This window comes from Schistocerca cancellata, chromosome 5 (assembly GCF_023864275.1).
Source record: "Schistocerca cancellata isolate TAMUIC-IGC-003103 chromosome 5, iqSchCanc2.1, whole genome shotgun sequence".
Lineage (NCBI taxonomy): Eukaryota > Metazoa > Arthropoda > Insecta > Orthoptera > Acrididae > Schistocerca > Schistocerca cancellata.
The window spans coordinates 65,057,501-65,473,307 of record NC_064630.1 but is presented as its reverse complement, the minus strand read 5'-3'; the positions used below and the strand labels follow the sequence as shown (position 1 = coordinate 65,473,307).

Below are 415,807 nucleotides of genomic sequence, written 5' to 3'. Positions count from 1 at the left end.
ATATAATGGTGTTTGCAATCACCCAATTTGTGGTTTCAGATAGCGTCATCCAATCAAATACTTGATATTTGTTAAATGAAATAATCCATTTCTCCAAGTAATCACTCGCTATGGTATAGAAAGCCATTGTCTCATATTTCAGTTCTCGAGATTTTATTTTCCTCCACGCTTTTTATATATTTTAATCAAACAGAGCCAAGGTTGACTACAGAAACACGAAGTAAATTTCATTGACCAGATTACTGAAAAAATCTGAAATTAATTTAGATGTCCTGTCTTCTTCTTAAAATAATTGTTTTAATCGAATCCAAAGCTTAAGAATCTCAACTGCGGGCACTAACGATAGCCATCTTGTTTTAGAGTGAGACAGAGTCTGATGATTGACATTAGCGAATAAACAGAACTCTTTGAGCTTCTCTATCCTTGCCGATTATATTGAAAAATAATTGAATATTTTCATGACTATTATTTCAATGTCGACAGTTAAGACTTTTGCAGCGATTGGTATAATGTTGTGGAGAATATGGGCAGGGCATCCAATTCCGTCTACAGTTTTTCCTAGTTCTTCCTTAATTTGGTGAAAAACATTCTGCTGGCCGCGTCTATGAAGCCCTCCGAAGTTGGTATTGTCTCCACAAAAGCGACTAATTTATCTAATTGAATTTGAAATTGCCTTAAAGTGCCGAGACAAAACTTTGCAATTTGTCTCCGATGTTACGTTATTCAGCGAGTCAAATTTCAGTTGCTTCCATATCCATTGGATTCCGTCAGTTTCAGTAAAGTACTGGTCACTGGAGAACTAAAGAAAATATCTTTTCAGCCTTGTGGCTCGATGCGATGGTACCTATGCCGTAAAATGAAACTTCTTGTAGTTGTTTTATGTATTCGGAAGCATAATGTGGTGCGAGAATATTTTTTTAACAATCGTTGTAGCTTTGGTCCTGGATGTTGACTGCTTTGCGGCAACTTTGGACTCAGAATACAGTGAGGCATGCAATTTCACGGTAAAGTCAAGAGAACTGCAGGATTAATGATGCTTGACGACTTTATTAACTGTTGTTAGTTCTGCAGCAGCAACGAGCAAATGTTCAAGGGAAATTCCATGAATCATTACTGTAGAAACAGCGTTTCAAGTCGATGCCCTAACGCGAATCTGTTTGTATGATTTTTCGTAGAAATGTGACGCCTCACATCTGCCATATCTACGTGAATTACTGAGATGGAAAAAGCTACAAATCTCTCACAACGCTTCCTGTTCCGCACGTCCTTCTTTGACTAAAGACCACTCTCTTGTGTAATCATCCTAAAAGTGGCGCTTTCTCTCTCCGTCCGTAGGCATTTTCGTAACCTATGATAAGTTTATTAGACGGTAAACGCAAGGACATAGGCAGGATTTTGTCAAAAAGGTTGAAAGATTTGTTAAAGAGGATCATACAAAGACTCCTGTTTTTCATTTATTCAGAAAATTTCCACAGAGATCAATAAATCATTTTATTCGAGATTGATCTTGGAGTTTTCACCAAGCGGAGACATAAACTCGGCAATTAGGAGTGCTGTATATTGGCAAACGACTAAGAAGCAGTCATACTCCAGTCTCCTTTCACCATCCAAGGTTATTTTACAAACTTTCCTTTCAGCCTGGAATTGAACAGAGGAAGTGATCAGGAACGCACACCATGATTATTACCGACAGGGCTTTTGGAATAAAGAGATCTCTGTTAGACAGAGAAGCGAGATTAATTTTTAGCGGCGAAAATGCAGAGGATCTGGAATTATTCAACCGTACATTTTCCCATATCTCCTCATTTAAATATGCATCTGTCACTTCTTGCAGTGTAAGAAAGGTAATTTTCTGCATTAAAGTATATCCCAGCAGACAAATGCAGGAGCCTAAATGAGGAGCATCTGGATTATTATTTAATTATCATACGGCTTTTAGTGCTAAGAGTCTCCAAAGAGATGCTCGGCTCACCTTCAATGCAGCTCTTTTCATTTAAGCAAAGGGGCTGTATCTTTAAGGGAACTGAAATCTGTTAGGAAATGGAGGTGCTCGGAACGAATTGGCTGTAGCCTATAGTAAGGGACCAACCTCAGCATTTTCCTGAACTGAAAATGGTAAACCACTGAAAATCATTTCCGTGGCTGCTGGCAGATGGATTCAAACCACCTCACCTCCTGAATTCAGGGATTGCTAGCTCAGCATGCAGAGTTACCAGAAGTCAGTGGAGACTTCCTGGCAGATTAAAACTGTGTGCCCGACCGAGACTCGAACTCGGGACCTTTGCCTTTCGCGGGCAAGTGCTCTACCATCTGAGCTACCGAAGCACGACTCACGCCCGGTCCTCACAGCTTCACTTCTGCCAGTATCTCGTCTCCTACCTTCCAAACTTTACAGAAGCTCTCCTGCGAACCTCCCGAGTTCGAGTCTCGGTCGGGCACACAGTTTTAATCTGCCAGGAAGTTTAATATCAGCGCACACTCCACTGCAGAGTGAAAATCTCATTCTGGAAACATCCCCCAGGCTGTGGCTAAGCCATGTCTCCGCAATATCCTTTCTTTCAGGAGTGCTAGTTCTGCAAGGTTCGCAGGAGAGCTTCTGTAAAGTTTGGAAGGTAGGAGACGAGATACTGGCAGAAGTGAAGCTGTGAGGACCGGGCATGAGTCGTGCTTCGGTAGCTCAGATGGTAGAGCACTTGCCCGCGAAAGGCAAAGGTCCCGAGTTCGAGTCTCGGTCGGGCACACAGTTTTAATCTGCCAGGAAGTTTCATATCAGCGCACACTCCACTGCAGAGTGAAAATCTCATTCTGGAGTCAGTGGAGAGTTTGGAAAAAAACTTATTGCCGTGTGTTGTTTTAAAATAAAATAAAATGCAACACAACAACAAAAGATTGAATTCTGACATTGCTTGTTTTTCCTTCAATTGTGCATGTTTAGACATTTGATAGTACGTGACTGCATGCATATTCTATGATTTAATTGTGCATGGAATTGTTGGCTTCATTTATTATAGCATTACAAGAGTGAAAACATATTTTGGATCGAAGGAGGTGGGAGGGATGAAGGGCCCTGCTGGCTCGGACGAATTCAAGCACCTCGCTGAAAAAAATCTCTTAGAAACAAATAAACTATAGAATAAGCTATCATTGCATACCTTGTCCACTCTCCACAAATCTCTCCCCATCATTCTGTTTCGGAACTGGTTTTTGTAACTGAGTACTGCCAGGTGACCAGATTTGGTGACGTTTTGCCATTTCGGCTACTAGTGATAGAATATTGAGAAAATTTTTAACGAAATGCAACCATTGCCATTTGGGTTATATTTTTGTTGATCAATGCAATTTTTGGATGACACAGCCAAATCCAAGTGTATTTTTATGGACTGAATTTAAGTTATTTGTTACGATATTTACTACTTTGCCGCCTTGTGAAATACTGAAGTATTGCAACCCCGAAGTTTTATCAGACTCCAGATAACGACTCCAGTGAGAACATTAAACTGATATGGATAGGTTATTAGACTATTATAGTAGTGTATACATATTACTTTTATCTTACCATAACGGACAAATAAAAATTGATTTTCTTCTTCTTTCTCATTACAAACTTATCCCTAGTTAGAAGCTATCATAACAGCACAAAAACAATAAACGGTAGCACTTAAATTAAAAAAAAAACAACAACTGAGCTCAAGCAAGGCCAGCAATTGGTCTTGGGTAAAATAGGGATGTGCAATAGCTGACAGTGCTCTGGATGTGTAGATAATTCAGATGTATCCTTGGCCTTGCTGGCTGTTGATAGTGCACATCCCTTTTTTGACGAATGATTGAAAATCAAAATATCTTTAAACTTCACTACTTGGCAACTATGTTGTGCGTAATTTCATTTAGGTATAGGGGGTCTGACCCCGTCTTGACACCCGCTTTATCTGTGTGTGTGTGAAATCTTATGGGACTTACCTACTAAGGTCATCAGTCCCTAAGCTTATACACTACTTTACCTAAATTATCCTAAGGACAAACACACACACACACACCCATGCCCGAGGTAGGACTCAAACCTCTGCCGGAACCAGCCTCACAGTCCTTGACTGCAGCGCCTTAGACCGCTTGGCTAATCCTGCGCTGCGCTTTAGCTATGTCTTTCATAAACAGTCGACACTAAGACTTTAGTCAAAGTTCACATCACTATACACTTCACACCCTACATACTGGCAGTAAACACTACAAATATTGCTAACTTGCACTCATTGTTCATATCACATTTAGAAAAAATTGTCTTATTGGATTACTGTTCAAGTGGAAACTGCCTGATTCTTCTGCAAGGCACTGCTGAAATAGTTCTAGCCTTGTACTACTGGAGAAGTCTGGTATTTTCTTGAATGATGGCTAGATCTGGAAGATGCTTGCATTGTCAAAATCTGTTGAAATAAATAAAACTAACAGAGGCTGCATTTACATGTTGTGCTAACAGATAGCGTTACTTCAGTACTTGCGCCAAGCTCTTAACAGTATTTTGCAAAATAGGGACAGAATTACGTCTTATCAGGATGTCGAGACAAGGAGGTCCATAATGGTGATGGTCCCAATATATTGTGATGGATGGCATACATACTTCACAGTGGTTTGCAGAGTACAGGTGGAGATGTAGGAGTTTGTGGCAGAGACTTCTTCCCATTCGATTTGTGTGAGGAGTAAGGGAAGAATGATTGCTTAAATGCCTCTTTGCATGCTGTAAATATTCTAACATTGTCACCACCAATCCTTTAGGGAGCAATATGTAAGGAGTTGTACAGTATTCCTAGATTCTTCACTTAGTAGTGGTTTTTTAAATTTTTAAGTAGCCATATGCAGGATAGTTTGCGTCTCTCTACAAACTCACAAACTGAACATCATTCAAGGCATTAATTTGTAATTGTACCAACATCACAGAAGCACACAAATACAAGTTATAAAGATCAAGTCATATCTTTGCTTACCACTGTCATCCAGGATGTAATGAGAGTCTCAGTTTGAGTAATAACACCACGTCCTTCAGCGCTCCTGGCGTAGGAGATCTGGACCTTATCATCTTGAGAAATCAATTCGGAAGGTATTTGAAATGCACCAGGTGCCCACTGTATTAACTGCAGTTTAAAAATGCATACAAATATCAAGCACATAGGTGCAGTCAATGAGGCCAGAAACACACCTCGAGGCAAGATGTGTGAAAACTGTCAAATCACTTCACCATGGAGGACCACTACAATCACGTGTCACAAGGACCCGATGGACCAGTCTGCTCCTCCTAAGAGAAGGTGGAACCGAGCCACACTAACAGAATATTATAGACCAAATGTGGACCCTTCATTTTACTGACATACACATTTGATAAAGACCAGATGGTAGTATGCCTCGTTGCCCAGTAAACCCATGAAAGCATTAGACATCAAAGCACTTTAAATCACATGAGAGATTAGAAACACTGCTCCTAGAAAAGCTCCTGCTCCAGATGGAATTCAAAGACAAGTGCTCAAGGAGGTCACAGATAGATCATTAGCATGTCAAGAATGCTATCCTCCAGCACCAACTGTTCCCAGCCTTTTGTGAGATGGCCGTGGTCTTAATGTTCAAGAAGCCTTGGGAAGAGAACTGCCTCTTTAGAGTTATAAAGACCAGCCAGCCTGAAATTTTCATTTCATGTGCCTCTGAAGCTCCCATTACATCATGCGAAGTTCCATTTGCAACCACAAATCATGCAGTCATAGCTGTGTGCTGTGTACGAGATAAATTACACGATATGCTGCTCTGTATTTTCGCTCAGAAACATTTATTGGAAAAACCCGATAAATTCTCTGAACTGCTACACTATGTAAATCGGTTTATATGTAGGTTTCCAGGCTTGCTTTGACCCACAATAAAGGGTAAACTTCTCAGTACTTTGAAGTCTATAATTGAAAGTCATGTAGTTATCTGATTAGTATCAATAAAATTTTGAGTTATGACCACTGGACTTGAATATGCACATTACTGACAGTTCATACACTACCTCCAACCAGCCATTAGCAACTTTGAAGATAATTTCTGCAACAGCAAAACAGCTTCAATGGTTGAATGCAGGCATTTCGATTGGCCATTTCCTACTCCGAATAACTGCTCCCTGTTAGGACTTTCAGAAGAAGAATTTATGATTAGTCCTGGCATCATGGAAAAATACAAACCTTTAAATTACAACCACAACCCATTTAGGAGGATTAAAGAAAAACCAACCCTTCGTCGTAAGGTTGGAAAAACTTCGTTCTCTGGACACTGAAAACTAGCTCGGGCATACACAATAGCCACATGGCAAGTATGAAATGTGGCTAGGGAACTATATGTTACAAGCCTGCTAGCAGAGTAGTGAAGAAAATAATCAGGAAACAGCTCGCTAGATACTGCAACAACAACACTCCCAGACCAGAGTAATTCAGATTCAGAAAACATAACACAATGATTCCACATAGCAGTACCCAAAGCACATACATACAACACCAACCAAGCCACAGAGGTTTTTTTCTGGATAGTGAGAAGGGCCTTGAACATTTTTAGTACAATGGTCTCATCTGCAAACTGAACAACACTGGGTTCCTTGATGTCTTATGCATCTCACACACTTGTACATCAGTGACAGTTATTTGAAGACTGACATACAGGACAAATAGTCCACTATAGGGTGTGTGGGCTGAAGTACATCAACAAACTACCCTAAATTAATGACTTCCAGCAACACATAACACAATTGTAGCCATCTGTGTGTATCACACAGCCATCATGGCAAAATACTGGCAACCATCAAAGAACAAATGACACCTACTGAAAACATTCAGAACTGTTGATACTTCACTGGAGAAAAGACAAGTTAAGGTAAATATCAACAAGGGCAACAAAGCTCTGTTCACACGGTGACTGCAACTACTGAACAAATGCTAACTCCGTGGCCAAAATACTCTTCACATGCAACCAATTTACTTTTCCCTCTGCCCTTATGCTTTTTGTCTTACTTAGTTCACTATGCATATAATAGAGGGAAACATTCCACGTGGGAAAAATATATCTAAAAACAAAGATTATGTGACCTACCAAACGAAAGCACTGGCAGGTCGATAGACACACAAACAAACACAAACATACACACAAAATTCAAGCTTTCGCAACCAACGGTTGCTTCATCAGGAAAGAGGGAAGGAGAGGGAAAGACAAAAGGATGTGGGTTTTAAGGGAGAGGGTAAGGAGTCATTCCAATCCCGGGAGTGGAAAGACTTACCTTAGGGGGAAAAAAGGACAGGTATACACTTGCACACACACCCATATCCAACCGCACATACACAGACACAAGCAGACATTTGTAAAGGCAAAGAGTTTCGGCAGAGATGTCAGTCGAGGCAGAAGTACAGAGGCAAAGATGTTGTTGAAAGACAGGTGAGGTATGAGCGGCGGCAACTTGAAATTAGCGGAGGTTGAGGCCTGGCGGATAACGAGAAGAGAGGATATACTGAAGGGCAAGTTCCCATCTCCGGAGTTCTGACAGGTTGGTGTTAGTGGGAAGTATCCAGATAACTTGGACAGTGTAACACTGTGCCAAGATGTGCTGGCCATGCACCAAGGCATGTTTAGCCACAGGGTGATCCTCATTACCAACAAACACTGTCATGCGAATGGACAGTTTGTTGCTGGTCATTCCCACATAGAAAGCTTCACCAGGTCAGTTGGTAAATCACGTGGGTGCTTTCACACGTGGCTCTGCCTTTGATCGTGTACACCTTCCGGGTTACAGGACTGGAGTAGGTGGTGGTGGGAGGGTGCATGGGACAGGTTTTACACCGGGGGTGGTTACAAGGGTAGGAGCCAGAGGGTAGGGAAGGTGGTTTGGGGATTTCATAGGGATGAACTAAGAGGTTACGAAGGTTAGGTGGATGGCGGAAAGACACTCTTGGTGGAGTGGGGAGGATTTCATGAAGGATGGATCTCATTTCAGAGCAGGATTTGAGGAAGTCGTATCCCTGCTGGAGAGCCACATTCAGAGTCTGATCCAGTCCCGGAAAGTATCCTGTCACTAGTGGGGCACTTTTGTGGTTCTTCTGTGGGAGGTTCTGGGCTTGAGGGGATGAGGAAGTGGCTCTGGTTATTTGCTTCTGTACCAGGTTGGGAGGGTAGTTGCGGGATGTGAAAGCTGATTTCAGATTGTTGGTGTAATGGTTCAGGGATTCTGGACTGGAGCAGGCTCGTTTGCCACGAAGACCTAGGCCGTAGGGAAGGGACCATTTGATGTGGAATGGGTAGCAGCTGTCATAATGGAGGTACTGTTGCTTGTTGGTGGATTTGATGTGGACGGACGTGTGAAGCTGGCCATTGGACAGATGGAGGTCAACGTCAAGGAAAGTGGCATGGGATTTGGAGTAGGACCAGGTGAATCTGATGGAACCAAAGGAGTTGAGGTTGGAGAGGAAATTCTGGAGTTCTTCTTCACTGTGAGTCCAGATCATGAAGATGTCATCAATAAATCTGTACCAAACTTTGGGTTGGCAGGCCTGGGTAACCAAGAAGGCTTCCTCTAAGCGACCCATGAATAGGTTGGGATACGAGGGGGCCATCCTGGTACCCATGGCTGTTCCCTTTAATTGTTGGTATGCCTGGCCTTCAAAAGTGAAGAAGTTGTGGGTCAGGATGAAGCTGGCTAAGGTAATGAGGAAAGAGGTTTTAGGTAGGGTGGCAGGTGATCGGCGTGAAATGAAGTGCTCCATCGCAGCAAGGCCCTGGATGTGCGGAATATTTGTGTATAAGGAAGTGACATCAATGGTTACAAGGATGGTTTCCGGGGGTAACAGATTGGGTAAGGATTTCAGGCATTCGAGAAAGTGGTTGGTGTCTTTGATGAAGGATGGGGGACTGCATGTAATGGGTTCAAGGTGTTGATCTACGTAGGCAGAGATACGTTCTGTGGGGGCTTGGTAACCAGCTACAATGGGGTGGCCGGGATGATTGGGTTTGTGAATTTTGGGAAGAAGGTAGAAGGTAGGGGTGCGGGGTGTCGGTGGGGTCAGGAGGTTGATGGAGTCAGGTGAAAGGTTTTGTAGGGGGCATAAAGTTCTGAGGATTCCTTGAAACTCGGCCTGGACATCAGGAATGGGATTACCTTGGCAAACTTTGTATGTGGTGTTGTCTGAAAGCTGACGCAGTCCCTCAGCCACATACTCCTGACGATCAAGTACCACGGTTGTGGAACAGTTCCGTCCTCCGTCACAGCGGGACCCACCTCCTCTTCCTCAAAATCACCCTCTCCAAACCTTCCAGGAACTTCTGACTTCCAGCCTCGCCTCTCAATCCTTCTTAAAAAACCTTAATCCTACTCCCAACATCACCACTGCTGAAGCCCAGGCTATCCGTGATCTGAAGGCTGACCGATCCATCGTCATTCTTCCGGCGGACAAGGGTTCCACAACCATGGTACTTGATCGTCGGGAGTATGTGGCTGAGGGACTGCATCAGCTTTCAGACAACACCACATACAAATTTTGCCAAGGTAATCCCATTCCTGATGTCCAGGCGGAGCTTCAAGGAATTGTCAAAACCTTAGGCCCCCTACAAAACCTTTCACTTGACTCCATCAACCTCCTGACCCCACCGACACCCTGCACCCCTACCTTCTACCTTCTTCCTAAAATTCACAAACCCAATCATCCTGGCCGCCCCATTGTAGCTGGTTACCAAGCCCCCACAGAACTTATCTCTGCCTACGTAGATCAACACCTTGAACCCATTACATGCAGTCTCTCATCCTTCATCAAAGACACCAACCACTTTCTCGAACGACTGGAATCCTTACCCAATCTGTTAGCCCCGGAAACCATCCTTGTAACCATTGATACCACTTCCTTACACACAAATAATCCGCACATCCAGGGCCTTGCTGCGATGGAGCACTTCCTTTCACGCCGATCACCTGCCACCCTACCTAAAACCTCTTTCCTCATTACCTTAGCCAGCTTCATCCTGACCCACAACTTTTCACTTTTGAAGGCCAGACATACCAACAATTAAAGGGAACAGCCATGGGTACCAGGATGGCCCCCTCGTATCCCAACCTATTCATGGGTCGCTTAGAGGAAGCCTTCTTGGTTACCCAGGCCTGCCAACCCAAAGTTTGGTACAGATTTGTTGATGACATCTTCATGATCTGGACTCACAGTGAAGAAGAACTCCAGAATTTCCTCTCCAACCTCAACTCCTTTGGTTCCATCAGATTCACCTGGTCCTACTCCAAATCCCATGCCACTTTCCTTGACGTTGACCTCCATCTGTCCAATGGCCAGCTTCACATGTCCGTCCACATCAAACCCACCAACAAGCAACAGTACCTCCATTATGACAGCTGCCACCCATTCCACATCAAACGGTCCCTTCCCTACAGCCTAGGTCTTTGTGGCAAACAAGTCTGCTCCAGTCCAGAATCCCTGAACCATTACACCAACAATCTGAAATCAGCTTTCACATCCCGCAACTATCCTCCCAACCTGGTACAGAAGCAAATATCCAGAGCCACTTCCTCATCCCCTCAAGCCCAGAACCTCCCACAGAAGAACCACAAAAGTGCCCCACTAGTGACAGGATACTTTCCGGGACTGGATCAGACTCTGAATGTGGCTCTCCAGCAGGGATACGACTTCCTCAAATCCTGCCCTGAAATGAGATCCATCCTTCATGAAATCCTCCCCACTCCACCAAGAGTGTCTTTCCGCCATCCACCTAAGCTTCGTAACCTCTTAGTTCATCCCTATGAAATCCCCAAACCACCTTCCCTACCCTCTGGCTCCTACCCTTGTAACCGCCCCCGGTGTAAAACCTGTCCCATGCACCCTCCCACCACCACCTGCTCCAGTCCTGTAACCCAGAAGGTGTACACGATCAAAGGCAGAGCCACGTGTGAAAGCACCCACGTGATTTACCAACTGACCTGCCTACACTGTGAAGCTTTCTATGTGGGAATGACCAGCAACAAACTGTCCATTCGCATGACAGTGTTTGTTGGTAATGAGGATCACCCTGTGGCTAAACATGCCTTGGTGCACGGCCAGCACATCTTGGCACAGTGTTACACCGTCCGAGTTATCTGGATACTTCCCACTAACACCAACCTGTCAGAACTCCGGAGATGGGAACTTGCCCTTCAGTATATCCTCTCTTCTCATTATCCGCCAGGCCTCAACCTCCGCTAATTTCAAGTTGCCGCCGCTCATACCTCACCTGTCTTTCAACAACATCTTTGCCTCTGTACTTCTACCTCGACTGACATCTCTGCCGAAACTCTTTGCCTTTACAAATGTCTGCTTGTGTCTGTGTATGTGTAGTTGGATATGGGTGTGTGTGCGAGTGTATACCTGTCCTTTTTTCCCCCTAAGGTAAGTCTTTCCACTCCCGGGATTGGAATGACTCCTTACCCTCTCCCTTAAAACCCACTTCCTTTCCTCTTTCCCTCTCCTTCCCTCTTTCCTGATGAAGCAACCGTTGGTTGCGAAAGCTTGAATTTTGTGTGTATGTTTGTGTTTGTTTGTGTGTCTATCGATCTGCCAGCGCTTTTGTTTGGTAAGTCACATCATCTCTGTTTTTATATATATTAGTTCACTATGCCATAGATAGGATTATTTTTATGGGAATATGGACCCAAATGTGTGGGTAACATCCCAGGCACACATCCGCTGAACCTTATAATTGGTTACTATCTCTGTACATGACAGGGATAACTGCAGCAAGCAACTGGTAGTGTGGAGGGGTTCAACTTATAATTTTTTTAAAATTATACATTTATTTTATATCCGTGGAACAAGTAATAGCTGCTAAGTTATCATTGGATGACTCGGATATTATTTGTTCAATCATGAAAGAATTATCCAAATAGGATGGAAATTGGTAGATGTGATGTACATATATAGACAAAAAAAGATGACAATTTCAGAAAAATTGGATGATTTATTCAAGAGAAAGAGCTTCACAAACTGAACAAGTCAATAATGAATAGGTCCACCTCTGGCCCTTATGCAAGCAGTTACTCAGCTTTGGATTGATTGGTTGAGTTATTGGATGTCCTCCTGAGGCACATTATGCCAAATTCTGTCCAATTGGCACCTTAGGTCATCAAGATCCTGAACTGATTGAAGGACCGTACCTTTAATGCTCCAAATGTTCACAGTTGGGGAGAGATCCAGTGACCTTGCTGGCCAAAGCAGGGTTTGACAAGCACGAAAACAAGAAGGAGAAACTCTCATATAGTGCGGGTGGACATTATCTTGCTGAAATGTAAGCACAGGATGAAATGCTACGAAGGGTAATAAAACAGGACACAGAATATCATTAACATATCACTGCTCTGTAAGAGTGCTTTGGATGACAACAAAAGGATCCTGCTATCAAAAGAAATGGCAGCCCAGACCATCACTCGGGGCTATCGGGCCATAAGGTGGGCAACAGTGAAGTTGGTGTCCTGCTGCTATCAGTGGCATCTCCAGACATGTCTTTGGTGTGGAATCTCATTGATTGGATTGTACTGAGAGACAAGTTTGACTTTGAACTGATCCCAGATGACCAGCGAAGATGTGCCTGGATGCCTCGGACAGTGGAGGGATACAAAGCTGATTGTTGCCTGCCATATGGCCTTACAACTAAAAGTTATGATCTGGGGTTCCACTTCTTTTCATAGCAGAACCACTTTGGTTTTCATCCAAGGGACCCTTACAGCACAGTAGTGCATTGACAATATTCTGAGCCACGCTTTGTTGCTCTTCATGACAAGCCATCCTGGGTTTACATTTCACTGAGATAACACTCGCTCGCACACATCGGAGATTTTTACTGCTTGTCTTTGTGACTGCCAAACCATAATTTGGCCAACAAGGTAGCTGGATCTCTCTCCAATTGTGAACATTTGATGCATTATGGGCAGGGCCCTCCAACCATCTTGAGATTTTGAAGATCTAAAGCACCCATAGGACACTTTGGCATGACATCCCTCATCAGGACATCCAACAACTCTGTCAGTCAGTGCCAAGGCGAATAACTGCTTGCTTAGTGGCCAGAGGTGGGCGAGTGCATCATTGACTAATTCAATATGTGAAGCTTTTTCTCTTGAATAAATCATCTAAATTTTCTGAACTGTAACATTTTGTTTGCCTATACATATACATCAAATTTACCGAATTCCATCCCATTCAGATAATTCCTTTGTGGTGTGTTATTTTTTGTCTTAGAATGTATATTCCAACATATAGGGAAAGGAAACAATACAGAAACTTTGCACACTTTACACATAAATATGATAATTTTGCAAAATTTGATTGCAAAAATTTGGCAGGGAATTGGTTGTCTATTAAGTAATGTAAATGTTATGAAACCCATTACAAACTGTCATGGTTCTTTGGTTGTAAATTGCTTTACTGCTCAGGGAAGTTATGATGCTTATGGTTCCTTGCCAAGATTTTGTAGTTTACCTTGGCAGATCTCAGTAGGCTAGTGTAGTCAGGAGTGTATGCATTTGAATTTGGGTGCAGGTACACTGACCCAACTAGTTTGGGAATGCAATGTTACAAAACATCACCTATGGTGGACAAACATCTTTGTGGACCACTTACAATTAGTAAAAATGTTAGATCCCTTGCTATGTATTTGTCAATTTTTGTCATACTCATTACAAATCAAATTTGTTATTGTATAAGTTTAAAATTATACTGAGCATGACAATAACAATTGCAATAAATAGCTAGTCAAGTACAGATTTAGAAATGGCTGTTAATCAAATTATCACTGACATAATGAATGGTTTAAAGCTAAATCACTATCATTAAACTGTGAACAGACGCTCTATATGCAGTTCAGAACCTGTAAGAGATTTCCCACCAGCATGTGTACAACATATGAAGACATGCAGATAGAAGAGGCTGACAGTGTTAAATTTATGAGATTATAACTTGATAATAAATTCAGTTGGGAAAGGCATGCCATAAAATTACTGAAGCACTTAAACAGATCTGTATTTGCAGTGCAAATGATGTCAGATGTAGGAGATATAAATATAAAAAACCTGCATACTTTCCTTACTTTCATTTTATTATGTCATATGGAATCATATTCTGGGGTAATTCATCAAACTGAGTAAAAGTTTTTAGACTGCAAAAGTACACAATAAGACTCATTTCTGATAAAAATTCAAGATCATCATGTAGAGAGGAAGTAGATACTCTAATCACTACTCCTCAGTATATCTATACCTTAATGAAATTTGTTGCAAACAATATGTCCTTATTTCCAATCAATAGCTCAATACATAGTATCAATACTAAGAATAAGAACAATCTATGTTAATACCTAAAATACCTTACCTTGGTCCGAAAAGAGGTCCAATATTCAGGAACACTTGCCACTGTCCAATAAAAACTTGGTTTCAGATAAAGCACAGTTTAAACACAATTTGAAAGACTTTTTGATAGGCAACTCCTTCTGCTCTATAGATGAATATCTTAACAGGGACTGTTAGACCAGCTTAAGTAAAAATGTCCAATTTCACTATTGACAGCACTTGGTCACAACAGTCAAGACTGGGTATCTTGTGTATGATAAATTTATTAAAAGTGCATAACTGTTTCATTCTGACTGCATTTTAATTCTGAAAATAGTAGCAGTTCCAGTTTACTGTAATGTCTTCACATATCGTGACACTCTCCTGACAAATTATCATTATGTTATACTTTCTGACATGTTCCACACCCACAAGAATCTTCTCATATTTGGGTCTATGGAATGAAAACTGAATCTTATCTAATTTAATCTCTGCACTAATTATATACACTAAAAAAAAAAAAAAAACGGGGGTGGGGGGGAGGGGGGGGGGGGTGAAGGAATGCACCAACTGAATGGGACAGAGATTGGTCAATGTGATGTACATGTACAGACAAACAGATTATTAAATTTTAGAAAAATTGGTTGATTTATTGAAGAGAAAGAGCTTCATAACCTGAAACATCAATAACGTGTTGGTTCACCAATGCCAGCTCAAACAAGCAGTTGTTTGATTTGGCATTGAGGGATAGATTTGTTGGATGTCCTCCTGAGGGATATTCTGTCCAACTGATGCATTAGATCATCAAAATCCAGAGATAGTTGGAGGGCCCTGCCCACAATGCTCCAAACAGTCTCAACTGGGGAGAGATCTTGTGACCTTACTGGCCAAGGTATTTGGGAAGTATGAAGACAAGCAGTACAAACTCTCGCCGTGTGTGGGTGGTCATTATCTTGCTGACTTGAATTCCAGGATGGCTTGCCACAAAAGGCAACAAAACGGAGCATAAAATGTCACTGATACACCGCTGTCTGTAAGAGTGCTGTGGATGACAATCAAGGGGGGGGGGGGGGGGGGGCTGCAATGAAATGAAATGACACCCCACTCCTGTCTGGGGCATTGCCAGACACATCTTCATTGCTCATGAGGGCTCATTTTGAAGCTAGACTCATCACTGAAGACAATTCCATTCCAGTCAATGAGATTCCAGGCTGAATACATGTCTGGAGACACCTCAAGACAGTGGTAGGATACCAACTTGACTGTTGCCTGCAATACAGTGCAACAACCAGGAGTAATTGTCAGAGGTATCTTCTCTTCTTATAGCAGGATCCCTTTGGTTGTCCTCCATGGCACTCTTACAGTGCAGTGGTATGTTGACTGGTATATTGACGATATTCTGTGCCCCCTTTTGTTGCCCTTTATGGCAAGTCATCCTGAGCTTACTTTTTTTCCCCTTAGAATGTATTATCAGTTCAATGGAGCCCATTATCACAGTGATTGCATGTGGATTTTTTTGGTATCTTGTATCGACTGTGCAATTTTCAGTTGTACTTAATACAAAAAAAGATAAATAAAAAGTCACAATGGCATTTTTTACAGATGTTTCTTTGTTTAATTTGTTAGTATATGGGACTACCATAACGATGCAATGTAATGATGAGACATGTCAGTACATTAAGTGAGTGAAAATTGAGAAAATGATAATAACAGTAATAATATTGTTATATTTAGAAGACTGTATAAGAAGCTATTTTCAAATTTTGTTATTCAGCTATCACTACAGCAAAGCTTTCACCATCAAAACACACACTTGTGCTAAATGATGACATTCATGTCAGATGTGCCAAATTTTACCTCACCTCAAATGGATGCTTGCCACAGATTTCTAAATTACAGTTAGCACAGACTCATATGTAATGAATTTATTAATAAAACAAAGAAACTATGGAGGAAGTTGGTGACAAGGTTAAAAATAAAAAGGACAGCAATCCGTAAGGCTCTTAATAGCAAAAAGAGAAGAAACAGAAAAATAATATGGCATATAAAAGTACTTTTGTTCTATATAAAACAACAATTTTAATAAGATGATTGTTTCTGCAATTTTAAGTCACATAAATAAAACTGCAGCCACATATAAAAGACATTAAGCTTGATTTAAAAAAAAAGGTACAGCATCATTAGACTATGAAATACTGTGATTTCACCATCAAAACATTATTAAAAAATTAAAGAAATTGGAGGGATATATGGGGTAAACCACATAAAAAATGAGAAATCAAATTGCAACAAACAATAAAAAGTCAGTGTCAAACACAAAACACATGAAGTACTTCAGTTTAAGGTTAAGATACTGAGCAGTAAGTAGGCAAAGGAGTTATCAATGATCCTCCTCAGATTGAGCATACTAATGGGAAAAAAACACTGCCCTCTCCCACAAAAACTGGCTGTGTTGTCTCAGAGGGTGAGATGTTGTGTTGAGTGGAGTCGGTGGGAGAAACAAGGAGAAAAAAGGGGGGAGGGAAAATGCTGGGAGAGAGACTAGCAATGGAAGACAAGAAGAACGTAGCATCAGTGCTAGAGACCTCTCCCTGGTGAGATTAGGAGAGGTTTCATTGAGTATACAATGGAACAGGTGGTGTGGGTTAATGAGAAGAGATGAGGGATGGGAGGAGGATATAACAGAGATTGTGGGATTCATGGACACAACAATGTGGGAGAAGATTAATATACAAATAGATTGTGCTATAGTGAAGTGTGGCTGGGTAGGTGGTTGGAAGGGAAGGCATGTTAGACAAGAGTGGAGGTGGGTCTGTGAAAGCAGCTAGAAGAGACTGAGGTCAGAGAGATTACAGGATCAAAGGATGTACATTGAGGACAATTCAGGGAAGCTACTATGTGAGGGGTTGTGTGGGTAAGGACCAGAAACTGGAGGAAATGATATATGAGGTCTCTGAACAGCTATCAGTTCGCAGCATCATTACAAGACCTAATCAGGGCTCTCTGGTCTGGAACTGAGCTGAGGGCCTAAACCATAGGCTTTGACAGGTCTGTCATGAGAATGACTGTAGATTCCTTGACCTACACCTGGAATAAACAGGGAGTTAACTGTACATCAGAAATGGACATACTGTTGAAAGAGTACATATGGAATGTGCAGGGTTTATTTTATTTATTTTAAGATTAGACAAAACTCCAGTATCCCCATCACATAAACCAGTTATTCCAACAGACTGGACAGCAAATGGGGACAATGAGAATCCAAAATATTTTTTGTTATGCCAAGATGGCATGAACTCCATGGCATGAAAATACCTGAACCAGATGGTAGTAGTAGTTGCTGTCTTTAACCAGCCTAATATTGACTGGGAAACTATACATATGTTATCAGTAGTAAGAAGAAACAGTCTTGTAAAGCTGTTTGATGACTGCTTCAAACAACTAGTCCAACAAGAACATGTGAAAGAAATATTTTAGACTCCCTACTTATAAACAGACCCAACTTTTTAGATAGTATTACCAATGAAAGAGGTATTAACATCCATAATGATATTACAAAACAATGGTCACTTTCATGGTGCCACCCATCACTATGGAAACTGAGTAAGTGGTGCGACATGGTGCAACATAACTGTCATCAAGTTGTGGCATAAGCAATTCAAGGAGGATAGATGTTGTTGACTGATGACATGATCTGTAAGGCCCCACCACATTACCAATGCCCTCATTATTAAAGACCAGCAAGTTACAGTGGCAGCCATTGCCCCAGGGGTCAAATTGAGTGTTGGAATGGCAACAGACATTCAAGGTTCTCTGTACACTTGTCTCATTCTTCAATGTATTTCCTTTCATGCACTCCTACTGTAAGAAATTCACTCTACCCCTTTGCTGTTCTTTTGAAGCCCCTGTTTCTCCATTTTTCAGTCCTACTGAGTGCAGTGACTGGCTTATGTGTGCACATACTCAGTCTGCTGCCTGTGTCCCTTAGTAGCAAGTTTGGGGTCTCAGTGCTCTCAGACCCTTCAGTGGTTTTCATTTTACAGCCTCCAGCTTGCTTCTTTCAAATAAACTAACAGTTTTTTTATCAGCGTGTTCTCTTCATTTTGACTTACAGCTGTGAGATTTGGATACTTCACTTCATGAACATGCACGTCAAAAACTCAGAAAAGCGTGAAAAGGCATGGGAAACTCTATGTTGCCATTTACAACGAAGAACAAAAAAAGAGCACAAGATTGGTCACTGATGTCAAGGATATCCTGAAGAGAACAGACACTATCAAACAGCAATAAACTAGCCATGTTGATGAAAGAAATGACAACCGATGGACAAAGACAGTGCTGGAATAGAATCCAAGAGACAGAGTCAGACAACAAGGGGCACTGCCAGACTGATGGAACAAAGGCCTGTGGAATATCCCTTATTATTAACTGGCTGGATGTTACAAAATATTGTTCTTGATGGAAGAAGAAGTTGCAGGCCTACTTGAGCTCAGTACTTAGAGAGACCACATCATTTAATGATAGAAGCGGCTGTTGCTACTGATGGTGATATTAGTACAAAAATTCCTTTCTTTTATTTGATGAGACAAGCTATTTATTTATAGGCACTGTCACGGGTAGTATTACATTAACTTTTCTCATATTTACTCGATTATTCTGGGGTGTGCACACTTAAAGGGCCAAAAATAAAAACTCTAAAATCTATGAAATTATTTGATCTGTCAGCTGGCAATAAGCTTGTGGTGTAAACAAGTACAAATGACAATCTCCACCATAGCAAGTTCTTTGACTCTGTAGCCTAACAGCCCATGCGATTTTGCTTCTTCAGTTTGCTGTATGATTTGTTGTAATGTGGACATCTGCATGAAATCAGTCTTACAGAAATGAGTGTGTTTTCTTGGGCTACAACCCAACTGAAATCCCACAGTGGTGACACCAGGTAAGAATTCACATGCTGTGACCCAGTCTTACGGAAATGAGTGTGTTTTCTTGGGCTACAACCCAACTGAAATCCCACAGTGGTGATCCCGGGTAAGAACTCATGTTGTTTCCTCATAGTGCAAGTATACTTCCACCGTGGTCAAACCGTGCTCCACACCATGGAGGGGGGAGGGGGGGAGGCTGTGGGGTGTCAACAAGTAGAAACAGTATCTCTGCCATTGCAAATTCTTTGACTCGGTAGCCTAATGGCCCATGTCATCTTGCTCTTCAGTTTGCTGTATGATTTGTTGTAATGTGGACATCTACATGAAATATACCAAGTCTTACAAAAATGAGTGTGTTTTCTTGGGCTACAACCAAACTGAAATCCCACAGTGGTGACCCTGGATAAGAATTCACATGCTGTTTCCTCATAGTGCAAGTATATTTGCGTCTACCATGCCGGCTTTTTTTATGCCTTCGTTCGTTCCACTTGGCCACGTATCCTGCCAGGCAGCACGTGGATATCAAAGCTCTTGCACTTACAATGGGACATTTTATTGCTTCACCACCACCTGGATTCTACAACATGTTTCCTGCAGTTCTGTCGCCTCAACACTTCTGCCACTTGACAGTGCAGCATGTGACTGCAGACTCAGGCTTTGCCTCTCCAACGAGCGTGCATAGACATGTGCATTTCAAAAATGGTAATGAGGAGAACAAAGTTCCTGCATTTCATTGTGCTGATGTGGATTCTGCATTTCGTGCACAAACTATGTATCAGATGCTGGCCACCTGGGTAAATGTTACAATGGTACTGTGTGCAAGCTCACCTTTGTTAGGACAGACCACATGCACTGACTGTGCTCCCACAACACCCGAGTGCTTTACCACTTCATTGGTTTACAAAGTGGACAAGCCCAGTTTATATCACGAACATTTCCAGGCCAGTTTTTGCCCCCAATGACTGTTCGGCCCCTCAGTGCACTTTACGGGGCCCTACTTGATGTGAACAATGTGCTGCATAGAGATACTAATTGTGGTTTCCAACCCTCCGAACATGCCCCGGCTTGTCATGTCGACAGCCTGGTGGGAACATTTTACTGTGCTGCTCTGCACACATCTGCTCTTCCACCCCACCCTCCGCCACTGCAAGTAAACATCCAGGGTTTTTTGGCTGCAGCTGTTCCATCACTTGTTTTTCACATGGCATGAGTCATGCCATCTGCATTGGACTTCTGCACCATGAACTTTGTATAGGACAGATCTACAGCATCATTTCCTAGTGCTTCAGTGCTGTTCTCATCTGCTCCAATAGACTGCTTGCTCCTACCCTACATAGTGCCGTCTGCATCAACCGCACCGGTCCAGCATCCACGTCATATAAGTGATATGAGGGACTCAGATACAGAACTAGCTGTGCCTTTGTTGCCACCAACAGGGTCCTTACCGTCCATGCCCCTGTTATCCAAGGACAATCCAGCAACGTGGTTTGTACTGGTGGAGAACATGTTCAAACTGTACCGCATCACTGATGACAATTCAGAATTCCTGTGACTCATGACTCAACTGCACGAGCACAGAGACCCAGATCTGCTACCTATTTCTGATCGTTGAGTGCCCCTCGCGTTCCCCACAAGAGGTTATTCTGCAAATACTGCACGAGGAATATCTCGACGACCGCACCCTGTCCCTTTGGCGCCAGCTACGCCTCCTGGTCAGCGAGTAGATGGTGCCAGACAAAGGCCTGTGGTCGGTGTGGTTAACCAAACTGCCTACAGATCTCCAGGTTCACTTCCTCCCTCACACCCTGGAATCCATCGGTTCATGTCTGCAGATGGCCGACCAGGTCTATTCGCTCACACACCATCACCACCAGCAGGAGAGCACTTAACAGGTCGTTACTCCTGCACCGGTAGTTCACCCAGCCGCAGGCGGGGGCAGGCTGTGTTCTCCCCCCAGAATGCTGTTTGACCTGGCACCCAGCACGTGCACTCTCTCCCCACCGAGCACTCTACATATTGCACCTGTGCTGACCACCTCGGTGTACAAACCCAAACACATAGAGGACAATCGGCTGCCTTCTCCTCCAATGTACCCTCACTGTTGGTACCACACCATATTAGGTGACGACGTAAAAAAGGTGCCAACCCCTCCCGTGCAAGCATATGAAAAGCCAATCATCCGATAAGTGCCAACCAACGCTGCATTCTGTCCACACCTCCATCCCATCGAACGGCCACCTTTACGTCAAAGACCATTCTTCGAGTTGTAACTTCCTCGTGGACACCAGTGCTGACGTCTCAATCATACCTACATTGATGGTCACATGGCCCCTAACGTGCACACACTCTCTCCTGTGAGCCATAAACTCATCTACACCAAAGACCTGCTGCTCCATTGAGCTTCAACTCTGCCTCTCTAACGGCCTCTCCTTCCCCTGGCTCTTCCATGTGGCAGACATTGCAGAAACGATCCTGGGAATCGACATTTTATCACACCACCATCTGTCTCCAAATGTCATTTGAGGTTCTCTGTTTCACCACACCTTTAACTCACATCCCATGTGGCCATGCTCTGCCACCTGCTCTGAGTGTAAACGCCATTAACTGTTTAGTGCATCAGTGTGCAGCTCTGGTGAGCAGGATTTGTGCAACCATGAATCGCGTTCTAGCAGAAAATTTCAAAACTTGCGCCCTTCACTGTGAGAATGCCATTTCGAAATATTGCATTGCACATGCTGAGGATGAACTTGTCACGATCACTGCCCACATTAATTCACACCACTCGGCGACACTGACACTCGAGCCTTCATCCACCACACCTGACAGCCCTGCCAATAACAGCACACAGGTTTGTAACACCACACCTATCTCGTGTGACTCCTGTCTCAACCACAAAGGATTACCCCCACCTCCCCCAACCCTGCCCCCATGAAGTCCCTCTACGTCTCTATCACCTGTTTCGCAAACTGACACTCGCGCACCTTATGACAATTCTCTCGTGCACTAAAGACAATAGACAGCCTCTATATGCACGCTCGCACCTGCCTCATGCTCGAGATTTTCAGACTGCCATTCGCGCTGTTGTAAACATAACAAAAATGTGACTTCTTTGCTGCCATTCCCCTATGCTGCTTCCAAGCCGTGCGCTCCTAACCAACACCATGCCCTGCCCGCACACAGTCGTCGGACATTCGGTTGCCATCATCACTAACGGAACTGTTCATCACGTCTGAGGGCCCACCTATTCGACACAAGGCTCGCTGCCTTAACCCACTCAAGTTACGCTTGGCTTGCCAGCAAATACAGGAACTTCTTGAGGCAGGAATTTTACAGCCCTCTGATAGTAACTGATTGTCACCCATACAGCTCACCCCTCCTTTTGTATGTGTGACAATTACAGGCGCTTGAACGCTAGAACTGTGATGGACAATTATTCTATGCCAAAAATTTCTGGCTTCACTCACCTTCTTGCAGGTGCCACAATTTTCAGCTTACTTGTTTGCAAATGCGCTTATCACCAAATCCCAGTCGTGCCCGAAGACATTCCAAAAACGGCGATTATCGCCCCCGTCAGGTTGTACAAGTACCATTTCATGCCATTCAGGTTAAAAAATGCCACTCAGACATGGCAACACTTCATTGACTCTCTCTTGCTCCAGTTCAGCTTCTGTTTCGTACATCTCGATGATATCCTGATCTTCAGCAAATCTGCACAAGATCATGAACACCACATCATGATAGAAAAGGACACTCTATCATTTAACAGAGTCGAGATCAACACTGACAAACTCCAATTTCGCCAACAATCTGCCCAATTCCTGGGGTACACAGTCTTGGCCACCGGTATACACTCCCCTAAATCGAAGGTGCAATCAGTCTTATCCATGCCACTCCCTACCACATACAAAGAGCTCTGTTAGTTCCTGGGAATGATAAACTACTACCGACGTAATTTGCCTGCAGCAGCCAATACCCAGGCCACTCTCACTAACACCCTCGCCGACAAGCAAACGTCAGGGTCGCGGCCCGTTCTGTGGATGGAACCAATGTGCGCAGCCTTCCAGGCCCTGAAAGACTCTCTCACATGAGCCATCACACTCGCTCATCCAATCTTGGATGCTGAACACTTTCATCACCACAGATGGCAGTGACTCTACGGTAGACATGGTCCTACAATAATGCCACAACAATGTGGTCATGCCACTTCAGTTCTTTTCAAAGCAACTTTCATGCATCCAACAAAAATACCCAGCCTTCGACCGCAAACTTTTAGCAGTTTATGAGGTGGTGAAACACTTCTGCCCTGATGTTGAGGGCTGACCTTTTCACATCCTAACCGACCAGTAGCAAATGCCATACACAACCCCTCTCTCAACCCTCCTCCACATCGCTTTTGGCATTTCAATTTCGTCTCTCAGTTCTCTAGTGACATCTGCCATATCAATGGCACTGACAACATGTTTGCAGATTTCCTTTTCCACACTAGCACCATGGCAATGGTCATCCACCTTTCTGACCTCACGTCGCTACAGAACCAGGACGAGGATACACAGCAACTTCTCAACAGCACTTCCACTTCACTGTCTTTCAACAATGCAAAATTCACCACCGTACAAGAGGAAGTCTGGTGTGACTCCTCCACCGGCACCCTCCGATCCCTCATCCCCACCCCCTCCGCCATTCACACTACATTCTCTAGCACACCCCAGAATTAAGTCATCAATGTGCCTCATGTCCGAACGATTTGTGTGGCAAGACATGAAGCGCGATTGTCAGACTTGGGCCTGGAACTGCATCACCTGCCAGTGCAACAAAGTCACCAGGCACTCTGTTCCACCTCTCCGCAAATTCGACATTCCATCTGGCCGCTCTCGCCACGTACAGCTTGACCTCATCAGCCCCCTTCCTGCTTCAGAGGGCTTCTACTATGTTCTTTCTTTCATTGATCATTTATCTCGGTGGGTAGAGGCTGTACCTCTCACCAACATAACTGCCAAAACTGGGACTAAGGCTCTTGTTTCTTTCTGGATTTCCTGCTTCGGCTGCCCTGTTATCACTACCACCGACCAGGGCCGGCAGTTTGCATCAGCACTCTTTGCCCAACTCTGCCAGCTGTGTGGTATCAACAAATGTCACACTACTTGTAACGCCAGAAATGCATATCCTCCTATTTCCATCTATTGCACGGCAAATTTTTTTCCTTATTTTGTCACCTGAGAATATGACATTTCTATCTCTTTATTGTAATTGTTTTACTATTTGTATATATATGCATTTATGTCGATTTATAATTGGTTTGTTTTGTGAATATTATTTGTATTTATACGCTGGGTCTGGCCTAGGGGAAAACTATGCTATCGAACGAATACATCGATAGGTTGTGTGGAGAACCAAAGTGTTTAGGATCTTTGGTAGTGTGAACTCTGCCGCGTGGAGCGCGGGGAGAGCAGTGAGAGTCTGGCTGGGGTGGTGCAGTGGAGCAGGTGTGTTGTGTGAAGCTCCTGCGAGTTGCCGCGCTTTCAGGGTTTGGCAGCATGTAATTGCGCTCGACTTGCGATGATAGTTTCTGACATGGTGTCGCGGACAGGAAGCATTAGCTGGCGCACATCAAGAGCCCATTTTGTCTGGTGACCGTGTCGAGAAGAAGGCGCACCAACATCCAGCTTCTGCAACAGCGATGGCCGACAATGAGTGACTGTCGCCACCTCCTCGATCGACGGCTTCAAACCTTCAATCAACCAACAAGGAAGACTGGAAGCACGTAAAGTTTTAGAACTGTATGGCAGACCTCAGCTTTTCAAACTTTTAAAATTGTTGCATCACAAAATTACAGCAACTTAGCATGAATGTTTGTTGCTCATTGTCCCAATTGCATTACCAAGCAAGGTCCCTTCCTTTTCCGGAATGAACCCGAGTGTCGTTGAAATTCAAACGCCAGCATCATTCGATTTCACTGCTTTAATTTCAAAGTTCAGTTAAGGTATTCATAGCTGGCTACAATATTTAGATTACACAAGCACAAATTAAGAGTGCGAGCTTTGTTACCGTATTTTAGCTTACCTGTGACTGCAGCTCAGCTTGGTACGTACTAAATTTTACTATTGTTAATTGTTCAGAATCATTAAATTCAAGTTCAAAGTTAAATCTCTTATTTCTAAATTGTGTAGATTCAAGTAGCTTTTGAAATGATTGTTGAGATAGTCCAAGACTAACCGTATTTTACTGAATTTCGATGTGCTTCAGAAAGAAAGCTCACTATTAACTTCAGTCACTAAATTAACTTTCGATTTTCCGGTTTTATTAATTCTTTTGCTAAATTAAGTCAGAGTGTAGCGAAATTTATTACTTCTGACAAACTTTCAGTTTTCACACTACACGTGTCAACCTTCAGTTGCCACGCTTCTAGTGCTAATTATATGTGTAATAACCTTTCTTTTTCAGTTACTATAGTAATTGTCCTTAGGACTGGCGACCGTGATTTCCCCCAAATCTCAAATATCTAATTACTGCTAGTTAATTGTTAACGTAACGGCCGCACATTACTTTCTTTATTAACTTTACCCCTTTTCAAAATTAATTTCCACCAGTTTCATTAACATTTTTCCTTTCATTTAGATGTAACCCTTTCCTCCCTCTTTACCGACAAATTAACTTCGGTGACGATTGCTTTTCCCAAATTTCCATTAGGTACACACAGTTTAATTTTTCACTGTCATTAAGGTCGATAAGTGAGGGGGTGATTATAGACTGCATGCAAATGGACTGGTAGAACGGTGGCATCATACTTTCAAGATAGCACTGTGGTGTCATGATAGTCTTTGGACTGATGTCCTCCCATGGGTACTTCTCGGGCTATGGTCATTGTACAAAGCTGATATTGAGGGTTGAGGGCACCATGAGTGTTCATCTATGATGAAAGTGCTGTCCTTCTCAGCAGGGAGCTGTTACAACCTCCCCCCCCCCTTCCCCCCCATCCGACAATCCCACTCCCTTTCCCGACTTTGTAAGCCAGATCCAAACGCATTTCGCAAAAATTTCCCTGGTCCCCCCCCCCCCCCCTCCCCCACCACCATCTAGCCATACTTTCCCCTGCTCCTATGTGCCCTCTGATCTCCTTTCATGCAAAAGTTCGTTTTTCTCCACAATGACACCATCTGGGCCCCACTTTCCCCACCATATTCAGGCCCATACGAGGTCATAAACTGCACCGCTAACACAGTGGACATCCAGGTTAAAGGTTCGTCTTTCACACCCGACGATGTTATGCAACTCCCAGCACTGAAGACTCGTGCTCAGGCTATGACCCCTCAGAGCTGCAGCCAGAGCCCTCACCCGAACATGCATCTGCGTCACCATCAACGCCGTTCCTCGGGTTCTCTCTCTCTCTCTCTCTCTCTCTCTCTCTCTACCTCCTTCACCCTACCCCCTCTAGTGGTTCTTTCTGCAAACTGGCATCCTGCCTGAACATGTGGAGGATGTCACCATCCTAATTGACTACAACCACTTTTTCATCCTGCTGCAAGACAACTCGCCCCACCTGACTGGGGACCCGGTTTGTCAGTCTATCGCCAGTTCCTGTCCACTCCCACATGGTGTTGACCACACGCTTCTCAGAGCTATGATAAATCCCCTAGGGAGGGTTACAGTTCAAATGCTGCCAGCTGATCATGCAGGGGTACAGTCCCTCCACACACTGCTCCATCCTCATGCGTGGGCCGATGCCTCGTCCGCCCACACCACCTACACGAGTTTCACATTAACCTTCCAGCATGGTCCCTGCCGCAACAACCGTCAGAGATGGACATCCCCATCACGTCACCGCCATTGCCCTCATCACCTTCACCGCCGGACGTGCACCCCTTCCACTGTGGTCAAACTGTGCTCCACACTATGGAGGGGTGAGGGGGGGAGGGGCTGTGTGGTGTCAACAAGTACAAACAGTATCTCTGCCATTGCAAGTTCTGTGACTCTGTAGCCTAACGGCCCATGTGATCTTGCTTGTTCAGTTCACTGTATGATTTGTTGTAATGTGGGCATCTGCATGAAATATACCGAGACTTACAGAAATGAGTGCGTTTTCTTGGGCTACAACTCAACTGAAATCCCTCAAGCTAACAATACATTTTCTGTAATTAACAATAAACTCCTTAATGGGAAGGCATGTATTCAATGACAAGCTACATTAATAACTTCATTAGCAGAGGATGTTCATGCACACTCACTTCATAAGCTTTATAATACTGTAATACAAGTAATTGGCCTGCTTTCAGTAGCTGTTATTTGTATTTCCATGTATTAAAATTATATGTTTAGGTGACTAACTGTGATTGTGCACTGAAATGTAGAACATATTTTTTTGAAAATCTTCCCATCTCTCAACAAAATGGTAATCCCCCACCCAAAAATATCCTAGTCCTTTCTTATGCCAGTCCTTTTTCCTAACCTCTTACCTCATGTATCATGTTCCCGTGAAAAACGTAGTTGTAAGAGCTGCTCCTTACAAGCACCTAGGACACCTTACTCCATTCCTGCTACCCAATCATAGGTAGTGTCATTGGCGAAAGCAGTCTCTCTCTCTCTCTCCTTTTTTTTTTTTTTTTTAATTATAGCCATAGCTCCATGACTCCTAGATAACAAAAATTCTGAATTCTGGGTCAGTTGGGGGCTTTTGTTTCAAAAGTTAAGCATGCTCCACTCAGTGCTGATTTTCCTAATCTGTCTCAATCTGAGACACAAAAGCTGGCAGCAGCCATACTCATTCCTAAATATCCTGTAGAAAATTCACTGAGCCAAGCTCCCAATACAATCAAGATGACTCTACCATGTGATTAATCCTTCACTATTGGTTTTCAAACTAAAGTTCATGAACTCTCTCAATATTTCTGTCTGTTTGGACAGTTGACAGACACCCAGAATGAGTCATAACCATGATGTTCACTTACAGCCACCTTCTTGAAAAAAGGTGGAGAGAGCAAAGATGCTGCAGCAAAAAGAGTCATTATTGGGAGGCAAAATCTTCCCAGGCAACACAGAACTTATAATGAGTTGGACACCACACCCCAGTGAGATCAATGTGTACTACACAAGCTCAGTGCTGGGCAGGTCAATCTGGGAATTCTGAGTGTTCCTTGTATGTGGACATGATCATCAGTAAGCTTTCCATCCAAACTAATGTCCACTGCTAAACTCTGGTTGTGAGAGAAATCCCAGTAGCAGCTTCTCTAAATTGTGTAGATTGGTCTTGTCCTCAAAACATATGCTCTGATACCCCAGCACCATGATGCTATATCCACAGTCACCACTATTCACATCCCTTCCCTTCCATTCCCCCTCCGCCACCTAACTTTCGTCCAACCCATTCAGCTGACTGTCAGCTGTTCCCATCACTCCTCACTTCCTCTCCCCTCCTTGTTCCTCTCATTCACTCCACCTGACACTACACCTTACCCACATTGGGCTGCAGTGCCATCACAATACAGCCATTGTAGTGTAACATGACATTTCAATAGGAAATGCCATGGTACACTTTTAGACTCTTCGAGAAATGGAAGATATTCATGTGAATATGGAGATAAAAACTATTATTTTAAGTTAATTGGGCTAGAGAGGAGCAAAACATTGTCGCTAGTCTTCTGCTTACACAGAGCCAAGAATATACACAAGGATTGCACCTCCTGTGGGTATGAGTGGTGAACGGGCTTCATCACTTGCTGTGGTGGATGTGTCTTCCTTGCAGCTGCTGATGGAAGGTGTTATGGTGCCTGTCAAGGAATAACTAAATAGTCTGTATTATCAATGAACACAGTGTAAAATATAATGTGTTTGAGTTACTCTATTGTGTATAAACTACAGAGGAGGAGGAGCCTGGTGCTCATGGTATTAATGGTTAATTTGACAATATATGAATGAAATGATGGAATTCTGGTTATAAATGCTTTATGTTGTTTGAGGGGAGAAATGAGCTCTTTTTCCAACTAATTCATGAAATCATCGGGGAAGAGGATCCGAGCGTTATGAAGAAGGTTATTAGCTGGGACTTAACAGCAAGATCAACTCTACACAATAAATTTGCAGGCTACCATAATATTCACAAGATATTAGCAAACAAACCAAATCTACAAAAGTTGTGTGCTATTCCAGGAGGTTGTATGTAACTGGTAGGTTTGATATCTTTCTGTGAGCTCTATGCACTCAGTATATATCTATTGTTGTGGACAGGACTGAGTGAAGGTAAGAAAAAAAAGACATAAACAAGTTAAAAATTTGCAATAAATAGCAAGAAATATTGAAGAAATACATGTTCCCAAAGGCAACAACATTAAATGGTTATAGAACAACAAGGCTTACAGCAGAGTACACATTGTTCAGTGTCATTGAAGAAGTTATTAGAATACAAAAGAAGAAAATATCTGCCAAGGTTTTTGTAAGAAAAGGATGAAACCTCATAAAAGCAAACAATACATAGTGTGGTTGACTACAATAACAGAGTCCACTGCTCTAATATTGTGTATGTGTGAGAAAATACGAATAGGAGGCACGCACATAAGTTTTGTGTTACGAAGTGAAAGTATTTTCAGTGAATTTAGAGAGGAGGACTGATGAGTTTGTAGCAGCTGACAGTCCACAAGAGACTCTGTTTAGAGCACTGCGCAGTCATGAGACACCAAGTATTCATCAGCACCCCAGCAGCAGCAAGGCGCATTTGCTCGACGCAATGTAGGTGCAAAGCAGTTGCAGTTTATCCCAAGCATGCTGTTGTTTTGTCATCAGGTGAGCTGTGATTATGGCAATATTTCTTTGTGTTGTGGTAAAGGGAGACTACAATAACTGGCTAGTAACATGGTGTGGGAAGCAATAAGACTGATTAGTAATAGCAGTATAATAATTGCAAATACCTATGTGGACCATGAAAATGGCCATGGAAGGACAAAGAATAGACATGACTTTATTTGCGAAATTGCTGGAGATGCTTAATACCCAAGAAGATAGTATCAATAAGAAAATAAAAGACAGTGTGGTGTCAATAGGTCACATCGACCACACAAACTACAATCTTTGGAGTATTAACTCCTCTCATGAGCCACCATGTTTAATCCAGTCTGCCTTTGTACTTCAAGTATTGTTCATGTGTCTTTATGATAAAATATATGGGTACATAGAAAACTTGGAAACTGTTCATTATGTATATTACGATCCATATCCAGAATTCGCATATTGGTGACCCCGGACAAAAAAGTTCTACGTCTTCTGCGACTTCCACGCTGGTCATATAGAATCAACAGGTTTCACGTCCAACGCCATGGCAACATCACCGAACACTCTTTACGAAGATTTGGAGGCCCAGTTCTTACGACCAGGCCAACACGACCTTCCGCTGTTGGTTATTTTGCATCTAACGGAAAATGATCTATGATCTTATGATCTTCGATGAGGATAACCTTTACTTTAGCAACTCCACAACGACCGAGTGTTACGCAGTTACCTCAAACAATGGACTCAGGCTTTGTTTCGCTGGATTACGCACAACAACAAGTGAAAAGTGAAGTGGATGATCTACTAAATAGTGTGATGATTGATCACTCATATGAAGTTCAAAGGGTCCAAAATTCACACACGTGTTTTGATCCTCTACGTGCCACGACATTGGTTACAGTAGTGCCGTGTGCAATGCCACCATATGTGCAAAAAACACACGCAGTCAACTATTACCTAGCTTCACAAGCCTCGCCTTCCTCACAAATCAGTAACAGACATTTTTACGTACCCAGTTTACCACAACAAACCACTGGATCTGCGGCCCAGTTTCGCGACCACGTGGGTATGAGTGCACCCAAAGGAGCCTCTTCACCCAGCAATGTTGTACTATGACACTGTGACTGCCAAGGGGTTTCACCAGTGTTTCATGGTCTTACCACAACGGGTGCATGGCCAGTGTGTGCGGAAAACTATCGTTGTTGCCACTTTAAGCTTCAGACCCACCCCTCGGGAGGGGGGGGGGGGGGGGGGGGGGTGGAGGGGGGCTCGATTCTGACCATACAACCACTCGCTCCTTCCTCAGTACCGCGTGCATCTGCCACGCTGGCCTTCCGCATCATTTCCGAGTTGGACAATGTCAGTGCTATTCCTGCAATTTCCGGTCCAGTTTATGGACCCTCATTACATGCCACTCGCCTGTTTGCTCCCACGGTACTGTCCGTGCCTGCCGCGTCATGTTTTTGGGGCATCTTCAGAGACATTACAACCAGCTGTTGTTTCGAACGTGTGTGCTAGCAACATTTCCGCTCCGCTGATTCCGGATCCCAGCATGAACTCTTGTGCAGCGGAACCGCAGGCCTTCCAAGACACGCCGAAGCAACTTTCATCTCCAACTCCGGGCCGTCTACCCAAGCTACCTCCCCTATATGAGGACAATCCAATTTCATGGTTCGCACTGGTGGAGCATCTCTTCGAGCTGCATCAAGTGACTGATGACAACACCAAATTCCTATGTTTGGTCACACACCTTCACGACCACTCGGATTTAATTTGTGATCTCCTACTTTCGCCTCCACTGAAGTACGAGTTCGCCAAGAAAACTATATTGGACTGACTTGCCTGCTCGCCACAGGAATTGATTATCAAGATTCTGTATGAGGAGCACCTGGGGGACCGCACTACGTCACAACTTTGGCGCCGCCTCAGGTTACTCACGAGTGAGCACACGATGCCAGACATCACTCTATGGGCAGTATGGTCTGCTAAGTTACCTACCGACCTACAGATACACCTACTGCTGCACTCTTTCGAGTCTATTGGTTCTCGCCTACGCATCGCAGATCAGCTGTATGTGCTCCTGAACCAGAAACACCCAGCTCACCCCCATCACTGTGTGACACTACACCTCCTGTTAACTGGCCGTCTGCAGGCAGGGGCAGGGCCCGTTCCGCTTCCACGCCTTCTACGCCGCCAGGCAGTACTCGTTCACTCTCTCCTCTTTTCGAGCACTCAGTACTCACCCATGCTCCATACGTCCCGGTTTGTGTCCCAGAACAGATCAATGAGGACAAGCCTACCCCGCTAACACAGTCACCGCCACCGCCACCGCCACATCCGGCTCATCCGTAGTATTGGTACCACAAGATTTTTGGGGCTGAGGCCAAGAAGTGCAGGTTACCTACTTTCAGAATACAACTCTGCAGTGCACCTCCACTGGGAGAACAACGAGCTGAAACAACGCATTTCTCACACTTGCAACGAGGTCGCTGCGGCCCGCACCTCACTGTTGAAACTGCAATCTGCAGTTGCTTCACTGGATCGAACTTCATCGCCAAGCTTCAGTTCGAAGACTCATCAGGTTAGCTCAAAAACATCATTGCATGTGACGGTTCGCGTTCAGTGACCTCCACACCGCCCAAGCGCCCACTACGCGCAGTGCCTCATGTTTCAAACATTGTCTCTAATAAGAGTCGCTCGCGCAGCATGACCGTGCCCACTATGCAAGCAGCCGTCCTCGCTTGTTGATGAACGTTTCCCCTCTCCCGCATGCCAGCCGAGCAACATGGTGGCCATCGCTGTCCCTCACGTGATGCCAGCACCTCTCTCGCCCACGCCGGTTACCCTAGGCAAAGTTAACAACAGACAGTGACTGCACGCCCCACTCCGCTCCGTGCTGCGCATGCATCTGACCTCTACAAACAAGCGCACGCCGCGCTCATGTAATAGGCATGTGACTTTTGTGCTGCCTTTTCCCATTCGCGCTAACGTTTACACCTCATCGCGCCCCACTCATTCCAAAACTCCACGTCAGAATGTTACTCAATCTCGTGCACAGTTCTCAGTCTCTCCCATCACTGACGGGGTGACACACAAGGTTAGACGCCTCTACCCCATTAAGTTGCACGCAGCCCAGCAGAAAATTAACGAACTTCTGGAGGCAGGCATTCTATAGCCATTGGACAGCAATTGGTCTTCACCAATTCACTTCATCACCAAACACGACAGTTCGTTTCGAATTTGTGGTGATTACAGACGTTTAAATGCTCACACTGTTACAGACAATTACCCAGTGCCTAACATAAACGATTTCACTCATATGTTACACAATCTTCAGTGTGATTGACTGTAAACAGGCTTATCACCAGATTCCCGTAGCGCCGGAAGACATTCCAAAGGCTGATCATCACGCCACTCGGTTTGTTCCAGTACAACTTCATGCCATTTGGTTTAAAGAATGTGGCAGAAACGTGGCAACGTTTCATTGACTCAATCTTACAACGATTCGAGTTCTGCTTCGCATACCTGGATGACATACTAATTTTCAGCAAATCGACTGAAGACCACGAAGATAATTTATCCCAAGTCCTCCAGACTTTGGCATCCAACGGTATTGAGGTCAACAAAGAAAAATTCCAATTGCGTCAGTCTTCTGTGACATTCCTGGGTTACACTGTCTCCGCAGATGGAATACAGCCTCCAAATCCCGCGTGCAGGCTATCACATCATTGCCACCCCCAGCTACATACAAAGAACTCAGACATTTCCTAGGTACTATAAATTACAACCGCCGACATCTACCTTCTGCCACCGCCGTGCGAGCCCCGCTGACAGGCTCACTCTCTGGCAAACAAACTTCGGGCGTTAAACCAGTCTGTTGGACTCAACCCATGCTAGAGGCCTTCAGGGCTCTTAAAACAGCTTTAGCTCATGCAGTCGTACTCGCCCACCCTGCTCCGTCTGCCAATTTGTTCATCACTACGGATGCCAGTGACATCGCGGTTGGGGCAGTATTACAACAGAGCAAATGTGGCACAGTTTCACCACTTCATTTCTTCTCCAAAACACTGTCTACAGCACAGAAGAAATATTCCGCTTTTGATCAAGAGTTTCTGACAGTGTATGAGGCCATCAAACATTTACGCACTGACATCGATGGCTGCCCTTTCTTCATTCTTATTGATCACAAACCGCTGGCGGATGCCTTCTGCAACCTGCCAGAGGATCCTCCCCCCTGACGTTTCCACCATTTCGACCTGGTCTCTCAATTTACTATGGATGTACGCTACATCAAAGGCAAGGAGAACATCCCCGACGATTTCCTCTCACGGATCAATGGCGTTTCAAGCACCGTTTATTTATCTGACCTCACCGCTCTACAGGCCTTGGACGAGGACACTCAGGTTCTGCTCACGGACCTGCAGTCTTCGCTCGTGTTTACCAAGGCTAAGTTCCCTGGCATTTCGGATGAAGTGTGGTGTGACTCTTCTACAGGCATTCTGTGGCCTTTGCTCCTGTCAACGCTGTGCTGACAGGTTTTCGACGCCTTGCATAATCTCACCCACCCCGGTGTCCGAGCCACCACTCACCTCATCATCGAGCATTTTGTGTGGAAAGATGTGAAACGGGACTGTCAAACATGGGCATGCAACTGCATTTCCTGTCAACGAAACAAAATAGGACGTCACACCTCTCCACCACTCCGCATGTTTGACATCCCTAAGGGAGGTTTCCATCATGTACATATCAACCTTATCGGTCCCCTGCCTCCGTCAGAGCCTGTTCACAATAGACCGAATGTCTCGTTAGGTGGAACCCATCCCCTTACCCAACATCACAGCAGAAACTATGGCTACAGGATTCATTTCTTCTTGGATCACTTGGTTCGGCTGTCCGTCCACCATCACAACCGACCACGGTCGACAGTTCAAATCTGCACTTTTTATGATTCTCTGTAATCTTTGCGGTATTAAAAAGATCCATTGGCACCCTACCACCTGCAAAGCAACGGGTTGGTGGAACGATGGCACCGCACCCTTAAAACTGCACTCGGGTGCCACGACTGTCTCTGGTTCGAGGCACTTCCTTGGGTGTTGCTGGGCCTACGTTCTACATTTAAACCATATTTGTATGGGACAATTTCCGAATTCATTTTCAGCGAAAACCCGGTTTTACCTGGGGAACTAATTCTCCCCTAAGATCCCGGGGATTTCCCCTCCTTCCCAGACTTTATCAGAAGGATGTGTGCACTCTTTAGAAACACCCAGCTGTCAGCCATTCCCCACCTGACACTTACGTGCTGACCGCACTCAGCTCTCGCTCACATGTCATGCTCAGGGATGACTCTGTCAGGCAACCCTTACAACCCCCTTACCTCGGCCCCTTCAAAGTACTCAGGAGGGGCGAGATGACATTTGACATAATGATAAAAGATCACCTGCAAACCATTTCTCTACACTGGCTCAAGCCTGTCTTCGTAGACTCTGACACCCCTCTGCCGTCCCAGTCAGACTGCCCGAGCACATTTTCTTTTGACTAACCCACTAATGAGTCCGTTCAACCTACAGTTGGGTTTTCTCCATCCAACGATTCACCATCATAGTTCACAGGTTTGTCAGGCATGTCATCATCATCCCCATTCACAGGTTTTGAAGACATTTCAGGTACCAGAGACGCGGACGTCCTGTCCGTTTTGCGCTACAATGTACCACCTGACTGTGTCGACGACGTGTCAATTATGGTGTTAGATAATCGTGTATTTGTACTGCTCACCGACAGCACGGACCCAACCCTCACCAAGGAATTCAACATCAAGATAGTCTACAGCTTGTCCCTCCCACAAAAGTGCGACCTGTCATGTGTTCGAGTTTTCATTTCTTTGGATGGCTCAGTCTGCATTTGGGGAAGGCACACTCACACACCGCCTCCTCTCTCATACTGCTACTCCTGAGTTGGCTGACACATCATTCCCCACCACTGGTTTTTGGATTACGAGTTGGACCGGCGGCCGCCCTCCGCACGCCAAGCCGATGCAGATGGAGCTTCCAGTCGTGCGCCTGCCGCCTCACACCACTCACACTGATGCTGACACCCACACGACCCCCCCTCAGGTCTCATAGGCCGTACTCCGTACTGGGGGGGGGGGGGGGTATATTAACTGCTCTGACGAGTCGCCATGTTTAATCCAGCCTGCCTTTGTACTTCATGCAGTGTTCATGTGTATCAGTCTTTATGGTAAAATATATATGTATATAGAAAACTTGGGAACTGTTTATCACATATATTATGATCCGTATCCAGAATTCCCGTAACAGTAATGATAAGATTAGTAATGAACTCTCACTAGCATGAGACAGTAATGGTTAAGGTTAATAATGAGCTATCACAAATGCAGGACAGTGTAACAAACTTACAAAGAAATGACAGTGAGTTAAGAGAGGAGTTTCAATTTAATATTCAGGAAGCTCATGAGCTTCTGCTGTCAGATCTTGAAAATATGGAAAATAGTAAACTCACTGTTTTGAAAGACGAGATACATGCAGAAATTGTACAGCAGTGTGACTTAGTATGTAAAGAGATACCTGAACATATTAAACAACTGCATACCAATATAGATACTGTCCATTAGTTTACAGAAACGGAATGTAAAATTGTGAATCATCAAATCACAGAAGCAATGGGAACAGAGAAATGACAATTGGGACACTGTTCACATGAGACGATTACTGGTTTGGAGGAAAGGGTATAGGTGTTGGTAGATCAAAAATTTCAAGAGAAGGCAGAAAATTTAAGTAGAGTCAAACTTTTTGGGGAAGAGGTTACTCAACAGAACAATGAGTTTAAACAGTGGTGGGAGGAGTTGGCTAAAACACAACAAGACCTTAAAGAAAGTCGGTGCACAGAACAATCTAGTGTCACCAGTACATTTTTGGAAGAACTGCAATTTGAAAATGGCAGCCTATAATATCATTTTCCAAAATTCACACTTGATGGTGATGTACACCCTACTTACTTCTTAAGGGTTTTATTGAGATCTTTACCACCTAAGTGGGAAGATTGAGAAGGGACAGATTTCACTTTAAGTTATTCAGTGGGTGAGGCTGTACAACAGCAAAATGCTCACTCAGAAGAGTTTGCATCTTGAACAACTTCCAAGAAAAGTTTAAACAGAAGTATTGGTCTCAAAGCACACAGAGGAACTAACATCGGAATTACTTGACCCTAAATATTTTAATAATTCGCGTGGTAGCTTCAAAAAGTACATAAAATGGCACTTTATTTGATTGAAATACTTAGACAATCTATTAGAAGAAGTGAATTTAGCAAAAATGTTAGAAGACTACACTATTATGTTTGTAAAGAGATTCTATAAAGAGGATGGGCAACAGCAAATGAGTTATTATCCTTTGTAGAAAGTTTACATATGGTGAAGCATGAAAATAGTCACAGTGATGTCCATAGTGATACTAACTGAATAAATAGTAAATTCCTGAAAAGGAAAAAAGCAAACTTTTGTCAAGTTACAAGGTCTGCCTATGGCAAGAATAAACAACATAACAGTAGGTCAAGAAATGACAACTCCCAGACATTTGTTAAGAGGGCAATGAATAATGATAATCCACAACTACAAGCATTTGTACCATTCCAAGTTATGGTGGTGGTGGGAAACGGGTAATGTCCTGGTGAGGGAGACGGAATTGAGGAATTGTCGATGTACGATATGGCCCATATGTTGACAGGCTCATAGCATTTACACAAACATTACCCATGAAGGAATGATAGGAGGAAGACCAGAATGAGACACAGAATAGTTAACCCACAGTTACATAAGTCATAAATAATCATAAAACTGATGTGTACATAGATTCAGGTTGTGAAATTTCACTTATGTCAGAATCTTTGCCAGAGATATTAAAACAAAGAGACTCCAGTGCCTGGAGTGTATGTTGTCGGCATTTCTGGGGCAAAAGCAAAGCAAATAAAACAAGAAGTGTGATTACCTTGAAGTATAAGCAATTTTACTTTTATGCAAATCATCTTATTCATATCAAGTGTGAACAAACAGTTATCTGATTGATTTTTTTGTTCCAGTTTTATCATACAGCACAAATTGTACAATTGATATTGGACAGGTCAAAGAAAAGTTCCAATAATACATAGTATTAGCAGGTAGCTGGCAAACTACATTAGGTACCTATTCTTACAACTTAATTTTAAAAAAATTTTGTTACATATTCAGAAATTATTTTACATAATAGAAACAGTGCTTTATTAGAAGTGTTGGATAAGAAGCAATTTTTATTTCCTCTGTTATCTTATTAAGTAGTATTACATCAATTTAATTGTGCTCCTCTGATAGGCTGTTATTCTGTGATGTTTTTGGTGCATATTTGAGTTCCCTCTGGTGCAACAGTTTTGAACATGTTTGATGTGTAGTAGTTAGCCTGTTTTCAAGAGGTAGTCTCTATTGAACAAGATAGTTCCATACAAGAATAAACTTGGAATATTCAGAAAACCAAGCTCAGTAAAATGATATTGACAGGACTCCATATTTTTAAGGCCACAAATTATTCTCAGAGTTCTTTTTTGCTGCGAGTTGAGTCTCTGTTGTTTTGCTTGTTGTTGACTTTAATATTCTTAGATCATAGCACACAGATGAGAGTTTCCTAAACAAGTTATTTACGTGTGTGTCCCTCTTTACAATTTACATTTTCTAGAGGATTATTTTTTAATCGTGTTTGAATATCCATTTGATTATGTGGAAGAAATAAATGAAAATTGACACACAAAGGGTTTTTCAATATTTCTAGTGAGTTCGTTTTTGGTGAACCACTCAGAAAGTCTTTTCATAGAACTTTGCACTATTGATTGCAAGGTTTCTGGGCTGGATCCAGTACGCAATATGCTAATGTCATTAGCAAAGTGGACAGTTTTTTGGGGACTTATATATCTAACAAAGCTATCCACATAAATCAAGAAGAGTAGTGGACCTAAGATTGAGCTCTGTTCCAACAAACATATTGTGTTACATCTTTTTTTCTCTTAAAAGTTTTAGGAAATTAGTAATTTTTACAACAGGTTTCCCTGTTGTCTTAATATAAATTTTGTTTTGTGTATTTGCTTCAATTCTTATAGGGTATTAGTAACTTTGTAGCTCAAGAAACTAAAAGGTAATCATTGCACTTGAATTAAAGTTATCTGTTCACGATCCTGTAATACGTCGCACCGACTAAAATGCAGTCCCACTGTGAATGCTGTTCTTGAACACGGAAGAGCTGGTTGACATACAAAAGTAGCTGGGAATCACCCTGACTGCTGTCAAACAATTGGCAGCTGCTGTGAGCTGACGTGTTGGAAGAGCTCCTGAGAATCGTGTACCTGTGTTGCCAGCATCAAAGGTACCTCAAGTACTGTTTGCTTCTGTAGATCCTGTCTGCTCTGCAAGAAGTATGGGATCTGTCATTACTCATCCACTTGGCTGCGAGTGATGTTTCAGTGCTAGAGCTAGGCCTCCTGTACAGGGTGGACAGGGACACAGAGGAATCAGAGTGTTGTACCAGTCCCCCTAACCAACAAGTCTGAGGTGCTATCTTTCATTGAAACTGAAATTGAGCCAGTGGGGTTCACTTCACCTATTTTGGGGAAATCTGTTTTGTCTGGAGTAAAGAGGAGGAAAATGCAAAAGTTTACGGATCTATTAAGTGTTTGCAGCACAAACATATGGCAAATGATGGTACCCCTTAGGGAAATGGCAGCAAGGGACAAGAAGGACACCAGATGCACTCAGTGTATATGCCCAGGAGCCTCATTCAGCGTATTGAAGAAGCTATTCTGGTAGCTACTGAAGGGACAGGGTGCAACCAGCTGCAGATTGTGGCACTCATTGGAACAAATGATGCGTATCAGCTGGGCTTCGAGGCCATTGTTGGGGCATTTCAGCAACTGGCAAAGAAGGTTGAGAAGACCAGCCTTGTGCACAGAGTTTCAATGAAGCTCACAATTTGCAACATTGTATCCACAACTGATTGTGTCCCTTTGGTTCTGAGTCGAATGGAAAGAATGAACCAGAGACTTTGAAGGTTCTGTGACAAGCTAGGCTGCAACTTCCTGGACTTGCTCCATAGGATTGAGAAGTGTAGGCTGCCCCTAAATGGGTCATGTGTGCATTACACATCAGAGGCTGCTACTCAGGTAGCTGACTGTATGTGGCATGCAAGGTAGCTCTCCATCCAATCCAGACAACAAAAGCTGAAGGAAACCCAGATATATCAGTGTAAGACCAAAAGAATTACCTTCCGCAGGAGAGAGTATTAAAATTTTAACGGTTTACTGCCGAAGCATTCACAACAGAGTCTCAGAGTTTGAAGTGCTCCTGAAAAGCAGTGAAGCTCAGATATTACTGGGTAGAGAAAGCTGGCTGAAATCTGAAATCAATAACAGTGAGTTTCTTGGGGAAAATTTAAGTGTATATCGAAAGGATAGGCAAAAGGGAAATGGAGGTGCTGCATTTGTTGCAGTAGACAAGAAACTCAAATCCACCAAGACAGAAATTGAAGCTGCATGTGAGATTGTTTTGGCAGGAGCCAGTATCATGGGTGGGCATAAAATGATAATTGGATCCTTCTGTCACCCACCAGACTCATCTGTTGTAATTGAAAACTTTAGAGAAAACCTCACTTCACTTGTATGTAAGTCCCTCAATCATACTGTAATAATCAGTGGAGACTTTAATCATCCAACAATCGACTGGAAAATTAGTTTCATCAGTGGTGGGTGAGATAAGGCAACCTGTGAAACATTACTAGTTTGGGACCCACTCATGATGGAAATATATTGGATCTAATGGCAACAAATAGCCCTGACCTCTTTGGGGATTTCCACAATGAAACTGGTATCAGTGACCATGTTGCAGTTGTGGCAGCAATGATTACCAAAGTACAAAGCACAGCTAAAACAAGCAGAAAGATTTACATGTCGAGTAACAATATCAACAGTGTAGGAAAAGGCAGATTGTTACTTGCTGTAAAGAAGACATGTTGAGTTGCAGATAGGCACAATTAAAATCACTTACATAAAGCCTTTGGCCACAGCCTTCATCAATAAAAGAGAGACACACACACACACCATTCATATACCATATACACAAGCAAGCACACCTCATGTACACGACTGCCAACTCCAGCATCTCGGGCCGCGATGCTGGAGTTGGCGATCATGTGTGCATGAGGTGTGCTTGCTTGTTTGTATGAATGGTCTGTGTCTCTGTTTTACTGATGAAGATTGTGTTCAAAAGCTTTAGGTAAGGGTCATTTAACTGTGCCTGTCTGCGACTTAATGTGTCTTCTTTATGGTAAGAAGCAATCTGTCTTTTCCCACATTGTTGACATTCCTACCCGGAGTTTCCACTATATGTCCAGAAAACTAGATTAAAAACACAGTAGTGTAGGAAATTGAAACTATCAGCACAGAGCAGGTGTATGTAGAGGAAGTCTGGCCAGCTCAAGTTTTGGCTGAGTTAGACTGTGCAAATGATACACTATCACAAGGGTCTATTATCATGATATTAGACCATCTAAACTATGTACGGCATCATTAAGATTCAATTCACATGATAAAGGGACATTGGTTTTGGCAAGTACCAGGTTTAGTTTTTTGTATGAGCAAAATTATAAGGATTTGTTTTCTCAGGAAGTGTAAGGAAAACTTTTGTTTTAAAGGTTGCTTGATAAACTATTTGCTGTTAAATGATTGCTGAGGAACTTGTCAGGAAGAGATAATTTGGTAATGTTGTTGTACTAGGTTGCAAGTGGTGAAAGGGCAAAGAAAGATCAGTACACTGTATACAGAAAGTTTAGATTAAGAAACAGCCAATGACCATTGTAGTTTAAGCTGAACTGCTGTAAAGGAGATACTGTATTTAACTGTCAAGTTTTAAGATACGTGTCAAGACTTTGCAGAACTGCCAGGAGCTGGATGCGGTGAGCTGCACCATCTAAAGACGGAAGACATGATATGCCACAACTAATTTACTTGGCGTAGCTTTATGAAATAAAGATGCCACCACAGGTCTTCCAAGAGCCTCGTGGAAGTGAGGGCTGGTCAGTTGCTTACATCAGGTGCAACTTGTTGACACAGAATGACTGACATCATGGCATTGGAAAGTTACCAGGCAACCTGGCCCAGCAAAGGGAGCAGAGTTGTAATATATTCGCCAGAACAGAGTTGTAATATATTCGCCAGAGCAGAGAGGCAGAGCCACTGTGGTAAGGGTGACCTGGTTGCTTCACATCCGAGCTGTGGCTCTGTTGTGGACTACATGATAGCAATTGATGCCTTCCCAAAATGAAGACTGGTCATGCCCCTAAAGATACTAGTAATTTCTAGACAGAAGTATGCAATCTGACAACCACCAGCTCCAAGGACAGGGGTGGAGGGGTGGAACTTATACTAATTTATGAGTTTGCACAAATCAATTAGCCACCACCCCTGGACTCTGCCAGAACTTTTGGCTGAGGCTCAAGAGAGATCTTGGGAGACAACTTATACTCCTTTCTTAGACATAAGCAACGAACTCCATAGATTAATTAACAGGTCCACACAACTATATGACAAATATGCTCCTTGTCACAATAGAAAAGTGACAAGAAAATCTGTATTTGGCTAATTGATGAGATGCAGCACCTCACAAATTCCACACATGCTGTACATCAAACACACAAATGACACACCACCTTAAAAAGCCGTAAAAGCAAATATATCATTCAAAGTCTGAGATTTAGAATGCATGTGAACTTGCATGACAAATATTTGCTAGGTAAGTAATTTGTTTTTTAACTAGAGAAGAGGATGTTTGTTAAAAATCGCAGGAAAAACAGCCTTCAGGTCCAGTATTTTAACTCCTATTTCAGAACGCGTTTCTTACATACAACAAGAATATTATATTATTTGCTTTCCTTAAATAAATAACTGAACTGTATACCCAATTCTTCTATTTTTTGCTGTTATAATTATTCTTGAGTTTTACAGGAGGAATTGTCAAAGTAACACATACAAGTCTGGACCATACATTTTTTTGTGCTATAGCACGAACGAATATGATTCATCGAACGTAGTTCTTTATAGAGAAACATGTAAGATACAATGAAGTACAGGTTTTGTGTAGCACTGAACACACTGACTGGACAACAGTAATACAGCTTGCAGAACAGGCAGAGTACTCGTTTGCGATCACTTAAATAATACTGTTTCTTTGGCGGCTCACCAGTGTGCCAGGGGGACAATCCAAGTGACGTCTATAAGAGGGCCAGTGAACTGTATGGACATGAGATCTCTGAAACCGTACACATCATGAGTGACGGTACATCATTCTGTGCACAAGAATACCATGTTACTCTTCAAATACATATTATACTGTCTTAAGAATACTACAGTGCCCTGGTTTTTAAAATCAGCTTCCATGCAAATGAGAAATGCAGAAACCAGTATCATACAACTGTTGAACACAACATATATAATCAATGTTTACTACTAGTATGTCACTTTTTCAAGCATTACTTTTTCACATTTTTATCAAATACTTGTCACAGTCTGCATAGCAGTTCACCTTGTAAGTATGTGAAGCATGTACTCTTACTGGGTACAAAAGACAAAAATTGTAGATGAGCAACTGCAACTCACAACCTGTAGTCTGTAAAAAGAAGTAAAGAAGTGGTTTCATTTTCATTTTTCATATATACAACATCTGCTGTTTCCAGAAACAAATTTCAATTAATTTATCTTACATAAAACTTTTTTGGGGAAATAATTCCCATCTTCAAGTATGTCAGTTATTTTCATGTTCCATGGTTCATTAGCACATTGTGATGTAAACCAAGTCATTTTACATACACATCACAATTCAATTTTTAAATATGGCTACATGCCGAATATTTATAAAGTAGTAGCAGTTATTCTTTTTAATATCTAAAGATGTGACTCAGTAATCCACCTCACTACAGTAATAGAAATTGTTGTGCAGGATAGAAGGAGTTTTCAATGAAAAACTTTTTTAGTTTGTTCTCAAATTTTACTTTGTTTTCTGTCACACATTTTACATCCCTGGGTAAGTTACCAAAAATTTTTGTTGCAACATTGGGTACCCCTTTTGTGCTAAAGACAACCTGCATGTGGAGCAATGAATGCCATGTTTCCTTCTGGTATTGTAATTGTGTGCCTCATCGTTCCTTTTGAACTGCACTGGATTATTTACACAAACTTCAAGAGGGATTAAATATACTGTGACGCAGTAGTCAAAATGTTGAACTTAAACAGATGTCTACAAGATGATCATGGGTGAACACCACGTATTATTCTTACAGCACTTCTTTGAGAAATGAAGACATTCTTTCTTAAAGATGAGTTAGACCAGAACATTATTCCATATGACATTATTGAAAGATAACATGCAAAATGTGTCAACTTGCTGATTTGTCTCTCCCCAAAACTTTCAATGACTATGTGCAAATGTGACCAAACTATGTTGTTTTAGGAATTCCAAAATGTGCTTTTTCCAGTTTAAATTCTCATCAATATGAACGCCTAACAATTTTGAAGTTTCTATTCTATTTATTATTTCCACCCCATGTGTTACACGTATCATTGGTGTAGTATCCACAGTGCAAGACAGAATATGTTGTGTCTTTTTAAAATTGTGGGCGACCATTTATAGAAAACCAGTCTATGATACTTCCAACACTGTTTACTATTTCTTCTGTTTCTGTAGGTATGGTTGGATTGTTTACAGTACTACAGCCATCTGCAAAAAGAACTAATTTTGCTTGTTGTATATTAGACAGAAGATTGTTTACATATGTGAGAAACGATAGTGGACCTTAGACAGAGCCTTGGGGAACGTCATGCATTATTTCTCCCCAGTCGGAATAATGTCTCTGAACTGCATTATTTTGACGAGATGTGACATTATCCACTGGTTACCTATACCATCAATCACATAAAACTTTAATTTAACTGCTATTTTATTATTTCATGTATGTAAATTTGGTGAGTGAACATGGAAGTAGCATTCTCAATAGTACAATTCTTCTGGAATCCAAACTGTGACTTGCTGAGGATATCATGTTTTCTGATGTATTATAGCACCTTACGTGTGACCCTTACTGTTTGTCAGGTAGTGCATGATTATGAAGTCAGCTTCATTGTAATGTATACAAAAACATTTAAAAAATTTATATTTACTTACGTATCTTGGTCTAATAGCTGGAAAATGTTAAAGTAACTGTACTTGCAGAGTTATGAATACCTTTTAATGTGATAAATTATGTTTCCCAAATAGCAACTAATGAAACAGTAACTGTTAATAAGGCAACAACCAACTTCAAGATGTAAAATACACTAGTAACATGGAGAACTCATATTGTTTTAATTTATGTGTCTACTGTTTTTTCTTTATTCCTTTTATTAGAAGGCAATTCTCACAAAGTACACTACTTATCAGATATCTGCTTCATTCACATTGTCACAGTTACACTCATTTTGTATCACACAACAATTCTTTTTACAGAAATTATAAACATGATTTACTCAATGGCTAGATAAGATGCCCATTGTCTTAAATATATACAGTAACATGTCTAGCCACAACAACAGCTCAATGTACAGTTTATACTCTCCAGTTTGCCTGGAGACATTAGTAATACGGCCAATGTACTGCTGTGAGACTACATTGTAAATAATGTGAATGAGTTTTATCTCCACAACACGACAATCATCTTACCGAAAATTAAGAATGACATGTCACAGAAGAAAGGTAATATCTTCCAATGTCTCGTATGGCAACAGAATATTCACACAGGAATGTAAAAGGTGTCACACACACACACACACACACACACACAATACAGTCACATGTAGCAATTTGCAGGACTAATTTAGAAATTTTGTGTTAACAACTAATACAAAGGCATAATACGATATGCGCGATACTATATCCTGGTAACAAAATAATTCCAGCAAAACATCAATGACAGTCTTTGTACAAAGACAGTTGTTATATACAGTGTGATGCTATCGCCTGTATCGATAGCGTTTGAAATGAAACCACAACTGAAAAATGTTGTTATGGAACTGACAACGGAATCCACGCTTGTAGGAATATTCCCATTCACGATTGACAATTTTAAATGCAATATCTTCATATGGTGGACCAGCATGAAAGCGTAAAATTGCAAAATCTCTGTTGTCACTGCAAGGTGTCTGAAACAAAAGAAAGTGTATCTGCTGACATGAAAAGAAGAATGTAAAGAACTATTCTATCATGGTAAACAAATAAACTGAGAGAAAAAGAGGGAAAAAGGTGTAAGGCTTCTATACAAGGAAACAAACATTGCTCAGTTCCTAGAGGAAGATAGACAGAGTGTAGAGAGAGAGTGAAAAAAGGGTAAGATAGGTGAAGGGGAGAAGCACAGTTGGAGAGAGATGGGAGGGAAGGAGGGAGAGGGAGAGTGGGAGAAGGAGGGCGAGGGGGGAGGGGCGGGAGGGGGAGAGAGAGAGAGAGAGAGAGAGAGAGAGAGAGAGAGAGAGAGAGAGAGAGAGAGATATTGGGGGGGACAGGGAGGGAAGGAAGGTTGAGGGGGGAAGGAGAGGTACCCACAGTACTAAAGCAGTCTCTGCTAAATCGGCGAGTATTTCAGTCTACAACTGATTTACTGAGCCAACTAGGGACTAAGCTTTCATAATTCTGATGCCTTTAGTTCTACAACAGTGTGTGTTCAATATGCTCAACTACCACTGAATGCACATACCAGCTAATTTTTTTAAATGAATTTCCAAACCAATGCAGTAATCTAACAATTCTGGCTACTAAAAGATTGACATTTAAAAACTACAGTCAAAGGTACACCATCTGTGTATGGATAAGAAATTGTTCTCTCTCATATCCTTTCCCCCAGTAATGCTATTCCCACATACTCTGCAGGAAAACTCTGGTTGTAACGTTCAGAAGTCAATAAGAGGAAACATCAGAGAAAATGAAAATTTGAGATGGCCCTAGAGGCTTGCTCGGATATTTTAGGACAAGTCTTGGTCTGAACCAAATTTTATTTTTTCATGGAATAATTGTCAATAAAAGGCAAGCAAAAACTGTACTATAATGCATAAACTGTGGAAATGCCATAAAGTAACAAATAGGCAGGATTTGAACTTTAGCAAAACAGGCGGCTTGGAACGGTAATGAACTGAATATTGGTATCTTCCATGTAATAGTATTGCTCTGCATACAAGATACACAAGCTTAGTGCCCTCATAGTTTAACAACCTCACCAATCAGTTTTGAGGGAACTATTCCAAAATACTTTTTTAAATGTTATATACTCACGCTATTATGTTGAAAAGTTTGGTTCATTTCTTTTAATTTTTTCAAAATATTTTACAAATATATACTGACACAATATTATGCTGAAATATGTAGTTTATGGGGAAATTTAGGATATTTACAAACCCTAATTATTTCCCCATTTTAACACTTGCAGTAACAGAGCTCTTAATGGGCAAACACCACGTCATTATCATAATACTTTTGTGGAAACACTACTTACTATGTTTTTACTGTATTGTTTCCCAAAACAATGTGATATTTTACAATAACACATTGTTCTTCACTGTCATATTTCCTAACAGTGCCTGTTGGATGGCAGTAGTTATGTTGTCTGGATTTTTTTTTTATTTTTTATTTATTTATTTTTTTTTTTTTTTTGGGTGGGGGGGGTTAGATTTTTTCCACTGAACAATCAATTCCAAGATATGCTGCACTGATAACTGAAGTATTTGTGACATGTGTGGGGTGATCTGATGTGTGGATTATTTCGTTCTCCACTCAGCTACAGGAGTCACTGACTTCATGCTCACTGTCCCAGTCAGAAATTCTCTAACAGTTACAAACGCACAGTCAGTTCAGAGTACTGATCCAATGGATGCACTTTTCAGTACTAACCATGTGTAACTGGCAAATAAAATTGCACTACCATCACAGGAAGAAAAGTCAACAAAGATGTCAGGGCCACTGTGAATCAGTGCCTACAGTTGCAGTTCTTGGCAACACAAATCCAGCACTGTAGACTAACTTGACAAACTGCACAAAAAATTCATCCAAAAACACCAGGAACGTGACCAGGCCCTATCAGAGAAAAGTACATTCATGTTTCCAGATGCAAAACATAAGTGGATAAGTTGCACTGTGAGGATGCATGACACTGGTCTTTCACATGGATATAGTCCACACGGAACACTGACTTAACGGAGTGCCAGGACAGCCCTTTTGTTGGTCAAGTTGTGAAATACCAGCTTGTGATTTTAAGAAGTAGGTCTCACATTTCAGGCCATAATAAATGCTCAAAAATCCGTGCGGGAGGATGTGGATCAGCTGTTGAATTTTGAGAGAATATTGTGTAATGAGAAGGGAAATCCTTTGTGGTTTGGTATTGGTATAGTTAGAGTATTAAAATATTAGAAGAAAGGGAGGATACTGAAGAGGCTCTCTCCTGGACCTGCAGAGTATGCAAGTGGTATTATATTGACAGAAGAGCAAAAAAGAGTAATCTATGCCCTTCGTGCACTACTGGTGAAAGTAAGGGAAGAACTGATCATGATTAAGGGAGGACAATAGTTGGGAAATGGCAGTTGGCATAAAGACTGAATGAAAGAGAATATGATTCGATAGTTTCACCATATCATCACAAAAAAAAGAAAAATGCAGGAATCAGGGAGCCTAGAAGTGTGCAAAATGTTTTACGGTACAGAAATTCAGTTATAGGAATGTTTAGAGCCTGTACCACAGCCAAATGCAGCACTAAGTCAACTGAGAGAGGATTAAGGATTTTATAAAAGAGGGCCACTGAGGGGGGATAGTTTGGACAGCTATGGGGCATAATATATACAAAGTGACCTCAACAATACAGTCTCCATGATTCACAGCAACAATATGCTTTTTGCTGAGTTCCCATCGCTGTGACTGGCCATGCCCCTGTGGAGCTACGAGGTGGGTTAATACAGAGTCTGAAATGGCACTGATGACAGCGGACTTCATGCATATTTCCCTGGTACCAGTCAGGAATACCAATAGATGGTGTTTCTCAAGGCATGGCCTGCACCTAAGCAGGACTGGTAAGGGAAGAGTGATATAGCCAATTTGTGGAAATATTGGGGCACGTCTCTGGCCACACATAGTAAAATATCTGCTGTCATGGGTAGGACAAGTAGTCTTTTCTTTAGGATAAATCTGATCAGATTCACCTGCATAAGAAATACCTCCATCATTTTAACTTCTACAGCAAGCAGTCACACCACACAGATTCTGATAAACAAAGGCACTCTTACTAGACATCATTAACAAAAACAAAAAAAATACAGGAGCAAGTAACATTGGCCATTTCACAGACTTAACAATTATCTTCAAAACATGTAACCAATAAAAATAATGTACAACAATTTAAAGCTGAGCTAAAATTTTTGAACTGCACAACAGAATGTCAGACAAAAGTAGTGTAGACACACAAAAATCCAGTATATAGTATTATAATGAAAATAATCGATTTTCGACAATATAATGTAACTAGATAGACAAAAAATCTACTATCCCAGTGCCGGCAGAAGAACATGTATAAAAAAGGTTTTACTTATGCAAGTTTTTGGAGCCAGTGGCTCCTCCTTTTGGCAGAAAGGTTGAAGGGGAAGCAAGAGGCGTAAAGGAAACGTAACTGGAGAGGTTTAAGAAAAGGGGTACAGTTCAGAAAAGTCACACAGAACCCTGGGTCAGGGGAGACTTAGCGAATAGAATGAGAAAGGAAGACTCATCTTCTCATCACGTCTGGTAAGTCTCCCCTGACTTGGGGTTTCTGGATGACTTTTCCAAACTCTGTCCTTTTTCTGAACCTCTCCAGTTCCCTTCCCTTCATCCCTCTTCCTTCCCCTTCAACCCTTCTGCTGGTAGGAGCAGCCACTGGTTATGAAAGCTTGCACAAGTAAAACCATTTTTATATATATGTTCTCCTGCCACCACTTGGTGAGAAGATCTTTTATCTATCCAATTACGGTATATTATTATTATACAAATTTGGCCGTTAAAGACCGTGAAAACAGTTATTTCTTGCGCTTCTGGGAAGTCTTCTTTCTCTCAGTCCACACTTCTTTCATTCTTGCGCTGAAGGCGGCTTTTCTCTCTTCAGACCATTTAGTTCCACAAGTCTTCTCAATTTTCACACCAAAACCCGTGAATGAATTCAGTTTTTTTCTAAAAAGGTTTCTGTTAAATATTGTTTCCTGATCTATGTCCATTTCTTTTAGATCTCTTTCTGTGTTGATAAACCATAAATTTTTATTTTTTAGATTTGCGATGTACAAAAATATTTGTTTTGTAAGCCTATTCGGGTTCATCCTCATGATGTGAGCATAAAAGGAGCATCTTCTTTTTCTAATTTTGTCTGTAATTTTGCTGCACTTCGTATACACTTCTTTGTTGCTTTTTAGTCTGTATACAGGCTTGCCTTGATCATCTGTTATTTTCCTGTGTCCAAGAATTGTCCTCACAATTCTTCTTTCACGATTTTCTATCTGTTCTGCGTATGTAAAATTTGCCAGTGTTTCAGATGCATATAGTATCTGCGGTCTAATGACAGTCTGGTAGTGTCTGAGTTTAATGTTTTTGGATATACATTTTTTTGAATACATTTGTCTGCAGTAGTGAGTTGCTGTCTCTAGTTTTTGTATTCTAGCCCTGCAGGCTGGATGACCTTTTGCCACAGGCTGAATTAGTTCACCAAGATATTTAAAATGTTTAGATACCTGTATTTTCCCGTATTTCGTAATTATTTTCTTTGGTGGATTTTTGATATTTGTAATGATTTCTGTCTTTTCAAAAGAAATTTGCAAGCCTGCTTTGCCAGCAGTTTCTTTAAGTAATTCTATTTGTTTTATTGTGTCTTTTTGTGTGTTAGCTAAACAGGCGAGATCGTCAGCGAAGGCAAAACAGTTGGTTTCAATGGCTTTGTAGCACTTCCCTCCAATTTGGACTTTCTCAACTCCATGTTTTTGCGTGAGTTTTCTCCATTCTGCTGTGACTTTATCCAGAACACAGTTGAAGAGTACCGGGGACAGCGCATCTCCTTGTCAGACGTCGGTTTTGACCTCGAAATGCCGTGAAATTTCACCTTGGAATTTTACTTTTGATGTTGTATTTGTTAATGTTTCTTTGATTATGGTGATTGTCGTTTCATCTATTTCATATTCTCGAAGTGTTTTGATGAGTGTGTCCCTATCGATTGAGTCATAAGCTGTTTTGAAATCAATGAATGTTATGAAATATTTCTTGCTCCTTGTAGATAAATAGTTCATTGTTGTTTTGAGGTTAAAAATTTGTTCGGCGCAGGATCTTCCTGGTCTGAAGCCAGCTGGATATTCTCCAAGTTTTCCCTCTATAATTGGTGATACACAATTGAGCAGGGCTTTTGATAGAATTTTGTATGGCACTGGGAAAAGCGATATTCCACGATAGTTGTTAACATCCCTTTTGTCACCTTTTTTAAACAAAGGGTGAATTAGGGCAGTTTTCCAGTGACTTGGGATTTTCTTGGTTTCCCATACTTGTTCAAGTTCTTTGTGTAGTGCTTCTACTGATGTTTCTCCCCCAAGCTTGAGCATTTCTGCTGTAATTGTGTCTTCTCCACATGCTTTCCTGTTTTTGAGATTTTTGATTATGTTCGTGATTTCCTCTCGTTTCGGAGGTGTTGAATGTGTTGGTAACGTTTCTGGTTGCGTAAAACTGAGAGTCTGGATGGGTGTTTGGCAGTTTAGGAGTGTCTCAAAATATTCAGCCAGGATTTCACAGTTTTCAGTATTGTTGGTGGCGAGAGTCTTATTATTTCTCATAAGGTTTAGGCAAGGGGACTGGTATCCTCGGAGTTTCTGGTTGAATGTTTTGTACCAAGCTGCCGTGTTGCATTTCTTGAAATTCTCTTCGATTGAGTCCAGTTGTTGTTTTTCATATTGTCTCTTGGTGTTGCGAATAGTTTTTGAGGCATTCTTTCTGGCTTGCTTAAATTCATCAAAGTTGTTTTCAGTTTTATGTGAGTTCCACTTTTTCCAGGCTTTAAGTCTTTCATGCAGAACTTCATTACAGTTGCTGTCCCACCACAGGTGTCTCGGTTTGCTCTTTTTTGGAAAGGTTGTTTCTGTTGCCTCAATCAAGTTGTTCTGAAATTCTTGGAGGTTTTGTGAAGGGGAGAATGTCTTTAGTTTTTTCTGAAAATCCTTGAGGTTAGAGTTGGACTTAAGGTTGTAATTTCTCAGGGTTGTAAGATCAAAATTTATATTATTTCTGTTTTTATATTCACTGTTTCTGCTTTTCTGTTTGTTTTGTGGGATCAGTTTAGTTTTTATTTTCGTGAGATAGTGATCGGAGTCGAGGTTTAGAGATTTTCGGACACGTGTGTTCAATATTTCTTTTTCACATTTGGAGGAGATGGCAACGTGATCTATTTGAAATTCTCCGATACTCTTTATCAGAGATACCCAGGTTTTTTGTTTTCTGGGAAGATGTTTAAAACGTGTTGACATTCACTTGAGTTTAAACTGCTTACAGAGCATAATTAACCTTTCTCCATTTTTGTAGGTTCGTTTGTGTGCGGGAAAGTTGCCGACAATATCGCGGAATTTCTTTTCTTTTCCAATCTGAGCGTTAAAATCTCCTAGAAGTATTTTTGCATTGTTTTCTGGGATTTCTGATATATGATCCTTAAGGTTTTCCCAGAATTCATCTGTTTCTTCCCTATTTTTAGCATTATTTTTGTCATTTGTGGGAGCGTGAACATTGATTAATGTGTATTTTTTATTTGCACATCGAAAAGTGAGGAAAGATGTTCTCGATGATGTTGACCAAAAATGTTCGACAGAGTTCAGAATTTTTGTGTTTACAGCAAAAGCTGTGCCAAGCTGAGGGCATTTCTTCATTACAATTTTTCCAGGTTTTCCTTTAAATATCCTGAATTTGTTTGATTCAAATGTGTTTTCATTTACGGTATATATTATTATTATTATTATTATTATTATTATTATTATTATTATTATATGAAAGGATTGACTCTTACTGTACACTTCTTTAAAAGTTGGAGGATCATGCACTTATGTCAGAAAAGGAACACAATTTAAATCAAGACATGATCTTAGTATAGTTAGTTTCAGCGGAAAATCAACTATGGAATTAACATTACTTGATATAAATAAAAAATTAATCATTTTGTCTGTGAATAATCACCTAGCAGTAGAGTGAATAATTTTGCTTGGAAACATAAACAAAAACATCACAGACAAAATAAGTTGCACCTTCATACAGATACTCCAGATTTTCAGCATGTCCCTGTTAGTCAACAGTACAACAAAAGTAAATACAATGACAACAAAGGTAACTGACCATGTGGTGACGAAAATAGACAGGGAAAAATGTGATGCAGATGTAAAACTAGTTGGACTGAGATTATTTCTGCCAAATAATAACAGTAAAATCGTGTATGGAAAGAAATAACTGAAATGCTGGCCTGCAAAGTTCTTTTACCAACTTCCAAAATGCAAAATTTTCCAACACAACTACAAAACCAAAGATGTAGTGAAATCTATAGAGAAGCCAATTTAAATGTGAAAGTCTGTTCTCTACATTATTAAAATTGAATATGAAAGACATTTCCACAAGTATCCACATCAGCAACAATGTTTCACAAAAGCAAGCAGATACCAGCAAGTATTAGAGTCCTTAAGTAGTAAAATTCCATGAAAAATAGTAAGACCGAGAAATAATTTTTAAATTTACAAAAGTGGTTGTGATGCTCTTGACCAGAATGAGAGTAAAACAGGCATTTTCCTATATCTTTTGATTCTGTAGGCTATAATAATCCACTAAATAACCTAGAATCATTTGGAATAAGATGTGTAGCAAACAACTAGTTCTGATCATACATTGCAGAAAGGGTAAAATAGTACAGATAACACAAAACTGAAAGAAAGCTAAATTTTAGTGAAACACATATCAGATACAAACTCGGTTAAATTATGACTTACTCAGGGTAGCATGCTAATAATGATACTGTTCTTGCAATACATACATGACTGTGAACAGAATTAGTCATGGGATAAACTTCTTTTTACTGATGACTGTGACATTATAGTGACTGAAAAAACAATAAAACTCCTTGTGGAGAAAGCAAATGAAACCCTCGAGAAAGTTCAAAAACAATGCTATGAAATTCAATTTTGAAAATGACAGTTACACTAAATGTAGATTGCACCTTTATAGATTGTACTACAAACACAAAATTTCTATGGGTCAATATTCATTGTTTCTTTAAGTGATGTGACTGCAAACAGAATGTACAAATTACAGAAGAGGGCTATAACAATCATAACCAAAAACAGTAACTTGGCTCCTTATAAAGGTCTGTTCAAAATATTGGAGATTTTAGCCCCTGTTCATCATATTGCCCGCACTAAGAATCTTGCATCAAATGGTTCAAATGGCTCTGAGCACTATGGGACTTAACATCTGAGATCATCAGACCCCTAGAACTTTGAACTACTTAAACGTAACTAACCTAAGGGCATCACACACATCCATGCCCGAGGCAGGATTCGGACCGAAGCAGTCGCGCGGTTCCGGACTGAAGTGCCTAGAACCACTCGGCCACCACGGCTGGCAAATCCTGCATCAAGAGGATTGAAACTGACAAGAGGAATTTGTGTGAGCAGCAGAGGGGTGATACTGTAACAGCACTGTCATAACCAGTTCTATGCATGATGGAGATAATGAGAAGAAGTATGTAGATTTAAATAATGAATGTTGATCTTAAATATATTGACACTGAAGGTCTGTTGATATTAGTGCCAATTAAAACTCAACCACGAGATGTGTACCTTCCAATTTCTTTCAATTATTCTTTCCAATTAATTTTTTTAATTATTCAATCAGCAATTATAGTTTCCATTATATTTACCAAGAAAGAATAAACATGCAATTCAAAGATGTATTTTCTACCAAAGTATAAAATTGTATGATAAACTACCCAAAGAGATGACTAGAACAAACTTATTTAAAAAGGTAGTTAATAAGTACCTGTCAGCAATTTGAGGTCTGTTCAAGAATGCCAGAACTTTGTCCACAAAACTTTTCTATGCTTACTTTTGCTTATTGTATTTATTCTTCTTCAAAATACCCTCTTCCATGAGTGATACATTGCCCCCAATGCTGTTTCCACTTTCAGAAGCACTCTTGGCAGGCCTCTTGCTGGAATGCACAGAGCACCGGCTGTGAATTTTCTCTTATCTTGTATATCGTTGCACATCTTCATCCCTTAAATGGGGTTTTCAACTTTGGAAATAAAAAAAAAAAAGTCCGCAGTGGCCAGGTCTGGAGAGTATGGAGGGTGAGGCAGTACAGTGCAATAGTCACACACCAACAGGAATGAATGTGCGGGTGTGTTATCAAGAGGCAAGAACCATGAATTGTCTCACCACATTTCAGGCAGTTTCCTTCTCACATTTTTTTGCATGCACCACTACACATCCCGATAGTACCACTGATTAACAGTTTGTGCCTGTCGATGAATTCATCATGGAATAATCCCTCAAAGTCAAATGAAACTATCAGCATGGGTTTGACAATTGATCAGACCTGACGAGCTCACCCCCCCCCCCCCCCACCCCCCGTTCTCCCCACCCCCTCGGAGAACCTTCCCGAACCATTATGAAGATTGGACCTTGGTCTCAAGATCTTAACCATAGACCCATGTCTCACGACCAGTTAGGATTCTCTTAAGGAACATCTCATTCTCATATGTGCGATCCAAACGGTCTTCAGAGATTGTGAGGCAAAGACCTTTCTGGTCTTGACTGATGAGCCGTGGGGTGAACTTGTTGGCAACAGATGCGGTGTTAGAATTTCCTGAAATGATGCAACTGAAAAGTTACATTCTTCCACAATCTCTCAATCAGTCAGTCAGTCTTCAATTGGCACGCACAATTTCACTGAAGCTCCTGATGTGAGCATCGCCGGTATATGTTGAAGGACATCTTGAATGAGGGTCTTCTTTAACTTCTGTCCAGCCTTTTTTAAAGTGTGTAAACCATCCATAACACTGATTATGGCTTAAGCACTCATCATCCCTTCCTGCATCATTTGGAGTGCCTCTGTAAAGGTTTTCTCAAGTTTAACACAAAATTCAATGCAGACTTGTTGCGCATCTAACTATGCCATCTCGAAATTTGCAAACTGTGGGACACAACGTTCTACTCAATGCTGCACTGAACAATAACTAAGACACATACAACAATGAAACTTCTGACAGTTATACATTAAACACAGGTGTGAACAGGGATGCAAAACGCATTTCTCTCCAACACACCATTGGCGTGAAATTACAAATATTCTGGAATTTTTTGAACAGTCCTCGTACATTTCATACAGTGAAGAATTATTCAGGTAACACAGGGTAGGGGTTTGGTAAAAAAAATTAAACAGAAGAAACTTTCGTGTTTCTTCATCTGAAAAATCTTACACAAAGCTCCACAGTGGATCAGACTAACATCTTATCTGATTTCCAAGCACAACATCTCACTCATTATGAAAAGTTACTGACTCCATTTTTCAGGTAAGAAAATGGAAGCTATGGTACACAAAATGAAAACCAAACACCATTGTGAGGTCCTGATGTCATCTGCTGATAGTGTGTGTATAAAATATCTAATGTGTGCAGTGACTGGTGGAAAAGAAACGAATGAATGGTGAAGCACACGATTTGAATATAGTGTGGTGTTGAACCAGCTGACAAACTGTCCACAGATTGTGAAAAGGAAATACGAAAGACAAAGTGAAATGGACTATATATACTGTGAAACATATTTATTATCCAAAGCTTACAAGCTCATTTTATGAAAGCTGTGTCAGAAAGACGGGCGGTCTCCATTTAAACCAAGTGACTGTTGTAGATGCTTCCAGAAGTTGTCATCCATGTTCTTTTGTAGGATGCCGTCAGTGTTTTTCAACATAGTCACACGACTTTCTGAATTAACTGTCAATGGCTTTCCACCTTCATTCTCAGAAAAATAAGGGCCCATAATCCCTAAAACACTGAATCCACACCAAACTGCCAGTTTGGGAGAGTGTAATGGCTTTTCATGCAGCTCTTCAGGATTCACTGGAGACCAATAGTATGTGTTACATGTGTTGAGGAAGCCCTGAAGATGGAAACAGGCTTTGATGAACAAATTATTCAAAAATATATCACGGTTTTCACTCCACAAATTGATCATGGCAGTGCAGAAAATAGCTGATGCTTCATTGGCTCTATGGTTAAATTTCTGAGTGATTTGCAATTTGTAAGAATGAAATTGATAATATCCTGCAGCATTCAGTATAAACTTCTTCAACTCACCTCTAATGTCAGACTGCTGGCACACTGAGCACTGTGGACTACATTCATAAGCCTCCCTTACTCTCCCCAATTTTTTGTGCACCACTCTTGGAGCTCTATGCTTCATTCTGAACACACTACCATTGTCTTCAAACTTCTTCACACAAGGCAATATCTTCCAAGATGTTACCAACCATATCAAACAACATGAAATTGATATATAAAATAAACTGCACTTCTGTCACAGACTTAATATCATAATAATGATGAACGAAAGCACCACATTGTACACCCCAACACCCCGTTGCTACAGGAATATGAAATGGCATTTTATCCTTTACTCTTTGCCCCTGTGCTGCATAACACACAGTACTGTACATGCGCAATATTCAAAGTCGAAATGTGTCAATCAACTATGTGGCAACCAGATTTTTATCTTATGAAATAACTTCTTTGCAAAAATGTATATATGAAACAGCTTTTTATTCTTTTGAAAAAGTGGTAGACAAACGAATATACTGGTTAAACTAATACAATGCTGAATATTTGAGAGCAAGGTCTGTAGGATAGCACGTTCTATGTAAATTTTTAGGTCAAAAGTGCATTGGGAGAAGAAATTTTATCACAGCAGATGCACCAACTGTGATTTGCTAGATTTTATTGGGGAAACTTACTAGTGTCTACTGAAATGACAGTCAGTTTCTTTACAGCTGTCCTTTTTTATTTTTATGTTTATCTCATGTATATACAATTGACTGCAAGACAACATTGTCTCACCTTTATGGAGCTGTTGGCATGCTCCACAAATCGAATGCTGTAAGTACTGTAACTGTTTTTCTTATTTCATGTATTTCCTATCATTTTCAGGTTAATATTGTCTTATTTTCATGAAGCACACCTAACAGGTACCTGAGGAAGAGACTATTTGAAAATGAATGTGCATATTTAGGATAAACATAAAAAATAAAATAAAATTTACAGCTATAAGGAAATTGCCTTGCATTGGAATAAATAAATAATAGCTGAAATTCCTATGGATATCAGGTATGTGGCCAACTCCATGAAAAGTTACTGATGTGGAAGTGATGGTAGCTACCAAAATAGTGGTGTCCATGGTGGTTGAGTGGCTTAATGTGAATAGTGTCTTTTCATGGTTAGTAAGGTGGAAAATATCATTTAGTATGGTGGGTCACTGAGCAGATAAGAACCAAGTGAAAAAAAGTAAATGTAAAAATTGTGAAGGAATGAGAAAGTGTCTTTCAGCTTCATGCCCTCATCATAATGATATCACTAACATGTCTGAGGCAAACATACGGGTTTTTGATGGTAATGAGTCATCTAGGTGGGCCACGAAAAGATTGGGCTTTGAAGATGCCATGCAAATGGCTATGGTTGTTTCATAGATTTGTTTGTGTCTCTATCCTTCAAAATCTGAAATTGCCTGAAGCTTCCATTTTTTTTGTCTGTCTGCTCTACTTCTACATGCCCAACAAAATGTGCCTGCCTTTCATAAACTGACTATTAATTTCTGTGATGACATCAACAGGATACACTCTTCTACACGGCATGTTGGCAATATCTTGTGCGCTATTATCCTTTATGCCAAGAACGTAGTAACACTGCGTTGAAATAAAATATAGTTTTTACATTTATCATTAGAGTTCCTAAAAAAATATGTTAAGCTCAGGATTTCAAAAACGTAGAATAGTGAGAAAGAAAGAGGCTACCATCAATGAGCCCTATTTACCAAATGTAATCCAAAATTGTGCAAAACATACATCTGTATACACCTAGGCTTATTTACCCTTATAAATACTGGATAAATACTCACCAAAAAATATTCAGGTGTTGTACTTTTGTCTATCAGATCTGGATAGAAAATGTTGAATTTGTATCCTTGAACTATCTTTGGAGGAGGATTATCCATATCATAATGTGTCTGATTGTATTTATTCCACTCAAATCCAGTGTGAACCCTGAAAATATAACAGTTTTGTCACATGTACTGTAACGTACCACTGTCGACATGACAAGGAGTGAAGTATTCACATTTACCTGTTGAAGTATCTGGGTTTTCTTGGTCGATACTTGTCAGACCATAAGTAGACCTGACTGTCCAATGCACTTTCCACAGAGAACTCGGCTTCATCTGCTGTCATTCCTTTCCTCGCTTCCCGCTGCAGTGCCTGCTCCTCTGCTGTTATAACATTCTAAGGGAAAAGAATCAAAAAAATGTTCAAATGTGTGTAAATCTTATGGGACTTAACTGCTAAGGTCATCAGTCCCTAAGCTTACACACTACTTAACCTAAATTATCCTAAGGACAAACACACACACCCATGCCCGAGGGAGGACTCGAACCTCCGCCGGGACCAGCCACACAGGGAAAAGAATCCACTCATGAAACTATGACTAAACTTCAACAGTATTCCACATGGATTTTACACGAAAGGGTAAAGGTTTTATACTGAACTAGCTTTTTACCCACAGCTTCGGCCCTGTACTTGTGTGTGTGCGCCGCACACATCCCCTGTTCCCATGTCTCTCTCTTGCTGTCTCCTCCTCCCCCCATCTTTGTCCGTCCCCTCCTCCCTCTCTCTGTCCATGTCTACCTCCCCCTCTCTTCCACTGCTACCCTCACCCTACTTAGAGGTGGTGCTTACCCCTATAGTACTTCTTTTCAGGCAATATGTGGTATGCATTCCAAGTTTGGTTGAAATTGATGTAGTGGTTTAGGAGGAGTTGCAGAACATACACACATACTTCCGTTTTTAAAACAAACACGTGCTTCCAATTTATATACAACTACACGTAGGCCCTTTATGTGCTTATATATGTCTGTAGTTACAAATGGGAAATTGTACAATATGTTAATTTCTTTATTCAGAACGTCTTTAACTGTAACTGAATTTGTTTGCATATTCATGACACAAGGAGTTACAGTGTGTGTAAGGTATAAATCCATTTTATCACAATTTTCCAAGTACTTTATACCAGAGATAACCAAACAGATAACACTCAACACTTTTGTTCATTAAAACTACATAAATGACCTAAAAACTGACTGTATTAATTAAATCAGGAAGCAATATTTATTACAGATAATTTAAGTAATTTCAGATAGAAAGCAACTAAAATTGACAATATTATGAAAATGATAGACTGCTACTCACCATATAATGGAGATACTGAGTCGCAGATAGATAAAACAAAAGACTGTCAAACAACTAAGCTTTCGGCTAAGAGGCCTTCTTCTGACACACACACACACACACACACACACACACACACACACTCTACACACACACACACACACACACAAATGCAACTCACACACATGACCACTGTCTCTGGCTGCTGAGACCAAACAGCGAGTAGCTACACGTGATAGTATAAGCTGTCTGGGTGGTTGTGTAAGAGGAGCCTGGGGCTTTGGGGGGGGGGGGGGGGGGGGATAGCATGGTAGGGATTGGCTGTGGTAAAGTGCTGTGTGTGGGAGCAGATGGGGATTAGTTGGAGTGAGAGTAGGGCAGCTAGATGCAGTTGGTAGGACAGATGGAAGGTGGGGGGGAGGAGGGGGGGGGGGTAAGGAAAGAGAAGTAAAAGGACAGCAAGTGCATTGCTCAAATAAAGGGCTATTTAGTGCTGCAATGGGAACAGGGAAGGAGATAGGTGGATGAAGGACAATTAATAATGAAGGTTGAGGCCATGAGGGTCACAGGAGCGTAGGATATATTGCAGCGAGAGTTCCCATCTATGCAAATCAGAAAAGCTGGTGTTGGTAGGAAGGATCCAGATCACATAGGCTGTGAAGCAGTCATTAAAATGAAGAACAATGCATCGATCAGTGTGCTCAGCAGCTGCGTGGTCCAGCTTTTCTTGGACACAGTTTTCTGGTGGCCATTCATGCACTGGCTGTCGTGCCCACATAGAATGTAGTACAGTGGTTGCAGCTTAGCTTGTAAGTCACATGACTGGTTTCACATATAGCCCTGCCTTTGATGGGATAGGTGATGGTGGGAAGATGTATGGGACAGGTCTTGCATCTACCGTATTTACTCGAATCTAAGCCGCACCTGAAAAATGAGACTCGAAATGAAGGAAAAAAAAAAAAAAAAAAAAAATTCGTGAATCTAAGCCACACCTGAAATTTGAGACTCAAAATTCAAGGGGAGAGAAAAGTTTTAGGCCGCACCTCCAAATCGAAACAAAGTTGATCCATTGTAATATGAGACACAATTTAGGTCGACTCAATGACGATACAGCTACAGTAGTTTGGTTCGAGTCGTAAGCTTAGCAGTTAAGCTTTACCAGGTAGCCATTGTTATGCGTCAGGTGCTCCATCCATATTTATATGGGTACTCTTCCTTTTTCGCGTACTTCATCTGGTTTGAATTGATTGTTTATTTTTCTTTGATCTGATAAGTGCCGTTCTCTTTGTTATAGGTGTTTACGTCACTCTAAGCTGAAAATGCATTACTATACTGTGTCATGCATTGTTTGTCACATTGAGGAATCGTCTCATTAGCGAAACAATGGCAAGAGACTGCTATTTGTTGTTACTTACACTGCTGCTTTCTTTGATAATGATCAACAAGAACCAAATAATAGACAGCGTATGATAGAAGACGTTCTGAATGAGAGTTTAGCGAAAATTTTTCTCCGTTTGAAAATCTTTGCAGACGCCTCTTTAGTACATTACATTCTGCACTGAAATTAGAGTCATCTTAGATTTAAAAATCTAGTCAATTGCTGTGATTCATTTCTGACTGTACCACTATTAGCCATAAGAATAATACAAATTTAAACATGACATGATACATATATTCTTCCACGTTTGCTGTTGTCTCACTCTAGTTTCGTACTTTATTAGGCGGACAGGATTTAAATGAGTTAGCAGCAAACACGAAAGAATACAAGGAAAAATGTTTATATTCGTATTATTCTTATGGTGAAGAGAATACTGCATGCGATTCACAATTCATAAAAGTTCCTATAAGGAACAATCTCTTCTCACAGGTGGTAAAAAAGTGCAGCTTAGATTCGAGTAAATACGGTAGGTCTATTACAGGGAAATGAGCCACAGGCAAGATGTTGGCAGCAGGAGTTGTGTAGGGCTGGACGAGGATATTGTGCAGGTACAGTGGGCTTCAGAATGCCACAGTGGGAGGGGTAGGAAGGAGAGTCAGTAATATCTTCCTCATTTGAGTGCACTATGAGAGATGAGAGGCTGTCGAAACTTTGGTGGAGAATGTGATTTAGTTGCTCCTGTCCTGGGTGGTACTGAGCCATGAGGGGAATGCTCCTCTGTGGCCAGAAGGTGGGACTTTGGGAGATGTGGACTGACTGGAGAGAGAAGGTGTGGGAGATCTATGTCTGCTGCTATGCTCAGTGTAAGTGTAAGGGTAAGGGTAAGGGTAAGGGTAAGGGTAAGGGTAAGGGTAAGGTAAAATTTCTCAACCAGCACAAGAGATGGCATTGATATTAAAGAATTTTTTTTATTTTTATTTTTTATTTTTTTTTTGGGGGGAGGGGGGGGGGGGTGACACATATTGAACAATAATGTGAATCAAGTTCCTCCAAGTTCCTCTATGGAGTAGAAGGAGTTGTCATTCAGAAATTCTTTTAATTTCTTCTTAAATACTTGTTGGTTATCTGTCAGACTTTTTATACTATTTGGTAAGTGACCAAAGACTTTAGTGGCAGTATAATTCACCCCTTTCTGTGCCAAAGTTAGATTTAATCTTGAATAGTGAAGATCATCCTTTCTCCTAGTATTGTAGTTATGCACACTGTTATTACTTTTGAATTGGGTTTGGTTGTTAATAACAAATTTCATAAGAGAGTATATATACTGAGAAGCTACTGTGAATATCCCTAGATCCTTAAATAAATGTCTGCAGGATGATCTTGGGTGGACTCCAGCTATTATTCTGATTACACACTTTTGAGAATAATAGCTGGAGTCCACCCAAGATCATCCTGCAGACATTTATTTAAGGATCTAGGGATATTCACAGTAGCTTCTCAGTATATATACTCTCTTATGAAATTTGTTACTAACACCCAAACCCAATTCAAAAGTCACATACATATATAAAAGTCAGTACATAAGAAGTCATATGCCAACCAAATGATTCATGATGCAATCATTCGGTTGGCCCCCAATCGTGAGTGGGCCCTTCAATGTGAAAACCCCTTCCTCTCTGACATTTTGACCACTGCACAATTGTTTGAGGTTTTGAGGGCTGCAGGTACTCAAATTGAATAGCGGTGTGAGGTTGCAGGAGTTCCACCCGCTTACCTCCCTCCTCCCCCCCCCCCCCCTTCCCGCCATTTGTCTGATAGTTCACAGAGGGATGATACGGTGGCAATGGTCTGCGCATGAGCAAAACATCATGATGGCCGGCCCAACTCACTGCAGCAGCCACAGCTGCAGCAGCACCAGCACAGGGAGCCCTGTGATGAACAACAATGCAAACACTTCACGCTTCCCTCTTGTCTGTTATGTCACTCATGATAGGCCAGTCTGTCCTAAGCAGTGGGCTGTTTGCCACCAGTGGAATAAAATGGGCCACATTGCTCCTGTTTGCAACGCAAAATTCCAAGAGCCTACTGCAGACACTGACTTGGATGTCAACTGTGTATTGGCAATCTTCGCTGCACCCAATAAGCTTTTTACTGATGTCAAGATTTATCAGAAGGTTTTACACATGCAAGTCGACACTGGTGCTGCTGTGTCATTACTCAGTTTGCAAACATACAAGGACTTGGGTTCTACCTCTTTACTGCCAGTGTCACATCAGTCACCTAGAATCAGCATAGCATTCCAATATTAATTTCTAGGTCCCAGTCGCATGTAAACCTGTGGTTCATCCACTCACATTTCTGGTAGTAAACAATGCACGAACTGAAAATTTGTTTGGTTTGGATGCCTTAAATCTTTTTGCGTTTACTATTTCCGATGAACTTACTCTCATCTCTGATCAAGTGCCTTATCCACAATTCAACTCTTTATGCTCTGAATTTTGCCCTGTTTTCTGCGAGCTTGGGTTGTACCAATAATTTCAAAGCCACATCACCGTGAAACTTTCACCTAGACCTAATTTCCTTCGGGCTCGCCCCGTGCCGATAGCACTCCGTGACCAAGTCAAGGCAGAGCTTGACCGCCTCACAGCCTCTGGGGTCATCCATCCAGCAAATGGGCTACCCCCTTAGTCATTGTCAAGAAGCCATCAGGATGGTTACACCTGTGCAGCGGTTTCAAAGTTTCTGTCAATGCTCAGTCTATCATTGACACATATCCCTTCCTGTACCCTGACAAACTTTTTGCTAAGCTCGCTGGTGGTCAGTATTTTTCCAAGATCAACCTCTCCAATGCCTATTTGCAGTTTCCCATTGATGCTGACTCTCCATAGCTCTTGGTTGTTAACACTCCTTTTGGTTTGTACCATTACTTGTGGTTACCATCTGGCATAGCCAGCACCCCAGCAATCTTTCAACGGTTCCTCGAACAACACATGAGGTCTTTGCCTGGCTGTGCCAACTATCTTGATGATGGTGTGGCCTCCAGCTCCTCCACTGCTGAGCACCTCAACAACTTATGTACACTCTTTTCAGTGTTACAGGCAGTCAAGTTGAAATGCAATTTGGAAAAGTGCCACATCTTTCAGCCTTCTATTGTTTGTCTTGGGTTCCAGGTCTCTAGTGCTGGTATCAAACACTTTTGTCAGAATGTCTCTGTCATTGTGGCTCTTCTGTGTCCTATGTCGATCAAAGAACTCCAGGATTTATCGGTAAGATTGTTTATTATCATCAGTTTTTGCCAGAGGCAGCATCAGTTGCACAACCGTTACGTGCCTTGCTGCATATGAGGACATATTTCCATTGGTTGCAGGTGTGTGAAACAGCGTTTTCCAAACTGAAAACTGTGTTCCAATCTGCACCTTGCCTCATAACCTACCAACCGGATGAACATTTAGTGTTAGCAACAATGCATCCCATGATGGGCTGGGGATGATGTTAACTCATAAATATTCTGACGACTCCGAGCGGCCTATTGCATACGCATCAAAGACGCTTCATTCAGTTCAGACTGGATATGCACAAATTGAGAAGCTCTCGCCATTGTTTAAGAAGTTTCATGTTTTCCTGTATGGTGTAAAATTCCATCTCATCATGGATCACAAGCTGTTAGTTTCGCTGTTTAACCTCTCAGTGTTGTTCCCAGACAAAGCAGCACATCGCCTTACACTTGGGCACTGTTCCTCTCTCAGTACAACAAAAAGATTCGCTTCCGCCCCAAGGCTGAATATGTGACTGCTGACATACTTTCCTGTATTCCAGCTGGTCTGGACCCAGTTTTTGATCGGAAGGAGTTACTCTGTTTCCACATTGATGAATGCGCTCAACAAACACTCGATGGTTTTCCAATCACTAGCACTCGGGCTACGTGGGCTAGTGCTACCGATCCATATTTAAGGAAAATGATACATTGCGTACAACACTGTTGGCCTCAGGTGCTTACATCACAGGCATCTGACCCCCTCCATAACTACTGTGTGTTTTGGCATGATTTCTCTGTCACTGATGGTGTTCTACTCCTCGATACAGACTATTCGGCTCCTCGCACAATGGCTCCCTTGGCTCTCTGTTTGGAGATCCTGCAACTGCTGCATGCTGGTCACTGCGGGGCGTCACACACCCAGATGTTGGCCCATCACCATGGTTTTTGGCTTGCTCTGAATGGCGACTTTACTCATTTGGTTACAGTATGTTCTCAATGGACATCACAGCAAGGTACCCCCCTGGGCAATGTTGTCTCGGTGGTTGCAACCTTCGCAAGCCTTGGACCATCTCCATATCGATTTTTCTGGCCCTTTCCTTACTGCATATTGCCTAATAATAACTGATGCATTCTCTCGGTTCCCATATGTTGTTCGTTGCCCATCACCTTCGCCCTCTGCCACCGTGTTAGCTCTGTCAAAAATTTTTCCCATCATAGGACTTCCGGCAACGTCTGTCTCCGATAACAGTCCTTGGTCTGTGTCACAGGAGTTTTCCTCCTCCTGCAATGCCCGCGGGATTCACCACATTTTCTCCCTGTCCTTCCACCCCCAGAGGGTGAAAGGGTGGTTAGAACATTCAAAATGCAAATGAAAAAGTATATGACTCGATCCCTGTCCAACACTGCCTTGGATCAATTTCTGCATTCCTATCGGTTCACACACTTCGGCGACAACAGCCCTGCTGAACTGCTCCACAGGCGTCAACTCTGGATGCTCCTGCAGCCCAGCCAGGGACACCAACCCTTGCAGCCATCAACCTGATTCCGATCCGGGGCAACTGCCTGGGCATGCAGGCTCGGTCACCGCCCAACACGGATTCCCGCTGTCATCTCCCAATGACGCGGCTACCGTTTGTGCGATGTTCATACGGAGGGGGGCCTCTGTGCACACCATTATGACCAGTTCTGCCTGTGGGTGGACAACCGGATAGCCCTGGTCGGGACGCCAACATTGCCACACCAGTCTGCGTCACTTGATGTGGCAGGATTCCTGCCATGACATATGAGGGGTCCCCTGTCACTGGTGGATGAACTTTGTACAGCTTCTCAAATATTGCTACCAGTTCCAACGCAGCCGCTATCCACACCGGAGCCATCTTCTCTGCCTCAGCAGCCAACTGTGAGGCACCAGCAGCACCAGGCCCTGGCCGGATTGGCCGGATGTGGACATGAATCTCATGCCAACATACACATCCTACTATATGAGTTGACACAAGAAGGCGGACTGCAATGTTGTCTGCACCCCAAGTACTTCCGACCATATGTGCCAGTATCCACACGTCATCTCAGTCTGAGCCTTGTGGAGGAAGACGCCATGGACATCTCGCGAACCCAAGCTATTCCTCAAGGAAATAGGAATGAAGTAATGCATGTACACTTGAAAGCCGCACACATTAACAGTGTGTCATCCACGAAAGCGCACTGCAAAAGAGCAGTACTGTGAACTTCCAACAGAGCCCACCACGAGCAAGTGCCTATTTAATCGCTGCCACACTATGCCCACACTCATTTATCATGTTACTACTGCTTACATACATTTGCCTTATCTCATTATGTTCAGCTGTATGTTATGGTGATTGGCATACATGCTACAGTCTAATAAAGTTGCACTAACATTCTTCGTTGTGGTGCGTGTCCAAGTTACAACAGCATTAAGTCAGACAGAAGTGATATCTGGTGTTCCCCAAGGAAGTGTTATAGACTCTGTGCTGTGTCTGATCTATGTAGATGATTTGGGAGATAATGTGACTGTTTGCAGATGATGCTGTCATATAATGCCTAGTAAATTTATCAGAAGACCAGTACGAATTACAAAATGATTTACGAACATACCTGTATGATGCAAAAAGTGGCAACTGACCCTGAACAATATATGTGTAAAGTAGTAAAATAATCCATTAAATTTTGGTTACACAATAGATAATACAAATTTAAAGGTAACAAATCAACTAAATATCTAGAGATTACAATTACAGACAACTTACACTGGAATCATCCCACAGAAAATGTTATGAAGAAGGCAAATCAAAGTCTGTTTTTTATTGACGGAACACTTAAGCCTGTCCAACAAATCTACTAAAGACATCACCTACACTATCCCTGTTCATTCTCTGCTACAGTACTGCCGCACAATATGAGATCTTTACCAGATAGGATCGATGGAGGACATTGAGAAAGTTCAAAGAAGGGCAGATTGTTTTTGTATTACCATGTAAAAAAAAAGGGAGAGAAAGCACGATATGTGAGTTGGGGTGACATTAATTAAAACAGGGCATTTTTGTTTGTGGCAAGATCTTTGTACAAAATTTAAATCATCATCTTTATCCTCTGAATACAAAAACCTACACAGTAGGAAATGACCATTGTCATAAAATAGGAGAAATCAGAGCTCAAACGGAAATATTTAGGTGCTCATTTTTCCTGTATGCTATTCATGAGAGGAACAGTTGAGAAATAGTCTGAAAGCACTTGGACGTGAATTGCAAAACAGTGACGTAGATGATGTAAATGTAGAGTGAGAGGAAGTCACTGAGCTGACATAAGGCACAATGAATTACATCTATTTGGAAATATTACAGACATTGTTTCCTGGGACACAAAAGTATTTTTAATATTGAATACACTGCAAAGGATGAAGCAACAATGGGTGAATTTATGTTAATGTTCCCGATCAATTACACAGAAAAATAAACCTTGAAGTATCATAAAAGAAGAAAATTTTCACACATCAATACACAGTAGAATGTCTGCAACAGCACCTAAGCTGAACATTCTGCAAGAAACAACATGTTTCAGAAATGAAATTTCACTGTCTCTGTGCACACCAGTTTCAAAAACATAAACAAAAGAATGGAAAAAGGTCATTTATATATATAAGGTATCTAGTAACGCAAATTATATGAGACAAATACAGGGCTATTACAAATGATTGAAGCGATTTCATAAATTCACTGTAGCTCCATTCATTGACATATGGTCACGACACACTACAGATTCGTAGAAAAACTCATAAAGTTTTGTTCGGCTGAAGCCGCACTTCAGGTTTCTGCCGCCAGAGCGCTTGAGAGCGCAGTGAGACAAAATGGCGACAGGAGCCGAGAAAGCGTGTGTCGTGCTTGAAATGCACTCACATCAGTCAGTCATAATAGTGCAATGACACTTCAGGACGAAGTTCAACAAAGATCCACCAACTGCTAACTCCATTCGGCGATGGTATGCACAGTTTAAAGCTTCTGGATGCCTCTGTAAGGGGAAATCAATGGGTCGGCCTGCAGTGAGCGAAGGAACGGTTGAACGCGTGTGGGCAAGTTTCACGCGTAGCCCGTGGAAGTCGACGAATAAAGCAAGCAGGGAGCTAAACGTACCACAGCCGACGGTTTGGAAAATCTTACGGAAAAGGCTAAAGCAAAAGCCTTACCGTTTACAATTGCTACAAGCCCTGACACCTGATGACAAAGTCAAACGCTTTGAATTTTCGGCGCGGTTGCAACAGCTCATGGAAGAGGATGCGTTCAGTGCGAAACTTGTTTTCAGTGATGAAGCAACATTTTTTCTTAATGGTGAAGTGAACAGACACAATGTGCGAATCTGGGCGGTAGAGAATCCTCACGCATTCGTGCAGCAAATTCGCAATTCACCAAAAGTTAACGTGTTCTGTGCAATCTCACGGTTTAAAGTTTACAGCCCCTTTTTCTTCTGCGAAAAAAACGTTACAGGACACGTGTATCTGGACATGCTGGAAAATTGGCTCATGCCACAACTGGAGACCGACAGCGCCGACTTCATCTTTCAACAGGATGGTGCTCCACCGCACTTCCATCATGATGTTCGGCATTTCTTAAACAGGAGATTGGAAAACTGATGGATCGGTTGTGGTGGAGATCATGATCAGCAATTCATGTCATGACCTCCACGCTCTCCCGACTTAACCCCATGCGATTTCTTTCTGTGGGGTTATGTGAAAGATTCAGTGTTTAAACCTCCTCTACCAAGAAACGTACCAGAACTGCGAGCTCGCATCAACTATGCTTTCGAACTCATTGATGGGGACATGCTGCGCCAAGTGTGGGAGGAACTTGATTATCGGCTTGATGTCTGCCGAATCACTGAAGGGGCACATATCGAACATTTGTGAACGCCTAAAAAAACTTTTTGAGGTTTTGTATATGTGTGCAAAGCATTGTGAAAATATCTCAAATAATAAAGTTATTGTAGAGCTGTGAAATCGCTTCACTCATTTGTAATAACCCTGTAGTTAAGTACAGATGAATAAAATTTGAAGGTTTGTCTGAATACTTCAGTGTTTTACTTGGCATGGCCCCACTGAGGGTAGTATATTCTTGCTTTTCTCTGACATGTGCTGGAACATGCAGCCAGTCATTAAGGAATTTGCAGTTCAACTTGGAATCTGAGCAATGGCACAACAACTTGGGAGTTGTAGTGATACTTACTCATCATTTTAAAAGATATAAATGCTACAGATGAATAATTAAATCTTCCCCACCCCCCTTTCTCTACAGCTCTCCACCTTCTCCACAGTCGTTTTTCTCTCTTTGTCTGCCACACTTCCATATCATAAAGTTAATTTCTCTCTGTCTTTCTCTCAGACTTTAGTTCTGGTTATGTTAGAAAGAAAAAAACTCATGGCAGACAGGTGTGTATACAGATTTATTTAACTTGTGTTTTAAGGTGCTATATCAGGGTTATCAGTCTTTCAGTATGAATGCCACAGAGATACCATGTACAATGGCAACAACCCACATTCAAACACTTATTATCCAGGTGATCTGAACTAATCACTCATACTTTTAATTCAGAATGGAGGAAGATAAGGGTTTAAAATCCTGATGACTACAGGGTCATTAAGAGACAGAGCACCAACTCAGATTGGAGAAGGGTAGCAAAAGAAATTGGTCAAGTCCTATTCAAAGGAATCAGTGGCATCTGCCTTAAGAAATTTAGGAAAATGATGGAAAATCCAAATTTGAATGGCCACAATGGAATTAGAACTATCATCATTAAGAATGTGAGTACAATGTCTTAAGTATTGCACTAATTCATGTGGACTTATTTCTGAATTCTAGAGAAGTGAACTATCCCTTCAACAGATACTCTACTCCTGCCATCTTCTTACATTACATTATTTTACTACTCCTTTTGTTGAGGTTTTTCCACAATTCTCGTTCTTCCCTTTTCTATTTGCTTTGTTCTTAAATTTTTCTTTCAGTTACAGTCTACAGTTTAGGTGAAACCTCCTCCATAAATTGAGTACACACACACACACACACACACACACACACACACACACACACACTTCCCCCTCTCCTTTAGATGTAGTCAGCCAGGACAAAGCTAGCCACAGAGTGTGTGTGTGTGTGTGTGTGTGTGTGTGTGTGTGTGTACACTCTTCACTTGAAGAAAGATTCACCTGAAAGCTAGCAACGTTCTCGGTGTTACATATGTGCCTACTGAAAATTCAGCATCTCAACTACTTAGTGAGTTGTTACCTTTACCACTTAAATAAACAAGATTTCAGTTGTGCAAACATCATCTCTATGCCAGGGTGAGAACAAGTCTCCTTTCTCTTTCTGTAAATTTACAGGTGCGATGACTTCAATGGTTCAGACATTCAGCTGACTATTACAAATTGATGATTAATAATGTGAGGGTCTGTAAAATGCTTTAGGCAACCTGCTCTTCTCGCAAAGAACTAAGAGATGTCCTTTCTATGTATTAATTGCAGAAGATTGCTGTAGTAAGGATTTGGTGACAGAAAACTACCAAGAATGAGATAAATGTAACAGAGCTGAAACTTGTGCTGCGCTTTGGAAAACACCCAATGCTGTATCAGCTGCTACCTGTTTAGAAATTACTGTCACTCAAGTGAAGTCCCTGTGCCAGAGATAGAAACTGTTCGTAGACATATGATAAAAAATAAATGAAAATGTACTGCATTGCTATTATGTTAACAAGTTCAGAGCTCTACAAGTAAATTGTGGTTTCTATTGTACCCCTGTGTTTGAGCAGTCTCTGTCCTGCATTAACTAATGATAATTTGAGAAATAAGGAAATAGGAATGGAAAGTTGGAGAATGATCAGCTGAAAGTAGTGAAGGTTGTATAGGAAAAGGAATTATGTTTTGTACAGCTATCGGCATGTGAACAACACGTAACCATACGTTATGTTCTTACTTTTATAACTCGGTAACATATTTTGATTCTCACCTCTATTCTACTTCCTGTGCCTTGTACTTGCATTCTTGCAAACATTAATCGTTGCAAGTCATCTTCCTCAGTTGTAACAAGTGTTCCAGGGTCGAGCTGGGACTGGTTCAGATACTGCGGACTGTACCCTCCCGATTCGTAATCAGCAAAACTCTCCGAAAGCATTGCACAAGCTGCTTGTTCTGAAGCTTCCTTTGCTCTAAAACACATAAGTAAAATAATGAATATAGCATAAGGTATTCATGTAACTGAACATATATTTTAATGTTATTAATGTTTACAATTATTTAATAAAAATACAAAAATATTTATACATTTATTTAATGGTCTGCATCTTGAACAGCAAATATATTCAAATTCCTATTATAAAATAGAATGTGACAATATTGCTGTAATTTTAATGCCATCCAGTGAGGTGTTGTGGTTACCATCACAGCCTGGTGTGCTACAGATCACCCTGTCAAACTGACCAATTATTTATACATAAAAACCAAGATGCTGTGACTTACCAAACGAGAAAGTGCTGCTAGATAGACACAATAAAAAGCACACAAATTTCAAGCTTTTGCAACCCGAGGTTGTTTCATCAGGAAAGAGGGAAGGAGAGGGAAAGACGAAAGGATGTGGGTTTTAAGGGAGAGGGTAAGGAGTCATTTCAATTCCGGGAGTGGAAAGACTTACCTTAGGGGGAAAAAAGGACAGGTATACACTTGGAGACACACACACACACACACACACACACACACACACACACACACACACACACACACACACACACATATCCATCCGCACATATACAGACACAGGCAGACATATGTAAATGTGATTATTTATTACTTTATGTCTACCACTTCTGGAAGATGATTGAAATAACTTTTCAAACATCCATCTGTGTTCTCCAGAGATGCTGGTCAAGACCAAACGAAATGGCTGAAAGGTTTCGTCTGAGTCCCACGTATAACAAGTGGGATGATATGATGCACTTTGCAAAAGTTTACTTTTACTTGGATGGCACAGCCCAGCAATGGTTCAAGATCAATGAATAGTGTGATAGCTGGGACAAATTCCAGGCCATCAACAAAACATTTGATGATGATCAGCAGCAAGTCTGTCTAGCGGAGGTACAACTGAAGAACAGAGCCAAACCTCATGGAGAAATAACACAGTCGTACATACAGAATATTTTGAACCTATACCACATCATGAATCTCAACATGACAGAAGTAGACGAAATCTCCACTTGAAAGAAGTCACAGAAGACATGTACCAAGCTTATCTGGTAAAGGATATCACAGCAGAGGAACTCATCAACTGGCACCAGAGGATTGAGGAAATAAAACAGAACAGAGTTGGACAAAGAGGTATAACTGACTTCTGAATGTGATCCCCAGGGCAGTTGTTGTCCTGAACACCATAACCTCGCTTCTCTTGTATTCCAGATGGTATGGGAAGAGATACAACAGTGTGCTGCACTCAGAAATGTTGGGCCAAGTACACAAGAAGTAGCAGCCTTGAATGTCAATCCAATATGTCAGTAAGTAGTACAGATTGTTGAGAAAGAGGTGTGTCAGTCTTTAGCATCAATCTCTATTATCAGTTGAATGCGCCATGAAGAATGGACTTGGGACACTTGGATTTCTGCTGCAACCATCAAACACAAGAACTACCATCTCCTTCACCAAGTAAGTCTCCCCACTAAAGAAAAGACATTTCAAAGACTGAGGACAACACACCATTCTGTTTTCACTGTGTGTGTCCTGGATATGTTGTGCACTACTGTGGAGCAAGAAGACGAGTGTGCAACAACTATTGTGCCACAACACATCTACCATAACAACAGTCATATTCGAGCCATTCATCTGCCACTGATTACAATCATTCCGTGAGCTGAAGTTCATGGCTATAACCTAGGTGAGGTAACTCCCCAACATGCTGTAACCATTCCCCATCCCTGCACAGAGGTGCCACCTGCTCGTCTAGCTGCCAAATTCTGTAAACCTAAACTAGGTGACCATCAGTGGAGATGAGGCTGCCAAAGATGAAAATCCTCCACAGACAACAGTTACCGAGGGGGCAGGTAATTTCATGAATGGCCACACAGTCTGAGAGCAAGACAAATCGGGAACTTATTTTTCTGCAATGTCGAATTCTTATCATTACCAGCTAAAGGAGACTATGTTACATGATACTAAAGCAGTGGTGCTGATGGTTGCAGATGGGAAATATGTCCAACCAACAATAACATGTATTGCAAGAATAAACATCAATGAAAGAACACAGCACTACAAATTTGTTGTTTTAACAGACTGTAGCCACATCATTATTCTCGGATGGGCCTGGTTGCAGGAATCACAAGTGATTGTAGATTGTAAAATATCAGGGTTCCAGATCGGCAAAGCCATTCCAACAAACACACATAACAAAAATTGCTGCGGGATGTTGTTTGCCTGTGAAGACATTGTTATCCTACCATGATCAACAAGAAGAATTCCAGCTGTCAACCAATATGCACAGTTAAACTGTCAATCTTTTGTTGACTGCAAATAGCTCCTCAGGCCCACAAAGACAATCTACATGTCAGAAATGATCGTAAGCATTGTGAGGAGTCAGAGTTGGATCATTAATGGCCATGGGCTGCCGCAACTCATCCCTAAAGGTATGTGTGTAGGGACAGACGAACCAGTATAGGGAGGCCAACTGATGAAGAATCGTTCTCAGCTACCACTACAGACAATGCTGGGGAGTAAGCTACTATCAAACTGCCAATAGGATCTGGCCTGACTGAGGAACAACATAGGTTAGTCATATGAACAATATTATGAAAAGGATAGCCTCAGCTGCACCTTATAGGAGGAGCAGTTTGCTATGTTGGAGTCTGGGATGGGAAGAAGGGTGAAGGATAGCAGGGTAGGGGTGGGGGAATGGGAGTACTGCTTATGGGAGCATGCAGGGATGTAATGGGGATGGGGTAGGGCTGCTAGGTGCAGCCAAGATGTTTGGAGGGAGTGGAGGGCAGATTGTGGCTACTTTGGGTCACACTGTTTATAGGAAGCTCACCCACACTGACTTGTATCTACAGACTGATACTTTTCGCCATCCACATCAGAGTTAAAGGGTACTTCATTTCTTGGTTCACAGGGCCCATGTAATCTCAGACCCTGATAGTCTATCAGCTGAATTAGAACATCTTGAGGTCACCTTTTGTCACAATGGTTATGGTTAATGACACACCAGATGTGCATTGCACTATTGATGAACCATGCGCCGGGTGAGTGATGATAATAACAATGAAGTGATACCAAAGTCTTTACCTTTCTGCCTTATGCAGGAAGTATTTCCAACAGAGTTGGTCATAGTGTGGGGAAATATGATGTGACGTGCTTTTCAACTATCATCTAAAGATTAGGGTCCTTTCACGATTACAAAGGATGATCTCGGTTTGCATAACATGGGTCTCTACCCTATTCCTTGTAGTTGTGACACATGGTATATTGGCCACACCATCTAGACAGTGGAGGACCAGTGTACCGAGCATTAGCATCACACACACTTAGAACAGCTAAGCAAAACTGTTAATGCAGACCCTTGCTTTGGCACCGGTCAACCTATGGAATATAACAACATGGAGGTTCTGCCATGCACCCCAAGCTATTGGGACAGTGTTATTAACAAAAAAGTAGAAATAAAATGTGAAAGTGACATTATAAATAGAGATGGAGGTTTTTGCTTAAATTCTGTGTGTAATCCAGCTCTCTCCTACAGCAAAAAAGCGGAGGGACATGGTTTATGCTACCTCACTTGTGGGTTATTAATTTGCACTATTAATAACTTCTAAAAAAAACTGAACTCCATCCAAACAGGATTCAGAAGATCCGAAGGTATCAACCATCCACCATGTTATCCTTAGCTGACAGGCATCACTGGTTGTGGATATGGAGGGGTATGTGGTCGGCACCTGCTCTCCCAGCTGTCAACAGCTTTTGTGACTGGAACCACTACTTCTCAATCGAGTAGCTCCTCAACTGGCCTCATGAGGGCTGAGTGCACCCCACTTGCTCACAGCACTTGGCAGACCTGGACAATTACCCATTCAAGTGCTAGCCAAGCCTGACAGCGCTTAACTTTGGTGACCTGATGGGAACTGATGGTGCCACTGCAGCACAGCCGTTGGCACTGATAACTTCTGAGATTGGTCATCTTTGGTTGTGTGGTGGTGCTAGTGTTTACACTGTGTGTGTGTGTGTGTGTGTGTGTGTGCGTGTGTGTGTGTGTGTGTGAGAGAGAGAGAGAGAGAGAGAGAGAGAGAGATAGAGATAGAGATAGAGATAGAGAGAGAGAGATTGAAAATTCCCTTCCACTTGGCAGGGTGTGCATCTGTCAAAATATCAGCTGTTGCTGAAGACGTCACCTAGCTGCATTACTGTAAGTTACATGAACATTGTATACGCTGGGAGAAACACAGTTCTCTTGATTGTTCTTGCTGTATGTCAGAGTTTTAAATGTGCTTTCAGTTCTATGTTTTCTATTGACGACCTAGCTTTTGGATATGGGCTCGAGTGTTGTTATGACATGGCAATATGATGGTGGTGACAAGTGCTTTGTGTACCACTTGAGTCGTATGGAAGCATGTTCATGATAACTATCCTTCACTATAAAGGCAAGAACTAGCTCTCCATAACAAACTACCTCCATTCACCCATATTTACTGTAAGATAATTTATAATACCTCTATTTCCTCTAGTTAGTTTTGTCTCTTATTTAGACATGTATTTTCATTTATGTTTTGGCTTACTTCTTTATATCTTTTTGCTCTATCAGCACTCACTGGAGAGTCAGTTGCTTTCACCTTATTACATATTTTGAAAGTGTAATAACTACTCTAACACAGTACACTGCCCTTTGCAATTCTGCATACTGTATGTGCTGTGCGTGTCTCTTCATCTAATGCAGCGTCCTGTTAGCAGGATTTGCAATCTTTTTGCTGATCTCAACAGAAGTCTGGTTCCAATAGTTTAAGGCTCATAGTCGCAATTTTTCATGTTGATATGAGCTCTACTACAGCTGCAACATTTCAGGTAGTTACTGTGCTATCAGTATTGATACAGTTATTGTCCATTTTTGTAACCTGGTATTATTACTATCCATAGAAACATTAAAAAGAGAGGTAAATAATTAAAACCTACAACACAACATTATGACAGCATACTTCAGAACGTAATCGAGTCAAAAGTTTGTGTCTTAATGCGGATTTACTGAAAATTATAAATTCCAGCACAGCACAAAATCACGTCTGTCCACAAAGATATTTCTAAATAGCCCAGGCAAATAGGATGTTCTTTTGATATAGTTATAAATGTAAAAACATGATGTTCTTTTCATAGAGTTATAAATGCATGAATTTATGTCCAGAGTTAATGTAGTTTATGGTACATGGTGGTGGAAGGGGAGGATGAGAGGAATAATTTAAGAATTGGGGAGGGAGAGGAGAAGGAGGAGGCGGAGGAGTGGGACAGGGAGGGAGGGAGGGAGGGAGGGAAGGAGGTAGAGAGAGGGGGAGGGAGGTTGAGAGAGGGGAAGGGAGGGAGAGAGGGGGGAGAGAGGGGGCAGGGGGTGTGGGGGGAGAGAGAGAGGGGGGGCAGGAGGTGTGGGGAGAGGGAGAGAGGGGAGAGTGAGAGGGGGTGAGAGGGGAGGGTGGAAGGGGGAGGGGTAAGGGGGAAGAGGGGGAGGGGGAGAGAAAGTGAGGGACAAGGAGGTGGAGGGAAGGAGGGAGAGAGACTAAAAACATGAGAGGAGTCAAAATCTAATTGAAGACATTTGAAGGTGTCCGCAAGAGATGATGTACAGTTTACTGGCATATAGCGAAGACTCTGAACAAGAGGCTAGCTGTAATTTTTTTTGTGTGAACATTTCTCGTGGAGAACAGCAATCTGGCAAAAGTATTTTAAAAATGAACACAGAGAGTCTCGACATAAAAATATTTAAAAATATTTATTTTGTGGTAACCACTTTCAGTTAGCTTTTGACCATACTAAGACCTCGTACTGAAATATGAACATAGGATGGATTTAGAGAGATGTCTGAAAATAGTAGTGACATATAAAATATTTCAATATAACAAATACAATACGAAAATATTATACCTTTGATGGTAGGTGGTGATAACACATGCTCTGTTCCCCTCCACTACCTACCACCATAGGTATAATTTCTTCTTTTATTATTTGTTATATATGATGTATTTCACATGTCACAACTATTTTCACACATCCGTCTAAATCCATTCTATGTTCATATTTCAGTATGAGGTCTGAAGATGGTCATAAACTGATCGAAACTGATTACTGCAAAATGAACATTTTTTTTGTTTTGTTTGTCAAAACTGTTTGTTTGTGTTCCTTTTTAAAAGAGGATATCTGCCGTATTTTACCATTGTCTATAAAGAGGATTTAGCGGGAAAGAAGAAATTAAATAGTTATGATGTTTCCGTTGATGATGATCATAGCACACACTGATAAAACGGAAAATTACACATCACATGAGTAGCTTGAAAGCTTTCTCTCTCAGCTCAATTCATACACACACAAGCCATAACTGTTCAACTAGTCTTTATATCAGATTCACAGACTGTATCTGATTCATTAGATCTAAAATGCCCTCATGAATGATGAACAAAAGGAATTCTAAATCGTCCTACTCTATCATGGAAAAAGTGGAGGCCAGCAGCCCCCACCCAGCAAATCCCATTCCCTGAAAAAAATAATCTTCAAAAACTGAATTCACATTATGTCCCATCATACAACAGTGATATCAGTTTAAATAATGATAGAAGTATACGAGATACTGACTAATAGTTAGTATATCCAGAACCATTTGTCATGGAATCTCAAACCTATCAAACCTATATCACCATAAATCACAAAATTAATTTGAGTCTCCTTCACTTCAGCTCAGATCCTATATGTGCTCTCGTGTAGTAAATATTATCATAAATATGGATGTCATTATTGCAGGCATTTGTAAATGCACATACCCATCATCTACTTCCTCATCACTGGCTTGAGAGTCTTGTGCACTGTTGACATCACTGTGGCTGTGGCCATCCGTCCCAAGTTCCTCCTTGATCGTCACTGATCCCTGTGTATCATCTTCTGTAGATGCACCTGCGGCAACGCCTTGTTCAGCTTTTAGTACTTCAAGTTTGCGTCGCAGATTTTCCTGATGTCTGTCACGTAACCTTGCTCTTGCCATATGTGCTGAAAGTACAGCATACTTTAATACCTCGATGAATGCAAATGAATTAATTAGAAACTTAGGTTTCTATTCCTTTTGACAGCAAAATTTTATGTTTAAGAAACGTGAAATATATCTGCAATAATAATCACTGTCAGGAAAAAGATTTTTTCTTTAACGTAATTTCTAGAACAGTCTGGACTTTAGTCACTCAATAAGAATATGATAAGAAGCCCAACACATGAACATTCTTTGAGTGCCAATTAATTTAACACCCATCAATGTGTATGCTGCACAAGCTTGTGGGGAAGTACTGCTAAAGAATACTTATGAAGATAACTCCTGTCAGCATATTATTCTGAAAGTAAGAAATAAAGTGCTCGTAACAGTTTCTTTCAAAAAACAAAGGACAGTATTAAATAATTTTTCTTTATATTTTCTGGTCATTATTTCATGCTATGTCATTACATTAGTTCCATAAAAAAATGCTGTCTTAAATCTAAACCAGCTGGTCATTTTATCATATGAAGCTAAAATCTGAGTTTCAAGTACATGATGAGCTTGTCACTACTAATGTTTATCTGTCCTACAGATTTTCCAATTCGGATTCTGGCCACCCATTCAGAGTAATTGAATGTAAAGAAAATACTAATTTACAGGAAAAGATTTGTTAGTAGCCATAGATTCATTAGAAAGGTATCTGATTTAACACAGGCATCTACAGAAATTTATCCAAGAGTGGGCAAGAATACATATTTGTAATGTTTATTTAACTGATTCATGTAGTTCAGAAGGTGCTGTGCACAATGAATTAAAGCTGACAGGGAATATACAAAACATAGGAGTGACAGTTATCTACTCAATGTTTTATTTTATTTTATTTTATTTTTTTAAATTTTTGTTTTGTTTAGGAAAGTACTTTGATACTTAGACGGTAAGTATATTTGATTATTGCCAATATGATTATTCCTGTCACATTTTTTAATTAATTATCTGAAATTACATCCTCATTTGTATAAGTGTAGTACGTAAAGCGAGTTTGAATATACGGCTAGAAAATATTCCACTCCACCTGACACAATCCCCCACACCACCATAATCCACCTGCTGAACTTGAATATCCCGGCATTGAGGGCTTAGCTGGCACAATGTGTGTGTGTGTGTGTGTGTGTGTGTGTACACTCAAATTCGTTACAAAATTTTTTCCAAAAGCCAGCAAGTTTTCATTCTCTTTTGTGTGTGCCTGTTGACAACTCAACACTTCAGCTACTCGGTGATTGGTCTATTCTACTCTTAAATTATTAACATTCTGCCAGAACTTTCCTTACTATAAATATTCAGGAAATATATTTTTATTCATATATCAATAATGTTTTGTAGTCATGGAATGCAAAAAATCTGAAATAGGAAAAGAAGAAAAAAATTCAGAATGACTGAGAAAATTGTCTTGGTTATCAACAAAAGCAATCAGCAAAAAATACCTTTGGTTAATACTCCTCAGAGTGGTGGAAGAGGACATAAAGTGCTAAACATTTATTCAACATTGTCCTCATTTGTAATGTTTCCCTTACTAACGAAGCTTCACAACTAATCATTTTAATCAATGTATTGTGTTATTTTCATCTCTCAATTTTGTTTAATGTTGCATATACGTATTTTGAAGCTATGTTTCTGGATTTTTTAGGTAAACCATAATCCAGGTACAGTACCTACCCAGATGATAGCGTGAAACCTCCCAAAACTAAACTCTGCAACTACATCTACAAAATTACTTCACAAGTCACTGTACGGTGCATGGTGGAAGGTATCCTATATTACTACTACTAATACTACTACTACTACTAGTAGTAGTAGTAGTAGTAGTAGTAGTAGTAGTAATTTCCTTTCCTGTTCCACTCACAAACAGAGTGTGAGAAAAAGACTGTCTACATCCCTCTGCAAGAGCCCTAATTTCTTGTACTTTATCTTCGTGATCTTAATGCTGTATCCAAATATTATTGGTTTCTTCTTTCTACTCATCCACATTAAATTACAATTTTATACATTTAGAGCAAGCTGTCACACATAACACCAACTAAAAATTTTGTCTTAGTCATCTTGTACCCTCCTTCAGTCACTCAACTTCAACTCCTTATCATACACTGCAGCATCTTCAGCAAACAAACACAGATTGGTCCTCACCCTGTCTGCCAGATCATTTGTGAATACAGAAAATAGTAAAAGTCCTATCACACTTCACTGGGGCGCTCCTGACAATACCCTTGCCTCTGACGAACACTCACCATCAAGGACAACATATTAGGTTCTATTATTTAAGTAGTCATCAAGCCATTCACATATTTGGGAACCTATATCATGTGCTCATACTTTACTCAACAGTCTGTAATGGGGCACCATGTCAAATGCTTTCCAGAAATCTAGAAATACAGAGTCTGGCTGCACTATATCATGTGAGAAAAGGACAAGCTGAGTTTCACATGAGCAAAGCTTTCTAAAACCATGATGATTCATGGACATAACCTTTTCAGTCACAAGTAAAATTTACTATATTCAAACTGGGAATACCATCAAGGATTCTGCAGCAAACCAATGTTAAAGAGACTGGTATGTAATTTTGTGGTTCATTCTTTTACCCTTCTTATATACAGGAGTCACCTGCTCTTTTTTTCCAGTCACTTGGGACTTTGCACTGGGCAAGAAATTCACAATAAATGCAAGCTCAGTAAGGGGCCAATACCGTAAAGAAGGTGTGGGGAACAAGCTTCCCTCAAAAGGCCAACTAATGGCTTTTGTCTGGTCTGCCAAGACAATAATAAAAAGCCGCCTTGAACTGAGATTTCCTTCTCGTGTGTGACCGAAGATATCCTCCAAGACTGCCATGTGACTATGCTTGCTCGACATAGATACTATTCATGCAAACCAAGTTAACACTCAGTGCTCATATCAGCCACCATACTAAGTATCAACATAGTTTGCTTGAATAGTACGACGTGCAGTGGTTTTTCAGTTGATCTGGTTATTTTCATTTTGTCTGTGAAACAGTAAATATATTAATTTCCAACTTTAGTGGAATTATGAACCCACCACAAAAACGTAAAATCAGTGATGAATGTCGTGTGTTTAATGAAGAATGGATACACACATATTTCTTTGTTGATACAGGGAATAAAACAGAGTGTTTATTGTGTCATGAAACAGCAACTGAATTCAAGGGGTGTAGTCTGCAACGATGTAAAGAAATGAAACTTAGCAACTCTAGCTCCAAACTTTCCAAGGAAGAACGCTAAATAAAAGCTGAGGAGTATGAGAAAAGACTGAAGAAGCAACCATTATTGACAAAGCAACCATTATTGACAAAGCAATCAACACTTCAAAATAACACTACAGGAGCAACTTTCAGGTTAACCTATAATCTTTCCAAACGCTACAAGCCTTTCCTGGATTGTGAATTTATTTGGCAGAGTATGTTAATGTATACAAGCATATTGTGTCCTGCTGTTAGAAGCAAATTTGAAAGCATTTCAATGAACTGTGGATGAAGCCCGACCAACAGGCATTACATGCATTGATCAAAAATGATAGTGCACTGAGAATGGCTAGTTTCTAGCTGAAATCTAGATCTGCCAATAAAATTTAAAAAGGACGACTGATAGCTGAAATCTATTATTTAAAAACCAAATATTTGTTTGGATAGTCTATTCCTTATTCTTGTCCATTCTATATAGAAGCCCAAGAAATATCAGCCTCCTTTTCCTCATTCTCTCCAAGGTCCTCTCCACATTTTGCAAGACTTCTTTCTTGCTCTGAAGTCTCCGATTTGCCTCGGTCTGAACTGCATGCATGATTTTTTGAACGACGTTTCTTCCCAGGACCTCCACTTCTCTAGCTTGCACTTCTTTGAGAGGCCTTCATTGCTGTACAGCTATTCTGTTTTGACTACATAATGCAGTGTCTTAGTCTGGTATTCCAGGGCATGCACATTTTGTTGCAAAAGTTTTTAGTCAGCCCATATTGACTCTCCAGTTCTAGGGCATTTTCTCGTATGATCTCATTGAAGTACTTGAATTTGTTTACATTTGTTATATGGCCTAGCTTTTTGCTAATGAATTTGGTATTTTCTATCAAGACTAATGGATTATTATTTAATACAGTCAATCTTTCTTTCATAAGGAGTTGGTCCTGGAACTTTTAAAAAAAAATCATGTTGCAGGAAAGTTCTGGTAGAACATAAATGCTTTTGGATTAAAGGAGACACACACCAAAAAGCAGAAGTGCTCATTTGTTGGGAGGCACACACAAAAAGAAAGAAAACTTCCTAGCTTTCTGAGTAAACCTTTTTACAGCTGCAGTAAAATACAAAATACACACAGAAAACATGTGTGTCTGGTGAGGTGGGTACAGGAAGAGAGAGGTGAGAAGCAGGGAGAAGGATTTACAGTTGGAGGCTAGTGGCTACGAGAGAGGCAGCAAGTTTGCCAGCTAGGAATGTAGGAGGAGGAGATTAGTGTTTAAAGTCTCGTTGACAATGAGGTCATTAGAAATGCAGCACATGCTCGAATTAGGGAAGGATGAGAAAGGAAATCGGCAGTGCCCTTTCAAAGGAACCATCCCGGCATTTGCCTGAAACGATTTAGGGAAAACCAAAATCAGGATGGCTGGAGATGGGTTTGAACCGTCATCCTTCCGAATGCGATTCCAGTGTGCTAACAACTGTGCCACCTCACTCAGTAGGAATGTAGGAGGGAGGGGCAGCATGTAAATGGGCTACACATTTGATGCACAGTTGTCACGGCCGTTGGGATGTAGTGCATGCTGATGCTGATGTGTGGAGAAAAGAATTGGGAGGGCATGATAAGAAAGAGGAAGGAGAAGCTGTTGAGTGGAGGGTGTAGGGACACTTCGTTAACAGAGATTGGGGCAGAATGGTTTCAGGAGGGAAGGATGTATTGCACAGATAACTCCCATGTGTGTAGTTCAGAAAAACTGATGGTAGAGAAAAGGATCAGGTGGCCTGCATCATGAAGTAGCCATTGAAATAGCGAATGTTGTGCTCACCCACATGTTGTGCCACCGGATGGTGTTACTCATTCTTGGCTACATTTTGGCAATGGCCATTCATTTTGATGCACAACTGGTTGGTTTCATACTGACATAAAAGCCGTGCAGTGACTGCAACAGAGCTGGTATATCACATGGCTGTCTTTGATGGGTAGGATAAGCCTGTGACAGGAATGGAATAGGAAGTGCTGGGTGGGTGGATTGGGAAGGTCTTGCACCTGGGTCTTCTACATGAATATGATCCCTGTGGCAAGGGGCTGGGTTTGGGAGTGGCATAGGGGTAAGCCACAATATTGTGTAGGTTTGGTGGACAACAGAATATCATTTTAGGAAGGGTGGGAAGAATCTTGGGTAGGATATTCCTCATTTCAGGGTACGATGACAGATAAAGCCCTGATGAAGGATATGGTTCTGTTGTTCCAGTCCAGGGTGAAATTGGGTGATGACGGAGGCACTCCTTTGTAGCTGATTCTTGGGGATGGTGAGAGGATTGGGCTGTGTGAGAGGATATGACATGGGAAATCTTTTTGTGGACTAGGAATAGGGGGTAATGTCTGCCTGTGAAGACCTTAAGCATATTGGGCAAGGGAGTTCTTGTCACTGCATATATGTTGCCCACAGGATGCCAGCCATGGGTGGGAGCAATGACATCTGTCACCTGATTGGATAACAGCTGTCAAAATGCATGTACTGCTGGTTGTTAGTGTATTTAATGTGGACAGATGTGTGTACGGAGCCCTCAGAGAGGTGAAGGTCGATGTTCAGGAAGTTGGCACATTGGGTTGAGGATGAGCAGGTGAAGTGGATGGGAGGAAAGATGTTGAGGTTGTGAAGGAATGAGGACAGGTAGGGTGTCTTGGACCTGAGTCCAGATCATGAAGATATCACCAATGAACCTGAACCAAGCTACAGGTTGGGAGTTTTGGGAGGCTAGGAAGGTTTCCTCCAGACAGCCCATAAAGAGGTTGGCATAGTATGGTGCCATGTGGGTGCACATGGCTGTGCTGCAGATTGTTGGTATCTTCCCTTCAAAGGAAAATTAATTGTGGATCAGGGTCCAGTTGGTAAGGTGTATAGTGAATGAGGTGGTGGGTTTGGAGTCTGAACAACACTGGGAGCGATAATGTTTGACAGCAGAAAGGCGACGGGCATGAGAGATGTGCATGTATAGGGGAGTGGTGTCAACAGTTGTGAGTAAGAATCCCGGAGATAAAGGGGTGGAGATAGTGGCCAGTCGTTGAAGGAAGTGATTACTTCGTCATTCAATAGTTGTGGTGCTGTTAGTTATGTAAATCCATTCATCATGGCATGGTTGTACCACATTGGATGGGAAAAAACAGTTTTTAACTGCACTTAGGACAAAAACCGGAAGAAAAGCAAAAATGAGATTGGTTTTTGATTGTCCTGAGGCTGAAAACCACATAAAAAGCAAAAATGCAAGTGGTTTTTAATTGTCCTGAGGCCAAGAAAACCACATAAAAGACAACAATGAAATCTGATTTTAATTTTCATGATAGAGGTGCAAGACATTTTTAATATGTTAACCACCATTTTCTGCCATGAGTTGAAATTGAGAAATGGCATGTTCCACAACAGATAAGAGGGTCTGGGGGGTCCCATTCAGAATGTGCTGCACAATGTATGCCTTCAATTCTGCTACATTCATAACTGGAGCACTGAACACAAAATCTTTCAGATAATCTCACAGCCAGAAGTCACACAGATTAAGGTCAAGTGATCTGGATGGCTAGGCTGTAGGGAAATGATAGCTGATAATTCTAGCATTTCTAAAATGCCTCTTCAACAGCCACTTCACTGGCTGTGTGATGTGTGGAGGAGTGCAACCTTGCATAAAAATGATCCTACCCACACATGAACACTGTTGAAGGGTTGGAATACTGTCGGTGTGCAAAAGACTCTCTTAGTGTTTACCATTGGTGGTACAGATAACAGGACTCACAGGGCCCTTCTCTTCAAAAAATGCATCTCCTATGATAAACAATTCAGTCAACCCGCACCACACAGTTACCTTCACAGAATGAAGTGGTATCAGTTGATATGCAGGTGGGTTTTCTGCTGACCATATGCTGCAGGTCCATGTATTGAAATTTCCTTGAGATGGAAATGGGCTTCATCTGTCCACAGAAAGTTCCACAGCCGTTCACAGTACACTTCCATGAGAACAAGAAATTCTAGAGCAAACGTTTGTTTGCTGGCAGGTCAGCACAAACCAACTACTCAACATGAGTAACTTTGTATATATAGCAATGCCAGATTTTTCATAAACTTTATGCACTGTGCTCTGAGCATGTTCAAATTTTGGGCAGTTCCCTGTGTGCTACGTGTTTGCATACCACTGCTCAAATCCTTCCTGCAATACTGTGGCCCTTCTACTAATATTGGATCAACTCTTTTCCTCCCTCCCACTCATTTCACTTCAAAAGAATCTGTCTTTTCAAATTTATAATCATTTCTCCAGACCACTGGTGGACATCAGTCCACTACCATATTCATATCCTTCAGAGCTACTGGCGCACAGTCACTGTTCTTGTGACTAGGTGACTTTACTAAACGCTACCTCTTTTCCTAAAGCTCTCCAGTTCATTTCTCTTCACCCCTCTTCCTTCCCCTTCAACCCTTCTGCCGGAAGGAGGAGCCACTGGCTCTGAAAGCTTGCATAAGTAAAACCTTTTTTTATATATGTATGCTCCTGCTGACACTTGGTGAGTACATTTTTTTACCATCCAGTTAATGCGTATCCAAAGACAGAAGAAACCATATTAGAGGAGGTACAGAAGGTAGTGCAGTGTCTAAAAGACTACACAGCACCATGAACTAATGGAATAACAGCAGAACTGTTGGAAGATGAGGAAACTGGTCTCCATAAGTGAATCATCAAAGTTGTCAAGTTGATGTGGAATCAGAAAAGAGTCCCAGAAGAGTGGACCTTGGTGGTAATCCTACCAATCCATACGAAAGGAGACATGATTTGTTGTTCCAATCACCAAGGAATTATCCTGCTGGGTGTAACCTACCAGATTCTCTTTAGTATTATTTACAACAGTATAGTTCCATATGCAGGAGATATTCTGGGAGAATATCAGTGTGGATTTCAGCCTAAAAGGTTAACAACAAATCAGATATTTGTGCTGAGGCAAATACATGATGTGACATGGAAGTATAATGCTGAACTTCATAACATCTATGTAGACTTCAAGCAGGCCTTTGATAGTTTTGATGGGACAGAAATCTTATATGATTTGCTAGTGCTTGGTATACCATCAAAATGTTTCACTTATCCAAGTACCATTGGCTGGTTCCAAGGCTGCAGTGTGAGTGGCTGGAGATCTTAGCAAATGGTTTAGCATTAGTAAAGGAGTAAGACAGGGGGATGCCATTTCTACAATGCTTTGTAATCTGATTCTTGAAGCAGGTATTCAGAAGCCTCAAACAACTGGTTACACAAGCATAATGTCGACCCAGATATGTGCATATGCTGATGATGTACGAGTGTTGCCCAGAAATTAATGCAAAACATTTTTTTTTTCCTCGTCTGAAAACAATGCTTCGAATGCAAAACGTTACTTATATATTATTTGAAGTCTCCTGAGTGAGTGCACTAAGTTTCAGTCACTTCCAACAGATAGTGTAGCTGCAGGCAGTTTCGAAATGGCATCTGTAGGGAGACCAAGAGATGAATACATTAAGCAGATTCAGAAGGATGTAGGTTGCAGTAAGTACTGGGAGATGAAGCTTGCACAGGATAGAGTAGCATGGAGAGCTGCATCAAACCAGTCTGAGGACTGAAGACCACAACAACAACAGCTGTAGGTGATGTATGTTACAAGTAAAGTGCCGTCATTGAATTTCTCATTGCAGAGAAAGAAACTGTGGGTAATATTCACAAACACTTGTGCAAAGTCTATGGAGCATCTGCTGTCGACAGAAGTACAGTTAGTCAATGGGCACAGAGGGTGAGACCATCAGAAGGTGGTTTGGTGGAGCTCCACGATTTTCAGCGGTCGTGGAGACCATCCACGGCTGTCACACCTGACATGTTGCAGTGAATTGATGTTGTCATTCATTGAAGGATGCCATTCACAGAAGACATTCTGAGAACAATAAGGAGGTGATTCACACAATGAAGAACTGGCTCCGCCATCAGGACAAGGATTGGTACCGACAGGGCATACAGGTCCTCGTTTTGCACTGGAGGAAGGCCGTACAACGGGATGGAGATTACGTGGAAAAATAGGGTGTGCAGATAAAACACCATTCTTTCTTGTATGTAATTCTCATTATGTTCAATAAAGAACTGTCGAAGAACAAAAATGCGGTGCATTACTTTCCGGGCAACCCTCATAGTAATTACTAATAGAAGAAGAGTGTCACTAGAGAGAACAATAGGTAAAGTGAAAGGAGTCACAGTACCTAGAAGCCTTGCTATTAATGAAAAGAAGACTAAATACATGAATTTCACCACCAAACGAAATAATAACTTCAATAAACTATCAGCAGCTGGTTTCAACTTTGAACACATGCAGAACTTTGATTATCTGGGATCTAATATTAATAGGACACATTCCATATCAACTGAAATAAAACAGCGCATTCTAAGTAATATCAGATGCTTTCACATATTTAAGAAATTGTTAGCCCATGATTATCAAACAGACAACTGAAACTTCAAATTAATGAGGTCATGACAAGACCAGCTGTAACCTATGGATGTGAAACATGGACACTGATGAGTGCTGATGAGCAGCAGTGCAGGATATTTGAATGCAGGGTTCTGTGCAAGACCTATCAGTCGATTCAGGATAACAGAGGTTTCTGGAGATCTAGAACGAACACTGAGCTGTATTGCCTCATACAAGGAGCTGATATTGTAAGAACAATGAAAAGTAGGAAAAGAGCCTGACTTGACCTTGGGATGGATACTGGATGAACAACTTAAGAGTTCTTTGAATGGAGGCCAACTGGAAGAAGACAAAGAGGAAGTCCATGAAAGCAGTGGACAGAGGACGTGGAAGAACATAGAAAATCTCTCTGAGTTAGAGGAGGGTGGAGATCTGCGCTGGAGAGGCCAGAATGGAGGAAACTTCTTGAAGAGGCTAAGACCCATGCAATGTTGTAACATTATGAGGAGAAGGAGGAGGGAGGAGGAGGAGGAGAAGAAGACTAATCCATCAGATCATACAGCATTGTCTGTTAGAGGTTTCTAATGAAATACAGCATACCACTGTTAGACCACCCATATTATTCACATGACCTAGTACCAAGAGACTTTCACCTGTTTCCCAAGGTCAAATCTGCAATAAAAGGAACAAGATCTGTTGAAGTAGTTAAAGAAAAAGTGGTACACAACATCAGCAAGCTCAGAGAGGAAGACTTCCCACACTGTTTTCATCACTGCAAAATTCAATTAAAGCATTGCAGGGACAGAGGAGGAGAGTTTACGAAGGGTGACAGTAACAAAAAGCGTATGTTTTTGCAATAAAATGTTTTAAAGCAGTAGTCTGACATTTTACAGCGTTGCCTCATATTAATGTAATGAATACTGATCAATCAAATACTGATCTTGTGATAATCGGTAGAATTTTAAATATAATATAAATTAGTGCTGATATTTCTGATGATACTACTAAGTGCTGTTCATTCGTGTGTCAAAAGCTATTGCCTATAAATATCTTGTTAGTCTAGGGTATTGCTGAACAGATTTTTTTTACCTATGATTGCATAGATGGTGAGGGGGAATGAAGTGCTACAAAATTATTGACCAGAATGCTGCTGGTGCAACACAGCTAATGTCAGATATAGCTATGTTTTGTATCTGTTTGGTAAATATGTTACATATTGGGTTTTAATGGACTATTATTTAATATGTTCCATTTCTCTTTCACAAGGATCTGGTTCTGGTTGCAATTCTTTTCTTTTCATGTGATTTGAAAGAGTGAGCGCTGAGTCGAACTAAGGTTTGTCCCCTATGTATCATAGTCTTGCCACTGTTGTGCCTAGGGATATGTGAATTAGTTCTGTTGTGAAGTTTTTAAAGGACTGAACTCCTACGTACAACACAGCTTCAAACATCTGTTTACAATTAATGAGTTGATGTGTTAAATTTTTGACATTAGGCAAGTGAGCACAAAAAAGTTTAGCAAAGTTTAGAAATTTTGTTTTAAAGTTTTTTGGAAGGTGTTAAGTGCTCTCATTAGAAAACACTAGATTAGAACAGTCCGGGTAAATTAAAGTCCATTTTAAGCAAAAGCTAGTTTTCGTGTATCTCAATGTTTATGACATATCTCCTGAACTGTGAGTCATACGACGACATAATTTTACAGGTACATTCAGTGGGTTATGTTGGTACTATATGCAAAGTGTGTTGTGAATAATTAGTAGTAAAGAAGTAATAAATTAAAACGTCATGCCTGATGCTGAAGTTTTAGTGCAAGAACAGCAAAAATGTAGTAATCGATCAACTTTTTTCCTTTCATCATTTTGTGGGAAGCATTAGCAAGAAAAAGTTTCATAAATGTTTGCAATTATGTTTAAAGTTTGTTGGAAGTAACTAAATGCTCTTAGTCTCAAATACTGGATAAATATAGTCGGGGTAATTTGCATGCAGTGAACTACACTGCCCCAAGACATATACACAGTTTCCAATCATAATAATTGTCTTACTGTGTTAAACCTTAATGAGTATATTATAACAGCATTTTAAATTTGGTCAGTAATTATGTAAGGTATCTAAAAACAAATATCTGTTGCCCCTGGAATCCATTAGACAGGCAACCTGCAAATGAAATGATGAACTGGGTTAAATGGTTAGTTTGAGTTAAAGGGGGAGGGAGGGAGAGGGGTGGGTGGGGTGGGAGAGGGGGCAAGGGAAGAGGGAGAGGAGGAGAAAGGGAGGAGGGAGGGATGGGGAGAGGGAGGGAGGGAGAGGGGGGACCATTATATGGAGCGCCACTTTGCGAGTGCACGTCAAGTCATTAAATCATACACTAATCTGTTGATTAACCTTATATCAAACACTTTGATGTAATGGTGGTGGTGGTGATGATGATGATGATGATGATGATGATGACGATGATGACAGATCTGCCTTCCAGTCTCAAGTTGATAACTTTATTGGTAGCAGTGATACATATGAGATCTATTCAAAAAATAAAGGACTACTCGTAATTTTGCACCCATGGCACCTCGGAGCAAAATGTGGTTGGCATCCCTGCACACACCTTTGTTTAATGTATAACAACTAGAAATTTCATTTTTGTATGTCTGTTAGTTCTTGTTCATTACTGTACTAAGTAGAATGTTGTATCACACAGTTTGATAATTTCGAGATGGTAGAGTTAGATGAGCAACGCGACTGCATTTAATTTTGCGTTAAACTCAAGAAAACCTTTACAGAGGTGCACCAAATGATGCAGAAAGCCTACAGTGATAAGTCTTAAGAGGCACTTTGTGTTACAAAAGGTTCTTATGGTTTAAAAAAGACTGGGCAGAAGTTAAAGATGATCCTCGTTCAGGATGCCCTTAGACTTCTACCAACAATGCTCATGCCCGGAATGTCAACAAAATTGTGCATGCCAATTGACAACTGTCAGAGAGATTGCAGAAGAATGTAACATTTCAGTTGGATCATGTCATGAAGTCCTGACACAGCATCTTGGAATACACAGTGTTGCCACCAAGTTCGTCCCCCATCTCATGCGTCAAGACCAGAAAGACCTTTGCTTATCAATCTGTGAAGAGCTTTTCGATCACACAAATAAGAATGAGATGTTCGTGGTCCCTGTCGACTTTTTTTATTTCCAAAGTTGAAAATGCCTTTGAAAGGATGAAGATTTGCAATGATAGATAAAATAAAATAAAATTTGCAGATGGCGCACTTCACCTCATCCTGCAGGAGGCATACTGAGGCTGCTTGCGGAAGTGGAAACGGCATTGGGAGTGGTGTCTCAATTGTGGAGGAGAGTATTTCGAAGGAGACAATGCACAATAAGTGAAAGTTAAGTGTAGAAAGATTTTGTGGACAAAGTTTCAGAATTTTTTGATCAGACCTCGTATATTTATTTAAAAACCTTAATTTTTCATATTGCATAAAAATAACATCCTGATACATTAATTGAGATTGTATACTTACCACAGAAGTGATCTATTTAAACACCTTAATGTCAAATAGTCATAAAACAATTTTTCACAACAGAAGTAAGATGTATGCTATGGCAAATATTTCTGAAAATTTGTTTTGTTTCAAATCATTTTTGGTTAATGATATAAAGTTGTTATACAATCAGACTGTGTGGTGAACTGAGTGAAGAATGAATCTTAAAACTGTAAGTAACTATGTATGAGCATCTATATAACATTGTGCAAGCAGGCAGTGGATCACATACACTTTCTTTCGCTTGTGCCTTTGTCCCGCAGGTACGCAGGGTCAGCATGGATAATCAGATTTGACAATGTTAGATTAAGGGGTGGCCGGATGCCCTTCCTGCTGCGACCCCGTACCTCCCAGGACGGAATTAGTGTACCCCAATTGTCTGCGACTAGTGTAATCCATGGAAGAATGTGAAAGTGTTCAGATATCTGCGAGCCACGTAACTAAGGCGGGACATGGGGACCAGCCCGGTATTCACCTAGGGGGATGTGGAAAACCACCTAAAAACCACATCCAGGCTGGCCGGCACACTGACCAGTGTCGTTAATCCGCCGGGCAGATTTGATCCGGGACCGGCGTGCCTATCAGAGTCCACGAAGCAGCGCATTAGCACTCAGCTAATGTGGATTGTAGTGGATCACATACACTGTGTGACAGGAATCTGTCAAAACAGCTGGCAATTACATCAAGGAAGTAATATCTTTATTTCAGTCCTTCATACATGGAAAGTACTTTTATTTAAAAATTGTCTGGCTTCTTGGAGGGCATAATTTGATACAACACTAAAATTAATTAAAGTTTTATGTTCAATCGAGCAGGGGAAGTACCTTATTGTACAAAGGTCATAACAATGCTTATTTGCTGTAGCCAGTGAGAAAGAGCGTGGTTTCGCATTCTGGAGGTGTCAGATTGCATCTGTGGACTGATTATTGAGGAGTCAGGATCTAGTTTTTTTAGAGGAAGGATTTGTCTGCCATTGCTCTGAAACTTACAATAAAGTATTCAATTGTGTGTCTAAGTGAGCAGCACTGTGTTAAAAGACAATAAAAGCACACATAACCATTAGCATTCAGTTGGATAATGTTAAGAAGGGTTTTGTTAGCTAAAGTGAAAGATGTCTTTCTATTCTAAAAGTTGTAATAGCACATGGCATGGTATACAACCTCCGCTTAATCACGGAGAATAACAGTCATGTAATATTTTGGTGAGTAAATACGAACACTGAACAACATGCAAACACTTTAACTGTACATATAACAATTCTAGTTATAGTTTCTAACTAGAAGGTCACTGGTTCTATATGGACTATGAGCTTTTAGTAAGAGTGTAGAGTTTGAGTCAAAGTGATCAGTGAACATTAACCTTCGTACCAAGAAGATGGCATTAGAAAAGTGAACTTATGGTCTTGTATGGATTAGGGGGCAGTATTTGTGACTTTTCGGTATGAAAATACAGCACAGTTATTTTTCACACAGCTTTCCTCACTTAGCTAATGAATCTAGGCCTTAAGTTACAAAAGACTTACAGCAAATTAACAGTCAGTTGGAAGCAGTTTAAGGACATGTCCATTGTATTGACTGAGCTACACTATTTGTCTCCCACTCTAGGCAGCAGATTTGTGGAGCTTAATGAGGTAAGTGAGCACATGTAGATACTATAGATATTGCAGATAAGCAAAACAAACTGCAACAAGGTCAGAGGATGTGTGTCAAATGTGAGCAGAGTGTCTAGAGACGCCAGGTTACGGGTAAACTACTGACCAAGCGGCAGCAGGAGAACACACACATAAAAGAAGGTTATACTTATGCAAGCTTTCGGAGCCAATGGTTCCTTCTTCTGGCAAAAGTGTTGAAGGGGAAAGAAGAAGTGTCAAGGAAAAGAACTGATGTGGTTTAGAAAAAGGATTACATTTTGAAAAAGTAACCCAGAACAGTGGGTCAGGAGAGACTTACTGGGTGGGATGAGAAAGACTGATTGTTTGGGACTGGACTGGATGAGATTTGAAAACCTGAGAGCTTAAAGGAGGAAGACAGAATAATATGCAAGACAGAGATTACCGCAAAAACATCATGCACAAGTTAATAAGAATGAAAAGCTAAGTACATTGTACACAACAGAAGTGGGAGAGTGAGGATAAAAAATAGACGTCAGAAAATGAAAGATGTATAAAACTACAACAGAGTGAAGGAAGTAGTGGTTACTGTGAAGAAATACTGATACAGAAGGAATTAATGTAAATTAAGGCCCTACAAACCTTCATTGGAAGAAGGAATCACTCCTTCCAAAAGCTTGCATAAGTATAACCTTCTTTTATGTGTGTGTGTGTGTGTGTGTGTGTTCTCCTGCCAATGCTTGGTCAGCAGATTTTTTTTTATCTTTCCAGTTACATTATATATTGTCAAAAATTGATTATTTTCGTTGTTATGTTAAGGGTAATGATAAATATGCACAGAATACATATAGGTTATGTGACAACAGGGAGTAGAAATTACATGAAGATGAAGGAAGGTAGTGAGATGCAGAACAGGGAAGAGAAATAATTTGAAGAACTTCCTAAATTATGGGAAGGTAGCAATGAAATAAAAATATGAGGCACTAAACAAGTATTGAAAAGTGTAAGAGCAGTACAAAAGGATATAGTAATATTAACAACAATAGTAGTAGTAACAGTAGTAGTAGTAGTAGTAGTAGTAGTAGTAGTAGTAGAAGAAGAAATAATAATAATCCTGAGTAATGATACACTTGGTACAAACACACACACCTTTCAGTTGTGATAATAGTGACTCCCAATAACCTATATCAACTCCTTCAGGCTTTCCACTTATTTTACTCTCAATCTGCTGCTGAAGTGCTTCCAGTTGTGCAGCTGTTTTGCCTTTGAAGACAGCAGCAACATCTTTAGCCACAGACTGGTGTATGCCTTCTCGTCTTCCAACAGCTGAAAACAATCATAATATAAATAAAAAGATCTTTTTTTTATATTACAAACATTAATTATGAGTAATGTAGTTGGTTGGTGTGTGACAAAATCATAAAGTGAAATGAAAACCAATCTTTTGCATTTTGTTGCAGGAACCTTAAGCAGAGTGACTTTTTGTGAACCAATGCAGCAGTGTGTGTATTACTCACCTTGAAATAAATAAGTCTATGTAACAGAAGGAGTAAAGATGACAACTCACTGCAGAGCTGAGGGATTGAGTGGTTGACATGCACATAAACAAGACCTGAAAACATTACTAAGGTTTCTGTTACCAGATCAGAGAACATATTATTAACTGTGACATTTTGCTGTTTGTGGAGGAAAGCAATCATCTTACAAGGAATCAGTACAGATTCAGGAAATTCCATTTGTGTGAAATGGAGCTTGCTTTATTCATTCACAAGATCTTGGAAACAATATATGAAGGTGAACATGTACCTCCCATCTTCCTAGATTTTCAATATGCATGTGACACTGTACTCCATCATCAACCAGTAACTGAGATATGATTGTATGGAGTATCTTTCCAGATATGTGTTTGGCTCTCTGAATATTTGCCTAACAGAACCAATTATCTTACATCACACATAAAATGTTCCAGACAGTAATTTTTCCCTGCTCAATAAGTGAGTGGAACAGGGCAGAAGATTGATAACATTGGTATGACGTCCTCTTCCCATGCACTGAACAGTGGCTTTCAGAGTATACATGTACATGTAGATGTGAATATAATAGAGGGAAACATTCCACGTGGGAAAAATATATTTAAAAATAAAGATGATGAGACTTACCAAACAAAAGCGCTGGCAGGTCGATAGACACACAAACAAACACAAACATACACACAAAATTCTAGCTTTCGCAACCAACGGTTGCCTCGTCAGGAAAGAGGGAAGGAGAGGGAAAGACAAAAGGATATGGGTTTTAAGGGAGAGGGTAAGGAGTCATTCCAATCCCGGGAGCGGAAAGACTTACCTTAGGGGGAAAAAAGGACAGGTATACACTCGCAAACACACACATATCCATCCGCATATACACAGACACAAGCAGAAAATGTCTGCTTGTGTCTGTGTATTTGCGGATGGATATGTGTGTGTGTGCGAGTGTATACCTGTCCTTTTTTCCCCCTAAGGTAAGTCTTTCCGCTCCCGGGATTGGAATGACTCCTTACCCTCTCCCTTAAAACCCATATCCTTTTGTCTTTCCCTCTCCTTCCCTCTTTCCTGACGAGGCAACCGTTGGTTGCGAAAGCTAGAATTTTGTGTGTATGTTTGTGTTTGTTTGTGTGTCTATCGATCTGCCAGCGCTTTTGTTTGGTAAGTCTCATCATCTTTCTTTTTAAATGTACATGTAGATGTATATACACCTACCCAAGTATACTGTCCCAGCTGACTTCATTGTAATGGTACTTTCCATTAGTGCACAAATGTATTCAAGATATTTGCCTTCAGCAAATCACAATTTATTATTGTTCAACATTTCTCGTATTATACTTTTCCATAATGCTGTACTGCACTTGGTTTCTCTTTATTTTACTGCAAAAGACATGTAACATTGGATGCAGTTGTCTCTGGCTAGCAATAACAATAGCAATAACTGAAAGAGCACACCAGAATGTTTTACATAAATGGTTCAAATGGCTCTGAGCACTATGGGACTTAACATCTGAGGTCATCAGTCCGTTTTACATAAATTCAACATATTTACCAGCATATCTACATGTGGCACACTTTCATGCTGCATGGAGTGTCCTCAGCAGTTCTCTGAGAGCGCAGACATGTGACTTGTAATTTTACAGAGTTGTACAACCTACATCTGTATGTCAGTACCTAAAGAACACAATCAATTAAATATAGTTTCAGTTAACATTCACCACCATGGATGGTGACTATTGTTTCAATGTAAATATTGATTTAACTTATAGTGACAATATGAATAAAAACAGTTTTTCAATACTCTATCATAGTATTGGTGAAGTAGTGGGAGAGTAGTAAATGATGAAAACCATATAAAATTTATGTCTACATAGAGGTAATGGTGAACAGGAAGCCATAAGTCAATCAACATAAGTAACTGGATCTTTGGCAGTACCAGTTGTAAATTTATACTTGCAGCAGGATGCTGGTCTGTTTATCATATTTGTTGACAGTAAAGAAAAGAAAGTTCGTCGGAAAATTACAGCACAGTGAAAGTAAAGTCTACTCCAAACAAATTGTCAATATCACATAATCTGGTCATAAATGAGTTAAAATCTAAACAGTGTTGTGATTAGCAGTTAATGTATTGGTGCAAGGTTTGAGGCATACATTCTGACATTTATGACAACAAGGCAAGGCATCATCCACAATGCTGAGAGTGTACCCTCCGAGGAAGAATTTTTCAAGTATTATTATTATTATTATTATTAATTTTGATGGCCTCATTGAACCACTTTAGTCAACCATTTCCTTGTCCTCTTCTTCAGAAAGCACATGTTTCATTCTTTCTTAACTGCCCAGTATCTTTTCATTTGTTCCGATCTTTCCTGTCTTTCCTCATCTGTAAATGCTCTTTTCATTGTGTGCCATTTGCCTAATTTTGGTTTAAATCTTATTTTCTTGTCTTCCAGTTTCTTGAGATTTTCTGTCTTGTTTTGTAGATCATCCAAGGTTATACCTAGTTCTCCCATATCCTATTTAATTTCCTAGATCCATCCTACTTGTTGTTCAGATTCCACAGTTTCTACATAATTTTTCTTGCTAATCTGGTTTCTGGTATCCTCATTATGTGGCCAAAGACAGAAATCCTCTTTTACGTATAATATCTGTGATGGGCTCTAGTTCCCTGTACACTACTTCATTGGCACTATCTGCCATTGTCCTTCCTTCTGGTATTTTTTATTTATGCATGTTCTAGCTATTCTTTTCTCTACTTTTAGTATTTTGTTGACTCTGTTTCTCTGAGTGACTTTAAAAAGAGTCTCACTTGCGTATGTTACTTCTGGCTGAACCACTGTCCTGTAGTGTTTTAATTTTGTTTGAATTGACAGACATTTCTTATTGTATGTACACCATGTTACTTTTTGAGCTTTTATCATTTTATTGATTCTTTCTTGCCAAGCAGGTTTTTCATCCAAGTTGTGTGTTATAATCTCTCCAAGATATTGAAATTGCTTGACTATTTTAATTTTTCTGTTGTCTAATGTTAGAAGGTCTATTACTAGCGGGTCTGTTACCATCATCTCAGTCTTTTCGAAAGACTCCAGATGGGGTTCTACTTTTTGCACTATATTTTGCAGGCTCATTATTTGATTTCCAGCTTCTTGTACATTATTAGCTGGTAACGCCAAGTCATCTGCGAATCCCAAACAGTTTAGGTTTATATCATCTTTCTTGGTTCCAATTGCTATGTTTTTAGGATTCTCTTTGTACCAGTCTCTCATCAAGTATTCAAGAGCACAGTTCAAGAGCAGTGGTGATAGACCATCTCCTTATCTTAACCCTGTTTTAATCATAAATGGCTCAGATAGTTCTCCTCTGAATTTTACTTTGGACTTGGTGTTTTCAAGGATTAATTTTATCATTTTTATTAATTTGGGATGAAGTTCACACAATTTTTTAATATGTCCAGCATGGAAGATCTGTGAATGCAATCTTAAGCTTTTTTGAAGTCTACAAAGGTTATGACTAGTTGCTTCTGTCTCCTTTTGTAGGTAGGCATCCTCCTAGTTCCTTTTCAAGTTGATCTTTACAGTGATTGTAGAGAATTCTTGACAATATTTTGTATGTGCAATCTAATAGGGAAATCCCTCTGTAGTTGTCCAGATTTGATTTTTCTCCTTTTTTGTGTAACGGGTGTATGACAACTGTAGTCCAATGTTCTGATAGCTCTTCTCTGATCCAATTTTAACTGTGCATTGATGTAATTATATCTTCACGGGTTTTGCTGTGTACTTCCAGAGTTCTGCAAATGTTTGATCTTCTCCAATTGCTTTGTAGTTCTTGAGCTCGCTCAAAGCTTTGTGAACTTCGTGAATTGTCGGAGGGTTTATATTTTCTGGTGGGTTTTTTATTGGAGTTTCTGTGTTTATTTCAAAAAGCTCAGGAGGATCCTCACAATTTGGTAGTTCATTAAAAGTTTATGCTAAAATTTCTGAATTTCTTTTATCACTATGGACCATCTTATTGTTTTTATCTTTTAGTATTAGTGTTGGGGGATCATATCTTTTGAGATGTCTGCTAAATGTTTTGTAGTAATCTTGTGAGTTTGTTTTCTTGTTATTTGTTTCTATCATAGAAAGTATATCTTTTTGATATTGACAATTAACCTTCCTTAATGTTTTTGAGTGATCTTTCTTTGTTTTGTGAGTTCCAAGTAAGATTCTTCTGTTTTTTGACTCTGATACCTTAATCACGTGTGGAGTCTATCTTCACTGTTTTATCACACTTGTCATTCCACCACTAGCGTTTTTTCCTAGGAATTATTGGTGTTTCTTCCCACGATTTATTGGTGCTACTTGTTCAGCTATCTGTTTCAATTGGGGAATTATTTCATCCCAGATCATCTGTTATTTTTATATTCCTAGTTTGTTCTTCATATTCCTTGCTATTTATCAATTTATGAGAGTCATAGGTTCCCTTCTTTTTTGGGTGGGATTTTTTCTTCCTCAATGGGGTGAATTGAATTTTTATTTTTATCATCTAAGTTATCTTTTAAGTGACTACACACTGTATCCGAATGCAGTCTGTTGCCAGGCAGTGGAATTTTCCTTAAAAGATTTCCTTCCATGGCTGACTGTCAAAGGTGCTCAGCCTTGTGTGGAGCAAGCTCCAGATTACAACTACAGTTGTGAATCGTAGAACGGATCAGTTGTTCGAGGTTGAAGGGAAGGTATTTCCTCCGTACCCTGTGGTCAAAAGCTTATGTGTGAGTGTCTTTTAATTGTGAAGAAATATCTCAAATACCAGTAATTTCACTTTTAGATCTAAATTTTTAATTTCATGGAAAGTGCACCTAAGTAAATAATTATAAATGCAGATGACAAACTATGTTAAAATTCTGGCTGAAATATAGAAAGTATAAACCAAAATACATTATCAAACGCACTGGTAAGATGTATGCTTTGTAGAAGATGAAAGTGAGACTGATGACCTTATTTCCATATGTATGAATTCCTTTGATCAATATTACTTACTATTTCAAGTAAAATATAGATACACCCACCGACTAAGGCGTGACAGCAGCAAAATAGGAAAAATCGTGAAACTTCCTGGCAGATTAAAACTGTGTGCCCGACCGAGACTCGAACTCGGGACCTTTGCCTTTCGCGGGCAAGTGCTCTACCATCTGAGCTACCGAAGCACGACTCACGTCCGGTACTCACAGCTTTACTTCTGCCAGTACCTCGTCTCCTACCTTCCAAACTTTACAGAAGCTCTCCTGCGAAACTTGCAGAACTAGCACTCCTGAAAGAAAGGATATTGCGGAGACATGGCTTAGCCACAGCCTGGGGGATGTTTCCAGAATGAGATTTCCACTCTGCAGCGGAGTGTGCGCTGATATGAAACTTCCTGGCAGATTAAAACTGTGTGCCCGACCGAGACTCGAACTCGGGACCTTTGCCTTTCGCGGGCAAGTGCTCTACCAACTGAGCTACCGAAGCACGACTCACGTCCGGTACTCACGGCCTTACTTCTGCCAGTACCTCGTCTCCTACCTTCCAAACTTTACAGAAGCTCTCCTGCGAAACTTGCAGAACTAGCACTCCTGAAAGAAAGGATATTGCGGAGAAATGGCTTAGCCACAGCCTGGGGGATGTTTCCAGAATGAGATTTCCACTCTGCAGCGGAGTGTGCGCTGATATGAAACTTCCTGGCAGATTAAAACTGTGTGCCTGACCGAGACTCGAACTCGGGACCTTTGCCTTTCGCGGGCAAGTGCTCTACCAACTGAGCTACCGAAGCACGACTCACGTCCGGTACTCACAGCCTTACTTCTGCCAGTACCTCGTCTCCTACCTTCCAAACTTTACAGAAGCTCTCCTGCGAAACTTGCAGAACTAGCACTCCTGAAAGAAAGGATATTGCGGAGACATGGCCTAGCCACAGCCTGGGGGATGTTTCCAGAATGAGATTTCCACTCTGCAGCGGAGTGTGCGCTGATATGAAACTTCCTGGCAGATTAAAACTGTGTGCCCGACCGAGACTCGAACTCGGGACCTTTGCCTTTCGCGGGCAAGTGCTCTACCAACTGAGCTACCGAAGCACGACTCACGTCCGGTACTCACAGCCTTACTTCTGCCAGTACCTCGTCTCCTACCTTCCAAACTTTACAGAAGCTCTCCTGCGAAACTTGCAGAACTAGCACTCCTGAAAGAAAGGATATTGCGGAGACATGGCTTAGCCACAGCCTGGGGGATGTTTCCAGAATGAGATTTCCACTCTGCAGTGGAGTGTGCGCTGATATGAAACTTCCTGGCAGATTAAAACTGTGTGCCCGACCGAGACTCGAACTCGGGACCTTTGCCTTTCGCGGGCAAGTGCTCTACCTGGAAACATCCCCCAGGCTGTGGCTAAGCCATGTCTCCGCAATATCCTTTCTTTCAGGAGTTCTAGTTCTGCAAGTTTCGCAGGAGAGCTTCTGTAAAGTTTGGAAGGTAGGAGACGAGGTACTGGCAGAAGTAAGGCTGTGAGTACCGGACGTGAGTCGTGCTTCGGTAGCTCAGTTGGTAGAGCACTTGCCCGCGAAAGGCAAAGGTCCCGAGTTCGAGTCTCGGTCGGGCACACAGTTTTAATCTGCCAGGAAGTTTCATATCAGCGCACACTCCGCTGCAGAGTGGAAATCTCATTCAGGAAAAATCGTGTTCACTCAAAGTGGAATCCAAAAGTAAAAATTTTATTAAGTATATACCATTGAGCCCTTTCCCTCCATTTACCTCATGATGAAGGGTGACACAAACAATGAACAACAGAATTTGGATGGAGGACCTGCAAGTACTTCAAAAACGGATGAACACCAAGACGTATGCAGAAGATCCATACTACACTCCTGGAAATGGAAAAAAGAACACATTGACACCGGTGTGTCAGACCCACCATACTTGCTCCGGACACTGCGAGAGGGCTGTACAAGCAATGATCACACGCACGGCACAGCGGACACACCAGGAACCGCGGTGTTGGCCGTCGAATGGCGCTAGCTGCGCAGCATTTGTGCACCGCCGCCGTCTGTGTCAGCCAGTTTGCCGTGGCATACGGAGCTCCATCGCAGTCTTTAACACTGGTAGCATGCCGCGACAGCGTGGACGTGAACCATATGTGCAGTTGACAGACTTTGAGCGAGGGCGTATAGTGGGCATGCGGGAGGCCGGGTGAACGTACCGCCGAATTGCTCAACACGTGGGGCGTGAGGTCTCCACAGTACATCGATGTTGTCGCCAGTGGTCGGCGGAAGGTGCACGTGCCCGTCGACCTGGGACCGGACCGCAGCGACGCACGGATGCACGCCAAGACCGTAGGATCCTACGCAGTGCCGTAGGGGACCGCACTGCCACTTCCCAGCAAATTAGGGACACTGTTGCTCCTGGGGTATCGGCGAGGACCATTCGCAACCGTCTCCATGAAGCTGGGCTACGGTCCCGCACACCGTTAGGCCGTCTTCCGCTCATGCCCCAACATCGTGCAGCCCGCCTCCAGTGGTGTCGCGACAGGTGTGAATGGAGGGACGAATGGAGACGTGTCGTCTTCAGCGATGAGAGTCGCTTCTGCCTTGGTGCCAATGATGGTCGTATGCGTGTTTGGTGCCGTGCAGGTGAGCGCCACAATCAGGACTGCATACGACCGAGGCACACAGGGCCAACACCCGGCATCACGGTGTGGGGAGCGATCTCCTACACTGGCTGTACACCACTGGTGATCGTCGAGGGGACACTGAATAGTGCACGGTACATCCAAACCGTCATCGAACCCATCGTTCTACCATTCCTAGACCGGCAAGGGAACTTGCTGTTCCAACAGGACAATGCACATCCGCATGTATCCCGTGCCACCCAACGTGCACTAGAAGGTGTAAGTCAACTACCCTGGCCAGCAAGATCTCCGGATCTGTCCCCCATTGAGCATGTTTGGGACTGGATGAAGCGTCGTCTCACGCGGTCTGCACGTCCAGCACGAACGCTGGTCCAACTGAGGCGCCAGGTGGAAATGGCATGGCAAGCCGTTCCACAGGACTACTACATCCAGCATCTCTACGATCGTCTCCATGGGAGAATAGCAGCCTGCATTGCTGCGAAAGGTGGATATACACTGTACTAGTGCCGACATTGTGCATGCTCTGTTGCCTGTGTCTATGTGCCTGTGGTTCTGTCAGTGTGATCATGTGATGTATCTGACCCCAGGAATGTGTCAATAAAGTTTCCCCTTCCTGGGACAATGAATTCACGGTGTTCTTATTTCAATTTCCAGGAGTGTATTAAGGAATGCTGCCAGTCTTACTTAGCCAGTTCCTTGAAAAATAGAAGTCTGTTAGTGAAGCAACTCTGTTGAACCATTTATAAACTTCCCACCATAAGGTATAGGATGGACTGACATGCCACAGGTGCCACTGGGAAACCTACAGGGGCTGGGCCAAAATATAAGAACAACAAGAGAAATGCATGCTTGAACATAAATGCAGATGGCAGCCAAGCCTGCAGGTTGTGCTGTTGTATCTGACTACAAATGGTAGCTATGCAATGCGCTCAATAGAGTGCAAGTGTTAGGAGTGGCCCATACAGTCTCCTGTGTAGTTGTGAGTGCATTATGTCAGAGCTAACTGAATTCAAAAATGGACAAATTCATATGGTGGTTGCTTCTATAGGCAAGGTAGCCGAAGTGTCTGGTGTTTCAAGAGTCACTGTATCGAAGAGTCACTGCTCTAGCTTGAAAAAGGAATGATTCCGAAAGGTAGTATGTTCTCTCTCTCTTTTGTATGTGTCTGTCAATGATTTGGCTTCTGCTACTTGGTAAATGGCCTCATCAAATCCTAAATTATTTTTCTATTTTGTATTATTTGCAATAAAACACTACTCATAAGAACGGCATTACAGTTTGTATCTACGTTTTCACTGTAATTTTTACAGCAGTGAAGTTTGTTTAGTGTATTTTTTCCATGAGGTTTGAAGGATGATGACTTTTCATTCAACTTCTATGGCCTAAGCAAACACAAGTTCAAGGTGGAAGGAAAGGACATTTTAGTTGAATATATATCTCATGAAACAGTGACAGTAAGTTACCTTCTAATCAAAGTGTTACCCAGTTTGTCTTACAGTATGCACCAGCTGAAACTGAACAACAGGGAAGCTGCAAGACTTACAATACAGGAAATTTCACTTTTGAGATAAAGGTACAATATCAACCAGAAACATGCATGATTTTCTAACAAAGTATACGAGTGGGAAAAAGACTGAAGAAAAAAAGGGAAAAAATATTGCCAGATCTGCAGCACTTAATAAAAAAGTATTACCTTTCAAATGTTCCCTGAAAGACCTATTTGGTCCTACTCATCTGAATGTGGTTATAATATGCATACATATTTAACAGACAAAATAACAGATATTATCATTGCCTGCCCTATCTAGTGGCACATCGTTAAAACAGGGAGAATAATTCTTTTGTAAATTCTTGATAAAAACACCCTCTCTCTGAACTGAATAATAAGGCTGCAGGTTTGTCTTCCTACCATGATTAATCTGAGCACGTACAAGGGTTAGAACTTTAACAGTGGCAACTATTTATTTACAGCTCTTACAAAACAGATGTGTGTTTCAAAGTTTTACTGACCTTCAAAGTAGTCACCAGCATTGTGTATAACCCATTGCCAGTGATGTGGAAGTCTTAGGATACTCTTAGCAGTGCGAGTTGTGTTGACAGTTCGAGCGGCATGAAGGCTTAAGCCAGGGGAGTGCAGTAGGTGGTACAACACTTAGCAGCCGCCTCAGCCAAACAAATCAGTAACAGCTTGCACAGTAAGTGCTTGAGTATTGTCCTGAAAAATGATGGTCAGGTCCTGCAGAAAGTGTCATCACTTCTGGCTCTAAGCTGGTCATAGTTTGTGTGCCAAAACTGAACAGCATAGAGACAGAAAAGATGACACTTTCTGCATGACCTGACCATCATTTTGCAGGACAATACTCAAGCATGTACAGTGCAAGCCATTACTGATTTGTTTGACTGATGGAGCTGCTACGTGCTATACCATATACTGCACTCCCCTGACTTAAGCCTTCGTGAGTTCAACTCAATTTCTCAACTGAAGGAAACACTTCACGGCATTTGCTTCAGAACTGCTACAGATTCGTCGGACAATTGACCGTGTCGTTTGAACTGTCAACACAACTGGCACTGCTAAGAGTATCCCACAAGTTCCACATAGCTGGCACCGGGTTATACACAAGGCTGGTGACTACTTTGAAGGTCAGTAAAACTTTGAAACACATATCTATTTCGTACAAGCTGTAAATAAATAGTTGCCACTATTAAAGATCCAACCCTCGTATCATCTCAAGCAACTACCATTCCACATAAGACAACACATAGCACACTATAAATTGTTTAAAAGTCTTTCCAGTTATTTAAGGCTCAAACTCTTTTATATTGTTTGATACTTACACAATGACAATTTATTACTTTAAATGTACATGCGGTTTTTTTCATCAATGAGAAAAATCAGCTACCACTGAATTGCCTGTAATTACTTTCACAATATTTTTCAGTGACCAGAGAGTCATGTCCGAACGTGACAGAGATTCATATTCCACGCCTCAAGCTCCTATGCGCAGTTGTGTTATTTTTGACCGAAACGAGAGGCAACCGAGAAGCAACTCAACCGTAGAGCGTAGATCGAGAGGGGGAGGGGGAGGCAAACCGGATATTTGTTCCAGACAGTAATTACAGTTGGGGGGGGGGGGGGGGGGGAGGGAAGTCGACAAATTCATATATTTGAAGAAAAAAACTTGTTTTGCAAAGTGCTTAGCATCCAGCACATGCTGTTCTATTGATTATACATTTAAAATTTGAAATGCGTCCCAGTTGGCTTTTGAACACATCCTAAGTTGATTTCTGAATGTATCTTAGGTTGGTTTTTGAAAGTATGGTTAGTGTATGTGATACCTTGCCAGGAGGATCGCTGTTGCATCTTGAAAAAGATCTTTCCTAAATGGCTACACGAGCTGAGCTGAATAAGCCCAAATGGTTGAATGTCAAGCGATGATCATTGTTTGTTTACGTGGCTGATTGGGTGTGCAAATAGTCAGCATTATTATAATTATTAGCTCCAAAATGATACGAAATGTATCCAAGAAAATGAAAATTTGGCAGAAAGTTTTTGCCAGAATGCTACACCACTAAATGGGCTAAAACAAAAAGTGAGTGTCTTATATTAATATAAAAGACATATATCAAATGGCTCTGAGCACTATGCGACTTAACTTCTGAGGTCATCAGTCGCCTAGAACTTAGAACTAATTAAACCTAACCAACCTAAGGACATCACACACATCCATGCCCGAGGCAGGGTTTGAACCTGCGACCGTAGCGGTTGATTGGTTCCAGCGCCTAGAACCGCACGGCCACTCCATCCGGCAGACATATATCACACATACACATACATGATCATAATTTTGAATGTAAAACCGATTTATCAGCACTAAAATAAATTTAATTATATTTTTAGGAAGCAAACAGCAAATGATGAGTGCATCAAGAAAAAAGCTTTGTGAGACTCACAACAGAAAAAAGAGCTAAAAATAAAATTGAAGAAATAAGTAAATCTGCTTCTATGGTGAGAAGATGGATTCATGGGCTTGTACAATTGTTTCTTAGCTGGATCCATCATGTGGAGAAAAATAATGTAAAAGTGTACAGTTGTTGTTGTTGTTGTTGTTGTGGTCTTCAGTCCTGAGACTGGTTTGATGCAGCTCTCCATGCTACTCTATCCTGTGCAAGCTTCTTCATCTCCCAGTATCTACTGCAACCTACATCCTTCTGAATCTGCTTAGTGTATTCATCTCTTGGTCTCCCTCTACGATTTTTACCCTCCACACTGCCCTCCAATGCTAAATTTGTGATCCCTTGATGCCTCAAAACATGTCCTACCAACCGATCCCTTCTTCTAGTCAAGTTGTGCCACAAACTTCTCTTCTCCCCAATCCTATTCAATACCTCCTCATTAGTTACGTGATCTACCCACCTTATCTTCAGCATTCTTCTGTAGCACCACATTTCGAAAGCTTCTATTCTCTTCTTGTCCAAACTAGTTATCGTCCATGTTTCACTTCCATACATGGCTACACTCCATACAAATACTTTCAGAAACGACTTCCTGACACTTAAATCTATACTCGATGTTAACAAATTCCTCTTCTTGAGAAACGCTTTCCTTTCCATTGCCAGTCTACATTTTATATCCTCTCTACTTCGACCATCATCGGTTATTTTACTCCCTAAATAGCAAAACTCCTTTACTACTTTAAGTGTCTCATTTCCTAATCTAATTCCCTCAGCATCACCCGACTTAATTTGACTACATTCCATTATCCTCGTTTTGCTTTTGTTGATGTTCATCTTATATCCTCCTTTCAAGACACTGTCCATTCCGTTCAACTGCTCTTCCAAGTCCTTTGCTGTCTCTGACAGAATTACAATGTCATCGGCGAACCTCAAAGTTTTTACTTCTTCTCCATGAATTTTAATACCTACTCCGAATTTTTCTTTTGTTTCCTTTACTGCTTGCTCAATATACAGATTGAATAACATCGGGGAGAGGCTACAACCCTGTCTTACTCCTTTCCCAACCACTGCTTCCCTTTCATGCCCCTCGACTCTTATAACTGCCATCTGGTTTCTGTACAAATTGTAAATAGCCTTTCGCTCCCTGTATTTTACCCCTGCCACCTTCAGAATTTGAAAGAGAGTATTCCAGTTAACATTGTCAAAAGCTTTCTCTAAGTCTACAAATGCTAGAAACGTAGGTTTGCCTTTTCTTAATCTTTCTTCTAAGATAAGTCGTAAGGTCAGTATTGCCTCACGTGTTCCAACATTTCTACGGAATCCAAACTGATCTTCCCCGAGGTCGGCTTCTACCAGTTTTTCCATTCGTCTATAAAGAATTCGCGTTAGTATTTTGCAGCTGTGACTTATTAAACTGATAGTTCGGTAATTTTCACATCTGTCAACACCTGCTTTCTTTGGGATTGGAATTATTATATTCTTCTTGAAGTCTGAGGGTATTTCGCCTGTCTCATACATCGTGCTCACCAGATGGTAGAGTTTTGTCATGACTGGCTCTCCCGAGGCCATCAGTAGTTCAAATGGAACGTTGTCTACTCCCGGGGCCTTGTTTCGACTCAGGTCTTTCAGTGCTCTGTCAAACTCTTCACGCAGTATCTTATCTCCCATTTCGTCTTCATCTACATCCTCTTCCATTTCTATAATATTGTCCTCAAGTACATCGCCCTTGTATAAACCCTCTATATACTCCTTCCACCTTTCTGCCTTCCCTTCTTTGCTTAGAACTGGGTTGCCATCTGAGCTCTTGATATTCATACAAGTGGTTCTCTTATCTCCAAAGGTCTCTTTAAGTGTACAGTAACCAACATAAAAGGGAGTAGTCAAAGAATAAGGTTGGCTAAACACCTAGCTCCTACAGCTCTATCAAATAATTTTCCGGAAGTTGTCAAAGCTCTGCAAAAAAGTGAAGAATCCTCTCTTGCTGCAGAATCTAAGTATGAAACTAGTCATATACTACAAGCAGTGATGGACTTTAAATTTATCTTCAACTTAACAGTTTGGGCTAGTGTTTTTGAGAGATTAGGAGACTGAACTTCAAAATACAGAAAGAGAACATTAGCACCTCGCATTCTGTTGCACTAACACAAGGTCTTGTTAAGATCTTGCAAGACATAAGAGAAACACTAATACAACATTGGATCAAAGAAGCAGCACCTGAATTGAAAAAGTTGGAAATTGAACTAGTCCTCAAAAACAAATGAACTTCCAGAAAGAAAAGACAACATGAGGAAATCTGCGAGGTCAAATCAAGAACACAAAGACCCAACTGAGCTATTGTCCAAAGATATAAAAGTAGTATCCAACATAATTTTAACACAAATTGAAACAATGGTAGAGAGCACACAGCATTTACACAAAAATTTCACCTTCTTTGCTGGTCACATATTTTTAAATATGTCAACTGAGGATATACAGAAAAATGGAGCCGATCTAGAATAAAAATACTCAAATGACTTGAATGCAGTAGATTTTTGCCAGGAACTCACTGTATTTAAAAAGCTAGAAATTGAAATTAATAAAAAATCAAGTGCAGTCGACCTGTTGCAATATCTGTGCAAGCACGACTTGTAAGAAGTCTTTCTTAATATTAGTATAGCTTTAAGGATATGCTGCACATTAACGACAATATCTGAAAGCTGTTAATGAAGCTTTTAACTGACAATATTTAAAAGCTATCTGCATTCAACGATGAGTTGGGATCACCTATCTGGCCTCACAATCATAGCTACTGAAAATAAATCTGCCTATGAGACAAACTGATGATCTAATATATCCTTTTGTAGAAACAAAAGCATGCTGTGTAGAGCTGTAGCAAGATTAGAGAGAAAAAAATGCTGGAACCTACAGCCTGAAGAAATGTGTACTGTCTTGTGTGGTTGTATGTTCTCTATATTTAATTTTGTGTCACACAAAAGAGGAAGTTATTAGCTAATAGGTAATAAAGAGTGCAAATTTATTGAAGGGTTCTTCTTCTGGTCACAAAAAGTCCAGTCCACTATATAATTCTGAGTTTTTATAAAATAATTTATCTGAGAAGCTCGAGGAGATGCAGTCTCACTAACAAATTCCTGCCTCGGTTCAGAAAAGTCATAGCTCCAGAGCTGGCAAATCTAATTACTATCATTTGGTAACATATATTACACTTTTATAAACATAACTGAATAATACAGGTAGTTTTTATAGCTGTTAGCTGTATGAAAGGTATTGATGTGAAATTTGTAAAATCATATCAACAAAGAGAAAACAGTTGAGCAGCTGAGATGGCAAAATTGGAAAAATCAGGAAAAAATGTTGGTTCATCTGAATTTTTCATTCTTTTTTGTGTTATTTAGCACTACTGAGGTAAATAACACAACATTAACTAAACTTATGTTAAATTTTTAGAAAGTGAAAAAGGAATCTGTGCAAACCACTGGCAACAAATCAGAGGAGGAGGCGATGCAAGAAGATACGGAGGATAAGTTTTGCAACACTCAGAGGAAGTGGGGCCAAAAATAAAGATGAGGAGTTCCATTGCGATACTGAAAAGATTATGGTAGATTATCGTCTGGAAGATGGCTAGTTTGGTCTTCAGATGCAAGCACTGAGGTGCTCATACTGTCTGGTTCAGTTTACTGAAGGCAGCAGCACCAGCCTTAGCAATAACGGCAGCAGTTGCAACTTCTAAATGGTTTATCACTCATAATCATGTTTCCTTGATTTGAAAAATACGACTCTTCTTCCATCTAATGTGCTACTAGTTCTTAAGTGATGCTGATCGCACGAATCCTCTGGCAGAGAGATAGACGACCTGAGTTTTTGATATACATGTGACTGAGCCAAATTTCCAACATCATGTCTAGTTGGTGGAGACACTAGTGGACGTTCTGCATTTTGTCAGCTATGAGGTAGATATGATCCACATATGGAATCTCCAGAACAGTAATATAGTGTGTTTTCCCCTTGGCTCTAAATTGATTAAGATACCTTTTTATAATATTGACAATAATTTCGTAATTGCAGTTCTTGAGGGCAGTTCTCCAGAATAATCCAAGCACACCCTTGACACTTATTTGAATGGTTTCTATGAATCAATGAAGCACAATGTAGAGATCATGCTGTTTATCAAGGCAAGAATTTGTTATGCCTCTTTTTGTTACAAAGCAGTAATAACTTTTTAGGTGAGTATTTGTGGAACCATGGACCTTGCCGTTGGTGGGGAGGCTTGCGTGCCTCAGCGATACAGATAGCCGTACCGTAGGTACAACCACAACGGAGGGATATCTGTTGAGAGGCCAGACAAACGTGTGGTTCCTGAAGAGGGGCAGCAGCCTTTTCAGTAGTCGCAAGGGCAACAATCTGGATGATTGACTGATCTGGCCTTGTAACAATAACCAAAATGGCCTTGCTGTGCTGGTACTGCGAACGGCTGAAAGCAAGGGGAAACTACGGCCGTAATTTTTCCCGAGGGCATGCAGCTTTACTGTATGATTAAATGATGATGGCGTCCTCTTGGATAAAATATTCCGGAGGTAAAATAGTCCCCCATTCGGATCTCCGGGCGGGGACTACTCAAGAGGATGTCGTTATCAGGAGAAAGAAAACTGGCGTTCTACGGATCGGAGCGTGGAATGTCAGATCCCTTAATCGGGCAGGTAGGTTAGAAAATTTAAAAAGGGAAATAGATAGGTTAAAGTTAGATATAGTGGGAATTAGTGAAGTTCGGTGGCAGGAGGAACAAGACTTCTGGTCGGGTGACTACAGGGTTATAAACACAAAGTCAAATAGGGGAAATGCAGGAGTAGGTTTAATAATGAATAGGAAAATAGGAGTGCGGGTAAGCTACTACAAACAGCATAGTGAACGCATTATTGTGACCAAGATAGATACGAAGCCCACACCTACTACAGTAGTACAAGTTTATATGCCAACTAGCTCTGCAGATGACGAAGAAATTGAAGAAATGTGTGATAAAATAAAAGAAATTATTCAGATAGTGAAGGGAGACGAAAATTTAATAGTCATGGGTGACTGGAATTCGAGTGTAGGAAAAGGGAGAGAAGGAAACGTAGTAGGTGAATATGGATTGGGGCTAAGAAATGAAAGAGGGAGCCGCCTGGTAGAATTTTGCACAGAGCACAACTTAATCATAGCTAACACTTGGTTTAAGAATCATGATAGAAGGTTGTATACATGGAGGAACCCTGGAGATACTAAAAGGTATCAGATAGATTATATAATGGTAAGACAGAGATTTAGGAACCAGGTTTTAAATTGTAAGACATTTCCAGGGGCAGATGTGGACTCTGACCACAATCTATTGGTTATGACCTGTAGATTAAAACTGAAGAAACTGCAAAAAAGTGGGAATTTAAGGAGATGGGACCTGGACAAACTGAAAGAACCAGAGGTTGTACAGAGTTTCAGGGAGAGCATAAGGGAACAATTAACAGGAATGGGGGAAAGAAATACAGTAGAAGAAGAATGGGTAGCTTTGAGGAATGAAGTAGTGAAGGCAGCAGAGGATCAAGTAGGTAAAAAGACGAGGGCTAGTAGAAATCCTTGGGTAACAGAAGAAATATTGAATTTAATTGATGAAAGGAGAAAATATAAAAATGCAGTAAGTGAAGCAGGCAAAAAGGAATACAAACGTCTCAAAAATGAGATCGACAGGAAGTGCAAAATGGCTAAGCAGGGATGGCTAGAGGACAAATGTAAGGATGTAGAGGCTTATCTCACTAGGGGTAAGATAGATACTGCCTACAGGAAAATTGAAGAGACCTTTGGAGATAAGAGAACCACTTGTATGAACATCAAGAGCTCAGATGGAAACCCAGTTCAAGGCAAAGAAGGGAAAGCAGAAAGGTGGAAGGAGTATATAGAGGGTCTATACAAGGGCGATGAACTTGAGGACAATATTATGGAAATGGAAGAGGATGTAGATGAAGATGAAATGGGAGATACGATACTGCGTGAAGAGTTTGACAGAGCACTGAAAGACCTGAGTCGAAACAAGGCCCCCAGAGTAGACAACATTCCATTGGAACTACTGACGGCCTTGGGAGAGCCAGTCCTGACAAAACTCTACCATCTGGTGAGCAAGATGTATGAAACAGGCGAAATACCCTCAGACTTCAAGAAGAATATAATAATTCCAATCCCAAAGAAAGCAGGTGTTGACAGATGTGAAAATTACCGAACAATCAGTTTAATAAGCCACAGCTGCAAAATACTAACACGAATTCTTTACAGACGAATGGAAAAACTGGTAGAAGCCGACCTCGGGGAAGATCAGTTTGGATTCCGTAGAAATATTGGAACACGTGAGGCAATACTGACCTTACGACTTATCTTAGAAGAAAGATTAAGGAAAGGCAAACCTATGTTTCTAGCATTTGTAGACTTAGAGAAAGCTTTTGACAATGTTGACTGGAATACTCTCTTTCAAATTCTAAAGGTGGCAGGGGTAAAATACAGGGAGCGAAAGGCTATTTACAATTTGTACAGAAACCAGATGGCAGTTATAAGAGTCGAGGGACATGAAAGGGAAGCAGTGGTTAAGAAGGGAGTAAGACAGGGTTGTAGCCTCTCCCCGAAGTTATTTAATCTGTATATTGAGCAAGCAGTAAAGGAAACAAAAGAAAAATTCAGATTAGGTATTAAAATCCATGGAGAAGAAATAAAAACTTTGAGGTTCGCCGATGACATTGTAATTCTGTCAGAGACAGCAAAGGACTTGGAAGAGCAGTTGAACGGAATGGATGGTGTCTGGAAGGGAGGATATAAGATGAACATCAACAAAAGCAAAACGAGGATAATGGAATGTAGTCGAATTAAGTCAGGTGATGTTGAGGGTATTAGATTAGGAAATGAGACACTTAAAGTAGTAAAGGAGTTTTGCTATTTGGGGAGTAAAATAACTGATGATGGTCGAAGTAGAGAGGATATAAAATGTAGACTGGCAATGGCAAGGAAAGCGTTTTTGAAGAAGAGAAATTTGTTAACATCGAGTATAGATTTAAGTCATTTCTGAAAGTATTTGTATGGAGTGTAGCCATGTATGGAAGTGAAACATGGACGGTAAATAGTTTGGACAAGAAGAGAATAGAAGCTTTCGAAATGTGGTGCTACAGAAGAATGCTGAAGATTAGATGGGTAGATCACATAACTAATGAGGAAGTATTGAATAGGATTGGGGAGAAGAGAAGTTTGTGGCACAACTTGACCAGAAGAAGGGATCGGTTGGTAGGACATGTTCTGAGGCATCAAGGGATCACCAATTTAGTATTGGAGGGCAGCGTGGAGGGTAAAAATCGTAGGGGGAGACCAAGAGATGAATACACTAAGCAGATTCAGAAGGATGTAGGTTGCAGTAGGTACTGGGAGATGAAGAAGCTTGCACAGGATAGAGTAGCATGGAAAGCTGCATCAAACCAGTCTCAGGACTGAAGACCATAACAACAACAACAACATTTGTTTAGCAGAGAATCCCCCCCCACCCCCCAACCAATTAAGGTAGTTTTAAAAGTTGTGAGTGGAAATGGATTTCTTGAGATGACACAGTTCCCTATGATGTGGGGTCAAGTTTGATGCAGTGAGTGCCAAGGAATTGGTACCTCATCCAACCACCATTCCGAGAAATTTAAAGAAAACTGCTGACTGTCTGCTTGAAGCTGTTTCTAGAGAGGTGAGGAATGTTTTCAGTGACGTAGGAGGGTCACTAACACTTGAACTATGATGTGATTCATACTGGAAAAGAACTGCATGGGAGTGACTGCATTGCATTAACAGTTAAGAAAGAAAACTAAAGGAACAAGTGTTGTGCACCAAAGAATTCGAGAGTGAGATTGAAAAAACTGGAGAAAATATTAAACATGAACTGATAAAGATATTAGGGTTGTTCAATTTACTCAGTACTGTGCTAAACCATGTTTTTTAGGGACAGGTGACCAAACATTATAGCGGCTCTTTGCCAATATAACAGGATGTTCAAGATGGCGCCTATAGGAAAGTGTAGTGACACTTCTCTCTCGCTAAAAAGGCAAAACATGAACAGTTCTTCGAGTACAGAATGTAAAAAGCGTGTGATGAAGGGTATTCTGTGTATCAAATGCAACTTCTGGTTACACGAAAAGTGCGCGAAAGTAAATCTAAAGTTCATAAGCGATGATTTTCCGTGGACATGTCACGGTTGTTTACGTGTTGAAACAGCCGATCTTGTAAGTGCAGTTGATACAAAAAACGAAATTATAAAGTTACTACGAAGTGACATTGAGGCATTAAAAACCGAACTTTCGACCATCAAGAAAGAAAACGATACATTAATACAAGAAAAGAAGTCCTATGTGTGTAAAAGCCATCAAACGGAAAAGCAAGAAGATCACGAAAATACGAGTGACTAATCGTACTTTAAAAACAACATTTCAAGTGTTCCTGTTGATGTCTCGGCAAACTCGGTAAGCCAAAAACCGGAAGATAAATATAAATGGAAGGTGGTGACATACAGCAAAAGGAAAAACAAGGTGACAGATACGTAACAAAAGGAAAATGACTTTTTAATAATTGGCGATTCGCTGCTGAAGAATATCGCTGTCCCCAATTGCAAGATCGACGTACGACCTGGAATTAGAACGCATCAACTCGGTAAACATTTCAAAAATATGGTAAATGCAAGACAAAATACTACAGAACCAGATTCTGAAACCAGACATAACTATAATGGGGTGTTTATACATGTTGGAACGAATTTGTTAAGGAGCAGCAGTGAGGAAGAAATGGCAAGCGAAACAAGAAACATGATTCGTTCTGCAAGAAATATGTATGCAGGATCTTATCTGATACTTAGCGAAATCATAAACAGAAGGTCGGTGAGTGAAAAATATATCGCCAAAATAAACTGTGCTCTTAAAGAACAATGTGATCATCTTGGGGCAATTTTTATAGACCCAAACAAATTCCAATTTGAAAACTCACTAGCGAAGGATGGCTTGCATTTAAATAGACTGGGGTCTGTAACGTTCAGCAGAATGTTTGCAGATGTCTGCAAAATCATTAGATGCAAGGGAAACTAATATGGCCTGAAGGGGGTGAAAAATCATACACTCCAGCTGGGAAAGAAAAATATAAGCACCATACAAAAAAAGACGATACTAAAGAATTTGCCCCAGAATACAACTCACAACATGTAAACCAACAAAAGAAAAATTACATAAAAGTACTTCGTCAAAATATTCAATACTTTGGTAACAAAAAATTACAAGCAGAAGTACTCCTGAGTGAAGTAAGACCAGACATATTATGCATAAGTGAACATCGACTAACTGAAAGTAAAATACATAATGTTGCAATAAAGGACTACAAACTAGCTAGTTACTTCTGCAAATTTAAGTATAAGGGTGGTGGCGTTTGTATATATATTAAAACAGGTACTCTATCAAAGAATGTAAACGTTGAAGCTGCTACATTACCCATAGCTAGAGAAAAAGACTTTGAAGTTACTGGTATAGTGGCAGAGGATTTTAGAGTGTTTTGTGTGTACAGGTCACCATGTGGCAATATTAGCATCTTTCTAAAAAAAAAATTGCTTGCTTCCTGAGAATGAATATGAAGAGAAATCTTATTATATGTGGAGACTTCAGCATTGACATGGGAAAAGCCACAAAAATAAGACAGGATTTTGAAGAATTGTTAATACAGCATAACATGAAAGTGACAATAACTGCACCAACAAGAGTGACTTCACAAAGTGAGACAGTTATTGACAACATAATTACTAATATGTGTAACTATGAGTCACATGTAGTTCAGACAGAAATATCTGATCATCATGGACAACTAATCAGCTTTTGCAGAAGTAATGACAGAGTATCAGAACCAAAACAAACAACCAAAGAAATTAGGATCATCAGTGAACAAAATATCAACATCTTTAGAACAATGTTAAGTAAGGAAACCTGGAATGAAACCATACAGGCCCAGAGTGTAAATGAAAAATATGATGCATTTATTTCAACAATTAAGTACCATTTTAATGTAGCATTTCCCAAAGTAAAGAGACAAGAAAGGCAGCAAGATCAAACACAGTGGATTACCAGTGAAATACTAGAACAGCGAAGGAAGCTTCAGGATGTGAGATGGATGGGCGAAGCTGAAAACTATAAAATGTTAAAAAAGAAGTATAGAAAAACAATAAGAGAAGCCAAAGCAAGAGCAATTGACACCACTATAGCGAACTCAAAAAACAAGGCAAAGGCAGCTTGGAATGCAATCAATGCTGAAAGAAAGGAAAAAGATGGGTCAAACAAAGAAGAAGGTATTAGGTCAATTAAAACAGACAACACAGTGGTCACAGATGGTATGGAAATAGCAAACATACTGAATAATAACTATATCAGAGTAGTACAAAACTTAAAATTGGAAAGAAATAGTCAAAAACAGAAGGGTATTAAGGTACCAAAAAGATCATGCAGTACTATGTTCTTAAGACCAATCACGGAAGATGAATTGCGGAAAACTATACAGAAACTGAAGTCCAAGAAATCAGCTGGTGATGATGAAATATCAAATCATGTAATAAAGCTGGTATGTGAGGAGATAATAACACCACTGCTGAACATAGCAAACTGTTCTTTCAGAGATGCAATTTTTCCAGAAAAACTGAAGACAACGTAGGTAGTGCCAGTGTACAAGAAAGGGTGTAAGGATGATCCCAACAACTACAGACCAGTTTCACTGATATCAGGTTTCTCAATAATCCTAGAAATGCTTATGTATACCAGATTAGTTAACTATTTGGACAAACATAACATTCTCATGCCCTCAAAACATGGTTTCAGAAAGGGATATCTACAGAATCAGCAATTGTCAGTCTAACAGAATACATTTTACAGTCCTTAGATGAGAAAAAGGTTGTCTCTGCAATGTTTCTGGATCTTTCAAAGGCATTTGACACCATTGAACATGAAATGCTGATGCAAAAATTAAGCAACTATGGCATTCGGGGGCAACCAGGTGAATGTATAAAATCATACTTGTGCAACCGCAAGCAGTATGTATCATTAGGAAACTCATACCAATCGGAAACCAAATTCATCAAATATGGAGTGCCGCAGGGTTTGGTAATGGGGCCATTGTTATTTAATGTATTTGTCAATGATTTAGGCGTTGAGGAGGAAGAAAAGAAAATATTGTATGCTGATGACATGACAATACTAAATAGTGACCAAAATATGGAACAGCTTGAGAGAAGAGCATACATACCTGCAAATGTCACAGCTCAATGGCTGTTGGAAAATGAACTGGTTATAAATCTAAAAAAGACTATGTATGCAGTGTTTAAGAACAAGGAAAAGGCTGTAGACATGGATTTAGAGGTTGATGGAACAATGCTGGAAGAAGTAGAATCTGCTAGATTCTTAGGTATTCTTGTGGATAATGAACTGAAATGGAAAAAAAACATATTAATAATGTCTAAGAAACTGAGCTCTGTCATATTCTTAATGATGCAGCTATCACAGTATTCAGACAAGAACCTTCTGTGTACAGTGTATCATGGACTTTTCGAACCATACTAACAGTATGGAGTGACTGTGTGGGGAAACTCAAACAAACAAGAGACAAAACGAGTGTTCACATTACAAAAAAAAAAAACAATTAGGACCATTTTAAGAAGAAAGACCTCTGAAACGTGCAGAAACTGTTTCAAGAATTTAGGTATCTTAACTTTTTCATCATTGTATATATACAAAACAATAATGTACATCACAAAAGGTAGTGAGGACTGGATTACAAATGCTAGTGTACACACCCACAATACAAGAAGGAAGAATGAAGTACAGAGCATACCCCACCGACTGGCAATACTAGAAAAAGGACCCCAGTACTCTGGTATCAGACTACTAAGAAGTCTGCCCAAAAACCTGCAAGATAGTGTACTTCACAATGACTTTCGAAAGAAACTTAAAGACTATCTCATTGAAAAAGAGTTTTACAGTGTTGCAGAATACTTATGCCATTAAATTTGTATATATTGTTACTCTTTATCAGTGATGTAAAAATGTAAGCTAAAGGTGTAGAAAAATAAGTGATAAAGAATATTAATACTTTGACATGTCCTATATTACACGTACATTTACTGTACACAATGTAATCTTACAGGATCAAATATATTCAATTCAATTCAATTCGACTCTTCAGCTCAGCACACAACCTCAATATTATGCTTGAGCACACGACTAGAGTGATATCAGTGATTACAAGAACTACGTACAGCAGCAATTAAACAATTCTTGTCAAGCTGTCACAACTTTCTTTTAGAAGAACTGACATTCTGAACTGCCTGCAGAAGTTGTTGAAAGGAGATATGGACACACACCAGAACAGCAAACTAGATAAGTTTGAGTCAATTAATTCACAATGGTTGGAAGTTCTAGCAATTTTGACTGAGAAAAATTGAGACAATTTAATTGACTATGTTGACAAAAAAAATGTTGGTAAATGTAATAAGCTTTCTAATTCCATTTAAAAATTCAGCCTGTGATCTCAGAGCCTCCATAATACCAACACAGTATTTATGTGTTTTGTGGAGGTTGAAATTGCTTCTATAAAAAATGAGGACAAAATCCCTTTTCTAATATATTTAAAGACTAAAGCAAGATCACTTTTAATCAATATCAATAAGTAGGATACAACAACAACACATAAGCTCACAACGTTTCTACACATTAAATACGAAAGTTTAAAACTCCTGGCACAGCTGAGAAACATGAAGTTATAAAGGAAGAGAGGAATCATGTTGCAACAAAATGTCCACAGTTCAAAAATAATGAGATCATGTCTGAGGTTCCTGCAAAGAAACAAAAACCCAATGGATATTTCAATGAATCTGAAGATTCATCGGAAGTTTAATCTGCAAGAGATGTTGGCATTGCTGCAGGTGAAATTTCAAAATACATCAATGGTAAACTCCAAGTTGCAAAAGGCAGCAACCTGATAGCCTGGTGACACAGACCTAATAGCATGCATTCACATCTTCCCAAACTGTATACTTCATGCACTGCATTCCAGCATGCAGTGTGGCATCTGAGAGATGGAGAATGCAGGACTGATGCACATCTTCAAAGCCAATGACGCTTGATGATATTATCTTCCTGAACAGTAATCTTCCAAACTAAATAGGTACCTGCAGAGCTTCTCTTATTCTATTGTCTTTCTCTGAGTTATCAGAATTATTTTTAATTTTTTTCATTTATCACCTTTTCTACAGAGTTCGACACAGCATTAGGCAGAAGAAGGAAATACTTAATCTAAGATTTAAGCGTTTTCTTTGTGATTTTTATATTAAAAAGACTGCCCTAAAGATATTTTTAGTGTTCGCAAAATTACTTAACTTCAAAATCTGACTTGTGAAATAATATGAAATTAAATAACCATTCTCAGTCAAGTGCCTACCTAAACTTTCAGCATGCATGATAGTATTAATGGGTGTTTACATCAAACTGCCTTAATTTCTGAGGTGGTTCAAAAACGGTATATCTTTCTCTGTTTCAGGTCTGACTTGTCTGTTTGGTGCAGAAAACCTAAAGCTGCTGCCTAATTTTTATCAATGTTCAGCGTGTTTTCATTGTTTTGACTACCTGTCCAAGAGAAAATGGTGTCAGTTCAGGAGAAGGCACAACCTGTTTTCTGGTACATAGGGTTTAAAACCATTGTTAGGGTGCAAAGGCAGTTTCATGCTGTTTCCAATACAGTAGCACCAGATGCCAAGAGAATAAAAGCATGGCACAGGTAGTTTCTGGACAATGACAGTATTCTGGAGCGGCGTGCAGGCGGTCAGCTTGTCTCTGTAGAATAAATTGAGAAACTCCACTAAGTGTTCTAGAGAAGTCTACACAAATCAATTCATCAGCTTTCAGCTTTGATGGGAAACTTCAGTTTTCACATTCAACAGTTCATAAGGTCCTCAGAAAGTGGTTGCATCTGTATTCATACAAGGTGAACATTCTGCACGTCATAAGGCCCAATCACAAGCAATGGCAATAGGGATTTGCACGTAAAATACTTAACCGAATAGAATAGAATAGAATCCTGCATACTAGTTAATTGTAATGTTTTCTGATGAGGTCACATTCCATGTCTCTGGGACTGTCAATACGAATAATGTTTGCATTTGAGAGTCACAGAACCCCAACAGTACCAGTGAAAAGGTGTGAGACAGCCTGAAAGTGAATTTTTGGTGTGGTCTAGGTGCAATAATATAACTGGACCTTTTTATTTTGCTGAGGAGCCTGTCACAGGATCGAGGCACCCAGACATGCTAGAGATGTTTGGTTTTCCACAGGTTGAAGACCTGCACCCAAAGCTCTGCTTTCAACAAAGTGGCACTCTATCTCACTGGTTGCTGGATGTTTGGACAAATCTGAATTGAAAATTTCCAGGATGATGGACTAGACAAGATGGACTGATGAACTTGTCTCCAATTCTCCTGACATCACAGTATTGGTTTTTTTCCCTCTGTGACTACATGAAGAACAGGGTGTTTGCAACTGCAGTGCAAGACCTTCAAGACCTTTATACTTGGAATGTAGAAGTCATTGCTACCATTCCTCGAGATATATTGCAGTGGACCTGGATGGAAACAGAATATAAAGTAGACAGTTATTCTTCACGTTACCGCAAGGGATCACATGCATGCCCCCCTCCCCTTTAACTTAACCTGACATACACCGTATCTTTGAGAAGGAAATAAATTTATTTCATTTACTATTGTGGTGTGAGCAAATTGAAAATAGAGAATTCCAGTGCAGACACCTTGTATTATTCTAGAACAGGCTGTTCCAGTTCGTGGAGCTCTTTTGCTCTCTGTGAAAATTCAGATGGAAAGGCACACCATAGAGCATTGTCACTTGCAGTTAACAATCAAATTAGTCTTTACAGCACAGACTTGTGATCTTTCGGCCATACCTTACATGATCGGCATCATGATCGTAGCATCCCCACCATACAGGCTCCTAGCTGCTGCAGTGAGTGCTGTGCTACTGCTCTGTGGACAGCATGTTCTAGACTATAGAAGAGTTTGCATAGTTTAGTAAGCCAAATACCATAGGCTGACATAGTACTGATGTTCTAATTATACTTATGATTTTAAGCTCTATTACAATTATCTGTCCAGAATGGGTACCTCTATATGAGTTCGACTGTGCAGTGCCCTGAAGAAAAATAGATGTGCTGTTAAAATCTGCAAGCGCTAAAAATGGTGACGTGTTCCTCTTGCTGGTTTTACACATTTCTAAATGTGCATTCTTTTTCCATCCTATCAGTGGCTGCTTACATCTGATTAACTCCTGCTTCTTTCGTAGAAAAAGAGCTCAATTACACAATTTCAAAAAGCTACCACAACAGAATAAGCAGGTCCTTCTAAGGCAAGAGATTCACACAAATTTTCATTTCACTCCTGTTTGTTAATCCCATAAGTCATAAATAATGTACAATACAAAAACAGTGATTCTATGAATGTCTGTGTGAAGTATATTTACAAGTATATGATGCAGTTCTTTTTACAGTGACAAGAGTCTCAAGTTGACATACTTTGGCATTGTGGTAACTTACGTACATATGGTAAACCAGCTGCGTCACTAACATTTAAAAACATGCAACTGACAACTTTTGTCAGAGCAATGCCGGATTAAATGGCTTTACAAGATTTAATATCTTTGGCTGCGTATGCATTTAAGGAACTTGCAGATGTTGTGGATAACAATCTTCATCTACATCTACGTGATAACTCTGCTATTCACAACAAAGTGCCTGGCAGAGGGTTCAGTGAACCACCTTCAAGCTGTCTCTCTACCATTCCATTCGCAAACAGCACGCGGGAAAAACAAGCACTTAAATTTTTCTGTGCGAGCCCTGATTTCTTGTGGATGCGGGTAGCATTTTTCTTATCCACGCAGATCTTTATCTATAGTCCACCATCTCTAACTATTTATGCTGAAATCTAAATATACATTTTACATTTGTAGCTTGCAAGGATAGCTTTTAATTTGTCATTAATATTCAATTCTTAGCCACGTAAAAGCAAAAACCTTTGTTTAACGCATTTACTCAACACAGACAGTAGTATTTCATGAACTTGGAAGTCTATTATATTCTGCTTCAGTTTTAATGCTGCGTTATTGTATATCTCATTTAGAAAATGTTTTTCATTACCTTGTTGGCTTTCAGCTAGTTCAGGACAATTAAATAAGAGTGCTGAGAAAGAAACACTCCTCAATGTCTAGCAGCTCAAGCCTTCTCTGGCACAATCATTTCTTAGACACAGAATAACTGTTTGCAGATCAAGTACACAAATACTGGAAACCATCTTAGAACTGCTAGACAAATGTTTAACAGAAATCAAACTGCAAGATCTTACATAAAATATTAGAGGTTTTGTAAACTAAGAAAATAAAAATATTTGCAATTAGTACAAAAACAGTTTGGCTTATAATAAAAGAAGCATGATTCAGGCAGAATTTACAGTCAGCAGAAAAAAAAATTAACAAGATATTCACAATAATTGATTCTTTTAGGCAGTGAAATTAAACAATAAACCATGAGAAAAGATTGAAATACTATCCAAAGAGAACTCCTCTAAAAAAATTAGTCACCTAAATATTTATGAACAATAATATCAATCTCTCTTCATTTTCTTAAAGTCTGTATTCCATTAATTTTAATGAGAGAATAACATTTTGTGAGAAGCAAGTGAAGTGAATATCATAACTGTAAATAACAGTACCTTGGAGCCACCAACACTTCCACTAGGGTGTTTCAAAAAGAATATATGTACCTGAAATGCACATATTTCTTAAACTTTAAGACATATTTAAAAACCTCTCAAGTTCAGATTAAAGATGCTCAATATGTCATCCATCAGCGACACGAACAATATCACATTGATACTCAAATTCCTCCCAAACTCGGGCAAGCATGTCCTTCGTCACTGATGTTATGGCAGTACGGATCTGGTTTTTCAACTCTTCCAAGTTCTGTGGGAGTAGTGGTACATAAATGTCTTTCACGAAATCCCACAGAAAGAAGTCAGAGGGTGTCAAATCCAGTGACTGTGGAGCCCAGCTGATACATGCTAAGTCGCCAGCTCCTTGACGACCAATCCAAGGGTTCGGTAAGGTTTCATTCAGATATTCACCCACTTGATGACTCCAGTGAGGGGGTGCCCCGTCTTGTTGAAAAATGAAGTTGTCTTTATGCAGCCTCGGAATCAACCAGTTTTGTAACATAGCAAGATACTGCTGACCGTTCAACCGTGTTTCCATCAAAGAAGAATGGGCCATAAACAGATGATCGGGACATCGCACAAAGCACATTGACTTTGGGCAATCGCACATGTTCGATAGCTGCATGTGGGTTCTGAAGGTCACAAATTCGAACATTGTGTTTGTTTAACTGACCACTTACATGGCAAGTCGCTTCATCACTGAACCTGATGCATTGTGCAAAAGTGTTATCATTGTCAATAGCATCAAGAATCTTGTTACAAAATACAACGTTCGCTTTTGTCATCAGGAGACAGAGCTTGTAACAGCTGTAACTTGTATGGCTTCATAACCAACAGATGTCTCAAAACATGTCAAATTGTTGTTGTATGCAGTTGTAACTCCCAACTGGCATGAGGAGTTGCTTTTGAAGGACTACATTGGAAAGCAGTTTGAATCTGTACAACATTTTCTTCAGGAACACAAGGATGGCCAGGACTCTTTCCTTTACATACACATCCTGTATCTAGAAACTGTTGATATCACCTGTGAATGTTCCACCCATTCGGAGGATCAATTTGATACCTCACCCTGAAACGTCTTTGCACTATAATCACGGAACTGAACTTCGCAAACTCGAGAACACAAAATGATTTCAGCTGTGGAGTAGCCATTTTAAACATATGATGGTAACCAAGCAAAACTGAAGACAACTGACATCTAGCAGCTATTAATATAAACTACACTATGTATTCGTTTCTCCAATAGCCAAGCTGAGGTGCAGCAATGAATAGTTTGGACGAAATAATACTCTGTAATACGGATATACTTTTTGAAACCCCCTGTATATTGGTGTATATGCAATGCTTTGTAATTGCATGCTGAGAAGGCCCACATCATATTTACATGTACAGAAACAATAACACACACACACACCGAGCTCAAACAGTTCTGAGTTCATATCAGTGTTAAGGAAATAGCATTACCTGCTTCATATGCACTTTGCTTTTCCAGTTTCCTCAGTTTGTGAAGCTCATCTTCTACAATCACAGTAATATCATTCCAATAATCTAGATTCTTTCCTCTTTCCAATTCTTTGTAGACCTGGAACATAAAAAGAGAGCAGGAGCTAGTGACACAAAGGCAAAAAGTAAGTCAATTAAGGCCTTGAAGCAGAAGAACCTCAATGAATGCTGCTACTAACTTTGTGTAAACTGGAAGCCATTATAACACGACAATTTATGTAGGTAATGAAATCTGAAAATATGGCATCAGAGAAATGCAACTGCAAGAATAATAATTTTCATCACTCTTTAACCACATTAAACTACACAAAATAAACAATACCCAATGAACACAGAAAACTTTTAAGCAAGCTCCTTTTAGTACGTAGTTCTCACTAGTCTTAAAAAATAAGGCAAGACTGATTACAAGGCATACAGCAAATACAAAAATACAAATACTATTTATATGCTTTTATAAACTAATGTGACCACTAAGGAAACATATAAACATGGAATAACCACTCCTGGCGGTTTCTGGTGATTAGGGGTGGCAGTGTGATTCTGGTGTGCAAGACTCACACTTCCCCTTGGCTATCGAACTTACTTGGAGTTGCTTTGCCGATCTTCTCTTCATGATAGCCGGCTGCGATGTCCTGCACAACTTGTTCTCCGAAGATAAGATGCTACTTTGGAGGAATTTTTTATACTTTTAAAATAACTCTGTATACTCGAGAATACTCTGAACTCAATCACACTGTATTTTCATCACACATAACATTTTTTATACAATTAAAACATTTTCCCTAAGCTCGACACCTTTCGGTCCGTCAGAAACTATCACATTCATTTTTCCATAAATACAGTCTACAAATCTCTCAAAGTTTAACAAGACAACTGTCTGGTCCTTACGAAAGTAAGAGAATGAATGAATAAGTAAATATCTCCTCTCTTCTTTCAACAACATTCAAATGTTCACCCAATAATGTTTGATGTCGCATGGAGTACAGCGAGTTTACTCCTTGAGCTGGACGTGTAACTTCTTAGGCGGGCTCGGCAATTACCTGCTTGCGCTGATCATCCATCCGATACACGTATGTCCTGCACACACATAATTGTGGTGCAGTAGACACAGTTCTACTTTACCACACTCATCTCTAAAGTAATGCATGTTCGAGACAGTGGGAATAAGAGTGTCTCTAGAATTTACCCCAAAATTTTCAAGGCACTACGCACTCGTAGACAATAAGGGGCATAACTAGCAGTGGAGGGTGTCAAGAGGATGTGGAAAACAGTGAAGTCATTGTTGTAATGTGGAAATGGAGCAATTTATCTGACGTCTAAAAAGGAATGATCGTTGGTTTTTGGGCCAAAGATGGAAGCATTTCTGAAAAGTTTGTAACCTGTTTGTGTGCTGCCGTGTTTAGAGTATACTGTCCATGGCAAAATGGCGCTATCTGAAACTGGCGCCGAGGCAACTGTGGTGCACCATGGGCTATAGATGATGGGGGCAAACGACGACTGTGGAGATGAGTGCAAACGAAGAGACATACAACAGGTAAGCAACTGACTGCCCAATGAACCGAGGAAACAGTGCACTAAATCCGGAGTTTACAAAATTACTCGTAACGACTGCCCAAACTATTACGTTGGACAGACAGGTAGACCTATTAAAGCAAGGTATAATGAACACATGCTAGGTAAAAATGGGGAAAATGTATATAATTCTGCATTTGCTGAACATCTATGGCTATTACAGCATACGCCACGTAAACTCGATGACGTAGAATTGCTTCACGAAGCGAGTAAGGATTACAAACTGGACCTACTCGAAGAATTAGAGATTTTCAAGCATCTGTCTCAAAAAGATGGTTATATTAACAGGTGCAGCTTAGAAACAAAATTTTTTTAGATAGTTTCAAACCCCTCCTTGCTCTAATGTAATATAGTCTGGCTGACTAGAAGTTAGTTTTCTTGCCTGTTGATGCTGGTGAGATGCGCTTTTCCTGTCTTATTGGGATTTTACGTATTTTGATGTTCGCTGTTAGTGGCTTTCGCTGTGTATGTGTGGTTAAATGACTTTGTTATGTTTTTATTCACAACGACAGATGGTTTTGGTTTACTTTAACAATTTGGTTGTTTTCGCCAATATGTATTTTACCTTTCAAGTTACGCAAGATTCTCACGCATAATACTAGTGCCCTCTCTCGTTAGATGTGTTCCGTAGTGCAAGCTTCATCTGCTTGACACTAGGATATAAGAAAAATTGGTTTCATATTTTCGATTTTACGTAGATGCTTCTTAAATGGTTCTGATATGTTTTATTTATTAAGACATAAGGCTTGAATTAGCACAACTTTTAATAATTTTGATGTGTATGTGTATGTATCCATGGGTTTTAATGTGCATGAGCATCTCGCGCATACCACAAGTGCCCTCTCTTGGTGAAACTGTCTGCCCTAGGGCTTTCACGTCCTCTTCACGCCAGATCACAGGCGAGATAATGATGCTATGCTGTGTTCGCATCAACCCTCTGTCCATAATTACGTTGTATAAATGGAGATGATGTTTTAACTACTGACGATGCCTTTGGCACAATTATTTTATGTATCTCCAGTACAGGATGTGATTTTAGTAAGTGACTTTTTGTGCTTATAATACTATGGTAATTTTACAGTTACTTAAGCTATAGTGTTTTTTCTTTCTCAGTTCCGATGCAAAGGTTTTGCTAATGAAGGTGTCTTCTTATTCAGGTGTATTTTACTTCTGATGAAGGCATATTTAGATATACCGAAACTGTGATCAATAAATAAAGCTTTATCCTGCAACTGTTTGGCTGCTATCATTTACCTTGAAGAATTTCAACAGTTGCTGTTTCAGCCATGTTTAAAATCTTGAGATTTTAATCTGTTATCAGATAAACCTGTGTGAAGGCAATAGCAAAGTAACAGACAAATAATAAATAAAAACTAATTCACTTATACAGAAAATAAAAAACAAATATTGGGAAAAAAATCAGTCGCATGCTTAGTGCAATGATTTGTGAAAAAGTAAGAAATAAAATAGATCACGAAAACATCTGACGTGCCTTTGAATGATGTTAGAAATCATATATAGCAATTGAACAATGAAGCAAAAATGAAGTTTGAAGGATTCTCTGTTGACAACTTTTTGAGACTGAAAAATTATTGGAACATTTTTACATCTTCGGGCACATATCAAGGCCACACATCAGACTGCACAGTCTGCATAATCCACCAGATGAATCTCCTCCAGAATTCTTTAAAATTCTTTGATTCTAAGTTAAAACACTGAACTTTAAATTCTCAATCAGCACCTCATTTTCTGAACATGATTTTGAGCATCATTGAAAGGCATATCAAAGGTTTCTCTTGTCTACAAGGTGTACAACTTTGCTTCCACCATTTTTTTCCCAACATTTGAGGCTTTAATGAACAAACTGGTTACACATATATCATTCAAAGTATTTTCCATTGCTGGCCACTACTTCCTCCCATCATTTGGGCAGTGTACGAGTCCTGAGTCGAAAAAATTGTTCATCTTTTGAAGCGGTCCACGAATCAATCCAATTTGTGACCTTCATGAGATCGGAAGTGTTGGTCAGCCAGGCCATGCGCCATTGATCTAAACAGGTGATAGTCAGAGGGAGCAAAGTCTGGAGAATACGGCTGGTGGGGCAGGACTTTCCATTTTAAAGTTTCCAAGTATGTTTTCACCTCTTTTTCAATGTGGGGTAGAGCATTTTCGTGCTACAAAATCGCTGTATCCTGCCTCTCGCTGTATTGTAGGTGTTTTATTTTTTAATGCTCTGCTCAAACGCATTAACTGCATTCGATAACAACCCCACAGTACATGACGCCAAGCTGGTCCCATCAAATGCAGAGCATGATCTTGGAGCCGGGAATATTCAGTTTGGCCGTCAACGTGGAAGCATGGCCAGGATATCCCAATGATTTTTTGCATTTAGGGTTATCGTAATGAACCCATTTTTCGTCCCTGGTCACATTGCAATGCAGAAATCCCTTCCGTTTTTGCCTCTGAAGCAACTCTTCACAAACATACAAATGCCGTTCAACATCTCTTGGTTTCAGCTCACACAAGACCCAAGTTTCTTCTTTCTGAATCATGCCCATAGCCTTGAGACATTTTGAAATGGCTTGCTGTGTCACTCCCACTAATTATGCAAATTCTTCTTGAGATTGACGCGAGTCTTCACTCAGCAATGTCTCCAATTCTGCATCTTGGAAAATATTCTCTCTTCCACCACTGTGCTGGTCTACAACATTAAAATCACCGTTCTCGAAGCGTTCAAACTACTCACAACATGTTCTTTCACTAATAGCGTCCTTACCATACGCACTTGAGAGCATTAGATGAGACTCAGCTGCTGTTTTCTTCATACTGAAACAAAACAGTAACACCTCCCGCAAATGACGAGAATTAGGCTCGTAAACTGACATTTTCAATGAAGAACAACTTTATGATGCAGACACAAATCGACTAATGTTTGAATGAGGTTATGTTGACTGAGGTCTGAGCTACCTGCCCGACGTCTGCAATCTGTTTCTCTAGACGGCTACTTACTGTTGTCGCCACCTATCGGCAAACGGTGGAAGCAAAGTTGTACAACTTTTATTTTATTTTTTACTTTTAGACAAATATTTACATAAGACATTTGACAATATTTTTTTATTTTCATGTTTGTTCAGAAAGAATGAAATGTAATATGTTTAAATACTGATCTATATTCTACGATTATTAAGAGTATGTAGATCAAGAGAAAGTAAACGAGGTGTCAATTGAGAATTTAAAGTTCCACATTCAACTTAGAATTTTAAAGGGTTCTTCAGGATACTTATCTGGTGGATTTTTCTTAACTATCCTGACTATTTTCAAGTAATTAAATCTTTTACAGAACAAATTTTCACTATGCAGCAGAGTGTGCACTGATTTGAAATTTCCTGGAAGATTAAAACTGTATGCCAGACTGGAACTCAAACGTGGGACCTTAGCCTTTCAAGGGCAATTTCTCAACTGAATTAGCTATCTGAGTGTGTGACTCACAACCCAGTCTCACAGGTTTACTTCTGCCAGTAAATCTTCAACCTTCCAAACTTACACCCTTTCTTCCAGGAGTGCCAGTCCTGCAATGTGTGCAGGATGAGTTCTGTGAAATTTGGAAGGCAGGAGATGAGGTACTGGTAGAAGTAAACCTGAAAGTGTGCACTGTGAGTTGTGCTTGTATATCTCAAGTCGGAAGAGCACTTTTCCATGAAAGGCAAAGGTCCCATGTTTGAGTTCAAGTCTAGCAAACAGTTCAAATCTGCGAGAAATTTCAGTTACATATTTTTTCCAAACAATGGAAAATCCAGGATGGAATGTAATAATATTATGAAAACACTCACCATATAGAGCAGAAACTGAGCCACAGATAGGCACAACAAAAAGACTGTCATAAATAAAGCTTTCAGCTCATAAAGCCTTCGTCAAAAAATAGATGACACACGCGTGCGCGCGCGCGCCCACACACACACACACACACACACACACACACTCTCTCTCTCTCTCTCTCTCTCTCTCTCTCTCTCTCTCTCTCTTTCTCTGTAGCCACACTGTGAGCAGCAGCACCAGTGTATGATGGGAGTGGCAACTGGACGGGGGTAATGAGGAGGTTGAGGCGGGGAGGGGGAGGGACATTAGGATGGGGTGCTGGACAGTGTAGTGCTGATGGAGAGCGCGCACAGATGAGGTGGAGAGAGGGGAGGGCAGCTAGGTGCAGTCGGGATGTTACACAGAGGGCAGTGGAGAGGTGGGGAGGGTGTGGGAGTGAGGGTAATGGGAAAGGAGAGGAGGAAAAAGACTGTGTGCAGTGGTGGAATGAGGGTTGTATAGTGCTGGTATGGGAACAGGGAGGCTGCATGATTGAGAACAATGACTAATGAAGGTTGAGGCCAGGAGGGTTAAGGAATGTAGGATATATTGCACGGAAAGTTCCCACCTCCGCAATTAGAAAAGCTGATGTTCGTGGGAAGGATCCATATGGCACAGGCTGTGAAGCAGTCACTGAAATGATCAGCATGAGCAGCAACAGGGTGGCCCAATTGTTTCTTGGCCAAAGTTTGTCGGTGGCCATTCATGTGGACAGACAGCTTGTTGGTTGTCATTTTCACAGATAGCCCTCTCTCTAAAGGGATAGGTTACGTTTGTGAGTGGACTGGAGTAGGTGGTGGTGGGAGGATGTATGGGGCAGGTCTCGCATCTAGGTCTATTACGGGGGCATGAGCCGTGAGGTTAGGTGTTGAGAGCAGGGGTTGTTTAGGAATGGACGAGTACATTGTGTAGGTTCAGTGGACAGTGGAATAGCACTGTGGATGGGGTGGGAAGGAGAGTGGGCAGGACATTTCTCATTTCAGGGCATGACGAGAGGTAGTCGAAACCCTGGTGGAGAATGTAATTCAGTTGCTCCAATTCTTTGCGGTACTGAGTTATGACAGGAATGCTCCTCTCTGGCCAGATGGTGGGACTGTGGGAGGTGGTGGGAGATTGGAAACGTTCACTGTGTAATTTATAAGGAGTATTTGCTTTCATTTCACTCAATGAGTTGACTACAAACAGACCACAAGCAATATTTAAAAATTTGCACACATACAGAATGCTGAAGCGTATATTGCAAAATCGATGTTAGATGATTTTAATGTTGTTTTTGTGGTCTTCAGTCCTGAGACTGGTTTGATGCAGCTCTCCAGGCTACTCTATACTGTGCAAGCTTCTTCATCTCCCAGTACCTACTGCAACCTACATCCTTCTGAATCTGCTTAGTGTATTCATCTCTTGGTCTCCCTCTATGATTTTTACCCTCCACGCTGCCCTCTAATTCTAAATTGGTGATCCCTCGATGTCTCAGAACATGTCCAACCAACCGATCCCTTCTTCTAGTCAAGTTGTGCCACAAACTTCTCTTCTTCCCAATCCTATTCAATACCTCCTCATTAGTTACGTGATCTACCCACCTAATCTTCAACATTCTTCTGTAACACCACATTTTGAAAGCTTCTATTCTCTTCTTGTCCAAACTATTTATTGTCCACGTTTCGCTTCCATACATGGCTACACTCCATACAAATACTTCCAGAAACGACTTCCTGACACTTAAATCTATGCTCGATGTTAACAAATTTCTCTTCTTCAGAAACGCTTTCCTTGCCATTGCCAGTCTACATTTTATATCCTCTCTACTTCGACCATTATCAGTTATTTTGCTCCCCAAATAGCAAAACTCCTTTACTACTTTAAGTGTCTCATTTCCTAATCTAATTCCCTCAGCATCACCCGACTTAATTCGACTACATTCCATTATCCTCATTTTGCTTTTGTTGATGTTCATCTTATATCCTCCCTTCAAGACACTATCCATTCCGTTCAACTGCTCTTCCAGGACAGAATTACAATGTCATCAGCGAACCTCAAAGTTTTTATTTCTTCTCCATGAATTTTAATTCCTACTCCGAATTTTTCTTTTGTTTCCTTCACTGCTTGCTCAATATACAGATTGAATAACATCGGGGAGAGGCTACAACCCTGTCTCACTCCCTTCCCAACCACTGCTTCCCTTTCATGTCCCTTGACTCTTATAACTGCCATCTGGTTTCTGTACAAATTGTAAATAGCCTTTTGCTCCCTGTATTTTACCCCTGCCACCTTTAGAATTTGAAAGAGAGTATTCCAGTCAACATTGTCAAAAGCTTTCTCTAAGTCTACAAATGCTAGAAACATAGGTTTTCCTTTCCTTAATCTTCCTTCTAAGATAAGTTGTAAGGTCAGTATTGCCTCACGTGTTCCAATATTTCTACGGAATCCAAACTGATCTTCCCCGAGGTCGGCTTCTACCAGTTTTCCCATTCGTCTGTAAATAATTCGCGTTAGTATTTTGCAGCTGTGACTTATTAAACTGATAGTTCGGTAATTTTCACATCTGTCAACACCTGCTTTCTTTGGGATTGGAATTATTATATTCTTCTTGAAGTCTGAGGGTATTTCGCCTGCCTCATACATCTTTCTCACCAGATGGTAGTGTTTTGTCAGGACTGGCTCTCCCAAGGCTGTCAGTAATTCTAATGGAATGTTGTCTACTCCCGGGGCCTTGTTTCGACTCAGGTCTTTCAGTGCTCTGTCAAACTCTTCACGCAGTAACTTATCTCCCATTTCATCTTCATCTACATCCTCTTCCATTTCCATAATATTGTCCTCAAGTACATCGCCCTTGTATAGACCCTCTATATACTCCTTCTACCTTTCTGCTTTCCCCTCTTTGCTTAGAACTGGGTTTCCATCTGAGCTCTCGATATTCATACAAGTGGCTCTCTTTTCTCCAAAGGTCTCTTTAATTTTCCTGTAGGCTGTATCTATCTTACCCCTAGTGAGATAAGCCTCTACATCCTTACATTTGTCCTCTAGCCATGCCTGCTTAGCCATTTTGCACTTCCTGTCGATCTCAGTTTTGAGACGTTTGTATTCCTTTTTGCCTGCTTCATTTACTGCATTTTTATATTTTCTCCTTTCATCAATTAAATTCAATATTTCTGCTGTTACCCAAGGATCTCTACTAGCCCTCGTCTTTTGCCTACTTCATCCTCTGCTGCCTTCACTACTTCATCCCTCAGAGCTACCCATTCGTCTTCTACTGTATTTCTTTCCCCCATTCCTGTCAATTGTTCCCTTATGCTGTCCCTGAAACTCTGTACAACCTCTGGTTTAGTCAATTTATCCAGGTCCCATCTCCTTAAATTCCCACCTTTTTGCAATTTCTTTAGTTTTAATCTACAGTTCAGTCCACATCTGCCCCTGGAAATGTCCTACAATTTAAAACCTGGTTCCTAAATTTTAATAGGTAAATCAAATGGTGCTGGGTAGCAGAAGAGCGAATAAATGGGACGAATATTTGGTATATTTTTAATGCTCAACCTATTTTAATTATCTTCAAAGACTACTTTTTGTTGTACAGTCTCTCCAATTTAGCAGTACATCACTCTACATGTTATATATTTGCTTAGTAGCTCACATCCTACTTGCCTTTATTTTCGTGTTCCCTCTAACTTTCCCCTTTCTGAATCACTTCTGTGATGTGACACTGCTATTCTAAATATACATTTTATTTGTAAATGTGTTTTAGTTTCTCCTGTTATGCAGTGTATTCTTTTGACTGGGTAAAGTCCATCTGACACAAAATACTAAACTGCAGGAAGAAGTCAACTCAATTAATTACATTAATAACCAAATGGACTGGGTCACACGCTTTCGAAACTTGACTGTCTGTTGAAAAGTGATTTACAGATTACAGTGATAAAGAAAAAGAGAAAGCAAGGCAGATATCCTAACTATGTAAGAGATAACAAATAAAAGACACTGCTTAAATGAGATGGTGGGAATATACATTATACAGAAAGAGAACTGCATGAAACATTGCAGCTGAATAGCAACCTCTAAAGTCAATAACTTACCACTCCTAGTGATTATCAGTTTTATTACATGATTTGGAACTTTAAATTTAATTTTTTGTACTCACCACAGTGTAAAGAGCGATTCTGAGTTACATAATGCATGGTTGTCTCTGGTGGCATGCACTATTCAGGTGTCACATATTTAGACATATTGTTTGTTTTAATTTCTGAAAAATGAGTTGAAGCTAATGCTTAGATGTGATCATATGTACTACTTAATTGCTCCTCAGCATCAAACTGAGTGTGACAAAAAACATACATCGAGTTCCTACATTATTATTACAATTTTCAAACCACCTTCCAAGTCAGATGCACTTCTGGCACTCAAGTCATCTCGAGTAGTTGGTATAACGGTAAAGTGTAATAATATTTGAATAAGTTGCCCAACTTTTTAAAGAAACAGTTAATCTTCAATGTGGATTGGGCAGAAATGTGGCAAGCCTTTCTTTTATTCTCCATATTGAGTTATTTAACATCTGTTAAAAAAATTCCACTGCCTATGAAGGCACATAATATGAAAAGCTTTAAGATAACATTTATAGCAATGTCATACGAGATTCACTGATATCATGGAAAATCAATGTGCAGGTCGAAGTCTCTCTAATTTTGATCCACTCTGTCATATGTAGGAAGGAAAATGGTCTGAACAAAGTTATGTGTAAGTATTCTGCTAAAACAAAAAAACTGAATGGTGTACAAACTGCTTAGCAGAAGCATCGACAAAGTGAACTGGAACTCTCCATCAACAAAATTTAGGAGCTTGTTCAGGGTATTTTCCATGTGTTACGGTATAGAGGTCACACGGTCTCCTATGGCTCATTAGATCTCTTACTCCTGTTTTTCTTTGCATGTGTACTGCACTGAAAATACCTGCACAACAGCATAAATGCTGACAAGCACTTACTGTGCGTCTTGTTGGGAAACAGTCTTGTTCCATTCAACAACAGTACTTGCTAGGCACAGCAATAACCAGTTTACTATTCACCCTAACATTCACATTCAGTAATGTTTGGTTCTATTGGGTTCGTTTTCTTGGCAGTGTTAGCTGTACTTTAAAAGTGATGAACAGCAGTATGAGTTTAATGACAAAGAGTAGGCTAATACGCACCCTGTGCATGGGTCACCACGGAAGAGAGGCACAATGCCGTAATGCTGAGCCATTCTCACTGTGGCGGCAACCATATCGCAGTACTTTTCCATCTGTACATTGCTGCCTATGCAAGCCATGTTACAACTCCACCAATATTCTGGAAGGGGACTGATACAGCTGCAGAGGTGTTCTAATCCGAGGCAGTATTATTCCAGATGTACGCTTATCACTGCATGTGCTTTCTAAGGGTACTGCCGTCTATTAGGGATGATATCCTACAACTGTACAATAACCTTTTCCGAGGTACATACTGTGTTTACCCGAGTATAGCACAAATCTGAATATAAGATGATCCCCTTTCTTTTAAGAGGCTCCTTGAAAAAAGTTTATTGTCTAATATTCTGACTAATCAATATTACAAACTTTTATTGACTAAGGTACCTGCCACCCATTCTAAACTTAAGCCATTTATTGGTTGTCTACATTTTGATAATACAAGGAGAAATAAAAGAAACAAAAGGAAATTGTTTAGATTAATTTTAGCCTGTTGTCAGTGGTACCACTATTTTTAATCATTATCATCATCATTCTAACAGGGCAGCTGTGAAACTTATATCTTTATTGTCACAAATATTTGGCTATAAAACACACAGCAGATTTCGCTTTTATACTGACATGAGAACATTACAATGTCTTTTACTACAAAATATATTGTTTGCCCACTGCTCTCTCATTGGCTGTGTAGAACCAGTAGCTGACACTCCCCCCCCCCCCCCCCCCTTTTTCAGCTAAGCTACTGTCACTGTTTCCCCTCCAAGGCTTCCGTAGCACTGCGCTTAAGTAACAGTGAAACTGGATGGCTGTATATTCTAAGATGAAAGTCATAGGTAACAATACCAACTAATGCATAAATAAAAAAGATCACCATCATGATTCAGTCTAATTCTCGAACTTTTGCATGTCCTGCAATGTAGTCCTGCCTGTTGGTACAATCTCTACAATGGTGTCTTTCCGCTATAATTTATTCTTGCAATAACAATTGCAGTCACTTTAGTGTGATTTATTTTGTTTGTTAGACATTTAATTCTGGATTAACTTTATTTCTCATTCCATCTGAATGTAACCACCTGCCTCTAAATCTGATTAAAAGCTGGTAATGTTTTCCCGTGGTATTCTAAAGGCCAATTCACACTGGCCATCATGTCATGTATTGACCCATCAAAACATTCTGCAATACATTTGAAATGGCAGCATCCACACTGACTGTTCCATCCAGTCATGTCACCTCACAGCACCATCAAAGTTTCTTGGGATGAAGTTTTGAATACTGACATCATCTGTCTGCTTTGATAATGTAACCCCCAAGCTCATTTCCTCCCAATACATGGCCATGCGCAGCTCTCCGTATTTCATTTCACTGTGTTTTTCGTGGTTAATATCAGTTTTTTTTGTTCATTATTTGTTATAAATTATTTCATTTTGTTATTTCTTTTATTGAAATTTATAATGGCAAAAGATTAATTGAAGCAGCGAGGCAGCAGTCTGAATTGTACAACATTGCTAAATTACTTGCCCCCCACTACATTTCTAAGGTGAATTTTTGTACATTCTGGTAAGGTATTTAATATTTTAGAAAGCCAATTTTTCACCAGATGTTATGGCAGCTCATAATACTGTGTTCCTTTTAGCGACTCTGGGTGCAATTTGACGTAACAAATGAAAATGTGGTGATTCAGCTTTCTACAATAACAAATGAAGATTTCTTTTCCTCGAGATCCTTGTGTAGTTGCGAAATTCCCTTTCTGTACAATGTAATAACATTTTTTGGACCCAGATTCTCTCTCTCTCTCTCTCTCTCTCTCTCTCTCTCTCTTTAGCTGTTTTGCACTTCTCTCTTCTTTCTCTAATACACACACCCACATTGTGTATGTGCACTTCACGCGTAAAAAGAGTTGAAAATCATCTTGCAAAGATCACAATTCCTGTGAGAAAAATAGTTGCGGACAGCCATGTGAGTTGAAATAACATCAATTGAATTGACTTGACATGTCAAGACATGACAAGACGGTGTGAATACACCTTGATGTGACAGAGTGAATTGACCTACATATGTGAACAGGTACCAAATTTTCATTTGCAAACCACTTCACAAATCATTAGTTTCTCATAAGCAAATAAAATATTGACTTGGGTTAACAATCATGTAATGGTTCTTGAAGGAGAAAATTTTTGCCTTTGAATGTTATCTTTATTTAAAAAGCAGGATAAATGTAGGTATACTGTATCCATAAATGTATGAGAACTTTCATTCAAGTACTACAAAAGTTTGTGAGTTGATAGAATTTAATGCTATTTCCTCCTAAGTTTTGCAAAATTGTCAATTTTTATAGCACATGAACATAGATCATGTCTAGTTCATAGAGTCTCATGTATCCATCCGTTGCACTAAGCCGGAAGTCAAATGTCACATGACTGATCAAATGTGATCAATACTGTATCAAGCGCTTCTGCATATAGGGAAACCTTGAGCCTATTCACACGAAAGTATTGTTTGTTAAGCTCTACCCTTCTGAACTCTTCAAAATAAATTTGTATGAAACCTCAATAGTCAGTGCTTCAGCTGTAAACATAAAACTACCCCTATATTGATCTATTAAACACTGTAAAAATGTTTACCTCAGCAGCAATAGTTTGATCTGCGAATATAAGGCAACCCTGCAATTTTCGAATGACAAACTTGGGAAAAAGCTTCATCTTATAATCGGACAAATACAGTATTGGTATGTACTCCATATGATGGATGATAGTGCACAACCACACATGGCTCATGCAAAATCTTTCAGAAAAAATGGGAACTGGAAGATTGATTATGAGAAGAATAAAGGAAATGTATCAATGAAGTGTGAGTGGTGTAAAAGCAGAAAGACACAAGATGGACTAGGTCGAACAGAAAATGGGCTGAAGCACTATCCCCCTCCTTTTCATAGAGTTATCGGTGAGATAACGCCAGGAGGGGCACAATGAATAGGAAAATGAAAATATGAAACCAACGTGTTTGCAGATAATTTACTGCTGCAGTGTGGTGGAGAAAGAGAGGTACAAGAAAGGCTAAATATTTGAAAGGAATTGGTGGGGCATTACAGATTGGAAATTAATGCAAGAAAGTGTGAAGTGATGCTGACAACAAGGAATATGGGAGCGGAGGGGATGACATTATAAATAATAGTAGGAGGAATGATAAGGAGATCGGTGAAAGGGAAAGGCAAACCCACAGTCTCCTGCAGAGTGTAAGAGGCTGGATATCAAGCAAGGTTGTACCTCCAAAAAGCAAGCAAATGATATACCGAGCATATTATGCCCCAATACTCACATACGCATCACAAGTGTGGGTAATGAAGAAAAGGCAGATGAGTAGGATACAGACTAGTGGTGTAAAACTTCAAGAAACAGAATAGGACTTAATAGTATCAATAGATTACAGAAAGAGACTTTGAGAGAAATAATGAGAGAGACCACAGAAGGACAAGATTAAGATAGTACTGAGCAATTTAAAAGCACGGAAGTTGGCAGGATACTAATAAAAGCCCATGACAACAGGAGCTAAGAGGCCAAGAAGAGACTAAGAGACAGATGGAACATTGGAATGAAGGACTGTATGGTCAGAGGAGGAAGAAAATACTGGGTCAGAGTGGAAAGAGAAATGTGGTGGGAACAGGAAAGGATGAAAAGGCTTATGCTCCAAATGGACCCAGCCAGGGGCTGCAAACTATAGAAGTAGGAAAAGGAGGAGGAGGAGGAGGAGGAGGAAATGATGATGATGATGATGATACTGGATGCCCTAACCACAAATATTGAGAGCTGCTGTGCATTCTGTATTACAATGCTAGGGAATGACACACTGTTCTGGTGTTCTGTATGACACCAGAGGGCAGACACCATACACTGTGTCACCCCAGACTGGTTTTGCAGTATGTCATTTATCTGTACCAATGACAATGAGAGGTCCCCAGAGGTGGGCTCAATTTTTTGAAACCATTTATACGATGATGTAGGTTAGCGTTTCGTGTACCACACGGTAGGATATATTTTGTAAAAAAAATAGATTAATTTGGCATAATAAAAGAATTGGTGCACATTTTTTATCGATTTGATGCATCTTTCTCAAATAATTCTAAATAAATCAGAGTTCTTCCCCAATTTTACTTTTTTCTCGATTTCAGTGCCACCTGTCAATGGTTTAAAAAAAATGTTTCAGACAAAACTTAATTACTTTTGCATGAAGAATCCTAATCTGCAATAAAAAATGGGTGTTTCCATTTAAGATTTAAAAGTTTATCCCCGCCCCACCCAAGGGGACGGGGGCCACGTGTAGTGTCATTTGATGTCCTCCTTTGAGCTTACGAACTTGTCTTACCCACTGTTTTTACCTGATGTAGAGTTTTCGAGATAATCTCATCCGAAACTTCAGATGGACGATGCTGCATATCCATCCGCACATATACAGACACAAGCAGACATATGTAAAGGTAAAGAGTTTGGGCAGAGATGTCAGTCAAGGCAGAAGTACAGAGGCAAAGATGTTATTGAATGACAGGTGAGGTATGAGCGGCAGCAACTTGAAATTAGCGAAGGTTGAGGCCTGGTGGGTTACGAGAAGAGAGGATATACTGAAGGGCAAATTCCCATCTGTGGAGTTCTGATAGGTTGGTGTCAGTGGGAAGTATTCAGATAACCCGGACAGTGTAACACTGCGCCAAGATGTGCTGGCCGTGCACCAAGGCATGTTTAGCCACAGGGTGATCCTCATTACCAACAAACAATGTCTGCCTGTGTCCATTCATGCGAATGGACAGTTTGTTGCTGGTCATTCCCACATAGAAAGTTTCACAGTGTAGGCAGGTCAGTTGGTAAATCAGGAATTTCTCACTTCTAGCCTTGCCTCTCGATCCTTCTTGAAAAACCTTAATCCTACTCCCAACATCACCACTGCTGAAGCCCAGGCTATCCGTGATCTGAAGGCTGACCGGTCCATCGTCATTCTTCCGGCAGACAAGGGTTCCACGACCGTGGTACTTGATCGTCGGGAGTATGTGGCTGAGGGACTGCATCAGCTTTCAGACAATACTAGATACAAAGTTTGCCAAGGTAATCCCATTCCTGATGTCCAGGCGGAGCTTCAACGAATTCTTAGAACCTTAGGCCCCCTACAAAACCATTCACCTGAGTCCATCAACCTCCTGACTCCACCGACACCCTGCACCCCTACCTTCTGCCTACTTCCTAAAATTCACAAACCCAATCATCCCGGCTGCCCCATTGTAGCTGGTTACCAAGCCCCCACAGAACGTATCTCTGCCTACGTATACCAACACCTTCAACCCATTACATGCAGTCTCCCATCCTTCGTCAAAGACACCAACTACTTTCTCGAACGCCTGGAATCCTTACCCAATCTGTTACCCCCGGAAACCATCCTTGTAACCATTGATGCCACTTCCTTATACACAAATATCCCGCATGTCCAGGGCCTCGCTGCGATGGAGCACTTCCTTTCACGCCGATCACCTGCCACCCTACCTAAAACCTCTTTCCTCATTACCTTAGCCAGCTTCATCCTGACCCACAACTTCTTCACTTTCGAAGGCCAGACATACCAACAATTAAAGGGAATAGCCATGGGTACCAGGATGGCCCCCTCGTACGCCAACCTATTTATGGGACGCTTACAGGAAGCCTTCTTGGTTAACCAGGCCTGCCAACCCAAAGTTTGGTGCAGATTTATTGATGACATCTTCATGATCTGGACCCACAGTGAAGAACAACTCCAGAATTTCCTCTCCAACCTCAACTCCTTTGATTCCATCAGATTCACCTGGTCCTACTCCAAATCCCATGCCACCCTCCTTGACGTTAACCTCCATCTGTCCAATGGCCAGCTTCACACATCCGTCCACATCAGACCCACCAACAAGCAACAGTACCTCCATTATGACAGCTGCCACCCGTTCCATATCAAATGGTCCCTTCCCTACAGCCTAGGTCTTCATGGCAAACGAATCTGCTCCAGTCCGGAATCCTTGAACCATCACACCAACAACCTGAAAACAGAAGAATCCCAAAAGTGCCCCACTTGTGACAGGATACTTTCTGGGACTGGGTCAGACTCTGAATGTGGCTCTCCAGCAGGGATACAACTTCCTCAAATCCTGCCCTGAAATGAGATCCATCCTTCATGAAATCCTCCCCACTCCACCAAGAGTGTCTTTCCGCCATCCACCTAACCTTCGTAACCTCTTGGTTCATCCCTATGAAATCCCCAAACCAGCTTCCCTACCCTCTGGCTCCTACCCTTGTAACTGCCCCCGGTGTAAAATCTGTCCCATGCACCCTCCCACCACCACCTACTCCAGTCCTGTAACCCGGAAGGTGTACACAATCAAAGGCAGAGCCACGTGTGAAAGCACCCACATGATTTACCAACTGACCTCCCTACACTGTGAAGCTTTCTATGTGGGAATGACCAGCAACAAACTGTCCATTCGCATGAACAGACACAGGCAGACAGTGTTTGTTGGTAATGAGGATCACCCTGTGGCTAAACATGCCTTGGTGCACGGCCAGCACATCTTGACACAGTGTTGCACCGTCCGGGTTATCTGGATACTTCCCACTGACACCAACCTATCAGAACTCTGGAGATGGGAACTTGCCCTTCAATATATCCTCTCTTCCCGTTACCCACCAGGCCTCAACCTCCGCTAATTTCAAGTTGCCGCCGCTCATACCTCACCTGTCATTCAATAACATTTTTGCCTCTGTCCTTCTGCCTCGACTGACATCTCTGCCCAAACTCTTTGCCTTTACACATGTCTGCTTGTGTCTGCATATGTGCGGATGGATATGTGTGTGTGTGTGTGTGTGTGTGTGTGTGTGCGCGAGTGTATACCTGTCCCTTTTTCCTCCTAGGTAAGTCTTTCCGCTCCCAGGATTGGAATGACTCCTTACCCTATCCCTTGAAACTCATCCTTTCGTCTTTCCCTCTCCTTTCCTCTTTCCTGAGGAAGCAACTGTTGGTTGCGAAAGCTAGAAATTTGTGTATGTGTGTGTGTGTGTGTGTGTGTGTGTGTGTGTGTGTGTGTGTGTTTGTTATTGTCTCTATCAACGTACCAACGCTTTCGTTTGGTAAGTTACAGAATCTTTGTATATAAAAGTCAAAATCAGCTACAACTACTGCAAACATCTTTCAGTGAGTGTTTGTGCATTGCTTGAAGTGTTGTGTGGCAAAGCAAAATATCAGTTAACAATGCAGGAAAAGACAAGATTGGTACTTACTGTAAAGAAGACACATCAACTGCACACAAGCATGATTTAGAAGACACTCACATATAGCTTTCCGTCACAGCCCTCGTCAGTGAAGCCACACACACACACACACACACACACACACACACACACACACACACACACACGTGCGCGTGCGGAATGCAATTCCGGCCCGAGATGCTGGAGTTGGCGGTTGAGAGTGAGAGAGAGAGAGTGTGTGTGTGTGTGTGTGCTCTCTCTCTCTCTCTCTCTCTCTCTCTCTCTCTCCTCTTTACTGAGGAAAGTACTTTTTACTTTCCTGACGAAGGCTGTGGCTGAAAGCTATATGTTAGTGTCTTTTAATCATGCCTGTCTGCAAGTTGACTTGTCTTCTTTATAGTAAGTAGCAACCTGTCGTTTCCTACCTGGAGTTTCCTTTGTCTGAAAAATACCTATTATGCTTGTTTTGCAAGTGTTCTGTTTCAGCTCAAATTGTATTTCTTTATGTTAAATATTTCTGAGACTACAAATACTACATTTTCTGGTTGTTGGAAAAAAAAAAAAAAAAAAAACTTATCTACGTCTCACTATATAATATTTTAACTTTTATTCACATTATATTTATTTACGTCATGTTGTTTACCCTTGAGATGTAAATATTTTCAATTTTGCTTCTGTACCTACAGATGTGGCAATATACAGTAAAACTTTCTTCTCTTTGATTTGATGTATTGGATATTGTTGTTGTTGTGGTCTTCAGTCCTGAGACTGGTTTGATGCAGCTCTCCATGATAATCTATCCTGTGCAAGCTCCTTCATCTCCCAGTACCTACTGCAACCTACATCCTTCTGAATCTGCTTAGTGTATTAACCTACCTGCCCGGTTAAGGGATCTGACATTCCACGCTCCGATCCGTAGAATGCCAGTTTTCTTTCTCCTGATAACGACGTCCTCTTGAGTAGTCCCCGCCCGGAGATCCGAATGGGGGACTATTTTACCTCCGGAATATTTTACCCAAGAGGACATCATCATCATCATTTAACCATACAGTAAAGCTGCATGCCCTCGAGAAAAATTACGGCTGTAGTTTCCCCTTGCTTTCAGCCGTTCGCAGTACCACAACAGCAAGGCCGTTTTGGTTAGTGTTACAAGGCCAGATCAGTCAATCATCCAGACTGTTGTCCCTGCAACTACGGAAAAGGCTGCTGCCCCTCTTCAGGAACCACACATTTGTCTGGCCTCTCAACAGATACCTCTCCGTTGTGGTTGCACCTATGGTACGGCTATCTGTATTGTTGAGGCATGCAAGCCTCCCCACCAACGGCAAGGTCCATGGTTCATGGGGGGAGGAGTATTGGATAAGGCAGTCAATAATCTTGTGCTTTGTTTTTCCAGTCTATGTTATGTGGCTAGTGGATAATAAAGTGAAATAATATTAATCTGTACTATTCTTATTTCAAAGACAAATTTTCCTTTTTTTTTTTTTTTTTTAAATTGAGAAACTTTAATATTTGAACAGTGTTCGTATTAGGCACAGGGTCAGATTTATTTAGTGAAAAAGCATGTTCTCTCTGTACAACTCCCATACTTGAGTTCCATGGCTGCAAATCTAATAAACTAAAATATGTATAAGGAGCTTTAGAAGTTGAACACTCTGTGGCAGAACACACTATTGAGTGCAACATGCTTGACTTCAATGGCAGCTTCACAACCTGTGCCATCTGGATCCTCCTCCCAGGTTTTCTGTACTACATAAATGGGACTTATCCTTGCAACACATCTTTTACTCCCTTAATCCTCCTGGCTTTAATCTTTGTTAAACCACTGTACTACAGTCTCTACCCAACACCCCCTACAAATTCACACCCCAATGTAATCTACATGGTCCAAACCTCACCAGCTCTGGAACCGTTGTGCCACATGCCTGGCCCATGCACCTAATACACCTCTCTCCTGCATTGCTAGCCTGTACACCTGCCCCACTCTGAGCCACTGGTTACCCGTCCCCAAACCCTTCTCCTGCCTGTTTCCAAACAGCATTCTTGCACTGTGCATCCAGCTGGAGCAGCTGTGTGTGTGTGTGTGTGTGTGTGTGTGTGTGTGTGTGTGTGTGTGTGTATGTGTGTGTGTGTGTGTGTGTGTAGAGAGAGAGAGAGAGGGAGAGAGAGAGAGTTTTATTCACGTGACACAATGGGTTCTAAAGAAAATCTCTCTGAGTGTTAGGCTGCAGTATGTCTGAAAACAATGGATCTGCTAACCAGGGCTTCCCATTCCTGTACAATCATATCTGCAATTTATAATACATGATATACAGCAGCATTATCATAATAACTTCAGTATACAGGGTGTTACAAAAAGGTAGAGTCAAACTTTCAGGAAACATTCCTCACACACAAAGAAACAAAATATGTTACGTGGACATGTGTCCGGAAACACTTACTTTCCATGTTAGACCTCATTTTATTACTTCTCTTCAAAACACATTAATCATGGAATGGAAACACACAGCAACAGAACGTACCAGTGTGACTTCAAACACTTTGTTACAGGAAATGTTCAAAATGTCCTCCGTTAGCGAGAATACATGCATCCACTCTCCGTCGCATGGAATCCCTGATGCGCTGATGCAGCCCTGGAGAATGGCGTATTGTATCACAGCCGTCCACAATACGAGCATGAAGAGTCTCAACATTTGGTACTGGGGTTGGGTAGACAAGAGCTTTCAAATGCCTCCATAAATGAAAGTCAAGAGGATTGAGGTCAGGAGAGCGTAAAGGCCATGGAATTAGTCCGTCTCTACCAATCCATCGGTCACCGAATCTGTTGTTGAGAAGTGTACGAACACTTCGACTGAAATGTGCAGGAGCTCCATCGTGCATGAACCACATGTTGTGTCGTACTTGTAAAGGCACATGTTCTAGCAGCACAGGTACAGTATCCCGTATGAAATCATGGCGGTGAATCGAGGAAGTACAGTACATTTTGACAAAACTAAAATGAGCTCTAACATGGAAATTAAGCGTTTCCGGACACATGTCCACATAACATCTTTTCTTTATTTGTGTGTGAGGAATGTTTCCTGAAAGTTTGGCCGTACCTTTTTGTAACACCCTGTATAACAAGAGGAGGAGACTGGTAGCTTTGCAGAGCATATAGGAGGGAATGTTTTTAATTAATATCAATCACTAAATCAATTTTTTCCCAAAACTTCATGAATGTATTATTATGTTACCAGATGAAGCTCACCATGTAATGTTAGCTACGTACAGTAAATAGTGGCACAAGACCAATGACAAATTAATCAACAAAGCTCCATAGCTGACTTCTCCTTCCTCTAACATTTAACAATGGTCCTTCTCTTTTTGATTTCTTATGTATCATTATGTGTCATTCTAAAAATATTATGAAAAGAACAGTTCCTATTCACCATATAGTGGAGATGCTGAATCACAGATAGGCACAACAAAAAGACTGTTACAAAATAAGCTTTCGGTCATCCAGGCCTTTGTCACACACACACACACACACACACACACACACACACGACAGCAGTCTACGGCAGCTGAAGCCTTTATTTTATGATAGTCTTTTTGTTGTGCCCATCTGCAACTCAGCATCTCTGGATTTTCCATTGTTTATATGTCATTCTGTCATATTCATTTCCAATGAGTGCTTTTTGTAGTTGGATATTTCTTTGTGTTTATGCCTTATAAAGCTATTATATATATATTTCTTAGCATAAAAACCTATGTGACTTAATCTCATCCTACATATATTCTCAACTGAACCTCTCCACTCTATTTCTTTCTGGTCAATGATTGTTATTGTTATCCTTTATGGTCCAATAATGATATCCACAAAACCATTCTTATTTTACGTGTTCATGACTTACAGGACATGAAATTATAAATCAAAAAGATGTACAACAGTTTACAATATTCTAAAATTTTACTTTGGAGATTATTTTCAGAATACTAAAAATACCTTGAAGAACACTGACCTTTATATCTTCAATGAGATCTTCAAGATCCTTTATGGTCAGGCCATTTAAATACGTGTATGGTTCATGCATTTCAACAGCATCCACTTCCTCTTCAGCACTGATATATTTTGCCAAAAGGTCAATAGGCTTTGCTACAAATAGAGAGAAATCATGTAACATTATTTCTACTTTCTGCATATTACAAAACAAACGTGTAAGGAAAACGTGTATACATAAAAATATTTTGCCAAAAGGTCAATAGGCTTTGCTACAAAGAGAGGGAAATAATGGAACATAATTTCTATTTTCTGCATATTACAACACAAACGAATGAGGAAAATGTATATACATAAAAATGTACTAATGTATAAGCAATGCCATTGTATGGACAGACAAACCCTAACCACATAAAAGTGCAGAGCAGCGGAAGCAGCATGTCACACGTTAATGTGATTTTTGAGTAGTTCACACCATGACCAGTAGAAGAAATAACCATTTAAGAATGAACAGAAACTAGCACTAACACAAATGCAGGTGTGAATACTGCTGATATCCATATACATAAAACAGTCTGTGGCAGAAACATAATAGACTATGAACAAAACAAGTCCAATTATCCATTTGTTCACTTTATTGTCCTACAAGAGGTGTGAAAGTGAAGAAAAGCTGGAGGGAAAATATGCAAAAATACAGACCAGGCAAGCAGTTGGCAAAGGCTGAGATGAACAAAAATCACTCTTACTGTTATTCATCAACTGAAAGCTACTGCAATGTATACATTGCGGGAAATTCTGCTTCACATACCAGATATATGAACAGTACCTCAAGTATACTGTCTTCTCTCCATGAAATACATGAGCTGTCACTACTTATCAACTTCAGTGTGAGTAAGAAGTCGATGGTAGGTCCAGCGGCCCTATACAGTCGAGGCAGGGACCAGGAAGAAATCAGGGTACTATATTCACCCCTTTATGAACTAGTTTGACGTGGTGTCTCCCACTGATTCTGAAACAGAACCAGTGCAAAATACGTCACCTGTTGTGAAGTCTGCCACGTCCCACGTCAAGGGAAAAAGTGTGAAAAAAGGTAGCGGTCCGTTACTTGTCATCAGCTTGGATGTACAGCAAATAATGGAAGCCCTAATACAATGGCAGCAAGGGATCAGAAGGATCACCTTGTGCACTCAGTATGTTTGCCTGGAGTCCTCTTTTAATATGTTGAAGAGGTATCCAACAAGAATATAAAGTATTGTTGGTCTCATGCAGCTATTTACTCTCAATGTCCACTATCTCTTTGATGCTCTTTTGTTTTTCAGAGCTCACACTGGTATTTTGTGAAATGTAAATTCTCCTAGTTTTTTCAGATTGATGTGGAGGCCGGCGAGATCTTAATAAACTGAGTGACGGAAGACTAATCCTCGTTTAAACTGAAATCTCTGGTCCTGTTTATTGGGTTTTCTATTATATTTATTTTAACAGACTTCTTAATTAAGCTGTCCCAGAAACTCGAAAGAACACCCAGAAGCACACTATGAATCAGACATGCTCAAAAATCTTGAGACATCACTATTTCAGCAGAGCTCACAATATGCAGCATTGTTCCCAGAACTAATTGTGGTCCCCTTGCTGTGAGTTGAGTAGAAGTCTTGATGCAGAATCTTTGAAGGTTCTGTGACAGGCTAGTCTACAACTTTCTAGACCTCTAGAGTGCTTCCAAAGCAGTCATGTCATTTTGTAGTGAGGTGATGTAGCTGTGAGCTCTCTTATAGCCCTCAACCCACTATAGACATGAAGAAGCCCACATGGTATAATTAGTGGAACTAAGTAGCGGATCCACAGCTTCAAGAAAATACAAGGTGACTGTCAAGATCGAATAATCACATCAGCTGTGGGAAAAATGTGTATGAAAGATTTAAGAAGACATAAGAAAAAGGTGATGATTAATAAATTCATACATATTTTTTGATATAGTACCAGATCTAAAGTGCATTTCAGTAAAGATTTTGTACCTGATGATTATTAAAAGGTATTAAACAAAGAAATTAATAGCGAACTAAGAAATGTTCTTATAGGGATTTAGAAAGCTGGTTTCACCACACGTATAGAAAGTAGACTTACTAAGAGCCATATCTGCAGGTAATCTAAATTTAAGCTTCTGAGGTAAATCTAAAATGAGGTATTCTATATTAGAAAGTTTGTCTACTTCTATAACTATTTTATCTAATTGTTTCATCTTCTCCCCTTTAGACTGAAGTGTAGTGATGCTATTGTACATCCCATGTAATTTATCTACTTTAGTTTTACGTGTTGTCATACTGTCAGACATGTCATATAATTTTTTACTATTTTGAGACAATTTATCTAATTTTTCTCATAGAGTTTTGCTATTAGTTTTAAGTATTGTCATATATTTTTATGGATTCTTCCATTACTGCTCAGTAAAACAGTTCCGTATTTGAGGTTGAGTAACAAGTACACTGTTTTTGTTCTAAAATCAGGAGGACAAAAACAGTGTACCTGTCGTTCAACCTTAAAATGTTGTCATATTGTTAGACAGTCTGTCTGAGTTGTGTAATTGTCTTAATTTCTCTAATACTTTTGCTAAAATACTAGTACTCATACTTTGAGCAGTATTTGACATACAGTATAATTAACAGTTACTTTGTTCAATAGTACTTCCCTACACAAATGAAGATATTTACACCATCACACAATTGTTCAATAGCACTTCCCTACACAAATGAAGATATTTACACCATCACACAATCTCAGTATAAAGCATTTTGATAAGCAGTTACAAGTCAGAAGCAGTAACTGCACTCCTAGGCTTCAAAACAGCACTCCAAAATCTTCTGTTTTGTCCCCTTTATATGCTGAGAAATTGCTGAAGTATGTAAATAATTCTGGTTGTTGATTGGGTTGCTATGGTCAGCTGATTTTCTTTGTTTTGAATGTTTTTATAATTCACACTTACACAGTTTTCATTAAGTCTATAAAGAACATTTTCTTGAATATGAGACTTATATTAGACAACACTACAGTGTGTGTTTGTCTGTAACTTCTTCATTGTTTATCTCAGTTGCTATAGGAAATGTCATATATTTTCCTGCTATTTCATTAAATCTCTTCTTATTTTCTGTGAACACACTTATATTTTAGTGACTTCCATCCGTGTCCTTCACTTAGGGCACCAGATGAAGTGATACAATGTGGGATTCCCTTGTTAAGGGGTGTAAATACGGAGTGACAATTATTGAACTATATGAAATAAAATCATCATAACTTCTGAAGGGTTTGTGTTAGGATGTTCAAACTGTACAGTTGACCATGGAGCAGGATGGGAATTAATATGCGCATGCATGGTTTGGTTTAGCTACAAAGCCCACTTTTATTTGGATGGGTTCGTCAATAAACAAAATTGGCATATTTGGGGGACTGAGAATCTGAATTTCAAGATTGAGAAGTGTCTTCACCCTGAATGAATGATTGAGTGGTGTGGTGTGGTGTGGTGTGGTGTGGTGTGGTGTGGTGTGGTGTGGTGTGGTGTGGTGTGTAGTGTCCAGTCACAGAATAATCGGTGCGATTTTCCTTGATGGCACGGTACATGGAGATCATGGAAGATGATTTCATCCCCATTATCCAAAGCGACCCTGATTTTGACAATATGTGATTCATGCAAGATGACAAGATGTGATTCATGCAAGATGAAGCTCGATTCCATCAGCAGGAGAGTATTTGATGTCCTAGAGGAGCACTTTGAGGACCACATTCTGGCACTGGGGTACCCAGAGGCCACTGGCATGGGCCTCAATTGGCTGCCATATTCCCCAGATCTGAACACACGTGACTCCTTTTTGTGGGGCTATATTAAAGACAAGGTGTACAATACAAGGTGTACTGTAATAACTCCAAAACCATTGCTAAGCTGAAGACAGCCGTTCAGGAGGTCATCAACAGTATCAATGTTCCGACACTTCAGCGTATCATGCAGAATTTTGCTCTTTGTGTGTGCCACATCATTGCCAATGATGGCAGGCATATCGAACATGTCATAACTTAAATCTGAATATCTGTAGTGATGTTTACATGTCGAATAAAGTGTGTACATGCTGTAGTTTGTAACTAATTTCCATTTCTTTTTTCATATAGTTCAGTAATTGTCACCCTGTAAGTTCTCACTTCTCAATTGGTCTGTTGCCCCGATGGTGTTCATAATAAAAGTTAACTTATTCGATCTTGACAGTCACCTTGTATTTTCTTGAAGCTGTGGATCCGCTACTGAGTTCCACTAATTATACCATGTGGGCTTCTTCATGTCTATAGTGGGTTGAGGGCTATAAGAGAGCTCACAGCTACATCACCTCACTACAAAATGACATGACTGCTTTGGAAGCACTCTAGAGGTCTAGAAAGTTGTAGACTAGCCTGTCACAGAACCTTCAAAGATTCTGCATCAAGACTTCTACTCAACTCACAGCAAGTGGAATTCGAAAATTTGATTATAATGACCACTTGCTTTTTTACCTGATTTTTAAAAGCAAGCAGTTTACAACCGTGTTAATAATCTTAAATGCAACAAAATGTCGAATTCAGAAACAACACATAGGTTCTGAATGAACAAATCCTCAATGATAAGCATATGAAAGCAAACAGCTAGGATAAAATATGTTAATAATGTAAGCCATATGGCATTACGAAGTGCATAAGGACAGTAGAACAAAGAAGGGCTAAAGAAACAAAGGTTTGTAATAGCTGGGTAAAGTCAGTATGGTATGGAGAAACGTGACCAGAAAAAGTTATAAGGATAAGGGGATTAGGGTGCGCAGAGAATTTCAAGGATTTGAGATTTATCTAGATGTGAGAGAGTAAAGAACAGCTGGACCTGTAGAAAGGGGATGTTGTAATCCATGATAGGGTGCATCTGTGGAAGGAATTGTGGGTGAGTGAAAGGGTACGTGAATCCAGAGGAAGGGATGCAACAGGACAAATAGATTCCATGGGTTGTCTTTCACATCAAACAAATTCTTTGTTAAACAAATAACTACTAGCAAGTTGAACCAAGTACGTTAAGAAGCAATGAGCTTAGAAACAAGACTCTTTATACTTAACAAGACTCTATACTTTAAACAAGTTAGTGTGAATACATGCAAAATACTTTTTAAAAAATGGAAAGACAATGTATAAGGCTTAACCCTGATGAACTGAACTGTCAGTGAGTAAAAATGACTGAGCTCAGAAACATGCACATGAAGTTTGTTCTTATGAGAGTTTAAGATGAAGAACAATAGTCTTTTGACGAAACACATTAATTATGTAAGGTGAGTTTCACATCATCTTATGTCTAAGTGAGGAAATCTGAAGTGTAACACGAGATTCTTCAGAATAACAAATTCCAGTTTTATCCTCCTAGGCTGATTAAACATGCGTGTAAAAAAAACTGTATTTTAGGTAGTTTGTAGGCAGCAAACATGCAATTGTGCACACTTTATGTTGAAATGTGCAGAAGCGATGAGAAAAGCATGGGCATATGACACTGGCAAAGAGCAATGATGAGCGAGCATCTCCGCCTGTTGTGAAGGGGTCACTTACGCTTTGGCATCACGATTTATCAGTGTTTTGGATGGCAAAGAGAAAGGAGCTCTGGCTACAATGTCAACAGCCATGAAAACAATTCAAATTTCACACCTGACATATAACTTGACCCAATGTAATCTCTGAGGGTGATAAAGATTCACTACATTCATGTTGCTTGAGGTAATGTGACGTCTGTTCACGCAATTGTGCAGTGATTTTACTTTAGCAACAAAATAGAGAAGAGTTCTTTCAAAGGCAGTTACATTGTTTCGTAGTGAGTTGACATAATTGTAAGCTCTCTTACAGCCCTTGACTCTCTGCAGACGGCAAAGAAGTCCACATGATATAGTTAGTGGAACTGAGTGGCAGGTCCACAGCTTCAAGAAAATACAAGATGATTCTCAGGACTGAATACAACAACTGTTATTATGAACAGCATGGCGGTGAGTGATTAACTGGGAAGTGGGAAACTAGCTACAGGCCATAACAAGGGAATCCCACATTGTACCACGTCAGTGCTACGCAGCCATGATGTTCTTGAAATGCCTTCGGAATAATATCTATGTCATCCACATAACAAAGTCATTTTGTCCATTTAAGGTGTCAAAGCAGGTTGTCCATCATACATTTGAAGATTGCTGGAGCATTACACAGTCTCAAAGGGATAACTAGCCCCTCTGTACATCCACAGTTTCAAAAAATTTTGTTCCTTTCAAGCAGTCTAGAGTGTATCAATGTGCGGCAATGGGTAGACATCTTTTTTTGTAAGTTCGTTCTCTCATTGGTAGTCGATACAGAAATGGCATGTGCTATCTTTCTGCTTCATAAGGGTTGTAGAAGATGACCAAGGATGCCCCAAAGATTGAATCTTGCCATCCTGTAGCATCTTCTCCACTTCCGCTACGTTATTTGTACCTCAGCTGGCAACACCCTATACGAGTGCTAGCTAACTGGTGGATGATACCCATTGTTGGTAACAGTGTTTTACCATGGGTTCCTTGGCTAGTCTTTTCTCCACTGCAGATTTGAAATCATCTGAAAGTCGGCACTGAATGGCTAACACTTGCTGACTTTGTTGCCTGGTCAGGTCAGATCCTATTTGACAGTTACATAGTAGCATCCTCTCCAGCATTGTCTAATTGGAACCATGGTGGTATGGAAGTTATGAAGCACCCGGGGTCTTTACCTAACAAAGTCATGTCATAACCACACCGAAATCCAAATCTGAAACCAAGGTGAAACTTCCTGACAGATTAAAACAGTATGCCGGACCGAGACTTGAACTCAGGCCTTACATAGGCGAGTGCTCTGCCAACTGAGTTACCCAAGCACCATTCATGACCCACCTTCATAGCTTCAATTCTGCCAGTACCTCGTCTCCTACCTTCCAAACTTCACAGACGCTCTTCAGTGAACCTAGCAGAACTAGCATTCCTGGAAGAAAGGATACTGCGGAGACATGGCTTAGCCACAGCTTGGGGGATGTTTCCAGAACGAGATTTTCACTCTGCAGTGGAGTGTGCACTGATATGAAACTTCCTGGCAGACTAAAACTGTGTGCCGGACCAAGACTTGAACTGGGGACCTTTGCCGTTCACGGGCAACTGCTCTACCAACTGAGCTACCCAAGCACGACTCACACCCTGTCCTCACAGTTTCAATTCTGTCAGTACCTCATCTCCTACCTCCCAAACTTCACAGAAGCTCTTCTGCAAAGAGCATTTTCTGATCATGTCTGTTAACCTGCTTGTGTATTCATATAATTCATTGGTTAGTCTCTTCATCCATACACCATCTGCTGTTTTTCTGTTCATTATATGTTGGATGTCTTCTTTGATCCTCCTATTCTGTATATTTTGTGTTCGCTGTTCTTTCTTTCCATGTATTGTGTTTTCTTATACAATATCCGTAGACCTGTTTTTGCAGGGACTTCATGTAACTATTCCAGTGCTTCTTGTAATTCTTTTCTACTGTTTCTGAGTATTGCCAGGTCACCTACAAATGTCAGGCATTTTATTATCATCTTGTCTGCATACATTCGTCCTAACTTAATTCCTTTTATGTTTTCTTTCCATTGTTTGATAATTTTGTCCTTGTCTAACCCCTGCATGTATCTCGAATGGATCTGAGATTTCCCCCTTAAATATTATTTTGCATGTGGTGACTGTAAGTGTCTGTTGTATAAGAATCCTAATATTTCTTTCTATTCCAAATAGTTCTAACGTGTCAAAGAGAATATGCCTGTTTCTGGAGTACTTCTTAAAGTACATGAATGTGACTATAATGTTGTTCATCTGTCTGACCTTCAGGAGCATTTGCAAGTTCCAAATCTGTTCAGTACAGGATCTTCCTTTTCTGAAGCCTGCTTCGTATTCACCTACATTTTTATGAGATTTTTTTTTTTTTTTTTTTTTTGGTTGGGTTTAAGGGCGCTCAACTGCTGAGGTCATTAGCGCCCAGTCACTGTTGTTAGAGCACATGGAATCTGGTAAAACTCAAGGGGATGGAGGGGACACCAGAAGGACCCAACAAAGATGCAGACAAAATAAGTAAAAAGATTAAATGTCTTTGGACAAGCCAGTTAAAGTTATAAAACGCAGAATACGAGCAGCTGCTCGAGCGTCATCAGCTAAAACATCCGGTAAAGTAGATGGCAGGGACAGGACAACACGAAATTGACTAAAACGGGGACACGACAATAAAACATGGCGCACTGTTAATGCCTGACCACAAGGGCACTGCGGGGCTGGGTCACCGGAGAGCAGGTAGCGGTGGCTAAACCGGCAATGCCCAATCCGCAACCTGGTCAGAAGGACCTCCTCGCGCCGAGATGGTCGGGAGGATGTTGTCCAAGCAGTTGGTAGCGGTTTTACTGCCCGGAGCTTGTTTCCTTGGAGGGATGACCAAGCATCCCACCACAACGACACAAGCCTCTTACAGACATCCCCACGAACGTCGGATGACGGGACACAATGGGAGGCTGGCCGAGGCAGGAGGACTGCAGCCTTGGCTGCAGCATCTGCAGCCTCATTCCCAGGCACTCCCACATGTCCGGGAACCCACAGAAAGCTGACAGAACCACCGTTATCAGCGAAAGAATGGAGGGACTGCTGTATCCGTTGAATCAAGGGATGGACCGGATAGGGAGCTCCAAGGCTCTGAAGAGCACTGAGTGAGTCAGAGCAGAGTACATATGATGAATGGTGGTGGCGGCGGGCATACTGAACGGCCTGATGGAGAGCAAAAAGCTCGGCCGTAAAGCTGGAACATTGGTCGAGGAGCCGGTATTTAAATGTGGCGGCCCCGACGACAAAGGCACAGCCGACACCATCGTCAGTTTTGGAGCCATCGGTGTAAATAAAGGTGTGACCGGCAAGTCGAGCACGAAGTTCGGCAAACCGTGAGCAATACATTGCAGCCGGAGTACCATCCTTCGGGAGTGAGCTGAGGTCGAGATAAATATGAACCGGAGCCTGGAGCCAAGGTGGTGTCGGGCTCTCACCCTCTCTGAAGGTGGTAGGGAGGGCAAAATCCAATTGTCGAAGCAGGCGACGGAAGCGGACTCCGGGGGGCAGCAGGGCAGACACATACAACCCGTACTGACGGTCGAGAGAATCGGTGAAGAAGGACTGGTAAGAGGGGTGGTCGGGCATAGACGACAGCCGGCAGGCATACCGACACAGCAGTACGTCACGCCGGTAGGTCAACGGTAACTCGGCAGCTTCAGCATAAAGACTCTCGACAGGACTAGTGTAGAAGGCTCCGGTCGCAAGACGTATCCCCCGATGGTGGATGGAGTTGAGCCGGCGTAAGAGGGACGGCCGAGCGGACGAGTAGACGAAGCTCCCATAATCCAGCTTCGATCGGACTATGGACTGATACAAGCGAAGCAGGACAGTGCGATCCGCTCCCCAAGATGAACCGCTAAGAACTCTGAGGACATTAAGGGAACGTGTACAACGGGCTGCCAAATAAGAGACATGTGGAGACCAACACAGTTTCCTGTCCAACGTGAGCCCTAGAAACTTAGTTGTGTCCACGAATGGGAGAACAACGGGACCGAGATGTAAGGATGGCGGAAGGAACGCTTTATATCGCCAAAAGTTGATACAAACCGTCTTTTCTTCAGAGAACCGGAAGCCATTTGCCACGCTCCATGAGTAGAGGCTGTCTAGACAACGCTGAAGGCAGCGCTCCAGGAGGCATGTTCTCTGGGCACTGCAGTAGATCGTGAAGTCATCGACAAAGAGAGAGCCTGAGACATTAGGTGGAATGCAATCCATAATTGGATTGATCGCGATGGCAAAAAGGGCTACGCTCAAGACGGAGCCCTGAGGCACTCCGTTCTCCTGGAGGAAGACGTCGGACAATACGGAGCCCACACGTACCCTAAACTTTCGATCCGTTAAAAAGGAATCAATAAAAAGGGGCAGGCGACCGCGTAGGCCCCACCTGTGCATAGTGCGGAGGATACCTCCTCTCCAACAGGTGTCATAAGCCTTCTCCAAGTCGAAGAACACGGCTACCGTTTGGCGCCTTCGCAAAAAGTTGTTCATGATGAATGTCGACAAGGTCACGAGGTGGTCAACAGCGGAGCGGCGGCGACGAAAGCCGCATTGGACATTAGTAAGTAGCCGTCGAGATTCAAGAATCCAGACTAACCGAGCATTAACCATGCGCTCCATCACCTTACAGACACAGCTTGTAAGAGAAATGGGGCGGTAACTAGAAGGAAGGTGTCTATCCTTCCCGGGTTTGGGTATAGGAACAACAACGGCGTCACACCAACGCATGGGGACTTGACCTTCGGTCCAGACGCGATTGTAGGTACGGAGAAGGAAGCCTCTGCCCGCCGGAGAAAGGTGTGCCAGCATCTGAACGTGAATGTCATCCGGCCCCGGAGCAGAGGACCGGGACAGTGCAAGCGCACGTTCGAGTTCCCGCATAGTAAAGGGGGCATTATAGGTTTCCAGATTCAGCGAGTGGAAGGAAGGTCGCCGAGCCTCTTCTGCCTCTTTCCTGGGAAGGAAGGCAGGATGGTAATGGGCGGAGCTTGAAACCTCCTCGAAAAAGCGGCCAAAGGCGTTGGAGACAGCCACCGGATCGACAAGGACCGCATTACCTGAGGTCAGGCCAGGTACCGAGGAGTGGGCCTTAATGCCCGACAGCCGGCGCAGGCTACCCCAGACGACAGAAGAGGGGGTAAAACTGTTAAAGGAGCTGGTGAAAGAGGCCCAACAAGCTTTTTTGCTGTCTTTGATGACTCTACGGCATTGCGCTCGGAGTCGTTTGTATTCAATACAATTCGCCAACGTAGGATGGCGGCGAAAGGTGCGTAAAGCACGTCGTCGAGCACGGATAGCGTCCCTACAAGCCTCGTTCCACCAGGGGACGGAAACGCGACGTGAAGAAGTAGTACGAGGAATGGAACGTTCGGCAGCATGGATGATAACAGCCGTGAGGTATTCGACCTGACTGTCACAACTGGGAAAATCGTGGTCCGGAAAGGTCGCCAGGGATGTGTAAAGTCCCCAGTCAGCTTTCAGTATGTTCCAGCTCAAAGGACGTGGGGATGGGGTGTGGTGCAGGAGACGAACGACACAGGGGAAGTGGTCGCTCGAATAGGTGTCAGAAAGGACATACCACTCGAACCGACGGGCAAGAGTGGTAGAACATATCGAGAGGTCCAAGTGGGAGTAGGTATGAGTGGAGTCCGAGAGGAAAGTCGGGGCGCCGGTATTGAGGCAGACAAGATTGAGATGGTTGAAGACATCTGCCAAGAGTGAGCCTCTTGGACAGGATGCAGGAGAGCCCCAAAGGGGATGATAGGCATTGAAGTCGCCAAACAATAAAAACGGCGGGGGAAGCTGAACGATCAGGTGCATCATGTCAGCCCGACTAACAGCAGACGACGGTGGAGTGTAGATGGTACAAACTGAAAAAGTAAAAGCAGAAAGAGTAATGCGGACAGCTATTGCTTGGAGTGGGGTGGTCAATGGGATGGGATGGTAATAGACGTCGTCCCGAATGAGCAACATGACCCCACCATGAGCTGGGACACCGTCCACAGGGGTGAGGTCATACCGCTCCGAGGTATAGTGGGTAAAGGCAATACGGTCAGTCGGGCGCAACTTGGTTTCCTGGAGTCCAAGGACGAGCGGACAGTGCAGGCGGAGGAGCAGTTGTAATTCCTCCCGATGAGATTGAATACCTCTTATGTTCCAATGAAACAACGCCATCGCTAGTCAAAAAGTTGGGGGAACGAGACGGGGGAAGAGCTGGTCACCTCGACGGCCGCGGAGGGCCAGGTTGCGAGGGAACAACGCTACAACTGACGGGAGGCGGATCCGGTTCCATCGACTGGTCGCCAGCTGCGGCCGCTGTCCCTGGTTGTGTAGGAAGGGCAGCATCATTTGCCGACGAAAGGCCAGCTGAGCGCCTGGCAGCAGAGCGTCCCGGCGAAACGGAGGACGGCCGGGAGCGGCGACTCATGGATGGAGCGTCAGTCGAAACGCGCCGGGGTGGAGAGGGGGATAGAGATTTCTTCTTGGAGGCCTTCTTGGAAGGCCGAGGAGGCACAGAGATGGTGGGCTGGACCCGAAGAAGGTCCTCACGCGCGGGGTCCGTTTTGGAACGCCGGACCTCGGAAGCCGGGGTCCGGAACGTTTCCCCGATGGACGCCTGAGAAGAGGATCGCTTCTCAGGTGGCGTGTGGGGAGGAGGAGGAGGAAGGGTGGCCCCTTGGGCAGAGGGGGTGGGGGCCACGGGGGAGGAGGATTTGGAAGGGAGGGATTTGGGAGGCGGAGGCAGAGCCCCCTGATGGGTGGAGGAGGCGGAGGGGGGACAGGAGAGGGGTGAGGATACCGCGGAAGGAGTGGACACAACTGAGGCAAATGAAGTGGTCAATGGCACGGGATGGAGGCGGTCGTACTTCTTCCTGGCCTCAGAATAAGACAGCCGATCCATAGTTTTGATTTCTTGTATCTTCTTCTCCTTCTGATATGCGGGGCAGTCTGAGGATCTAGGCGAGTGGACGCCAGGACAATTAACGCACCGAGGTGGTGGGGTGCATGTATGTTCCTCACGAAGAGGACGTCCACAATCGCCACAGAGGGGCTCAGCCTCACACCGTGACGACATGTGCCCAAAGCGCAAACACCTAAAACAGCGCATAGGAGGCGGAACGTAGGGTCGCACGTCACACCGGTAGCACATTACCTTTACCTTCTCCGGGAGAACGTCCCCCTCGAAGGCGAGGATAAAGGCCCCAGTGTCAATGCGACGGTCTTTGGGGCCGCGCTGGACTCGCCGGACGAAATGCACGCCTCGGCGCTCCAGGTTGGCCCTGAGCTCCTCATCAGATTGTAGCAGGAGGTCACGATGAAAAATAACCCCCTGCGTCCTATTGAGTGCCAGATGTGGGACAATGGAGACTGGGATGTCCCCTAGGCGGTTGCACGCCTGGAGTGCCGCCGACTGTGTGGCGGACGTGGTCTTGATAAGAACGGACCCTGAACGCATCTTGCTGAGAGCCTCGATTTCCCCGAAGATGTCCTCAATGTGCTGAACAAAGAACATGGGCTTGGAGGTGGCGAATGTCCCCCCATCGGTTCGAGAACAGACCAAATAGCGGGAGAAGTACTTCGCTCCAAGCCGGCGGGCCTGTCCCTCCTCCCATGGAGTGGCCAAGGGGGAAGGGGCAGGAGAACCAGAACTAGAAACGGTACCTTTTCTTTTGAAAGACTCGGCCGCAGAGCGACCCGATACGTGGTGACGTTTCATCTGCGAAACGTCCGCCCCGATACCACCCACTCCGACCAGGGGCTCTCCCCACGGGCGCCACCCAGCCGCAGCAAGGGCCACCTGGCAGGATGACCATTGCCGGGAGTCCTGATGCCCCAAGGAGACGGGCATCTACTCCTTGGCCGACGTGGGGAGGGTGCAGCTCAGGTATCGGCAGTACGATCCCTGTGTTGTCAGGGGGCTACAACCTAGAGGGTACATGACGACCCCACCACAACGGGCTGGCTACCGTGCTGGATTTCTGGTGCCATGGAAAGTCCATCATGATCGCTGGTGCAGATGGAGACGCACTATGGGCGTAACTGGGACAACCCAAAAGGCGTTTAGGCCCAATTTGAGTAATAGTGGGTATGGTTACAACGCCGGTGCAATGCTGAGTGCCAAGGTCTGAGTGCACTTAGGACCAGTGGTACACCACGTAAGGTGTCCTTCCCCAAAAGGCTCGTACTTCTGTAGAAATTTAGAAAAATGGAGGTCAAACCCCAAGGGGGACCAACACATGGAAGGCCGAAACGGTTGAAACTCCTTTTAGTCGCCTCGTACGACAGGCAGGAATACCTCGGGCCTATTCTTACCCCGGACCCGCAGGGGGGATTTATGAGATTGTGGTTCTAGTCTGTTAAGTAATGCCTTGGAGAGAATGTCGTAGATGACCAGTGATAATAAGATACCTCTGTAGTTACTAGGGTCTGTCTTGTCACCCTTTTTGTGAAGTGGGCGAATCAACGTACACTTCCATCCGTATGGAATTTTCTCTGTATTCCATATTTCTGTAAGAATTTCATGGATTTTTCTCTATGATGCTTTGGTCTTTTGAGTTTCCAGATCTCAGAGATAATACCGTCCTCCCCTGAGTCTCTGTTGTTCTTTAGTTGTTTTATAATCTCTTCTAATGCTGTGGCTTTGAATCTGGGTTTGGTATGTTTTCGTGAAGTGTAATTTTTCTTTGGGATTCTCGCAGTTGAGGAGTTTATCAAAATAAAATGGTTCAAATGGCTCTGAGCACTATGGGACTTAACATCTGAGGTCATCAGTCCCCTAGAACTTAGAACTACTTAAACCTAACTAACCTAAAGACATCACACACATCCATGCCCGAGGCAGGATTCGAACCTGCGACCGTAGCGGTCGCGCGGATCCAGACTGAAGCGCCTAGAACCGCTCGGCCACTTCGGCCAGCTATCAAAAGAATTTTTAAGAATTTTGCAGTTTTCTTATGTAACTGTTTCCAGAGATCCATCTGTTCTTTTCAAGCAAATATTTGAAGGCTGATAACCATTTATATTTTCCCCGAAAATTCTGTAGAATTTTCTTGTGTCATTTCTCTTGAAGTCTTCCTCAATTTAATTTAGTCTATTTCTGTCATATGTCCTTTCCACTCTTCTAATATCTTCTGAGGGTTGTTTCTGGACTTTGTGAAACTCTTGCCATATCTCTTTCATTCTGTTACTGCTGAACTTCTTCCAGACCTGCATTCTACGTTCAATGGCCTGATCACAAGTTGTGTTCCACAATCTATGTTTTTGTTTCCTAGGAAGATGAACCCAATGCACTACATTCTAAAATGTCTTCACAAGGGCTGTCCAATTTTCTGTTGAAATTCGACTAATTTCTTCAATAATTTTGTCTTTGTTTATCTTCAAGTGTTCTGGGTCTGGTCTTATAATTTTTTTCTGTTTCTTGGGACTGGCCTAATTTTTACTTTTAGGACATAATCCTTTGTATGTTTTCACATTCAGAATTTTGCTTGTATTTCTGCTTGTTATGGCTATATGATCTACATGAAATTCTTCCCATATGTTTTTGGGCATTTTCCATGTTGTGAGTTTTCATTTTGGCTTCTGAAATTGCATCGACATAATTTTTAAGTTAAAATTTTGACATTAAAGTATGAGTTGTTCCCCATTCTTGTTGGTACATTTGTGTGCTGTGTAAGGGCATGTGATTTGTTTGTTCTACTTCTCCTTGCCTAGTAGTGGACTGAAGACTCCTAATACGATTTGTACAGAATGTTTCTGATACTGCATTGAAATCTACGGTGTTGTATATGACTGATTTGTGAACCACAAATCCTGTACCAAAAATTGTCTTCTGACAGCAGGTTTTCCTTCGCATAACCTGTAGTTTTCTGTGTTGTGTTTTTTGTCTGTGAAATGTGTGTTTCTTGTATTGCATGGATTTTGATGTGAAATTTTTCCAGAACATCTGTAAGCTGTTTGAGTTTGCCTATCTTGACCAGCGCATTTGTGCTCAGCGTGCCAATATAGTGTTTGTGAAGATGTTTTGGGAAGCTCTGACTCTTCTCCTTCTCATGATGTTCCTGGTACCCGAGACTCCACTGACCAGGAAAGTCCAGTGTATTTACTGGGACCAGGGACAGTGGATATTTTTCTTGTTGTTCCACCATGACTTTTTTCAAGTTGAAAGTGGTTGTGGTGATCTCTGGTGGAGATTGCAAATTTTAAAGACTTGATTGTTGAGGTCAAGACATATTTGTAGCAGCCACCCCTACTTAGTGAACAGATGCTGACCACTAGCCACTGGATGCCAGAACAGACACAAATAGATTTAGGCCTAAATGAGTATTTGGGTACTTCGTTTCCCCAGTACCATCCACATCTGGGAGGCTCTCCCCTATCTGCCATCTGGGAAGGCACTTGATGGGGGATCTAACAACAAATCTTTTCTAATTTATTTATATAAAAATTTCTGCTATTAGGAGCTGATCATCAAAATAATCCAACTTCCAATTTTAACTCAGAGTTAGAAGCTAACACAGCCAAATAAATTAACATTAATAATTTACGTCAACTCTAATAGTAATGGAAAAGGAAAAAACTTGCCAACTTTCAGACAGAATTATCTACAGGCAGTGCTCAACAAAGACTGACACTGATCCTTTGCCCCCCATAGATGTCTGGTACTCCATTTAAATGCTTACATGATCTTTTTCAAAGTACTCCCCTCCTACTTGAAAGCACTTTTTATAGTGTCTCTGCCAGTCCTAAAACACATGATGCAGGTCATCTTCGTCAAGATTTTGAGAATTGCCTCACTTTTCTTGAGCACTCTTCAGAATTCTCAAATCGAATGTCCCAAAGCTTTGTCTTTAGTGATGGGAATAAAAAAATAATCATAAGGTGCAATATCAAGACCATAAGGTGGATGTGGTACACAAGTAACGTTGAATTGTGCCATAAAGTCCATGACTTGATTTGCACCGTCTTGTTGAAGTTGCCACCCAGCCCGAGAAAGTTTTAGTCGTTTCCTTGCAATGTGCTTCCACAGTTTAGCCAATACCAATGTGTAATATGCTGCTGTAACTTTAGTGTGAGGGGGAATGGCATTTTGGTAATTCGTTACATGACAGTCAAAAAACGTGATTGATCTCAATTCCGCTGCAGGTAGAACAGCTTTTGGAAAGTTTCAGTGGTTGTATGGTTTAAATGAACACAGAAGTTTATTGCACCATACCGCTCCTCTTGCGTGACCTCCATTGTTCGGTATGTGAAATGCAAAGACCTGAGGTGTGGTGCCTTATATCGCTCCTGTCTAGAGCCTGTGTATCGGGAGAATGACTCATGCGTGCACAGTGATAGACGGTCTGAAGGGGGTTCAGTCGAGTATGTAGTTCTAATTTTCATCTGCTAGAGGACAGAGACATTCAAGAAACAGGGGAAGAGAATGTTTTTATGAATTGTTATGTTTATTTCTTGAAGACTTTTTTGTTTATTTATGTTTGTATGGTTTTGTAAATGCTTTTAGTACCGTGAATGTGGTCTAAAGTAAATACCTAGATCAATGTTCTAATGATGAACGCTGTATGAACTAGTGTGAGAAAGATTTAAGACTGTGTGAATGCAGACAATGGGGAATTTTGTATCATATTTAAGTAAGCTTATAGTAAAAGGAAAGCTAATTCGAGTGCAAATGAAAATAGTTAATAATGTCAAGTATAAACAAAATATCAGAATGTTAAATATTTATTTTGGGAAAAAATACAGTTCGAAAGAGTATTATTTGCTGATTGGTTAGTCATGAAAATTGTGGACTAACATGGGAGAATAATGTTATCCTATTGGCCTTAAAGAAAAATGACAAATTGGAACACAGTATTCTTCGCACGCCTCTTCTCTTAGAGATACAGAATGCTTACAGTAGTCTAAAGGAGTCTGAGCCCAGCCTTTCTATGGTACGATCGTGTGTAGTCTGAACTCCGAAGAAAGCTATAATTTGCCAGTTTTATTTGGGCTACATGTTCCAAAAGTGTTTTAAAGTGAAGGCATATTTATTCCAATGGTTTTTTTGTTCTTTATAAAGTACGGATTTTTTTAGTAGTTTTGTGTATGAGAAAAGACAGTAATTCTACATGGCATATTGAGCACATCAATGACTAAAAACCTGAGTGCATTAGACACCGATACACTTAATAGTATGGCAAGCATTTTCAGTTAAGAACAATCTGTGCTTAGTAGCTGTTCAGATTTCGGGAAATACGTTACCATAAACTTGCTAACGTGAACAAAAGTTTGTGCATGACTGTGTCGAGATTAGCACGGGCTTGGCAGTGAACATGTACATTATCAAGGTTCAGAATGTACCGAAGTTTTTCCAGTATTTCCACCTTTCATTCAAAATTGAGACCTTTTCCCAATTCTTGGAATAGTTACACTGTATGCAGCCTGGTGTGAGTTGCAGTATGGTAGGTTTCTGCTCGGCTTTCCGACCAGTGATCTGCTGCAATGAGTTCACAGGTAGGTGCTAGTAATGGAAGAAAGTTACCGCACTACCGCAGAGCGTCCACAAAATACAGCATTACTACCAACCTACTGACACGGGCATGCTGCTGCCTATGGACATTATACATAAAAACTTCTCTTTTCAAATATTTATGGTACAGATGGGAAACTATCATGGAAGCTACAGGAAAAAAATCAGTCTTGGTATTTGTTAATCAGCCATTGTAAAGAGGCAACACAATGTTGTCTTCCACAATTAAAGCCTGACTCAGGGAAGTAGTGATATTAGTTGGGGAGGATGGCGGGAACATGGAAGATGTGTGGAGCAGAGTGGGGGAGGAACAGGAGGGAAAACTGTCAACATGACTGTTTGCAAAGGAAGTAGCTGGCATCTACACAAAGAGGTAGGGGCATGTCAGGGAGCCTCCAGCAGTGACACTGAGAAATAAATGGCTGACCAAGAATAAGAGGAAGAGTTAAGAAAGGAAAATATGAGTGAGCTAAGAAGAAGCAGACCAAAACAGTGGGAATGAGGCAAATGGGTTGAATGAAATGTTAATAACTGATGGGGTGGACACCAGTAGACAACAGTGATTAACAAGAAGTTGTGGACCAGATGTCTGAAGGAACTGAAGACTTATTGTAGGGAGAGTTTTACCTCAAGAAATCATAAAAGAAAATAACATTATGTTGAGTTGTAATCTGTAACTGACTATTGCACACAATGTTCAGCCACAGGTTGGTGGTAAATGGATAGACTATTCATGGCCATAACTACATAGTAACGACATGGCTGGAACAGAAGGTGCTATGTATCTGCATGGGGCACCTGGGTCTTTCAGTGGATTTGGGACAAAAAAGCACATTTGCAAGTCTTGATATTATATAGCTCAGCTGTGCAGTAGAAAATCACTTGGAGAGGAGGGGTGGATAAGTGGAGATGTCATACGTTGCTTGAGGGTATGACAAGAAGTATTCACTAACTCAGTGGAGAAATGGTTCAGTTGTTCCATTACTGGGTGGTAATGGCGACAATGGAGGGAGACACTTCAGCACAGACAGGAAAGTGTGTGAGAAGGTTTGGGTATACAAGGAGATGCAATTTGGGAGATCTGTTTCTGTACAAAGCTGTGAGCTAGGTTTTGTCTACTAAGGCCGTAGTAAGTACTTCACCATACTGAGAAAAGAACTTCTTCTTACTGCAGATACAGCAAGACACATATAAAAAGTGTTAAGGTTTGCAAGCTTTTGGAACCAATGGTTCCTTCTTCTGGCAGAAAGGTTGAAGGGGAAGAAAGGCGGATGACAGAAAAGGACTGGTGACATTTAGGAAAAGGGTTAGAGTTTGGAAAAGGTGCACTGAACCCCGGGTCAGGGGAGATATATCAGACAGGATGAAAAGGAATGACAATTATTCCTTCCTTCTCATCCTGTCTGGTAAGTCTCCCCTGACCTGGTGTTCAGGGTGACTTTTCTGAAATCCACCCCTTTTGCTTAACCACACCAGATCTTTTCTGTCACTCCTCTTCCTTCCCCTTCAACCATTCTGCCAGAAGAAGGAGCCACTGCCTCCAAATGCTTGCAAACTTAAACACTTTTTATATGTGTGTTCTCCTGCTGCCACTTGGTGACCAGGTTTTTTTTTATCCTTCCAATTACATTTTCAAAAATTGATTATTTTCATTAATTTAATTGAAACAAATGGCACAGAAGGTGTTCGAGGTTCTGGAGGAATGGCTATAGCGTTTCCTCCCTCTGAGTCCAGACAATAAAGATGTCATCCATGAATGAATACAAGGTGAAGTGTGCAGGATTCTGGCTGGCTAAAATGGATTCTTCAAAATGCCCTGTGCATAGGATAGTGCCAGTCAAATGCACAAGACCTGCCATAGATTTGTCTATTGGAGATATCTTCAAAAGGGGAATAGTTACGAGTTAAGATGTAAACAGCTCTGATCAAGCTCTGTGTTCTTTCAATACGCTATCAAAAGAACGATTTAGATTCTTTGGCTGTAGCTAAGCAACAGCCTGCTAAATGTCCCTCCATGGAGTAGGTGTGCACTCTGCCAACCCGACTTAATGCCAACCCAGATCAGTTCGCTCTCAATTGCTGCTCACCGATAACACGAGGGCGGCCACACTACAGCAGCTGCTAGCAATTACGTGGGACACGGATGCTATAAGCAATTGCTGGAACTGGCTAACACTTTGAGCGAGAGTATGCACTGGCAATCTGTCAGTTACACATCCGAGCAGTATGACGCAGAAGACAGCCTTAGTACTGTGTCTGCTGTGTCATATCTACAGAAGTTACAGGCACAGTGGAGTGGCTGAGCTATATGGACTTGCTTGGTGAGCAACTCAATGTGTAGACTGTACTTGAAGCTATTTGGAGTTATCGGCTGTGCTGTGGGGTTCTTCTATTGTGGGTTATAGGCTTCAGTTTAACACCAGAATTATTAAGAAGCATTTACCAGCACTTATATTAATAAACTTGCCTTTAGTTCACACTTATATCTTTCTGTTGCCTTTGTGCTCTCTTGATAATTTATAAATATTATGAGTGTCTCCTGTAATGTGCACTCAGCACGTCAAAATTCTGTCTTAGTTATACCTATGTGGGCTTTCTGGTTCAAATTTTATTTATAGATCTTGTTGGTGGAATTGAAATCAAGCCATATCCAATGCTGATGATCTCTGTATATTCATGTTACAAATATTCCTGTTTATTGGGTGCAAGCCCCGTTTGTAATTCAGGAGTCTTATTTATGCTGTCTTGGGTACACAGGGTTAAATATATTACTTCTGGTTGAAGCCAACTGTGTGTTTCCTTCTTGGAAAAAAATATTTTTTATCTTTGCCTATTTGTTTCATGGTGTTCTTTAATAGTGGCTCATTGTCTGTTCTGAGCTAATAACTATATGTACATTTATGTTAGTTTTATTTGTATGTAATATTTGTTAATGGAAAAGTTTTTCTCTCTGTTTTAGTTCATACGTGATCATTTAATCGATGTTGGAATGTAACTAATGAAGAGATTCTCTATAGCTGGCTACCTCAAATTTAAATTTCTAATCTAGGGTGTATACTTTCCCTCAGAACCGTGAAACTTATCAATCTTTTGAATGGTTAAGGTTTTATATGTTGGCATAGAACTTCTTCCTGGCACTTTAGAAAATGAACCCAGCACAAAAAAACACACATTTTGAAAAGACCTTTGATGTGCAGCAATAAGTACGCTGCATATTTCTGTATCACGAAAGTATAAATTCGAATTCCACCAAACACAGTAAATGTTAAGGTTTAAATTAATATACATACTGTAGCTACAAGAAGCGCTAAGCTTTCACATATAATCCTGATCTTGAAGATAAATAAGCTACATGAAATGCTTAGCTTTCACATATAATACTATCTTTTTTCCATGTGCGACACTTTAAAATACATCACATAAATGTGCTAGTAAAATTTTAAATAATGACATGAATGTCAGCTTCTGCGCACGAAATTTGGATAAATTCCAGTGTCCAACTCCCCTCATTGACTTTGAGCAGTGACGTCATACCTAAGATGATACATACAGGCAATCTATGAAAGCATTGGATCATACTCATAAACAAGTGAATGTAACCACATTTCACACAGTTATTTACATAGTCAGGAATTAAGTCGAAACAAACTGAAGATAAAGAAAATAAATAATAACAGGAATTAAAAACAAATTTTCATGTCAGATAAGAATTATTCTTGTAATTTATGTGATTAGAAAAGCACAGACAACCTTTAAATTGACTTACAATAAAGCGCATGGTGACGTCACACTATTACAAAATTGTGTTACTTTTACTCTTAATTATTGAATCTAACGGGACTAGCATAGGAAAGTTGGGGTTTTGGTTGGGGAGAAACCAAACTATAACTGAAAAATGGGAAAATGAAATGAATGACAACAAATAGAAAACAGTAGCCTGAAATGTGGAGAAATCAACACACTAAATTCTAAGAAAAAGCCAGATCACAATTAATGAAAATCCACCAAAAAATAACGAATATTGGAATCGATAACCAGAATTAACCCACACAGGTAAATTCCAGTTACTGATTCCAACCATTCCAAGATCCATATACAAATACTTTTTACAGGAGTTGTATGCACTTGTAATTGCTCTCTAAAACCACTGCTGTGAAATAAAAAAAAAAAATGGAATCGGTAACTACAATTGACCTTCTATGCAAGTCTATTCTAGTTACTGATTCCAATATTAGTAACTTTTATGCAGTAGTTCAGAGAGCAATTACAAGTGCAGAAAAACTAATAGCCTACATTTTTGTGCACACACTTGCTGGAAGAAAAAAAAAAAAATCTAATTAATGAACCATCGAATGGTTGGAATCGGTAACTAGAACTGACCTTAACAGGAATCCAAATGTGGAAATCTTATTACACTTCAGTGCACACACCTGTTGGAAAAACTAACTAGATGATGTACCATGGAATGGTTGGAGTTGGTAACGAGAATTTACCTATACAGCTCAATTCACACTACCGATTTCAGTATTTGTTAGATCCTACTTTTTGTGAATTTTCATTACTTGTGTACTAGTCCTGTTACATTCAACAATAACTACCAAAAACTAATCCTATTTCACAATATTATGACTTCATCTAGTGTTATAATGTAATGGATTTAAAGGTCCTCTGTGTTTTTCCTACATGCATAAATTACGATGATTTATTTCAGAAAGGTATACTTCTCTTTTTCTGTTCTTGTTTATTTTTGCTACCTTCAATTCTTTTTTATATAATCTGAGGCTAAGTAATTAATGATGTGACCTGTGAATGTAATTTTATCATATGCTGTATTTGTTTGTTTACAAACATGATCAGTTGCTTTCAAAATCTGCCTCTAAATAGCATCTCTGCCTTAGGTATGATGTCGTTGCTCAAAGTTGACGAATGGAGTAGACACTAGAACTGAACCTGAAATTCTTCTAGATAGCTGATCCTCAAAATTTTAAGCTTTAAATAGAAGTCAAACACTCTTTGATTTAAGAAATTCATTGCGCCTCTCGCACATAACACAATTCATATTGTGTAAAACAAAATTTACTTTGAAAATAACGCTTTTCAAACCACTATTCACAATATTTTCCTGCAACCTGTCAGAAATAGGTTCATTTCAGTCATTGCCAGGAAGCACCAGAAAACATGCATTATTGCGCATGTGCTGCTACAGTGACATAGGAAGCCCATATGTTCAAACGTATATTGAATTAAGAGATCTTACACTATGTCACAAAAGAAGCAGAACATCAGAGGATGCTGCAAGAGCACTGGAATTTCGTAAACCATACTAAGACAAATAATTTGGCTTCAAGTGCACATTTGTACAGCCAGATTCACAACAGAGTAGACCCCACCATGATATTAAGCTTCTCATTGTGGTATTCAGGATGCAAATTTTCTTGGTGTACCGGTATTGTATTATCTCGTATTTTATTCTTTATATAGTATAGTGCCATACATGCCAGAAGATGAAAACATGCATTTGAAATTCAGCACATAGTTGAAAGTAGCCAACAGTGTGGAACGAAAACTTTATTTCAAATAAATTGCTTCCCTCTTTGAAAAAGATTAATAAGAGCCAAATGTCTTTAGCAAACTGACAAAAATAACTTTATTGTTCTGCAAGGTGATTAACACTTTACTGCCAAAGACATGGAAATAAAATAAAATCAGAAAACAGAAACCCATAACATATTTTAGCATCCCGTAATATTCAATTCATATCTCCCGGTCACAGAAATTCGTTTTGTTTTCATTTCATGTGAGAGCTGTAAACAAAGATGAAACAGCAAAATCACCTCCTCCCCACTACAACTCAGATTGCTCAGCACATGCGCGAATGTAGCAGCTCCGGTGCACTAGAAACATTTTTTAACCAGCCAAAAGTGGGAAAAGGCACTTCTCATATGTTACTCAGCTGTGCATGCTGCGGGCTTTCAAATAACTATGCACCCTCCGTCTCAACGTTGCAATAGTAAAAGTTTTGGCTGGTTTTGTTGTCTAGGGGCTGCGATACGTAGTTGCTGCATTACAGGCCAATACTGCTGAGTCTACAGTATATGATAAGAATACACACATGAATCAAATGGTCGAAGGTTTATATCACTCAGCAATTGCGAATTATGAAAGTAACATATAAATGAAAGATAGCAATTATATAAAATCTGCAGGTACTATCTTAACGACTTTAAATGATGAGTACGATAGTAGAATTACTTTTGAGAATGCAGTATATTTCTGTAAATCACTTATTGGTGTCAATGATCCAGCAATTAAATAAAATATAAGTTGAATAACATGGAAACAATAGATCCCTACTGCACATAATTAGTTATGAACAACAACATAGCTCAGGAGATATTCACTTCTAAACGCTAACAACGTCTTCACTGCAGAGGACACGGAAATCACGCAAGAGCACAGGTCGCCACTCTGAAATATTTCTATCCTCCGCGACCACACGCAAACTGCTCCACTGTCCAAGTCTTTTCACTGACTGTGCGTCTGTCGCACTGTACTGTCCGCATCCAGCACTCACTCCCGTGTCCTGTGCGACTGTCCCTCGCGCCTCACTGCCCATAACTCCCTCGTGTCCTCTCCAGAAACAATGCTCCACCCCAACCTTGATACGTCTCTCTCAGTAACGAGCACTGTGATTGGCTAGTGCGCTCCCTCCATGTCTCAAAGCCAACGTGCACTCACAAACATATTGAAACACATACCAAATACTGGATTTACATTTAAATAACTTGAAATTAAATAAATATTCCTATGGCTGGACCATAAACACGCTCTAACATACATTATTAAATACATAAACAAATTAAATAAACATATATTAAAGGAATAGCAACAAAAAGTAGGCCAGTAGCCTAATGTTTCTGTGTTTTCTAAAACACAGTAAATATTTATCCAATTTCTTCACGAATAGTATATATCAGATATATACAAAGACATAGATGAATAAATATATTTATAAGCATGCTGCTACCGTTTTTTCGTGTAACTATGGAGTACTTATGGCCTGACGCGATCGATAGTAATCGGCCACTTTGACCTCAAACAACCATCTACTATTTAAGTTACATGCCTGTAATTCATACCAATTTAGGTTTACGCTAATAGCTTTCTAAAGACATGTGGATCGACGAAATCGGATGAACCGTTTAGATTTTGGAAATTCATTGCTGGGTGTTACTTGTATAATTTACCGTCAGATACTTAGCTTTAAACTAATAAAGATATTGAAAACCTGATTACACCATCAGAATTGTCGTGCAAATAATAGTAATGTACATGTTTCTTTTTGAGGTATCATGATTCATCTGGCTACTATTAATTTCTATACGAAATGTGAAATGTCTGCTATTAAGGTTTCACAAAGTCTGCTACCTTTGGCACTCCCGGCATGTCTCCTTCATCGACATAGCATCACCCTGGAATTCCCAGCCACGTGGCTGGACTGGCCATTGTGCGGCATCATGTGGTTGCTAAGCTAACATTTGGCACCACATGGTGGCTGCCGGGCAGCGACCTGCCGAGAGGCCCCAAGCTTGGCCACATCAACTCAGAACTTAGAATATTTTTCAGGGCGCCACAACTCGCTTGTTACCTCACAATGCACATGAGCCCACTGACAGTCACTCAAATGAACCTAGTGTGACCAGCTGTGACTTCACACTCAGCGGAAGCAGTTTGTTGTTATGAAGTATTGCACAGTCTTCATTCTAAAGCCTTCAACACATTTTGCTGTTGGCTGACGCTTTTATGTGCACTGTGTTTTGTTGTTGTAAGTGGCACGTTTCCCAAGCAACTTAGTTCCCCCCCCCCCCCCCCCCCCCTCGATTATGTTTTGTTACTGCAGTATTATATTGCAGTAGCGGGATACAGTAAATTTCTTTGCTAGAGTATCAGTTCTTATCAGCCAAAATTACAAAAATTTAACTGAAAACTAAAACAATGACAAATTTCTAGAATCCTAAAAAATTCCCAGGTTTTCTCCCACATGAAAAAGTTCCCAGGTTTTTTCCCAGATTTCCCGGTTGTCCTGAGGCGTATACAACTCGTAATTCTAAAATTGTATTATACTTTTACTTGTATTCCTTGATGTTCCTCAGAATTACTAAAAATGAGCTACAGAAATACATAAATATTTGCAGTACAATTTTTTATAAATAGATTGTATTCTCTGGCATTTTGCCACATGCAGCTCCTCGCTTAACTACAGAATGCCAGTGGTTGTCAGAACTGAGATCTGGAGGAGAGCCAGATGTTGAAAGAACCCAATGAAGAGAGACATCATCTTTCTGAATGTACAACCATGCAGATGCTTGAACTCAGAGTATGTTTATGTCTTTGCTCACAAGTTTTTTCATATTTTGTTTGGTAGGCATTTCTGATCAATAATGACCATCAAAAGATCAGTCTGTATTAATAGAATTGTATAAAAAACATCATAAAATTTCTATCATGATTCACAGTTGCAGAAAATTAATTATATGATAAAACTGAAGGACAAACATAGTGAGGGACTGGTACAATGTGGCCATTATTATATTTTTTTATGAAGGAATTGGTGATCTTGGGGTAGACCAACTGTAGCATGAGGTGGCATTGACAATGACAAGCAAAAAGCAAAGTGGTGCACAGAGAGAATCTGTGAAGAGTTAGTGGATAATAGAGTTCGTGTTTAGACAAAGCAGGGCAGGCTGGTGACAATATGTTGAATTTATTGCTTCACAGTTGTGTATGGAGGATTTCAATATCTATTACACGTTTAAAGTATTCACAATAAAATACTGTTCAAGCAATGAAAAAGAGAAAGCTCATCACAATTTACTCTGATGCTCAAAACTCAGATACACATGAATAACTAATTTTTGTGTTTGTTCACAATTACATGAGAAAACACTCAAAGTTGTCCAGCAAAGTTCATCAACATCATAGTGAATGTTTCCCAACTATACCCAAATATCAATGTTGCAAATTATTATCAGATAATAAAGGTCAATAATTAACTAAAAATACTGTTGGGTTATTGATTAGTTTGGATATTTGATTATTACATTATCCTAAATCAAATAAGATATTATAAGTGCAGGAAAGTAAAGTTAAATTGCTCATAATAACAAGTATGCCATCGCTAATATTCATATTAGAGATAAAAAGTCACAATGACTCATGGATCATACCCCGGCCATCTTGGATGCGAATACGTGAACGCAGACGTGCTTGTTCGAGGTGAAATTGGTCTTCTTGTCTTTCCCATTCCTGAAACTGGGCAGCTTCCTTTGACCGCTGCATCATTGACATTTCTTCCTCACGTTGTTGGCGTTCAAGTTCCCGTTCCAAACGGCGTTTTTTTACCTGAAGAAAAAAAAAAAAACACTTCAAAACAAATATAAACTAAATATTGATATGTTAGTTTATAATTCTGGATACATCAAAATAAACGAGGATAACTTATGATAAATTCATGATGAACATTTCACTGTACCATTAAAAAGTGAGTTCATAAATGTTCCATCAGAATTCCTATTAATAGTTGGACATTTGTAAGCTCATTCTATTGATGATAATATCTGATAAATGATGTCCTCAGATAAGTGTAGTAGACTGAAATCTTTATGTGCTGAACGTTTTTGGATTGTTAATGATAAGCTGTAATCCTGTTTATATAAATCAAGATCTTTTTATCAACCACAACAGATTTTAAAACACTGTACTTTCTGATAACAGTGCATGTTATTGTGTAAGTATTGTAGAAGTTATGCAGCTATATACACACATATTTGCCTAGGGTACTACCTGGCACAGAGAAAAATGACCCAGCCAGGTAAGCAGTAATATTATCTTTACACTCGAGAAACATGGAGGGGAGACAGCAATAGTATATACTCCAGCATACTGACAAGTGGAGCGCTGTCACGAATTACATGTCTATATGCCAATGCCCTATATAGTACAACTTAACACTGTCTGGTACCTTCATCTGAGAACACTCCTCAGGCAATTTAACTTTGCCAGCATTTATTCACTGATGAAAATGTTTGAATCGTCATAAAGTCTAAATAATCACTGGCTGCTTTATTTCAGACACAACATTCTTTCACTAAAAAAACCTTAAGTAATCTGCTGTTTTTGAAATTACGCCATCTCATTTGTACATGGCACTTATTCTTTCTGGTACATTTGAAAACTAAGTTCCACAGATAAAACAATTTTTCTAGTACACACATCAAAAAAAAGTTTTGCATCACCTCGGTTCCGCGAGTTCTGGAACCTGTACAGAAAACTGGAATAGCAATCAACATAAACATCATTCCTGCCCTTTTTATTGCTCATGAAAACCACACATTGCATGTTTTACCACCATACAGCGAGACCTTCAGAGGTGGTGGTCCAGACTGCTGTACACGCCAGTACCTCTAATACCCAGTGGCATTTCCTCTTGCATTGATGCATGTCTGTATTCGTCATGGCTTACTATCCACAAGTTCATCAAGGCACTGTTGGTCCAGATTGTTCCACTCCTCAATGGCAATTCGGCGTAGATCCCTCAGAGTGGTTGGTCGGTCACGTTTTCCTTATCAGCCATTTTCAATCTATCCCAGGCATGTTCGATAGAGTTCATGTCTGGAGAACATGCTGGCCACTCTGGTCGAGCAAAGTCGTTATCCTAAGGGAAGTCATTCACAAAATGTGCATGATGGGGGAGTGAATGCCTCACCAATATGCTGCCGATATGATTGCACTGTCTGTCGGAGGATGGTGTTCACGTGTCACACAGCCATTACGACGCCTTCCATGACCACCAGCGGTGTATGTCGGCCCCACATAATGCCACCCCAAAACAGGAGGGAACCTCCACCTTGCTGCACTCACTGAACAGTGTGTCTAAGGCATTCAGCCTGACCGGGTTGCCTCCAAACAGGTCTCTGATGATTGTCTGGCTGAAGGCATATGCGACACTCATCAATGAAGAGAACGTGATGCCAATTCTGAGCGGTCCATTCAGCACGTTGTTGGGCCCATCTCTACCGTGCTGCATGGTGTCGTGGTCGCAAAGAAGGACCTCGCCATGGACCTCAGGAGTAACGTTGCGCATCATTTAGCCTATTGCGCACAGTTTGAGTCCTCACACAACATCCTGTGGTTGCACGAAAAACATTATTCAACATGGTGGCATTGCTGTCACGGTTCCTCTGAGCCATAATCTGTAGGTAGCAGTCATCTACTGCAATAGTAGCCTTTGGGCGGCCTGAGCACGGCATGTCATCAACAGTTCCTGTCTCTCTGTATATTCTCATGTCCGAACAACATCGCTTTGGTTCATTCTGAGACACCTGGACACTTCCCTTGTTGAGAGGCCTTCCTGGCACAAAGTAACAATGCACATGCGATCGAACCACAGACTGACCGTCTAGGTGAGGTTGAATTACAGACAACACAAGCCGTGTACCTCCTTCCTGGTGGAATGACTGGAAATGATCAGGGGCTGTCAGACCCCCTCTGTCTGAAATGCGCTACTCATGTAAGGCTGTTTACATCTTTGGGTGGGTTTAGTGACAACTCTGAACAGTCAAAGGGACTGTATCTGTGACACAATATCCTCAGTCAACATCTATCCTCAGGGGTTCTGGGAACCAGTGTGATGCAAAACCTTTTTTGATGTGTGTAGTTTCTCTGCAATGTCTTAAGTCCAGTTCTGCATGACAAAATCTGTGAAGTTTCCTCAAGGTTAGAATTTCCTTGCATTTTTTATATCACAGAAACTGGCAAACTGAGTGTTGGTTTCTGTCACAGGTTCTTCAGATGACGTTTTCTTCAGGATTTTTCTGAGTTTTGCCAGCACGAGTGGCTGGCATTGTCAAAGCTCCAGCCTCCAATGCCGATGACACACTGGAGTCGAGCTCATGGCTGCAGATTATACAAACCTGGCATGCTAGTGTCCAACAACTTTTCCATGGTCATTACCACTGTGCTTCTCCTCTTGCTACCGGCAGTGGTTATTCATTGTGAATGGGAATCTAGGATATGTTCACCTTGAGGCTTCCCCTTTTCTTATTGAAGCTATTGTCAACGTGAATGGATCCTGGATTCCCATATTGCAGTGAACAACTGCTGAATGTAGCAAGGCAAGAATCACAGTGGTAATGACCATGGAAAAACCCTAGGATGTTGGCACGCCAGGTACATATAACCTGTGGCCACTAGCTTGACTCCAGTCTACCACCAGTACTGGAGGGTGAAGCTTTTATAGCGGCAGCCCCTCATGCTGGCAAAATTTCAGAAAAATGTTCAAACTAACTCTGGCCAAAGAATCCAAGACAGAAACTAAAGGGCAATTGTTAAAAAGTTGACAGGAAAGCTTTAACAATTTTCTATTACACCTCTATGGGGAGGAGATTTGTAGACTGTAACAACACCTTGGCCAACAGTGGAAGAAAAAAGTCCATTTGCTATCCCCTCTTACCTTTCTGTCGTGGTGCGGGAATGAAGGGACCACAGCAAAGTTCCTGAAAAGTAAATGCCTAATCACCACCACCCAAGCACATCATATCATTGACAGAATAGAACGATCTTCTCACGGTAAGTGAATTCATGCAAGAGACCTGGCAAGAACAGATGAGTAATTTTTGGACATTTTCTATCAGCTAAGTGGCAGCATGCTTGAAGAAAACTGGGATAAGATCAACAGCATCACTCACAGGAACAGGCAACTGCTGTACTGAGCAACAGAGAAGTAGTTTGCAAGATGCAGGAAGCACATCCAACAAGATGTTTCCCAAGAAGTCACACACAGTAATCAAAGCAGATATACAAGTTGGAGACAAAGAGGAACCTCAGTGAATGACAACTGGCTACAGAGGAACAGCCTTTCCTTCAAAAAAGGAGGGAACTTTGCTATAATCACCAAAACTATACCTAAGGAGGATATCATTTCTAACATCAAAATGGCCATTTGGACCCATCCTTGTGAAAAAGCTGAATAAATTCGCACTGAAACTACCAGAATACTGAGTAAAACCCCTGGTTGTAACCTGGGGAAAGAAGAGTTACAAGTTAGTAACAGCCTTAATGCTGACAGAGAACATACTGGTAATAGCTGCCAATAAGGGAAATGTGACCAATGTAATGAAGGGTGAAGATTATGAACAGAAAATTTGGGACCTATTAGATCAGATGACTATTGAAAACAAAGAGCAAATCTGACACAGAGGATCACAAAGAATATGAATCAGTCAATCAAGGTGTCTTCTCTCACGGTGGACGTACAGAGGAACCTGCCCAACACAGAAGTCCTACCACCTTGGCAGTATGGATTGCCAGAAATGCATAAGGATCCACTAAGAGCAATGTTATGCACTTCTGGCTCACCAACTTATAAACTGGTGAAACATGTTGTCTCTCTCCTTCAGCTACATGCGGGGAAAGACCAATGCATGCATAAGGGACTATGGAAATTTCATTGAAAAGCTGAAGAAATTAAAACTTGGACCAAAGAACATCTTGGTCATCTTTGATATTGTTTCTTAGTTTATCAAAGTGTTACTCAATGAGTCTCTGGACCATATCAGTACCATTTTCCCGCATGAAACCATCGAGCTCTTTCCTGCATGCCTCACCACAAGCTATTACACATGGAGTTACAACTTTTATGAACAGGTGAAAGGCATCATCACGGGTAGTCTACTTAATACAGTGATGGCCAACTTCTTCATGAAACATTTCAAAACACTGTAGCTGGACTAAGGTGTGTTACAGATACTTCAATGACATCTTTGTTTTATGAAGACATAATGAGTAATAGCTCAGTGACTTACTAAGACATGCTCCATGCCAACATAAAATTTGCTATGGTGGTAAAAAAAGACCGACACTATCCTTTCAAGACGTGCTGGTTACAAGGAATGGTGAGAATCTGGGACACGGTGTGAACTGAAAACTAACAAACAGACCAGTACCTGCATAAACTGTAAAATCAACACCCAAGCCAGAAGAGAGGGATGACTGAAACACTTGCAACATACACAAGATGAATATGTGAGCTGCAGCATCTCAAACATGACATGCAACACTTGGATAAGTGTTATGAGGAGCTACAGATACTCCACCCGTTACACAAGAAGTGTCATGAAATCTAACAATCGCAAAGTGACTCGTCAAAAGAAGAAATGCCGGATATAGCGTTTCTGCCATATATTCCCAGGATGATGGGCAGAAATGGCCATATATTACACAAACAGGTGTAAAGACTATTTATAAAGTGACAAAGAAGATCAAAGAGCACCTCAGATCAGCAAAGGACTAATGGGACCCACTTGCAATGCTGGGAATATATGGCATATCCTGCACATGTGAAACAGTTTCTGTCGGAATTACTAGAATATCGAACAACAATTGGATTACCGAATATAAGCAGCATTGCAGCTTGGGACAGGTGGAGAAATCGGCAGTTGTCGAAGCGAACAACCACTACAGGAAGCAAGGGGATAACCACAGCAGTAATGACTGCAGAGAAGTAAAACAAATAGAGCAAAATGAGAAACAGATATGATGATCACAACAACCTTGACGAAAAAACAATGACAAATTGAAGGAAATTAAATTGAAGTTAATACATAAAATTGATTGAAAACACATGAACAAAGATTTTAAGTGGGAAAAGAATGATAGGAAAGAAAATGAGAGCAAATGAAGAAATTGATATTATGATTAAAATGATGTGACAAAGGAACGAAAATAAAAAATATTTAAAAAATACTGCACCTGACGTGATTCAAACCCACAGCCTCTTGCATCTGAAGTTATTATCCTATCCATCATATCCCACCACCAGACTATGTAATATAGCTTTTGGTACGTTTCTGAGTGTCACACAAAATTCCGATCCCCCCCCCAATAACTCACAAATGAGGGCCCACCAGGCAGAATGGCTGCAGGGTGTGATATCTTGGATCTTAGGATCTTACCCACATCTCCGTACATTTAGTTTCATAAAGTCTACACCACCGCTGGGGACCTCTCCTCGAAAATGACCCCCCACCCCCACTGCACATACACAAAATGATGAAAGGAAAAAATGTTATCGCTTATTACATTTTCAATGTTCATGCAGTAAGACTTTAGCACTTGGCATGACACTTTAATTTAAGACTTCTTTAGTATCACCTCTATTTACAACACAGATTGCAGACAGCATCCACACATACACTGAATGCACTTGCAAAATTATATCAAACAGTGGGACGTCTAGGATACAATAACAACAATAAGGAAAGGATAGATTGTTAGTCATCACATAGAGGAGCTGCTGAGTCACAGACAGACAAAATGAAAAGGACTGCTAACATAATTAAGGTTTCAGACAAGGTCCTTCTTCCAAAGTAGAAAACACATGAATATTCACACTATCATTTTCATATTGTTGCAAAATTATATATCAATGTATGACACCTGGTTAAGGATATAACATCACAAAACATTGAGATGCATGAGAAACTACCTTTTCTAGTTCTCTTCTGTTTTCCTCTTGCTTCTGTCGATTACGAATTTCTAACTCTTCTCTGCTCAATCCCGTCAGTCCGTCCTTATCCAATTTTTTTGACCAAACAAATGTTGCTAACAAGTTCGCGTCACCAAAAGGATTGTCTGTGTTTGTATAATGAAGATAATCATTATCCCAACCCATTCTTTCCTTCCGTTTGCGCTCTTTCGCTTCCTTCTTCAACAGACGCCGCAAGCGCTTTTCCTCTGGAGTTTCAGTTGCTTTAATCAATTCTTTCTGTCTTCTCCTTTCCTCTGCTTGCCGTAATCTCTCCTCCTTCAGTTTCTGTAGGAGTTTAACAGAACGTGAGGAAGAATCAGAATCTGATGACTCAGTTGAGTTTTCCTCAGATGATGATTCTGTTGATGATGATGATGACGATGATGCCCTGGAAGATAATATAGGATGATCAATGATATGTAGTTAATAGGTGGACTGGCTATTATAGTTAATGTCCAAAATAAATCCTTTTTGCAACTTGCCACAATAACTTCAAAACCACAAAAACAGGTTAGTGGTGTGGTACTCAGGGCATGGAAACCAAGGGAGGTGCTATTGTGAAGAAGACAATGTGGTCTTTTCAATAAGTACTCTGATCACTGCTTGTATCTCCCAACACATTGCAGAGATTAGTGTATTTATCGGTATTGTGAACAGGGCATTTATTTTCTCTGGGGTAGGTTCTCCAGTTCCACTCTTTGTGATTTTGAGTTCTTCCACACCACCACCTTACTCAACTTTAATATTTTGCTTGGAAGTTCCGTCACCTTTTCCTTCAGCACTGTCATTCATTTCTCCTTTTCATTATCAATAAATTTAAAGAAGTTAGCAGCAAGCCACTGTCACTGGCATCTAAGGAGGTCTCTGCAACTGATTTTAGTGGTTGCACAATGAGGTAACAACACATACTACTTCCCATGAATACTCTATAACAGAGATTTTCATGTATTGTAAGTACACTTTACACCTGTCAACTACATTTCTTATCACTTGCTTTGGAGGAGCAGTTGCTTCCACACATCTGAAATAGTAGCATCATCAGGGACAAGTTGTAGCAGTCACGCTGTGAAATACATGTTGACACACTTTGCTGGTGCTATACGCTGTGTTGGTGCTCAAAAATCATAACAACTAGGGCACATGAAAAGAAACACGGACTGTGTGTGCAAAATGAGCAAAATCTCAAACAAATGTAACATCTGACTGGGTTATAGCACGGCGGTATACATGGGGTATGCAAAATTTCAGATCGCTGTATCTCCCTGCAGTGCAAATCCCAAGATGAGATGGATCTTGAATAGATCTGTTTGCTGGAAATTATCTTTCAACAATTTGGTTGAGTAAAGGTAATAAAAAACATATTGTTGGAATTAAAATGGTGGTAATTGCTGGACATGAATGCAGTGGTAAATCACACAGACAAAAAGGTTCACTCTCAAAACTGATCCACCTGATGGAGGCTGCTGTAATGTGATTCATCAAAGGAGGTAGGTTTTACTTTCGTATCAATTTATGGTGAGACATCTGAGTTGTATGGTGAGACATCTGAGCTGTAAATATGAATAACATTGGATGGCACTTTCTTACTTAAGATACTCCTAAAATAGACACTAATCAGTAAATGGTTAAAACAAACTACAGATAAAAGTGACACTTGTTATTTAAATAATCTTCCTGAAATATATGTTTACTTCTTAAAATAAAATAGAAGAAACAATACACCCACTGACAGAGCTTGTATTAAAAACTGATTTGGATAATGACCAGCATTAACTGAATCTGAATGTAATTTGAGCAGAACAGCGATTTTAAATACTTTTTAAAGTACTTATACAAGAAAAAGATATCAATGACATAGTAATTTTTATACATTACTTTTCTCACACACATCCAGAAGCTACGTGTGATAGTATGTCTAAATTCTGACCATGACTCTAAGCTGAACTGACTCACAAGTAGCTCAAGTAAGAAGAAAGAAATTCGATATGTCAATTATCTTCCAAGAAAACCATGCTGATATTACAGGCTGAACAGGTGAATGTTGAGAAAAGAGAAATTATTAAGACTAGTAGCTCTCTAAGGACAATAAATAATTAAGGCAATAAATTCTCGAAAGCACAACACAATCTGAGCAAATAATGTGACTGATGAATTCTTCACAGACATATCTCTTTATCTCAAGATCATCCACGAACATTAAATGTTGAGAGGTTCTTCCTTCATTTTACAATAAACAACAAAATAAAGTATTAAATTAGAGCTCTCACTTCCTCCTTTTATGTTTTGATTTCCTATGTTTATTTCGTGACTTTTCATCACTATGTTTTTTCTTTGACTTCTTCTGGTTCTTGCCGGGTGATGTACATTTTTTTTGTTTCTTTCTTCTCTGCTGTTCATCGTCAGTACTCCTAGGGGTGTCCACATACATTTTGCCATAGTCACTGTTCACCTTTTTTGTGCTGCTAGTTGATCTGCAGAAACAAAAATTTACATATAAATAGACAAACATTATCAAGATGTAAAAAATGACGACTACTGTCTCAATATGAAAATTAGTGGGACAAAAGGATTATAAAAATATCCAGAACTCAAAAAAACCTTTGGACTCAGTGCCAAAACACCCTATCCTCATTCCTTCACAACCTCAACTCCTCCTCTTCTGTATCCTTCACCTGACCCTCACCCCACCAAGCTACCATCCTCCAAGTTGACCTCCACCTCTCTGATGGCTCCATCAACAACTCTGTCCTTAATAAACCAACTAATCACCAACAGCTGTTGCCCTTTCTACCCCCCAAAAAATCCCTCTCATACAGCCTGGCCACCCATTAACAGTGACGAGAACCTCTTATCTAGTATAGTGAAGGTCTCACGTGGGCCTTCACAGACAGACTCCCAAACATAGTCTGCGAACAGATCTCTCATGCCATAAACTCACACACCATGCCTAAGCTTCAGCTACAAAGGAAAGCCTCCCTCATCACCAAGTATCACCTTGGACTGGAACAACAGAACCATATCCTTCATCAGGGATTCGATTATCTGAGAGCATGCCCTGAAATGAGGGCCATACTACCCAAGATCCTTCCCACCCCTCCTAAAGTAGTGTTCTGTCACCCACTCATTCTACACAACATGCTAATCCATTCTTAAGCCACTCCCCACTGCCAATCCCTTGGCAAAAATTGTCATATCCCCATAGAAGCCCCAGGTGCCAAGACCTGCCCAATCCACCACCCCACACTTCCTACTCCCATCCAGCCACAAGCTTATCCCAACTCATCAGAGGACAGGCCACCTGTGAAAGCAGCCATGTCGTGTACCAACATTGCTGCAATCATTGCACATGTTTTTATATGAATTTGACAACCAGTTTTCCACTAGAATCAACAGCCGGCACCAAACTGTGGCCAAGAACAAATAAGACTACTGGTGGCACAACATGCTAGAATTCAGTGGCTACTTCACAGTACAAACCATCTGGATCCTTCCATACTCCACCAGCTTTACTGAACTGTGCAAAGGCCGGTATTACACTATCAAATTTCTTTGTCAAATATCTTTGTCCAATATCTTTGTCAAAGAAATTTGATGGTGTAATAGGGAACTTTGTCAAATGTCGTCCAATATTTGATCAAATCTACGACCTCGCTGTATATTTGATCAAAGAAGTCACTTGCCTTCTGTTCACTGCAATGTGATATGTTACCACATGGAGGGCTAGAGCATTCTGTCGTCTGTAGTGTTTTTATGAACTTTGCCTGTAAATACATTTGGTGTGTGCCGACAACTACAAAATTAATAGAGATGTATGAAGCTGATGAGACACTTTACAGCGTGAGGCACACTGAATACAAAAATAGATTAAGATTGGAGACGAGACCTGACCTGACCTAACCTAATACTCTCCTGTAGTAAGGAATCTGAGTGTTACAGTGAGCCTGTCTTCTGCAGATGTAGCAGTTCTTAAGTGAATATTGTGTTTTGTGATATGAGGATACACTTCATTGAGCACATACAGAAATGTATGCTCATCCATTCTTAAGTAATTGTTGTACGACTTGACGTCCTCCACTATAAGCTCACGTAACGTTGAATGCTTTTATTGTGTCGTCGTAAAACCCACGGCTTCACCCAGGTATGTTTCCTTTCCCCCCCCCTCACTTCTCCTCCGCATGTGCACACAGTGCAATTGTGGTACATGCAACTGCTGTGATTAATAACAAGTTGTTGTTGTCAGCCATCTTGAACTTTGACGAAAAATAGATGACAGTGTAATACCCCTTCTAGCGCTACATCAAAGATCTTTGTCAAATGTATTTGACGGAATATTTGATCACATATTTGATCAAATCTTTGACAAAGAAATTTGGTAGTGTAATACCTCCAAAATGGAAGCCATCCTTGCCACATATCCTTCTCTCCCAGAACCATTCTAGCCGCAATCTCCGTTCACTGATTGCCCCCATACCCTCCACCCAACAGCTCCCCTTTCCTCTGTCCTATCATCCTCTTCCAATTCACCCCCCCCCCACATCACCTTCACCATTCACTGCTGCCCCCCCCCCCCTCCAACACTCATGCATCACATGGCTAGCCTGGGCACCACATACTTCTACCTCCCACATTCCTAGCCAGCAAACTCACTGCCCCCCCCCCCCTTCCAAGTCAGTAGCTACTTACCCCCAAACCCCTCTTCCTGCTTACCACCTCTTTCTCCCTCTCTACCCACCCCACCTGACACAACCCCCGGCCCACCAGTGAGTGGTCTCCTTTACACATAAAATATTTACATTTTTGTTGAAATAGAGACTCTTATGCAATTACCTATGGCACAGTCCAAGTTTTAACTGTATAAGTAAAGAAAAGCAGAATTGATGTGACTCAACTTCCACAACACTACAGAACATACAAAATTGGTATCATTTAGAAAAAAAACTATGAAAAATAGTTTTAGTTTAGTTTAGTGGTTTAGAGCACTAAACAGTGAGCTCATAAACACCCTCGCATGAATTAAAGGCAGATGATGATGGTGAAAACCTATGAAAAAAAAACAATTAATTTGAAAGCCAAGTTACATATACATACAAAAATTGAAAATACAACCCTGAGATTGTGAGACCCATAAAAGACCCGTCATAAAAATAAGGCAAACTACAATAACTTGATAACATCAAGGATAATTTATCAGTACCTGTACTGTTAAAAAGGGCCAGATTACTGTGACTGGGTGACTACTTAGAAATAACGACTCACCAAGCCACTTTACAACACATTAAAATATCGCACCCAAAATTTTGGAAGAAGTCTTGACTTCACACAAAACTGTAAGACATGAACCACACTGGCCTCATTATCATTTAAAATAGAGAGCAAGTCCTGTGGGAGGCCCGAGTCTGCCCTCAGGTCATCACATAAAACATTCAGTTAGCAAATGTCGTACTGCCAGCTGTGTTTCACATCTGTAATGCAAAGGCAGCTCCTAGCGGTATAAGATAAAGCCATATGTCACTGGACAGTGTCACATTCTTATGCCTTGTAAGGGCTACTTCTTCAGCTTATTGTGGTCAGAAGCCATGAACACAATGAATTTTCACCAACTGCACCTTATTGTTTCTTACTTCCAGCCACTGAGCCTCCCACTAATAAGTATGTGGTAACAGTCTGCAGGGGGATAGAACAACAAGGAAAAGATGGAAGGGGGCAAGCCTCCTTGCCAGATCCATTAGAGAGTTCATTTCTATGGATCCCTAGATGTGCCCTGGAAGCCAGCAGAAAATTTCTTTTCCTGTCTCTGCAAGAGAAGGAGAGCATCCTTCTTCCATCATCTGATCTGCTGGGTACGTCTGACTAACAGCAAGAACGGCATTTCCAGAATCTGAGCAGATGAGGAATTTCTTGCTACAATGCAGTCTCGTGTGCTCCATTACCCACAGGATAGCAAACAATTCTGAACAATAAACTGAGAACTGCTCTTGAAGTCCTATCCTAAGAACAATGTTGGGGAACATAATGGAGCAACCACTAAAATCCCTCTGCTTACACCCATTTGTGTAAACAGTTAACAAAAATTAGAAGATAATTTAAAATCTCATTAAATTTAATTGTGAAAATATGATATAGAGTACAATCCTTCCTGTATTCAGTCATTTCAAAAAGGAAGCTGGGACTCTTCAGTAGTCAGTGGGATACCGAGTGGCATAAACTTGTAACAACTCCAGGCTCTCCCTTGCATGGATACCAAATGCCCTCACTGCTCACAGATGGTTATGGAACAAACATTTCAGTGGCACGTGGGCAATGGAGATGGATGCTGGCAATTCTGCAAAAGACAGAGCCCTGCAAGCTCGGTGTACCACAAGGAGGAGACATCGAGCAGACAGTGGAGATTCACCAGCCTTGTCATAAGAGCTAGCAACTGACTCATACAATAAACCCCTGCTGACAGCCTAATACCCTACTGATGAACTGCATCCAAAATTTTGAGGTAAAAGGCCTTGTTGATCCATAAACCTGGCATCCATAGTCAAGCCGGGTTGGCACAAAGGCTTTATAAAGTTGGAGCAGAGATGCTCTGTAGGCTCCCCAAGACCTATGACTAGCAACAATGTTAGCAAAAGGATAGATCACTACTCACCGTAAATATCACCCTTTCGAGTTGTAGACAGGCATAACAATACGACTGTTACACATTAAAGCTTTCGGCCAAAGCCTACTTCAGCAAAGAAACACAGTCACATTCACATAAGCAAGCACACCTCACGCACACATGACTGCTACCACAGGCAGCTCTGACTGGAACGTGACTGTGAGTGAACAGCGATGGAGGGGTGGGGAGACGAGTGCTGTCTGGTGTGGTGTGCAGGATCTAGATGGTGGCCTGACATGACTGTCATGTGCAGCATCAGAGGGTGGGGGAAATTGGGAGTGATGGGAAAGGAGAGAAGCAAGAAAGGGGAAAGGACAGGTGAGTGCACTGGCAAAAGGCGGCACACAATGAGGGTGAGCAGACATGAAAAGGGACTGCGTCCAGCAGTCACATCACACTGCCATCTAGACCCTGCACGCCACTTTTTCATTATGCCTGTCTACGACTCACCAGCTCATCTATACAGTGAGGAACAATATGTTCTTTTCCTAGCACTGTTGATGCTGATATTCCAGCCTGGTGTTTGCATTGTTCAAGACCTATGACTGACACATTTAAGGATGTTTAAAGCTTTGAGGCATCTCAGTTTTAGTTCTTTAAGGTGTGGTAATCACGTTAGCCTCTCATCACAAGTCAAGCCCAGATATTTCATATTTTCCATAAAAGTAACAATAGTATCCCCCAGTTTTAATACAGCTAAATTAAAAAGAGAGTGGGAGCGACTAAAATCAACACATACAGTTTTCTCCAAACACAAGTAAAACCCTGTGGTGTGTCCAGTCCTCCAACTGGCTAAGCTTCAACTGTAACAGCTGAGAAGTCATTGCAAGGTTTGTGGAGGTGCAGAAAATGGAGAAGTCATACACAAACAAAGAATACTGTACAGGAATCCTTATGTGATTGCAATGGCAAATGCTGTTACACTTAAGACACTTCTTGCATAAAATGGTCAGGCAGGACATTCCTGAACCTTTACCTAAAAGAACTTAGTGATAGGAAGGACTTTAGGAATGTGGGAACATATGTAAGGAAACCCCACTCGTATAGCTGCAACAAAATATTATGCCTCCAGCTAGTATTGTAGGCCTTTTCAAAACCAGAGAATACACTTACAACATGTTGCTTACATGGGAAAGCTTGTTGAATCATTGCTTCGAACAGTGTCAGATTAATGAGTGTGGAGTCATACCTCCTGAAACCACAAAAGGAGTGAATGAGTAGTGACCTGGTTTTGAGGACCTGTACCAGGTGGCAATTGAATATATGCTCCAGTGTCTTTTCTATGCAACTTGTGAGACTGGCACTATTGGGGTGATTCCGATTCTTCCCTAGTTTTAAAAAAATAGATTCTTTCCACAAATTGGGAAAGTCTCCTGTCATACAAATTCATTGAAGAGCTGAAGGAGGACCTTCTCTGACTGTGGTTTCAACTGTTTCAACATGCTGCATGTTATCAGGTTGTAACCTGGTGAAATGCCATGAGCTACTGACAATGCAGAATCCAATGCCCAGAGAGAAAGGCTTGTAGTATTCCTCCATTTTGGTGGAAGGGATGTTAACACAACCCTCTTCTCCATCTCCCGACAACAACGGAAAACTGGATTCTGGCTAGAATTGGCCATAATGGTCTTAGATGATTCAGCCATTGTCTGAGAAATGTCTCTTGGCAATGTTATAAATAGATGCAGGGTCCATTTGGAGGAATAAAGACTTCTCATACAAGGCAGACCAAACTGCTTATGTCTCCAAGAGACTCATTTTATAACTACTGATGCCCATGTACTTGGAGGCTATCAACTCCGGAACATTGACAATCTTACTGACAACAGGACACATTCCACTCGTCACCTGTGCCCTTAATCACAAACCTAAAAGTAGTCACTGTTAGGATAATGGCCCATGTTAAATGTCATGGTGTGCTCTGTGCATCTCCCAGCCCATAAGCCTACGGAGGTCCTCACACAGTTTATTGCTTAACTACCCCTCCCCTCCCTGCTTTTAGTGGACTTAAATTTACAAAGTGAAGTACAGGGATCCAATACCCCTTGTCCCAGATGTCATATTGATGAATATATGTCAAGCTACTCATTTTGGCACCGCAACAGGGTTATCTACAGATAAAGACCTTCCTTCTGCTTAAGGGCCCTTGCAGACACTGCTGTGTAGGAAGTGTGTGGCAAACTTATGGTAGAAACCACTACCTTATCTAGATCCATCTGCACGGCTCAACAGATCACAAAAGGAAGCTGCCAAATTGCTGTTCAGAAAGGCTAGCTGGATTCTTTACAGGCAATTAACTGTTTTCAAGGAGTGTGAAGGTGTCCAGGACTGGGTGTATCACATTACAATCATAATTCGCCAAGCTGCTGATGCATCCACCCCAAATTCAAAGGAACACCTAAAAAGCAACCTTCCTTTGGTGGAATAACAAGTGCCATTCTGCAATCAGGGACAGGAGTGTCATTCCGCAATCAGGGACAGGAAGTGTCTGTGTGAAGATTTTATCGGTGCCCTACAGATGAGAATCTTGCAACTTTTCAAATAGTGGGGACAGGGGCAAGGGAATAACTCAAGAGAGTAGGTGAAAGTCTTGAAAAGAGCTTCTGAGTTCCATCAATAAATCCACATTCGCAACAAAAGCAGAGGAAGCAAACATGAGAATTTCCAGAAAAAGCTAACAGCCACCAGCTGTATGAGAACTGTGAAAAAATAAGTTATAAAAGTAGATTATGACTGAAATGAAACAGAGTTAGAATCAAAGATACTGATCACCTTATGATTGTAACCTCCATGTAGCCATTTATCTTATAAAAGGAAGAAAACTTAGACCTTCATATCTTGTTGACACTGATGTCATTAGAGAAAAATGGAACACAATTCAACAATACTGATGAAAAGTATGGTGGTATAATAATTTAAAGTGTCTTCACTATGATATTATCAGTTCCCTCATCTGCAACAAGAAATCAATGAGAGAGAAATGAGGAAATAAATAAGTGTTTTATGAACATCATATTTTTATTTAAATGTTATTACCAGTTTCAGTTGATTTAGGCTAAATTTGAACTACTGGAGGACTGTTGTTAGTATGAGCATCAGTGTCATTGATGCCAGGAGGTGCCGTATAAAACTCGGCAAGAACTTTCCAAGAGATTTAGTGTTTCGAACTACAGTGTCCTCGTTCACCTCGGTCATGGACACTGGGCCCCACAATGCTTAGGAAGCACCCAGCAGCCAGTGCAACACAATGCTGTGTTGTGCCGGCCTTGGCCAGCTGCAAAGTTCTGATTACATCACAATGGCTGCGCCAGCAGCTGACTCAGCAGCCAATGTCCTAGATGTCTCCGCGCTGCTATGCCGGGACTGGGACGCTGGCGTCCCATCTGTTGCTGCGTGTAGCCCGGTGGTGTGATACACCCCGTCATCCAGGAGAGCTGCCACTCTTGAATGAATCTTGTTAGAAAACAACACCTCTTTATACTCAGCTGTGCGCCTCTGTTTTGCCAAGTGCGCCGTTTCACATCACGTACTCGTAACACGCTAGGTTGGCCTGTGGCCCCCTTCTGCCTGTGATTTGTGCCATGCAAACTGCTGGGTGTGCCTTCTCTGGCAGTGCTATGCCCCTGTGGCCTCTATTTGCCTTCGCAACTGCTGGTATGCGTAACCCACTGCAACCCAGCCCGCACCTCGCTGTAACTTGTGCTCAGAATATCGCAAAAAACTAACTTTCCGTATCCTAAACGGTGGTGTCGCTACATTATTCCCCTGTTTGGAAACACCCGGTGCCCAGGTCTACCCTTACCTAGCTCTTAACTTGTTTAGGTCGGCACAGACTTACGACATATTTAATACTACTATTAGAAAACTTAGATGTGGTCTAGCGCCCCTTAAAACCATGACATGAAACAAAAAGTAAAAATTACTTCCTGGACAACCACTGCTCGATAAACCCCTTACCTACTCGTCTCACGCCCTCGGTTTCCAATCCACTGGGACTTAGACTACCCTTGGTTCCCTCTTGGAATTAGCTCTCCTCCTGATTGGAAAGAAAAAAACACACAAAAAAGTTGAGGCTGTGATGACACCTGGAACAGAGGTGCTCAAAATGATCGTTATTTGCCGTTGCCTTTCCCTATACTGAGCAACTTGTTGCACAAGCTGTTCAGCTGATATGTGCCCCTTTTGCTCTAAAATGAACTGGTTTACAGATCTCAACAGACCTGGCTCCAGAGTTTGATTTAACGAGGTCAGATTCTGCCTTGGCAAAAACTCTAAAGTGGCTTCTGACCAGTACAGCTGTGGCTGCATAGCATTCAATTACGTGACTCCTGAAACTGACGCTGGCAGATGGAAGGTTGGTCCTATTATGTTACACTTAGTTCCATTGATTAGAACTCCACTCCCCTCAAGCTCTATACATTTCGTTTCTGCAAATACTCCCTGCTCAAAACAACTTGCTACTACTACCAAATTCTCATAGTGAAAAGATCCAATGCATCCCGACCCGTTGCAAGCTCAATTTTGGCTCCACGATGTCCCTTGGACAGTCTATTCCTTTCCTCCTACGTAAAACTAACTGCACCGTGCACGTGTCCCATATTTATAGCTTCACAGATTTTCCTCCAAAATTCATTAATTCCAAACTCAACACTGATTGTGTGGCTACTTTCATCCTTAAATTTACATTATATGAACTGGTGCAATAAACACAACTTTCCTGACCCAGCACCGTCGATAACAAAAAATTTAAACAGGAAATCATATGACTCTGACATCTTTCAACACATATTTACTATGGCTTTGCCTCAAAATTTACTCCGACGCATTTGTTTCTCCAGAACTGTGTTTAATTTCTCCTCCAATAAAACTCCACATACGTCAGATGCTACACTTCCCTTTTCAGTGACCTGAGGACAAGGATCACTATCACCCTTCCTCCCTCTTCAAAAAAACTGCTGTCCCTAGCAGGCTCACAATACTCGAAAATACATATACGAAAATACAATGCCTACTTAATCTACGCAACCCAATGACACATGACACGAAAACAAAAGGAAACTACACACACTCTACTACTTTGTGGATCGCAAAGCATACGGTACTTCATGCTGTACTCTATCTTCGAAGTTTTCTCTGTGCTTAGCACCCCTCTTCACTCTCTCTTTCTTCCTCTTTCCATCCTGTGACATGCCTGGAATCACATCTGGGCAACCCTTAAATGGCCATAACCGCCCAATGTGTACTATCGTCGTTCTAGTTGGCAGCTGAAGCTTAACATTAACAGGGGATGTGGTTTCAACAACTTGGTATGGCCCTTGATACCTCATGAGGAACTTCTTTGTTTTCCCTTTTTGTGTGTAGGGGGTGGACAGCATTACCCATTGCCCCACTCTATATTGCATCTTCCTGCCTTTCCAAAGCCTTTGTATTCCCCTTTTGTACCTGCTTCCAAACATCCTGAATTGTCCTCATGAATTGACGTACAGATTCACCGGTCCTTCCTTTCTGTAGCTTCACTAAATCAAACGGTGACGGCATTTTTTGCCCGAACACTACCTCATATGCAGACAAACCGGTATTTGTATGGACTTCTGCATTGTATGCGCATACAATATGCTTCAAATACTCGCCCCACTGATGGTAATGAGAATCCACATAAAAACTCAGCATCTTCCCAATTGTTCTGTGTACCCATTCTGTCCTTCCGTTGGCCTGTGGATGCAACGCACTCATCCTCAACTTCTTTACGTTCAACAATTTATACAGTTCCTTCATTAAATCCAACATGAAGTTGGTCCCTTGGTCAGTAATTATTGTCTCCGGTACACCAAACTTCAAAATCCAGTTGTTTACTAACACTTGTGCGACCATTGCTGCCTGTTGATTTGACACAGCCACCATCTCCACATACCTCGAAAAATGGTCTATTATTGTCAGAACGAATCTGTTCCCCGATGGTGTTCGACTGAAAGATCCTAAGATATCAGTTCCCAACACAGAAAATGGACATGTCGCTTCCGGCAATTGTTGTAGCTGTATCTGCTTCCAACTCAAATCTGCTCTCTGCGCACATGGTATACAATTCTTGACATACTGACCCACATCTCCTTTCCTACCTCTCCACCAATCTCTCTCTGCCACTCTCCTATTCGTCGCTCTACACCCTCCATGACCAGATAACACGTGATCATGTGCTTCCTTTAAAACCTCGACCCTCAGTTTCGCTGGCACTACTACCCTTGGCCCTAACTTCGTTTCCCTGCATAGAAGACCGTCGTATATATTAAACTGTTGCTGTGTCCGATACAATTTACAATTGTTGTCAGCGTGCTGTAATTCTTGCCATACCACTAGATCATAACCTATGACTTCTACTTTTGCCACATTCTACTTACGCCATCCGCATTACTGTGCTTCTTCCCAGGCTTGTGCACCACCTCGTAGTCGAATTCACTAAGCCTCACAGCCCATCTAGTGAGTCTAGTGGACGGATCCTTCAACCCCAACAACCACTTCATTGCAGCATGATCTGTCACTACCCAAAATCTTCTCCCATATAAATAACATTTAAAATATGTGATTCCAAAGATTATGCTAAGCATCTCCCTCTCTGTTGTTCAGTGATTCCTCTCTGCTGCATTTAACTGCCTATATGCATAGGCTACAGGATGTTCTTTCCCATCAATTTCCTGACTACGAACACACCCTAATGTTTCATTCAATGCATCGCATCAAAATCTGGAAACACAGGAACTGACTTGGTGTCAACACTTCTTTCAGTTTGTCAAACGCTTTCTGACACTCTTCTGTCCACTCAAATTTCACACCCTTCCATAACAATCACATTAACGGCTGTGCTAAATCTGCAAAACCCTTGACGAACTTTCAATAGAAATTGCAAATTCCAAAGAATGATTGCAATTCCTTAACTGTTTTCAGTTCCCGAAAATCTCTTACTGCCTGTACCAAACTCGGATCTGTTCGCACTCAGTTCTTACTGATAATATGATCCAAATATTTTACTTCTTCTAATGCAAAATGACACTTCTCCAGGTTCAACGTCTAACGAGCTGCTCTTAACCTCATACAGACTTCCCTTAACCGCTGTCTCTGCTGCTCCATGCTATTTGAAAGCAGTATAATGTCATCCAAATAGACAAGACACTGCCCGTGGTTTCAAAACCCTCAAGACACTGTCTAGCAACTTCTGAAACGTTGCCAGAGCATTTTTCAAACCAAATGGCATTCTAATGTACTGGTAATGGCCTCCAGGTGTAGAGAAAGCAGTTTTCGGACGATCCTCTGGAGCTACCTCTAACTGATGATAACCACTTGTCAAATCCATCGTAGAAAAGTACTGGCACTGTCCTAGGTGATCCAAAGTCTCCGATACATTTGGAATGGGGTACGCGTCCGTTACTGTCTTATTATTGAGGTATCGGTAGTCACAACAGAACCTGTATTTCTTAGTGCCATCTGTAGATTTTTTTAGGCACAACAACAATGCCCGGTCCCCAGCAACTATTACTATGCTCTATAATACCATCCGCAAGCTGCTGATCAATGAAATCCTCCACAATCGGCTGCAAATACCTCGATATTCTGTATGGTTTACGGTAAACAGGTGCTTCATTGCCCATTGGTATCCTATGTTGAACTAATCGAGTTGCTGGTAATGGCCCTTAGGGAAAAAACAAATCCTTAAATTCCCACAATAATTCTTCCATGTGCTCTCTTTCTCCTCCTTTCAAATGATTAATTTTGGCAGTTAGTGGTTGATCACTTCGCCTACCTCTCAAACACCAGTCTTCGTCATCTGGCACATCCAAATTTGCTACTAAAACTCCTTTCCTCAAATTCGCGTCTACAGTGCTAAAATTATCCAAGTTCACAGGAACAATTCACCTGTTGTTTCCCTCCTGTACGTGTACAACACTATGTTTCACAAAACAACCCAGTGAACCCAAAACTTCATTGTCCTCCAATGGTTGAATAACACATACTGTACCCACAGGTAGATTCGACTCCACCCTTACACAAAGTGACTTCCCGGTGCCACTAGACACACACGTATGCGAATTAAGCCTTAAGGGTAATCTACACGGTTCAATTGGTTTGTTCATTACGATGAAAGCCCCTCGCGACAGCTCTCATTTGACAACAGTTTCCCCTAGTGGAAATAACATTCCACCAAGTTCCACAGTTCGTTGTCCAAGGTCAATTTTGGCATGATGTTGATGCAAGAAATCCACTCCTAGGATCATGTCATAGCCCTCACTTACCCATGGTACTACCTCCATGCGTGCATTAAATCTGACTTTCCCTAAGAGAAAGTCAACTGTCACTGACCCCAAAGGCGCGATCTCCTTATCCCCCACTCCATGCAGCCTATAGCGTGGTGGGTCTAGCTTCCTTCGTCCCATTGCATTCTTAGTAGCCACTGACACTTGCGCCCCTGTGTCCAACAAAATCTTAAACTTTTTAGGTCCTATGGATCCTACCACTGAACATTCCATCTTTGCATACATATTTGTATCATTGAAATTAAATGGGAGCTCCCTTAGGTGGGTCTTGGGCCCCCTCTGCCATTTAACGATTGTCCACCTCTCCTATCTCCACTTCTCCATCCTCCATGCTGCTGATGTCCACCCCTTCCTCTATTCCTTGGTGACTGGGTACATTGCCTCTGTACATGTCCCATATGACCACACTTAAAACATTTCACACCCACTGTAAACACTTTGCCTCTCGCATACCCCTGTTGCCACGTCTATTTCCTCACATTGAATTGCCTGCTGAATGGACGAATACAAATCTTTCGGAGTCCCTTCACGCACTTTCCAGTAATCCTCTCAAAAATACATCAAGTGCCCTTTGCTTGGCCTCCTGCAACAGAACACTATTCACTTCATCAGTCTGACCCAACTCATAAGTATACTCATTAATTTCCCTTATCCTGTTCGCAAATTTCTCTATCATCTCCCCCTGTCTCTTTGACATTGTACTTAACCTCTCTCTAAAGTACCAAGCGCTATTCTGTTTCTTGTACCTTTGTAAAAGCCCCTCCTTCAACTGCTTAAACTGTCCTGCCTGTCTTCAGGCCTCAGAACACCTTACATATGTTTTCACTTCACCCATTAATCTAATCTTGGCTATATGCAACAACTGCTCATCAGACCAACCATTCATCACTGCTGAAGTCTCCAAGTCCTCCACAAACGAACACACATCCTCAGATGCCTTGCCAGAAAACAGAATAATGAAACTCGCAGCAGCTAGATCATTCCCCTGCACCCTAGGCAACAACGACTGATCAGATGCGGTTTCGCACTCACTTCTAGATGTTAATTCATTTCTCAACTGCGTATTGTCTGCTGTCAATTGTGCTACTTTTTCTAATAAAATCCGTACCGCTTCTGGTTCTGACACACCTTGTGTCCCTGACTCTGCCATTGTGTTGCTTTCATTCCCAGTTACTCCCAAAACAAAACATTTAAGTACAAGAATAACCCGACTTCCTACAGCTCCGTATCATCAGACTCAGTATCATCATAAACTGATACAATAGTAATTAAATGCCACGATAAATAAATAAATAAATCTTACTGCCCCAAATACACTAACACTTAATCTGACAACAAAAAATGCTATGCGCATGCAAAACATCTAAAATGTGGCTTGCCAGGGGCCAGACTCGAAAAAACCAAAAAGGCAAGAAAACGTCCAATATTCAAAAGAAAACTGGTCAAAACTCACCACATCTTGCGACTGTAATGCAGGCGGTGGGCTCGAACGTCATACTGTACAGACAACGTCCACTATTCTGACACCAAATGTAGTGGCGACTTCTGCCACCGAATGTATCAGGATGACCAAATGTAGCGGGAAGACACGAAATGTAGTGGGTGATGCCAGGAGGTGCCGTATAAAACTCGGTGAGAACTTTCCAAATGATTTATTGTTTCGAACTACAGTGTCCTCGTTCACCTCGTTCTGCGGCACTAGGCCCCGCAATGCTGAGGAAGCACCCAGCGGCCTGTGCAATGTAATGCCGTGTTGTGCCGGCCTTGGCCAGCTGCAGAGATCTGATTACGTCAGGATGGCTGCACCGGCAGCCGACTCTGCGGCCACCGTCCTCGATGTCTCTGCGCTGCTCTGCTGGGAGCCGCCACACGGCCAGCTGACAACCGCACAATGCTCGTGTCATGTGTCATGGCCGGCGTGGCCCAAGTTGCAGTGCCAACAAGCGCCCGCGATCTGGCGTCCGAATCTGCGGCCCTTGCCTCAGAATGTCTCCAGCGTAAGTCGGGAGCCGAGACAACTGCCTGCGGTAGTGAGCTGAAGAGTGGCCTGCCACTGGCTGGCTGCGGACCCTGCGTCGGCCTCAGAGGGCCAAACCAATGACCCACTGTGGACTGGGACACTGACGCCCAATCTGTTGCTGCGTGTAGCCAAGTGGTGTGATACGCCCCATCGTCCAGGAGAGCTGCCACACTTGAATGAATCTCGTTAGAAAATGGCACCTATCTATACTCGGCTGTGTACCTCTGTTTTGCCAAGCGCGCCGCTTCGCGTCACGTACTCCTAACACATGAGGTTGGCCAGTGGCCCCCTTCTGCCTGTGACTTGCGCCATGCAAACTGCTGGGTGTGCCTTCTCCGGCAGTTCTACGCCCCTGTGGCCTCTATTTGCCTTCACAACTGCTGGTATGTGTAACCCACTGCAATCTGGCCAGCACCTGGCTGTCACTTGTGCTCAGAATATTGCACAAAACTACAGAATATTGCACAAAACTAACTTTCCCTATCCTAAACGGTGGTGCCATAGTTTCCAACTATGGTTAACACCTCCCACCTTTGGGTAAAGTAAGACTGATTACAAGAAAGATCTGAAATCTAGGAATAGTGCTGAGTTTGGTAGGGCTAAAATAGATGGAGGTAGCCACAGCTGGAGACCTGTTGTCACTATACAGTACTTAAGGTGCAAAAGTATGGAGCAGGAAACTGACCAAGTTCCTGTTGGAGGAACCATCCCAGAATAATTTGGCTATAGTGATTTAGGGAAACTATGAGGGGAAAAAATGGAATGTGCTTATGGTATTTTTGGTGAGGAATCCCCTTCTGGGGAGTTCAGTTGCCTGATGCAAGTCTTATTACATTACAACGAGAACAAAACACACACACACACACACACACACACACACACACACACACAGTCGCAAAGGACAAAATTTCCAACCTGGCCAGGGGTCAAACCCGGGGCCTGATCATGAATAAGCTATGCTAATCACAGGACCATGAACAATTGACAGGGAAACCACAAAAAGCCCAAACCATAAGGGTCGAACAGGGATTTCAACCAGACTCTTTCCAAATGCATATCAGGATGTTAACCACAGATTCATCTTATTTGGTCCACTTACATCACAAAGAGAGGGAGGATTTCACTGTACCAATACTTTATTAGACTTATAATCACCTAATATTCAGCACTCTCACATAAAAACACACACATTACTCATGGAATACAGGATTTCATGTATTATTGCTGATATCTGACTTATGGGCATAACACTGCAATTCAAGGCATAATTCTCTGCCTAATGTTTTGTCTAGCAATGCTGGAGATATCATCAAAGGCTCTGATGATTCAGAAAGCAGCTACAGACTCAAACAATCTTAGCAAGCCGAACTGTTTATGTGTGTCCACACAACAGTTGGTTTGTGACGCTGTCAGACCACTGCCTAAGATCACAGAGTTGTGCTGACATATGCTATGGAGCTCGGTGTGGGGGAAAGTTGGCACTGCTTGTTTTGTTTAGTATTAAGGACCACAACTTGTCTAGTTTCAATCCTCCTCCTTTATTGTTGAAAGCACAAACACAGTTTCAACAAAAAAGAAAAAGGTGGATTTAAATTAGACAAGTTATGGACTTTAGTGTTAAATAAAATAAACAGCACCAACTCTTCCCCACAACAAGCTCCATAGCAGATGTTGGCGCGGCCCCGTGATCTTAGGCAGTGGCCTGATGACAGCACAAACCAACTGTTGTGTGGACACATACCTGTATAAACACTACGGCTTGCTAAGATTGTTTAGAGTCTGTAACTGCTTTCTGAATCATTCAGGCCTTTGATGATGTCTCCAGTACTCAAAGACAAAACATTAGGCAGAGAATTATGCCTTGGACCAAGGCCTTACTTATGCTCATAAATCATCAGCAATAACATGAATATTACAATTTAATTCCAGTCACTGATGTTCAAAATCATTAGTTTTACCCATTTACAATTTTGCCCAAGAAGCTATCAGAACTAAATTGCCCTTTACATTATTGTTTGGTATTTCAAAACTCCTAAATCATGTGCTCTGTTGTAGTGGGCATAATTCTTCACTAACATATCCACAGCATTTAGTATTTAGACCTATAAGTTTAGCACAATCACTAAGATGCACATACAAATCAAACTGAGGCCTCTGGATTCCACAGGAGAAAACAAACTGAAACACACAAAAAATGAAATGTCGTTGATACCAGTTCTACCTTCCTGCTGTTGCTGTCATTATCATCATTGTTTATAGCAGGATATGACTATATGGCTATTAATATTACTGCATGAAAAATAAACAGCCAAAGCAACATGTCAATACCATTATTATCAGTTACAGGAATAGACTGGTATGAAATATACCTTGCACTTCTCACATTATCATAGACACAGGCGCATAAACAGACTAGAGGTACCTAGTGAAAGGTAAAAAAAAAAGAGAACTGTATTTTGAGCACTGAAGCCGACAGTATTTGGTATTTTTGTGGATTATTTATAATTACATAAAGGTTGTCTTAAAAGGCCACCATCATACCTTGGATTTTTTTTTCTTTGCTACACTTCAGAAATACAAGATGTGGTAACAGGAGTAAAGAAAAAGGACTGGTGAGATCTAGGAAAAGGTGTCAAGTTCAGAAAAGTTGCCCAGAGCTCTTGGTCAGGGGAGACTTACCGCACAGGATTAGAAGGAAAGGCTGATTGTCAGGGGCTGGGCTGAACAAGATTTGAAAACATGAGAGCTTAAAGGTGGAAGAGAGGGTAATATGCAAGACAGAGATTACTGCTAAAACATCGTGCAGAAGTTAGTAAAAGCAAAAAGCTAGGTGCATTGGATGTGATAGAGGTGGGAGGGAAACTCCTTTTTCACCCATAATTTGTTGTGTGAAATCAGAATGAGCCATTCTGCATTCTAGATCCCTAAATCTTGATGGCGTAATACTGATCAGAGGTCTGTTTCCAGAATACAAATCTCAAGAGTCCACTTGCTGGTAGCTAGTGTGGTCAGCCTATCACCAAGTTCATTCCCCAGGATCTCAATGTGGCCTGGGATCCAGACAAAGTCCACTGAGTATCCACAATGGTCAAGGGCATACAGGGAATCCTGTATAGCCATGACCAAGGGATGGTGAGGGCAACACTGGTCAAGAGCTTGCAAACTGCTCATTGAGTCACTGCAGATGAGAAAGGGCTCATAGGTGCAGGAATGGATATGCTCAAGAGCACACGAGACGGCTACCAACTTCGCAGTGAAAATACTACAGCCACCCAGCAAGACGCACAGGTCAGTATGCCCTGCATGAATATAAGCAAAGCCTACATGAGCAGCAACCATCAAGTCATTAATATAGACTACTTCTGAACCCCAGACTGTGCCAAGGTGGGAGCAAAATTGGTGGAGGAAGGCCTCAGGATGAACCCAGTCTTTCGGGCCTTGTGATAGGTCAAAACGAAGCAGTGGCCGAGGGATGCACCACTGAGGTGTACATGAGTGGGCCCCAAGGGGTGAGGCTGTAGCCAAAGGGGGGGAGGGGGGGAGGGGGGGAGGAGGGGGATCCATGGGGTCTGGACCCCCCACCCCCATCACCTAAATGAAATTACACATGACATAGTTGCCGCGTAGTGAAATTGACAGATATTTTGATCTTCAGTCATAAGATGAAAAATGGATGCACAGTTAGTTAGTTAGTTAGTTAGTTAGTTGTGTTCCACTGATCAATTTCACAGAAACCGTTATGATGTGGAACATGCCAAGTGCAAACAAAATGCACACATGAATCAAGGTTTTTTTTTTTTTTTTTTTTTTTTTTTAATGCTTAAAATATTTATTACTTACCCCATTCCCTTAAATGGCACAAAATGCATATATTATACCTATATATTTATTTATTCCTATTCAAGAATTCATCTATGGTACAGAAGGAGATGTCAAGAAGATGTGATTTCAATTTATTTTCAACACTATTACTGATGGCTGTCAGACATTTTTCTTCATCTGGCAATTTATCAAAAAGTTTTACAGAAGCATATTTTACCTCTTTCTGTGCCAAATACAGGTTAAGTAGAGGATAGTGCAAGCCTTTCTTTCTTCTGGTATTATAATCATGAATGTCAGTAAACTGGTCCATGTTGTTGAGAACAAATTTCATTACAGAGTAAATGTACTGTGAGGCTGTTGTAAGGATTCCTAACCTTTTAAACAGATGCCTACAAGATGAGCGACTATGAGCCTCATACATTTTTCTAACACTTTCTTTTGAGCAGTGAATACTTTTAGCCTAAGTGTTGAGTTATCCCAAAATATTATTTTGTATGGCAAAGTGGGTTAGCTTGCTAATTTCTGTATCCTCAAAATTAGCAATTATTCTGATTGCAAAAGTTGCTGGACCTAGTTGCTTTAGGAGATCCAAAACATGAATTTTCCAATTCAGATTCTCATCTATATGTACACCCAAAAACTTAGTATTCTCTATCCTGGCTACTGACTTCTGTTGATGTGTTATTTTTATTGAGGGAACTGTACACCTTGCAGTAGAAAATTGGATGTAAGAGGTGCATTCAAGTTCTAAGGCCTCCGATTTTTTTTCTAATTAACTACTCACCCGAAATCGATGAAACTGGCGTTACTTCTCGACGTAATCGCCCTGCAGACGTACACATTTTTCACAACGCTGACGCCATGATTCCATGGCAGCGGCGAAGGCTTCTTTAGGAGTCTGTTTTGACCACTGGAAAATCGCTGAGGCAATAGCAGCACGGCTGGTGAATGTGCGGCCACGGAGAGTGTCTTTCATTGTTGGAAAAAGCCAAAAGTCACTAGGAGCCAGGTCAGGTGAGTAGGGAGCATGAGGAATCACTTCAAAGTTGTTATCACGAAGAAACTGTTGCGTAACATTAGCTCGATGTGCGGGTGCGTTGTCTTGGTGAAACAGCAAACACGCAGCCCTTCCTGGACGCTTTTGTTGCAGTGCAGGAAGGAATTTGTTCTTCAAAACATTTTCGTAGTATGCACCTGTTACCGTAGTGCCCTTTGGAACGCAATGGGTAAGGATTATGCCCTCGCTGTCCCAGAACATGGACACCATAATTTTTTCAGCACTGGTGGTTACCCGAAATTTTTTTGGTGGCGGTGAATCTGTGTGCTTCCATTGAGCTGACTGGCGCTTTGTTTCTGGATTGAAAAATGGCATCCACGTCTCATCCATTGTCACAACCGATGAAAAGAAAGTCCCATTCATGCTGTCGTTGTGTGTCAACATTGCTTGGTAACATGCCACACAGGCAGCCATGTGGTCGTCCGTCAGCATTCGTGGCACCCACCTGGATGACACTTTTCGCATTTTCAGGTCGTCATGCAGGATTGTGTGCACAGAACCCACACAAATGCCAACTCTGGAGGCAATCTGTTCAACAGTCATTCGGTGATCCCCCAAAACAATTCTCTCCACTTTCTCGATCATGTCGTCAGAGCGGCTTGTGCGAGCCCGAGGTTGTTTTGGTTTGTTGTCACACGATGTTCTGCCTTCATTAAACTGTCGCACCCATGAACACACTTTCGACACATCCATAACTCCATCACCACATGTCTCCTTCAACTGTCGATGAATTTCAATTGGTTTCACACCACGCAAATTCAGAAAACGAATGATTGCATGCTGTTCAAGTAAGGAAAATGTCGCCATTTTAAGTATTTAAAACAGTTCTCTTTCTTGTCACTGGCGGTAAAATTCCATCTGCCGTACGGTGCTGCCATCTCTGGGACGTATTGACAATGAACGCAGCCTCATTTTAAAACAATGCGCATGTTTCTATCTCTTTCCAGTCCGGGGAAAAAAAAATCGGAGGCCTTAGAACTTGAATGCACGTCATACTGTGTTGTTTCAAAGTTCAGAGCAAGCCCATTTGCAGAAAACCAATCAATAGCTTTTCCAAAGACTTTATTCGGATAATTTTCTATTGGAGTTTCTTTTACAAGATTAATAATGATGCTTGTATCATCAACAAACAGTGTCAGTTTAGCTTCTTGTTTCAAACAAGAAGGGAGGTCATTCACATATATCAAGAACAGTAGGAGACCCATGATCAAACCCCGTCAAACACCTAATGTAATTTCACCCCAGTTAGACAAACTGGGAAACTTCCTTAACCCATTATGGACAACATTTGTAAAACTTTTTTAAAATCGTTGATTCCATGACATCAACGAAGCGAGAGTGTTGGCAGCACTGGATTCTGTTCCGCAAGACTGTAAAGATCACCACAATGCAACAGTTTTAACAATACATTTAAATTCTGCGGCGTAAGCAGTGTTGGAAGTCGTCGTTTGCTGAATGATGAAGAAAAATGGAGTATAAGTTCGAGTAAGTATGTTTTACACAGTAACTTATGATATATAATTTGGTTTTTTAGTGTGGTTGTGCTTTAAATACTCAAATATATATTCTTTGGAGGTTACTGCTTGCTGTGAAATAAATTACGTTCATTTAGGCCGTTCGAACATTGGTGTTGACATATGGCAACACTAGGTGCTTGTACTCAGTAAAAGGACGAATTTTCTCTTCTTCATTTTAGAAGAGGTTTCTCACTTGCTGAGGTGGTGGAGATTCTTTATAATGACGATATTGAAGGTGATGTGTTTGTTGAGCCCCAAAATTATTTTCCAAGGAAGATCGGGGATATTTTGAGACAGCAATAGAGAAGAATGATGGATTATTGTATGTGCAGCAACTGGACAACTCAGTTGTCACAATGATCTCTTCTTCATGTGGTGTACAAGAAGTTGGCCAAGTGAAGAGATTCTCGCAACTAAAAAAGCGAAATATGATGATTCCCAGACCAAACTGGTAGCCAAATATAATATATATATGGGAGGTACTGGTCAGATGGATCAGAATCTAGCATGCTATCGCACTGCAATAAGAAGCAAGAAATGGTACTGGTGTCTCTTTACATGGATGTTAGATGTCGCCATACAAAACAGTTGGATTTTGTATAATAAAGCAAGAAACCAAACTATTTCTCGGCTTGATTTCAAGAGAGAAGTAGCAACAGTGTACTTACAAAGACACCAAGCTTTACCAAAAGGAGCCGGGAGACCATCTGCATCAAGGGCATGTTCCGACAGCCGCACATCAGATTCAATTAGGTTTGATAAGACTGACCACCTCGTCCAGCACACAGAAGGAAAGAAGAAGAAAAGGTGTGCACACAAGGACTGTAAATCTATTGTGAGAACAATGTGTTCAGAGTGTAACGTGGGATTGTGTATTGACTGTTTTATTCCATTTCATGTAAAATAATGCTGAGTTCAAGGTTTGATTTTTAATTAGTAATGTACTGTGTTATAAAGTATCAATTGTATGATGAAGACTGAATAACAAATTTGCACAAAACTTGTATATGTAATAAGAAATTTCAATAACCTACTTATTTTAGTTGAAGTTGTAATCCATATAAATTTAGGTAGCGAAAACGCCTAGCGTTGCCATATGGCAACATCAAATATCTCGATAATGGCGGTAATGACTTTCATTGAAACAACTCTGTTGTGTAATTTATGCTTTTTACAGACATAATAATGCATTTTTTTTAAAAAAAATCATGAAAAAATTAGTTCCAGCACTAATGGGTTAAATCACTTAAACCATATAAAGAAATTTTTTTCTTCCTTTTCTGTAGATATGACTTAAACCACTCATATGCTGTTCCATTTATACAATAGAATTGTAATTTCTGTAACATAATGTCATTGTTCACACAATCAAATGCTTTGGATAAGTCACAGAAAATTCCTGTTAGTGACACTTTACTATTTATTTATGTTGGCAGTGAAATTGTATATTGCTGTCTCAGTGGAACAGCATTTTTGAAATCCTAACTGTGATTTACTTTCAGTCTGGGACCGCGTGACCGCTACGGTCGCAGGTTCGGATACTGCCTCGGGCATGGATGTGTGTGATGTCCTTAGGTTAGTTAGGTTTAAGTAGTTCTAAGTTCTAGGGGACTGATGACCTCAGAAGTCCCATGTGCTCAGAGCCATTTGAAACTATTTTTTTTTTAATTTACTAAGTATCCCATTATTGTTGAGATGGCTAACCACTCTTGAGTACATTACTTTCTCAGCGATTTTTGAAAATGCTGTAAGCAAGGATACTGGCCGGTAATTATTGACATCTGTTGTGTTCCATTTTTTGTAGAGAGGCTTGACAATGGCATATTTTAATCTATCTGGGAAAATACCTTGAATTAGTGATGCATTACAGATGTGACTCAACATCAGCTGCAGCTGCTCCACATTGTTTAATATCTTGTTGGAGATGTCATGCGCAGTGGTTGGCCAAGATGTGTCACTACTCCAGAAATCATTGCAAAAAGTGCACAAAATGGTTGTGGAGGATCACCGACTGAAAGTGCGTAAAACTGCTCAAGCTTTCCAGATGTCATATGAAAGGGTATATCACATTTTAACTGAACAATTAGAAATTAAAAAATTATCTGCAAGATGGGTGCCACGACTCTTGACGCTGGATCAAAAATGCACGAGACTGGACATATTGGAGCAACATTTGGCCCATTTTAGGAGAAATGAACAAAATTTTTTTGCACCAGTTTGTGACCACAGATGAAACTTGGGTGCACTACTGTACCTCAGAGACAAAACAACAGTCAAAGCAGTGGAAATGTGCTGATTATCTGCCACCAAAGAAAGCAAAGACAATTCCTTCAGCAGGAAATGTCATGATATCAGTGCTCTGGGATGCGAGGAGGATTCTGTTTGTAGATTATCTTCCCACTGGGGAAACAATTACTGGAGTATACTACGCTAACCTCCTGGATTAATCGCAACAAAAGATATGTGAAAAAAAGGCAGGTTTAGCAAGGAAGAAAGTCATCTTCCATCAAGGCAATGCGCGCCCGCACACGTGCCATCGCCATGGCAAAATTACATGAACTCAGGTATGAATTGTTGCCACACCCAGCTTATTCACCTGATATGGCTCTGTCAGACTTCCACCTCTTCACAAAACTGAAATTTTTTCTTGGTGGATGAAGATTCACTTCAAACGAAGAATTGATAGCCTGAGTTGACAATTATTTTGCAGGCCTTGAGGAAACTCATTTTCAAGATGGGATCAAGGCACTGGAACAACGTTGGACCAAGTGCATTAATCTACAAGGAGACTACATTGAAAAATAAAAAAAGTTTCAATGATGTAATTACTTTTTTTCTATTTCATTCTGAGAACTTTTCGAACCACCCTCGTGACTACTTCTTTTTGTCTGACAGACAACATAAATAGGGAGTCAAACTCTACATCTACATCTACATACATACTCTGCAATCCACCATACGGTGCATGGCGGAGGGTACCTCGTACCACAACTAGCATCTTCTCTCCCTGTTCCACTCCCAAACAGAACGAGGGAAAAACAACTGCCTATATGCCTCTGTACGAGCCCTAATCTCTCTTATCTTATCTTTGTGGTCTTTCCGCGAAATATAAGTTGGCTGCAGTAAAATTGTACTGTAGTCAGCCTCAAATGCTGGTTCTCTAAATTTCCTCAGTAGCGATTCACGAAAAGAACGCCTCCTTTCCTCAAGAGACTCCCACCTGAGTTCCTGAAGCATTTCCATAAGACTCACATGATGATCAAACCTACCAGTAACAAATCTAGCAGCCCGCCTCTGAACTGCTTCTATGTCCTCCCTCAGTCCAACCTCATAGGGATCCCAAACACTCAAGCAGTACTCAAGAATAGGTCGTATTAGTGTTTTATAAGCGGTCTCCTTTACAGATGAACCACACATTCCCAAAATTCTACCAATGAACCGAAGATGACTATCCGCCTTCCCCACAACTGCCATTACATGCTTGTCCCACTTCATATCGCTCTGCAATGTTACACCCAAATATTTAATCGATGTGACTGTGTCAAACGCTACACTACTAATGGAGTATTCAAACATTACAGGATTCTTTTTCCTATTCATCTGCATTCATTTACATTTATCTATATTTAGAGTTAGCTGCCATTCTTTACACCAATCACAAATCCTGTCCAAGTCATCTTGTATCCTCCTACAGTCACTCAACGACGACACCTTCCCGTACACCACAGCATCATCAGCAAACAGCCGCACGTTGCTATCCACCCTATCCAAAAGATCATTTATGTAGATAGAAAACAACAGCGGACCTACCACACTTCCCTGGCACACTCCAGATGATACCCTCACCTCCGATGAACACTCACCATTATGGACAATGTTCTATTACTTAAGAAGTCTGCAAGCCACTCACATATTTGAGAACCAATCCCATATGCTCGTACCTTAGTTAGGAGTCTGCAGTGGGGCACCGAGTCAAACGCTTTCCGGAAGTCAAGGAATATGGCATCCGTCTGATACCCTTCATCCATGGTTCGCAAACTCTTTAATGAATAGCTTCCAATCTCCTAATGGGGACCTGTTCACTGTTGCTAATATCAACACTATGTTATCTGGCTGTAGTTCACATGCTCAAGCTTCAAAGTGCTGATCGACACAAAAAAAAATTGTTTACTTCTACAATTTTGTACTTATATCCTTGTTTTGTGTAAATGGCAACTCCTCCTTTATCCATGGTAGATTCACAAGTGTAAGATGCTAAATTATACCCATTTATACTGACAATTTCCATCCCCACAGTTACATGGTGATCAAAGTATATCAGTCTCATTCTTATTTTTGAGATTATCTAAACACAGCTCATCTACTTTATTTTTTATTTCCCTGATATTTTGATGAAGTAAACTGATACTACCCTTTATCCCTATTTTCTGTAAGTGAAGCTTCTTTTTTTCTGTTTTCTTGATTGTTGTCTGACTTTGGCTTTAACCTAAAAAATGTATCTGCTCACTGATAGTTAGCACAGCCGACAATAGATTTAAACTATCTGTACATCCATAGTACTATCAGCTATAGTACATCCCTGTTCTACCCAAGACCAGTTGTTGGAATTGTTTGAGCTAAGTTGTTATTTTGTTAATGAGTCCATTTCTTACTTGTAGTTGAATTTAATGTAGGTGTTACTGTTTACTGTTTTTGTGTTGTGTGCTTTTGTGGTAATTTCTAAATATGGATAAGTTTGTATAAAGTAAGAAGAGGCAAACCAATTTTGACTAATCCACTAGCATTACGGTAAGTTAAAAATATGTACGCACTACTGTAATAACCTAATTACCTGTCTACAGCAGTTTAATGTTACCATTGCATGCATTATTTGGAAGCTGGTAGAACTCTGAGGCTGCAATATTTCAGTATTACACACGGCAGTGGAGTGGTAAATATAATTACAAATAACATTAAATTAAAATCAGTGCATAAAAACACACTTGGATTTGCCTGTGTCATCCGAAAATCGTGATGATCAACAGAAATATCGCCCAAAGGGCGATGGTTGCATTTCTTTAAAAAATCTGTTCAATATACTATTATTAGTACCCCAAATCACAAAATATTGCTCAATCTTGTCACCTGGGAAGTACTCACTCATGAAAAACAGTTCTGATATTGAATGACGGGGAGGTATTTGTGGAGAGCCGAAAGGGGTACGAAGTGACAGCGTTTATAAATGACTTTTTCAGTGGGCTGTTTGAATTTGTCCAAACCGACGGCACCCTGCATCCCTCCTCTTCCTTTTGTCCAAAATCTACACTCCTGGAAATGGAAAAAAGAACACATTGACACCGGTGTGTCAGACCCACCATACTTGCTCCGGACACTGCGAGAGGGCTGTACAAGCAATGATCACACGCACGGCACAGCGGACACACCAGGAACCGCGGTGTTGGCCGTCGAATGGCGCTAGCTGTGCAGCATTTGTGCACCGCCGCCGTCAGTGTCAGCCAGTTTGCCGTGGCATACGGAGCTCCATCGCAGTCTTTAACACTGGTAGCATGCCGCGACAGCGTGGACGTGAACCGTATGTGCAGTTGACGGACTTTGAGCGAGGGCGTATAGTGGGCATGCGGGAGGCCGGGTGGACGTACCGCCGAATTGCTCAACACGTGGGGCGTGAGGTCTCCACAGTACATCGATGTTGTCGCCAGTGGTCGGCGGAAAGTGCACGTGCCCGTTGACCTGGGACCGGACCGCAGCGACGCACGGATGCACGCCAAGACCGTAGGATCCTACGCAGTGCCGTAGGGGACCGCACCGCCACTTCCCAGCAAATTAGGGACACTGTTGCTCCTGGTGTATCGGCGAGGACCATTCGCAACCGTCTCCATGAAGCTGGGCTACGGTCCCACACACCGTTAGGCCGTCTTCCGCTCACACCCCAACATTGTGCAGCCCGCCTCCAGTGGTGTCGCAACAGGCGTGAATGGAGGGACAAATGGAGATGTGTCGTCTTCAGCGATGAGAGTCGCTTCTGCCTTGGTGCCAATGATGGTCGTATGCGTGTTTGGCGCCGTGCAGGTGAGCGCCACAATCAGGACTGCATACGACCGAGGCACACAGGGCCAACACCCGGCATCACGGTGTGGGGAGCGATCTCCTACACTGGCCGTACACCACTGGTGATCGTCGAGGGGACACTGAATAGTGCACGGTACATCCAAACCGTCATCGAACCCATCGTTCTACCATTCCTAGACCGGCAAGGGAACTTGCTGTTCCAACAGGACAATGCACGTCCGCATGTATCCCGTGCCACCCAATGTGCTCTAGAAGGTGTAAGTCAACTACCCTGCCCAGCAAGATCTCCGGATCTGTCCCCCATTGAGCATGTTTGGGACTGGATGAAGCGTCGTCTCACGCGGCCTGCACGTCCAGCACGAACGCTGGTACAACTGAGGCGCCAGTTGGAAATGGCATGGCAAGCCGTTCCACAGGACTACATCCAGCATCTCTACGATCGTCTCCATGGGAGAATAGCAGCCTGCATTGCTGCGAAAGGTGGATATACACTGTACTAGTGCCGACATTGTGCATGCTCTGTTGCCTGTGTCTATGTGCCTGTGGTTCTGTCAGTGTGATAATGTGATGTATCTGACCCCAGGAATGTGTCAATAAAGTTTCCCCTTCCTGGGACAATGAATTCACGGGGTTCTTATTTCAATTTCCAGGAGTGTATTTATGCTCTTGTAATATTAGAACACCTGAGGCCAGCAATTCCAAGCACAATTAAATCTTAAAATATGCATGCATTCATGCACTTCCAAATGACTAAACACGCACAATAAAATTAGCAATGTCAGAATTCAATCTTCTGTTGTGCACATTTTATTTTATTTTGAAACAATGTACAACAATAAGTGTTCTCCAAATTCTCCAACGACTTTGGATCGCTCTTTGTGTTGGGCTGCTGAGCTAGCAACCGCTGAATTCGGGACGTGAGGTTGTTTGAATCCATCCACTGGTAAACTTGAAAATGACTTTCTGTGCTTTCTCATTTTCAACATAGGCACATCCCGGGGCTGGTTCCTTGCTATAGGCCACAGCCAACTCCTTCCAACTACCTTTCTTTCCTGACAGATTCCAGTTCCCTTAAAGATGCAGCCCATCTGCTTAAATGAAAAGAGCTGCACCGAAGGTAAGCTGAGCATCTCTTCGGAGAATCCTGGCACTAAAATCCATATGACACATAAATAATAATCCTGATTCTCCTCATTTAGGATCAAGCATTTCTCTGTTGGGGCATTCTTTAATGCAGAAAATGATGTTTACTACATAGCAAGAAGTCGGAGATGCATACTTAAATGAATAAATATGGGAAAGTGTAAGGTTGAGAAATTCTGGATCCTTTGCATTTTCACCACCAAAAATTGTTTTAGCTTCTCTGTCAAACAGAGATCTCTTATTTAAAAAACTATGCCAGTAACAATCACAATGTTCCAAAAAATTAGTGCTTGTCCATTCCTGATCACTTCCTCAGCTCAAATGCAGACTGAAAGAAGAACAGTGTTCAAATGGCTCTGAGCACTATGGGACTCAACATCTTAGGTCATCAGTCCCATAGAACTTAGAACTACTTAAACCTAACTAACCTAAGGACATCACACACATCCATGCCCGAGGCAGGATTCGAACCTGCGACCGTAGCGGCCGCGAGGTTCCAGACTGTAGCGCCTAGAACCGCATGACAACACCAGCCAGCTAAGAACAGTGTAAAACAACCTTGGAGGGTGAAGGGAGTTTGGAGCATGTCTGCTTCTTAGTGGTTTGTCAAAATACAGCACTCCTAAGTAATGAGATTATATTTCCCCTTGGTGAAAAATCTTAAATCACTGTCGGATAAAGCTGTTTACAGCTATTTACCGAAATTTTAAGCATAAAAGAAAAACATAGGTTTTTTAAAAGTCCTCTTTAACAAATTGGACCCCATCCCCCCTTTAACAAAATCCTGGCTACATCCTTGGGAGGAGAGTGGTAGAAGAAACAACTGGAGTTCAGAGAGGAGGGACAGGACGCGGATTGTAATCGTAGTCCCTGATCTGCACCGCTGTTGCAGGTGATGGACTTCCATGTTTAGAAAGAGGAGATGGTAGGCAGTTTGGAACATGTCTAGCATAACTGACAATCTGTTGTTGGTGCCTGATCTGCAATGAAGGGACCCCAGCCTCCAAGAATTAGCTGTTCACAGGGTTATTTGGAAAGGCTCCTGTCGCAAGTCAAACCCTACACTGGTGTATCGGATATAGTGTCCACAATGCTGAGGATAATGACGAACTGCATAACAGACTCCCATAATCAAGATGGGTTAGTATCAGCGCTTTGTATAGCTGCAGAAGGGTAGTGCAATCTGCAACCGAGCTGGTGTTACCCAGGCAGCAAACTGTGTTAAGGTGCAGGGAGCACTCTCGTTTAAACTGGCAAAGATGGGGAAACCATGTCAACCGAGCACCAAAGACCACCACATTGAGTAGTTGGTTGTCGAGGTAAAGTTCTGGTTGAGGGTGAAAAGTAAGATATTGACAAAAGTGCATGACTTGAGTCTTGGTGGCTGAAAACCAAAAGCCACGTGTGAGGGACCATGCCTGCAACTTTCATATGCCACCTTGCAGTTGACAGTCAGTGATTCTCACACTAGAGGAGCGGTAGTACAGGCAAAAGTTGCCAGCATACAAGGAGAGTAATACTGAGGATCCCACAGCTGCTACCAGATGATTGATGGTTACTAGAAAGAGGACAATACTCAGTGCAGAGCCCTGTGGTGCCCCACTCTCTTAGATAAGGGGAGAACTGTGGGAGGCACCAACTGGAACTCAGAAAATACAATGAGAAGAAATTCTGGATAAAAATCAAGAGCAGACCATGGAGACTCCACTTGCTTAAGGTAGCGAGGATATGACGTCATAATGTGGTGTCATAAGCCTTTTGCATGTCCAAGAAGATGGTTATAAGGCACTGACATTGATCAAAAGCTGCTCAGATGGCAGAATCCAGATAAACCAAATTATCAGTAGTGGAATGTCCTTTGCAAAAACCACTGTGGGACAGAGTTAGAAGACCACGAGACTCAAGGAGCCAATACAATCAATGGCTTATCATGCGTTCAAGCAACTTAAAGATAACACTAGTGAGACTGGGCAATAACTCGAGAGGGTGCTTACCTGGTTTCCGTGCCGGGACAATGATGATTTCTCACCATTGCAGTAGGAACACACCTTCGCTCCAGAAACTGTTAAAAATAGATAGAATACAATGCTGACAATCCACCGACAGGTGCCTGAGCATTTGATTTGGATGCAGTCTGGCCCTGCACTATATCATTGCAGTGGAGTAGGACACCTGGCAAATCTGCACTCACTGGATGGAGCATTACATAGCTCCAGTGGTGTGAAGTGAAAAATAATTGCTTTCACTCCTCCCACTGTTTTAGGACATGGAAGGCAGGTTGATAATTCTCAGACACAGAGGCTCAAGCATAAAGCAGAACAAAATGATTAGCAGCAGTATCTGGGTCAGTGTACACAGCACCATTTAAGGTAATACCAGGCACACCTGGAGGTGTCTGGTATCTGCAGAGATGTCTGATCTTTTCCCAAACCTCCAAAGGAGAGGTATGTGGCCCAATGGTTGAAACAAACCATTCCCAGCATTCTCACATCCGTCGTTTTATAAGATGGCGGGCCTGGGCACATACACTTAAAGGCAATGGGTGTCGCTTATGGCATTGGGGAGCATGCCTACAATCTCAAATGGCCTCTGTCATTTCTGATGACCACCAAGGTCTGTCTTCTGTTGGGGCATTCAGAAGAACAGGAGTCCCAGGAATCTCAGTTTCAGCTACAGGACTGGAATAGACAGGATCTGGAGGCATGGGAGCTACAAGAATCTCCTTCTCGGAGGACTTTTTCTTAGCTTTCCTCTCCTTAGAGGACTTGGAAGATTGTGACAGCTTCTCTGAATCAGTTTCAGGTACTGATCACAAAGCCCTGCCACCAGCTGCCTGTGGCTCCTTCAGCCACTGCCTGGTGTCTGGTTGTAGACCAGCAGAAACCTTGAAAGGAAGTGTCCCAAGGGACCCCTTTCTGGAGAGAGAAACCACATGAAGATGATTTGCCTCTGGCTGGGAGGTGGCAACCAGTGTTCCCAGTGGGTGGGAAAACAATGATCCCAAAGACATGGAGGAACCAGCAAGAGGAGAGCCCCAACCATTCCGGGGGGGGGGGGGGGGGGGGGGCAGCAAGGAGGGGGAGAGGAAGGGGGCAGGCCAGCATGGTTGAGCAGCCCTGAGGGTCCCCTGTAAGAGGTGTGATGTGTGGGAGTACCTTTTCCAAAGGGGGCACATTATCATACTTGCATATGACACTGTTTACATGCTGGGCACATCTGCCAGTACTTCTTTTGGCCTCTGGATAAGTTAGTTTGTCCAGAGTCTTATATTCTTGTATTTTCTTCTCTCTCTCTCTCTCTCTTTCACTGGAAAACAGTGTAATCTGGCAAGCATGGAGAATGGTGATTTCCACTGTTGAGACAGATGGGGGGAGGGGCACAAGGAGAGTTCACATGCAACGATCGTCGACAATCTCTACAGATGGGGCTAGCGCTGCAACATTGTGTTTTCAGACAATGAATTGCCCTCAAAGGCCAAGATGAAGGCACCAGTAGCAACAATATTGTCCTCTGCCCCCTACAGCTATCACGGACAAAGTGTACACTCCCTTGCTCAAAGTTGGCACATAGCTCATCATCAGAATGCAAGAGCAGGTCTTGCTGGAATTTGATGCACTGAACCATATTTAGATTATTATGGGGAGTGACAGTAACCAGTATGTCGCCCAGCTTGTTGTGTGCAAGCAGTGCCCATGACTGGGCACAGGATGCTGTTTTGATCAAGACTGACCCACTTTTCATTTTAGATATGGCTGCCACTTTCCTAAACTTTTCTTCTATGTTCTCAATAAAGACTAAGGTCTTTACAGGCAAGCAGGAATCCCCACCAGTCCTTGTGCAAACCACATATCAGGGGGGAGTATTTTTCTGCCTGCCACTTAGCCCTATGTTCCTCCCATGGCGCAGTTAGGGAAGGGAACATTTTAGGGTCACATCTCTCTGCATTAAACGAGGTCTTTCTGCCAAACAGACTGCTCAGGTCGTATGGCCACCAGTGGGAGATAACTTCACCTGCTTCATTTGCGGCTCATCTGCCATGGTGCCACCCACTTCGAACGTGGGCTCTCCCCATGGGCACCAACCAGCCTCACCAACAGCTACGTAGCCAGTAGTCTATTGTCCACAGTCCCCACGCCCCATCCATGACAGGCATATATTGCTTGGCATACATGGGGAGTTTTCAGCTCAGGCACTGAGTAATCCCCACATGGTCAGGAGGAGGCTATCACCGTCCAGGTACTTCATGACAACCATCCCCCCTCCCCTCCTCCGTCCCCCAATAATGGAATGGCTAGCATGCTGGGTTTTGGGTGTACTACCTTACTACAGGGAAGGGTGTAAAGATGGAAAGACACAAAGGGGCAATATACATGTATTTGTCAAACTTTTCTGCACACTTCACACCTCTGGCGAATTTTCAAAATTGTTGGCAGGTCAAACTCAATAATGGAGACCAAGTATTTATTTAATGAAACGTTGTAGGAAATGCCACAGCGGAAACTCGAGTCCCAAATCAGAAACCAGGTCCAAGCAGGCTCTGCACCAAGAAAACCACCTGATGGATAGACAGAGGGAGAAAGGGATAGTGGGAATATAAGCTTGCAACACAGAAAGAAAGTAATGCTGCAAAGGCTGGGGCCCCACAGTAGCCAGGCATGTACTCGCAAAATAGTTGTAAGCCTCTTGGGAGCAAGGCTGTATGAGAAGGAACATTTGATATGCAAAGGATGGCAACTGTCAAAACTTAAAACTGTTGTTAGTAGGTTTAATGTGAACAGGACTGTGTAGCTGACCTTTGGTGAAGATGAGATCAACATCAAAGAAAGCGGCACAGGATACAGAATAGGACCAGATGAAATATAATTGGGAGCATGTATTTAGAGATTCCAGGAATTTTAACATATACTATCAAAGGGAGAGCGCCATGTGAAATGACACGTGTCATATACCAGCTGTTACATAAACACCGTTCAGCTTTTACATCTGCAAGACTATTACCAAGATATCAGTTAGGATGAATAGGCAAAGGGTGTATACTGCAACACACAATATCCTCTTGCAGAGCATGCTCTACAACATGACAGTCATGACCTCAGTGCCCATTTCACCACATGTCCCACCTGCATTCTACGCCCACACACAAGATTCTCAGAACTCCACAGGTGGAAACTTGACACTACATGTCCTTGATTCTCACCAGACACCTGGCCTTAATTTATGTAAATTTCTTTGGCCTCACCATTTCTTCACAGAAACATTCCTTTCTTCACTCCATTTTAGTTTTCTACTTCTTTCATTTTCTGACGTATCTATTTTTCGCCGTCTCCCTTCTACCTCTATCGCATAAAATGCACTAATCTTTTCGCTCTTATTAACTCATGTACGATGTTTTAGTAGTAATCTCTGCCTTGCATATTATCCTATCTTCCACCTTTAAGCTCTCAGGTTTTCAAATCTTGTTCAGTGCGGTTCCCAACAATCAGTCTTTCCTTCTCATCCTGTCTGGTAAACCACCACTGATCCCTGGGCGACTCATGCAAACTCTACCCCTTTTCCTAAACTTCACCAGTCCTTTTCTTTCACCCCTCTTCCTCCCTCTTCAAACTTTTTGACAGGAGGAAGAGCCATTGGCTCCGAAAGCTAGCAAACTGTAATATCTTTTATTTGTGTGCTCTCCTGTGAGTAGTTTTTTTATCTATCCAATTACTTATATTTTCAAAAAGGTATTATTTTTGTTGATATATAAGTTGTGGTAACAGAATTTTATCAGTTATAGTGAAAGGCTTCTCTGTAAGTGTAGCCCAAGTTCTAGGTTAGCTTGCTTGGTGGCAATTTGGTTGTGAGTTGATAAATCAAATACAGATGATTTCATGAGAAGCTCAGCTATGGTTACTGAAGAGTTCAAAAATGATCAGAAATTATGTATGTGATCAGAGATTACATATAGGTCTCTCCACTTTGCACTGTAATTTTGGCTGTGTACATTGTGCCCCAAAATGATTGGTGACAACCTTGTAAACTATTAGCATTATGACTGCTGGATTTTTAAATACATTGCTCATTACATGATTATATTCATGTCACGGTTTGACATCATTACTTCAACTAGTTGGTGCTCTGTCTGCTTATAACCAGCCACTGACATGCTCCCGTGAGTTTCCCCTGCATCTCAGGCCAATCAATGCTAACATTGTTCCACAAAACATGTAAGTAATGGCAATGACCCTATTCTAGATCCTTCATATTAATCTTAAATTTCAAAAAGATGTTCATGTTTTGTTGAATGATCTGAAAGGAATGATGATGTGTAAAGCTTTGCAAAACTGGAACTGGCTTGTAAATTTTTTTATCAATTGAACACAGAAAATTCTCATATGCAGGAAGCACTTCTCAGAAACAAAGGTAACTTTGGCCCAGTCCCAAGGAAACACAACAGAAAAATTCTCAGTAAATATAAGTTTAAAAGAATAGTTGACCATATGCTGGATAGGTATATACCCAGTAGAACAGTTCATAATAGGAGGGAACCTCCATGGTATAAGTAACTGTAAAGAAACTTCTAAAGAAACAAGAGATTACTGCATAATAAGTGTAAAACAAAACATAAGGCTATAGATAGAGAGATGGTGAATGAAACACGTTTGTCTGTCAAGAGAGCAATGTGTGATGCCTTCATTGACTGCTGAAGCAGAATATTGTCAAATGGTCTTTCACAGAAGCCCCCCAAAATAAGAATCTTAGTCATATGTAAAGGCTGTTAGTAGCACCAAAGTTGAGTGTCCTGCCTCTAGCGAATGACACAGGAACTGAAATTAAGCATAGCAATGCAAAAGCTGAAATGCTTAACTCCATTTTCAAATGGCACTTTACCACAGAAAACCCAGGAGAATAGCCACAATTTAATCCTTGTACCACTGAAAAGATGTATGAAATACGTAACAGTATCAATGGTGTTGAGACACAGCTGAAATCATTACAACTGAACAAAGCTCCAGGCCCCCAATGGAATCCTTGTCAGATTCTAATCTGAATTTACAACTGAGTTAGCCCCTCTTCTACCTATAATCTATTGTAGTTCCCTAAAACAAAACAAAAACTGTGCTAGAATTTGATGTTAGAAAAAGGAAGAGAAGGAAACATAGTAGGTGAATAAGGACTGGGAGAAAGGAATGAAAGAGGAAGCTGATGGTAGAATTTTGTGCGGAGCACAATTCAGACATCCCAAACTCTTGCTTTAAGAATCATGAAAGACGGTTGTGTACGTGTAAAAAACCTCCAGACATAGGAAGGTTTCACACTGATTATATAATGGTAAGACAGAGATATCGGAACCAGATTTTAAATTGTAAGACATTTCCAGGAGCAGATGTGGACTCTGATCACAATTTACTGGTTATGAACTGTAAATTAAAACTGAAGGAACTGCAAAACAACAGGAATTTAAGGAGATGGGACCAAGATAAACTGAAAGAACCAGAGGTTGTAGAGGATTAGGGAATGATTGACTAGAGCCGGGAAAAGAAATACAGTAGAAGAATGGGTAGCTTTGAGAGATGAAGTAGCGAAGGCAGCAGAGAATCTAGTAGGTAAAAAGATGAGGGCTAGTAGAAATTCTTGGGTAACACAAAAGAGACTGAATTTAACTGATGAAAGGAGAAATATAAAAAAATGTTCAAATGTGTGTGAAATCTTATGGGACTTAACTGCTAAGGTCATCAGTCCCTAAGCTTACACACTACTTAACCTAAATTATCCTAAGGACAAACACACACACCCATGCCCGAGGGAGGACACGAACCTCCGCCGGAACCAGCCACACAGTCTATGACTGCAGCGCCTTAGACCGCTCGGCTAATCCTGCGTGGCAGAGAAAATATAAAAATGCAGTAAATTAAGCAGGCAAACAGGGAATACAAATGTCTAAAAAATGAGACTGACAGCAAGTGCAAAATGGCTAACCAGGAATGGCTAGGGCACAAATGTAATGATTTAGAAGCGTATGTCACTAGGGGAAAGATTGATGCTGCCTACAGGAAAATTTGAGAGATCTTTAGAGAAAAGAGAATCACGTGTATGAATATCATGAGCTCAGATGGATAACTAGCCCTTAGCAAGGAAGGAAAAGTAGGACGATGGAAGGAGTCTACGACGGTCTATACAAGAAAGATGTACTTGAGAGCAATATTATAGAAATGGAAGGGGACGTAGATGAAGATGAGATGGGAGATATGCTAATGTGTGAAGAATTTGACACAGCACTGAAAGACGTAAGTCCAAACGAGGCCTCAGAAGTAAACAACATTCCGTTAGAATTACTGATAGTCTTAGGAGAGCCAGCCATCACAAAACTCTTCCATTTGGTGAGCAAGATGCATGAGACAGGCAAAAACCCTCAGACATCAAGAAGAATATAATAATTCCAACTTAAAAGAAACCAGGTGCTGACAGGTGCGAAAATTACCACCGAGCTACAGTTGAATAAGTTATGTTTGCAAAATACTACCACAAATTCTTTGCAGAAGAATGGAAAAGCTGGTAGAAGCCAACATCAGGAAAGATCTGTTTGGATTCCAGATAAATGTAGGAACACGTGATCCAATATAAACCTACAGCTTATCTCAGAAGAAAGATTAAGGAAAGACAAACCTACGTTTATAGCATTTGTAGACTCAGAGAAAGCTTTTGACAATGTTGTCTGGAACACTCTCTTTCAAATTCTAAAGGTGGCAGAGGTAGAATTCAGGGAGGGAAAGTTTATTTACAATTTGTACAGGAACCACATGGCAGTTATAAGAGGCGAGGAGCATGAAAGGGAAGCAGTGGTTGAGAAGGGAATGAGACAGGGTTGTAGCCTATCCACGATGCTATTCAGTCTGTATATTGAGCAAGCAGTAAAGGAAACAAAAGAAAAATTTGGAGTGGGGATTAAAGTCCAGAGAGAAGAAATAAAAACTCTGAGGTTTGCCAGTGACATTGGAATTCTGCCACAGACAGCAAAGGACTTGGAAGAGCAGTTGAATGGAATGGATAGTGTCTTGAAAGGAGTAAATAAGATGAACATCAACAAAAGCAAAATGAGGGTAATGGAATGTATATGAATCAAATCAGGGAGGGACTTAAATTAGGAAATGAGGTACTTAAAGTAGTAAATGAGTATTGCTATTTGGGAAGCAAAATAACTGATGACAGTCGAAGAAGGGAGGATATAAAATGTAGACTGGCAATGGCAGGAAAAAAGTTTATAAAGAAGAGAAATTTGTTAATGTGAAGTATAGATTTAAGTATCAGGATGTCCTTTCTGAAAGTATTTGTATACAGTGTAGCCATGTATAGAAGTGAAACATGGACAATAAACAGTTTAGACTGGAAGAGAGTACAAGCTTTGGAAATGTGGTGCTACAGAAGACTGCTGAAGATTAGATGGGTAGATCACATAATTAATGAGGTACTGAACAAAGTTGGGAGAAAAGAAATTTGGGGCACAGCCTGACTAGAAGAAGAGAACAGCTGGTAGGACACATTCTGAAACATCAAGGGATCACCAATTTAGTACTGGAGGGAAGCATGGGGAGTAAAAATTTCAGAGGGAGACCAAAAAGGTGAATACAGTATGCAGATTCAAAAGGATGTAGATTGCAGCAGTTACTTGGAGATGAAGAGGCTTGCACAGGTCAGAGTAGCATGGAGAGCAGCTACTGGAACTAACTTCTTGTAAAACGTCATATTTTGATGTGATTCATGCTAAATACCCTACTGAGACTTTTTTTTAAATTTCTGTTACAAGATATCACAGTGGAACTATGGAATTAATGTCTCCTGTAGTATAAATTCAACATCACTTATAGAAAAATTGGGAAATATGGAAGCGTCCGATCCCGCCCGTCTGCTTTGACCCATGACGTCACAAATATGGCGGAAACAAAAACAAACACACACACTTTCCACAAGAAGCCTAATGACACTAACAGGACAAGCGCGAGAAATGGGTTGTTTTGGGTGGGGGGGGCAAACTAAATATAAACAAATTTAGACGCCTTGCGTAGCTACAACGTGTAAGTGAAGACAGCCATGCATGAATACCCACCCACCTCCCCAGGGGTCGTAACCCCTGCAACCCATAGAAGATAAAGATGCTTTAGTAGCTGATTAGTGTTTTTTGCCTTTTTTAAAAAAAAAAAAAATCTCACGGGATAGAACGAACAGATCAGAAAGATAAATATAATAAACTAAAACAGAAATTGGAGGAAACAGAAAATTAAAATAAGTAATAAGCGTTTTTAAACTAAAAAAAAAATCTCACGAGATAGAACGAACAGATCAGAAAAGTAAACAAAATAAGATAAAACAGAACTGGAGACAGCCACACTCAAACCAAACTCCGCGCCGTCATGACGTCACACACGACAATACCCTTACGTCACGGGTCAAAGCCGACGCGTGGGATTGGATGCTTCTGTCGACCCAAAAATTGTAAGGAAGTTATGGGAATGCATCTAGAACGAAACTACACATGAGATGAAAGTTTGTTGTGCTAGAGAAGAATAATAGTGTCAGTTGATTCAGCAATTTATGTGCACTTGGAGACCGCCACACAATTGTAAAATAATCACAACACCTGCAAAGGAAGGCTGGCACAAATTAAATCAGGTATATGAAGATTCACCACTTTATAACAGAATTCATTTGTTGAGAATGCTTGTAACATTTTGACTGGAGAACAGCACATCAGTATAACAATATGTATTGAAAATAATTTCCACACTCTAGACTTTAAAGTGATAGATGCATGTATTTTTTATTGACAGGGTTACCTTATAAATACAAATGAATAGTCAAGGGTTTAGAACACTTGAAGTCACCTGCTGCTTGAACTGAATAGTGAAATATACGGGTCGACAGAAGCGTCCGATCCCACGCGTCGGCTTTGACCCGTGACGTAAGGGTGTTGTCGTGTGTGACGTCATGACGGCGCGGAGTTTGGTTTGAGTGTGGCTGTCTCCAGTTCTGTTTTATCTTATTTTATTTACTTTTCTGATCTGTTCGTTCTATCCCGTGAGACTTTTTTTTTTTTTTTTTTAAAAAGACAAAAAACACTAATCAGCTACTGAAGCATCTTTATCTTCTATGGGTTGCAGGGGTTACGACCCCTGGGGAGGTGGGCGGGTATTCATGCATGGCTGTCTTCACTTACACGTTGTAGCTACACAAGGCATCTAAATTTGTTTATATTTAGTTTGCCCCCCACCCAAAACACCCCATTTCCCGCGCTTGTCCCGTTAGTGTCATTAGGCTTCTTGTGGAAAGTGTGTGTGTTTGTTTTTGTTTCCGCCATATTTGTGACGTCATGGGTCAAAGCAGACTTGCGGGATCGGACACTTCCGTATTTCCAAATATACTTCCACTTTCTAAACAGTTGGACAGCTCTCTAAGTGAACAAGAAAGACAAAACAAATTCTTAACACAATTTTTCCTAGGGACAAGGGTGCTATAAAAGTAAATAAATACAGGCTCACATCACAAAAATTGTTGCAGGTGCAATATTAAACTAAACAATGCACTCTTAAATTGAACTTTAAAAGATGTACAGCAAAACAAATGTTTAAAAGGAGAATAATGTATGAGACACATTAACTGCTGTAACTATGTAACGGCACAGAGATTTTTAGTAATAGCCCACTAGAGAAGAAAAGGTCCAAAAAGAAACTCATAGAACAACTTAAACTGAAAGAGATAACTTAACAGAAGCTTCAGGTCGTAAAGTGGAGTATTATTGATGGATCAGTCTTGTCATACAGAGCACATCACAGATAAGAACAACAGGAGGGATTCCAATTCAATGCTGACACTTCCGGACAACAATGCAAAACTTACACATAAAATGATCCCTAAGGCAAACAAAGAGAGACAGCCATTAGGAATATTCCTTCAGAGAAGGTGTAAGTGGTTTAATGAATGTACAAGTGTGCTCAACATCTAAGCTTACAGGCCAAATATGTCCTAAACTTGAAAGGAACTAAGGACTTGAAAGCATCATTTTCTAGGGAGGAGAATCACATCACTACTGGGTACAGTGTGCACACTGGGCAGGAGGTACAGATGACAAAAAAATCAACCACTGGATTCTTGAAACTTCCTGGTAGATTAAAACTGTGTGCCAGACAGAGTCTCGAACTTGGACCCTCGCCTTTCGTGGGTAAGTGCTCTACCGATATAGCTACCCAAGCACGACTCATGCTCCATCCTCACAGCTTTAATTCTGCCAGTACCTTGTTTCCTACCTTCCAAACTTCACAAGAGCTTTCCTGCAAAACTTGCAGAACTAGCACTCCAGGAAGAAAGGATACTGTGGAGCCACGGCTTTGCCACAGCCTGGGGGATGTTTCCAGAATGAAACTTTCACTCTGCAGTGGATTGTGAGCTGATATAAAACTGCCTGGTATATTAAAGGTGTGTGCCTGTGAAAGGCGAGGGTCCCGAGTTCGGGTCTAAGTCCCGCACATAGTTTTAATCTACCAGGAAGTTTCATACCAGCGCACACTCTGCTGCAGAGTGAAAGTTTCATTCTGGAAGCATCCCCTAGGCTGTGGCAAAGCCATGTCTCAGCAATATCCTTTCTTCCATGAGTGCTAATTCAGCAAGTTTCGCAGGAGAGCTTCTGTGCAGCTTGGAAGGTAGGAGACAAGGTACTGGTGGAATTAAAGCTGTGAGGATGGGTATGAGTCATGCTTGGGTAGCTCAGTTGGTAGAGCTTGCCCGTGAAAGGCGAGAGTGTACCGGATGGATAATCAAACTCGGCACACTCTGCTGCAGAGTGAAAGTTTCATTCTGGAAGCACTGGATTCCTGTTTAAATCACAAGGAGGTGCAATTTCTTAGAGCAACTAAAAAACAGCTCATGGTAGCTCTACCAGCTGCTGTAGCTGAATATATGTCCCTGACTTTAGCATGTCAAGGGGTACTCTGGCCGCAACAACAAATGTGTGACTGAGTTATTCAAAACAAATTTTTACAATGGATTAACAAAATACATCGATACCAGAAATCACTGTACTAGAGAAAAACACAGACCAGCACCAAGTTACAGCAGAACAAATTCTGATACCGTATAACAGATGCTCGCTAATGCTGTAGTCATTGTCAAGAATAAATCATCATCAAACGATTACAGAATTTGGACTGAAAGTGTGAAAGGTGTAGATACGCTGGTTTTATTGGAGGTGTTATAAATGAGGATCTATGCCTCCACTAGTATGGTTTATTTAGATTGCATGTTGAAACAGTTACAGCACAGTTTTCCGTCTTCACTCTCAGCCTCAGTGACACAAGACTCTCTCCCTTTTCTCAAAATTTTGGATGATGTATTTTACATACATCATTAAGGGATAAAATCTGTTGGAGAGAGTGATATATCTACCAATTCATAGAATACATTTCTTGCGCAAACTTGTATAACACGTAGCCTGACGTTTACTAAGACTTCGATACTACGAAACGTCACTGATGTCGATGTCACCAAGATGCAAAACTCACACCAAGCTCCGAACCGGAAGAAATTTTATTTATTCGAACGGCTTGTCGTAAGGAATAAACATTCATACTAAACATTTTCTAGTGGCACCTCAAGTGAATGTCAATGTAAAGCAATAACAAATTTCTACCCACGAACATACACATGACAATTGAAATATTATTAGTTTGTGATACACTGTTTTCTTTCTTTTTTTCCTTCCGCTATTATTTATAATATCGAAGATCGAATACTAAACAAATAACCTTTTACATAACACCATATTAAAGACAACTGCTGCAATATCCCGTCACCGAAAAACGTTTGTTTACCTAATTCGGGGATTATCCATTCCACTGACAATCACAATAACAAATGTACACTTAGAGTATACAAACTACATTAGGTACGCGACGCAGAGGTACGCGTTCCCTTCTCTCTGACAATAAACATCTGTAAAGCAGCGATATACGTAAGTTCGTCTTTGCTCTGCATCACCCAATAGCATTGCACCGCATGTTCCGAGAGCTTGACGTACGAGAAGTGGTTGTTGTTGTGATAGGATGTGTAATTTCGCGTCGTTTCTGACAGCTGTTGTTTGCTATGAAAAGAAACGATGGGTGCCTGCCACATGACCAACAGCCCCAACTGGTTTCAAGTGATAATATTATAATGTTTTAATATACTGTCGTTCAGTAAATGCTCCCAGTGCTTAGAGTACAAAATGAATTCCTATATTCAGCGCGTTACAGTTTACAAATCTCTTTTTAATAGAGTTCAGTCATCTTGTTTGTTTTCCGCTGACATGAATAAATTTTGTATATATTTCATATTCATGTCAGTATTTGTTTTTACGTTGCTTTTTGCTTTGCTGTCAGAATACTTTAAAGTTCAGTGCAGTGAACATGGATTTAAATCGCCGCAAAAAGCGTTTTCGCCTTTGCCAGACGACAGCCAGATTCACGTTGTCGATGATGGAACTCTGGGATTAGTTCTTAGAACATCTGATGTCTCTGAAGACGTTAAGAGCAAATCCAAAGCAGTAGGCAAGTATGAACATAGTTGCTTATGTTACTTATTTACCACTCCACTTTCTTCATTTGTAATATTCTCGATCACTTGTTATTTGTAACATTCGACGTATTCGTGCCTTAATTGTGTACAGAACATCCTGCATACAAAATGAAAAGCATGAGGGGGGGGGGGGGGGAGGCGTTGGGGAATGGCAGAAAAACGTTATAATAATTCAAAATTATCAGGTTACAGAATAATTTTGTGTTTATTGCAATTGACAATATTTTGTTTTTAAATAATCTGTCAAAAGGTAATATTTTGATATACTTTAATACAGACTCCTATTATACAAAACCATTAACTGCACCGTTGAGCCCTGCACCTCCATATTCAGCTAAAATTTGTTATGTACTTCATCAATAACATATTTACTACTGCTGCTGCTCTTACTGATACATTAATATATGTGAAGCTTGACCATCTCATGACAGTGTGTACTAAAAGAAACAAGCATCTATAGAGCAGAGATATTATGAGTGAATAAGTTCCTCATTGCTCTCTGTATCACCCAATAACATTGTACCACATATCCCAACAGCATGTTGTTGCATTACACTTTCTCTTCTTTTAGGTTATGCTGTGAGGATACGTTTGTTTACATTGCAGAATAATGTCTTATCTGAGGACGTATGTGATATTTGTAGCTTGAATTACAAAATGAATCTCCACTGGAATCATTATTCTATCATTTTACATAGTGCTTTGTCCAACTGACCATGTTTTCCATTTTATTTGAAATTTTTCCTTGTTTTAATTTTGAAGTGAAGACATGGTGAGCCAATAACAGTTCATGCAAACATCAGGAGTCAAATAGTTTATTGCACCTCATGCTACTACACTCATAGCATAGCATTTCTGCAAGCAGCCAGAATTAGATAGCCAGTAGGCCGATAGTGACATAGGTGCCCAGGAATGCCGACACACGGAAAGCTGCTCAGTGATGCAGTCCCCATTTAGTATGGAGTCTCCGTTGACAGTAGGCACCAGCAGTGTGGAAGACTGGGGTCGACCGAAGCGTCCGATCCCACCCGTCGGCTTTGACCCATGACGTAAGGCTGTTGTGGTGGGTGACGTCACGACGGCGCGGAATTTAGTTTGTGAGAGTGGCGTGTTTGTAGATGTCGTTTTGATGCGATTGGTGGTGCCCTCTGGTGGTGTGTTAGGTGATGTTTTTGGTTTAGTTTGCGAGTGTGGCGTCGTGTGTGAATTTTGGTAAATTGCTTTGTTTTATGTCTTTAGTAGGTATAGATATGACTGACAGGGTCAACAGTTTTTGGTTGTTGGCTATGATGGGGGACAGTGCGTTGTCTCTAATAAAATTTGTTCAACTGTTCGGATTTTTTGATGAAGTCGTGAAGTGTTCAGTATATCGTGAGGAAATGAGGCTTACTTTAAGTCCGGCGTCTCGGACCATGGACGGCTGTATGTGGAGATGTCGTAAGGATAACAGGTCAAAGGAAGTGTTCGATCCCAATTTATGATATCGGGAGCTGCTGTTGAGCTATATAGGTCTAGGGAAGTGTTCGATCCCAATTTATGGGATCGGGAGATGCTGTTGAGCTATATAGGTCCAGGGAAGTGTCCGATTCCAGATGATATTGTGTTTAGTGATATTTGGGGAGTTTTGTGATGTCGGGTTTTTTCGTCGTTTTGCGTGGTTTTGTATGGGGGTGGGTGTCTAAATTGGTTTATATTTAGTTTGTCCCCACCTATAAACCCCCTATTTTCCGCGCTTGTCCCGTTAGTGTCATTAGGCTTTTTGTGGAACGTGTGTGTGCGTTTGTTTTTCTATATATTTTCGTCATCGTAATGTGTACGTAACTACTTTATATGAGCCATATTGGAATCGTGGTTTATGGTCATTTCCGCCATATTTGTGACATCATGGGTCAAAGCAGACGGGCGGGATCGGACGCTTCCGTATTTCCGAAGACTGTCAGAATACTTGCAAGGGTAGGCAGCCTCTGGTAGTGGATCTCGACATACGAGTGTCGGTGCATGACATCAGAGTGTCCACGCCAGTGTAGGAGGGCAAACGGCTGTACCGCCCAGGTCTCGACATGCTGCTCCTCAATGCAGGATGCAGCCTGTTGCTGGAGGGGCCTATCAGTGGAGAGGCACGGAGTGTGGGAAGGTGGACTCGGTGCTGTAAGATGGAGTGGTGGTGGCAAAGACCCACTCTCTTGGAGGCTGCTTGCTATAGCTCATCTTTCCGACACATGGCATACCCTCTTATCACAGTAGGTGCTGCCAGACTGCAGATAGCTGTGCTGGAATTGACAGTTATTTGTATGGGCTACCAGCTTGTTTCTTGTACTGTTGCATGGCTTTCAGCCAAATTCGGAATGACAGCTCTGTGAGCAGGCAGTGAAGCAACTGCCTAACCCACCCTGCAAGAGCCCCTTCATTCTGCTGCATTGCCACAATTAATGGTCCTCAGCCTGGCCCATCTTGCAATCTATAAACAGCCCCATTGCTGCAACTGGCGTGCCGACACGTTGATGCTCACCAACTGCATATGGTTTTGCCAGCTGCTGCGGCTGATAAAACTAGTGTAGTGCCACATTACCTCTCTCCTTGGAATACGTGGCCTCTGGGTTCCATCCTGGACTAATCTGCAACAGAATTCAGCTTACACAGACAGTAGTGTACAGTATTTCCAGTTTTCCTTCTTATATACTAGGAGGCTTGGACCACAAGGTCTCGATGGTGCAGATTTATTCTATAGGTTGTAGCACCCTGGCTCCTCAGTTCTCATAATTTATCCCATACACTTGTGGTTTATATTTTCTTCTCTCACTTTCAACAGGCAGGCAGTTCCTCATAAAATTTTACAACACAGTTTAAAACTGCTATTCTCACCTTACGCTAGACATGCCTTCGTGGAATCTCTCCATGTGTCACTTATCATCTCCCACATCTCTCAAAAACTCACTGACCTGCTCTTCAGTATTTTACACTATCTTAAATGCTGGGAAATGTATACATTATCACTAATTATATTATTGTGTACATGCCCATAACAATTTATCACTTTTCATCTCTACTCTCGGTGTGTCATGTTGCTCAATCTGGGATCCTTTCCATTGAGATCTGCACAGTGGGAGGGGGGGGGGGGGGTTGCTTGGGTGATCAAATTTCCACTTAAGGCAGATGAAGGCTGTACAGAACAGAGTCATAGGTACTATAATGTTGGTTTTGGTGACACTCCAGGTCACAACAGTACAATGTTTTTCCTGAGTCTGCTACACAGGCCAGAGCACATAAATATACACTCTTCTTGGGTCACTGCAAGATTGTTTGGGGAAGGGACAGGGTCTTGTTTCAACTTCTTATTGAGGTAGGTCAAATTTTGTATTGGGAACAGTCCTAGCAGTTTGTCTGGCTATTACAGCTGTGGCTGTGGCACATTTGATCTGGTAATCCCTGTAAAAGTGGCTGACAGTTGAAGTGTTGGTTCTTGTCCGCAGCTCGTGGTCGTGCAGTAGCGTTCTCGCTTCCCACGCCCGGGTTCCCGGGTTCGATTCCCGGCGGGGTGAGGGATTTTCTCTGCCTCGTGATGACTGGGTGTTGTGTGATGTCCTTAGGTTAGTTAGGTTTAAGTAGTTCTAAGTTCTAGGGGACTGATGAACATAGATGCTAAGTCCCATAGTGCTCGGAGCCATTTTTGAAGTGTTGGTTCAGTTGTCACACACCATCCCATTAATTAATACCCCACTTCCATGCAGTTCCAATCACTTTTCCCCTGCAAGTCTCTCTGGTTTGTAGCAGTTTACCACCACCACCACCACCACCACCACCACCACCACCACTACCTTGTTACCTTTTACCACCTACCTCACTCTTCCCAAGGTTCCTGATATGATATCATTGTCACCCACATTCTGAGTATAGTTTTCAATAACCTCCCCCTCCATCCCCACTGTTTAACTGACCCCTCTTGCATCATCGCAAAGTATGCGGCAACACGCCTATTGCTTGCAGCACTTGCTCTTGAAATTGTTCATAGGGCCTAGGCAATATCTTGCATTATTCCCACACTTCTCTCAATAACCATTAGCTCTCTGCTTCTTACTGTAACCTGAGAGAACTTAATCTCAGCAACTGTCAAAGGCTTGTAAGAAACGCGCCCTCTTGCCTGGTAAAACGCGCACTACTTTCCATTTGTTGATCTCACAGTAATCCCACTCCACCTTCAATGAAGAGGCAAAGCAGCACCATGGTTGGATGACCTCCATCCTTATTCTGAGCATACAGCAACCTGGAAACAGCGAGCTATACTCTCCCTCCGTCCTTCTGAAAGGTCTACTCTCACTTGGTGTACTTCTCACACATACTTTAATTATAAATCTTAGACATAAAATTACAATAACTGTGGCACACACAACTCATTCCCAAAATCCTTTCCACAACCAAATGTTGCCCTTCGATAACCTTAATGTTACCTAATTTCATAGTTGCAAACAACATAACACAAAATGTGCACAATATCTCTCCTTATTTTCTTGGCCTTAACCCATATGACATAAGTCGTGCATCATCTTCATGATCACCCTTCTCCTTATTTCTTTCCTCCTCTTACTTTGCTGTGCGTGCTGATTCTAGTAGCAATGAATCTTGAGTGCCATGAAATGGTAATAGACTTCCTACATGAACTACCTATGTCCTAGTTGGGAAATGAAGCTTGATGTTGACTGGTGGTGATATGTGTGTCCCATGGTACAGTTTCTGGTACCTTGACACCCCCTCCCCCCTCAAGGGTATAATGACCTGACAGTATTACCCAATGCCCTACCATGTACTGTGGTAATTGCTCTGTACACTACCCCTTGCTGTTCCAGGCCTTTAGTATTTACTTTCAGCACGTTCCTCCCATAGTGTATTGGTGAAATGGCTCGCCTTCCCTACTAATGTTTGGTATGATGACATCAAGTGATGAAGGCATCTTTCTCCCATACACGACCCCATAAAGGCATAGTCTAGTACCAGAGTGAACATTCGAGTTTTAAATTGCCGCAACAGGTCACAAGCATGTATATCAGTAATTATGGTGAGAGTTTATGTAGTAACTCAGCATGTTACTAATAGTATTCTGTTCTACCAGCAGTTTGCAGGAGACTAGTACTTAATTTCTAGACCTTTAGCGATTGACATGAAATTTGTCCCTTGGTCCGTGATTACCATTTTAAGACATGACAAACTTTTGGTTTTTGGGTTGTGCGCATTCAGCCATCGGAATAATGGGCAGACGATACAACACTGTATTGGAGATGATTTCCTTGTCAGTTACGACTATACAAACATAAGGACAACTAACACCCATCTCCCGAGTGAAGAAAATCTATGACTTGGCCAGGAGCAAGAATTTACTGACTATGACATGCATCAGCGTAGGTGCTTGCTCATTGAGAATGGTGACCATTTCTGTATACTGTGAAAAGTGGTCAGTAATAGTTAACATGAAACGGTTTTCCACTGTTGCCTAGTTAGTCAGACCTAGGGCATCCATTTGTATCATTTCAGATGGTTTAATTGCCTATGGTAACATTTGTAATGGTATTTGCTTGTGGTTCATGTCTGCTCTGCATACTGTACATAATTCTTTACATATTGGTGTACATCTTCCTCCTTCCCCTTCCACCAATACCATTCTGCCACCCTCTGCTTTGCTGCCTTCCAACGTCTGTGCCCCGATAGCACGTGGCCTTGTGTTGTGTATTGTACAGCTTGCAATAGGTGTGAGTAGCTTGTGCTGCTGGCCACTCAGTAAGGCCATGTCTGTACTACTTCTACCTTTCTGCTCAAGCCATCCATGTTACCATGCTTCTTGCCTGGCTTATGCACAACTTCAAAATCAAACTTGCTGAACCTCACACACCCACCTCGTGAGCCATCTAGAAGTGCCCCTCAACACTAATAACCATTTCTGAGCTGCATGATCAGTCACCACTTTGAATTTTTTCCCATACAAATAGCATCCAGTTGTTGCCACCATGAAATGTGTTTCTGCTGCAGTAATATCGTCCAGAGAACTCGTATTTGACAGGATACTATTTCCAACACTGTTTATTTATGTTCACCTTTCAGAATGTACTGCTTTCCAGTGACCGTGTTAGTAAAAATAATTGTAGCATGTTAGTAAATAATGGATCAGACAGTAATAAATAATGGATCAAGTGCCAAAAAACTGATTTAGAGATAATCAACAAAATGTGTATAGCACTTATATAAGAGCAATATAAAAGTTGCGGATCACTACCAAAACACCAAAACTATACAGATTTCTTCTCATATATGTAATTTTTGTTCTTTGTTAGTAAGTTTAAAAACAAAATTATACAAAATTTGAAGAAAATTAAGCATTCTGTATGCAATGGCTTTAACATAAATAATGATAAAAGTGGCATAATGCCCATTTTCATTCAATTCGCAAGGTTCTAGTAAAGCCACTTATTCTTCTCTTTCACAAATGGAATCTTTTAGTTAAATTCCTTCCTTTTCTTCCAATAAGCTAGATTCACTGTGTAGTGTTCCCAGCTGCACCTGTTGAAGATTAGAAGGCTTCATGTTCCTCTTCAAGATGTAATGTTCCTTGAACTCCTCAATTTCATTAAGAGCCGATGGAATCCTAGCTATTCAGCAGCCAGTCTGATCCACTGTGCTTTTGAAATATGCTTGTTGGTTGGTGAAATTCATGCAATTCTCAGCAGTTTACTTAAATGCATAAAAATCTGTTTCTTGCAATACACACACGTTTGATTCTCACCCCTAACACACGCAGCCTCATGCCAGAGAAACATGTAACTGGTTTGATTATCACCACCGTGAATGCAAAACAAGTTGTAATTTGAGAGAGAGCTGCCATAAATAGTGCATTTCACTGTGCCTCAATGAAGGAAGAGAAATCACTTTTTGTAAATCAATTCCAGCTGTACATACTTCCAAGTTAGCCCATTGACTCTTAAATTTGTCAGCTTTCACAGAATCCTTAGCTTTCTTTGCTTTTTGGTAATGGAATCTAGCTGCAGTTTTATTGTCTTTATTAATGGGATCACACCTCAGTTCACTCGAATAGTGGCTTTCTTGCCTTGGTTAACATTGATCAACAGCCAGTTTTTCATCTTCTTCTTTATACTTTGGGTTTTTTGTTATATTCCATCACTTTTCTTCATAGACAACCTCACCACTCTGCTTCAGCTATGTTAATGTCTGAACTCTTCATTTGGTCAGACTGAGAACCTCACGAAATGTTGCTTTGCATGCTCGTATAACATCTCCCTCAGCATCAGGCAAATGTGTAGCACAGTTACTTCTTTCTTCTTTGCTATTATTGTTTGTTCAGCGCCTTCCTCAGGAGACAACTGAGCAGTTACATTATCATCATTACTTACTTTTGATCTTCAACTCTTCACTTTGGAAACACACACGTGAGAGATGAGGCACTGCACAGGTGTTTAGGTACCGTTTGGTGAGCAGAAATCATTAAAGCAAAAATATAGGGGAGGGAAGGAATCCATCTTGGTACAACAAACATATTAGGAAGTTGCTGAGAAAGAGAATTTTGCACAGATGTTTTAAACGTAGTCACTGCCCCTCTGACAAACAGAAATTATGCGAAATGAAAGCAGCTGTCAAAAGGTCAGTGAGAGATTCTTTAAACAAATTTGACAGCAATATTTTATCTGTTGATTCTAAAAATAACCCCAAAAAATTTTGGTCGTATGGAAAATCTATGAACACTACAAATAATTCAATACCTTCTCTTGCTGACATTGTGGGCAATGTAACAGATGATGATAAACATAAGGCTGAAATTCTAAACCTAGCTTTCAAAAACTTTTTTACAGTACAGGACTGCAGCACCATTGTTCCTTTTAATTATCAAACAAACGCAAGGATGGCTGACTTAGTGTTTAGTGTATCTGGGATTGTAAAACAGTTAAGATCCTTAGATGCCAGGAGGGCATCTGGCCCAGACGGTATCCCAGTAATATTATATGTTGACTATGCTACAAATATAGCACCATTCTGGTCCATCATCGATCAGAGATCACTGGAACAGCAGAAAGTTCCACGGAACTGGAAGAAGGCCCAGGTCATAGCAGTCTATAAAAAGGGTAGAAAACCGGATGCACATAATTACCAGCCAATTTCACTGACATTGATTTGTTGTAGAACCATGGAACATATTTTGTGTTCAGACATAATGATCTTTCTAGACTCTGTGAAGCTCATCTGGAGAAACCAGCACGGTTTTAGGAAACAGCGGTCATGCGAGACACAGCTGGCCCTCTTTGTGCATGATATACAACAGGCTGCAGATACCGGCTCCCAGGTTGATGCCATATTTCTCAACTTTTGAAAGGCATTCATACCAATTCCGCACTGTCACTTGCTCCAAATAGTGCATGCTTACGGTCTATCCGATGACATATGCAGTTGGATAGAAAGTTTTCTAGTAGACATAGATCAGTATATCGTCCTGAATGGGATGACTTCAACAGAAAGAAGCGTAACTTCAGGTGTGCCCCAGGGCAGAGTAATAGGTCCGCTGCTTTTTGCAATTTACATAAACAATCTGGTTGATGGTATTGACAGCAGCTGTAGTCCACGGGAAAGTAGTATCGCACGAAAGTTGTGAACAAATCAATGAGCATTTGCAGAAAATAAATGTGTGGTGTAATGACTTGCAGTTCTCTCTCAATATTAGTAAGTGTAACCTACTGTGTACAACAAAGTGAAAATCGCCATTAATGCATGAGTACAAAATAAATGCCCAGTCTGTGGAAGGGTAACATCCGTCAAGTATCTGGGTGTGACTATTCATGGAATGATCAGATTACACAAGTAACGGGCAAGGCGAACTCTAGATTTCGGTTTATTGGTAGAATCCTGAAGCGATGCAGTCCTTCAGCAAAGAAAATTGCTTACAATACGTTAGTTCGTCCAGTCTTAGAGTATTGTTCGTCTGGATGGGACCGTTACCAGTTGGATCTGATTCAAGAGATTCAGGAGGTCCAAAGAATAGTGGCAAGATTCATAACTGGTACATTTAGCCATCGTGAGAGCGTTACAAATCTCATAGGAAGTTTGAAGTGGGACACACTTGCAGATAGACGACGTGCTAAAAGGAAGGGGCTGTTCACTAAATTCCAAAATCCGATCTTCACCGTGGTTGTAGAGCATATATTATTGCCACAAACTTTCAAATCGCACAATGATCACCATTCGGAGATAAGGGAAATTAGAGCTCGTACTGAGCTGTTCAGACAGTCGTTTTTCCCCCGCGCGATCTGCGTGTGGGACAGATGGGGGAATATGACCTTGGTGCAAATTGTGCCCTCCGCCACACACTGCTTGGTGGCTAGCGGCATATGTATGTAGATGTAGATGAAACAACTTAAGTTTCTGGTCATATGAAAGTGGTCTGCATTTAAATTGACATTTACAGGAAACCTGAAAGAGTGGAGCAGTATGTATAATAAACACTTTAAATCAACATACCTAGATCTTTGCAGATAAGTAAATGATCCCATGCAAATAGTTAACTGTAACCTCATAATCAGAACAATTATTTTTCTCAATACAAAATTATTTTCAATAATAAATTAAACACATTAAAATACTTGAACATTGTTTATGTTGATTCCAAGCCTTATAATAAGTGTTTAATGACAGTCAAGGCCTACCTGTTACTTGGGACCTCTTTAGCTGGAACCACAATATTGTATATTCCTTCCCTTCCCAGTGTAGTTTCCTACTTTCACTTTAAGCACTACCTTCACCTCTCTGCCTCTGTTTCAGTGCAGTTTTACTTTCTGTTTCACAATATCGCGTACTACTCATCTGCTGTTTCAAACCAATTACAAAGCTACTTCAGTTGTCTGCAATTCACATAAGTGTGCATCAAGATTCTAACACAGAGCAGGGAGTTAGCTTGTGCATGAGAATTATGACACTTTTGGAGAATGAATATCCCTTCTACAAAAATCAACATGAGCTCCGCAGAGATCTTGCGAAATTCAGCTTGCTATGTTTCTCCACGAGATTCATAGTGCTGTAAACAAAGGCACTCAGGTAGATGCCATGTTCCTCGACTTCAGGAAAGCATTTGACACCGTACTGTATTGGCATTTAGTGAAAAAGATATGAGAAAACCAAGTATCAGACCAGATTTGCGACTAGATTTGATACTTCCTTGCAGATAGAACTCAACACATCACTCTAAATGGAATAAAATCGACAGATGTGTTGGTAATTTCCAGAATATCCCAAGGAATTGTGTTAGGACTATTGCTGTTTACAATGTATATAAATGATGTTGTAGAAAGTGTCAGAAGCTGCTTAAGAGTGTTTGCAGATGATGTGGTTGTCTATAAGAAAGTAGCAGTGCCAGGAAACAGTACTGATTTGCAGTCTGACCTACAGAGGATTGATGAATGTTGCAGGCTCTGGCAGTTAACCCTGAACATAAATAAATATAACATATTATGCATACATAGGAAAAGCAATCCACTACTGTACAACTACACTATTGATGACAAAATTTCTGGAAACAGTATGTACCTTAAAATATCTGGGAGTAACTATCCAGAGCAACCTTAAGTGGAATGACCACATAAATTTAGACAGTACTTCCTGTGAAGAGTCTGCAAATTTCCTCCCACATACATCTCATGAAATTACCACAGTGAGAAAGTCTGAGAAATTAGAGCTCATGTTGAGCCTTACCAACAGTCCTTCATCCTACGCACCATTCATGATTGGAACAGGGAAGGGGGATCACTTGGATCACTTGGTGATACCAGAAGTACCGTCTGCTGCACAATTCCAGGTGGCCTGCAAAGTATTTATGTAGAAGCAGAATGTGTGTGTATTCTCTATTTTGGAAGTGTCCTTTTCTCCGAAAGCATATTTTGTAACAGTCTTTTCATTGTATCTGTCTGCAACTAATGTCTTCTCTATACGGTGAGCAGCAAGCTATCCTTTTCATAATATTGTTGTTCTGCACTAGACTTCCATCCAATAACCCAGTGCTGTTTTTCATTGTTAGTATTTTCTAACGCATTATTACTCAGTGTCTGAGTTTTGTTTCTTTTCCCTTCTGTGTTTTATCTGTAGCCTTCCAAACCACAGAAGCTCTGATTTACAAGCCACACTGTGTCAATGATATCGTCCACATAAAACACATGATTACAGGACTGTGTGGATTGTTGGTGCAGATATCATGTCCCACATTCTTCCCACTGATACAGTTACTCCCAGACCTTGAAACTGATCAACTTCCTCTCTCACTCTCACGTAGTTTCACATGTTTCTCTTTACCTTCCTGTGCCGGAAAAACTTGTTGAACCTTCACCTTACCAACAACCCCCCACCCAACTCTCTCTCTCTCTCTCTCTCTCTCTCTCTCTCTCTCTCTCTCTCTCTCTCTCTCTCTCTCTCTCTCCCCCCCTCCCTCCCCCTTCCCTTCCCTGCCCCTCCCCCCTCCCCTCCCCTCCCCTCCCCTCCCTCTCTCCCCCATCCGCGTTCCCTTGTTCCAGGATGCACATACTAACCTCACCTAATCGACTTTTAATAACTTTTCTTATGTCTTAACCACATTTTTATTTTTCAACAACCTTACATGTTTCAACTTTCCATCATTTTCAAAGGCTACAAAATGTAACACAAAACTGGTAACAGAGGATATGAAAATATGATACATTTCACCATTGATAAGAGACAAATTACGACGACTAAAACATGGCTTCATAGCTTACCAGTATCATGTCAGTCATATAAAACTACTCACTAGATACATTGTATCATGTCAACATTCTCGATCATGAGACAAGTGCAGACTGCTATCAAGGGAAAATTTTGGAATCCAAGCACTGGGTACGTGATACACTGTGCAATTTGTTTCTGTTTACTACCACAATTTTCATTGTTACATTGTTTAAAACAGTTTCATCAGTAAACATGGAAGTCACTTAACAATGTTTACAAAAAGGTATTACTTTACAAAACAATGTAGAACAGATTTTTTTTTAACTAATACATTTAAAGAACATGCTGATTGGTGGTGGGACCAATTGTGTATTAACTAACAAATCTCTCTCTCTCTCTCTCTCTCTCTCTCTCTCTCTCTCTGTCTACAGTTTTCCTTGTGATTCAGTTTCATCTAATGGAATCAGGTGTACTGCCAGTGGTCTGCATCTTCCTGACACAATATTTTGACATTGAAACTTGCAGTCTTCATCAGGTGTTTCGTGCGACTGGTCGACAAGCTGACCGTGTCCTGTATTTAGGCCTGGGTGGTGTCTGGTGTTCCCTATGCCATCTTCGCCCTCTGCAGCCATTCCAGGCATTCCACCTTCTGTCCACGCCCCTTTCTGCTGTCTTCCCTGGTGGCGGCCGTGCCAAGGCGTTCCTTACTGGGTCCCCTTCCACTAAGGGCCTACCCAGCACTATCGACATGCTGCAAATGTTTCTCATGCTGTTGGCGATCAATGTGGCTTTCTATTGTGCCCCTGTAATTCTCCTGGCCTTGTGCGTTCAGTACACCCCTACAAAGTGCACTGTCTTCGGAATTGGGCTGCTGTGAGAATTGCATATTCTGTCCATGCATGCCGCAACAATCTTTCGTGGGAGTGGCCTCCATCTGAAGTTTTGTACTGTGTCTGTTCCTAGAATGTGTGGTGCCAGAGGTTTTGGGTGGTTGGTGTTGTTCCCTCCTTATCCAGGAGTGCTACAGTTGTCTCCCAAGGAGATAGTTGACGCCTAGTGCTCTGTGAGAGATTTGATCCCGTTAATTACACTCCCTTGTTGTCTGAGGTTCGTTACTGGAGAAGGGAACTTTTTTCCATTATTTCTTTAGTAATTCTAAAGCTGGATTCCATGCTCTACTGATCTGGTGTCTTGCTTCCCAGTTGATCACTTTCTCTACATCTTGATTTCAATAGATCTATCCCTTCTCCAGTAACAAGCCACAGACAACAAGGGGCATAATTAACAGGATCAACTCTCTTATGGAGCACCAGGCAGCAACTACCTCCTTGGGAGACAACTGTAGTGTTCACAGACAAGAGAAGGAACATCATCAACCACTCAAAACCTCTGGCACCATACATCCTCGCAGCAGACACAGTACAGAACTCTAGACGGCGGCCACTGCTACGAAAGATTGCTGCAGCATGCTCAGATAGAATATGCAGTTCCCACAGCAGCCTGATTTGGCGGACAGTGCACTTTGTAGGGGTGTACCAAACCCACAAGGCCAGGAGAATTACAGGGACATGATAGAAACCTGCAGCGGTCGCCAACAGCATAAGAAATATTTGCAGCATGTCGATAGTGCTGAGAACGCCCTTGGTGGGCATGGACCTAATAGGGAATGCCTTGGCACAGCCAGCACCTGGGAAAACTGCAGAAACAGGTGTGGACGAAAGGTGAAATGCCTAACGACAAATAGCACTGCCAGTAACAGCCGCAATGCCAGTAACAACCGCAGTAACAGCAGATGGCGTAGGGAACACCAGTCCCTGCCCAGCCATAAATATGTGACACGGTCAGCTTGTCAACCAGTCTGAGGAAACACCTGATGAAGATGCCAAGTTATGATGTTGAAAAATTGTGTTGGGAAGACGCAGACCACAGGCAGTACACCCAGAGAATGACATGTTGGCTTCAGCAGAAGTGACAGGTGAAGAGATGATGAATGGCAGGTAATGGGAACGAAGTAAACTGTGCAACTTGACTGTCGGTTGGAGTAAATGGGCTCTGGAAGGAGAGCAGTAAATTCTGTTCTCACTGAAGCAATAATTGTCAGAAATACAGGACATGTGCCGCTGGTTGTAATCACAGGGCAGTGATATCCGACAGTTGAGGGCAAGTACTGAAGTTTCTTAAGCAAGGCCTCACCTTGTTTCTTTCCCCGTCTTTATTCAATTTGAGTGTATGTTTCTTCCCTAAAAGCCTCATTGTCAATAGGATGTTACTCAGTAACCCTCCTTCCTTGTAGATATATTCAGGTTAATATCTACACGTAATTACTCTACGCAAGTATGTGGTAGTTCCCGTTCACTGCAGTATGGCTTTAATGTTTTTCTGTGTTTTCTGTATCATTTCAGTACAATAAATTTCTGCTATTCCAACTTCCTTCATGTTTCCCTCAGATGTCCAACCCAGACTTCAGTCTGTATCCAGCACAGACATTGTGAGAATTTGTAGACATTCTTAGAGGGGAGGCCTCACTCGTATGGCATTAAGCGTATTCATACAACATGTGGTGTAGCAAGCTGTAAGGATTATGAATGAAACACAACACTGGTGTAATATTCTACAATATTACTCTAGTATATATAAACTATTCTACCAAGGACCAGCAGAACAGTCAATCAATGCAATCTGTTAAGATCTTGCATACAGGTTCATCACTTGCTAATCAAGGCTGTATGTAAGTCACAGTGTATGTCTCCTGCAGTTTCTAAAATATCTTGGAATACTTCTACTTTTCTGTCACAGTATACCACTGAATTTTAACAGAAAACAAATATAAACAAATATTTTCATAATGTACTTTGCGTCCCTTACACAGCCTTTATGAAATACCACACCAGTCACCACCCAGCAATTTTGTGTCTTGATCATGCCAGTCAAGAATATTTCAACCACTTGGATTGTGGGAAAGGTACAAATCAAAACTCAACCCTAAGATGAGTTGCACGCCAGTGGGGTAAATAGCTATTGTGAGAAAACAGTTTTGAAGGGCAACCTTCGAGGCACCTACCACACTACAGTTGTAGTGGCTTGCACATGGATGTGGGCACTGTCTGATGAAACACATCTTGCCCTTGCTGCTAGTGAGGACACTATAGTACCTAAGAGACAGAGCAGGCCACTGCTAACAGTGATCACGTCCAGTTAAAAAAACAAGAGCAAACTGTCTCCACAACAGCAGTTCTCAAATTATAATAAGATATGACAAGTACTTAAAGCTTGCTAACACTTGGGATATGTTACTGCGTGACCTAAAGTCCATCAAGCATTGTCACAAAACTGCCTTTTCTTTTTCTGCAGGTCCCTACAATGTTGTTGCTATCAGACTTTGTTTTGTTTACAACATATTCATTATTCTAACATCTGCATGTTCAGAGTAAAACGTATCAATGATAGAAAAGCACAGTCTAAGGAGCCAGCAGATGACTCTCTGTTCTTTCTTCACTGGAGATCATAAACTCTGCCACAAAATTTTCACTGTCAGCAACAGGCCATGCCACGTGCGTGCCCCCCCCCCCCCCCCCCCCCCTTTCCCGTCCTGGAGGTTCTGGGGTTAGAATAGGACCGAGATATTCCTACCTGTCGTAAGAGGCGAGTAAAATGAGTATCCCCTTTTTCAGGTTTGACCTCCATGTTGTCCAAATTATGCACTATATATCCCTCGTGTATTATGATCTTCTGCACCTAATATTGTCATGGTAATACCACTGCACCCATATTTCAGCTGTTTGGGTGAGATCACCTTATGGGGTGCATAATCTCCAACACTTGTGTGCAGTCCTCTTTTGCCCCCATGACAATATGGGATTTCCATGCATACAGTATCCAGCATGGTAGCAAGTCCATCGTGGTGGGTCTGTCATGTACCCTCATGGTTGTAGCCCCCTGATAACACAGGGATCACACTGCCGGTGCCTGAGCTGAAAACTCCCCCCATATGCCAAGGAACAGATGCCCATCTTCTTGGGACATCAAGACTCACAGCTAAGGCCATTGCACCATGTGACCTTTGCTGTGGCTGGGTGGCACCCATGGGAAGAGTCCCTGATCGGAGTGGGTGGCATCAGGGTGGATGACCCACAATGAAGTGTATCAAGTCATCCTTTGCTGAGGACCAAATGGCATCAGCAGAGTCTAAGGAAGGAAGGGTTGAATACAATGCTGTAACATATGACACCAAGTCGTTCCCCTCCCTAACTACACCATGGGAGGAACATAGGGCTGCAGAGAGAAGAGAGACGTATTCACCTCGTTATTTAGTGTGCAGCAGAACTGACGGAGTCTCCTTTCTGGCTACCAAGCCACTCTTTTTTTTTTTTGTAGAACACCTGGAGGATAAGTAATGGGGAGGTGGCTGCACTGTTCAAAACATGCAATTGGGTCAGACCTGATTCAGATAGCATCCCCAGCCCAGTCACAGGCTTTACTCGGATGTTACAAGCTGGGTGATATTGCCGTTTTGGTTACTCACCATAAAAGCCCCAATATGGTCCAGGGGATTATTTTTCATCGCAACCTCCATTTGCAGTCTGACAAGGAGCTATGTGTCAATTTATAATGTAGGAGTATTCACTTTGTCTGGCGCATCTATAGGGGACCTAAAGACAACACAGTTGCTACTGGTGCCTTAACGTTGGTCTTTGAGGGTGATTTGTTGCCTGCGAAGGTCAAGGTGATGGTCTACCGATGTAACATCAAACCATATGTCCCTCCCCCAATGCAGTGCTGGAAATTCGGGCACATGTCTTCTCGGTGCCATTCCAGCACCACATGTTGAGACTGCAAACGTCCACTGCAGCTGAGTACTCCATGTGCACCTCCTCCCATGTGTGTCATCTGTGGAGAACACCACTCCACCTGCTCGCCAGACTGCACAGTACTCCAAAAGGAGAGGACAATTACGGAGTACAAGAGCCTGGACAGGATGGCTTACATAGAGGCTGAACTGAAATATGAAAGGTTGCACCCCGTTCGATTGCTATCGTCTTGCACATCCCGCCACAACGACGTCACCCTCCTTAGCAGTGACGGTCTACTCAAAACGTTCTACAGTGGCCTCTCAGAGCCACCTGCCTCCATCCTCCCCCCCCCCTCCCACCTCCTGCCCTCCTGGTGGTTGGGAGCACATATTCTGTTCCTCACTAAGCATCCCCTTCAGGAGCACTGACCTCCAAAATGCTGGATCCATCGGTCTCTTCCCCCAGCTGGAGAAGTAACAGCCTCTTCCGGCTTTCCAAGTGCAAAAGTGGACACCAGCCAGTGGCTGAAGGAGCCACAAGCTGCTGGTCGAAGGGCTTCATCTGTACCTGAAGCTACTTCCAAGAAGCCCTCCTGGCAAGCTCCTAAAGAGCAGCGACAGGTTAAAATCGTCCAAGAAGAAGACTGGTAAGAAACGGGAGACTCTGGTGACCCCCAAGCCACCACTCCCAAACAGTTCTGCAACTGAGGACGAGGTGGAGATTCTGGCATCCCCCAAGGAGCTAGATCTCCCTGATGCCTCAGACACAATAGTGCTGGACACCAGCACTCGACAGGTGGCAGCAGGTGACCCTGAGACATAAACTACCTCTCCTTCCTTTCACGCCTTCCCAGATGACTGACAGTGCATCCTCCATTGGAACTGTTTTCCCCCACCTCGCTTAGTTACGACAACTTTTAAGAGTTACACCTGCTTGTTGCGTTGCCCTTCAGGAAATCTGGTTTACTGTAGTGTGAACCCCTTCCCTTCATGGCTAATGGGGATACTACAAAAACCATACTGACTGTGATAGAATGTCAGGTGGAGTCCTACATCTATGTCCTTACCTCTGTCTGTAGCAAACCTGTGCCTCCTCAAACACCTTATACGCCGTGGCTGTCAGGGTGAGGACAACACAGGACATTACCATCTGTAACATCTACCTTCCTCTAGATGGTGAAATGTCGCACCATGTATTGGGTGCACTCATTTCCCAACTCCCCCCCGCCTTTTCCACTTCTGGGTGATTTTAATGCCTATAACCCTTTGTGGGGTGTAACCAGTATTGCTGGCCGTGGTAAAGATGTCGAAAATCTACTAATTTAACTCGACCTTTGCCTCCTAAATACAGGTACACTCACCCATTTCAGTGTGGTGCATGGCACATATTGGCCATTGATCTCTCAGTTTGCAGTCCTGGCCTCCTCCCATCCATCCACTGGGGAGCTCATGACAACTTGTGTGGTAGTGACCACTTTCCACTCTTCCTGTCTCTCCCACAGCATCACTCACGTGGACACTTGCCCAGATGGGCTCTTACCAAGGCTGACTGGGATGCTTTCACCTCTGCTACCACCGCTGAATCTCTGTTGCATGGCAACATCAATGAGCACTACAACCATTGATGCCACAGCTGAATCGGCAATCCCTTGTTCCTAAGATTGCACCCAGTGGAATTCAGTGCCTTAGTGGTCAGTGGAAGTTGCTGCAGCAATTAGAGACCATAGATGGATCCTCCAATGTCATAAGCACCACCCGTCCCTGGAGCACCTCATTGCCTTCAAACGGCTCGAGCCCTGGTCCGTCAACTCACCAACCAATGCAACCATTGGAACACGAACCTCTCCTTCCCAGATTTGGAGTGAGCTCAGATGCCTCTAGGGTCATCAAACCCATGCAGGTAAACCTGGAATTTCCACACCGGTAGTTGTATCTGCCGATCCAGATGTAATTGCAGAACATCTTTCCGAGTTATATGCTCGCACCTGTGCATCTGAGAATTACTGCCCCGCCTTTTGTCTCCTCAAACAGTGGGTGGGAATGACAGCATCTGTCTTTTGTTCCATGCCACCCCGAGGCATATAACGCTCCCTTCAGTGAGCGGAAATTTCTCAGTGCCCTTGCCGACTGTCTTCACACATCCCCTCGACCAGACCTCATCCATTCCCAAATGATAAAACATCTGTCAGCGGATTAACAGCACCACCTCCTTGCTGTCTTCAACCGCATCTGGAGCGATGATGAATTCTTGTGGCAATGACGGGAAAGTATAATCATTCCAGTGCTAAAGCCTGATAAGAAAACACTGAATGTGGATAGCTATTGTCCTATCAGCCTCTCCAACGTTCTGTGCAAGCTGCTCGAATGTATAGTGAGCCGTCGGTTGAGTTGGCTCCTTGATTCTTGGGGCCTTCTGGCTCCGTCCCAGTGCGGTTTTCACCAAGGGCACTCCACCACTGACGACTTGGTCCACCTGGAGTCTGCCATCCGATCAGTCTTTTCCCAGCGACAATACCTTATTGACATCTTTTTTGACCTGACAAAAGCCTATGATACCACGTGGCGACACCACATCCTTGCTTCTCTGCACAATTGGGGTTTCTAACACCTACTCCTGAGATTTTTGGTGCTCTGCACTTTCCAAGTTCAAGTTGGTGCTTCCCACAGATCGCCCTGTATCCAAAAGAATGGGGTCCTACAGGGCTCTGCCCTAAATGTCCCCCTCTTTTTAATTGCCGTTAATGGTCTCGCACTAGCAGTGTGGTCCTCAGTATCTCTCCTCCTAGATACTTGCCATTTTTGTATTTCCTTCTGCTCCTCTGCTATTTGTGTTGCTGAACATTGATTGCAGGGAGCCATGCAAAAGGCACAATCTTGGGCCCTCACTCATGGCTTTCAGTTTTCAGCTGCCAAGACGTGGGTGATGCTCTTCTGCCATCATCATAATGTGCATCCCCATCCAGAACTCAATGACGAACTACTTATAGTGGAGACTTACCGCTTTTTTGGACTAGTCTTCGACATCCACTTAACTTGGCTTCCCCATCTTCATCAGCTTAAGGAAAAGTGCTGAGGCATCTTAATATTATTTGATACCTGGACCACACCAACAGGGGTGCTGATCACCCTACACTGCTGCAGCTGTACAAACCCCTTATGCAGTCCTGTCTTTACTGTGGGAGCCTAGTGTATGGTTCAGCATCACCCTCAGTGTTGTGGCTGCTGGACTCTATACACCACTGTGGTGTTCTGCTTGTGACAGGAGCCTTTTGAACCAGTCCAGTGAACAGCCTCCTCATAGAAGCTGGCTTTCCTCCATTACGCATTAGACGACAGCAACTGCTTGTGAATTATACCGCCCACATTCATGATTTGCTTAACCAGCCATATTACTGTCTCCCTTTCCCTAAGATGGCAGTCCACGTACTGCAGTGGCGACCTAGATCAGGGATTCCAATTGCAGTCCATGTCTGGTCACTTCTTGTTGCACTTAACGCTTTCCTCTACCAGCTTTTGTGCGGGTCCACTAATATATGCCTCCATAGTCCACGACTCGGCCAAAGCGTCATCTGGACCTATCACGAGGCTCAAAGAGCTCAGTTCCACCTGAGGCCCTGCACCAGCAAGTTTTCTCTATTCTAGGTGAGTTCCAGGGATCAGAAATAGTCTACACTGATGGGACGATGGTTGATGGTCATGTTGGCATTGCTTACACTCACATTGGCCATACTGAACAGCACTCTTTGCCAGATGGCTGCAGTGTTTTCACTGCAGAGTTGGTAGCCGTCTCTCACACTCTTGAGCATATCTGCTCATGGGCAGGTGAGTCCTTCGTCATCTGTAGTGACTCCTTAAGCAGCCCAGAAGCCCTCGGCCAGTGCTTTCCTCACCATCTTTTGAAAATGACTATCCAGGGGTGACCTTAATGCCTTCAGAAACAGTGGACATTCAGTGTGCTTCATTTGGACCCCAGGACATGTCGGGATCCTTGGCAATGAACTTGCTGACAGGCTACCAGTAAACCAACTCTGGAGATCGCTTGCCGAAAACTGATGTCTGATTGGTCTTCCGCTGTAAAGTTTTCGGGGATCTGGGATACAGTACACCAAATAAGTTACGTGTTATCAGGGAGGCTCTCATCCATTTGAGCCACTCACAGGGGCTCCATTGTCCTTTGGCAGCTCCACATTAGCCATACATGGCTAACTCATGGTCACTTCCTCCATTGCGAGGACCTCGGTGTCGCTGTGGTTCCCACATGACTGTCATCCACATCTTGTTTGACTGCCCAATTTTAGCAGCTCTGCGGTGGATTTTTAACCTTTCTGCCACACTGCCAGCAGTGTTGGGAGACAATGCCTCAATGGCCGATGTTGGTTTATGATTTATTCATGAGGTTGGGTGTCTGGCCTTCTCTCCCAGGCCTCCACCCTCCCAGCATTTGAAGTCTTCCTCTCTCTTTCTTTGCTGTTTGTTTGCCTTGGTATTTGTTATTTCCCTATCTGTGTTCCTCTACCATTGTCTTATAGGCTGGAGATTTTAGTGTGTTGCAGAGTGGCTGGCTCATCCTTTTTTATTTTTGCGATCAACCAGCCCATGCCATCTGCTATATTATTTTAATACCTTCCACTACTTTTTCCTTTTAGTGTGTGTTTTGCCCTTTTTGTTAGTTTCTTTCAATTTCTGTTTCACTGTGGTTTGAAGTTGATTTTATGCATTTTACTTTCCATGACTCCTCTCAGGAATATTTTTAACCTGAAACATGTTTGAATGTGACAAAAGGGACTGATGACACTGTAGTTTGGTCCCTTTACTCCCCTAACCAACCAACAAACTGCGCCGCAATCTTTGCCCCTTTCCCTTTACTGCAGCCTCTCCTCCTCCTCTCCGCCACACATTCGGTTGTAGCGGACTCATTGCAAAGTAAAAATTTGTACATTAAAACCACAATTCCAGATCGGCCTGATCCCTGAACACAATTCACGGGACATCAATGCTGAAAGACGAGTCTCAACTTCGACGAAGAAGCTAAGGTCACATATACACAAATAAAAAATAGTGAAAGTTCTTATTAATTTTACTGATAAATTACTACTGAGAGACTTATTATTTACAGTTCCTGCTACAAGTCACAACAGCAACATAATTAATCAAGTAAGAGTCTGTTGTTTGCAGTTAAGATCATCACAGTTTTAGGTAGATGTGAAGTTCACTTACTTGTGGTCTTCACGGTGCTGCTTTTGACAAGATGATATTGAGCAACTCCCTGCCAGATGATGTTGAGCAACTCCCTGCCTCATGTGATATTGTTTCTCACTTAAATTTTTTGAATGAAGTTTGTCATGCACAGGGTCAGTAATTTTCAAGGCTTTGAGAGATGAAAAATAAATAGTTCTAAAATCTTTTGTGAATGTTGTATTCCCGGCAAATCTAAAGAAAAAAGGAAGAAAAACACTTCTGAATCATTGCTACAGAGTTAGTCAGTTACTAAAATGTTCTTCAGCAAATTAGTGAATTTACAGGTCATTTCATGAGATAGTAGTGGTCTCTTCCTCTTATTCTGCTGCAAATGGCAACTGTCATTGTGTTTGAGCCTAGTACTCATGCAGCGTAGACTTTATGAGCTGACTTAGCCCACAATTGTAGCTGGACTCTCCAAAATGGCGGCAGAAGCATCGCCTGCAACAGCACAGTCAAGTGAAGCCCCAGTTGCATACCCCTTTTGTTACATCACATCGCAGAACTTCTGCGGGCTGCAATGTACCACCCAAGTACTGAATTGTGCTTTCGTGTCTGGCAACCTTCTGCGGGATGCACTCACAAGCCTTTCCATCACTCCTGCCCCCACCAAGAAACATTCTCATTGGTCGGTTTTTGACATTCTTATTTACATAATATTTTTATAGGTACTTCATAATATTATAGAAACTTGGTTTGTAATTTCTGTATTTACAATATAACAATACACTCTTATCTAGTGATAAACATAACAGTTTGAGGATTTATAAACTAACTTAATGAAATGCTGTTGGACTCTACCCCTCAATTTTTTCAACAACAAGTTAGTCCAAGCTTAGGGGTATTTGCCCCTCTGCGTCTTTGCTACATAAAAGACTTGAAGACATCCCACCTTTGTGCCTTGAATACAGTATTGCACCACATTTGATAACTTTGAGAAAAAATGTTATCCCCATTTCTCAGAAATGTTAAATGTGTCTCAAGACTTATTTCATGTTATAGAAAATGTGTTTGAATCACTTGTAAATTTTTTCCAATTTTACATCCATAAAGCTTCTGAGGGGTCATGTTGGGGATTTGAAATCTGTGAGTAGACTCAAGAATGGAATTTTTTCATTGAAACAAATTCACCTCTACAAGCTACTGCCCTACTTAGAAATGACATGCTAAGGGAGTGTCCAATCGCAGAAGATCTGCACAAAGCCCTCAGTTTCAGCAGTGGTTTTGTGGAATGCAAATATCTGACGTACATCCGACATAAGACCTGTAGAAAGAGTGAGAAGATTGCAGAGTATCAGACATACACAGTATAATAAAATTTATAAACAGAGGGTTGGAAAAACAGCGAGTTCCATTCTTGCCATTGACAGTCAAAAATTGCCTTATCCTTTCCAATGTACAACTTGGTATCCTGAATCTCGTGTGTTGTGACAATTACTAGAAGTTCACACAAACAATAGTTGCATGTGGAATCAAACCAACCTGTGGGAAAATTAGACCACTCTCGCAAGATCCAGGAACGCCTTGCAGGTCCCCTCAATTTCTCATCATTTGGTCTAGTAGTCACTTATTGGAGAGCAAAGACTGTCGTGTGTTTTCCCAAGAGAAATAAATCAAGAGCTAAGGTCAGTGAACAGTATTATCATGAAGCAAGGAAGGCATGTAAAATATTGGAGCCCCCAGTGTTTGATATGTTTCCTTCTATTCTCAATAAAATTGTCACAAAGGTTACCTGTGTTGTGATGAAACACATTTTTAATTAATTTGGCTGCACTCCATTACCTTTGTTTCAATATAAGCCCTTTTCAGACACTACATATTCTGTTCAACTGATCTCCCAAGTCCTTTGGCTTCCCTGACAGAATTACAGTGCCAATGGAAAATAGTTTTTTTTTTTATTTCATCTCCCTGAACTTTAATTCCCTTTTCAAATTTCTCCTTCTTTTCCTTTGCACTCATCTCAACAAATTACTTTCTTTGATGTTCTTTGCCTCTCAAAACTGCACTCCATTTTCTCCATGAGTTGTAAATAACTTCCACTGTATGTGTTTTGTCTCTGATAACTTCAGAATTCCAAAGAGCATATTCTGGTCAATACTTTCTGAAACTTAAATATACTAATAATGTTTTTAGTCTCCCTTGTAGGATGAATCTTAGTGTCAGTATAACCTCATGGCTTTAGTAGAGTTTCTCCAGAACTCTAATCTTTCTCCATTTCAGTTTCTATCAGTCATTCTATCTTTCTGTATGTAATTTGTGATTTTATTTTATTTTGTAACCATGTCTTATAAACTGATAATTCAGTAATATTCACACTTGTCATCTTCAGTATTAAGATTATGACTTCCTTTTTGAAGTCTGAGGGTATTTTGCCAATCTTATATATACTGCATACGAGATGGTAGAGTCTTTTTTATTGATAAGTCTTCCAAGGATCTTAATATCCTGAAGCGGCGTGATCTAATCCAGGCGCATTACCAACATATACTTCAAGGTGGATGGTCCCTCGTAAAGTTTTGCACATTACAATCATTCTCATCATATTGATCTCAAATTCCTTAAATTGACGGTGGAAACTCCAGTTAGGAACATCAACAATGTATGGAAAGACAATTTGCTACTTACCGTAAAGAAGATGTGTCAAGTTGCAGACAGGCACAATTAAGACACTCACATAAAGCTGTTGACCACAACCTTTGTCAGTAAGAGATAACTTATGCACACCATTCACACCCACACAAGCAAGCACACCTCACGCACACACGACTGCCTACTCCATCACTCCATGTGCAGATCTGGTAAGTAGCAATCTGTCTTTTCTTACATTGTTCAAATTCTTTGTAAATTGTCGTACATACTCATTATGAAAGATCTGCATTTAACTTATCTTCTGGCTTAGCCATTTGCAGAAAGTCAAGAGAATCAGTATATACACACACTGATTTGTGTTTCTTTTCTCACTTTTTCGCATTTTCAGTTTGTATCTATAAACTGCTTTCTTTCAGCTGCACAAGCAGCTCCTAAAATTTCAACAGCTAACCTTGCCTCTTTAATCAGGGTTGCCAAAAGTTCTGGAAATCAGGGAGTTTGAGACATGTCAGTGAAATATCAAGGAAATTTGAAAGAAACACTGGAAAAATGTCATTTTTGTTTACTGAGATGTCATGCACTGTCGCTGGCTGGGTGCAGCTGAGTACATGCACTGCTTTCCTGCTCCATCATTCTAACTGCTTCTTCCCTTCCTACCCCTCCCGTCAGTTTGCAGTCAGTGCTGTCACCTTATCGTGCCGCTAGCCTAGCAGCTGCCGACGAGAGGAAGGGAGGTGTGAGGAGTGGTTTGTTTGGATCTGATACTCAGAGACTATTGATACAGCAGCCAGAGACAGCAGTCATGTGTGCGTGGGTTGTGTCTGACTGATGATGTGAGAATGTGTGTGCTCTCATTTTCTGATACATGCCACAGCCGAAAATTTTGTTGTGAGAGTGTGATAGTCTTTTCTACATACCGATCTGTGGCTCGGCGATCATCTTCACGGTGAATTGTTACCTACCTTATTAGTACTGATTCTCAGAGTATTTGTGCAAGTTTTCTGTTGCTCGGATAGATCACCGCAGTCTCATTTCAACAACATAGTGTATGTGACATGTGAATAGCTGGCACACAAATGGACTTCCACAACGGGCCAAACCGCACACCATTTCTGTGGGTATCTCTCACAGAACGGGCCTGCCAATCTGAAGCCCATCATTTTCCACTAATATGCAGGCACTGCCTGTCAGATCTAGTCACATCGGTCTGCCCGCAGGCCGAGTCTGTCTGTGTGTGGCTTAATGCGGCGGATTTTCATCGTGGGTCCAGGACTGTGGTGCTCCTCGGCAGGCCATAGGCCACAGGCAACAGATTTCAGAAACTGCTGTCTTACGGCAAGTGCATTGTACAGTGTGGCATTTTATAGACATTTTATGTATTGTAGTACTTGTGGCACTTTGAAAGTAGTCCATGTATTAGAAAGTATGGACGATAAGAGGAAGAAAATTGTGGCAATCACTGGCAATTTGTACGCTATGTACTCATATATTTCTCGAAAGAAAAATCGCACACTGCTTGTAAAATGAAATGATTGTGTGGCATTGATGGCCGGGATGCCCCATCCAGAGATGTTCGGCCGTCGGGTTGCAAGTCCTCATTCAGGTGTCGGCCGCCAGGTTGCAAGTCTTCATTCAGATGACGCCACATTGAGCAACTTGCATGTCAGTGATCATAAGATGATGATGAGAACAACACAACACCCAGTCCACGAGTGGAGAAAATCTCCACACTCTTTGGAATCGAATCTGGGCCTGGTGCATGGTAGGTAAACAGATTACCACTCAGCTAAGCAGGTGGACACACAATACCACTAAAATAATAGAGATAACACAGTGTGTAATAACTGACAATAATGAACATAGTAGAACCAACATTTTTTTTGGCAGTCACCTATAATATTGGTTTACACAACTCTTCCCTGCCTTAATACGCTTCTTGTGGGAGGCCTACATTACTCTGAGGTTATTTCTGAAATCAGCGAAGGTATTTTAAATCTGTCTTGTGGCTCCAAGGAAATGCGTATTTTTCCCACCAATTGTGTTTTGTTTTTCTGAAATAAAATAACATAAGTTGTCTTAATGAAACACACATACCATTTGGCTTGCTTTCTCCTTCTAAATACAGTTCATTACAAAAGATGGTGTTAGTACTTAAGATCTTTGCTCATACATTTAGAAATACAGAAGTTCCTACATTTTTTTGGTCAACTTATGGCTTTACTCACCCTTGATATCTCAAAATTTTTCAGGGAAAAATGCTAAAACTTGTCTAGAAATCAGGGAAATATCTGGGAATTTCACTTAGGGAAACTTCTGGCAACTGCGATAGTTGAAGAGATTAGTTCCTATTTCTCATCTCACATTTGTATTCTCTCACTATGCATATCTCCTGCATTTTTCGCAACTACTTTATTATATCTATTTACAGATTATACAATTTGTTATAAGAGTTAGTATAACTTGTGATAAATCAACTGTCAAGCTTACATACATCTCTCACAGTATGACTGTGATTTTTTTCAGCATCTCTCAGTGCATGCAGATTTCACATTTACTTGTACATCATAATTAAATTGTTCCAAGCAAAATACAAAACATATGGTCAAGTGTCTTGATGTGCGTAGTAAAGACAAGCTAGTAAATTGTGGCCGCATTGCTAATTAAGTTCCCTTGACCATTGGTGAGCCGCAAATTCGATTTGCAGAAATTGAGTATCTAACTCATTTTGCCTCATCATGAATCTCAATTTGTTCTGAATAAAAAATGTGAAATAAAATGTTACAAAGGAGAACAACAGGGAAAAAGAATATCAACTTGGAGAATTAATTTTTAAGTGTCGCAAATGAAACTTTCACTGCAGCTGAAATTGTGCGAAAATCAAAATTCCATCTGATTGAAACTCATTTTGTGTTTGCCATATTCATCATTATTCATGGTCTGATGTCTGGGTAAATAATATGAGCTGCATGTTCTTGCATGTTTTTTAAACTATTAATATGGAATGTATACACATTTTTATTAATAATTCTTAAAGTGGCCATTAAGCTGTTGTGATCTTACACACATCAAAAAAAGTTTTGCATCATCCCTGTTCCCAGAACGCCTGAAGATAGACGTTGACTGTGGATATTGTATCACAGACACAGTCCCTTTGACTGTTCAGAGATGTCACTAAACCCACCCAAAGATGTAAACAACCATGCATGAGCAATGCCTATTAGACGGAGGGGGTCCGACAACCGATCAGTTCCAGTCATTCCACCAGGAAGGATGTACACGGCTCGTATTGTCTGTAGTTCAACCATGCCTAGACGGTCAATACCACAGTTGGATTGCATCTGCATTGTTACTTAATGCCAGGAAGGGTTCTCAACAAGGGAAGTGTCCAAGTGTCTCAGAGTGAACCCAAACGATGTTTTTTGGACATGGAGGAGATACAGAGAGACAGGAACTGTTGATGAGATGCCTCGCTCAGGCCACCCAAGGGCTACTACTGCAGTGGATGACTGCTGCCTACGGATTATGGCTCAGAGGAATCCTGACAGCAATGTCACCATGTTGAATAATGCTTTTCTTGCAGCCACAGGATGTCGTGTTACAACTCAAACAGTGCGCAGTAGGCTGCATGATGCACAACTTCACTCCTGACGTCCATGGCGAGATCCATCTTGGCAACCACGACTCCATGCAGCACGGTACAGATGGGCTCAACAACATGCTGAGTCCGCACAGGATTGGCATCACATTCTCTTCACCGATGAGTGTTGCATATGCCTTCAACCAGACAATCATCAGAGACGTGTTTGGAGGCAACCCGGTCAGGGTGAACGCCTTAGACACACCGTTCAGCGAGTGCAGCAAGGTGGAGGTTCCCTGCTGTTTTGGGGTGGACCACCACCTCTGAAGGTCTCGCTGTATGGTGTACAACAAGCAAAGTGTGTTTTTCATGGGCAGTAAAAAGGGCAGAAATGATATTTATGTTGATCTCTATTCCAATTTTCTGTACAGGTTCTGGAACACTCAGAACTGTGATGACGCACAACTTTTTTTGATGTGTGTGTTTCCTGCTGGCATATTCTGTTCTCGCAGTGCTCATTGATAGAATCATTTCTCAAAGGATATCTACGACTCTTCAGAGATTTCTTACTGTGTTGAAAATATATGCTGGAAGTGACACCTTACATCTTTAGTAACAGTATGTTAGTCTTATAGTAATCTTAACTAATACTGGTGACAAGGATTGAGTGTAATTTTTTTTCCTCGTTTAATACTTTCTTCAGGAATCACATCTACCTAAAAGTAAGTCAACTGCAGAATGAAATATTTTCCATTTCACCCCTTGTATTGTGGATTAGTTGCTTGCGATCCATAGTTCCTTTCAAACTTCATACTCTCTGTCAGACTCTCATCTCCTCATTTAGTTAGTTAATTGCATGTCTGGTATCAAGCTGTTCCCATACACCATGGCACCTCATATTCTTTTACTGTGGGCACACAGTAGCTAAACAGTGTGCTTTCTTCGGGCTATCTTGGAAGACTTTAATGTGGATCACTGCACTTCATAGACAGTACTCCACCTACTAAGCTATACACAAACATGATGGAAAGGAATTATGATCCCAATTTATGCAGTTTGTTAGTATTGTTAGTTACATACACACATCCTCTTATCATCCAGTTTCTGTAATATGATGTAGATGTGAAGCATTGAGGAAGTTAATGTTCATATGTTCAGCTGAAAACCAATCTCTGTTCTCTGTTGTAAGGGAAGAAGTAAGATGGCCATTTAAAGAGAGCAAGAGTTGGTCATAGAAGGATTTCCTGTATTTTATAATGCTCCTCTCAACCTTCTAGAGTACATGAATAAATCTGGACACTTCAGATGTCCTGTGGAAAGATGATACATCAGATTGGTCCAAAAGATATAGTACATAATTGTGGAATATCTCACTTTTCAGTGACGTATGACTGTCACAGAAATGGTAGGCTCAGCTTAAACTGATACTGTCCATTTTCAGTTTGTAAGATGGACTTGTCCATGGCACCAGTACTGGACATAGTAATAGTATAAGCCACAACTTGCCAACTTGAACGAGTTCAATTCACCATTTTACCACCTTTTCCATGCTCATCACTTGTAGACTCTGAACAAGTACTCATGCAGGTTTAAAGGATGTTTCATTAAGACTGAAGCTTAAAAAACACTCAGTATGTAAACTGTGCTTTATTTTCAAGATAAGAAATTGCAGTTATGTTCTGAACAAAATATTGTTCAAATGTCCACCATGACTTTGAACACACACACACACACACACACACACACACACACAGTGGCTTCAATAGTAAATCCCTCTGTCCAGTGATAGTTTGACGAATGTTTTCCTCCAATGTTCCGAAGTTTATGGCTTGTCAGCATAGACCTGGGTGTTGATGTAACCGCAGGGGGGAAAAAAAAATCATGGGTGTTAAATACACAACCATGGCAGCCAGTTTGTAGATGCATGTGTTTAGATGATATAGTTGCCCAACTTCTCCCTCAGTAAATCGGGCATAACATCAGCTGTGTGGCACATACCACCATTCTGTTGGAACTACATGTTTTCAACATCTGTGGTCTCAAGTTATGCCCATAGAAATTCACATAATATGGTTCTGTAGTAGTCGCCAGTGGTTTTCCTTTCATCACCTCAAAATAAAGGAAGTGCAATGACGCCAAAACGCTATCAATCACACCACACAGTGAGTTTTTCTGAATGCGATGGCACCTCATGGACAATTTGTGGGTTCTTCCCACTCCAATAACAACAATTTTGCGTATTGACAAAGCCACTGAGGCAAAAATGCTCCCTGCCTGAGAAAATTATTTTTCCGGTGAAATTAATATCAGAATCCAACTGTTGTGTGGCTCAGTCAGCAAATTCACGATACAGTCTGTGATCATTTGACTTCAGCTCTTGAGTCAATACAACTTAAAATGAATGCAAACCCAAATCCTTTTACAAGATTCTCCAGGTTGATGTCTCAGATAGGCGCAACCTTTGAGTTCATATTGAAACTGACACACTTGGCTCTTCCTCAGTATTGTGATATTTTCCTCACTTCACGCGTTCACACTTTACGTTGTCTTCTTGGTAGCTTCTGGTTGTACAGAGTGAAATCTCTCTCAATTGTGGCCATAGTACAGCATAAGCCTGACTGGAGAAACGTAGGTGGTGACGTAATTCTCCGGTGAACAAACGATGAGTACCCACAACTGAGCTGTCACTTCAGTGAAATTTTTTGATGATTTCCAAGTATTCAAGAAGCATGGGGTAACAGCAAATTGTACTGGATATTTCCACACATGAAAGTGCACAAAAATATATTATAAACTGGAAATTATAATTTTAAAAGTATCACTCTTAATGAAAGTTCCTTTATATGGCTCTGTAAATTTCTGTATGTAATGATGACAGGATTTCATTGTTTGTTTGAAATAATTAATAAGATTTGTTAAATATTTTAACAAATACAACCTGCTGAGCACCAAACGTGTAAGAGTTTCAAGTAATGAAATATCATATGAAAATTTGATGGAAAAGAAAGCATTAATTATTAATTTATTGCCTGGAATCGTAAGATGATATTGCACCTTCTGTTTAATTATTCTTTTTACTGTAATGTAACATTTCAAAAACTGAAATTAGATAATTGCAGAGCTATGCTAATTGTATTTCAGTGGTATGTTCATCAGTTACTTATTGTCTTCATGTGCCTACTCTTGTTGTTACTATCACAACCATTTAAGAATTCACTATAATTATTTACAGGATTGGATTCAGAAGCTGTCTGTTCTTTACATGCTGCCTTAGAGATGAAAAATAGTGGAAAACATGAAAAAGCATTAAAGTTATTTGAACATGCCGTTGCTCTTGCTCCGAAGCATCCTGATATTTTAAACCATTATGGTGAATTTTTAGAACAAACTCAAAATGATGTTGTAATGGCTGATCAGTTGTACTTTAGAGCACTAACTGTATCACCTAGCCATTCAGGAGCCCTGGCTAATAGACAACGAACAGCTCGTATTGTTGAAGAAATGGATCGACTTACTTTAGGAAGAATTGATGAAAAACGTGATCGACTGTCGGCAATTCCAGATTCTAATTCAGCTTTTCGCCGTGCTAAAAAAGAAGCATATTTTCAGGTAATGTTTGTTTTATTTATTGTTTATACTTTTGACCAGCAGAAAAGGAAAAAAAGTTCAATCAGTATAGAAGTAAGTTAGTTTCAAAACATCTCTTGTGTTCCCACTTTTGTGTGGACATTAAATTGAATTTTGTGTGTTTGCTACAATGGCTCAAAAAGTTGTAATATGTTTTGAAAGGGATAGTCCTGTGCCAGAAGTGCCGTGCAGAGTATAGGTATTTGTATCAGTGTACTCAGAAAAATAGCTTTATTAATAGTAGAAAAATTTACTCATTCCCATCTTGCCCCTTATATCTGTTTACTTGATTGTTACTCCTCTTTCACAGAGGGGTAAATAGTCCAAATTTAGCATTACCCAAGAAACATCACAGGGAGGTGCGCTAACATATAATGTACTTACAAATGTTTTTAAGTTTGTGAGGAACAAAGGGATTCCATTCTACTTGGGTTAGCTTCCAGTTGCAACCAGTATGATTTGAAAACTGCTGAGATGCAACACAATTAATGTTAGTGTGTAATTACATCTAATGTGCTTTATGCTCCTCCATGATTTTTGAAGCTTACTGAGAGTCATGCCTCACAGTTTAAAATTATAATCACTGTTGTTTGGGAATTTTCTTCTTCTTCTTCTTCTTCTTCAGATATACTGTTACACAAAGACAATATCTTTGCTGATCTTTGAGAAAAATTACTTTTTTCCCCTCATGCATTAATTCATTAATTAGTAATCAAATTGTCATCATCATCATTTAAGACTGATTATGCCTTTCAGTGTTCAGTCTGGAGCATAGCCCTCCTTATACAGTTCCTCCATGATCCCCTATTCAGTGCTAACATTGGTGCCTCTTCTGATGTTAAACCTATTACTTCAAAATCATTCTTAACCGAATCCAGGTACCTTCTCCTCGGTCTGCCCCGACTCCTCCTACCATCTACTGCTGAATCCATGAGTCTCTTGGGTAACCTTGCTTCTCCCATGCGTGTAACATGACCCCACCATCTAAGCCTGTTCGCCCTGACTGCAACATCTATAGAGTTCATTCCCAGTTTTTCTTTGATTTCCTCATTGTGGACACCCTCCTGCCATTGTTCCCATCTACTAGTACCTGCAATCATCCTAGCTACTTTCATATCCGTAACCTCAACCTTGTTGATAAGGTAACCTGAATCCACCCAGCTTTCGCTCCCATACAACAAAGTTGGTCGAAAGATTGAACGGTGCACAGATAACTTAGCCTTGGTACTGACTTCCTTCTTGCAGAAGAGAGTAGATCGTAGCTGAGCGCTCCCTGCATTAGCTTTGCTACACCTCGCTTCCAGTTCTTTCACTATGTTGCCATCCTGTGAGAATATGCATCCTAAGTACTTGAAACCGTCCACTTTGTTCCTCCTATTTGGCACTCAATCCGTTTATATTTCTTTCCCACTGCCATTACTTTCATTTTGGAGATGCTAATCTTCATACCATAGTCCTTACATTTCTGATCTAGGTCTGAAATATTACTTTGCAAACTTTCAATCGAATCTGCCATCACAACTAAGTCATCCGCATATGCAAGACTGCTTATTTTGTGTTCACATATCTTAATCTCACCCAGCCAGTCTATTGTTTTCAACATATGATCCATAAATAATATGAACAACAGTGGAGACAGGTTGCAGCCTTGTCTTACTCCTGAAACTACTCTGAACCATGAACTCAATTTACTGTCAACTCTAACTGCTGCCTGACTATCCATGTAAAGACCTTTAATTGCTTGCAAAAGTTTGCCTCCTATTCCATAATCTTGTAGAACAGACAATAACTTCCTCCTAGGAACCCGGTCATATGCCTTTTCTAGATCTATAAAGCATAGATACAATTCCCTGTTCCACTTGCAACACTTCTCCATTATTTGCCGTAAGCTAAAGATCTGGTCCTGACAACCTCTAAGAGGCCTAAACCCACACTGATTTTCATCCAATTGGTCCTCAACTAATACTCGCACTTTCCTTTCAACAATACCTGCGAAGATTTTACCCACAACACTGATTAAAGAGATACCTCTGTAGTTGTTACAATCTTTTCGGTTTCCATGTTTAAAGATTGGTGTGATTACTGCTTTTGTCCAGTCTGATGGAACCTGTCCTGACTCCCAGGCCATTTCAATTATCCTGTGTAGCCATTTAAGACCTGACATTCCACTGTATTTGATGAGTTCCGACTTAATTTCATCCACCCCAGCCGCTTTATTGCACTGCAATCTATTGATCATTTTTTCCACTTCCTCAAATGTGATCCTATTTCCATCATCATTCCTATCCCATTCTACCTCGAAATCTGAAACATTACTGATCGCATTTTCACCTACATTGAGCAACTCTTCAAAATATTCCCTCCATCTGCCCAAGGCATCCACAGGATTCACCAGCAGTTTTCCTGACCTGTCCAAAATACTTGTCATTTCCTTCTTACCTCCCTTTCGAAGACTGCTAATTACACTCCAGAATGGTTTTCCAGCAGCTTGACCCATAGTCTCCAACCTGTTTCCAAAGTCTTCCCATGATTTCTTCTTCGATGCTGCAATTATCTGTTTGGCTTTGTTTCTTTCTTCAACATAACTTTCTCTGTCTACCTGGGTTCTGGTATGCAGCCATTTTTCATACGCCTTCTTTTTCCTTTTACAGGCTGCCTTGACTGTATCATTCCACCAAGCTGTTTGCTTCATCCTACTTTTACACACTACTGTTCCAAGACATTCTTTAGCCACTTCTAGTACTGTGTCCCTGTACCTTGTCCATTCCTTTTCCAATGACTGTAATTGACTACATTCAACTAACTGGTACCTTTCTGAGATCGCTGTTATGTACTTGTGCCAGATTTCCTTATCCTGAAGTTTCTCCACTCTTATCCTCCTACATAAGGACCTGACATAAGGCACTTTCGGCCTCACAATCCCAATTTCACTGCAGATTAAATAATGATCAGTGTCATCAAAGAATCCCCTGAATACATGTGTGTCCCTTACAGCCTTCCTGAATTCCTGATCTGTTATTATATAGTCAATGACAGATCTGGTTCCCCTGCCTTCCCAAGTATACCGGTGAATGTTCTTATGTTTAAAAAAGGAGTTTGTGATTACTAAGCCCATACTGGCACAGAAATCCAAGAGTTGTTTCCCATTCCTGTTGGCCTCCATATCCTCTCCAAATTTACCCATAACCTTTTCATACCCTTCTGTTCGATTTCCAATCCTGGTGTTAAAATCACCCATGAGCAGAACACTGTCCTTGTCCTTTACTCTAACAACTACATCACTGAGTGCCTCATAAAAACTATCCATCTTATCTTGATCTGTCCCTTCACAATGCGAATATACGGACACAATCCTAATTTTCTTGCTAGACACTGTCAAATCTATCCACATCAGTCGTTCGTTTACATACCTTATTGCAACTACGCTGGGTTCCATTTCTTTCCTGATGTAAAGCCCTACACCCCATTTTGCTATTCCTGCTTTGACTCCTGACAGGTAGACCTTGTCTTCTCCCACTTCCTCTTCTTTCTCACCCCTTACCCGAATGTCACTAACAGCTAAGGCGTCCAGCCCCATCTTACTTGCAGCCTCTGCCAGCTCTACCTTCTTCCCAGAGTAGCCCCCATTGATATTAATAGCTCCCCATCTCATTACGATTTGTTTGCCAAGTCGTATCTTAGGAGTCCCTGGTTTGTCAGTTACAAGTGGGACACCGTCACCTCCAAAGGTCTGAGACCGAGCGAGGTGGCGCAGTGGTTAGCACACTGGACTCGCATTCGGGAGGACGACGGTTCAATCCTGTCTCCGGCCATCCTGATTTAGGTTTTCCGTGATTTCCCTAAATCGTTTCAGGCAAATGCCGGGATGGTTCCTTTGAAAGGGCACGGCCGATTTCCTTCCCCATCCTTCCCTCACCCGAGCTTGCGCTCCGTCTCTAATGACCTCGTTGTCGACGGGACGTTAAACACTAACCACCACCACCACCACCTCCAAAGGTCTGAGGCATTTTGCTCTGATTGTTGCCAGCATCATATTTAAAGTACCAGGGAAGCAGGTTGCTAGCCTTACTTGCCCCGAGTCCCATTGAGTTTTACCCCTAACGGTTGAGGGACTAACCGGCGGATTTGGTAGTCTTTGCCGTATGAGCACAAAGGTGACCACGACTCAGAATATGTCCGAGATGCCCAGCCTTATTCCAAAGTAACTGGTATCCCGACTGTCGGGACCACTTACTTGGCCACTCATACGTTGCCCGTGGTTCATGAACTAGGACATGACTACAGGAACCCACACCATGAACCACCTCATATTACAATCAAATTGTAATATGAGTAAAATTTCGAGTTTCTTGATTTAAAACATTGTACACAGTAAATTTGAATAAAAATGCCTTCAGTCACAATTTTTTTCGCATTATTAAATTACACAATGTATTTCGGGCTCTGTGGGCCCATCTTCAGGTGCAAATCGTCTAGTACCTAATTTACATTTGCACTTGAGTTAGATGAAATGCGTTTTCTGAACAAACAAGGAAGAACATTTTTAACCTTTTGTTCAGCATACATTTGTTTATTCATACTGTTGTCGTACACCATGTCAAGGTGTATGTTTGTGTACAACTCATTGTATTAAAAAACCAACTTGTGCTGACCTCAAAAGATTAAAAATGTTCTTCCCTCTTCATTCAGAAAATGCACTTCACCTCATTCCAGAGCAAATGTAAATTATATATTAGAGGAATTGCACCTGAAGATGGATCCACAGGGTCTAAAATGCATTGTGCAAGTTAATAAAACACGAAAAAAATGAAACTCAAGGCATTTTAATTCAAACTTCATATGTATGGAGTACAATCTCATTCAAACCTGCAAAATATGGATAAAAATGGAAAAACCTTTTATTAATTAAGAAAAAGAAAACACAAAACTGTAAAAAAAGGAAGAATGTAATTCACTTGGATGAGTCTTGTTTCATGCAGTTTCCTAGTTCTGGAATTTATACCTAGCGTATCCTGTTCCAAGTCATCAATGGAGACTTCTTGGTGCCAAAGGTGAAGCATGGTGGGGGTTCATTGATTGTTTGGGCAGTTATATTGCAGTATTCCTTGACCCCCATGGTTACTTTGCAAGCTGGCATTACTCCAAAGGGTTGTTTAACTATTTTGGGTAATCAGAGCCACCCCATGGTACAGTTTTTGTTCCTCAATGGTGATGTTGTATTCCAAGATGACAGGACCACTGTTAACTCGCTCTCATTGTCCAGGACTGGTTTTGTGAGCACGAGAATGAATAGTTGCAACACCCTTGACCACCACAGCCACCATACTCAATATTATTGAGCTTTTGTGGTCTGCTTTGGAGAAAAGGGTGCATGATAGCTATCCACCTCTATCATCGTGACCTGAACTTGCCATTATTTTACAAGAAGAATGGATAATATTCCCATGAAAACCATACAGGACATGCATTTATCCTCTCCAAGACAACAGGAAGCTGTTTTTCTACACTATAGTATAATCCTGCACCACATGGGTCATTCCCATGTGGACAACCAAAATGCAAGACCTGTCCCATACACCCACCGACCACCTTTTACTGCTGTCCATTAACAGCCATTTCTTACCCTATGAAAGCAGTCTTGATATATACCAGATATGCTGCAATTACTGTGTAGCATTATATGTGGGCAAAACATGTTACCAACTGTCTACTGGCAACTGTACAGTTGCCGAACATGCTGCACACCACAATGAAAATGACTCACGGGTGCACACACAGCTGTTCTACTGCACCAGCCTTTTGGATACCTCCTTCCAACATTAGTTTCTCTGAATTCGGAGGTGGAAATTGTGTTTCCAGCATGCCCTACATTCTCACAATCCTCTTGGCCCAAACCTCTGCTACCCTGTTTCCCTCTGCCTCACCTTAACTTTTGCCCTTCCCTTTCCTCTTCTGTCATTGTATGCAGCAGACTGTGTTCTGATTTTTCCCACCATTCGCCCCCCCCCCCCCCTCCACCGCTCCATCTTTTGGGTGAGGACAACTTCGTGGGTGCGTTTTCCACCATGCACTTTGCAGTGTCGCTTCCTCCATCAACAATGACCATGGACTTCTTTGCACCTGATATCCAACACGGTATCCAGTCCATTGTGGTGGGGCCGCCATGTACCCTGCTGGTTGTAGCCTTGTAACCACACAGGGATCGCTCTGCTGATGCCTGCACCATTAATTCTCCACGTATGCCAAGGGGTAGATGCACATCCCCCTGGCAATGGCCTTCCTACCAGGTGGCCTTTGCTGTGGCTGGATGGCACCCGTGAGGAGAGCCCTTGGTCGGAGTGGGTGGCATCAGGACGGATGACTTGGGATGAAGCATAGTCCATTGTCTCTTGCTGGTGGTGAATCACCAGCAGTCTCTAAGGATTCACTAGCTCAATTCAACGCACAGAAGCACGGCCGCAAATCATTCCCATCCCTGGCCGCACCATGGGAGGAATGTCAGGCTAAGGATGGCAGCGGATCTTATTTGCCCTGGTACCTTGTATGTTCGAGAGCTGATGGGGAATCTTTCATGATGATGAAGCCTCAGCTTTTTGTTGAGCATTTAGAGGACAAATTTAGGGAGGTGGAGGGATTGTCCAAAATGAGATCTGGATCAGTCTTGATCAAAACAGCATCTTCTGGCCAGTCACGGACGTTACTCACTTGTGACAAGCTGGGGGATGTTTGTGTAACCATCACGCCCCATAAGAGCTTAAATATGGTCCAGGGTATCATATTTCACAGGGACCTTCTTCTGCAGTCTGACAATGAGCTGCGCCCCAATTTAGAGCAGTGAGGTGTAAATCTCGTCTGGCGTGTCCATCAGGGTCCGAGGGATAATCAGGTTGCCACCAGTGCCTTCATCTTGGCCTTCGAGGGTGATACGTTGCCCGAGAAGATCAAGGTGATGGTTTACCGCTGTGGCATAAAGCCCTATATCCCTCCCCCGATGCAGTCTTTAAGTGCTGGAAGTTTGGCGATATGTCTTCCTGCTGCACTTCCAGCATCACGTGTCGAGATTGCAGAAATCCATCACATCCCAATAATCCATGTGCCTCGCCTCCCATCAGTGTCAACTGCTATCCAGACTGCAGGATTTTACAGAAATAGAGAAAAATCATAGAATATAAGACCCGGGACTGACTGACCTACACTGAGGCTAAGAGAAAATTTGAATGCCTACATCCTGTACGTGTGACATCGTCTTACGCCGCCACTACAACAGTTCCGGCCCCATCAGCTCCGCCAGCCCCAGTAACCTCTCGGAGCTGGAAGACTACACCTGCCTCCTTGATGGTGGGGGGCATTTCCCTCCCTGTTTCTCCCGCACCACCTACTTCAGGAGCAACACCCCCTTCTCCCTCCCCCCCCCCCCCCCCCCCCCGCCCCCAAACCATCGGGGATGCCCGTCCTCATTTATAAGCCAGAGAAGTAAGTCTTCTTTGGCTTCTCTCGCTAGGAAGGGGTCCCTTGGGTCACTCCCATCCCAGGTTTCTGCTGGTGGGAAAGAAGACACCGTCCTGTGGCTGAAGAGCTCAAAAGCAGCCAGTCGTAGGCCTTCATGCTCATCCTCAGTCCTGGAGACTGAGTCAGTGAAGTCCTCCCAGCCAGGGAAACACAAGGAGCAGCAAGACAAATCCAAAAAGAAGACCCCTAAGACCAAGGAAATTGCAGTGCCACCCACACCACCACTACCTACAAGCTCTGCGTCTGAGGATGCAGTGGAGATTCTGGCATCAGCTGAGGACCTAGATCTTGAAATTGCGTGCTTATAGGATACTGTCTCAGTTATGTGGTTGGATTCATGATTTCCTGTCGGAGAGGTCAAAGTTTGTAGTAATTGACAGAAAGTCATCAAGTGACACAGAAGCGATTTCTGGTGTTCCGCAAGGTAGTTTTATAGGCCCTCTGCTGTTCCTTATCTATGTAAATGATTTAGGAGATGAATATTAGCAGCCATCTTATGTTGTTTGCAGATAATGCTGTCATTTATCATCTAGAAAGACATCAGAAGATGAAAAAAAATTGCAAAACGATCTGCGGTGTGGAAATTGGCAATTGACTCTAAATAAAGTATTGTGTGAGGTCATCCACATGAATGCTAAAAGGAATCCGTTAAACTTGTGTTACACGATAAATCAGTGAAATCTAAATGCCATAAATTCAACTAAATACATAGGAATTACAATTACCAACAGCTTAAATTGGATAGAACACACAGAAAATATTGTAGGGAAGACAAACCAAAGATTGCTTTTTATTGTTAGAATGTAACATATTTACTAAAGAGATTATCTACACTATGCTTGTACATCCTCTTGTGGGATACTGTTGTGCAGTTTGAGATCCTTACCAGATAGGATTGACCGAGTAAACTGAGAAAGTTCAAAGAAGAGCATCACATTTTGTATTATTGTGAAATAGGGGAGAGTGTGTCACTGACACGATACAGGATTTGGGGTGAACGTCATTTAAAAAAGGCATTTTTCATTGTAGCAGAATCTTCTCACAATATTTCAGTCACCAGCTTTCTTCTCCGAATGTGAAAATATTTTGTTGATGCTCACCTACATAGGGAAAAACGATCATCATAATAAAATAAGGGAAATCAGAGTTGGCAAGTAAAGATGTAGATGTTCATTTTTTCTGCACACTGTTCGAGATTGGAATAATAAAGAGTTATTGTGATTGTGGTTTGATAAACCCTGTGCCATGCACTTTGTTGTAATACTTTGCAGAGTACCCATGTAGATGTAGATGTCGACAGCAGCTCCTCGTGGTGTGGCAGCTCAGTAAATTCCTCACTGCTCCAAATTCACCTGCATACCATGCTGTTGCTCTTATGTCTCTGGAATACCTTTACTCCAATCACACACAAACAACAAGCCCATTTGGTATCCACATGCAGCATATGAAGAAGTCACTTGGTGTAAAGCAAGTACAACACCAACTTCAGGGTTTTACGCACTTTCCACCGTGTTTACTGCAATGGCCCAGATTAATTTTAGGTTTAGTGCAGTACAGGAGAGGTTTCACTCCTGCTTATGTCTTTAATACTTTATTTGATGACTGAGCACCACAACTCTGTATCTGTATTTATGGATGGATATAAACTCTGTTAGTTGCTCTTTAGTTTCCCCTGATCATGTCCTCAAGGTCCTACTGCCTCAAGACTTTACATGGAATTATATGCAATATAGCAGGCATGGAGAAGATGAAACATGTTTCAAGTGCTAAATTTCTTTTTTTATCTGATTCCCTTAGTGCCCTTAATTCTCTACTGTGCTTGCACCCAGCAAGTAAACTAATCCAGATTATGCAGGACGCTTTCCTTCAATACAAAGGCTGGGGAAAGAGGTATCCTGCTTGGTGCCAGGGCACATGGGTATTGTAGGGAACAAAATGGTGGATGCAGCAGCCGAGGAGGTGTGTTGCGACTCTCAGTTAGTTCAGTGTGCCATCCGTCTGTATGCCATTGCCTCACTGTTGAGGTACAGAGTCATGCATTGATGGGAAAAGGAATGGCTGGAAATGACAGGTAATAAGCTTGTCTAGTAAAGTCAACAGCTGCCTACCTCCTTCCAGTTATGCAGGTCGGATGAGGTCCTACTTTCTCATTTTCACATAGACCACAGGCCTATGACGCTTGGGTTTTTGCTCCAACAAGAGGTGTGGCATGGTTTAATAGATCGTGTTTTATTTTTGGACCAAAAGACAGCAGGTCACATGCTGACAGATTTGCCCTCTGTTTTAGGTAACAATGAAACGAATGTGATACGACTTTTAAGGTTTTGTGAATGGTTAAATTTGCTCAGGAAAATCTTAGGGCAATGTTTTAATGTGTTGTTTGGTTGGCTGGTTCATCCACATTTTTGCTAAATGAACAGCCAGTTACACATTCCTGTGAATCTGTTTTAGGTTCACTCTTGTCTTCCTTAGTTTTACTTCACAGTTTTAGAACATATGAACACTTTTAATGCTATCTTCCTTGGTGTGAGTTACTGTGATTGTGCAGATGATAATGAATGAGACTGGGTAAAAATGAGCGCTGTTTTATCTTTGACTGATTTTTATCCAGTTTTATCGCGTTTCCTCCATTTCAACCACATTTGTTTCTACTGTTTTGTAAGGATGCTGATAACCTCATTGTGCAGCACCCTTAACGCGCGCGCGCACACTTTTTATCAGTAGTTGAACTTCTTATTATAGTGAAGAACATTGCTAAAATTTCTGAATTCATGGCTAGAATTGACAGATCAAGGAGTGACAGCTTAACTTATTTGTTTTGCACAGAATGCAGTCATTGTTATATGTGCCTCAGTTTATTCTCAGGACAGTATTCCACTCCATTGTAGGCCACCAATTTATGAAGTATATACGTAGCACCCACACAGGTACCTCCTCTCGCAAAGTTTCCATCTTGAAGACATACATTGCCCATTTTGCTGGTTCTGCACATAAAACTAAATAATAAATCCAGACTGTAGTTGTGCTGTCCTGTTTAATCATTTGTTTTATTATTTTTCTCTTTTATGAGCATCATTTATCAGTAAGGCACAGTGCTCTTCCAGAGTGATATGTAACACCACAACTTGTTATTTAGAAGTATCCTTCTGCCTCAAATTTCATTCAGTTCTTGTGATCAGTGATGCTACAACAGCTTTGTAGACAGTGATTCCTGACTCTGTGTTCATCAAATCGAGAAGTTTGAGCCTTTTTGTTACTAACAAATCAGTAAGTTTCCCTAAAGGGTGAGCTTTCTCATCAACTGCTTCGAGTAAATTTCAGAAAATACAGTTAGTACGGCATCATAAGATTCTTAGTCCTTGCCTTTGTCTCCCTGTCTATAGGTGGCGGAGTGGAATCTCCCCTTATCACTGTCGCATGATTGGGAAGGTAATTAACGACATTTTCTAGGCATACTCAGAAATATTTCACCACTTTGATACTTGATGTAGTAATAACCAATTACTATTTTAAGCTTGTATTATCTGTTTACTTTCACTTGGATGCCTTGCATTTTGATTCTGTCTTTATCTCATTAGAAATTAATGTTTTGCGCAGCAGTAAATACATCGCCACCATTGGTACGCATCCTACCCTTTCGAGGTAAACTGCATTCCACAGTTAATATTTGATTGATACTTACTTTGAATTTCAGCCAACTTTCTGTTACTAGTATTAAATGTGTGGTGTTACTGTTAATGAGTGACCTTCGTTATGGGACAGTACCCTGAATGTTCTTTTTCTGATCTAAGATGATACTTATTCCATATCACAATTACTGTAGCCCTCAACGAACCATGGAACGAGTTGAGGAGGGAAGCGAAGTGCCTCAGTGATACAGACAGCTATACCATAGGTGCAACCACAACAGTGGGGTACCAATAGAGAGACCAAACAAACAGGGGGTTCCTGAACAGGGGTAACAGACTTTTCCATAGTCTGGGCAATTGTCCAATATGGCCTTGTAACATTAGGCAACTTGGCCTAGCTGTGCTGGTGCTGATACAGCTGAAAGCAAGATGAAACCAAAGCTGTTATTTTTTTTCTTAGGGCTCGGTGCTCTACTACATGGTGGAATAAAAATGGAATCAACTTGAGTAAAATAATCCAGAGGTAAAATAATCTCCCATTCTGATCTGCAGGCATGGCTACAAAGAAGGATGTAGCCATCAAGAAAAACAAAACTGGCGTCGTGGGTTGGAGCACGGAATGTTAGAACCCTTAGTTGGGCAGTGAGGTTAAAAGACTTTAAAAAGGGCAATGGATAGGTTGAAGTCAAACATAGTGGGGATTAGCTAAGTGTGGTAGCATGAGGAACAGACCTACTGGTCAGGTCAGAAAAGGGTTATCAACACCAAATCCAATGCAACACGGTAGTAGGCCTAATAATGAATAAGCAAGTAGTAATGTCTGTAAGCAACTATAACCAGCATGCCAAATGCATTATACTATGCAAGATGAGCATAAGGCCAACACCCATCACTATATATCAAATTTACATGCCACCTAGCTCCACTGATGATTAAGAGACTGAGAGAATGTATGATGAGATAAAGGAAATTTGAAATAGTTAAAGGAGATGAAAGTTTAATTGAAATGTGTGACTGGAATTAAGTAGTAGGAAAAGGAATGGAATGAAAAATTGCTGGAGAGCATGGACTGTGGGAAAGGAATGAAAGAGAAACAGCCATGTAGACTTTTGCACAGAGCATAATTTGATGATTTTCTTCAGTCAGCCATTAACAGCATCAATATATTTGTTGAAATGTATGATGGCTGGAATGCTGGCTTGTTAGTCAGTTTGTTCATGACCAACTTTGGTCATAATTTCATTTTTGCAGTGCTATACACTTTAAACAAAAGCAACAGAAAATAGTGAAATTTGAAACCAAAATACAATTTACCAAGGAAATCATTATCGAAGAATTTAAATACTTACAGAAAATATCTTTTACAGAGGCAACATCACACGACATTCATGATTTTAAATGTGGCATGAAAAACACTGAATGACATGAAAAATGTAAGAAACATTAGTACTCAGCATTACGACACTGTCTCAAACAGCAAGAAGTAGACTACTGATAGTCCATATTTTAAGTGCAATCTAAAAGGTCACTAAGCTAAGCCAAAGGTCATATGAATAAAGTACAACATAATATCCTTACAGAGAGGTACACAATCAGTGGAAAAATGAGGTATTAGTCAAATAATTGATGACATAATAGTGGATCTCACCAGTATGGGAGTCCAGGGGTGGAAAAGAGTAGCAGATACCTAAGAAGTGTGGAGGAATATCAGTGAAGAAGCCAAGGCTCATCCAGGGCTGAAGCTCTACTGAAGAAGAAGAAGAAGAAGAAGAAGAAGAAGAAGAAGAAGTAGTCAAACAAGGGTTGTGATAATATGCAGTTATGTTATACATCATTTTTATACAAGTCAAAAGGAGTGTAATAAAATTAATGTTATAAGAATAAAAAAAAATTGTCATACTGACAGTATGTCTTAATCAAGTAAAACATCTGGAAAATAATCAGTATCAGCCATAAGCTAAAATTTGGTCCCGATTCCACACCTATGCATAGGTCTGTTAAAAAGAAAAATACTTGGGCATGTAAGCCAACATCCTAACACATCATATTGAAATCTTATCAAATAGTAAAAGCAGTGTACATCTACATAGGTACTCCACAAGCCATCATATGGTGCATGGTAGAGGGTAGCCTGTACCACTACTTGTCATTTCCCCTCCTCTTCCACTCGCAAATAGAGTTAGGGAAAAACGAGTGTCTGTACGCCTCTTCTGATCCCTAATTTCCGTATCTTATCTTTGTTGGTCTTATACGTGATGCATGTTGGTGGCAGTAGAATTGTTCAGCAGTCAGCTTCAAATGCCAATTGTCTAAATTTTCTCAATAATGTTTCTCAAAAAGAAGATCGCATTCCCTCCAGGGATTCCATGTAGCATAAAATCCGAATGATCAAGTACCTTTATTATTATGTCTTGCATAAAACAGTTAGACTTAACTGAAAATGACATGAAGATTTTATAACAAAAATGGATCAATGTCAAGTCTTAAGTACAAAACTGAAAGATAAATATAATGTACCAACAGAAACTAGATTTAAATCACATATGATGGTGTCACACAAAAATGTTTCATTCATTGGTATTATGTAAAGTATAATGAGAAATATATGGAGAGAGACCAAGAGCATGTACACTTAAACAGTAATAACATTCTCTCTTACATTAAGCCATACTTTACTTTACTTTACATGTGGCAAGGGCCTTATCAACCATAAGCCTGCTCTATGAGCCTCTTCCACTTCTGCCTGTCCAATGCGCTGTTTGTCCAGTTGCTGCTGCTGTTCATCCTACTTGTGTCGTCCCAAATGTTATCCCGCCATCTGATTCTGGGTCTCCCTCTTCCTCTCGTTCCATCTATTGTTCTGCTGAATGCCATTCTAGGTAGTCTATTCTCTGTCATTCTTGCTATATGGCCTGCCCAATTCAACCTTCTCCTCTTGAGTACTTCGACAATGTTACGATGTTTGTACAGATCTCTTAATTCTTCATTTCTTCTTATTCTCCATTCCATGTTATTTTCGTCGTATACCAGTCCAAAAATTTTCCTTAATACTTTTCTTTCGAATATTAACAGTTTCTCTTCATCTTTCTTTCTAAATATTAATGTTTCACATCCATTTAACATCACAGGTATAATGGTCGATTGATATAAGTGGATTTTGAAGTTACTGCTAAGTGATCTTTTTCTTAGAATTTTGATGTAACTAAACAGTGTCTTGTTTGCTGTTGATAAACGGGCATCTATTTCTATATCTGTTCTGTTGTTATTACTAAAAAGACTTCCTAGGTACTTGAAGTGGTCAACAGTCTTGAAATTGAATCCGTCAACAGTCAGAGGTGCATCTTTTCTGGTTTTCTTACTTATGGCTAGGTATTCTGTCTATTCTTCATTAACATGTAATCCTGTTTTCTCAGCACTTTTGCAGTAATTTTTCATCATTCTGATTAATTCTCTTTTGGAACTACTTGTTAGTGCTACATCATATGCATAGGCAAGTCTTGTAATATTCACATCCTGTAGCTGGATCCCTTGTGGACTGGTTTTAGAAAATTCTCTATCAATCTTCTCTAGGACAAGGTTAAATAAAATAGGGGAAATGGCATCCCCTTGTCTCAGTCCAGTGTACACCTTAAAATCTTCAGTTTCTCCTACTGGTGTCTTTATGCGACATAAAGTTTCATCTATAAACATTTTAACTAATCTGATTAATTTTGATGGTACTTCAAATTCCTTCATTATATTTAGGAGTGTCTGTCGGTGTATGCTTCATAGGCCTTTTTAAAATCTACGAATAATATGTGGACATATACATTGAATTCCCACGCCTTCTCAGTTACTTGTCTTAGGGCGAATAAGTGATCTAATGTGGATCTGTTCCTGCAGAAACCGCATTGGTAGTCCCCAATCAGTTCTTCTGTTATTGGTATCAGCCTGTTTAATAGGCATCTCGATAAGATTTTGTAGGTGACATCCAGTAAGGCAATTCCTCTTTAGTTATCACAAACTAGTGGATCATTCTTCTTAAATATGGGGCACACAATTGCAGTTTTCCAATCTGCAGAAATGGTTTCTGTCTCCCAAATTGTTTCTATTAACACCTGTATTTCTAATTCCAGTTGTGGGCCTCCATTCTTTAATAACTCAGCGTATATCTTGTCCTCGCTACAAGCCTTGTTATTCTTTAATTTCTTTATTGCTTTCTGTAGTTCATTTACTCATGGGGTAGTAACTGTATCAGCTGTATCAATTGTATCAGGTTCTTCCAATTTAAAGTAAGCGTGTGGGTCATTGCAGTTGAGAAGTTGTGAAAAGTATGTCTTCTATCTGTTTTGTATGTCACTTTTGTTGGTCAATATTTTCCCATATTGATCCTTTATAAAGCCATATGTGAACAAAATGTCCAGTAGTATCTATATACAAAATCACAATCGCAGTGCCTATCTGTCAGGGATCTACCACTAACAAACTTCATTCTCCAAAACTGTCAGTGATCCAACCTTACCGTATTTATCGATCAGGTTAGCAGAGCCCAAATGTCAAGTCTCTATAAGTAATTAAAGGTATAAATCTGATCTGTCAAAAAAAAAAAAAATACATTACACATAAAAATATCCTACAGCCACTTATAAAAATATGTATACCGCAATCCAAGGTATAATGAAAAGGCTGTGTAAAAGAAACAAGAGCATCTGAACATAAATAGTGAAATCATAAATTTATGTAGCTTGAACAGGAAAGCTAATTACCTAAAAATAAGCTATTAGATGGATGAAAAATCTACTCACCAAGTGGTAGCAGGAGAACACACACATAAACAAAGGTTTCATGTATCAAGCTTTCAGAGCGAATGGCTCCTTCTTCCGGCAGAAGGGTTAAGGGTAAGGAAGAGGGGTGAAGGAAAAGGATGGTAAGTTTCGCTTGACCCCGGGTTCTGGGTGACTTCACCAAACTCTAAACCTTTTCCTAAACCTCTCCAGTCTTTTTCCTTCTCCCCTCCCCTCTTCCTTCCCCTTCCATGCTTCTGCTGGAAGGAGCAGCCACTGGCTCCTAAAGCTTGCATAAGTAAAACTTTTTTTTATATACGTGTTCTTCTGTCACCACATGGTGAGTAGAGTTTTGATCTATATAATTACATTACATTGTAAAAAATTAATTATTTTTGTTATCATAAATTGTAAGCTGTGGCTGTACCATAGCAGGTACCTTATTTGTCAATTAGACTGTGTGTGTAGATGATTTGACTATTACATCCACATTGAGAATTAGAAGACATATATATGTCAATCAGTGCTAATATAAAACATAGATGTGAAGTGCTGAACAGAGTATCACTTATTGCATCCTATTTTACGTTATTAATTTGTGTGTGTATACAAAGTTTTTGTGTGACACCATCATATGTGATTTAAGTCTTGTTTCTCATGGTAGATCAGATTTATCTTTTAGGTTTGCACTTAGACTTGACATGTGAGCCGTTTTTTTCTATATGATTTTTTCTCTATAATCTCGCCGTTTCTTTCAGGGACATAATAATACAAGGTACTTCATCAAAGAATGGAAAATCCAGCATGGAATGTGTTAGAACTTCAAGTTTAACACATATATTTAGGAACGACACAACAACACATATAAGTCACAGAGTCAGTTGACATGTGTACTCGTTTGCATTTGAATAAGCACTGTCTCTTAGTCTAGCGGCCGCTGCTCGGCTGGCCGCTTAGGTGGTGCAGCTGCTGCATGGCTGGCAGACAGCGCCGCACGTAGAGCACGCGCGTAATTGCGCGGCGGCACTTTGAACGATCGGCGAGTCACAAAGTCACAACACTTTTCCCCCCTTTGAAATTGTTACACTGGTCTTGATGGAGGTGTCCTGGAGATGGCTAACATCCATAGGCGTCGTTTGACTCGCCGTAAAGTCTCGAGGAGGCGGCTTCCCGTACGGACGGAAGTGTCCCCGATGATAACGGATCGAGATGACAGGAGACGTAGGGGTCGAATCTGCTGGGGCCCCATGCACCAATCTGCCCATTGTGGCAAGGCCAGTTGATATGACAGGAGACATGGGCGATGCGTCGGCGTCCATTGGAGGAGGAGGCGAGTAGATTCGCTCAGACAGAGGATGGTCCTCCGGTTCCTGCATGGGCATGTCTCCTGGTGGCGTCCGTTCTGGTGCTGGCATCGTGATGACGGTGAGAGGCCTGCATTGTGAGTATTGAGAGATGCCAAGATCCCGAGCATCAGGTAGAGCCAAAGGTGGTGTGGCGGCATTCGGAACAGGCGTTGCTGGCACCCGAGGCCGAAGCTGGTCCGAATGACACACTGCAACACCCGTGTCCGTCTGGATTTCATACAGGCGTCTGCCACGGTGTCGTAAGATGCGGCCCGGGCTCCATTTTGGCTGCCTGCCATATCCCCGTACCCAGACGAGGTCGTCGGCGGTGAACCGGCCAAGTGAAGGCACCCGCGGCCGTGAGGTGGAAGGCCGCAGAACATGAAGTAGCGTGCGGGGTTGTCGGCCACGTAAGAGCTCAGCCGGGCTGTGGTCGCCCATGGGGATGAAACGGTAAGACGCCAGAAACTGGAGAAGCGCCTCATCAGTAGCAGAAGAAGTCAGAAGTTTCCGCATCTGAGCCTTAAATGTGCGGACCAGTCGTTCAGCCTCACCGTTGGATTGTGGATGGAACGGCGGGGCCGTGACATGCGTAACGCCGTGATGAGCACAAAAATCCGCAAATCCGGAAGAGGCAAATTGCGGATTATTATCAGTAACAAGAGTAGAGGGGAGGCCTTCCAAAGAAAAAATGCGGGCGAGAGCACTGGTGGTTGCCGCGATGGTAAGTGACGTGCAACGTACAATGAAAGGAAAGTTAGAGTAGGCGTCAATGACGAGGAGCCAATAAGTACCTAAAAAGGGGCCCGCAAAGTTAGCATGAATGCGCTCCCAGGGCTTCTCAGGCGAAGGCCACGGTGACAAAGATGACTTCGGGGCAGCAGCCTGTGACGCACAAGGGCCGCAGGCAGCGGCCATGTGTGCTATTTCAGAGTCGATGCCAGGCCAGTACACATGACGGCGCGCCAGAGATTTTGTGCGAGACAAACCCCAGTGCCCTTGGTGAAGGAGGCGCAAGACCGAAGCACGCAAAGGCGCAGGTACCACAACACGCGGCGAAGCATTGTCAGTGGAGAGGAGGATAACACCATCCCTAGCCGTGAGGCGGTAGTGCAAAGTGTAGTAGTTCCGCAACGGATCAGAGGTCTTAGCGGACGGGCGATCTGGCCAACCCTTCTGAGTACAGCGTAAAACCCGGGAGAGGGTAGGGTCAGAACCCCTAGCATCCGCCAGCCTGTCCCCAGTGATGGGGAACCCGTCCACAACCCGCTGCTCGGCAACATCCAGGTGGAAACACAAAAGTTCGTCCCTATCGAATGCGTGATCAGGACCCATGGGAAGGCGAGACAGAGCATCAGCATTCGCATGTTGAGCCGTTGGCCGGAAATGAATCTCATAATTGAAACGGGACAAGTAAAGAGCCCAACGCTGGAGGCAGTGTGCAGCCTTGTCGGGAAGTGACGTTGATGGATGAAACAAGGAAACAAGTGGTTTGTGATCCGTAACAAGATGAAATTTTGAGCCATAGAGAAAAACACCAAACTTATGAAGAGCATAAATGATGGCCAAAGCTTCTTTCTCAATTTGAGAATACTTTTGTTGGGAATCCGTGAGCGTTTTGGAGGCATAAGCAATGGGTTGTTCCGAACCGTCAGAAAAAAGGTGCGCAAGGACTGCCCCAACCCCGTATTGAGAGGCGTCTGTGGCAAGAACAAGATGTTGGCCAGGTCGATAAGTAGCCAGGCACGGGGCCTGTTTCAGCATAGTCTTCAACTTCTGGAAAGCCGCTTCACATGACGCAGACCAGTGAAAAGGCACGTTTTTATGCAACAGGCGATGCAACGGCTGAGCCACCGACGCCGCAGACGGTAAAAACTTGTGATAGTATGCTATTTTCCCCAAGAAGGCCTGCAGTTCCTTAACAGATGTAGGGCGAGGAAGGGCATCGATCGCAGCGACAGTTTGTTGAAGCGGACGAATACCATCCCGAGAGAGTTGAAACCCCAAGTACGTGATAGGGGCCTGAAAAAATTGTGACTTCTGAAGATTACACTTAAGACCGGCGGTCTGTAAGACATTAAAAAGTGTACGGAGATTTTGAAGATGTTCTTCAGTGGTGGAGCCAGTGACAACAATGTCGTCCATGTAATTGATACACCCAGGGACAGGGAGCAATAATTGTTCCAAGAATCGCTGAAAGAGAGCAGGGGCGCTAGCAACCCCGAATGGCAAGCGTTGGTATTGATAGAGACCGAAAGGCGTGTTAAGGACCAGAAACTGCCGGGAAGCAGCGTCGAGAGGAAGTTGATGATAAGCTTCTGACAGGTCAATTTTAGAAAAATACTGTCCTCCGCCGGCCGCGGTGGTCTAGCGGTTCTGGCGCTGCGGTCCGGAACCGCGGGACTGCTACGGTCGCAGGTTCGAATCCTGCCTCAGGCATGGGTGTGTGTGATGTCCTTAGGTTAGTTAGGTTTAAGTAGTTCTAAGTTGTAGGGGACTTATGACCTAAGATGTTGAGTCCCATAGTGCTCAGAGCCATTTTTTTACTGTCCTCCAGCGAGTTTAGTGAACAGTTCTTCAGGACGGGGCATAGGGTAAGTGTCGATGAGGCATTGAGCATTTACAGTGGCTTTGAAATCGCCACAGAGACGAATATCCCATTGGGCTTAGCAACTACAACGACAGGAGAGGACAACTCACTGGAAGTGACAGGAAGCAAGACCCCTGAAGTAGTGAGACGATCCAACTCCCATTTTACCCGATCACGAAGGGCTACAGGAATGGGCCGAGCCCGGAAAAACTTAGGCCGAGCAGTGGGTTTGAGCGTGATATGAGCTTCAAAGTCGTTTGCACGGCCTAACCCAGGAGAAAAAAGGGACGAAAATGTCGTCGACAACGAATCCAGTTGAGCATAAGGAATAGCGCCAGAGACAATATTGACAGAATCATCTATGGAGAACCTAAAAACGCGAAAGGCATCGAAACCAAAAAGATTTTCTGCATTGCTCTGGTCGACCACAAATATGGGAACAGTGCGAACGACGGATTTGTAAGATACCTCAGCATTAAACTGTCCCAAGAGAGAAATTTTCTGTTTATTGTACGTCCATAATTGCTGAGTGACAGGGGACAGGAGTGGAGAACCCAGCTGAAGATACGTCTGAGAATTAATTATAGTGGCAGCAGAACCGGTATCCACTTGCATGCGAACATCTCGACCAAGGATTTGGACAGTGAGGAATAACTTCCCTGAAAGGGAAGAAGTGCAATTGACAGACCACACAGATGGAAGTCATCATCGCCATCCATCATAATCGTCATCAACTACTACTACTACTACTACTACTACTACTACTACTACAGCTGATCTGCACTTGATTCCTGGTTGTGTGATACCTAACTATCTGTTCAGTATACAGTGTGGTTTGCAGGTGAAACAGTTTTTGCCACCTGAATGACTGTTTCTGGAGTGTAGTACGTGCTTGACATATTAAGTGAGACCCTAAAATTCTCCATCTGCTAATACAGATCAATAAATCACCATCCAAGATTGTGACGGTCAGTGGAACCTCTCATCTAAGCATTTCACCTGACTACAAACCAGCAAGCAAACCACAGACAGTTCTGAAGACAGTTCAGCCCACTAAGGAGCACTTATGACAAGTTCTTCTTCGATGCTCTCTTTCATTCCCAATATGTCTTGAGCCCTGCTGGTAATTTCTCCTTCTCCTGTGGAAGGGGCTCCACACGTTTAGAGATTCCAAGTGATGGAGTCCAAGACTCTACCATAGCACAACATTTGGAATGATCTTCTACCTTAAGATCAGAGATCCAAGCCGAGTCAAAGTCCTTTAGTACTTCATTAAACCACAGGCTTCCACTGTTGTAGCTTTTAACCAATGAGAAGATCTTATTGGTAAGACTATTGTTGTTCATTCGTTGTAGGTGCCCATAGAACTTGGGCCTCCTATGTCGCACAGTGGTGTTGGCTGATTCTAACTGTTGGTACATTTTTGGAGATAATGCTATCACAGGCTGTGCATGAATCCTGTGGGGTGAGGCTAGTATTCTTTATCCCTTATCCTAACACCAAGAGGAAGCATGTGAACAGGCATCATCCGTGTTGACGTGAGACATGAAATGCAGCTGGCTGCACTCTGTGCATACAGTACATGCTGACTGAGCCTCTTCCACATCTTAGACAAGGCCCCCGATCCACCCAGCAAGCATATCAAGATGACAAAATCAGCTCACATTATAGTAATACTTGCAGAATGTGCAGAAAAATAGAAAAAATAATGAACTCTTCTGAACAGAGGTAAATAGACAGTTACTTATTATTTCTGCAAAGAAGCACTTAAAAAAAACAACTAAACTAAACAGTGTATATGAATTAAATACTGTTACTGCTGGAGGATGGCCTCTAACGTACGAGATGAATACAACTGACACTGAAAAATGATCTGTGTAGACAGAGTGAAAAATAGATTATGTGCTTAAACATTCTAGAATTTCTGTATCTTTTCATGATGCCAAAATTGGAACAGTCAAGTAGAAAAGCAAAAAGCAAAGTCCTGTCTTAGTTACAAAAGCGAAGTCCTGTCTTAATTACAGTATACATGTACCCCTGTTAATATACCATTTTCAAAAAAATTACTCTGAAAAATAAATAAATGCCATGTGTAACAGAAACATTTATTATTAACAAAATATAACTGTGAGCATTCCGTAAAATACCAGCTATGTTATTCTGTTAAGTGAAGCAAAACTTCTTGGAACTTGGAATATGTTCAGTAGACAGAAAAACAATAAAGTATTATCAATTTGTTAAAGCAACTAGGGATCATGCTGTCTCAGAAGTGAAGAGTATGCAAGTTGAACAAAGCTGCAAAATATAGTTTCCTGTGATGTGACCATTAACTTAAGCAGTGTTGATCTGGAAAGCTCAAATTCTGAACTGATTCATTAACTGCTGCATGGCAAGAGCTTCTATTGTGAAACCAATTTGGGAAAGTGTCCAAAGTTTTATAACCGTGAAATAGAAGAGGAAAAAGACAGCTATCAAATTAAGAATCATTTGTAGGTGAGACACAAAAGCCATTTAGTTTTGTTTGTCACTTACTAATACTGCCAGTATACATGAGGACAGTAGGATAAGATGGGTCTCTCATGGATGTCTTGTAATAACTACCCATTGTTCATAAAATAAGGAAAGGTAACCACACACACATAGTTGACCGATGTGTGGCACTGGTGGTTGTGGTTTGTCTTAGCATGAGTGTGTGTGTGTGTGTGTGTGTGTGTGTGTGTGTGTGTGTGCGCGCGTGTGTGTACTTTTACTAGAGAAAGAGAAAGAGCTCTAAAGCTGTTGTAAATACGATTTTCAGTAATGTGTTTCTGTGCACTACACATCAGTTACCTATAGGTGAGTGGTTGCCTTTCCCTTATTTTACTTATTATTCCATCCAGGAATGACCCATAAAATGAATAGAACCATAAAACCATACAAGAAAAAAACTCGATAAAATCTAAGTCCTCCCACTGTTCAGTTATTTTGTACATACTTGTTTGTAATAACTTGAACGCTATTCATCCTCTGCTGCCAGTGCAGTCACAACGTTTGTAATTGAATGTATATCTCAATAGTGTCTTGTTTGGCAGAATGGCTCCCATCCTGTTTGTTCCCTTCTCTCTCTCTCTCTCTCTCTCTCTCTCTCTCTCTCTCTCTGGTTTCTTTCCCCCACTTCAGATTTTTGTCTGCAATTTCATGACTAATATCTACTGTATTGTTATTTATATTTAATGATTATTTTCTCATCAGTTGTTAAAATTCCTAACTCCACAACCAATACCTCCCTATAGTTGAAATAGTTGAAGTATTTCTTCAAAATTGTACAGAGTTATGATCAACAGCAAATGAGTTGTGTAGCAAACAAGATAATAATAATTCTGTAGCAATGTATTCTCACAAAGCTTTTATATCTGTTTACTGTTTGTTATCATCATAGTGACGTATCATGCCTTCACCTCTGATGCTTTAGCATAAAGACAGTATTGTGGATGAATGCTCAGGAGAGTGCAAGCAGCAGAAGAAGCAAGCACAAGGGCTGAGGGTTACCATGGGGAAGAGGTGTTGTGGAGGGGGCAGGGGTACGAGCTGCACTTTCATCTCACAGTGCTGGCACTAGATGTTCTTACTGGTTTGGGATGACATGGCATGGGATGAGATGGCACAGCATGGCAGTCACTTTGTAATGCCTGTGGTATATGTAGGTACTGCATTGCTATAGGGGTCCCTGATTCAGGATATTGTGAACAAATAGTGCAGCTGCGCTTTAGGGAATTGCGATATTCATATTTTTATGTTGACAACCTCTTTGTTTTAATGTCATGAAACAACATGACATGTGGCATTTGTCACTCAAAAAACACAATATCAAACATCAACTGGCTTATTTTTTGGACTCCTTACTCAGATGTCCCTATTATGGTCACAGTCAGTGCAATCTATGTAGCATGTTACGTTAAAATTCAGTTTTCGCCTTGTAGTATGCATAGCAATCACAGCTTTTCCTGAATCTGTCTAAGATTTGTATCCTTTAAAATTATAAACCCTACTTGTGAATAAAGTTGGTCTTTAATGCTATCTGTTGGTCTCACTTTTGTACATTTTTCTCTAGATGGTTTCTGTGTCTACAAAGTAATATGTAACAATTTTTGCACAGCATATATACCACACTGTTGCCATTGAAGGGAATACAATGACACTGTCACAAACTCGATCCATTGTGGAAACAAGAATGGCCATTGGTGGAAAGAGTATTATGGAACACAATGAAATTCTAGGACTTGATGCTGCTTTAAAATATATAAATGCCACTCTTGTTAATAGGTAAGAACTGTGTTTTTACTATTACCTTAGTCTCAGACACCTGTGACTTCTAGAACAGACATTGTGCTAATGCATTTAGGTGCGAAGATAAGTTTATCTTTGCAAGTACTTTACTCTTGTATTAAGCAAATAATATCTGTACTCTTATTACTGTTTGACTAATTTAAGATACCTTACTATTAACATTGCAACAAGCTGCTGCAGAAAATATATTGAGTCTGTTGCGTTAGAGAAATTAAGGTAAAGGCAAGTTGAAAATAGGAGATACCAGCATTTGAATTGAGAAATGGATAGGCATACAACAGAAATGAAGAAAATGCGACATATTACTTACAAAGAGAGTCCAGTGTTCAAGCGTACAAAAATAGTAATGGTAGTTGACTGCTCCAGAGCTGATATATACTGCATTGGCTTGAATATAAGCTGCACTTAAATAAAATATAAGCTCTGTCCATAATTTTGAGGTGAGAGAAACAATCGATAGGCTCAGTGTTCATTATATGAGTACTCTTAATTATATTTTAATGTTGTAATGTTGATAAATTACACAGAAGCACTAGCCTTCTAATTAGCCTATGCTGATGTCACTCTTAACTCCTGCACTGGCATTTGTCATTATTCCATCCTGAATTTTCCATTGTTTGCAGTATTTCAATGGACAGAGAGACAAGTTGTTTGCATCAATCTGTGGCACTAACCGATACATCCATGGAATTCTATCTGTGATAAGTTTGTGCCAGTTTGATTCTGACTTTTATAGTAAGCACATGCACATTGTGACATTTATCCTCCATCACTGTATGATGCATATATTTGCCAGTGTTAGATGGTTGTCATTAAGGTCAGGCACATTCAGTGCACCCTCAGTAGGTCAAGCTTGAGAACAAACTAGTGGGTTTGAAACTAGTCACCAAAATATATATACACCATCTGTGACAGATTTGTAATAATCTCTTCATGAAATAAAAGGTTGCTAGTCCTACATCAACAAAATGTTGAAACAGCTACATGTTGATTGAGTGAATGAGGGTCTTTCCATAGCAGACAGCAAGTCCTGGAATTCTTCATGGATTTTATCCTTCATTATCTTACCAGTTGTGGATGCTAATCTCAGGTGCAAGTTTTAGTAGAATTAAACAACATTCCAAGTACCAGCCAATTGTTGTTGTGTTTTCCATTTTGTTCTGAGTATTATATGTTGCTGTTGTGGTCTTCAGTCTTGAGACTGGTTTGATGCAGCTCTCCATGCTACTTTATCCTGTGCAAGCTTCTTCATCTCCCAGTACCTATTGCAACCTACATCCTTCGGAATCTGTTTAGTGTATTCATCTCTTGGTCTCCCTCTACGATTTTTACCCTCCACACTGCCCTCCAATACTAAATTGGTGATCCCTTGATGCCTCAGAATATGCCCCACTAACCGATCCCTTCTCCTAGTCAATTTGTGCCACAAATTTCTCTTCCCTTCTCTCCAATTCTATTCAATATCTCCTCATTAGCTATGTGACCTACCCATCTAATCTTCAGCATTCTTCTGTAGCAACACATTTCGAAAGCTTCTATTCTCTTCTCGTCTAAACTATTTATCGTCCACGTTTCACTTCCATACATGGCTACACTCCATACAAATACTTTCAGAAACCACTTCCTGACACTTAAATCTATACTCAATGCTAACAAATTTCTCCTCCTCAGAAACACTTTCCTTGCCATTGACAGTCTACATTTTACATCCTCTCTACTTCAACCATCATCAGTTATTTTGCTCCCCAAATAGCAAAACTCATTTACTACTTTCAGCCTCTCATTTCCTAATCTAATTCCTGCAGGATCACCCGATTTAATTTGACTACATTCCATTATCCTCGTTTTGCTTCTGTTGATGTTCATCTTATATCCTCCTTTCAAGACACTGTCCATTCTGTTCAGCTGCTCTTCCAGGCGTTTGCTGTCTCTGACAGAATTACAATGTCATCGGCGAACCTCAAAGTTTTTATTTCTTCTCCATGGATTTTCATTCCTACTCCGAATTTTTCTTTTGTTTCCTTTACTGCTTGCTCAATATACCGATTGAATAACATCGGGGATAGGCTACATCCCTGTCTCACTCCCTTCCCAACCACTGCTTCCCTTCGACTCTTATAACTGCCATCTGGTTTCTGTACAAATTGTAAATAGCTTTTCACTCCCTGTATTTTACCCCAGCCACCTTCAGAATTTGAAAGAGACTATTCCAGTCAACATTGTCAAAAGCTTTCTCTAAGTCTGCAAATGCTAGAAACGTAGGTTTGCCTTTCCTTAATCTATTTTCTAAGATAACTCGAGGGTCAGTATTGCCTCACATGTTCCAACATTTCTACGGAATCCAAACTGATCTTCCCCAAGATCGGCTTCTACCAGTTTTTCCATTTGTCTGTAAAGAATTCGTGTTAGTATTTTGCAGCCGTGGCTTATTGAACTGATAGTTCGATAATTTTAACACCTGCTTTCTTTGGGATTGGAATTATTATATTCTTATTGAAGTCTGAGGGTATTTCGCCTGTCTCATACATCATGCTCACAAGATGGTAGAGTTTTGTTAGGTTGTTAGGCCTGGCTCTCCCAAGGCTGTCATTAGTTCTAATGGGATGTTGCCTACTCCAGGGGCCTTGTTTTGACTTAGGTCTTTCAGTGCTCTGTCAAACTCTTCAAGCGGTATCATATCTCCTATTTCATCTTCATCTACATTCTCTTCCATTTCTGTAATATTGTCCTCAAGAACATCGCCCTTGTATAGACCCTCTATATACTCCTTACACCTTCTCTGCTTTCTCGCTTATAACTGGGTTTCCATCTGAGCTCTTGATATTCATGCAAGTGGTTCTCTTTTCTCCAAAGGTCTCTTTAATTTTCCTGTAGGCAGTATCTATCTTACCCCTAATTATATGTGCTTCTACATCCTTACATTTGTCCTCTAGCCATCCCTGCTTAGCCATTTTGCACTTCCTGTCGATCTCATTTTTCAGACGTTTGTATTCCTTTTTGCCTGCTTCATTTACTGCATTTTTATATTTTCTCCTTTCATCAATTAAATTCAATATCTCTTCTGTTACCCAAGGATTTCTACTAGCCCTCGTCTTTCTACCTACTTGATTGTCTGCTACCTTCACTATTTCATCTCTCAAAGCTACTCATTCTTCTTCTACTGTATTTCTTTCCCCCATTCTTGTCAATCGTTCCGTAATGCTCTCCCTGAAGCTCTTACAACCTTTGGTTCTTTCAGTTTATCCCGGTTCTATTTCCTCAAACTCCCACCTTTTTGCAGTTTCTTCAGTTTTAATCTACAGTTCATAACCAATAGATTGCGGTCAGAGTCCACATCTGCCCCTGGAAATATCTTAGAGTTTAAAACATGGTTCCTGAATCTCTGTCTTACCATTATATAATCTATCTGAAACCTTCCAGTATCTCCAGGCTTCTTCCATGTATACAACCTTCTTTTATGATTCTTGAACCAAGTGTTAGCTATGATTAAGTCATGCTCTGTGCAAAATTCTACCAGGCGGCTTCCTCTTTTATTCCTTAATCCCATTCCATATTCACCTACTACGTTTCCTTTTCTTCCCTTTCCTACTGTCGAGTTCCAGTCACCCATGGCTATTAAATTTTCATCTCCCTTCACTTGCTGAATAATTTCTTTTATCTCATCAAACATTTCATCAATCTCTTCGTCATCTGCGGAGCTAGTTGGCATATAAACTTGTACTACTGTGGTAGGTGTGGGCTTCGTATCTATCTTGGCCACAATAATGCATTCACTATGCTGTTTGTAGTAGCTTACCTGCATTCCTATTTTCTTATTTATTATTAAAGCTACTCCTGCATTACCCACATTTGATTTTGTTTTTATAACCCTGTGGTCACCTGACCAGAAGTCTTGTTCCTCCTGCCACCAAACTTCACTAATCCCCACAATATCTAACTTTAACCTATTCATTTCCCTTTTTAAATTTTCTAGCCTACCTGCCCGATTAAGGGATCTGACATTCCACGCCCCAGTCCATAGAATGTCAGTTTTGTTTCTGCTGATAACAACGTCCTCCTGAGTAGTCCCTGCCCGGAGATCCAAATGGGGGACTATTTTACCTCCGGAATATTTTACCCAAGAGGACGCCATCATCATTTAACCATACAGTAAAGTAGTAAAGCTGCATGCCCTCAGGAGTATGCCCGAGTATTATATAGTATTGTATATTTATTGTGTCCACAATATTATCTGAAAGTGGCATTACAGATAAAAGTATATCAGTAAAATGTTTAAAAGACACAGACTTTATGAGAGTAAAGAATAGTTCCACTACCTTGAGCAGCCCTCTCTGACACATTTGACAATGTGACTACCACTTTCTAATGTGGATAAACTGTTGCAACAACTAAAAACAACTAGCCCCTTGTCGGACCTCTGTTAAAGCAACTGCAGCTGTTCTTTATTGTCATACATTTTAACAGTTTTGGGACTGCTTCAGCCAGAATACCTGGGAACCATGAACAAAACTGCTACTTCCATCCAATGTGATAACTGCAATCTGACTCAGGCTGCCGGAGTTGGTGGTCATGGGTGTGCGAGGTGTGGTTGCTTGTGTACATGAATGGTGTGTGTTTCTCTTTTCCTGATGAAGTCTGTGGCCGAAAGCTCTGTGTAAGTGTCTTATTGGACACACAGTGAACTGCGTCGGTGATAGAAAATCCAGATACCTGAAATGTACCCATCCTGAACAAGTTCTCAGCACCGGCATCAGCAGCGACCAAAAATATAATAGAATGAAGCACTGACTTGTAAGAGGCAAGTGCCATCAATTGTCCCAACAGTACAATGTTCTGTCTGTCGTAGCTGCCCAGCTTCCGTGTGGCCATTATCAAAATGGTGCAAGCCTAAACTCAAATGACGCTGCAGCAGCATTGTTGACATGTAGCTGGAGCACTTGCTAAAAAACCCTTAACTCAATAAACAACTTTGGAGCAGTCATAAGAATTGGATTCATGGTTTCACCCATGTCCATATCCTGAGCATCCTTCAGTGAATTACACGTGGAGGTTGATGTGGCCTTTCTTCTGGCAAACATTACAAGTAGTCCAGTATGTTCGTACTGGACAAGACAGAAACAGAGAATGCTAACACTGGTGCTGTAACAGTTGTGACTGCTTGCTGCTGGGCCCGCACATTTACTGCCACCACTACCACTTCCTCATGCAAGCTATCTGTCATCCTAGTGGGAACATCTTGTGACACTACTGCCTCATCGCCCCACACTTCAGTTTGGTCACCCACTGCTCGAGAAACTTTAAAAGATTGTGCTGTTTGTCAAAGCTCTGCAACCAGGGGTTTTTGCAGAATAAAGCCTCCTTGCGCACTTCCTCGTCTGGAGCTTAACAGATAACTGTGTCATGCCCCATAGTGTCTGCATAAGGGTCATTATGGGTATCAGTAATGTATTGACACTTATGGCTAGGGCTGTGAAGTTCGGCTGCCCAGGCCGTGTATGACTGGTTTGGTTTCTTGCAGCATCAGTAGAATTCAACTTGCACATCTGTGACATGCATTTGTTTGTGATGGTAGTTGGAAAGTAAACTGCACATGTGATCAGAAGTGAGAGCTGCCGGTTCTTGTAAAGAAGAAACCTGACACAGTAATTGATACATCTTAGGTGGAGTCCATGAGAGGAATAAGGCTTTGCACAAATTTGAGCCTGACATACCGAAAGCAAAAAAAATGCTATCTGGGTCATTTTTCATAAGCTTCCCTGATCCAGGTAACACTAATATGACTTTATTCATAAACCTGTGAATAATAATGGAAACAAGCTGTGATGAAGCAAGCTGGGATATTTTTACTTCCCCTCTGCTTTTTTTCACTTTTAACTAATTACCATTAACATAAATGAGTATAATCTGCATTTTCAAAAAATAGAAAGGTTGGCCCTCAGTTTTAAAGAATTTAACACTAGATCTAATTTTGTGCTTAATTTTATGTATGTAATTAATTTTCTAATTTATTTCAACTAGTACTAGTTAATATTTTTGTTATAGGCTGAAATAAGTAATTTTTTCATAACTTAAATTCTATTGTTGACTTCTAAACAAATATAAATTATATACTAATTATAAACATTTAGAAGATGATTACTAGTAATCTTAAAGTATCTATTTGGCTCTATTCGAAAACATGTTAGCAAAGCCAGCCCTTCATTAATTCCAAAGTAATTAACAGTTTTGTCAAAAGTATTGTTTGCATAATGATATCTGTTAATTTCATCATTTAAACAAATAATTCAGCCTAACTCTAATAGTAGAAGAAACTGTTAAAAAAATTAATTTTTCAATGTATTCAGTTAATTTAATGAGTTAAGTTTTAACTGTAATTTCTGTAAATTAACCTTGAAACAGTGTGTAGTTTCAGTACTTATTATTGTGAGGATATATAAGGGCCCGATTCTGTAATTTCTGTAAATTAATCTTGAAACAGTGTGTAGTTTCAGTACTTATTATTGTGAGGATATATAAGGGCCCGATTCTTCGATATGAGACAATCAGTCCACGGCTGAGTTTCAGATAAGGAACCTGAGTATGCTTAGAACGACAACATTGTATCAACTTAACAGTGAAATAAGTGTTACACAATTAGGCTGTGTGTTAAAACAATGACAGTGTCTACTCCATACATATCTTTTTATTCTTCAAGAAATGTGAACTACGTGGTTAGGCTTTTACTGCTTGTAGATGTTCAACAGGAAACTACTGAAGCAGTATGTGGATGTTCGCCTACAATGTATTAATGAGGCTTAGCGAAAGTTAAACAATAGTGCATTGGCTATATAACTATGTATTATTGGGGGGTTGTGAGCAGTGAAAGTAAAGAACTGTGAAACACAAATGTGCACCTGTTGGCTACATCATTTAAAGTAGTCAGTGTTGTACCTCCACAACCCATTTTTCAGCCAGTGTAGCAGCGTAGTTCATCGATACCGAGGACGACAAACAAACTAATAAAGCAGGGGACAGCATGTGGTGCCCCGACGTGAGAACTATTGTATGTGCACAATAAAACACAGCTTTAAGATCCTTCTTGTTCGTTGTAAGGGGGGGGGGGGGGGGATCCGCAATAGCAGCAAGCTTTTCTGGATCAGGCTGTATACTTTCCTCGTTAGTCCTGTGATCCAAAAATGAAATTTCTTTCTTTACAAATTCAGATTTACTTAATTTTAGTTTCATACCTCCGCTATACATAGCTCTTAGTACTTCATTCAGAATCTTATAGCGCTTGAACCATTCTGCCCTTGCTACGAGAATGTCATCTACATAGACCTTGGTTTCATTGGTTAATATCTCACCTAGCATCTCGTCAATAGCTCTGAGACCAAATGGCACCACACAGTGTTGGTAACACCTACCTTCATGTAAAAATGCTGTACATGGCCTGGATTCCTTGGCGTAACTGATACTCCAATAGCCATAAGTCACATCAAAAGAAGTCAGAAATTTACATCTATGGAACTTCTGTAAAATTTCATCTATGTTAGCTGGTCTGTCCCTCTCTCCTATTACAATTTCATTTAACATCCTGACACCACCGTTCTTTTTTACAACCAGAAGTGGGTCATTATACCTGCTGTTTGACCTTTCAGTAATCCCCCATGAGATCATCTTTTGAACTTCTTTTATCACTGTTTCCATTTTTGAAAATGGAATAATATAAGGTTTTTTGAAAAATGGTTTATGATCCTTAAAATTGAATTTGCACTGAAAATCTTTTACCAAACGTGGCCTGTCTGAAAATGCCTTACAGTTGCTCAGGAGAATACCTTATAATTCCTCCCTTTGATTATTTGTAATACCTTCAGTACCCTCAACTCTCTTTATTATCTCCAACCTCACTCTCTCCTCCTCTTCTTCCTCAGTAACCTGCTCAGTGGTCAAAACTCTTAATAGCAAATCTAATTCAGTTCCCACACACTTGTCCATACCTTCCATTGTACTTAAAACTAAACTTACCACTAGAAGAATCAATATTTCCATGCCATTTGCACAAGAAAATAGTTCCAAATATTACATCAATGCTGAGATTTTGAATCACCAAGAAATTGCACTCCAACAGCTGTCCTGCCAATTCCACAGTTGATAGTACCTCTTGTTTCACTATCTTTGATGGCTTACCCGTAGTACCAATAATTTTTATTCCTGAAACATGCACCAGTACTACATCCTCTGTGTTCTTAATAGATTCAAAAAATGCCTGTGAAATGCCATTAAAATCACTACCACTGCCCAGTAAACACTTAACATGTATCCCTTGAATCATTGTTGTTATTACAGGGGCCACATTTCCTTTTTACTTACCATATGATCATCTTCACACAACAAATCCTCATTAATCCTTTCCCTGGAAAAACTATCATCCTGCTTACCAAAATGATTATCAGACAAAGTCAAATGACATGTAGCATGGTCCTCTTCCTCATTACCACTCTCACACTCTTAACTCTTCATTAGGCCTAATATTATCTTGCTTTGCTCTCTCCTTACTTACCTCATAGCCATCATTATCAATTATAAATTCAAATACCTTGTCCTTATCACTACTGGATTCGTCACTGCTATCGTCATTATAACTCCTGTCAGAATCAGACCTGCTGTCACTTTCACTATCCTCAAATACTTGGCTATTAGTTGATCCTTGTCTCCAGTATTAGACCACAAAGCAAAAACCCGAATTTAATATGTTCTCTTAAAAATTTATCATCCATTTTGATAGTTTGGCGATACTGAGCAACAGCAACACACACTGGTTCATCACCTGATTTTATTATATTAAGTTCCTCCTCTCCCTTTTCTTTGCTACCCACACCATCACTCAACATCTCACTAGAATTAGAAATTACACTCGTCTTACTTACCCTTATCTGTGATTACAGCACATTTATATACAATTGGCTCTTCATCACTACCTGCTCTAGTGGAAGCCAAAACTGGAGCATTATCTAGTTTAAATGGTTTGATCCAGAATTAAAATCACTTTCTCCATTTCTTTTACTTGAATTTCTCCTACCATTTCTGTGCCCTTTCTGGCTATCCTCCACCCAACCATTCCTTGACTTTCTACTGTAATTAGTCCTGTTCATCCTATTTACCTGTATTTCTCTCCCTGATTGAGCATTGTCATCAAAATTCCTCCTATGATCTTCCACTGAGGGCTTCACCCTCTCCACTTCATCAACATAATTCAAGAAATCACTAATATTACCCATAGGGGCAGGTACAAGCAATTCTCTAACTTTCTGAGGCAACTTAGTTTCCAAACCCATAATTATTGATTTACTACCTAGCTCTTTGTCCAAATACTTCAGTTTGATTATCCAAAATCGTAAGAAACCCTTCACAGTACCCTTCCTAGAGTCAAATCTCTCTCCTCCCCAAAATTCACTCAAAATTCTCTGCTGCTTCTCTTTAGATCAATATTCATCTAAAAATGCTTTCTCAAAGCTTTGCCACGAAGTACAACTATCAGCTACCTGAGCTGCCCATCCATAAGCATTCCCCTTCAAAAAACCTCTCATAAATTACATTTTCTCTGTTTCATTCCACTTTTCAGGCAAATCATTAAATTTCCTAATGAAATCCAGTGGGTGCACTTCCCCAAATGGTTCAAAATTATTAAATTTCTTACAACTAACAAATGAAGGACTGTTTGTGGCACTACACACTCTATGCTTTTGATTTTGTACCTCTTCCATCTTTTTCTCTGTTTCAGCCAATTTTGAATCTACATTTTTATTTACTTTTACCAGTTTTTCCTCTACCACTACTCCACAGTTGGTTTTTACCTCCGTTTCTAAATCATTTTTAAACTGGTCGATTTGGTTCTCAAGTTTAACCTTGTTTACAGCACAAAATTTCCTGGCAGCTTTGACTGTTTTTCAGAAGCCTCTGTCTTCCTACTATAGTTATAACAAAGTTTCTTTCTCTCTACTACACATTTACTACTCATTAACGTTAATTTTTCATTAGTATTCTGCTGTACTTTCTTTATCTTTTCATCACAATCTTTAACTACTGCTTCAACCTTCTTTTTTATTTCTGAAAGATTAGAGCTGACTACCGTAAACTCCTTTTTAATTTCTTTCTTCAGTTCATCCCTTAAGTTAACCATGTCAGTTCTAATGCTGTCGGTTTTCTTTCCCACCCTACTAATGTCTTCTTTAATACTACTTTCCACCCTACTATGTCTTCTTTCATAATACTTGCCATCCTACTGATGCCTATTTTCGTGCTACTTTCCATCCTACTGATGTCTTCTTTCATACTATTTTCCATACTATTCAAACTACTCATAATTTGCCTTAACATCGCTTCAACTTTTCCATCTGCCATGCACTTTTGCTCTTGCTGACTTTCGCTAATAGATTCCTCCTCCTTAACCTTAATGACCTCGTCCACTTCAATACTGTTTTGATAAGATTTTGTATGTAATATTTTTTGTGTATAGATTTTTAACCCACTGTCTGTCATTGAATTGCCCAGTTAGCTATTTTCAATATCTATCTGGTCAATCTAATGAGGGGGTGATGTGATGAAGCAAGCTGGGATATTTTTACTTCCCCTCTTGTTTTGCCGTTGGCCTCCTTAAGATTAATTTTTTCATTGTTGACTAATTACCAATTAACATACATGATTATAATCTGCATTTTCATAAAATAGAAAAGTTGGCCCCAGTTTTGAAGAATTTAACACCAGATCTAATTTTGTGCTTAGTTTTATGTATGTAATTGATTTTCTAAGTTATGTTGACTATTGTTAGTTAATACTTTTGTAGTAGGGTGAAATCAGTAATTTTATCATAACTTAAATTCTATTGTTGACTTCTAAACAAATATAAATTCTATTCTAATTATAAACATTTGGAAGATGAATTACTAGTAATCTTATAGTATCTATTTGGCTCTATTCGAAAACATGCTAGCAAAGCTAGCCCTTCATTAATTCCAAAGTAATTAACAGTTTTGTCAAGAGTATTGTTTGCATAATGATATCTGTTAATTTCATCATTTAAACAAATAATTCAGCCTAACTCTAATAGTAGAATAAACTGTTAAAAAATTTTATTTTTCAATGTATTCAGTTAATTTATTGAGTTAAGTTTTAACTGTAATTTCTGTAAATTAATCTTGAAACAGTGTGTAGTTTCAGTACTTATTATTGTGAGGATATATAAGGGCCCGATTCTTGGTTATGAGACAATCAGTCCATGGATGAGTTTAAGACAAGGAACCTGTGTTGCTTAGAACGACAACATTGTATCAACTTAACAGTGAAATAAGTGTTACACAATTAGGCCATGTGTCAAAACAATGACAGTGTGTACTCCATACATATCTTTTTATTCTTCAAGAAATGTGAACTACATGGTTAGGCTTTTACTGCTTGTAGATGTTCAACTGGAAACTATTGTAGCAGTCCACGTTGATATGGTTGGTTATCGATTTAAGTACACATGTGTGACAATGCTATACTTGGCACACTCACACTCGTACTTACGTACACTAGTAACAGGGTACAGCAGCCTTTATAGGCATATATCTGCAAGCAGAGGTACCTTTGTTACAGTCCAAAGGATCGTAACAGCTGTAGTTTCCATTTGCTTTCAGCTGTTTGCAGTACCAACGTAGCCAGTTTATATGGATTAATGTTACAAGAGCAGGCCAGTCATTCACATCCAGAACTGTTGTCTCACAAACACTGAAAAGGTTGCTGCCCTACTTATGGAGTGTAGTCAAATAACATCAGCTGATGCTGAAGCTAATAAATTATGGAAGCGATGAAGTAGTTTAGCTATTTAGGCAGTAACATAACTGGTGATTGCCAAAGTAGAGGTGATATAAATGCCAACTGCCAATAGAAAGAAAACTTGTGGAAAAGAGACATATGTTAGCACCAAATGTAAATATAAGAATTACAAAATATTTTCTTCAAGTGTTGTATTTGTTTGGATTGTAGCCTTGCACGGAAGATAAATGTGGATTGTAAACAAGGAAAGAGTAGAAGGTCCTGAAATGTGGGACTACAGGAGAATGCAGAGTATATGGGTAGATTGGACAACTAACAAAGAGGTAGTGCATCAAACTGGAGAAATTAATGGCACAACTTGACTAAAAGAAGTGATCAGTTGATAAGACACAGTTTGAAGCTTCAAGGAATCAATTTGGTAATGGAGGGTAGGGAGTTGTAGGGGGAGACCAAGTCTTTACTATAGTAAGGAAGTTCAAAAGAAAGTGTTTGCTGTAGGTCTGCAGAGAGGAAGAGGTTTGTGTAGTACTGACTACTCTGGAGAGCTTTTCCCTTATTTTACTTTTTAAATAACTATTTCGTGCTGCATCCACGATATAATTTACAGTAATGATTCTTCAGGTAAACGAAAGCAAATACATGTAGTATTAATATTATGAAAAGGGTATTTGCTACTCACCATAGTATAGTGGAGATCCTGAGTTGCAGATAGGAGCAACAAAAAGATTGTCTGAAAGTGAGTTTATGTCAAAAATAGACCACACACACACACACACACACACACACACACACACACACACACACACACACACGAGATCACAGTATTTGGCAGTGTGTGTGTGTGTGTGTGTGTGTGTGTTTGTTAATTCCATCCTGGAGTTCCCATTTGTTAAATGTAGTATTAGAATTATTTGAAGAAATAAGTGCCACAGTCCAGTTAGGTAACTTTACTAGAACGTGGAACGTCGCTAGTAGTATTTTGAGACTGTGTTGTATAAACCAAATTCCAAGTGATCTCAAATTTAAATGCATCCATTTAAAACAAATCGTCAACAGACTGTGAGTAATATTAGCAGTGTGAAACATAATATAACCTTGAAGTTATTTATGACCAATTAGAAACCCAAACACTTCTAAATCATTGTGATCTTGTCAGTATGTACATATGGATGCTACATACAAAAACTTCTGTGTAACCAAAATGTCACAGGAAGCAGGTGGTTTATTACTGTTGAATCTGTTAATAGAAATTTTAGCGAAATTTCAAACTGATCTGAGTAAAAACCTCAAGGAGTTTTGGTCTTATGTAAATTGAGTAAACGGATCAAAATCATTTATGTGGTCATGCAATAGCCATACTGGCACTAAAATGGAAGAAAGGAGAGAGAAGGCCAAAATAATGGGTTTGGTCTTCCGAAACTGTTTCACTGCATAAGATTGTAATGTGGTTCCTCCGTTCAGTCATCACATCAACACCAAAACGGTAGATATAAAGGTAAGTGATCACAAAATAGAAAAACAACTATTATCACTTAGTAGTGGAAAAGCATCTGGACCAAATGAGATACTTGTGAGATTTTACAGAGATTATGCAAAAAAAACTTGCTCCCCTTCTAGCAGTAGTTTAGTATAGGTCACTGGAGCACATGTCATTCCTGTTTCCAGGAAGGGTCATAGGACAGATGCACATGCAGATAGGCCTGTAGTGTTGGTGTAAATCTGTTGTAGAATCGTGGATCTTCTCCATGTACTATAACGTTTTTGGATAATGAAAAGCACCTCTATAAAAAAATCAACACAGGTTCTGCCAACACTGATATTGTGAAGCTCAGCTCACTCTGTTCATCCTTGATATTCAGAGCACTGAATACATTAGTGCATAGGTTGAAGCCATGTTCCTTCACTTCTGGAAGACGTTTAAGACAGTTCTCCACTGTTGTTTAGTGAACAAAATACAAGCTTACCAACCATCAGAACAGATTTGTGACGGGATTCAGGACCTCCATGCAGACAGTACTCGACACATTCCTCCTAATAGAATAAAATTGACTGATGAAACGAAATTTTGGGCGTATTCTAAGGGAATGTTACAGGGCCATTTCTGTTTACAGTTTATGTTGATAATCTGGTAGATAAATTCAGAGGCTCCTTGGGAATTGTTGTGGTTGACACTCTTGTTTATAGGAAGGCTTCAATGCTTCTGAAGACTGTAGAAAATTGCAGGAAGATCTGCAGAGGATCAATGATTAGCACAGGGTGTATCAGTCAACCCTGAACATAAATAAATGTAATGTATCATTCCTAAATACATGAAGAAATTCACTACTTAACAATTACACTATTAGTGCCAAATTGGAATAACCTAAAGTGGAATGACAATATTACAGGAAAAGCAGTTGCTAGAATGAAATTCATTGGAAGAAAGTTTAGAAAACATCATTCATCGGTGAAAGAGGCAGCTTACAAAATTCTTGTTGGACCAGGACTTAAGTACTGCACATCAGTGTGGGACCCTTATCAGGTAGCAGGAAGGGATGGGATGATAGGACATGTGTTAAGATATCTGTGAATAACTGCCTTGGTACTAGAGGGAGCAGTAGAGAGTAAAAACTATGGGAGAAGAAATTCCTAACAATAACTGAGGACTTTGTGTGCCAGTGCTGTTCTTAGATGATGATAGCACAGGAGGGAGAGTTGTAGTCACCTGCATCAAACCTGTCAAGAGGACCACTTACTACTTACTACTACTACTACTATAATAATAATAATAATAATAATAATAATAATAATAAATGTTAATCGTAGGGAAGGGGAGAATATTTATTTAACTCAGAGAGAGAGAGAGAGAGAGAGAGAGAGAGAGAGAGAGAGAGAGAGAGATAAATCTTTGATTGTATTCCCATAAATATAGTAGGCATTAGTTCTTTTCTTTTCAGTAGCCTCGTAGTTTACCGCATACATATCTCAATTCTTTCGTGACATACTTTAAGGGTAACATTTATTTGAATACTTAGACTTTTGGCTTTGGAGTTGCTTTAGGATCAAGTCACTGTGTTGACAAGAAAAGGCAAAGTCACTTGTAGATGCTGTAGTATTTATTTTGCATATGAAGCACATAAATCACTTAAAAATGAAGCACTAAAAAAATAAAATAAAAGTGTGACAAGTATCCTGATAACTGGATTTTCTTTTAATAGTACCTGTGGTCAGATATGTATTATATAACATTGTTTGAATGTACTTGAAAGCTGAGCGATCTCACATGAAGTTTGTGTAGGAATGAATTACTGAAACAGTCTCAGTGTTCAAAGATAGCTCGTGATTCAATATTATGCTTGTTGTTGTAAATAATACACAAAGCACGCTGTCTTTGGTTTATTGCCCAATATAATTACTGCCATCTCCTTCGCTCCAGAAATACCATTTTTTTTCAATAACTACTCTTTGGAAGCATTTATTAATGTATTCTGCAGTTTTGAAGTCTCCACAGCCGATATTCTGCTGTGGATGTTCCACAAATCCACAACATATTTATTGTTAGTACCACTGTCCTGTTGGAAGATGAAATCATTTTCATCTATACTTCATGTACCTTTCGTGAACCAATGTCATGTTGTCGCTATTCCAGCCCATCTTTTATGCACCTCAAACAAGCTCTGAGTCACCTCCCTACATTATAGTTGAATTTGCTGTATTTAGGGGTTTTGTTGTAACTTTGAAACAACTAAATATCTCAAAAATGATTCATTGTACAATAAAGTTCTAGGTCAAAAGTTAATATAATTGACAGTAGTCTCTGCTACATATATTTCAAGTCATAATACTAGTAGCAAAAACTCTTCAGTGTCTTTTCTTTTTATAAGTAAATTATTTCAACATTAGATTAGAGAAAATGGCAGATCAACATAAAGTGCTAACAGCCACAGCTACTAAATATGACACTCAATCCCACTCCATGGGAATAGCTGTTACACATTTGGAGAGACTAGAGTGTAGCCCGTCCAATGCTTGAAGAGGTACTTTTAGTTGAGAGTGTCATCAGGCAAAGTCCCAACTATTCTGCACCATTGTTGGGTGATATGTTGGAGGCATGCTGCTCTAAAGGTCTAGATAATCTAGGTTTCAAAGATGCCTTCTCAGGAGCACTTTACCTACTGGCGTTGCCTCTCCCAGCCAGTACACAAAATAATCTGGGAATGTAACTTACCTAATGTCCACTGTAATAAAGACCTTTTTTTGTTTACAGGCTTGGAGCAGTAACTGTAAAGGATATCTTGGAAATTCATCGCAGAGTAATGGGTTTTGTGGATCCTGTTGAAGCAGGGACGTTCCGTCGGACACAAGTGTATGTTGGTGGCCATGTACCTCCAGGGCCACATGAAATTCAAGTTTTGATGGAAGAATTTGCACAGTGGTTGAATTCAGAACAAGCTGCTCATATGCATCCTATCCGTTATGCAGCACTGGCACATTACAAACTTGTTCACATCCATCCTTTTACTGATGGTAATGGGAGGACATCTAGGTTGTTAATGAATGCAATTCTTATGCAGGCTGGCTATCCACCTGTTATTATTCCAAAGCAAGACAGGCAGAAATACTATCAATATTTAGAACTAGCAAATGATGGAGATGTTCGTCCATTTGTGCGTTTCATTGCAGAATGTACTGAACACACGTTAGATTTATTTTTGTGGGCTACAAGTGAGTATGCAGCAGAGTTACCTGCATTGGAACAAAAACAAAGAAGTCGAATTATTGAACTATAATAAAAATTGAAAATGGATCTAGCCAAGAACACTTCTGGCAGCATCTCAAAGCTTTTTTTATTATTTATGTATTTATTTTCTTATTATTGTTTTCAGTCTTCAGGACAAACTTTTTCCAAGACTGCTGCTGAGTAACTTTCATTAGACAGAACAGTCATTTGCAGGACTTTCACAGGCAAAGCACTGCCGTCTTGTCTGTATTCATCAGGTTATACATTGAAAGGCTCTTGTGTGTACACATTCTGTAGAAAATATATTTTGTAAGAATCAGTGTGATACTTTTACTGTCACAGTTGTGTGCTGGGATATACAACAATGTATTTTCTATGCTCAGTAGTGAACTTTTTAAATCACATGATCTGAGAGCTGTTCAGAATTGAAAGTTTAACAATCTCTTACATGTTGTTTAGTTGTAATTCATTGTACGCACAAAGAACGAATGTGCTAAAATAAGTTTCTAAGAAACTGTTGTCCTTACCTGATAACTTACATCAGTATTACAATTTACAGCACATAAATTATGAATACTTAAAAATCTTAAACTGTGATGTGGTTAAGACCACCAGCATACTTGTAGTTATTTAATAATGTACTTATGAAGCAGTTTATTTATTTTTAAGCACATTTTCCAGTGTAAAATACCATCACTCATGTGCCAAAGATAATTTTATTGTGTCTGTGATACTATCATTGTTTTCGTATGTCAAATTAGCACATCCAAATCCTTTTATTGTGACAGCAGAAAACACTAACCTCAGCTTTTAGCCTTTATTGTAAGGGCTGTACAAGAAAACTTGTCAAGGTCATACCAGCAAAGGAGTAGTTCAGAACGAAAGGAATTATATAAATAACTTGGAAATGCCATTATATTTCTTATCTATCAGATCCATTTTTGTTTTACAGCATACTGGAAATAATGTGAAGTATCATATGAATGTACAAATCTTTAACATATTGCAGCGTGTCAGCAACTGTGAAATGTACAGCAAATAAACAATGTTTTCAGCCTTCAGTTGCAAGGTTTTAAAAAAAAAAAAAAAAAAAAAAAAAAAAAAAAAAAAAAAAATTACCTTGCAACTGAAGGCTGAAAACATTGTTTATTTGCTGATCATATGAATGTATTGCTTAAGGATTCTTGCCCTTCTTAAACATGATCTAACCTCTGACATGATTTTGTAAGTGTGATAAATTCTGGAGATTATGTAGCCACAATATTTGAGAACATTTACAGATACCTAGATGGTGATCCACTTGTGTTTGTTGGACAATGACATTGAATACTCTTGCAAATGTATTTCAAAAAATTAATTGAAGAATGCAACAAAGTTTTCTCTCTCTCTCTCTCTCTCTCTCTCTCTCTCTCTGTGTGTGTGTGTGTGTGTGTGTGTGTGTGTGTGTGTGTGTGTGTGTGTGTGTCCCTCCCTCAATACTTATCCTTTTCAGCAGGCATTTTCAAGCACATTTTGAATTCAGAAAAAAATTGGTAAGTAAAACTTGCTTTAAGAGTCTTTTCAAAATTTACTTTTAATCTAATGTAAATGAAATTCTGTGAGAGCTATATCTTCCACTTTTAGCAAATTACTTGGTCTAGTACTGATCAAGAGGAAGAAAAACTGGGGTTAAACATTGAGGTTGTTAGAAAGTAAGCTGAAGCCCAGATTTGTGTCAAATGGAAGTCTAGTGTCTTATTATGGTGCCACCTCACTTGGTTGCTGATCCTGGACTGTTTATCAGTGACATGCTGTGGCTGTAAATAACCCAAGGACAGTTAGTATCCAGTGGTTATATGGGCAGGGGGGGGTTTGTAGAATTTGTGCAGATCAGAATCTGATTTGGTGACTGATGCTATCCACTGCACTTTAATTATGTCCATCACCTCAACCAACAACCCCCCCCCCCCCTACCCCTCATAGCATTCTGAATCAGATACAAATTATCATGTGCCCTCTACTTCTGCCCAAGTAGGTTTCTCTTTCCAGAATATGTTACAAATCCAGAGCTCATTGTGCAAGGATGTCATCTGGGTCTCTTGCTTCATGTTTGTCCATCTGTTCTTGGTGGGATCCATTCTTTTGAGGTAACCAAACTATGTCTGCCCAGCTTCAACATAAATCTTACTAATGGGTTGGCTAACTCGACAAGAAGTTCCTGTAGAGTATTAATTTTAATGGGACCCTCTTATCCCAGAGACTTCCACAGACAATATATTAATTTTACATCCATTTCTCAGATATCATGAATTTATTAATTCATGCGTGTCTGAAGTTTAAATTCAAAGCAATGTGTCTAAAATATTGTTCAAATTGAAGATTACTATATGGCATTTCAGTTGCAAAGTATTACTTGCAATGTTGCTGATGACTCTTATAGACAGCAGCTTTTAAAATGAAAGAGTGGCAAAAGTAAAAATTTGTCTGGACAGAACTACTTCAAATGAGCAGGAGAGAAGTAAAAGAAAACCTACATTATGCAGAAACAAGGGTTTAAAACATCACAGGAAAGAACTGCCACATAAGATTATAACGTGCACGAAGTGCAGGTAAAGCTCATGATTATATTATGGAATATATACTATCCCACCTCTCTCCAATTGTTTTTTAAGCTTAATTATGAAGGATAAAAAGAACTTAAGTAAAAATTGCTGCCTCAGTTCTGTTGAACTATCCAGAAGACATTGAAAAAGTAGTGGCACATTTGCACTAAGGTGACATAACGGGCACAAAAGGAACAAACTTGTCGGTAGGAGAGAGACAGTACCATGGTGGGGTGATTGTCATTAGCATGCAAAGACCCCTGTCCACCAGTCACTGTTAGGTACAGACATTTTTCTCATTTGAGAGTCTTGAGAAAAATAGCCAGATTCTCGACAACATTTTAAAACATCTCAAAGTGTTAATCAAACCCTCCCTTGACAAGGTATGTAAATCAACATACTGTTTGTGTAAGACCTGCTTCCTAGGACTGCAGCTGTCAGGCAGAGCACATATTGACTAACAAAAGTCACATGAAGCAGTTGGGAATTATTCTTTGATCTGCCAGAATGTGTGTCCTGTGTTAATGTGGAAATGACTTAGAACTAAACCCACTTTGGACAGCATTCAGAAACAGTGAATAAAGTTTAACTGAATTTTATTATTGTGGAGATCTCTAAGATCATCTGAGGAATTGCAAATGTTACAGATATGAAACACAAAGGTCATGTACAAAGGGGAGTCAAAGTTTTAATAATCACTTCAGAAAAATAAATATAATTAGTTTTTTGTTTGTTTGTCTGTAGTTTTTGTACACATTGAAATCTCTGTGCCCCAGTACTGCTGCGCACTGCTGTAGGAGCCACAGGATATTGTTAACATCAAGAATCTTGTGGTATTTGTTTCCTTCATATTAAGGAGAACACATTCATTGCTGGAAGCGTAGAAAAACAGTGCACCATTGCACGACACAGGGGCTTTGCGATGCAAATTTTTCCAGTGTGGTCAAATGAGTCTGAATGATGAAGAATGAAATGACAGACAATCTCTGTGAAGAACTGTTAATCACAAGAGAAGTGGAGGCTCTGGTGCTTGAAAACTGCTGTATCGCAATTGAGGCAATAGTGGAAGAAGTGAGAATCTGTGACTATTCGAAAACACAGACGGACTGAGGCGGCAGCAGAAATGTCCTAGCTGTGTAAGGCTGATCCAGATGACTACTGAAGCTGCCTAAATCACTATGACCCCAAGACAAAGGACCGAAGAAAGTAGTGGAAATGTGGATCCACCACCCCCTACAAAGACTGAGCAGTCATTGGGCAATGTGATGCACAGTGCTTTTTGGGATTGTCACAGCATGGTATGTTAGTCCATGTATGTATGCTCATAAGGGGCCAGTGGCCATAGGAGCATGCTACCAAAATCTCTTGAATTTACAAGAGGCTATGCCCAACTGCTCCTGTACAGGAGACAGTCACCAAGCAAGCTGCTCCTCCAAGCTATCAAATTGTGCTTCACCCAGTGACTACCTCCTTTTTCTTCTTATTCTTTCATCATACGAACCATTGTGTAGCAGGCATTTCCAGAATATTGATAAGGTAGTGTTTTGACTGTGACCATTTCCTTAAAAGCCAAAATGCAGACTTCTGCAACCAGTCTCTGCCATGTCATCCATCATTGGAAAAAAATGTGTCACGTTGAGGGTGCATATGTGTGTAAGGACTAAAACCGAGCTTTGTGCTCACAGTTCGATTTTTTTCAAGGTGGTAAGTAAATCTCTATAACTACCTCTCATAGGTATATAATTAACAGTTGTGGCATTTCATGTCATTATATTACTGATGTAAATATTTACAACAGCAAAACAAAGTACACATATTTGCTCTTCTTTTGAATTAACCTATGACTTATCTTCCTTTTTAAATTTTGTGCGAACATGAGTATGAACAGAAATTATTTGTCAGACTTTGAATAGCAAGAACAAAATTTGACAATTGTAAAAGGCTCTGTTAAACCTGGCTCCGTTATTAATAAATTCATTGCTTGTGAAAAATATATTCCTCCGTACTTATTCTAGTATTAATTGTTAGTACAAGGTTCCAATTGACGAATTTCAGTCCCACGGACAAGAAAGTTGATGGGAACCCAGACGAGTAGTGACAGTGTGTTTTGAGCCTACTAGTGAGCAAAAATCTGAAGTGAAGTGCGTCTGGCATTCTGCTGAAAGTAGGAAAGTGGTCACATGAAATCTCTCTCTTATCATCTTAGAATTTTTACAGACAATGTGTCATTAACTGACACCTAATAATAACAAATCACACCTAGAGTGATAAATCTTTATTGTGCCTTTGGCTTAAAATGGCTTCCTGTCATAAAATGCAAGTTATAATGTGGAAATAACTGTGATAGCCTATGATGAGCCCAATGTGCCATCTCGAAGGTAGTGAGCGAGGGACTTCACGTGACTGCTTTCCACGCGTACTTCCAATATTTAGTCACACGTTTTGAAATCCCATAACTTTCTCCTATTGCAATGCACAAGTTAGAAATTTTGCTAAAACATGCTACAACATTCCTCAATAATGATGCAAAAGCACAGTGTCCTGCAACATAACACTCGGGATCGATGACGCTTTGAATGAATGGCAAAGGGCAAAGTGTCGACACGTGCAAAAAATGGCCACATTTCAGAAGTTCATGTAAGGTGGGTTAATAATGTAACATTGGCAACACATTTCATCACAATTATCCCCAAAGTCTCCGTGGACATGTCACATGATGATAGGGTTGTCACAGGTCTTCTTATCCGCATTTCACCCCTTCTTGTGACGTCTCTGAGATAGAGATCAGAGCCACAAAGCTCAGCATTGAAGTGATGCAGTTTCCTTAAGAGTGGCCAAGGAGAACATTTAAGAAATACCACTGCTCAGAATCAACATGAAAGGCATTGGGATGGCATGAAGCGTGTCAATGAAACCATCATTTTCACTGGGAAGTTGATTCCCATACATTTTACAGTGTAAGACAACAGTTTGCAGTGTGATGAGCAAAAGGAAGATGTTCTTGACACTGCTGACACTCTCAGATATTGTGGGGCTCCATCCCCACTGAACGTGATTGCATCCTTTTGGAGCGCAGCGTGACCTTAATTTTTGCTCTAACATACAGGATGGTACTATTAGGGATCGTTCAAAATGATTCAGTGAAATCTGAATGTGCTCCAAAGCAGTAAAGTCTACTTATTCTTTTTCAACCCAACTGTCTTCCGCCCTCCTGTGGCATGATCACATAGGAATGATAGAATCAAAGTTTCTGACAGGTACATTTGTAATACACTGAGTAAAGCTGTATAGGTGGCACCGAGGATCTTCCCAACCTGGCGAGAGTCTTCGAGGGACCTTTTGCCATATTATTCACATGCATGTTACTGATGTGCTCCCACATGATAATGCCAGGGGAAGGTGGAAAACAGTTGGGTTGAGAAAGCCTAAGCACCCTTTATTGCTTTGCATTACATTCAAAATTTGTCAAATGGTTTTGAACGGTCCCTAGTGGTTCCTAAAAGTACAAGAGAGCAAAAGCTACAGTATCACTGTACTCCAAAGGGACGTGAACACGTTCGATGGGGTTGCAGGCCCACAATGTCCTTAGAGAAGGGTTGAAATGTCCGAGGGCATCGACAGTTTCAAAAGATGTGGAGAACATCTTCAAGCTGGTCATTGCATTGCAAACTGTAGTTTTAGACTGCAAAATGTGTGGTAGCAATGCCCCAGGAAAAGTGAGTCCTTTTCCTGTCATTTCTTAGTGGCAATGTGTCTGAAATGTTCTCCTTGGTGACCCAAAAGATAACCACCTGATTTCAATGATGGATTTTGGCCCTGACCTGTATCGCACAGACGTCAAAAGAAGGGGTTAAATGTGGGTAAGAAAGATTGTGATGACCTTCTCATCCACATCCACTGTGTCATTGAGCAGAATTTTTGGTGAACTTTGGTTCCAGTGTGACACCTTACAGCTCACTTGAACTTCTGAGTTGCAACTTCTTCTTCTTCTTCTTCTTTTTCTTTTCTTCTTCTTCTTTTTTTTTTTTTTTTTTTTTTTTTTTTTTTTTTTTTTTTTTGAAGTGTCACCGAGCCTGAGGGTGACATTCCAGGGCACCGGCCTTTTGTCACATTGCAGAGGAAGGTCGTAGGCATCTTTGAGCCAATTTTCAAATTTATGTTTCACGATGGGAGGCAGGGGTGTGGTTCTGAAAAAGCGATCCTTCAGTTCTGTTGTTGCACAGAGTAGTAGTTCGAAGCAAGACAGTGTAATATAGCTGTCACAAAATTATTGCAAGAAACAAGACCTCAAGACTATGATTCAGCAGCAGCCTTGCAAGTGGCAACAGCATTATGTACATATAAACCAGTGGATTTATTGCAATATATGAGCATTCTTCTTCTGTAGAACATAGCCACAAGCAGTTACGATGAAGTACTATTGTTACTGCAGAGCAGTATCAGCAATTGTCAAATGTAAATGCCCATACATCCGCCGCATAAAATAGACTTTCTAGAATGATTAATAATGTGGTGCCAAGGATTTGAAATTTAGAATGTTCTGATATGGTGTAGAAGACCTTCCGTAATAACTGCAAGCCAATATTAAAGATTGATTTGAGTGAGTCTCAGAATATCCTCTGGGTCAAACAGTGCTAAGGTTTCCATTAGGCCTTCCCATTATATGCTTGGTGCATGTAGAAATAATCAACACAGTACATGGGTATACATTTTATTTTTGTAGAAGAAAGGAAAGATTGCAACAAAGTCACATAAATATAAACTTTATGGTTGTATAAGTGACAATTTTACATCCATATTGAGTAAAGGTCTAAATCATGAGATTCCAAAGTTCGGACCATCCTGTGATGTACATCCCGTACCCTATTGTTCTTAAAAGCATTTCGGGTTATGTTACCAACTACATGGACAGACCACAGTAAAAACAGGGTCACGATAAGTCACCTTTCAGGAAACGCTGCACCATGATGTATGTAAAAATTGGTTGACTTTCATACTTATGAGGAATTAGAATTAAAGCTAAATGCTGGAGTGAAGGAGCACAGAAGAAATTGTGATGGGAATTATTAGAGTCTAGACCACATTGTGAATTGTGTTTTATGCATCTCATGCCGTACATTGCGCACAGGAGACATAGCAAAAATTTTTAAAACAGTTACAATGATTTTTACATTAATAAATAATAGCACTATAATAAATAACAACACTATAAGGATATTTCTTGGAATGTGTAACACATTGTAGTATCCAGCTCAAATTTCCAGTTTGTCCTGTATGAATTCATCCACTGAGTAATAAAACTTCAGTGCTGGTACCTCATATAGCTTTCTTTTAAGTGAACTTAAATTCATCTGCATTAACTTGTTCCCTTTTTATTTATAACAAATTTTCATTCCCATGTATTGAGGTCCCTGGGCATACAGTATGAGGCGGTGGGTGGGGAGCATAAAATTTTCTTTGTTTTTAGTATCATGTGAATGGATAAAATGGTTTCCCTCAAATAATTCATGTCTTGTGTACAAAAATATAATAATCTCATATATGTATAAGGATGCAGAGTTCATATTTTAAGTTTTCTAAATAATGGTTGACATAGTTCTTTTTGATTTACAGTGCACATATTTCGTATGATTTTTTTTCTGTATTTTTAGTATCCGCACTATGTTTTTCGACTTGTCCCCAAAAAAAACAATACCATACTTAATAATGGATTTGAAGTAGCTTGTATATGCTACTTTTCATGTGTCCATGTCAGGTGCAGTTGATAATATTTGCACTGCAAATGCAAAGCTGCTCAGTGTGTTTTTCAGGTATTCAATGTGTGCCTGCCAGCTCAAATTTTTATCTACATTTAAACCTACGAATTTGACTTAGTACAGTCTTAATCTGCTCACATTTTGACTGTTTGGTTTTGAACTGCATCATGTGAGTCTTGGATATGTTTAGATTCAATCCATTTATCTGAAATCATGTTTCTAAGGTACTGAGGGTACAGATCACAGATTTGGGAATTTTTTCTGAATCCTGATCTTCAACTAAGACGGAAGTATCATCTGAACAGAACTGATGGGGAGCTGATATTTAATGGTAAGTCATTAACATGAAAGAGAAATAGGACTGGGCCTAATATGGAGCCTTGTGGAACACCCTGAGATTTATTTTTTTTTTTTTTTTTTTTTTTTTTTCCAGTCAGAAAAATAATATGAGCCATTTGAAGAAATGCTGACTCTTTGCTTTCTGTTGAATAAGTAGTATTTAAGCCATTGTAGGGCACTGCTGCTAATGCCATACTTTTCAAGTTCGTAAACAAGCAGTGCATCGTTTACACAATCAAACGCCACTGTGGAAAGTCATACTGATAGATGGCAATCCAATAATAGCCCAGTGAATAATGACACCACGAGTGGCACAAGTAATAACATCAATTCTGAAACAAGAAATCTAATAGGTAACACTAATGACCATCAGGGAAACAGATTGAGACAAAGATGAAGAAATAATAATAATCCCAATAATAAAAACCAATCCAACAGAATTGTTAACAGTCACAGTATTAGTGAAAGAATTGGAAAAGAACAAGCTCCCTAGGTGAAGCTTTGTCCCCAGAAGCAAATGATAACAATCCACAAAATTTGAGTTCCTTTAAAATAAGATACAATATCGGAGCTATTATAGGAGATGAATTACTGAATGAAAAAGAATTTGTCAGGAAAGACTTAACTACAAGGGTCCTTAGGGAACATACCAGTGTGTAGCATTTTAGATTCAGGAAATGAATTATGTGGTGTTTTTCACAACTGTTTAGAGCAGCATGCATTTACCAGTGATTGGAATGAAAGTAATGGGTATTACTGGATTGGTCTGCAAGGTAAATCAAACCAGTCAGAATTACTAGTAACATTTAAGCTAAATGAATACATATTTCCAGTCTGCTCTTTTTTTTCCATAAGCTATAAAGTTTGAGAGTATTCTCACACTAGATATAATGCAATGACAGTTACTGAAGTTTTCAGTATAGCTGATTACTTATTTAACTATAAAATTACGTTGTAGTTAACATTACCTAGCATTATAACAGTTTCAAAACAGACATCAGTTCATGGGAGTTTTCCCACCTTATTTTACTCTTGGTATCAGTATCAAGATGTCTGCCTTTTATCAACCAAGCAAACCCCAGGTTGGGATATCAATAATATTAGGAAAAGAAAGAAAGAATGGATGGATGGATGGACACACACACACACACACACACGCGGGTGCAATGGAAGGGGGAGGGATAGCAGTGTGTGGTGGTGGTGGGGGGGGGGGGGGGGGGGGGGGGGAAGAGTGCTATCTGGCAGAGCAGGGAAGGGAAAGACAGGTGGGTGTATGTACAGAGGGTGGTGAAACGTGAATAGGGAGGAGGTGATACGACAGAGAATGCAGACTGTTGGGCGGGCGGTGCGGAAACAATATGTTACCATAGATTTAGGTCAGGATTATTATGGGAATGGAGAATGTGTCATAAGGATGATTCCCATTGGCGCAATTAAGAAATGCTGGTGGTGGAAGGTAGGATCCAGATGGCTCTGGTAGTGAAGCAGCCATTGAAATCTAGCTTGTTATGTTCAATTGCAAGCTGTGCCACAGGGTGATCTAGTTTTCTCTTGTCAAACTCTGGCAATGGCCATTCATCCTTGTGGATAGCTAGTTGGTAGTCATACCAATATAAAAAGCTATGCAGTGGCCCAGCCCATAACGGGGCAGGATAAAACCATGACAGAATAGGAATAGGTGGATTGGACAGATCTTGCACCAGGGCCTTCCACAGTGATATGATCCTTGTGTTTCAAGGAGTTAGGATTCAGAGTAGAATAGAGATGGACTAAGATGTTGTGCAGGTTGGATAGGTGACACAACACACATTAGGATGGATGGGAAGGATCTCAAGTAACATGTCCCTCATTTCAGTGTAGGATGATAGGTAAACAAAGCCCTGAGTAAGGATGTGGTTCATCTGTTCCAGTATTGGTTGACGAATGGGGCACTCCTTTGTGGCTGGTTGTTGGAGGTGGGAGGAGGATTGGGTATGTGTGAGGGGAAATGACACAAGAATTCTGTTTGCAGACTAGGTCTGGGGGATAGTGCTCGTCTGTGAAGACCTTGGTGAGACCTTCAACATACTGGACATGGGAATATTTGTCATTGCCTGTCCCTGGGTGGCCAGGCTGTATGGGATGGCAGGTACCGTTGGTGAGTTTAATGTGGACAGAAGTGTGGATGGAGCCATCACCGCCCAGGAAGATGGCACACTGGGTTGAGAAGGACCATGAGACACAGATTGGAGAGGTGTTGAGGTTATGAAGGAATGAGGATAGGGTATCGTGGCCCTGGGTTCAGAACCTGAAGATTTTTGTTGAAAGGCTAGGAAGGTTTCCTCTAGATGGCCCATAAACAGGTTGGCATAGGAGGGTCCCATGGGTGTGCCACAGATTGTTTGTATACCTATCATTCAAAGCAGAAGTAGCTGTGTGTTAGGACAAAGTCAGTAAGGTGTATAAGGAGTGATGTAATAGGTTTCGAGTCTGAAGGACATTGAGAAAAGTAGTGGCAAGACCGTGGGCATGAGGGATGTTGGTGTGTAGGGAAGTGGCGTCAATAGTGACAAGTGGGGATTCAGGAGGTAATGGAGAGTCATTGAAGCAAGGGCTTGGTATCTTTGATGTGGGAGGCTAGATTTTTGGCAGTTGGTTGGAGGTATTGGTAATCAGGGGTGAAATTGTTTCAGTGAGGGTACAGTAACGAGCTATAATGGGGCATCCAGGATTGTTGGGTCTGTGGGTTTTATGGTGCATGAAGGGGGGAGGAGGGTGACATAGAGGTCAGAAGGTAAATACATTAAGAGCGAGGTTCTGGGATGGGATCATTGAGATAGAATTTACAGGTGGAGGAGACAGACAACTGGCAGAAGCCTTTCATCAAGGCTTCTCTGCGATTCTTCAGGATATTTGTGGATCCTTTGTCTGCAGGTACAATGATTTGGTCAGGATTTGTTCTGAAGTTGCGTATGGCTACCTTTTCTTCTGTTGAAAGGTGGGCGTTCTTAGGAAGGGACTGGGGAAGGATGCTGAGGCCAAGTTGGAGGTAGGGATGTCCTGGAAGGTGACCAGGTGGTGTTTAAGGGGGAGGAGGAGGAGGATCATGGTTGGATGGTGATAAGAAGTGGGACAGATAGAATTCAACATTGGGATTAGATTGGCTTTGATTAGAGGGATTGGTGGCAAAGGAGTGTCTGTATTGCAGGCATCAGGAGAAGGAGAGTAGCCTTTGACTAGTCCAGCATGGTTAAAATGGGTGTAGGGCTAAAGGTGAGGTTTTTGTATAGGATTGAGGCTTCTGTAGGGCTGCGTATTTTGGTGGAAAGATTAACAACAGTGTTCTGGGAATTTTTTGACTTTGGATTTAGTGGAGTGTTGCTAGGGAGTTGGGGGATGTGGCAAGTTGGAAAGCTCAGCTAGGCAGGGTCTGGGTGCTATGAGGAGCCAACGAGTAGGAACGTTGTGGATAGGATAGGAGTTGGATAGTGGTGACTCAAGGAGGCAATAGGACATCAGCGGGATGTATAACTTGGGGAGGTGATGTCTGGAATGCTCATCCAGGTGATGGAGAGCAAGGGATTCAATTTCAGAGATGTGATGGATGTGCAGGGTGACAATTATTGAACTTTATGAAAAAAAAAGTAAATTAATTACAAACTACAGTGGGCATACACTTTATTCAATACGTAAATGTCACTTCACGTATTCGGATGTAGGTTATGACATGTTCGATATGCCTGCCATCATTGGCGATGATGTGGTGCACATGAATAATGACAGTCTGCATGACACACTGAAGAATCGGAACATCGATGCTGTCAATGACCTCCTGAAAAGCTGCTTTCAGCTCAGCAATGGTTTTGGGATTATTTTTGTTTTTTAATATATTCCGACAAACAGGAGTTGCATGTGTTCAGATGTGGAGAATATGACGGCCAATCAAGGTCCATGCGAGTGGCTTCTGGCTATGCTAGAACCAGAATGTGGTCCCCAAAGTGCTCCTCCAGGACATCGATCACACTCCTGCTTCGAAGGGATTGAGCTTCATCTTGCATGAACCACATATTGTTGCAAGCAGAGTCACTTTGGGTAATGGAGATGAAACAATCTTCCGAAACCTTCATGTAGTATTCGGTAGATACCGTGCCATCGAGGTATCATACCAATTATTCCACGACTGGACATTGCACACCATACAGACACCAGTTGAGGATAAGGAGACTTCTCAATTGCAAAATGCTGATTCTCACACCCCCAAATGTGCCAATTTTGCTTATTAACGAACCAATCCAAATTAAAGTGGGCTTTACAGCTAAATCAATCCACACAGTGCATACTAATTTCTATCATTCCCCATGGCCAACTATGCAATTTGAATGTCCTAACGCAAACTGCTCAGAAATTATGACAATTTTATTTCATACAATTGAATAATTGTCACCCTGTAGTAGGGACAGCACTGTAGCAGTACCTGGGGAGGGAGCAGAAGTGGTTCTGGGTTCCTGTGCCATTGAGATGTGTTTTTGCAGTGCCAGATTTGTGAGGGCCAGGGAATGGCAGAAAACTTGAAGTTCATTGTGAAAGGAGGGGTGGAATCCAGCTTTTCTGAACTGTGCAGATGTGAGTTCTGCTTACACATTCTTCACTCCTGAAATTACCTGGCCTCAGTCTACTGTCCCCCCCCCCCCTCCCCTCCCAACAGTTTCCACCCCTTCTGTCCCCTCCCACTCACTGTGTGCCACCTTTAGCCAATGCAACTGCCTCTGTCTCCCCTTCCCTGCTCCCAACCCCCGGCATCGCAGCCTCTGGATGCTGTGCTTGGCAGTCTTGTCATAGCTCCTAGTCCCTTCATGCTCCTTCTGTCCCCTCCCAATCACTGTGTGCCACCCTTAGCGAATGCAACTGCCTGTCTCTCCCCTTCCCCGCTCCCAACCCCCGGCATTGCAGCCTCTGGACCTTCTAGTCCCTTCATGCTCCTGGACAGTGTTCTCCCACTCTCAATATGATAGTTGCATTCCAGTCCGAGCTGCCAGTGATGGCAGTCACGTGTGTGTGTGTGGTGCCCTTGCTTGTGTAAATACGTGTGTGTTTTTCCTTTTCTGAAGCAGGCTTTGGCTGAAAGCTAAATGTATAATGGTCTTTTCATTGCGCCTGTCTGCAACTCAACAGGTCATCTGAGTAGCAATCTATCCTTTTTGTTATTTTCCATATAATTATAACTCATAGGTGGAGGACCAACCAATTTAATGAAGATCAAGTTGCTGAGGGTAGAAAGACGGAATGATGCTCTTGTAAGTGTGATAATGAGGTTCATTTGCTAGGCAACCCACATTCACACTCTTCAGTAGGCATGGGAACACATTTCACTGCATTGTGAGAAAGAAGAGATGCTGGCATTTTCTTCCCATCAAATTATCCCAAAATCCTCTGTTCCCTCTCTGGAAGTCCGACACAATGACTTAAAACTTTTACATTCGTTTCACCATATGTCATTCAAGGATTTACAGGTCATGTCAACGAGTTCAACACTTCCGCACATTCAGGGACATCCTCTGTCTGCAGAAGATTATTCTCCATGTGCTAGTTTAGACAATCCTAAAATCTGCTGTACTCAAGACATTTGCTTTTTGTTCCCATTGCTAGTGCAATTCCTCTGAAGTTCAGCTCAGTGGCTACTTTGAGAGCTTCACTGCTCAGTTTCAGATCTTCAGTTTGGTAGTATACAGTGTGACGACGTCTCACGGCTGTAGGTCAAAGGATCTAGTGCTGATAAATCTTAAGCTAAGTTAAGAATGAAATCTACTTTAATCATACCCTTTAATAAACCTTTGGACCTACCTCTGTCAGTTGACTCCTTGCTTTGATCATCTTTTGCATCTGAAGTGAGCAACCAAAGCTGTAAAATTTTTGCTCACTGCTGATGCTTATGAAGCAGATGCGATCCATCTGGTGCCGAAGACCCAGCCTAATTTCATAATTTCAAATTCAAGTAGCTCTGCATGCTTCTTTAATTCTCGAGCCTTGTTTGGTGAGGGGATATACATTGTCTACAAACTGAAGTGGTTCACTTGGGATGGGGAGTCTCTTTTTATTACTTGTCCAACTAACAATTCAAGTCTATGATTAGTGCAATGCCAATCCAAAATGTATGGGATATACTGTTTCATTGATGTAACAACCAGTGCTTTAGTTGGAAAATTTTCTATATCACCTCATACTGAACAGCATTGTTTGGTTGACATCATCTGTGTGCTGTTGATCACACTATCCTCTTGCCTTCTTATTGCCATGACCTGATGTATGGAGAAGGATAAAAAATATCAAGCATTTTATAAAAACAAGATTACTTGCACATTGCACATGAAGACCTTTCTTTGTTAACATTTCATTCTTGACACTGAATCACCTTTGGCTCTCAGAGGTTGACACTGGAACTCTATACATAACTTGCATTAATGATTTTAAATCAAGGGACACCACATTTCTCTCTGTGTATTCTCCAAAAGTTTTATGCATTTCCTGTTGCCTGCCAGGCTTCCCAGAAACTGCCTGCTGTGAATTTCTTTTACTTTACTATTACTTTGTAGAGTTGTGTTTTTGAATAAGAAGTATTGCACTGCACTACCGGCTTGCTCTAAATATGGACCTGAACAGTTACTCATTGATTCTACAATATGGATTGTGCATGCACTTCATTGTCCTGTCTGCATCTGGGAGTGTGCTCTCCCTTTTCAGTAGATGCAAGGATAAGTTGGAAAACTATGTTAGAGAAACATACGCTGTACCTAAATTTTAATAAAGTCATCACTATAGTCCAATTAAAATTACTTGATAGTTGACTCTTCATACATCGAAGCTGGTTTCCTCCAATCAGAGTGCTGAAATCACATCCGAACCTTTCACCATTGCCCAACTGCCACAACAATTGCTCAGTTCACTTCCAGTTCCAACGGTACTTTACTATCCCTCCCCTGTCCTGATCAATAATGTTTGCACAATCAAAATTGGAAAGCAGAATTCTCCCCATATTCAGTGCATTAATTTCTTGAAATTTGATGTCCACAGAAAAATCTAAGTAAGATCTATTCAATCTCGCCTTTTTGTAGGCAGTTGTAAAAACTCTGTCAGTCATTTCTAGCCTGTGTGTATTCGTTTTTTCAACATCTACTTCCATTTACTTTTTCTTTTAACTATCTAACATTGACTTACAATTTCAAATGTGTTTCAGTTTTCTTGTGTTCATTTTTTTTCGATCCCCTCACAGACTTAGCTGTTACGCAACTTAGCACAAAAAAAGCAGCACCATTAACCTCACACTGTACCCACTCTTTGGTGGCTTTACTCCAGTTCCAGACTGCAACCCCATTCAAAATTTATTTACTGCTGCACACACTGAACAGCCCATCTTTCTATCTTTCAGCTCCAGGCAGCTGTTTTCTTTAATTGTACTGTTCAGAAGTCCAGCGTGCGACTAACAAAGGTCCAGACTCATCGGCCACGTGGGCTTCAACAGTTTCCCTTTTATTACTATCGCTTGTGTTTGAAACATTCTCTTGCTTTCACCCGAGTCACCGACTCTTCAGTTGCTCATTTTGATGTATTTTTCAACTAATTCGGCATTTATAACATTGGTGTTGCTCTACAAATACTATATATGGTTTCAAACTACTAGCTAGACTGCTGTAAACACGTGCACAAAACTGAAAAGTAGGGACAGAAGAGAATGGCACCCACTGGTGGTAATAATGCTTGCCACCAACTATACCCAAAGCTTCTGGAAAAGTAAAAATGAAAACTTAAGCAGATGCTCACAACCAAAGTTTGGTTCAGGACTAGCCAATATGTAATCTGAATTTAAAGAAAAATACAACCTGAAGACTGGGCCACACATATGTGGCCAGTTTAATAATGCTTTTATCATTAACAACAAAGATATTCTCATCCTAAAATAGAAATTGACATTTTATGTTAATATTATTTCCCATACTGCCGATATGATGACCAAAGCACATACTTCCTCAGCATGGAAAGCAGAAAATCATTTTGTACCGGTCCACACTGGCCCAACTAAAGCAGTGACGACAACTTTTTTTTCTTACCATCATCACTGTTGCTCCACATGCTGCAATTGAAATTTGATTCCAGGAACTAATTGTAAAATTTCGTGAATCCCAAACAGTTTGGGAATGTATTACAAATACCTTCAGCAGTAACACCATTTAGCTCAACTATATCAATGAGAATATTTGTGGGCTCTCATGTCAGGGAGTATATTTCCATTTTTATCATCACATAACATGCCTTATACAATCAAAGATTGTGACATAGGTGACTTGTCAGTTTTAGACTATATATAACAATACTAAAAAATAGACAATAAACTAATAACACATATGGTGTAACATCTTCAAAGAGTTATTTTAATTACAATTATAATGCACTGTTGCCATTCAAGAAATCATCTACACTATAGTAACATTTATGTTTCAGATATTTTTCCAGGTACCTTTTGGTACCTTTTACATTTTGGCCATCCATACCTTTCCATATTTTATTTACAAATTTCATGCCCATGTAGTATGGGGTTTTTTCATATGATTTTAATCAGTGGGTAGGTAACAAGTAGCTTGTTCTATATCTAGTATGATATTGATGCAAGAAGCAGTTAACCTCAAATGTTGTGGGGTTTTTTTTCATGAAAGTGAGAGTTTCATATATGTAAATGCCTGGAAGAAGTTTACAATGTTGCTTTCGTTTTCCTCCCACCATTGCTTGGATGATTCTTTTTTGCAGTCTAAAAGCTCTAAGAACATTTGTTTTTCCAGACCCCCAGAAATTTATACTATACCTAATGACAAACAAAATATGCATTATATACAGTTTTTCTTACAGCTAAATCAGTAATACTATACAAGATATTCATAATTATACAAGGCTATTCAGTCAACCCAGTACGTTGTCCGCATGGTGACTCCATAACAGGTTTTTATTGACAAGTACGCCAAGGAATTTGTTGTTGTCCAAATGGTGACTCCATAGCAGATTTTAATTGACAAGTACGCCAAGGAATTTGACACAGTCTGCAGTCTCTGATTGTTTTTTGTCCATATACCTTATTTCACTTATAGACTGTGTAGATTATTTTGTGGTGAAATGAACAATTTCTGTTTTTGTAAAATTTAATGTCAAATTATTGTTTTTGACCCATGCCTCCACTTCCCCAAGTGTTTGTTCAATTTGGCAAATTAGGTCTACCTCATTTTTACAACAGACTACAGCTGTTCAGTCATCTGCATAGAGGATAGTATCAGACTGGACATGGCATGGCATATCATTAATATAATACAGAAAAAGTAGTGGCCTAATATTGAACCTTGTGGAACACCTAATTGAGTGTGTTTCCAGCCAGATAGAAATTTCTTGCCATTGATGTTAATAAGTACTTTTTGTTTTCTATTTGCCAAGTATGATGACATCCAGCTAAGAGATTTGCCTTGAAAACCATAGTGTGCCAATTTTTGGAGAAGCAGGTCGTGATTTACTGTGTCGAAGGCTTTGGACAGGTCACAAAATATGCCTGACACACACATTCTATCATCAAGACATCTGCTGACTTTTGTGACTAATTCATTTATTGCATGGATTGTGCTGCGGCCTTTTCTGAACCCATATTGATTCCATAACATAATGCTGATAGATGAATTCTGATTTTCGATCTGATCACACGCAACGCTTTCAAATATTTTTGAGAAAACAGTGAGATTGGCCTATAGTTGCCCAATTCATCTTGTTTGCCTTTTTTATGTACTGGCTGAACTTCTGCATATTTTAATCGATCTGGGAAACATCCCTCATCAAAAGAATGGTTTATTATGAAGGAGAGTGGATATGCAATATTGTGACAGACTATTTTTATTATTTCAGTGGGGACCTCATCCTACCCCACAGATTTTGATTTTTTTAGGGACATTATGATTTTGATGACATCTGAGATGGAAACATGAGAAAACTTAAAACATGGGCAATTACTGTCTGTGATATTGAGCTTTGTTTTTGGTGATGAACAGTCACCAAATTTGTTACAGTTTATGAAAAAGTCATTGAATGATTCACAAATGGCACTGGGTTCTGTAACAGCTCTACCATCCATCACTATTTTAGAAGGGCATTTTCTCACTGCCAACTTTGTTTCTTGTAACAAACCAAACAGCTTTTGATTTGTTTTTTGCATTTGAAATGAAGTTATTATTCACAGTACATTTTGCTAGTTAAACTAGTTTGTCAAATGTTTTTAGTATGTGCTTACATACTTTAGAAATTCAGGGCTTTGATTTACTTGTGCCGCCATATGGTTTCCTCTTAGTAGCACTAGACACTAATTCCTTTTGTAACCCATGATCTACTTTTATGGGACCTGGTCCTCACTGTTACAAAAGGGGAGCATTCATTGAATATACCCAAGAATTCAGTTAAAAAGTTATTGTAATTGTCACTTGTGGAGGTGTGTTTGCTGACTGTTCACTTGGTTTGGCTTAGTTTTTTTACAAAATACTTCCACATTTTCTCAACTGAAATTCCTACATCTTTTTGTTGTGCAGACTGAATTTTGCTTCAGAGGTGATACAAATAGCGCTTTATGGTCTGATACTCCTAAATCTAGAAGAAACTTTTCTTTTACATAATAATTATAACTACTTACAATATTGTCAATACATGTTGCAGAGGTTGCTGCAATTCTTGTATATTGATCAAAATTGAGATTTTGCCCATTTGTGGCTACCAGGTTGTTTAAGTGTGAAGAAAGTTTGTCATCGGTCCTTACATCTGTGTTGAAGTCAGCACATATAACCACTTCTTGTACAGTTTCTCACTTTTTAATTTTTGTAGCAATGTATCAAACTTATCTAAAAAAACAGAGATTATATGGTACCCAGGGGTGCGATACATGCTGATAATTAATATGTTTTACTCTGTAAGTTCTATACAACAACTTTCAAATGTACCTTCTTCATTCAGATGGCTAAAATTCTGTCTGATATCATAGTCTACCGTGGAATAAACTAGTACGCAAGAGTCTCCATACCCTTTGGTCCTACAAAAGGTGGTAGCCATTTTATAGCCTGTAAGTTTATTCAGGAGACTGATATTTTCAGATTTTAGCCAATGTTCATTAAGACATCTTACTTTCACAGATAGTTTCACACTTTCTAGCAAAATTTCTATATCATAAAACTTCCTGATCATTCCTTCAGGCAGATGTCTGATGTTTAAGTGCATAATGAAATTACTATTGCATACATTAATAGATGGAGGGTCTTTAAAACTAATTTGACTATAAATTAATGGAGCGTCCACTTGAGTGTTGACTGCTTGTTCTGGATTCGTTGTATTGGCCCCTTTCATCAGTTTCCCTGTGTGTGAGCGTCTGGATGATGAGTAGGTACAGTTTTCTTGACGATAATTTCAATCTCTGCTGTATCTTTTGAGGCTGGTTCTGGCACCGTCTCATCTTCTGGACGTGATGTTCCTGTTTGAGCTGGCGCTGTGGCTGCGACTATATGTGTGATTTTGAAATTGTTTTCCCGTTTTTCCATTTCCTTAGTCGAAACTGGTTGCATGGCAATTGGTCTTATTGTAGCGTCGTCATTTTTTTGTATTAATTTCGCTAGCATTTTGCCAACGTATGACTTGCCAGCGTTATTATGATGTAGTCCATGTTTCGTAAAAAAATCTCGTGCATCAGGAAGATCAAAAAATGTTACATTTTGATGGAACTTGCATATTTTGTAGAACTGTCTGTTTACTTTTGATTACATATGGAATTGTCTTGCAGGTCGTATCTGTGATGTTCGGTATTTTCAGACCAAATAATGTAGTTTTTAAACACTGGGTCGCATGTTTACCCTCATTTCTGTATACATCATTACTTCCACCCATGATTATGACGGCATCATTCTTAGATAGCTCATTACGTGAGTTGCTGTTCTTCATTATCTGACAGAGGTGCACCGGGTTTCGTCACACCTGTTGCCGTGAATAACGTACTGTATTCATTTATTTTTTCGGCAATTTTCTTGGCGTGGCTATCACCATGTACAACAACTCGTCGTTTGATGTTTACTTGTTTATTTTTCGAATTAGTTTCCTTGATCGTACACTCGATTGTACATTTTGTCACTGATTTTCGTTCGCCATTGTTTATTGTATTATCAAGGTCTTCGTCTAGTGCTTTGAATGTATTTGACAGCGGTGTCGCCGGAAGTTTTTTTTTTTTTTTTTTCGCGCGTCACGTATTTTGCGCAGAACGACAGTTAACAACACTGTCTTGTGCTAGACGCTGATCTCGCTTCTCGCTCTATCCCTTTGTATTTCGTTTCCAGTTCGTGATATTTCCGCCGAAGTTCTTCATATTTCGCATTTATAGTCATTAAATCAACCTGTAAGCACACTTATTATTTTTTCTTTTGATTTTATCGTGTCCATTACCTCGTTTTCGTGACATTCGCAACGCACTGATGTCATGTCCAGTCAAGTTCGTCTTATATATGTTTTAGATTCACTTTAAAACATTTATCGCGATACCACGACCTGCACTAGATGCATAGGATACCTCTCTTTACCTTATTTCGCAGATTTTACACACATAACTCACATTCTAACCCTTAAGCGGTCGCCTGGGGTGTTCAGAACACCCCCGTCATCCTTATCCATGGATTAGGCGGTATTACACTATCAAATTTCTTTGTCAAAGATTTGATCAAAGATGTGATCCAATATTCCGTCCAATATATTTGACAAAGATCTTTGACGTAGCGCTAGAGGGGGTATTACACTGTCATCAAATTTTTCGTCAAAGTTCAAGATGGCTGACAACAACTTGTTACTATCTGCAGCAGTTCTACGTACTCCAATTGCATTGTATGCACATGCGGAAAAGAAGTGGGGGGGGAGGGGGGGGGGAATGGAACCATACATACGACGTTGACAGTCTTAAAAGTCCTGGGATTACAACTTGATAATAAATTCAGTTGGGAGGAGCACACCACAGAACTGCAGAAAGGCCTTAACGATTCTGTACTTGCAATTCGAGTGTAGCAGACATAGGAAACGTAAAAATGAAAAAGCTTGCATACTTTCATTCCATAATGTCATATGGGATAATATTTTGGGGGTAAATCTTGAAGTCAAACAAGTTTTGAAGGTCCAAAAGCGTGTAATACGTATTATTTGTGGAGTAAATTCACGGACCTCCTGCAGAAACCTCTTCAAAGAACTGGGTATACTAACTACTGCCTCTGAGTATATTTACTTCTTAATGAAATTTGTCGTAAATAATATATCTCTTTTTCCAACAAACAACTCAGTTCATACATAGAATACCAGGAACAAAAATGATCTGCACAAGGACTTAAAAGCGTCTGTGATCTATTCTGTTACTCGTTTTTATTCTCTGTGGGTGTTTTTAGTATTTGGAAAAAGGGACCGATGACCATCGCAGTCTGGTCCCTTTAATCACACAAACCAACCAACTTACTTTAGTTCAAAAAGGGGTCCACTACTCAGGAACACTCATCTTCAATAATTTGCCAGGAAACATAAAAAATTTAGTTAGAGATAAAGATCAGTTTAAAAGGAGCCTGAAATACTTACTGCTGGCCAACTCCTTCTACTCCATTGGCGAAATTTTTAATAGAAACAAATGATGTATTTATTCATACTATTAGTATTGTTATTTCAGCTTAAAAAATCGACATGTTCCACATCCACGAGGCTCTCCTCAGCACGGATCTATGGAACGAAAAACTAATCTAATCTGGGTGAAGCCGTGGATTTTACGACGACACGATAAAAGCATTCAACAAAACTTGTTCCGTGAGCTTACAGTGGAAGACGTCAAGTCGTACGTCAATTACTTAAGAATGGATGAGCATACGTTTCTGTATGTGCTCAATGAAGTGTATCCTCACATCACAAAGCACAATATTCACTTAAGAACTGCTACATCTTCTGAAGACAGGCTCACTATAACACTCCCATTCCTTGCTACAGGAGATGGTTGTTAGGTTAGGTCTCCAATCTTCTTAATCTATTTTTGTATTCAGGGTGCCTCTCGTTGTAAAGCGCCTCATCAGCTTCAGATATCTCTATTAATTTTGTAGTTGTCGGCACACACCAATTGTATTTACCGGCAATGGTTATAAAAAAACACTACAGAGTACAGACGACAGTACGCTGCAGCGATGCTAGCGCTCCATGTGGTAACATGTCACATTGTAGTGAACAGAAGACAAGCGGTTTCTTTGATCAAATATACAGCGAGGCCCTAGATTTGATCAAATATTGGACGACATTTGACAAAGTCCCTATTACACTATCAAATATCTTTGACAAAGAAATTTGATAGTGTAATACCGGCCTTATTACATTTTTTTTTTTTTTTTTGAAGGTAAATATTTATGAAAAGAACATCAGATATCTTTTTCTTAATTTAGGTGTAGCACAAAATATTGAGCAAAACCCAATTTAAATTAAAATAAATTGGAAAGTGATGCATGCCTGTTATGAATTATGGTTATTACGGATTCCAGAGGAATATCTTACTTTATTAATGTGGTATTTACATCTGGTTTACATGCATTTTGGATCAAAGAAATGCATCCTACATATTACAAGTAAGTAAAATTACACAAATTTATCACATGTTAAGAAGATACTTCATTCCTGCCGGGTTTGCGAAGAGGTTAAAAGTCATACAACGAAGAGGAACATATTAATGTATTCCATTATTCCTGCGGTTTTATGGCATTTGGTGGCCATACAGTTTTAGTCACCTGCCTAGATAGATGGGAGATTTGGCATACATCTTCATCATCTTTGAATGTTGGTCTACAGTATTGACATTGTATACTTTGAAATGAACAGCTACACTTAGCATAATTTCAAGACTGAGACACTTTAAGAATGTAGCTAAGCTAAAGAGTTCATTATCAGACAATTGCACTAAGTTTACTGCTAAGCAGTTCCAGGAATTTGTGGCTTGGGAAGGCGTGAACCACTTACTAATTTCAGTCCTTTCTGAAAAAGCTGAGCTGATGACGAATGAATTTCCATATACTGTAATGTAGATTTCAGAGATAAAAGTAACAGAAGCAAATTTAAGGGGCATACATACTTAAACAGACTGATTGTCTGGCAGAGGATGAGGTGTCCATGTCGGAGTATTGAAGAAACATTAATTCTGAGAGGAGGAGGAGAAAGAGGTGGGAAATAGGGAATTCAAGTATTGTGTAAGGTTAGTGATATCTAGGTTAAGGATCACAGGAGAAGCATAAATGTGATAAACTAATAAAAAGTTCTATCACTTATATGAAGGACCTTTTGTAAAAATTAGAATGCCTCATCTGAAAATGGCAGTATTAGCTGATCTGGCAATGGAGAGAGAAAAAGGCAGATGTAGTATATAGGACTTAAGGGGGGTAGGACATCAAACGGGCTCACTTGGAGCAGGAGAGGCTCCACAGGACATTTTAATTTCCACTGTCTATACTTTTACAAGTAAATTCATAAAACTTTGTCAGCATGACCAGGAAGGATTCAGGATTCACACTCGTAGCAGCGGAAGTTCAAAAACATAACAAAATAATTTTTTTACTTGTGAAATTTCATCATTTTTTCACTTACAATTGGCTACATTTGTTGCTATAGGTACACTTTTCTTCATAAGTAAGAGAGACTGTTCGATGAATTTTGCACAGCATACAAACCATACTTACAGGTGTCTGAAACTCTAGAATCTATTTAATTTATGAAAAAATGAATGAAAACTTTATGTTTAGAAAAAAAATCAAATTTTGTAGTTAATTACCTCAATTTTTACCACAGTTTTTAATAGATTTGGAAAATTCTAGAGTTTCATACACCTGTAAGTATGGTTTGTATGCTGTGCAAAATTCATCAAAGAATCTCTCTTACTTGTGAAGAAAAATGTACCTATAGCAACAAATGCTGCCAACAGTAAGTGAAAAAAATGATTAAATTTCATATCTAAAAAAAATTATTTTGTTATGTTTTTGCACTTCCACTGCTATGAGTGTGAATCCTGAATCCTTCCTGGTCATGCTGAAAAAGTGTTATGAATTTATTTCTTAAAGTATGAACAGTAGAAAATAAAATGTCCTGTGGTGCCTCTCCTGCTCCAAGTCGGCCCATTTGACGTACTAACCCCCTTAAGGCCTTTTTCCAGAAATTAGATGACACAGGAGATTTGGCTGGTGGAAGTAGGGTAACTGAACCTTTCATAGGGGGCAATGGTGGACGAGGGTGTTATGCCATTGAATTTTGAGTCTACAGTCCTGTGAGCCAGAGCTGAGAGGCTGCATGTGGCAGAATGAGTTGAAAGGTCTGGTAATGGTGTATAAGTGAAGCTGTGTTCAGTCTCTATGATAGCATGCTACTGGCATTATTTCACAAGTGGGAAACAAGTGAGAATGTTATAGGCATTAGTCCAAGAAATGTGTGAGTAAGAGGTGAATTTGAAAAGAATTTTGGGAGTACCAACTCAGTATCTGCATCTACACTCTGCAAATCATCGTCAGATGCAAGGGAGAGGGTACATTCCATTGTACCAGTTGATATTGTTTCTCCCTGTTCCGTTCATGTATGGTGTGTGGGAAGAATGAATGCTGCTTTTGTGTGTGCAGTAAACTCACAATCTCTATGGGAGCGATACACAGGGGGTTGTAGTAAATTTCTAGAGTAATCATTTAAAGCCAGTTCTTGATACTTTGTTAATAGACTTTGTTGGGATAGTTTATGTCTATCTTCAAGCATCTTCCAGTACAGTTCCTTTAACATCTCTGTTATATGCTCCCATGGGTCAAACAAACCTGTGATCATTTGTGGTGCCCTTCTCTGTATATGTTCAATATCCCTTGTTAGCCCTATTTGGTATAGGTCCCACACACTCGAGCAATATTCCAGAACCCGTCACACAAGTGATTTCTAAGCAATCTCCTTTATAAAGTGATCGCACTTACTCGGTGTTCTACCAGTAAACCAAAGTCTACCACTAGCTTTACCCATGACTGAACCTATGTGATCATTCCATTTGATATCCCTTCAAAGCATTACACCCAGGTATTTGTATGAGATGGCCAATTCAAACAGTGACTAATTGATATTATAGTATCGTAGGACTATGAAAAAAAAAAAGAAACAATTACATTTCTGAACATTTAGAGCAAGTTAGCAGTCTATGCATCACTTTGAAATCTTGTCAAGACCTGACTGAATACTTATGCAGCAGTGAGTATAATTGTGAATGAAGTAAAGAGAACAAAGTTTCCCCTCACAATTGATGTCTCCTCTTCTTGTTTAGCGCTGAAAGGTAAGAAGGGTATTTATGGGGATGATCTTGAGTCTTGTGGTCTGGAGAGACCACAAGATTAATATTACATCAATCATCCACTACAACAGCCACGTTTGATAGCACATTACCAAGTTCCCGAGTGCAACTCTAACTTTTTGGTGTTAAACAATATAGCAAAATGATGAAACTCTAAAGTACTACAATAATTATATGTACATGATTGTGACATAATATGTTTCTTCTATTTTTCCAAGAAGTTTAAAATGTTTGGGATGGACTTCTATAGTTTTCTAGGGTAAGGTAGCTCTAAGCAAAGTAAGTATGTAAAGATTTAAATGCTGATAATTTAATGTAAAGTGGGAGCTAATGTTATTACAAATGTACTAAATGGATTAAATAAGGTTACTTTGCTTTAAAAAATTTCAGGAATACTGATAATGCATTGAGCATCTGGTAATTTTTGCAGAGCCTACACCTAGACTACTATTTTTCTATAGTGATGGCCCAATGGATGTTGGGCATTCACTGTTATTTAAACTGGTGTAATTATATATTGTATTTGCGTGCATAGCAAACTGTACTGGACAGATTATCTAACTGCTTTAGAGCAGGGGGTAGTAACAGCTGAGTAGCTATCAGACTCAGAGTGCGGTTGTAAGGTGGTTTATAGTTGTAGTGGTGGAAATATATTGGTTAGAACACAAGTTTGGCACCACAAACGTACAGGGGGCAATATCATTATAAGGGTATCCTAGCTTGTACTAAGTAGATGCAGCCTAAGAGAACAGGGAGGTTAGTAGTATTAGTCCTTGCAAAATAGTCATGGGAAGATATTGGTAATTGTATTGATGACATGTGAGACATCTAACCTCTTTAATGAGAATAAATTGAAAGTCAGACACAAATTATAGTGTAATAACCACAGCCACATGCACTATGCGATCAGAAGTATCTGGACACACCCAAAAACATACGTTCTTCTTATCAGGTATATTGTGCTGCCACCTACTGCCAGGTACTCCATATCAGCGACCTCAATAGTTGTTAGACATCGTGAGAGAGCAGAATGGGGTGCTCCGCAGAACTCACGAACTTCGCATGTGGTCAGGTGATTGGGTGTCACTTGTGTCATATGTCTGTACGTGATATTTCCACACCCTAAACATCCCTATGTTCATTGTTTCCAATGTGATAGTGAAGTGGTAATATGAAGGGACATGTACAGCACAAAAGCATACAGGCCGACCTCTTCTGTTGACTGACAGAGACCGCTGACAGTTGAAGAGGGTCGTAATGTGTACTAGGCAAACATCTCTCCAGACCATCACACAAGAATTCCAAACTGCATCACAATCCACTGTAAGTACTATGACAGTTTGGCAGGAGATGAGAAAACTTGGATTTCATGGTCGAGGATTGGGTTGTTTGAGGGAGGAGACCAGACAGCGATGTCATCAGTCTCATCGGATTAGGGAAGGAAGTCGGCCATGCCCTTTCAAAGGAACCATCCTAGCATTTGCCTGGAGAAATTTAGGGAAATCGCTTTAGACAAATGCCGGGATGGTTCCTTTGAAAGGGTACAGCTGACTTCCTTTCCTAATCTGATGAGACCGATGACCTCGAGTTTGGTCTCCTCCCCCAAATCAACCCAACCCCAAACCTTCATGGTCGAGCGGCTGCTCATAAGCCACAGGTCATGCCAGTAAATGCCAAACAATGCCTTGCATAATGTGTGAGCAAAAGCACTGGATGACTGAACAGTGGAAAAACGTGTGGAGTGAAGACGAATCACGGAACACAATGTGACGATCTGATGGCAGGGTGTGGTACGGCGAATGCCCGGTGAACATCTGCCAGCGTGTGTAGTGCCAACAGTAAAATTTGGCGGTGGTGGTGGTGGTGGTGGTGGTGGTGGTATGGCATCGTCGTGTTTTTCATGGAGGGGGCTTGCAACCCTTGTTGTTTTGCGTGGCACTATCACAGCACAGGCCTACACTGATGTATTAAGCACCTTCTTGCTTCCCACTGTTGAAGAGCAATTCAGGGACGGTGACTGCACCTTTCAACACAATCCAGCACCTGTTCATAATGCACAGCCTGTGGCAGAGTGGTTACACGACAATAACATCCCTGTAATGGACTGGCCTGCACAGAGTCCTGACCTGAATCCTATAGAACACCTTCAGGATGTTTTGGAATGCCAACTTCGTGCTAGGCCTCACTGGCCGACATCGATACCTCTCCTCAATGCAGCACTTTGTGAACAATGGGCTCCCATTCCCCAAGAAAACTTCCAGCACCTGATTGACGTATGCCTGCGAGAGTGGAAGCTGTCATCAAGGCTAAGGGTGGGCCAACATGATACCGAATTCCAGCATTACCAATGGAGGGCGCCACAAACTTGTAAGTCATTTTCAGCCAGGTGTCTGGATACTTTCGTGATCACATAGTGTACTATTCAAATGCGACTTACTGACTATGAAAAGTAGAAAATGTGTATAATGTGCCTGTACAGTAGCACTTTCAGAATGTGTACTGTATTATGAAGATTCAGTATAGAGTAAGAAACAACAGAGAGGTCTATTTTAGTGGTAGTTTAAGAAAAATGGAAGTATTATGAAAACTGACAATTACTCGATTATAGGGGCAACAGGTGTACAGGTACACGGTTTTGGAATGGATAGGTAGAATGCCTGTACCCTTGACATTTTGAATACAACAGTTGTACCAAAATTGAGGTTCCCAATGAGCTACAGACTCTAAGGAAGGAAGATGCTAGGCTAAATCCGACAACAGTGCCGTGCACAGTGGCTCCCCCATTCTCGAGCCTGCTCATCTGCGTTTCGCTACATTGCTCAGTGTTGGCTTGGCAGCCATCAGAGATGGCACTGTTGATCGCCATTCCCACCAAGTGTGAGGTTTGAGCAGTAATCCGGCTTCTCCATGCAAGAAAGTTACCGCCCGTAGAGATTCATCAGCAACTGACTGAGGTTTATGGTGAAGAGTCCACGTCCACTCATGATGCCCACAAATGGTGCAGGGCTTTTGATGAGGGTCGCATGGAAGTTCATGATGAAGAATGGAGTGAAGGCCGCCAGTTTTGGATGCGATTGTCCAGAAGATCTACAGTGAGCTGCTCAAAGATCAGAGGGTCACTGTCCGTGAACTTTTGAATGCATTCCTGAAGCTTCTCATGGCACAAACCCAGATTCTGACCGATGAACACAAGGAGCAACACCTTGACTGTGCTTGCAAGTTTCTTCAACAGTGAGGGGGGAGGCAACAAGGAGAAGTGGTTGGACTCTATCGTTGCGGAAGATGAAACATGGGTGCTTCAACAACAATCTCGTTAGTGGCGTCACACTGATTCACTACCACCAAAGAAATTCAAACAAACACAGTCGCCAGGAAAGGTTATAGAGACTGTGTTTTGGGATCAGAAGGGGGTACTCCTCATCGATTTCACGTAACCTGGGACGACAATAAACTCAGACACATATTGTGAAACACTGACCAAACTTGAGCGAGCAATCCAGAATCACTGGAGAGGACAACTGACAGAGGGAGTAACGATTCTTCATGACAATGTTCGATCCCAAGTTGCTCATCAAATGCAGGAGCTTTTGAAGAAAATTGGGTGGACTGTTATTCCCCATCCCCTGTACAGCCTGGACTTAGCCCACAGCAGTCATCACCTCTTCCCCAAGCTAGAGGAACACTTAGTTTAGTTTAGTTTAGTTATGTCATGTTCTGTAGATAATTTTCACGATTATTTTATCGATATGATGTGGCACAAGTCAGAATACAAGATATATATACACACATATGAATAGTGCTAATATTAATATTACTGAAACTATTAGTTCTACACATGCAACTACATTTAGAGGTTCAATCCCCCCCCCCCCCCCCCCTTACCAGTTCTGAAACAGAAACTCGCCCATGTAATAGAAGGAGTTGTCCAAAAGAAATGATTTTAAGCTAGATTTAAAACTTAATCTGCTACCTGTGAGCAACTGACAGCTTCAATAACGGATTGGAAAGGTCATTTTTTCCCTCTATTGTTGTACGTACGAACATCACTCGATGGTGCAGTTAAAATACCTAACTCTTTGAATAGGTGCCTACATGACGTCCTTGGGTGAACACCACTAATTATGCTCACTGCTCTATTTTGTGCAATCAATACTTTATATCTAAGTGGTGAGTTACCCCAGAAAACTATTCCATAAGACATTAATGAGTGGAAATATGCAAAGTACGTTAGGAGGCTGATCTGCTTATTGCCAAGACTAGCATTTATACGAAGAGTGAAAGAAGGTGAACTTAATTGTTTGAGAAGCTCAGTAATATGCTTCTTCCAGTTCAAGTTGTCATCAATGTGAACACCCAAATCACCCTTAGGTGGAAAATGCTTCAAGAGCGACGAAGTCCGAGCAGAGGTCATACGCTTCCTCAACGACTTAGGAGTACAAAAGCTGGAGCTCAAAAGTGTGTGGACAAAAATGGAGACTATGTTGAAAAATAGACAAAAGTGTAAGATTTTCAATGACTTATAAATTAGTAACAAGAAACAATGTTTTCTATTTGTAAAAAAATACGGGAACCTTACTTTTGGTACAACCCTTGTAACTGAATAATCTCGCTCAGTGACCCATAGGATTTGTCAGAACTAATTAGCTGTGTATTTTAATACTATTCTGTGTTCTTTTATTTTTGGGATGCTCTGGGGATGTCGTGCAGTGACACAAGACTGCCACCCAACGTGCTTATGTATGTTTCTCCAGGTCTGCAGTCATGCCCTGGAGTTCATCCTGTATGAAGTTCCATGGCACTGGGCTTCCAAAGAATTAAGAGTTACTCTGAGATGAGACACAGAAGTGAGAGCGTTAATCAGAATAATAGGAAGCATGTAATCCAACAATTGTAAAAGGCTGTGTTAAATCTGGCTACCCGATTAATAAATTCGTTGTCTACGAGAAATCTATTCCTATATATTTATTCCACTAGTAACTGATTAGCAGGAGGGAAGATTGATTTCTGGGCGAGGTTTCAATCAACAAATTTCAGTCCCACTGTCAAGGAAGCCTACGGGTACTACTGCAGCCTTCACCGTCGAGTTTTACCGATAGCCATTTGAGGAGGACTCACAATCAGCCTTCACAGCTTCATTCCCACCAGTACCTCTGTCCTAGGCCACTCACCGCTAGTGAGGGTGAATTGTGAGCCATGCTTGGGTAGCTCAAATGACAGAGCATTTGCCGCAAAAGGCAATTGTAGCAGGGTTCAGTGCATGGTTTTAATCTGCCAAGATGCTTCAGATTACTGTACACAGACTGCTGCAAAGTGAAAATTCATTCAGGACTTGATACTTCCAATGAGTGCATCTTCAGAACAAATAAGACAAATGATTACATTGGTGCTTAGTATGAAAATGTATGCTGTCTTCCCCCCCCCCCCCCTCTCCATGCAATTCAAGCACACACAACCTCCACACAAGAATACAGAGTTCCCAAATACTTTCAACTGATTTTAGCACAATAATTTCACCAAACTATTAAAAGAGGAAATAAAATCTTAAGAATCCCAGTACTTGTTGCACATTTGAAATAAGTAACTGCTTAATGTTTCATTTCCAATTATTTTACCTACTTCACACATAAAATATTACAGAATCTACAACAATCTGTGGTGCATATTCTTTTCAAGAAAATGATTTGCCTCCTAAACAACCTCCAAGCCTAAATTGTCTGGGTGTAGAAATACATTTTGTATTCAATATATTTGAAGACAGAGCCAAGGTAGTGAAGGACGGTATTAATTAATTACACATTTGTCTAACCCATATCAACTTCTCTGTCCCTAATGATCTCTCTCTCTCTCTCTCTCTCTCTCTCTCTCTCTCTCTCTCTCTCACACACACACACACACACACACACACACACTACAGTCTCTCACTGGCCATCAGTATCTTCTTTTTCTTTGGCTGCTACTGCTGTTGTCTTCATCCATCCCTATTTCTCATTCCCTGCCAGTTTTTCTGTCACACAATCACTGTCTCCTCTCTTTTCCACCATCTGTTTCTCTGTTACTCTTTCAGCGCAAAAAAAGTGCAAATATGATCACATCCCAAATTGTTTGTGAGAAGTCTGAATGAGGTAGCTGCTGGTTTGCCACTTTTCCGTTTTTGTGCTCCAATAGGAGCATTTTCTACTGGTTCCTTTCTAAATTGGGTGCATTGCTTAAGCTCATGTGAAACAAATTCTATAGGTCAGTAAGTTTTGACAGTTTTTTATACCCTTCGACACATTTATATATTTTGACACACAAATAGCAAGTAAGTGGGCCTATGCATTAAAAAAAATAATAGAAAACTGTTTGCTTTACATTTTTTCTGGGTACTTTGCTCATCATTTGTATATCAATGAAAATTTCCAGCTTATGATTTGGATCTCCAAAGATTAAAAATATTATTAGAAATGTTTTACTGAATTTGTAATCTTTACCAGTTTTCTGTAATTTTTTGCAGTAATTTTAAGCTCTTTTTTGTCCATTTTTTGTCACTGCAGTACCTCTTTGGGCAATTTGTATCTGCATGAAGTTTTCATTATACAGAGACGTTGAATCCTAGTGTTTCATTCGTGGGAAGAAAAAAAAAATTAATTAAAAAAATTGTTGACTAATAACACAGTTTGGTGACCTCAAAACACTTGTGATGACCACAGAATCCTTGCCATATGTTCACCACATCTGTTAAAACTGCATTTACATCTCAGACCAGATGATATATACATATTTTAGGTGCAGGATCTCTGTAATGAATAATGATATCAAAAAAAGTTTCAAGTTTCTCTGAGACCATCACCTTAATAATAAATGGTAAAAATTTTGATGATTTGCCATGAATAGAAATTATAGAAGTGGACATTTCCCAAATTGGTACTTTCGATTGGTATCTTGATAACTGATACAGATATTCAGAAACCGGAAAATGTCACTTCTAAATGAGTATCTAAAGACTGTGCAGTTAGTAGTTTGGTTGGTTGGTTAAAGTTACCAAACTACTAGGTCATCAGTTCCCTTGTTCTTGAACAGACAGGCCTATATGACTGTAGATCAGAGACAGCCAACTGTACAAAACCTAGGGGAAGAAAACCCCAAGTGAAGCTGACGTAAGGGACAAAAACACAAAAGTGAGAGATAAAGAAAGGCAAGCAAGGTGCCCCATCTAGGGAGCAGCTGGATGTCCCTAAAAGATGAGTGCGATGAGAGGAGCTTAGGGGAGCTGTGAATGTGGGTAGCATAATTGACAAGCTGTTGTTGATTGCTGATCCACAGTGGAGGGACCCTAGCCACCATAAGTAAGATGTTAACAGGGCGTCACAAGTCTAACCCCACAGTGGTGTATCAGATCCATTATCCGCAATGCTGAGGGCAGTGCCAAACCATATGCCATAGTCAAGATGTGATTGCATCAGGGCTTTGTAAAGCTGCAGAAGCGTAGTGCAATCTACACACGCTGGTGTCACCCAGGGAGTGAAGTGTATTAAGGTGCATCACAGGAAGTTGAAAAAAGAAGAGCTAGAGAGAAGTGATATGTATATGCATATGATCAACCTCTCCCCTCAAAAACATCTCTCCCCTTCATACCTCCTCTTTGTTACCACAGATGAAGTGTCACTGATCTCATTTGTACTAAGATTGCAGTACACACGAGGTGTCTATTTGCTTCTACAGCCCTGAGTGGAATGGACAAGTCCTAGTAAGTGATCAACCTACAGTCTTCTACAGTTTTGTCCCCAGCGCAGAAAACAGCACGTTGGTGGTACATCCATAATCTTGACGCTGTAAGAAACCCTTAGCAAGGACCTGTTTCAGAAATGATTGGAAATTTAATCAGTTTGTTTATACGGGATGCCACTCACTTTTTATTAGCAGAACACAAGAAATTGCACAATCACATTCCACCTTAGAGTCACAAATGATTTCTATTCTTCAACAAATTAATTAACTGCATTTTTCTGTAGTTAGTATCACATTGTTCTCAACTATATGTCCAAATAATCATACATTGCTAATAAAGTCTTAACTAACACCAACCGTGGTAGACAACATGTCTGTTTTCTGACACTGCCGAAGCAGCTCTCACATTTCCAAAGTAGACATTGCAAACTAAGTCTTAACTGGTACTGTGACGGACAGCATGTCTGTCCTCAGAGACTACTGAACCAGCCCCGATCTTATAGCTGAACCACTTCGCCCACCATCCGGGTCTTGTTTATTATTTTGCTGGTTATTAATACTTTGAAATAATGGAATGATAGCACACTATTGAGAGGTGCTTTAAATACGATGTGCAAGTAAATCATTGTTTAGCTTGTCTAGTATTAATAAGAGAAGATAACCATTTTGGCATGCAACTTCCGAACGCAGCAGCCAATTGCAGACAAGGACCACAGTTTAGGCAGTCTCTCTCACGATACCCATACTGAAGAAACCGTCTGTCATCGGTACCTCATACCATGTTACGTCATCTGGCCACAGCTCTAAAAAGAGCTTCTTACAGCTGCAAAGCAAGAAATATTACAACATCCCGCACCTTCACTTAAGCGGGCAAGATGGGAAAACCTTGTCAACCAATAATTGAAGACCAGTCCTAAAAAGTTGTGTGTCTCCACCACATTGAGTAGTTGGTTGTCAAGGTGAAGTTCTGGTTTTGAGTGAATGGTATAAGGTTGACTGAAGTGCATGACGTGAGTCTTGGCAGCTGAAATTCGAAAGTCATGGGCGATGGCCCATGCCTGCACCTTTTGTATGGTGCCTTGTAGTCTATGTTCAGCAAAACCTGAAATAGAAGAGCAGTAGTACAAGCAGAAGTCATCAGCATACAAGGGAGATGATACTGACGACCCCACAGCTGCTGCTACAGCCATTGATAGCTACTAGAAAGACAGAAACACTCCGTATAGAGCCTTGTGGGACCCATTCTCTTGCATAAGGGGACTAATGTGGGAAGCACAAACTCAAACCCGAAACGAATGGTGCGACAGAAAGTTCTGGATGAAATTCAGAATCTGGAGCAGACCCTGGAGACCCTACTCGTGTAAGGTAGCAATGATATGGTGTTGACACATGTGCCATAAGCCTCTTGCAGGTCCAAGAAGACAGCTATAAGATGCTGACAACAGGCAAAAGCTGTTCAGATGGCAGTTCCAGGTAAACCACATTATCAGTTGTGGAACAGCCTTGGCAAAAACCACCCTGGGACAGAGCCAGAAGAGCCTGCTACTCAAGGAACCAACACAGCTGCCGTCTCAGCATGTGTTCAAGCAACTTACAAAGAGCATATGTGAGACTTATTGGGTGATAAATGACCATCTCTAGACGGCACTTACCCAGTTTCAGTACTCTGACAACAATGCTTTCTCGTCACTGCGACGGGACCTTGCCCTCCCTCCAGATGCGGTTAATGATGGCAAGGATATGGTTCTGACAATCCGCAGGTAGATGGTAGATCATTTGGTTGTGGATGCAGTCTGGCCCTGGGGACACACCAAGGTAGCGTGCTAGAACATTGACGAAATCCCACTCACTGAATGGGGCATTATATGGCTCCTGGTGGTGTGTAGTAGAATATAATTGCTTTTGCTCCAACCGCTGTTTTAGGACACGAAAGGTATGTTGATAATTCTCAGACACTGAGGCTTGAGCATAGTGCAGTGCAAAATGTTTGGTGACAGCATCTGAGTCAGTGTAGAAAGTGTCTTTCAATGTAATACTACGTACACCTGCAGGTGTCTAGTATTCACAGACACTCTGATTTTAGCCCAGACCTGCGAAAGAGAGGTACATGGTCCAGTGGTTGAAAAATACCATTTCCAGCATTCTAACTTCAATCTTTTTATTAGGTGGTGGACCTGGGCACAGAACCGCTTAGAGGCAATGAGGTGCTCCATCAATGCGTGCCACTTATGGCATTGGAGAGTCTGCCTAAAATCTCTAATGGTCTCTGCGATTTCTGAGGACCACCAAGTTACTGAATTCTGCCAGGACAGGCCTGAGGAACATGGGATCATTAAATCAGCTGCCGAAAGAATGGCTGTAGTTGTATTTTGGACTGCCTGATCGACGTCTCCATGCTGAGGGAAGCCAAGGACAACAGCAGAGGCAAAAGCATCCCACTCAGCACTGTTGACAGCCCATGTGCGTGGGCATCCAGGGGAGTGACACTGAGGGAGGGGCAGGAAGATTGGGAAATGGTCACTACCCCACAGGTTATCGTGGACCCTCCAGTGGATCGGTGGAAGAAGACATGGGCTGCAAATGAAAAGGTCAATGGCTGAGAAGGTTATGTGCACCACACTGAATGGTGTGGGGATACCAGTATTAAAGAGGCAAAGGTCAAGTTGTGCCAGTAAGTTTTTGAGATCTCTACCATGGCCATGATAATTGTTTCACCCCACAAAGGTTTATGGGCAATGAAATCACCCCAGATTAGGAAGGTGGTGGGAGTTGAGAAACCAACACAAACAATATGCTCAGAGACATTTCACGATCAGGAGGGATGTAAGCATTGCAGATGATAATATCCTGAAATGCCATTGAACAGCCACAGCCTCCAAATGTATATTAAGAGGCACAAGTTCACTTTATAGCGTGTCTAGAACATAGGTGTGAACTTCGGTCAACAACCTGTCATATGTAGTACGATTCTTATAGCATCCAAAGTGACCACAAAGGGCTTGGGTCTGCGTTGTTGGAAACCGAGTCTCCTGAAGGAAAACACACAAGGCAGATGAAGTGCTTATAAGATGTTGCAGCTCAGCCAGGTGGTGGAAAAAACTGCTACAGTTCCACTGGAGAATAATGTTGTTGTACAGTGAGGCCATGAAGGGACCAAGGGGGTAGGTTATGAATTGGGGTCACCTGCTGCCACTGACTGAGGAGTTATGGTGTCAATTACATAGGTTCCAGGTTCCATTGTGTGGTGGGAACCAGGGCCTCAGGGTCTGCTGGAATCTCCATCTCAGGCACCAAAGTGGAACAGGTGGGATCTGGTAGGAGCCACCAGAACATCGTCTTTCTTGGAGGACTTTTTTTCTTCTCTTTCCTCCTCTTAGATGATTTCGATGATTGCAAGGGCTTGCTTGAATCAGTTTCAAGTTAACATGATCACGAAGCCCTATGACCAGCAACCTGTGGCTCCTTTGCTAACACTTGTTGGTGTCCAGTTGTAGACTGGCGAAAACCCTGGAAGGAAGTGTCCCAAGGGACCCCTTCCTGTCAAGAGGAGCCAAAGGAATCTGACTCGTCTCTGACTGAGAGGTGGTGACCAATATGCACAGTGGGTGGGAAGCCATTGATCTGAAAGTAGGTGTGGGATAAGCAAAAAGAGGGGAGCCCCCAACCATCAAGGTGTAGGCATGGTTGATCAGCCCTGAGGGGAGGTGTAATGGGTGGTAGTATTGTCAGCGAATGTGGCAATGTTGTAGCTGTAACGTATGACATTGTTTGACATTCTGGGTGCAACTGCTCATACTACTTCTTGATCTCTTGGTAACTGAGTCTGTTCAGTATTTTCTCTCTGGAGAACATTGCAACCTGCAAGCAGGGAGAATAGTGCTTTTCTCAGTTGACACAGATGGGGGAGGTACACAGGGAGTGTTTGCATGTAGCGCTCATCCATAATCTCTACATATGCAGCAGCATTACAATGCAGAGACATGTTCCCAGATTTCAAGCATATGAAGCATCACATAGGGAGGGGACATAGGTTTCACACTGCATTGGTATACCGTCACCTTGACCTTTTTAGGCAATGAAAGATGAAGGCACTGGTTGGAAACCTACTATTGTTTGGTCCCATATGTACACGATGCATGAAGTGAACACCCCATCGCCCCAAGTTGGTGCAAAGCTGATTATAAGATCAGATCTCTGTGGAAAATGGTGCCCTGAACTAAATTTAGACTGTTATGGGGTGTGATAGTCACTGGTATGCCACCCAGCTTGTTACAAGCAAGCAGTGCCTGTGACTGGGCATGGGATGCCATTTTGATTAAAATTGACCCACTTTTCATTTTAGAGATGGCTGCCACTTACTCAATTTTGTCTTGTAAGTTCTCCACAAAGGACAAGGTCTTGTGTGCCCAAGAAGGAATTGCCATTAGTCCCTGCACAAACCAAGTATTGCAGGAAATACTGCTCCGCTTGCCCCCTTAGCCCTACATTCCTCCCATGCCATAGCCAGTGAAGAGAACTTTGTAGGGTTGTGTATCTCTGCATTGAAAGAGGATTGTCCTTTCATAGAGACTGCTGGGTTTGTATGGCCACCAGCTGCAGCTCATCCGCCATGATGCCATCCACTCTGAACGTGGGCTCCCTATGGACACCACCCAGACTCAGCAAGGCTACCTGACCATTAATCCATTACTCAGAGTCGTCATGCCCCATTCCTTGGCATACGTGGTGAATTTTCAGCTGAGGCACCAAAAGTGCGATCGCCATGTGGTCAGGAGGCTACCATTGTGCAGGTATTTTATGATCCCCCTCTCACCCAATGGGATGGCTCCCATGCTGGGTTTTGGGTGTATTACATATTAAAGAGAAGGGTGCACAGATGGAAAGGCACAAAAGTGGAGCACATACAGCACTTCTGTCAAATTTTGAAAATTGGTAGCAAGTCAAACCAAACAATGGGAACCCTGTGTTTCTTTAATGAAAAAGTTTTAGAATAAACCAGAAGTGGAAACCTGAGGCCCAGTCATAAGACAGGTCCAAGCAGGGTCGGCACCAAAAAAAAAAACCATCCAATGGATAGGCAGAGGAGGAAAGTGGAAGTATAAGCATCCAGCACAAACTAAAGTAATGCTGCAAAGACTGGGGCCCCATGGTAGCCAACCAGATACTCACAAAGAGTTATGAGCACCCTGGAGGAAATGTGCAGTTAAAATCCAAGTCATTTGCTATGGCTTGTGGTATAAAAACTGGTTTTTGTTTTTTTTATGCAAAAATACAGTAATTTTGAAGCTTTATATCACTGTACAGTCTGTCATCAAAAATTTAAAAAAAATGGCCACCCACAAAATTGATACTTTTTGCAACAACAAAACATTGTTTTTCGCCGTTTTCTCAGGACCCACCCGTGAACAAATGATCTTTTATAACTCACGTAAAGTCCACCCTAGGCCACACCAAGTGCAAAAGAATTAAAAATTTGCTCTATTTGCCTGGGCTGGAGGAAGTGCGCAGTGTCTAAATTTTGAGTCTGTACTGCAGGAAGCTACAGTATGCCCATTCCTCTAATGGGTAAATGAATGGTCGCTAGACCAAGGCATTCTGAAACACCTGACTCCTTATCTCTGATCAATAGAATCAGAGACATGATTTCCTGAAAAATTCCATTTTCACACACGACTTTTTGTAACATACAGGTACTATGCACAGACTGATATACCAGGAGGTTATAATTAAAGTGCAGTTACTCACAGAATCCAGTGTCATCTGTAATCATCATATGACAGCAAAACTTAATACATATTCTAATGTCCTAATGCGGAACCAATTTACATTGGGAAAAACTGGTTCCAGTTTTGGCCACCAGGTGTAACTGGCACTATGAATACAAAGAAGATATTTAGAAAAGTTTCCTTATGTAATGGATTAGGAAATGTATGTGAACAGGAAAGGTGGAACAAGTGAGGAAGGCACAATGTTGATTTTATTATTTAATTGTTGCCTACACAATTTGTTCAATATGAGCACCAGAGATGTTAATGAGATACTGCATCCATAAAACGATGTGATCAACAGTTGCTGGCAGCAGTTCAATTCAATCTTATGATTGATCCTGCAGCTTGTTTAATTGTTTGAATTCTATTCAGTATGATTAACCAGAAGCTACGTGATAAAGACAGCATTCGGGAAATAATTGTTTGAGATGATAATGGTTCCAGTAATGGAAAATATTTGTCATATTCACAAGATATGCATTCAAATCTTTTTTGAGAGTGGAATCTCTCTCTGTTGAAAAACTTATATGTGGCCTGTTAAAACAGAAAATGTCACATCATTGACCAACAAGTGGCAGTAAAATTAAAATCATCAACTTTTTTCATGTGAATGACCATTAATTGGAACGTGAAACAGTATGCAAATACTGCTTCTTGGAAAAGTTCAAAATCTCTGATGGTAGAATGACCTGAAACATAAAAAAGGTGAAACTTAGTTATCATCATCTGATCACATGGCATCATTGCTATCTTATCTATCTCATTATATAAGATCCTACAAACCAAGCCAAACACATTTATCAGAAAATGTGAATATTTGACTGATCTATAATTTGTACAAAGAACATGTTGAAAGTCAAGGAAAAGAGCCAGTTGCAGAAAACATCTAACACAGACCTTTTAACGAAGAGTTCAACTTGCATTACAACACTCCTCACAAGGACGCTTTTCAGCAATGTGACACTTTTGCTAATACCACTCAAGCATCTAACAAATGAACAAGAAAACTCGCCATTTCAAAATGACCACTAAATACATCTACATAAGGCTGAAAAATCACACACATTGAAACAAGAGAACCACATGTGAAACATGTTATAACGTGCAGTCATACCTGTGTGCAGGACAGAACAGAACAGAAACTGTAAACTGAAATATTAGACCAAAAGTTCGTAAGAAGTGTCCATTCCTGTCTCCCAAATGATGGCAATTTTGCCTCAATCAAAAAACTGCAACAAGGCAAAAGATATTTTGTCATAATGAACGGTGCAATATTATAACCAACTGAAGGAAAAAACCTTCTCATGAAATTTTAAAGACAAACAATGAAAAGACAAAATTAAAAATTCCTGTCTCGTAGCTGATGAAGCAGATTCAGTACCAGATTATCAATCCATTCACACTATTTTTCAAGGAAACACTTGCAAGCAACATTGAATTTTTAATGTTGCACTTCAAGCCAGGCTCTAACAAAGGACAATCAGTTTCTTTGACCAACATACCTCATAAAAAAGCAGAATGTTGAATCTAAACACCTTCCAGCCATCTAAATTTCAATTGTTATTTTATTAATAAATCAGTTTCGGTGATAATTACATCATCTTCAGGCCCCCTGACTGACATGTAAGAAGATTCCCACTGTAAGACAACGGTTTGCGAAACAGTTGGTAAGCAACGATCAAAGAGATTGCTATGTCAAAAATCTCCAGATACCGGTGGCCCCTATTTTGACTGGACCAGAGGTGGGAATATTCCTAAATATTGATCAGGGCGCCTGAAGATGGGTAGTATATCACCAACACTGGTTGCTAAATAAAATAATTGAAATTCATATGGCTGTAAGGTGTTTTGATTCAATGTCCTGTACTGAACAGCCAAGGTCCTGCAACCATCTGTATGAAGATCGACATACAGGTACTTCATAAAAAGCTAAACACAGGACCATGGGTTGTTACAAAAAACGACAACACTAAGGAACTTTTATCCTTCATCCCACCTGTTCATTACCATTACTTTCAAAGTCGTCTTTCTTCTCACAATGCTGAAGACATTATGCTAGTGAACTGAAATGATATGAGGACAAATCAAATATAAACAGGATTTTTGTTCCTGAGCATCTACCATTAGTAACACTGGGCCCACACGTGTGTGTGTGTGTGTGTGTGTGTGTGTGTGTGTGTGTGTGTGTGTTTGTAAACTGGCCATTCCACATGCACTAATAGTTCATCAGTAATGCACTTGAAGTCAGTGCAACAGGTACACCCCCTTCGTTGCACAATGAATAATTATAGAATTTCTTGCTCATGAAGGAGTTCAAGCAGTGAATATTTTTTGGAGATTGACTGCACAGTTGGGGGACCACACGTTATCGAGGGCTCTTGTCTGCCTGGCGCCTGGCATAGTGCGTTCAAAGGAGGATTAGAATGAGCGGAAAATCAAGAACATACCGCCATCCTTGGACTGGCATTATGGAAGAAAACATTTGCACAGTTTGAAACATTCTTGAAGAAGATAGGCAACTAGGTGTACTCGAAATAGCAGAACAGCTCAGGATAAATTATGCGAGGTGTCAAGTGATCACAAATGACAAAGTTACACACACACACACACACACACACACACACACACACACACAGAGAGAGAGAGAGAGAGAGAGAGAGAGAGAGAGAGAGAGAGAGAGAGAGAGAGAGCTAAGCTAAGACTTGACTGTCAGTTTGCTAGGTCCTTTCAACTGTTTTCTTTTACCAACACAGCATTTTGCTCATTGATTCTCCGCACGAGTGAGATACAATCAATGCTGCTTACTACTGCGAGCTGTTTAACCATGCGAGAGCTGCACATCGCCGCAAAAACAAGACGACCAATTCGAGAGGGCATTCTCCTCCATGGTAATGCCAGCCCCATACTCCAGTTTTAACCATCTCAAAACTCAAGAAATGAGCTTGACTCAATTTTATCTTCTTCCCTCAGCCCAGACATATCACTGTGATTTTCATTTGTTTCATCTGCTCAAAGCAGCTCTATGTGGGCTGTGATTTTAAGATAATGATGGTGTGGAGGAATGTCCTGATGCAATCACATTCATTCTACAATGTTGGAATAAAAAACCTTCCTTCTCACAGGGAAGAACATATTCGTAAAAAGAGAAAATTACATTTCCAATTTATTTTTTCAATAAATATTTTATAATATCTTCATTATATTTAATTTAGACTCTTAATATTGCCAACGAGTAACAATGTTTATGTACAATTCTGTAAATAGTATTGTTGATTGCCATGTTTATTTTTGAAGTAAATAAAATCATTTGCCTGTTTATATCACATGTGGAGTACTTCATTTGGGCAAACTATTCTGAGAACATAAATCATGAAAAAGTAGTACATAAAGTACTTTTAAATTCTGCGCAGCTACTTGCATACATAATTAAATATTTTGAAATATTTTAATGAGAATTATCTTATTTGGATTCTAACGGGCTCATTTATTGCACTCGGTCCATTCCCTACAATTCCAAGTCTGTTGTTATCCTCAGACTTAAGAGTGCTGAGAAGTTGTGATGTCCAAAACATGCTTACATTCTTCAGTCTTCGGAGGCATGCATTAAAAGAAGTTTCTGTTTTCCATCCATACTTACCTCAGGTTTAAAGAGCTGTCGTCAATGGGTGTGAGGAGGAAAAGGATGGGGTCAACAGGTTGGCTTCCTTTACAACTATTTCCAAACAATGCCCAGGCGCTCGCGCATGCATGACTGATACCCAGGTACGTTGGAATATGCCTACTTATCATAACTGTGCCCAATAACAAGATGCCTACATTGATCCTCAGAAAGTTTACTCGAAGTTGGGTAGCCAACCATCAGTATTTGAACACTGTGCCAGCATTCAGAATGTCATTAGTGGCTCACAATACAATGTGATGTGATGTTGCATGGCACTGAATATAATGTGTCTTGCAGTTTAGGGGCTGGAGTGAGATAATTTAAAATGCAGTAAATCTTGCTATTTTTCAGGCTACAAGAGCAAAAAATCCACAATCATTAAGACAGAAAGTGGCACTTACAGTGTGGAAGTCAGGTGAATCTCTGAAAATGCCACTTGTACCAACAGAGTGTGAATGCTATTAGTATGTTCTAATGAAATGGTCCTATGAATTGGTAAGCATTTCCCCCCTCTCTCAACAGCTGGGACTTTTGGAAACAATTAACAGTTTTAGTTTTTTTTATTGATCAATTCATGTGCAACGGATTTGCATGTTCCCTTCTGACAATTTCAGCTAGAAAAATATTTAGTGTAACATTGTTTACTATTGCAGTGATGAGCCTTGCCCATTGCTGACTACTTGTGTGTAATCTTTCTGCAACTAAAGAAACTCAGCTGCAGTTTATCACTATAGGAATGGGCGAAATTTAAAATTGACTCTGTCTTTGGACATAAAAATTTGATCATTTTCATCAACTTTTGTAACTGCATTAACCAGGGAGACTCTACTGGAGTCTAAATTAATGATGTTACCAGACTTTGAAAAAGCCATGTGCCTGCCACATCTGGAAAATACAAAGTCTGGAGCTCTCAAGTTAAATGTTTTCAAGTACTACAATGGCACCAGTGATGTGAGGTATATGTGCTCTGCATGTTGCAGTTTTATACAGAAATAGTTGAGTCACTTCTAAATTACACGCCTGTTTTACAGATTAGCATTTTCAGATGGCTATCCTATGCAAAACACTGGCCACAGTGAAGTAGTAAGCTCTGTAGTAGGAGTTCCGTGAATAGATCTCTAAGAGTACGGTACCATTAACACTTGTTTCCAGGAGGCAACATGAGGTTCATCAGCCCCTTTAGAAAGTATAGCTGACACCTGTCAGCACTGTAAATTCCTGTTGTTGAAACTGCTGAAAATATCTACATCTACATCTACATTTATACTCCGCAAGCCACCCAACGGTGTGTGGCGGAGGGCACTTTACGTGCCACTGTCATTATCTCCCTTTCCTGTTCCAGTCGCGTATGGTTCGCGGGAAGAACGACTGTCTGAAAGCCTCTGTGCGCGCTCTAATCTCTCTAATTTTACATTCGTGATCTCCTCGGGAGGTATAAGTAGGGGGAAGCAATATATTCGATACCTCATCCAGAAACGCACCCTCTCGAAACCTGGCGAGCAAGCTACACCGCGATGCAGAGCGCCTCTCTTGCAGAGTCTGCCACTTGAGTTTGTTAAACATCTCCGTAACGCTATCACGGTTACCAAATAACCCTGTGACGAAACGCGCCGCTCTTCTTTGGATCTTCTCTATCTCCTCCGTCAACCCGATCTGGTACGGATCCCACACTGATGAGCAATACTCAAGTATAGGTCAAACGAGTGTTTTGTAAGCCACCTCCTTTGTTGATGGACTACATTTTCTAAGGACTCTCCCAATGAATCTCAACCTGGTACCCGCCTTACCAACAATTAATTTTATATGATCATTCCACTTCAAATCGTTCCGCACGCATACTCCCAGATATTTTACAGAAGTAACTGCTACCAGTGTTTGTTCCGCTATCATATAATCATACAATAAAGGATCCTTCTTTCTATGTATTCGCAATACATTACATTTGTCTATGTTAAGGGTCAGTTGCCACTCCCTGCACCAAGTGCCTATCCGCTGCAGATCTGTTCACAAGTCGCCATTTACAAATTGAGTTGAAGAATAATCTACATATGATCAGTTTAAATGTTGTATCCCATATTTACTAACACGAATTCTTTACAGACGGATGGAAAAACTGGTAGAAGCCGACCTCAGGGAAGATCAGTTTGGATTCCATAGAAATGTTGGAACACGTGAGGTAATACTGACCCTACGACTTATTTTAGAAGCTAGATTAAGGAAAGGCAAACCTACATTTCTAGCATTTGTAGACTTAGAGAAAGCTTTTGACAATGTTGACTGGAATAGTCTCTTTCAAATTCTAAAGGTGGCAGGGGTAAAATACAGGGAGCGAAAGGCTATTTATAATTTGTACAGAAACCAGATGGCAGTTATAAGAGTTGAGGGACACGAAAAGGGAAGCAGTGATTGGGAAGGGAGTGAGACAGGGTTGTAGCCTATCCCCAATGTTATTCAATCTGTATATTGAGCAAGCAGTGAAGGAAACAAAAGAAAAGTTTGGAGTAGGCATTAAAATCCATGGAGAAGAAATAAAAACTTTAAGGTTTGCCGATGACATTGTAATTCTGTCAGAGACAGCAAAGGACTTGGAAGAGCAGTTGAACGGAATGGACAGTGTCTTGAAGGGAGGATATAAGATGAACATCATCAAAAGCAAAACGAGGATAATGAAATGTAGTCGAATTAAGTCGGGTGATGATGAGGGAATTAGATTAGGAAATGAGACACAAAGTAGTAAAGGAGTTTTGCTATGTGGGGACCAAAATAACTGATGATGGTCGAGGTAGAGAGGATATAAAATGTAGACTGGCAATGGCAAGGAAAGCGTTTCTGAAGAAGAAAAATTTGTTAACATCGAGTATAGATTTAAATGTCAGGAAGTGGTTTCTGAAAGTATTTGTATGGAGTGTAGCCATGTATGGAAGTGAAATGTGGACGATAAGTAGTTTGGACGAGAAGACAATAGAAGCTTTCGAAATGTGGTGCTATGGACGAATGCTGAAGATTAGATGGGTAGATCACATAACTAATGAGAAGGTATTGAATAGAATTGGGGAGAAGAGGAGTTTGTGGCACATCTAAGGTGAATTTATTTTATGTGGCTTTGTATGTGATAGTGAGGCCCCTGAGTCTGATGAACGAGTGAAGGGATGGGTCTCATCTGGCTCCAATTTCCATAGTCCCTTACTAACTATAACACAAATGTAAGCTAGGACAGTTTTCATTCTCACTAGCAAGGAAGGGAAGTCTTGTCCTGATGTCTACCAAAGTATGTGAGAAGGCAAGGAAATTAACAACAGATACACATTATGATGAGAAATGTAAATATTTTATCGAGGCAAAATGTGCCTTTTGACTGAATGCAATATCCTCATTTGACTGGACACTTAGAAGGTTAATAAGCAGAACACTACAACATTGTATGACCCAATGTCCCAGAACTCACTGGAAAGTCTCTCTGCACATAATGCAATCTAAGACCTGCCCATAAAGTAAAAAAGTACAGTTCAATAATCAGTATTACTGTGTTTATCTTCCAATAGTATGACAGATTGTCGTATCTACAGTGCCAGTAAATATAAAAATTTATCTATAGTATCAGTAAATATAAATGTTTAAGTTGAGGATACAACTGTCACATTTATTCATTGGAAACTGGCATTTTTGAATATACAAATGAGTGGTGTGACTCTCATATATGACTTTGCTGTCCTTCATTACAATACAATTTTGATGTTCCCTCAGACTATCTATTTTATCCCACTAGCTAGTAGCAGCAGCAGCAGCAGCAGTACACATCTAGTGTTGATTAAAACAGAGTAAACAAGCTTTTAGAGTAAATTTCACTTGTTTAATACGGTAACATGTCATTAATCATTGGAAGACCTTAATCAGGTGATAGTTTCCCTTCATACAAAAACCTGTTATTACAATTATAATAAATCGAAGCAACACAGGCTAAATGAAACAACATTGACCAGCACATTGGCTCTGAGCACTACGGGACTCAACTGCTGTGGTCATAAGTCCCCTAGAACTTAGAACTACTTAAACCTAACTAACCTAAGGACATCACACACATCCATGCCCAAGGCAGGATTCGAACCTGCGACCGTAGCGGTCGTGCGGTTCCAGACTGTAGCGCCTTTAACCGCTCGGCCACTCTGGCCGGCGACCAGCACATTATTCTTCTCTTGCAGACCTGCTTCTTAAAGAAGAAACTATGATGACATTAATTAATTACGAGTTGAAATTGAAATGAATCCATCAACTGCATAAACTACTGATGAAGTAAGAAGTATACTACATTTTTTTTGAAGATCTGAGTAAAAGTAACAATAAAATAAGCAAAGATACAGCTATGGACTGTCTTTTAATTTAAAGGGAAGTTTGAAACCACCCAAAATTTTTCCTTCTGTGAGTTAATTTTAGAACCATATTCTGAAATCTAAATATGTCCTGAACTTCAGAAAAAATATGGCTATACTAACTGCAAGCTTACATTTATTAATATCAATTTTGAAGGCAAAGAAAAGATACGTTAATAATGTTTAAGCTAGTTAAAATGTAAGATAAATAATTTTATCACTTCAGCTTGTTATGTTCCACATGAAAGGTCATTTGACATTGTGTATTGCCACAAGAATGAGATTCCCATGTTTAGACTGGTGTAAGGTGTCACATGTCAGGTATGGAAACTGAAGCAAATTTGTAACTAGACACACATGCTGAGGCTGTGTCATTTTTTGAAGAAGACCTTCAATAATGCGTACAACAGGTTTTCTTTTGTACCCATGATTGCCTAGTACAAGTCTTAATGAAGACAGCACCTTTTAAGCTTCTGGAGGTTTCAAGTATGGACACATTGGTGACTACATGGTTCTTGTATGTAATCTTCCTTTTCCCTGATCAATGCTCCAAGTCTGAGCGACAATGTTTATGAAAACTATAATGGGAGATGATCCTTAATTGATACGAAAGTGTGCGCGCTACCAATGTTTGGAAGGTAGCATACAATGTTGAAGGAATGGGGAGAAAAGGGGTGACTAACATCCAAGTATCAAATTGGGTATGGCTGCAGCATGTTTTAAATTGCAATTTGGATCTGGAATTGACATTCAGCTGCACAGTCTAGACTAGATGAAATTACCTGAAATAGCACATAATATGAAACCTCAAAGCTTTGTTGCGGAATTATACATTAGACGCCTTACCAGAACAATTCATTTATGTAGCTCTGTTTTACCACTCATCATGTCACATGGCGATACTTACGTTATTTATGGCTAGGGTCTGGATTTTAATGACTTAAACGAATAGCAAAATATGCAAGCACTTTTCATCTAAATGTCATATTTCATTTTTCAAGGTTTATTCAAGTTCATTTAAAACATTCTTGTGATTTTTTGTGTACATTGTAACACAAAATCCACTTCTGAACAAATTGTGAGTCTAGTACTTACTTTTTGCCGTGTTTGAAATTAATAGCACTAAGTTTTGAAATGTCTACAGATGCGTGGAAGAAAAAAAAAATAATAATAATAAATAAATAAATAAATAAAATAACACATTAAAAATACAATGTTTTACTACTGCACACCACTTGTTTAAACTATTCCAAATTAGATAACATGTCTACAGCTATCACTGAGGATAGTTTTGGGCCTGGAAAATCTCCTCTCCACATCACAGAAGCATTTCTGAAGGCGGCAAGATCACCGCAGTCTAGCTTTGGTTCACTGTCTTTAAATGATGTTGCATTCCCACAAAGACCGTCACTAATTTAGCACACCATTTAATATTCAGCATCTGCTGGAGAACACATACCAGTTTGTTTTTCATTATGTAACTACGTGATCATGAGCTCTAGCCAACTACTCTGCACGTTACACAATATCCAGGGTATCACTCAGTTGAGTACCAACAATTTCCAGTGGCGTGATGGCTTTTGATACACTGAAAAGTTGGTGTTGATGAATACCCAGTTTCCAGACAAGGAATCTGTAAAGGCCTCCTCCAAAGTTCTGATAGCACTTAATTCATCGCTGTCCAGTTCACGAAAGGGTGCCTTTATTTTGGTGTAGTTGATGCAGAAATATTCAGTGGCATTACACCAAGAATCCCTTATGTAACAACAGGCTTTGGGACTGGGGAAGGGGGAGGGGGGGGGGGGGGCAGTGAAGGTGCATGTTCATTGAATTTCTGCATGCATAGCACAACTTTCACATAGATTTTCTTCACACAGGTAATTTGATTACACCTTTTCGGCAACTCTGTGTAATGTACACCATACTTAGAGAAAAAATCTAAATCCCCTTGACAGCCATTCACCGTAGCTTCACAGAGTTGTCAAACAAAATGAAAATTGTCTAGCTGTTTACTCTCTACAGAGCTTCACACATTATGAGGAACTTTCCTGTGGGCCTATCCATTTTCAAACACCAACAACAACGTTTGCAACATAACTCTCACCCACACTGGTGGTTTTATTTATGGACACCCATACCCTTTGGTCTACAACACTAATTCATATTTTGTTGAGCAACTTCTTGTTAACACACACAAGTAGTTCTTTCTTAGTGTAGATTGATCTCTAACTGGATGTGTTGTGTACTTCTCTATGAACTGACGTAAGCACGTCCAGGACAATGTTGCAAGACATCAGCAACTCACATAAGACCTCGAAGAATGAATGCACAATTGAGGTTGGGTTGGGTTTTTTTGGGGGGAGGAGACCAGACAGCAAGGTCATTGGTCTCATCGGATTAGGGAAGGACGTGGAAGGAAGTCGGCCGCGCCTTTTCATAGGAAATCGGCCACGCCTTTTCATAGGAAATCGGCCGTGCCTTTTCATAGGAACCATCCCGTCATCTGCCTGAAGCGATTTAGGGAAATCAAGGAAAACCTAAATCAGGATGGCCGGACGCGGGATTGAACTGGCAGGGGAAGGGAGGGGACAAAACGCGGCGAGGGGGGGGGGGGGAGGGCAAAACGCGGCGAGGGGGGGGGGGCGTTGCAAAAGCGGCGAGGGGAGGGGGTTGCAAAAGCGGTGAGGGAGAAGGGGCTACTCCTACAAGTTTGAAAAGGGAAGTTCATTCTGAAAGGTAGCAAAGCTCTGCAACTTTTGTTTGTGTACCTATCGATGGCAAGTCATCCCATTTATTCCTTAATAATACCTTTTTATAGGTGTGTTCTCCTGCTGCTTGCTGAGTACTAGGGGTGTTAAAAAGTCCATGCAAAGTCTGAGAGATGGCACCAATGGCAGGTATCGAGGTAATGTTAAGTTAGTGGCATCTTTGGAAAGAACACACACCAAGTTTCAGCCATATTGGTCTATTTCTGTGTGTTTGGCATTCGTGTGAATCAAGGAAGTTGAGTGATTGTCCAAAAATGGATGAAAAAGAATTTCGTGTGGTGATTACACATTACTTTTTGAAAGGCAAAACGCCTCAATAGACTAAAGAGAAGCTTGATAAACATTACAGTGACTCTGCACCTTCGATTAGGACAGTTTATAAGTGGTTTCAAAATTTTAGGAGTGGCCATATGGGCACAAGTGATGCTGAACATCCTGGATGCCCTGTGGAGGTTACGACTCCAGAAATAATTGATAAAATCCACAATATGGTGATGAGTGACAGAAGAGTTAAGATGTGTGAGATTGCTAGTACTGTGGGCATCTCGAATGAACATGTACATAATATTTTGCATAAACATTTGGACATGAGAAAGCTATCCGCATGATGGTTCTGTGATTGCTCACGCTTGACCAAAAACTGAATTGTGTGAAGTGTTGCAAGGACTATCTGGAAAAGGGTAAAACTATTACAGGCGCATATTATTCATTGTTATTGGACCGTTTGAAAATTAAGCTGCATGGAAAACGCCGGAAACTGGACCGCACAAAAGTCCTTTTCCATCACAACAATGCACCAGCACACACCTCAGCAATTGTGGTCACAAAATTATTGGAAATAGGATTCCAACTCGTGTCACCCCCCCCCCCCCCCCCCCCCTATTCTCCAGACTTGGCTCCCTCTGACTACAATTGGTTCCCAAATTTGAAGAAATGGGTGGTGGAAAAAAATCTTTTTTCAAACAAAGTGGTGATTGCAGCAACTAATAGCTATTTTGCAGACTTGGAAAATTCCTATTATTCGGAAGGGATCATCAAATTAGAACAGCATTGGACGAAGTGATATGTCTAAAGTCTAAAAGGGGACTAAGTCAAAAAATAAAAAAGGCTTACCCCAAAGACTTAAGTAGTTTTTATTTTTGCACGGACTTTTCAAATGCTCCTCATGAATCTGTTATCTATCCAACTACTTATAGTTGCTACTCACTATATAGCAGAGATGCCGAGTCAATGATAAGCACAAAAAGAAGATGTCAAAAACAGCTTTCGGCCAAACAGGCCTTCATCAGTATTCTCTCGGGGGCAGGGGGGTGTGGGGCAATAGGGCGGCCTGGGCAGTTGGGTTTCTGGACTTCAGGAAGCACTTAGAATGCAGGAGTGTAGAGAGTGGTAGGGCCGAGGAGAGAGATGGACTCCAGGGAGAGGTTCTGGGATGGGACTAAGGATTTGAGGAGAGACTTGAGATGCTGCTGGATTTCTGGAATGAGGTGTCTGTGTCAGGGTTAACTGGTGGATGAATCTGACAGCTGGCAGATGCCTTCTACCAGGTAATCCTTGCAGTTTAAAACAACAGTGATTGAGTCTTTGTAGCAGGTGGGATTATAACGTAGGGATCCATTTTTAGGTGGTGGATTGCAGCTCTTTCTGTGGATGTAAGGTTAGCTTGCATGTTGAGGGATTTGTGGAATGATGGTGATGCAAGATTCGAGGCTGAGAGATTGTGGAAAGTTAACAGGGGGTGATTTGAGGACAGTGGGGTGGATCATGGTTGGACGGAGGAATGAACTGAGTCAGGCAGGATTAACATTGGTCTTTGGTTGAGTCTGATTGGTAGGGTTGGTGGCAAAAAAGTGCTTCCACTGTAGGGACTGGAAGGAGGAGAGAAGGTCTTTAACAAGTCCTGCATGGCAAATTTTGAGTGGGGCAACAGCTGAGGCATTTGGAAAGGAGTGATACTTCTGTGGGGATAAGGCTTGTGTGTGAGTCTGTTTAGACTCTGGATTCTGTATGGTGGTGGGAGTGGGTTTTTTTTTCTTTCTTTCTTTCTTTTAATGGGTGTGAGGGGGTGGGTACACTGTCGTTATTCCATCCCAGGTTTTCCAATGTTCAATTACTTATAGGGTTGGTCTGATGTCATTTTCAACACTTATCTTCACATAGCTGCTGTGTTTGGCTTTATTACAATGTTGTTGCGTGTTAAAGCTCTTTTCTGCACCAACTTAAAGTTCACGTGGTTTATAAAATAATATTTCTCCATCAGTGCTTAAGATTATCTCCCCAAAATCACGAACAAAAGAACACTGTTAGATAACTTTACTTTCAGTGTGTGGAAGCAGACTGAATACTGTGACCACATGTGCAATGTTTATTACATTGGAAGCAGCCTTTGTTGGCTTTGTGAGCCTTTTATTGACCCTGCGCAACCATGTAAGTCAGTGAACCGACTCTTGTGTAAATCTGGTTGTCTTCTATATTCCAGATAAAAAGAGCTTCACAATAATAGTTATATTAGTGACAATATCAGTGATGTTATATTCACAGTAAAAATACATTTGTCTACTCTGCAATAACTGGATTAGTGCATAAATTATTGTAAAATTCGCCCTAAAGTTCAAGAAAAAGTGGCTTGTCATTAAAATCTGGGTCCTGCTTACAGAATTTCAATCTTTATGTTGCTTCCTATTTGAAGTTCAGACACAGTCATGTTGCTTCAACACTGATCAACAAGTGTTATTAATGATTTCTGTATTCAGAGCTGTAGAAACAAACAGGACAAAATTCCATTGCCCTACAAATCTTTTTCCACACAAACTTATTCCAGTGCCATACATGTTTCACAAGAAGAAGGAAATAGAACTAATATGCATAGATAAAATCGAACGCATACATCCAAACTCTCCTCATTGATCTCAGACAAAAACAATACAACACTGTGAGCAACTATAATGATTTATTGAGATAAAAGACATTTTATGTTACAAACTTCTCCTGTCGCTCTGATACAGAGCATTTTTCATTTGGTTAAACCAATGCATTTACGAACATGACATAATCTAACCCTCAAATTTTACAACTTAATATGAAGTAACATTAGCTGATGCAAGTACAAATCATTTGGTCTCCCTTCAAATTGCATATTTAGCACAAAATATTTTGTAATTTTCTTTTCAATGCTTATAAATCTGTGTCATGGTATCAACAACGTTATATCCACTGCATCTAGTTTGTAACCTACCTTATAAACTGGCATTGCAACAAATTAGGTTATGTTATAAGCCACCACACGGTGAAGACTACAGCAAAGCACCAAGTCACACAGGTGCATTATGTAACACCGGAGAAATAATTTCCCTACTGTATGTCAACAACTTTTTCCTCAAAGTACAAAACAATACTATATTAATGGTAATATTTACAGCAATATACAACCAGCATAGCAGCAGTCAAAACAACATATTAGTAATCATACATTACACACATGGCCTTATCAGCAGCCATAGACAGCTATAATCTGGAACTCTTATGACAAAGGATAAAATGGTGTAATAATTGGGGTACCAGTACCCATAAGAAATTCATCTTTGTTTCACCAAATGAAGTGACACGTATAGTGTGCTCTTCAAACACTTTTGTTTGTTATCCGTCCAAAACTTAGTAACTTGTCAAGAAATTTTTCTTTCAAGAAACTGCATTTTACAGTTAATTGTCTTATGTGCTTGAAATCTTGTGTATGTTAATTACTGATTTATGAACTATCCAGCTGTTTTTCTATGCTGGTTTCATTCACTGACACTCTTGTATTTATTGTATTCCAGGCACAGTGCTTTACCTTCGGTAGTAATCCTCGAAAACAATAATTTAAAATAAGAACAGTAATATACAGTAAAGGGTGTATTGTTTTCCCTTTACATACCTTCTACTGACTTCGGCAAAGTAACTTTCGAGACTACTTCATCCAAACAGTTATAATATTAAAAAAATATTGCCCTTTTATTTATTTGCAAGGTATTTTAACTAACACTTCAACATGTTCTTCAAGAAATCAATTTCAAAATGAACTTTAGTTCAGGGATTTTTTCTTTTAAGCAGCATGAAGTTTGAGAGCTGAAGTCTCAGCATTTTTATAGTATTTGATAAATATTTAAGTATCTGCTGCAAAGCACTGTACCATAGACAACATACATGTGTGAATGGACTACAGTCCACCAATATTAAACAGGCCTTCATGTACACAAACATCCTTCTCCTCCCCTCCCCACCATGCACACATCCACCAACATAAAAACACGTATTTCATATTTTATTGTAGTGACTGATGAATGACCAGTTTCAGCACTTATTTTTAATAATAAATTCAATCTCCAAGGTATACACCTTAAGACTGATGTCACATATTTTACAGAAATAAGCAACTGCTTGCTAAAACACAATCCACTGTTTCACAGCAGTGTGAACAGTTCTCTCAGGTTCATAGCACACAGATACTTGAAGCCACTTTTTAATCTATAAAAACTTACATCTGTTCAAATAAAAAAAAAATTATTTAAAAATTGAAGGCTCGAAGATCATATTCTCACCAAGAGCCTCAGCCTTTAGTAAAATCTCGTCACTGAATAAATTGTCAGACTAGATGTCTGGTAATTTACGATGGTATGAGATGCTAGGTATGGAAACCAGAACAAAATATTTATATCCTGAAGCAGAACAATGTAAATGGTGAAGATTATTAATTTGGACATATACAGAGAGAAGTGAAGGAGGAAAATTTTTAAATAATACTTAACACAAGATCACAAAAAGAGGTGGGGGGGGGGGGTAGATGTAACTATGACGATTAATAGCAACACTTATTGGTATGATTGTTAATGGAGAATTTTGTTTCTCCAGATTCAGTGGATACAAACGGGTGTCTCATCTCCAGCACATTCTTTTTATGCTTTGGAGCTATTGTTGGCAATTTTAATAAATTGAACAACAGAACTTCTAACAGTGTTTTTCAGCTAGTAATGGAGGGTTTGTTGGTTTGAAGAGTTCTATATGGAAGACTTTAGAGTTACTGACAAAAAGAAGAGTAAATGAAACTATTTATTTACATTTTCAAAGCAAAAAAGGAAAATAAAATACCCACAAATTCACCAACCAAATTTCTCTGCAAGACAAATTAGCCCTGATAGCTCATTTTTGCAGACTGTGACAATTTGCCAGGTGCAGGGAATTATGAGCAGAAATTTAAAGAAATTTTTTACTTTGAAAGAAGACAATTTCTCTACAAAACCCCCCCGAGATGGGTCAGAAGTGGGATTCACAACATAAATATGATTAGCTCTCTCGTACAATAGATTCCTATTACAGACAAAGTTCAACTCCGTGCTGACCATTCTCAGCACTGTTCATGGTCCAGTTAATATTACACAAGAGAATTTAATCTACATTACTATAATAGTATACTCAGTGAAGTGCAATAAAAAGACAGAAGCTCCTGCAGTGCACCGAGTAGTGTCAATGGCAATGGAGGGAAGAAAAAACAACCAGTGGAAGGAGTAATAACAAAGATCAGACAGTTTATGAAATTATGATTAGAAAGACAGAAAAATTCAAATTGCTGCAATTTTTTTCAAAATCATGAAGTAATGAGAACAGATTTTTTTGTGGGAGAACTCTGCACTCTTATAGAAACAAGTATCATAACAGATAAACAATATTCTTATTATTGTTGATAAACTTTTGGTAGATGATTAATACAGACAGTAAAACTTTATAAATATTGGTTCCTACAAGAGATCCTTAGCTCTTTCTGAGAAATCCTCTTCTCCCCTCCCCCAAACTACCACTCTCACAATGATCCTGGTGCGACTTAAGAAATTTTTGATTTCAGTAGGTGTGGGAAAGGACTCATTAAATATTACACATATACTTTAGTTCCAGAGCCAATTACAATTACTGCAATATGAGAAAAGAATTTCTGTATTTTCTATAAAAACGCATTCTGTACAAAGAACAAAAAATTACGCATGTATATATATTCTGTGGAAGAATGACAAGGAACAGGGTACACAGAGAGGAGAACAGAAGGAAGAAACTTTGCAATTTACATACATATATATAAGAAAAAATTACAATCAATGGTAAAAAATATGTTGTTCAGTGAATGGACATATCACGTCATGCTCATTTTATGCCAAACAATGAAACAATGTATTGCTTCCGAGTATTATAACTGTTATTTTTCAAACTAACTAGGATAATGAAATGTAACATGGAGCTTTAAAATTTATCATTATTAAGCGTCCTATGTTTAAAGGATGAATGGGTTACATAATACAGATTGTTTGATGATCCTTCAAAATACACAAAAATTAAGGGGTGTACATATGTATAAAATTAAATTAAAAATTTTAGTTCATTCTTGGGCCATACGGAATACCCTTCAAAATGATTTACAAAATTAATTATGTCGAACAGGGCGCTTTATTTTCTGGCTTATGAGTTCTTCGGCTTCTAACTGTGCTCTGAACGCTGCTACTTTTTCTTTGCACTTTATCAGTGCTTCAATTTCCTGCGTTAGGAGCTGATCAAGTTGCTTTGAATAAGCTGAAACAGAAACACATGGTGCAAAAATTGAAGTATTACTGTGCAGAACAGCAGGGATTATTGCTAGAAATGTGTAATGTAAATAATGAGTAAGATTTTATGTGAGTGAAGCTTTCTGATACTTCCAATAACATTAATATGGTTTAGTCATGAAAAATAAAACACACAGAGTCAGTGAAGCAGATGCAGTAAATATTTTTTCAAAATAGTTAAGAGTTTTATTATTTTTCCACCACCATAGAATTTAAAACAACTTAGGGACCATGACATCTTAACTTCCTACCAAAGAGTCGCTCGAGGGACTTCGACGTTTAAGGTTACGAGATATCTGAGAATCAATTCTGAATACCTTTCTATTTTGCCAATCTGTAAGAGAAATATTAGTAACAAAAGTTCAGTTATGAATAAAAATAAATTCTGTGAAAATAAATGAACCTGTGTAGGTATTTTTATCTCATTTGTTTTCATTATTAAGTTCTTAATATGTCAAATAAAAAGTACCTTTACCATCCAAAACTGGCTTCGACTATGAAAATGTACCTACTTTGAATGTTTCATCTGGAGAAAATATATGAAATTTGAATCAGTAAACACCTTTGTGTTACATGGTCAGCTGACCCTACACTATTATTGACTGGTGTCAACGGCAGTTTTACTGTTAACAAAATTATTGAAGCTATCCGTTTCAGTAGCTGGCAATATCTCACTATAGAGTTTGCAAATAGATAAATTATAAATACATTTGAACTATGTTTAACGTGACAAAAGAACATTAGTTTTAAATGAAGTTACTTCAATCATGCACATGCACAGTATTCCCCTAGTTGCAATGTGCCTTAATAAATTTCCATTTTCTTTTGTATCCTAGTCAAAGTCTTTTTTTCAAAGACAATCCTGACCTGTAGAAAGTTTACTACTACAAAAAAATCACACAGAGGGATGGACCTGGGAGAGGGGGGGGGGGGGGGGGGGGGGGGGGGGGGGATGGAAAGACAGGGCACGTAACTGAATTATATAGCTATTTAAGGTCAAGCGACTAACTAAAGAGTACTGGATCTTGATGTATTTACTTTACTTAAATTTCCACGTCAGTATTGTGTTCGTGGGTTGTGAAATTATCAGTGTACGGGATGAGGAGGTGGGGTGGGGATTGTCTTCAAGCTGAAGGTTGGTTTTAACACCACAGAGCTTTACTAGGCACTGTCCAGTCACACTAGAGGCGATATGCTAATGCCCTCCTCCAACTAGGGAACTGACTTTCCCTGCAAGTTATAAAGTTCAACATGGATGGCAAACTATAGTGTGAATCTGCATTTTTCACATTAACTAACATTGCCAGAGCTGAAAGTGGTCAGTTACAGATAAAGATCTTTGGAGCAATCTAGGATCAAACCTGAGATCTCGCTGTAGGTTATAATTAAATAATGTCCTTAATGTACCACCATCGTTATTAACAAAATTACACCTGAAATGATAGTTAAACTGCCACACCTGTTTCTCTAGAAAAAGCACTATTCAACTTAATTTCACCAAATCTGTATATCTGAATGGTTGAAGTTTGTAATCAGCTATCTTAAGAACAGAAATTGGCAGGTAACATCATCAAATCCAAGGATAGTTTTTAAGCACAAAGATTATTAGTGACATAGGAGCCTTAACTTTTTATCATGTGCTAGAGATATGTGAAATAATGTTCCCTTGGAATGGTCCATCTGAAAGTAATTCAGGCATAAGCAGAGCTGAATTATTTTGTGTGTGTGTGTGTGTGTGTGTGTGTGTGTGTGTGTGTGTGTGTAAGAAATGGTATGTGGATTTTAATGGCAAGTGAATCTGCGCAACTGTATCTCTTGATTTCACTTAAGTATCAAAAAGTAAGGTTTTTCATCTTCCAGAGAGAGAGAGGGGGAGGGGGTGGAGGTGGGAGGAGGAGGGGGGAGTGTTGTTCTCTCATCTTACTGTTGACGAGTCATTCTGCACTTCAGAGCCTAAAAATTTGACTACTAATGTAGGGAAAGTAAGTAAATTGAATAAATAAATTGTATCTTTAATTACAAGAATTCCAAACACCACAGAAAATCTGTTTCAAAGGTTCATAAAACAAAAAATAATACAGTCACATTTTGTTCATTTTGTGTCACATTTTTTTAAAACAAAATATGCCCTCCCATTATTTTATACTTTAATCTAGCAACTCAAGTTAAAAATTAAAAATAACTGGCAGATAACAGTGTACTCTGTTAACTCTTATTAATTTGATGTCAGCACACAAAAACAACTTTTAAAACACAAACAAATTTACTCAAACTTAATTATAAACATACAACAAACTGCAGAACACAGAGCAGTCAGTGGTTGGCAAATGTGTGAACACACACATGCACTCAAACTTGCACACAAACCAAACGGTGAACTGTCAATGACAGTCACTGAACTGTAATGCATTCACTGTATTAAAATTGTGAGAATAGGACAAACAATGCAACATACAATATGGGAATCGTACAAGCAATATAAAATATGTATCTTTCTCTAGGTGACGACTCACCTCTTTTCTTTGTGTAATTGCCTTTGTTGTGAGGGGAAGCAAATAAAGCATTGTGGGTAATTCCTGCATGTCGTGTGGCAGTGATACTATCTAGAACATCATTTGCCCCTTTTACAAAAGAAACCCTAGCTTCATTTTTCTTTATTGTCCTACAATTACTAGTCTGGAGATCACCACGGTTAATTACATTATTTGTATAGGTTTTCAGCATACTGCTGCATGTACAATTTATGCTATTCATACTAGAACAGTAATTCTGATGCTGCTCACCATCTTGGTCATAATCCACTTCATTTGTAAGCGCAAAAAGCTTCTCAGCCACGTGATGCCAGTGTGGGTTACACTCTAACAAATGTTTGTGTGTATCAATAACTTCTTCTTCTAATATCTGAAGATGCGAAACAGCTTCGTGGAATGTGTATAAGTCTGCAGAGATTTCTTCAGCCTGTGAAAGACACGGATAAAGTCGATACATCAAACCCTGATGTAAAAATATTGCATTATTTTACTTATTAAATTATGTTCACTTCATTTAAATAAGCAAACACTCAAGTCAGTAACAAAATTCTAACTTTATGCTTGCAATCAAATTGCTGATGGACTGTGCACTCACACTGTATGGGGACTGGAGATTGATTAGCTGAATGTGCCTACATTGAACTAAAGCCAGCCAGCATTATAAAATAATCTCTCTCTCTCTCTCTCTCTCTCTCTCTCTCTCTCTCTCTCTCTCACTCACTCACTCACTCACACAAAAACAATCACCATTACAAAATCTGGCACTCACATTTAATGATCGCAGCTGTGCAAGGTCACTATCTTCTAAGTTGTCGTCGACTCTCATAGTTTCTTCTTCGCTTGGTGACACTTTTGTTTCAGTGAGATCAGTTGCATTTAGTTCCTTTACTCTATCAGCATAACGTAAAGTGTTCAGGGAATGTTCACAGGAACTCATGCCAGGACTTATCATCGCTATCTGTAATACAAAAATAAACAGTAGAATATGTTCTGAATATTATTGTTGGCTCCACTACAGTCCTACCACAATTCCTCCTCTCTCCCCTTTTCTGCCTTTGTTCCACATCAACACAGCTATTTTCAAAAGAAGAATTTTTGTTCCCTCTTGGCTGATATTACTGGCCATAAGCAGTAGTTTGCCTATACTTTTTAAAGATCAGTAATTTATACATGGAACAAAATTACGATTATTAACACACTTTGAAATATTAAGTATTTTAAAATTTGAGATTTTTAAAATTAATTTAAATTCAACTCAAATGCTTTCCAAGTAAAATGTAATTCCCTGCAAATTCCATGTTTTTTCAGAGGAATCACCACCCTGATTTACAGATTTGGCATTGTTAATTTAAGGGGTGGCTGTGGCTAAATGCCCTTCTTGTCACCACCCCTGAAATATCTGTCAGTTTGGACTTTTTTCCAGCACTTTTGTTACACACTCCTGTAACAGAAGCATGTATGACCACTTGCAGAGCTCTTCTTCGTATGTTTTGGAAAGAATTTCCTAGTCCAACCTTTTCATTATTCCACATTCTTCAGCAGTAGTATAGTGGTTAGAGTTATCTGCCAGTGGCTGGGAGGACCCAGGTTCTATTCTGCATAACTACCTTAAATTTTTTTTATGGTGGAAAGATCTAAAACAGGGTCCACTCAGCCTCTTGAGGCTACATAAGAAGCTATTTGATAAAATACCCAGCAAAACAGGCATGTAAGCTGCAAAAATTGTCAAATCTACAAGCTTGTACCAAACTGGAACCAACAACACATTCATTTATTTAGCACTATTTCAGGATAAGCTATGCAAGTTCTAGGCAGGTAACTTGGGTGACTAGCGGCAGTCACCCAGCATCCTACCAACAAGTCTAAATATGCCACTTACAACAGAGACTGTGATACTGATCCACTTCGAGTCTTCCACACAATACCATATTTATTTATTTATTTATTTATTTTTTTTGTAGAAAGAAAATAAATTAACATCACTGAAGGTCATGAGGAAGGGAGGCAGAGCTGTGAGCTTTTACACTTCAGTAGGCCAGAGGGACAGGATAGCTGAGTTCAGGCAGGGACCCAATCTTCAGGGATATAGCACAGAATCCATGCCCACAGTTACCAGTGAAGACCGCAATTGCAGCAGCGTACAAGAAGAATAATTCGGCATGCCAAAGTAGGCAATTCCCCCTCCAGAGGATTAAATTAGAAGGGAACAAATGTCTTGTGGAGGAGTATAAATGCCAAAGTCTAAGGGAAATAAACCCAACAGACAAATCTTCGGAAGTGATAGTCCCAGCAAGCTAGCTTCTGAACAATTTAAATTGCTTCAAAATGTAAATGAGGCCTTGTATGGAAACACTGTTTCTTAAAAAGCGATTCTAACTCTCCATCTGGCAATGATATTAATGTCTGTGCAACACACAATGCTATATCATGACCAAAGAGGAGAACACACCCAACTCAGAATGTGACCCAAATCAAAAGTTTCCACACCTGTATTCTGGCACAGACAAAATAGAGGAATGTGTGGACTTTAGGAAAATGAGAAAAATCAACATACTTGACTCTGTGAAAGCTAAAGGTAGTGCCATGTTTCAAAGGACCTTAGGGAGGTGTATCTAGTCTAGTCTGTATTTTTATGGATCATCAAATGAAAGATCATGTTGTAGACATAAAATATGTTTCTGATGAGATTTTTCATGCCTGACTAAAATTAAATTCTTACCAGAACAGTAATATTCAGTGCTATGCACCACAGCCTGGTTGTGAAAAAGAAAATTTTGAAGAAGGCCTTGAGGAAAGAGTAAGAGGGAAAGGAACAATTTGCATACGTGATATGAATTCATAAGTAGGGACTGCAAGAGACTGACAAGAATATCCTTGGCTGGCACCTAGTTGGCTGTTAAGATTTGTTACCGGTAGGTTTGAACAACACACAAGTATTACAGACATGCTTCAGGAACTCAAGTGAGAATCCCTGGAGGGAAGATGACTTTCTTTTCAAAGAACACTGTTGAGAAAGTTTAGAAAACTGGCATTTGAAGTTGACTGCAGAATGATTCTACTGCTGCCAATACACATTTTTCGAAAGGAGTTACGCCAGAATCACCTGGAGCTGTGAGCAAAGGGTCAAAACTCAGCTTGCATCTGAGTACAGTAATCACAGTCCTTATCCATACTAAAGATGCCAGAAACACACACTAAACAGTTATTACAATGTATAACTGTGGCCGATAAATATATGAACATGCATGAAATTTAAGATTTTAAACTTAAGAGCACGCAGGAAATTCAAAATAAATCAATGCATAAATAAGACAGTGTGCTTCAATGCACTGCTGCAGCAATGAAAGCTACCACTCAAATAAAGGAACCCAACAACTGTACTTGGATCTTTAAGCAAAACCAAATGCCTACTGTGATGCAAAGAGTGGTTCTATGCACCACACAGTTATTAATTTGTACTTCAGAACAATAGAAGAATCAGAAGTGAAAAATCTGATAGCAGCTCTGTTTATGAGTGGTGGTCTTAATGATGACATTCAAGATGGAATATAAGAGCATGCATCCAATGTGTTTAAAAAGGCACTTGGCCATTCAACATACCGAAACAGCAGATGGCCTTGCAGAGGACAGTATCAAAGCTATTATTCACACAGAACTTCCGTATTTAGATTTTTCTCATCCATGTCTCAAGAAGAAGAGCATACTAGTAATTAGAAAAGCTGTACCAAAAAAAGCAGCAAGAAAAATGGTTTACATATGCCTCAGGCCAGCACATCATATCAATACAACAGTGGTACACAATAGAAAATCTTTAAAAGGATACATAACATCGTGAAACCAACACAGAGCGAAAAAGTTTTATCTGAAATAAGCGAAGCCTAATATAACAAAAACAAAATGAGTAAACATTTACCTTAAGACATGTTTAATGAAAATTTATTAAATGAATATCTCCTCCCCTTTAAGAATTACAATTCATGTAATAAAGGGAAAGACCCATTTGAGCAATTTCCATATTTAGCTTAATGCTAAATGATTAATTTTCTAATAAAAGCAAGGTAATCTCAATTTCAACAACACCAGTGACAAAACGGGAGGGAAGAAAATGAAAGCAACTAAACAATCTGCTGAAGAAACAAGCACACATTGCATCATCATTTGGATTTCTAACGAAAAAAAGTTTTGAAAAACTTTATTGCTGGCAAGCAAAAAACTGCTTTTTCTTTCTGAGTGCCTAACAATGAGTTACTGCTAGGCAGCAAGAACTTTCCTGTTGCCATATTTTGTGACAACACAATTTCATTTACAGGGTGACTGAATTATTCATTCAACTTTCTGATAGTTTCTTGTAGCAGATTAGCTGTGAATGTGAGTTTGTAAATGTATTAGTGCGATTTCTAAATAAATATGTCAGGTGAAAGTAATAAACGTGAAGTGCTTCACATGCAGGTGGAGGTGGGCTTTATACTGTGTTTGCAACATTTTCAAACGTGAATCTGAAAGCGATACTTCTATTGTCAATATTCTGAAGACAGAAGAACAAACTGCAGAAGCATGTAGTGTCAAGAGAACTGTATAGCAAATTGTAAACAGAAGTGTCGAAACTTAAGGAAAAGTTAGTTTCGTGACACGTTGGAACACATCTAAATCTCAAGTTGCCTTTAGCACAAATGGTTTTGACAATAGTGTTTTAAGGTGCTCTGTACTTGAAATGTATATAAATGGTGAATAATGATCATCATAGGATACCGTTACAATTCTCCAAGAGGAAATTGGCTTCAAAGATAGCACTTCATCAATTCAAAGATTTTTAAGAGACATTAGCTTTAAATATGCTAAAAGCAATTATGAAGGGAAGTTTTTAATGAAGTAATATAGCTGAGCCACATTCTTGAGAAAGATGCACAATCAGGGTGTATACGCAGACAAGGAAAAAAAAATCCCTGATTTTTCCCGAATTTCCTGGTTAAAAATAAATTTTCTCCCAGGTGAAACTTTTTCAGTGTTAAGTGGCAGTGTACTATCTATAGGAACTGTAAAAGTTATAAATCCTTTGAATGGCTATGGTTTTATACACCGGCGAAGAATTTCTCGGCACTATAGTAAACGAAACTCTTGAGGAGGGGTGAAGGGGGGTGGGGGGGCACGTTTTGGAAAGATCTTTGATGTGTACCAACATGTACACTGCATATTTTCGTATTACGAAAGTATAACTGTGAATTCCACCAAACACCGCATATTACTTTCCGAAGCACTGAAATAGAGATTGTGATGTGCTTTTGTAAGCCAATCACAGCTCATGTCACGTGATCTCGCCACCCAATGACGGCGGATATTCAGAGCATAGGACACGTGATGTAGTCAGCCAACAGGAACATCGCTGTTAAATGGCGCTAACACCCAAATAGGAAAAAGTTAATGGTTTAAATTAATACACACAGCGCTGCTACAAGAAAAGCAAAGTTTTCACATATAATATTGGTATCTAAGATTTGTGGGGACGTAGAACCACTGGCTCAACCTGCAATAATATCGCTACCCTACGGCAGCAAGAACAACTGTATCTCTACCAGATCAGTTCCCTGTAGTATGTGCTCTATGCTACACGCATTGTGCATATGCTGCGAGAATAAAAGTATTCATAGTAAGTGATGGGAGTGTGAGTGATTTTTTATCATCGTAATTACAATGCCTGCTCTCCACTGCCTATAGATTAAAAAGATCCTAGAGAAGCTAAGCTTTCATATATAATGTTGATCTCTTTTGCACTCGTTACTCTTTAAAATACATCACATAAATGTAATCTTCTGGGCTCAAAATTTCTTCTAAATAGCCCGTCCTCAAAGAATTGATTTTTAAATGAGAGTCAAACGCTCTGTGATTTAAGAAATCATTTTCAGCAGTTGCCAGAGAGCGCCAGGTAACAGGCGTCACTGTTCTTGTGCAGCTACGATGACGTAGGAAGCCCATATGTTTGTACGTGTAAAAAATTTAAAGATCACTATTGTGTCATAAAAGAAACAAGACATCAGAGGATACTCCAAGAGCATTGGAATTTCGTGAACCATATTACAATGCATAATTCGGCTTATAGTGCACATTCACATGTCCAGATTCCCAATGAAGTAGGCCTCGACCTGACATTAAGCTTTTCTTGGACTACCAGGAATGTATTATCTCATGTTTGGTTCTTTATTATGGCATAATGCCATACGTGCTAGAACATGAAAATATGCACTTGAAATGCCGCGAAGAATTGAAACTAGCCAGTAGCATGGAATTAAACACTTTTTTTCAAATAAATTGACTGCCTCAGCGGAAAAGATTAATAAACGCCAAATCTCTTTAGCAAACAGACAAAAATAACTTCATTTTTCTGTAAGGCGATTAATGCATGACTGTCAGAAATGTGGAAATAAAATAAGATCTGAAACTAACATAATTACGGAGGGCTAAAATGTTATTAAAGTATTTTAATTCACTTGATAGCTCCCGGCCACAGAAATCCATTTTGTTTTCATGTGAGGTGAGAGCAGTAAACTAAGATGAAACGCCAAAATCACTAAATGTGGAGACCACCCACCTACCCACAACTCAGACTGCTCCGCGCTTCTGCCCCGGATCTACGATATTTCCAAACCCCCGTCCCAAGCATTTGAGATAGAATGCCAAAATTTTAAAAAAATCGACTTTTCAAAAAAATGTTCATATTGTAGCACAAATCTTTCTGAACAGTCTGATACATAGAACACACATTTGAGGAAATGTAATACATGATATTTGGTATTCAGCATGCCAAATTGCAGGGCCACGCCTCTTCACACAGCATTCTTCAATTGCATGTCACTGTATTTCGCTCTGTGGAATTCAAACGTGTTTTTGTAATGGCTTCATCAAACTACGAGTGGCATTTGAAAAGTCCGTGCAAAGTCTGAGAGATGGCACCATCAGCGCGTAACGAGGTCATGTTTAGGTACTACCATCTTCGGAAAGCACACACACCAAGTTTGAGCCATATTGGTCTATTTCTTTGTGTATGGCATTCGTGTGAATCAAGGAAGTAGAGTGATTGTAAAAAAATGGACGAAAAAGAATTTTGTGTGGTGATCAAACATTACTTTATGACAGGGAAAACACCTCAGGAGACTAAAGAGAAGCTTGATAAACATTACAGTGACTCTGCACCTTCGATTAGAACAGTTTGTAAGTGGTTCAAAATTTTCAGAATGGCCATATCGCACAAGTGATGCTGAACATTCTGGACACCCTGTGGATGTTATGACTCTAGAAATAATTGATAAAATCCACGATATGGTGATGGGTGACAGAAGAGTTAAGATGCGTGAGATTGCTAGTGCTGTGGGCATTTTGAGTCAATGGGTACATAATATTTTGTATTAACATTTGGACGTGAGAAAGCTATCCGTTAGATGGGTTCCGCGATTGCTCATGCTTGACAAAGTGTTCCAAGGATGGTTTGCAGCTGTTCAGGAAGAATCCACAGGACTTTAAGCAATGTTTTGTCACTGTGAATGAAACATGGATACATAACTATACTCCTGAAACCAAACAACAATCTAAACAATGGGTTACCAAGGGAGAATCGGCACCAAAAAAGGCGAAGACAATTCCTTCGGCTAGAAAGGTTATGGCAACTGTCTTTGAGGATTCACAAGGGATAATCCTCATCGACTATCTGGAAAAGGGTAAAACTATTACAGGTGCATATTATTCATTGTTATTGGACCATTTGAAAACCGAGCTGCAAGAAAAATGCCAGCGATTGGACCGCAAAGAAGTCCTTTTCCATCACGACAATGCACCAGCACACACCTCAGCAGCTGTGGTCGCAAAATTAATGGAAATAGGATTCCAACTCGTTTCATGTCCTCCCTATTCTCCAGACTTGGCTCCCTCAGACTACTATTTGTTCCCCAATTTGAAGAAATGGCTGGTGGGACAGAGATTTTATCCAAACAAGGAGGTGATTGCAGCAACCAATAGCTATTTTGCAGACTTGGACAATTCCTATTATTGGAAAGGGATCAACAAATTAGAACAGCATTGGATGAAGTGTATAAGTCTAAAAGGAGACTATGTCGAAAAATAATGAACGTTAATCCCAACACGTAAGTAGTTTTTATTTTTGCACGGACTTTTCAAACACCCCTTGTATATTCACGACAATGGGAATTAATATGCCCTGTGGTGCCTCTCCTGCTCCTAGTCCGCCTGCCCCTCGTTAAAAATAAATAAATAAATACATAAATACAAATAGTACGCAAGACGATCTGGCCAAAACTTTTCTGTCAAAATTTCATTTTCTTGGATACACCGAGTAGATAATATGTAATCTTTCTCAACTGTTATTCCTGTTTCTCATTTATTTGCACTCTGGTAGCCTAAATCTATGGATTTTGCTAGTAATTATAACAAAGCTGATCATTCACAAACCCGTCAACCACATAACAAACAGCGATTGGCATTCACCCGCTTGGCTTTATTCCGCTCAGCTCGTATAGCCCTGTCCCCTTTTGTCTGCAGGAAAGTTTATTTCTAGATGCGAGCTGAGATTCTTCTGGCAGAGACATTACATACACTATGCATGCACTCAAAAATCAACTTACGATTCATTCAGAAATCAACTTGGAATACGTTCATAAATGTTAAGAAATCAACAGCGATTAATTTCAAAATCATATGAATAATCCATAGACCAATGTGCACTGGATGCTAGATGCTTTGTGAAACAAGGTGTTTCCCCTCAAGTCACAATGCTGACCTCCGAAGCAATAGTTAAGCCTGGAACATATGACAACCCTGTATTTTTCAATGATGAATTTGGGAAAAAAGATCTTCTTACAATCTGGTAAATACGATCATTAGTTCAGTTTATGTTTGAAATTAATTTTATCATCCACTGGATTCTTCACTTCAATGGTTACATTGCCACACATTTTTCAGACTCAGTACCTCTTCTCTGTACCATGTAATGGCTGGCTGATGATTCATGTAAAGAGTCTCTCTTTCTTCTTTTGTAATGATTTTTTCCAATTACAACCGATCACTGAAAACGAACTTCACACTGTAGTAAATATGGTGCAAGGCTCTTGTCAGTACGCCTAACAGTTTAGTAAAACTAATTAATTTTTGAAGATATGACATAATTTTGTCGATTAAAAATCTACTCTCTAAGTTGCGGCAGGACAAAATACATTGAAAAGTTAATACACAAGCTTCTGGAGCCAGTGGCCCCTACTTCTGGCAGAAGGGTTAAAGGAGAAGGAAGAGGGATGAAGGAAAAGGTCTGGTGACTTTTAGAAAGTGGGAGTAGTTACAGAAAAATTACCAAGAATCCCAGGTCAGGGGAGACTTACAGGACAGCAGTAGGGAAGACAGATTCTTGGGGACTGCACCAGATGATATTTAAAAGCCTGAGAGCTTGAAGGTAGAAGATAGGGTAATAAGCAAGAAAGAGGTTACTGACAAAACACTATGCAAGAGCAGATAGCTAAGTCTTTTGTACATGGTAGACAGGTGGAGGTTGGGAACAAGCCAAAACAGACACGTCAGAAAATAAGACACACAGAATACTAAAACAAAGTGAAGAAAGGAGTAGTTACGGAGAAGAAATGCTGATACTGAAGAAATTAATATAAAGGTGTGTAGTGAGAACCAAGGACATGTTGTAAGTTCAAATCCTGCCTGAGTAGTTCAGAGAAACTGGTATTGGGATTCAATCCAGAAGCCACATGTGGTGAAACAGGCACCAAGATTGTGACACCAAGGTCATAACGGACATGTTGTAGAGCATGCTCTTCACCATGATATTTTGTGTTGCCAGCATACACCTCGGCCTATGCCCATTCATCCTAACTGATAAACTGGTGATAGAACTGATAAATTGGTGGCAGTCAGACCAATGTAGCAGGCCGAATAATATTTACACAACAGCTGGAGCACGACATATCTTTTCACTGATGACCATCCATTTGATAAGTGTATGTTTTGCAATTTACAGAGCTTGTGTAAGAGGTGGTAGAAGCACTCTTAGGTCAAGTCTTACAGTGGGGACGGTCACAAGGGGAGAAGCTCTCTGCTCTTGCATGATGTTTTGCCAGTCATATCTGTCTCGCTTGTTGCTGTATCTTCTACCTAAGTTAATCTCTCGGCACTTAAATACATCCAGCGCAGTTCCCAGCAATCAGTCTTTCCTACGCTGACCTGGGATTATAGGTGATTTATCCAGAATGCTCCCCGTTTCCTGAACCTCATCAGTCCTTCATCCCTCTTCCTTCCCTGCAACCCTCTTGTCTGGAGGAGGAGGAGGAGGAGCCACTGGTTCCAAAAGCTTGCCCATTTATTTTATTTTCATATGTTTTCTTCTGCTGCCACTTTGCAAGTAGATTTTTTATCTACCCAATTATACTGTTCAAAGAGCTGTCTTCAAAGAGTTTGAATGACATCACATATTACCCCTATTACATACTTCTGTGTGAAACTTTCTTCCTCTATTGTGAGTTACCAAAGAACAACATGCCATAACAATTTAGTAAATGGAAGTAGAAAAAGCAAGACTGCTTTGATATTTTCATCTCTAAAATCTGCCATTATCCGTAATGGACAAGTGCAGAGCATGGGTACTTACAATTTGTAACTTGTGAATTTCAGTTTCAGGTTTTTATAAATAAGCAATTGTGTATCATAGTTTTATGTAACACAGTCCAGCTCACGCTAAGATGACAAATATTGTAACTGGTTTTGATGACATTGTCATTAGACAATGGTATTGAGAAAAATTGTACTTAACATCTTCACAAAGCTGAGTAAATTTGTTCTCACCTGATGTGACACTGACTATAGCTGTTAAACAGCTGATGAAGCATTATCAAGATATGAAGTAAATTTATTTCATTTAGATGACTGTTCAAATCTAGGAGGAGAAGAAGAAGAAATGTTATAACCGCTTTTGAAAGTATAATATGATTATATCATAGCCAAACGAATCTGATTGTTACCAACTCAACAGGATCTGGTAATGTGGCTTTTGCCAGCATGTTTATGCATACCTCATCTCTTCCACATTTCCCTATCACTCCCCTTCCCTGATCAATGTCAGGTTCGACATGATATGAACTGTATGACTTATGCCAGGAATTTATCTGAATTTTGAGAGTATGTAGGAGTGGTAAAATCTAAACACTAAAATCACAGCTAAGAAGTGATTGAAAGAGAAATAAAGGTACATTTGACAGGCTGGTATGAAGGTCGCAGCAGATGACTGGTCTCCTAGGCTCATTTGTGTCAAAATAAGAAACCACATCTGCTGCCCCCGACCAAACCAATTAAGAGCATAGAAGTAACATAGGAAAGTATATCTTCTAGCTGGGGATTTGTGAAAGTACACTTAAGAAGGCTAAAACATAATGGCTATAGAATGAATGTTTCACTCTGCACTGGTGTGTGCGCGGATATAAAACTTCCTGGCAGATTAAAACTGCGTGCCACAATCAAACTCTGGACTTATGTCTTCCACAGACAAGTACTCTACCACATGAGCTATCCAGTCACGACTCTTGACAAAGCTTGGTTGGCAGGAGATGAGATACTGGCAGAAGACAGACGTGCTCCGGTAGCTCATTCAGTACAGCATTTGCCTGCGAAAGGCAAAGGTCCAAAGGTTGAGTCTCTGGGCAGAACACAGTTTTAAACTACCAGGAAGATTCCTAAGGGATGTAGCTGGACAGAAACTGATAAAATAAAGCAAGAGAAATAATCAAGTCAATAGGTTGGTGGGGCCAAGCAAGTGTCCCCTGGAGGTTCTGTAAGCTATGGAGATCATTCCTCCCAAAGCTATCCCACCCCAGAGCTATTACAGTATGTGTGTTAAAACGGTGGGCAGCACCCACTACTCAGAGCAGGGTGTGGCAGAAAGAAAGGGCTAACTGCAGCCTAAAAGTAAAGGTAGGTGTGTGTGTGTGTGTGTGTGTGTGTGTGTGTGTGTGTGTGTGTGTGTGTGTGTGTGTTTAGACAGTCCCCCAAACTCAGGATGACAGGATAAGGTGTAACATGCCCGAACCATAACCAACCTGCTCCCAATCGCAAATTCGTTAAAGTGTTGTATTTCAGAAAAAACACCACTTGCACAGAGAAAACTGAAAAACCAGTTCAACTGTCCACAAATCGTCTGGCAATAGCAGAGGCATGGAGAGCCCAAATGAAGAGGCTTCCTCTGGGATATGACCTGTCTGTAGGGCTCCACAACCCCAAGATGGAGGTGGCCAGTTATGTAACATAAAACTATGGAATAATCTAGTATGATCGAAGCAGAGGCAACATAGTGCAGCCCATTCTCCTGGGAGGAACTGAGGAAGGAGCACCACACAGTAGTGTGTAGAGTTTATTGAAGACGGCAATAACCACCAGGTGGTGATCTATCTTATTTGCACTTGCAAATCGGCACCTGTTAAAGTCAAAGCAAATGTTGGACAAGTAATCGCTCCTCCAACCGAACGGTCAGCCATTTCATACCCACATGGCCTGGGACCAAGAGGACAATTTCAGCAGATAGCACACATAAGGTCAGAGAGAATATCATGAATAATATATAAAGCAGGGTAAAAAAAATAACCTCTATCAATGACCTGGACACTGTTCGTTGAGTCACTACAAATTAAAATGTGGTTGAGGGAAGTTTAGTGCAACATAGTGCTCTGTTAATGGGTACCTGCTCCGCAGAAACACCTGACATTCCCAGTAACAAAGGTCATTCCCGAACAATGGGAGACGTAAGAACATGTCCTGTCCTATCCACAATTTTAGAGCCACGAGTGTAAATGAAAGCAGAACCCTGACACTCCTGAAGAACTGAGAGGGATACATATCAAAAGTTCATGTGAGTGACGACCTTAATGGTCCTTGACACAGGTCATGCAAGCCAATCCTAACTTATGGTTTGGGTACTAATGAAAGAAAGGAGAGGGGAGGGGGGGCGGAAAACATGGGGAGCACATACAACCTGTCAGACAGCCCTGAGGTGCACTTCAACTGATGAACCCACACTTTGAAGATGTCAACTGATATACTGGATGATTAGGAAATTGTCAGAAGGTAACTGTGTAAGTGAGCTACAGTTGGTACTGTCTGAACTGTGGCTCACAGTTCTGCCAAAGAATACATCAGCCCATAATTTCATTGTATATCAATGCAAATAACGTGCATTTTTGATAATTTTTGAAAGCCATAATTGTTCTTTGCATAATCTAAAGGCAAACTGTAGTAAATCAGCATTTGCAATTTAGCTCCTGAAGTCCTGTACCTGTGATACTGGTACCAGAGGTACCTGAAGTACTATCGTCTCCTGTGAATTCTGTCTCCTCTGCAGACAATACTGGCTCTGTCAGTCCTCGTCCACTGTGAGTGGCGTATCAATGGTAGATCTAGGTGTCCTGCACAGGGTGAGACAGAATCAGGGAGGACTCGGGATGTTTTACTGATCTGATCCCCCCACGTGTTGAGAAACACGTGAAATACTACAACTGAACACAGCTCCAGGACCCAATGGAATCCCTGTCATATTCCATACTGAATTTGCAGCTGAATTAGCCTCTCTTCTAACTATAATCTACCACAGACCCCCAAAGAAAGAACAAGGTCCAGTGCTTGGAAAAAAAGCACAAGTTACACTTCCCTACAAGAAGGGTAGTAAAAGTGATCCACAAAACAATTCGTTGTAGAATCTTTCCGAGTTTGCACATAATGAAGTATCTTGAACAGAATGACCTCCTCAATGACTACTAGTACAGATTCTGAAAACCAATATCATGTGGGGAGTCAGATAGATGCAGTACTTCTTGACTTCCGAGAAGCGTTTGACTCTGTAGCACACCTACACTTATTGTCGAAAGTACAATCCTAACCAGTAGCAAATGAAATTTGTAACAGGATTGAGGACTTTTTGGAGGGAGGATACAGCATGTTATCTTGGATGGAGATTCATCATGAGATGTGTAAGTAACTTCAGGTGAGCCCATGGAAATGTGTTGGGACAATTACTGTTCATGTTGTATATTAATGACCTAGCAAACAATATTAATAGTAAAATCAGCTTTTTGTGTATGATGCAGCTATTTGTAACTAAGTACTATCTGAGAGAAGCTGCATAAATGTTCAGTCAGAACTTGATAAGATTTCAAAGAAGTAAACAGATTGGCAACTTGCTTTGAATGTTCAGAAAAGTAAAACTGTGCGCTTCAAAAATGAAAAGATGTAGTATCCTATGACTTTAGGAACGAGTCACTGTTGTAATCAAGCAACTCTTACAAACACCTGGGTGTAACAGTTTGTACGGATATGAAATGGAATAATCACATTCCCTCAGTCCTGGGTAAAACTGGTGGTAGACTTCAATTTATTGGTAGAGTACTGTGAAAGTGCAATCAGTCTACAAAGAACAATTCACTCATGTGACTGGTTCTAGAATATTGTTCAAGTGTGTGAAACATGTATCAAATAGGACTAACAAAGAATATTTAACATATACAGACCGGCAGCAAAAATGGTCACAGGTTTGTTTGATCCACAGGAGAGCATAACACAGATACTGAAGGAACTGAACTAGAAGACTCTTGAAGATGGACGTAAACTATTCCGAGTAAGCCTAATAACGAAGTTTCAAGAACCAGCTTTAAATTATGACTCTAGGTGTATACTACAATCTCCTATGTATTGCTCACATAGGGATCATAAGGATAAGATTAGAATAATTACAACATACATAGAGACATTCAAACAATCTTTCTTCCTGCACTCCATATGTAAATGGAATGGGAAGAAATCCTAATAACTGGTACAGTGAGACATACACTCTGCCATACACCTCATGGATGGTGGTTTGGGGAGTATGTATGTAGACTTAGATGCGGACGTGATGAGGGTATATCCCCACTTCAGCAAGGAGACAAAGGAACCAGTGGCCAGTCTTACTCCACAGTGACTGACTGGATTGTTTCTAAGCTGAAAGTGCTGCCGAGTCATAAATCTAGCAACCATAATCCATTCGGAAGGAGACCAGGGTTAGGTAAATATGGGGGAGAGTAGCACGATCCGCTCCCTACGAGGCGTGGGCAAGGAAGCAGAGAGCATTACAGTTTCGCATGTGGCTAGTCTTTAACTGACAAATATGGAGCAGCTATGTCAGCTTTTTATTGAAGAGGAGTCCCAAATATCAGGACTTCAACAAATGTCCATGCACTGGGTACTCAAATACAGTTTTGCATGAAGATGGGCTATGGCCTGATAGATATGCACGGCTCACATTTTCAAGGAAGAGAACTGGAAGCTATGGGAAAAGGCCCGAGCATATAACAGTTCCATCTGCTTTTATTTCTTCGTTTGTTGTCCTCTGTGTTGACGTACTGCGTTGCAACAATGGCTGAAAAAATGGGTTGCGGATTCCGAAACTGACTGCTGTAAATAATGTAGCCGATGATGCACAGTTGCGTTCCACAGTACTTTACTTTCACTTTTCACAACCCCCTAATAATACACAGTTATGTGGCCAGTGCACTATTGTTTAAACTTTTGATAAGCCTCATAAATAGTTAGCAGACAAACCTCCACATACTGCTACAATAGTTTACTGTTTAACATTTACAAGCTGTCAAACCTAACCACAATGATCACAGTTCTTGAAGAAAAAACAGGAATGTATGGAAACAGAAAATGACATTGTTTTTACACATGGCCTATTGATGTAACACTTATTTCACTGTTAAGTTGATGCATTGTCATCATTCTAAGCAACACAGGTTCCTCATCTGAAACTCTGCCGTGGACTGACTGTGTCGTGACCAAGTATCAGGCCCTTGTATATAATCACAATAACAGGTGCTGAAACTACACATTGTTTAAAGTTAAATTTACAGAAATTACAATTAAAATTGAACTCATTAAATTAACTGAATACATCGAAAAATTGGCTCTTTTTAATAGTTTCTACTACTACACGAGTTAGGTCGGATTATTTGTTTAAATCATGAAATTAACAAATATCGTTATGCAAACAATACTTTTGACAAACCTGTTATCTACTTTGGAAATAATTAAGGGATGGTTTTGCTAACACGTTTTCGAATAGAGCCAAATAGATACTTTAAGATTACTAGTATTCTGTCTTCCAAATGTTTATAATTATTACAGAATTTATATTTGTTTATATGTCAACAACAGAATTTAAGTTATGAAACAATTACCGATTTCACCCTATAACTAAACATACTAACTAGGCATAGCCAAAATAAATTAGAAAATCAATTACATACATAAAACTAAGCACGAAATTAGATCTGGTGTTATATTCTTTAAAACTGAGGGCCAATATTTCTCTTTTATGAAAATTCAGATTATATTCACTTATGTTGTTGTTGTTGTTGTTGTTGTCTTCAGTCCTGAGACTGGTTTGATGCAGCTCTCCATGCTACTCTATCCTGTGCAAGCTTCTTCATCTCCCAGTACCTACTGCAACCTACATCCTTCTGAATCTGCTTAGTGTATTCATCTCTTGGTCTCCCCCTATGATTTTTACCCTCCACGCTGCCCTCCAATACTAAATTGGTGATCCCTTGATGCCTCAGAACATGTCCTACCAACCGATCCCTTCTTCTGGTCAAGTTGTGCCACAAACTTCTCTTCTCCCCAATCCTATTCAATATTTCCTCATTAGTTATGCGATCTACCCATCTAATCTTCAGCATTCTTCTGTAGCACCACATTTCAAAAGCTTCTATTCTCTTGTTGTCCAAACTATTTACCGTCCATGTGTCACTTCCATACATGGCTACACTCCATACAAATACTTTCAGAAATGACTTCCTGACACTTAAATCTATACTCGATGTTAACAAATTTCTCTTCTTCAGAAACGCTTTCCTTGCCATTGCCAGTCTACATTTTATATCCTCTCTACTTCGTCCATCATCAGTTATTTTGCTCCCCAAATAGCAAAACTCCTTTACTAAATTAAGTTGTAAATAGCCTTTCGCTCCCTGTATTTTACCCCTGCCACCTTTAGAATTTGAAAGAGAGTATTCCAGTCAACATTATCAAAAGCTTTCTCTAAGTCTGCAAATGCTAGAAACGTAGGTTTGCCTTTCCTTAATCTTTCTTCTAAGAAAAGGCGTAAGGTCAGTATTGCCTCACGTGTTCCAGTATTTCTACTTATGTTAATGTTAATTATTTAAAACTGAAAAATGAATTTAAGGAGGCAGATGGCAAAACAAGAGGGGAATTAAAGAATATCCCAGCTTGCTTTGTCACAAGCAGAGGCCCTTTTGTTGGCACTTTGGAGCTGGTGTTCAGCCAATGTTGCAAACTGAGAGCCATACAAAAAGCAGAAATAATTGACATACAGTGTGGGTTTGATCAGAGGTCCAAGGTACAATGAAGGTCACTAACACACAGCACTGAGGCCTGGGAGATACAGTTCTCTTCCACCTGTGGAGAGCTGAGCAACATACAAACTAAAGGGAAACTATCAGGGAGAGAAAAACTGACAAAAATAAGTAAGTAGCCTCAAAAGCCCCTGTCGTGAAGGACAAATACTTTTATGGCACCAAGCTGTGTCATACGCCTTCTATAAATCAAAAGATGGCATTGAGGTGGTGACATTTACAAAAAGCCTTTTGGATTGTTATTTGGATTTGTTTCCAAACTAACTGGATGGTCAATTGTGGATCATTCCTCCTGGAAACCTCTCTTACAAGGGGGAGGTGGGGCGACCACGATTTGAGGACTCAGTCATTTGGCTACCATCCATTCAAGCAGTTTGGGGAGCATATTGGATTTTCACCTGGTTAAGGGTGATCCTCTCTCCCACAGTGAACGGAAAACATTTTCTACACAAATACAGTTTAAGATTCTCAGTAGATGTGGTCTCTGAATAAGTCAGATGTTGGGTCAGCTGATTACAAATACAATTAGTGCCTAAAGTGTATCATGTGATGCCCAAAGCAGCTCCCAGTTACTGAAAGGTTCATTAGACAATTCAGCATGACAGAAGTAAAGGATAGGAAGATTTCTTCAATTTCCCTTTAATGCATCTGGTAAGTAACTAGGTGACAAGAGCACACACATGTGGTCACAAAGTGAGTCATGAGATGTTCAGCAAGAACCAATGTAACTGATAAGACAAACAGGCTCTATTTATCCTCTTAAATATTGTTTGATGTGTTCGTACTTACATATTTTCGATGGCAAATAAATGTTTCCCTTCTCGGTACTTTACCAAACACAACTGATTGGGAATGTAAGTTACGAAATTTGTTTTGGCCATTAGTATACTTTATCACTGTCAATTAATCAATTCCAATACTATAGTCAGACTTGGTTTATCACAGATGGTAATTCATAACCCCATTTTCGTGATTCAGTACTGGCCTCAACAAATTGAAATGGCATGATGGACAGTGTGAATACATCTTTGTGAATTACCAAAAAGGATTGTGACGTAGATGGTGTTTGTTCATTTCTTACGGCAAAAAAGATCACAGTTCCTAAGACATGACTGCGGATATGTGACACCAAACATTTACTTGTAATAACTGGTATCTAACAGTGAAGTCATAGCTTACCATGCATGTTCTGGACTTTTCTCCTATAAATGAATCCCTCAAAACCTGTGTTAATTTGCTGGCTCTAAATGGAAGATGAGCCCCTTTCTTTCCTAAGGCTCTTATACATTCCTTCAATGCTAATAAGGATTTATTGATTTCTGCACCTTCCATCCCTGTGAAAAAATGTGCACAGTCCATTCACATGAAGAAATTTTAATATCACAAGAATTAATTTATATATTGTATAGCACTCCTACGCCATGCAAGAAATATTTTTGCTGTTAGCAGCACTGGTGGTTATCCATTTTCGATTTAAAGTCAATGTTTGTGTGTGTGTGTGTGTGTGTGTGTGTGTGTGTGTGTGTGTGTGTGTGTGTGTGTGTGTGTGTGTGTAAGTAATTAACAACTTAAAAAAGATACAACATCTTAATTGTGCTTGATTGTCTTCATATTTCATTAATTTACTTGTGACCTGTATAAACCTATAGCAATGAAATAAATGATCCACCTAAACATTTACAACTTGTTACATATTCCTTTATCTGATCTTTATATGGAGCCACCAACTTCACAACTGCATCATTGAAATAATATAAGCAAACTTGCTTATTAATCTAAAAATAAAATGAAAGAGGAAATCTTTTCTATCTATCAACAGTTGCAATGGACAGTTAATCAAAAAAGTACGAAAAATGATTTTCTAATGAATTTTGTGGGGCTTACTTGTCTGTCTATTAGCTGATGAAGTATCTGCTCCTCTTTCATTGCCAGCCAAATCTATGAGGGAGAATTTCCCATGAACTTTATTTATTCCTGTTACCCTCAAGACAATTTGGAAAACAGCATGCGATCGCGAAGAATTCGTATTTGCTGATGTCTGTCCAGATGTCCTATGTTCAAAAAGTTTTAAATAAATTACAAAATATTGTTATTCAATAACAAGTACAGCAGACAGAACTTTTTTAAAAAAGAAGTAGTAGCAGTAGTAGTAGTAGTATTGAACATTTAACCATATATTAAAATGTTTTTACAGTCCTATCGGAACAGGGTCAACAGAAATTACTAGTAGTTTACTTCCATATTTTACTTATAAAATTCTTTGTTATTCTATAATCAATTTAAATACTTTAATCACAAATTTCAGCCCATTTCTATAATTAATCCTCTAATAAGGTGAAACTGAAGACTGAGTCACAAAAGCCATTAAGGTTAACAACACAAAACATACCTTGCATTATTTCCATGCTGTATTAACTTGAGAACTTCTTCCACAGAGTCAACTACTGTTTCAGTCAGACCAACTATTTGTACTTGCTGCTTTCCATCTTCTAAAACCCTCAACTTTGATTTATTGGCTAAGAGGTCAAATACTTTGCCACTATATATCTCAAAAAAGCTGGCAGACACCATTAAGTTCAAAGGCTTGTATTTTGAGGACCTCAGAAAATTAAAAACATCTTTTGCTGCCATTGCATATATCCCTGTTGTACAGTCTTGGGTTTTTCCGTGGAAATCTCCACCCATTGTATGTGTCTTTCCACTACCTGTTTGGCCATAAGCAAAGCAAGTTGCCATCCCTCCTTCAAAAATTGTTTGCACCAAAGGTTTCGCAGTGTACCTAGTAAAATAAATGTATGTAGATTTAACTTCATACACAATGTCAAAACAGTACATTAGCTGCTAAAAAATTATAATTGACACCTGGGATATTACTAACTTGTAAACAAGTTCGTTGGAACAGGTTTCATCAAATGCGTAGTCAAACCTGAATATCTGATTTTCCAAGTATTTTGTGAGGTCAACTTTAGTTTTAGGTTCATGGACTACCATCTGATCCTTTGTAGGGACAGTGATAACATCAACTTCTTTTCTGTTCATTTCTGGAAGATAAGACATCACAATTATAATTCCCACACGCTACACAGTTTCTTTTCTTTACAATGAAATGTAAATGGAAATGCACACACACACACACACACACACACACACACACACACACACTAATATAATGCAGAAGTATATACAGAGGGGGTGCAGAAAAATGTAGACACACTTCGTTAGTATCTTTAGAGCAAAGTCACATGTTGCTGCAATTTTACGTGGTAGCATAGGCCATTGTTTTCTCAACACATCTAGGTGTGAATTTTCCAGTAGATGACAGTGCAGCAATGAATGAAGTAAGATGGTCATTTGAGCAAATCGAAGACATATTGAAGTGGTACTGCAAGTACGAAAACATGATGGAGGTACAAAGACAATGGCATAATGTGTACCGAACTCAGCCACCAACACATACAACAATTTACCATGCTCTGAATAAATTTGAAGCCAACAGTACTGTTAAAGGTGTGCAAAAGAAAAAGTCCGGTTGACCAAACCCATTAGCAAGTCCACCTTCCAGCACTGCTGTGTTGCATCATTTTACCAGGTAACATTACAAAATCTGTGAAGCAGGGTGCACGCGAGAGCATTGGAAGCTAATCAAGCATACATTCCAATACCACTGCACGCTATGAAAGAGGATGACCTGGATGGAGTACTGCGAACAGTTTGAAGGCACGTTTCTTGAGGATGAATGGCTTGCGTGGATGGTTATCTTGTCTGACAATGTGCAATTCAAACTGAATTGTATCGTAAACTGCCATAACTGCATGTACTGGGCTCCTGAAAATCCTGACATTCACACAGGCAATTGTATTGTATTGTATTGTATTGTATTGTATTGTGTGTGTGTGTGTGTGTGTGTGTGTGTGTGTGTGTGTGTGTGTGTGTGTGTGTGTGGGCACGCACGCGCACACACAGTTTGACTGGCCCATTCTTCTTCAAAGGTACCATAATTGGTGATGTGAGTCTTCAAATGCTGCGAACATCGACTTTACCTGCCATCACAGCCTACTTGGATGAAAATCTACCTGGACAATGGATAGGTCGAAGAGGAGCTGTTGAGTACCATCATGCTCTCCAGACCTTAACACCTCCGACTTCTACTAAAGAGACACTTTGAAAAATGAAATTTATCAACAGAGGCCAGCTACAGTTAATGAATTATTAGAAACCATTGAGGGGTCTTGTACGGCTATCATACTGGCAACACTGACAGCTGTAACTATCAACAGTTCAGCAGCACTGATGTCGTTTAGCTGCTAATGGGGTGACTTTGAACACCAAGCAACCTTTCCCCCCACTGCAAGAATTGTATTAGTCGTCATTTTGTTTCATTAATACTGACTATCAAAGAGAGTCTACATTTTCCTGGACCCTTCTGTATATTTTACTGGTATATGCATTCTGGCAGAATTACTAACATCAACAATTATTAAGTTCTGAGATGTATATATAATATGGAATGGTGAAAGATTAAGAAACTTCATTTGTTTCGTGACTTGTGTAATGATGGCTGCAATCCTTTAAAGACACATTTCCTTCAGTACTCATTTACTTAATAATTAGGGCAACTGATGTTTATGGAGTACTGACACTTTGGCTGTAAGTGAATCCTGAAATAGTCGATTTTTTCCTTTAAATTTTCCTAACACACACACACACACACACACACACACACACACACACACACACACACACACACACACAATCCATCCATCCGCACGTACACAGACACAGGCAGACATTTGTAAAGGCAAAGAGCTTGGGTAGAGATGTCAGTCGAGCCGGAAGTACAGAGGCAAAGATGTTGTTGAAAGACAGGTGAGGTATGAGTGGCAGCAACTTGAAATTAGCGGAGGTTGAGGCCTGGCGGATAACGAGAAGAGAGGATATATTGAAGGGCAAGTTCCTATCTCCGGAGTTCTGACAGGTTGGTGTTGGTGGGAAGTATTCAGATAACCCGGACGGTGTAACACTGCGCCAAGATGTGCTGGCCGTGCACCAAGGCATGTTTAGCCACAGGGTGATCCTCATTACCAACAAACACTGTCATGCGAATGGACAGTTTGTTGCTGGTCATTCTCACATAGAAAGCTTCACAGTGTAGGCGGGTCAGTTGGTAAATCACGTGGGTGCTTTCACACGTGGCTCTGCCTTTGATCGTGTACACCTTCCGGGTTACAGGACTGGAGGAGGTGGTGGTGGTGGTGGTGGTGGTGGTGGTGGTGGGAGGGTGCATAGGACAGGTTTTACACCTGGGGGGGGGTTACAAGGGTATACCGCTGCTATAAAATCCAACATTTCCAGTTCACAAACAGTTCCTTTCACCTATTAAACAACCATTTCGGCTAGTTCTAATAACTTTCGCTTTATTTCCATTTCTCCCACATCACTGATCATTTTTAGCTGCTTCCCATAGGTTTTAACGTCATTATTTCTTCGTCAGACACTTGTTAGCCTCATTTTCATAATATGCCACCACAAAACCACTCCTTTTAATACATTTACATGCAGTTTTTTCGAAATTTTCCTGAATTTCTCCACCCTTTAACGTGTTTTGGCAGCAACACAACCACCTAACCTTTGTGCACATCGTTGTCTACCAACCCAAGTTCACCACAGGATCAACATAGCCCAGCTTTAACCAACACTTTTTCGCCTTTTTTCACACCAGATCTCCAGTTGCTTTCTAGTTCACCTTTATCTCTCCCCATATATTTTTATTTTCATTTTCATCCATGTTACACTTTCCACCTTCTAATACCATGTCACCCTCACAACACCCCCACAACGACCCCATTAAGTTTTATTTACATTCCCTCCGCAAACATGCCTTCGCTCTAGCCAGATTACGCTCCCATATTTTATTTTCTCAGGCTTCTCTGACATTTGGCATTACCCTGAAAGGCCTCACACTTAAAGTTCCCGTCTCTGGCTGTATCCCTTCTTTCCATGAGTCCCTATACCAGTTCCAAACTGAACAATCCATTGCCCTCACCCATCTAATCCTTCACCTACACATCAACTCAGCCAATGAACACACCCGTCAACTCCTACCCTTAATAAAAGTCCTCAATCTTTCCTCTCCCACATCCACACCGGCTGTTCAGAGCATCCTCTTACAGGCCAACCGCAAATTAGAACAGCATGCCACCCTCCAGCTCAAAACACTATCCAATCTCCTGGCTTCCCACCTCCGGAAAGGCAACTCTCTCACCCTTCACAACCTCTCCAGCAAACCTCAACCTCCTCTCATTGCACACAGACCCAGTCTCTCCCATCTACTCAATCTCCCACTTCCAGCTCCACTCCCCCCAAAACCTCCAAATTCCAATCAACACAATCTGGAACCACAACACCCTAATTCAGTAGTTAACCTCTCCTCCAATCCGAAACCTCTGTCCTATCCAAAGGACTCACCTTCAGTCCCACTCCCAGATTCAACCAAACAGCCCTCGTCAAAGATTTACTGTCCTACACTCATACTCTCTGCTGGAAATATCACTTTGCCATGAAGAAAAATGATCCTAATCCTACTCCTAATGATCCAACTCCCCAAGACACTATCCAAATTGAACCCTACCTGGAACAGTTCCGTCCTCCATCACAGTGGGACCCACCTCCTCTTCCTCAAAATCACCCTCTCCAAACCTTCCAGGAATTTCTGACTTCCAGCCTAGCCTCTCAATCCTTCTTAAAAAACCTTAATCCTACTCCCAACATCACGACTGCTGAAGCCCAGGCTACCCGTGATCTGAAGGCTGACCGATCCATCGTCATTCTTCCGGCGGACAAAGGTTCCACAACTGGAGTATGTGGCTGAGGGACTGCGTCAGCTTTCAGACAACACTAAATACAAAATTTGCCAAGCTAATCCCATTCCTGATGTCCAGGCAGAGCTTCAACGAATTCTTAGAACCTTAGGCCCCCTACAAAACCTTTCACCTGAGTCCATCAACCTCCTGACCCCACCGACACCCCGCACCCCTACATTCTACCTTCTACCTTCTACCTTCTTCCTAAAATTCACAAACCCAATCATCCCGGCCGCCCCATTGTAGCTGGTTACCAAGCCCCCACAGAACGTATCTCTGCCTACGTAGATCAACACCTTCACCCCTTAACATGCAGTCTCCCATCCTCCATCAAAGACACCAACCACTTTCTCGAACGCCTGGAATCCTTACCCAATCTGTTACCCCCGGAAACCATCCTTGTAACCATTGATGCCACTTCCTTATACACAAATATTCCGCACGTCCAGGGCCTCGCTGCAATGGAGCACTTCCTTTCACGTCGATCACCTGCCACCCTACCTAAAACCTCTTTCCTCATTACCTTAGCCAGCTTCATCCTGACCCACAACTTCTTCACTTTCGAAGGCCAGACATACCAACAATTAAAGGGAACAGCCATGGGTACTAGGATGGCCACCTCGTTCGCCAACCTATTCATGGGTCGCTTAGAGGAAGCCTTCTTGGTTACCCAGGCCTGCCAACCCAAAGTTTGGTACAGATTTATTGATGACATCTTCATGATCTGGACCCAGAGTGAAGAAGAACTCCAGAATTTCCTCTCCAACCTCAACTCCTTTGGTTCCATCAGATTCACCTGGTCCTATTCCAAATCCCATGCCACTTTCCTTGATGTTGACCTCCATCTGTCCAATGGCCAGCTTCACACGTCCGTCCACTTCAAATCCACCAACAAGCAACAGTACCTCCATTATGACAGCTGCCACCCGTTCCATATCAAATGGTCCCTTCCCTACAGCCTAGGTCTTCGTGGCAAACGAAGTCTGCTCCAGTCCAGAATCCCTGAACCATTACACCAACAATCTGAAATCAGCTTTCGCATCCCGCAACTACCCTCCCGACCTGGTACAGAAGCAAATAACCAGAGCCACTTCCTCATCCCCTCAAACACAGAACCTCCCACAGAAGAAACCCAAAAGTGCCCCCACTTGTGACAGGATACTTTCCGGGACTGGATCAGACTCTGAATGTGGCTCTCCAGCAGGGATACGACTTCCTCAAATCCTGCCCTGAAATGAAATCCATCCTTCATGAAATCCTCCCCACTCCACCAAGAGTGTCTTTCCGCCGTCGTAACCTCTTGGTTCATCCCTATGAAATCCCCAAACCACCTTCCCTACCCTCTGGCTCCTACCCTTGTAACCGCCCAGTGCGCGCGAGTGAGCGAGTGTATACCTGTCCTGTTTTCCCCCCTAAGGTAAGTCTTTCCGCTCCCGGGATTGGAATGACTCCTTACCCTCTCCCTTAAAACCCACATCTTTGTTTATATATTCAGATTCCATGACTTACCAAATGGGAAAGCGCTGGTAGATAGGCACAATAAAAAACACAAAATTCTAGCTTTCGCAACCAACGGTTGCTTCGTCAGGAAAGAGGGAAAGACTAAAGGATGTGGGTTTTAAGGGAGAGGGTAAGGAGTCAGAAACAAAACTGTGGGACCACAGGCAATTGTGGTGCATCGAGATAAGAGTTCTGGATCAGGGTGGATCATAGTATGGCGACAGAAGTGGACCACCCGCGATTTTAAAGGAGAGAACTGAAACCCGTGTGAGGGGGTCCATGCAGAGGCACACCATATAGCTCCCTGGAGCTGCCGTTCTGCAGAGGCCATCGAAGAGGAACTAACCCAAATGCAGAAATCATCCACATACAGGGCAGGGGCGACCAAAGGACTGACAGAGGCCACAAGTCCATCTATAGCAATGAGGAAAAGAAGTACACTCTAGACAGAACCCTGTGGGATGCCCGTCTCCTGGGTCCGTGGAGAACTAAAAACAGTACCACCCGAACCCTGAATGACCGATGGAACAGGAACTGGCGGATAAAAATCCCGAGTGGGCTCCAAAGACCCTACTGATGAAGTGTAAGAAAGATGTGATGGCACCAGGCCGTGTCATAGGCCTTGCGTAGGTCAAAAAATACTGCAACCAAATGGCGGCACTGGGAAAAAGCCTGCCGAACTGCGGATTCCAAGCGAAGTAGATGATCGATCGGAGACTGTCCCTCTTGGAAGCAACACTGGTAAGGGGACAATAGATCCTGAGATTCGAGGACCCAATTGAGCCGACAGGCTACCACCCTTTCAAGTAACTTGCAAACAACATTTGTCAAACTAATTGGTCGATAGCTTTTAACAAATAGGGGGTTCTTACCAGGCTTAAGGACAGGAACCACAATGGTATCCCTCCACTGAGAAGGGAAGTCACCCTGGAGCCAGCCAGATATGGTTAAACACCCGAAGAAGATGTTGCCATTGTGGAGCACTGAGATGTTGAAGCAGTTGGTTATGAATGGAGTCTGGGCCAGGGGCTGTATCATGAGAAGAAGAAAGTGTGGAAAGAAATTCCCATTCAGTATAAGGTTCGTTGTAAGATTCTTACTCACAAGGGGTAAAACATAAGGTGGAAGCTTTGGCCCGCTGTTTCCAGCAAAGGAAAGCAGCCGGATAGGAGGCTTATGCTGATGCAATTGCAAAATGGGTTGCAAGATGTTGCACAAGAATCAATGGGTCCGTACAAAGGCCATCTGGGAGGTGAAGGCCTGGGAGGGTGGACTGCCAATGGCAACCTCGGAGAGGGAGAGGGAGAGGGAGGGGGGGGGGGGGTGGGGGGAGATAAAAGTGTAGGCCATACCCGTGACAGGGACAGTAGAACCGAGGGAAGAAACAAATCATTCCCAACATATCTATTTGGTCTGTTTGATTAAATAACGGGCTTTAGCGCAAAGGCGTTTAAAGGTAATAAGGCTGGCAATGGACGAGTGCCTCTTAAGATGTTGCAAAGCTCGACAGCGATCACGGATGGCAATGGCAATGGCCGTACCCCACCACAGGACTTGCCGGCGACGAAATGGTCCAGATGAGCGCAGTACAGCAAGGCTAGCAGCGCGAACAATCGCGTCAGACACGTCACGTAGGACGTCATCAATACAACCTGACAAAGAGGGACAAAACACGACCTGTGCAGTGTATAGAGGCCAATGGGCGCATTGAAAGACCAACGAGGTAACCTGTCCATCGGGGAGCAGGAAGGGAGAGAGAGAATCAACGGGAAATGGTCACTATCACAAAGGTCGTCATGTGGTGACCAGTGTAATGAAGGGAGGAGAGAGGGAGAAGAAAGAGAAAGATCAATGGCAGAAAAGGTACCATGACCGGAACTGAAATGAGTAGGGGAGCCATCATTAAGAAGGCACAAGTCATGGTCTGTAATAAACTGATCTAAGAGAAGACTTCGTCTAGATGGAAATGCACTGCCCCAAAAGGGATGATGAGCATTAAAATCCCCAAGAAGGAGAAAGGGAGGAGGAAGTTGCTGAAGAAGGGCAGTTAAGGCAGCAGGTGGAAAAGCCTTGTCAGGAGGGAGATAAAGATTGCAAACCGTGACCTCAGAGTCCAGGTGGACCATAAAAGCAACCGCTTCCAATTTAGTTTGAAGAGGAATCCACGTGCTAGCAATGTCTGTACGGACCAACGTACAAACGCCACCAGAAGCCCGCAGGGGTCCGACGCGATTTCGACGGAACCCGTAGAGGGCTGGTGAGTGAGCCTCAGTAAAATGAGATTCCTGTAGGACCACACAAGCCGCAGAGTAAGACGAAATAAGGGATTTTAATTCCGGAAGGTGATGGTAGTATCCATTACAATTCCATTGGATAACCACAGAATGATGATTTAAATGAGGGCTGAACACGCTAAAGCCAGTCATACCACCGGGTCACCACCCGTCACCGACAAGGAGGGGGCGACATTGATGAACGACAGGTCAGAATCTGGTTGTGAAGCCAGGGATGAGACCTCTGGTGACAAGAGGATTTTTGTCCCGGGACTTATGTTTCTTCTTCTTTTCAGGTTGAGATCGATGAGGGCTGTGTGGCATAAACGAGCCAGCTGCAGCAAGATTGGAAACAGAAAGAGATCGGGCGACCTGGGGGCCGACAGACCACGGTTCTCGCGGTCATTGCATGGCAGCAGACCTTTGGCCTGGAAGGTGCCGGGAAGTGGCATCCCGGGAGGGGCGCCCTTGACCGGCAGATGCCGAAGGAGTGAAACACTTCTCCAGCTGGGGTGTGGGAGCAGCGCCCACAGGAGAAGGTATGGGAGCCGCAGGGGAGGGGAGGAAAGGGTTCCTGGAATGGGGTAAGGAAGGGGGAGTAAGGGTGAAGATGTAACTAAAGCATAACTAGACGTCATGGACACAGGGTGAAGACTTGTATACTCCTTACGAGCCTCTGTGTAGGTTAAACGATCAAGAGACTTATACTCCTGTATCTTCTTCTCCTTCTTATGTGCTGGGCAATCTGGTGAATGTGAAGACTGATTGCCATGACAATGACAATTAACACACACAAGAGGGGGAACACAGGGACTCCCCTCATGGAGTGGAGGTCCACAGTCACCACAGAGAGGGGCCTGCGAACAGCGGGAAGTCATGTGTCCAAAACGCAAGCACTTAAAACACCTCATAGGTGGTGGGATGTACGGCTTCACATCACATCGATAAACCATAATCTTTACTTTCTCAGGGAGGGTATCCCCTACAAAGGCCAGGATAAAGGCACCAGTATCAATGAGATTGTCCTTAGGACCCTTTTGAACACACTGAACAAAGTGAACACCCCGCCGTCTGAGATTGTCCCGAAGTTCCTTATCAGTTTGAAGAATGAGTTCCCTGTGAAAAATCACACCTTGAACCATATTTAGAGACTGGTGGGGGGTAATGGACACAGGAATTGTGTCAAGATGGGTACAGACACGAAGGGCCGCAGACTGGGCAGCTGAAGCAGTTTTGATCAGCAACGAACCTGACTGCATCTTGCTCAGGGAGTCCACTTTGCCAAACTTGTCTTCAATGTGTTCCACAAAGAATAAAGGTTTGGTATTGGTGAAAGTATCCCCATCAGTCCTGGTGCAAACCAGATAGCGGGGAAAGGCTTTGCCCCTAGCCGACGGGCCTGACCCTCTTCCCAGTGTGTAGCCATGGAATGGAAGGCCGAAGGGGCAGGAGAAGCAGCACCATAAGAATCAGTTCCACACAGAGAGACGGCCGCAGAAGACCGGCCAGAGTTCTGGACCCGCATGCGTTTCATTTGCATAGCGTCTGCCCTGATACCACCCACTCCAATCAGGGGCTCTCCTCACGGGCGCCACCCAGCCACAGCAAGGGTCGTCTGGCACGGCGGCCATTGCCGGGAGTTCCAATGCTCCAGTATGACGAGCAAGCACTCCAAGACTTGCATGAGGAGGTCACAGCTCAAATATCAGAAGTGTGATCCCTGTGTGTTCAGGGGGCTCAACCAAAAGGGTACATAGCGACCCCACCACACGGGCTGGCTACCGTGCTGGCTATGCACCGTAGAATCGGACAACGATGTGAAAGAAAAGGTGGAATGAACTAGGAGGGCACACATCGTAGACACTAGGTAAGGTGCTCTTCCCCAAATGGCTCACACTATGGAAGAGAAATTTAGTAATAGAAGTCAAACCCCAGAGGGGGACCAGGGAGTGCCAAAAGGAGATTACACAACAAAGCTAAATTGCAAAACCAACATAACCAGGAGGATAGCGGGGGCCAACATAAGCAAGGACACCAAGAGAGGGAGAGGAGAGGGTGAGGGGGAGGGGGAAGGAGCAAGGAGAGGAAAAGGAGGGGAAGGGGAAGGAAATGCAGCCCTGGAAAGAAGGAAGGTTGCAATAGCTTGGGGCCCCGTGCTCGCCACGCACGTATCCACAAAAGACCCCCTGGGGAGGGGGGGTAGGGTAGAATGTATGAAGTAAGGTGGGGTAGCAGGATAATGTCTTTACCCAGATGATTCAGTGGCTGCACAACAGACAAAATGAGTTCAGAGAATAGACCATTTGAGAGAGGGAGGAGGAGAGGGAGAGGGAGAGGGAGAGGGAGGAGGAAAGGAGAGGGAGAGGGAGAGGGAGGAGGAAAGGAGAGGGAGAGGGAGAGGGAGAGGGAGGAGGAAAGGAGAGGGAGAGGGAGAGGGAGAGGGAGGAGGAAAGGAGAGGGAGAGGGAGAGGGAGAGGGAGGAGGAAAGGAGAGGGAGAGGGAGAGGGAGAGGGAGGAGGAAAGGAGAGGGAGAGGGAGAGGGAGGAGGAAAGGAGAGGGAGAGGGAGAGGGAGAGGGAGGAGGAAAGGAGAGGGAGAGGGAGAGGGAGAGGGAGAGGGAGGAGGAAAGGAGAGGGAGAGGGAGAGGGAGGAGGAAAGGAGAGGGAGAGGGAGGAGGAAAGGAGAGGGAGAGGGAGAGGGAGGAGGAAAGGAGAGGGAGAGGGAGAGGGAGGAGGAAAGGAGAGGGAGAGGGAGAGGGAGGAGGAAAGGAGAGGGAGAGGGAGAGGGAGGAGGAAAGGAGAGGGAGAGGGAGAGGGAGAGGGAGGAGGAAAGGAGAGGGAGAGGGAGAGGGAGGAGGAAAGGAGAGGGACAGGGAGGAGGAAAGGAGAGGGACAGGGAGGAGGAAAGGAGAGGGACAAGGAGGAGGAAAGGAGAGGGACAAGGAGGAGGAAAGGAGAGGGACAAGGAGGAGGAAAGGAGAGGGACAAGGAGGAGGAAAGGAGAGGGACAAGGAGGAGGAAAGGAGAGGGACAAGGAGGAGGAAAGGAGAGGGACAAGGAGGAGGAAAGGAGAGGGACAAGGAGGAGGAAAGGAGAGGGACAAGGAGGAGGAAAGGAGAGGGACAAGGAGGAGGAAAGGAGAGGGACAAGGAGGAGGAAAGGAGAGGGACAAGGAGGAGGAAAGGAGAGGGAGGTGTAGTCAAGAGGAAAACAGGCAGAGGGGAGAGTAAAGGAGATGGTTGGGGATGATGATGATGAGCGTTTGGCGTCATTGGCCGGGAGGCCCCTCGCGGGGCAGGTCCGGCCGCCTTGGCGCAGGTCTTATTACATTCGGCGCCACATTGGGCGACCTGCACGCCGGATGGGGATGAAATGATGATGAACACAACACAACACCCAGTCCCTGAGCGGAGAAAATCTCCGACCCAGCCGGGAATCGAACCCGGGCCCGGAGGACGGCAATCCGTCACGCTGACCACTCAGCAACTGGGGCGGACATGGTTGGGGAACAAAATGGTAGAGAAATAATGGTGAGTGACAAGGGTAGGAGTTACAGGGATGGTAGGGGAATAGGTGGGGAAAAGGGATAGAGGTCAGAGCGATTGCAGGTAGAAAAGGGATAGAGGTCAGAGCGACTGCAGGTAGAAAAGGGATAGAGGTCAGAGCGACTGCAGGTAGAAAAGGGATAGAGGTCAGAGCGACTGCAGGTAGAAAAGGGATAGAGGTCAGAGCGACTGCAGGTAGAAAAGGGATAGAGGTCAGAGCGATTGCAGGTAGAAAAGGGATAGAGGTCAGAGCGATTGTAGGGAGAAAAGAGACAGGGGGGAGATGGGGTGGGCGGTGGTTAACATGAATGGAAGTGTGGGCAGTGGTTAACGTGAGGGGTGTGGGTTTTTTGTTTTGTTTTGTTTTGTTTTAGGGTGCAAAAACAACTAGGGTCATGCACACTCATGTCAGAACTATAGATCACTAAGACAGAGACTACACGTGAATCCCAATTGAGGTAAGAGAAGACAGCTAAAAACAGGGGCATGGAGAAAGGTCTATAAAATACATCATAGAGAAAAGGAGGTCCAAAAATAAAAATTAAATGGCCTTCATGGCCTTCACCATATTGCTACGACAAATAAAAATAAAATGCGGTCGACAGGCCGCGCATCATTTGCTAAAACAGCCGATTACTCAGGCGCCAAACCCAAGTGGGAATGTAAACAGTTAAAAAAAATTGTCATTCCCTCAGGAAATGGTAGACAGTTTAAAGTTGGGTGCAATGTGTACAAAGTGGTGGAGGAGAGCCACTTAAATGGCGATGGCTAAAATGGCGATGGCTAAAAACGCATTGACCAATATACAACACAGTTAAAATTACCTCTCATGCCGGGAGAGCCCGAGAGATCGTCCAAGCTGCTGGGAGAGGCTTAATAACCTGGACCTTATTCCCACAAAGGGAGGACCAGTGGTGATGCCAAAGTGACACCACCCGCTGACAGACAGCAAAACAGACATCATCGCAGTGGTTAAGTTAATTTGCCGGAGCAACAATCAAAAGTTAACTCCAGGAGGTAACAGAAGAGGGACGTGCTCCATACTGGGGATCAAAGGACTCTTGTAAGGAGGCGGCTTAGGATGGGTGGCCACGAATGGCAGACAAATGATATGCATATCTGCTGAGGCGAAAGTCACGGCGGTAGGACAGTGGTAGTTCAGCAGCTTCTGCATAGTGGTAGTTCAGCAGCTTCTGCATACAGACACTCAACCGGGCTAGTGCAAGAGATGCCAGTGGCAAAACATATGCCACAATGGTGGATAGTATTGAGACAGCATAAGAGGGACACGTGTGCAGATGCATAAACAAAACACCCATAGTCTATAGTCTGATTTAAAGTAGTTGTCACTTGACAGGCAACAGGCTGCAGGGCTCCTGCCACCAATAAACCAATGACAGCCGGCGCTGTCGGCAGCCACTGCGTTGCCACTTCGCTCTGCTGAGCTGACTAAGGCAAGGCATTGTGCCAGCCAGCCAGTCCTCAGTGAGCCGTTGTAGACGTGCGGTTGAGAGATTTGAGTGACTTGTAGCTTCGCGTGTTTACAATGTTTGATGGAAGCAGTCGCAAGAGAGGGAGACCGAGGCTGCACACTCCTCGAAAACCTCCAAAAAGTGGCGGACATGGCGTCGTTATACGCAGTCAGGTGCGTGAATACGTGTGTTCCTTAAGGGAGTATTTTGAGAGAGAGAGGAATACAGGAGGGCCTCTCACTCCTTTGGATAAGGTGGTGGAGCGAACTGCAGCTGCTCTGCAAGTTAGCGAATGATCAGTAGAAAGAATCTGCAAGGAGAAATTCACGAAAGAAGGCTCAAGTGAATCATCTAAATTGGAGACACCTGGGAAAAAGAGGCGACTAGAGAAGAGGGTCACAAAACTTGACTCTTTTCAGGAAGATGCCATTCGTCATCAAATATACGCTTTTTATTCGAGGAAGGAGTGTCCAACACTCAAAAAACTAGATGCTACCCTTACAGCGGCTGATCTGTTTCAGGGTAGTAAATCGTCTTTGTTACGAGTCGTGAAAATGTTAGGATTCCGATATAAATCCATCTGTGGCAGAAAGTTATTAATGGAACACAAAGATGTTGCAGCCTGGCAATGCCGCTTTCTTAGAGAATTAGTGGGGACAAATTTTGGTGATATCGTTTGGCTTGATGAAATGTGGGTGAATGCAGCACAAAGTTTAAAATCAGGCTGGGCAGACGGTACCATCAGAGGTAGTATGGCAGCTCCGACAGACAGAGGAAAAAGGATAATTGTAGCACATGCCCGAAATTCATAAGGTTTCATTCCAAATTGTCTGCTGCTATTCAGTTCAAATAAGACCTCCGACTACCACGAAGAGATGAACCACAATACTTTTCTGAAATGGTTTGAAGACTGTGTGCTCCAGAACATAACAAAAAACTTCTATCATTGTTATGGATACCGCTCCTTATCACTCAGTAATACACGATATATCACCCACAAATGCAACGAAGAAAAATGACATTGTTAGCTGGTTACAGAAACATAAGGTACAGTTCGACAGTAATTTGACAAGGGCAGAATTATTAGAACTTGTATCCCAACACAAGCCAAAGAACCCGACTTACGTTGTGGATTAAGTATCAAAAAAATACGGGCATAAAGTGCTGAGATTGCCTCCTTACCATTGCCATTTCAACGAAATAGAGCTGATTTGGGCTCAGGTTAAACGGCGTATTGCTGCAGAAAATAAGAAATTCACATTAACCGAAGCCTTTTGAAAGAGGCAGTTGAAATTGTGACATCGGAAGACTGGCAGAAGGTAGCGCATCACGTGAAAGGAGTGATACAGGATGCATGGGACAATGAAGGTATCTTACAACAAAGTGTCGAAGACTTGATTATATCTGTCAATACGAGCAGTGACACGGATAGTTCCACTGACTCCGACTCTGAGTTAAGCGGTGTTTTCGCATTGTCTGATTAGTGTGTAGTGTACTTACTGCCATCAAATATTGTGTTTGTGAATTTATTTCCATTAAATCTTATTTTCATTGTGATAATGAGAAATACTGTTTGGCCAGCTCTCGTCATCTCCTTACAGTAAGTTAGACTGAATTTTAATTCTATTTCATTTTGTACACACACCAAGATGTTATTCAATGTGTGTAATAGTTTTCGAGATTTGCAATCTAAAGAAGAAAACTTTTCCAGATGCGATAATTTCTCACACTTCAATAGTTAATGTAACAATGGCCCTAATTAAAATTAAGAGAAGATATTTGATATGCTTATAGATACCACTGAGACCGATACTATACGTAAATTTCAAAATATTTACATAATATTTATAGGAGATAGAGATTTTAAACGTGATACTTGTTTCGAGTTCAGTACTGATAGGGTTGCTTAAAAACGCTGTCTTCAGAAATTTATATATGGGAAACGTATTGCTCTACGAAAACTTTTAAAGATTCTTTGCCGAGTGCATTATTTTGGTAATGAATGGAAAAAAATATTTTGCTGCGACGTCAATAGTTTTTCAGTAATGATGTGATAAGTTAGAAGCTGTTTGCGAAATCGAGAATTTAAATGGTTTCAAACAAATTAACGTAACTCTTGTCCTAATTAAAATTAAGAATAGATATTTGACAGTTTGAGAGACATTGTAGAGATATACATCATACGTGGGTTTGAAATTTTTTACTTACTTTTTGTAGAAGATACAGGCTTTAAACGATTTTCTATCGCCGGGGGTAGCAATGTGCTCAGACGGCTACCTCCAGCCAATGCTTGACGTGACAACACCGCAACTTCACAGCACAAACTTCAAGTGACAACTACTTTAAATCAGACTATAGTTTCAAACAGACAAGGTACCACTACAAATGGAGGAGGGTGGTTCAATCTGCACCACAGGAAGCACCACTTAAGACACGTAAGACATTGAGGGAGCATGTACAAGCAGCTACCACGTAAGACACGTAGGACGTTGAGGGAGCGTGTACAAGCAGCTACCAGGTAAGACACATAGGACAATGAGGGAGCGTGTACAAAGGGCTGCCAGGTAAGATGTGGGAGGACCAAGTTTCCTATTGAGCACGAGCCCCAGGAATTTCGTAGTTTCAATGGACTGAAGAGGAACAGGCTCAAGACGTACAGGGGGGAGAGACCGTGGAAACAAGTTAACAGATATTTAGGTTCAGGAGATGCAAGACTGCACAAAATGTTGGCGATGATTCCCACCTGCATAGTTCAGAAAAATTAAGGTGGAAAGGAGTGTAGTATAAGGTCTGTTGAAAAAATTCCGGAACATACATAATTTTGCACCAATGGTGTGTTGGAACAAAATGCAATTGGCATCCCTGCTCATGCCTGTGTGTAATGTATAACTCCCAGAAGTTTCATTGTTGTATGTCTGTTAGTTACTGTTCAATGCTATATCGAGTAGAATGTTGTGTTGCACAGTTTGCGAATTTCAAGATGAGAGAGTTGGAGGAGCAACATGTCTGCATTAAATTTTGCATGAAACTCAAGAAAACCTTTACAGAGAGACACCAAATGATGCAGGAAACCTATGGTGATGGGAGCTTGAGCCCTACTCTGTGTTAGGGACGGTTCACATTGTTTAAAAATGGCTGGACGGAAGTTAAAATATGACCCCGTTTCAGGACACCCTTGGATGTTTACCAACAATGCTCGCATCAGGAATGTCGATGAAATTGTGTGTGCCAACTGGAGACTGATTGAGAAAATACAGAAGAATGAACACTTCAGTTGGACCATGTTATGAAATCCTAACATGTGGTCTGGGAATTTATCATGCTGCTGCCAGATTCATCTCATGGCTCATGACTCAAGACCAGAAACACCTTCGCCTCACAATATGTGAAGGGCTTTTGCATATATATTCCTTAAGACAATCATAATTAGTGTTGAGATGTGGGTCTACAGCTACAATGTTGACGGAATCCAATCTACACAATGGGTCGGGAAACGTCCCAAAAAAAAAAAAAAAAAAAAAAAAAAAAAAAAAAAAAAAAAAAAGAGCTCACTAGGACAGGTCAAATATCAAATCCATGCTAATATTTTCCTATGACTCTGAAGGATTAGTTCATCATCATGGATTTGAGCCACAAGGAAAAACTGTTAATCAATGGCACTATCGGAACATGTTGCGACGCATGCGAGAAAATGTGAGAAGGGAATAGCCTTAAATGTAGTAAGACAATCCACGGCTCTTTGAATACAAAAACACACCTGCACATTCATCCCTGTTGGTGTGTGACTATTGCACAAAAAAACGAGATCACTGTGGTGCCTCATCCTCAGTACTCTCCAGATCTGGCCCCTGCGGACTTTTTTTACTTCCAATGTTGAAAACCCCTTTGAAAGAATAAAGATTTACAATTATAGATGAGATAAAAGGAAATTTGCAGATGGCACTTCACGTTATCCAGCAAGAGGTGTACCAAGACTGCTTCCGCAAGTGGAAGCAGTGTTGGGAGCAATGTATCGAGCTGGAGGAGAGTATTTTTAAGGAGACAATGCACAGTAAGTAAAACGGAAGCGTAGAAAAATTTTTGTGGACAAACTTCCCGAATTTTCTGAACAGACCTCGTAAAACAACTGCTGAAATCATTAGTGCCGTGTGCAACATGTTTGACAACTGAATTGTCAGCTCTTTTCAGAGAGATTGCAGATAGATAGTTAAAAATAAGTGAATGATCCATGAGGTGCACAACAGGAGTCTTGATGGATAAGACTATTCTGTAGGCTGGGTGGACGGTGCAACACTACTTTGGGTGACGTGGGAAGGATTCCCTCATTTCACGACATGAGAGGTAGTGAAGTCCTAGTGAATGATGCGGTTAGGCTTTTCATGGTACTAGGTGATTAGAGGAGCACTGGTTAGTGTCTGGTTGGCAGGGTTACCAGAGCCAAAGGAGGAGATGGCATGGGAGATCTGTTTACGGATGAGCTGGATGGGATGCTATCTGTCAATGAAGGCTCTGGTAAGGTTTTCAGTGTATTTCAACAGCTCCTGCTGGGTGGCAAGGCTGTATGGAATTAATCTGAACTAGGCAAGAGTCCTATAGATCCATAAGTAAGTTTGCATATGAAGGTGCCATCCAACTACTCATGGCAGTGACATGCATTTGTTTATGGATTTGGCCATAAAAAGTGAAATAATTGTGGGTCAAGATGTGGTCGCCTACTGGGAGGATTAGGAAATCGCCTACTGGGAGGATTAGGAAACTGGTGGTTGGTATGATATCAGGAAGACATTGGGAAAGGCAGTGAAGAAATTGCGCAGTATTTTTCACGTAGGATCCAATGTTGTGGACAATGGTTTGGAGTGTTGATCAATAAAGGCAGAGTTTGTTCAGTGTGAGAATAGCACCCAGCCACAATCGGACAACCAGTGGGGAGCACTAACGGGTCAGTTTGTGGAGTATAGTAGGACTGCAGGGACTGCTGGTGTGAGCCCGTGTGTGTGTGTGTGTGTGTGTGTGTGTGTGTGTGTGTGTGTGTGTGTGTGTGTGTGTGTGTGTAAGAAAGAGGGCAGTGGGCGAACACTTAAATATCCTTCAGTAACTGCACACTATACAATTTATACAAAATTACTAAGGAAAGTTATTCAAAACACCAAGTAACACACATTATGTCAGAAACCAGTAATTCTGACAACAGTGTAGAGAAACAAGAGACAAGGCAAAAGGTAACAGGATAGGATAGGATAGGATAACATCACTACTGATTTAAATTTAAGGGCTTTAAAGGATGACACAGGTCGTAAGTGTATTTAATAACCATTTCTTAAATATAACAAAAAAAAAAAATGTCAAGTCAAGAAATTAAAGAGATAAATCTGAAAACATGCTGAAAAAGCAACTCTCATAAGATTTAATGAAGGTCTCCCCAATTTCTCCTTCTGAAATTAGGAAAATTATATATTCTCTCAACAATAAAAGACAGACTGGGTTTGATAGGGTTTGCAAAAAAGTACATAAGAGTTGTTCCCATATAATGCGTACTGTCTCTTCTAAAATATGTAATGCATCAATAAGTCAGGGTAGTTTTCCAGAAAGATTGAAATATTCCATTTTTGAATTCCTACAGACCCATTCCACTCGTGACTTTCCCAAAATTTTGGAAGGATGTACTCTAGCACAGTGCCCTAACCGAGTAATAATAATGTCCTTAGTAAATCACAATTACGATTTCCGAATAGTTTTCCAACTGAAAGAGCACTTACACATTCAATCTCTAAATTTTAATACTATCAAACAACAACAGAGCATTAGATGGTATTTTCTGTGACCTCTTGAAGGCATCTGACTGTGAGAATCAGAATATTCTCCTACATGAATTGAGGTTTTATCCGATTGATGGTATGTGGAATTGATAGTACAGGGGTAACAAACGGATATTGTATTGAACCAAAAAAATGCAGAAAGCTGTGCTAAGTAGTTCTATCAATGTAACCAGGGGAGACTATTCCGACTGAGTAGTAATCCCATACAGGGTTCCCAATGCTAAATCTTAGGTCTACTATTCATCGTCATATATATGTACAATGACATTAGCATTGTACTGAATCCAAACTTACACACAACAACAGAAGACATGGTAAATTATATTCTTAAGAGTATTATTGAGTGGTTGTCTGCAAATGGTCTCACCCTCAATTTGAAAACTATTGTTTTGCGTTCTATATATCTAGAGGTAATGTACATATAACAAATATAGTACACGGTGAGGAAATAACAATTAGGATGGCAACTTAATTTTTTTTAATATCCACATTTACTATAATTTAAAACTGGGGAACACAAATTCTTAAACCCTTGAAACAATTCTGTTCTGCCTCATTAGCACATCAAACCATTTAGATCTTTGGGGTGAGACATCAATAACGTAACAAATTTCAATCAATAATGTCCTGTGGAATAATGTTATAGGGTAACAAATTTTTAAAAACGAAACACCCATGATCAACTTGTAGACATCTGTTTAAAAAATACAGTTAAGCATTTTGACCACTGCTTCACAGTATATAATTCAGACAAGGAGAGCATGTTCCTTTACCAACCACCACCCAACTTGTCACTGTTGATGTAACCTCCCTGTACACAACTTCTGTAATTCCCATATCCTTGTCACTATTGAACACTATCTTTCACAAAGCCCTACTGACTCCAAGTCTACAACCTCTTTCCTAGTCACCATGACCAACTATATTCTCACCCACAATTACTTTACCTTTAATGTGATCCTCTACAAACAAATCTGTGGTACAGAAATTGGCACCTGCATGGCATCCTCCTATGCCACTTTATTTATAGGCCATATAAAGAATCCTTAACCAACCAGAATCCCAACCACGTCACCCAGCTTAGATTCACCGACATCTTTGTAATCTGGACTGACACCGAGGACACACTATTCATACTCTTCCAGAATCTCAACATCTCCCTAATTTGCTTTACTTGGTCCTCCTCAGACCAACAAGCCACCTTTCTTGTTCATTCGTCACCTTTCTCGATGATGTTGGACTCTACCTCAAGTATGGTACCACAGCACCTCCACATATACCAAACCTGCCAACTACTAGCAATACTTTCACTTTGACACCCACACCACCCATTCCACACCAAGAATGTCCCATCTATACAGCCCAGCCACTTGTGGCCGTTGCATCTGTAGTAGCGAGCTGCCCTCCTCCAAATATACCGAGCTTCTTATTGAGGCCCTCACAGACCAAAATTACCCTCCCAACACCGGTCAGAAACAGGTCTCTCATGTCAAGTCTCCAGTCACTTACAATCCCTCACATAGCCATTGTCTGTCCACAAAGGAACATTCCTCTTGACTCAGTACCACTTAGAAATGAAGCAACTGAATCATGTTCCCCTCCATGATTTCTATTAACTACCATTGTTCTCCGAAATGAGAAGTATTCTCCCCATATACAATCCAACCTTCCCACAGTGGTATTCCGCCACCCATCAAACCTGTACAATTTTCTTGGCCACCTGGCTGCCAATCCCTTGCCTCATGGCTGACATCCTTGCAATAGACCTAGATGCAAGATATATCCCATTCATCTTCCCAATACCACCTAATGCAGTCCTGTCACAGCATGTCTTACCCACCAAAGGTAGGGTCACCTGTGCAAGCAGCCATGTTGCCTACAAACTTAGCTGCAACCACTGTTCCACATTCTAAGTGTACATGTCTATTAACAAGTTATCTGTCCATGTGAATGGCCAATGTCAAACTGTGATTTATGGACAATTGGACCATACTGTTGCTGAGCATGCCACCCAACACAATCAGCTTGACTTTCACGAATGATTCACAACCTGTGCCATCTCAATTGTTGCCATTTAACTCCAGATTTTCTTAATTACACTAGTGGGAACTCTCCCCATGACACGTCCTTTGTTCACCTAACCACCGTACCATCCACTGCCTATCCCCTTCCCTGTTCTCACTTTAATACTATACCCCCCAATCCACCAGCATATGAAAACAGTCCTTTCCCCTTTTTACTCCCCCTCCCCAATGCCGCACCTAGCACCCCTATCATGTTTCCACCACGTTCCTTCACAGTTCCACGAACAGTACTAGCATCTTCCCCCAGCACTATACTGTTATCCCTGCCCCCACATCTCTTCCACGCCACCACTACCTATCCCAGCTAGATCGTTTCTCACCTCAGATACAAATGTAGCCCAGAGACGATAGTCATTGTAATGAAGTTTTCACTCTGCTGCAGCAAATCTGTGTGCTGATATGAAACTATCTGGCAGATTAAAACTGTGTACCAGAGACCGAGACACTAACTCGGGACTTTTGCCTTTTGCAGGCAAGTGCTCTACCAACTTAGGTTTTGAGTCGTGCTTGTGTAGCTGTCTTCACAGTTTTACTTCTGCCACACTGTGGCCAAGCCATGTCTCCGCAATATCATTTTTCCAAAAGTGCTCGTGTTACAAATTTTGCACGAGAAACTTCCGTGAAGTTTGGAAGGTAGGAGACTAAGTATGGGTGGAAGTAAAGCTGTGAGGAAGGGTCACGAGTCATGTTTGGGTGGCTCAGTGTGTATTCAGTTTCTGATGATGGACGTAATCCAAATTATGAATATTTGCAGCCTTATATTTCACTGTGCCTGCCTGTGACAGAATGCCTCCCCTAAATGGTGAGTAGCCAACTATTGTTTCCAGTTGTTATCCCCTCATAACATTTGTTGTTAATAACCCACTAGAGTTCAAAAGGAATAATGATGAACATTATTACTACACCAGAAGCTAAAATGACGTTAATTTTTTTCATATTAAAGTTGACCAGAGATGAGAAAAAAAAGGGCTGTGCATCGGTGCCATCAAAAATTTTGATCACTTACCAATGAAATAAAATATCAGGCACAGCAATCTCAAAATTTTAAAACTAGCTGGAAAAAGTTTCTCCTTGACACCTCCTCCGAACCCCCACAGAAATTTCAATTTATATAATATGTAAAAAACATGGTTGATGAGAATTACTAATTTACATTGGTAAAAACCCAAAGATACAACAACCCTTAAAGGGTCAGCTTGTAACCATATTTAATATGTAGTATAAATGTAAACTTAATTATTCCAAACGAACACCGCCCCCCAAGCGAACGAACCACCCCCCCCCCAAGCGAACGAACCCCCCCCCAAGCGAACGAACCCCCCCCCCCAAGCGAACGAACCCCCCCCCAAGCGAACGAACCCCCCCCCAAGCGTCCGAACCCCCCCCCCAAGCGAACGAACCCCCCCCCAAGCGAACGAACCCCCCCCAAGCGAACGAACCCCCCCCAAGCGAACGAACCCCCCCCAAGCGAACGAACACCCCCCCAAGCGAACGAACACCCCCCCCCCCCCCAAGCGAACGAACACCCCCCCCAAGCGAACGAACACCACCCCCCCAAGCGAACGAACACACACCCCCCCAAGCGAACGAACACCCCCCAAGTGAACGAACCCCCCCCCCCCAAGTGAACGAACCCCCCCCCCAAGTGAACGAACCCCCCCCCCCAAGCGAACGAACCCCCCCCCCCCAAGCGAACGAACCCCCCCCCCCCCCAAGCGAACGAACCCCCCCAAGCGAACGAACTTCTCTTACTTCTTTGTTTTAGTGACCAATAGTTGTGATCGAATATGGTGTAGGCAAAGATGGGACAGAAAATTCAGCCATGGCCTTTTCAACTGAACCATCCTTACAGAGCTCACACGTTAAATCAGTAAGTGGCTCGAAACAGCATGTCCAGACACTCCGGGATGATGATGGCATTGAAACAGAGGATGACACGAGTAAAGCTGAAATACTAAACACTTTTTTCCAAAGCTGTTTCACAGAGCAAGACCGCACTGCAGTTCCTTCTCTAAATCCTCGCACAAACGAAAAAATGGCTGACATCGAAATAAGTGTCCAAGCAACTGGAATCACTCAACAGAGGAAAGTCCACTGGACCTGACGGAATACCAACTCGATTCTACACAGAGTACGCGAAAGAACTTGCCCTCCTTCTAACAGCCATGTACCGCAAATCTCTAGAGGAACGGAAGGTTCCAAATGATTGGAAAAGAGCACAGGTAGTCCCAGTCTTCAAGAAGGGTCGTCGAGCAGATGCGCAAAACTATAGACCTATATCTCTGACGTCGATCTGTTGTAGGATTTTAGAACATGTTTTTTGCTCGAGTATCATGTCGTTTTTGGAAACTCAGAATCTACTATGTAGGAATCAACATGGATTCCGGAAACAGCGATCGTGTGAGACCCAACTCGCTTTATTTGTTCATGAGACCCAGAAAATATTAGATACAGGCTCCCAGGTAGATGCTATTTTTCTTGACTTCCGGAAGGCGTTCGATACAGTTCCGCACTGTCGCCTGATAAAGTAAGAGCCTATGGAATATCAGACCAGCTGTGTGGCTGGATTGAAGAGTTTTTAGCAAACAGAACGCAGCATGTTGTTATCAACGGAGAGACGTGTACAGACGTTAAAGTAACCTCTGGCGTGCCACAGGGGAGTGTTATGGGACCATTGCTTTTCACAATATATATAAATGACCTAGTAGATAGTGTCGGAAGTTCCATGCGGCTTTTCGCGGATGATGCTGTAGTACACAGAGAAGTTGCAGCATTAGAAAACTGTAGCGAAATGCAGGAAGATCTGCAGCGGATAGGCACTTGGTGCAGGGAGTGGCAACTGACCCTTAACATAGACAAATGTAATGTATTGCGAATACATAGAAAGAAGGATCCTTTATTGTATGATTATATGATAGCGGAACAAACACTGGTAGCAGTTACTTCTGTAAAATATCTGGGAGTATGCGTGCGGAACGATTTGAAGTGGAATGATCATATAAAATTAATTGTTGGTAAGGCGGGTACCAGGTTGAGATTCATTGGGAGAGTCCTTAGAAAATGTAGTCCATCAACAAAGGAGGTGGCTTACAAAACACTCGTTTGACCTATACTTGAGTATTGCTCATCAGTGTGGGATCTGCACCAGATCGGGTTGACGGAGGAGATAGAGAAGATCCAAAGAAGAGCGGTGCGTTTCGTCACAGGGTTATTTGGTAACCGTGATAGCGTTACGGAGATGTTTAACAAACTGAAGTGGCAGACTCTGCAAGAGAGGCGCTCTGCATCACGGTGTAGCTTGCTCGCCAGGTTTCGAGAGGGTGCGTTTCTGGATGAGGTATCGAATATATTGCTTCCCCCTACTTATACCTCCCGAGGAGATCACGAATGTAAAATTAGAGAGATTAGAGCACGCACAGAGGTTTTAAGACAGTCGTTCTTCCCGCGAACCATACACGACTGGAACAGGAAAGGGAGATAATCACAGTGGCACGTAAAGTGCCCTCCGCCACACACCGTTGGGTGGCTTGCGGAGTATAAATGTAGATGTAGACATGCCATACATGCATCTGAATGCTATCCATAACTTACATCACAAATCACACCTACATCACAAGTTTACTCTATTTTATCTTGGCAATGGTAGTGCACGAACGCACACTATAGCATAAAGAAACAAAAGGCCTTTGAATATAGATGAATATACTCCTCCCAACACTTCAAACCACACACACCATTGTGGACTTTTGATGAAACTAGTCACAAATAACTACTTACAGTCAGATTACACTAGTTGGTTGGCTAGATGATGTGGGGAAAGGGGACCATAAAGTGAGGTCATTGGTCCCATGGAATTAGGGGAGGATGGGGAAGAAAGTCAGCCTTGCCCTTTCAAAGGAACCATCCTGTCATTTGCCTGAAGCAATTTAGGGAAATCACGGAAAATGTACATCAGGATAGCTGGATGCAGGTTTGCACCATCATCCAGTATGCTAACCACTGTGCCACCTCGATCGGTGATTACACTAATTTCTGTGTAAATGTGACTAAGCTACTTATGACTGTAACTGCTTCCCAAATCCGTAAATTTATGGGCTACAGTGAGATCTTATAAGATACTATTATACAGTCCGTGAAATGCAACAACAGACTACTTGCAAAATAGATACAAAAATGGATTAATTTAACAGTATAGAAACAGGTAAGCAGTCAGAGGACACTGTCCTACAAAGCAATGAGTGTCTGAAGGAGAATAGTGGATAGGGTGTGACTTATGAAAGTATGGCTGCTACCTAAATATATATTTAGAACACAAATTTAACAGTTTCATGCAAGTTTCTGCTACATACCATAAGAAACAATTAAACTTCCTTTATATATACAGCCCTCACCTTTCTTATTTAGAGGTCTTTTCCGAATACACACTGTTATCTGGTGGTCTTCAACAGGATCGGTTTCTCGCAGAGGTCTAAATTCAATGCTACTCCGGTATTCCCTGTACACAATATAAAATTATGATATCAATGTTTTAATTCATTATTCTTTGCCATTCAGATTTCATAAGTAACAAACTACAAATAAAACATTTAAAGAAATAGAGAGAATACAAGGGGAGTAAGAAACAATTAGAGGAACAAAACAATGCCTTAAACTATAACACAAAACCCACACTGAAATACTGCCTGACAATTCGATGACACAGCAACATAAAAAAATGCATTACACGTGATTTTGTAGTACATGAGTTTGTTGTTAAGTGACAGTCGTTTCAGAAGACCTTCACGGGCCATAATATTCATTTGCTCCATACATATGTGTAACATATTCATCCAATCATCTTGTAAATAGAGTATGAAAATACTTTCCAGAGCATGGAAAAAGTATTTTAAAATTATTTTATTTGAAAGCTGGGTTATTCCATGTGAAGTGTCCTAGGACTCCCAGTTTTACCATCTTCAATTTTGATGAAATTTGTACAGGATATACCTGAGGGCCCTACATGAACTTGTGCAAAGTTTCAGGCTCACCTGTAACCTGGTTGAGGTGCTAGAGCCATTTTCGTGAAGACCAATTTTACAGAGACCGAAAAGTCATGAAGAAATTGTCAAGTTTGGCATTCCACTTTTCCTAATGTAAAAGAGCTAGACTCTTGCTTCTGAGTATAGTAGTACAACTGTGTGCTCTACACACAAATGTTGCAAGTAGATTCAGAAAGCAATGCATATGACAATCTCAGTTCGAAGTGGGCAACAAATCATACCGCGAGAAATTTGTCCCATAATTTAATGAGGTGTAAGTAGTGGAGAAACTGCACTATGGACCTGGTCTTTTGCCAAACTACTGGTCTGTCTGGGTGTTTAGTATATCACAAATTTTGGCCTGGCTTGTGTGTTTAATTACTGTGCTACCATCCTGTAAATTTGCCAAAAAATATGAATGTATCAAAATGTACCTGTGTTCAAAGTCCTGTATCTCAAAATGGACACCTACCACATTACATTCATTAACACCATTCAACACAGCACATTTCATTCAATTAAAGAAACTTTACTCTTTGGGTAAGGTGTAAGAATGTCACCTACGATTTGGAATTTTGTTGATTATGTCTTCATTGTTTAAATATTCATTTTGCTGTTTGTTCGGCAATTTTAAACCTGTTTATGACCGGTTCGTTGCTTGATTTAACCATTTAACTGTACTAGAGACTGCTGCATAATTTTTGGGAAGCTGAATGCTTATTAATTTTATTTCTTTTCTTTATTTAGGACTCGACAATTTGATTTTAGTGTCTGAAGCAAATAAAGTTGTTGCTAAAATGGAAGAACAAGATCAAGTTAATGTATGCAGTTTTGGAAATACTAATTCCCCATGCCATTTAATGACGTACAGAGCCTTAAAAGGACTGAAAGCTGTAAAGCAATTTTCCTTAGAAGAACAAGAATTACTTACTAGATGGAGTGGTTTACACCCTACTGAAAATACTCAACTATGCTTCCACTGTGAAGCTTTACTCCTAAAAGATTTGAGGTTTTGCGAAGATCTTGCTGCAACCCATTTGGCAAGAAAAACCACACTGCACAAAAAAGCTTGTGCTCAATCAACATAGAAACAGCTAAAAGGATAACCATGTCTGATATTGAACCAGGCCAAAATATGTGCCCTTCCTGTAGAAAAGAATTTGATACAATGAAATATTCACAAATGGATGTTACGTATCACTCAGATGAAGATGAGACTAATGTTGGTCACAATTTGAATACAAGCTTAACATCTGTTGGAGTATCACCATTAAAATTTCAATGAATTGGCTGCAAGGGATACAAAAGGATATGCAAAAAGTGCAGAATACATCAAGTTGAAGGTGCAATTATTAAGAAAATTGCAGAAGTGGGAGGACTTTATCCCAGTGAATTGGAGCAACCATCCACAAGCATGCAATGCTTGACTTGTTCATATTCCATTGAGGTGATCCAAGAACCGAAAGAAAAATTACATAATCAAATAATGAGAAAATTCAATTTTTGACCTTAGTTCCCCCAAAACTGGTCTATCTAAAAGACTATGGAAGAATTTTGTGTTTAAGAAAGAATGGTAAGGAAGGCTAGAAAGTAAAAACCTGAACAGGAAATACTGGCACAGCCCAAAGGGAAATATGGGGAAAAAGCTTTCTGAGGATGTGAAGCAAGAGTCATAGAACATTTTTATGATGAAGAGTTTAGTCGGATCTGTGCAGGAAAAAAGGACTGTATTACTGTTCGAATAGATGGAGAAAAGGTTAATAAATAAAAATACTTATTACTGAGCAACTTAAATATTTGTTGTTTACCGCAATAAAAATGGACTGGTAATTGGATTTTATAAATTTTGTGAACTAAGGCCAAAGTTGTGTGTGACTGTAGGCACAGCTGGTTTACATTCAGTTTGTGTCTGCACAATACACCAAAATGTGAAACTAATGTTGGCACATAGCCCAATAAAAGAAGATTACAATTAGTTACAAAACTGTTGGCCCTCTCTATTCACCACTACATTGCAAAGCATCAGAGCAAGCATTTGCAGTTCACTAAAGAAGGTCTGAAACCAGGAGAATTGATTATATTAATGGATTTCACAGAAGATTACTTCTTTATTGTCCAAGACGCAGTGCAGGGATGCCATTGGGAAAATAGTCAAGCTACAATACATCCATTTGTCATTTACTACAAAGGTAATGAAAACCTGAAGATTGACAGCTACTGCATAATCAGTGATTGCCTCAGACATGACACAGTTTCAGTGCATGTGTTTTTAATATACTTTATCAAATCCCTTACTTGCATTTTTAAAGAAATTAAGCATATTCATTATTTTAGCGACGGTTCTCGTGCACAGTACAAAAATTTTAAGAGCTTCATAAATCTTCGCCATAATCAAAAAGACTTCGGCATTACTACAGAATGGAATTTTTTTGGAACAAGCCAAGGGAAATCACCATGTGACAGAATTGGGGGCACAGTTAAACATTTAGCAGCAAGAGCTAGCCTTCAGCGCCCAATTGACAACCAAATCTCAACACCAACTGTTCTGTTTTAAAGATTCCATGACTTACCAAACGGGAAAGCGCTGGTAGATAGGCACAATAAAAAAAAACACACAAAATTTCAAGCTTTCGCAACCAATGGTTGCTTCGTCAGGAAAGAGGGAAGGAGCGAAGAAAGATGAAAGGATGTGGGTTTTAAGGGACAGGGTAAGGAGTCATTCCAATCCCAGGAGTGGAAAGACTTACCTTAGGGGGAAAAAAGGACACACACACACACACACACACACACACACACACACACACACACACACACACACACACACACAGAGAGAGAGAGAGAGAGAGAGAGAGAGAAGCAGACATTTGTAAAGGCAAAGAGCTTGGGCAGAGATGTCAGTCGAGGCGGAAGTACAGACGCAAAGATGTTGTTGAATAACGGGTGAGGTATGAGCGGCGGCAACTTTAAATTAGCGGAGGTTGAGGCCTGGTGGGTAAGGAGAAGAGAGGATATACTGAAGGACAAGTTCCCATTTCCGGAGTTCTGACAGGTTGGTGTTAATGGGAAGTATTCAGATAACCCGGACGGTGTAACATTGTGCCAAGATGTGCTGGCCGAGAACCAAGGCAAGTTTAGCCACAGGATCCTCATTACCAACAAACACTGTCTGCCTGTGTCCATTCATGCGAATGGACAGTTTGTTGCTGGTCATTCCCACAGTGTAAACAGGTCAGTTGGTAAATCACGTGGGTGCTTTCACACGTGGCTCTGCCTTTGACCGTGTACACCTTCTGGGTTACAGGACTGGAGTAGGTGGTGGTGGGAGGGTGCATGGGACAGGTTTTACACCGGGGGCGGTTACAAGGGTAGGAGCCAGAGGGTAGGGAAGGTGGTTTGGGGATTTCATAGGGATGAACAAAGAGGTTACGAAGGTTAGGTGGATGGCGGAAAGACACTCTTGGTGGAGTGGGGAGGATTTCATGAAGGATGGATCTCATTTCATGGCAGGATTTGAGGAAGTCGTATCCCTGCTGGAGAGTCACATTCAGAGTCTGATCCAGTCCCAGAAAGTATCCTATCACAAGTGGGGCACTTTCGTTTGGTAAGTCACATCATCCCCTCAAACCCAGAACCTCCCACAGAAGAACCCCAAAACTTGCCGTTCAGTACATCCTCTCTTCTCATTACCCACCAGGCCTCAACCTCCGTTAATTTCAAGTTGCCGCTGCTCATACCTCACCTGTTATTCAACAACATCTTTGCCTCTGTACTTCTGCCTCGACTGACATCTCTGCCCAAACTTTGTGTGTGTGTGTGTGTGTGTGTGTGTGTGTGTGTGTGTGTGTGTGTGTGTGGGCACGCGTGCTCGCTCTAGTGTATACCTGTCCTTTTTTGCCCCATAAGGTAGGTCTTTCCGCTCCCGGGATTGGAATGACTCCTTACCCTCTCCCTTAAAACTCACATCCTTTCGTCTTTCCCTCTCCTTCCCTCTTTCCTGACGAAGCAACCGTTGGTTGCGAAAGCTTAAATTTTGTGTGTACGTTTGTGTGTATCGACATGCCAGCGCTTTCGTTTGGTAAGTCACATCATCTTTGTTTTTAGATATATTTTTCCCACATGGAATGTTTCCCCCTGTTATATATGTTCATCCCATTGAATTTATTTATATTAAAAAAGGAAATTATTGAAGATGCAAAAACTGATCAACAGAAACATTTTGAGGGTGGATGTACAGTGTCTGGTACAAGAGACCATCACCATTTTGTGCCAACTGATGAAAAGCGACTTAGCATTTGCAGATTATCAAATGATACATTGTCCTTTATAGCAAATATTAACTGACATGCTAAAGTTGCTACTAAACAGGTTGCTATTAATGAACTACAGCCTGGCCAGTATGTTGCTTGCGTTTGTGGTGGAAAATGGTGGATAGGAAATATCTGTGAAGTTTCACGTGAACAAAATGATGCCTTGATTAATTTAATGCATCCTCATGGAGCTGCTCAATCATTTCATTGGCCTACCAGAAGAGACATATGCTCAATCCCAGAACAACAGGTAATTGCAGTCATACCGGTCCCAGCTGCTTCAATGATGGGGCGGCAATACATTTTGCCGGTAGCAATAGTTTTGGACATCAGCAAAAAATTTAAAACATTTAACAATTGAAGAATCTGTATTATGTCTTGGGAACCAAAGAGAGACCCAAAAAAGGCTTGGTGACCTGCTAGATACCCACTTTCAGGCTTGGGAACCTGAATTAAAGAAACCCACCTGTGGCTGACCTTGCATGGCTATTGGGCGTGGCCCCTTGGCGATGGGGTTACCAGTCTTGAGATTGGTAGTGGCATAGCCACCATGGACCAACGCAAGGATTTTCCATATTACCAAAAAAGTCAATAGTTTAGGCGAATTTTTTGCACCTTACCCAAAGAGACACCAAAATGAAAATAAGTTTTTCTAATAGAATGAAATGTGCTCTGTTGAAAGGTGTTAATGAATTTAATGTGGTAGGTGTCCATTTTGAGATACGTGACTTTGAATACAGGTACATTTTGATAAATTCATGTTTTTTTAGCAAATTTACAGGATGGTAGCACAGTAACTAAACACAAAAGCCAGGCCAAAATTTGTGATATACGAAACACCCAGACACACAGTAGTTTGGCAAAAGACCAGGTCCATAGTGCACTTTCTCCACTACTTGTTGTTGTTGTGGTCTTCAGTCCTGAGACTGGTTTGATGCAGCTTTCCATGCTACTCTATCCTGTGCAAGCTGCTTCATCTGCCAGTACCTACTGCAACCCACATCCTTCTGAATCTGCTTAGTGTATTCATCTCTTGGTCTCCCCCTACGATTTTACCCTCCACGCTGCCCTCCAATACTAAATTGGTGATCCCTTGATACCTCAGAACATGTCCTACCAACTGATCCCTTCTGGTCAAGTTGTGCCACAAACTTCTCGTCTCCCCAATCCTATTCAATACTTCCTCATTAGTTATGTGATCTACCCATCTAATCTTCAGCATTCTTCTGTAGCACCACATTTCGAAAGCTTGTATTCTCTTCTTGTCCAAACTATCTACCGTCCATGTTTCACTTCCATACATGGCTACACTCCATACAAATGCTTTCAGAAACGGCTTCCTGACACTTAAATCAATACTCGATGTTAACAAATTTCTCTTCTTCAGAAACGCTTTCCTTGCCATTGCCAGTCTACATTTTACATCCTCTCTACTTCGACCATCATCAGTTATTTTGCTCCCCAAATAGCAAAACTCCTGAGCTACTTTAAGTGTCTCATTTCCTAATCTGATACCCTCAACACCACCCGACTTAATTCAACTACATTCCATTATCCTCGTTTTGCTTTTGTTGATGTTCATCTTATATCCTCCCTTCAGGACACCATCCATTCCGTTCAACTGCTCTTCCAAGTCCTTTGCTGTCTCTGACAGAATTACAATGTCATCGGCGAACCTCAAAGTTTTTATTTCTTCTCCATGGATTTTAATACCTACTCCAACTACTTATGCCTCGTTAAACTATGGGGCAAATTTCTCGTGGCATGATTTGTTGCCCACTTTGAACTGAGATTATGCCAAATGCATTGCTTTCTGAACTCTACTTGTGACATTTGTGTTTAGAGCACACAAAGTTGTACCACTATACCCAGAAGCAAGAGTCTAGCTCTCTTACATCAGGAAAAGTGGAATGCCAAACTTGACAATTTCTTCATGACTTTTCAGTCTCTGTAAAAGTGGTCTTCACGAAAATGGCTCTAGCACCTCAACCAGGTTACAGGTGAGCCTGAAACTTTGCACAAGTTCATGTAGGGCCATCAGGTACATCCTGTACAAATTTCATCAAAATTGAAGATGGTCGGGCTGGGATCATCTTCTAAACTGGGACACTTGACATGGAATGACCCAGCTGTAGTTGTAGCTGTAGCTGTGCCAAACAAAATAAAGCATGACTACACAAATTACTACTATGAAGCTGATTTTGATTAATATGTAGAGCTACAAAACTAGACAAAATTTGTGATTTAAAGACTGTTCCTTATGATTTATTAATACCTTATCATTGCGAGGAACTCCCAGTTTGGATTCCCTGGGTCCATATTCATAAGTAGTTCTTTCTCCTCTTTAAGTTCAGCTTGACGCTGCCTCCTTTCATCTCTGTTCTTTTTTAATTTTTCAACTTCTTTCACAACATTACTACGGCGAAATTTACCAGCCCCTGAGAAGAAAATGCAAAATGATGTCAAAACTCAGTACTTGTTCTCACACAACTGTCCTGTTTAACTACACATGCACAATGTTCTATGTAACATATAAAACAGCTGAAGTCAAGCATGCAGTAAACGTGAAGTGAATATTGGAGTTATTTTGTTCAAATTCTTTTGTAAGTGCGGAAGAAATATTACAACAAAAAACTAAAAAAAGTGTGCACATGACAGAAACAGTAAGACATGATTCTTCTTTCCCATCCTCTTTCCCAAATAAAGATATTTAAAAATGGTGGAATAGAGACTCGTGTACGGAGCTGTTTCAATTAAAGAATATAGCACAAGTCAAACTTTGTGAAAATTACACATTGCACAAAAGATTTCAACATTTGGAATTTGTGTGTTCCGAGGATACAAAAACTTTATACATATGCGACTAAATCCTCAAACAGTCCACAAAAAGGAGCATATCAAAGGAGGACACACAATCCTTAACCCCAACGAGTGCAGACAGGAACCTGTATTTCCAACTGTTGCAGGCTGCTGCTGCTGTTGTTGTTGTTGTTGTTGTTGTTGTTGTTGTTGCTGCTGCTGCTGTTGCAGTAGCAGCTGCTGCTGTTGCTGCTGCTGCTGCTGCTGGACTAGTAACTGGTGTTGGATTAACTGCTGCTGTTGTTGCTTTTGTTGCTGCAATGCTGTTAATTGTTGGTGCTGCATAGTGTGTTGTCGTGCAGTTAAATTAGCTGGGTTTGGAGCAATATTTTCTAATCCTCTTTGGATGTGTGTATCCCCATGTCCATTTACTGTTGGAACATTTGTGAGCCTTCCACCTTGTTTGTTGCGTAATGCTCGTTCTGAAACATTTTCATTAAATTACTCTGGTGCTTTGAACATTGCATAGTTGCTACAAATAAATAAATAGTGAGGGCAGTACCAACACAAAATGATCAAAATCAGCCAAATCCTGTATAGACAAACAAGTGAAGTGGCAACAGAAATGGGGGGAAAAAAATTGCTGTTCCATTCCAGCAGTTAGAAAAATAGATTTAGATATTAGGCAGACTAGTTGAAAATAACCAGCAAACATACTAAAGCAATTGATCCCACACTAATGAAGTCTTATTTACTTACTGGCACACTGTACGGTACATGTCCATAAGTATCAGTTGCTTTATCTGTGAATAGACAAGTTTTAACACCAGTTTCAGTTATAGCTTTCAGTTCCTGTACCCTGCACAGATACAACAACAGAGGTACCTTTTGGCACCTATGGAGACAGGTATTCCTCGATAATTCAACTTTTTGTTAACAAATGCTCAAAACAGTTATTGAAAAACAAGATACTGAAACATGGTGTTCTGAATACTATAGACCACGATGAATTATAAAGATCCAGGAACATGTTTCCTTCCCTGGAGTGGTGTGTTCATAGTGAAGTCTGACACCTGCTGCCTAGCAAATCATACAAGTATGGTACCTGTGGAGTTGCTCACAACTGGTTTAATTTTTACTTTTGTGGCATGCAAAAGATGTGTACCTTGTGCAACAGACAAATCATAAAACCCAAGTAGTTCACATAGTATTAACCCTCCAATGCTCGTGCGGATGACACCCGTTATACAAATAATTTTCCCGCTCTATTTAGTCTGACTGAGTTTGCACCATTTCCAGAACCTTTCCATTAACTCTCCATCTGTTAGTTTCAGCTATCACTGGATTTCAATTATGAGGGGTTGCATCATTTACAAAACATTATTATAGCTTGGAAGACACTGGTCAACCGCACGATCACTACTGCTACAATCTGAAACAAAGCCTATGTATGTCACTTTACTGCTTCCCCAGATTCAGTCTAATTTTCATGTGCATAATTGTAGGCACATCATAACTAATTACATTTTGCTTGCTACCTAGAATATTTGTCTAAAAGTAAATATTTTCTATACGTTTAGTTTGTGAAAGAAAAAGAAAAACCTAGGACAGAGTTCAGCAGAGCTGCTGATGTAAGGTTGAGTGATGAAGATCCTGACAGTGATACTGCTGACTGAGAATGAGGAGTGATCCAGCACCATAACAAAAATTGGCAGAAAATGATGAATATTACTCACAGTAAGAAGTTATTGAAGAGGACATATTTCTTTTAGGAAAATATGGAATAGTAAATGGAGGAAAAGTAAATATCCTACCAATGTTAGAACAAGATCTCAATATTATTGCGCATTTACCTGGACCAAAAAAATTAAATTCTTATAAGAAAGACAAAGTGCTACTACAAAGCTACAAAGTTACTTTTGGATGGAAAGATAATACCTCTTATTGCAACAGGTATTAATACTTATATCAATTAAATTTGTGGCAACTTTTCTAGGGAAAGGAGTTCTAAATAAACATATATTAGAGAGTTCAGAGCTTTCATTGGTTTGTAATATACATGTCTCCAAGACATTTTAGAAGGAGTGTGACAAAGTTGTGGGATAACTGAAAGGGTAGTAGACTTGTATCCTGCTACTTATTCATGGGTGAAAATGATTCAGGACGCACTTGAGAAGTCTGACGTTTGATAGTTCCTTTATAGAGGTGTTCGCAGTTGGCTGCTATCAGAGGTACTGGAGGTGTTTACGAACAACTGCCAAATGTTTCTATCAACTACTACATACCTTACCTATATACAGCGTGTTTATAAATGAATATCGGGGTTTTAACGCTTTATAATATTTATTATCTAAACTTACAGTTATAAATGATACGGTATGTCAAATGAAAGAGCAACTCGCACCGTTTTACCAAGAACCTTATAAATGTTCAATGTGAGCCCCATTTGTAACACGGCACACATCAGGTCTATAGCCGAGTTCTTCCCAAACGTTGATAAGTGTGTCTTCAGTGATTGTAGCAACAGCTGCTTCAATCCGGTTTCTTAACTCAGGGAGGTCTGCTGGTAGTGGAGACACGTACACACAATCCTTGATGAAGCCCCAAAGGAAAAAAAATCTCATGGCGTTAGGTCACGTGAATGTGGAGCCCATGCAAAGCAAGCTCAGTCTTGGGCCGCTTGCGACCTATCCAGCGTTTGGGTACAGTGAAGTTCAACCAATCACGTACTTCACTATGCCAATGCATACGCACTGGTGCCAAACACAACTGTTTGAGTTGCTCTTTCATTTGACATATCATCTACAACTGTAAGTTTAATGTAATAAATACTATAAAGCGTTAAAACCCCAATATTCATTTATAAACACCCTGTACTTATATTTAGATTTAAATGAAACACTCCTAAAATCGTTCATATACACTATTCAAAGTGTCCAAATACACCATTTATGTTGTGGATGACACCTGTCATCAGGGCGAGTAACAGAGGGCTAATATAGTTCTGTAAAAATATGCATCTATATAACATAGATATTGTGCACTGTTTTATTTTATTATGCATTTGGGAAGACATAGCAAAGCAGTTATGTGTTTCATAGATTGTATGAATGATTCGTTTCTCAAAATCATGTGGAATGAGTTAGTTTACAGAATTCGTATTAATAATCAGTGTTAACATTAATGAACAGATTGTTTTAGTCCCACTCATGAAACTACATTTAAAGATTAGCTTTTCTTTTTACAGGTTGCCAGTTTTTAAATAGAAATTTGTCCATGGAATAGGAGTTATCAACGAGAAATGGTTTTAAGTTGGATTTGAAGCTCACTTTGCTACCTGTCAGACATTTTATGTTATTGGGCAAATGATAAAATTTTGACTGTTCTTAAATTATATATGTACAATGTAGTTAAAATGCCTAGCTCCTTGCAGAGGTACTTCTGTGACGTCTGTGGATGAACACCACATATTACTCATACAACTCTTCTGTGCAATCATATTCAGTGATGAATGCATCTTCAGCAACAGATGGCAATAAGTATTTGACAGATTGCAATCCGACTTTGGAGGTGCACACACTTCTGAAGAAAATGTATCTTAACATTGCATGTTTACTGAAAAGGAAAGAAGAGGAAAATTTGCATGGGATAGAGCTATTATATCTTTAAGTGCCAACATCTCTGCTTTGTGCAAGTAGGAAATGTACTTAAAGTATGAACAAATATCTCATGCTGAATATTTATTTTTGAACTGTGATGTAGGCGAAAAAAACTGAGTTTAGAACCGGAACGGCATAAAGGATGAGAATGGCTCCGGTCTTGTCTTCCATCCCATGTCCATTTTTTTTATTTCTTTAGAGAAATGATGTTTCTCTCTTAATTCTCACTCTTCTATGATTGTTTATTGATGTTTACCAAAACATTTAGATTTAGTTGGACATTTCATTCAATATACCTAGAATCACAGAAAGGGATCATTTGACACTGTTGTAATTTATCTTCTGAATATAAATTATGGAAATAACTATACAATTGTGCTGAGTTGTTGTTGCTCTTAACTGTCTTCGTACACGTACAATCCAATCTGGCATGGTTGAAGCTGTTTAATTCTAATATTAACCATGAGATCTCCCCCCCACCCCCCCTCCTACCATTTTAGAGATGTCAAGTTGCTGGTACACAATTTCCCTGCTCCTATAGATCAATCAGCCCCTCTGCAGCATCTGGTGTGTCACCCTCCCTGTTCTTGCCTATTTTGAGCAAGTGCACTGATTAGAGTTCACACCACAATTAATTATTGAATTTAACTTTTAAGTCAAAAGGCACAAATTTATCTTTAGGATGATAAGTTAGCTTTGATACTGCCTATGGTGTACACACTGCATAGTTCGAATGGGAACTTTATACTATCACACAACTACATTTAAAACAAATTCCAAATATGGTGACATACAGATTGTACATATTGTTACTGGAACCTATGGG

The 415,807-nt window shown here is 41.0% G+C and overlaps 3 protein-coding genes across 5 annotated transcripts in view; 1 reads left to right on the top strand and 2 right to left on the bottom strand.

Annotated features, from left to right (window-relative positions):
• Nucleotides 1-45,398: 45,398 nt before the first annotated feature.
• LOC126187669 (cactin) lies at nucleotides 45,399-225,881 on the bottom strand. The gene is made up of 12 exons (XM_049928901.1): nucleotides 225,763-225,881; nucleotides 183,612-183,815; nucleotides 181,303-181,732; nucleotides 174,986-175,160; nucleotides 147,631-147,764; nucleotides 125,705-125,822; nucleotides 95,462-95,638; nucleotides 79,276-79,498; nucleotides 72,246-72,444; nucleotides 59,511-59,665; nucleotides 59,287-59,431; nucleotides 45,399-46,266 (listed from the first exon to the last, which is right to left on the bottom strand). The coding sequence occupies exons 1-12, from the start codon at nucleotides 225,780-225,782 to the stop codon at nucleotides 46,078-46,080; spliced, it is 2,169 nt and encodes a 722-aa protein (XP_049784858.1). The 5' UTR covers nucleotides 225,783-225,881; the 3' UTR covers nucleotides 45,399-46,077.
• Nucleotides 225,882-225,948: 67 nt separating this feature from the next.
• LOC126187670 (protein adenylyltransferase Fic-like) lies at nucleotides 225,949-299,625 on the top strand. Its single transcript, XM_049928902.1, has 4 exons — nucleotides 225,949-226,476; nucleotides 257,642-258,018; nucleotides 282,009-282,175; nucleotides 298,239-299,625. The coding sequence occupies exons 1-4, from the start codon at nucleotides 226,155-226,157 to the stop codon at nucleotides 298,759-298,761; spliced, it is 1,389 nt and encodes a 462-aa protein (XP_049784859.1). The 5' UTR covers nucleotides 225,949-226,154; the 3' UTR covers nucleotides 298,762-299,625.
• A 52,354-nt stretch (nucleotides 299,626-351,979) lies between these two features.
• The window catches only part of LOC126187668 (kinesin-like protein Klp10A), a 318,100-nt gene continuing 254,272 nt past the window's right edge, over nucleotides 351,980-415,807 (bottom strand). The window contains exons 5-15 of one of the 3 annotated variants that reach the window (XM_049928898.1): nucleotides 411,469-411,804; nucleotides 410,799-410,961; nucleotides 403,590-403,693; nucleotides 378,529-378,691; nucleotides 378,040-378,429; nucleotides 377,535-377,701; nucleotides 376,830-376,984; nucleotides 358,970-359,158; nucleotides 358,453-358,627; nucleotides 358,183-358,272; nucleotides 351,980-355,637 (exon numbers count right to left, since the gene is read on the bottom strand). In XM_049928898.1, coding sequence (XP_049784855.1) covers nucleotides 355,492-355,637; nucleotides 358,183-358,272; nucleotides 358,453-358,627; nucleotides 358,970-359,158; nucleotides 376,830-376,984; nucleotides 377,535-377,701; nucleotides 378,040-378,429; nucleotides 378,529-378,691; nucleotides 403,590-403,693; nucleotides 410,799-410,961; nucleotides 411,469-411,804 — 2,078 coding nt within the window. In that variant the 3' untranslated portion in view covers nucleotides 351,980-355,491. Of the gene's footprint in view, nucleotides 355,638-355,920; nucleotides 356,004-358,182; nucleotides 358,273-358,452; nucleotides 358,628-358,969; nucleotides 359,159-376,829; nucleotides 376,985-377,534; nucleotides 377,702-378,039; nucleotides 378,430-378,528; nucleotides 378,692-403,589; nucleotides 403,694-410,798; nucleotides 410,962-411,468; nucleotides 411,805-415,807 lie in introns of all 3 variants that reach the window. The other 2 variants (XM_049928900.1, XM_049928899.1) reach the window with 2 other exon arrangements.

Coding starts and splice junctions, on each gene's coding strand:
- LOC126187669 (XM_049928901.1), bottom strand. CDS start 225,782: ATGGATAATCCCCGAATTAG. Junction 79,499..95,461: donor ACTATTATCACAACTGAAAG/GTGTGTGTGTTT, acceptor CTGTACTTTCAG/CACATATGGCAAGAGCAAGG. Junction 59,432..59,510: donor AAACCCAGATACTTCAACAG/GTAAATGTGAAT, acceptor TTATATTTTCAG/GGTTCACACTGGATTTGAGT.
- LOC126187670 (XM_049928902.1), top strand. CDS start 226,155: ATGAATTCCTATATTCAGCGCGTTACAGTTTACAAATCTCTTTTTAAT. Junction 258,019..282,008: donor AAAAAGAAGCATATTTTCAG/GTAATGTTTGTT, acceptor ATTTTTGCACAG/CATATATACCACACTGTTGC. Junction 282,176..298,238: donor AATGCCACTCTTGTTAATAG/GTAAGAACTGTG, acceptor TTTTGTTTACAG/GCTTGGAGCAGTAACTGTAA.